We start from the raw sequence: 492,451 nt of genomic DNA, 5'->3' as shown, positions 1-492,451 counted from the left end.
ATATTCTGAATTTCAGAACGATATGAAAAAAAAAGCATTTTGGTCAAAAATTTTTCATGATGTATAGTCTTGCGTTTTTTTACGATAGAAATCGAAAATCCAAGTTTTAGATATTGAAGTGTTTTACATGTTTTCTGGATAAGTGGAGGTCCCTGATTCCAAATCTGACCTCAGTTTTGACGAAAAGAAATTATTTTGGCTGTTAGGTATTATAACTTACCCGATTTTCAGAAATGCGTAAGAAAAATGTATTGCTTGAAGAATGAATCTCTCCAGATCGTATACATATATTGATTAAATCTAGATTTTGATATTCCAGGTGAATTCCTACAGGAGTAAGAGTTTTAGTCCAGACCGTCACCGAACCGGTATGCTGTGATAATATTCAGCAGATCGGCACCGGTGGCGGTATGGTCATCACTCATTCGTCTGTTCCATGGTACTGAGGTCGAGTAAACAAGCAGGTCATTCTATCATGTTACACTATCAGGCTGTAATAAAACATAATCATGCATAAATTTGAAAGCTGCTATATATTATATATATTATTTCGGCTGCTATGGCCTACCAAATTTCCCGACATTCAAAGGGGCAAACAAGAAAAAATAATTCACTTGTAGAAGAACCGAATGCAGTTTCTGATAGAACAGGATCTAGTGAATCTATATTCTGAATTTCAAAACGATACGACGAAAAAAGTATTTTCGTCGAAAATTTTTCATGATGTATAGCCTTGCGTTTTTTTCGATTGAAATCGGAAATCCAAGTTTCAGATATTGGAGTGCCGTACATGTTTTCTGGATATTTCGAGGTCTCGGATTTCAAATCTGAACTCAGTTTCGCTATATAACGAATACTTTTGCCGTTTAAAAACTTTGAAATTTGTCCATTCTCGGATGAAATTTCTACAAATTCTTCTGTTCGCCATCTGGTGCCATTTTAATGAACATGCACTAATTAATTATAGAGTTCTTTGTCGTTCATAATAGAAATCTATCTCTCTTACAGAACAGTTTTCTACTGTGGTTGAAATAGAAAACTGTAATGAGTTTAACCATGTTCGTTAGATCGTGACTAGGTGGCGCTACCATAGAATTTTCGGGTGGTAGAATATGATGTGTTGCCTATGCCGATATTTTCAAGGCGCTTTTCATCATTGTCGATTTTTCGTCTAAAATGGAAAAACCTGCTTTCACATTGGATTTCCGTACATATTTTCTGCCAAATTAGAGGTCCCTGATTCCAAATCCGAACTCAGTTTTGACGAAAAAAATTTATTTCGGCTCTTATGGCCTACCAAAGTTCCCGACATTCGAAAGGGCATAAATGGAAAAATAATTCACTTGCAGAGGAACCGATTGCAGTTTCGGATAGAGCAGGATCTAATTAATCTATATTCTGAATTTCAAAACGATACGAAGAAAAAAGTATTTTCACCCAAAATTTTTCATGATGTATAGTCTTGTGTTTTTTTTCGATCGACATCGAAAATCCAAATTTCAGATATTGAAGTGCTGTACATGTTTTCTGGATAATTCGAGGTCTCTGATTTCAAATCTGAACTCAGTTTTGACGAAAAAAAATTATTTCGGCTGCTATGGCCAACCAAAGTTCCCGACTTTCAAAAGGGCATAAATGGAAAAATAATTCACTTGCAGAGGAACCGATTGGAGTTTTGGATAGAGCAGGATCTAATTAATCTATATTCTGAATTTCAAAACGATACGAAGAAAAAAGCATTTTGGCCGAAAATTTTTCATGATAGCCTTGCGTTTTTTTCGATCGACATCAAAAATCCAAGTTTCAGATATTGAAGTGCCGTACATGTTTTCTGGATTATTCGAGGTCTCTGATTCCAAATCTGAACTCAGTTTTGACGAAAAAAATTTATTTCGGCTCTTATGGCCTACCAAAGTTCCCGACATTCGAAAGGGCATAAATGGAAAAATAATTCAGTTGCAGAGGAACCGATTGCAGTTTTGGATAGAGCAGGATCTAATTAATCTATATTCTGAATTTCAAAACGATACGAAGAAAAAAGCATTTTGGCCGAAAATTTTTCATGATGTATAGCCTTGCGTTTTTTTCGATCGACATCGAAAATCCAAGTTTCAGATATTGAAGTGCCGTACATGTTTTTTGGATAATTCGAGGTCTCTGATTCTAAATCTGAACTCAGTTTTGACGAAAAAAATTTATTTCGGCTGTTATGGCCTACCAAAGTTCCCGACATTCGAAAGGGAATAAATGGAAAAATAATTCACTTGCAGAGGAACCGATTGCAGTTTTGGATAGAGCAGGATCTAATTAATCTATATTCTGAATTTCAAAACGATACGAAGAAAAAAGTATTTTCACCCAAAATTTTTCATGATGTATAGTCTTGTGTTTTTTTTCGATCGACATCGAAAATCCAAATTTCAGATATTGAAGTGCTGTACATGTTTTCTGGATAATTCGAGGTCTCTGATTTCAAATCTGAACTCAGTTTTGACGAAAAAAAATTATTTCGGCTGCTATGGCCAACCAAAGTTCCCGACTTTCAAAAGGGCATAAATGGAAAAATAATTCACTTGCAGAGGAACCGATTGGAGTTTTGGATAGAGCAGGATCTAATTAATCTATATTCTGAATTTCAAAACGATACGAAGAAAAAAGCATTTTGGCCGAAAATTTTTCATGATAGCCTTGCGTTTTTTTCGATCGACATCAAAAATCCAAGTTTCAGATATTGAAGTGCCGTACATGTTTTCTGGATTATTCGAGGTCTCTGATTCTAAATCTGAACTCAGTTTTGACGAAAAAAATTTATTTCGGCTCTTATGGCCTACCAAAGTTCCCGACATTCGAAAGGGCATAAATGGAAAAATAATTCACTTGCAGAGGAACCGATTGCAGTTTTGGATAGAGCAGGATCTAATTAATCTATATTCTGAATTTCAAAACGATACGAAGAAAAAAGCATTTTGGCCGAAAATTTTTCATGATGTATAGCCTTGCGTTTTTTTCGATCGACATCGAAAATCCAAGTTTCAGATATTGAAGTGCCGTACATGTTTTTTGGATAATTCGAGGTCTCTGATTCCAAATCTGAACTCAGTTTTGACGAAAAAAATTTATTTCGGCTGTTATGGCCTACCAAAGTTCCCGACATTCGAAAGGGAATAAATGGAAAAATAATTCACTTGCAGAGGAACCGATTGCAGTTTTGGATAGAGCAGGATCTAATTAATCTATATTCTGAATTTCAAAACGATACGACGAAAAAAGTATTTTGGCCGAAAATTTTTCATGATGTATAGCCTTGCGTTTTTTTCGATCGACATCAAAAATCCAAGTTTCAGATATTGAAGTGCCGTACATGTTTTCTGGATTATTCGAGGTCTCTGATTCTAAATCTGAACTCAGTTTTGACGAAAAAAATTTATTTCGGCTGTTATGGCCTACCAAAGTTCCCGACGTTCAAAAGGGCATAAATGGAGAAATAATCAACTTGAAGAAGAACCGAATGCATTTTCTGATAGAGGAGAGCCTAATTAAACTTCATTTCCAATTTCAAGATGATACGAAGAAAAAAAAAATTTCGATCGAACTTTTAGATATTGAAGTGTGGTACATATTTTCTGGATAAGTTGAGGTGCCTGATTCCAAATCTGACCTCAGTTTTGACGGAAAAAAAATTATTTCGACTGCTTTTGTACAATAATCTTCCTGCCCCTGACAACTGCCGCAACTGAACATACAAGGTTAGTATGGCCCATCAGTATGATGTGTTGCCTACAACCATATTTTCAGGGCGCTCTTAAGCTGTTTCGAGTTTTTCGATCAGAACGGAAAAACCTGTGTTCATATTGGAATGCCGTACATATTTTCTGGATATTTTGGGGTTTCTGATTCTAAATCTGAACTCAGTTTTGAAGAAAAAAAAATTATTTCAGCTGCTATGACATAATAATTTTCACGACATTCAAAAGGGCATAAAAGAAAAAATAATTCACTTGAAGAAGAACCGAATGCAGTTTCTGATAGAGCAGGATCTAGTGAATATATATTCCGAAATTCAAAACAATACGAAAAAAAAAGCAATTTGGTCGAAAATTTTTCATGATGTATAGTCTTGCACTTTTTTCGATCGGAATCAAAAATCCAACTTTTATGAGGTAGATTATTTTCGTTGTAGGGTGTTGACGTTAATTCATAAACGTAAAACACTGATGTCCATAATCTGATACGTTGGCGAATACTTGCGGGTTAAACGGAATTATCAGCGTCAGAGGCATTGAACGAGGTGCCTACGTGACAAACCTAAAGTCTACAGTCTACTACACGTCTTCGCAGACCCATTCACTACCAGGAATACGAATGGGGATCCAAGGCCCAAAGAATATTTCGAATATTCACGAGAAAGTTGTCACGTTGTGCGAAAAATCATCCAAATACTCAAAAATGCATAATGCAGAATTCATTCTTTTGAACCTTATCCTAAAACAAATCTGGAGAATGGACGGAGGAGGAGAACATCCTAATTTTACACGTTCATTTCATTGCTAAAGATCTGGTGTATATAAATATTTTTCTCCAAAAACAGGTGCAATTTGTGATGAATTTCGTTACTAAAATAAGGGTTACAAGCGCACAGGGTATTGTTTTAGTATAGGAAAATAATAATGCCTTGGGGATTTCCTCTCTCGGAAATTTTTCGCAGTGAATCTAAAGTCCAGATATAGTTCATTTCGTATGATTTATCAGTTAATTTAATATACATATGTAATTAGCGTTAGAGATTTTATCTTTCATTTAAGATGTTCAGATCGATCAAAATAGCGATCAATATGTCAATACTTCAATTGTGATAAAAATATCAAATCAAAAATATGGTCATTTTAATACCAATACAGCATGTTCATAAACATCGATCATACGCTTGATTTTGAACTCAAGGATTTACCGGAATTAATTTTCATTCAATTCGAACAACTCTTTGCTGAAAAATTTCTGATATATCACTTTATATTATACAGTTACAACGGGTCCTGATTACAATATGAATATACCCAGGAATTAAAGAAATTCTGTACGGGAATTTAATGAGGTAAGGCATTTTCGACATAGATCGAAAAATGGTCAATCACAAATATTTAGGGCTTTAGTAGCGTTGGGCATCAAAGTATTTTCGTTAATTTTTTTAAAATGAATATTTTCAATTATTTCCGTTCTGTAAATCTGGCAACGTTTGAAATTAAGTGCTTTAAAAGCATCATATACCTTGTCACGTTCCTCATTGCCTCATTCAAGAGAAACCTTCTGAGCGTGTTGGTAGTCTGAACAAGTTTCAAAATAATGTGTGTGGGGCGCAACGTTGATGTTCACTTCCAGGAAGTGCATTTGCAAGCAAGCTCACCCTGTAAGGACAGCATGGAAAATTTGTGGAAAGAAGATGCTCTCGCGATTTCCACCAAATACACACGGACTATACTTTTTGGATTTGCTGACCTACTTCAAACTATACAGAATTCGACATTCTTCAGGTGAAAAAAATTTTCATTCGCTCTATTATTTTTTGTAAAAATTTGTAAAAATTCAATTCGTCACATTTAATATGTATCGCTCAAATTAAAATAGGATGTTTAAATTATACGCTCGAGGTTCCGTAGTATAGAGCAGCGAAAAATTTTAAATAATTTGTAAACGATTTATTTCAGTGAATATGTAACCTTCCCAAACATTTCAATGACCCCATTTATATTTTCAAGAAAAAAAATCATCTCACCAGGTACCAACTGTCCGTCCCTGTTCTTACCCAACGTCAGGACCGGATTACCCACGAATGAGCCCATTTTTACCCTTATCTCACTTCCTAAATTATTGCATTTTATTTCACCACAATGCGATTGTTTTTACAAATGGAATTTTTTTTCAAATGGAATTAAATGATCGTTGATTCATTTTGAAGCATATATAACTTCCTGTACAGAAGGAAGTCCTAATTTTTTTACCAGAACACTAGCGCAATTTCGACTTATTCGACCTTCTATTATATGTAATCGCAAGTATAAGATTTTTTTTTTTTTTTTCAGAATTATTTTTCACACCACACAGCCAGCACATCTCATCACTGCCATAAGTGTACTGGCAATTGCCGGATTTCTGATACCGTCTGAGGCTCCTCACAATGTTTCGCGACTGTGGACCCTAATTTATTTAGGTTCCTTCAGTATGCACCTAGGAGCTCAAATATGGATGACTTTCATATCTGGGCTGTCTCTCTATTTTTCGATACCCAGACATACATTTGGATGTGTACAGAAAGTGCTTTTCCCAAAGTATTTTCTGCTGAATGCTGTCCTCAGTTTCATTACTCTGAGCGTGTTTCTCAAAACGCATAACATTCAGTTTGGAAACATCGAAATTAACTCACAGGTAGGATCAAAACTGGCGCAGGATATGAACGAAAAAATTTATTTTCGATTAATTTCAGGTTTTCTCGATGACACTCTGTTTTTTGATTGAGTTGCTCACACGTTTATACCTCACTGCTCCTCTACTCAGACTTATATCAAGTAAAAATGAGATAGAAAAAGATGCTGGTGTAGGCATGGAAGTGGGGAATTTCAAGCCTGGTAAACTTCTGGAAAACGAGGAATATATGAAACTTCACAAGTCTTTTAGGAAACTCCACATTACTATAGCAATTGGTAATATCATCAGCATGGCTTGCACTATGTGGCACCTTTATTATTTGTCACAGAAAATAAGTATAATATGATACTGATTGATTGGTTTAGAATGTTTAGATAATCAATTTCCCAATTCGTTTATTTATAAAATTTACATCATTCATTTAAAATTCTCATCCATGTATTTATTATGAATTTCATGCCTTCTCTAAACTATAATTTAAATGAGTGGGTATCTCAATTTCAACTCATAAAACTCCAGGGATAGATTAATGAGACTGCTCTAGTTTGATATTAAATTTTTCTTCCTCATGAATTATCTTGAATATTTAATAGAAATTTATAATCTACTAATTTATAAATGTTTCGTTTTCATATAGTACAAAGAAATATGTGAGTTGAGGATATTTATGCAATATTTCAACATATTGGCATCAGTCAACAAATTGACAAAACTGTTAAATCTCATATAGTTTAAATGACTGGGCCAGTTGTTGCCCATACAAAACTTTCCATACGCAATTGTATTATAAGTTCGTTTTTCAATACCCTGTCACAAATATTTTCCATAAGGTATACATTTCCCCATTTTTTGCTTGAAAGTGAGAGGCTAACATATTTGTGTTTATAAAAAATTATTCTGCCCAAAAAATGTGATATTTTCAATTAATTTATGAATATATTCAATTCCTGAATTGTTGATTATTATGTGAATTGCTTTACCTAGGTACATATTGCTAGGTGGGTTGATATTGAAATTAAATTATTCTTTGTAACTTTTTTTATTTTCTCCACTATTTCCCCATTTCTACTTTGTTATGTGGGTGTAATGCATTCCAATCTAATCAGTATTAATAAAGAGAACTAATATTTTTTCTTGATGGCTTATGAGTCTTAAGGTCATATGGATCAAGTGAAAAAAAATTATTTGAAATAATTAAAATATTTTCTTTATTCTATTCAATGAATCAAAAATTGGTCAATTTATTTATTGCTCACTATGTGAAATTCCTCATTTTCTTTTGAGACATCTTTGAATTAACCAACAGATAACGTTTTTGATTATATTATAACTATGGATCTCGAAATCAACATAAGCAGAGATAAATTTTACAAATGCAATTATTAAGAATTCCACTCTAAAATGTATTTAGAATTGAATTCAGCATATTTGAAGAGATAATTTCCTTTTTAAATCAAATTTGAAGTCGAAGATAGGATCGAGTCTTGATGGTATAAAATATTTGACAAAAATTTTACTTGTCCAGTAATTCTCTGCAAAAATTATACAGATGGAGAATGTGATATGTATCATCAAGTGATAATGTTGGAACAGAAAACTTCACAAATGTTACTAAAGAAGGTTAACACTGGTTTGAAATTTATTTGAGCTTGTTATGTGCATCCTAAACATGATTTTTTGTCATAAATTTACAAATTTACATATATAACATCTCTATAATATAATTTAGAAACAATACAATTCCTAACATGATTTCAGATATCCTATATTTTATAAATATCAAGGCGATATTCTGATATATAGTAAAATACAAACATTACTATTTATAACTAACCTTTCCCCTCTTCATTTATTTATACATATAAACAGTTAACAATATAACAAGACTAAAACACTTATTTCATGGCTTCACATTATATGAAATACCCAACCTTCATTGTTAGTATTTCATCTCTTGATGAAATATAGGGAGATGCAAAAATTGCTTTGTCTATTTCATAAATGGTATAAATGTTTCTCCTAAAACTATATCACTTTACAGGGTGAGTTATGGAAATCCCTGATATGCTTTTTTTTTAATTTTGTCAAAATCAGCACACAAGAGATACTTCTGAACAAAATAATTTCGAATTAGCAAAAACATTATTGAACCATACAAATTCTTAAATTTCAACTTGTATAGCAGCATCAAATATTTATAGACAATGAGCGACTTATTTGAGATATAAGAAATATGGAAAGTTTTGATCGTTATAAGCACATCAATGATACAATGAAGAGGAATAAGTTCAAAATAGTGAAATATACATCAAGGAAGGGATATAATGTTTCTATGATTTTCAGAGGAATGAGAAAATATGGCATTACAATATTCAATATCTTAGTGATTCCATTTAAATTTGAAAATATCCTTGGATTACAGAATACCTATTTCGTATCTATAGAAAAAAATTTGATATAAACTATTTCCTAATTCGATACCTCATTTTCAACTTTTTATATATATGAAAAATATAAAAAGGGAAATAACTAAGAGAGGTCGGAAGGAATAAAAATTTTCATTGAGTCCGCAACAACAACATTCTAGTTCATTATGGGGAGACGATTGCCCCTGGAATTTTTTTTTAATTTCAACAATTTCACAAAAAACCTCTCATAAAGTTGGGAGGAGGAATAAGTTTGGAGAAATAATAAAAACCAATACTCAAAATACCCACTGAAAAAATTGAAAATTTACATTGATATATTAAGAATAAGTATTATTTTCCTTCATACATTTTCCACAAAAGGAAATTGTAAGTATCATTAGACTAGATGTGATAGAGAGAACTCTTTTATTAACATACCGAGCAATTAGGTTTATCATGCATATTTCCATCAGCCTTTTCAATTTCCAATAATAATTTGTGGAAAACATCTGATACAGCCTGAAAGAAAAGAATAATGCAGTAATCTACTGAAAACCAGACTCCTCAAATATATACATTGAAATTTAGATTAACTCACTTCATTTTGTTTTGCTGATGTTTCCAAGAAAATTGCTTTCATGTCTTCAGCTAACCGCTTGCCTTCATCTGTAGGAATCATTCGTTCCATATGTAAATCTGTCTTGTTCCCTACCAAAATAATAGGAACACTGAAAATTAAATTTCTCATTTTGAATGCAATTAAGTGAAATGGAAAGTAGCATACATAAAAAAAGGAAAAGGAATCAAAACACTCACGTTACTTTTCCTGTAATGTCCAGCAATTTGTCATAAATAGATTTCACTACCTCAAAAGACTTCACATTAGTTATACTATATACAAGAACATAGCCATGCACATCTATACTATATTGCGAAGGAAAAATAGAATATTCATCTTGCCCTGCTGTATCTACTAGTTTTAGTTCATAATCTTGAGAATTCAATCGTGTAGATTTAGTAAAAGCTGGAATCAATAATCAATTCATTTTTTCATCTTAGAATTATTAAGAAACCTAAAAACCTACTGTTTTCGATGGTAGGATCGTAAGAATCTACGAATTGACCTTCTACAAATTGAATACTGAGGGAGGACTTCCCTAAAAAGAAATATAATTAATTCAGATTCATGAAAAATGAATCTCAAATCATACCAACTGATCTGTAGCCCATAACCGCTATTTTGCGTTGTTTAAAAGGCATTTTTTACGACTCAGATTACCACAAACTGAAACGACCTTCTTTTGATGAATGCTCAGTTTTCGTATAGATGGAAATATATTTAGATAAGATTTAGAACTTTAAAAAAAATTGACATTTCGCAATTCTGCCTAAATAAAAGAATTTTCAGATTTTGACTAAATATTATCAAAGGATGCCTGAATTATCAAATCAGTATAATTATTTGTTTTGTTGGGTTGGGGAGATCACACTCTGTCATCATATATCTATGTCTGTCACTCTGACATTTTGCCATTAACAAACACAGAATTGTTTCATTTTAGGCGATTTCGAATGATGAATTAATGCAAGGTTGGTTAACCGAAACTTGAACCATACTATCAAGCACGATCCTCTGTCTGATTATTTGTCATATCTTATCTCTTTCTATTCTCCCAGCATTACTGTTTTGTTTATATATGTCTTGAGGTTGAAGTTTTTCGAAAATGATTCTCAGTGCAAGTGCTTTTAAATTGATGAAAAGTTATTCATGTCATGGCTGATGAAGCAACTTTGAAATTACTTTTAGTGATGATGAATTTACCATTGATCACATTACACGAGCCATATTTTGTGGAAAATTATGTGCTTGTGGAATAACTGACATTGAATAAATGAAAATATCAAGACTCTTAGTTCAAGAACACGTAGACTTGTCTGCAGAACAAAACTAATTCGACAAAGAAAATCTCGAAAATGATGTAGGGATAACCCCTGACCAGTGTATCTCCTTTAACAAGATAGCAAAGAATGAATAAATAGGCATTTTCCATGTCTTATCGGAACTCATTAAAAATACTTTTTCAATATCCAATTAATCAGAATAACCCAATTCATCCTCTAATAAGATGTCTGCAACTATAAACGAGTGTTATTTATTATCTGGCAGCCGTCCAACTAATTGTTTCGTTTACGAAGAACTCGATCGGATCAAAACCAAACGAGGGTCTGACGTCATCGGTTATGGACCGAAAAATATGAGGCCAATAAAAAACCCCTGCGTTACCAGGCGCTGAATTTTCGGTCGCACCAGTTTTTTCCACAGAACACAAAAAAAGTCGCACCACGAAAAAACCTAAAAACTGCAATCCATGGATAGTCGATGGGTAATCACCATGTCACATCCACAGATAACAGAGTCGAATCCATGATTGCATCAGTCGCACCTCGAAAAAACCTACAATGAACAGCCAACTGTCAGGTTCTGTGTTCTACCATAGACTATGTTCTACACGAAAGGAGTCACGTAGGCGTAATAAAGCAGGTATATCTCGTTGATTTGATGTTGTCAAACACAAAGGTGTTTTGATTTTAATTATTTTTCGTCTCTTAAAAGTGTCAGCTGTTTTTTCGAGGAGACTGCATTTCACTATAGTTTTTTGAGATGTCTTCTTCCAAGTCCAGCCTGGATGATGTTTTAGGAGGTGAGATTTTCCATTATGGAATGTAAACGCAAAATCATTTTCCTATTTCCTTGTTATTGTCAACGTTCTTTTTAATTTGGACTAAAAATAGATTATACTTAACATGATTTTTTTCTTTGCCAAATTGCAGATATTCAATAATTTGTAATATTTTGTTCTAGTCTTAGAAGGTGTATTTTGAAAATATGATTCGTGATCTCGAACGTTATTGACGTTATTATTATTGAAGTTTATTGTAATCTAAAATGTCTACTTTGTCCTTTAGAATCATGGGTTGACATCTCAAGTGTACATTCAGGGGGTAGTGCAACACCTTTGTCAGTTACTCAACAATTGCATGTCGAAGATTATTTGAGATTGCTGAGGGAGGCACAAAGAGAGTCGAACCAGTCTTCAGCAAGAGTCTCCCTAGCTGGTTCCCGAAGAGATTCCCCCAGAGGCAGTCCAAAAAGTCCCCCAAATAGTCCTGTTCAAGGAACACCTTTGAACCTGGAATGGCAGTCTTATTATTTGAATTCTGAATCTAAAGAAGTAAGTTGAGAAGACATATTTTGGAATAGGAAGAAAATTGAAACTGAATGTCTTAATCTTTGGATTGAAAAGTGATAAGATCCACAAGAATGGATTATTTTCTGATCATAATGTCATTTTGATTGAAATTCTTCTAGGACTCTGAATTTTTCAATGATTGGAGCAGTCGTCCAGATCAGCTCCCACCGAAAAATTGGAGTTTCCGACCTAGGAAGCGTGAAATGCTGAGTATCCGTTATGCTCGTCTGGGCAACAATAGCATTTTTTCACGCAAAGGGCTATGTACTCTATTTCTGAGCAACATTCTATCTATTCTATTGGGCACAGGTGTAGGACTGTGGTTAAGTAGGCATGGATTCTTTGTTCCAGCAATTAAAGTACGTTAAAAAACTCTTTCCTTCAAAATTTTTGTATGTCGTTTTTATATGGCTATGCAATATAGTTTCTTTAGCTTCTAAGTGCTGCCTTCTTTGAGAGACAGGGATTTTATATCTTATTTTCTACAGTTTATGATACTTTCAAAATTTCTATGAAAGCATTGTGATATTGGGGATATTCCTAATACATTTATTTGGCATATGAATCAAATCTGGATTTCTTTGAAGGCAGATTATGAATCTTTAATGTTATCTACTTAATTATTAAACCTGTTTTTTTCTTGAAAAAGCTTTTATTTCATGGTGACATTCTGTTGTTTCCATAGCATAAACTATTCTAGAGTGTTCAGATTTGAAATTATTTCACCATTGTTGCTGAGAAATACATCTTTTGGTTCGTTTTAAATTCCACTTAAATTTCTGCTTTCAATAATATCCTTTTTTCGGGCGTTTCCAATATATAATCTATGTGTAAATGAATTAACCTTCAAGTAAAATCAAAAGTTTGGTGACTTATTTTGTTTTGGATCGTTTTGTACCAGGTTTCGCATCAGTTATTACAAGATTATAATGTTCTGTTGAATCAGAATGTATATTAATTTGTATTTCAATGTAGCACTGTTTATTTTTCAATTATCTCGAAATGATGAATGAAAATAAAATAACAATTTATTTGATGAACATGTTTTATTTCCTATTTAATCTTTTGTCATTGACGTCCTAAAATTCATCCTTCCCTTTCAAATCAGAATTGGTGAAAGAAAACCAAGGGTACTTGGCATGCATGATATGTTCAATATTGAGAAACATACATGCGCCAATACATTATAAAGCAATAGAAATCTATTATCTTGGATAGCAGTTAATTCTATAATGTATACTCAACAACAAATATATCAATAAATAGTTTATTCAGTTTAGAAAAATATATATATCTATGAAATATTTCATCAATACATTTATAAAACAGTTGAATAAATATTAAGAGCATATACTTTATAATAAATACTACAAAACGGTGATGGATGAGCAATACTTTTGTCATTTTAGAAAATAATTAAATATGGAATTTACAGTCTTAGTAACCGCAGTACAGGCCATAAAAGACAAACTGATCCTATTAAATAAGTTATACGTGAACCTATACTCCAGAATGCAATACTGGCTATGATTGGGCCCAGAGCTCGAGCTAGGGCACCAAGAGATCGAAAAATACCCATAACTGTTCCCTTCTGGTGAGCATCACCATATAGAGAGGCCATAGTCATAATGCATGGTACAACTAACGCAGTTGCTGAAAGTAAAATAAATTCTTTAAGAATGTGAACAACAGAAATATCGTAGTGCTGATTTGAATCATTTTACATTTTACTTACATGATGCATACAGAAATAAGCCTAGGTATAATAATATTGGTCCAGTTGCTAGACCTACACAAATAAATGAAGGAATGATCAGCCACAATCCTAAGATTGCAGTTTTCTTTATCTTATCCTTCGAAATTCTCCTAACGTAACCACCCTGTATGATAGCCATTGTTAGACCTGAAACTTGTCATTGTAATCATTCACAGGGAGCTGTGCTATTATAAATTCACCTATCGAAAAAAACATCCACCCCTGCTCCATTGATGAATATTCAAAAACGTGATGAGTCAAAAATGTCAGGGTGAATTCTAATCCGCTGTAAATGAATAGGTACACAAAATATATCAAACCCAACTTCCTTAGTTCTTTAGTATTTGTTTTCTGGCCATGATCCACAGCAGAAAAACTGAATAAATTCTTCACATTTATCATGGCTTCAGCATTTTTCAAACTACTCTTAAAAGATTTGGCCCTCTTCTCCTGCAATTAGATTAAATTAAAAAGTAACTTTCGAAGTCTTAAATTATGCATACCATTGGTAATGATTCCTGAAAAACTAAAGTTACAAATAACAAATCTGCGAGAGAAAGGAGTAATGCAAAAGTTGCAGGAATGATATACCACTGTCCTGTTCTTGTTTTAGCCCATACAGCAAAAGCTGCTCCAATAAGGGGCCCGATAATAAAACCCAAAGAAAACGCTATGCCAATGAGAGCCTGAAACATAGTGTTATACAAAAAGGGGAAAAAAATATATCATTCAACCAACCATTCCTTTTCCTCTATTCTCAACTGAGGAAACATCAGTTATTATTGCCATGCTTAAAGACACATTTCCCTTGCTTATTCCTCCAATAAATCGAGCAATTATGAATATAATTAAATTATTAGAGAACACCCAGAGTATGTATGAAAATGATATACCCAGCTGAAATAAAAATGTTTACTTCCAAGCTGTGGTTTTTCATATCTACTCACCAAACAAATTATCATCACAGATCGTCTTCCAATAACATCAGATATACTCCCCAGAAGGGGAGAAGTAAGATACTGTAGAAAACTGAACATGGAACCCAAAAATCCACCAAACAAGACATTATTGAATTTCTCGGGGGCTCCAACAATTTCTTGAAAATATTTCACTTTGTCAGATAACCATGCATATAATCCAGTGGAATCATTATTCTTGTAATGGTCTAATAATGATGGTAGCAATGGAAGAATCATTGTAAAAGCCAGCAAATCGAGGAGGAGGGAAATAAAGACTACATATACAGGGTCAATTTTTTTTTTTGATGATTTCATTTTCAGTGAATATGAAATATTTTGATTCTGAATACATGTACCAATGACCTAAAAAGAATGTGCTATGAGGTGGCATTTCATACTTCAAGTTTATATGCCTAGAGGCAATTTGTAGACTAGATCTCTTTCAAAGGATCAAATAAATAATAGCTGGTAACAGACAGAGTTGTCTCTGACTGGTTATGTGTGGTTATGTCCAATAATTATAATTCTAATCCAGTGAACTCTTAAAGACCTGTGATAATCGTAAGCACCTAATGGGAGAGGTAAGAGGGGAATATCAGCTGATCTAGACATTGAACTCAATGGACTTATAGGGTTGGGAAATCGCTATTTATGAGCGAACCGCAGCATATCGAGGACCTCGAAAAATGCCAATCGAAAGATGAATAACCAGACCCTTTCCAGCAAATAATCTTGATTCAGGAGCCAATCGGAAAATCCAAAAAAAGGCCGAGAAAATTGTAGTTTTTGACGTTCACCAAAAGCAAATGTAAACAAGTCCACGTCAGATTGACAGACAGAAGTGAGGTTAGCAGTCGGACACAGCTGATTGGGTGGGTAATCAGTAATCATCGATAGCGAAAAGTCATACACAGAACACCTACGTTAGGTTTATGGTTTGTTATCGAATTTTGGTGAAATTCTGTGAAAGGATTGAAGGAAAACGCACTGACAGATTAACCTGTGGGAAAAGGAAAGGAATGTTGTCTGTCGTGAAGTGTGCATTTTCAATCCTAGTAGAAATTCAATTTTCAATTAGCGAATTCTAAAAATGGGAAATAATGTTTGAAATGAATTACCAATCGATTATCATGTTCTATTTCAATGTCTCATAAAAACTGCTATCATCCCATTTCTGATATATCCTACATTACTTAACCTGAAAGTTATATGTTTGATTTTGAATTGTTTGGCGCCATGTTGTTTTTTATAAAACTTTACACCTTATTTTGGGTTCCTTTTCGTGATAACATAAAGCAGATGTCCAAGTTTAGGGAACAATTGTTAAAATGAAGGTGTTGTATCTACAAGCAGGGTAGGCATTAAGAATTTCGTATTCGAACAAAATTCTACAATTTATTCTGAAAAATGTGTACCAAATATTTTGAAGATGGTGCGGAAAAGAGGCAAGTCAAATTCGTTAATATTTTTACACTTTCCACATTTTAATTTTGTAGGTACAGCACGTTGAGAAAATTAGGGTAACTCAGTCATGGATGCAAATTGTGCTAAACAGCTCCATGACGTCTCTCATGAAGATAGTTGCAATGAAAACATTGTGTTGGAGGAAGGTGAACTTTCCGAAGATTCAACTATAAGTGATGCAGGTGAGATATGATTTTATTTTTGTAATTGTTTTCTGACTTGAAGTATATGTTATTGATTTCAACAGATTTCGAACTTAGTGGCATCAACTCGGAAAAACTTCAGCATATATTAGACAAATCTTTTTCACTAGATGATGAATTATTGGATACACCTTTATTAACATTCGACTATAAGTTACCTCCAAAAAATGAAAACTTGGAATCTGGAGTTGACTTTTCTTCACCAATTTCATGTAAAGAGAAAAACCTGTGCTCTATATTAAGGAGAGGTTCCTGCTTTGAGAATAAATCTAACACATCTTTGAATTCCTGTAATTCAAGTTCACGACGTGTATCGTTTCCTAGTGATGATTCTGAACTAGCTAGTTATTTATATCCAGAAGATGACCAACAAACTGGCATGGGTAAGTTGTGTATGATGTTGAATTTTTGGAATCCTGAATTACTGAAACTTTGGGAGTTTTATAAGCGCACATTATTGTATTCCTTTGAAATTTCACTGCGATGTGCACAAATTTTCAGATATGAAGAGTTCTGATGAAGTACTGGAAGTATATGAAAACTCCTGCAAGCATCACAAGACTATTGAACTGGATATTATCAAAAACCAGATTGCTGTAAGTTTTTCATTTTAAATCAGATGAAAAAACGGAATAGTATAAATACTCAATGCATTGCAGGAAATAAAGAATAATATAAATCACTCTGCAACATTCAATCTATGTTCAATTAATTTAACAAATGATGTAAATGAAACTTTAGAGGATTTGTTGAAAGTGACAAATTTTCAAAAGATAACTTTATCAGATTGTAAATTCACAAGCGATACTATTAGCGAATTCTTAGATATGTTGGAGTATTATGAATCAACCAGAGAACTTGAAGTATCAGTTCAGTTCGAAAGTAATGAAGCTTGGCAATCGTTTTGCAATGCTTGCATGAACCTTGATAAGCTTGAAGTAATATCCTTCAAAGGAGTAAACATCAATGAAGAATATATGAGAAAACTCCTACATGCTGTCAAGATTAATTCTAAAATAACAACACTCAAATTTGATGGTTGCGATTTGGATATGGTGCCTTCATTTTATTTAGGTAAGGTTTCGTAAAAAAAAATTAGGCTTTGAATTTTCTTTCTAATAATTTTTGATTATTTCCAAAAGTGGACAGCTTGAAGACTAATACAACTTTGAGAGAACTTTACTTGCCATCTTCGAAACTATATAGCAGGGAAGCTCAATGCTTGGGCAGTTTCCTCCAAGTTAACATGCATTTGAATGTGTTGGACATCAGTAATAATTTCATTGGTGATCGTGGCTTAGACAGCTTGGCCAGAGGATTAGTCAAACAAAATGTTCCAGGATCTGGACTATCTGTTCTTATAGTTTTCAATAATCAACTCACTGAAAAGAGTGGCCCTGTTATCAACAATATAATTGTATGTATAGATATTTGATAACTAAAATTTCATTATTAAAATACAAGTTACAAAATGTATAGAAAAAATTGAAAATACCAAATACATTATATTTATGCTTATGGCCAGTTCCAAATTATAAGAAATTTTTGTTATTATATGGTTCAGTCGTTAATAAGTTTCCTTTATTTTTGCATGAAAAACTCAGGTTTTTCATCTACTTACTTCTGCTTTACTTGTCATCAATAGGCAGTGAGAACAACTCTTGAAAAAACGCCTCATGACAAGAGAAAATTAATTTGAATGTTTCTGTTTGTAGAAGTGTTGTAAAAATCTTCATACATTGAATGTTGGATATAATAATTTAACAGATCAGGTTTTAATGGATGTGAAAGATGGATTGACGGAGACACATTCATTAGAAGGTTTGGGATTACAATGTACGCTTTTAACTTGTAAGGGAATATTTTCTCTTGCTGAAGCTATCGAAGAAAACAAATCACTCTTGGTAAGTATTGTTTGCAGCTTAGAGGGGTAAGGATTCAGTTAGTAACTTTTCAAACAGCAACCCGAAATATATGCTGTTCACCCGCAATGTATGCATTATTTTTTATGTTCTATGATACAAACTTTTTTTAACATGAGAATATTTTGAAGAAATTCTTTCCAATATACAATAGCAGCTCTAATCGTTTATTCTTTTCATTTCAAGATTTCGCAGTAATATTGAGTGATGAATTTGTTTTATTGATTTGAGTATCATGTAAACTACAATATACATAATACTTCAACATAACTCCCTTACAGAAAATTAATTTGAAAGGAAACAAAGCCATACAAGTATATGGTTTGGAGCGACTTTGCAATGCACTCACAAACTCTAGAGTGATTAAAATAGAGATTGATGACGTAAATCGATCATGCAGTGTGAGTACAGATTTTGAATTATCGACGTACAATGAATTTAATTCAATTATTGTTTTAGGACCCTTCAGGTTACGTACAATTGGTGAAGAGGTTGAATGCAATATGTACAGTTAACAAGTCGTTTGCTACAGATAACAACCGCGACGAAGAGTTGAATAACATTTCTCGAGTGGTTTCAAGAAAAGTATCACTGAGTTGCGAACCTAGATTTCTTATACCAGATGTTAAACAAATACTTCAGAGTCCCATTCAGTTGTCAACAATTTCACCGTCAACTCCAAAGAGTCGTTTCCAGATCATCTCGGTTCCAGAAAATAGTCCCAGATCATTTTCACGATTCAAAGTGAGAAAATTATAATTTTCTTGTAGATCATTATATCAAAAACATCTTTTAGGTTACTCCTGTCATAAGTCCCTCTCCGGAAGATGATGATATTCAAAATCGTTTTGCCAATGTCAGAAGCAGCGTTTCTTCAAATGAAAGTATGGATTCGCTGATGGCTCAACCAGATTTAGTCGGCACTGATTGTGAGTGAAGAGGCTTTAACGAGTTCACTGTACACTTAATGTTACCTTTGCTCCGTTCTCAATATAATATATTGAGTAAATTAATGGAATTTTTTCTGACATGATGAATTTGAGTTTAAATAATTGGTACAGGTTGAAAATATACTCAATGACATTAGAGGTGTTACACCCAGAAGAAATAATTTCTTTAACTTGATTTTTTGACAACAGAATGAATATATTAATATGTATGAAATAAATGTTGTTGGAATGTCGGCAAAAATTATTGCTGTGATAACCAAAAACATTTATTTTGTAATTCGCAGCATAGTTTTTTCCTTGATTTTCGTTGTTTTGCTCATTTGTTGAATAAAAAAAGGGAATATTATTGGGATAGCAGCAATGGATGTACTATTACACTATTTTTCTATTTTCTTTTTATATTGACCTGATACTGTACCTGATGACGTAAACTAGTGCGCGAATTTCCTTAACATACGCTATCTGTTTAAGGTTGAAATCTTTTAAGGATATGTCGGGTAAACATGGCCTTAACAACGTACTAGTCTTCAATCAATTTATCTAGAAAATTTACACCGAGTCAAATCCAAATAAGGAAACATCTCCAACGGTTCAAATATCAGATATACAGGGTGTTTGCCAACACATTTGTGTACTGAATGGCAATACAAAGTTATTTTTTCGAACTGGAACACACTATATTTTATTCGACGTTTGTTCAAGAGAACAAATTCAAATCTCCTAAGATCTGGGACTCATCTTATGGCCACTATACTAATACCACAGCTTTTGTACTTACTTACTCGATGCAGAATTCCTAGGTAGATAGATTGAAATTTTGAACTGGATGGGGCACCAGCGGTGGTTTGGAAGGTTACATGTACGCTAATTTGCATGCTGGAGGTGGTGACTTTAAATACTCACCTGTCTGGGTTACTTAAACACTCCAAAGCAACTTAATTCCTGGCGATACAGGATGAAGATAGAATAATTACTATCTCTACTATGGAAAACACAGCGATGCCAATTGTGCCTGCTAAACCACACACAACGTAAAATACAAATATTGGAACCTAAAACTGATTTGTTAATCAGCGTCGTAAAAAAAAGAAGCTACAACTTAAGCTTTAGAAAGGCACGCAATATTAGGGATAAGCTGTAACAAAATCTTTCTGGGATATCGCTAACCCTGATCTCTAAAACTCCCTGTTGATGGGCTTTTTTCCTGATGAAACCACATTAATATCCTAAGTATGCATAAAACTTCCTCTTTTGTCTTCTCGATTCTTGTTTTGAGTTCACTGGAAGAAGATGTGAATGATTTATGTAATAAAATGTCGGAACACAAATAATTTATTGAATTTCTTTCGAGGTAAATTCTTTCCAGTTCATTTCTGGAAATAAGCTGATGCTTTGATTATTGAAGATGTCTTGATAGCATTTTCAGTCTGTACAGGAATATTTGATTGTATTAAATAAATAATACATAGTATGAGTAGAAAAAATCAAAGTGCAAGATGATTGAAGCTAAGTTCTCTGTACACGAAATTTTGTCAGAAACTTCAGTATGGTAGACCTGGTGCTGCCAAGCTAGTACCTGCAATTACAAAAATTATTGTTTAACTGTTTTCGACATAATGTATATAATATTTATTAGGTGTATTGATTGTCATACAAGATAAGTATTTGTATAAATCGAATATATTTTTGTATGGACAGTAAAATAAATGTATCATTTTCAGATTGTATTTGAAATGTTGATACAGAATTCACATTGTTGAAGAGTTGTTGATGCACTAAATATGAGAAACTATCTGTGAAGATGTATTAAATTCTGATTTATAGAGAATAAAAGATGGATTTTCTTGTACAATATAAAACTTGGTAGTTTTAGGCCATCTCCATTACCTTTCGTCCCAATAAGAAAAGCATTGAAAAATTGTGGTAATTGTGGTTTGAACACTCACGATTAAGATTTTTGAAATTGTTGTTGTGTCTAGCTCAAATAGTTTGTTTCTTCATCAACTAAACTGTATAATAACTTGGCGATTGGCTTATATCCGAGCCTCTGTTGAGTTTGGAAGTTGTTGCAATGTATAGTAAAATCAAGATCGCCAATGTTCTTGATAGGTTATTGGGTGTGATAATTCGAATAGAATGTGTCCTATCCCGAACTCGCCTCATGTAAATTTTCATTAGAAGTAATTTTAGTATATATTCTATAATATTCGGCCAATGAGATAGCCTTCCTTCAGATTAATATTGGTAAAAATGCAAATACTTTCTGGATTTTTTTATTACGAACCACTTTACCAGTTTTGTCTGCTGGGCATCTTCAGGAGTTTCGTTGAAATGGAATTTTCCATACAATTAACATTTGTTGTTTGTATGGAATTTTTTAGTAACTTCTGAATAGGCGAAATGAGTACAGTGGTTCGTAATAGGAGGTTGAAAAGTATTTGTATTTTTAATATTAAATAACGTCTCATTCGAATTTTATCATCAAAATATTATATGCGTTGTGCATTTGTTTACTATATTTTAATTTATATATTGTGGATGTGATAAATGCATGTGATAAGTATTAATGAATTGATAGTATTTAAGATTTTGAAATAATGTAGAAAACATGTATTTCAACTAAAATTAAATGTATTTATAAAATAATTCTCATTTACATTTATCAATCCTCCAGAAGTTATTCTTATTTAAGTCCCAAATTGTCTGTAGCAGGCAACTCCCATTCCCATTTTGGCTGGTGGTTTTTCGACTACCAAATTTTTTCCTCAATAAAGCCCATTTGTAATAGCCGAGAATTCTTCACAGAATTTAGGCAAGGAAAGGGTAGGAATTGTGTTGTACGCAACTGAACCTTGAATTCTACCGAAAGTGCGTATATTATAGGTAACACAACCTATATATTCCGTTTCCAAATATTTCAAGTGCTAGCTTTAAGTGATTAGAATATTTGGGGAAAAATGTGTGAAAATTTCGACTAGTTATTAGTAAATGATAATAGGGTTGAGCGTGTAGACAGTCTGAAAAGGTATAGAGGTCTTTGATCTCCTAACAGTTTATAGGTGGGAAGGGGGACATTTCCCGAGGTAGTGTAATGAATAAGGGTTGTACGAAAAACCGGATTTGTTACTTGTCGAAACAGGAAATGTAATAGAATATTTATAACGAGTTATTCTGATTACGTTTTGGTATACTTTAATGAAAATCTGCAAATTTTCGAGAATGTGTGGGAAATTATTCCAGATATTGATTTCGATACAAGACGAGTATTTGGAATATCTAATTTGATTTTGATTATCGATTAAGTTAAATCAGAGGTGTAATTTGTGTAATTTTTCCCAGATCCGTTTGTTATGGACTGTATGCAGAATGATTATTGAACAACAATGATTGATAATACTGTTTGTTAGGAGGTATTGACAAAAAAAAGTTTCCCAGACTTATTTTTATCGAAAATCGATTGATTAAAATCGTTTCGTTATTATGTTGCAGGCACATATTCGATTGAAATGAAACGTGTACCCTTCCATCAGGAGAGATAGCAGGACGTTATCGATTTTTCAGGTTCTGAATAATGCGCGTATGCATAATTGACCCGTATATCGACGATTTTGAGAAATCCACAATTATCGAACCGTAGTATGGAAGAGATGAAAAGCAGCGGCGTTCTGCGGACATGGGAACGTATCATAGGTGAATTAAATTACGATTGCGTCGAAATAAGGAAGCCAGTACGGAGAAACAAAATGCAGTTGGTATGGTAAGTTGTAAGTTTTCACCCTTATCTAGTGTGACAAGGGTTGGCGAGGGGTGCGGAAAGCGCAGCACGAGGGTACGAAAGGCAACGCGCGCAGAACCACCTGGCCTCGTCGCGCGTTCCCCATTCAATTTCGTATCGACCGGCTGCGAGTAACAATTTCTGCACTCGAACAAATCGAAATTCGAGTCCGATATGAAAATCGGTAAAGACACGCGGTCAGAAATTTGCCATCAGCGCCACTCAATGATGTGATGTGACACTTCTTATCGATGTAGTGAGATAAGAACTAAGGGCACTTGCCCCAAATTAAAAAAAAAAAAAAACATTCAATCGGTATCGAGTGGAACGACGAAAAGTTATCGGATTTTCCGACTGGTCGGAGAAGGGTAAATGGTGAAGGCAATAAACGGTCGCGGGATAGAATGGGAAAAGCGGCATTGTGAGAATCCGAGAAGAAAATCGAAGTGTGTCAATCGGAAAATCGTCTAATATGAGCGCGTTATCGGTGTTTACATCAGGACGCGTCGTTGTCACATCGACTTGTCCAGGTATTCGCCGTCCAATATGATGGACAATATCGGGAAGATGATTGAGCAACAAACGCTTCAAGAACAGGTCGATTCTGGGGACGGCGTGGCGCATGCGACGGCATCAGGAGGCATGGAGACGCAGGCCGTCCGCATGAGGTTGATATCGCGTGCCGTCGTGGAGCGGCGTATTGTTAAACAGGAGGACAACGAGGGTAACCTTTCCGTGATCGTTCAGCCCCAGGAGGAGTCGAGAGACTCCGAGCTGTTAAGCCCTGGAAAGCTGTCCCCTACATCCGTTAGTGTGTCGGGAATTATGGACAGTAGTGACTTCAGAACATTACAACCGGAACCTACATACCAAACTCTAACTTCTGTCAACGGAAGGATGTCACCACCAGGGTATAGCCCCAGCTCTTCTTACGCTACCCTAACGCCGCTCCAACCTCTACCTCCAATATCCACCATGTCTGACAAATTCGCCTACGGCCACGGTAACGTATCCGGCTCCTTTACAGTGATGCAAAACAACGGCTTAGGCATTGGACTCGGACTTGGTGTTAATGTGAACACGCCATATGCGATGCCTTCGATGGGGATGACACCTCCTCATAACTATTCCTCGCCAGGCATGGCGTTGCAACAAACTAGCCCCATCAGTCCCCAAAGTGCTTATAGTCAAAATGGTTTACCGTCCCCACAAAAAAGTATATCACCCCCAAGTTACGAATCCTATCCCTCTCAACGGGAACTAGTTTCGCGTACCTTACAAAGCCCCCAGTTAAGTCCTCCGACTGCTTCGCTTAATTCACCAGACGGGACTCTTGTGACTAGTTTTAGTGCTGGAACAATCAACGGTTTAACTCTTCAGCATCATACTCCAACCTTAGTTCAAATAGCACCACCTCATAGGGATTGTTCCCCTTCGCCTCCAGTTTTAACGCTCCAACAAGCGTCTCAACAATCGCAACAGAACCAGCAACAACAAAATCAACAAGTTCAACAGACACAAACAATGCAAGTTACCGGGAAAAGTGGACAAATATCGAACAATCAATCGATCAATGTGCCGGCTATCAGTGCCGATGTCGAGGAAATTAATACCAAAGAATTGGCTCAACGGATCAGTGCCGAACTGAAAAGATACAGCATACCGCAGGCTATCTTTGCCCAAAGGGTTTTGTGTAGGTCGCAGGGTACCCTTTCAGATCTACTCAGAAACCCGAAACCTTGGTCCAAGCTGAAATCTGGCAGGGAAACCTTCAGGAGGATGTGGAAATGGCTCCAAGAACCTGAATTCCAAAGAATGTCTGCACTCAGACTCGCAGGTGAGTCTTTCACTCTTCAAATCTAACATTTATTGTACCTATATGACTGCCCCAAGCTCATCTATGTCGGACTTGAATCAAAAAGCACTCATCCTTTGACCCTAGGTATGTTTAAGCCTAATTAAAAGAAAACAGAACTGAATGTACCTAAAATATTGTTAAAAACCATTAATTTTGCGTTGAGTGGATAAGTCTAACTTTTCGTAATGCAGTAACCAAACCGTAAATCATTTTTATATTGTATATAAGTAAAAAGAAAATCACCCTTAATCAAAATCTAAGTCCAGCTCATTTGGCATTGGTAGGTATCTACTTAATTAATGGAGATGCGCATATCTACCAACAAATTCAAAATCATCCATCTATTCAAACATCAAATAGAACCTCCAACAACAACAAAAAATCACTTCTTTATTATTATATCGACTTTTCTGGTCCTTTCTTCCTTGGTCACAACAAAGCAGTTAATGGGGGAAAACTGGCATTGTCAGTGAGGTATGACTGTAAACTATACCTATCAAAACAAAAAGGCTTAATTCAATTCGTGTTGTTATTTTAAAGAGCATTGAGTCAAGGTTTCTGTGTTTGGTACTGGGAGATTTTTTCAGTTATATCATTTCAATACAAACTCAAGTGTTTTGAGAGGGAAATAGAGAATGATGCATTCTCTAGACTGAACGAGTCTAGTGTTTGGCGGAACTCTAATATTTTAAGAAACCATGTTGTGAAGTAAACTGTGAGATCTTTCTGAAGAAATTTCCCTCTTGAATAAAAATTGATTTTATGGGTCTTGAAGTTTTTCCAAAATGAAGCTTTTTCGTCTCACTACTGTATGTTATTAGTTTATTTCTCATCTGTATAATTTGCCCTGGATTCTACGTAGACTTTTGTGCATATTTCTGTATTGTAAGGATCTTTCTTAATCCACTATACTCTAGTCTCATCTTCGAAGAATGTTGATGATTGACTTTTGCCTACTTTGTATTTCAGACTACAGAATTCCCTAGTTCCTGAATGGTGGATGCGCCAATCCTTGCATCACTGTGACAATCTTCCCAATACACTTTCCAATTGAAGGAGCATCTTTTTAGTAATTTCGATTATATCTATGAGAATTAGCGTGGTTTTTTGGAGCCTAACCGAAATTTCTCCCCGAATTATAGTGTTCACAGAGTAGCAAAGGGTGAATTCAGTGTGGGTTTTCTCCTGCTAAATGGTGTTGGGGTACTTCAATACTTTTCAGTGCCTGAATTACCACCACAAAGTACTGAGGTGCTTCTGTTGCTCAAATGAGGATAAAAATCCTAAATGAACCATGGCTCAAATCTATTCTTCTTGGATAAGGGCTATCTTTTCACTGACTACCCTGAATGGTGTGGGTAGATCAGTTCCAACATAACGTTTGTTGATGTTTATATGAACGCAGTACGGGTACCAATTAGGAATATGAATAACGTTAATTGTGTGAAATAATATTCAATCCCTTGATATTTTGGTGCTCCTTGTTTTTGGCACGTTTCTCCCATTTGTGTCATCTCACCCCCGTTGAGCCACCGCACGTCTTTTTTCCACCTGTCTCAGTTGTTGTATTTGAAAGAGTGAAATCATAAGTTTAGTAACGTTAGTGAGCATTTCACTAGGCCATAAGGTGATCTAATATCAGTTTGATCGAGGTTTTTCCTTGTCTACGCCACTGATCAAGAAGTTTTTGGATTTTTGTCATTTTGTTGACTTCTCTCTTGTTTCATTGCAGACTGCCAGATGCGCAATGTAAACGCGAGAGCAGTCAACCCCAAACGAAGAGACACGACATCCTCTTCTTGCTAGTGAGTTTTTATGTCTCGATGTATATCGCGAACAGCATGCAAGTCGTTCTTGATGAATTCATATAGAAAATGCATGAACTATTTGTGAAATTCTCCATTGAATGCCAATAAAGGGTCAACACTCAAATTCGACCCCTTTCTTGACACGCACCAGAACAAAATTTATGCGTGAACGTGTTGTTAATTATTTTTTTAACGTTCGATCAAACTATGCATAGATAAACTACCCTCTTTGGTAATTTGTCTATGGTCTGAGGGTTGATAGATATTATGTGTTGCATGAAGAGGTCCCTTATCCCCCCAAATGCACATTTTTCATATTGTAATGAGAACATCAGTGGCGTAGGCGCGATAAGGAATTTGAATTATTATTACTTTCCGAAGAAATTATTTTCTACAAAACATCCTGTATCGTTTATCGATATCGTATGTTGAAATTCTTTATTCGTTCACACTTTAGACGAAAAACTAACTGAGTATTAATGGGATGTATTTTTATTTTTCAGCTGCACAGATACCACAACGAGGGAGTAAGTAGTTTTCATACAGAATATCTATTTTTCTCCTGAGCTTTCTGTAGATATTGCGAGACAGTTTCTTCTATACATAGATGTATTATCTCAATGCTCTAGTAGTAGAATAGATTTTGGTTAGCTTAGGAGTTGAGGGAGAGATATAATATATTGTCCGATCATTTAGGAATTGAAATAAATCATCTTGTAGAACATCCACCATAATTTTTCTAACTCTCGCCTAATTTCTAGGTTGCAAACGGAAAGAAGATCCAGCGAGCAACCAGGAACAGTTACCTACCCCCAAGAAACCGAGATTGGTTTTCACAGACCTCCAACGACGTACACTGCAGGCTATTTTTAAGGTGGATTTTCAGTTTTTTCACACGCATGCAAGCAATACGCTTTCACTCACATAACGATCATGTTTTGAGTCAATTAAATTGATATAAAAGATCAACGTGATCGATTTCATAACAATTCGATCCGAACTGATTCATGATCTTTTCAGGAAACGAAAAGGCCTTCCAAAGAGATGCAGGTTACAATAGCGAGGCAGTTAGGTCTAGAGCCCACGACGGTCGGCAATTTTTTTATGAACGCCCGCCGAAGATCAATGGATAAATGGAAGGACGAGGACCCGAAAAATGTAAATAATTTACTACATCCCGATCTGTCGCCAGGAATGGGACAGGACGATCCCGATCAAGACGATATGGACAATGATTTAGACGATCAAGATGATGAAGTGTTGTGACATGCATTTCGAAATCGTCAATTGTTGATGCTGTGACGCTGAAAATAGTGATATGGCACTGATAGCTGTAGAAATCTATAGTGTTGAAAACACCCACTTGTTTGGAATTCCCTTGATTTTTTTTAATCATTTGGGCCATTTGCGGAAATGAGAATGATCGTGAATGAAAGATATGATTGATTTTTTCATACTTCACCATATCTCCACATATTTGTTTCCTTGGAAATGAAACTTAAGAAGGAAAAATTAGTCGAAACTTTTTAAGTTTTTTCCTAAGGTGTCCCCTAACATTTCATTTAGATATTTGTTATTACGATACAGATAATCAGGTAATATTTTCAACTGAATTCCGAGTATTATCAAGTTTTCATTCCATGAGCCTTTGAAAGATCTTTCAGCATTGGTGATTTTTGTATTTTTGTGCCCATCACGATCTCGAATAGGTTTATTATTCAGCCATACAGGGTTTGCGTGAAAGATCCTTATAAAAACCTACCACATATTCATCAGACCTAGATGAGACGATCTTAGTAATCTTTATCTTGTCGCTAAATTGAACAAAATGAACGAACAAATTTTTAAAGAACTTCCTTTGTTACAATTCGAAGCATGAGAGTATTAGGTATTTATAGAACTTTTCTTTCAATCTAATGATAAACATCAAGGTGAGGAATGCGGCCATTCTGAATCAAGTTGAAAAATTATTCTTGTTATGGTCTGGGGAAGATGGGGTGTTTTTTTTGTGATAACCATAGTTTCATATGATTTTTTACATTCCATTGAAAGTATTAATAATATTAACTCATACATTAGTTATGTTCACAAATTCGTTATAGCTGAAATTTCATAAAAAAGTATTTTGACAACAGCTGCTTGAAATATACTGCTGCAGAAGTGATGATGATTTATAAAAATACTCAATGAGGATTTGCCAATGGATACTGATGTCAACATCAACATGATTAAATGAATATTTCAGCTATAGGTGAATTAATTAGAAGAGTACCTCACATAAATCTAGTCAGAATAATTTTTTAAGCTGTAAATTATTATTTTTTGTTTTGAAACTCTTTGGAGATATATTTATTATATATTTATTGAATCTTATGAATCATAAGAATAAAATTGTTTTGCTATTTTATCACTTTTGTGTTAATTTAATTAATTTTATGTTACTATTTTGAAAATTTAAAAATAATAATAAAGTAGTTGATACCCTGTTCAATATAGTCATTCGATCTTTCTGCGCAAAAAGTATGAAATGTACAAATATTCCTATATTTTATTAAAAAGTCTAAAGTCTATATTTTAGCACAATAAAATGTTTGTAATTAGAACTAGGTTTAACTTGTACAAATATAAATTTTAATAGTCATTTAACTGTACTTTTTGTGAGAGAAAGGTTGTCGATATCAAAGAAACAGACCATAAGTCTCATGTGTGCATGTGAAATTTATAATGAATCAACACTTTTTTACTACAACTTATAGGTACAGTATTCTTTGTTTGAAAACTGACAGATCAGAACGTTTTGAAAAACTTTCGACAAAACAATTCAGACGTTTTCGAAAAGCTATAGGGATGCACTCCCCATAGCAGGACGAGGTGGAATTTCAGAATCGCCCATCTAAAAGTCACATATAGTTTTGGTTCTTTATGTTTATTGTTTTTCTGAATTCCTTCTCCATCTGTACCCCTTTTCTCTTTAATAAAGTTTACCTTCTTGTATTTTGAAGATTTCTTTCTTCATTCTCTCGAAAAATGCGTCATCTCATTTTACTTTCGCCTGTATTTTTGAAATCGGTCACGAAGTTACATTTGCGAAGGATATTATACTATAATTATAGTATAGTATAGGATAACTTCATTGCGCCCAGATAAAATATAGCAAAAATACTTTGATAGTTTCATATTTTTTGAGATTAGGTGCTTGATAACAATTTTTTTTCGAACTGCTGGTTTGCTGGTTGATTTTCCCTGCATCTTGGCAGAACATTTTTAACACATATAAGTTCATACCTGTTATTCACCTATGAGCAGATTTCAGCTATAAATATAAAGAACAATTAAAATGTTTTTCGAAGGTTTCTTATTTAGTTATAGAGGAAATCATTGGCGTAGGATGATCAGGATTTTTTCTGGTTTGGATGGGATGTCCCGTGTAGTTTTTCCTTAAATTGCTCGAATATTATGGCGATTTCATTATCTCTGGTGGAGGGATTTCGGGAATTCTGGAGGGCCTATCCTATCTGTATACGCCCATGGACAAACGTCAATCTAATCTATTATTTTGGATGGCGATGAAAGAATATTAACAGAATCTGAGCTAAACAAACAAGTTTAGTCTTGGAGTCCTGAGCTCTAGACTCACATTGACATGGGCGTTTTTATCGTCCACAAAAGTCATACACGTAGATATTTTCCTTTCTTGCAGGGGTAATGTATACTTTGTTGGTTGGATAACGTTCGAGTATAAATGATAGTGAGAGAACTGAATGTTACTGTCGATTTTGGAGGACTCTTTACATAGCTTTACCCATAAACGCTCTTTTGCATTTAGATCGCAAGTATCTGTGAAGATGTGCCCTGCAAGATGTTTCGTTGCTCTTGAGTATTACACCATGTAAGATCACCTTCAAACTAGAAGTTTTGCCTGGTGACCAGAAAAATTTAACATGTTAAAATCTGAAAAACATATTTATCAAATCTGCGTCCACACATACTTAGGAACTTCTGGGTTTTCTGAAGAAAAAAAACACATAAATTGAATATCCTCAACTTTTGACGAGCAGTTTTTTGATTCCACCAAAACACCAGGCAAAAATATACTTGATTACATCCAAAATCGACAAATTTCATTGAAGATTTATTTATATCTTATTGAGCTGTATATCGTGTATGTCTGTCTAGTTACTTGAACGACGTATATAAGTGCTAATGCATATTTCCTTTGATGTTTAGTCGCTTTGAACCCTTTTATATGTCATTCAAAAGTGACTTTGGATAGAGTGCACTGAATTATTGGTTTCTACTAAGAGCAGAACGTTCTGGTTGAACTACTATAGACTATTTTTTCATTATAAAGTAAAATCGTGGAGAAAAAAGAATGATAAACTTTAATTAGCGTTGTGTTGTGCGAGAAGAAAGATGGCCTGATGATTGGAGAACGAGAAAAGCAGGTCCGATTGCCTGGAAATTTCATTAAAAATAATCGACACATATTTCGGTTCAGGCTTGCGCCCGGAGCGTCGGGACGCGTCGTCGATATTCGTAGTAAACGTCCTAGCTGGAATAGCTGGCGTCTAGTCGCGGTTTGCGGCGCGCTTACTCGACTGCAGTGACGACCCAATATTTAATCGAAATGATCAGATATGATTTGAGAATTTCCTCTCTTCGGGGCCGAAGAAAATACTCGCATGACGCGAAATAAGAGAGGTAACATTTGACGGAAAGGGAAACAGTGCACAGTGAGTTAGATTTTCAGGTGTCTTTCGTGGGTTTTTGGTTTTTTTTGTTTGTGTGAGTATCTTATTGCGACAGGACAACCGATCGGGCCCGAGATGTCCCAGTGATCCTCACAAACGAACATTCCACCTCACAGCATGGCCTCGGTCGCCGCTTGGCTACCTTTCGCTCGGGCGGCGGCCATAGGATGGGTGCCCATTGCTACACATCCCTTACCGCCGCCACCGATACCAAAGGATAGGCGCAAGGCCGACGACGAGAAGCTCCTCATCAATGTGTCGGGCAGACGTTTCGAAACATGGAGGAACACCCTCGAGAAATACCCCGACACCCTTTTAGGCTCCAACGAGAGGGAGTTCTTTTATGACGAAGAATGCAAGGAATACTTCTTCGACCGTGACCCAGATATATTCAGACATATCCTGAATTATTATCGAACTGGTAAACTGCACTACCCCAAACACGAATGTTTGACCAGCTACGACGAGGAGTTAGCCTTTTTTGGAATCCTCCCAGACGTGATTGGTGATTGTTGTTACGAGGATTATCGCGACAGGAAAAGGGAGAACGCTGAGCGATTGATGGATGATAAACTATCGGAAAATGGCGATCAGAACCTTCAGCAGCTCACGAATATCAGACAGAAGATGTGGAGAGCCTTCGAGAACCCCCACACCTCCACAGCAGCCCTTGTATTTTATTACGTTACCGGATTTTTTATAGCCGTGTCTGTTATGGCTAATGTCGTAGAAACTGTACCCTGCGGTAGCCGACCAGGACGTGCTGGTTCATTACCGTGCGGCGAAAGATACAAAATTGTTTTCTTCTGCTTAGACACGGCGTGCGTTATGATTTTCACCGCCGAATATCTCCTGAGAATGTTCGCAGCACCGAATCGCTACAAATTCGTCAGATCAGTGATGAGCATCATCGATGTGGTTGCCATTCTTCCCTATTACATAGGCTTAGGCATCACCGATAACGACGATGTTTCCGGTGCTTTCGTCACCCTCAGAGTGTTCCGCGTCTTCAGGATTTTCAAATTTTCGAGGCATTCCCAGGGCCTGAGGATTCTGGGCTACACGCTTAAATCTTGCGCTTCAGAACTTGGCTTCCTCGTTTTCTCACTTGCTATGGCTATTATCATATTTGCTACCGTTATGTTTTACGCGGAGAAGAACGTGGGGAAGACAAATTTCACCTCCATTCCTGCTGCTTTTTGGTACACGATAGTCACAATGACGACATTGGGGTTAGTACCTTCCATGCGTGGAAAAACACGTGTCTGAATTTTCCTGCTTCAAAACTGCCACTACACTATCATTTTCTTTCAGCTATGGGGATATGGTCCCAGACACCATAGCGGGGAAAATCGTTGGTGGTGTATGCTCCCTGAGTGGTGTACTTGTGATAGCTCTACCTGTGCCTGTTATCGTATCCAACTTCAGTCGAATATACCACCAGAACCAAAGAGCGGACAAACGAAAAGCACAAAGGGTAATCACTTATGATATCTTTATATGTTTCAATAACAAAATTGAGATCACATTCTACTTACCACTATCTCAATGTCTTGATAGAGTTTTTCTCCTTCTGGTCCCTCACACTGCCATTGTTTTCTCTGAAATACAATGTAGGAATGCTGGCTTTCCTCGTACTCAAAGTGTTTTGCAATTATTAATAAAAATTCAGCCCTATCATGCAGTCAAACTTTGGCATTATTGGCAGTTCAAACCAACAATATTTTCTGTGTATGTCCACTCAGCACTTTCCTTAAATTGTATTTCCACCCTGATTAATCAATGAAGAAACTTTTATGCTTGTAACATTCGTGTTGTAGAAAATATTCCATTTTATAGAATTAATTGGTGGAAGGTCTCTTAGAGCGCTTCCACCAATTCGAAAAAACAGTATATATCTATTTATCAGCCAAATTTCACAAAGACGTACGATTTATATAAAATAACAACTAACATCGTTTATATGTGATTTTTGTAGAAGGCCCGATTGGCGAGAATCCGCATTGCAAAGGCGTCATCAGGAGCAGCCTTCGTATCAAAGAAGAAAGCAGCTGAAGCCCGGCTGGCAGCTCAAGAGTCCGGTATCGAACTGGACGACAACTACAGGGAGGAGGATATATTCGAGTTACAACACCACCACCTTCTGCGGTGTCTGGAAAAGACAACAGATAGGGAGTTCGTTGAGCTGGAGGTTCCTTACAACGGTCACCCAAAGAGGCCGGGTTCCCCATCTCCCTTAGCTAGTCCTGCACATTCCGCAGTTTCCATCGGTTTCCTGCAGTCGTGCTGCGGAAGATGCTGCCCGAGAAGATATCAACAGGCCTGCGGGAAGTACATGCCGGCGGCTTCTGCAGCCCAGAGTAATCAGACTGGAGCCGGCATGGATGGAACCTACTTAGTAGAAGCCTCGTTTTAGGCTTTCCAAATTACAGATATAGATTTAAATAATTGAAGCGATTATCATGGAAAGTGATTTATAGCCTCCAAACTAAACGTTAGTCGACGAATCATTGAAAAGAATCCCATTACTTTTTTCGAAATAGTTGAATTAAAATAAAAATTATCAAACTTCATTTTTTACTTTTACATGAAAATATAGTTTGTGCGACTCGACTCTGTATCTGTATTGTTTTTAATATATGAATTTGTTAATATTTGAGCTCATGAAATCTCAAAACGTTAATTTTTAGGTTTCGTGAAATATTTTAGGAGCAGAAATTTTATATGGATTATGATCAACCCTACCGAAGTTCTGCAAATTCCCAACGCGTCGTGGAACCACCAGCCAAATTATTGTGATTTCTCATTATTCCTAAACTTTTGTGCATTTTCAATACCTTGAATATTCGAAAAAATGAAGTATTAATGAATGTTTTTGCTGCTAGACCAACTGAAATTTATAGTTTATCTAGTGGGTATTAAAATATTTTCTGTGAAATATTTGAGTATAATTACATTTCTCAAAATAAGAATACAATATTCAAAGACTTTATACATCGACTTTTTTTCAACTTCATAAGTGTGTAGTGTAAATTTTGTAATATAAACAAAAACGAAATTGCAAAAATCCATTGAGAATAAATGTGTAAACTTTTCATGCAGGTGGCCCTTAAGATCAACTTATTTCACATGATACCTTTCATTATCATATATGAACACGAAGAAGTACATATAGCCATTGATTGAGAAGTATTAGTAGGTAACTATTGATTCATCAACTAATACTTCAATCAACGCTATAGGAGAATATCGAAAAGAGCTTCAACAGTCATAACATGCATTTTATCCGAGCAAGAATACATGTTATGATTCCTCTGAAGCTCTCTTTAATATTTTTTATCTTCTTTTCAAGACGATCTGGATTCTAGCTACTATTTTATATTAAAGTAGGCGTAACCGTTACATCTACATCAATATCTTCGCTTCTTTCGAAGTTTCATAAAAACAATTCAAAAATTCTACTGAGTGAGGTATACAGGAGCTGTACTTCAGTATACATGTCGGTTTGCTAAGGCATATCTCTAAACTTCTTCAAGAAAACTCTGGTTGGTGGAACGAAATGAAAAGGGCTATATCAGTATCAGCGTTATCTCATATTATTTAATGCCCAGGTGTTTGTTTAAAGAAATGTTGATCTTAGCGAGGAACTTCAAGCTTTATAAGCGGGGCGCGGGCCTATTATTGCAGTTTTACATCCAAAAATATGAAGATTTCAAGTTTAATGCGAAATTTAGTAATTGGGGCTTTAGTTACCGTCCAGTATGAACCAGGCCTTACTCAATTGAGTCGTTATTCTGTGACAATTCCTATTTCTCTGTGGTTTGACCGATTAGTTATGACACTTATGACAGTTATTCAAGTCTTCAAGATGGTTACTACAACAACAATATAATCAAAGATATTACACACCAAGATGGAGCATCCCTATACTGAATTCATGGAATGTTTTGTCCGCAAAGTAAACACTGAATGTTTACAAACAATCGCGGCAATAGTAAACAGAAACCAGTGGCGTAGTTGAAAAGTTGTGAATAATAATATGTAATATCTTTTATTATAGCGGTGTGAAGAATAGTAATGATGGGTGTATATGAATTTGATAATTACATCAATTCGTTTGGAAAATAAAATTGTTTTGTAAAGTTCTTTTCTCTCAAACTGTTCAATAACCCTGAGAGATCTGAGATTTTTTGTTGGAGCCTTCTGTTTCTCTTCCTCATTGCTTCCAGTGCCCTCTTTTGTTCTTCAATTTTTCGTTTAGCAAGAGAGAAGGCATATTTTGCTCGTTTTGGTGACCTGAAATCTTCCCCAGTTACATCACCAACAAAACATTTTCTTTTCCTTCTTGCTCTGAATTCTTTAGTATGGAGTAGTTTTGAGGAAACCAGTGTGTCTGATACATCTGCAGCTGCCAATGTACAAGATGATTCTGAATTGGTAATTGTAGCAGACAAATCTGAAGCAGTTAATGTAGCAGACAGATCTGAAGCTGTTGAAGTTTTAGATAGTTCAGAACCACTCAGTTTTGGGAATTCCTCTACTCTACCAATATCTGAGAGTGTCTGGGTCACACTCCTTCCATCTGAAGCAGTCGATGTGCAACATGAACTGAAATAAAAACATATCAACATAAATTATGGTTGGAAATGATCGCAAGACAAACACTTTTTAAATGATTGTTTTCACCTGATGCATTCGAAATAATATTCAATACACTCACGTATTTGTATGTGGTGCTGCAAATTTTTCAGTATCAAATACTTCTAAGGAATCGACTTTGCCTGATAAATCTGAAGCGGCCAAAGCAACAGACATGTCTGTAGGAGATAAATCGGAAGCAGTCAATGTGGCAGATAAATCTGAAGCACTTGCGGTAGCAGACAAATCTGAAGTTTCTGATAATTCAGAACCAATCAATTTTGAGGACTCCCCAACTTTACCAACATCTGATGGGTCCTGGGTCATATACCTTTCGTCTGAAGCCGCTAATGTGCTACTTGAAGTGAAATAAAATATAAAAAATTAGGATTCTTCAATAAGAATTGTGTAATCCCTTGATTTATTATAGTAACATTATTTAAATGATTGATTTCACTCGATACATTCAAAATATTCAGAATACTCACCAAGGATCAGGCAATGAAATCCTGGATGGAATAGCTTCAGTTTTCAAACATTTTTTTCCAAATTTAAGGATGAAATCTTCGTCACAGAAATGGTCAGAGCAAACATATAGCCATTTGGAAGATTCTGAAATTTTCAGTTTTAACTGGTCCATCCATAATTTCTGTCGAGCACTATCAGTAGGCATTCTAATGAGAGGAAAAATTCTTTAGTGATGAATTAAACAATACGAAATTAGTAGTACGAGACTAATGAAAAAAGCTAGGTATCCCAAGCTACGCCTATGGAAAAATATCGTTTGTTATTGTTTACTTACCGGTGCATGGATTTCCCACTGCTTTTACTGCTGATTTTTTTGCACACCACACAGCGATTCACCATTTTTGCAGTTTCTAGTTAAAAATAATTATTGTCTAACACCGTTTTCACGTAAATCGTTCAACAATAACGTTTGTATCATTCAAGATTCGAGAATAAGTAAACATGTGGCCATTCGAAGTGGGTTGTTAAATAAACAACGTTGCCAAAATTCTTTCTTCGTCATCTCCTTATTTTTTTATATTAAATTTATGAACATAATTTCATTCTGTAACTTGGCTTAGAACATATCCTGAATTCATCAATCATTAATATTGTCAGTATTATCATTTATTCAATAGCCGATACACTTTACATTGAAATAATTATGTCATATTTCCTCTCGAACGGAAGCGAAAACCTGGGATTATATACTTTTCCAAAAATATTGCCAACGCTGCTTAACAATTCAGCATCATTCGGATAGCTTCGGAAAACACGATTCTTTCAACCAATCGTTGTATGTGGTTTATTGTTTTGGTTTTGATCATCACTTCGGTTAACTTCGGAAAACACGAGTCTTTCAACCAATCGCTGAATGTGGTTTATTGTTTTGGTTTTGATCCAAATGTAAACATATAGCTATCTTATTTCGAGGACGTTTTCTCTCTCACTATGCTCTATCTTGGTGTGTAATATCTTTGAATATAATGTCTTGTGTCGGCTATTTACGTATATTGTGAATTTGTGATAGTACGCTAAAAATGTTTTACACAAATTGTCGCTCATGTGACATATAATTATGAAATAAGTAGGTGTTGTTGAAGTCGCTGATTTCATTCTAATTTTACAAGATGATGTCCAGTGTACTGTGCCCAACCCATTATACAATTTTTATACTCATTTCGATTGTCTTGAAATTACTCGTAATTAATTGTCATACAATTGGTGAGTATTCGGTTATGATTAAATAATACAATTACAATAACGATAGGTTTTAGTTTGAGAAACGATTATTGTTTGAATTTTAGGTCCTGCAGATGAGGAGAAAGAAATCTCTGTATTCATAAATGTTCTCATTTATAAGCCGACAGAAATTCCAATCGGATCGAATGTTACAATAATGTGTAGAACTACTATGGCTGAGAGTACATTAGATTGGATATTTGGCTCAAAAAATATAACTGAACAGGAAGGGTTAGTATTAGGATAGGTTAATGTATTACAATAATTAATCAATTAAAATTTCAGATTTTTACTCGAAAAGGAAGGAGAAAATATTGAAGAGTCTGGAAAGAAATATGAAGTATCAATTTTACACATACTTAATATTGACTTTCATCATACTGGTGAATATACTTGTCTTTCATTCACCAAAGATCAGAAACTGGATATTGCCAGGCAAATCTTGAATATTACAATGACTCCAAGGATATTAAGTATGACGTCTCCAATGCATACCAAAATGACAAAAACAATCAAATTGCACTGCACTATACAAGGTTATCCTATTGATGAAATTGCATGGTTCAAAAATGGTCAAATGTTGGAAAGAGATTCATGGAAGGTAGAAAGCTTGAATCAAACAGTGAAAAATACAACCCTAGAAATATCAAGTGTCAGTAAAAATGATAATGGAACTTATATGTGTTTTGCCAGCACTAATGTAGAATCAACGAATAGAACAACCATGATTTTAGTATTAGATAAACCTCTAATTAATATAGATTTTATAAAATCTATTGGCATTGGGAAAATTTTTCTGAACTGGACAGTGAATGATGGTAATGATGCAAAGCACTTGACGTATAGAATCCAGTACAAATCTGCGGAAGATTCAACATGGTTCTATTATCCTGATAAAGTTGAAGGAATCAATCGTTCATACATTCTGAAATCAAATTTCAAAAATGACACAGAATACACTGTGCGCATTATGGCTTCAAACCAAGAAGGTGAAAGTCAGTATTCTGTTAGTAAACCAGTTGCCATGCTATCAGAAGAGCCTATATTCGTTCCAGATGTGAAAGTAACGGGAGTTACTGTCAGTTCAATTACCATCAAATGGAGTGATCCCCCTTCCAAATTTGTTGATCTCATACATTATTACCTACTTATATCGAAAAGTAGTAACTCTTCCACTAAAGAAACAATTCAGCCAGCTTCGAGGGACAGCTTGTACATGTTCTCGGACTTGAAACCTGCTACAACATATGTTTTCCAAGTAGCAGCTTGTAGTGATTACACCAATACTTGTGGCCCATCTTCTGAGATAGTTAATGGTACAACAATGGACGGCATCTCGGGTCCCCCATCCGACGCTGTTATTGAATGTAGATTTGATAATATTAGCCAGACTGGATTTGTGTCTGTTTCTTGGAAGCCACCAAAAGAACCTCATGGAACTATCATGTCTTACAATGTGAGTAAAAATTATCAAATTTTTTAGGATATAGTTTCCAATATTATATTCCCCTTAACTGAGATAGGAATTTAAGGTTTCATTGGCCAAGTTTCTTTATCTGATACACCTTATATGAGTTGATTCTGTAGGTTTTCATTATTATTTATTCTAATAGGTTAATGTAGATGGAAGTGCCATTTTTTATAACGAACAAGGAAATATGGAGCACATCACTTGGGGACCTAAAGTCACAAGTGTTAGTGAAAATACCCTAAATACACGTTTTTATAATGTATCAGCTAACACGAATTATACGGTGAGGATATCTGGGGTAACGCGAACTAAAAGAAATGGACAAGATGTAGAATTGAAATGCAGTATGCCACCTACGTTGCCAGATAAACAAAAGCTTTCTCGTTTTACATGGAGAAAAATAGAAGAACAGTTAGGGCAATATATAATTAAATTGAACATACCACGTATTTCTGAACGTAAAGGACCTATCTGTTGTTATCGAATTTATTTAGTAAGAATGGAATCTCAGCAGAAATTAGCTGAATTGCCTGAACCTGAAGATTTGCTCATTGTATCTTATCAAGAAGCACATCGAACGCCTAAAGGCGGTGCTTATGTTGCTGAAATGTTTGACAAGTGAGTTGATAAGCTGATGGGTTGTGAATTCGAGGATTTATTCGAAATTTTCTTTATTTTTAGTACTGTTTTTCATCCAGAAGTTTTCCTTGGTGATGATCAAGTTTATAATTTTTCTGGGAGTGAATGTGACAAATGCATAGGTTTAAGGCCTTACTCTACACCTCGTAAAGTTGCAACTTCAGCTTCTAACGTAACCAGTAACACTACTTCAAATGAAACTGTTGAACGTGTGAGAAGGAATGATCTAGTGGATCCTTTACCTCCTTATGACGGCATTCTAGATGTAGATAGCAATTACACCGGATTTATAGAAATTTTAGGTGGGTTTTCAGTTTCGTTTTATGTCGGACAAGGCAATTATTGTAATTCTTTTCAGTGCACGGACCTGGCTATGGTACTTTGGCAGCCTATAGCAGCTATTTTGCGATGATAAATCCAGGTCCGGATGTTGTCATAGTTCCGGTGACCAATTCTTTTCCTCTGGTTGTGAAAACTCTGTGTGCTCTACTTCTGATTATATTTTTGCTACTATTTGCCTTAATTCGCCGATATACCAAACAAGCTCATGCACAGGCTGTTGAGATGATCACTTTCCGTACTTCACTAAGGTAATTTTTAAGACTTATGCTGAATTAAAATGATACTTATATGCATTATTGAAATTTTATTTCGATGTATTGATTTTTCACCTATGCAGGAGTCTGCGCGGGCGCCAGCGGTTGGTCTCTCTAAACCCACCGGACATGTGCCCCATCGTCAAAAGGGACCTTCTGTCAGCATACATCGAAAGGCATAGAGATTCTGATTATGGCTTCCAACAAGAGTTTGAGCTTTTGCCTGATAGATTTAGCGATAGAACTACCAGAGCCTCCGATTCTAGAGATAACGTTTACAAAAATAGGTATCCAGACATAAAAGCGTATGATCAAACTAGAGTGAAACTTTCCCAAGTAGACAGTATCGCTGGTTCCGATTATATCAATGCCAACTATGTTTTGAGTTACCGGGAAAGAAAGAAATTCATTTGTGCTCAAGGTCCGATGGATACAACTGTCAATGATTTCTGGAGAATGATCTGGGAGCAGCATTTGGAACTTATCCTCATGTTGACGAACTTGGAAGAGTATAGCAAAACTAAGTGTGCAAAATACTGGCCCGACAAAGTTGACGATGAGAAGACTTTTGGAGATATAACTGTAACACATTTAGATGAAATAAGGTATTCTGATTATTTAGTTAGAAACCTCAAGATCTGTCGCAAGAATGGTGTGAAAGAAGAGGAAAGGAGAATAACTCAATACCATTACTTGGTTTGGAAAGATTTCATGGCTCCTGAACATCCTAATGGTATCATCAAATTCATCAAAAGGATGAATGAAGTTTATTCGATAGAAAAAGGGTGCATCCTCGTTCATTGTAGTGCGGGTGTAGGAAGGACAGGTACCTTAGTAGCTTTGGATTGTCTTCTGCAACAATTGAAAGAGGAAGGTCAGGTTTCAATATTCAATACTATTTGTGATCTAAGACATCAGAGAAACTTCTTGGTTCAGTCTTTGGTGAGCAATTTTTACTTTTTACATTTAAACTGAAATGTTTCATCATTCTGTTTCTTTTAGAAACAATATATTTTTATTTATCGTGCTCTAATGGAAGTTGCTCAACATGGAGATCAAGAAATAAACGCTGACGAGCTGAAGACAACTATTGAAAAGGCTAAGAAATGCGATTTGGGTGAATCCAAATGTAAATTAGAAGAGCAATTCGAGGTAACTCGAGTAAAATGAGGGTAACCCTGGCAAATAACTAATAAAATGAGATTATTTTCAGAATATCATCAATGCTTTTGAGGATAGGAAATCGACTTCTGTAGCTCTTACGGAAGAAAATAGGGATAAGAATAGATCTGAACAGGTTGTGCCGTATGATAGGAACAGGGTTATTTTGACTCCTTTGCCAGGAAGGGAACATTCCACATATATAAATGCCACTTTTATTGAGGGTTATGATAATAATGAATCTTTCATTATAACTCAAGATCCCATGGAAAACACTGTCAACGATTTCTGGCGTATGGTGTCGGAGCAAGGTATAAGTGTCATTGTGATGCTGTCAGAGTTGGGCGAGGGTAAATGTCCAAGGTATTGGCCTGAAGATGAAAGTTGTTACGATCACATCATGGTAAGGTACGTACAAGCGGAAAGTTGTCCTTATTATACCAGGAGGGAAATGTATGTCAAGAGTAGAGATGGCGAGGAAACCAAGGTGACTCATCTTCAGTATCATGGCTGGCCTACCGTGGATGGAGAAGTGAGTTTATTTCCATTTGGGAGAAAATTGTGTTAATTGTCTCCAATTTCATTTGTTAGGTCCCAGAAGTTACTAGGGGGCTAATCGAACTGGTAGATCATTCTCAAACATCTCTAGTTCCTAGCGGATGTTCACCATCTATGGTAGTCCATTGTAATTTAGGTACAATAAGAAGTTCCATGTTCGTGGGATTGTGTATTTTAGTTGAACAATTACGCACTGAAGGGAGAGTGGACATATTTACATTAACTCGCAAATTGCGATCACAAAGGCTAGAACTTCTCAACACTTACGTATGTAGAAATTTAATTAATTGTTTGCAATTAGATATTCACTATATTCGTTTTAGGCTCAATACGAATTTTTACATCGCGCAATTGTCAACTACGCTGAGCTGCATGGTCTCTGCAAGACATGAGAAGTAACGAACCCAAAATACGAATTCATTCCATTGGACCACACATCACTCGGACTCAAACGTTTCTCAAATTGTCCTTATATATTGATGCAGTATTGATCATAACAAGGATGATTTTCGTGAGAAAGCCATATTTTCTATGTCATAATTTCATATATTATTTTATATAACTTGTGTACAAATAATCTTAGGACAACCTTTTGCAATTGCGGAATGAGATGAGTCGATATTTTCGTCATTTTACTGATTATTTCAAGCCAAACTTTTTTTGTAATGCCAAAGGTCTCACTTAATGTATACATTTTTTATATTGGATACGAAGTATCGGTGATTATATTATACTTGTGATTTTTTCTATTTGCTATGACAATTCCATTTGAATAACCAAATTTATCGATGATTTATTTAGAAAACTATACTCTTAGAAATGTTCAGGGATAATAAGAGTAATGTTGAGACATGGCAAGATAATTTTAAATAGATCATACTCATTTTACATCCCATATTGAACTTCTAAACACATTCCTCCCAGTGGTTATTTTTCCTTTTATCACTTATAACATTAGGACCTTTCATGATTATTATTTAAGTTCAATCGTTGCTCGAATAATTATTCTTTAAAAAACATGAAAGAACATATCGGATATTATATGTAACTAGTTCCAATAAGGTCTAAAGTTCCTTTGTTTACTGGAAGAAATTCATGGTAGCTCAGCTAAACAAAATTCCAACCATAATCTAGGTTTTTACCATTTGTTTATTCATGGAATATGATCAATTTATTACCAATTTATATGAGTGATTCGAATATTCTGGAATAGCCACATAATCAAAACGAGTAAATGACTGTTTAAAGTTATGAATGTTTCTTTTTTTTTTGAGTGTATAACACATTAATGAAAATACTTTTTTTCATTTCTTAGATGTTAATATGTGGTTATGCTAATTCAGAAGGTAATTTTTGAACTCGCTAAGTGTCGTGTAAAAATATTTATTTCTTAGTGTACGTAACTCATGGCTTGTAATTTGTGTTGTATATAAGTAATGTAAGATTTCTTGTATTTTAGAATACAAAATTAAGACTGTAAATGCATTTGATGAAAAATTAATTTATTTATGTATGTTATATACTAATTGTGTTTTAATTTTTTTAATACTGGAACAATGCATAATAAAACTAAATATAAACTAGTAACTCAGCTTTTCTTATACCGCACGAAATAAAACAAACACAATGAGGATTTTTATTTATTTTTTCTCAATTAAAATTGTTCACTTATCTACTTTGGCATTTAAATCTTTTTTGTTTTCTTTTTCACGTTTTTTGGATTCGTTTTGACTACTGACTGTTTCTTCTTACAAGGAATAGCAGTACATTTCATTTCTTTTATGTATTTGTTGACACTTGCGAACCGTTTGCTCAAGGAAGTGGGAGCTATCCTCCAAATGAATCTGCAACAATATAAATATTTTCTTTACCAATAGTATTTTGTGATCATACTTAATTTTTTCGATATCGATTCTAATTTGATTTATTTTTCATTTCCAGCTGGGCTTTCAAATGATATTTGCATAAATAATGTCTAATCAGTTTCAGATAACACATAAAATCGAAGAACCAAACTGAGGGAAGCCGATTTTTTGGATTTGTAAGGCTGCTATCATCAAATATTCAACTTACTTTATAAATCTGTTTTCTTGTAGGTTCAAAGATCTTGCAGTCTTGCTCAACTCGCAGGCGAATCTTTCCCTACAGTCCTGACCTTCTATTGCCTGCAAGGCTATCCTAGCTATATCTCCCAATTCTTGTTTTCCCTTCGGTTTGTGTGGTTTGATACCAAACTTGGGGAGGACCAATACCGAGAGGACAAACATCACAGCCATACCCAGAAAGCCGGATATTGCCATGAACAATGGTTCCAACTTATTCTTTTGATCGCCCTCAGATGCTTTGGTCGTGGATATTTTAACATTGTGCTACGAAAAAGTCGTGAATTTTTAATTTATGAAAGAATAAACTTTTGAAAGATTTCTGTATTATTATTGAACATCTCACCTGGTGTGTGTGGGTGTGATAGTTGTAATTCGGTTTTTGTTTTGGCTTTATGTCGTAATGCGTCTTATGTTTATGACTGTAGTGATGATCTTTCTGAAAAAAACGGTGATCTGACCATCGGAATCAATTCAAATACATGAAAAGCGTAGATATAAAAATCTCCAAGCGTTTTCCAACGATCTTTCTGTTAATGGTGGTTGGTTAACATTGTTGATTTTTATATCGATGTATCTGAATTAATTTCGATTATTTTCCGCCTTCATATGAAAGAATTTCATCAGCTATACTACATTTCCTATTTTCTTATACAATACAATTATTATTTTTATCTTCTATTGACTTACTTTGAGAATTGAAAATTGGTATTTCCGAAAATGTTGCTCTGGTAGAAAGACTCTTCAATTTGAAGTTGTTTGGCACTTTTTTGTGAATTAATTACAAGACTAACTCTTGTCTAGACCCCGATGTTTTTTCATCACACAATGCCATCCAATTACATTTCATTGATGTTAAAGGTGCATTTAAAAATGAGCTAGGTGTGGTTCAAATAATTTCTAACGGTAATTTGAGATGGGAATGGTCATTAATGGGACCGCTTTAATTAATTTGATTAAGATGGCGGCAAAACATTACAATGGAAACGATACTCAAATTGTTTTCGCTATATCAAGCCATACGCTCAAGAAATGGTCAAATTATACCTTTTCTGAGTTTCTTAATTTTGGATTATGACATCGACTTACGGTATATTTAGGAAAATGTTTTTCCCCATGCGATTTTTTTAGTAAGAATTAAAATGAAGTAATTCCTATTTGATTGTGTATAATGAAAACGTAATAGAATATATTTTTATCGTGAATTTACGGACTGTAAATATAGCACAGGCGGTCCAAATTAATTGAGGTGAATATGCATAATAAGAAGATACGAAACGAACGTCATTGTTTATAACCGGATAAATTCATGTCGCTTATCATTATGCTTTCGAAACACCCGACTACGTCCGTTAGTTTGTTTTTATTCCAAATTTTAAACCTCACGACTGCTTAATATACTATGTATGTAGCATAGTTTTTACGCGCCTGTTCCCAGGAACGTAATAAGAAGGTATAATTTTCGAATTTTGACCGAGAATGGTCTCTAACCATTGGGTGGGACTTATTGGTAGAAAATTCATCAAAATCGATTCTGGTTTATCCTACAAGGTGAATCGGAATGTTGGAGCAATATTTCTAGATATTATAGAACGAACTGCTTATTACTAACGGTGCTACAACCCTTTAAAAGGGCCTTCAGCAACTTAAGCACTTATAAGGCAATTAGCCAAACACCACTTATTTTTTGGTGTCCTATCATCCCTAGATGAAATATTGCTCGACATTTCCCATTCACCTGGTATATAGTCGCCAATTTCTTTTCATTTCTCCAAAGAGAGTACTTGCGTATTTTAGTAGATACAATATTTTTAGTTATGAATATGAAATCTATATTTTGTTTCCACGTTATGATTATTTAGTTGAGGTTACTGAAAAATAGAACCTGTTTTTTAGTCGGCAAAAATATTTTAGCAGCGCGTCTTATAGAAATAGAACGTAAATAAACAACTATTCGATCGGACGGGTGAGCATTTGGTATTTGACACCCGGTGAATATTTGGTAGACCACCATCCTGATAAGTTATTAATCACGTCTGTCAATGTTTCACTCTGTTTATTTCTTGTTTTTACGTATTATCTCACATTTTCTAGTGGTTAGGGAAGAGCTTGACAGCGAGATGAAGTAATATTTAAAATTTCCAGTTGGTCTTTGTTGTACTCTTTTTTCTTGTTTTGTTCTTAACGTTGAGATGAATGCATAAACACGACCAGTTACTTTGAGGTCTATTTTTAGAACAAATTGTGTGGCAACTATTCATCAGTAACTTATGCGTGCCCACGAAGAGCTAAAAATATGAATATCCAACCAGAACTAAAAGTCCTTCCGCGTATAGGACAAATGAAGTTGTACGCGCGTATCGATCATGAATTTAATTCTTCCACACTTTATATAGATCAACCTATATGAAGAACTTTATAATATTCATTATCCCACAATCTGGAAAGCTCGAAAAACAACAATTTATGGCAATGACCGCTTTGATATGTAAGAAGTTCGTAATGAAATAATGATACTAGTGTGCATAACAGAGCGGTGGGTGAGGATTTGTCTCATCTTTTACCTACTTACATCTGAAGGCTGTGAAGTAATTTCGTCCAAAAAACTCTTGATGGGATAGTAATAATAATAATAACCAGTCTCATCTGCATGTTGACTCTCCTCGTCGTTAGTTGCTTTGACATCGGTGATTTCGTGTATAGCAGCATTTACGTAAGAACTGTCGGCACCTGTTTCTAGTTGAACTGTATGGCCCTTCGATACCTTAAATTAACACTCGAAATCAAGAAAACGTCATAAATTCGCGCATATATATGATATTAACGATAAAATCTTTTTAACGTGTGGAATGATGACCTTTTTGTTTGGTGCATTAGGAAAAAATCAGTGGATGTCTTCGTATTCTTCTGGTTTCGAAGTTCATTGGCATACGTTCCTCTTGGCAACCATCAAAAACCTGATTCTTTCAATTGCGAGACAAGCACATCCGCATTACCACCTTAGTATTCAATAGATTTAAAGAAGAATTAAGCTAGCAGTATGTGAAACTAGGCAAACCAGCTCTATCACTTAAACTTTGATTCAAGTCTAACAGTTGTTTTCCGTGTTAATCGAAACTGAATCAATTATAGGAGGAATGTATATATCTACTGCTGTTTTTCCTTGGATCATGGGAAAATCAATTTTTTTTCATGGTGTATTCGGTGGGTTATTTATCCGAAGGTTCAGATGAGAAGTGGAAAGTGTCATGAATCCAACACTCTCGAAACTTTTATGAACATTATTTGATTAATTCAAGTGTGCATTTTCGTGTTTTCACTTACCGCTTCTTCGTATAGCGAAGCCAATTCACCTCTCGTCAAAGATAACTCAGGAACGTCGTGTTTATCCACTCTTGCGTTTATATATGTTTCCGGAACGTTTGTTGGGATAAACTCATCTTGGGTCCTGTCTATTCTTCTCGCTGTTGATCTGTCTTTCATTGCTTTCAAGTCTCTTATAACACTACGAAGATACTGGGAACCATCTTGACAATTTGAGTATATCACACTAGTCAGCAATAGAATGACGAGAGCAAAATATGGCATACTGGAAAAAATTGTTCGGAATCAGCACACGTGAAATATTGGCCATTGCCAAAAGGTTCACTTTTAGGTGAATGGGAAATGTGGAGCAATATTTCTACAGATGATAGAACATCAAACAATAACTGGTCTTCGCCTAATGAAACTTCAACTACTTTACTCGAAATCGGTGGGCTTTGGGAGGAATGTGAAGGGTCCTTTTTTCTATAAAAAGCTACGTAGATTACTATTTTGATACGTATCATCTGGAATGACTGCTAACAAAAAAAATAGAACCAGGAATGGAGAATCCTCGCTGTATCCGACAATAATAGCTTATTTTTTGGTGTTCTATCACCCCTAGAAATTTATGTAGACATTTTCGATTAATTCCCAAGAGTCCAGGTTAAAAATATCATTATACAGTCCATTTCCACCCACTGCATTGTTCCAAATTAACCACAGTGGAGAATTTCCGGTATATTTCTAGGAATTCTCAGATGATATAATATATGTAATTTCTCCAGCCATATTTGGCGAATGCGTTTCAGGTTTTTCAAACTACAAATGATAAAAGAGACTATAAACGCGGTCATTCACGTAGAAATGGATCAATGAGAGACACACACTCGTTACGATGAACTTCACAAATATTATTGTGTGCCAGTTGTTACAGCACGAAGAAAGTTTCTTCTTCAGCCGTCATGAGATCAATTGAGGAAGAAATGGTGTGCAAAAGAAGCGAAAAATAGGATGGCCATATCATGTATATCATCCGTTCTAATGACGCTGAGACAGGATAATGATGGTGCATCTGGGTATATCGTTCGACTGTTTGCCTCTGCACAATCTTCAATTAAATGATAATATTTTACCGCTTTTTAACAATGAAATCGTTGTAATTAAGATGAAATTTGTTCAATTTTGCCACGCCGAAAAAGAGTAAATTAGGGTGGAAGTAGATCATACGCGATCTTGTTTTAATGATGCTATTTTATTACTGCAATGTTGAATCTCAACATGAAAATAGTTAAGATTGGGTTTTCAAAAATGGCATAACTTCCTCTTATAACCAATGGCAAGTTTTGAAATCCCATTCTGTACAAAATGCGATAATTGAAATTATACAAAATGTACTTTGAGACGCCCCCATTTTGGAAAATTAAGATTTTATCAGACGTGCTCAAATAGAATAACTGAATATCAAATGATTTGTGTGTGAGTACTCATTAATTAGACACGCACTCCCTAAGTCTCCCCTCAAGTCTATTGTAATTAGACAGCTTTTATCGATTTCAAGATTTTCAAGTCTTTGTTGAAGTTGGTCACTTGGTTAATGGTTAATGTACTGGAGCTATTTATAAGGAATATATCCTTTACAGTAAATATTCCGCTTATCGCCAAGCTTCACCTGGTCATCTGTATAATCACACACTATTCAAATTCGAATTCTTTTGGCGTCGAAGAATAGATGATTTCTTACTGCATTAACATTCACAATTCCGATATTCTGAAGTATATGCGAGATGGTGTATTGTGTATACTTTTTTCTCCTACTTTGAAAATTACCTAACCGGTTAAAAAAAACCTATTGCTCATGGTAGAAACGTGAAAACTGCGGTCATTTGTATGCGGAGATTTAAAATTCAGGAATGATTATCGAAATGTTCTTTACCCCTTACTTGCTGTGAAGAGCGACTGAAAAAACTCGTATCTATTAATTATATCCAATTCATTCTAAAGGATGTCAGTTGATTAATGAGTTCTTCATGTTGCCGAGGCTATCTGGAATTTATCGTAATACCTGAAGAGGTTTTTTGTGCTTTTAAATTGAAGACAAATAACGTACCAGAGTTTTTTCAGACCGTCTCTTAAGTAACATCATCTTCTGATGATGGGAGAGTTGAACCAAATGAGCGCACTATCTGATCGGGTCATCAGCGTACCAAAACTTATTTAATTGATTCGGTTATTTCAAATTCGAATAAATGGAAATCGACCCTTCAACTTGAACCATTTCAAAAACTCCAGGGGATTTCATTATTGATTTTTTGTGGAATTCCAGCATCTACTACTCCCCCTGAAAATTTTTTTCAGCACAGGATATAATAAAAATGAGAGAATTTAGCAAAGCTTAGAAGGGAGAATTAGATGCCAAATATCACACCAATATTATAATTTTCATGACTAAACATTAACGAAACCAAAATTATTACTATTTAGAATTCAAATTGTATGATAATAAATAAATAACATTCTCGCGCCCTTTATATTCTGAGTGGTATTCACCGAATGGGATAAATTTAAAAAAAAATGTTGAGATACAAAGTACACTAAATTCAGAAATAAATAATAATCGTCTAATTAACACATTTCAAATTTATTATTTGTAGTAAGGAGTGCACAAGTTCACCTGTTCAAAAATTATCCATACACCGAAACGTTGAATTTATCACTTATTGTTAAGTCACCAAATATCGAGATGCATGCAGAAAAATGAATAATTCACATTTGAACGCGGAAGAATAAGGAATCCGGCTTGTATATATGTGATCTCGTTGAATTTTGGAGGCACCGCACTCGGGCACAACGTCTGCAGCAAGCTTGCGAAAACAAACTAAAACTCAAGTACGACTTCTTTTTCGCTCCAACCGTCTTTAAACTCCCTTACCGTTACATTTAAGCAAATCATACACATTTGTACGTTTATTAAAGCGTGAATGTTCATTTTGTATGTGGCACAATCGGTTTTTTGAACATAGAGAGGAGGCTCTTAAATAAGCATATACCTATATCGATCAACAAGATCTAATTAATGTGTTTGTCTCGTTGACAAATTGTTAAATGACTTTATTATACTGTTTATCGATATGGGAGACGAAATTAAGTGTACCATTGAATTAATAAGTATATCATTTATATTCTGTAACGTTTTATATCGTTTTAAGTGTTAAGACCTTTCATTTTAAATGGTCTAGGTCCTATAAAATGCATTCAACAAAACTTCAATTCTGTCCTTATAGAAAATAGATTAATCTTTCCATATATAATTAATGAGCCACCCTGTATATATTTTTTTGCAATTTTGCCATTGGAAATAGCAAAATTCGTTCTCAATTTCGCATCGAAATGCTGAACGAACGAGAAAACTAATTTTTTGTGTACATCCACTTAATGCATCAATTTATTGAGCTCGAAACAAACCTGTTTTCTTCAGGAACAAGAATTTGTGACATCCTGGTCATCAAGAGCAATGATCAACTTAGTGTTTGGTAAGGGGCTAACTACTAAAATATTATCCTCTCTATATTTTCAGGATGAATTTCAATTCATTATTCATTCAATTATAACAGTTTTCAGTCTTCTTTTTGAAATTTTTAGGGTTGAAAATAAAGTTATCGAATAATCCTTCTCGCCACACGAAAGCTTATTATTACAATCGCTGAAAATTCCAGTCATCTGTATATCCAAGAATGGTGCATTATTCACGAAGTTGAAAAGCGAAGGAAAAAAAATATCCGGGAAATTAAGCAACGTATTTTCAATAATAAACTTTAATTTTCCCGGAATACTCCGCACATTACTCTGGTGCTAGGCAACCAACAATACCTACCTTCGTCCAGTTGAGGATAGATGGCGCCACTCTGTCTCAGTTCGAAAAAACACAACGAACGTGATTGGTTAATTTTTTAACAACTGGATATAACCGTCATTTGTGTCCCAAATCTTAGTGAACTACTGAAATTTTATATCTTATGTATTCTAATTTAAGAAGGAATTGACTCTAATGATATCCTTTTGAATTCTTGTATAAAGTGTGCGTTTTAAGTTTTAAGGCTATAATATTATGGCAACTCGCGATGTTCTTAAGGACATACTTCTGCCGATGCAAAATGTGAGTAAAAAACTTTCAGTTCCAAACTATTTATTGAAATTATTTTGTTTTGATGTTCCAAGTAGGAATACCACTATTGGGTCTGAATTATCTGAGCAAATATGAAGCATGTACATAGTTTCAAAAAGAAAATTCTAGTTTTATAACCTGCTACCTATAGGTATATTTATTTCAGTAAGGTATCCAGTTTTTGGACAATTCATGCGAATACTTCATCATTTCACACTTGTGGAGGTCTGGTTTTGGAAGGAATTGGTACCTATTTGTGTCTGTGATCTTCCCGGTAGATCATTTCAGAATGTAATAGAAATTGCCTTTTAGTTATCGGTTATCAAAGCAACTTCAACTCCAGCTTTAACTCAACACACATGAATTTTCTAATCATGTGGGTTCTTTTCCAAGTCCTTTCAATGAACCATCTACAGAATAATCTGGTTTCATATAAAAATGTCATACGAGTACTCTAAAGTAACCTCTTTTCATCCAAAGTTCAAAATTAGTATGTACTCAGCTAAGCACAATATTATCGAGCTGCTCTGATTTGTGGTGAACACCTTTTAATTAAGTTTTTCAACCTCAATGTTGCATACAAATACATAAGACGGCTCATGCTAAATTATTTTCCATCAATGTTGTTCAGGGAGTTTTCAAAACATTTGTGCACATTGGGAGGATATTATTTCAATGCAAGCCTCACTCTGTACCTTGATTGTATGACATCGATGATTCCCTGATCATTTTTATGTGTATTACGAAACATGATGAGGGATCTCATTCAAACAAATTTATTATAGTTATACGAAGGCAGGATATTATTATTATACATGAGAATTCTATACTGTACTCCTTTATTTTGATTCTGAGGGTGATGTCAGAATTCTCAGGTGATTCTGGGCTTTGTGCTTGTGTTTTATACTTATATTTATGATTGAGCTGCCCTATCAAGTGGAGCTCATTTTTACCATATAGGGTGGAAACAAAAATTATAGATATAAAGCCCACGAGTTAAAAGCCACAGCTTTCGTAAATAACTGTTACTTTCCAACTAATTCCAAGTTGAAAATTGAGATAATAATATTGATTAACAATAAATTATCTCTGAAAATATTTTCCTAATTATTATTTAGAAAATCATTCTGTTTCCAAAATTCTCGTATAATACTGCATCAGTCCAAGTCTTTTCCAATATCAAGAAAGTGTTCATTTTGAAATTTTCGGTTCGTATATGTTTTTCAGTATAAAGGTATCAAAATATTCCATAATATGAAGAAACTGGGGGTAACAGAAATGGGGGTATGGATATAAATTTTCATGATCAAACTTCTGAAATGCATTAGTCCCCAAAGTGGCCAAAAGTAATTGTTCAAGACGAATTTATTGTAATCTGAACGTTTTTGGTGATATGAATTATATTACTCCAGATTTCGTTTTCGCGTGAACTTCATCAGTTTTCTTCGAATTCTAAGCAAACGCAACAATTGAACTGAGAACAAAATAAAATTTTGTTAGAGGGTGTACGTCCTCTATATGAATTTATAAATAGATCACGAATTTTTACTGTATTATCGTTTTGGTTCCCAAACTCAAGGGTACAGACAGTCTACTTTTAAACTTGTGGCCAAACATTAGTGTTTTTAACAATAAATAAATGTGGTCTGATAAATATTTATTGCATTATTTGAAGAAGACGATGGTGAGTTTATCGGAAATACCGGGTGAATATAGAAGGTGTAATGGATCATTTCAAAATACTATAAACGACCATTTTACTGCCATATTTTTTATGCGTAAAAAACTTACATTGCCTTCTGTAAAACTTGAAAAGGATTATTTTGATATTATTCATGAAGATTGAGATTTGGGAATTAATGGACTTCTGTGGATTCATTTTCGTACCCAGAATCATATTTAAAAACTGACTACGCAGTTTGGAATTGTTAAAAAAAAATGCCTATAATGAGTGCCAAAAAACATTTTTGCTAGATTTTTTTCTGCAAAACTCACTTCAATTGATATGAAATATCAAAAAATTGCTTTGATGAGGAATGGAACAATAAATCTACAGAAGTTCTTGGTTTGGCAATTTTTTTCCTAAAAATTATTATAATTGAACTTCTCCAGTTTCAGGTGTTTGAGATTTTTTCAATATCAGTTGTTCATAAATATGAGAGAAGTTATTTTGAGCAATTGTCGGTTCATTTTATCAGATCAAAGTTCTGGATCGATTTTTTTTTTCAATTTCAGCTAAAACTATCGTCTCCTCTCCGCTCAGATCAAGGCAAGGATGACAATAAGGAAAACATACTTGCAGGTCAAGGTAATGATACTCTCTTACGAACAATAACAAAGCAATGTTTTTATTTTTTTAATAACGTTAGGGAAGTGCGTTTCAAAATGATTCACAAACTATTTATTGGGTATTAAAACTTTCAAAAGTCCTTTTAAAAAGTAATTGGTCTTAGATGAGAATGAGTCATTCGTTTTCCCATTTTATAACAGGTCGAAATTTAAAAGGGTCGTTCGGAACCTAATCCGATGATAAGTATAATTGATTAATTAATTGGCATGTAGGTTTACTACGTGAAATGAGCTGACCTTTATCCCCGATGTGCTCGATTCTATTGCTTGTTGACCATATGGTATGGCATTGCCTTGACGTTTCTTGATACTTCTGGATCGATTCGCTTTATAAGGTTATGTTATTTTATAGATATTCGGAAACCCAAAAGTGAAGGAAAAAGTTTGGATACACAGGCGGACAAGAAAACGGCAAACCAGTCGGAATGTCAAGAAATTAACGGCATTGACGTCAACCCGTACAGCAAGCCGGAAGGAATTTCATCAGCGACTACCCTGATACCATCATCAGATACAGATTTAAATTGTTCGTCGTCAGAAGATTCGGTCATTACCGAAAATTCAAACTCAGTTATTTTGGATAGTGAAAGTTTGGTCGAAAATAACGCAACTGTGAGCTGTGAAGTGAACAATTTTGGTTTTAATGAACCTGAACAGAATTATACACTATCTCATTGTGAACAGAAAACCTCAACACATAGTTTATATGATGATTGTATTGATGTAATCGGCAAAAATACGGAGCAAGAAAACGATGAAAACTCTTTGAAAAAAGTAAGTGACCCTTTAAATTCTACTTATGCCATCGAAGACCAATTTGAATCCCTTGAAGAAATAAAGGATCTTCCTTCTGTTCAAGAACCACCTCTGACTCATATTGATTCAAATTCATTTAAAACAACATATGATCTGAACAGTACACAGGTGATTGATGAAGGTATCGATGTCACGATCATTAAAGATGGAAGATCTTCAGATGTATTGAATTGTGAAGAAAAATTGCAGATTGAAAACACTCATAAACATTCTGGTATTGTTTCAGACCAGAGTGAAAGATGTGATCAGATATTCATTGAACATTCTCAGAATACAGAACCAGAAATTAACGAGAAGACCTTTTCAACGAAATCAGCTTCGCTTCATGCAAAATCACCAGAAAAATCGACTCCTTGTACAGAAAAAGAAATATTTACTGAATTAATAGAGCGTGAGGTACTAAACGAAAGTATAGAGGAGAAAATTTCAAGAAATTCACTGCTGAACATTACTAAAACTAATTGTTCAGTTGAGGATCTCGAAAAAAGTACTGCAAAATTGGTTTCTGATAGTTCCAATAGATCTTTGGACACATCAGTTATTTCTACTCGATTGTCTGAATCAATTTCGAATGAGTATAGTTTGAATAGCCAAACTGATACTGGTGAAGTGAATGTTTTGGTAGAGCAACAAACTGATTCTGAAACAAATATTTCCACTGAACAGATAGAAAGTTCGGAGAAATTAGTAATAGACGTACCAGACCTCACTAATCAAGTAGTGAACAAGTCATTTCCTGCTTTAACTGCATCAACTTCCGAACCTGAAGTCGTAGATAGCCTAGAGAAATCAAGTACAGAATTAAATTGTACCTCATCGAAGTTATCTGAAAGCAGTTCTTCCAGTGCAGTTGGTGAAAATACTAAATGCTGTTATTCAGAATTAGAAGATGTTCCCACTAGATTAGACGTTGAAACAGTTGAAAAACGAGAAATCACCAAAGAAATTGAAGAAACTCCAAACATTCCACAAAAAAAGGTAAGGTTCAATCAAATGATGCTACTTGATATCTAGGTTCGTTACTGCCGTTGCTTGTGCTCATGCCACAAATAATATGTTAGGTTAGCTTCACTTGATATTAGTCCAGTGAAGTTCTCACAAGACTTATCAAGAATAGTATTATAGTCACCGAAACAATCCTTTAGTTGGACTGGAATTTCTGTGTGGTCGTGTAAATGAAAATCTTTGTATTTTGTTTCAGATGGAGGAAATCAATGAAAAACTGCAACAGGATTTTTCTGACATGAAGTTAGAATTGAATGCTGCTCAGCAAGCCAAAGCCATTTTGGAGCTTGAAATAAGTAAGAAAGATGAAATAATATTGAAAACGGAAGCAGAAGCAATGAAGAAGGAACAACATTATATGCAAGAGATAAAGGCCTTGAAAGAACAACTGAAAGAAAAAGTAAATAGTATTAACGAAAAAGATACCAAGGATTCATTGAAGGATTTGGAGGAGGCTTTCAAGGAAGCTAAAGCTAAAGAAGTTGACGTTATGAAAGTTTTGGAGGAATACGAGAAGACAATTGCTACTCGATTCGCAGATTATAAGAAGTTGAAAGAGGAAAATGCCACTGTGAATAGGCATTTATCGAATTTAGAATTGTCGTTCTCAGATTTACATCAGTAAGATTACATTTTTATCTCATGTATTCACTTGATATTTCTTCCTATGCACAACCAAGTTGCGTTTTTTGATTCACCCTATTTTAAGAACTCATTTTAGATCGTTTCTTGAGTATTGATTGGATATAAAAATTCAAAATCTGATCTGATATCGATCTAAAATGAGGTGAAGCAAAGGACAAATAACCTCTCTTGAATATTGTGTGTAATTCTATTAACATTATCTCTTCATTCCAGCTGTATATACAGTGTGTCACATTGAAATGGTAACAAAGAAGCAATCTCAAATTTTCACTTAGTTTTTTGTTCCTTCCCAATGTGACACTAAATATAACTTTAATATTAATTAAATTGATATTTTGTGTAGGAAATACGAGAAGGCAAAATCAGTGATCTGCGGCTATAAAAAGAATGAAGACAAACTAAGGAAATCATTGTCGATGTACGAAGAAACATTCCTAAAACAGGAAGGTAGATATGAATCTCTCAAGGCTCATGCCCAAACGCAAATTGACAAGTAAGTCCTCGCAAATTTCTGCGTGATTTTGAGAAGATCCCGATCATTTGACTAACGTCTTTCTTTTTTAGGTGTAATATAGAAATTTCTCAGCAGAAAGATAAATATGATGGCGAAATAACCAAACTGAAGGCGATTGTCAAAAGATTAGAAATTAAAAACGCAGCTTTAGAAACATCTCTAGAGCAAAAAACGAAGGAATGTATAGCATTAGCGGCACTGTGTGATGAAGTTACTGGTGAAAAGTTTTGAGTAGAATTTTTTATACATGTAACCTGCTATTATTAATCAGCCATATGACGTCCAGTGTCTTGTACCTTCAAATGTAATGTGCATCTTCTGAAAATTTTAATGTATTTTTTTGTCCTATCATAATCTATATTAATTATATTCTTTAGGATGTTTAATTTATCGTTTTTATTAACAATTTTCATATATACAACTGACCTTTTAATTCATGATTTTTCCGCTGATATTTCATAAACTATTATATTCAAGGATTGTCAAGATGGCAATTGTCATCTTGATATTGAACGAACAAGATGTAAATTTTACATCTTGTTTGTAAATTGTTATCCTTTATATTGATTGAGACACATTCTTGTGAGACACACCGTGGTCGTTGATATTTGACAGAGTATTTCCTAGAGTGTAAACATTTCTTGGTAAAATCAATTTTGACTATGTTAAACTATGCATGTGGTAAATCAATTCAGGACTAAATTATTAACTGAATACTCCTATTATCAGGATTTATTTTAATAGGATTCTCTGTGATACTCTCAAAAGTATGTCAGTATTAACAATGAAAGCGACTTGAAGTATTTATTGCATACCCAGGGAAAGAACCATTGTAATACTGGAAACTGAAATAATTGCTTTGCAGCAGTAATAAAGTTAAAGAGATAATTTTGGTTTTTTTTTCAAAAACAGAATTCCTACTTTTTTATGACAAACATAAATTTTGAAGTAATTGCGAGATTCATCAATATGATGTGGGTATTAACGAATTCAGGAAATATAAGAAATCATTTTCCTCGGCGTTTTATTGATTAATTGAAATTCTTCATAACTGATTAAATTGCACAATTCACATCTGTTTGTTTTGTGACTTTATTGTCAAATATTAAAAACTTCCTACAGTTCCTAATGGAGATATGCTTGAAATATGATTCGCTATCAATGAGAGATATTTGGAGACACGAGTCGCCTATTATTTGACTAGGAAGTTTACAGCTCAAAGTTCCAAAATAAATTCAAGAAGTCTCCAGTCCAGTCTACTTGACCGCTGTTACGCAAAATTCAACTGGTAGATCTGAAGTAGACAAAAAACATATTTTGGATCTTTGCAGCGTGAAAAGCATATTGTTATCCTTTAAAGTGAAATCATTCAAAATAAAAAGGGCGTTAAAACTGCGTGGGCTCGAAAATTAAATAGCCAACACGGATGAATCTTTTCTTATGAAAGACCGAATTCCGTTACAAAATATACGGTCATTGTATTTTAGTCATCAGCCAGTTCTGATTCGCGTAATTTCCGAGAAAAATACCATGAAAATACACAATTAATGAGTCATGAATGTAATCTTTAGGAGCGCAAGCGTATCCAATCATCCACTCCCAATTCCACAAACGTTCTTCTGAAGAATTTATCAGTTTACCCATGTTTTTCTGGGTTCATCTTTCAGATTTCAGTATTATTGTGAGGTGGGACGCCAGCCACCAATTATCAAATTGGTTTAAAATCCAGTCTGATAGTGTATAAAATTTCAGTTAAAATTCATTGATAAATTAGTTCGCGTATCGTTCGGTTAGTTCCGTAGGTTAAGTCGAAGAGTTATTTAATTCTCAAGAGTTGGCATCACTGTTCAGCGAATGCAGCGGTCATCGAGTAGCTGTAATGTTAATGTTTTATGCTGACTGAAATTTCTTTGTGTATTAAATTAAGTGTATTTTGAAGTGCCTCATTTTAATTGAAAAATACTGTGATAAATCCGAAATGAGAGTGAAATAATCAATTACATCTGCCTTGAAACTGTTCAAGATCTGTGATATGTATTAGGCGAGCTAAGCTGACTAAAAAGTTATAAAATATGGAAATTTTTAGGATAGCGTGCCTTTGTATATTTCTTTATTCTGCCAGAGCCCAGTTGACCTCAGGTTAGTGTAAATTGTAATGAAATATTCCAATATATATTTAAAAACTATCGTTTGCCTTGTTATCAGCTAGGTCAACGATTCTTCAGGTAAAATTGTGCAGAATGTCAAAAATCCTCTCATAACACTTGTTGCATGTATCAGTCATCTCGTCGAAGTGTTTTTATTTATCTAAGCAATGAGATTTATTCATTCAGACTTTCTGAGGCTTTTAACGATTGAATAATGATGATGAATGATCATTTAAATCAGATCGTAAGTTATTCAGAACGTGATACTTCTTCTAAGAACCAGTATAGGAAAATTAATGTATTTTAACTCATAAGAAGTGTACTAGTAGTACGATTTTTTTCACCGACCTAGCACAGTTCTATCTACTCTTCATAATTACCGTTTATTTTTTCATGGAATTCTTAATTAACCTAATTTGTTAATATCCTGAAAACATTTCCAAAAATGCATGTAACTTGCCTCAAATTCTGTAATGTGTTAATTCATATTTAAATGTATAGAGCCAATATTTGGATTTAGTACATCATTAGTGCCTGTGATAAGTGATAAACTCATCAATAAGTGGCATATTGTACTATCGTCAAAATATTTTTATACTTCCCAGTTCTGTCTCTGCCTCAGTGATACATTTCAGGAAATTTTTTTTCATAAGATTCAATATCATGTGAAACATCTGATTTTAATTATACCAATTCTATAATAGAAACAATTTTTTCGTTATTGTTGTGTGAAATGTACAGTTCCAAAGTTATTTCATGGGAAAATGTATGAATTTTTCTAGGGCACTTTGAAAGTTAGTATATTTATTAAGAGTATCCCACTCTTTGTTCATTTTGGGTAGTTGAATCCTAAATTTTAATAGAAGCTTTGACATATCAATTTTTGGTAGAAGGAGGACCATTTTCTGTCCTATTTCGCCCAACTTAATGATCTGCAAAATTTTATTCATTAAGTATTCCATGAAAAAAAGAAAACGAGACCACCAGTTGAAATATCGATTGGAAAACTTGGCGGATTTCGAAGATTAGTCATTCTGTGACTCCTTCGATGACTCAAATCCGTATACCAGGTAATATTCAATAACTTCCAGTAAATCGCGTTATTTATTCAGACTATATAGGGCTGAAGTGAAGTAATCTCCTTTCAAATATTGAATGTTCTGAGCCACCTCGTCCTTGTGATTCAATTAATCAAGTGGCTGAAATCGATTAGAGCGTCAACGATGATTTTTCGAATTTTCATCTTCCGTGTTGTTTTTTTTTGAGCAATATACAAAAGCAGTTGAGCCCTAAAGATTCCACTTAATGGAACTCTCCTCCTTTTTGGAAATAAGGAAAAATGTACGTTTATTACTATACGTTTGAACTCTAAAAGACCTCTCGTATTTAATTGTATCTTCATATCGCTGTTTTGGTTTATACAAAGTGTCCAGCTTATGAAGGAGCTGCAACCTTCGTTAGTCCCATTTTAAGGGTTGTAGTAACCTTTATAAGGATTTAGGATACAACTTCATCAGACAAAGATTACCTATTTTTTGGTGTCGTACTATCCCTAGAAATATTGCTTAAGATTTCTGATTCACCTTGTGAAAAATGATGCACAAAATGAAAAAGCCTGTCAACAGTGTATAAATAATAGGATCTTCTGATTGGACATATCCGTTTCGAACATACCATTCCTCTGAATCGCACTAAAACCGCAGAGCAGTTGATTTCCTTTCATCAAAGGAGACAATTCTAGTTGCTCATAAAATATTTCGCAATTTTTCATAACCCTCTCTCATTCAGTTCCCCAAAATATAAAATTCGTGTTATACATTCCAGTCAGATAATATTTGTTTTCCCTTTCACCATTGCCGTGATAAGTATTTGAAATTGAGCACTAAAAGTTCAACACGTGGATCCTAAAAAACAAAAAAAATCTCCATTTCTGAACACGTTTCTGAATTATTATTGTTTATATATCTCCTCGTATCGAAGAACTTGATAACAGAATAGCTACTAACATCAAGCCTTTTTTTCATAAGAACACGGGTGAAGCAGTAAAGTACAGCTGTCTGCGGTGATAAGCCTTAAAACTAACCATTCGATAATACATAATTATTACTACTGCTTCTTTGAGGTTTCTAAAACTGGTTACTTGGTACAATTCACTCTACTCGGCATGGAGTTAAGTGATATTCAGGTGAAACCCGTTTGGTTTTGTTTAATATTTGCGTTATTTGTGTCTACCTATATCAAAAACTAGAGCTACTAGTATTTGTTTCCCATCATTGTACTATTTCAGACAATGATACATAGAATCAGTTATGGGAATTGTTAGATTCTATCTTTTTAGAGTGTGCTCCTGAATGCCTAGATGACACAATTTTTTCACATTTGTTTTCACCGAAACGCTGAACGCAATATTCATTGAAAACTTTCCCATGTTCATTATCCAAAAAAGTTTCTCTCGATGATGTTTAAGCATGTTCACTTTACCTATACCTTAGGACGGACGAAGTAGTCGGATTGTTCGATTACTCCATGATATTTCTGATAAGGAAAGCTCAATGCTAGATTGATGCTGATAATGCCCCCCTATACGCATTTCGTAATGGCTTGTGATAACAAACTCGTATGAGTCCACGATTGAAAACTTCCAAAAGGCATCGTATGCGGCATTTTGAATGACTCAGATCCTTGGAATTTTACATCTCTGATGCAAAGAAGGCATTCCTCCTTCGAGACGGTGTTATTCTTCATTGCCTCGAATATTTTTTCCCCGACTTGACCACGGTTACTCGACGCTTGCGATAAATATACAGCGTTTCGGGCATTTGCGAACTCATCCTGAAATGTAGCCAGGTACATGCTGCCTTTGAGAAAGGTTGAGTTTTTTTCAGAAAATCCAATAATACTTTTGAAAAATATTGATTTTGCTGCTGTGGTATACTTTTCCCGATATTCAGAATAATTCACTTGCAGTTTCTGATAGAGAAGGGTCCCATTAAACTATATTCTGAATTTCAAAACAATACGACAACAAAAGTATTTTTCGTTAATTTTTTTTCCCGATGAAGTAGCGTTTTTCCATCTTCTTTCCTTTAGATTTTCATATTGGAAATGGCATTTTTCGAAAATTGCAAATATCAATTTGCCATATCTCCTGTTATATTCGTCTGATCCAATTGGGATTTCCGGTTATATAATCAGCATTGCCTAGGCTTCCACCCTAGCACAAAAACTCGATTTCGAAAATAGTCACCGTTAGAGTAATTTTTCTCTCAATAAAACTAACCGTAGATGGAAATGTGATACATATTCTGAAAGAGCAACTCCTCTAGTTAAAAATCTGAAGATTTTTTGGAGCTCGATGCAGCCATTCGGTCTTGACGATTATTTAAGTGATTCCATCTTTTTGGAAATTTTTCGGAAGTAACCGTTAGAGGAATTTTTCTCTCAATAAAACTAACCGTAGATGGACTCCATGAAATCTTCAGATTTTTAACTAGAGGAGTTGCTCTTTCAGAATATGTATCACATTTCCATTCCAGATCTCGATTTTTTGGTAAAAAATGAGCAAGGGGTTAGGGCCCCTAAAATGACATATTTGTTCTGTCCAGAAATCAGGGTGTTCTATTACTGTCTTATGATATGTAGTGCATAGAGGTTGTTTTGAAGCGATTCTAGAAAACCAAACACATTGAAATAAATAAATAAATAAATAATAAATTTGAACATACAGTTGCTAATTAGGTTTTTTTGTTTTTTAGATAAGTTTTCTACCAATAGAAGTTATGATAACCATAAACCTACATTCACGAAATGTGCCGAATACAATCCCTCAGTGCCAGAAGAACAGAAGGACGCTTTCGTACTTCAGGTATTATGAAATTTTTTTCCGTTTTCAATAAAAATAGTTTTTGATCGTAATTCTCGAATTCAGGTTGAAGCAACAGACGTCGATCCACCGGAAAATGGTGGCACCGTAACATATAAAATCATGCAGAAGGAGGGAGAGCGTGTGTACTTCACCATTGATAATGTTACTGGCGTGATCAAAAACGTGAACGCTTTTGATCGTGACGAACCGTATCGACAAAAAGAAGTATACCTGAGTATACAGGCCACTGACAATGGCAGACCGCCTCTGGCAGACATATGTACCTTCAAAGTGACAATAAGTGATATCAATGACAATGCACCAAGTTTCGACCAAGCAGTAAGTTGATTTGTGGCTCAGTCAGAAGCAGTTATGAACCTTAACGTTCTTTTTTCAGAGCTACCGTACTCAAGTATCTGAAGATCTCAAACCCAACAGCGAAGTAGTCAGAGTGTTCGCTTTTGATTCAGACGATGGTGAAAACTCCAGACTGACCTATAGCTTCGCCAAGAACAATCCTAAGTTTGCCGAATATTTCCGTATAGACAGCAGCACTGGTGTGATTTATTTGAAGCAATCTCTTAAATCTAATCAGGGAATGAAATTCGTTGAAACAATTGCTGTGAGCGACAACGGTGATGAACCTAAAAACAACTATGCCGATCTGTCCATTGTTGTTGTCGGATCAGACAAGCAGTCGCCAAAAATCACTGCCGATAAACCTTCCATTTCTCTCAATGAAGATTTCAATTCCTACGAGAGCACTTTGATCACGTTAGAAGCTGAGTAAGTGAATTTCTTTATAACAGATGTCGAAAGTTATGGCAATTGTTGCCACAGCATTATGAAAATGACATTTGCATGAGCTAAGTGAAGTATTATTTTTTTTTCAGCTCAAATATAAGGGATAAGAGTGTTGTCTTCGAGTTGATGAAAGGTAAAACGCGACAAACAAACATGGATTCCACGTTCGTTCTTACACAGCAGGATACGAAAGCTGAGATAACACTAGGTAGACCGTTAGATTACGAAACAGTACCTGACTACAGTTTAACAGTAATTGTTAGAAATAAAGAAGGACTAAGCACATCCACAACGCTCAAAATCAATATAAAAGATGTAAATGATGAAATGCCCACCTTCATTGATCTGTTGAAAGGTAGTGTGGTGGAAAATGATATTGAGGGTGCGGTGGCTATGCAGGTAGGTCATACCTCTCATATCTTACAAAATATTTAAACTACATCATATGTTGATTGATCAAATTTCATTTTAGGTTAAAGCAGATGATAGAGACGGCACTAGTCCTAATAACTTGGTCAAATATGAACTATTAACTTATACAGATCTATTTGAAATCGATGAAGAAACAGGTCACATAAGAGCAAAGACTAAATTTGATAGGGAAATCGAGAGTGTTTACCACGTCCAAGTGAGGGCATATGATGGTGCTCCGAGTGCTCTGAAAAAAAATTCAAGCGAGCCAAATTCTGCTGTTCAAACATTCCAAATCAGTATTGAAGATAAGAACGATAACGCTCCAGTATTTCAACAGTCGCCATACTTCGTTCACAATATATCTGAGAGCTCTGATACAGGCAGCATCGTAGTTGAAGTACAAGCAGTAGATAAAGATACCGCTTCTTTGATTACCTACAAAATTGTTGATGGGAATGTTGATGACGCATTCGTGATTGAAAATACCACTGGCAGAATCAAAGTGAATAAAGAACTAGATTTCGAAAAGGTTGAGAGTTACAATTTGACCGTAATGGCTCATGATGGCATCTATAATGATACAACAAAAGTTCTAATCAATATTTTGAATGAAAACGATGAACCTCCCGTCTTCGAAAAGTTCGACTCGGAAATTTATATCGTTGAAGAAAAGACTTACTCCGACTGCGTTCTCAGTTTGACTGCGTACGATCCAGATATTAAAAATCGTTCAGAAAATCAAAGGATCAGCTATGAAGTACAGAAAGATTTTCTTAAAATTGACTCTAATGGTTGCTTGACCATTATCAAGGTAATAAATTTTGATTGAGGTTTTTTCTATGTTATGCTGAAAATGATTGTTTTTTCAGCCTTTGGATAGGGATTTACCAAATGGAACTCCTAAGGTTCAGGCTTATGTTATTGCTTATGACAGTTTTGGTCCAACACCACTGAAAACTTTCGCTGAAGTTAATTTTCATTTGACGGACATTAATGACAATGCGCCTTTCTTGAATGTGGTAAGTGAATTTGCACAATTTGTTCAGAATTTGTTGAGTATTCTTATATAATTTCATTGAGCTCAGCTCACACTTTGTCAGTGTAGCCTTGTTTTGAAATTTGATAAGATGCCAACTGCTGAACCTATTTTTCATGCTTTTCCCCATATTATTAAGGAAATCCTGCTCAGTTTGAACCAAAAGGTGTAGGTTCATATTCAATTTGATTCTAATTTTCAGACAGAGGTGGTTTGGTACGAAAATAGTTCACCGAACCTTATTACAGTTCTCACTGCAGATGATTATGACAGTGAGAAGAATGGACCTCCGTTTTCTTTCTTATTAGATGATTCTGCAGAGCAAATTATAAAAGATAGGTTCGAAGTTGACAGCAGCGGTACTCTGTACGCCAAAGTTCAGTTTGACAGAGAAGAAAGAAAGTATTACAATTTACCAATTGCAATTACCGACCATGGTTCACCACCAAGAACAGGCGTCAGCAATCTGAGAGTTGTAATTGGTGATGAAAATGACAATCCCGCTCAGTCTGGCTCGAGTTCTATCACAGTTTACAAATATGAAGTAGGTATTAAAATTCACGAGCCCAATACTGTTGATATTATGTTCCATGGATTGATTTACATAAATGTATATTTTCAAGGAATTGTCTGAGGATATAACAATAGGAAGAGTGTATGTCGAGGATCCAGATGACTGGGATTTGCTGGACAAAGTGTTCCAGTTCAAAGTGGACAACCAAAATTTCCATTTGAAGTCTGATGATAAAGGAATGCTGGTTATGCATAGCGACACTGAGGCTGGTCGTTATTCGTTAGAATTTTACGTTACCGAAGATCATCCACCTAACATCATCAACAACAGGGTAGAAGCTACAGTCGACGTCCTGGTTAAGGTGGTCCCGAAGGAAGCTGTTGTGAAATCTGGCTCTATCAGGATCAATGGGACCACTATTGATAAATTGATTGAAAGAGATGCACAGGTGAATGAATTTCCCCATTACATAAGCTATAGGTCAACGAGAGGGAAAATTTTATTTATTTAGTGATATTCTTCCGCAGAACCTCAACAAATTGGACATCCTGCAAATGGAAATTTCCAGATTTGTTAATGAGTCCTTGGAAAATGTTGATATATTTACTGTATTGCAATCCGGTCCTTACATAGACATCCGATTTTCCGCCCATGGCTCACCGTATATGGTTCCCGATTATTTGAACAACAAAATATCCGAAAACCAAAAAAAGGTGAGTAATTGTACAATTTTCATGGGAATTGACTAATTTCCCTTGTCCTTTACCGTTTCAGTTGGAGAAGGAGCTGGGTTTCCACATGCACTTAATCGGTATAAGCGAATGCTTGGATGAAGCCGCCTGCAACGGACTTTCTTGCTCGAATGAGCTCAGCATCAAGAGGGAACCGGCTGTCGTGTTCACCAACAAGACCTCCTTTGTCGGTGTGAAAGCAGTCGTGGAGAAAATCTGCGAATGTCGGACTCGAGTACCTGATGGCTGCTACAACGGAACTCTTCTAGATGGTGGAGCTTGCGATTGTCCTGCTGGTAGCGACGGTCCCAACTGCGAAATTCTAGCCATAGGTTTCAGCGGGAACAGCTGGGCCATGTATCCTACATTTGATGCGTGTGCTACCCTGACGACCATTTCGTTAACAATTTTCCCACAGACCCCCAACGGTTTGATATTTTACACAGGACCTTCGACTTTGTCTCAAGCTGAAGCTTCCAGAGGTAATAACTATGATTTTTGAGTGTTATATAGGGTGTGTGTGTTACCCTTAAGGTTTTGTTTGTTTCGATAAAAAAAATTGTGTGATCACCATATGAATTTTTTTTCAGATTTCCTATCTCTTGAGTTGCGCGATGGTTCGGTTGTATTAAAACTAGACTTCGGACATGGTCCCCTAGAGATTGTTTCTAAGGGTGACAAGGATCTCAACGATGGTGCATCTCACGATATAGAAATCACGTTTGATACTAAGGTAAAGTCGTTATTATCAATTTTAATGCGAGTCTATTGATTTCTCCCCATTCTAGGAAGTGCAGCTGACGGTGGATAAATGTGGCAGTAATTGTCTCAAGTGGCAGAGTCTGCCATCTCACAAAGGGTTGTTAAATGTTAACGGTCCACTTCAAATTGGCGGAATGAAGAGATATTATGGTGACGAAGAGTTCAGGAGGATTTCCGATCAATTAGCTCCTACCAGTAAAGGGTTTATCGGTTGTATAAGAGACTTCAGATATAACGGTTTCTTGTACAACTTGGGGGAACCGTCAGATCATGGTCCTGCCATTCATATTAATTGTAATTACAGTTTTGCAGAGGCTGTCGTCTTCGGGATAGACTCGAATTTTCTGGTAGCAGTTTTAGTTTGTGTAGCCCTCTTTATAGGTACGTTTGTTTTCAAAATTGAAATGTGAGTATTCGAAGCCATCCCGAGCCTATTTTTATTTTTTTTCCAGTTCTTCTGTTGGCGGTGGTAGTATATAGAAGGAAACAAGACGACTGCAATGAAAAGGATATCGATGACACCAGGGCCACCATCATCAACTACGAAGATGAAGGTGGTGGCGAAAGTGATGCCAGTTTCGATCTATCAGTCCTGAGGCCGACCAATCTGTACGAAAAACAACCAATAAAGGAGAACTTCCAAAGTCAGGAAGTATTGGCAGCTTTACCGGCGTTCTTGGATAATAAGATAGATAATTGTGATAAAGACCCTAACAACTTGACGTACGACGATGTTCGTCACTATGCATATGAGGGGGATGGTAATAGTGCAGGATCCCTATCTTCCCTGGCCTCTTGTACAGACGACGGTGACTTGAAATTTAATTATTTGTCCAATTTTGGCCCTCGTTTCCGTAAGCTGGCTGATATGTATGGCAATGACAACAGTGACGATGACAGCCAAGATGGCGGGGAAGAATCTTGGTGTTAGAACGTTGCCTGAATTTCAAGCTAGTACTTACTTATTCCTTAGTTTTTGACCAAAGATTAAAAACGATTTTTGGAAGCACTGAGCTCGAATTAATTTATTGTTTTATTTTTGTTATTTCGATTTCTTTGAAAAGTCCTTAGTTGATTTGGGGTACAATATACTGAAGTTTACTTTCAGGCAAGAGCTTAATTCGTGCTTATTTCAGTACAATGTCATGCATTTATTATTAGCTGTAATATACCTAGTTTGTTTATTATACAAAAAATTTAAAACTCTATAGAAAACGTTTGTGCAGCTAACATGGAGGTATTTTTCTGAATTCATGTTACCATTCAACGATAGTTTCAGGTTTTCTATAAAGTTCTAAGAAATTAAACATTCCTTTTGAACAATGTGATTTTTAAGGCAGCCATAACTGAATTTGTTTGAAATTTATTTATTACTTCGAAGGTATGTGATCTCTATGAAGAGCATTTTATTTAAAAACTCGTAGAGGTTCTTGAAAACGGAAGATGTTGAATCTTGTTGATGGATTTTACAGATTTTTTTATTTCGTATTTATCTTGGGTTGAAAAAGAACAAGTGATGGAATATTATCACTTGAATCAGATCAATTTTGTATCCAAATCAAAAAGCAAGTGCCTTGATATCCATATATATATATAACTCTGTAGAGCCTAGAATAGAGCTTATTTGCCTTAGTACGTATTGTGCTTCAATTTTATATATATATTTATATATCACATTCTAGATAAAAAAATTTTAATTTGTTCCAATATTTTGCACTCTATATTCCTTTGAATATGTGGTGCTCATTGCAATGAATATGATCATTCCTCTTCTTTTAAAAATTTATAACGATATGACTGAGATCCTTAATGACTTATTCGTATTTTTCATGAATTTGTAAGATAAAATGAATCAAAATAATGGTGCCTTTCCATTCCAATATTTAGGAATGACATGAGAATTTTTTATAATGAAAAATACTTAATTATGAAATATATTTATTATTCTTAATTTTTGATGAGCTTCTGACATCGATATATCTATGTTTGCCTATTTATATGAAGTGTTCCGCTTAAGTTATTTCATGAGAGAAACCTTTTCGATTTCTGACTCCTTGCTCATCGTGTAATGCAATAATTTGTGCTCATACCGTAAATTTCAGTTTATCGGGGGCAGGAATTGAAAAGGGGTAAAATTTAGTATTTTTCCCTTCATTTAGTAGTAAAAGATCAGTTGATTACATTTATTTTTTTTTAGGGTTGTTAATTTTGAACTGATTTTCGAGATAGATTTTAAGATAATTCAACGTCAGTATTAAATTCAAAGCAGCTTGTAACATACATTCTGACTTATAATATTACAGTGCCATAACCGTTCAAATAATTTAAATCTTTTAAAATTCGGTGGCACATAGTTTTTTAACGGATGGAGAGTTGAGGAAAAGTACTGGATGTTTGAAACATTAACTGCCATGTGGAAAATTTTTTTTCATCAATTTGCAGTGGTCCTACGAATTGAGAGCATTGAAATTGGGCTCCTTTTTATATGATAATTTTGTATATTGCTTTTTTCTATGTTATATAGTTGTTAATTATTTTCTGAAATATTACTGTAAATAAATCACCAACTTGCGCGAAATAAATCATTTTCACCAACTCTATTTCATTTATTGAGTGAGACATGTCCTCATAACCAAGATTATACTGATTCCAGAAGAATACAAGACGATAATGAACTACTGTTGCCCTGAGTCCAATTCCATAGATGATGCACTGACTTTCTGATAGTTCCTCAGTAAAAACAAGTGGTATTGTATTCATATTGTTAATATCAGTTATTCATTCTATTCATATTACAGGGAATGATGAGAAACAACCTAACAGCACTAGAAACTAAGCAAATCCTTATTGGCTAAGTCTGCTTCTGGGTGATATCAACAGTTCTACTTTGCTTCCTGATTGAAGTGGATAATTTTTAACTGGGGGACTGTTGCAAGACAATTTCAATCCATTCTACTTTGGTTGATGCAGACCAATGAAGTCTTGCTTCATTGGATGTGAAAGTTGAAAAATTTATAGAAAATATAGATTTACAATATTAATCGAGAAAATTTCATTCAATTATTTTACCCAAATGACACATCTAATTTATGAAAATGAACGTTTCAGGTATTTATTTTCATGGACACACAATATTTCAAAATGCCAATAGTTTCCTATTGGTTCCCGAATTTAAAACGGAATTATATGATTTTCACTAACATGAATTGTTAACCACTACCTGTGTTTCGTATTGTAACATCTTCAGATGGGTGATGCAAGTGTCATGTTAGGGAAAATCATATAATCCTTTTTCAAATTCATGAGTTCGGTTTTGTTTCCCGAGTTCGAGCGTTTACCGATTTATTTTCCGATTTTGAAAGTTTGAAAACTCATGTCGTTATATCTTTTATTAAATATTTTCACAGAAATGGTTTACTAACAGCTATGGTATGATCTATTCCACAAGATACATTCTTCACAATACCACCCAAACAAACCTGGAATTTAAATAATATCAATTTTAATCCTCATCGAATATAGAAATAATTTACCTTCAATGGAAAATACTGATCATGTTCATCGCCTAATCCTAAACACCCATTTCTATTTCTCCCCCAAGAATATAAGTCTCCCTTTGATGTTAATGCTAAGGAATGACCAACTCCACAGTAAATTTTCTCTACAATGTTATCAGGTTGAAAATCATTTTTCCCAAATAACACTTCTGGTATTTCAGTTGGTTCATTGCATTGAAGTATATTTGGTCCAAATCCAAGGAGACCAAACCCCCAAGAAAATACCCGATGATCATCTGAAAATAATATGAAATCAATAATCCTCATTTCTACATGTTATAACAGTCTTGAACCCCCATTTGAGGTGAAAAATCTTCAATAGAAATTCAGCTTTCTAATGTTTCATCCGCTTATCCATAAAATGGTAATACTCACCATTCAACACCATGCAAAAAGAACCACCTGCAGCTATATCTATTATTTTCCCAAGTGGCTTCAACATTTTCAGATATGTTGGTGTATTCAGTTGTTGACTATTGTTTTCCAATATCACTTGTCCATATTCTGTGTTTCCCCAACCAAAAACTTCTCCCTTGTCTGAAATATTATTATTAACTCTTGACCACCCAAAACTTGTTAATTTCCTACCATTTAATGCCATTACAAAGTCGCATCTTGAGTTCAACTTCACTATCCTTTCTGTGCTTATGTCTCCCTTTATTTTAGTAAATGTGGAGATGATTTCATAATGGCCCAATCCTGTTTGTCCATCCGCACCCCAACCACATGAATAAACACATCCATCCTCGGTTAACGCTAAACTACAAGTAAATTTTTAGATAAGTGCTCATGTAAATCGAAATCAGTGTACATTAATTATTTTCTATTTGAGAGGACCTGATATAATGGTTTACATTCTTGAATTCTTATTCCTTTACACGATTCATTTATACCTAAGGCATTACCTGTGGTCCTGACCACATTCGATATCAATAATTTCTTTTCCATCCAAATTTTCAATATAATGAATATAATTGCTTCTAGAATAGTCCTCATCTTGAATAATAGGTCTTCCACACTGGCCATATGCGTTATTTCCAAGAAGATATAATCCTTCATGTGTTAAAATCAAAGAGTGGGCTCTACCAGCAGCTATTTTCTTAATTTCACACTTAGTTGTGTTCTTGAATGGAAGTTCAATAGGTTTGGGATAAAATAATATTTCCAGAGGTTTGCCTTGTCTGACATCATGATAACCTATCTGGGAATCTGTGTTCAATCCTGTTCCGTAAAGTAATTTGTCTGGATACTTGTTCTTTGTGCTGAACAATGAAAATCCAAACCCACAAGCAACTTGGGTCACCTACGGATAAAAATTCATTGAAGTTTTTAAACTATTATAACGGAAAACGCTTTGACCCAGCTTTTTTGGTGATATTTTTTCTCTACCTCATTTTTCTCTCCAAATCCCATACGTTTAGGTCTGTGAAAATCTTTCATCAAATCATAGCTCTCTGTTGTACGAATATAAGGTATACCTAAGGCACCACTTTTTGTATGGCCCCATACAAATATTCGGTTGTACGTTTTCTTACTGACAGCATATTCATGAACTGAAATTTTTTATTTTATAGAAGAATGTTATATTTAGACTCCACATAAGCATGTTTATTACTAGGAAGTTCAGAAGCATCTTTGTAGATGGTTGAGAACAATCTCACTTGTTTCTTGTTCAAACTTCTGAGTATTCCTTTCAAGTTCACCATTTGTTATTTTAGTATCGAAGGATAATTTTTTAATGTTTGATACTATACAAGAGCAAATATTATAGTTAGGTTAACTACTAACTAACTCTCTTATCTAGAATATGTTCTAGTAAACTTAAAGTCGCTTTTTCAGAATCTCAACATTCTGAACTCATTTACTTTATCATGAAAATATTGTATTTGCTACGATTTAAATTTGAAAATTGATCCAATCTGCAGGTGCAGATACAACATCTGTCCCTCGTTTTAGTGGTGGGGAAAGTTTTGGTTTTGCGAGGTATGCCTGTTTGCCATAACCTTTCTTTTGGGTCTTTTATGGTAGCAGCTTCCAGCATTCTTATTTGTTGTGTTGAATTTAGAACGATAAATATTCGATAAATAATACACTAATGATGGCTTTCCGGGTAATATACAAACAAAATAAATTAATAAAGACTATAATATGCAGAGTAAGTTGACAGTCATTATATAACTAAAGCTAAATTAATGATAAATTAATAATTCCTCTTAGAATCAGTCTTCAGCGCCTATGTCTGCTTTTGAAATTCAGCACAAAACTCCAGTAATCAGAAAAACAGTGAGTAACGACCTAATTAATCTAATTCGACAGAATTTTTGATTTGAAGTTATTTGAAATGACTTGTAGACCCCTATACCAGTTGCATTATATGGAGGAAGAAATGCTGTTACCATGCTTCCTGGGGGTGGCATTGGTCCAGAGCTCATGAATTACGTTAGGGAAGTATTCAAACATGCAGGAGCTCCTGTAGATTTTGAAGTAATAGACATTGATCCTAGTGAGGAAACAAAGCAGTTTGAATATGCACTTACATCCATTAAAAGAAATGGGGTAGCCATTAAAGGTAATGAGCGTAACTTAGTGTTTGCGAGTTGAATATTCCTTCAATGTAATTTGCATTTTGTTTCTGATATCGGAGAAATGAGCTATAATTACTAAATGAATTTCTGTATCCCTATGTTTTTTCATATGGGAATCTTGCAAAAAAATAGTTTTTTTTTGCTTGTGTATGAATTTGCTTGAATATAGAAATAACCAAACATTGCTGTAGAACTGAATATGAGTAGGATCTTGGTTTGCTATATATATGACTAACTGTGCATGCTTGATATGCAGAACGTATTTTCTTATTTCATTTTACTTCATTCAACTTTACTTGACTTCATTTCACTTCACTTGACTTGTCTATTTTTCTCCATTCTACTCTACTACTTCTCTGCCCTGCCATACTCTGCTACCTTACTCTTTACTTTACTTGACTTTATTTCACTTCACTTGACTTGCCTACTTCTCTCCATTCCACTGTACTACTTCTCTGCCCTGCTATACTCTACTTACCTTACTCTTTACTTTACTTGACTTTATTTCACTTCACTGGACTTACTACTTTTCTCCATTCTGCTCTACTACTGCTCTGCCCTATTATACTCTACTTACCTTACAACTCTCTATTCCACTCCATGAATGGAGATTACCCCAGACAAACAGACAGACAAAAATTTCAAAAGGAGTTGATAATGTTTAGATAACATGCAAATTACCTGAAAAACAGACACTATAATTTTATTTATATCTAGACGACTTCAATAAAGTTAAGGATAATGGCTAATAAATTATGTTGGACTACATTATAATGATATGTTGACTAACACTGAATTGAGTTTTCGAATTTGAGTAGTGACTTGCTGATAGAACATATTTCGAATAGGTTTTTTTTTCATTATTGGGATTTTATGAATTCTTAGGAAATATTGAAACTAAAAGTGAGAATACGGGAGTCCTATCAAGAAATGTGGGAATCAGAAATGAACTAGATCTCTACATAAATGTAGTCCATTGCAAATCTTTTCCTGGTGTACCAGCACGCCAAAGTAATGTTGATGTGATGATTATAAGACAAAATACTGAAGGAGAATATGCCATGTTGGAGCATGAGAGTGTCCATGGTGTCGTAGAGAGTATGAAGGTGGTAACAGAAACTAACTCTGAAAGAGTAGCCAGATACGCTTTTGAATTTGCTAAAAAAAATGGCAGAAAGAAGATCACCACCATTCACAAAGCTAATATTATGAAACTATCTGATGGACTCTTCCTTGATACTGCCAGAAGAGTGGCTCTTGAATATCCTGAAATTGAGCACAATGATATGATCATTGACAATTGCTGTATGCAGTTGGTATCTAACCCCCATCAGTTTGATGTTATGATGATGACAAATCTTTATGGAAGTATCGTATCCAATGTTGCTTGTGGTTTGATTGGTGGCGCAGGATTGCTATCAGGAAGAAATTATGGTGATTATGTAAGTTAACGAAAAATGATAAATTCATACTTCATGAAAATAATAGTATTAACATCAGATGAGTGAAAAAATTGGAAGTTACGATACTTTAGCCACCTGATTGTTCTGGATTAAAGTATTTCTATAAACTGTTGGTTTTAGTATGCAATCTTTGAGCCTGGTACTAGGAATACAGGTACAGCAATTGCTGGAAAGAATATTGCTAATCCCATTGCCATGTTGAGTGCTTCCGTTGATATGCTAGAACATTTAGGACATCAGCAACATGCTGATCTTATTCGAGATGCCATGACAAAAACAATATCTGAAGACAGAATACATACTCCAGGTAATTTTCGGTTTTTTATAAAATAAATTCAAGCACAGTGTATTCATATTAATGTCTAAAATTGTTTCAGATTTAGGTGGAACTGCTAAGAGCACAGATGTTGTTCAAAGAATTATTGACCACATCCATAAGTCTGACATCAGACCTTGGTATAAAAAATAATTTTTCTTTGTTTTTGGCTACTAATTTTCTTGTGGGATGATTGTGCTGAAAATTTTGTCCTACTAATTTCCAACAAGAAATGTTGAAGTTGATCTATAAAACTATTTATTTATTTTTTTTCAATTAACTCGATGAGACTGATTATGTAATAGTTTTGGTAAGGTTAATGTTGAATTTCTTCGTAACACTTCATTATTGAATTTTAGTTTATATTTATATGAAAAACATTCCATTTTCAAGCTATTATATAAATTTTTCCTTTATTATTTTGAAATTTTGATTATTATATGTAGTTTGTGGAGTTATTGTTCTTCAGCTTCAACGATTTCTGAATTTCATTTATGCTAATTGTCTTGAGTTATGCATCATGCTTGTGTTGAAAATTACTTCCATTTGGGAGGCGTTTATATGTGCATTATCAGTATTGAAATTTGTAAAAATAGATTAAGCATTCCAAGCAGTATTATCAACTTTCATAATGGTTACCATTATTTTTTATTGTACTGAAAGATGCAGATATGAACGCTATTAACCTGCAAAAAGTTCCTATTTTTTTTTATTTATTATAATCTTTTTCTTTAACATTTCATGAAGAATTAAATGCTTCCAAAATCTCTAATTGCTTCTGGCCTTTCATTTTAATTTAACCATCTCTGTGGCAGTTTTCTATGTGCTTTGCTGGTATTATTGAGAGTGTATGTAACGCTTACAGTTTTCCATCTATTTATTTATTTCTCTTTTTTTCTTTCAGAATTCGGTTTGAGTTTTGATGGAAAATAAAGTGTATATAATAACATAATAATCGTTTGCTAAGTATTATTTCTTTGTATTTCAAATAAGTTTTTCAAGAGATTTCCAACATGATCTCTTAATCATTCTAGGCACAAAATCGTTTGTACCATACTGTTGAATAAAATTTTGCGCCGATCATCAATTTCATTACAGAACCTTTCAGTACTATATTCAATATGATCATAAGTCGACCACAGCTAAGAAAATACTTGTAAAACGAAAAATAAATACTCGAAGGCATAAATGGCAAACACCAATTTTATCCAGAAAAGAGTACGTTTATTTTATATACATATACAAAAATAGACAGTAACATGAAGAGAAGATGATAAGGTTGAAATAATTATACATCATAAAAGTAATTTATCCTATTTTAAGTAATTTTGTAACCATCTATATATGTCTGCGTCATTATTTCTTACCCAATTAACATTGAGTTTAATGGTTTCTATACTCTGTTCCAATGCTCTTGTGGCTGAACCAACATCCATTCCATTGAAATATGTTGTCACCTGAAATAATGGTTTTAATACTTGAAAAGCAGACTGATTATTGTGTACTATTGCAGTAGAGGGTGGAATCAATTATTGGAAATTTTCGTGAGCTTTTTAACTTTCTTAACTTTTCCTTAATACTTGAAGGTAAGTGTAAGCTTGCCTAACACTTCTTCTGTTTTAACTCTTCTCTTGAAATATTTCTTTTTAATAAACTTATTTTCGTTTTTTTCTCAGTTAGCTGAAGCTCCAGATTCCATGAACTAAGGCTGTTTCAAGAGACAATTTAAAAAAAAAAGGACTACCCCAAAACACGGGAATAAAATATTTATTCCCACCATAAAGTACAAATACCTCAAAGATATAACAACAATAAAGTATGTTATGAAGTTTATTTTAATTTTTTTTTTGTTTTCCCATAATTTTGAGTTCCCAAGTGGTGACAACGCGAGCGCGAGGTTCTGAACTTAATATAACGTGATGTTTATATGTAAGCGGATTCGTAGTTGATAAAAATCTGAGATGAAGATGTTACTATCACTAATTAAGCTAGTTTGAGCCCGAAGCTAGAAGAGAAATTTTCTAGTCCAAGCTCTATAAGCCCCTATTCACTGTTGAAAGCCTACACAGAACTCAATTGGTTTTCAAAACTCTCTAGAGAGTACCTAGGACCATCAGTATTAATATTTCACTATAACTCACCTCATACAAATCATACGGAGTTGATAAATGGGTAGTTACAGCTGAAATGAGGGTTCCCATCATAAAAGTAGCGTTACCGAATGTGGCATGCATTGTTGGCCAATATGCTTTCAAGTGCCTCCAAGCCAAAAGCCTTCCTTCAGGATTTGAGGCAACAATAGCTAGAACAATCTTCATGTCTTGAGCCTTAACCATATTCCTGTCCAAAGAGTACAGTAGATATCTGTAAATTGAAAGACTATAAAATTCTGCTTGTTTCCATAGCCTGTGAAAGGAACCTCTGTAAAATCCAAGGATCTGAGGAAACTCCCAAAGCTTTCAGCATCAGTCTTCTCTCGCTAGGTATTTTAGTGGAGTTGTAAACGTTCCAACAATGCTGCCATTCTTGAGATCCACCATATTTAACACCAGCAGAGTATACGACTTCCTTGAAATCTGGATTTATGGATTTGTTGTCCTCCATCCACTTTCGAAATTCGTTTCTAGCTCTTGTTACCGTATCATTCAAGCCATACATCACTGCTGTTGCGAGAATGTTGGATCGCATCAATCTATAACGTGAGGGAAACGTTCAAAAAAAAATTGTCTATGACAGAACCTTGATCCTCACTTGTCCAAATGAGATCCTTTGTTTTCCCATCCAACATGCTCCACTATTGGGGTGAAAAGTTTCCTCATATACTGAAGAAAGAGCTTGTATGATAATCCTTCTGAAAGCCGTCTACTCCATGCGTGGAAGTGTTCAATCGCTGTTGACCAAGGGACATAATCTCTCTCGTGAATCAAATAAGATGACAGATCCAAGGGGACACTCGCGTTCAACAGACCAGCCCTGAAGAATAAATTTCCATTATTGTAGATTGTTGATAGCTGCTTAAAATCAGGTTTCAATTTTACCTGCACAAGGTGAAAGCATCATCTATCAGATTAGCCCTATCTGCAGGGTTTAAGAGGGTATGATTCGTTTTCAAAACGTTTATCAACTCTTTCCACATCGAATCCTCGTACATAACTCTGTAAAAGCCTGACTGGTTCACGTTTGCTTTGATCCACCTCACATCTGGACCAAGTTCGAATCGAGCTAAAATATATACGTGTATCAGATTGAAACTGATATTGGAATAGCGTAAAATAGCAGGTTTCGATGTCAGCTTAATGATGTCAAATAAAGGGCACATATTTATACTTACCATCCGACATATTCATCCAAACAATATTGGTCGAGGATGTATCCAAATCTGTGTAATAAGTTAGCGGAACATACCATTTATATTCGTATTTCGATTTTGGAAGCAAACGAATCGTGTGGTTGGTGCTTTCAGTAGTTAAAAGAAATCTTTCCTGTATGGCCAGTGTATCATTACCTTCTCTAAATAGCGTTATCAAGGGAAAACCCATTTGATTGGTCCAAGTGTCCATGATGTTCTATGAAAAATAATTTTATTTTTGCCAAATTTGAAACTTTAGGTATAACTTTACCTTCACTTCAAGGGATTGATTAGTATTTTTGCTGAATATGTTCCAGAAATCTTTGGTCTCCGCTGTACTAAATTTATAGGCATTCAAATAATCGTTAAGACTACTTTGTAGGATATTCATTTGTAGAAAATTTCCCAGCATATGTAAAATTGATGCACCCTAAAATAATCTCGTTGGTTCACCTATCCTTATTTTTTGGGGCGTACATTTTGATTAGTTACCTTACTATAAGAAATTGTATCAAAAATAGCTTTGATTTCAGAAGGATCATCGACTGGAACAGATATTGGATGGCTACTCGAAAGAGCATCTTGCGCTAGAGCCGGCTGGGTTTTATCCAAAATAAACTGATCCAACATCTTCCATTCGGGAAATAAACTGTCAACACCCAAATATTCCAAGAAACTAGCGAATCCCTCGTTTAGCCATAAATCGTTCCACCATTTCATCGTAACCAAATTTCCAAACCACTAAAATGCAATGATTCTACTTCATCAGATTCAATAATTAGTTATAGAGGTGCATACCTGATGTGCCAGTTCATGGGCAATGACCACTGCAATCCATTGATGTGCAAATGTTGATGTTTCTACAGAGTCATATAAAATGGCAGTTTCTCTGAAGGTGATTAAGCCCCAGTTCTCCATTGCACCAGTTGCAAAGTCTGGTATCGCAGCAAAATCTGTGGAAAGGAGAACTTTCTTTCGGAATTTGTCATCTCTGGTGATCCGTGTACTCACCTTGTTTCGGTAAAGGATATGGTATGCCAAAGAAGTCTTCGAAAAAGTCCATTATGTGAATAGCAGTGTCGAGTGCAAAGGAGGCTTGGGAAATATAAGGCGGGGGAGTGTAAACAGATACGGATACCCCCTTTCTTGTAGTGTTACTGATATGGTCGTAGTCACATATTATGAAAGCCACTAAATAGGTACTCATTTCTACGGATTCTTGAAAATCGTCTTGTAGCTAAAATCGCAACATGTTACGTTAAATTTCCGGGACAAGTTTTGAAACATACCAGTCCTTTTCCCACATAAAAACCAGCTTCTTCAGTATCTCGTATTGGCATATTGAACAGGGCAATGTGATGCCTATCTCTCAGTATTGTCATCCTGAATCTTGCTTTGAAATGTGGCTCGTCAAAACAGGGAAATGCTGCCCTTGCATAGGTTGGCTCGAAGTGAGTAGTGGCCAGATATCTGAAATGGTGGAATTCGCGAAAGTTTTATTTGGTCATATCGAAATTTTCTTCTATTTCACCTTTTTTCTCCTTCACTGGAGACGTAGCTTGATATATAAAAACCTTCGTATTCCGTACTCAGCTTAGAGTTATATCTAAAAAACAATGTATAATTGTGTTTCTTTTTGAATCTTTCTCTAGTTTCAAGGTACAGTTGTTGAGCTCCAGTATATTCTAATAATCTCGTAACAGTCAAGTTATGCCCTTTTCGGTCTTGGACCATGTATTTTGTTATAGTTAAATTTTGGCTATTCAATACTATAAAATTAGTATCTTTCTCCACATAAATCTCTATGGTTATATGTCCTGAAAGAATGGTAGTGAAATATAAGGGGAAATAGATGTGTCTATTGGTGTACGCACCATGTACTTCCAAAGTAGTCAAATTTGGATGGATCGTTATGTTATACCGGAAGGGTTTTACATTGCTGGGAAGACGGATATTGTTCCATGGAAAGATTTGACCGTTTGTAGCCCTCGGGACGAAGATTTTCGTCACGTTCGACTGTTCGCCGACGAAGTTCTCTGGTTTCTCTCCGGCACAGGTGCAATCTGAAGTTGGAAATTAATGTTAGACCAAATGCCGTGTAGCCACAGCTGAATATACCACTTTGCGGTCCTGTGAATGCGATGATGACTGCAACGGTGAAGAGTAGGGCAAACACCACAGTGGCAATGCATAGCGCTCTATTGTGGGAACACGCAGCCACCCCATTCTTCTCATACAAGCTCTTCTTGACCACTCCATCTGGGCTATCACTTCTTGCAACGGCTCCTGAATCACAGGGGTTATTTATGAGCAGAGGTGATGACTGTGAGTGAGATATGGAATGGGTGATTTTGGAGCTAACTATGGTACCTGTAAGAAATGCGACATCGTCAACATCTGGATCGCTCATCACTCCCCTCCTCCAGACAACCGCCTCGACGCTGTTTCCACCAGTTACTACGGAAAATTTCACCAACTGGTCCCTAGCTATGACACCCTCCACAGTTAGTACACTTCGCGCGTTAAATGATATTTAAGGGCCATTCTCTGGAACTTTCAATTATGCCGCATTTTCTTCTCTTATTTTTTTCTGTTGACAGTAAGAATGTCAGTGGCGTAGTTATTTGTGGTCTAAATTAGAAATGGCCAATTATGGAATTTCATCTCATCATGATAGAGTCATATCGCAACATTTTGAATAAAATACCTCGAAGTTATTCTAACCCATAACAACATAGGTGAAAAATTCTGCATTAGTACTTTTTGTTAGTTTCATTTCTGTCTCAAACTTTGCATTCCATATTTGGTCACATTTCCTCGAAAAATCATTAAGTTCGATCATTTCTAGATAGGCTTATACCGCCCTAAATGAACTGACTAGTTTAGAAAAGCTAGTAAAGGACCTACATTCAAATATTATTCTAGGTATCTGCAGATGAATGTGTTAAATTTTAAAAAACCATCATTAACGTCCAACAAAAATCGTTTTTCCCTCCTTTTAAATTTAAAGAAATAATGATGAAATTCATTCTTCAATAATCTTTTCTTGATTTGTAGTCTTCAAACATTTTAGGTTTCGTTCAAAAATTGACAATGATTTGATGAATCCTTACAACAACGTGTTTGATGTGTAGGTCTGCAGATACCTGCACCTTATGCGACATTTACGCTGATCTAGAATAACTCACCAAAAATGAAATGTACAGAAATATGCTTTTCACTGTGAATTTATGTACAAGCCTGAAAACCGTGGGATTTTGAAGGTTGCAGAGAATCACCCATCAACAAAACAATACACTGCGCTCAAAAATTTGGACCACAACACGTAACGCCGGATTATGTTTTCAATCGCATCGATGTATGATTTCGGACTGTTTTGAATTTGTTATCGTACACGAGAATTGCGAACTTTCAATTTGTACTCTGTTATCACTGTTATGCCGTCGAGATTTCAAAAAAAGGACAACCAAAACGAAACTATATCAAGGAGGCTTTAGTTTTAGCCGCAAAACCCTCGGTAATGATCATCTCTGTCAATTGAAATGCGCTTGTGCGAACGTCGGAAAAACTATGGTCGCTATAGTACGAATTTTCCACGTGCATTCTTCAAAAGAAGGTAATTCGGCATGCAAATAATGATCGTGTCAAGCTGCAATCAATAATGGAATCGTAAAAATTTCGTGTCCAAATCTAAGAAGCGAAACTACAATTGCTGGAAAACATCGTACGTACCTTGGTCGGTTGCTCTAACATTCCCGTTTTGATTTTGCCTCAACCTTCCTAGCGGTTCTAAGCGGATGCAATCGCTGGCTGATGAATCTTGAGGCATCCTCTATCCTCTACGCTTCCGTAGGATCTACATAGCAACTGATCTAGCTTCAAATTACGATATTGTAAATAACTAGCTAATCTTCTAAACTACTCGGTCTAAACGTTTGTTGTCAACAAGCTCAAATCTTAAAGCATGCGAGCCATGTGACTTATACCTGTTGACAATTTATCCGTGTTTTAATCGAGAACAATTTTGTTTCTCACACACTCATTCGACCAAACAACGAACAAAGTTTGTTTTGAATTTGAGGCGCACTAGACCTCCCTATTCAAAAAACTACACGGACATCTCTTTGGGGCAGTTGTATTGATTTTCCATTAAACATAACTAACTGCATCTCACCCCCTATTCTGCACCCCATAGGACCCATCATAGGGATTTGCCAATATAAATTTTAACTGGAGGGATGATGAAACACCCTCCACCGCACGTGAAACACTATCGATTCAAACTGGCACGCATGCGTTTTTGTTTAATAACACGTAGAGAGCGGCAGCTTTATATCACACAAATGCCTTGATTTGATAGGAAAGGGGTTTAGTGCTGGGACATTATGGAATTGAGTGATTTAACAGAAATCGATGCTTTCCAGCAAGGACAAAAAATGTTGCTGCCTCTGTGCTTTCCCCTCTCATCTGCCCTTCGAGTTTTTTCAGCTTTTATTCGAAAGTAGGGAATGTTTACTCATTCATGTAAAAAATAGATTCTTTCGGATGAAAGTATCTGATTTTGTTCAATGATGCTGTTGAACCTTATCCCCTACACCATTTCACCTCAATATGATACTGTGGTTGCCTACAAGAATAAACAACCGAGAAAATTAATCTATTTAATTATTACGATAACATGTTTTGTCAGTTACTGAGAATTCACAATCTCCGTAGAAAATGAACTATTTATATATCACTATCAATACTTTTATGTTCTCGTGTTTGTTCCACATTTCTGTCAATACTAATTGCACAACCTTAAAACAAGTTCACCTGGTGAGTTTCCCATCCAAACGTTTTTTGCCATTCTTGTGGCGATATGTCATATATATCGCTATAAATAGGCAATACAGGTTATTTCTACCGATTCATTGAGTTAATGTGTTGGAATAGTAGTATACAAATACATAATGCAACAAATATACTATGTATCGGTTGATACTGTATGTAACTGTTTGTTAATGAGTACAGTAGGAATAAACTGAACATCCGTGAAGCTTTCTCCAATAGGTAGCTACGCATTTGTATGGATAATTATCCATACAGATGCATATCTATCAGGAGGCATACATACAGTGATTGTAAATCAGAAATTTCCTATTGGAAATGGAATTTTTCGATTTTTTGGAAGCCAAAATGTTCATATTTTTCCGCTAGATATTCAGGCATGGCGAAAGAAGCCCTTCGATGGTTTTTCCAAGTGATCCATATAAATCATTTTGGTCAGATGGTTTGGGATACCTCACCAATGTGAGTAAAGAATCGGAACTTGAGCTGCGTGGTTTATTTATTTCGTTTATATTCTCCAGAGAGGAAAGTTGCAAATGCACAATTTGGGTCAACGAATGAAACATAAGTATTCCTGCTACTTGTCGGATCATTTCGCACCTGATGAAGTGAAGGTTTTGAGTAGCTATTCCGACAGATGCCTGATGAGTGCCCAACTATTCAATAGTGGATTTTTCATTCCCAAGAATGAGCAGATTTGGAATCCTGAACTACTTTGGCAGCCAATTCCGATCAGTTACAAGCCCAGAAATGAAGACAATGTCAGTTGCCACTAACAACCAAATCGAAAATTCGAAATAAAAATTTCAGACCATAGGTTTCAAAATGAGTTAGAACGAGAGGTATGCTCGAACTCCTGGTAGTACGAAGTATGGTGATACAGCATCAATCATGGGCATTTGGCTTTCGTAGATGAATCATAGTTGCAAAATGTAACTATGACTCTATTATAAGGTAGCCAAATGCCAAAAAACTATGACTATGTTATTAAGGTAGTCATGGGCATCAGAAGAGGTCCACTCTTCTGCGTCAGCCAAATGCACTAGCTTACCACACGTTCTAGCGTATTATAAAACCTACGGTTCTTGATTCCTCATTCAAATATGTATAAGATGCGTGTTTCAGTTGATAGCCGCGAAACAAAAATGTGAAAAATATGACGATTCGTATGCGAAGTTATTTACTTCGGCCAAATATAAAAAAATATTAGAAGAAAACGCCGAACTGTTTGAATATCTAACAGAACACACAGGCATCAACGTTGACACGATAAGAAAGGTAGAAGAGCTCTATAATACATTAGAAATTGAAGAATTACACAATTTCACTTTGCCGGGATGGACTGAGAAAGTTTTCCCTGCCAAAATGAAACACCTTGCTGTCCTTTCGCTTGCCTCTTTCACAGAAACAGACTTTATGAAGAAAATGAAAGGAGGTATGAGAAATCCGTTTCATTATTTTTGTTGTTATTTCTGTTTTGAATCTTTCAGGTCCTTTTTTGAAGAAAATTCTAGAGGATATGGAGATAGCATCAACTAATGCAAATTTTACGAAATTGTTTCTATATTCTGGTCATGATATAACTTTAGTCAACATTTTACGCACACTTGGCTTTACTGACATACTCAAACCTAACTTTGCAGCATATTTTATAGTGGAACTTCATCATACTCCCTCCCCTGAAGTGAAGGTATCCTATTAGTATCATTTTCATATTGTAGAAAAAATTTCAATTTCTAATCTTATTCTTTTTAGATATACTATAATGACTGTGGTTGGTGCAAAGAAAGAGAACTGAAATTGAAAAATTTCGAACACTCTTGTACATTAAAAGACTTCAAGGAACAATTCGAATCATTAATCCCTGAAAATTGGCAGAAAGATTGTAAATGGTGAAGAATAAAGGCATTTTTTTGAAAATATTTTATTGAATAATTATCACTTACAAGGTTTATAGTACAGCTGCTCTCACATAATGAAAAATGTTAGTTCAAATAAACACTGTACAAATAATTTCATATACATTTATATGTATCTTATTTACATTATTACAAAAAGGCCTCTAAACATGCTGAAGAACAATAATTGTTCAATTATGATATGTAGATATTGTCTTAATTAAAAAATATAATTGTGTAAAATTATTACATTGGAGATTCATAAAAAAAAACGTAAAAACTCACTAATAATTCGAAAATAATGTATACTTGGACAAATAAATCGACAATAAGAAAAATTGGGAAGGCAAAGTTCATATTATTGCTACATTTTGTGATGTAACTGCGGTATGAATCGTTTAATATTTTATAACTCAGATATACTCATAGATGTGGATGAGAAAAATATTCTGTTTGTATGAATGAATTCGAAGAATGAAGTTGTATAGATTTCCGGAAGAATTTCGTGATGTTTTTAATGTTATCAAATAATTCTGTATAAGAGACACTTCGGATTTGTTTTAGAAATCTGGAAAGATTTCAAGAAAGCATGTAAAAATCACAGGTGGGAAGTAACTGAAGTTAGTCGCCATGGTTCACTGACTAGAGTTTCTGACATAGTAATAGAGATAAGAGACCAAAATAAAAATACATTTAGACACGACCTTCAGCATAGATCCTCAAAAGATACCTATAAAATTTGTGTGGCAAAGTGATATCATATTTACGAACTTGGATTTCTGGTAGATGCACGGTTGTCATGTGATGTTGATATGATTCTAAGTAAACTTTGCCGACCCATTTCAAGTCATAGTGGATTCCAATGCACAATCTTAATATTTAAGAAAGGTGCAAATATAATAGCGGACATTTAGTATAGCTGAAGATAGAAAGCATTAATCAATTCAACAAGATAAATTTTAAAGAACTATATGCAACATATCACATAGCATCTTACATATAACGAATTTTGAAACAACACATAACACCTACAGAGCCAATGGCACAAACGCATAAAACCTCACAGCCAAATTTAATAAATAAATTTCTCAAAAAACCGACTTTACAAATTTAATTTCAAGATTCCATGAATTTAATAAATGTTCGTGGACAATGTAGGTGCTATATATAGACCAGCCTAAACTCCACCAAATTTTTGGCCACATTCCAACAGTCATCAAAATAAAGACACTATTGAAAATATATTCCATTGAACGGCCAATGGAATGTGGTCATATAATTTGTATCTCATACTGGTTTCAAGGAAGAAATTACAAAAATGTCTAGAAATATGTACAACGTTAATTACACTCTTATGATACATGAAATAACGTACAACGTACGAGAAGCACTGAATATCAGTTGAGAAATTTGCGACATCTGCGTGTTCCGCATGTACAAGGGATTTTGTCTTCTTCAAATGGAAACTTATAGTCATAAGTTAGTTCTTCACTGTAAATAATTCGCCTTAGTGCAAATATTATGATGTGTTTATGGCCAAGGATTTCAACCACCTTCGAGTAGCAGTTTGGCTAGAAATTTCATTTTAAATTAGAGCTTTGCTCAAAACAACATATCTTAAATTTAGCAGCACAATATTTATTCATAAAGTCAACTTTTTTCTTTATATATTGAATAGAATAACTTACATCACAAGAATGATTGATGAATCGAGCTGCATTGCCTTTCATTGTAGCGTCAACTACCAAATTATCATCAATTCTGAACATGTAACAACCTATTCCTTTCTGGTTGTATTCCTTCTCACGTTTGTCACATAAAATAGACCTGATAACCTGAAATAAATTAACAATGATGTAGGTTTGAATGGGAATAAATTCATAAATGTTACCTCTCCTGCATATTCTATCACCATTTCTCCAGCCTCAATATCTCTAAGGCAGAATAAGCCCCTTCCATGAATGTTGGAACGGTATACTCCAACGGAATACTTTGATGTTAATTTTAACTGCCTGAACCTCATCGCCATTGGTAAATTGTTAATCGATCCTCTCCTAAAAAATATATTTTTTCGATTAATCAAAACCTCCAAATTGTACCGGTTTGTAACTCACCTTGGAAGTTCCATATCGTAGATAACTGTGTTCTCAGGTCTACGGTGCTTGGAAGATAACCATCCAAACATATCATATTGATTGTATCTTTTCGTATGAGGTGCACACCTGACGGACCCAAAAGAATTTCCAACTGCATATTCATCATCAAGATCGATATTCACAGTTGAAAAATGGTAGCTAGGTTTATACTTTGAACATTTGGAAACTGCTGGTAACTGTTCCAATAAATATTTCAGCCCATTGTGTTTCAACCCTAACACATTCAGATCACTGATAGCATTCTGAGATTGTTGTGGTAAAGGAGGCATGTTGTGAGCAGCTCTTGCATTCTGTACAGTTTCAAATACCTTTGACCACAAATCAGTAACGGATGTAGATGTATATCTGAAACCATCTTGAGTTTCAATTGTGTACAGAATGGATTGGGAATCATTTGCTTTCTTATCTTGAATAGTAGGTTTTACGTCGAAATTCACAACAGCTTTCTTCTCCTTCTTCATGTATTTAGGAATAGTATTGTTCATTCGGTTGTTTATTTGGGTGAGAGGTGATGTTGAATTATTTGATTTGATGGGCTTCAGAGGAGCAACCTGGACATTTGAGTTCTTAGAAAGGAAGTTATTACTTATTTTATAAGTACCATCTCTGCTTTGTTTCTGGAAAACAATCCTCAAGGATTCATTCTTCATGTCGATATTTTCTTTTTGTACAGGTTTCACCACAGGCTTTTCAGGGTGATGCAGCTTTTGATCTTGAATTAAACTGTTGAACAATTCATCAGCAGAGAGTTTGACTTTGTTTTCTATAGAAGTTTCTTCCGTTTGCATGGGGATGGGTAATGTAATTTCTTTCATGCTTTCAATAGGTGGACAATTCTGGACACTATTTTGCTTTGATGTTGTTAAGTTATCAACCTCCATAGCTAAGTTCTCAAAAATGGGAGATTTATTCAGTTCACATTGAAAATCTTGGATATTCAAACTAGGCATGTGAATATTTACTGGGGAAGTCAATTCTTTGGAGTTTAATTCCTCAGTAGACATACTTGTTTCTAGAGAACATACTGTTTTTTGAATTTCCAGCAAGGGAGGATTTGCAAGCTCAGTTCTTTGAATTTCTTGATTCTGTTTACTCGGCGAAACCTTCTGAACTTCCCCAAACGAAGCCTGTACATCAGAAAATGAACGTTGAACATCAGAAAACGACTTTTGAATATCCGAAAGAGATTTTTGATATTCTGGCAAGGATTTTGTTGTATCTGTGTTGAACTTCTGCATTTCAGAACAAGACTTGTGCACTTCTGGAAATGATTTCTGTCTATTGGAGAAAGGCTTTTGTACATCAATAAACACCTCATGAACATCAACAGAAGAACTACGATTTTCACCGATCAATTTCTTCTTGGTTTCCAAATTATTGTGATTTTCGATGAAAGAGTGCAACTCCATTTTGGTTTTTCGAATTTCCTGGAGTTTCTGAACATCGGATGCCTTTATAACTTGTTTATCCTTGAACTGAGTAGTTTGCATTGGCAGAACTCGATTCATTGGTCGATTTTGCACCTGTACAGGTTTGGGTGTTGGAGTAACAATATTAGTCGGTATACCTTGTTCTTGAACGAATGGCGTTGTTGGAAGGTGAATACTGTTAGAATTGGCAGGTTGCTGAATAATTTGTTGGGGATGCTTATGGGTGGGGCCAGTTGTAACAATGGAAAATTTGACGGGTTGAGCTCTATTTAACGGTTCCACTGGAGTGGTTGTTGGAATAGACTTAATAGGCTGCGAATATCTTGGAATTTCTACTGAGGCTTGAGATGTGATAAGCTGCCCTGGATTCACTAATACAAAACTATTAGAAGCCACATCCAGCATAGGTTCTAGTTTACTAGTTTGAAAAACTTGAGTAGTAGTTGAATAGGAACTATTTGTGGCCAAAACTCCAGGAACTGTTGTGGGCAAAAACTGCTGAGACTGCATGACTGTATTTTGAACAATTGTTTCAAACCCGTAGTAAACTGGCTGTACTGTTTGGGGCGCTTGGGCCCATGAAATAGTCCCATTACTGTCCATCACCAATTGGTTTTCAAGCATCCGAGGCTGTTGAATAATTACTGGTTGCATTCCAGAGACAAGACTTATAAGGTTATTATCTGGCTGTATCTGAACGAAAGGTTGACTTTGAATAGCCTGGTTGATTTGAGGAGTTATAGTTGTTATGTATTGTACATTTTGGCCAGCTTGTTGCTGGAAAGCGTCTACGAAAGTTGGTACTAAATTTGTTGAAGGCAAATGCTGCAAAATCACAGGAGTTGAAGTCTGTGTATTCATAACTACTGCTTCGTTATCACCAAGGGTTTTCTTGGACATAATTGTTTTGTTACGAGGTCTAGCTTTCATAATTTTTTCTTGCATCATTGGTTTCCCTATTGGCTTCATCCATTGATTTGAAGGCATATTTACTGCTTGGGTAACCATTGAATTCAAAACATTATTATTGGACAGAATTTTTCCATTCAGACTGATAGGGTTTTGAGAACCAATATTAATGATTGGTTGGCTTATATTTCCCGCAAATGGTACAGACTGTAAAGTGACCGGCTGCTGAAATTCCACTGACTGCTGTATATTAGGTTGGGTTATCTGGTTTAATGTGATCGGATTCAACATTCCACTTGAAGTTCCAATTAATGAGGGCGTTTGATTAACAGCTAATGTATTAGATTGCAAATGTAGAGGCTGATTAACGCATAAAGGCACTGCTTGGTTCATACAAAAATTATTCGGAATTGTCAGAGATTGATTACTTGGAACAGACATAGATTCATTCATTGGAATATTCTGCTGAGTTATTGTGTATGTTTGATCATTGTGATTCTCGTTGATGCTTGGTTGATTCATTAATGGTGTTACCGAGTGTTGAATATTGCACTGTGTCGGTATTAGAGTGGGAAGTATAGACTTTTGGTCCAATTGCGAATTTTGCATTATGATTTCACTTGGATTCTGGGGTGTAGAAATAACTTGTGATGCCTTTGACTTCACAAAGGTGTTGAGAACAGATGTGTGAAGCTGATTTTGATAAGATTCATATGAATTTATCATAACTGGTTGTGAGTTGTCCATAATAATAGAACTGTCGATCTGAGCATTGATGCATGTGGTGAGTCTGGTTTCTTGGAATGAATTACTTTCATGTTCATGGACTAACTCAGAATCACTTTCACTGGTGCATAATAATTCGCAATTATCTAAATGTCTTTTGTAGCTTGCTTGTGTTCTATATGTACATTGGCATTTCTCACAAGTGACTGGTTCTTCTGCTGAAATCATTTGCCAACTACTACTCGACTTAGTTGGCGAACCACACTCACTTGCACTGTCATCAAAATTGCCATCAACTTGCAACAACTTGAAATAGAGATTATTTTCATGAGAAGGCACTACTTTTCGTTTTTTCAGCACAGGAGAAAGTGACCTGTCCAATTTGCAACTGAGAGTAACACTACAAGATCTTTGATTGTTTTTATCTTTAACTTTTTCGAAATTTTCATTCATTTGCAGAAATAAATCAGATTTATTTCTTTTCAACTCTCTGCCATATCTATGATCAGATTCCTCTGTATTGCTTGATTCACTATTACTGGTATCAATATTTTGAAGATCTTCGAAAGGCATCAACTTAGGAATAATGTCTTGAACAGAAATTCCATCCAGAAGATCATGAGGAAGCTCCTTAAGAATAGCATCTGTTAGCTCAGGAGAAAGAATATCTGCCGTATTTTGAGGCTCTTCATCCTCATCAATTTCCATCAAATCGCTCTTCCTCTTTTCTACATCTTTCTGCCATACACCAAGTTCTCTAAATTTCTTGTCGATGACTGTTTTGGGCAAGGTGTGGTCTATAGTGAAATTTTTATCCGTAATGAATGTATTGGAATTATTAGTATTTGGAGACGTTGTTATGTTGTAGCACACCAACTTCCATGGTTCTACTGTTGACCAAAACAATCTTGAACAAACAAATCCTACTGGAATTATAGCTTCATAATTGTCGGATAATACTGGATTTATTTTCCCCAAATTGGTCACACACAAGGACCCTACCATGAAATTCACTTTGTCTATTTCATAGAATTTACCCTTCTTTTTATCCAACTCAACATAAACAGATCTTCTTATATCAAAGTCATGTGATGTTGTTATCACATTACTATTTTTAGGCAAGTGATGTGATGCACAATAAACTGTTTTGTCATGTAGGAAAATGCAGTTTGCCTTTCTCGCACAGGTAAAATGGAATGTTTCATAACAACCTTTCAAGCAACACCCTACACTTGCCCCTTTTTGTTTGCAGTGAGCACATTTTATGGAACGTCCTCTAGACAGAGCACCGTGAACATTTTGAAGTGAACCATCAATCTCCTCATACACTTCCGAAGACCAGAGAGCACAATTTGCATGGACCCACTCATTTTGGCCGCAATATAACAATCGAGATTCCTGCTCACCCAAGCCATCTCCAACGCCCTTGCACAAACCACACACTCTAGTATCGTTACATGATGATTCAATTTGTGGTAAATAATTTATTTCAATATTATCATTGAATATTTCTTCCCTTTTCTCTTTGATTTTGCTCACTGAAATATGTTCAGTTTCTTCCTTCTCTGAATTTTCATACCATGGAAAAACATTATGTAATATGGAGCGATAGATGCTAACTATCTCTTCAGACTGTGTGTGAGTTAAGGCTTCTTCCATCTCCTGATCGTACTCGCGAACAGAATGGTATTCGTTTGAGTTTAATTTATTTTTTATATCCAACATGGTCCGAATATTCGTAGCTTTCTGAGTTGCTTGTTTGGAAGGAAATGCAATTTCTATATTATTGTTGTTTTGGATATCAACACCTGTACTAATATCATGATCGTCGAACTGAATTTTTTTGATTGATGTTATTGCTTTATGGGATGAAGTACTGTTGTTTAAAGGGCTCCATTTGAGGAGATCTCTGGCTACTTTATTCTTACTAAGCATTCGAAGAACGTTATTGAAACTGGTTTTCAATTCGGAGTCCACTGCTTTACGCCACAAAGGAATTTCATTCTTTGAGCACAACTTACAAATATATTCGATGGATTCTGGAAGAAGACTCAATATCTGATATTGCTCCTCCAACAATCCTTCGCACTTTGAGTGAACCCATTTATTGCAATTAGCACATTCCATCATCTGTAATTATCGAGCATTATTATCAGAAAGTTCTACTTCGAATTATTCTCTTACTCACCTTTGAACAGAAATCATTTTCATAATAACATTTTTGACAAAGTGGACAGAAATTTCCTTTTTTCCTGAGCTTTAGACAGGTTAAACATAATGGCAAGTTTCCCACAAATTTTGTTATATTTTCAGTTCCACAACTTTTGCATCTTAAACATTTCGAGCATACCTGGAAAACCAATTTTTATGATATCGATTGAAATTTATTTTGGGAGGCAGTTGTTTTGTTTCAATCTTGTAGCAACAAGATGACATAGTAAGATAAGTAAAATTGTTAAATAATTTTTTATTATACTAACCGTTAGTCTCTCTTCTGTAGACCACTTGGTGTTAAATCCATAATTCAAACATTCCAAATGATAAGCCTTGTAGCATTTCTGACAGTTGACCTTGGTCCGGTCACTCTGGTTACATGAAGAACAGACAGTACACCTTGGACAAAGCCACATGGACTGTTTTATATTGTAACTATCTAACGGGGGTGCCTGTTCTAGACAAAAAGGGTGATAGGGTTCGCAGCAAGCTGAACAATGGAGGAGAGCCTCCAAACCGGCACTCCCACACAAAAAACAAATGGATGGCATAGGAAATTTTTCACAAGAAATCAATGAAAATCCATTCTGGCTAACATCGTCAGGATCATAATTCTCCCAAAAATCTATGGATATGGAGTGGTGAGTTTGATTGGAAACTCTGTTTTTATCGTTGCATTTATTCTGAAAATAAAATATTTGCACAATGAATCTTCTGAGCATTATTGAAGGATGCAAGTTAATTTGAATGTAATAATATCTGCAATGAATCCACAATACTTTTGTTGATTCAATACAGATAGTATTAAATTCTAATTAACTTACATCAACACTACAATTTTTAATATTTCGACAAATTGAGTCGCCATATGCGGAGAAGACCAATTTTGATCTTAGTTTTTGAGAAGGCTGCACAAACCCACCATTAGTATCATCAATTACTGACAGATACCGATGGTCACAATGCAGCCTTCTCCAATTATATTTTTTTCCATAACGCATAGCTGTTATAAAATTTTTTTTGTATAAATGCTGAATAACACTAACCTCTGCTAAGAATTGTGATGTTATCCTATGGCTTCTATCCTTTCTTGATGCTGAAATTGAAACGTCATTCACAGAAGAGAATCTAAACTTATCGCTATCTATCGACTCAGATTCACTGGAAATCAAATCTGTTTTAGGTTCTTTCCAACTGATACTTTTCTCAGATACTATGTTGGGTTCAATAATAACTTTTTCTTCCATCCCTGCGTTCTCCTTAACAACTTCAGTTTTCTCAGGTTTGCTCCTATCCGTTTCAGAAAAGGTAGCGACAGGTTGTCCAAGAACAATAGATGCACTCCTACAAACATGTTTCACTCTGGGTCCTTTCAAATCAACTTTTTGTCTCTTGATTTCTGTACTTGCAGGAGGATTGTTAGGAGATACGGTAATACTGTTATTGCTTCTTAGAGGCCTTGACACAGAAGATTTTTCTTCCGATACAGGTGTGGCTGCTTTGCTTAAATTTACATCGACAGACCTAATACTAGATGACCAAAATAATGAGTTGTTGCCAAACATTGAGTCAGGTGTTTGCATGAAAGGTGGCAAGAGTTGTGATAGATTATTTCTCAAATTCACAGGCATTTGGAATGAACGAAGGCACATTTTTAACCAGCACGCTGGGCATCGAGCCCTATAGGCACATTTAATCAGTTTCCAATGCTGACTTCTAACAATAGGGGGCACATGACACGTTCCTTGACCTTTATGGCATACTAAGGTTGAACCTTTGCTGTATGATTGGCGTTTGATCATTTTTGAAATAAACTTTCTACAAGATTCACAGCTGTAAATATTGAATTTCCTTGCTTGCTTTATGAAACGATAAAATCTCACTGCACCACATACACCACACGTAACAGTTCCAGGCCCTGACCCATTGTTGGATGTACTTGAAAAGGGTCCTTGAGAGTTTGATGGATACGAATGAGACTGAAATTGTAATCTTGCTTGTCTCAAAACAATCCTCCTATTGGAACAATTATTAGATGGAGATGCCTCTTTGCTATTACTCTTTGTACAGCTGTCATTGCTTGTTCCTTCTTCACTATCATCTTGTTTTTTATCACTACAATGTCTTTTATGAATTTTTTGTTTGCGAGTGAGAGACTCATTCAAATCTAGGAAACGTTTATTTGGTTTAATAACTCTGGATGAGTGTACACTTCTACTTGGTAAAATGAATTTTCCTAAGTTTCCTGTTTCCCTTTGATTGCAACGAGTAACACTTTTGAGAGTACTGTAACACTTTCGAGCTAAACCTTTTCCATTTTTTGTTCTACTCCTTTTATTAGAAATGTTTCCTTTTATTACGTTTTTACTGCACATTCTTGAAATCAGGTTCCTCTTAACAGTTTTATTTCTCAAGTTCGAATTCTGTAGGTTTCTTGTCAAACGCCTCTTCAGTGAAATATTTTGAACAATGGTATCTACCGTTGGGGTGGCTGGTTCGCTGGTCGTAGAAACCTAAAAAACATTGAAATCTAGAATCTAGAACAAAAATTCGTACCAGGCAGAATAAACAAACGATTGTTTACCTGTTTATCCTCTGCAACTGTCACCGAATCGTCGATGCTAGTTGCTTCCCCATTTGGAGGAAGAACATTAACCCTTTTTCTGTTCACGTGCTTTGAGGGTTTTCCAGGAAATTTTGATCTGCCCATTTTCAAATCGAGTTTTAGTTTACATTTTCATAAATTGTTTCGAAGACGCATCACGCATACAATGCGAATAGCACCATCAACCATAGAGTAATTGAACACATTGAAACTTCATTTTTGGTACCAAAGAGTACATACTCTTTACTGTCTGTCATTGTGCGTCGTCCTAAATAATAAAATTTGGACTTTGTCAAAGAGTTACTTGAAGAGATTCTATTCCATATATAATTTAAACTACTTGCTTAGATTTAGCTATGGATTTCTATCGGCCACCTCTAATCTAATGGTAATTTTTCTTTCCTCTTAAAAAACGATTTCTCTTTATTGACCTGCGAGTACAAATTCAAGGTTTTGTAAATGATAGTACTCCTTACACTAATTTATTAATTAGTAGCGTTTTGATCTCTCTAGTCATCAAAATTTGAATTACTTTTTGAGTAAAAATAAAACACTGCAATTAACTAAATATTGATATGTATAATAATGGAAAATACAACTTTCAGCACAAAATTTGTAATTGATCATACATAATAAAATAAGCCCATAGTTATTACATTAAATAGAATCAGTTAACTATTATTAGTTAGTAATAAATATACATAGAGCACCTATACACTTTCAGCGAACCAAAAGTTAAATTTATTAACTTTCATTATCGCTATCTAAAAATTCAACATGAGTAAACGGGAAAAATCCAGTTTTGCCGTTAAGTTCTCCTTGCCATTGGCCATTTATATTTGTATGGGTAACAGTTATTATGTCCCCAACTTCTAGCTTCAATTGAGTTTGATCATAGGCATTGGGTACTCTTCCTTGTTTCACTCTCGCCTTAGCTGGCAATTGCCTCTGTAGAAGAAATTTTATATTAGTTATTTTCAATGAAAAATCACTAATGGAAAGTTCAATATTCCTACCTGAATCTGATTTTTCTTCATTGCAGCCTCAGCCTGCAGTTGTGTAGAAGTCTCCCCAGAATTAGGCCTTGCCATATCATTAGACGGCTGCGTCTCCACATACTAGAAAAAAAAAACACTTCAGCCCCCTATTACAACTAGTTATCAGATGAGTATACTTTTTCAACATAAGGTACAGGAATGGATCCTTTAAGACCTCTGCTGTTTATTGCAGTCCACCATTGGTCCTCATCCTTAGACACAATAGTTAATATATCTCCCTTCTTAAAATTAAGATCATCAGGATCCTATAAATATAAATTCGTTACAAAAAAAATGATAACCATCAAATGATAAAATAAAGCAGATCCATACCTGACCAATAAAATCATATTTAGCTATAACTTTCTCAACTCTTCTCGAAGCAGTTCTAATCAATGGTGTGGTATCTAAGTAATGCAATTTGTAAAAAGCAAGTAACTCAGGCAAATTAGGAAAGTCTTGATCTCCAATTCTATAAGTAATTCTATCATCATGTTGCAGTTTATTTATGATGTAATGGCTAACACGACTATCTTCCCTGTGAAAGAAATACATAATGCATTATTTTATCACTTAAGCTTCGAATTATATCTTACTTGACACACAGTACAAAGTCTCCAATGCATGTAGAACTATCACGAACCAAAAAGACTCCACCTTCTCTTTCAGCCTCAAGCAAATCATTAGCTTCTTGGCGAGACATGTGGCCAAAATACCAACTAAAATGAAAACAAACTATGACATCTCTTAATTAATGTTATCTTTGTTAGTCATTCCAACTGGAAGGAAAAACTCACCTTGATTTATCTTCTGGATCAAATGAACCAGCCATTTTTTCTCTTGATTACGCTTTCAACTTTTTCACATATTTCGAATACGCAACCTGAAGTAATGTTCAATGCAGAACTTAATCACACATACTTCTTAATGTGTTTATGTTCAGTCTGGTGAGTTTTAAATTAACTCTTAATTAGCACTTAACCTTAATTTCTAAGAGGTGAATATGAAAGAATATTTACAACAAATTCGTTACGAGTCTACTTTCAAATCATGGAGATTTCAGTTTTTGGTGCAGTTACTTTCGATGTTTTCAAATATTTTGCGAAAATAAAACTCCGACAACGAAAACATGGCGCTCCAGTTTTGACGGTTACCAGACTTTGACATAGACAACATATACTTTGACAATTTCTATCAGCACTACCAACTACGTGGGAGTAGAGGTCGAGAAAAGTCGGTTTCAATCGACACAAGCTTTTTGTTTCAAGTACGAGTATGAATAATTAATGAATTCTTTTCAAATAAAGCTAATTGATAGATATGCGCACGCTAAACGACGCCGCAAATTCAAGTTCCGGAGACATGTTTCATTCCCCAATTTCAATCCTTCAAAACGAGTCGATTGATGCATTACAAAGTATTGTGAGTTGTCTAATCTTTGGCTGAATTCAAGGATATCACACCTTGGTTCAACTGCTGGGAGGATCATGATGATATATCGATCATTGTATAAGGATTGCTGTCCATAAGGACATCCATAAGTATGATCGAGGCATTGTATAAACAATGCCTCGATCATACTTCCAAACTTAGTTTCGTTTATACCAGTATGTTCACATTCATTCATTTGAGCATTTCAAACGGAATAATTGATAGGGTACATGGGATTCAATCGTAGAACTCGTTTTATTTTCAGAATGAAAAATACTGTTTCGAACAAATAATAGTATATATATTTGAATTATATAACTTGATAAATTGAACCGATTTACAATAAGGAAGTAGTGATTTTTTGACGTCGATGAATTTTTATGAGCACACTTCCTTTCTTTATATTTTTGAAGAATTGCACGGCCTCAAGATGCGTCATATTTTGAAAGGAATGACCATTTACTGATAAAATTTTATCACCTGTAAGAGAAGAAAAAAATTTAAAAAATGTACGGCAAACAATAATTTTTTTACCTGGAAATAATTTTCCGCTCTCAGCAGCCTGGCCATTTTCAAAAATAGTCTTCACAAAAATTCCCATTGGTCCTCTAACACAGTCTTTACCGCCAACTATCGAAAAACCTAATGATTTCATATTTGGACCCTTGGTGAAAATAATTTGTAAGCCAGGATGTTGATCGTCAGCTCTGTCGTTATAATCATGTGAATATTGGTCATTAGTTCCTGTGGTGTTTTCTTGTTGTGTAGTCTTATCCCTCTCTTCACAAAAAGTTACTCTTGTCTCATTTTCTTCAATATCTGTTTTATATTTTGAAGTTTTATAACTTCTGTCAGTGGGTTTTTTGAATATGAATTGCTTTTCAGACGTCGTTCTTTCTATGCTATCACCGAATGTTACTCTTGTTTCATTATCATCTAAATGCGTTCTGTTGTCGGTAGTTTTATGTAATCTAAAATCACTAAACTTTCTGGACTCTATCTCTGCTTGTTTGTGTTCATTAATATTCGTTTTATTTTCGATATCATTTTGTGTGGGGCACTTAAGAATTACATCTAAAGAAATATTTCTTCGAGTATCTATATGATCTACTATTTTTGTTAATCCCATTCGTCCCAATCTGGTCCTTTCCTCCCTTTTGACGTTGGGGCTTTCTAATTGTATGGAGCTACTTCGTTTCAAACTTTTCATTCTTTTTTCTCTTTCAGAGGAATACCTGATAATCAATAATTCCAACTCCCCATCTTTCGGTTCCAATACATGCTCAAGGGACTTTGAAATGAGTATTTCAGTTTGTACGCTATTTATTTTAACTATTTCGTCACCTACTTCTAATTTTCCACTTCTGAAAATGAACATAATGCTGTTTAGTTTTATGAAATAGATGATTGGCCAACTATACTTACTTGTAAGCGATGGAATCTTGTATTATTTCCGTGATCACCATGGTGGGGACTTCGGAATTTTTATTTTTAAGTTCAATCTTGAGTCCTATAGATTCCTTATCAGAAACTTTCAATCTTACATACTTAAATTCTCTGCCTTTGGCAATTTTCGGTCCCTTGTTGATGGATAAGTTGCTCAATTGTTCACAGGCATCAGTCATTTCTCCGGAATCCCTATTGCAAGACGGTTCGTTTTTTTTCCCAACCGTCCGCACATTTCCCTCGGTTTGATCTTCCATTTTCTCGTTACTCGAAAAATTAGATTTGAAAGGCTTGAAACTGAAAAAGCCAGAAGGAATGGAATTCCCCGTTACCTTCTTCTTCTCTTCCTGGCTGTTTGTTATAGAAAAGGAATCTTCATTTCCCGTCGTCAACTCAGGATATTCTTCTTTAATTCTATTTTTTGTCTCGTTTGTGTGAAACGAATCAGAATATTTAATATTGCCTTTTTTGCACCTATCCAAAGAGGAAACACTCAACATCGAAACATCGCTATCGTATTCGGTATCACTGGATGTCAATACTGAAGAATTTGATGAATTTTTGCGCTTATGTTTGTACTTGAAAAAATTTGAGATATTCGTTAAAGTTCCAGTCGACGAACTTTTCGACCTCAATGTATCGCTTTCGTCTTCGGATTCAGATTTACTGTATCTTCTTGTAAACATGTTCATCATTCTGTTGAAGTGCGAAATTTTTTTGGGGGGCGAACTTTGTTGCTTTTCCTGTTCTTCTCCCGGCAATGAATCTAGGAAATTTTTGAATTCTTCTGGATCGGGCTGCATGATCATCAGGTAGTCCATCAGTTGCTTTTCGCTCAGTCGATAGTTTCCAGACAATAAACTCTGGTTTCTTTTTAGATTTTCTTCACGTAAAGTCATGTTTGTATGGATCTCGTCGTTTTCACTCAAACGTTTGTATTTATCATATATATTCCTTAAATCGTCCTTCGTACAACGTTCACCAAATTTATCAAAAAAATTGTGCAATTCACTACTACCGGTGGAATTTCTCTTGTAAGGTTGTTTTCTGTTTGGATTTGGCGCAATGAACATAATTTCTGAAGATTCAGTGTTTCTGAGCTTATCTATTGTTTTCCCTACTTTCCTGCTCCATGTTGATAAACCTGGAAAAACATATTGATTAGTCCTTATTCGATTTAAACGTTTGATTTCTGTTCAACGAAACTGGAATTATAATCCGTTGAAAAAATAATGGATATATGATCATATATCAGCTGATTAATCTTTCGGAAGAATGATAATACTTACTTGAATTCAGAGCCATGATTGAGTATTCGTTAGATCAGTCTCTTCTACTCCCTCTTGATAATAATGAAATCACAACTGTAAAACGGAATGGATATTATCTCAATAGATATAGGTGTGTAGATTCAATGAGAACTGAACAATTTTCGACTTTTTTGCTCTACCTTAGCAGGAACAATCAAATAATTTCGCTTATACACATATTTGTTTCATAGTGTCTTTATGAAATGTCGCTATCTTGCCCCCTACCTATCTACGCCAGTGGTCTATTCGTGAATAAAAGTGCTATTTTTCTCGCACTCTTGCGTACCGAGCTTTTCATGCAATTGATAAGTCTAATCCCGAAAATTTCAGAAGGATGATTAATAATGAAGTGAATCATACCGAATATACTAAGAAGATGCGGAATTTGATACATATAAGTTTAATAACTTATATGTATCAAATTCCGCATCTTAATATTAATATAGAAGAATTGCGAATTTGATTTACTTCCGGCTACCGGAAGCGGTCTATAAATATCAATCGTACCTTGAATTCTTTTGAAGGAGAGGATTTCACTTTTTATTCTTCTCAACATATATAATTATTCAAATTTCTTCAATATATAAATTCATCTTCTAAGAATAACACTAATATAAGACCTAATTAGTTATTTCTTCGCCTAGATTGACTATATATCTTTGTTTGCACTTTATTTTCATACCAATTTATGAATTCGACAAATTTGATGATTTTAATATGGAAAGAATATGGTTAAAATTATCAATGCAATAATCGTTAAAGTAAAATTATCAATGATCGAAGCAGCAAAAAGTTTTTCACTCAAGTTATCGATCGAATTTCATCATAACTAGGATCTTCGTGTAGGTAGTGGAATTATTATTTACCTGTTCATAAATATTCACGTTTATTGAACACTCACATATTTCCCAACTGACACATGTTTTCTTTTAAATAAATTGACTCGTCCCATGTCGATTTCACTGATAGTTTCTACGAAGATATTCATTATCAGTAGTGTCTATATCTTCAGGACCAAATGCGGTCTCTGAGGGGATTTGTTGCCCATAATATGCAAAGATAAACGAAATTATATTATTTCTCAAATTAAGATTCTGTAAAATTGGAAAAATTATGAATTGTTTTTCTTAAAAAAAAAACGAACGGTTACACAATTTATTACGCTTTACAAGAACAACTTTTCGGAAATGATTCAACAAGCATATCAGCAAATTCAGGCTACCATTAATTCATTACTCCCTCCAAGAATTACAGGACTACTACCTACGGAGCTATAAAATTGCAAAACAATCTATTCTGAATGTATTGAATTTTTTAATATTTTTTAACCTTGTTGTAATTTCCTCAACATAAAGATGTGGGTAATGTGAACTACAATCATTACCTACACCAACACCTCAAGCAAGGTGTTGACTGCGGGAATATTTTATGCGTGTCTCCTCGCTATCGTTATGTTGGAAAACAAGGCAATTGAATCTTATCGTGTTATAATACTTCAATAATTGATTAGAATTGCAAATGTGATAAGAGCTAATCAATATTTGAAAATGATTTTGTCAACAAGAAGTAGAATTCTGAGTAAACCTATTTTACCCTGAAGATTCGGACGAATTTTATGTAATTGCTTTCGAAAATCTCGGGTTTCAATTATTGTTTTATTTCCTTCATCTATAATTCTCACGATGCGTCTATGTTATTCTGTAAGGAAGGAATGACGAAGGAACGTAAAAAATAGAGGGGCATGAAAATGGAGCACAATTCTACTCCCAAGGGTGTAATTCTGATAGGAAAAATACGGTAGAAAAGTACATGTTTGAAGATGATTTTATTAAGCAACTTTTGTTTATTGAGGTATATTCCCACCAGAAAAATATTTTTCACCAGTATAATTAAAGAATCACAAAAAATTCAATTATTCAACATGATTCAAACTTCGTAACACATAATAAGAGAGCATTTAATCTTAAAACCAGATGAAGTGGTTGAAGAATCATCTTTTCGGAATATTATTATCAAAATATATTATATCTTTATTTCACTCACTACTATATACATAAACATGAAAATCTCAACATACTGTAACATAAGCTATTATAATAACTCAATTATTTCAGCTCACACATTACATAATATCTGATGAATGTATGATAATACCTTCATTCAACTTTTTAACTCAGGATGAAACAATTTAATTGTTTTGAGAAAAATATAACAAGTAACATAAAACAAAATTGAACATATTTCATCAACTAAACCGATTCTATCGATTCCTTCCATTTTGGAATGAGTTTGAATCTTCCCTCAACATCTCCCAGAAAAGCGAATTTGGGTTTACTTTCTCCATTTGGGGCATCCATGTATGTAGCAATTGTTTCTGGACCAGCAGAAAAATGACTAGATTCCATTAGGTACCTCATTTTTCCTATTTTCATATACATTTTGCCTGAACGTGTGATTTGTAATGAGCCTATTTTTCCTTCTGTCATCATATTCAAATGATAGTCTAATGCTTTTGTAACATTTGGATCATCACTCAAACCTTTTCCTGCTAAGGATTCTGGCATCTACAACAAGATGAATAATTCATTTCACTAATGAAGAGAATTAAATTCCAAATTTTAATTTGGTTTATTATAATTAGGTAAAATGTTATACTATTCTTCAAAAATGACTGATTTTATAAAATTGAACAGGGTCTTACCTTTATCAGGGCCAATCTTGTGTTAACTTCAGCTTCCTCTACTTTACAGAAATACGGATCAACTGGTTCCATTTCAACTAGAAAGAATATTTTAGACGATTTCAATCTAACTACTTTGAAATATATGCATATTACCTTTGTCACAACTGTTATAGAGAGGAGTGAAGTTCCATACTTCTGCATTGTCTAATCTTTCATCACGGTCTACTTTCATATTTATCAAACTGGTGAGAATGTTATCCTCTTTATCATCATCAACCTTAAAAAATTTCAAGAAAAATAGATGAAAGACCATTAAAATATAAGTTTACTCACAACAGAATCAGTTTTTGTAAATGTGGGTATTGCAATATGGGACGGGGAATTATATTCATATTTAGTTCTTTCACTGAACCCAGTGGACCTCTTTTCTAGTGCAGAACCTTCTGAGAAAACACCTTGGGATTGCACAAATCTCTTGCTATCTAAGACCTTTTTCTTAGGTTGTGGTTTAGGTTTCTCTTTTTTAGTCGGTTGCAATTTCTTTATGCTTCTGTAATAAAATCATATAAGATTATGAACAATGAATCTCGGCATCCTTACTCTTTAGCTTTGTGTTTTGTTCGCTGAGCGTTAAGATTTGGTTGATAAATTTTCTTTGGCTTAGTTCCACCAAGACTTAAATCTCGAGGAAGTCTCAAAGATTCAAGTCTATTATTGGCTGTCTCGTTAGATTTCTTTTCCATTAAAGATTTCAGTAGTTTGGCATCCATTTTGCTCAATATTGATCGAAAAAATATCCACAATTCAATTCAGTAATAAAATAACTTCAAATAAATGCTGTTCACACTTCACAAAACCATCTGTTATCTCTGACATAACCTAACAGCATGTAAACAAATAGCAAATAGTCAGTTCAGATCATAGAAACTAGAAAAATTGATCTTTGATCAAAGTGTGTTCTGTGGAGTGTGGAGCAAAGATTGTACAGAATGCTCTGTGCCTAAACTGAAAAACTGAAACATTAAACAAACAAAACTATGTAAATTACATTACATCACACATTGGAAGGTTTCAGGGTTAAATTAAATAGAATTAGCTTCTATATCTTGGTATAGTAGGTATAAATGAATGAATCTTAGAAAATTATCTAAAAGTATGACCTTCAGTATTTCGAGTATCCTCTTGAATATTATCTTCTAATTTCAAATTAGTTTCATGTATTTGAGGGGTTTGTTGAAATTCATTGTCCATTCTAAGATCACCTGTTTTACAGATACATAAAAAATGAAGGGTAAAGCGGTTTATGCTGTTTGTATGGTTTTGTTAGGCTGTGGCTTGAACAATGTGTTTTTAGAATATATCATAAAGTGAGTTTTTTTGAAATACTGGTCCTTCTACGAATGAAAAGTTTCTTTTTAGATTAGATCCAGGAGCAGGGCATTTGATAACATTCTTACAATTCTTATTCATAGCAATTCAAGGTTTCATTTTTACCTCAAAATGTGGAACTGTACCACCGCATATACCAATAAAGATATATTTATTATTGGTCGTAATGTTATTCAGTACTAGTGTTGTTAATAACTGGGCATTTGCTTTCAATATACCAGTTCCGCTACATATGATTTTCAGAGCGGTAAGTAACTTTTTTGTGTGGTGTCTAATGATTCATAATTTAATTTCTAGGGATCACTCATTGCAAATTTAATAATGGGTGTTATTGTTTTGAATAAGAAGTATACAATGGATAAATATATATCTGTGATTATGATAACTCTAGGAATAGTTATATGTACGCTAGCTACGGGTAATAAAAAACCAAAACCTGTAAGGAAAGCATAGTGTGAAGTCATTACTCTTTTAAAATTGAAAAATTTCAGACTTGCTCAGATTGTGATATGACTGATTCAATAGACTCGAGTACTGATGAAGATTCAATGTATTTCTTCTGGTGGATGATAGGAATTCTGCTTTTAACTTCTGCTTTATTATTATCAGCTCGAATGGGTATTTATCAAGAAACACTATACAAACAACATGGGAAATTCCCAAGTGAAGCTTTATATTATACGGTAAGTTGAGCTGAGCATTACCCTTTCATTCATCTGTAGTCTGTATTTCAGTTGAGGTACATATTACTTTATTATTGATGATGAATTTTATTGAATAATGATTTTTAATTTCAGCATCTGTTTTCTTTGCCTGGTTTCATTTTATATGGAAGCAGTATATTGGAACATGCTTCTATTGCCAATAATTCTGAATTGATTGAAATTCCACTGATTCAGATAGGAATGCCAATTCTTTGGGTGTTTCTCCTCTTTAATGTTATAACGCAATATTTCTGTATTAGTTCAGTTTATATTTTAACAACTGAATGCACTTCATTGACAGTAACCCTCGTGCTGACTCTTAGAAAATTTATGTCTTTGGTGATATCTATAGTATATTTTAAGAATCCATTCACAGCGTACCACTGGTTTGGAACTTTTCTTGTTTTTATGGGAACATTGATTTTCACAGAACTCATTTCTTCTAAAAGATTAGTTGGTACAAAAACAAAAAAGAATTAATAGGATAGTAATTCGCCAAGTCAACTAATTGCTATAACACCCCATCCCTCCCTCCAAGTATTTTATAAATGTTTTATGAATCGTTATTCTTTGATTTTCAACCGTCTACAAATAAAGAGGTTATTTTTTGTTGACTTTTATCTACAAATAATTTACAATAACTTATGTTGTGATTTACCATTGACCAAGTGTTATATATCTATATCTGACTACGGTCAGACAATGTATTACCTTGTAATTGTTGAAATATAAATTTTATTGATATCATCTTTTATTTCGAAAAGCTACAGTAAAATATCATACAGTTATTATTGCTCCTTATGAGTCATCTTCATAGACAAAAAACTAATTCGATTATTCGAATATCATACAAAAGTGCAATATTTAAGATCACAGAATGTTTTGCATCAGACCTAGATTCACTTATATAATATAATTGTATATTACAGTTGTCTTTATCTATCCATTCATAAAATAATCACAAGTAATGCTTACTACATTGAGAGCATTACTCAGCATTTTTACCAGATATTATTTTCAACCTATTTGTTATCTTCAAGTATTATCTTTCAGTTAAGATTACTTTGAAATATTAAATTAAACCCGAAATTTTGGGAATTTGTTACGACAAAACAATTTTTCAAATGCCTTAATACTGTTTGAATCACATGAATAATAATTTACTGCAAAAGATACTCTTTGTAGTTCCTTATCGATTTTAATTCTTTTTTGAATTGTTTTACCAGATCTAGAGGTTGCACTAGTATAGATATATCTCTACCTACTGCATTAAGACGATCGCGGACTTGATTTTTTTTGAAATACAGATTTAGAGGACGGCCATTGATTTCTGTTAGTACCCAATTGGTGAAGGCAGTGCCATCGCAGGTCATGGCTCCACAAGGCAATCCATGTTTAGCTGCCAAACTTCCAGCTTGTACAGTCTTGATAACAGCTGTGTTATTTTCCTGAATTATACCAAGTGATTGTCCCTCTGTTTCTCGATGAATAACAAAAACTCTACCGAATGGAATCCTTTTGATTACAATATTGATCTGGAAATTTAACATTAATATCAACAATTAATATATTCTTCAAAGAACTCACATAAATAGCAGAGTGGCTCTTCAAAATCCTTCGAACTTGATATGCTGTTTTTACTACTACTCCTTCAACATTTAAAACTTGATCACCAATGTGTAATGCATTGTAAAGCATAGGATGTTCCTTCTGTTTCCATCCACAAATCCTTCAAATCGGAACAAGGTTATCAAATTGAAAGAATAAAATTTTGAGACATACCACACAGATTCATAAGCATCTACAAATGCTATTGCGTTCAAACAGTCTCTTCTTCTCAGCTGAAGTCTCACACCACCTGGATGCTTCATTTCATTTTGTAGCTGTTGAACTTGTTGTTCTCTTAGTGTTCTATATGGTCTTGGGGGTGGCATCAAAAATCTCGTATAACTATTGGCCACAGGTCTATTCTGAAAATCGATTTCAGGTCTAGTTGAAGGGCCTGGAGAGGAAGACGCTTGGAAAACAGGTTCATAGTGGTTGAAACTTGCAGGGGCAGATAACGGAGGAGTCTCTAACAATCTGTTCAAATTTTCAAAATTGAATACTTCGTTCTCTTGAGTATTTTGTGGACTGCTGAAACTATCACATGAGGAAGTGGACTCTGATCTGTGGAAAAATTATATTCACTATCAAGTTCACTTGAAGAAGCCTAAGAACTGTGTGTAGATATAAATTGTATATTGGATGTGCCAAGAATGTTTTACACCACAATTACAATTTCTCATTTTAATTGCTTGTGAGGATGAGGAATATTTTGATATGTGGTACATTTTTGCTCAGTAAATGAAACATTTTTTCACTTTACCTCCATCTAGGTGTTGTATTCAGATTCCTAGAACGACCAGATGTGCCAGGTGCATCATTTATCATTCTTGTAAGGTCACTTCTAGTACCCACAGGGGGTGGAGGCAATGGTGAGTTTGGATCTCTTGTTGATAGTAATGGAAGACCATTTTTTGGCTCAGGTAACTTAGTATATAAATTTTCTATTGGACATAATATTTTCATCTCTTTCAGCTTAGTACGTAGGACTTCTACCCATTCGATCATGAGATCTTGAGATGGAGCTGCCAGCTTAATAATTTGATCAAGGAGAGTAATACAAAATTCATATTCTTCATTAATTGGACAAATCGAAGAGGTAACATGTTGTGTTTCATTCAGAGAAAAGAACTGACATGGTTTGTGTAGTATAGCGCTTTTATTATCGGAATAAGCTTCGAGAAAAGCATTCACATCATCATGAATACAGAAGACAATCCACAATCTTTCTTTTTTCTAAAAATAAGAGTTTGTTGATTTCAGTTTAACTGTATATGAAATTGTAAACACCGCATAATCTATCCAAACAGGAGTAGTACCTTTTTTGAATTTGATGATACTTTTTTGAGCCAACTGTTTTTGTATATCTCCCTGAAAATTGAAGTGTGAAAATCAGTGCTATTTGTGTGTGACTCTGCCATCATAAGCCATAGCTCAGTTTTGTTTTAGTAGAGGTAAATGAAAAGCTGCAATTAAGTTAGGCATGTTGCAAGTGGCAAACATTGCATTTATGAAATTTCAAAGAGAACATAGGTGGGAAATATGTAAATAAAAATCAAGAAATACGACAAAAGTCGCAGTCAAAACTGTCTATTTGTATATCAATAGTAGTTCACTGCAATTTTCCTCGTTTGGTCTACTGATTTCTCTACCTCAAGCAAAGAGCAAAGCTCACTTTGTCCTCTGCAGCGGATTTTCAGTTTTAATATTATTGTTCTTATTTCATCAGAGGAATTAGAATTATAGCTTGAATTTATGATTGAAAAATTCAAAAATTAATTGAAATTTGATTATTGATTAGCCTGTAATCATGCTGTATATTTTTCTGACAGACCTATCACAAGAAAGAACCACAGGCTCTCTGAAAGTCTGAATGTACATATTTATTCTCCAAATTGCATTGAAATTCATATTTCGGCTGTTTTAATCAAATATTATTGTAGAAATTTGTGTATTATACTTGAAGAAGTTGCAATGCTGTCCTCACTCATATTCTATACTTTTTTCAAAAACATTTTTAAATTTCAATACTGAATAAATCTTTTCTTGGAGCTTTGACATGGATGATCAAGAAAATATGTATTCTTCTGAACCTTCTTTGGAGGAACAACCCACTGGTAAAAGATGGGATCCTCTCGGAGCACCAAATGATCAAGATAATGAATCAAATGCAATGGAGAAATTTGAATACCACTGCTGTGATCAGTAAGTGATCTCTAATATCTCTTGTGAATGGTTGTAGTGATAGTTTGTTTTATTACTTATCTATATGATGAAACTTTATACGAAAGTTGAGAATTACAGTACATACCTACTTGTTCCGATAACTGTGAGTTAAACTTGTTTCAGTTCTTCAGCTGAAAAGATACAAAGCTTGGAAGAAGAACAAGAACTTCTCAATTCGTCCCTGTTTGCCTTGACCACCCATTTTGCACAGGCAAGTCTATAGCTTTTAACATTTCCTCTCTAACCAAACCATAATATACAGGTACAGTTTCGTCTGAAGCAAGTTGTGAATTCTCCACCTGAAGATAGGGAAGAACTACTCAAATCCCTAGAAGAATTTGCCTTTCGTGGTATTCCAGATGTTGGAATGGTTCAGGAAAGGATGGATGAAGCAAGTCTTGCTGAGGCTGTCCGGCTGAGACGCACCCAACAAAGAGAATTGATCGATAGACTCAAATCTCAGCTTAGGGAATTGGAACAATATGCATTTGAAAATGGGGATTCGGCTGTTCCACAGGATGTTATATTAGAAAGACAAAGAGTCATTTTGAATGAACTCAAAACAAGAATGAATCTTGAAATCGACGAGCAGAAATACCTTCAAGTGAGTCTCTTATGATTGTGATGACTCAAAATGTATTACCGTTTGATTTATTATTGATTCACTTCAGATGACACCTGCTGATGTTAAAGAACAAATTAATCTTGCATTAGATCAACTGGTTAGTCCATTAAGAGTTAAAGAACATCTTGTTGCACAACTGAAGACACAAGTAGCTGACTTGGAACGTTTCATAAGCTACTTACAAACTGACACAAAGCAAGCGAAATGTTCATGTGGTTGCTCATATCATTCTGTTAAGAAACCCTTCAGTACTGACACTATAGGTCTCATACAGAGAACTGCAACTTTGCTTCAAATGTTTGCAATACTTCAACTGGGATGTGGACCCCAGAAATTCAGAAAGAATGATTTGAAGAATACTAAAGTGAATCATTATGGGTTGGTATTCATTATTTCATATCCTTCATCAATTAATTTTTAATTTTTTTTTGGCAGTGATCTTCGAGCCAAACTCGAGATGGCAATATCCCATGTTCGCGAATTAGTTGTGGAAAATGAGAAACAAAAACATGCCCAAGAGGAGTACAGCAGTGATTCAGAAACAGGAGGAGTCAAGTGTAATGTCCAACTGACAAGAGCTGTGCGAAAATATTTAGCAACCAGTATTCGCGATTTGATGCAGCATGGTTCCACAGTTTCTAATAATACATCTAGTATCGTTCCATTCATTGGTTGTTTTCCCAGGAGGACTTCAACAGACCAGACACCGATTCATGCGTGGGAATTAATACTCCAGTATTATCATCTGAAAAATGGCGAAAATTTCAACTCAACCCCTGCAAGAAAACTATCTCAAAGTTTTAATTTAGATATTGCTGGATCATCTCCAATAAATAGCAAGCAGACAATGCTGAGTGCTATTGGAGCTATAATTTCTACACATTCTAGGTACAAGAGGAGCAACGATTCTCATTTTAAAGCTTTCATCTGTGCTGGACTGAAGTGAGTTGATTTTATGATGCAAATTTCCCATTAAAACTATGATTTTTCAGTGCCAACAAGTTAGTGTCATGGTTAAATCACTTTTTTCAATGTAAACCATTGATAAAGGCACACTACCAGCCTTGGAGTTACGTAGCAAAAACAGGTGAATAACAGAGTGTGTTCTGATACTAACATCTTATGTTTTTTTTTTGTGGAGAGCCGTGAAGCATAAAGGGAGGTCCAAGCAGTCCTTGAATTCAGCACAATTCGAATCTTTTGTTTTTGCCGTTGCATTAGCGGCCTTCTTGTCGGAAAGATCGCATAAAATGAGAAAAGCGGTTTTGTAGGGGTTGTGGTTGGGCGCGCTTGTACATTTTTTATATACCCAATCATACCTGCACGATTTTTCTGCCGTCTACGGTGATAGAATGTTTCCGCCTTTACTCGCGCGCTTTCTGCACGATCCGAACACGCGGAAAAGAAGTTTAGTCAGAAGGCCGCTATTGCACAGGAGGTGGTCACTTTATGATGAAGGAGGTCTGTAACTACAAGGATAATGATATACTGTCTTCCATCAATTGGTGTAGATAGCTCAACTGTCTTTATTTTAGTTTGCAGACATGCATAAAACCTTGTCAGCTTCTGTGACTAAAATTATATGAAGAGAATCTGCAAAATCCAACAAACTGTGGATTGAATTTCATTAAGGCGAGTTTAAAACTTGGGTTTTCTTCTAATCTGGTTTTGGGCTACTAACTAGGGATGAATCAATTTTTTTAGTGACTTTTCATCATTCTTTTAGGCTTAGGTTAGCCAGCTCGGTAGCGTTAAGGTCAGAGTTATGATCAACGGTACCAGAGTTCTAGGTTTTACTCTCAGACTGGCTTGGGTGGTGGTTCAGTCTTAATTTTCATGGCATACAGGTGTTTCTTAACTGAATGCTAAAAAATGAGGATTTAGTGTGTAAAATTGAAAACAACGCTGTTCAAATGCAATTTTTGTTTTGAAAAACTGAGCGCTTTCGGCCTATAAGGCTATCATAGGTGCTACCCTGAAATATAATAGCTGTTGAGTGTTGGCAATAGTTGTGCTGATCCTATAAACTTACTTTTCAGGGTGTACATGGTTCTGGCAATAAAAACCATGTAACATCAACAGAAATTAAGATAAAAACAGAAAACCTGCCTTATTTATCGAAATAATTGTTGCCACAGCTATAAATTTCAGGGTAGCACCGATAATGGCCTTATAGGACGAAAGCGCTCGGTTTTTCAAAATCAAAATTGCACTTGAATGCAACTGTTTTCAATTTTACAAGCTTTTGTGAAAATGTTGATTGGCTGATTGAATAAAAAAAATGTTGGTGTTGACTGGTTTTGCTTAGATCATTTTGCGCTTTCATTGAATCTTTACTGACTTATATTTGGTGTCGAAATAATTTATTAATGGATGCTATATTTCGAGTGCTAATATGATTTTTTTTCAGGATTTAAAGACAGCTTGAATAGCTTGGATTCTTTAACTTGCTACAAGTTTGACCTTCCTGTGGATTTGGCTGTACAACAGTTTCAGAATATCAAAGATGTTTTTACTTGAATTGGTAGTCATTCCCGAGTATATTTCTATTTTGTTACTGTGATACAGAATGAGTTATGCTGTGTAGATAATTTTTGTTGAATAGAGTTGGTTTGTGAGTCATATCATCCATGTTGATTTCTTTAATAAAATATTCTGTTCGTCTGATTGTATCTTATTTATGAAACACAGCCATTACACTTGTGTGACTGTGAAACTACAAACTTTATTCGATGTTGCGTCATGGTAGAGGTAATATTGAATTTCGCAGAATAATTTGTTATCGTGGACAGATCTAACGAATTCGAATCGTTCAAATTGAAATAAAACGAGCATAGCTGAAATAATGCTTGTATATAATAGATTATTCATAATTTGGAAATATCTCGCGGGACAACGATCTCATTTGAAATGTTGTGACAGATATTTCGAAAGGGAATTATTGATATTTTTTGCTTTAGTCACGAATGCTAGTATTTTTTCAATGTTTGCGCACGCAGTGAGGAAAATAGGAACGCTTTGGGGTTATTGGACTGTGATAAAATTCCCGAGGCATTAATGATTGAAAGTGTTATGTATTGACATCGGGCGGAAAATGATGCGCATGCGTTGCGTGGAGGTTATAGGACATCTCGGTGAAAATGGTACTGCGTATAAGAGCCTCTACGGATCTTGTAGGCCGTGATCCTTGATCCAAAGTTATCCAAAGGATCTTTGGAATTGGGATATATTTCGAAAAACTTGAAATCTTTATTGGGACCTTCAAAAACTGAGGGTTTTTCTTTCTTGAACTATTATTTTATATCCATTGATATGATTGAGAATAAATTTCATGCTTGGCTTTGTCTTTTCGTCATGAATGAAGAACGAAAAGGAAAATTCACTCTGAATTTATTCGCTTTTCGGATCCTAGTCTATGAAAAACATATTTTCAACTGACTATTGTGTTCTAGAATGCGCGTTATTTGTGTGATCTTGATATTAGTTTCTATATAGAATTAAAATGTGAAAATCTGCTGATTGGACCAAGGATGACGGGTTTCTTGGGCGCTTTGCGTTTCGAGCGTCGCTGCAGAAGAGCGGACGCCTGTTCTTTCAGTCGTTTTGTCAGTGTGTCACAACAATGATAGTCGAACTTGAAAAATTCGGGTGTAGGTGGTGATGTCTTAATGACAATGCGGAGCAGCAGCTCGGAACTGCTCCTAGATCAACAAGAGGAGTTACGCCGAAGAAAACTAGCTGAATTAACAGCCCAGAAAAAGGTTGTGAAACCTATAGGCGGCCGATCATGTCGTGAGCAGGCTTTATTCTACTCGACTGCAGTTTTGGCCGTCATTTCATTGTCAGCCGGATCCTCCTTGCTATTCCTTGTGCCTCTTTATGTCGACCCTGCCATCTCAACATTGGTGTCGAATTTTGTATCCGAACCAGTCACCTGTGTCACCACACGTATGGAAAAACTGACTGGGTTAGCGAATTGTTCATGGAGCTCTTGCAGGGAGGGCTGCACCAGTGATGCCTATCATTGTACTCATATCTACGTAAGTTACAACGAGTCATCTCCAATAGACTCTTCGCTGAATCAGACAGACGATGCGGTCCTTCTCGTGAATATCAAAGGGTGCGGGTATCCGCCTAGTGTACTTTGTGCTAATTTTACCGAAACATATGGCATAGAAGGAACTGAATTTCCGTGCTATCACTCGAAAATTAATCGTACTGTTGTACTTTCCCATTATGAAAAAGACGAACAAGTTGCTGTAATCATCCATTATTTTGCGGTTCCTTTTGTAATCACCTTAGCTACTTCAGTTGCATTATGTGTAATGCACTGTGACTGCCGATGTCATCCGACCACTCATCACAAGAGAGGTAGGAGACCTAGAATTCAAGATCTTAGCGATGGTTCTCTCGGAATAGATGTGGACCTTCGACAAACAACTAGTTACAATTCTGATATTGCAGCAATAAGGCCTATGTAAGAATTCGGTTTTGTCTCCGGATGGGACATTAATTGTGCCTGAAGCTTGTCTTTTGAAAAACAATCCGTCAAATTTTTTTCGTTTAATTTTATAAATCATTTATTTCCAAACAGAATTTCAGCCATCTTCCATTTTATAGATTCTTAATTTAACTGCTTCTCTCAGAATCCACATTGTTTGTTGTACATAAACGAATATTATACCTATTGTAAATAGTCATCAATAAATATATCATAAAATCGAATGGATTAGGTTGGAACAATGAAAACATAAATCAAAATCGTCGAAAAATATGATCAAATAATTAGATGAACCAAAACATTGAAATTGATTTTTGAAATGAGACTTGCCGACAAAAAAAACATATCAAAAAAATTCAAAAAAGCTGAATCTATTTTCACTACTGAAATTATTTTTTCAGGATTGAAAGATAATCGCCTAGGGTTTGATTTTCATAAGACTGCTTCAGAAGGTGCAATGATGTATTGAATATCACAATATAACGAACTGCTTCTTTAACTTTATAGTTTTTAAAAAACCATTATTTGATATACTAGCATAGAATTTTATTGGGTATCACGAGGGTGGGAATGATTGGAAAACCGAAATTTTCAATTTTAAAATATGTTGGTAATTTTCATATTATCATTAAGGTATATTATTGTCTATGGTTGTTATTTAAATTAAGGTGAATGCGGTACACCATGAATCAATCAGAAAAAAGCTTTCTTTCAATATATACTTTAATTTTATGCGGATGCAGCTGCCTTATATTTCCAAGAGATAGCTCCGTCTATGTTAAACGACAATATTATATAAACAGGGATACTATATTATATTAAGGTACAATGAGGAGTTCATTCGTGAGTTGATACGATCGTTCAGTACAGTCATTCCTATTTCTTAAAGATAAAACAAACCAAAATTGTCTTTTTCTGATGATATACAATATAAATTATCACTTTAATCGATAATAGAGGGACTGTATGAAATCAATTCGAATTGTTCAGGTCATTGGTTATCGAAAGGGACACCGTGTGTAGGGTTTTTTCTAATATAGCCTTAAAAAAGTAATTTTTCATTCACTTATATTGAAAGCTTTCACATACAGACAATACACTTGCCTTCATATAGTAAGGATCTTCATTGACAATATGAAGATGAAATTTCGTTCCTTTGGAATATACCTACAAATGAATCTTTGTCGTTAGTAGACTACCCAGCTATCATATAATGGTGTGCTGTTTAGTACTATTAGCTTGCATTTCTATCACTCAGTTTCCTCATTTAAAACTGGGGTTCTCGAAGCATCTACTAATAAAACATAGAGTTATTTGGGTATATTCAATTCTTCACATCCCAATATGAAATAAGTGAAGGAATTAAACCAACTTGCCTTCAATCGGAAAAAGTTTCACGAATTTTCAAAATCCTAGAATTGAGACATCTAAAGATAAGTGCTTGTTAAGAACGTTCATATCTAGAGATTCTTTTATCTGCTTCAATATTGATTATCTGGCGAGATTATCTCTTGGAGATGAAGACCTCGTCTTGTAGCGCTTGAAGATTGCTTGATCCTGATCTAACAGGATATTTAACCTGCGATGTGGATTTGTTGTGGTATTGGAATGGATCTTTGAAAAAAATTGAGGATTAACCTTCAGTTTCTTCTGTATCTGTAATGTATTGGTGTTAGAGGAGTGTATTATTTCCTTAATCGTAGTATAAATCAAATATTGTATATTATATCGAAAGAGATTTGTGGTTTAAACTGAATTATTTTCGCTGTTAGTCGGAACGAGAAGAAGTATAAGGCAGTATAATTAATTACTTCGATTTCCGAGACATAAACATAGTTGATGTATGAGAAATACTTGCCTACTTTGAATTGTGCACCGAAATTGCAAAAATATCAGAGATTGTACGCTGAGAAAACATTTTCCTCGCTATGGTTAAGAAAAGACACAGTTTAAGTATGATGTGAATTGTTTTTTTGTCAATAAGGAAAAATGTATTCAAGACCAAATTCTAGAAATTACTGAACACTCCTTAGGCGTGTGCCCTCGTTATCTAAATACATAATCAATACTTTCGTATAATACAAGTTTTGCGTGTACATCCTCGAATTTCTGTTGTTTGTTTAAACTACATTCTTGCATTACGGAAGTTCAGAATTTACTCGTTAATTGATACACGTCATCGTTTAAAGATATTAAGTAATTACATTCAATTAGTTATGTACACGATAACACAACCTTGATTAATTGGGGCAAAAACGACAAATTCCTAATAACTCTCAACTTCAGTTTTTTTTTCTTGTCAGTTTAATACTTTTGTGTTCATTATCTCTCTGACCGAATCCACATATAAGGGTTATCAGAGTTTATTCAATGCAAGAAATCAATACGGGACTACAATTACTATTATATAATAAAAAAATTCCATCTCGACTAAATAGGAAACTGCATGAACTCGACTTTTTTCATCGAGAGAAATATGTATTAGGAGCATTAGAAAAAATGTTTTTCTAACTATCCTAATATATATTTGCATTTCGTTTTTATGTAGATAATAGTGATGTATCAATTGATAATATATTAAGTTTAAGTGAGAATTTTGATTCCTTCCAAATATTTTCAATTATGTTTCACTTTTTAATGGATCGTTCTAATTATGACAGTTGATGAGGTTGAGGGCAGAAATTAAGACAAGCAGAAAAATTGAAAAATCTTGAATTTGGTCATCACAAGAGAAGTTAATTATTAAATGAAATATGAATTTTGTTAAGATCGTAACTTTTAAAATAACTAAGAGGAAATTGTACATTTTACTTGAAAAAAGTATTTTTATAAAAATGTTATGTAGAGATCTTGTTAGTGGTGTGTAATATAGATAAGTGTAATATTTTGAGTTCATTGACGAAGTGCGTGTATAATATTAGAATTTTTATATAGTTTCAATTAATTTTATATTGTTTTATATTAAAAAATTATGATGAAACTTATAAGATTTCATTATTTGGTACTGGAGTTTAAATTGTAGTCCAACGTTATTCCCCAAAATGTTTTATTTCGGAATCATCACCAAAAGACTCTAGGATCTTGCTCTAGAGTTGTTTATCACTTTTCACAGATTTCTGTCGAAGAGCAACTCATCCCCCTTCAAGATCCCCAATCCACTCCTCATGATGACCCTGACGGCCACGTTTAATTTTATATTATATAATTCAGATTCAGAAGAATTGTACAACGGGTTCGAAATGGGGTTAGAGAAACACGTGTGATTCAAAAATTTATTTTTATTCCATTTTGAGAATTTCATGTATATTGTTGGGAAACAAATGAAGTATATGTAAACAATGTTAAGCCTAAATGAAAACACAAATTTACAAAAAACTGTACATAGAGTACGTAAATCATTACTCCTGGCGCACAATAATGTATAAACAAAGTACTCTTTTTAGTCGAGTTGGTTAATCGAGATTATTGGAAACTACAAGTTATCTATAATTAATTTTAAATTGACTAGATTTCATTATAAAATGATTACCTCAACAACCATAAATGCGGTCATTTCATACGAAAAACGTTATTTTAAATTTACAGTTCAAGGAAGAATGTTAGAAATATTCAACTTTGGATTGTCACAGGTTTCCTTCAAAATTAATACTCGAGAATTCGGATTGTTTTGCTGGATAAATTATGTGCATCAAATTTACCTTTCTTGCGGTACTTGAAGAGAGCTGTTAAATAAAAATGCCAATGAAGGAGGAATTGAAATGAAAAGCGAATAAGAAAGATATTTTATGGATTGACTGGAAGGTGGGGTGAATCCATTATTAATGGACGTGATGCTAGTATTTTTGGTAAGGTTATTGAGTAATTATGATTTAATCAACAATGTATTCTGATAATCTAAAGTTTTTACATTTCTAGGAAGAACAGGACAACATGAAACAGTTAACATTCCTATATATCATATAAAAATAAAATATTTCTTATAACTGTTGTATCTCTGCATTCTATAAATATGTGTATAAATATAAGTAGATATGTTTAAATTTTTTTTTATATTATATTGTCAAAATTAATGCTGAGAGATTTTCCACATACAACTGACCCATAAGATGTGACATTTTCATTCGTAAGTACAACCTGAAATTGGTGATTTGAGTTCATATCATGAACTTATCATGACTAGCATGAACAGATAAATTTCTATCCATTCTTTTCAGAGAAAACGGTATTATTTACAACAAAATAAGATTGAATCTGTACATGGTTTCAACATAATAACAATAATCTCATGGCATTAAGAGTACCCGAGATATTATTCAAGATATTGATTAAGGAAGGATGGGAGAAACCTCGAGAATTATTTGAAATGATTAGGTACAAATACTTTTTGAATTATTCTAATCTTTGGCTTCTCAAACTTTGCTTTCAGGCCCAATTGTCCGATGACAGAAGGAGGACTGTATATTAGAAATGAAAAACCCAATTATATGACCGTAGTTTTTGTAGTAATATTCTGGTTTCCTTCCCCTGCAATGATTTTTCATTATTCATATTGCGAAAATATCATTTGACAATAAAATATGCATGAAAATGGTTTTTTTTCTACTCACATCGTATCCGTTCTGCACATATGGTGAAGACGGGACCTTCCAGATCCACATGGTTCTATATAAAACCTCGACGCATGCACAATCCCTCTTATACAATCGGGAATGTGAATGATATCCTCGTGTTCTACCGAAGTTTCAACAATCAAACACGAGCCCTTTGGCAGATCGGTTTTCCAATGGCGAACCACGCAATATTCTTCTACCGGTAAAGGTGTCATCCTTTTTCTGCCATACTGAAAAATTTCCGTATTTCTATCTAGTTGAACCACGATCTTGGTCGACACCAATTCCAAGTCCCATATGTGCCTCTCCCTCAAAATCCTGTGCATCACTTCTGAAGGTGGTGCATCAATGTCTGCTACCACTTTCCAAACTCTCACAGAGAGACCGTCGTCGATTTTTTTGAAAAAAATTTCGACTTTGGTGTTGTTGAGGTTCGGAAGCAACGTCCAACCTCGAGATTTTTCTTTCAGTTCTCTCAAATACGCCTGCTCGCATTCTTTAAGGTATTCTTTCCAACCACCCATAGCTTTACCCAGTTCTTTCAGATTCAACACTTTCCACTCTTTCATCTCTGCAGGATTGCACTGGTTGATTAATCCTTTAGGGATCTGTAATTCAATAATAATTCCTATGGAATCATTCGTAGACGTGTTGACAAAGATCTTTCTTCTTAAATTAAATTAACTTACCGTGAAGAGCTTTTCGTGATTCTCTAGAAAAAATAGCAAGCAGTCGTGAGCTGCTTTGTTCTCGGCCAAATCTTTAGCCTGTGGGGTTCCAAGATTTGATTTTGATATCGAGGAATAATGGAAGAGGGACGGTGCGAAACAAGTAGCTAAATTACTTTCATTCATTTGATTCTCCTTCGAGTGCTTTGCAATTACTATGAGAAAAGATACCAGTGTTTGAAGTACTTCTATATGTTCATCAGGCATCAAGAAGATCCCACAGAGTACAGCGTCTAAACGATGTTCTACAGGGACATCTAGAATTAACATTTTAATTGGAAACTAGATCGAAAAGATAAGGACTTGACTACGTACACTGAAAAATCAGTTTGAAGGTTTCGGAAAGTTTATTCGTGAGCAATGCTTCGGGTAGTTCCCTAAAATACTGCTTAACCATGTCTGCAACGTCATATGATTGTTGATCTTCGAAAGAAAGTATTTCATTCGATGATTCAACAGTATTTCTTAGTGCTTGAATTCTTGATTTAACCCCGGACTTTCTGAATAGACCGACTTGGTCTGCTGCATTTTGCTGCAGCCATTCAAGTGCGTTTTCAATATTTCTTGGTAAGGGATGGCCAGTTCTTTGTAAGGTTAGTTGGATTGGTACACCAAAAACAACTTTATCTGAAACAATTCGTGGATGACACAAATTTGGAGACTGTAGTGGAAAATGCTGAGGGAACTGTGAAAATATCAGTTCAAGCTCACCTTTGTAGGCAGGGTTCTTCATTCTCCTCAACAGATTTTTGGGTACCTCCCAGTTCCATCCGGTTCTATGTGTTGGACAATATTTTTCTATATATGCTGTGAGTTTTAACATTGCTATCTTTTCTAGTTGGCCCAGTTGGTGAGAGGAGAATTTACAATATATTATATTGCTTTCTTCTTCTTTTGCAGATGGAATTTGGCACTCGGTTCTTGAAATAAGAGGGGAGACGATTGATTTTCGAATGATCATTTGATTCTGAGCTTTGTTGTTGGAAATCTTTCAATACTCACCTACTATCCGAACTAACATTATGTTGGAATTCGTCCTCTGATGGTTTCCTCCAAATCCTGTTATAGAATTTCGGAGTGAGTTCAGAATCAGACGCGTGATTCAAACTCGAAGCTACAGAAATCCCGCTGAGTTGTTCTGAAAGAGAGTCTAACAGTTTTGCCCCGTTTTCACTGATGATCACACCTTCTCTTCGTCTACGACATTTCACCGAACCACCCCTCCTTAGCCTTTCCCTTGGCGATCCATTCTGATCATCGCATGCACCATCGGAATCCGAGGTTTTCTTGGTCTTCGTGCTGTCACTTTGTACGGTTGCTGGAAACCAATGTTGCTGATGAATAACGATGTTGATTAGCTATGAGTGCATTTGATTTGTCATAGATTCTTCGATAAACTAAGTGGCATTAAAATAGGGATACTCAGTAATATGTACTTGGATGAGATGTCATGATGCTTTATACACTCTTTCATCAGTTGACCCATTCACTCACTAATTCTGAGCTGTAGTATCTCATACCTATACCTGGGCCTTGAAAAATTTTCTTCAGAATCAACCACGGCTGTGGCCATGCTTTTGTGCCAACTGGGTATTCTTATTTTAATGGTACTAAGTATGGATGACCGTTTAATGTTACTAAATGATGGATGAGGTAGATTTTTCTATTTTTATAGGCCTAGAGGGGTTGTCTACTTAATGTTTTTTTTGTTATCAATTTCAGAGATTGGAAAATATGGGGTGTCTTGATAATAGGTTCAAGTTGAATCGATGAGACTCACGTTCATTTATACAAGCCCTGGACCATCTCCTGATATCAGATTGAAAGGTCCAATTTTTGCTCAGAGCATAGTTTTCGTCTTCAGATTCATCCGTATTGTGCGCTACCCTCTGCTGGTGAAGATGCACACAATTGTTAAGAATTTGGAGCCTCCTGAATAAGGAGTTGAGTATGTCAGGTTCCAACCGTGGATGATCTTGCGCCGCAGTGGATATGTCCACAGGAAATTGCATATCTGTGAAAATTCCATTAAAATATTCAACGTTTTCGTTTCTGTCGAGGATTCCTTACCTTCGTACATTTGTGCATATTGGGGAAACCCTGTAGCTCTCAGCCACTTGCATGCTTCTGCCGCTTCGATTTCTGAAACAGGAAATTGGGTGAGGAAATTTGCAACCCTCGACCGGAAGCAAAGCTTACACAGCGAGTTCAAGTGACCGGATTCATATATCGGATGTTTTTTCATTTTGTGATTCATTTCTGCTGGAAATGATATGGGGGGAACATACTAGTCCAGAAAATATCAGAAATACATATATGACAACTGTGTTTTAAAATAGAGGAAGCTACAACCCACACATTCTGGACCTTCCAGAATGAACACTAGTACTACAACAATGAATAAGAGAAAAATTGGAAGGATTTTGTGCAGTTGATGGTACGTTCAACGAGTGCATGCATGGGGAGGTTCATTCAGTGGGAATTTAGGTCTTTAGGTTGGAACTGTGTTGAGCATCCTGAAGGAGTGGTTCATGATTGAATGTAACATCAGTGAAAATACTCATCATTTCCCAAAATGTCATTTTACCGAATTGGTCACTGAACAGCGAACAAACCTGCGATTTTGTGTGTTCGCAGCTGTCTCCATAGCTGTTCGGCTTTGCGTACCGGCCAATTGTCATTAACTTTAACACTGAGGCTGCGAAAGAACTTATATTCTTTTATGCGGATGGACATATTGATGTACTCACCAGCCAGGTGCCGATCCGACTGCGATCGAGTCTGCTTGTTCACCTGAAAACACCAGATTACTTATGCATGGCCAACCATGTGAATATCAATTAAACCTAAAGGGCTCATCGCTGTCATTTTACGTAAAACTACGAGGAAGGTAAATAAGGGCTGGTGTACAGGTCGGATTTCTATCCTTCATCATACACAGTTCAATCTTCCCAAAAAATGTGGAAGCAAAATGGTTTTGTTCAAAACACGAGTACCTACTGAATTTTCAATTCGATTTTCGGCAATGAGAAAACTCTTAGCGAGTTTTCTTCGAATTCTGAGGCTGGAGTATATCTATTTTTTTGTATGTGTGTATACCTTTAGTGAGTGGAACTCGAGTTTATTGATGTTGCACGGGATTGGCACAATTTGGAGAATGGTGAGGTAAAAATACATTCAGAAATACATTTTATTTGAGGGGATAGATTCAGTTTTTTTTCGGCTAGTATACACGTTGATTATGCGGAACTGGATGGTAATAATGCTTTAATTAATTATTCCCACACCAGCCAAATCCGGAAGAATTTGTTACATTTTTATTACAATTCATTGCATCAGGTCAAAATTTTATTACACTTGGCATTTCCTACACCCTACACCTGCTTGGTGTAGGAAATTACTTTTTGAGGTAACTGTGATGACAGAATAGGATTTGGAATAGAATTTATTACAAATTAATTAAAACCCAAACTCAAAAATTCTAATTTTGAATAGATGAGTCAGTTGTAATCAATTTGTAATAAATTCTAGTCCAAATCCTACTCGGCTATCATAGTTAGGTACCTAAAAAGTTTAAAGTGGATGGTGTCTAGGATTCAAGAATAATTCGGAAATGGCAAGTGTAATAAAATTTGGAAATCAAATTTTTTCAGTGCAGCTGTTTTTATACCTAAAAAAATACAACGCAAGTGAATTGTTACCTTCGGTTGATTGTTTTTCAAGACTGGTGCTGATGACGATTTGCTCCTCAAAACGGCCTGAGGTGTTGAGTGAACCATCCAATCGATGGATGGTTTTTGATATTTTATTTCGTTCGAGGAAATACTTTCGTCATCTGCTAGTTCAGTATCCGATACTGAGGTTAAGCAAGGTGAAGACGAGCAGTCTGAGCCTTTGGATAGATTAGTTGAGCTTATTGAAAGAGGAGGGGAGGTTTGGGTAACAGCATTATGAGCAACATTTGCTAAGCTTTCCTGTAAAAAATCAGTGTAAAAAATAATTGAACTGAAACTGAAAATAATCGTTAGTTTGAAAAATCTGATGGGGGTATTTATTAACATTCGAGAGTTGTAACATATATTCACAAAACTCTGTCTAAGGATACACAGTAGAGACAAGAAAAACATTCACACATCTAGATGACATGATTGAGTGAATACAAAAAAGTATGTAAGGGTTCTCAATATATCGTACAAGATGGACAATACATTTGAAGACAAAAAGTGATTCAGAAGTGTCGACGAGATCTTCTATGCTCCTTAGAACGGCGAAATTGATGTTGTCTGTGTCTTGGTATCTCTGGTATGTACATATCATCGTCGTCATCACAAAGTTCTGATAAAAATTTTCCAATAGATGAGAAACATCTCAGGAATATACTCACTGATTGATAGCTGCTAGTACTTCCAATTTCGGATATCATATCGTTTTCTCTTTCCATAGACATATTCATTTTATACATTTGGAGTATCTCGTCCAACTCCTTGGTTAAGAACCGATTCCTTTCGATTTCATCGTCGTTTTCGTACCTCTGTTTCAGTTCCTGAATATCTGCTTTGATAGATGCAATTAGGGCGAGTAGATTCTCATCTGCCTCATTAGCGTTGTGCGCATCTGTCGAGTGGTATATTTCGTTTGGTAGGTTGTCACACTGAATGCCCGTTTCTTGGTATAGGATTGGTTTGGATTCCTTTGGTTCCTTATAGAATACACTGTTGAGATCTTCGTAGCACAACGGTCTATTTTCTTTGCTGCAGATGGAGGTGGCCTCTTGAAAGGATGCGCTGTTATCTGTATAAAAAAGAGCGGTGTCTTGGTATGATCTAGGCTTTTCCTCTTGAAAAAATGCTGGGCTTGGACTCCATCTTCGCATTGAAGGTATGACATTTTGAGGAGATAAATAGTTGCCACTCAAAGGTAAATCAGGCGCGTATAGTATGTTCGTTTCAGGTGATGCCAAGCAGGGGTAGCTCCCAGAAAGTGTTATCTTCGGGATAGCACGGTTATTGTTCTGTTGTGGTATCATATTTCTAGGGAATGAGCTATTATTCCTCATGCTTATATTTGAGTTGTCAAAGAACCCACTTGTGATCTTATTCTGTTGAGATTCTTTGAACGGTTTTTTCAGGCAACTCTTAAGGCACTGTTCGTTGTTTTTTAATCTATCCTTCTGTGTAGGATATGGAGTACTCCCTCCATCTCTAACGATCACATTCGGCTCTATATAGATCTCCTCGTAAGCATCAGCGAAGTGAACCTTGTGACCATTATTATCTGGCTTTGGATTGACACCGTTTTTCAATGGTCGAAAAATTCTCTCGTTCGTTGGTATTTTTTTCACTTCGTCCAGTTTATGGGTTGCTAACTGGGTCGCATATTGGTTTTCCAGTGCTTGTGAAATATCATTCTGCAAAAAAAAAATTTAAATTGAAAACTGTGAATTCCATTCGAATTCTGCGAAGAATTATGGAAGTATTTCATCTTCATTGAATTGGAATTCGTATAGTATTTTCATCGATAAAAGTGAATTCCGAAAATCTATACTTTTTGTTTGAAATATATCTCGAATGTCTCGTGGTATAGTAAGTTCAAACTTATGGGATTCTGAACTTGATGAGAACAACAAGAGTAATATTTTATGAAGGAAATACGTCCCCCAATATGATTTTGAGTGACAGGCAAGTCAGCAAACTCCCCAATTCCCATTTCTAATAGAGAAACTGATGTAAACACAGTTTTGGTCAGAGCGAAAAATCTCCTGAAAGGTATATAAGGCGTCTTTTGCTTCCTGCTACTGATTTAGTGTCTAGCTTCCATCGAAAAATGAGTCTCCTAGTGAAACTGATTTTTATTTTCGGTATGGTTAGCTGTTTTCGTGTGAGTACCTAAAAATTTGCTAACGATCATTCGAATAAACAAATTCTTGATGTATCGTTAGGTTGATAGTTCCAGAAAACCATTCGAGTTCTTGTTGAACAACATTGATCAAGTCTGAACACTATCGAAAAAGTTTTCCAGAAAACTTGTCTAGAGTTTAAAGCGATATTCTAAAATTTGAAATCCCAGGCACCTATGTAACTGTTTTTGTTTCCCATATTTCACAGTTCAAACCTAATTTCACTATACCAATATTTTAGTGCGAAATTTTGCCAATTTTTTCTTGGGAAATTTATAGTAAGATTCATTAGGATATTTCCTTTTCGGTTACGCTTTCTTCGGAAGTAATAGTTATGAAATCATCGATGAACTTGCTCCATTTCTACTATATTTACAAGATTATTGAGAATAGTTGGAGTTTTTCTAGTTCTAGTTTAGAATATGCCACTATTGATCAATAGTGGAATAAAGCTTCTTAATCAAGTTAATATTGTTCCAGGCAGAGGACCCTCGAAAACGGATGGTGGTATCTCCATACATAGCAGATTGGCCAGATGAAAATGAAATCTTGGAGAACGATTCAGTAGCTTGTACTAGTCACGGTTGTGTGAAAAGATCAGATGCTGATGGTCCATTCTGGGCGAATAGGGGCAAAAAAGAACCCAAATACCTTCAGAGTAGGTTGTACGCCCAGGAACCTAAATGGGTTTACTTGTCTGATGAACACTTCGGCTACAATGAACCTTTTTTTGTAACGAGAGGTTTGTGAATCAAAACTTGAGGAAGGGATAGTAACTGATTCATTTCAGGTAAAAAGAGGCTTGAATTTTCGAGGATGAATCCGTGGTTCCTCAAGGAGTTGGGTCAAGAAAAAAGGACAGAAGCCTCAGTAGATCCGTTTTTCGCTGCAAGGGGAAAAAAGAACAGCAACGACTTTTAGTTCTTCCAGCCTTTTAAGAAACATCTATTTGAGAAAAAATGGTCAGTACAACGTACCTGTTAAGTTTAATAACAATAGCATTGTCAATGCTCATTCGAATTTTAATTAGGATTCTGGGATAAGGACAAATCTTATATTTTTAAACCGATGGTGGTGGAGAAACAGTAATATTAGTTCTTTTTCTCCCAAAATTGGAAAATTATTTCGTCATATGTACCGTTGAGGAGAAAAATTGATTGTTGTAATCCATAATGGTACCTCTTGTAAATTTGAAAGAGTAATGGTATTAAATAACATTAAGTGTGGGTTTATTCCTGAATTCCTATTTCCTAGTCATGCCATTCGTCAAAAGTTAATAGTACAGAGTGAGTTTAAATCGGCATTTAGCGTAAGCTGTCCCATTTGCGAATATATCTCGTTAAAGGAGATTTGTGTGATGACTCCTATAAGAAACATTGTTCATCCTTCTATTAAGTATTGCTCAGAATCAAATGTCTATCTGGAAACTCATTAATCTGGGTTAAAGGCCCATTAATGCCGATAAACTTGAATACTCCAGATGAATTATGTTGTTAAGCACCTGCCCAGAGCCAAAAATTGAGTTATAACGTAGACATTCAATAATTAGGTAACTGAATTTATATCTCGGTTGGGAAATCGTACAATTCATTACCTTGAAATAGAAGAGATAATAATATTACGTTCCATATGTGTCAATATTTCTCGTACTGAAAGTTTTTTGGACAGGGAATTAATGTATGTATGTAATTAATGTATGCATTGTGAATTTAGCAGAAAATTCAGTCAGCCATATCGAACACCATGTATAATAATTAGCGAAAATCTAAGGTCAGATTCGAAGACACGGAAAAATCCTACAGGACAAAGCATTGTGTCAGTATCGAAGCATTTTTATATGGCATTTTGTGATCATATTGGCAGTCCCTAAGACCTCATGAATTTTATCGATTTCATTTAAGGACATCCTGTACATTAACATCAGGACTTCGTAAATATAGATTGGAAATAAGTAGTTAAAAAGATCAGCTCAAATGTGAAATTTCAATTTTTAAATGAGGGGGATAATTCGAGTGGGAAAATATAAAAATCGGTAGAATTTTCGAAAATGCTCACCTGTGCCTTCGCCAAGTAGAGCGCAAGCTCCTCATATTGATCGTTCAAACTCATGTAGTCCTGAAAATGAAACAAAAATAGAAAAATGCCTTAAACAGCTATAATGAACGTACATTCTTATTATTTAGTGCTTTAATATACTGAATAGGTTTATTCAGTAAAACACTCCAGTAAAATATAAATACATCCATCGATGGGTTAGTTGGCAATCAAAGGGTTGCATTTCCATTGAAACTCACTAGCGGTCGAGATTTTCCCGATAGAAAATGCCCGATGGTATTTCGAGTACCCTGTATATAGTTCTGGTTGCGATAACAGTCGGAGCCAGAAAAAAGTTCAACAGAAAACAATTTAAGCAGAATATATCGGGTACAATGAAGTTGATGGCGGTCGGCATACGTGACTATAATGGTAATGTGCATACGAAGATGCACAGGCTTAGGCTTTTTCTCTTTGGCATATCAATGGACCCTGAATAACGAGCCATTGTCACCATGGCACGCGTTTATGCAGGTGCACCATCAGAATGCACCTCCAAATGAATTCGAAATACACAGAATGGATGGACTCGAAGAAATGGTCCTGAATTTTTTTTTCAATACCAGTCAAGTATAGGGTATTCGTTTTTTAACATTTCCGAATGGTTACTTTAGTAAATTCCGAAGTATCTGGATATTAATTCCGAAAAAAACAGTTATGTGAAACGAGAAAAAATTCAGTTAAGCTGATCCACGTTTTGTTCATTTATCATGAAGTGTCATTTCTAATTTTAAAGAAATTTCAAGGGAAAATGTAAGGAGGGTTGGATTCCCTTTTGTTTAAAATATTTAAGCAACAATCGTTAGTAATGACAACATCGAATAACACCTATTCATTACCGTTTTGTTTAGGAACTTGCACTTGAACACGCAACAAGTCAAATGATTTTTGAAGAGCAACATATCGAAAAGTGCTTGCGCATTCATAAAATCACACACAGGAGTAAGTAGAGAGGGTGCCCATTTTTGGAGTCTGGGACGCTGCTGCGTTTCGATGAGACATGATTTTCGTGCATTGTTAAAGTTTTTTCAACGATTTCTGACTCTTTTTCATACAAAGTAAAACTTTTGAAGGATATCACTTATTCTTGTGTAATAAGTCCCCATAATTCTCAGAATTAATTAATAATTCGTCAGGTGTTCGAAATGAAACGAGTATTTTCCTTAAAATCATCTGAAATGTGAGACTAGTTACAGAAAAATCAAAGTCCATCCTACGCCAAATATCCAATTTGAGTGTGTCAATTCCGTTCGTATTAGGTTTCGCTCTTGACCACTCGTTGAAATTCTGAGTTGCCAAAAATAATTACTTGAAAGCGTACAGGAGCACGTAGTGGATCGCTCGATCTTCACAGCAATTTAGCACAGGTCATAAAGTTAAATTGAATATTGCGTTTTTTTTTTCTCACTCAAATTCATCCCGAGTGTTTTATTGTCACTCTGACGATTGGCATTTCTAGGAATTGGAGTCGTGGATGATGTTCTGTCGTTATGCTCATTTGCCCCTAACAGCAGGGATATTTGAGGAATTTTGATTTTGTCCGATGGGGAATTTTAACAATCGAATCAGTGGCGGTTCCAGGAGTGATATTGAGGGGGCTGGGATCAATAATTGTCCATTTGAAGTTCTCTGAGGTTGATATGAAATAACTAGGTATATCTTTATAATTGTAATACAAGCTATATGTTAAACTGACCCCATCTTTTTAGGAAATTTTCGAAGGTCAACTTTCGAGTGGATTTTCTTAAAGGAAAATCATCGTAGATCTGAATGTGAGACATATTCTGAAAGAGCAACTCTTCTAGTAAAAAACCTGAGAATTTCATCAATTTCGACACAACGGTTCGGTCTTAAGAGTTTAAACTGACCCCATCTTTTTGGGAATTTTCGAAGGTCAAATTTCGAGTGAATTTTCTTCCAGGAAAATCATCGTAGATCTGAATGTGATACATATTCTGAAAGAGCAACTCTTCTTGTAATAAATCTGAGAATTTCTTCCATTTCGACACAACCGATCGGTCTTGAGGATGTTTCAACTGACCCCATCTTTTTGGGAATTTTCGGAGGTCAACTTTCGAGTGGATTTTTTCCTAGGAAAATCATCGTGCATCTGAATGTGATACATATTCTGAAAGAGCCACTCGTCTAGTAAAAAAAATCAAAATTTCATCGACCTAAACGCTCCCTCCCCCACTGAAACCGCCCTTGAATCGAATTTTATGAATTCCAATGACCTTACTACTGAATTCGTTGTTCTCACAGCCTGTAGATGAACGGATATAATTCTTTGAAGGTGCGGCTATGCATTTCTCGAATTGATGCGTATACATCAGTACATTTGAATAGAACGATTATATATTTGTGTTTATTAAATTTTCCGTTTATGTGTTCGAATGTCATCGGATAAATAAAGGACTTACAAGCGTACAATGGCCGCTGTTCGAGTGCTATCAGCCACATATTTTCACGAGCTTTCATGTTGTGCCGCCAACCTGAACCCATAAAGGCAGAACCACCGTAGAATTTTGAGTTTTGTTTCTGGCCAACATAAAAGCCCAATTTTAGGCTTATCTGCAATCGTGGGTTCTGCTGGCACAACCTAGCAGCTAGCAGAAGCCTGAAATGAGCTTAAAATTGTATAATCAGATTCTTGATGACCTCCTGGGTTATGCTAGCTCGACGTTAAGCTAGATCGAAGGAATCACAACAGGTCAACAGTAAGAGAGTAAAAAACCTTCGATTTTGGGGTGATAATCGATAAAATACATTCGATAATTCCATTTATAACGGACCGTTCGTGGTAGGAGCTCTCGTTGTTATCTAATCGTATTTTGGAATCAGGTTCACTTAAGAGGCCTTTTAATGAACCCATTATCGTGGTTATATCATCTATGAGAACGCCAAAATGAATGGGCAGCTGTTTCAATGAATCTGTAGTTGAAAATTTATGGTAGCATGTCTTTAAAAAGACGTTATCTATTTCAACAATGAGAGATCTTGGTTTGATACTTTTATTCTTGCTCGCGTCTTTACCAATATACAATAATGACGAACAGTACACTCTGTCGTACCTTGTTTTCTACCAGCAAGATTAATTACTCATAAGAAAGCTCTGTTTTCGCAACGGTCAATCTATCTTTGTTTGAATTGGTAATTCCTTTGGAAAAAATACGTTATCGAAATGTTAATGGCTCCATACAATAATTATCGCGTATTTGATTGAATTGGCCGTTGAGGATCGTTAAATTTGTTGTTGGAGAGGTTTGACTCACATGTAGTTTACAATCGAACAAATGCATCGGATTTGTCACAAATGTTGACCATTTCCTTCTTTGGAATGCTCTAACTTTTTCGAAGCAAAATGAAAAGAAAAAATGTTTATCTCCAATAGATTATAGGAAAAAGGCAGAATAGCCGAAGGAAAGCTTTCTGCATATATCAAAACGCAAAGTTGAATTTCAGGGGGGTGAGAAATTTTTCAGCTCAGTTTATTTTTGGCTAGTAGATAATTATCTGACCATCAAATAAAGTCGATTTCAAAATTATCTTCCTGTGGTTGCAGGTAATAGAAAAAATACTTACATTCTACCATGTATTCCCCTATAGGCCCAACCCATCAATTTACCTTGATACTTATGAAGAGATTAATGATCGTAGTTAAGAGAATAGCTAGTACGTCCAGGATGAAAACCATAACGAATATGAAAGAAAGGTAGAAAGTTCTAGCTTTATCCCAAAACACCATTTCTGAAAGAAATTCGATTCCAAGGATCATTCAGCAGAATATTTCAGATTGAAGAAAATTTGGAATATGAAATTTTGAACCGTTCAAACGGTTGACCAAATTACCAGCCAAAATCGAACTAACTAGAGAAAATCAAAATTTTTTTCTTAGGATGGTCTATATTGCCTATTAGAACTCACCAGTTGGTTTTCTTCGAGTGTCACATTCAAGATTAGCGAAATTTCCATACTAAGACCAATACAGCTTAGCGATCGGCTCATTTCGTGGTCAAAACAATACGATTCGGTTATAGACGACTTATATAGGTACGTCACATAAGTAAGTCGAGGTTTTTTGATATTTCTCGATTTTCTACTGTGCATAATCCTCCGAAATCTGCGAGAAATGGAAATTGGACGCAGCCTGCTCACGAATATTGCTTCAATAATCAATCGCACTTTTGGAACGCACCCAATCTACTTACCATGTCAATCAAGCGCCCAATTCTTTTCCTTCTGTGCCACTTTATTCGTTTTGTGAACAATGATAGCTGATTTAGGCGGTTTTCTAATTTTTTTTCTTTTCAGGGCTAGACGAGTTTCGACGATGAATGGGGAGCTTGCAGTATATACTTGGCGAAGCTACAGGTGAGTGTTTTTGACAGTTTTTACACCAAATTAATTGTTTTTGAAATCTACTTAGTTCACAACAAAAACAGTTTGGGTTTTGCTTTTAAGGTTGGGATGGAGATAAATTGAAATAACCCCCAAAAATAAGCTTGTGGCTTCTTTGCCCGAATGATTTCTCTTCGGGGTTTCCTGGTTCAGAAATGCTTCTGACACCCTTATCGCTGTGTCCTGTTATCATTCTTGGTAAAACAATTAGAGAGATATTTCGTCGGCTTTGTGAATTCTTATCAGAGGAGGGAATTTGTTTACTGTTGCAAGCGCATCTAGGTAAAGCACCCTGAACGATACACTACAGGAAAGCTAGTTTCTAGAATAGGTAAAGGCACGCAAATGCCTTCAAGCAAGACGCTAGTTTCTTTTGAATACAGGGTTTATTCGAGAAGTAAAGTGACATTAATTAAAAACGACTGGGTTTCCTCTCAGTCATTATAGTCCTATGAATCTTCTGTGATGATTATTTACAGAGTGGACCATTGAAAACGTAACAGCTGCTCTGTATGTGAATTATATAAAACATGTTGTTTTTTGATTGCAGAAGGACAACTTCTAAGATCGAATTCAAAACTGTTTTTCTTGAACTCTTGGTGTTACAACCTCAACACCTATATTTAGGGGTAAGTGATACCTCATTTGAAAGGCCTTTCTCTTCTGAGTTTAGCATATTCAATCGTTTCGTTTCTGTCATAAATTTACAGCAGATTCATCATCGAAATTGCAGAATGAATGAGTGAATATTCGCCTTCCAAGGGAGGTGCAACTTACCCCATCTCCCCATTTCGAAATATAGGGGTTGGGGTCGTAACACTAAGGGTTGAAGCGATACGGTTTCGAACTCGATCTCAGAAGAAGTAGTTTACATTAATGATGATAATAATATTTAGGAATGAATATTTTCATGACGGTCCTGCGTTGTTGGTCCGTTCGTTATGGAAATATTTGGTTTATTTACATGAAGGTCGTGGGTTGACCGGCGCTCTTTTCTATGTTCAAAGGCTCGACCTCTTCGGACGGGCCAACTGATAAAATCTTAAATATCGCAGGCTCAGCATATACAAGCATTTACTTTTTTTGACCCTTTTCGGGGGACTTGTAATTCCGAATGCACCGAAAAAAAAGTATATTACAAAAAACGACCGAAACGGGCAATGCCGGGGACGGAAGATCCTAAGCCTGAAATATTCCATTCTATTTTTCTCATCTCGCATGTGGAACATATGAATATTCTAACAGCCAGCCTCTTTCTGGAAGGTTACTTTTGACATTGAAACCGATCTACGATTTTTCATATATTTCAGATTATGTTAATTGTCCAATCCCAGGTACTTTGTAAGATATTCTTTGCTGAATTGAACAGGTTTTGATACCATGAAGGTTGCATTCCTTTCTATTCGTAGAGGATTGAAGATCTGAACAACTGCAAGAGTAAATAGGAACACGCAAATAAAAATTATTCAAATCAAAATTCGGATCTATTAATTTAAGTCTTTTTTGCACCACTAGTTTCAATAATTGGGGTATTCAATCAGGTCCATTATTCCATGGATCCACTGGCATTTTAGCCATGGAAGAGTTGTTATCATGAGATTTTTCAAAATGTATAAAACATCAGCTTAATTTCGAATTAAATCAAAATTCAAATCGAACTCTGCATCCCCTAAAAGTAAAATTCCTATCTTCCAAACTCTCCTTCTCGAAAAGAAATTGGAAATGGATTGAAAATCAAGTGACTGAATGTGAATGTGAACAATAACTTGATAGGGTCAATGAAATACGAACATCTGCGTATGTGTACAACGTTTTTTGAATTATATATTCTACGAGAGTACACCATAAGTATTCATTTCCTTCTCACATGCATTGTCTCTAAATGAATCACTAGAGAAAATTTAGAAACCATGTGCAGTAGACAAAATAATTAATTCCTATCAAACTTCTTTCGAAAAATTGAAATGAATGATCTCACATGAGGTATTCATGGAAGATGGACTTTTATTATACATGAAATAGAAAAACTATTCCACAACTCGGATTTAAAAATCGAATTTTAATTTCGAACTGCCCGATACTCTAATCTCAAAGATTCCTAATTCAAACAAAAAGTATATTCAAAAACCTTAGCTTAACATCCTAAATTACCCTACTTTATGGTCCATTCTCTTACTATTTTATGAAATAATGTCTGTAGTCTCTGTGCCCTCGATGAACATACTTCTGTATTCTTTATTCTCTGTGTGGCCGAAACGAATGAAGTCTGACAATTTCGTAATTCCTGAATTTTTACTAATTTACTGTTTCTAATTACGCTGAATCTTCTAATTGGATGATCATCCGGTAATGTGCCTTTTTTACTTAAGATTCATTCCATCAATTCGATTTCATCAAGCTTTTATTTTTTATTATTCCTAACTATTTCAATAGCATTCAATAACATCAAATATATGCTCGTTTTTACAATATCCTTTCCTTAAACAATTCTAATTCAACGATACATGCACTTATTGATTTTTCTATTTACAATTCATCGATATTCTCTCTCACGAAATATTTAAACAATCATTTTTCCAGCTGAGACAACTTTTTGATGACTGGAATGAATTTCATTGGAATTGAAGAAAACTGGACCATATCAGTACCTATCCAAGCTTCACATCATAATCAACTTCAAGACGAAATGGTGAGTCATCAATATTTAATTTTTTTTTTCTTGCGGAATCTGTTCTCCAATGATAGAAAAGTCACTGAAGAGCCTTGGGACATGCACAAATGCTTAATTCAATAATTCATGATCAACTCATTTCTTGAACAATTTTTTTGGACAACTCGGTTCTTAAGCTTAATGTTTTATTGAAGACTTGAAATTATTTCAACATATTTAAAGACCCTGCATTTCTTCATTGAATCTTTGCCATGTTCATACGCATACTTTCTTATGATCTCCTTCATAAATTGTAATATGAATGGAATAGAAAAACTATTCCACAACTTGGATTAAAAAATTCTTCGAGTTTTGATTTTTTTTATTCAACCAAAAATTTTATACAAAACCTTAACTAAACATCCTAATTATCCAACTTTATGGTCCATTCTCTCACTCTTTTATGAAATAATGTCTGTAGTCTCTGTGCCCTCGATGAACTTACTTCTGTATTCTTTATTCTCTGTGTGGCCAAAACGAATGACGTCTGACAATTTCGTAATTCCTGAAGTTTTACTAATTTACTGTTTCTAATTACGCTGAATCTTCTAATTGGATGATCATCCGGTAATGTTCCTTTTTTACTTAAGATTTATTCCATCAATTCGATTTCATCAAGCTTTTATTTTTTATTATTCCTAACTATTTCAATAGCATTCGATAACATCAAATATATGCTCGTTTTTACAACAATGTCCCTTCCTCAAGCAATTCTGATTCGATACATGCACTTATTGATTTTTCTATTTACAATTCATCGATATTCTCTCTCACGAAATATTTAATCAATAATTTTTCTATCTGAGAACAATTTTTGATGGCTGGCAATCATCGGATTTGAAGAAAACTGGACCATATCAGTACCTATCCAAGTTTCACATCATAATCAACTTTAAGAAGAAAAGGTGAGTCATCAAGATTGAATTTTTTCCTTTGGAAATTTGTTCTCCAATGACAGAGAATTCAATGAAGAGGGATATGCACAAATGATTGATTCAATAATTCATGATCCACGCATTTCTTGAACGATTTTTTTGGACAACTCGTTTCTTAAGCTTAATGTTTTATTGAAGACTTGAAATTATTTCAATATTTAAAGACCCTGTATTTCTCCATTGAATCTTTGCCTTGTTCATCTGTATACTTTCTTACGATTTCCTTTATAAATTGTAATATGAATGGAATAGAAAAACTATTCCGCAACTTGGAATAACAAATTCTTCGAATTTAAATTTTTTTAATTCAACCCAAAAGTTTATACAAAAACCCTAACTAAACGTCCTAAATTACCCTACTTTATGCTCCATTCTCTACTCTTTCATGAAATAATGTCTGTAGTCTCTGTACCATCGATGAACTTACTTCTGTATTCTTTATTCACTCTGTGGCCGAAACGAATGACGTCTGACAATTTCTGAATTCCTGAATTTTTACTAATTTTCTGTTTCTAATTATGCTGAATCTTCTAATTGGATGATCATCCGGTAAAGTTCTTTTTTTACTTAAGATTTAATCCATCAATTCGATTTCATCATGCATTTATTTTACATTATTCCTTACTATTTCAATAGCATTCAATAACATCAAATATATGCTCGTTTTTACAATATCCTTTCCTTGCAATTCTAATTCAACGATACATGCACTTATTGATTTTTCAATTTACAATTCATCGATATTCGCTCTCACGAAATATTTAAACAATAATTTTTCTAGCTGAGAAAATTTTTCGATGACTGGAAAGAATTTGAAATTAATACTGGAATCTGTTGGTTACAATGGGGTGATATCAAGAAATGAATTTCATCGAATTTGAAGAAAACTGGACCATATCAGTACCTATCCAAGTTTCACATCATAATCAACTTTAAGAAGAAATGGTGAGTCATCAAGATTAAATTTTTTCCTTGCGAAATCTGTTCTCCAATGACAGAGAACTCAATGAAGAGCCTTGGGACATGCACAAATGCTTAATTCAATAATTCATGATCCACGCATTTCTTGAACGATTTTTTTGGACAACTCGGTTCTTAAGCTTAATGTTTTATTGAAGACTTGAAATTATTTCAATATCCACTCATTTCTGATGCAGACGACATCCATTCAAGATATCGACTTCTTTTTCAATTCAACGAACGACGACATAATCTGTGAAGTAGTTCAATAACATTTGGTTCACCACTTCATTATTCTGTTACTGAAATCGGGCAAAAAAAGTATGGAACTTGATACGAATAATTCAGTCGGCTCCACCTATCTGAGAGGCTGACAGCGCATTCAGTTAAGAGCCATAATATTGAAAATTGAAATTCACTCATACCAAAATTCCATTGAAAATAATTCAGATTTTAATGATTTAGGGGCTTGGAAAATCGTTTGGAGCAAACCGCTGCATCTCGAGGGCAGCGAAAGATGCCAAACGAAAGAATAACCGGCGAGGGCAGAGCACAAAAGTGAGGTTAGTAAGAGCAGTATTTTTGGAATTCATATCATTTATGAAACTTTTCGAATGTGAGAAATGCAATTATCGATTTCAATTCGTCCGAAAATATTCATAAATGACCTCTATTGAGATAGTTTATTGCGTTAATGTTGCAAAGATATTACGGAATGCTAATTTATTATTACTCTCAATTACTTATAATTATTTACTTCATTAAAATACTATATTTATGAATGCTCCGCACACGGTTTACCGTGCTAATCTTCGTACATTGATAAGAGGATATATTTAGATTTCAGCATGAACTAATCCATGATGGAATTTTTGAATATCTCATCAATGAAATGTGGACCCTTACAACATTTCTCATAGAACAGGTACTGGTGTCTTTCAGTATCCATCGAAATTCATTTATTGCTCTCTGTCAACTCTTTTATCAATTTTCGAAATCGTAATATCTCTGAAATTTTCCCATTTTGAGTTATTTCTTGATACCAAAACAAAAACTTCTTGATACCATTTTCTCATTTTTTGTTTAGGCTCAAAAGGGGAGTGTACATGATGAATCATTTTTTTAGTGGAACTTCATTTTTGAAGATTTATTCAATTAATAATTTACTCAGGAAAATTGACCTATTCAAGAGTCAAGCCATTCAATGAAATGAATTATTTACTACATTTGGTAGCTTAATTTTCATATTGTCGTTCAGCAGTTCTAACTTCTAAGAAGAGTAGCTTGTTTACAATAAGTTTATCATTGTTTACGCTACAGAGAGCAATGGATGTATGACCCGATAATATCGTTACAGATTTAGTTGTCGTTTAGAGCAGCTTATTAGACTCCAACCTAGGGAAACGCACTATTAACATATTGTAGTTAAAATAATGAAATTACGACGCCTTAGGATTGCTCGGAATATAAATTTTTCATTGAGTATTAAACCTCAATGGTTTTTTCGAGGAATAGTTAGATGTAAGTGAAAAGCTCCACTCCCAGAAAATTGTGGTTGTTTAATCGCATACGACATCGATTCCTTTCAAATCAATCAACCTTTAACACAAGAATTTTCCCTTCACCTCCTTTTTTCCTCTTTAAAAATGCTAGATAGCTCACAAGCCACAATCACAAAAGTTTAATTGTCATCTTATTCCTAACGCTGCGAAGTAGAAAGAGTAATGACCGACAGAATTTTTTCATGAAAAACATGAGATAAATTGGTCCATCGGACGGTTGTTCATCAAGGATACGGGTGGTCAGAAAGTATGACGACATTCCTGCTTCTTTCAGATCAATCATCCTAGCTAGCAAACCGTGTTTATTAGTTCTAATAGATATGGAACACAATGCTTGCTTAAATTAACGCATAACTTTGAGGTCAAAGGATGCTATCTTCACCCTTGATAATGTGATACTTTATTCTTGAATATATGATAGCACACCATGATGCGGATATCGAATAAATATCTTCTCAGATTGTAAGGAAAAATTCTTTGAACTTAATTTTGGATAGTGTATCAATTCGTGGAATTATTCGTTCGAATTTTTGAGAGTTTAAAATAAATATGGTCTGGACTGAGACGAATCAATTATTGGAATAATTACAATTCGATACACCATTTGGCAAGAACACAAATCGCTCAAATCGATTCCCCCCTGATTCATGGCTGGAAACCGATATTTTCTCGATCGAATTTTCACCAGAAATAGATCTCATCTTTTCACGACTCTATTGTTAATTTTGCTAGTTGTTTCGGGAGTCACGTAGGCCAACTTCTTCCTCAACTCCTACCTCTCTGTATATTTCTACATGATTCATTATTTTTCTAAATCCGACAGGGAAAAAAATGTCCACTCATTCGGAGAGGTCGAATAAATCTCGGACTACACATATATATGACTTTATACGAGTCCTGTACCTGCATGAAACACAATATCGGCCATTATTCAATTGGATTCTACTTTCTGTGAACAGTTAGACACCTGTATAGGATGCTATTCTGCGTACGTCGATGCGTACTAGTAGCTTCTCGGTGAAATTCTATAGGTTGGTTATGTGGATAATTGAGAAAAGTAGCTGTTGAACTTTCCGATAGAAATGGCAGAAATTCCTATTGAGCGAGGAATTTCGAACGCAAATTGAGAATTGGCGCGTGAAAATGCAGGAACAATGTGACAACTTTCATGACCACCGATTGAATTCTTGGAGATACTCTCGGTACCTACCTAAAAACCGTAGACGATCAGAAATCGTAAATTGGAATTTATCACGCTTTTCACATTCTACCGTTCAATTCACATGCGTTTTTTCCTAAATAGCATATGTGCCTATTTATTGAGTGAAATGAATCGGCAATGGGATGTATTTCTGAAGCACCAGCTGGCTCCGACATCCTTTACCATCGTTCAGTACAGCTCAGAAGAGGTGTGTTGAAATATGATAATGGACACTTCAGCTGCCGTAAACTCAGGGGCGTAGAAATTGGAAATAGCCAGATTTGTTTCATGTTTTCTTCGTTTGATATATCTTAAGGGTTGTTTCTTTGTGTGTGTACGTGTACGAGGTTTCCGAATTGAGTTTCAACACCCCAAATGAACCCTTAGATTGGAAAAGAAGTCGATAAAAAATGTAACTTACCTATATAAAGAATTAGAGCCCAGTTTCTGCACAGAGGATTTGTCATTTCAGAAAGTAGTTGAAACTGAAAAAAAACACAACTTGTATAAGTTTAGTAGAAAATTTCGTGTTCAAGTCTTAAGTATAGTCTATTAGCTTGATAAGGGGTAATTATCACTGAAATATCGTGAAATGGATACGGGGTTTAGAGACCTCCCGCTGTAATATTCTTTTAAATAACTAATTCATTCCTAGGAGGAAGATCAGACAGCTGGCGTTAATGACAACGTCAAACATCTGGACCTCTAGGGAATTATAACTGCTAGAAAATAATCTTGTTGAACTTTCGGAATTTCACTGGAATTTTTACAGTTTTTCAAGGGTTGGATTTTTCCCCTGGATCCAAAATATAAGGATCTGTAGATTTTTTTTAATCCCTTTTCTGTTATATAATTTTCGTGAGTATATTCCATGGATTAGCTAGAATGAGAGTGCATAAAAAATTGGTTAATGGAAAAGCATTGCCGCTATATATTTCACAGTGTAACTGTTGTCCAATTGATCCTATGGGGAATGTCACGTCACACTCTGCATTCTACTGGCACAAATTACCAAAGTACCATGTGAATAGCCTCTAGTAATGTTAATTGTGTGTGTAACCCAGTTTATGACAATGATCATCGTCGGAATTACATTTAAATGATGTTTTGTTTCAAAAAACATCGAAATCCGGTCGAATGGAAAGAATTGTAAATTTAACACTTGTTTATAGCGTGTGCGGTCAATACACCCGATTGAATAAGAACAAGAAGCATCGTGCTGGAGCCATTAGAAATAAAGAAAATAATTGATTCGAGTTATTTCGGTTAATGCTGGCAGCGATCAAGAGGGCTTTTCTTCTTTTCACTCCAGTTTCAAAGTCGATGCTTTATTCCTATTGGTGTATATTTCAGTTTAAACGCTCTCAGACAATTGATAACTGTTTGGTTTTTCAGGACCATTGGACAGAAGAACACGAGGAAGATGAGATGTGTGCTTCAGACAACTAGCTCTACTTTCGTCAACTTAATTCTCAGGTATGATGAACTATCGTTGAGCCCAGAATTAGATTCCTCATATTTTTTGTTCGACGTGAAAGTATGTGAAGCATTTTCACCCACAGGCGTAAAATTTTCATTAATTGTTTGATGTGTGCTTGTACTCCATCTAAAAATTGAACTCAAAGAATAGGAAGAACTGTTTTTGTTCTACGGTGTAATGGTTTAATTCTGAGGAGAGTGCGTCGAATAGAATTGCCTTAAACAGTTGTTGAAATGTTTTGTAATTTCCTCGAGGATAGTAAACACCATCGTATAATATCCGTGGGACATAATTGGACGGTTTTGTTTATATTATTAGGCAGAATGAGCTGAGCGTTGTGGGCTCTCAATGAACGCTACGAGAAACAGAAAATATTGATAGATCTCAGGCTTATGAGATAGGCCAGTGAACTTGTGGCCAGATCGGATCAGTAATTTGCCTTAGCCGTTTCGTTTTTAGACAATGATATCAACGGAGCAAAGCTGCTTTCTTCGTCAAATGTTAGTCATGACTTGGATTATTTGTTGTGCTTAAATTCGTTCTCTGTTTCGAATAGCATCCAATAGAGCCCGATGGGAAACTCAATCCTGATACGTTCTACTACGTTTATTCAAATTTATCAGATGGTCACACCTTCGTTAGAGTTAATGAATTTCGTCTGAAGCAACACTATATTGCATGAATGAAAATCCCACAGGCATAAATATATGCTCTTTTCTCATGAGTAGGTCGATGTACCTTTCTTTTACTCCTATAACTCGATTATTCTTCATCCGGTGATTCGTTTCATCCGAGAAATGAATCTGAAATTATGCAGATCGCAGTCCTATTGAGTAATCGCTACTCAATATTGATAAATATGAAGTTTCTCAACTTACGCGGGCGGCTGACACACAGAAATTTCTATCTGTTCGCGGAAAGCTCGAGTTTGGGCCATATGGTTTTACGTTAAAATCGATTTTGGACGAATTTTTTTTTTTTTTAACTTCAATTCAGGTATCATCGTTGTATTGGGTGGATTTTGGGATTCGTTAATTTTAAAGTTTCGAACAGGTGTGAATATTGATGATTTTTTCGAGAAAATGAGTTTAGAATTTCCGCGAACCGTTATCGATGTAAATGAGACGATCAAAAAGCGCATTTCTTGAATTCGATCGAACTGAAATGTAGGTTACGTTTCATCGCCAATGAATTTTGCAATATTTGTTCATATGTTGTGTAAATATTATGTCATAGCCCATACTTCTGCGTTTTAGCATTCACGTCGTAATGGACCACGTGCCTGTGTACGAATTCAATTTTCTGCCGGACTTTTTTTTTTCAGCAACAACCTTGTATGGTTTTATAATTATTGTTGTTGCATCATTTACATTAGCTGAATATCAAGTACCCATGTACAGACCGACTGGGACTGGCGTGGAATTTCGGATATTCCTCATTTTGGTCTTATACGCCCACTAGAAATTCCTGCTAAACATTTTTTTCGAGTTTCTTTCTGCAATCTGTTCAACACACACATATGGAAGTCTATGTCAGGGTTCTGGAATACGACTTAACGTGAAGATGCAGGGTGATCTTGTTCATGTTTTATTAGAAACTTATCGAGCAAACAAATTATAATCTTCCTTTGTACATAATTCGAGCAATAACATTTTCATGTTTATTTATAAACAAAAAACATAAACAGGACAGAGCCCCAGAAACAGTCTTCGCTCAATTTAAAAAAAAAACAACACTAAGGCAAAATTTTACATAAAAACGAATGATAAATTTTATGTGCCCTCTATTATGAAAAGCTTTTGAGGGCAATTTTGATCTAGATACGACGAAACAAAGATAATGAATCAGGTTTAAGGTACTCAGGTCAGGGTTGGGTCAAAGATTTAGTCAGTTCTCTCTTGATTCCAAGAATGGTTTTGTAATTTCAATTAGCACCGATTTTTTTTTAATTGTAACGCATCATGTCGATTGAAACCGTAAGGATAATGATGCTGCTGAATTGTCACAAAGCCAGAATTATTCTCCGGGATTGTTATGTTGGGATCCTTATAAAATAAACATACGCCGTTGAAGGGATCATCAAAATTGATTGAAGAACACGCTGCACTTGAATGTCACCAGGCGTATACGATTTATCTTCAAAAGTATCCATATAGTTTAGACGATTGTCTTCGTGGACTGACGTTGATGGCATATATCCAGTAATCTGCAAGTCAATGCGGAGACCAGACATTTGAGCTAATCAACAATTCTATTTTACAGTCACAGTGTTCAGTAAACACAATCATATAGCGTTTATGACGGCTCAATCGTGATTGGGAGTGGTCTTTTCTCTATGGAAGGACAAAGGGACCCTGAATTAAATTTCTTCCAACAATTATTTCAATTTACACTTTAATGAGGTTTCCTATGTGTGTGCTATGACACATGGATTCGTTTTAAAGGATATCCCCAATGTTTCAATCTCGGTTCGTAGAATACAAGCAAGCCCGTTACCAATTCGAAATTTATCTTGTACTAACTCCTACACCACTTCCATATATCCACGTCATTCACGTGTTTTCTTCAGGATAATCTGGGATATACTCAAGGTCAACTCGAAGACCACACTTTGAGTCATTCTAGCTTCGACAGCGTGAAAATTGAACAGATAGAAATTTCTCATTGAGGAATCCTTTTTATCTCTTATTTGCACGTTATCTCTGAACCTAATCAAGTCTATAACATTTTGTTCGGATTTTCCAAACTATTTTGAAAATGTTACGACTGTTGGACAGGAGAATCTCCAAGAAAGGTTTTATAGCAGAAAAAAGTAATGTACAGTAGCGTAGGGTAAGGGAGACTATAGTGGAGTGGAGTGGAGTGAAATAAAGTCTGAAGTAGAGAAAAGTCGTTCGTTCAAAAAAAAAACAACGATTGATATTTCTTTCGGATCATAGAGTAACCAAGCATTTTCTCGGACGAATGAGATACAATTCTTGATGCGATTTCCTAAAATGCTAATGTCGTGTTATGTCTACTAATCATCGAGGAAAATTGCCGTCCTCATCAGGAACTTGGCATATATGGGAAAAGAAAGTCGTTTCTAGATATCTTGCCATATATTTACCTGGATAAGTAATTTATTGACGTAGATATTGCAGTATAACAAGGAAATGGGAACTGATTATTTCACGGTTTAGTTGTTGTCACTGTTATCGAAAAAACTCTGGAAAAGCAATAATTTTCACTTTGCTCAGCACGGCGCATTAATTGATCGGCGAATCTTCAGCCTCATATCGAAGACGTTCATTTTTGCAACTTTCCCAAACGTTAGCTATTTTCAGAACCTGTCTACGAGGTCAATAATTGGATCGTGTCAAGGCAGCAAAAAGGGTTTTTATCAGTTTTCCTCGCGATTAACAAACTAACCGAAGACTCAAAATCAACAAGTCATGATAATAAAATAAATAAAGTAATTAGACATGATAATTAATGACTTCAGGTAGATAAGGACGGTTGTATAATACTTCATAAATTAAAACGCGATGTGGGATAAATGGGACGGGAAGCTCTTAACCAAACTACAGGGGACCTTTCGCTCTTACTGCTTTTTACCGAAGAATTAACAACATAATCGGACCTGTACATCTCCACAAGGGGAATTCTCGGAAGCATTGAGAATGAGTTAGGACAAGCCATTAATGAGAGACTTTGTAGTCGACATGGAAAAAGCTTTCTTAGTCGGACTCGTGGATTTTTCGTCTCTGATTGAACGCAAAATGATATCATGAACCAATCACTCAATAATGCAAACTCAACAACTCATTCAATATACATTTCCTCAAATAACAGGCATCGAATTCCAACGTCGATGTTGTGCCTCTTCACGTTGTAGCTCACACTCATTTCTTAGTATGATGTCATAGTGATTCGGTTAATTCCAACGTGTTTTCAGATTGTGTAGTCTTCATGCATTCGGAACCTTGAAATCGTGGCTATAAAACAGACGCCAATTATGCGTATGGATAGGTAGATATTCTCGAGTATAGGAGACGTTGTCGAAGGATGAAATTCCTCCGCTGCAAAATTCAAAAGTTTCATTTTCCCTGGCCACTCTGTATACCGTCGGCGATACGAAACAATACGAAACAGACCGCGTTATCTCATCGCGTTCGTATTCGAGCAGAAACTGTCTCACATCAATTATATACATACCAGTAATTTTTTAATGTCACCACCATGACAAACTGTGCAGTCTGTTATATCCGTTAAATTTGGCTTTACCTACTTCTATACGTCATTCAAATTCTTGGCCGTTCGCCTCATTTGGTAATGATATATTTCATGAATATTTGATTTGATCGGAATCAACGACTTATGGTAAGAATCGAGGTCATGCAGGGAATTTCAATCACGACATTTTCGGTCTTCCAGAGATCGTTTATTTTTTTGGATCGGACACTTTTTCATGTCCATTGTGCAGATGGTTCGGCCTGAACGGTTCTGAGTTGAATATAAATCGAACAGGAACGATTCGATTGTTCAATCATATAAAAATTTCTGAAATGTCTCTAAAAGACATTGAATTTCCGAGGAAACCTCATTGACAACTTTTGTAAATCGAATTATATCATACAAGTGAGGAAAATAAGACTGAATGCCCAACCTACTTTACTTCTTAACGAAAGAAGCGACTAGGCATCGCGAAGTCCGCTATATAAGCTGATATCAATTTCTCTTCCTCAAAGGCCATTGTCTTTTTTTGCTGGAATCTCAATTTTCCAGAGTGTGTTGATTCAAGCTTCCTTATATGGCGAAAGATTGTGCCATCTAATTGGACATTATTTCGAAATCTTGTTGAATCTGATTCCATAAAATTCCTATCCGTACTCATTCGGAGTTTTTGAATGTCTTATCTGGCAGCATCTTCTTCTACACAATGGTGCGGATATAAATGTTTTCGCGAGGAAGGATATATCGATTCAAAATTTTTTTCATCATCGTTGCAAATACATTGAAAAAGTAGGTTATGTGAGACGAAAAAAATCATTGAGTAGCAGTGAGTCGACTGTTTTTTTTCTTTTTTAATGAGGTTTCATTCGGAAGGAGCCAAGTATTTTATGCCAGAGATAACGTAATAAATTGGCCTGCCAGATGATGAAGGATATGCAAACGCCAGTCAACATCCGAAGCAATAAATAATACATTATTACAATAGAACTGCCAGAAGTCACATAGCCGAGGTGCGCAAAGTCGTAATTTATTCGGGTATACTGGACGAATTTGAACATACCTCGAAATGACTTAAGGCTCAAACAATACCCGGTGTCGCAACCAGATGAACGCTTCGAGAAAAACGAACGGTTCGACCTTATACAAACTTACTGATTGTCGTAATTTGTGACGTGGGAAAAACATGGAGATTTTGTTGTTAATCTCACGATTATAGTAGGTTACAGAACACCGGTGAGATAGATATCTGGCAATCAAATAATCGTCTTTATTTAAAAGAAATCGGTTATACAAGGTGACTCGTGAATGTCGAGCAATATTTAGGCTGGCAACAAAAAATAGATGAATGCATGCACTTTTCATAAATTCGACAAATCATTCACACATACTTCGACAGATTAGATTCCTCCGAAACTGGTGTAGAATAAATATGGAATCTGTTCCGAACAAAATTGCTACGATAGTTCTACAGAATAAATATTGATTTTCCTTCTTCTCTGGCGATTGGACAGACACATGGTTTTCATTCATGCCTCTTATCTTCGAAGGTGATCCATAACACGTAAAAAGTTGTTTCTCAATGGAATTCATACGGTTTGAAGTTGCAGCGGGAATGTAAATACGCCTTCAGGGATATGTTTTTGCATTATACCGCATTCAGCACTTACCATCAGTCGTACTGGGTAGAAACGGTCATCTACTTTTTATTTTCTTCGAGCTTTGCATGATTGATTCCCCCTTTATGGGTGCCGAATTCAAGAGGTAAATTTAAATGGAGTTGTCCAACGTGGTAGGTATACGTTTCAGCTGTTATTCGCGCAAAAAATCAAGTCGCTCAATTTGGGTTATTCCAAGAAGGGTAATTCCAGTTCTGGAGTTCATAAACTTTAATGATTCTTACACAGTCGAATTTTACTCCGTACTTTGTTCTTTATTTAGCGAGGGCGGAGTCAAGTGTGCGATATGGTGCTGATTTAATTTCAATTTTGCAGGGGCGTACCTTCAGATTGTTCCCGATTCGCTGTTTCAATCTATTTTGAGAAAATGCATCTAATCGACAATCCACGTGGATCATTGTTGGAGTTGGTGGTCCAGTTGAAATCCTGCCGTTCCTGAGGGAACATACAGACTTCAACGAACCGAATGTAAGTTATTTTTTGAATTTATTTATTTCCTGAAATAATTTGTGCAATCCTCAATATTTATACAGGGAGGTTCACCGCTATGGCACTTATGGAAAACTGGTCATAATTTTGTGGTGAAAATCTGCATTTTGGGGTTTTGGACAATGAACATTTTCCCTAAAATATCTTCATACTTGCAATTTCTGGTTATAGGACTGGAAACAGCCTTCTACTTTCTTATTTCGAATAGCAAGCCCATATCTTATCATCGTAAAATACCTGATTCGATGGCAATTTCAACACACCTTGGCTAAAAACTCAACGATTCATGAGTTATTGGGATTCTTATGAGAAAAATTGTGACACTTCTTTGAATATTTTTTCTGAAGAGGTTTTCTCAAACTGTTCGATTTTCAATTTTTCCATTATGTAGTATCATGCTACAGAATACCAAAATTAAAAATGGTGATTTTTTTTTCAAAAACTTCCTCAACAGAAATATTCCAAAAAGTGTGACCTACTGTTCTCACATTTTTTTCTTATAAGAAACCCACTAACTTATAAACCGTCGAGTTTCCATCCATACTGTTGAAATCGTTATCAAATCAGCTATCTAAAGATGCAAATATATACAGGGTGTGGCGTTTGAAATAAAAAAGGTGGTAGGCTGTCTCCCGTATGACCCATAAGTTGCAGAGGTCTTAAAATATTTTTGGGAGAAAGTTCATTGTCGAAAATCTCAACTTGTAAATTTTCAGTAGAAAATTGTGAATTGGATTTCCATAAATGTCTGATAATTTTTTCGGGAATATGTCTACAACTCACGAGGTATCTATTCAATAATAGATAAGGCTTTTCATGCAACATACATTTTATTTCCTATCAACTGAATACATGCTACCACTGGGGTCGTATTAAATTGTTATCTTTAATTAATCCCCACTTGTTAGTATGGTTTTTTTATCGGATGATAATATCGATCGATGTAATACTTTGAATTGGAATCGATGTGAAAAAGTTCAATGAATTGCTAATCCAAAATAAAAACAGAATAATTCTTACCACTTCAGTAGAATAACTTCAACTTTCCAGATATAGCATGCATCATCCATTTGCCTGAAATTTCGTCTCTTATTAATCAATTTCGGAAATGCATAGGGATCAAGAGATAAGCGCTAGGTACAAACTATAAAAGCTTACATAATATGATGGAATATTTTTATCCATTTATCTCTCTGGTGTAATAAAATATTTCACTATGATGATAGAAGCTCTTGGAATACACGACCTCATAATATTTGATAGAACCTACACTAAACAGACTTAACAACTGGGGAATGGCAAGTGTAATAAAATTCGGTGTAATAAATTGTAATAAAAATGTTACAAATTATAGTAGTGTAATTGGCTGGTGTAAGTTTAAGTCGCTAGTTAGCTTTTGCATAAAAAACCCTTTCAAATATAAAACAACAATAACTCATGGAAAAGATTTTAATTGAACACAATTTAGCACTTCGATTAGTTTCTTCTTTATGACACTTAGTAGGTTTCGAATGAAAGTCTGAAAATATTCAATTCGCCAAAAAAACTCATCCAGCTCCTCACAAAAAATAAGTATTCTAAAATGGATTTTAAGGGTTAAATAGGAATTTTTTCGCATACTAATTGATATCAGTGGAAAAATGTCAATTAGCCGTTGATATCAAGAGTCTGTGTGGGATTACTGATAATATGGGCCGTTTTTCCGAGAATCTAGAGATTCTTGCTGATCCAGAAGTTAATTACCCCACAACATCAGGTAATATTAAACCGATAACCTTGATAAGACAGGTCAGACTTAAAAATAACCATTATTTAACGTTGTCATTTTTATAGTAGGTACCTTTTAAACATATATCTATATTGTGAATGTCCGGAAATATGCTGACGGAGCTTATTAATATACGTTTCGAGGCAACAGAATCAATTACCAGAGATATACTCTTCTCCAAACTCAAACGAAAACCCTGATTAACATGTTCATATCCGAAACGGGTATGTGGGTACCATCACGCTCGAAAACTGACCTGGAAATGTTGAAAAATTGAGCCAGAATGTAGTTTCCCCTAGAACTATTTTCGCAGAAAACCACACGGTAATTTTATGACTCAGTCGGTGAAACTGGTCAGTCTTATAAGTACTAGGAAATCATTAGATGTTTCATATTTATAATCTTCGTTCGATTGAGATCTACAAAAGCTGAAGGATATTTTCCTTGAATAGAATGACCGGGAAAAAGAAAATTTAATGGTAGAATGAAAAAAGAATTATAAGAATGGAAGATTCACGTAATAATGAGGAATTTTTAGATCGATAGTTGAGATATTTCGTGAAGCCTGCATAATTGGATGGGTGATCATCAGAAATATGACGTAATATAACTATTTATATAGATTTTACCATGGTAATGGTCGCTTTTCGAATACAAGATCTTAGGATATTTTATAGCGAGACAGTGGCGGTTTCAGGAGGTTTTTTTTGGGGGGGAAGGCATAATTTTATATTGGAAATTCTGTCAGGTGTTTGTTGTTTTAAAAATGAATAGGTATATCTTTATAATTGTGATTGAAGCTATATGTTTGAAGGGAAACTACTTTGAAACTCATTTTTCTCTCTCATCTCATCGAGCTCGATGGAATCTTCAAGTTGTAATAAAATTCGGACCTGTTCTAATAGATTGAAATGAAAATGTAACAAAATTGTAGTATGCTGTCGTTTTTGGCAGACTGATTTGGCTGATGTAACTCCAATTTTCGTTAATTTCTGAATAGTTTCCTCATGAGCTTGGAGAGAATTGTTCTCTTTTGGACCAACCGATAGGTTTGCGCAATAACACCATATGTTTTCCACCTTTTATGGGTCACCGATTCTTTAGCGTTGTCGAAATGAATCATCTCGAACCATCAATAAGAAATGATGATGGTAATACGTATTGACCAGTCGTAGGAGGCCTTCCTCGGCTGGGAACTCGATGTAATAAGGAAGATTGATTGATTTTTACCGATATCGATTCAGAACTTGGTGCCATTCGAATTCGGGAAGGACGTAATTATTGAGCCGAATGTGTGGTCGGATTGGCACTTGTCTTACAGTGCAGGTTCGTCCTAAGTGAGTTTTTGAACTTTCCAACCCAATTGAGATCTCAGTGACCTACACCAGCCAAATGACTCTGCCAAAACCGAAAGCATACTACAATTTTTTACATTCATTACAACAGATCCGATTTTTATTACACTTCCCCAGTTATGCCTGAATAATACAGGGAAATAATACAAATGTAGTTAGTTCGTCTATCTTCTTTTACCACACCGATAGGAATAATCAGAAATCCCGAGAATTAACTTGAAAGGGACTGTCATTTTTTACCCCGTTCATAATATACGATGTTCGTATAAAAAATTGAATCATTCATTCAGAAATTTGATCTGGCTTGATAGGGCATCACAATATGATTATATCTCCATTTGAATGGAATGAATTCGGGGTTCTTATCCCACTGGATATCCTAATCCTTTTTATTGAAAAAAAAAGATTCCGATACAATTCGAGCCGGTCAGATACCTGCGATGGGTTTATACATATTTCACTCCCGATTCCTCACCTGCCTGCATGTCTGTTGTTAATTCCCAACATGATGCATAATTTCATAAGCTGGTGCCAGGCAGTCTTACGTTCTTCAGTATCACGTCGGCATTTTTTGAAAATGCTGACTTGAACGGAGTGAACTGTTTATGGATATTACGAACCTTTCATTTCCTTTGATACAATTGCATTATCTCAAGAATTTTTTGTTCACATCTATCGTCATAACGAAGGTTCAGTGAAGAAGTGGGAGGAAATATGATTTTTTCAGTATCGAAACTCGGGAAAAACGAATTTTCCAATTCAACCTGATTGAATACGCGTTATTCGAAGATTTTGGAAATTAAATTCAGAAAAATTACGATTATTTGGAATCGAATCAATTTTTCATTGATTCAATGGGAATTTTCAGAGTATGGATTGAGTAAATGAAACGAGGGTTCTTCAAAATAGTTTTCACGTTGATCCGAATCGATAAATTGATGTAGATTTCTTCATCCACCACATCAGATCCCATTTGCGATTTTGTGGTGCTTCAACTTTGTGTTCTAAAATTCTTTGTTCTTCAACTCCGTGTTCGTCAATTCTGTATTCGTCAATTCTGTGTTGTTTAACTTTGTGTTCTTCAACTCTGTGTAACCAACTCGGAAGTAACCATAGAATGATTATCTTTGAGTTTGACATTTGTTGTTTTCTGCAACTCAATGAAATTTTGTTCTCCAACGTATTGTTTCGTTATTTTCGATAAAGACGCCATTCCTTTTGTCCCACATGTGAGGAAATTCAGTCTAAGATTAAATTTCGTGCTAGTTTTTCGGCAAAATAATTCGAATTTGGTGATAAATGGTGAGGATTCAAGTGCGATTATAATATTGGTAAGCAGTCCACTTTTTGTTGTACACCAACTTGAGTAGAGTGTTTGGGAGTTGTTTATTACTTTCTTTGGCCATCTTTGCTATTGCTTCGCCCACAACGAGGAACAGATACCCCAAATGGGGCCTAATATATTATTTGGAGAGGTACGGAAGTAACTAACAAGGCAATAAACATATTCAGCTGGCAACATGACAACCCAGCTCTTCTTGTAATACAGATCTAACAAAAGTAAATAAACCAGCTGTGTTTGTAGCCATTAGCGGTAGTTAAATATACCTAAGGGCGTAAAGAATCTAGAGAGAGGGAACCTTTTTTTTAATATCCTAAGTAATTGAAATGTGAGCTTTTTTAGTCGAGTATTTATTAATTTTTAGAAACTTGGATCACAACTATTTAGAGATAACGTGAGACATTACGATTTTCAACATCTTCTTTTCAGTCGAATGATGTTTTCCCTTTTTTTTCTCGTGGAATTTCAAATTTGATCGTGTAGCAAACAGCGTTTTCCAACGTCACCCTCCTTTTCTCAGAGGGGAGAAGGTCGAATTGTGAATCTATGAGCGTAGAGAAGGAAACATTTCATATTTCATGGGAGTATTAAGTTACACGATGATCTTTGAATGTGATCTCCAGATGTGGATAGTGCGTGAACGTACTTGGAATTCCTTCTTTGGTATAGAAATTAAACGCCGACAAGTAAGGAATACCGTATTCTTTTTCATTTCTGTCCCGTACAGAATTTCCATTCCGTATATTTTCCTAATTGACATTAAATCGGGTATCGAGAAGATATGATTGAAGAAGAAACTCAATTTATTACTGATTTGCCCCGTATACCCAGTTACAACGGCACTCAAAAGAACGAAAACAAGTCGAAAAATTATACACTGTGAAGCAACATTTCGATTAATTCCGTATTCGATTGGCTGTGCGAGCGTAATAAGGTTATAACAAATATTACGAGACGCTTTTGAGGACAAGTTACTTCGATTGTTTCGAATGTGAAATATCTTCGAGCAGGTGTTCGTTATTCAGTGGGTGCGAATTGACTTCGATTCGAATCTCGAGCCGCAATCGGACCGTGCTTTTTTGTATAGGTCTGGACGATATCTAGGTACGGTAATCACGAATTTAAGTGATTGATGTCAAATCAAAAGTATTGACTTTTTGGGCCTCTGGGTCCAACAGTGAAGTTCTAGGGTGATTTAAACCTACGCCAGCCATTTAACCCTGCCAAAAACCTTAGCATACTACAATTTTGTCACATTTTTATCACAATTTATTACAATATATCCGAATTTTATTATATTAGCCATTTCAGAGTTATTCCTGTTTAGATAGAACCTAAATTAAATAGGATTTTTTTCATGAGAAATGGTAAACCAAAATGTATCGAAACGGTGGGGAGTAGCAATGGTTGTGGAATTTACACGCTGCTTTACAATTCCGAGCACGTGAGCTTATTCACTGAACCGACAATAGAGGATATGTACTTTTTCTGAATGTCTATAATTTTCTCGCATCATTCCCTATTTCTGTAATTGCATCTCGGAACTAAATTGTCCATTGTTTCACACGGGAAGCTACCACTGTACATTCATTCTGCTTCGGGAGTGTTCGAGAATGTTTATTCTTCAGACAATCGAAACGCTCTTTCCTATATGTATTTGATTCGTCAGTCACAAAAGAACTATTTGTCTTCTTATATATGAAACAGAAAATCGTCATGTAGGGATTACGACCGATGGATGGACCGTGGATCTACGATTTCAGTTGAGGTCAATAAACGGATTGTCGTGTTGAACCACAAACAAATGAATCATCTGTTAGTGCCAAAAGTTACAGATCGAATTAGTCATCCTTCCTGTTTTTTCGTCTACGTCCAATTGGTTGTTCTATACGCCGATCGAAGGGGAAATTGCATATCGATATCGTAAATATCATCTCATTTCTGTCACAATTTTGTATTTCAATTCATCGTTGAAACTTTTTCACATCGAAGTTCCTCAGTAATGAAAACTATTTTCCGAATACATTTCAAGGTAGTTGCTCGGGTATATGGTGAATGAATAATCAAAATGTAAATGGTGTATAATTATTAGTCCATTCATTATATTCCGAAAGTAAGAATAGATAGATATAGTGATTACATTGAACCTTCATACATGAAAGATAAGAATACTAACTAATAACTAGAGACTAGATAACTCATTCTGGTGCATATTTTATTATGATATCTACACATCATACACTTTCACCCAATAAAATTACGTATTTGTAGCTGTACCCGCCTGCTTCGTAGGGCTTTATTTCACTTCACTTCATTTCTCTATTCTAGTGTACTTTACTCAAATTTTTTATTGTCTGAAACTCTGAAGAGTCCCATTTCATCAGTTAAAGTCAAAGTTTTGATCAAGTTTAGATGAGTTATAAATAACCCAAAAAAATCATATTATCGAAAATAACAGACCAACACTCACATTTTATTAATAAGTACAGATTTTATAGCGATTCGATGAACTTCAATCTAAACATACCCGTCGGAGAGAAAAAATAATTCAAAGTTCGGCTTTTCTTTACAGTAAAACTTTGCATAGGGCGAGAAAGGTGTTTATAATTGTTCTCTAGGACGCCTCTTCAGAGTAGAATATCTTTCGGCTTTTCTTACCTGTGCCAACATATTAGGAGTTTCTCAATGCTCAAAAAATTCAGCTCATTTATATGCGAGAAATGACACGCCCAGTGTCCCATAAATAAGCAATAATTCTCACCCCCAATAGAAAGTTATTGGAGACTAGGAATTGATGGGATCCACGCCAAAAATTGACTAATAACATCATTAATATCAGATATCTCTGAACTTTCAATTTGACCAAGAATGATGCCTTTTTTCATTTAAAAAATAAGAAACCCTGCACCGCTTATTTCTAGTATTATCCTAACGTTTTGCTGGATTCAAGTCACTAATTATTCAACCTCTAAAGTTATTATAGTTCACTACCGAGAGTTAAAAATGATGATTCCATCTTTCAGAACCGCCATTATTGTCTTTCTCGAAAAACGATTCGACAAAATATGTTATATCCTTTTCGCTACAGGATGATATCTCGGCGACCGGTCGTTTATATCATGGGACCACTTTAATGGGGTTTTTATCTGAACTTCGTCAAGATATCTTAGAAATTTGTATCATTAATAATACCAATATTGACGTTGCCTAAGTTAACACGAAATTGTTTGGAAAAAAGCGGTTCTCCTTGCTATCACTTGTTTGTTATATATTATGGAGGAATCTGCTTCTCAACACGTAGACTGCTCATGATTTGTCCATTTTTATTCTATTCAGATTTGAATTAATATCTCCTCATTTAAAAATCTTTTCGCTACCAGAATCGAATAGATTTCAGATCCTGTGAAGTGAGTTCATCAAACCTTCCTGTATTGTAGAAATATCCTTATTTTAATTTTCAGTTATAAATCACAAGGGGACGAAGGGAAAATCATTTCACAGGATAGTGAAAAGTTCAGCATATGTGTTTGGTTAATTTTAACAAAAAAGGGCGTGAGGGGATTCTCATATTAAATCAAAGACCCTCATTTTACCATAAAGACCTGGGAAAATTGATGATAGGCAATTTCATGGCAAATTTCTCAGTATCGGGACGCCTACTGAAATATGGTCAACACATTTTCGCAGGTAAAAAGGCTGCCTAACACGACAAACTCAGCGGGTGACAGCTATATCCGACAAAACAATATTCCATAAACTTTCAGAAAATATACCCTGTCACGGACTCTGTAAATTCTTCTCCTTCTCCAACAATAGAAATTAGAATTTTTCACAGTTTGGTATAAATAAAATTCCGAGAACTGGATAAACTGCGAAATGAATACTATTTCATCCTCCAGACTCCAGATAATGATAACACATTGAAAGAGAGTTTTTTCCACTGAAGAATAGCTATTTTTTGACAAAGTTAACATCAACGATACACTCTGCCAAATAACATGATTTGCCCAAAGTAAAATTTCACAAGCTATAGGTACTCCAAGTGAAGCATGTGCATAACAATAAAACTGTATCTTGAGTTTCCGTATCTGCAAACTATTCCTTTCAGCGAAGAATTCATTCAAACTGTTATCGCACCTGCATTAGCCGTTCATTTCAGAAAAGTATTTGGTAAATATTTAAGTCTTATCTACTTCCGGTGGTCCCAAAAAAACAATTTCCACCATACTCGGCTCCTAATTTATCGTCTGCGTGTGAAAGTGACTTGAATCCAATTTCCGACAGGAAACTTTCAGGGATGCCATTCATTGAATGTTGAAATTTGCGGAATTCTTTCTCGATCAATGAGAGATACAACCACTGAATGGCAGAAAAATATGCCGGTCAGATTTTGAAATCTCTCTTTATCTGGCACAAGAAGTTTTTCTGTTATTGCAATAAATCCATGTGAAAATTTGATTGATGCTTTTTGAATGGTGGTTAACCAAGCAGTTCTGCATACCTCAAAACGTAATACAATGAAGAATAGTTGAGAGCGTTATTTACTAAAGCTGAAAAATCTATTGGCATTCTAAATAACAGATGAAAAGTGGGCTCTTGTGAGAAATCAAAGTACATACCTATATGATTTTTAAGTAATAGAAAAATTTATATTTGAAGAAAATATTTTTCAAGGTATTGTTCGAATTTCGATTTTATATGATTTGAATTCAATTCGTTTTCATAGAAGCATAGCTCTTTTATGAAAAAATTATTTCAATCATTCGCATGCGCCAATATTTGAAACCCTCACAAGTTTTCGCTCATTTAAATCAGACTGGGCTTCTCGAAAGAAAACATTTGTGGTCAAATCATTCGATTATTTTTTTGGGGAATTGTTAACGTGAAAGTTTCCTCTATTAATCGTATCCTTGCAATTACAATCTCTATTTTTGTAATTTTGCTGGTCTCCCTGAGAATAAGTGGGTGAGATCCCCAATGATATGCCACCGACGCGCATCTGACATACCTACTACTGATACACAAAACGATACTTAATGTATTTAACTGCGGAAAAACAATCTGAAAGATTTTATTTGAAGAACAAAGACTCACCAAGTATGAAAACTTGTCATTCAGATGCATTTGAAGAGTTGTCATCAAATATTTTCGAAGATGAACGCACAAAACAAGCCGCTCGTCTTTACGATTTGTACGCACCACACAACACTTGAATAACGTACGATCACCACTCCGTTCGAAGGCTCATGCCGCACTGCAGGAGAGCATAGCACACAACTGGGAGACAGCATATGTTTGCACTACTACTATGAACCGGAACCCCCTATTTTATTCATCTATTAACTTCAAATTCCTGATATCGATGACAATTGATAAAAAGCTAAACAAAACGAGGAAAATTACACTCAGTTTTGTCAACTGAGTAAACTCGAAAAAGAAATCGACCTATCGGCGGGCCAGACTCGTTAAATGCATTAAGAAATGTTGGGTACATTTCGAAAATCAAAGTCTTCGAATATATTGCGTAATATTTCACTCATTAAATATTTTTCACAAAAAGACATAGTTCTTCGAAGATATCCAAAAAAAAATTTCATGACAAAAATATTTCCTCCTCTATCTTCCTCTCATGAATTATTCTCAAAATCGATGAATATCCTCTCGATAAACAAATACTGCAAATCAAAAAAGTAACATTCGTTATTTTGCCTGATATTTTATTCGTAACATATTTTTTACACGAAAATAATAAAACAATGAGAAACAAAAATGTTCCATAGGTTTCGAGGATTGAATTATTCTCAGAAATCGAAGTCGAATTGTGGCCAGAAAATATATGGGGTCGCCGGGTTGGGAGATAAATTCTGGCTTCATTGATTTGGTTTTCGTGTTTTTCAAAATTAAGTATTTTTTTATGATTCAGAAAGAACATTGAACTCAACTGGGATGTTGTGCTCATAACACAGCATTTCCAGTTCAAATTGCACTTCTTTACATTGAGTTTTCTTAAAGTTATGTGGTTCCAAAGTCAACTTAATGAAATTTTAGTCCCCACTTACCCCACTTCAAGTTATGACATTTTTTCGCTACTAGTACAGGGAAAGTTTCTGCTCTACGTAGGGAAAAATTATCCAAATATAATAATATCGATATTTTTATTGAACAACTTTCAATCATGACTCAAAAAACAAGTTTTGGATTTAAATAAAGTCTTTTCGATTTAACTTTCTTTCATTTCTTTTTAATAGGTTGATTTGGATACACGTCCTACCTACCTTAGCCTGTGAAGAGATTTTTCCATATTTGTCCAGGCGAGCCTATGCATGGGAAGCAGTAGGAGCTATTCTAGCAGATACAAGGCACTGTCAAACTGTTCGAAAGAAACTTATTTTGAGGCCAGCAAGTTGGATGTTCAATGAATCGGAATCAAGTCAGGAGAATAACAGATATATAGCTAGCAGATAGCTTAGATACAGGGTAACAATTTAATAACTTTCCAGGCCAATTATGTCGCGACGAGGATGTTTTCAGAGAAAATGCTGGAACAGGTCAGTTTTCATTCGTAGGGGGACATATTTTGTGCAGAATTGTAAGCCGAAATCTCCTGAACCCTAGATGTAAGGGTTAGTGAATTCTTAATAGGGAATAGGGGGTGAGATTTACCTCAATTGAAAGATAACTTGTCCCTCTACATGAATACTATGGTTTGCAAATTTTTATTGATTCCTTGAAGTAGTTACAGGAGGTGACAAATTGAAAACTTCCCAGACTAATTATGTCTCGACAAGGATGTTTTCAAAGAAAAAGCCGGAGCAGATCAATTTTTAAAGGGAGGGGGACATATTTTGAGCAAAATTGTAATCCGAAATCTCCTCAAATCTAGGTGTAGGGGCTATCACCCCTAAATTCTTCATAGGGAATAGAGGATGAGCTAAACCTCAATTGGAAGACAATATCTCCCTCTACATTCTTATGTAGAGGGAGATATTGCGTCACCCTCTATTCTCTATTAAGAATTTTGGGGTGACAACCCCTACACCTAAGATTGAGGAGATTTTGGCTTCTTCTTCTGCTAGAAACATGTCCCCCTCCGAATAAAATAGACCAGTTCCGACATTTTGTCTGAAAACATCCTTGCGAGACATAATTGGCCTGGCAAGTTCTCAAATTGTCAGCCCCTGTAACCACTTCAAGTCCTTAATAAAAACTTGCAAACCATAGTATTCATGTAGAGGGTCAAGTGATCTTTCAATTGAGGTATAGCCCATCCCCTATTGCCTAATCTCCATTGAGAATTTAGGGGTGATAGCTCCTACACCTAGGATTGAGGAGATTTCGGCTCACAATTATGCTCAAAATATGCCCCCCTATGAATAGAAATTGACCTGTTCCGGCATTTTCTCTGAAATCATCCTTGTCGTGACATAATTGGACCATGGGCGCCCGCAGGGGGGGCCACGGCCCCCCTTGAGATTCTAATAGACACCGTTAGAGAAATTTTTCTTTCAGTAAAACTAATCGTAGATGATATTTTGCCCCCCCTGAGAAAAATTTCTGCGGGCACCCATGAATTGGACTGGCAAGTTCTCAAATTGTCACCCTGTATAAATATCTGAAAAAATTTCGAGTGTAAATTTTATTGTCAATTTCTTTTGTAAATGTAATTTCACTCTTTCTTGCAAGTGTAAACTTCATTTGAGAATTTTTTTTTGTGTAAACTATGCTTTCCATAGAAAAACAATAAAAATTCAAAACTTAATTGAAATTTTATTTTCCAATGTGTGAATTCAGATTTCGAGCCTGTTAGGAAACTATTTTATAACGACAAAATAGTTCAGCACTGCACAGCAGGGGAGCTCTAATCGCAGTTTCTGACTGCGTTTAAAGCGCCCTCTGGCGGCAAACCACTAATCTGGAAAAAAAAAAAATCCGAAAAAAGCGCCCCCTTGCGGCGAACCGCTGAACTAAGAAAATTTCCGACCGCCGTCAGCGCCCCCTATGGTGCAAGGCTGAACTAAAAAAAAATTTCGAGCCCGAGAAAAGCGCCCCCTTGCGGTGAACCGCTGAACTAAAAAAATTTCCGACCGCCGTCAGCGCCCCCTATGGTGAAAGGCTGAACTAAAAAAAAATTTCGAGCCCGAGAAAAGCGCCCCCTTGCGGCGAACCGCTGAACTAAAAAAATTTCCGACCGCCGTCAGCGCCCCCTATGGTGAAAGGCTGAACTAAAAAAAAATTTCGAGCCCGAGAAAAGCGCCCCCTTGCGGCGAACCGCTGAACTAAAAAAATTTCCGACCGCCATCAGCGCCCCCTGGTGGTGCAAGGCTGAACTAAATAAAAATTTCGAGCCCGGGTAGTTAGTTCAGCGGTTCGCCGCAAGGGGGCGCTTTTCTCGGGCTCGAAATTTTTTTTTAGTTCAGCCTTTCACCATAGGGGGCGCTGACGGCGGTCGGAAATTTTTTTAGTTCAGCGGTTCGCCGCAAGGGGGCGCTTTTCTCGGGCTCGAATTTTTTTTTTAGTTCAGCCTTTCACCATAGGGGGCGCTGACGGCGGTCGGAAATTTTTTTAGTTCAGCGGTTCGCCGCAAGGGGGCGCTTTTCTCGGGCTCGAATTTTTTTTTTAGTTCAGCCTTGCACCATAGGGGGCGCTGACGGCGGTCGGATTTTTTTTTAGTTCAGCGGTTCGCCGCAAGGGGGCGCTTTTCTCGGGCTCGAAATTTTTTTTTTTGTTCAGCCTTGCACCATAGGAGGCGCTTTTCTCGGGCTCGAATTTTTTGGTCTTGACCCATTTCAGCACTGCGAGACTACAGCGCCCCCTGGCGATGCACTGCTGAACTATTCAGTGTTTCGGAACCGGAGTGCAATTGGCTCCGAATTTAAGTGCTTTAATGCAATTTTAAAGTGTCCTGAATATTATCATTGCAGAGCATCATTTGGGCAATAAAGAAAGCAATTTGAAATTTTCAAAAGTTTATTCAAATCAATTCAAGAAAATTACACAAAAAATAACATATCGTATTCAAAAAATTTGGTCCATTTTCCTTCTCCGCGTGTTCATTGTCCTCTTCAGCTATACACCTGTAAAAAATGGATATTTATCAAATTCAAATATTAAGAAAAATTATAACTTTGTGACCTGTCGTCTCTTGTCTTGTTTTTTGTCTCATTGTGTGTCTTGTCTTGTTGTCTCTTTCTCTGTCGTGTCGTCTTTTGTCCTATCGTCTTTGTCTTTTCGTCTTTTATGATGTCTTTTCATGTCGTGTCACGTCTCTTATCTTGTCGTATCTCGACCTGTCCTTTCTTGTCTTTTTTTGTATCCTTTCGCCCCTTGTCTTCTCGTCTCGTCCTTGTCCTGTCGTCTCCTGTCTTTTCGTCTCTAGTCTTGACAATAGGCGACAAGACTAGACAAGACAGTAGTCGACAAGACTGTCGTCTACTGTCCTTTCATCTCTTAACTTGCCTTCATCGTCCCTTGTCTTCTCGTCTTGTCTCTTGTCCTGTAGTCTCCTGTCTTTTCGTCTCTAGTCTTGCCGCCTCTTGTCTTGCCGTCTACTGTCTTTTCGTCTCTTGTCTCGTCATGTCGTTCTTGACCTGTCGTCTCTTGTCTTTTTTTTGTGTCTTCGTGTCCTTTCGTCTCTTCTCGTGCCTCCATCGTCCCTTGTCTTCTCGTCCCGTTTCTTATATGGTCGTCGCCTCTCTTTTCATCTCTAGTCTTTTCGCCTCTTGTCCGGTCGTCACTTGTCTTTTCGTCGCAAGACAAGACACCCCAAGACTAGAGACGAGAAGACAAGACAAGTCAAGGACGAGAAGACTCGGCCAAGAGACGAGAATACAGGACAAGAGGCGACAAGACAAGAGACGATCAGACATGAGTCGATTGGACAAGACAATTTACGACAAGAGCAGAAACGACAAGATACGATGGACAAAACAAGTCGAGAGACGAGAAGACAAGACAAGGGTCAAGGCAACACAAGACTAGACACGACAAGATTAGGGACGGAAAGACAAAACAAGAGACGATAGGACAAAAGACGACAAGATAATAATAGGAGACGACACGGCAAGACAAGACTAGAGACAAGGCCAGAAGACAAGTCAAGAGACGAGACGACGAAGAAGACACCACAAGACAAGACAAGAGACGAGAAGACAAGACAATGGATGACAGATCAAAATACGACAAGACAAGACACGAAACGACAAGAGATGAAAAGACCAGACAAGTAACGACAAGGCATGAAACGACAAGACAAAAGACTACAAGACAGGATACTGGAAGACAAGTCAACAGACGAGAAGAAAAAACAAGGTACGAGAAGACAAGTCAAAAGACGACAAGACCAGAGACAAAAGACATAATGTAAAAAGAGACAGGTGACGATAACACAAGAGAGGATGCGACAAGAGACGACAGGAGAAGACAGGATGAGGCAAGAGTAGAAAAATATCTTACATGTGAAATGATATGGAACGTTATTGATTTTCAACATATAAATTGGAAGGGCTATCGATTTTGAGAATAATTCAACGCGAGTGGCAAATATGTTCGACAATATCCTCGAAAAACTGAGGGAAATTCTTATTCTAATATTAAAAGTTTTCTTCTATTAAAAAAAAAACTAGAATACTCACCAAACAGTGGGGGCCATTGCTGCATTGCTTCTCCTCCAATTCAATGAGTGCCATTCTGCAAATTTTATAAAAAAATATATGAATTCTAAGCTCCAAAAATTAACAATGTATATGAAAATGAAAAACCATGATATAGGTTAGTAAAAGTAATCTACTATTTAATAATTTACTGAAATTAGAGACTGGGAAAACTACTAATGAAACCATTTCAGCATTTGTATGAAATATTCAATATCCATCATATGAATAAGAAGTCTTTCGGTGTACAATGAATACATTCTTTAAAATACTGCCAAAATTTCGATTGTTCATTCACACAGGAAATGATTAAGATGAAAATAAGTGGATAGAGGCATTCTGGCAATGAATAAATGTCGGTATACGATACCAACAACAAAATTAAGATAACTTTATGAGTAATGAATGCAACTACTACTAGTATGACTACAAATAGTTAATAAATGCATATTTCAACTCACAGATCAAATTTTATCACATCCTCATCTTCCTAATTATATTTTCTTCTCAATTAATCAGCATTTTCCTGGTTTCCCTCTGAACTATCCATTGATCGGGCACATCATTTAGTCTCTGAACATCATCCATGCTCCATTACTTATAGGTGTTGTTTTCCAAAAAAATTTATTGATGCAGTTGTCCTTCATGTTCGGGGAGGAATGTCACGTGCGTATTGTGTGATCTGGAAATAGAAAAAGATTGTTCATTATTAGAAGAAATATACCGTGATTTAAAAGAATACGTTATGGACATACATATACGTATAATAATCAAAGATATGTGTAATATCTTTGATAATAATCAACAGAACGCTAATATGAATATGAAATAAGATCAAAAATCTTTTAAATTATACGTATACTTAATGTGCCAATAGTACCGCGTCGACTTTATTATGAAAAATATGCTTGCACCCTATAAAAGGTGCTTGATTTAGATCATAACTACCTACTCCAATTTTCATCTATTATTTAAGCTTTATTCGCGTTTAAACTTGGGACGGTTTCGGATCCATGGGGGTAAAGGAAGAGTAGAGAGCATTTCCCTTGTAACAAAAGTGTATAGAGGGTCTAACCTCCCATTGAACTCTTTATTGAGTTCAATGTAGGTACCCCCCATACAACAGTGCTTTCGCTCAGTATGGGTAAATTGTGGCGGGAATTAGGTATATTTGAATTTTTTTGATTCGAAGTTTCTTGGGTTCACTTTCAATGACAAATTTCCATAGTAGTGGAAACTATGTAAAAGGAGCCAATTTTCGCTTATTACAAAAAAATACATTTTTCCTAAGAAAAAGATGAGTACTTCAATTTATGTTGATTTTAAGATTTATATTACGCTTATGATATAATACCCTACCTTTACAGAGATTTTTCCGGAATAGGTATGTTAGGTTATTTTTCTTCTTTGTGAAAATACCCCTCAACAGCGAATCCAACTGAACTCCAAAGGGCCTCTAGTATCCTAGAATAAGGAAGGTTTTAAACTGACTGAGGAAGAGAGAAAGAGCGAGAGTGAGGAGGAAGTAGATTTCTTATTCAAGTATTTAGAAGGTTTAAGAAATATACATATTATGTTTCAATAAAATTCACAACTCATTTTATGCCTTCTCCCTTCACACGTTCACTCTGTACACAACGCCTTTAGCAAATGGCAGTTTGATCCGTTCGGTTACTGAAAAATTAATTGAAGTTTTTATCTCTAGGAAATCTCGGCTAACGAAACGGTGCAAACTACCATTAAAAAGAATAATGTAGGTAATGGGTATATGATATATCAAGTTTTTTTGAGAGCGATTGATGATCTAGACGTGTGAATTTTTACGAAAATCGAGATCGGGAATTTATCTGGCCTAGAGAGGCAATAACAATATTTTCCTGGTATTAGGTAATCGAACCTGCTCCAGATGTGGGAACCCTTCAGACATTGTTAACAGGTGTTGAAGGTGGGAATATAAGAATAATGTGTATATAATATCAGCGGCGTCGCGTAGTTATCGATTAAATAACAGCTGTGGGTGGTGCGCGAATCGGTGCAGACCGAGGCAGCATTGATACGCAGGTACGCCGTTCCCGGTATAAAGCTTCGAAGGCGGCGTGCTGGTGCTTCTGTGAGCTGCCGCCTTCCTATTAGCGTCAGCAATGATACGCGTGGCCTCGTCGCCGCATCCGATTTTGGGAGCAGCCCTGGGGGCCGTTGTGGTCTTCGTTATGTGTGCAGCACTACCTAACGCAGTCATGGCCATCGACCTTAGTAGGCTGTATGGACACATGAGCTCCAAGAGGAATGGTGAGTTCAATTTGGGAGTCAGACTCAACAGTTGTTCTACTCGATCGATATCACCGCCATCACATACACTACAATTGCTTCAACGTCATATATGATCTACTAGAATCAAACTGATACTTTTCCATGACCAGCACATGCACCTGAACTGTTTCTGTATCGTTTTGCCATTTCCGAACAATTCCATTCGGACATGATTTCGAGTGGATAGATAAAAATTATTCATCTTCTTCGGTTACACCTTGTAGGTTCCTCTATTATGAATGGCGGAGTTCAATAACTTGTTGCATTGACCGATTCAAGAGTTGCTCCAAAGATTTACTTCCTCTTTGGACATTCTCATTTTAATTTTTTAAGTCAAACCATGATAGAAGTATATATAAATTAACGTTTGCATCACGCAGAAAATACTGGCCCGATTTTGATAAGGCTTTCACCCCTGAAGTTTACTAAGTAATAACATGCATTCATGTAACAATTATGTATCGAATCGATGTGAAGAAGAGTGTTCACTTATATTTGTTAACTTTCGGTAACCCACTGAAAAGATCGATGTTGAAATCACCATCAGGCTGGACTATTCAAATTCAATATAGGGATATTCCTACCAGTGTTTCCAGAGAGTTATTCTGCTGCAGAGTGATTCATGTGTAGCTTGATATAAGAATAGTCAAACAAAAAAATATCGATGACGTCATATCTCACATTTGGGAAACGCTGTATAACTTTAAAATTCAAAACGACCTGTCCGATCATATTCACAGCATCGAAAGAAGAATACGTAATTTAAAATGAACCGTCTTACACCTCGTAGTACTAATCTAGAGGTGGATAGATCTCAACATATATTATTATGAACGTATTTTTTGATATTCACCAACATTAAAAAGAAATATTTTCTTAAATAAATAAACAACAGTAAACCGCTAATTTCAGGTGATGCATGTCATCCATACGAACCTTTCAAGTGTCCTGGAGATGGCAACTGTATCTCGATACAATACTTATGTGATGGAGCTCCCGATTGTCCCGATGGTTATGATGAAGATTCTCGCTTGTGTACCGCAGCCAAAAGACCGCCTGTTGAAGAAACTGGAAGTTTTCTGAAATCCCTTTTAGCGAGTCACGGTCCAAATTATCTGGAAAAATTGTTCGGAAATAAAGCTAGAGATGCGCTGAAACCTCTTGGCGGTGTAGACAAAGTAGCGATAGCCCTGTCAGGTAAACACCATAGAAATACGTGGAAGCTTCGAGAAGTGAATGAAAAATCATTTTTTTTTTCAGAATCCCAAACAATAGAAGATTTCGGAGCCGCTCTTCACCTCATGAGGTCAGATTTGGAACATCTTCGTTCTGTTTTTATGGCAGTTGAGAACGGGGATTTGGGGATGTTGAAGTCGTTAGGTATTAAAGACTCGGAATTAGGTGATGTAAAATTCTTTTTGGAAAAACTGGTAAACACCGGTTTCTTAGACTGAACTTTACCCGACCCTGCTGCTGTTTTTTTCGCCCACCCCCAACCTCACGTTCCATTGAGCAAATCCTTCTATTCGTACCTTCCTTTTTAATGAATATTTAAAATTAGCCTAAACATTCGCCTGAATGCTGCATATTAATACTTATTTATATAGTCTTCATCATAATGGTGCTGTAGGGCGTTAATAATTATGGCCTATCTAAAATTTTTCTTCTACTCCCATTTACATCGAAAACAATTCGTCAAAGAATACGGATTTTGAAGTGATAGTAGTTCCTTTCCAAAAAATTAATATGTAGTATTCAGGCTAGGTAAATCTATAGCAACAGACACGTTACAGAAAGTAACGAGTTTTTCTAAACTCTCAAACTTCTTTTTGCTTGTTGTTCTCCATGGGGGTTAAGTCTGTTTTCATCTAAGTCGCCCATGAAAACCTCTGCCAAAGATCTATTATTATGTATGATTTCTTTAAGAAGCAGCAGAGTCTCATTACCATCCGTCCCTTTCCCCCCCAGAACAGAGAAATTTCCATAACTCACCTGCCTCTGTCTCGGCAGGAAATGAAAAGAAAGGCCAACAAAAACTTATGAATACATATCATGAAGCACCAAATTTTACTCAATAGAGTTAACACTACATATCAATTAGATGTACTTATAGACATATCTTGAGGACATCGTGTGATCACAGTTTCAGACTATATTATATAGTTTCTTATAAAGTTTAAATCTCTCTAGATGTTTTTAACCAGACGTAGTGTAAAATGATATATTATGTATACAAAGAGTTTGATACAGTCCAAATATATTGATAAGGCGCCATGAAATTAACGATTTTACGTTCAGTTGATGACTCCCGAAAACAATTATTTTGGTCCATTCAATTTTGGGCTAAGTTGTGAGGGCAGAAAATGGAAACTTTTACTGGATAATTATCGTTTGAAGAATAACCGTAGGTTGCATCTGGTACAGCGCCGCAGAAATGTTTTCTCAGAATCATTTCCCAAGAGTATTGACTCTTCTCAAATTTGGGTAGATATCACAGCCTAACTTGTTTATTTTTCAAAGAAAAAGATTTATTGAGGCGAATGATAATGTGGCATCTTTTTGAGCCCGCAAGATGTTCAATATCATTGAACGTTGTGCGGAAATTTGGCTGAGATAACGTCTAATAAAATTGGAGCCTTTTCTGCTCATTATAACGAAGTGTGATCATCAGCAGGGGTTGTTACCCTTATCAACCCGACTGCTTAATTTACCGTGTGATTTTTCTGTACATATCATATAAGGGTTACCACCCTATATTGCAAAGATTCCAAAAGCGCCTCAAAAACATTGATAACGACCTGACACCTAAAGAAATGAATATCTGGGGCGCTTTTGTGCATCTTCTGTTTTGCACAATCATATCATGCACGCAACAAACTTAGTTAGTAAGAAACATGAACAAATAAGTATATATTTTCGAATAATTCAAGTTTGGTGTGCGATAAATTCATGAATGATTACCTCGATAGTTATATTTACACTATTTTACATAAAAGGCTGGTTTATTATGTATACATATCGAATGTTTTTATGATGATATCGTTGTAATTTGCATTATTCAATTGTAAAGTGAAATTTCTAATTAAATGAATATATTATCTTAAGTTGTCGTGTTTTCAATATTCCTAATCCACATAACAATACGCTCATTTGTCCGATTCCGTTTCAATTTTTATCCGAAATGACGGTTTATCTGCAATGAAAGTTATTTCTCGGCAATGGTTTTTGGGATTGATCGGTTTCAAAAAGAAACGTTGTGTAGGTTAAAGTCTAACACACGATTGTCAAAAAAGGCACTTTATTTGTTATTTCCTCATAAAAGAGAGTTGAAATCATTTCCTACCCAACATACTGAAAAGAGGATTGATAAAATATCATTAATGTCTCAAAATCTGAATCCATCCAATCAGAAAAATATTCAGTTTGAGTGCATAGAATGGAGCAAAAAATTCCATTAAAATTCTTCATCATCTTATTAATGCTTTACTAATAAGTCTAGTTATGGAAAATATTTTGAAATGAAGCTACAGATTCAAAGACTATTGTAATAAAACTCACTGAAGATATTACATCTGTTCTTTGTCTAAAAGGCCTAAAACATTACTCTGCAAATTATTGTATCTATTGCTTCTTCTCAATTTCCATAATAGCCATAGCACGGAAATGAAGAGTAATGACATGAGAATAAGAAAAATCAAGAAAAAAATTATGTACATCGATTCAGCGTGGATAATCCAGGATATGGAAATGGGATAGCAATAATTTTCATTAGGGAATTGATTGGTGAGAACGGCATCTGGAAAACATGAAAGACAATCATAATCCAAAGATCCTTTACATGTCTTGCAGGTGTAATGGCATGTTCCACAAGTGAAGTTGAGAAATCGGTCGTTCACTTCTTCTCTGATAATTTCAATATCTTTTTTATAGTACCCATCTGGACAGCCGGGATTAGAATTGCTCTCGGTTCGATTTTGTAGACAGCCTAAAAAGGATAAGTTATGAGGAAATTATAAGAAAGAATTGTTACTACATACACTACTTAAGAAATGCTGACAACAATTTTCAAAACAACTACATGCTCACAAAAAATTCCATATCCCATGAACTTACCTACAAAGAAACTGCAAACTGCTTGATTTTAATTGGTATCATCCCAATATTTATCCCAGGAGATACTGGAGAAATAACTGAAGCTCTACCATTGGGAGAAATGATAGCAAAGATAGAAACTCAAGCAGAAAATTCTCGATTTATGTTTCTTCATACATACTACTAATCAGTTCCATTCAAGAAAACTATAGGGAGAAAGTTTCCACAGCAGGGAATCACTGTTAATGATGAAAAAGCAACTCAAGAATAATGGTGGGGATTATTGAGAAATTGTTATGTAGCCACATTTTATTTAGTTGATTCAGTTAGTTTACAAACAAGTTATATGTATTGTAACAACATGTCTTTAGTCTTTAGCAGTTCTGAGGAATCCAATTTCGATTCAAATTATCGATGTTTTGTGGTTGATTGGCAAAAAAATTCGTTGTGACATCAGATCCAATTCATAAAAAAAATTGCTTTCAATTCGGTGCAATATGGAATTTCTTGTCAACCAACACGAGTATTTTTAGGCCCTCAACAAAATCATTCATTAGAGAAATAATGAAATTACTCCGTGGGTTTGATGATATCATATGAATGGGTAGGTACTTTTTCTTCGATTTGAAAGTATGTTGTTAAGGGCATTTTCAATATAACAGAAATGCTAATACTAGGCCGCCGGAAGGATAGTAGTCTTGTCAAAATTTCTAACCTAAATTAAAACTATGGTTTAGTTACAGACATCTATACCTACAATACGAAAGAACACATTTTTCATTCATACATTGAGCTTTTTCTTTCATCGAGTTTTCACTAAATATAATCAAAAAGGCATTAAGTAATTTACCCGCAAAACAGTCCCTCAGTCAGTCATTTTACATGCATCCTATGATTTTAAATGGTAAACATCTTGTTCAGGAACTACGTTTAAAAATTAACAATAACAAAAAATATAGGAGTCTTTGTTGTAATTATATACACGAATTAAATAATCACAGAAAACATTACATTGAAATTACAAGACGAAAAACAAATGACCAGATGACACCGTTTTTTCAGAAGCTCCGTCTAACAGAATTGGTACGTTGTAGATATAATTGCACTTGATAATCTTTGATCAGATCAGTGGTATTTTGCTCGGTCCTTTTGGCACACATTATTTTCAACGTTTAAAATACATATTTCAGTAAGATGACACGGCACAAGTACATAATTATTAAGTGATTTGGCAAAAGATTTTCGCACGAAACTTTACTGAAGTTTATAGGAATTCCAATTATGAATAAAATGAATTTTCTAGCACGACAATTTCACGATATGTGTGAAAAGTTTGCACCATTCACGATATATTTGACACAATAATATCCACCCATAATCAACAACAACAACAACAACAAATTGATTCAGTTGGCACTTGATTTTACAGAAAATGGAAGAGGGAAATAAGGTACGTTATTATCATCATTACAAATAATGAGTATTTTACGGCAAAACGACAAAGAGAATGATATTGGACAGTACAAATAAACAATTGAAGGTGGCGCAATCCACAAGAAATTCCGCGAAATAAGAATTTCATCCCACATAGAAGATATCAATCTTTTCAGGATTCATCGCAAATCAATCTTTTCAAAGAAATACATCAAATGAAAAAAAAATATATACATTATATATCTATAATCCAGCTGCAAAATGAATTGACTCATTCCAACAATGAGAAAATGAACAACAATCTTTTGCCAGGGCACTATCAAACTTAAGATTATAAAACAGACTGTACACTTCAATAAATAGGTTCGAATCTAACATAACAAATGTGAGTTCGTTTATTCACATCTTCAAATTAACACTTACTCATTATATTTCATAAGTATTACTGGAGAAAAAAAATTTGTTCGAATAAGTTTCTTCAGGTACAAAACCTACAAATGTTCTTCTGAACTCATCTCCTGGTGTAACTGAAGAGATGAGTTTTTCTTTTAAAAACTGACTGCTTCTTACTGCAATCTTCAATTTGGATTTAGGTTTGTGGAAGTTATGAAAATTGTTGTCAGACAATTGATCTCTGTCCAATATGATTTTTAGGTTCTGCCTTTGTGAATCATTATAACCTGTCATAAAATGGGATTTGATGTTTCTAAAGTCCTTCCACCAAAAGCTGATGGCTAAGATGAATGATGACAAGCTTGGTATAATCAGTACAATAAAAGCATCTTTAATGTTCCATAAGGAAATATAGCACATAAAGATAACAATACACAAACCTAAACTTAATTGAGCCTCAGGATTGGAGCAGCCAGAAGTGCTTTTTACCTCTTCTTCTACTTCCAAAGTATCTTTCTTTATCTGAAATATTGAAATATTTTTTTCGAACTGCAACTTCATTGAAAAAGCCTCGAGCAAAAAATAAATATTTTAACGAAAATTCTAGTCATACCTCATCGCCTCTCCAAGAATTTGATGAAATACTTCCAATATTGTTAACAGGATGCTCCGTACTCTCTTGATTAGGATCTGTAGCTGTGCCATGGAGAACTAAAGTCCAACCAGTAATGTTAGCTGAAATAACGATACTTCTTATATAAGTACTCATTACAAATATCTTCAAATACTAAAAACATTTTCAATCTACAAAGTTGCAAGTGAACATTACGAAGCGCATTCCAACGAAATGAAATAAAAAAACACACTAAGAACAGTAATTTTCTAAAGTACCGAAATCAAGAACATTAAACAGTGATGTCTCATTTGAAGCGAACATGAATGGGCTTTTTTCTGAAAATCAGAAATCACTGTCCAAAAAGAAAGTGAAAATTAATGTAGAATAATTAGCATGCCCATCAATTTACTAAAAAATTACCAGAGGTGTTCAACTTTGGAGAAGTTGCAGAAGCGCGCGTGGTAGTGATAACTTGAGGTTTCGGGATAAATGTTTTCAAATCTCTATTCGAGTTTATGTCGCGACTTTTTTCTTTTTGCTTTTGAGTTTTTTTGATGACTTCGGGAGGCTTCAATACTATATCTCTAGCAGGAATCAAAATGGGGTAAGTAATTGTTATATTTTTAACGAACTTCAAATATTGTTTGACACTATCTTCAGAATTTTTGTATTTGCTAGGATTAATAGCGTAAAAATAGGGCGACATTTCAGTTGTCAGTCTAGCGAGTTTTTTCAGTTTGGTACTCGAAGCTATAGGTGGAACTTTTGTAACAGCAACTTTAGTTTTATTTTTATATTGAAATTTAGAAGATTTGGTTGTTGGTATGGTTTTCCCGTTGTTCTTATTTTTCGATTTTTTGCTATTTTTCTTTTTAGTTATCGATTTGTTTTTGTTTGGCTTTGGTGTGGTTTCGCTACTAGGACTAAACTCCTTCGTTCCGTAGAGCACTAAAGACCAATTCTGTAGAGTTGCTCTTCCTGCAATGGAGGTTAGTAGAATAATATTAGTCAATGAAAATGTTAATAGATATATGAATAAATAATAAAATGTACTAATGGATCACATCAGTCGATATATCATTTTTCTGCAAAAATATTGGATTTTGCTTAGAGTTACACAGAAAAGCATGCCCTCAATAACAATTGAAATCTTGGAGATCTCATAGTTGAGGAAAGCTCTACCGAAATTTCATCGAGTTAATCCATTTCAATCGTATAGATAGAAATACTGCATAACTCAAAAGATATTCAAGAGATGATCTTTTAATTTTTCAAAAAATTGTTTACCTACCTAGAAGTCTACCAGCATTGTGGATCTCCAGTTCCCAAACTCCTAATGGGGACTCTCCCCAAGAATGGACGGACATAAATGGCCAGTTATTAAAACCCGTACGCGAATTATCATGTGTTCTGTGAGCTAACAAAACTGCTCTGGTTCCCATAGGGGAGGTGAGCTGTATATTCAAGTCACCCCTCCTTTGAGAAAATATTGTTAACTTGGCTTGAACGTGTTCAAGAACAGCCACGCCCTCGCATTTGGTCACTTGAAGCTTCAGGATGACCACACTCTTGGCAGGGATGGCCTTTTGATCATGGGGAGCTGTGATTTCACATTTGTTCTGTTCTGGAACAGTTTTCCAACTTCTTGCCAGGCGGACCATGGCATGTGCATCCATCAAGCCATACCCAAAACTATGAGAAACGTTTCTTCCCACACCATTAGTTTGCCAATCGAGAGCTTTCAAATTTTCGGGCCTTGCTGTTCTCACCACTATATGTTGCATGTCACGCCAAGTCAAATTCGGATTGGCCTCTAATGCGAGAGCACATATACCTGCAAGGATAAGTCATAGTATCGAAACCCTTCAGAATAGAAAACAGTTATTTCACTCACCCGCTGCTAGAGGTGCAGAAGCACTTGTACCGGTATGACTGCTAGTACAGGCAAATCGTAGGTCAGTTGTGACAACTTGTTTCTCGCCAACAGCACCACTACTATACGTTGAGGCCAAAGTAGAACTGCATGCTTCACTGTACCATGGTACATGGCCATGTTCTGTAGCACTTGATATCGATAAGCTGTATATGGAGTTTGTGTAACCATCACAATTACAATTGTCTTGATCTCTGCCACCATTTCCAGACGCCCAAACAAAAATCGAACCTTTACCATTTCGACCCTGAAAAAAAAAAGAAATCATAACCAACATTCAATTCCTTCGAAATGACTAAACCAACCTTGGTCACTCCTTCGATGAAGGCTCTTGTAGCCATTTCCCCTGGCCCATCAACAGTTTTCCCATCATCATCTGGGCCCCAAGAGGCACTGTATATATCTATGTGATGTGGATTTAAACTCAGCGATCTGGCTTCTACTGCGTCAGTCACATCTCCGTCCAGCATTCTCACACCTCCAACTTTAGCACCATGTGCGATTCCAAGAGCACAAACCGAGTTATTACTCGTTGCTGCAACTTCACCAGCACATCTGGTTCCATGTCTGTTGGAATCTATCATGTCATAACGTGGACTTGGATCTGAGTCATGACCGTTTACATCATATGATGCCATTGGATCCTGAAAAAATCGATGTTTTATTGTGATATTAACTTCTTGGGGAAAACTTACATAATTTTGGAGTAAATCTGGGTGATTCTTTTCCAATCCATCATCCAAAATGGTCACTACAGCACCCTTCCCTGTAACACCTTCTTGCCACACTGGAATGACGTTCATATCCAAGCCATTTCCTCGATTCTAGAGAAGAAAATTGATAAGGATTGTTATTTAAGAGTCTATTTCAGTGAAACATTTCAAGTTTTGTCGAGAATAACAATGGACTATTGATGCTTACCAAATACCACATGCTTGGCCATTTCGGATCAGAATCTTGAAGGGTCAGATCTCTTTTCACCCTCCTCTTGACTGTCTGCTGTTGAGCCCACTGAACTCTGGTATCAACGGCTAGTCGTACTTTCCTTTCGTGATTAGGAGAGAGAGACCTTTTCGCTACTCGATTGTGAGTGAAATGCCAATGATCCTCGATTATCTGGAAATAACATTCGGTTAGCCTTCACTTGTATATGCAGTATTAGTATTATTAGTTGAGTGAAGGGAAAGATTTTAAGACGAAGAGAAATGATCGAATGAAAAATACATAGAATATGAAATCCATTAAATTGATTGGTAATTTATGATATTTCTTGATGCACTGATCTGATTAAAGTCGAAGGATAAACATCAAAAGTCCCTTCCTCTCTAATGAAGTGAAACCTGAAACACTCGAAAGAAAGACTGTAGAAACTTATTCGGCAAACGAGTAAAGGAGCTCATGATCTATAGAACGTTGAAAATTCCTAATGAGGTCGCGATATTGCCAGAATTCGCGAATGTCTGGCACGAGGAAATTTCAACAAAAATTTTCACCAGAGGCAAAATTTCCGTTTTGAAGGTTTCATATTCTTGCCTCGACCTCGCGGGAAACAAAGGACCGAGAAGTTTCCGAATTATGCGCGACTACTCGGTTTCGTTAAAATTTTTAGTTTGCTCACTGGAACTGTGGAAAGCACGATATTTCCCTAGAACGAGTGCAACTTTTAATCATACTATTTATTGAGAAATCACAAAAAGATATCAACGTGGATCTGGTTTTCTGGTCGGTATATAAAATATCAAACACTCAGACTCCACTCAAAGGAAATGATTGATCCTAATAATGAAATTATTCCCCATGGAATTAACTGAAATTGTGAAAGCAAAGACGATCCTAGATGAGCAGATTTATGGACTGACAGAGTTATGAGTCGAAAGATGAAATCTGTACAATAATTATAGAAAATCTGAGCTCAGAGTTGGAATCTACGAAAAAGAACTCACAAGAAAATTTTCTAGCACCATTACAGTTACTCCGTATTTATAGGTGACAATATTGTAAGAAAAATAAGCATAAAAAAGGACGTCTGCATTTTTCATTCTTATATTATTCTCTCGAATAGTAACGTCCTTCCACGCTTTTCCTGAAAGGACCGAGTCTCTGCAAAATTAATCAGTTTTACGTTGACGTGTGGCAGGGTTTCTTCGTGAGACAAATGTAGATTTCGTCTACCCTTGGGAATCACCCCGACTATACTTAACAGAACATTCTGTATTCCGATAACAGTTTCAATAAAAATTGATATTTATATCACTTTGAAAGTATGAAATACGGGGTGAATTCGCGGATTCCAGAACTTCTCTACATTTCCATTTCCCTAGGGAGCACACACAAGGGGCGGTTCGTCGGGAAGATATCGGCACCAGTGTCGGATCAATCAAATTTTCAATAGTACTTAGTCGATAATAATTCAATAAAAACTTTGCATTATTACAGCTAAGCTAGTAATAATAGTTATATTTTCGGGTAGAGAATTAGTTTCCAGCCTAGGAAAATATATGGTTCCACCAGAAGTTGAAATAGTCAAGGTACAACATCTGGACGCAGTTGATTGGGAATTCCTTGTTCCAAAGGATGAAGACTTCCCGATGAGGTATGAGAATACTGCCATACGGAATTCTTCAAGAGGTATTCTTTGATATTCCAGCGAACAGATACGCCTATGAAGAATGAAAGCTTAAACGAAACCCAAAACTCTCGCGGTTTTCGCGTGTCAGATATCGCATTACATACGGAAAGTTCACAAAGTTTCATGTAAAACTATTCGCGTCCTGTCGTCTTTATTTATAAACTAATTACTCTGAGGGTTGGGAAAATGTGTGTTGATATATCTTTGAAGGTGATAACTCAGAGAGGAATTTTCTACACCAATTTTCCTTTCGAAAGGTTTAATTTTACGCCGAATTAAACACGAAAGCTGACTGCGACTCGTCGAGATCTTTTTTCGGGTATGTCGATCATTTATCACGGTGTATCTAATACCGGTATACGAACATCTCGGTGTTGGGTTGATCAAAAGCTCCTCTGATGATTTTTGTGTTGAAAATATGAAGTCTGCTGAGTTGTGGATGGTTTGAATACGGTCTGCGTGCCTACCAATAAATAAGGGAAATAATTCAAGAAACGATTCGTGGATCCAGGGAGATCCGGTTTATGATGACCACAAACTGGCATAAACCCTTTTCTCGCGGACATTTACGTCCGCACTAGAAGTTACGATGATGCGGTGGCGTAGAAGAGAATATTTCAATTAAACATTCCATTTTGGAATTGCCCCAACTTGTAAGTCTGGGGCTAAATTTAAAAAGTTCCCAACTTTAATGGAAGTCTGCGTGTAGCCAAATGAATTAAACGTAATTATGCATGCACCGTATAAATAAATGGATTAAAAGCAAAGTCTGGAAGCGGATTTGATCGAATTAGCCTAATTCCTATACAGCATTCGTAGCGTCCATCAGATGGGATTATTACGCAGAATAGTGTCACCACAGACACCACCTTTCGTCTTTTGCTCATGAATGATTTCTCGACATTCTAGTCCCTTTTCCAAGATCGGGTAAGCACCCAAAATCTGTGTTTTTATTTATCGAGATAGGAAATTCTTAGTTGGCGATGGTAAAGACTTTCCGTTCATTGTTGATATAGATTATCTTCAGTGAATTTGGAATTCACTTTTCTAAGAGCGAGACTAGAAGTTTTGAATTGATCAGATAAGTGAAAGTAATGAATTGCTTTCTTATCTATGTTTTTGTTTGTATAATCAAGTGACGTAGTTTACCTTCACCCACCCAAAAGTGCTATCGTTGAAGGTTATAGCGAAACACGTGCAGTGGTCAAGTAACCCATCCTGGTGAAAAAAAGCTCGTGTGATAAAATTGAGACTGCACAAAATGTCTTTTATCGTAATACTTAGTGGCTAGAAATTTTATTGATGTCTCAAGTAGACTTTCCAATTTTATGAATAATCGGAAACAATGCAGTCGAATGCGTTCAAGAGCGAGCCCTGAATATAAAATGAATCTGCATTTTCTTATATCCTGGGACACCGACTATTGGGACTGGCTATTCACCAATTCGAACAAGACGTGAAATTGCTTACCGTCTATTCAGATATCCCTTTAAATGACAGCTTTACCGAGATTTCAACAACGAAATGCGACGAGGAAACGTAAATTAAATTTCACTTTGGAAAATTCGGATACAGAAATGAATTGCACCATCAGAATCCTGGAGCATCCCCACTCCTTTATTATAGTTTCGAGCATAACTCGGAAATATCTGCATCACTCATTTCTTTAAGTAATCAATGTTGATTATTCCCAACAGCTTGCTTTGTTGTATGAATCACCAGATGGAGGATAAATGACGAGTGGCATACCAACAACAATTAAACTTCTGAACGATTCAAATCAATTCCACTATTTGGGTTCAGCTAGGATTGATATTACTTAGTCACTCCATTCATTTATGAAATATTACTCAAATCTAATTCTGTTGTTTGATCATCGCGATGATACTTTCTCGTCCTAACATTATGAATTGTTGGTTCAGAACTTTGTCTTTGTCTAATGAACTTATTTCCGAAACCGCTTATTAAGGTACATATAATAAAATCCGATTATCGTTAGGACCATTTTAAGGGTTGTATCACCCTCAATAAGCGGTTTCGGACTTAGGTTCATTAGACTGAAAGCACTTATTTTTTAGTGCTCTATCATCCTTAGAAATATTGCTCGAAATTACCGATTCACCTTGTATATCTCGATTTAAACACAACTCGACGTTCCTCTCAACTCAACCCCTCTCAGTAGCAACTCAGGATATTCCAAGAGTACTTGCTTAATGGGATTTTCAATGGAAATACTTCCCTTCCCTGCCGTAGTGAGATAGAACATGAGAAGGAGTGTGAAAACGTTTGGAAATATATTTTTCGCGGGCGTCTTATAACCCACGAAAATATCGCATATCACACCTCCATGTTTTTATGGTTCGAGTCCCACTATGGAGATAAAATATTATAGCTAGGCAATCGATAAAATATGCCAAGTTTCAGAGTATGGGATACAATGTTTGTTGAATGTTGAATGTACGGTCGATTCATATGGGAAGTTTGTGCGACCGCATAAGAAAGAGTAGATTATTGATCTTTTCCTATGTTCTCCCAATCTGAATCTGGACATATGAGCCCAACGGTCATTTATTAGTTCTATAATATGAATCTAAAATATCTCAGAAAAAATTTCGTACTATTTATTCACCATAACTTTCGACCTCTACAGAGACTCTGAATGTTTTTTATTTGGTACCATAATAAATAAATATTACGTGACTTCGTGAATATCAGAAACCTTCTAGGATTATTAAATTCAGTTAATTCAAAAACGAGCGATGCCAAGAAATTCTTACAAACAAATAATGGGACTGTGCCAGCCCAAGGGCTTAAAAAGACAACATTGCGTTATGATCTCAACAACGAAGCCTATTAATTTTATAATGAGAGCATTCACCTCTGCCTTCAACCACTCTTTATTTTTATACTAGATACTCCACGGTGCAATGTTCCATTATGCTTATTCAGATTGAAGATTTGCTGGAAACTTCATTATTATTATTGTGAACTTCACAAATGACGAATAATTGGGAAGATGTCAATGATATAAAAGATAATTAAAATTGTGGAAAGCTTGAGACTGAGACTTTCTGGAAGAATCTTCCGGTAAAATAGAGGGAAAAAGATTGAGCGTGAGATGTTATTTTCAGTCTACGGATTCGATTCAAAGTTTCGCTAAGCTTAACCTCACTCAATTTCGGGTCTTTCTCCTTTACCCTCAGCAGAATTTTCCAAGTTCAACCTGAGCGTGGTTTATTGTTCTTGTTTTCAATATGCCTCTAGAATTCCTCAACCGTTGCGACGCTTTGTGTGTGAAAATTGAACTACATGCAAGAAATTAACTTCTAGATGTTTCTCCTCTCTGGAATACTTCGGTTTGCATACCAACCGAAGATATTCCCGCTTCATCGTAGAACTGATGTAACTTGGACGACCACTTGGTAGAAATTCTGAGGGGTAATATGGCATACTTTCGATATGAGATGTATTGGGAGAGAAGCTGAAGCTAGATTATGTCAGAGGAATTCTCTATAGGATTCGTTTTGTTGAGGTTATTCCTTCAGAAATCGTCTTTTGTTTGGGTGAACACCTTCTCGAAGCGGAGGTTGTACACAACATTCTGAAGCGATTCGATAGTGGTACACTCTCTAGAAGAATTGGATCATTTTTTTCACCCCTTTTTGCGATCCCCATATTGATCATTCTACAGATAATGTATTTCCGAAAGGGTATAAGTGATAAGTTATTGCATAAACTTCTGAAGGGACAGGCGAAATATCTGAGTATCCCGCTTGTCAACAGGTTGTACTTTCCACCAACACTCTGAGACCCTTGAAATGAAGCCGCTACACCGTGCCTAATTCTGTAGGGAATCAATCAAATACTGAAAATTGGCTATTTCATGCAAAGTAATGGCACGCATGAACGCGACATTTATCATTCGATTCAAGCAGAAAATCGAACGCATATTTTCAAATTTGCTGGGTGCCAGGCGATGTCGAATTACCCCGTCTATTTCGCGTTGTAATTTAAGGTCTAGAGTGCGAGGGATGAACTCTTCCAGATTTATTACTTTCACTTCAATCGACCTGCTTTCATCGGAGATCGAGATTACCTCGCATTAATAATCTGAAAGGGGGAAATCGACAAAAGACGTGTCTTTTCATGGGGAAAAACAATATTATTTCTAAAAAGAAACATCATTGGAAAAAGAGCAATATAAAATATTACAAATTTTGAAAGACCATTACTTGAGAACGTTCAAGAGTTGAGCATCAAAACTTTCGGAAGAATGTAAACGATTTCTTAAATTTCTAACCTCAAAATGAGACGGTGCAGCATTGCTTAGACCAAAGAATCTTCAGGTCCATCGGTCATGAACATGTATTAATAAATAATGTACAGGGAGCCGATGAATAGGAATTTTCTGGACCATGAAATAAATTTTATGATTTTTGTTACAGCATCGCTATTTTTAACCAGGGAGCTCGCATTCCAAACAATTAGATTTTCTAGTTATGAATATGCAATGGTTGTATAACTTGGTGAAGGAAGAAATGTGTGAAATGTGGAAGGATATGTATACTGCTTTAGAATTAGCTAGGGGATTAACAAACTCTACTTTTTCTTTAACATAACGCTTTTAAAATGGTTCATCTGCTATTGAAGTTGTGTCAACTAGGGAGTTAGGAAATGATTAATCGCACATTGTCACAAATACATTGCGGAAATTATTCAAACCTTCGATGGAGAATATTCATCGTTGAATATACTATTGAATTTTCCAACTTTTTGCTAAATTCTGGTGATTTTTTCGAGCATTATCGAATAATTCAAAGAATCCACGTTATTATTCAAATTAAATTTATATGATTAGTTGGAAAGTGAATCATCGAGGAAATTAGCCGTTACCCAAATTGAAAAATTGATTAATTCAACCGATCGAGGGCAATGCAGCGTTGTTAGATGAAAGAGATCTCCAAAATCTCAAATTAAGATGCCACCTGATCTCCCGCGCTCGCCGAAAACGGTTAAGGATTTTAATTATGCCGTATTTGGCCGAATACGTCTTTCCAGCGTTGATGAAATTATGGCGTGAAATATAATTTGTCTAGTGAAAGCACCTATTAAGGTAGGAAACTTATTATGTAGGGATTTCGTTGTCGGAAACTTGAATCCGGGATCTTCAGTTCCCTCGAGTTATTCCTTCGGCTTCTACTTCTTCCGACGGGAACTATGCCTGCATCCCTTGAAAAGGCAGGCACTGGTGGCCATCAGATGACATGAGTCCCCACCATCAGAAGTAACCCAGAAGTCCAAATACATCTCTAATCGTCCATAAACATGAACATTTCACCGATCTTAAGGTGAGTGCAGACATGCAACAAAACAGTTTCATTTAAAAGAGCCGTTAAGTTACGAAATTCTGTTGCATGTCTGTACCCAGCTTTAGGCCATCCCACGGTACAATCATTCTTTCATGACCAATAAAACCGAATCAAAATATCAAGCAGGAATTAAACGAGTTAAAACCAATACGTTCTGGATGAAATCGACGAATGATAATTTGTGATTGATGAAATCCGACAACAAGTGAATTTATAGCGAGATTTTCTGTTTGTCTAAAACAATATGTGTCCAACGTAGAGGTTTATCATAGGATTTTTGATAGCCGAATATGACACACAAGAGCAATATCAAATGTCGATTTACAACGTTTATATTCGCTCTTATTTATGGGATTTCGAATGACATTTCACTTCCTGTAGATCCAATTCAAAATGTCCAGTGTATGGCACCGTTTTATATATTTTCACCAAAATAGAGTTGATTGGGAAACCCACAGTTAAATAAACAAGTTTTATCAATTTAATAATTGCATTTCCGAACACAAAACGATTTCTGGGAATCGAAATATCGATTATTTCAGATATAATGGCCGTTTTTGTAGAATTATTTGTTTTTGTGACTTCAATATATAGATATATGAATAATTTAAGATTTAATTATGTATATGTAAGACTGGAGAAGAGGTAATATGCTGCGCATTAGATATAATTTTTTTTTATTCCGGAGTGTCGAATGAATGGACAGGACGAAACATACGTTATGAAAAGGTTAATTCTTCAGTTGAAATCGGCAGATCGTCCGTTCTCACTGTTACAAAGACCGTATAAATCGAGAAGATGGTTTTGTACACGCTAAGAAATATGATTCGAGAAAACCCCGAAAGCATGTGATTCGCAAAAATAATGTGTTCTGTTATTGACGTTCCAGTTATCCCTGTCCCTCTACATCTCGTCCTTTTCGGGGTTTTTGGGCAAAGTATCTAAAATATGTAGGTATCAAATACAGGTAGGAAAAGCAACCACTCATAGAATATGAATAAGTTCTCCCAGAGATGCGTCAAGAAGGAAATTATTGATTCTAAGCGACAAATACACTTTCATTTAGAACAACAAACTTATTCTTTGAGATCCATTAACACATAGACTCGAGCCTGCTTACAATTAAGGAGCTGCATACACTCCCAAGCATGACTACAAAGATGAGAAACAGAAGGACAAATTCTGAACGTTCTCCTATCCAATAAACCCGTTTTATTGGTGGAAGTAAATAATCGCAATATATGGGTAGGTCCATCGGCAAATAGGAAGACATTTTTTGCAGCACTTATAGCAGTTGAATGAGATTTCATGGGACATTGAAAAATAATAATCTGTATTGAGAAAATAGCTAAGTTTCCGTATTTCCGATTCCGTTTAAAGCTGTATTCTCGTAGCCAATTCCTGCAGTAGGTATCCCTACCTGCTGAAAACGAAGTGGCCGGGACGAGACTTAAAATATGGATGTTGGATATTTTCCCTAACTTTTATGTCGGATTCAGTGCTAAAACTTTTATAACAAATGAGTAAACCGTATTAAAATTTATGCCTCTCATAATTCCATATTCATGCATGTAGTTTATCTCATTCATGCCTGCTGGAAATGATACGTTCATTAACGCCGTTCCTGCAGGATCTGCCATTTTGCAGCTCGAGGGTCATTGATTTTGGAACTGGCGAATTGTGCTATTACACTTTTATTTAGATGTCGCCATAAGCTCAAACCAAATTAATGCATTCGTTTTTACAGGTCGAATTAAAAAGTCTATTTTAGCAAATTTTCGAGGAAATTTTTCTATATCTTGGAAGTGTAATTCGTACAAATTGAAATAGGGTAATATTTCAATACCCAATTATAGTTGGAATTGATGAAAATACTGAAAAAAAATTGTTTTCAACGTCAATGAATACACATGAATTTATGGAAGCAAGCTCGCACTTTAGTATGAAGTATGATGTTATATTTCTGTGAATTTCCACTTCAAAATGCTTTTTATCAATGTTGAATGGAATAAGTAATTACTGTTGTTGCGAATATTTTCACCTTGACTCGTTGGACTCAATGTATTATTCGAAATGGAATTGTTTTCTTTGTGCAGAATTCGTACCAGGAATATTTGAAAGGCCCAATCTTTGACAAAGATATATTCCTTCATGGAAAACTCCGAAAGATAATACAACATGGTGAATGCGGAAGTCGGAAAGATATAAGCATTCACAAAACTCATGCCGATAACAAAGAGCGAATCGACGGATGTTCTACTAGAACTTGCATATTAGATGAAGTTTTATCATTCACCTAGCTGCTCCGGTAAATGGATGCCAGGCCTTGTGCCGACAAGAATGATTGATTTGTTCAGGGGGCCTCATTTATAGGGTGGATGGAGGAATTGGCTCTGGCCAAAAACCAGAGCCTCGCTCTCAACTTCATGAGTTTTTATCTGGTTGGGCATATATTCACCTCGTGAAATGATTCAACTTCGGCGGAGAAGATTCCTTCGATGCCATGCTCCACTAACTCGAAAACGATCCAATAAATCTGAATTTTAACACTTGCATGCATCGATTCAGGAACACAATCGACCTCATTCGCGATTTCAGAACTTCAAATGCACCTTTCATTCAGAGACACAAAGTTTCGACGGGGAAAAAGCCTGAAGGTTTGTTGAAGTCTTCACGAATTATGGTTCCTTTTTCATACGCATTTTGGAACTTCACTCACTGTCGAAATTTTTACATTTTTTTGATCTGAAAACTCTTGTTATCATATATCAGAAGGAAATTGGGTTTTTCTGAAGAGAAACACAAACCTATTCAAAACCCTCGAGTTTTGATGAGCAGTTTATATGTTCAATATTTTCATGACCGTACAGACGACTGAAGTGTCTCTTTTGTGACTTGGCAGCTTTTATACGAGGAGAATCGGAGGGCAAACACAGAATGAGGGTGGATATTTTATCTCACTATTAGAGAAACCCAATAAATCGATGAAAAATATATTGGGAATGATGATCTCGCCCTCATCATTTTCGAGTTCAGTAGGCATCAACCACTCGGCCAAAGTAAAACTCAGCGCCAGCTGTCTCGATTTCTGTTCCAATTTGCTTCCTATTCAACACAGCGGTGACGTCAAAAGAAAAGAGGTTCCGATAAGGCTCAGTAATAACATAAAGGGTCTCACACATTAAATTAAAACGTCCCGAACTTTCCGGACGACTCAGTTTCGCCCTAAAGAAAATGATAATCTATTCAGAACGATCGAAGCGAAAGGGGTACATTCCCAACGATAAATTCTCTCGCTTCAGTTGGATCTAAAGAGAGGACCGAGAGTTCATCAAATGCCGAATTTCATTCGCATTCAAAGAGGTGTGTCAACAGATTCTAAAACGGCTCCGTGTTCCCCAAATATTTTTTTATCCTCTTCAGAAATCCGTAAAGTTAGCAAAATTCACTCTAAAGGGTGGAATGGAATCGTTTTCGATCTTCTCTCGATTCCGCTCTGTTACATTGTTTCGCGAATTACTTATACCAGGGCGAGGAAACATTACGGTCACAGTTATATTTGGAAATACTACTTTGAATCAAATTTTGGAATTGAATCGTGAAGAAAACTGGTGAGTTTTCAATGAAATCTGGTAATCCCGAAGGTCTACGCCGCATACATTCTCTGAATATCAATCAGAGCCATTGATGGTCGGGGCTTAGATCAATCATGATATCCATACAAAGTTAAAGGGTCGTGAATAAAATAATACGTGGTCTGCGTAATCTGTAAGATTTATAATTACTGCCAGTGAATGGATGACGTGGATGAGTAATGAGATGGAATAAGCGAAAACCACGGCAACTCTCGACTGCTTTGTCCTATAGGCAGGCGTGCCGATCTATTGAATCGGCCAATATAATGAGCCGCATATTTGAAGGCCATTATCCGCAAATAGCCAAATTAACTCCGAGGGCTGGCGATGCAGCGGAACTCTACCCCCAGTTCCTAATTTCCAAGTGGAGCAAGTCGGGAAAGTAAATTGCATCTTGGCCACCCCTCCGAACTTATTCGAATTTCAAATATCTAATCACTCGTAAGTTCAATGTTGTAGTTCCAAACAAAAGGGAATATTGAATTTAATGGGCTATTCGGAACACTTGAAATTCATCATTATCTAAAACACAATAGGATAGAATCCTGTTCAGGTTTCCTTGTGCATGTTGAAACACGTAAAGGGGGCTGCACGATATTCGAGCTGTGCATGCGTTTCTTCGCCAATATCACATATATTATCCTCAATTCCAAACTTATACTGTTCTTTTTCTGTGTATCACATGTAGTTCTCCACCAAGACCTCAGTATATCGACTTAAATGAGCTGCTACACGTCAAAATTTAAAAATATTGAACTGATTTGTGTTTTCTGTCCTGTTCACTACGCCTGCAATGCAAAACATTGTTTCGTTTTTCCGAACACACATTTAACTCGATTCACTCCGCCTCTATAATAATTAGAATGATTATTTCTATTCGGATTTCTTGGAAGGTAATAATTAAAAGTTCCTGGATCCGGATTATCCGTAAGTTCTGTGCGTTTTTGTTTCGAGCATCTTCTTAATTCTATTTGAACATCAGCCTCAGTCTTCGATGGTGAGCTTTGCGATAGAAGGGGTCGTTTAGGGGGGGATTAAAGTGAATATCTTAGAAATTGTTGCTGGAATCGTTTGGGTCATTACACAAATACGCAAATTCGATGGGGAATGCTCCCCCATCCATATTCATTAAGTTTTTGATGGCACATTTATCAAATGCAGAGACAACCGAGGCTTGTGGATTTGACGAACCACTAACTGGCAAGTTTAAACGATGAATGTAGAGATGGCGTTCAGTAGTTAGTCAGACGGAAATCATCCGGATCGAGGAATGGTTAAATGAAAACCGGAATCTTGCCTGTACACTCAGTAATTCTAGAGTTATAGCCACCACCACCAGTATCTCTTATTCCGGAAACCAGAGGCTCCATTCATTATAAATGCTTTCAACCTAACCTAACTTCGATATCGAGTTACGATGATCGGGAGTTAATATCTCTTTACATAAAGATACCAATCAAATGTAGAATGTAGAAATGTTTACAGGGATATTCCATATTAAAGGGTCTTTATGAATTCATCTCCAATATCGAATGCATACTGCTGAAATTGAAACCGCACAATAATTTTCCTAATAATGATAAAACTATTTTTATGAGGGTAAATTCTAAGAACGTTTGCTATCTGCAATTCTAACCACTACAGTGGGTCTTCTCTGAATAGATTCGTTTATTTTAGGTTACGTGGGAATCAAATCTTCGCAGCACGAATATTGGAGAAGAATCCATTGGACATATCATTACGGAGTAACGCAATCAGGTTCTATTCAATATTTCCGCAAAACTTATCGAAGAAACTCTGTTGGTTGTGACGTCAAATGAGAATAAATCGAATTTGAATTTCGTGCGAGGCATATCATTTCGATATTCTGACACGGCTGAGCCTATAACAAGGTGAAACTTTTGGGAAATTCCGATTTCTTTTCAACTAAAATCTTCCCCCTCAATTTGGTGAATTGTCTATTGGTTCTTTATCCAACTTCATGTACTCTATCATTCGCGTTCTCTACCCAGAATGGATATATGTTTTCAGAATATTGAAAAGAAAGTTTGAAATTTCACCCATTTACGCTATTTTATTTATAAATTTCAAATTCGTCCGTCACGAATTCAATGCAAATGGATCAAAATCGAGGAAACCTCCGAGCGACGCAGGCGTATTTTGGGGATATTATTAAATTTACGCTCCCACACTCCACTCGACATCTCAACTTGAATGTACAAAAGCAATCGAAATTGTTTCCCTGCAAATTCTCAAATCGGAATGATTCGATAATAGCCTAGTTCGGAATATCGTGAATGAAAATGGGAGACACACACATATAGAATGGTTGCCGTAAGTTTGTTGAAATACGTGAGCGAAATTCCATCCTTCAGATCGATATTTCGTCAATGGCAATCCTGGGAAGATGCAGGAAAACGTGAAAAATATAAATTTATTTCTGTTGGCTTCGCTACTTTCTCTGCTTTTCTTCCAGGATTCTGTATAAATGTTTGTTTGCACAAATAAAATGGGATTCGCATAACACGAGGTCCCTCCGAAAAAAAAAGCAGGTCGGAAAAATATTCCTAATCCCAGACAAACTTGACCATCAAAAAGAGTAAAATTCATTCTCTTCTATTTGTTCTCATCACACGAAAGTACTAGACTGGACTGCATACAAAAATCGTTCGAGTGAAATCCCATGATTGCTGTCTGTGTATGTGTTCATGAGTGGCTCAAAAGGAATTTTCAAAGGAGCGCATATATGCATTAGAACGAACGACCAGGTTACGCTGGGAGTCCGATAATCCCACAGCAAGGCAATCCTACTGACCTGGGAATGCCGTAATGCCATAAAACAGCTGGATAGAGTCAACAGAGTGACTCTCCTATGTGTGTCAGGGCATTGCGGTTTTGAAGGAAATGAAAAGGCTGATGAACTTGAGAAAGGAGCATCAAGGGTAACAGATGCTTGAAAATGACACTAAATGGCACCCATCCAGCTACGGGTGTGCGAATACAACAATTCTCTTATGGAGGATGAAGGAACATAACCGACTTGGACAAGTGAAGAGATTCGTGAAAAGTTCGCACCAGTTTAAACCAAGGAACTCTAGCAGGTACCCTGAGCTGAGCTTACAATCATTATCGTGGGACTACAGACGGGACATTGTCAACATTTGACAGACATTGGCCTGTCATCAAATAAGATTTACAACCGAACATAAACTATGCAAGTACTTGCAGAACTGGAGTGCCTTTATGGACATCATAGACCATCTCCTGAGGGTCGATAAAGAACAAAAGATAAAAAGTGTTCTAAGATCTGAAAAGCCGGGCCCCGGTATATCGACCACAATCTAATCTAATCTAAAATCCCAAAGATAAGAGGCTGAAAACTCCAAACGGGAAATCTTGACCGGAAAAACATTTCGTGATCATATAAATCTGGAGGATGGTCTCGTCGATAATAAAAATTAACGACCAGTCCTTGGAATAACAACGAATTCCGGAGTAGTGGACCTACAGCTCCAGTTTATTGCTGTAAGAATTAATTCGGTCCAGTTCTTTCCAACTCAATTCGATACTGGAACGTATAATCAATTAGCGTTAGAAATGTCGTCTAGCAAAACGAATAAATCGATATAAATCGAGCATTACATTTCTGGAATCAGAAACGGAAACAACGGGTGCAATGAAGATGAAAAATATATCCCTTATGAATGAAGAAGACGACGTTAAAATATGCGTATGAAATGAATGACACCCCCGCATCTTACAGGAGCTGAAAATATTTTTCCCGGCTTGTATGCGGGCAAACTCCATTCGAGTATATTATAAAAAGGAAATTCTGTTTACAAGAGTGAGACGTGGAATATTCATAAGTCGGGGGTAGTCAGAACTCTCGATGTCAACATCTGGATTGACATTAACCCGTACAAGAGTCCTGACAGACTCGATATTCAAGCGTTTTTCGCAGAATGCCACTCGGGTAGGTGTTGGCTAATAAAGTGGAAGGAACCGACAAAGGACGTAGAGTATGCCCTAAATTTCTAACTTTATGTGTTACTTCTTCTTTTCATATGAAGCGCGATGATGTAACTCGCACTTTCTTGCACATTTCTGTGTCAGAATCTTCAATCTGAAGGATACAGTAACTTTATTTGAAAAGGCTTGAGTTTTATCCGAATGTTTGTTTATTGTATTCAAACTAGAAAGTGGGATAAATGGTACATCTAAAAATTATTCGGTGGAATTCAATTTAATTTTCGTAACAATGTGTACGACCGTGGTGGTCTTAAATTAATTTGCTGTCCACAAAGGAGATTCAACAAGAGAATTTTTCCATATTAGATTCTTGTATAATTAACGGTCGTAAATTCCGTGGTTATGAAAGATTTTCATTCTGATGAAATACGACTACTTCCGAAATTTCAAATCACCTGTTGGAACTGATTTATCTGATGTGAACTATGAAAATTTTAGTTTTTTGATTTTTTCGTGCTTAACTCTGGAGTATTATCATCCGAAATGAGCGGAATCTTTCATGTATCTCAGGTAAAAGGTTGGTAAATCATCGAAAATGTCTCCTTCCGCAGATTAGAGAAAAGGAATATAAAATCATAGCCTGGATCATTTTAAATAATCCAATAATCCACGGAAAAGCCGCGAGACTCAGATTCCTACTTTTATTTAGTTAAGTTAACTTCGTTTAGTGTTCTCCGCTACTTCTTTTCCCTCTTTTATTTTCCGAGCAACCTGTGAACGAAGTTTGGTGTCTTAACATCGAACGTCAGGGAAGTTACCGTCCCCGAACTCAATTTGATTTTCGAATAAGAATTGACCAGTGCGGCAGGCTTCCCAACAAGAACCGTGTTTACGTTTTCTTCCTAACATTGAATTAGGTGAAACCGTATAGAAGGTTGGATGATAACTTTTCGAGAAATGAAAGTTCTGGATATTCGAAGGATGAAACAGAACACACTTGGTTCGAAATGATTTATAATTGAAACATTCAGAAAACAAGGATATCATTACTCTTTTCTAATGCCATTCTGAATTTTATTATGGGCAAGTTTTCTATACATTTCTTTTATTTTTATTCTTTCGTTTGTTACAAGAAAAACCAATAAGAAGGTTCAAGAAGGATGACACTTCGTGTTTATCGAGATAGTAGAAGTGTGATTGTGCTAAAGTGGTCCTGAAGTCAATGGTTTACCCGAACAAACAAATCCGGACAATGCAATTTGACCCTTATTTCGGAGTCGTTTTCTACTGGGGGGAAATACCCGGTTAAAGATATCGTTAAGAAGCGGAATGCGCGATCGTGGTTTCCGTTTTCAAAAAATAAGAGAACCAACCCCTATTCTCCAGCGGCCGATATACTGCCCAAAGTGGAAAGTCAATGCTGTCAGACTTGCCGCCTTCAATCCACATCGTACGGAAATTGGCTAACGTTATCAAGCTCTCCGAACTCCATTTTATTAGACGTTACTTTAAATATATTACTATGACCCCTATCAACTCTTCCGGGTTTCTCTTGCATTTTGATGGAATAACGCAGAAATTACGAAATCTCTGAACCGGACAGGTTCCACAGGAGCGCATGAAATCGATTCAATATAACAATTAATAACGAAATAAACGAAAGAAAGTCAGTCAGATTCGAATAAGAGTCAACAAATATAGAAACTGTCCAGTGACTTAAATCTACACCGGCCAAATCACCCTAACAAAACTGCAATTTGTTACATTCTTATCACAATTTATTACACCAAGTCTAAATTTTATTACACTTGCCATTTTCGAGTAACGTTAGGTTCTATCTAAAAATACACACTCACTTCTACCTTTTGAATAATAATGATAGCGGAATGGGATTTGGACTAGAATTTACAAATTAATAGTTCATTGGGCCAAGTATGATAAATTGTAATAAAAATGTTACAAATTGTACTATGCTGATTTGGCTGGAGTAGTTTCTAGTCACTTTCTAGGTCTCACTGGGTATATTTCCTGCATCACTGAACCCATCATTTGAACGATATGGCCCGGTGAAAACAAGTTACATTTTCCTACATTATTTCGTTGTTCACGAATCATATTCGTGAACAACGAATATGATTCGATATTGCTCGCGCATTCGCCATTTAGCAGTTTACGGTATTTTAAGAGTTGGAAGCTGATCAGTGCCCAATCTGTTTTGCCAAAATGATTCACACTCGATTAAATAACCTTACTCGAAAAAATGTCCCAGCGTAAACGTGGTATTTGGTCTCATACTCTCACATAATTGAAATACAAATTCGACACGACTAATAAAGACCAATGATGGATTTCCGACATAACTGGTAAATAAGACGATGCATCGAAACCGCGTGCTTTAAATAACACAATCGAAATCAAGGAGTAAAATCGGACCGAAGGAAGGAGAAGAAGCGTGCTAGAAAAGAATTTAAATCATATATGACAAGCAGATGTGAGGTTGGGAAGGCGTGAAACGTTTTTGTAACCCGATATTATAATGAACACCACAAGGAGTCGAAACCAGTGCGAACGGTGTTTGCGGGGACGTTGTTGTTCATTAAATCTCCACCGACGTTTTGAATAACTGCAGCTTCCTTATCCGGGAAACTATAAACTAGGCAACATTTTGCAATTAATGAACGCATATTGGAATACGACGAGACCACCAGCGATCGTTAATACAATCCACTTGGCGGTTTAGTAAAGACATTAATATCGAACCGTTTTGCGTGTTTCATCCTATCGGCTGAACGGTTTATTTCACGTCGGACTTGGCTCGATTCAATACTGCCAACCAGACTCTGTATTAATCACAACAATCGCAATTTCAATTAACAATTTACATTGCATATATGATGTTGCACAATATACAGACGTTTCGTTATCTGATAACTAGACCACAAATCAAGGTGACAGGGTGTGTGATACCGCTACCAAGCTCGAATTTCCTGCAGATTAATGCTGTGATACAAGAATTTGTATATTGTGATAGTGTTCGATCTCCATCACTTCCATAAGGGGAAATCGATCTCTAAAGGATTCGCTTAAAAATCTCAATAAAATATTCTGATTTTTTCGACCCATAACTTTTTCGTTTAGCAAGTACGGGTGGAAAATAACGAGAAAAAGATGTGATATTGTGGTTTTAAGATGAAAGGTACAAATTGATAGACACTTAGACGAATCTGTGATTTTACTGATGATACTCCCAAGGGAAATATAGTCAAATTCACCAAAAACAGAAAAACAGTAATATTTCAATGAAATAGTTCCACGAATAAAAAGCAACAAATAGTTTATCACATCCTCGAATAAAAATCCAGCACAAACAAATGAATTGATTGTCTCAGAAACAAATGATCAGTTGTCCTCTCAAAGGCAGAGTTTAATTAATACCCACTACAAATAATCCGAGACAAAGGACCCAAATATATCTATCGATGCCGTTAAGTGATATTCGGTAAGGGCATGGCAATATTGTTCTTTCCTGAGAACAAAGCATGGCGTTTTGTTCAAGAAGGCAAAAACTTGGAGAAATCTTCCTCATATAGACAATACGACTGAGGGAGAGAGAAAATTTCGAGAGATACCGCTATCGACTCTTCCAACAGCAGCCATTAAATGATTTATTCAAGTATGGAAACTGAAATGAAGCGAGGTAAGCCTTTATTCATAGAATAAAAGTTGTCATTTGAATTATGTGACCTTATGAAGTCGCTGAAATAGTTCAGATACATTTTTTACATGGAAACTTGTGTTACCAGCAAGTCAAGACATATATACAGAAGATGAACCCTGCCGAATCCTTTCTGTGCATTCAGATGAACCTGTGAGTTCATCTCTGGGTCTAAAAATCACGTGGCCCATTAACCGATGCAAGGTATGCAGTTTGCATAGATGAATCCCCATGGAAGTGTGACAGAAAGGAATGGATCTTTCGTAGAATGTGAATGAGTTTGTCGAATGACCTACGTCTGATGTGAGGTAGTCATGACAACCGCCAAGATACGAAGCTCTGCCATGTTAGGAAACATACCAAGACAAGCGTCGACTCGAGAACTTCTGACTCACCCCTTGTGTCAATTAGATCTTGGACGCAGGACCCACACTGTCCCAGAAGCGGCCTTAGGGCTGTTTCCTATAAACAACATGAAACAGCCACATTTTCTCGATAATCCCCATCTTGATCCAATTATGGATTTTGGTTCAGCTGCCTCACTTCTTCTTCCTGAACCAAACTAGAGTATTTATCTAGCAATATCTTACACAAGAATAATAGAAAATATTCATAAGTTGGGCATTCGTGCAAGAAACTGTTGAAAAATTTTCATTGTTATTGTGCTTCAAACATTTCAGAAGGATGACACTTCCCAAATCATTCTTCAATCGACATTTCAATTGAGAATACGTTAATCCTTAAATTTCTTCAATCTGTTCGATAAAACCGTCCGATATCACAACCAGGATCAATCGATGAAAAGATGAAAGCGTCTTCCCCATAAATGTTCGAACATGATGGGAAAACTTAAAGACGATGGATATAATTATGTACTCTTTGAAATATTTTCCTCAAGTCCTATCCTGCAAAAGGGGGTCGGCGGGAATGTTGGAAGCGTTTTATTGCCCAAGTTCAGGAGGCCACTCGTTCCGTGTAGCAATCTCTGTTATGATTTTTATAAGATTTATAAACGTCGTTTACCCTGATAGCTTTATTGAGTAAAAATTGAACTATTCCACCTTAAATAAATCATTATCGAGCTCGCGTCATTTTTCCCAAACTTCTGAAACTGAGTGCCACTTCAATTGAAATTTTTCGAAGGAAGAGAATTCTTGGACAGACTATTTCTACGAGACCGCTGAAGTGCCACACAGATGTATAGAAATATGTTGGAATTCTGACATGTATCTCAGAATTCTCACTCGTAAGTCAGAATTCAGGCTTTTAGAATTTCGGATTCTCACTTTTACCTCAGTCTTCCGACTTGCAACTCAGAAGTCTGACTTATGTCTCAGAATTCTGACTTATATCTCAGAATTCCTACTTCCGCGTCAGAATGCACAACGAACGCATTCCTTTGAAAAATTGCATAGGGATGCCAATATTTTGTCCCATTTTGCCTGGAAATCGGTCACGACGGAAAGTCAGCGTGACAATACTCCTCCAAAAAACCTTTTTGAGCAACTCCGAGGATGAAAAGGGGCAGTAGAGCTAGGTTACGGGATAATAATTACAACAGGGCGGCGTTTGTTTCGTAAATGGAGAGCGTTGCCTACAATGAATTCTGTGGATGGTGCGGTTTAGATGGCTTTATAAAGACTCTACAGAAGGTATCCGAGCATACTAATACATTTCGACCACAACTAGGATCATGTTGTTAATTTGAAAGAAGTAATGGGATCGGATTACACAGTTTAATTATGTGTTTTCGAATTAAACGACCGGAAACGTAAACAAAAATTCCTCGAGACTGCAATAAATCAGCGTTTCAATGTGACTCTATTTGAAAACTCCTGAAGGTAGTCGAATTTAATATGTATCTAATCGTCAGGTTGTTTATTTCAGTTATCACTGCAACTGTTCTGTGAAACTTATTTCGAACTCTATCGACGCATATCCTGGTAATATACGTGTTGTCATTCAAACGCAGAAACCTACAGGTAAACCATAGGATGCCAGTTTATTGAAAAGAACTTCATGCCACCGCGATCAAAACCCCTCGATAGCGCTCTCAGATCCAGAGATTCTATCCGAATACCTTATTCGTTCGAAATTTGTCAGTGTTATCGTTGAGCAAATTATTCTCTCGATATAGGAAGCGACGAAAATAAAAAAGAAACTTCCACAGATACGTTTCGATTCCTCTGAAATGTTTTATTTCGATGTGAGAACCTTTTTGAATTGGAAACGCGGCAAAACGTTTCATTTTTAAAATCCAATTCGGGATAGGGCCATTTTCTTCGCTGGAAATAAACCCACTCTATAAGGCTCCCGTTATCTTTTATGACACCTACATTATTATTCAAAAGTGGATATAATGATGCTGTCTTCTGGCTGAACTTTCACTACATGCTTTTTGCCGACACTCCAATCCAACTTCCTGGGGAAAGGTGTTCTATTTTCTCTTCAGATTTTCATGGTAAACATTCCAAAAGTTATTTATTATGCGTGCAGAGCGTTCGCATTCTTATTCTGTGTAATTTTCGACGCGGGAAAAATTAGTTTTCGATCCTGAGAAGAAGTGATTTTCATTGAATAAACAAATTATCTCTTTCGAGAGATTTTCACAAATAAACCTAGCATTTAGTTCCAATATTAACCCTATTTGACTCGATCGGAAAAATAAACAGATCAGCATTGAATTATAAACGGATCTAAATTGCTGTTAATGATAGTTGTGCCGTACGAATAATGTTGTGTGCTTAGACGGTGTTGACAGCCACGAAAAAAAGTGAAATAAGTAAGTGGCAGTGCTGTTTTGATAAATTTTGGGCTGTCATTCCGCAAGGGCCATTAATTAAAGCGAGTTTCGTAAGCAGCACCAAAAAAATTAACTCCTGGCCAAGTGAGTGCTTGTAGTCTGTTTGGAGTATATTAATAATTCATCGTGTTCCGAAGGAAGCCTTAAATATCCGTTTAAGAATTTGATCAATTCCGAGTGCTTGATTCTTCAATAACAATATGTTTATACAGTCAATAAGAAGACATATGACATATGTAAATTCCATAACAAAATCTTGCAATATCGTCATACAGAACCTCTTAGCAGGAATAGAAAAACCGTAACACAAATTACAAAGTTCCATTAGTTGAGAGCTACTTGAGTGGTTAACGTATCATTTTAGCAATAACTCCTTCGCAATCCAACAGTCTGGCGTAATTTTTTTTTTACTATTTCACTCTTCAGTTTTGTACCCTCAAAATTAATCTATCGCAGTGGTTGCTTTTTTCACGAAATTTCACTGAGTAAACGAAATCTAAACACTCCAGGGAAGGGGGTTATAATTTTTTTTTCATGTTTCATTCTGAAGGTTAATGATTGGATCTAATTGATAACAATATTTTCGAACCCTAGCCAATGAAAATTTGATATCGTCCATGAGGAAAGGACAGTTATTAATCGGAATTTTTCACCCTCGTGAAGTTCTAAAAGGGATATAATTCCGTGCTGGTAGCGGGTGCAAATTGTCAAGTGGACTTTCATATAAGATTCTCGGACATCAGACGATGAAGCGGAGCTTTTGAAACATCTGGTTCTCGGTATTTTTCAAGGATAAAAACGGGTATGGGAATGGACGCTTGGAGTTAGTTTGCTCTTAATCAACACTGCGTTACTTTTCTCTCTGTTTTACAGTAAAGCTAAGAGGACCATTTTAATTACTGAACTTGAAAGGGCTGATAGACTAAAAAAACACAACCACGGTCAGTCGACTTGTTTCAATTATGAAGTTAGAAAATTGTTTATCTTACTCGTTGATTACTTAAATGTGAGCTGTGTTATTCCACCTCACATTCTGATCAACATTCATCTACAAATGGAAGGATAGCGACCGTTAGTTGAAGTAAAATTTCACGCGATGAAAAAGATTTTTTCTCACAACATATCAACGTCCGATTGAACGGTGAACTAACGCCACCTTTCACGTGCTGAGAGTTTATAATTTATCTGCGAAATTAACAGGTTTCGGCTCAACCGAATCTGGTCTAGTAAGTTCGTTATAAATATTTCATGAGGATTATCTTCAACCTCACATGTAGTATGGAATATCTTAGGAGACATTGCAATTTAGAACTTTAGCAGTCTTCAGCGAATCCTACAATAATATGTTAGGAATCTTATTGAAAAAATTGCAAATTTTTTTGTCACTTCTCTCGAGTTTTTTGACATTTCAAAAAAAACCCTGGGCGAAAACCAAATACGATAGTAATATCGATCAAACTGAATAGGAATAGAGCATATTCTAGAGCAGAATGGTGACGCTGACGCTGGACATTCAGAGAACGTTCAGATAAGATTTTCATGGTTTAGATTGCGAAGTTCACTACGTGATATGGTTACTAATTACCAAAATCTCATCCCACCTTAAGGGTATTTTAAGGAATTGCCTCTAATAGTGACGATTATAGAACTAGAACGATATGATACAGAACTAAATCCAGAATCCCTATCCAGGAAAATTGGATAATTTCTCTTGCCGAAATGAATTAAGGGAATGAATTCGCTCTGCCGCTTTACGATATTCAATTTTGTAGGCCCAAATCCGTGCCACGATGCCATATCATATACATATCTAAGCGTCTTGCTATGTGGAATCTCACTACCCAAATAACGAATTAATTTAAAAAAAACTACGGATATCTCTTCTTGAAAATACGAGACGTACTTTTTGATAAAATCACATTAATATATAAAATACCTTAGAATTGATATTAAACCAACTCTAACAAACTCGAATCATAGGCTCTGTGGATATTTTCGATGCGATCAATGAAAGTTGATACGATCTGGCACTCGCAAACAGTTTTTATAGCGATACATGTTGAATGGGGCAGAGTTTTTCGGTAGTCATCCAGATTTCGACTGCCATATTGACCGCTACTAAATCCCATTCAATTTTGCTCCGCGTGGTCCCGTGTCCTTTTTTTGCTCCTTTGGATGAAAACCCAATTAAAAATATTCGAGGGTTTTCGACATTTCCACCTAATTGGAAAAGTGATTTATGAATTGGTCCAATGTATGAGAACGTTCGCCAATAAAGTATCCCAAAAAAAAAAACGCTAACAGACCGGCACACGCAAAACTTGCTCCCGAGTTTATTTCGTACGCCAACATGGGACTTAATATCCTCTAATTTTCAATGAACAACAGCTTTGATCCACGTAATCGAAAAACTCGGGCAATATGTATCATTTCATCCCTTCCCGGCACAAAAAGCAATGCGGCGTTTCCGAATGGGTTAATTAATGCCAATTTATGATCTCAGGAAAAAAAAACATGGGGGGGCGTTAATTGAAGCGGGGATATTCAAGTGAAAATTCTTTCTTGCTAACACACAATCACAACAGTGTAGTGTTTACCGTAGACAAGCGACTTCCTCTTCAAACAGACAAAAACGAATAGTTGAATATTTGAAATACCTTCAATAGTTGGATCGAATGGCCTCTTTTCCCCTGCCATACCTTTCATCATTATATGTGGGTAGCTATGTAAACCTATTTCGAGAAAGGTTTTCGTTCTCGAAATTTATAGGGAAAATGATTCGCAGGAAATATGAGCAGAGCTGGGTAAGAAGGATCTGATCTATATGGAAGCAAAGGCCATTGATGAATGTACATAATAATACAGAGGATTTGAAATCGTTTCGCTATCAATATTTTCTAACATTATAGAAGGAGGATTTATAACTTTGGTAGACGATGGATGACGAATCCACATTAATGATATGTTTGTATGGAGCTCAATACGGGGAATAGAAAGAGATTTGACATCGAGAGTTTCTATACTCTTACCTACATGTTCAATTTCTACTAAAAGCCAATTTAAAATTTTGCTGTTGACATATCCCGATCCGCATGAATAAAATATCTTTTGTCAAGCATGTTGCAAACACATTGTAAATAAGAGCGATATTTGTAAATTGAAACAAAGAAGCAGCTAAATTGGATTCGGTGCCAGAACAACAGGGATGAGGCTGCAAACAAAATGAATTTTTTCGCTCTTCAACGTATCATTCGTCTGTAACGGACTAAATTACATTTTGTGCATGTTCGGAAGGGAAGTGAACATGCGACTGACAGTTTTTGTCAGGTAAAAGTGCGTTCCGAGACGAGAAATTTCGAATTGAATTCGAAAATAGAAATCAACTGTGATCGCACACCAATGGATTTTGCCCTTCGAGGGTCAAACATTCAATTTTATTCCGATCACACTCGTTTGATCTACGCTTTCGTTTAATTTGCTCGCATTGCACGATTTCCAACGCAGAGCTTCATTTCCCCACCTCCTACAGTTCCCTCCAAGAGTTCATTTTTTCAGATAATAGTAATATATCTTCAGAAACGTGTTCTACCTTGAATAAACCCCACCAATCGGGGACACTTTGGGAACCTGATTTTCGAGAGTTGTTGAATTCAATCAAAATTGTCGGATATTATCTTACTCCTGTATTTTTGGTACGGCCTCTATATAACCTATATAATCTCAGACGAAGTAGTCCGAAATTTGAGTTGCGTGTCAAATATATTTCGTCTTGACTAGCTGCCTCGTTTGGGGGTTCGCAAGTCGTAAGCCTATTTATTCAAGTAGACTTCGCCAACACTGAATTTCCGCTTTGTTCCATACATGCTCATATTTATTCTAAGGCATGGGTGGGAATTTAGATTACCCCATTATATTCTTAACGTTCGATTATGTTGTGGAATCCAACGCACCCCCACTGATCACGTACTTAAAAAGTTTAATGAAATTATTCCTCCAAACCTCCAAATGATATATATTCGATTTCATGCTACAAAAGTAATCCGGAAAATTGCTGAAAATAGAGTTCACAAGGATTATTCACTATGAATTATATTGATTGGACTTATTTAATTTGATAAACAGCAATTTATACTACTCAAGAGTCTTACACTGTACCTTCAAATCCTCAAACGATGATGAAAAAATTTCTATTCATCACATAAAAATATCCCGGAAATTCAATTCTGACGGAATCCTCTTGACCAAAAGAAACTTATGAATATTCAACCCACTTTGTTTTTGTGAAATAATTATTCCCTTCGCGAAGTACGTTAATTTTCGTGCTTCATTTCCTGCTATTCAATCTGTGGTGAACTTCCGGTCTCACTTTGCGAAGAGCCCAGATTATTCGTCTTTTCTAATCGCATTCATGGCATTTTTTCATCTCAGAATTAAAAATTTCGTGCCGAATAACGAAACGTAAAATAGCTGAGAAAAAATCGTAAATATTATACGCACTGCACTCGATCTATGATAAATAAGAATCTGAATATAACGTTACACAGAGGCTGTTTGGTCAGCTGTTCTGACGCTGTTCATGGACCCGACACCATCCATATTGGTCCCCAGCATCCATTCCCCCAATTTTCGCGAAAACGAAACGAATGACATTTCTTAAGGGTAGATGCTGGGGAAAAGAGATGACTCATCTGGGAAACATTCAATATAGGAAATCTCTAAATTCAATTGTATTCCCCGAGCGTATCAACTAATCATTCGCAATATCTTGACAACAGGGGTATAGAGTTAATCCATTACTTGTAATCAATAACAATACCGCACATAAGCAGGATATCGATTGAGTAGTCAGCATAGCACTTTTAACGAAAAGGTAGCATTATAACTCGGCAATTGTGTCAAACATGGATGGAAATCTTTCATACAGGACGTTCTGAGCGAAAATTAATTTGTACTCTTAATATTTCCAAATGAAATACGTATTATACATCTTGAATTAAAAAAAGGCAATAATTTTCCAACAGTAATCTCGCTTTCCCGAACGAATAAATGATTCATAGTGGAAACGCGTTAGGTACTTCATTTCCCTGACGGAAAGTAATTTCAAGGAACACTGATATTACAGATGCAAGAAGCAGGGCGTTTTAATAATGATTACAAATGAAAGGCAAAATAGGAGGGATTGATTCCGGCAGTAATTTGCAGACTTTAGTCCGCCTCTCCCTCATATTTACATACTTGGATTGAGAACACTTTGGAATGAACGTAATAAAGAGTGCAACTTCTGGATACGACATTAGTCGAGATTTAATATTTGCCTTCACCTAGCTACACTTATTGTTTCCTCAAGAGCACTTCTCTACACAATGCAACACAATAAGGGGTTCGGTTTCTTTTCTGGATATTATTCAGCCGCTATTAGATACTCTTTAGGCAACATTGTTTTTTTTTCTGCATTTATGACTACATATTAAACATTTCATCCTTCCTAACCCAACCGATTTGGAGAACAAAAATAAACTGCTCGTCAAAAGTTAGGAATCCAATTTGTCCTGTTAAACATTGTATCGCGAAAAGAAAAAATCGGAAGGGCCCATTGGGATGTTCAACCGAGCACGGCGGAAGAACGGCTGGATCTCGCAGAAATTGGAATAATAAACCGATGAGATTCATCGCCAAGGCACGCAGACGTGTTCATCATGTTCAATTAGAAATACGGCCTGCGGCAAATAAGAAAACATAGCCTATCGCCAAGTTCAATCTATTGGCATTTAACTCCGTTTAATTGAATTTAACTTGTTATTGGGTTGGGGAAACGTATATAAGGCCTTCTTGTCATGGAATGGCATGTATTCGCAAGCAGATTATAACGGTTAATCAAAATTTACACGCTTTCACTTCAATTCACAATTCGTTACGGGACAAAACTTCAAAATAATAACTTATATATGAAATTTTCGTACAACCCATCAATAATTCCCACTCATCCTAAAAAAAATCATGTACGATGAAAAGTTCGAAATGAAAAATAAACGATTTATCAAGAAATCCAGAGTTCCCAACCTCTTATTATCAATTATTGTGCTTGCTGACGAATCGTAAGACAAATTTTGGGAGGTGAGGAATACGAAGGTGTTACCTTCAGCACAAATTCCCCCCAATGAGGGTTCATTGAGGGGTGTATTAGAAAAACGGTTCTCGGAGAGGGAGATGGGGCCAAGAAAAATCATTACAGGATGTTAGGTGTAATAGGATTTATGGGGAACATTTAATTGAATGTATCTCCTTCTGAAATTGCTTGCATCTACACGCGCAGTCGGAATTGGCCGCAGAATTTTTACGTGATAATGCCCCGATGCGGTATACTACCACTACAGAAACTGCCAAAAGATTTGGGACGAAAGGAGCAGAGCAAGATAACAATAAAAAAAAGTTTATCGGAAATGTCGACCAATATTTTCCAAACCCAAGTTCGAAATCATTTATCGAGGGTGTTTCAACTCCCAAAAAGGGGTTAATTCCAGAATTTAATATCGGAAAATATATTCGAGAGTGGCCTCGAAATTATGACAACATTCCAAGCAAATGAGAGTCCCGAATAAAACGGAATACAATCTGACTGATGAAATACGAAATTGGCATTATATTGCGAGGCAAAAAGCTGGTGAAATCAAATCGCATCATCTGGAAGTATTGGGAGGGAACGCCTAACGCAAAAACAAATTCAACGTATTTATCTTGAGGCGGAATTTAAATTGATTTTTCAAACCGAATATACTGTCCGAGGCTAACTGGAAACTTCGCCCCTAATTAATTTCGAATGGGGAAGGGGAAATCATTAAAAACAAATATTTATTCATTTGAAAAAAGAATAAAGTAGAACCTTGATATCAAAGACGTTGACAACGGAGGATGAAAGTCAATTTGGATCAGTGAGGGAAAAGCAGGCATTTGAAGGAAAAATAGGGAAACTGTCTTCAATATTCCACGGCAATAATGAGCAATCTTCACGACACTACGAAAATGATGAAGGTCTTTCATTAGAATTATGATGGTTTGATGAAGGAACATGAAATAGCAATTTTGGGCGTCACTATTTTCCAATTTTATGAATTCAAGGTAGTTGAGCAGGCATCTTCAATCTTTCCCATCTTATTTTATAATGGAAGTTCTTTGTAACTCGAGATTACCCAAGTACGTCAATATAATTTACGGAAATGAGTAAAATGCCACATGAGAATTTCGATGACAATTGGTGAGAAAATTTCGAAAAGAGATGAACGTGACAATAATTAATTGTTTTCCATTTACAATCAGATTGGAAATTGAAATTAATTATTCATATATTCATTCCTACCGAAAACACGCATTGTTTACCAGTCAGACTAAGGCTGTTCATTATTCAGCATATCGTTTCGATAATTCTGTCTGAATGCAAATTCATTATAAATAATTTCGAATTGTTCTTTCGACTAATCCTCTACCATCCTAATTTTATATGTTTAAAGTGCATAACAAAGCGGATTTTCGAGGCAAAAATAACGATAGAATTCGTATTCGAAGTTATTCGGGCATAAACAAGTCGACGTAATATGGTTTCACTACTTTATGATACAATTCCATATTAATCGACGTGAATGAACTGCGAAAGGAGTTATCTAAGCCCCTGCGATCATTGTCTATCCATTCAAGTTCACTTTTACTCACAATGGAATTTGGAATAAACACAGATATTTGTACGGTTATATGGATTAAATCCAGGACAAAGCACATGGCGCAGTCAGATGACACGAAGTGCACTTTAAGTTTCACCCGATCAATAAATTATATAGGGCAATATTCACCAACTGAATTTGTGTAAACAAGAAGAATAACTATATCGCAGGCGAAAATTCGACTCTCGACCCCGTTCAAAACGCGAACTTTTCAGCGCCGCCGGAAAAATTCTCATAGGAGCACTCATAAAGAAGCGAAAATTGAATTGGCTGGCATCAGTTCGGAATTTTCATGAGGCCATCGTTATTCTGAAACAGAACGGAATACACGCAGAAATCTATGGTTCAGTCCGCTAATGAATCATATACCAAGGCCGTTAAAAGCGAAAAAACATCGATGTTTCAACGAAGACGACGCGATAACTCAAATTGATCAATTGTATTCAATTGACCATTTTATTTTAACGGGGATTTAAGTAGACGAATATCTCTTGAGAATCTGTGTTTTATGGCAGCAACAACATATTACAAAAAAAATCAGCTTCTCCAAAATATTCAATTAGGAGAGCTAAAAAAATCGATAATGTCTACCTTGAGTTTCTGAAGGAGAAGTTCTGTATTTGAGAGCTCACCCGGGGAGAAAGTATTGCTGAATATCCAACCACATGGTTTGGCTAGCAATTTAACACGATCAGAAATAGGAATATGGACCTGAGTAAGCATTAGCAAAACCATTACTAATTTCAATTTTGCGCCAGCGTATTTATTAAATTCAAGGATTTACAGAAGTGGTCTGATGATAGGTATACCAGCAACTGGTTTGTAGGTATAAAATCAATATTTGGTTGGCTAGACTGCGAATTGATAACATGAAAATTATGTGAGCCGCAGGAGTTGAGGAGAAAATAGCATTATGTAATTCATTATTCGATTTCGAAGCAACATAAGCGCAACTAATGACATTGAAAAAAAATGGAATGTATACTGAGGAATTATCTGGTGAAGAAGGATGAGTTCCTTCTCATTGAAAACATTAAAAGCTGTAGAACCTACCCTTAATGGTGGATTTGAAGTTATCTCAAGCTTCATTGAATCATCCCCATAATCAAAATAGAACACGTTCAAGTCGGATCTAATTCATGAATAAAGTAGAAATCGAAATAACTTGTTTGGAATATTCGATACCGCGCCGAGAATATCTGATACATAAATTCAGGTCGAAATGCAAAGAAGAATTTCCGATACGATGGGACAAGATTAGATGAATCCCCCCGAGCCACGTTTCAAGCTCATGTGCTTTCGATTTTATTTTTTTCGCATGTAAATATGTCTATACGGATTCGAAATTCGGCATTCGAAGAAAAAAGAACCGTTACAATACAGTTAGATGCCTGAACAAAGCAGCGATTCAATTATACACAGGACAATATCGCGTTTATAATAAGATAAGAAGAAAGTAATGAAGATTACCGACAGTAGAGGGTACGATTCAATATAGCTCAATATGATGAAGAAGGACAATCCTCTACCTACCCAATTTTAATTTTCTTTTTTGCATTGATCATTCTTCTATAAACCACACGAATTGTATTGTAACATTGCAGGTGTTACCGCGTTTATATTTTCAAAACGCTGGGACGAGTACACAGGCATAAATTCTAACCAGGATCGATGTCACATCGTGTTAAATATGCGGAACATACCAGCTGGGACCCCTCAGGTGCCGTTATGTATGACTCTATATCAACACCTAATGAATTCACCGTTTTATACCAATTCCCATGAATGGCATTACCAATATCACCAATACTTCTCCCAGAGGAAATCATCTTTGCCCAGATGCAATAGAGGTTTTTTTTCGAAAACTTTCCACCTGAAGTTTCAAGGCATTTCGTTCTCTGCAGGCTCATATAACATACCCACAGGTAAATTGAGCGTGGAACACCGAAACATCGAATTGAAACAATGATTTGAATTTTTTATGGAGTTTATTAGAAAGATCGCACTTCCATGAAAGAGTATTACTGGAGGGACTTCCCAAACATTGAATTATTGCGAAAACTCTATAGGGCCGAGTTATGGTGAAATGGTGGCTTGAACTCCAGCATAAAGAACAATTCTATTTATTCGGTAGAACTGAATTAGCGCCGCTTTCGTTGCCGAGAATCAGGATGCTCGAAACAAACTTATTGTGAACAAACTTGGTCGAAATTATGAGATGCGCCTACTCGAAACAGAGCAAACTGATTTAAGATAGCCTAATTTGCCTGCCTCTGGAATAATTCTGACGCACCTCATCAATTATTTTGCTAGTGACAGTTGGGAAAGGCAAGCCACATCCGATAATTGTTGCCTCTATAAAGGAGGCAAAAGTTCCTCTTTTGTTTCAGATCTCGGAGATGAGATGCACATTTTGCGTTGTTTTCATTTTCAGACCCTCGCCGAATTTATGGCTGGTTGAAATATCGAGTAAGCGTGGTGCCGTGAAATTAAAATGATGTATTCGCTAATGAATCTGTCCCTAAGTAAGCCAAAATCCACCTGGGGTGATATAATCTGTAAAGGCTTCGATTTATCGCGATAAAACCTTCTTTGATTGTTGTTGACTGGTTTCACTTAGAACAAATGGAGTAGGCCTTGTAGATTTCCGAATTTTCTGAGTGAATGAAAAATGAAAAAGAAATATATACTCATTTCCAGCACGAGAAATTCCAATTTTTTTTTAGAGGCTAATTTTCTACTTCCTCAAACATCATGGGGTTATGGGGCGAAGAGTGAATATTGAATCTGAATAAACTCATCTCGGTGATACTTTGTGTTTATGTACTTCTTTGAATGAAAATGAATATTTCTGATTAAGTTGAAACAGAGTTCATTACTAATTTAGTCATCAATTAATTCCAAGGACCCGTTCGAGTTTCCAACTCCGCTCGTAATATTTTCCCTCAAATGAGTTTTGATAAGAAAGCGACCATTTGCTGATTTATTACCAAATCCAACAAAATTGAAGGGAAGAAGATAGGTAGGCTGGATCTCAATTCTGGGACGAAATTTAATGCCACAACAAGTTTTCACAAATTTATACTGATTTTTCTGATCGAAATTACCCACAACTTACTCTTGATGGGGATAAGTGTTTCGTATGTGGTAATAAATAATGTGTGCTAGATACGCGAACCTGAAACTTTCAATTGATCTGAAAAGACCAAATGTATGTGAGGCTCATAATTCAGTATTCCAGCGAAAATTTAGAGAAAGAAAATGATGCATTATTATTTCTTTTCCGATCGCACCGTTATTACCCTCGATGGAAGGGAGCTGCGCCAATAGTCAAGATTTTTCATGATTTGTCCTTCATTCCGTTCTGGAAGCCAAGTTTCAAATAGGTAATGGCCCCTTTATATAAGGGCAATTGGCGCTTTTTATCGCCACATTTTATTCTCATTTTCGGTACAGAACGACAGCTCTAACGATTTTCAGCAATTACCACGGCCTGGTAAAAAAATCAGCTATTCCGAATTGATGGCGACAATAAAAATTGCAAAGAGAAATGAAAGAAAACGATCAGATACCCTTCAAAAGAGGAAAAATTAAACATAGGATTTGGATATTTTCTTCCTTTTTTTACTAATATGAAAATATTTTCTGTATCGTGTTACTAATTATTCGAAGTTCCTGGTGAATTAACAACAAAATCCTACTATAACAAAATTTCGATTGAAATGATAGCTGGATTCCAAACTGATGGTTCGGACCCATTTCTGTATAAAACACCAAGCACACTTGACCTTTGACTGAAATTGCGGAGGTCCCCTGTAAACGTCCAGAACGTAAATAAAGCATCAGTTACATGTACGCCAGTCCTTCTATCGGAACAATTTCAATTTGGTTCACGTTCAAATTAATCGAAGGTAACAGGCAAATTCAATTGTATCCCTCGTATAGTATTCAATTTAACTGATAAAAGGCTAAGTGGAAACCACAGAAAAACCACTTTATCCGACACCCTCGAACAATTAGAATGCATCATCGATATTCTATAACCCGCAAATTTACACATTAAAATATGCACCCTATCCAAGCTCGCTCGTTGGGTGACAGAAAAACGATCCCATTTGAATATTGCTCATTGTCGAGTAATAGATATAAGTTCTGAGCGTACATTCCTGAACTCTAAGTCAGTATTCGAAGAAATAATTACAATCTTTAATTTGCTTCTACGTCTGCGGCAAAATGAACCAAAGATAACGTCGAAAACATCGAATCATTTCCAATTTTTTTTTCAAGCTTCGAAGTATATTCAAATTATTGCATTTAATCCGAAAATTCCATGATTGGATCTACAAAACGAATGGATCAGACTCAATCGCCCGCTTTTGAAAAAGGACAACTGGAGGAATTTGAAAGAAAAGGACATAATATCAACATAACTTTATGAGTAAAATGTTGCGATCTCTGTGTAACATGACAGTTCAGTGAACCCTAAAACCGCATGTCAGTGCGCAAGCAGTGCCTGTAATAACTGTCCTGAATTCAGTAGAAATAATAATTGATTTTATGCGCATGACGGTAGCGAAGAGAATCTATCAGTATACCCATTATGCAGATAACGATCTCCGGTATTGGCTCCACAAAAGAATTCCTCGAAATAACTCAACTGGAATTAAATTTCCTAAATCAACCAAAATTGTATTATCAGTCATTAGATTAATGCATCTGTTTGAGTTCTTGAGCACAGCATCATTTGTGAATTCCATAATCATTCTATTACAACTTCCGGACGTGACAATATGGATTCAATTATCAATGAAGATAATATTTGCGGAAATAATACAAGAACAGATGAATCATTCAAGAGATGTATCAAATGGAAATATTGATTTTGGTAAAAAAATAATTTCAACATTCAACATGCCCTCAAAGTTTGTTCATGGGGTGTTGAATCTAGCTTCGTGAAATGAATCCAGAATACTTCATTGAATGACACAACCCTATAAAAGATTATTTGCGCTAATGGCCTACAACCTAGAGATATTGCAAAATGATATATGGACACAAAATCCTAAACATACATTCCTTGGTAGGGGTTCATGATGAGTCTAAACAAAACAAAACAAAACAGCGGCAAAGTTTGAATACGTAATATGTTAATTTTCTCTAATAAACTCGTATGTTGGATTCCTATTTATTAAATGGAACCTCGACCAGAAAGTTCGTTGGTGAGCTTGATTAGTAATGGTCCCATCCATGTATGCATGTATGCTTTAATCCAACCCTAATTCACTTTCTACCAGATCTGACCTATTTCACTTAATCAAACATTATAGTGTGGAATTTCACCCCCTGCAGAAACCACTACATTTGGCCGACGTTAAGTTGTATAACTACGCTTCTTCGATCGCATTCGCATTCTGATCAAAGCGGAAAATGATTTCAACATTCAAATGTCCATATTAATACTACTAAATTATAGGGTGTTCTCAAAATGACATCTAATAAAAACTCTCAATTCATATTTTTTTCTGAAGATCCCCGCACTAATCGGACAATCCCAATGTAATTGAAAAATGATATAATGATGACCGATAACGACTTTGATTTAATTAAAAACCTGATTCAAAAGCGGCATTTTTACCCAACAGTCGACTACTGTGGTAGAAATTTTTTTCCGGTTTAATCAGTTGATGCGATAAAATTCGTAATTACGATGTTTTCCACCGAAAAAATCACTTAATAGCGTAGGCACGCCCACCAAGTTATCAATAGATAATAGAGTCGAACGTTAGTAAACTTAGTCACTTAATGTAGGTTTTCCTAATTTGGAGATTATACTTCTAACCCTAACATATTTATCCCGACACATTTTCAACAGGTTCCAAAGTTTAATTCATTTGTATTCAAGCCGCACTAATTAATTAATTTTGGCAGCTGCTTCATTCGACTCGCCGAAAGTATTGTAAATGTAGACCAACAAAGTTTAAATTCATCCGCTTTTTTGGCGATGAGCAAACTTGGAGAGAACTCTCATCGAATTATCAATTCGAATGCATTTTTATAGCTGTTAATGAGGGGAGACAAAGCCAATTAGTAAAAGCAATCAAAACTACCGAAAAAAAAACACAAGGATTGTTTATGACTGAAGTTAAAGGAAAATACTTATGGGAAATTCATTAAATCACTGAATATACAAGTGTATCTCCAAGAAAGTTCTCATTTTGAATGCGAAAGGTCGAATTAATTATCCATCTAATAAATACCTGGATCGTATGAAGCTGCCTTATTGTTATGCAAGAAAATGAGATATACGTATAGATACAATACCGAATCCCTCTGTTTTTGACAGTGTCAAAAACTGATATTCATACTGTGACACGTCAGGTTTGAAAAAAAACCTGATATATGGCGCGAATGCGATATCACCGAATGCAGATTGGAAAAACTGAATGACGAAATACAAACAAAGTGTGCTGGTGAAGAATTAATACCATAAATTATTGCGAATGAGCCCGATGTGGAGAGTTGACAATGTTTGAATATTGCAAATGAATTGTTTCCCTCATAAACCATACGGAATTGGTTCATTTTTGCAACCCTCATGGAAGGGGCCTCACTCAGAGGAATATATTTGTTTCAGAATGAAAAATACTATATTCGGGAAGGATTTTTTTCAGGTTCGACTCCAAAGATTTGTAATTATAAATAATTAACTTATTTGATTCCACTCCAGTACTGAATAGCTCGATCCAAAGCAAGAAGTAAAGAGATAGTTTGATAATAATGAATATTTTTCCAATAAATCCAATAAATAATCGGTTAAAACACACATGGTCGATACTCAACTTCAAAACAATTATAACGTAAAACGAAAAGTGAATAGTCGATAACACAATTGCGTCCTAATTACCCAATTGCAAGCAGCTGTGGTTCAACTCATAACTGAATAAATACCACGATAAGGCATAAATACTATCATGAATGATAATTCCGTATATGGCGATTTCAGTAAATGAAAATATTGTCAGTATCCTAAGTTACTGACATGACTCAAAATTAGGGGTGGAATTTCTTGAACGAAAAAAAAAACAACTGAATAAACACTGAACTCGAAATATCCAGGTATTCCGCGATGACAGACAAGTGAATTTTATTCATTAGCAAGGATGTGAATTTGAAATTTCTTCAATTCAAGAAACTATCCTTCACTACACATGATGTAATTCCATTCATTCCATTTGTAACAAAACGAGGGGAGTGCGAAATAAATGGTGTGTACTAATTATTTATTCCGCTCAATGGAATTGAGGAAGTTGGCCCTCGAGAAATATAAATAGGTTGCTCCGTGAACTGTGCTATTTATAGATAATATTCAGTCGGTGTTTCATTGAATTTGTTAATACTTATAGGGATAATGAAGAAGCAAATGTAACTTTTTTTCAGAAAACTCAAATCATTTGTAATAATTGTGAAATTTATTTGTCCTTGTAGTAAGGCATATGGAATATTATTTAAACAAAAATATACTTTGCAAAATACGTCGGTAGTACTCAATCTTCATTAAATTTCATCAGGTTTATGAGTAGAAGCTAAGATTTTAATTTTATTCGTTCAATGAAGAACAATAATTTGGAAGATAACGATTCAACTGAAGCCGGTACTTCTTACACCTCGACCATTGTGCGGAAGCCATTTTCCTTCTCGAGTTTTCATCACTGTAGGGAAAATCTGACAAATCTGCTCGGAAATGACGGACGTTTCCCTTCCTAAGGAGGAAAGTGGCAAATCTAGATCAGTTGGCAGCGCCATCGGCGAGTGAACTTTCTTGGTGGAATTCCGGCTTCGGATTCAGACAACAACATTCGGAAGCAGCTTTTATAATAGGGAAGCGCGAAAGTTCAAAAAGGAATCTGAAAAGTTTGAATAATTGGAAGACAACGCCGAGTCGCGATAACGTCCAGGAAGAGACGAAAACGCGATTTGGGAGGGTTCACCGAACAAAAAGGTTAAAAGAAATAGATTACACTCAGAATCTGTTGACAGGCCGATAACGTGTGGAGACATTCGCGAGTTGCGGAATAACTTTGTGAAAATTATGTTCCAGATAAACTTACGAAAGCCAACACCGCAGTTACGATCTGTGTAATATGAGTGAAAAAACGTGTTATTCTGTTTATTGAAATAATTTTCAAACAGTATTTTGTAATTAATCGGAAAATACACAAGTTTGGAAGATCTGTAACATCTTCGAAAAGTAGTACGTTGACATACATTTTTCGACATCTGAATCCCTATATTCCATATTGGATCCCATTCTAAACGTTGTCACGTGCCCCCCCTCATCTGTTCGGAATAAAAGATAAGGCTTTCAAGAATAAATGAATAAATGCATCCATTTCCCTTCACTTGGGAATACCACGCTATAGACAATTATTAGATAAGCCCCTTGGTCCCGTAAACGATAAAGATTTCATGACTCTGCGGAGTACATAAATCTTAGTAATCTACATTCTTCAATCTTTCCTGAAATGTCTGAAGGACAAGTAAAATAAATTGCTCTACGGTTTTCATGCGGCATGGTTATCCATATAAAACCACTGTTTAATTAAAATGACCCCGGATGAACTTTTAAATTATTCTAGTGTGAAAACACTCCTTACACTCAGTCATGATTATCGACAATTTGGAGCAGTTCATCAATTTTCTACTTTCAATAATTTTTTTTTCGATTAATATCATCACAATGATTAAATGCTAGTGGCAACTTAGCACCTACTCAAACACAACGCTCAATTATTAGATTATATTTCAGTTATTCAAGTGCCAATGAGTGCCATTTAATAACTATGAAACAACAACGGTGCTTCAAAATTTTTATGTGGCACTCAATATTGATTGAACTTAATTTCAGAATAAGTGCTTTCAATTTTTCCCTTACTACACGACCGAGTTCAAGTATATCGCACAAAATTATACGCGAATGCCTCGGAATATCGAAATTTATTTCCAAGATACTTTGAATATATCGCGAACCCTCTTTCAATCCATACTGCCATCCAAGAGATAATATTAAGAACTCGAATTATCATAAAAGCCGAAGTCTGTTATAGAAAAGAACAAGAATCTCGAAGCTCTACATCCGACAAAAATTATGCAAGGAACCTGCAGACGAATGGCGACCCTAAAAAGGAGGAGATGCTGAAGAATAACTAGGCCCTCTTTTCCACATGATTTCTGGCGCATCGAAGTGTGCAATCTCTCGAAAGTATAACCAAACTGGAGGAATTTCATTTCCCGGTATTAAAAACATAACTGAATTTGTGAATTACAATTATGAAGATACATCGATATCACAGTGTCTAGTTTCGATACTGAAATGTGCAAACTGAGAACGAATTAACTGATTTTCACTAAGATGGGTTATTTATTTCAGGAGGATGAAGGTAAATACTTCACCTTCACAAGCTATAAATAATCCTAGTGCAAATCAGGTCATTCAGTTTAACATTTATTAAGTATTAAGAGCGGAAAACAAGAATTTTAAAATAACGCGTTGTGTCCAGTTCGTATCAGACAGCTGGCAAATTGTACTCAAAGGGATCAGTATAATTCGTGAAACATAATATATATGCGGGAAGGCGCAAGCATCCCTGAAAAAATATTGGTGTTATTTCAAGGCAAGGATATTTATCTGAGACGAAGGTGAGCAGAATAACGACGGTTCACTCCTAAGTTTCATCCAGGGAGAATCTATAGCTTTGTATTATTCTTCCTACGATTTTTGTTCTCTCACAAAAAGGATGATGGAGCTTAAGTGTTGGTACATTACGAAATATACGCTCTGCTCACGAGGTAACATTGGATTATAATCGAGAAATATGAATTCAACGTGTCCGTCTCATGTTCCGTAGGGACTGGAAAGGTTTTTCAGATTTTCATCACATTCCAAACTATTCATCTCCGAAATTTATTGTATCTTATGTAGTAAATGGGACAAGGTGATACTAACGTGAATTGTGAGAATTCATCACATTCTACTTTGTCTCCGTACAGAAAGCCTGAAAATATATCCTGGTCGCTTGAACGTAAACGAACTATGAAGCAGAATAATGAAGGCTTCTCTGTATTTAATCAAACTTCGAATGAATTCCGGTGGTAATGTAATTAATTTTTTTCTCATGACGGGTTATATGAGTATGACGCGTATTCAATTTGGAAGGGAATCAGGCGTCTCGTGAATAATGATCCTGCTGGGTCTGGGTACTTTTTCTGAATATCTAAAACATGGCCAGAGTGTTGATACTCAAGGTGTTCACGACACTCGTGATGAAATTATGCTTTCTGTTTTTCAAACAGGTGAATATTCATTCACCCACCGCTATTCTCATTCATTCATTCAATGGTACTAAAATATCAATTATATACATATAGTTCAGGAGATTTTGTTCATTAAAAATTGCATGGAACTGTTTTTGCAGTATTCCTATCAAAGCAGCTAATAATTCAATGTACATTTACTTCAACCAATTGATAAAACCAACCCCTACAATATAACCAGATGTTTCCCAACGCAACGCGCTTGTTCTTTCTATATTTTCATAAGAATTCTCTGTATTCTCAGGAGGCAACAACTGTGTTCCCCGAATTCATCGACATAATGTTGTTATGCGTATTCCAGTTTACTTCATTTGGCACATCCTTTTCGGGAGAAACTTTTATATCCCTGCCATTGAGTGCCCCAAAGCTAAGAATGCAGAGAACCCGTCTAGCTCCCTGAAGGGATGAATAACTTCATTTATTTCTGTCCTACTTGAAATATAATTTCTGATTGTCTTTCTTATCTGCCGGATGTTGCTCTGCTGGATATATCAAACATATTCAGAGGTCACCTGATGATTTCATCGTTGTTTTCCCGCAAGAATTCATTTCGCAAAACGACATGTTAGCATGATTGGATTCATGAATGAACAAGGTGAACCGGAAATGTCGAGGAATATTTCTAGGGATGATAGAATGTCAAAAATAAGTAGTCTTTATCCTATGCTATCCTCATGCTACAACCCCCCGAAAAGGCCAAAAGTTTATCGGTTTTTCCTACATTACTTCCGAAAAATTATTAATCGTTTCAGGTAATTCATGTTTGAACACTATAGCCTTAGCAAGGTGAACCAAGATCCTCTACCAGTACCTCTAAATAGTGCTAGTCGTGATGGAATAGCAAAATATTTCAACTGAACTCACTTACTGAGGGTGCTTCTCGCCCTTTGAAAGCTACCCTTAGTAAATCCAATGAATCGAAGTAGCATAACATTTTTTGGGACCCTGAAATCATGGTCAGAATTTGAATTCATTAGGATATTCCTTTCGGAAATTATGCATAATAAAAACTGATTATGTTATGTATTCCAGGCAATACAACATACATTTATTACCTTTTTCTCTTCGAGGACAATCTGTTCTTCCAAAAAAAATTGAATCGCAATTTAAGTGGCATAGTTCAAGAGTCCGACTGGCCGATTTCAAGGTCTAAAAATTTAACACATCGATGTGGAAACTCGGAGACTTTTGTAACTAGTACCAATTTCAATCGATATTTGTATTACGGTAATGAATTCAAAAGTAGTTTTCTTTCAAACATATAGCTTATATAACCTCACAGTATTTCAAATATGAAATTATGCCCACCCCCAAATCACTCCTGGGACCGCTACGGTTCAAGGCAGGACAAATCCACAATAAAGCCATTTAGCTGGGGAATAAGAAAAAACAGTGATCACGTTAATCAAATTGGATGAATTTCTTTCGGAAAGAGCTGAAAAAGCAACGCTGTAAGACCTCCATGAATATATCAATCGAAGTATACGTGAAAATGAGCTCGAGTAATGATCCGAATAAGGGTTGATACAAAAAAAAAAGCATAATCCACGTTATCTTCATCGTCATACACGAGAAGGGCTAGAGCAGAGATTGGAATCAAATGACACAGCAGCAAAAGAGCAAAAATTAAAACACCTTCCACTTCATCTTCCACTCTATCGGGTCGTGTTTGAATGAAGGAAGTTGCCTCGTCAGTATTTTTTGTGAAGACAAAGAGGTATCCACTAGGAAGCTTGGCAAGATCAAAAGATTCAAAAGTCCCTTTATCATAAACAATGAATAGGAGAAATGGAGAACTTTCTCAATTTTAAAATCGCTTTTTTATCTCTGCCTTACTTCCTCATTTACGTGAAGCCCATACAACAGCGAGAATTGTATTCGTTAAGTTTCGTGCAGACTGCACCATCTGAAATGTTATAACGAGAGACGTCCCCTTCGTATCATTCTAATCAGATTCTAAAGTTTTTCCTCTTTCTCCTCAACCTAACAACATTCCGGAAATATACATTTTGTGTAGTACATTGTCATCTCGGAATGACTAATGAAAGAAATATTGATTGAAGGATATTTTGGGGGGTGCTTGCATTTTTCTTGAAACTATTAACTTATTTATTATGAGTTTTTTTCCCATCATTTCGAGGGTGAAAAGCGCGGGTAAAAAGCCCGGTGGGAAAGCGCGGGTAAAAAGCATGGGTATATCGTGGGTGGAAAGCCTGGGTGATATCGTGGGTGGAAAGCGCGGGTAGAAAACATGGGTATATCGTGGGTGGAAAGCCTGGGTGATATCGTGGGTGGAAAGCCTGGGTGATATCGTGGGTGGAAAACCTGGGTGTTATCGTGGGTGGCTAGCGTAGGTGATATCGTGGGTGGAAAGCGCGGGTAGAAAGCGTGGGTGGGAAGCGAGGGTAGAAAGCATGGGTATATCGTGGGTGGAAAGCCTGGATGATATATCGTGGGTGGAAAGCGCGGGTAGAAAGCATGGGTATATCGTGGGTGGAAAGCCTGGGTGATATCGTGGGTGAAAAGCGCGGGTAAAAAGCGAAGGTGATGATTTCACGAACAAGATATGATCTGATTGAAAAGGATTTTCAAACGCTCAAGAAACTTAGGAAGCCTATTTCTTTCTCGTTTAGATTTAGTATGATTGAAATAGAATGTTTGGAAAAATTGCAAATTTCGAAATGTTTTTCTATCCGATTTGATAAAACACTCAAGTAAAATTTACTGTCGTACGGTAAATTTAATTAACACTTGCACGTGAAGGCATCAGTTTCGTTTATTTATCTCCAAATAAATTCCAACGAAACAGTAATTGTCTACACAACATGTTCGTATGTTAAATTTAATAACTAGAATTTCTGCGCCGAAGATAACGGAGTTTCGATAATTGAACGGCAAGATTTTTTTTCCGTGTTAACTGTTGAGGTGTAGAAGCTGTCGGTATACGTTCACTCCAAAAAAGCCTTTCAAAGCTGAAAATTCAAGTGGCACTCGAAGGGGGTGACTTCAAATAACTAGTATCAGGTTGTGTATATCATAAAAGAATGTTTTTATGGACGTGAACAGACTTGGAGAGACTTTCGATTAATTGGACCTTTTCACCTACTTTCGCAATTTCGAAAGTCTTAAAACAAAATATACGATACTACAAATTCTTGTTAGTGATAGGAACCAATTAATGAGTTATTATCGAAATATAACGCATTTATTTATTTCAAATAATGCTCTTCAACGACTCATCATAACAGATTAAATCAAATAGTAAACATCTATCTGCATTAACTGCTGATTAGAAGTTTATTATTTGCACGCTTCAAATAAGAGTAAATATTCGGATAGGCGAAACTGTTGATGCAGATACAAAGAAAAAAACCACCGAAAACAAGACCATGCGAAGCAAAACGCACTGTATATCCGTTTCCTATATGAAATGGAAAAAAATCATTATAAAACACAATCTACCTGTCCCCTATTGATGAAGCCATGGTCCCTAGCAACTCTGTCAGCTACTTCTTTTCCACCTTGTATGTGAACCGCCCATTGGTGTGTGAAATGAGCGCTCACCAATATGTGTCGTGCGAGGAAGACCACAATAAATGGCACAACACTGGCTTTCACTTGGCTAGTCCACATCCACATGTTTAAAAATAAATCCACGAATTGACTACCTATGAATCGTCGTTTCCACCTGTCGACGCAAAGTTCTGTAACAAAAAATAGGTAGCATCTGTTAGCATCTGCCAAAATACCCTCAGAACATATAATAGCAAAGATATTCCTTGAAAGATTGTGAGCTGAATGAAAGTGGGGGGTAAGGAATTCCATCGTGCAGGTATCCATCATGCCAGTTACTTTAGGGTTAACTTTACAAGAGTAGGTATACCGTTCTTGAAAATGTACCTGACTGCAATTTGCTATGGCGCGTGCAATGCACCACCAATTCTCATACATATAACAGATGGGAAATATTACAATGATTAATTATTTAATTGAGAACAGATTTCATGACATGTCCACTCACCCCTCAATGAAAAATATTCACAGAATCAATAATTGATTCAGAATATTATCCGATTGAGCATACGACGCAAACAAATTGGATCCATAATTTCAAAACAGTTTCAATATTCGCCATCAATTCTGCAGTTCGCCACTCTCAAGCACTTGTTTGTGGATGTATTTATAACTAAACAAATTATCTCACTTACAAGAAAATGTTTCGCATACACAACGCTATCGCGGCTGAACTACTCATACGCCTATTACTGATTAGTTGAAGTGAGTCCCCAGACTGCTGATGTAATAATCAGAATCTCTCATAACACAGTAATTTAGTGTAAAAAGCCGATAAGATAAAGCAGAACATTTCATGCCACTGTCCTTCAATTACATACATCAACCAAGACACTAGAGGAACCAAGAAATTGCAAGATGGCTCTACCAGAACAGTTTATAGGAATATTGATGAAAACCGATGATAAGCGTAAGGCTAGTAGAACCATATTGGAATTTTTGGTTTTTTTTCCTGGCCATAATTTTAGGCTAGTGAGAATTCATCATAGATTCTGGTTATGCAGATCCTTCCACATTTTGCACATATTCCACAGATGGTTAGGGAATGTAGAGCACATATCTTGGTCTATTATTCCAATTCCAATGGAATGAAGGATGTTATTCTATGTATACTTACTATTGTATACATAGCGCTACACTCAAGGAACTTTTCGAAAGATTAACAATATTTCGATTGAATCAAATTTTCAAGAATTCTTCAAGATGATGCTAGATAATCATAATTCCTTGAATGAGATAGCTATGCAAATAATTCGGGTTTAGCGGTTATTTACATAACATCATTGTTTATAATTATGTATCTGATATTTGATTGTGGATTTTGGGAATCTTATAATTCTTTTCAAGCATTTAAAAAGGGTTTTACCAGTCCATTCAAGACTTCAATCCTCAATTTTCGGAATAATTTTTGTCGCGTTTACCGAACGCCATGTATGCCAATACAAATCGAACAATCTTCGCGCTCTGCTGATTCCAATTTCCATTTGAATACAGAATTAACTATAACAGAGAAGACCGATGTTTATGAAAAGCAAATTCCAGGAATTATTCAATTTGCCAGTACTTCCCAGTCCTTTGAGAAAAAATCGTATCGTATACATTTTGTTGGAATTATTTATTTAGTAAATAAACGAGAATTTCGCAAAACAGTAAGAATACACATCATAATTGATCGGCAAATATATTTACAGAATGCTTCTGTAATGCTTCTTGATTGAGAATGAATCAAAGGTTGCACATACATATTGATACTCGATAGACCCTATGATCATATTCATTTAAACTGAAAGCTTGCATGAAAATTGAGTGTCACAAGTTAGCCTATTGTTCGGACGAAAAAACGCGGCCATTCATTTTCTATTTTTCATGTATCTATTATGAGGGATTCAGACGTGGGCACCGCACCATAGAAAGACTGTGTTGGTGATTGTCGGTCCTTTGAAAACACGGCTGATAGGCTGAAAACCGCCATAAAAACAACTGGAAAATCCAAATAAAAGCCCGTTTACACGCTCAAGCCGCTTGCGCAAACTGGTTTGTGCAAGCCGACTTGAACAATTTTTGATGTCACATATTCGATTCGGCTTGCACAAACTGCCAGTTTGCGCAAATAGTTTGAGGGTGTACTACTCAAGAGAGTAAAACGACATATCGAAAAAGTGAAGTTTATTCACTCAAGTTTCATAGTTCTAGGCACATCAACATGGGGTACTGCCCATAATAAATAAGAAGTTACATATGAAAATGTGTTAAAGGTGTTTCGACTGTGTTATACCGGATCCAGATTTACACATCAACGTTCCGCGCACTGCTGCGCCACGTGGGTGGTAATTTGACGGATCTTTGAAAATATCATTGCACATAGCTTGAAAGCATGTACTACCGTCTAATACCCAGCATAAAAACAATATATGTGTTGCCCCAGCAGAAAAAAAAATCTGATGTGGAGCTCAGAGATCTAGCAACCCACGGAGATCCTCTGTTTGAAAGTTAAATCCTAGCATCCCTGAATACGCCTTCGAAAATAAGTTTAACATAAAATTATTAGTGAAATCATTCATGAGGGTAATGTCGTTCGCAAAGTTATCATGCTTTCAAGCTGTTCATCCTTCATAAGGTCATGCCTTGATATACATACTACATTTACTCCATGTATTCGTTTCTAATTAAGAGGTCACCTAGATTGGATTATTTATTCAAACTGTGATAAGCTGAAAAAGCCCTTCGAAATGCAATTACTAGCTGCAGATAATTATTCTTTTTGATCTTCGATATTGACGATTCCATACACATTTATGAGCATGGCATCATTATTGACACATTTCAAAGTTTAGGGCTCTGGGAATCAAACTAGGAGCTTCTCTCAAAATCGAAATGACCGTTTTAAAATTAAAACTGGAGCTCAAGGATGAAAACACCTGTTTAATCGTGTTTGGTTTTGTGATTTCAAGCGTACATATTTCCATATCATAGTAGTTTTCATCGATTGAGATTTTTCTAATTGTAGTCAATTTTTGGTTTTGAGAGTCTGGCATGACTACGGCGATGTATAAACAATTAAACTAGACTTCGTTCAAGTATAATTCCGCTCAGCAAACGATCCATGATGGGTAACCCAACAACCTTGTTTGCGAATAGATATAAACACCTTGTTATTTTAGAATATCTGTTTAATTTTTGTCGGCGATTACAATCACAGATGCGAAGGTGAGTAGTTGTGAAACAATGTTTAGAGCTTCAAACAAAGTACAACAACTGTTATCCACAAAGATTCGAGTTCATTGTAACTCTCAGAGGAAGTAGCGTGTTAGGAGACTAAGATGAAATTAGTTGTAATTCATTTCGAGCAGGTACCCTAGAGGGTCAATTGTTACAGGTAAAAGTTCTTAGTTTACACAGTCATTCTTCGGACGAACCTCATCCACAAAAGGAAGGTAATCTTAACCACAAACTGAACGAATTATCTTACAAAATGAAAGGTATCCATATTCGTTTTTCTGCTAAGTACTTTACTACGTACCGGTCGAATTGACTGACCACAGTCATGTTAACATGACACTGTTTTCGATGACATGTGCGTAAGTCACGAACCGCGAGCCGAACAAACACAACCGTCCACACCTCTCGCTGAACTGGCACTGACTGTACGTAGACGTAGCGGGTTTCGTACGAATCCGAGAGCCTCAGCAACTCGATCTTCATCTATGCGTTGTTTACAACGAGCGAGGAAGGATGCGCCACAAAATCAGTGCGAAAATAGGTTGCCCATTTCACATAAGCAGCAACGTTTTTGGAATTCCAAAACTGATCGGAATACTTTTACTAATTCATCATTCACTCGCTATTGTATAATATTAAATTTCTTGTAGGATTTATTATTATTGCAGACTCTTCCCATCTTTTTTGATCAATCCATGCAACGTTTCTGGAAGGATTCGCCAGCCGTCTTCAGGGAGTATATCGTTTCCAACCATGAACGTAGAAAGGTAGAGGCCAACGTGGGTACGCCCCCTCCCATTTTTGATAAAAATTATAAAATTAAATCTAATACCGTGCATATGCCGTTCGAACCGAGGAAAGTTTTTTGAGCTACAAAGATTAACCTTCTCTTTCCACATATATGAGAAGGATACTGATGCAAGGCAAGTTGCTGTGGCTGACTGGAGCTGGGCTGTGGGCTTCACTACGCAATCTGTTGCTGAGACCAGAGACAGCCCTCCGCTCAGCTCAGTTCAACTCTGGTGGCTACAGACAGAGTGCCATCACGTCACCTCAAAAAGTGACAAAAGTGTGGTTCGAAATATTCCAATAGGTTATCAACTATCTAGAGCTACACTGATGGTACCAGAACACTTTAAGGAGTGATTTCTCTTTAAAGGATTCCGCACATGAAATCACTTGAGCTCACGTGACGTGATAGCAGTCTGGAATCCTATTAAACCACCATATGTTGAAACGTCAGCGACCCAATGATTAAAACCGATTTAAATAGAATTCTAACATATCAGAACTACAAAATAAAACAAATTTGAAAGATACTGCTGGGATACTGCTCGAAGAAGGGTGGCGAATGTTTACAGATACGTAATAAGGTGATTTAAGTCTTTCATTGACTTGAGAACTGCACAGTATCTATTCTGTGTGGCTTGAGTCAGCTTCGCTAGACTTATCGATGGCTTTAATATGGACTGATCCTATGAAATATTACGAAATCTGCCTTGCTGATAAGGTGAACAATATACGGTAGAAAAAACTTTTTCCTTCGATGTCCGACATATATAACTAACGACAATTATTACTCGCAATATGAGGTACAATAATCAAATGGGAAATTGAATCAATTGAGCGGCACCAATAACTATTAGATGAGATCTGAATTGTATTAGCTAAATATTATAATTTGGTATCACGAATCACCATGAGCTTCGAAAATTCAGAAAATATTCCTAAAAACGTGATGGTTCATTTCAAATGCTCATTTTCACATCAACTGAATTTTTCGTCCTGTCCTTTTACTCCACACAATCAAAAATTTAGGACTGAAATCATGCTCCTCCGCCAAAAAAAGAGGCGTTAACTATATGCTTCCCAAGTTACACTTCCTCGTATTGAGTGTTGCATAAGCTCTTTCATCAAATTATTTTCTGAACAATACACTATTAATTATTGGTATTAGCATTGAGTATTTATTGAGGTTTAATACTCAATGTTATTAGTATGATTTTCTCGACAATTTGCCTTGGGGCTATAGCAATTTAATGATGAAATAATAATAATAAATGATTTAATAATTAGAATAATATAGTGGTTGAAGAGAAACTCAATCATCGTAGGAAGTCGAAAGGAAAAATTTGGAAGAACACGAAAAAAGGAAAATATTTTTGAAGCCTACATTACTATACATTTGTATCAGTGTCTTAGAGAATCGTCAAGAATATTTCTTTTAATGATATTGATACTCAGATGCCTCTCAGCCACCGTTTTTCACTAGTGTTATACAAAAGGAAACATTCTCGTTGAAGAAAAAATGGTGGTATCTTCAATTGCTGAACTCCTTAATGAAGAGTGATTATTTCAATTGCGTCATTATGCGTACTTTGATTTAATCCGTAAACCACCTTTATTTCCAAGAAATTCTACGTACATTCATTTATCAATCTAACAATTACTCATTCGAAAGAATTTTGTTGATTTACTAAGCCTAGTACAGGCTCGAAACCGCGGGAGGGTAGGTGTCTACAAAGCCTAGTGCATACTAAAACTTGTAAGGACTCGATAACATGTATCTAATATAAATGCAGATAAAAATTAACGTTAATTTCAATCATTTCCTGCCTTGATTGGGGAAAATAACCAAATTTTGATCTATTCAATTTATGCCCAGATATAATACCATATTTATTCACTAAAAGTTAATAAGAAAGCTATTAATCAGACCAGATAGTTTCCGGATCAAAAATTGGTGAATGGTCAGCTCATTGAACTTTCTCCATCAAAACGGAGTTACGCTAACGGTACAACCAGAAGTACCAGAACCAACGGTTTCTGCTCATGTCTCTTTCCATCTCTAACCAATACTGATTCCGAAAAATATTGACTCAAGAGCAAGTGGGACCTGGAGTCCAATTTAATTCGAAAAAATTCAAAATTTTGAAAGTGAACAGTAACTAAAAAAAACAGCTTCTATATTTGTGGAATGAATTCAGGAAAAATGTCCTTCATCCCCGAAACCAGTCATTTTGTCATTATTCTACAGCAACAGTTCTAATCTGAACTGTACTGAGTCCAGAGACTCCTGAGACCTGAAGTACTATTCATATTATTATATCGAATTAATCAAAACATGTATTATATACACACTTTCATTATTTTTTCAATACATAAGATTTTATGAGTATATGCAGAAAGCTAGAAATCATATTTCAGAATTATTTACAAATGATCCGAGTCAACCTTTTGGAAAATTAAAAATGTGCTTTATAGAGCCTGCTTTTTCACCAGACTAAGGCTCTGGTAACAGAGTATCTCACGAGTGAATACCATTCCGTAAATTCCACGAAAATTAATTTTCTCAAACGAACGAAGACAAATGAAAAACTTGTTGGTCGACTCGACCAAAACAAAATTGTCCCTAAACAGCGCCTTGCGATTTTCGTAATTTTTGTCTGATTTTTTAAATGTTGGAGCGTTTAAAGGTACCGAAAAACCTATTTACTTTGCATACCACTCCAAGTTTCTCAAGTAACATGACTTATGGCTTAGAATTATCAGATTTTCAAGGGTCATTGAAAAACTGGGGGCACTGAAATTGTAGTGTAGGTGGTATCTGACGACACGGTCAAAAAATAAGCAAAGATAACAAGTCGTTTTTCTTTGGAATAATAATAATAATAATGATATGATCTGGGAAGTAAGATACAGCGTTGTCGAGCCGAATAAATGCATTGAAGCGGGTGAAGGTGAACGAAAAGTCCACGCCCATCCCTAAAACTCGTTCAATTCTTTTTGAACTTTCTTAATTCTTTCTTGGAAGAATCAGATGCTTATTCCCATTCCATCCGCAACTACGAATGGAGAAACTCAAGTGAATGCCTTTCATATGGAAGTCATGACTCACGGCCACAGGTTCCTATCCTATTAATGAGTGAAACAACAGCAAAGTGGCAACTGGGTTCCTGACGTCAGTTATTCCACGCTGGCTATCGAAATCCGAAATCGGGAGCATATTGCGACTATTATGAGCAGAAAGTTCCTGTTAGGAAATCTGGAGTGAAAATGTTCGATGTTATGGCTAACTAGTAAATACGTATGTTAAGGTTGTGTCACAAAAGTGTTTTCGTTAGTGCATTGGAATATGAGTTTCTACGACATTTTGGGTAGCGATGGGGAGCTGGATTCAAAGTTAGACATGGATAACATCGATATGTCCATCGATTATAGTACGCCAGAGGAGTTATTGGTTCGTAAACATTAATAACCTTTATTTAAATAACTGAAAAAATGGTATAGCACTATACTGCTATACTCTTGTTGAGCCTTTAAAAATGTTTTACGCCCTTAAAATCGCTTGACTTGACAGAAATAAGGTTAGGTGCTTAAGTTATAATGGAGTGTTTCAAAGTCCTAAAAATTAAATTCAGTTCAGATATTGAAATATTTTCTCTTCGCTTATCTTTTTTTGATTATTGTCATTTATTTACTTTTAATTACGCGTTATCGACCATGGCTTCTAGGAGCTTAATGATGCATTTATCCAGCCTTTCTAAGAACTAAGTCAGCTTCAGTTCTTAAAAACGGTAGAAACTGCATAAACGTACTCATTAGTTTTTTTTTAATTATTGAATTTTTAGATATTCTTGGTTATCAGTTCTAGAGATGCTGTTTAAGCGCACTAAAACAGATATGTTTCTGTTATGTTCATCAACTTTCCCATATGCTAGTCCATGTGCTTTTTGATTGATTGATTCAAGCTTGATCCACGTCTACTCAATATGAAAAATTATCATTTTGTATACCAGCCCTGAACAGTTATTAAAAAGAAAATCGCTATTGATCCGATTTTACCCCGATTTTTGTTGATGTTAAGTTTTTTTCTATCAAAAACAACTACAGACGAATTCGAATATCTCTGAATAATAATACCAAAAGTATTATATTTTTACAAATGTATGATATTTGTAAAGATTACTCGGTGCTTTTGACCGTATGCACCCTTTCATTAAACAAAGATTAAATTCTTAAACCGCGTTTATTTCATAGCGGTGGTCCACCACTAAATTTATTAATTCGTCGAAGTTTCGGTTCAAAGTTTGAACCTGCAATAGGCAATAAAATACTGAGATTTTTAGAAACATCAACTTTTACGGAATCTTGAGAACAATGACGAAATCGATAGACAACGATAGAATTCTGACAAGGCTAGATTGATTCACTTTGATGCTGAGTTGAAATCTTAATTTTTGAATCGTTTGTCTTCGACTGTGTACATAAATGTGTATGTACATAACGCGAAATTGTAATTAGACTATTTCAGAGACGATATAAATAAATTAGTAAAAGGTTGACAAAAATTTTTTTGATGGAATTGGAAGGACCCACTTCAGATTATTATTTTTGCAGTCATCCGAATTTTTTACCTCCTGCCAATCGTTTGGAGATCCTGTCTCTGCAGAACAAGGGAAATGTCAAGATGTAATAAATTTCGAGGACGATATAAAGTTCCTTAGTGAAAATAGCTCCAGTCCAGAGGTAATTTATTCTCCAAGAAGTATAGCTTCAGAAAGTGAAAAAAGCAGCATTATTGAGTCAGCAGATGAAAGGTGATTGGTAGTGTTTTAATTAGTAGTATTCATTATTTGTATATATGAACTTATATTTACAGTGTTTCTTCTATCGCAAATCACCCTATTGAAGAAACGGACGAATCGCTAATAATGTCTTTCTTGGACCAAAATGGAAGCATCAAAATTATAAATACTCCTAATAAACCTACAAACCCAGTCATAAAGCGAAATAAATTGACGAAAATTGTGGTACAAACTCCTAATAACAACAGAAAGATTCTAGTTACAAAGCCTATGCATCCTAGTAAGTTTCCCATTAATTTTCTCCATGAAAAATGCCACCACAAAGTGTTTTTTCAGATCAGATGAAAACTACAAATGTGAAATCTAACAAAAAGATACTCAAAGTACATAATATCACCTCTAATGGCCGTTCTGTACTCCTTCCCCTCCATATGAACTCTTTCAAAATTCTGAATGCCAGTGACTTGAAAACCGAAAACTTTAAAGTCACTTCTTCAACTGGCGATAACACATTTACACAATGCAGAATTAAACCACTCTCTCCTGAGTCTGAAGGTATCTTTGCGAAATTAATTGAATCAATACTAAGTTTTACCAAAAATTCATAATTAAATCTATCTTTATTTGTTTTTACCAGATGAAGTTGATATAGTTTCATCTACTGAAAGCCAACATCCAGCACTGAATCTTACAAATGAAGAAAAAAGGCTTCTTTCTAAAGAAGGAATCAAACTTCCATCTCATTATCCACTAACTAAGAATGAAGAGAGAGAATTGAAGAGAATAAGAAGAAAGATTAGGAACAAAATTTCTGCACAAGATTCACGAAAACGTAAAAAGGAATATGTGGATGGATTAGAAGAAAGGTAGATAACTGAACTGAATAGTCAATTATTCAATTCAATAAACAATTCAAAAGTATTCAATTCAAATAAATTTAGCATTGGCATGATGTCAGGGGATCATTTGTTTATTAACGAAAAATACAACAAGCCCGAGATATGAAGAAACAGTTGCAATTTGGTCATTGAATCAATGTATATGGTTATTTTCAGAGTCAAAAGGAGTTCTGAAGAGAAAAAATTCCTGTTACACCGAATAAAACAGCTTCAAAGACAAAACAACAAATTAATGTCTCACTTCTCCAAGCTGCAGGAGCTCCTTTTTAAATCATCAACATCAAAGGCTACTCCAAGTACATGTGTTATGGTTGTTCTTCTGTCTGCCCTTTTGGTTTCTTTACCAAACATTCGTTTGCCTCAAAAGGAAATGAGTGAAGCTGAACAAGGTGCTCGGAGGGCCTTATTGTCTAGTCAGATAGACGAAGATCTACACTTGGATGAATTTTTGATTTTCAAGGATGATATAGAATTACCATCTGAAATGATGGAATCGGAAAATATTACTGAGAAGGTAACAAAAATTATTACTTTTAGGTCCCCAGATTATTTTTGGGTAAATGGAATTCATTTACCTGATCACACAAATTAAAATAATGTTTTTTCCAATGTGAATTTGGCTTCAGCACGAAGAAAATAGTATTTTTTTATTCTAATTTTTTTTTTTAGGAGTTGTCTACTTTGCTGAATAGTGCAGAGAAAGGTTGGAATGAGAAGAAGAGTATTTTCAGTCAAGTTATTGAGAATGTAAGCAGGTGGCTTGGCAAGGAAAAAAATTTGCCATCAAAACCCATTTTCGCTGAGCCAGACATCGATGAAGGGCCTCCACCGAAAAGAATGCGTTTAGATCTCAATTTAGATAGGTTTTCTTCTGTTGATTTTGAAAATACTCCTTTGGATCCAAAGTTAGACATGGTTGCAACGATGTTCACGATACAAGATACCAAGAAAAAATGAATTTTTCTGAAAAAGTGCAAGTTTCATGGATTCTCCAAAAGAACTCTGAAACAGGAATTTTTTCCAAACAAACCCTTTTAAGAACATTATATTTCACAGAGTTTCATTGATAGTACAATGTAAATAAATGAGAACTGTTTGTAGTGAGTTTATTTGCATGATGTGAAGAAAATTATTTCCAAATTAGAATGTGTTACATTCAATTAGAGAATTTTTACTATTATTATATTTTCATAGTTTATCGTTGATTGCTTAGTATGTTTAACTATACTGTTCATAATAATTTCTATATTTTATTATTGTTTTTGAGTGATTTTATGTTTGCATTCCAATTTTTATCATACGATGAATCATTCAAAGTTGTCCTCTATTTATTAAGACTATATATGTCGGGAAAAAATTTACATATAATTGCAATGTTTTCAGTAGTTCTGTAAAGAATTGATGTACGATGTAATGATTTGAGTTCTTCCCATTCCCCAATAAGCTCGAAATTGTAGGCTCTTTTAAGGTTTGTGGAGAATAACCAATAAAGAAATAATATAAAGTTTTTGTCGTTATTTGCAATTGAAACCTTCAACTTTAAATTTAGGTAGTGCAAGTTGAAAGAAATGGAGAAACAACGAAACATCTGAAGCTGGTTTAGTAAGAAATGACATACTCGAAATATCAAGATCAATAATAGAGAGAAAAACTTGATTGATTATATTAGTTTGTTATTTCATAATGAAAAATATTGGATTTCAAAACATATTCAAATGATTTTGAAAATTGTAGTGCTGGCTGTTCTCTGAAGAGTAATTCCATATTCCTCCACACCCAGTGTTTGAACCATGTCTGGAAAATGGGATCAATCTCCACAACATTATGCATGAACCGGACAGGGATCTTGACAATACTATCCCTTCAAATACTCAGAATATGAGCTTATAAATTGAAGGAAAAGAAATTGAATAAATAGCAGTTTTTATTATATTAATTTGGGTTCAACAATTTATACAATGTTACAATAAATTTAAGTTGCAAAATTGTAGGAAGATAAAAATTCACTATTAAGGAAGTACTTATATACATCTAAAAGTGTATGACGCATGTAATAATATTGCTGCTAGAATTCCTATATTTACAAAAAAAGCCGAGTCTGCCAGATATACAATTGAAAGGGTTGAAAAATAAGAAACACTGTCATACAACATACTATATTTGTGATAGCCATTAAAATAGATTTAGAATAAATTTACCCACTTCACAGGCATATAAGTAGTTTGTTTGAGTTGGTACTCAATTCTGGTCAGAGGACAAAAATAGTAGAAAGAAACGACTAACCAAAAGAGAGCTGGAATTCAATCTATGCAGACTCTCAATTTTCAAGAATAGTTCAATGAAAATAGTTTTGTTTCCGCAAATAAATTTTCTGAAGAAGCAACAAGTTGACTTAGATCCAGCTACTGGCAGACTAATTCAACAATAGTTAATTTCACTCTGAGTCTGAGAGTTGCTGTTTCTTAGCCTAGAAAAGATACTGAATAAATAACAAAATAGTTTGACATTACAAGTACCGGAAGAACACTCCAAATTCCCATTGGCATTTCTTTGTTCAAATATGGACATAAAGCAATCGTTCAACCTTCACTTGAGATCAACAAAGCAAAATTTATACAACAAATAAATCACAAAATTACGTCAAATCAAAAGATAAGTGAAGGCAAGTAAGACAATGGATATCCCTTGAAGAGGAAATCTAACCGTATGCCTTTCCTGCCTCCACTCAAACTTCAATAGAAGAAAGAAGAAGGACTGCCCAAACAAATACATGCAGACCAGACAGTTTAAAGGCATCTCATATATTTTCTTTTTGAGCTCGACTAAATTTTCCGGCATTAGATTCCAAGTAGTTCTCAAAACATTCTATAGATAGAAAAAACTGCTTCAAGCACATGCGTCATGCAGACAACTAAATAAAGTCATGTTTTAAAATATAATCCAGAATGTTCATAATTCGTTTTTTTTATCAAATAGGTATTTTGCAAAACTGTACATTTTATAAGTTAATATTTTATTCAACAAGATCAACACAATATCATTTTGGAAAAGTACAATCAAATATGTAAATTCAAGAAGCAGCATTTTGAAGAATTCATACAAGAGAACAGAAAGCAACAGAAAAAAGTAGGGAGGAATAAGCAGACCCTGGTGAACAGAAAGTTCAGCTTGAGGAGGAAACAACAGAGGCCAATTTCTTAGCTATTGAGAAATCAATTTTGTCATGCGACAACAGAAAGTAACAGATAATTTCGAGCAACTTCTTTGCAGGAATCAAAAAACCTCATGCCATGAACTTTTCTCTGCCTTACTCAGAACAAAAAATTCAAATTAAAAGCAACATTGCTAGAACACTCTACTCTAAGTCATATTAATATTTGGTAAAGTAAAATAAATAATGACGACAAGCATCTGGACGATAAATAAACTTAGCAAGAAAATTCAGAACTGATCAATGAGTAAGGCTTCTATGCAGACATTCTGTACAGATATGGTACGACTTAACATACTTAAAAAAGGTAAGGCTAATCTATATTAGCTAGATAGTACAATATGTGCTGCCGAGCGATTAGTTTAGGGTGCCCCCACTGTGGCCACATGGCAGCAGAGTAAGATGTTGGTCCGTTTCACTATACTGCAGTCATTTGGTGCGGACTCCTTTCTTCTTCTTCCTTTTAAAGAAACAGCAACACCTGAAAAACATAAATGCCCCATCAATAATTTTTTTTATGAGAAAATGAGGAAGTAGGTCAACTGAATCTACTCACTTTGTTTCATCCATAAGTTCGACCTCTTGGGGTTGAGTGATAGGAGTATTGCTATGTCCGGCTGTTGGATCATCATTATTTAACTCCCCATTAGTAGAACTAACAACTTGAACAGATCCATGCCGGTCTGCTGGGGTCAAATTTCCAAGGGTGCTTTGTTTTGAAGCCTCTGGCCAGGCACTAGTTTTACCAGTTGTCTGATAGAAAAAAATTAATCAAATATGAAAATCAAATTTTATCATTAACACTTCAATGCATTTCTACATACCTCATAATAAGTCTACTGAAAAAACTACTACCACTAAATAACATTAATTTTTGCAACAGAGAAATTTATGAAACACTGAAATATTTCACCATCAGATTGGAATACCCATGTAGTGAAAATATTTTAGTGGAAAGGGTTATTGGGGTATCAGCCGTTGTTAAGAAAATTCTTTTTCCTTATACTTTACTTTTGTAGTGAAAATAAAGTAATTTTGTCTTCATTAGTTTACCTATGGATTTCATCAAGCAGCCCCACATGTTCAATATAAAAAAAATGAAGGAAATACTCTAGTAACTGGCATAATGGAATGAGTCCTCATATTTCATTATTTTCTACATAAAATAAAATCCATAATATTTGTTGTCTCACCTTGGGGACTCCATGTCTTTCTCTATTAGGAGATACAACTACATCATGAGTTTGCAATGATCCAACTGGTGTACTCTGAAAAATTCAATTAACCAAATGATTATAAGATTCTTAAAAATTGAGATGTATATCTAGCATTTACAGTATTTTATCATACTCTTAAATAAAGGAAGGTAGGTAACTATTCTCTTCAGTAATTGAGGATTGGATAATAAAAGAATATCTAAGCTAAACATTAGTACAACAGCACAAAAATATACTGATATATTCCCAGGCAATCCTATGTCAATGAATATTCAATTATCTAATTAAAGAAAATTCAACGTTAGCAAGCACTCTTTCCTTCAACTTTTGTACCTTTTCTGATTTAGTTTTAATTTTATTTGATGGTGGAGCATGCCTCAGCTGCTGAAGAACATACAGATTGGGTGGCTGTATTGAAAAATTAAACTTTCAAATTAAATAGGTACATCAAAACCTATAAATGAAATCTGTTTCAGTTTTGTATTGTTGCATGGATAGATATCACAATTATGTAATTCTTTATTAGAATAAAGGACAATTGAAATTATTTATTATACGATAGTTTATTGAGATATCAAGGTGCATGTCAATTTGTTGCTGTGTCCTCACCAAGTCATATTTTCATTATCAATTCAAATTTTAAATTGAAATTTTAGAAAATTTCATCTCATTAATAGGTTTGTTTTACCACAAAACAGTGAATTTGAGTGACGAATCATTAGCATATAAGATAAGGATTACTTACTGTAGTCTTGTCAGACCAGTCAAATTCCCCATCGTCAACGTAGCCCTTACGGCTCATTAAGTTCAGAAAAAGGCCACGCAAATATTCATAATCAGGCGTTTCAAAAAAGTCCAAACGACGGACGTATCTCAAGTATGTTGCCATTTCCTCAGGGTGGCCTTCACACAATTGTTCAACTGTAGTAGAACGTTTTGTATCGCCTATCTTTTGGTAGCGTTCCTTAAGGGTATTTGCCTTCAGACCCTGCCAAGGTAAGGAGCCTCGTAAGAAATACATGAACATATGTCCAAGAGCCTCCAAATCATCCCTAAAAAAACGAATAGTGAAGGATACGCAAAAGATAAAATACATAGCAAAAAAGAGTAGTTAGTAGATATCCTTAAAAACATTAGTTTCATAAAGATATTGTGGAAAAAAATGTTACTCTGATGCCAACTCACCTTCTGGATTGTTCTTTCCCTAGATGTGTGTTGATAGACATGTAACGGGCAGTTCCAGTCAAAGATTTATGTTCCCGATATGGAATGTGTTTATTTGTTTCCAGTTCAATATATTCCTTCGCTAAACCAAAATCTATTATGTGAATAACTTTTTCTCTCTTGGTACTGCTTCTGCCAATTAAAAAATTTTCGGGTTTAACATCTCGATAGATCAAATGTCGACTATGAACATATTCTATACGATGGAGCTGAAAGAAGAAAAAGCATTAGCATTATATTTGCCAGGATGTGAGTAAGGATAATATCAAACATTGAACTGAGTTTTTCTCACCAATTGAACCGCTATCATTAAAACAGTCTTCAAGGAGAATTTACGGTCACAGAGATCAAATAGATCCTCCAAACTAGGACCTAATAGTTCCATAACAAGGGCGTTATTTTTACCACAAGGCCCGAAGTAATAAACCTCAGGAATGCCCTCTGAAATTAAAAAGTTTTCGATGAAGATTGTCAAGTATCTGAATTTTGAAGACTTTGCATCAGGAGTGTTTTGACTTTACGAATTCAATCAAATGATTTGAATCACGAACATGTCTGAAGGTAGGGCTGATTCTAATTAAATGAGAATCGTGTTTTGGGCTGATATCCGATCATATGAAAAAAAAATAACAATTTTATAAATCTAAAGGATAAAAAAGATAGAAAAGGTGTACTACTTAGGCAACACTTTCAAATTTGATGCGAATAAGAATTATCCACTCAATTACTGGGGACTGTATCATGTTAACCTACCGTGACTGCCTAACAGTTTGTAGAACCTATACTCTAAATGCAGCTGAGGCGCTTTGGATTTCATCTGTTCCAATTTAATAGCTACATGTTCATTATTATACAAATTTTTTCCTAGTCTCAGTTCTCCGAAATTGCCACAACCTATCTTCTTTCCGACCCTAAAGTTTGGGCCGACCATAACGACGCCTGAACTGGTAGAGTTCACATTGTACCTGGCTTGATGACCCTCGTTTACACCTATAAAGAAAATTTTACAGTTTACATTTCTTTTCTTTTGTTTTATGCTCACTTTTGTCTTGAAGTGTACAACTATGGTTCCTATTATTATCCCATTTGCAATTTTATCATCAAATGCATCAATTTTGAAATGGCGAATTTTTTCAGAAAGAAATTTTTGATATACTGAACAATAAAAAGTTGAATCATCTACAAAATTATTTTAACCAGGCAGAGCCTGATCTACGAGGGTTGATGTTATATTGGGACTACTACTGGTCCATTGAACTAGATACAAATTTACTATTGAAACTTGTAAGTTTAAGAAATAATAGCTCCCTGAAACCGGTGGGAGTATACATAGTTAGAGCTATTGCTTTACATAGTGAAGATGGATATGTAACATCTTGAATGTTTCATATGATAGATTTGAAAAATAAAGAGCACCTGCAAATGGGAAAAAATAGTATTCTTGCAGAATTCTTGGAGCAGGTATTGATTGATCAAGATATTCCAAAGGTTAAATACAAATAGAAAAATTAAGTTTATATCATAATCAAAAATTAATAATGAATATAAGACTCACCATGGCGTTTTGAATTCTTCTTATTTTGTTCGCTCTTTTCCATGGCACCACCTGGAATTAAATGATATGAATATGTATGTATAGGAATATTTTGGAGCACTCCGAATTAATTCACCTACTTCTGACGTTCTACGAAAAACTTACAAATCTTATAATTCCACGATACGTAGCTTAGTAACTTTTTTCATGTCTATGAGTTCGTGACAAAACAGAAGAATGTATTGGCTATTCTTTTTTGAATAGTATTGCAAAAAGGGTTTGAAATTAGAACTGATAAATTATGTTCTGTAGAAAAGGAACCCATTGATTTGTCGGGATAAAGGAAATAATATTATTGAATTTATGTGGTCGATATCTGTTGAAAATCCATAATTTAACTAAATCATTTATAACTCATCCTAGTAAAATCAGGTTTTGCAGTTTCTAGGGAAATAATAGTGTTACCTAACAAAGTTGTCCTTAAATTTTAGACAGAAAAGATCAGAAAATCGTGAAAAAGGAAAGTGATAAATATGAAAAATCTGAAATTGGTCATTATTTTATACTCAAGTAGGATGAAATGCCCTGAAATACATTATTTGCTCAGCATTCCTTGAATGGATGGAATCCCAAGATTTATCCAACAATGTTAACAATTAATACGCAACTTCATCCTAATAATATGGAGCATCACCTGCGAATCTTAAATTTCATCAAACTCTCTAACTTGTTTGTATAATATCATTCAAGCCAGTTCAACCACTTCTATTAATTGCAAAAACATTTTGTCACTCAAAGTAACAGGTACAAAAAACAAACCCACAAGCTAGTAACCAAAAATACTAGCCAATAGAAAATGGCAGGAAGATTTAGGTCGTTAGCCCTTTGAAAATGAATTTTCAATGATTCTCTGATGACACAATTGTTGATACATATCAAGGTGGAAAATTACTTCGTCATATTTGCGTGAATCCAAATGCAAACAGAGGCTCTTTTGAATAATCAGAGGATTCGATCGAAAATATGTACTTTTTTCATTTCAATGGAAAGTTTATCGATTTTTCACGTTCTATGTGACAAAACTATTTGTGCAATGGTTTGGGAGGCTGTTGCCTTTATTATTCAAGGCAGAATTACAGCTGCCAGTACTGTTAGTGATGTCCTAGAAACCACCTAATTGTTCTGTCGAGTTGGCCATCTAACCATTTTTTTTCAGCAAGACAATGCATCTCCTCATATTGCTCGTCGAACTATGGCCTTTTTGAAGAAGCGTGCGTTGATGTTTTGACATCTAGTTCATCCACTTTTCACCAGCCTCCACAGACTTTGACAGTCAAACCACACGAACTTTAATAGGTTTGTTCATAGAGTAGTTTGCAACGGTTGTGAACTGCACAGAGCAAGCGCAATTCTATTTTAGGGTAGCGAAAATCCATTTGCGCTTGCTCTGTACAGTTCACAACTGTTGTAAACCACTCTACGAACAAGCCTAATTTGCTCAGAAGGGCGAGGTGTCACAAGTTTACATCGACCAAGTCATTTTGTCAGCTACAGGGTAACCCGGCACAGCATAAAGTTTTCTTTTGACTACATGAAATTTCTTGGAAATGATCAAATTTCATTCTTTACGTATGCTACCACACTACACATACACAATATCCCAAACATATCAGGAAAATTTGCATTCAAACTTACATCTCTGAAAACTTTAAGTCTATCTATAGTTTTTAATTTAAGATCTGTCCAAATGATTTATCAGGGAAGGGACAGACTTATAGATACACATATAGTTTTTATATCAATTGCTCCAAATAATTTGAATTTTCTTTAGAAATTTTTCAATGAAAGATGCACTGAAATTTACGATAGTTTTGAAAAAAGATGATAATCCTCAATTAAACCATTTCTGCAAGTCTAAAAATCAGTTAATGATGCAAGAGAATTTGGGTTATTTGATGTTATCACCTAATCAATATTATAGAACTGACTGAAAAATAACATTGCAAATCAGATGTCAATGACATTTGCAAAAAATTAACAAAAGGAAATTTCTTGTTGAAGAAACAACTCTAAAAATAATAGGACTATGTATGTCTCAAGCAATATTCGTTGAAATATCAGTAACCACTTCACAACAAATGGTGATGATCACTAGACATTAATTTTTTCCATGTATTAAATATCATATGAATTCAATTCAGTAAGGGGGTACTGTTGATAAACATTCAAATAAATTGATTTTGTTCACAGTCATCATATTGTGAATCGAGATACGGGAAGTTGCTTCTGGAAGACATAACCAAACTTCGAGTTTCATTCCAAAACACAATCGTTCATAATAAGGTATACACCTATCTTGAGAGGTAATTGTTATAAGTCTGATAAGAATTGATAACAGGAGATTGGCAAGGCTCACCTGAAAATGGATTTTTGAGAACTATTCTAGAAAATTGTATAGACTTAATTGCAAATTGGTAATGCTGTTTTGACATTTTGAAAGGAATTGATAATTTCTTCCCCTAAAACTTACCGTTATAAAAATGGTATGTCTATTTCAAATAAGATAAGTCTAGTCCAGAAACACATGAACAGAAGTTTACTTTAGGAAATATCCACTCTTGTTTAGAGTTTGATATCACATCATTAATTGTATCACAGAACTCAAACTCGACGTTAGTCTACTTGGAGATTTCCTACAGAAGCTTGATTATCCAAAAAACGTTACACTGCTCAAGGTGAATTACAGATATCCAGAAGAGAAAAATCATTTGAAATTCGCACTTGTGGTTTTAAGTTTGTGAACCAGAACTGAACGCCATTATACCCACATAGACACCCGGTCATCCCAGTTCGGAATCTTATTCATCTTCTTTTTGAACGTATACAGAAGCCTGAACGCACTTATAAGCTAACAAAGGCCACAAACTTCACTTAACGGTTGAAAAAGGCTTTTTTAGCCTAAAAATCAAACATTTTCACTCGCTCCTTTCTAGGAAGAGTGTACTAATATACAAGGAACCATTTCACTTCGGATCATTCTCGTCAAATACATCTGCACATGCGCGGAAAATAGTTTCCGATATGTCATTACGGATATGTAGCGAAAATATACTGCGGCAACATTAAAAAAAATGTTTAAACATGAGGCACCACCTAAAGGACTCTTATTTCTGGTATATGGTTTAACACTGTCTTATTATTATGAAATTAAATTTTGAACGATGTTTCATCTATTATTCTGCATACGAAGGCGTGGTGAATCATATGTTACCGTTGCTATGACAACTGCTTCAAGAAGCCGTTCAAACATAACCGCGAAAAACGAATTCCAACTTCGATGCTGTAGTTGGCATTCTTGAAATGAAAAAACATCACAAAAACAATTCACTTGATAATGACACTCAAATGTTGCACGAATCTTAAATCATAATTTTAGAGCTAAGTAATAATTTTCAACTCGATCGGATGTACCTGTTTCTGTAAATAGGTATTGAAAAAACAAATTTTTGTTTGGTAGAGAGACAAGCGGTGTGGTAGACTGGTCTTGTAATAAATTTGAACTCGCGAAAACTCCGAACTGAATTGTTATTACTATGTTTTATACAAAATTTATTTGTTTAGAAAATCGAGGTGGCTTTTATAGGTAATATAATAACACCCCCCTTATCTGAGTGGATGAAAAGAAGATTCATCATAAGTTTGGTTGGAAGACTTTCAGTCATAGCGAAATTCCGCCCAGTATTAATTTCTCAGAACACGTACAAGGTGTAGACACTTCAGAAATTGCTCCAGGAAATTTTGACTGCCACTGTGAAATGAGGACCTAATTTGATTGAGCTTGGTACAAAATCGACCAATTTGGATGTTTTGAAATGATCGAATGTGTTGATCATAAAATTGAAAACTTTATAATGATTTTCACTTCATGAGAATCATCTCAAATGGTTATTTATTAATTGAAATTCGAATTCTAATCAAAGTTTCAAACATATTAGTCCTTTGTTGCCGCAGATATTTAACGCTACATTGAACATACAATGATGATCGTAGAGACTTATATCTAATTAGTTCATAGTATAGACAGACTAAACTAGATTCAGTCCGCAGGGTGAATAATAATCAAAATTAGTGCCAGGAACAACTTTCAATAATACCTCTCAAGAAAGTCGAAGCACCCTTGAAACATTTGAATATATTATGTAAGAAGATATGGGCATCTGAAACAATTTACCCCAGCGCCCTCTGCTTTCAATATTTGAACTTTCCTAGATACAACCCTACAGTTTTCTTCATAATGATGAAAAGTGTTCTTTGATATTCCCTCATGTTTGGGAAAGAAAACTATAAGTGCTTTTCAATAAACATTCGTTATTTTCCAGATCATCTCGAAGATTTCAGCAGCATATAATACAGACGTCTAAAGACGTGTATATAATTAGTAAATAGATATTCAATTTTCCTCCAAATCTGAGCGTTCTGTCCTCATCCCAAGATATAATCCAAAATATTCACTCCATGTTTTCCTCTTTTATTCAAATAATTATTCACAGCTACGTGAGCTCCACAGCAGTGCCATGCTTCTCTGATTTTAAGTGATTTTTATTCAGTATTACGATTTCCGAGAAATTTTGCATATTTCAGAGTTGCCAAGCACCCAAATAATTCCATTAGAGTTGTTATCAGCATATCGATCATGTTGTAGACTAATTTTAATTTCCCAATACGATCAGAAGTTTCATCAAATATCGGGAGCGAGGACTCCAGAGTCTCCGCAGAGGAAACTGCTCCACTTTATCTACTGACGCTTTATGTTCAAACTGACAGGAGATAAAAATATTTCGATGACAAATGGCCAAGGGAATGGGGAAATAATTTTTAGCTCACCTATATCTTTTCATTGAAAAGTTATTATTGGTTATTTTTCTTCGATAAACATTGAATGCTTCACGAAATTCGAAACACTAGTTCGGTTGAATTTATCTTGCAATAGGAAATTGCACATTAACCCCATAATGATTTTATGAGCCGATGCCTTATCATTTATACGTTGAGACGTGTCTCTCAAAACATTTTTTCACATATGCCATCCCTTTCAAATCCTTCGAATAGCATGAAATTCGTAAAGACCATTATAGTCGAAAATACATGGATCGCAAGTTTTGGTTTTTTATTTTCAATAAAAAACAAAGAATCATTTAATGACTGAAAAATCGGGAGCTCCCATTGATTTCCATGAACTTCAAAAATAATCAAGGTACCAACCATATTGATTCTGCTTCGCCTTGAAGAGGACCTTTAATATAAGAATTTTTTCATTGGCCTACGTGAAAAAATGGGGGCTGTACGATTAACATTCCAATAGGATGAGACTGAATTGTAGCAGACAATATCTCAAAGAGGCTTCATCTGAAATGTTTAGCGTTGAAAGCTTTCAGATGAAGCAGGCGTCAAGTCAGGGATCATGAGTCCAGTCTGTCTTTCTTGTATTTTCACTTGCTAGTCCATTTTCCAAATTAAATCGGACAAACTAAAAAAGCTACTCGTGTCATGCCACAACCATCGACGGCTTTTCCTCCCCTTTCGGGTATCGTTTCACTGCTCATGAAAACTGATACCCCATTTTATTAACGCAATCCAATAAATGGCGTTTCGACTTATTAAATTGTCTAGTTCAGTGAGCAAGCCAAAAATTGACTGAAGTCTACTCTGTACATATCACCAGTAAAATTCAATGTGTATTCAAAATTTCTTTCTTTTAAATCGAAGGAAGAATGTGTAGCCCTACAATTTCTTTATTTTGATACACCTACTCTGAATAATGAAGATTAGACCATTATATTATGGAATAAATTCCCCCCGTTTTATTAATTGAGCGTTATGAATATACCTGAAGCAACAAGTTTCAAATAGATGAATATCCATAATTAAACAAAAAATGAATGACAATATTTCCACCAGAAGGAGATATTCAACCAGTACACGTGTTGCCTTGAGCATCACTATGGAGGAAGACTCGAACAGACAATTTTTAATTGTATGTTCTTATTCCAGAGGGGACATCGAATGAGCAATTCTGATTGAAGAAATCAATATTGGTATTGATGGGTATTGATCGGCACCAAGAGATATTATGAAAATAACAACAAAATTCAATTTATATTGACACAATGTAGATGCTTTCAGTGATTTGGACTGGACAGATGCAGACACAGTAGTTTTCAGACAAAAGAACCAATACTGCAGGACTTGAGGGAATAGCGGCTCTAACGGTCTGAAGAGAACAAAACAATCCGCGGATAATGACGGGTTTTTACTGGACATTTTAAAATAAATCGCGCAGATTGCAGTGCTCCGATTTCCGTCTAGGGCGGAAGTAGGACAATGATGATCATTCTTCCATAACACTAAGGGGTGAACTGACGTCGTTAATCGAAAGACTTCGGAATCAACAATCCGTAACCCATTAGACATGAATCGAAAGCGCAAGAACACCTGTGTTTGGGTTTTTTCATATATGTATACATATATACATCTACCCACAATGTCGATTATTATACCCTCTTGTACAGAATTCAGCACTGAAAAATGGAATATTCACAAATCACATGCGCGCCTGGATATAATTATATTTCAGTACTGAATTCTGTCGTGGCAGGTCTGAATATACTGAAGGCAAATATTATAGAAGGACTCTGTACAGGGTATAAACTCGAAAAAGCATAATAGAAGAAAGAAGTTGAAGTTCAAGAAAAAAAAAATCGACAGTGAAATTGATAAAAATTTACCTGTTGTAGGTGCTGACAGGTGCATCATCTCATTATATTGCCAGTTCTTAGAGTGCAATGGTTTGATTCGAATTATCTGATTCATTAACTTTCATATGAAAAATAAATGATTATCTTCTGTTCTCTAGATGATTTGTTACTCCACTGAAAAAAAAGAAAGGTAAAGATTAGGAGGATAATCATTCGCAAGGAGTCCGCATAAATCATAATCTCGAAGAAGTGGTATCACACCAATACTCACCGAGTATAAGAAAACCATTCTCGATACTGATAAATACGGAAATACAGGTGGATCCTTCTCCTTATAACGTATGTTGTCTAGACTTTTGTCACCAACCTCTGTCATGCTGTAAGAAGTTAAAGTTCAAGAAAAAAAATTCGACAGTGAAAGTGATGAAAAATTATTACCTGACGTAGGTGCTGACAGGTGCAGTATCTAATTATATATTCAGTTCTGAGGACAAAATCTTTCGAGACAAACTATCTGATCCATTAACTTTCTACTGAAAAATAAATGATTATCTTCTGTTCTTCAGATAATACGTTACTGCGTTAAATATTTACGTATTGAATCTTCAATACTACCCATTTTGTCAGTAACGCATATCAAAATTCAATTTCGAATGATATAAAATATATGACATTATCGAATATACTTATTATCTTGTCTTGTACCTACTTTCTTCACCTTTTTTGTACACTCAACACTTATATCGCGACGGAATAATAATTTAGTCGAAACGGAATTACGCTAAGAAATGAATCAATAAGATGAGAAAAAACTTTAGTCGCAAATTTGTTGAATCTGATCTTGAAGAGTCATTGATTCTAAGGAGAGCATCAAGAGAAAATTCCTCGAAGATGAGTTGATCATTTCGTAGGAATTTTCCTAGGAATCATCCCCAAAATAATGACCCACTTCGCAATCAAACCCTCCAGAATTCTATCGACATAAAGTTGTTCCACAAAATATTGCATTTCCATTGAAATAATTATACCGCTACTAAAGGACTATCAGAAGTATATCGATAAGATGAGAAGATACTTAGTGTCGTGAATATAGAAAATGTGTTCTTGAAGGTTCATTCATTCTGAGGAAAGCACTACAAGAAAATTCTTCAAAGGTGACATGGTCATTTCGAAGGAATTTCCCCAGGAATTTTCCCGAAAATAATGACCCACTTCGCAAACAAATCCTCCAGAATTCTATCGACATAAAGTTACTCCACAAAATATTGTACTTCGATTTAAATAATTGGACCGCTACTGAAGGACTATCAGAAGTATATCGAAAAGATGAGAAGATACCTAGTGTCGTGAATGAAGAAAATTTGTACTTGAAGGAATTTAGAAAAAATTTCCCCAGGAATCACCCCGAAAATAATGACCCACGTCGCAAACTAACCCTCCAAAATTCTATCGACATAAGTTACTTCACAAACTTTTGCGTTTCCCACGGTATTCATTACGATTATCATCAGTGCCAGCTGATAAATCGAAACGACTCACTTTGAACCTTTACATTTTGCTTTTACGCTCCTGGTCCATCGATGGCTAAAGTTGGGAATGACTTCCAGGAGATCCCTTAGCAGCCCTGTCCACAAAGGACAAGACTGTGCTCTAAGACCTTTCCGTCATTCCATAAATGCTGACAGCGAAGTCCCAGGAAACACTACACTCACTACACTTCAATCAAGAATCTGAAAAAAAAAGAGAAGGGTAAAGATTGGGAGGATAATCATTCGCAAGGATTCCGCATGAATCATAATCTCGAAGAAGTAGTATCACACCAATACTCACCGAGTCTCGATTCTGATCAATACGGGAATTCAAGTCTACTGCTACTCCTTATAACTTATGTTGTTTAGACTTTTGCCACCAACTTCTGTCATGCTGTAAGAAGTTAAAGTTCAAGAAAAAATATTCAACAGTGAAATTGATAAGAATTTACCTGTTGTAAGTGCTGACAGGTGCATCATCTCATTATATTACCAGTTCTGAGAGTGAAATGGTTTGATTCGAATTATCTGATTCATCAACTTTCATATGAAAAATAAATGATTATCTTCTGTTCTCTAGATGGTTTGTTACTCCACTGAAAAAAAGAAGGGTAAAGATTAGGAGGATAATCATTCGCAAGGAGTCCGAAAAATCATAATCTCGAAGAAGTGGTATCACACCAATACTCACCGAGTATAAGAAAACCATCTCGATACTGATAATCACGGAAATCCAAGTCAACTGCTGCTACTTATAACTTATGTTGTTTAGACTTTTGCCACCAACTTCTGTCATGCTGTAAGAAGTTAAAGTTCAAGAAAAAATATTCAACAGTGAAATTGATAAGAATTTACCTGTTGTAGGTGCTGACAGGTGCAGTATCTAATTATATATTCAGTTCTGAGGACAAAATCTTTCGAGACAAACTATCTGATCCATTAACTTTCTACTGAAAAATAAATGATTATCTTCTGTTCTTCAGATAATACGTTACTGCGTTAAATATTTACGTATTGAATCTTCAATACTACCCATTTTGTCAGTAACGTATATCAAAATTCAATTTCGAATGATATAAAATATATGACATTATCGAATATACTTATTATCTTGTCTTGTACCTACTTTCTTTACCTTTTTTGTACACTCAACACTTATATCGCGACGAAATAATAATTTAGTCGAAACGGAATTACGCTAAGAAATGAATCAATAAGATGAGAAAAAACTTTAGTCGCAAATTTGTTGAATCTGATCTTGAAGAGTCATTGATTCTAAGGAGAGCATCAAGAGAAAATTCCTCGAAGATGAGTTGATCATTTCGTAGGAATTTTCCTAGGAATCATCCCAAAAATAATGACCCACTTCGCAATCAAACCCTCCAGAATTCTATCGACATAAAGTTGTTCCACAAAATATTGCATTTCCATTGAAATAATTATACCGCTACTAAAGGACTATCAGAAGTATATCGATAAGATGAGAAGATACTTAGTGTCGTGAATATAGAAAATGTGTTCTTGAAGGTTCGTTCATTCTGAGGAAAGCACTACAAGAAAATTCTTCAAAGATGACATGGTCATTTCGAAGGAATTTCCCCAGGAATTTTCCCGAAAATAATGACCCACTTCGCAAACAAATCCTCCAGAATTCTATCGACATAAAGTTACTCCACAAAATATTGTACTTCGATTTAAATAATTGGACCGCTACTGAAGGACTATCAGAAGTATATCGAAAAGATGAGAAGATACCTAGTGTCGTGAATGAAGAAAATTTGTACTTGAAGGAATTTAGAAAAAATTTCCCCAGGAATCACCCCGAAAATAATGACCCACGTCGCAAACTAACCCTCCAAAATTCTATCGACATAAGTTACTTCACAAACTTTTGCGTTTCCCACGGAATTCATCACGATTATCATCAGTGCCAGCTGATAAATCGAAACGACTCACTTTGACCTTTACATTTTGCTTTTACGCTCCTGGTCCATCGATGGCTAAAGTTGGGAATGACTTCCAGGAGATCCCTTAGCAGCCCTGTCCACAAAGGACAAGACTGTGCTCTAAGACCTTTCCGTCATTCCATAAATGCTGACAGCGAAGTCCCAGGAAACACTACACTCACTACACTTCAATCAAGAATCTGAAAAAAAAAAGAGAAGGGTAAAGATTGGGAGGATAATCATTCGGAGGATTCCGCATGAATCATAATCTCGAAGAAGTGGTATCACACCAATACTCACCGAGTCTCGATTCTGATCAATACGGGAATTCAAGTCTACTGCTACTCCTTATAACGAATGTTGTTTAGACTTTTGCCACCAACTTCTGTCATGCTGTAAGAAGTTAAAGTTCAAGAAAAAATATTCAACAGTGAAATTGATAAGAATTTACCTGTTGTAGGTGCTGACAGGTGCATCATCTCATTATATTACCAGTTCTGAGAGTGAAATGGTTTGATTCGAATTATCTGATTCATTAACTTTCATATGAAAAATAAATGATTATCTTCTGTTCTCTAGATGGTTTGTTACTCCACTGAAAAAAAAGAAGGGTAAAGATTAGGAGGATAATCATTCGCAAGGAGTCCGAAAAATCATAATCTCGAAGAAGTGGTATCACACCAATACTCACCGAGTATAAGAAAACCATCTCGATACTGATAATCACGGAAATCCAAGTCAACTGCTGCTACTTATAACTTATGTTGTTTAGACTTTTGCCACCAACTTCTGTCATGCTGTAAGAAGTTAAAGTTCAAGAAAAAATATTCAACAGTGAAATTGATAAGAATTTACCTGTTGTAGGTGCTGACAGGTGCATCATCTCATTATATTGCCAGTTCTAAGAGTGAAATGGTTTGATTCGAATTATCTGATTCATTAACTTTCTTATGAAAACTAAATGATTATTTTCTGTTCTCTGGATGGTTTGTTACTCCACTGAAAAAAAAAGAAGGGTAAAGATTAGGTGGATAATCATTCGCAAGGAGTCCGCATAAATCATAATCTCGAAGAAGTGGTATCACACCAATACTCACCGAGTATAAGAAAATCATTCTCGATGCTGATAATCACGGAAATCCAAGTCAACTGCTGCTACTTATAACTTATGTTGTTTAGACTTTTGCCACCAACTTCTGTCATGCTGTAAGAAGTTAAAGTTCAAGAAAAGATATTCAACAGTGAAATTGATAAGAATTTACCTGTTGTAGGTGCTGACAGGAGTGACAGGTGCAGTATCTAATTATATATTCAGTTCTGAGGACAAAATCTTCCGAGACAAACTATCTGATCCATTAACTTTCTACTGAAAAATAAATGATTATCTTCTGTTCTTCAGATAATACGTTACTGCGTTAAATATTTACGTATTGAATCTTCAATACTACCCATTTTGTCAGTAACGTATATCAAAATTCAATTTCGAATGATATAAAATATATGACATTATCGAATATACTTATTATCTTGTCTTGTACCTACTTTCTTTACCTTTTTTGTACACTCAACACTTATATCGCGACGAAATAATAATTTAGTCGAAACGGAATTACGCTAAGAAATGAATCAATAAGATGAGAAAAAACTTTAGTCGCAAATTTGTTGAATCTGATCTTGAAGAGTCATTGATTCTAAGGAGAGCATCAAGAGAAAATTCCTCGAAGATGAGTTGATCATTTCGTAGGAATTTTCCTAGGAATCATCCCAAAAATAATGACCCACTTCGCAATCAAACCCTCCAGAATTCTATCGACATAAAGTTGTTCCACAAAATATTGCATTTCCATTGAAATAATTATACCGCTACTAAAGGACTATCAGAAGTATATCGATAAGATGAGAAGATACTTAGTGTCGTGAATATAGAAAATGTGTTCTTGAAGGTTCATTCATTCTGAGGAAAGCACTACAAGAAAATTCTTCAAAGATGACATGGTCATTTCGAAGGAATTTCCCCAGGAATTTTCCCGAAAATAATGACCCACTTCGCAAACAAATCCTCCAGAATTCTATCGACATAAAGTTACTCCACAAAATATTGTACTTCGATTTAAATAATTGGACCGCTACTGAAGGACTATCAGAAGTATATCGAAAAGATGAGAAGATACCTAGTGTCGTGAATGAAGAAAATTTGTACTTGAAGGAATTTAGAAAAAATTTCCCCAGGAATCGCCCCGAAAATAATGACCCACGTCGCAAACTAACCCTCCAAAATTCTATCGACATAAGTTACTTCACAAACTTTTGCGTTTCCCACGGAATTCATCACGATTATCATCAGTGCCAGCTGATAAATCGAAACGACTCACTTTGACCTTTACATTTTGCTTTTACGCTCCTGGTCCATCGATGGCTAAAGTTGGGAATGACTTCCAGGAGATCCCTTAGCAGCCCTGTCCACAAAGGACAAGACTGTGCTCTAAGACCTTTCCGTCATTCCATAAATGCTGACAGCGAAGTCCCAGGAAACACTACACTCACTACACTTCAATCAAGAATCTGAAAAAAAAAGAGAAGGGTTAAGATTGGGAGGATAATCATTCGCAAGGATTCCGCATGAATCATAATCTCGAAGAAGTGGTATCACACCAATACTCACCGAGTCTCGATTCTGATCAATACGGGAATTCAAGTCTACTGCTACTCCTTATAACGAATGTTGTTTAGACTTTTGCCACCAACTTCTGTCATGCTGTAAGAAGTTAAAGTTCAAGAAAAAATATTCAACAGTGAAATTGATAAGAATTTACCTGTTGTAGGTGCTAACAGGTGCATCATCTCATTATATTACCAGTTCTGAGAGTGAAATGGTTTGATTCGAATTATCTGATTCATTAACTTTCATATGAAAAATAAATGATTATCTTCTGTTCTCTAGATGGTTTGTTACTCCACTGAAAAAAAAGAAGGGTAAAGATTAGGAGGATAATCATTCGCAAGGAGTCCGAAAAATCATAATCTCGAAGAAGTGGTATCACACCAATACTCACCGAGTATAAGAAAACCATCTCGATACTGATAATCACGGAAATCCAAGTCAACTGCTGCTACTTATAACTTATGTTGTTTAGACTTTTGCCACCAACTTCTGTCATGCTGTAAGAAGTTAAAGTTCAAGAAAAAATATTCAACAGTGAAATTGATAAGAATTTACCTGTTGTAGGTGCTGACAGGTGCATCATCTCATTATATTGCCAGTTCTAAGAGTGAAATGGTTTGATTCGAATTATCTGATTCATTAACTTTCTTATGAAAACTAAATGATTATTTTCTGTTCTCTGGATGGTTTGTTACTCCACTGAAAAAAAAAGAAGGGTAAAGATTAGGTGGATAATCATTCGCAAGGAGTCCGCATAAATCATAATCTCGAAGAAGTGGTATCACACCAATACTCACCGAGTATAAGAAAATCATTCTCGATGCTGATAATCACGGAAATCCAAGTCAACTGCTGCTACTTATAACTTATGTTGTTTAGACTTTTGCCACCAACTTCTGTCATGCTGTAAGAAGTTAAAGTTCAAGAAAAGATATTCAACAGTGAAATTGATAAGAATTTACCTGTTGTAGGTGCTGACAGGAGTGACAGGTGCAGTATCTAATTATATATTCAGTTCTGAGGACAAAATCTTTCGAGACAAACTATCTGATCCATTAACTTTCTACTGAAAAATAAATGATTATCTTCTGTTCTTCAGATAATACGTTACTGCGTTAAATATTTACGTATTGAATCTTCAATACTACCCATTTTGTCAGTAACGTATATCAAAATTCAATTTCGAATGATATAAAATATATGACATTATCGAATATACTTATTATCTTGTCTTGTACCTACTTTCTTTACCTTTTTTGTACACTCAACACTTATATCGCGACGAAATAATAATTTAGTCGAAACGGAATTACGCTAAGAAATGAATCAATAAGATGAGAAAAAACTTTAGTCGCAAATTTGTTGAATCTGATCTTGAAGAGTCATTGATTCTAAGGAGAGCATCAAGAGAAAATTCCTCGAAGATGAGTTGATCATTTCGTAGGAATTTTCCTAGGAATCATCCCAAAAATAATGACCCACTTCGCAATCAAACCCTCCAGAATTCTATCGACATAAAGTTGTTCCACAAAATATTGCATTTCCATTGAAATAATTATACCGCTACTAAAGGACTATCAGAAGTATATCGATAAGATGAGAAGATACTTAGTGTCGTGAATATAGAAAATGTGTTCTTGAAGGTTCATTCATTCTGAGGAAAGCACTACAAGAAAATTCTTCAAAGATGACATGCTCATTTCGAAGGAATTTCCCCAGGAATTTTCCCGAAAATAATGACCCACTTCGCAAACAAATCCTCCAGAATTCTTTCGACATAAAGTTACTCCACAAAATATTGTACTTCGATTTAAATAATTGGACCGCTACTGAAGGACTATCAGAAGTATATCGAAAAGATGAGAAGATACCTAGTGTCGTGAATGAAGAAAATTTGTACTTGAAGGAATTTAGAAAAAATTTCCCCAGGAATCCCCCCGAAAATAATGACCCACGTCGCAAACTAACCCTCCAAAATTCTATCGACATAAGTTACTTCACAAACTTTTGCGTTTCCCACGGAATTCATCACGATTATCATCAGTGCCAGCTGATAAATCGAAACGACTCACTTTGACCTTTACATTTTGCTTTTACGCTCCTGGTCCATCGATGGCTAAAGTTGGGAATGACTTCCAGGAGATCCCTTAGCAGCCCTGTCCACAAAGGACAAGACTGTGCTCTAAGACCTTTCCGTCATTCCATAAATGCTGACAGCGAAGTCCCAGGAAACACTACACTCACTACACTTCAATCAAGAATCTGAAAAAAAAAAGAGAAGGGTAAAGATTGGGAGGATAATCATTCGGAGGATTCCGCATGAATCATAATCTCGAAGAAGTGGTATCACACCAATACTCACCGAGTCTCGATTCTGATCAATACGGGAATTCAAGTCTACTGCTACTCCTTATAACGAATGTTGTTTAGACTTTTGCCACCAACTTCTGTCATGCTGTAAGAAGTTAAAGTTCAAGAAAAAATATTCAACAGTGAAATTGATAAGAATTTACCTGTTGTAGGTGCTGACAGGTGCATCATCTCATTATATTACCAGTTCTGAGAGTGAAATGGTTTGATTCGAATTATCTGATTCATTAACTTTCATATGAAAAATAAATGATTATCTTCTGTTCTCTAGATGGTTTGTTACTCCACTGAAAAAAAAGAAGGGTAAAGATTAGGAGGATAATCATTCGCAAGGAGTCCGAAAAATCATAATCTCGAAGAAGTGGTATCACACCAATACTCACCGAGTATAAGAAAACCATCTCGATACTGATAATCACGGAAATCCAAGTCAACTGCTGCTACTTATAACTTATGTTGTTTAGACTTTTGCCACCAACTTCTGTCATGCTGTAAGAAGTTAAAGTTCAAGAAAAAATATTCAACAGTGAAATTGATAAGAATTTACCTGTTGTAGGTGCTGACAGGTGCATCATCTCATTATATTGCCAGTTCTAAGAGTGAAATGGTTTGATTCGAATTATCTGATTCATTAACTTTCTTATGAAAACTAAATGATTATTTTCTGTTCTCTGGATGGTTTGTTACTCCACTGAAAAAAAAAGAAGGGTAAAGATTAGGTGGATAATCATTCGCAAGGAGTCCGCATAAATCATAATCTCGAAGAAGTGGTATCACACCAATACTCACCGAGTATAAGAAAATCATTCTCGATGCTGATAATCACGGAAATCCAAGTCAACTGCTGCTACTTATAACTTATGTTGTTCAGACTTTTGCCACCAACTTCTGTCATGCTGTAAGAAGTTAAAGTTCAAGAAAAGATATTCAACAGTGAAATTGATAAGAATTTACCTGTTGTAGGTGCTGACAGGAGTGACAGGTGCAGTATCTAATTATATATTCAGTTCTGAGGACAAAATCTTTCGAGACAAACTATCTGATCCATTAACTTTCTACTGAAAAATAAATGATTATCTTCTGTTCTTCAGATAATACGTTACTGCGTTAAATATTTACGTATTGAATCTTCAATACTACCCATTTTGTCAGTAACGTATATCAAAATTCAATTTCGAATGATATAAAATATATGACATTATCGAATATACTTATTATCTTGTCTTGTACCTACTTTCTTTACCTTTTTTGTACACTCAACACTTATATCGCGACGAAATAATAATTTAGTCGAAACGGAATTACGCTAAGAAATGAATCAATAAGATGAGAAAAAACTTTAGTCGCAAATTTGTTGAATCTGATCTTGAAGAGTCATTGATTCTAAGGAGAGCATCAAGAGAAAATTCCTCGAAGATGAGTTGATCATTTCGTAGGAATTTTCCTAGGAATCATCCCAAAAATAATGACCCACTTCGCAATCAAACCCTCCAGAATTCTATCGACATAAAGTTGTTCCACAAAATATTGCATTTCCATTGAAATAATTATACCGCTACTAAAGGACTATCAGAAGTATATCGATAAGATGAGAAGATACTTAGTGTCGTGAATATAGAAAATGTGTTCTTGAAGGTTCATTCATTCTGAGGAAAGCACTACAAGAAAATTCTTCAAAGATGACATGGTCATTTCGAAGGAATTTCCCCAGGAATTTTCCCGAAAATAATGACCCACTTCGCAAACAAATCCTCCAGAATTCTATCGACATAAAGTTACTCCACAAAATATTGTACTTCGATTTAAATAATTGGACCGCTACTGAAGGACTATCAGAAGTATATCGAAAAGATGAGAAGATACCTAGTGTCGTGAATGAAGAAAATTTGTACTTGAAGGAATTTAGAAAAAATTTCCCCAGGAATCGCCCCGAAAATAATGACCCACGTCGCAAACTAACCCTCCAAAATTCTATCGACATAAGTTACTTCACAAACTTTTGCGTTTCCCACGGAATTCATCACGATTATCATCAGTGCCAGCTGATAAATCGAAACGACTCACTTTGACCTTTACATTTTGCTTTTACGCTCCTGGTCCATCGATGGCTAAAGTTGGGAATGACTTCCAGGAGATCCCTTAGCAGCCCTGTCCACAAAGGACAAGACTGTGCTCTAAGACCTTTCCGTCATTCCATAAATGCTGACAGCGAAGTCCCAGGAAACACTACACTCACTACACTTCAATCAAGAATCTGAAAAAAAAAGAGAAGGGTTAAGATTGGGAGGATAATCATTCGCAAGGATTCCGCATGAATCATAATCTCGAAGAAGTGGTATCACACCAATACTCACCGAGTCTCGATTCTGATCAATACGGGAATTCAAGTCTACTGCTACTCCTTATAACGAATGTTGTTTAGACTTTTGCCACCAACTTCTGTCATGCTGTAAGAAGTTAAAGTTCAAGAAAAAATATTCAACAGTGAAATTGATAAGAATTTACCTGTTGTAGGTGCTGACAGGTGCATCATCTCATTATATTACCAGTTCTGAGAGTGAAATGGTTTGATTCGAATTATCTGATTCATTAACTTTCATATGAAAAATAAATGATTATCTTCTGTTCTCTAGATGGTTTATTACTCCACTGAAAAAAAAGAAGGGTAAAGATTAGGAGGATAATCATTCGCAAGGAGTCCGAAAAATCATAATCTCGAAGAAGTGGTATCACACCAATACTCACCGAGTATAAGAAAACCATCTCGATACTGATAATCACGGAAATCCAAGTCAACTGCTGCTACTTATAACTTATGTTGTTTAGACTTTTGCCACCAACTTCTGTCATGCTGTAAGAAGTTAAAGTTCAAGAAAAAATATTCAACAGTGAAATTGATAAGAATTTACCTGTTGTAGGTGCTGACAGGTGCATCATCTCATTATATTGCCAGTTCTAAGAGTGAAATGGTTTGATTCGAATTATCTGATTCATTAACTTTCTTATGAAAACTAAATGATTATTTTCTGTTCTCTGGATGGTTTGTTACTCCACTGAAAAAAAAGAAGGGTAAAGATTAGGTGGATAATCATTCGCAAGGAGTCCGCATAAATCATAATCTCGAAGAAGTGGTATCACACCAATACTCACCGAGTATAAGAAAATCATTCTCGATGCTGATAATCACGGAAATCCAAGTCAACTGCTGCTACTTATAACTTATGTTGTTTAGACTTTTGCCACCAACTTCTGTCATGCTGTAAGAAGTTAAAGTTCAAGAAAAGATATTCAACAGTGAAATTGATAAGAATTTACCTGTTGTAGGTGCTGACAGGAGTGACAGGTGCAGTATCTAATTATATATTCAGTTCTGAGGACAAAATCTTTCGAGACAAACTATCTGATCCATTAACTTTCTACTGAAAAATAAATGATTATCTTCTGTTCTTCAGATAATACGTTACTGCGTTAAATATTTACGTATTGAATCTTCAATACTACCCATTTTGTCAGTAACGTATATCAAAATTCAATTTCGAATGATATAAAATATATGACATTATCGAATATACTTATTATCTTGTCTTGTACCTACTTTCTTTACCTTTTTTGTACACTCAACACTTATATCGCGACGAAATAATAATTTAGTCGAAACGGAATTACGCTAAGAAATGAATCAATAAGATGAGAAAAAACTTTAGTCGCAAATTTGTTGAATCTGATCTTGAAGAGTCATTGATTCTAAGGAGAGCATCAAGAGAAAATTCCTCGAAGATGAGTTGATCATTTCGTAGGAATTTTCCTAGGAATCATCCCAAAAATAATGACCCACTTCGCAATCAAACCCTCCAGAATTCTATCGACATAAAGTTGTTCCACAAAATATTGCATTTCCATTGAAATAATTATACCGCTACTAAAGGACTATCAGAAGTATATCGATAAGATGAGAAGATACTTAGTGTCGTGAATATAGAAAATGTGTTCTTGAAGGTTCATTCATTCTGAGGAAAGCACTACAAGAAAATTCTTCAAAGATGACATGCTCATTTCGAAGGAATTTCCCCAGGAATTTTCCCGAAAATAATGACCCACTTCGCAAACAAATCCTCCAGAATTCTTTCGACATAAAGTTACTCCACAAAATATTGTACTTCGATTTAAATAATTGGACCGCTACTGAAGGACTATCAGAAGTATATCGAAAAGATGAGAAGATACCTAGTGTCGTGAATGAAGAAAATTTGTACTTGAAGGAATTTAGAAAAAATTTCCCCAGGAATCCCCCCGAAAATAATGACCCACGTCGCAAACTAACCCTCCAAAATTCTATCGACATAAGTTACTTCACAAACTTTTGCGTTTCCCACGGAATTCATCACGATTATCATCAGTGCCAGCTGATAAATCGAAACGACTCACTTTGACCTTTACATTTTGCTTTTACGCTCCTGGTCCATCGATGGCTAAAGTTGGGAATGACTTCCAGGAGATCCCTTAGCAGCCCTGTCCACAAAGGACAAGACTGTGCTCTAAGACCTTTCCGTCATTCCATAAATGCTGACAGCGAAGTCCCAGGAAACACTACACTCACTACACTTCAATCAAGAATCTGAAAAAAAAAAGAGAAGGGTAAAGATTGGGAGGATAATCATTCGGAGGATTCCGCATGAATCATAATCTCGAAGAAGTGGTATCACACCAATACTCACCGAGTCTCAATTCTGATCAATACGGGAATTCAAGTCTACTGCTACTCCTTATAACTTATGTTTTTTAGACTTTTGCCACCAACTTCTGTCATGCTGTAAGAAGTTAAAGTTCAAGAAAAAATATTCAACAGTGAAATTGATAAGAATTTACCTGTTGTAGGTGCTGACAGGTGCATCATCTCATTATATTGCCAGTTCTGAGAGTGAAATGGTTTGATTCGAATTATCTGATTCATTAACTTTCATATGAAAAATAAATGATTATCTTCTGTTCTCTAGATGGTTTGTTACTCCACTGAAAAAAAAGAAGGGTAAAGATTAGGAGGAAAATCATTCGCAAGGAGTCCGAAAAATCATAATCTCGAAGAAGTGGTATCACACCAATACTCACCGAGTATAAGAAAACCATCTCGATACTGATAATCACGGAAATCCAAGTCAACTGCTGCTACTTATAACTTATGTTGTTTAGACTTTTGCCACCAACTTCTGTCATGCTGTAAGAAGTTAAAGTTCAAGAAAAGATATTCAACAGTGAAATTGATAAGAATTTACCTGTTGAAGGTGCTGACAGGTGCATCATTTCATTATATTGCCAGTTCTAAGAGTGAAATGGTTTGATTCGAATTATCTGATTCATTAACTTTCTTATGAAAACTAAATGATTATTTTCTGTTCTCTGGATGGTTTGTTACTCCACTGAAAAAAAAAGAAGGGTAAAGATTAGGAGGATAATCATTCGCAAGGAGTCCGAAAAATCATAATCTCGAAGAAGTGGTATCACACCAATACTCACCGAGTATAAGAAAACCATTCTCGATGCTGATAATCACGGAAATCCAATTCAACTGCTGCTACTTATAACTTATGTTGTTTAGACTTTTGCCACCAACTTCTGTCATGCTGTAAGAAGTTAAAGTTCAAGAAGAAATATTCAACAGTGAAATTGATAAGTATTTACCTGTTGTAGGTGCTGACAGGTGCATCATCTCATTATATTGCCAGTTCTAAGAGTGAAATGGTTTGATTCGAATTATCTGATTCATTAACTTTCTTATGAAAACTAAATGATTATTTTCTGTTCTCTGGATGGTTTGTTACTCCACTGAAAAAAAAGAAGGGTAAAGATTAGGTGGATAATCATTCGCAAGGAGTCCGCATAAATCATAATCTCGAAGAAGTGGTATCACACCAATACTCACCGAGTATAAGAAAACCATTCTCGATGCTGATAATCACGGAAATCCAAGTCAACTGCTGCTACTTATAACTTATGTTGTTTAGACTTTTGCCACCAACTTCTGTCATGCTGTAAGAAGTTAAAGTTCAAGAAAAGATATTCAACAGTGAAATTGATAAGAATTTACCTGTTGTAGGTGCTGACAGGAGTGACAGGTGCAGTATCTAATTATATATTCAGTTCTGAGGACAAAATCTTTCGAGACAAACTATCTGATCCATTAACTTTCTACTGAAAAATAAATGATTATCTTCTGTTCTTCAGATAATACGTTACTGCGTTAAATATTTACGTATTGAATCTTCAATACTACCCATTTTGTCAGTAACGTATATCAAAATTCAATTTCGAATGATATAAAATATATGACATTATCGAATATACTTATTATCTTGTCTTGTACCTACTTTCTTTACCTTTTTTGTACACTCAACACTTATATCGCGACGAAATAATAATTTAGTCGAAACGGAATTACGCTAAGAAATGAATCAATAAGATGAGAAAAAACTTTAGTCGCAAATTTGTTGAATCTGATCTTGAAGAGTCATTGATTCTAAGGAGAGCATCAAGAGAAAATTCCTCGAAGATGAGTTGATCATTTCGTAGGAATTTTCCTAGGAATCATCCCAAAAATAATGACCCACTTCGCAATCAAACCCTCCAGAATTCTATCGACATAAAGTTGTTCCACAAAATATTGCATTTCCATTGAAATAATTATACCGCTACTAAAGGACTATCAGAAGTATATCGATAAGATGAGAAGATACTTAGTGTCGTGAATATAGAAAATGTGTTCTTGAAGGTTCATTCATTCTGAGGAAAGCACTACAAGAAAATTCTTCAAAGATGACATGGTCATTTCGAAGGAATTTCCCCAGGAATTTTCCCGAAAATAATGACCCACTTCGCAAACAAATCCTCCAGAATTCTATCGACATAAAGTTACTCCACAAAATATTGTACTTCGATTTAAATAATTGGACCGCTACTGAAGGACTATCAGAAGTATATCGAAAAGATGAGAAGATACCTAGTGTCGTGAATGAAGAAAATTTGTACTTGAAGGAATTTAGAAAAAATTTCCCCAGGAATCACCCCGAAAATAATGACCCACGTCGCAAACTAACCCTCCAAAATTCTATCGACATAAGTTACTTCACAAACTTTTGCGTTTCCCACGGAATTCATCACGATTATCATCAGTGCCAGCTGATAAATCGAAACGACTCACTTTGACCTTTACATTTTGCTTTTACGCTCCTGGTCCATCGATGGCTAAAGTTGGGAATGACTTCCAGGAGATCCCTTAGCAGCCCTGTCCACAAAGGACAAGACTGTGCTCTAAGACCTTTCCGTCATTCCATAAATGCTGACAGCGAAGTCCCAGGAAACACTACACTCACTACACTTCAATCAAGAATCTGAAAAAAAAAGAGAAGGGTAAAGATTGGGAGGATAATCATTCGGAGGATTCCGCATGAATCATAATCTCGAAGAAGTGGTATCACACCAATACTCACCGAGTCTCGATTCTGATCAATACGGGAATTCAATTCTACTGCTACTCCTTATAACTTATGTTTTTTAGACTTTTGCCACCAACTTCTGTCATGCTGTAAGAAGTTAAAGTTCAAGAAAAAATATTCAACAGTGAAATTGATAAGAATTTACCTGTTGTAGGTGCTGACAGGTGCATCATCTCATTATATTGCCAGTTCTGAGAGTGAAATGGTTTGATTCGAATTATCTGATTCATTAACTTTCATATGAAAAATAAATGATTATCTTCTGTTCTCTAGATGGTTTGTTACTCCACTGAAAAAAAAGAAGGGTAAAGATTAGGAGGAAAATCATTCGCAAGGAGTCCGAAAAATCATAATCTCGAAGAAGTGGTATCACACCAATACTCACCGAGTATAAGAAAACCATCTCGATACTGATAATCACGGAAATCCAAGTCAACTGCTGCTACTTATAACTTATGTTGTTTAGACTTTTGCCACCAACTTCTGTCATGCTGTAAGAAGTTAAAGTTCAAGAAAAGATATTCAACAGTGAAATTGATAAGAATTTACCTGTTGAAGGTGCTGACAGGTGCATCATCTCATTATATTGCCAGTTCTAAGAGTGAAATGGTTTGATTCGAATTATCTGATTCATTAACTTTCTTATGAAAACTAAATGATTATTTTCTGTTCTCTGGATGGTTTGTTACTCCACTGAAAAAAAAAGAAGGGTAAAGATTAGGAGGATAATCATTCGCAAGGAGTCCGAAAAATCATAATCTCGAAGAAGTGGTATCACACCAATACTCACCGAGTATAAGAAAACCATCTCGATACTGATAATCACGGAAATCCAAGTCAACTGCTGCTACTTATAACTTATGTTGTTTAGACTTTTGCCACCAACTTCTGTCATGCTGTAAGAAGTTAAAGTTCAAGAAAAAATATTCAACAGTGAAATTGATAAGAATTTACCTGTTGTAGGTGCTGACAGGTGCATCATCTCATTATATTGCCAGTTCTAAGAGTGAAATGGTTTGATTCGAATTATCTGATTCATTAACTTTCTTATGAAAACTAAATGATTATTTTCTGTTCTCTGGATGGTTTGTTACTCCACTGAAAAAAAAAGAAGGGTAAAGATTAGGTGGATAATCATTCGCAAGGAGTCCGCATAAATCATAATCTCGAAGAAGTGGTATCACACCAATACTCACCGAGTATAAGAAAATCATTCTCGATGCTGATAATCACGGAAATCCAAGTCAACTGCTGCTACTTATAACTTATGTTGTTTAGACTTTTGCCACCAACTTCTGTCATGCTGTAAGAAGTTAAAGTTCAAGAAAAGATATTCAACAGTGAAATTGATAAGAATTTACCTGTTGTAGGTGCTGACAGGAGTGACAGGTGCAGTATCTAATTATATATTCAGTTCTGAGGACAAAATCTTTCGAGACAAACTATCTGATCCATTAACTTTCTACTGAAAAATAAATGATTATCTTCTGTTCTTCAGATAATACGTTACTGCGTTAAATATTTACGTATTGAATCTTCAATACTACCCATTTTGTCAGTAACGTATATCAAAATTCAATTTCGAATGATATAAAATACATGACATTATCGAATATACTTATTATCTTGTCTTGTACCTACTTTCTTTACCTTTTTTGTACACTCAACACTTATATCGCGACGAAATAATAATTTAGTCGAAACGGAATTACGCTAAGAAATGAATCAATAAGATGAGAAAAAACTTTAGTCGCAAATTTGTTGAATCTGATCTTGAAGAGTCATTGATTCTAAGGAGAGCATCAAGAGAAAATTCCTCGAAGATGAGTTGATCATTTCGTAGGAATTTTCCTAGGAATCATCCCAAAAATAATGACCCACTTCGCAATCAAACCCTCCAGAATTCTATCGACATAAAGTTGTTCCACAAAATATTGCATTTCCATTGAAATAATTATACCGCTACTAAAGGACTATCAGAAGTATATCGATAAGATGAGAAGATACTTAGTGTCGTGAATATAGAAAATGTGTTCTTGAAGGTTCATTCATTCTGAGGAAAGCACTACAAGAAAATTCTTCAAAGATGACATGGTCATTTCGAAGGAATTTCCCCAGAAATTTTCCCGAAAATAATGACCCACTTCGCAAACAAATCCTCCAGAATTCTATCGACATAAAGTTACTCCACAAAATATTGTACTTCGATTTAAATAATTGGACCGCTACTGAAGGACTATCAGAAGTATATCGAAAAGATGAGAAGATACCTAGTGTCGTGAATGAAGAAAATTTGTACTTGAAGGAATTTAGAAAAAATTTCCCCAGGAATCCCCCCGAAAATAATGACCCACGTCGCAAACTAACCCTCCAAAATTCTATCGACATAAGTTACTTCACAAACTTTTGCGTTTCCCACGGAATTCATCACGATTATCATCAGTGCCAGCTGATAAATCGAAACGACTCACTTTGACCTTTACATTTTGCTTTTACGCTCCTGGTCCATCGATGGCTAAAGTTGGGAATGACTTCCAGGAGATCCCTTAGCAGCCCTGTCCACAAAGGACAAGACTGTGCTCTAAGACCTTTCCGTCATTCCATAAATGCTGACAGCGAAGTCCCAGGAAACACTACACTCACTACACTTCAATCAAGAATCTGAAAAAAAAAAGAGAAGGGTAAAGATTGGGAGGATAATCATTCGGAGGATTCCGCATGAATCATAATCTCGAAGAAGTGGTATCACACCAATACTCACCGAGTCTCGATTCTGATCAATACGGGAATTCAAGTCTACTGCTACTCCTTATAACTTATGTTTTTTAGACTTTTGCCACCAACTTCTGTCATGCTGTAAGAAGTTAAAGTTCAAGAAAAAATATTCAACAGTGAAATTGATAAGAATTTACCTGTTGTAGGTGCTGACAGGTGCATCATCTCATTATATTGCCAGTTCTGAGAGTGAAATGGTTTGATTCGAATTATCTGATTCATTAACTTTCATATGAAAAATAAATGATTATCTTCTGTTCTCTAGATGGTTTGTTACTCCACTGAAAAAAAAGAAGGGTAAAGATTAGGAGGAAAATCATTCGCAAGGAGTCCGAAAAATCATAATCTCGAAGAAGTGGTATCACACCAATACTCACCGAGTATAAGAAAACCATCTCGATACTGATAATCACGGAAATCCAAGTCAACTGCTGCTACTTATAACTTATGTTGTTTAGACTTTTGCCACCAACTTCTGTCATGCTGTAAGAAGTTAAAGTTCAAGAAAAGATATTCAACAGTGAAATTGATAAGAATTTACCTGTTGAAGGTGCTGACAGGTGCATCATTTCATTATATTGCCAGTTCTAAGAGTGAAATGGTTTGATTCGAATTATCTGATTCATTAACTTTCTTATGAAAACTAAATGATTATTTTCTGTTCTCTGGATGGTTTGTTACTCCACTGAAAAAAAAAGAAGGGTAAAGATTAGGAGGATAATCATTCGCAAGGAGTCCGAAAAATCATAATCTCGAAGAAGTGGTATCACACCAATACTCACCGAGTATAAGAAAACCATTCTCGATACTCATAATCACGGAAATCCAAGTCAACTGCTGCTACTTATAACTTATGTTGTTTAGACTTTTGCCACCAACTTCTGTCATGCTGTAAGAAGTTAAAGTTCAAGAAAAAATATTCAACAGTTAAATTGATAAGAATTTACCTGTTGTAGGTGCTGACAGGTGCATCATCTCATTATATTGCCAGTTCTAAGAGTGAAATGGTTTGATTCGAATTATCTGATTCATTAACTTTCTTATGAAAACTAAATGATTATTTTCTGTTCTCTGGATGGTTTGTTACTCCACTGAAAAAAAAAGAAGGGTAAAGATTAGGTGGATAATCATTCGCAAGGAGTCCGCATAAATCATAATCTCGAAGAAGTGGTATCACACCAATACTCACCGAGTATAAGAAAACCATTCTCGATGCTGATAATCACGGAAATCCAATTCAACTGCTGCTACTTATAACTTATGTTGTTTAGACTTTTGCCACCAACTTCTGTCATGCTGTAAGAAGTTAAAGTTCAAGAAGAAATATTCAACAGTGAAATTGATAAGTATTTACCTGTTGTAGGTGCTGACAGGTGCATCATCTCATTATATTGCCAGTTCTAAGAGTGAAATGGTTTGATTCGAATTATCTGATTCATTAACTTTCTTATGAAAACTAAATGATTATTTTCTGTTCTCTGGATGGTTTGTTACTCCACTGAAAAAAAAAAAGGGTAAAGATTAGGTGGATAATCATTCGCAAGGAGTCCGCATAAATCATAATCTCGAAGAAGTGGTATCACACCAATACTCACCGAGTATAAGAAAACCATTCTCGATGCTGATAATCACGGAAATCCAAGTCAACTGCTGCTACTTATAACTTATGTTGTTTAGACTTTTGCCACCAACTTCTGTCATGCTGTAAGAAGTTAAAGTTCAAGAAAAGATATTCAACAGTGAAATTGATAAGAATTTACCTGTTGTAGGTGCTGACAGGTGCATCATCTCATTATATTGCCAGTTCTAAGAGTGAAATGGTTTGATTCGAATTATCTGATTCATTAACTTTCTTATGAAAACTAAATGATTATTTTCTGTTCTCTGGATGGTTTGTTACTCCACTGAAAAAAAAAGAAGGGTAAAGATTAGGTGGATAATCATTCGCAAGGAGTCCGCATAAATCATAATCTCGAAGAAGTGGTATCACACCAATACTAACCGAGTATAAGAAAATCATTCTCGATGATGATAATCACGGAAATCCAAGTCAACTGCTGCTACTTATAACTTATGTTGTTTAGACTTTTGCCACCAACTTCTGTCATGCTGTAAGAAGTTAAAGTTCAAGAAAAGATATTCAACAGTGAAATTGATAAGAATTTACCTGTTGTAGGTGCTGACAGGAGTGACAGGTGCAGTATCTAATTATATATTCAGTTCTGAGGACAAAATCTTTCGAGACAAACTATCTGATCCATTAACTTTCTACTGAAAAATAAATGATTATCTTCTGTTCTTCAGATAATACGTTACTGCGTTAAATATTTACGTATTGAATCTTCAATACTACCCATTTTGTCAGTAACGTATATCAAAATTCAATTTCGAATGATATAAAATATATGACATTATCGAATATACTTATTATCTTGTCTTGTACCTACTTTCTTTACCTTTTTTGTACACTCAACACTTATATCGCGACGAAATAATAATTTAGTCGAAACGGAATTACGCTAAGAAATGAATCAATAAGATGAGAAAAAACTTTAGTCGCAAATTTGTTGAATCTGATCTTGAAGAGTCATTGATTCTAAGGAGAGCATCAAGAGAAAATTCCTCGAAGATGAGTTGATCATTTCGTAGGAATTTTCCTAGGAATCATCCCAAAAATAATGACCCACTTCGCAATCAAACCCTCCAGAATTCTATCGACATAAAGTTGTTCCACAAAATATTGCATTTCCATTGAAATAATTATACCGCTACTAAAGGACTATCAGAAGTATATCGATAAGATGAGAAGATACTTAGTGTCGTGAATATAGAAAATGTGTTCTTGAAGGTTCATTCATTCTGAGGAAAGCACTACAAGAAAATTCTTCAAAGATGACATGGTCATTTCGAAGGAATTTCCCCAGGAATTTTCCCGAAAATAATGACCCACTTCGCAAACAAATCCTCCAGAATTCTATCGACATAAAGTTACTCCACAAAATATTGTACTTCGATTTAAATAATTGGACCGCTACTGAAGGACTATCAGAAGTATATCGAAAAAATGAGAAGATACCTAGTGTCGTGAATGAAGAAAATTTGTACTTGAAGGAATTTAGAAAAAATTTCCCCAGGAATCCCCCCGAAAATAATGACCCACGTCGCAAACTAACCCTCCAAAATTCTATCGACATAAGTTACTTCACAAACTTTTGCGTTTCCCACGGAATTCATCACGATTATCATCAGTGCCAGCTGATAAATCGAAACGACTCACTTTGACCTTTACATTTTGCTTTTACGCTCCTGGTCCATCGATGGCTAAAGTTGGGAATGACTTCCAGGAGATCCCTTAGCAGCCCTGTCCACAAAGGACAAGACTGTGCTCTAAGACCTTTCCGTCATTCCATAAATGCTGACAGCGAAGTCCCAGGAAACACTACACTCACTACACTTCAATCAAGAATCTGAAAAAAAAAGAGAAGGGTTAAGATTGGCAGGATAATCATTCGCAAGGATTCCGCATGAATCATAATCTCGAAGAAGTGGTATCACACCAATACTCACCGAGTCTCGATTCTGATCAATACGGGAATTCAAGTCTACTGCTACTCCTTATAACGAATGTTGTTTAGACTTTTGCCACCAACTTCTGTCATGCTGTAAGAAGTTAAAGTTCAAGAAAAAATATTCAACAGTGAAATTGATAAGAATTTACCTGTTGTAGGTGCTGACAGGTGCATCATCTCATTATATTACCAGTTCTGAGAGTGAAATGGTTTGATTCGAATTATCTGATTCATTAACTTTCATATGAAAAATAAATGATTATCTTCTGTTCTCTAGATGGTTTGTTACTCCACTGAAAAAAAAGAAGGGTAAAGATTAGGAGGATAATCATTCGCAAGGAGTCCGAAAAATCATAATCTCGAAGAAGTGGTATCACACCAATACTCACCGAGTATAAGAAAACCATCTCGATACTGATAATCACGGAAATCCAAGTCAACTGCTGCTACTTATAACTTATGTTGTTTAGACTTTTGCCACCAACTTCTGTCATGCTGTAAGAAGTTAAAGTTCAAGAAAAAATATTCAACAGTGAAATTGATAAGAATTTACCTGTTGTAGGTGCTGACAGGTGCATCATCTCATTATATTGCCAGTTCTAAGAGTGAAATGGTTTGATTCGAATTATCTGATTCATTAACTTTCATATGAAAAATAAATGATTATCTTCTGTTCTCTAGATGGTTTGTTACTCCACTGAAAAAAAAGAAGGGTAAAGATTAGGAGGATAATCATTCGCAAGGAGTCCGCATAAATCATAATCTCGAAGAAGTGGTATCACACCAATACTCACCGAGTATAAGAAAACCATCTCGATACTGATAATCACGGCAATCCAAGTCAACTGCTGCTACTTATAACTTATGTTGTTTAGACTTTTGCCACCAACTTCTGTCATGCTGTAAGAAGTTAAAGTTCAAGAAAAAATATTCAACAGTGAAATTGATAAGAATTTACCTGTTGTAGGTGCTGACAGGTGCATCATCTCATTATATTGCCAGTTCTAAGAGTGAAATGGTTTGATTCGAATTATCTGATTCATTAACTTTCTTATGAAAACTAAATGATTATTTTCTGTTCTCTGGATGGTTTGTTACTCCACTGAAAAAAAAAGAAGGGTAAAGATTAGGTGGATAATCATTCGCAAGGAGTCCGCATAAATCATAATCTCGAAGAAGTGGTATCACACCAATACTCACCGAGTATAAGAAAATCATTCTCGATGCTGATAATCACGGAAATCCAAGTCAACTGCTGCTACTTATAACTTATGTTGTTTAGACTTTTGCCACCAACTTCTGTCATGCTGTAAGAAGTTAAAGTTCAAGAAAAGATATTCAACAGTGAAATTGATAAGAATTTACCTGTTGTAGGTGCTGACAGGAGTGACAGGTGCAGTATCTAATTATATATTCAGTTCTGAGGACAAAATCTTTCGAGACAAACTATCTGATCCATTAACTTTCTACTGAAAAATAAATGATTATCTTCTGTTCTTCAGATAATACGTTACTGCGTTAAATATTTACGTATTGAATCTTCAATACTACCCATTTTGTCAGTAACGTATATCAAAATTCAATTTCGAATGATATAAAATATATGACATTATCGAATATACTTATTATCTTGTCTTGTACCTACTTTCTTTACCTTTTTTGTACACTCAACACTTATATCGCGACGAAATAATAATTTAGTCGAAACGGAATTACGCTAAGAAATGAATCAATAAGATGAGAAAAAACTTTAGTCGCAAATTTGTTGAATCTGATCTTGAAGAGTCATTGATTCTAAGGAGAGCATCAAGAGAAAATTCCTCGAAGATGAGTTGATCATTTCGTAGGAATTTTCCTAGGAATCATCCCAAAAATAATGACCCACTTCGCAATCAAACCCTCCAGAATTCTATCGACATAAAGTTGTTCCACAAAATATTGCATTTCCATTGAAATAATTATACCGCTACTAAAGGACTATCAGAAGTATATCGATAAGATGAGAAGATACTTAGTGTCGTGAATATAGAAAATGTGTTCTTGAAGGTTCATTCATTCTGAGGAAAGCACTACAAGAAAATTCTTCAAAGATGACATGGTCATTTCGAAGGAATTTCCCCAGGAATTTTCCCGAAAATAATGACCCACTTCGCAAACAAATCCTCCAGAATTCTTTCGACATAAAGTTACTCCACAAAATATTGTACTTCGATTTAAATAATTGGACCGCTACTGAAGGACTATCAGAAGTATATCGAAAAGATGAGAAGATACCTAGTGTCGTGAATGAAGAAAATTTGTACTTGAAGGAATTTAGAAAAAATTTCCCCAGGAATCCCCCCGAAAATAATGACCCACGTCGCAAACTAACCCTCCAAAATTCTATCGACATAAGTTACTTCACAAACTTTTGCGTTTCCCACGGAATTCATCACGATTATCATCAGTGCCAGCTGATAAATCGAAACGACTCACTTTGACCTTTACATTTTGCTTTTACGCTCCTGGTCCATCGATGGCTAAAGTTGGGAATGACTTCCAGGAGATCCCTTAGCAGCCCTGTCCACAAAGGACAAGACTGTGCTCTAAGACCTTTCCGTCATTCCATAAATGCTGACAGCGAAGTCCCAGGAAACACTACACTCACTACACTTCAATCAAGAATCTGAAAAAAAAAAGAGAAGGGTAAAGATTGGGAGGATAATCATTCGGAGGATTCCGCATGAATCATAATCTCGAAGAAGTGGTATCACACCAATACTCACCGAGTCTCGATTCTGATCAATACGGGAATTCAAGTCTACTGCTACTCCTTATAACTTATGTTTTTTAGACTTTTGCCACCAACTTCTGTCATGCTGTAAGAAGTTAAAGTTCAAGAAAAAATATTCAACAGTGAAATTGATAAGAATTTACCTGTTGTAGGTGCTGACAGGTGCATCATCTCATTATATTGCCAGTTCTGAGAGTGAAATGGTTTGATTCGAATTATCTGATTCATTAACTTTCATATGAAAAATAAATGATTATCTTCTGTTCTCTAGATGGTTTGTTACTCCACTGAAAAAAAAGAAGGGTAAAGATTAGGAGGAAAATCATTCGCAAGGAGTCCGAAAAATCATAATCTCGAAGAAGTGGTATCACACCAATACTCACCGAGTATAAGAAAACCATCTCGATACTGATAATCACGGAAATCCAAGTCAACTGCTGCTACTTATAACTTATGTTGTTTAGACTTTTGCCACCAACTTCTGTCATGCTGTAAGAAGTTAAAGTTCAAGAAAAGATATTCAACAGTGAAATTGATAAGAATTTACCTGTTGAAGGTGCTGACAGGTGCATCATTTCATTATATTGCCAGTTCTAAGAGTGAAATGGTTTGATTCGAATTATCTGATTCATTAACTTTCTTATGAAAACTAAATGATTATTTTCTGTTCTCTGGATGGTTTGTTACTCCACTGAAAAAAAAAGAAGGGTAAAGATTAGGAGGATAATCATTCGCAAGGAGTCCGAAAAATCATAATCTCGAAGAAGTGGTATCACACCAATACTCACCGAGTATAAGAAAACCATTCTCGATGCTGATAATCACGGAAATCCAATTCAACTGCTGCTACTTATAACTTATGTTGTTTAGACTTTTGCCACCAACTTCTGTCATGCTGTAAGAAGTTAAAGTTCAAGAAGAAATATTCAACAGTGAAATTGATAAGTATTTACCTGTTGTAGGTGCTGACAGGTGCATCATCTCATTATATTGCCAGTTCTAAGAGTGAAATGGTTTGATTCGAATTATCTGATTCATTAACTTTCTTATGAAAACTAAATGATTATTTTCTGTTCTCTGGATGGTTTGTTACTCCACTGAAAAAAAAGAAGGGTAAAGATTAGGTGGATAATCATTCGCAAGGAGTCCGCATAAATCATAATCTCGAAGAAGTGGTATCACACCAATACTCACCGAGTATAAGAAAACCATTCTCGATGCTGATAATCACGGAAATCCAAGTCAACTGCTGCTACTTATAACTTATGTTGTTTAGACTTTTGCCACCAACTTCTGTCATGCTGTAAGAAGTTAAAGTTCAAGAAAAGATATTCAACAGTGAAATTGATAAGAATTTACCTGTTGTAGGTGCTGACAGGAGTGACAGGTGCAGTATCTAATTATATATTCAGTTCTGAGGACAAAATCTTTCGAGACAAACTATCTGATCCATTAACTTTCTACTGAAAAATAAATGATTATCTTCTGTTCTTCAGATAATACGTTACTGCGTTAAATATTTACGTATTGAATCTTCAATACTACCCATTTTGTCAGTAACGTATATCAAAATTCAATTTCGAATGATATAAAATATATGACATTATCGAATATACTTATTATCTTGTCTTGTACCTACTTTCTTTACCTTTTTTGTACACTCAACACTTATATCGCGACGAAATAATAATTTAGTCGAAACGGAATTACGCTAAGAAATGAATCAATAAGATGAGAAAAAACTTTAGTCGCAAATTTGTTGAATCTGATCTTGAAGAGTCATTGATTCTAAGGAGAGCATCAAGAGAAAATTCCTCGAAGATGAGTTGATCATTTCGTAGGAATTTTCCTAGGAATCATCCCAAAAATAATGACCCACTTCGCAATCAAACCCTCCAGAATTCTATCGACATAAAGTTGTTCCACAAAATATTGCATTTCCATTGAAATAATTATACCGCTACTAAAGGACTATCAGAAGTATATCGATAAGATGAGAAGATACTTAGTGTCGTGAATATAGAAAATGTGTTCTTGAAGGTTCATTCATTCTGAGGAAAGCACTACAAGAAAATTCTTCAAAGATGACATGGTCATTTCGAAGGAATTTCCCCAGGAATTTTCCCGAAAATAATGACCCACTTCGCAAACAAATCCTCCAGAATTCTATCGACATAAAGTTACTCCACAAAATATTGTACTTCGATTTAAATAATTGGACCGCTACTGAAGGACTATCAGAAGTATATCGAAAAGATGAGAAGATACCTAGTGTCGTGAATGAAGAAAATTTGTACTTGAAGGAATTTAGAAAAAATTTCCCCAGGAATCACCCCGAAAATAATGACCCACGTCGCAAACTAACCCTCCAAAATTCTATCGACATAAGTTACATCACAAACTTTTGCGTTTCCCACGGAATTCATCACGATTATCATCAGTGCCAGCTGATAAATCGAAACGACTCACTTTGACCTTTACATTTTGCTTTTACGCTCCTGGTCCATCGATGGCTAAAGTTGGGAATGACTTCCAGGAGATCCCTTAGCAGCCCTGTCCACAAAGGACAAGACTGTGCTCTAAGACCTTTCCGTCATTCCATAAATGCTGACAGCGAAGTCCCAGGAAACACTACACTCACTACACATCAATCAAGAATCTGAAAAAAAAAGAGAAGGGTAAAGATTGGGAGGATAATCATTCGGAGGATTCCGCATGAATCATAATCTCGAAGAAGTGGTATCACACCAATACTCACCGAGTCTCGATTCTGATCAATACGGGAATTCAATTCTACTGCTACTCCTTATAACTTATGTTTTTTAGACTTTTGCCACCAACTTCTGTCATGCTGTAAGAAGTTAAAGTTCAAGAAAAAATATTCAACAGTGAAATTGATAAGAATTTACCTGTTGTAGGTGCTGACAGGTGCATCATCTCATTATATTGCCAGTTCTGAGAGTGAAATGGTTTGATTCGAATTATCTGATTCATTAACTTTCATATGAAAAATAAATGATTATCTTCTGTTCTCTAGATGGTTTGTTACTCCACTGAAAAAAAAGAAGGGTAAAGATTAGGAGGAAAATCATTCGCAAGGAGTCCGAAAAATCATAATCTCGAAGAAGTGGTATCACACCAATACTCACCGAGTATAAGAAAACCATCTCGATACTGATAATCACGGAAATCCAAGTCAACTGCTGCTACTTATAACTTATGTTGTTTAGACTTTTGCCACCAACTTCTGTCATGCTGTAAGAAGTTAAAGTTCAAGAAAAGATATTCAACAGTGAAATTGATAAGAATTTACCTGTTGAAGGTGCTGACAGGTGCATCATCTCATTATATTGCCAGTTCTAAGAGTGAAATGGTTTGATTCGAATTATCTGATTCATTAACTTTCTTATGAAAACTAAATGATTATTTTCTGTTCTCTGGATGGTTTGTTACTCCACTGAAAAAAAAAGAAACTTAAAGATTAGGAGGATAATCATTCGCAAGGAGTCCGCATAAATCATAATCTCGAAGAAGTGGTATCACACCAATACTCACCGAGTATAAGAAAACCATCTCGATACTGATAATCACGGCAATCCAAGTCAACTGCTGCTACTTATAACTTATGTTGTTTAGACTTTTGCCACCAACTTCTGTCATGCTGTAAGAAGTTAAAGTTCAAGAAAAAATATTCAACAGTGAAATTGATAAGAATTTACCTGTTGTAGGTGCTGACAGGTGCATCATCTCATTATATTGCCAGTTCTAAGAGTGAAATGGTTTCATTCGAATTATCTGATTCATTAACTTTCTTATGAAAACTAAATGATTATTTTCTGTTCTCTGGATGGTTTGTTACTCCACTGAAAAAAAAAGAAGGGTAAAGATTAGGTGGATAATCATTCGCAAGGAGTCCGCATAAATCATAATCTCGAAGAAGTGGTATCACACCAATACTCACCGAGTATAAGAAAATCATTCTCGATGCTGATAATCACGGAAATCCAAGTCAACTGCTGCTACTTATAACTTATGTTGTTTAGACTTTTGCCACCAACTTCTGTCATGCTGTAAGAAGTTAAAGTTCAAGAAAAGATATTCAACAGTGAAATTGATAAGAATTTACCTGTTGTAGGTGCTGACAGGAGTGACAGGTGCAGTATCTAATTATATATTCAGTTCTGAGGACAAAATCTTTCGAGACAAACTATCTGATCCATTAACTTTCTACTGAAAAATAAATGATTATCTTCTGTTCTTCAGATAATACGTTACTGCGTTAAATATTTACGTATTGAATCTTCAATACTACCCATTTTGTCAGTAACGTATATCAAAATTCAATTTCGAATGATATAAAATATATGACATTATCGAATATACTTATTATCTTGTCTTGTACCTACTTTCTTTACCTTTTTTGTACACTCAACACTTATATCGCGACGAAATAATAATTTAGTCGAAACGGAATTACGCTAAGAAATGAATCAATAAGATGAGAAAAAACTTTAGTCGCAAATTTGTTGAATCTGATCTTGAAGAGTCATTGATTCTAAGGAGAGCATCAAGAGAAAATTCCTCGAAGATGAGTTGATCATTTCGTAGGAATTTTCCTAGGAATCATCCCAAAAATAATGACCCACTTCGCAATCAAACCCTCCAGAATTCTATCGACATAAAGTTGTTCCACAAAATATTGCATTTCCATTGAAATAATTATACCGCTACTAAAGGACTATCAGAAGTATATCGATAAGATGAGAAGATACTTAGTGTCGTGAATATAGAAAATGTGTTCTTGAAGGTTCATTCATTCTGAGGAAAGCACTACAAGAAAATTCTTCAAAGATGACATGGTCATTTCGAAGGAATTTCCCCAGGAATTTTCCCGAAAATAATGACCCACTTCGCAAACAAATCCTCCAGAATTCTATCGACATAAAGTTACTCCACAAAATATTGTACTTCGATTTAAATAATTGGACCGCTACTGAAGGACTATCAGAAGTACATCGAAAAGATGAGAAGATACCTAGTGTCGTGAATGAAGAAAATTTGTACTTGAAGGAATTTAGAAAAAATTTCCCCAGGAATCCCCCCGAAAATAATGACCCACGTCGCAAACTAACCCTCCAAAATTCTATCGACATAAGTTACTTCACAAACTTTTGCGTTTCCCACGGAATTCATCACGATTATCATCAGTGCCAGCTGATAAATCGAAACGACTCACTTTGACCTTTACATTTTGCTTTTACGCTCCTGGTCCATCGATGGCTAAAGTTGGGAATGACTTCCAGGAGATCCCTTAGCAGCCCTGTCCACAAAGGACAAGACTGTGCTCTAAGACCTTTCCGTCATTCCATAAATGCTGACAGCGAAGTCCCAGGAAACACTACACTCACTACACTTCAATCAAGAATCTGAAAAAAAAAGAGAAGGGTTAAGATTGGCAGGATAATCATTCGCAAGGATTCCGCATGAATCATAATCTCGAAGAAGTGGTATCACACCAATACTCACCGAGTCTCGATTCTGATCAATACGGGAATTCAAGTCTACTGCTACTCCTTATAACGAATGTTGTTTAGACTTTTGCCACCAACTTCTGTCATGCTGTAAGAAGTTAAAGTTCAAGAAAAAATATTCAACAGTGAAATTGATAAGAATTTACCTGTTGTAGGTGCTGACAGGTGCATCATCTCATTATATTACCAGTTCTGAGAGTGAAATGGTTTGATTCGAATTATCTGATTCATTAACTTTCATATGAAAAATAAATGATTATCTTCTGTTCTCTAGATGGTTTGTTACTCCACTGAAAAAAAAGAAGGGTAAAGATTAGGAGGATAATCATTCGCAAGGAGTCCGAAAAATCATAATCTCGAAGAAGTGGTATCACACCAATACTCACCGAGTATAAGAAAACCATCTCGATACTGATAATCACGGAAATCCAAGTCAACTGCTGCTACTTATAACTTATGTTGTTTAGACTTTTGCCACCAACTTCTGTCATGCTGTAAGAAGTTAAAGTTCAAGAAAAAATATTCAACAGTGAAATTGATAAGAATTTACCTGTTGTAGGTGCTGACAGGTGCATCATCTCATTATATTGCCAGTTCTAAGAGTGAAATGGTTTGATTCGAATTATCTGATTCATTAACTTTCATATGAAAAATAAATGATTATCTTCTGTTCTCTAGATGGTTTGTTACTCCACTGAAAAAAAAGAAGGGTAAAGATTAGGAGGATAATCATTCGCAAGGAGTCCGCATAAATCATAATCTCGAAGAAGTGGTATCACACCAATACTCACCGAGTATAAGAAAACCATCTCGATACTGATAATCACGGCAATCCAAGTCAACTGCTGCTACTTATAACTTATGTTGTTTAGACTTTTGCCACCAACTTCTGTCATGCTGTAAGAAGTTAAAGTTCAAGAAAAAATATTCAACAGTGAAATTGATAAGAATTTACCTGTTGTAGGTGCTGACAGGTGCATCATCTCATTATATTGCCAGTTCTAAGAGTGAAATGGTTTGATTCGAATTATCTGATTCATTAACTTTCTTATGAAAACTAAATGATTATTTTCTGTTCTCTGGATGGTTTGTTACTCCACTGAAAAAAAAAGAAGGGTAAAGATTAGGTGGATAATCATTCGCAAGGAGTCCGCATAAATCATAATCTCGAAGAAGTGGTATCACACCAATACTCACCGAGTATAAGAAAATCATTCTCGATGCTGATAATCACGGAAATCCAAGTCAACTGCTGCTACTTATAACTTATGTTGTTTAGACTTTTGCCACCAACTTCTGTCATGCTGTAAGAAGTTAAAGTTCAAGAAAAGATATTCAACAGTGAAATTGATAAGAATTTACCTGTTGTAGGTGCTGACAGGAGTGACAGGTGCAGTATCTAATTATATATTCAGTTCTGAGGACAAAATCTTTCGAGACAAACTATCTGATCCATTAACTTTCTACTGAAAAATAAATGATTATCTTCTGTTCTTCAGATAATACGTTACTGCGTTAAATATTTACGTATTGAATCTTCAATACTACCCATTTTGTCAGTAACGTATATCAAAATTCAATTTCGAATGATATAAAATATATGACATTATCGAATATACTTATTATCTTGTCTTGTACCTACTTTCTTTACCTTTTTTGTACACTCAACACTTATATCGCGACGAAATAATAATTTAGTCGAAACGGAATTACGCTAAGAAATGAATCAATAAGATGAGAAAAAACTTTAGTCGCAAATTTGTTGAATCTGATCTTGAAGAGTCATTGATTCTAAGGAGAGCATCAAGAGAAAATTCCTCGAAGATGAGTTGATCATTTCGTAGGAATTTTCCTAGGAATCATCCCAAAAATAATGACCCACTTCGCAATCAAACCCTCCAGAATTCTATCGACATAAAGTTGTTCCACAAAATATTGCATTTCCATTGAAATAATTATACCGCTACTAAAGGACTATCAGAAGTATATCGATAAGATGAGAAGATACTTAGTGTCGTGAATATAGAAAATGTGTTCTTGAAGGTTCATTCATTCTGAGGAAAGCACTACAAGAAAATTCTTCAAAGATGACATGGTCATTTCGAAGGAATTTCCCCAGGAATTTTCCCGAAAATAATGACCCACTTCGCAAACAAATCCTCCAGAATTCTATCGACATAAAGTTACTCCACAAAATATTGTACTTCGATTTAAATAATTGGACCGCTACTGAAGGACTATCAGAAGTATATCGAAAAGATGAGAAGATACCTAGTGTCGTGAATGAAGAAAATTTGTACTTGAAGGAATTTAGAAAAAATTTCCCCAGGAATCCCCCCGAAAATAATGACCCACGTCGCAAACTAACCCTCCAAAATTCTATCGACATAAGTTACTTCACAAACTTTTGCGTTTCCCACGGAATTCATCACGATTATCATCAGTGCCAGCTGATAAATCGAAACGACTCACTTTGACCTTTACATTTTGCTTTTACGCTCCTGGTCCATCGATGGCTAAAGTTGGGAATGACTTCCAGGAGATCCCTTAGCAGCCCTGTCCACAAAGGACAAGACTGTGCTCTAAGACCTTTCCGTCATTCCATAAATGCTGACAGCGAAGTCCCAGGAAACACTACACTCACTACACTTCAATCAAGAATCTGAAAAAAAAAAGAGAAGGGTAAAGATTGGGAGGATAATCATTCGGAGGATTCCGCATGAATCATAATCTCGAAGAAGTGGTATCACACCAATACTCACCGAGTCTCGATTCTGATCAATACGGGAATTCAAGTCTACTGCTACTCCTTATAACTTATGTTTTTTAGACTTTTGCCACCAACTTCTGTCATGCTGTAAGAAGTTAAAGTTCAAGAAAAAATATTCAACAGTGAAATTGATAAGAATTTACCTGTTGTAGGTGCTGACAGGTGCATCATCTCATTATATTGCCAGTTCTGAGAGTGAAATGGTTTGATTCGAATTATCTGATTCATTAACTTTCATATGAAAAATAAATGATTATCTTCTGTTCTCTAGATGGTTTGTTACTCCACTGAAAAAAAAGAAGGGTAAAGATTAGGAGGAAAATCATTCGCAAGGAGTCCGAAAAATCATAATCTCGAAGAAGTGGTATCACACCAATACTCACCGAGTATAAGAAAACCATCTCGATACTGATAATCACGGAAATCCAAGTCAACTGCTGCTACTTATAACTTATGTTGTTTAGACTTTTGCCACCAACTTCTGTCATGCTGTAAGAAGTTAAAGTTCAAGAAAAGATATTCAACAGTGAAATTGATAAGAATTTACCTGTTGAAGGTGCTGACAGGTGCATCATTTCATTATATTGCCAGTTCTAAGAGTGAAATGGTTTGATTCGAATTATCTGATTCATTAACTTTCTTATGAAAACTAAATGATTATTTTCTGTTCTCTGGATGGTTTGTTACTCCACTGAAAAAAAAAGAAGGGTAAAGATTAGGAGGATAATCATTCGCAAGGAGTCCGAAAAATCATAATCTCGAAGAAGTGGTATCACACCAATACTCACCGAGTATAAGAAAACCATTCTCGATACTCATAATCACGGAAATCCAAGTCAACTGCTGCTACTTATAACTTATGTTGTTTAGACTTTTGCCACCAACTTCTGTCATGCTGTAAGAAGTTAAAGTTCAAGAAAAAATATTCAACAGTTAAATTGATAAGAATTTACCTGTTGTAGGTGCTGACAGGTGCATCATCTCATTATATTGCCAGTTCTAAGAGTGAAATGGTTTGATTCGAATTATCTGATTCATTAACTTTCTTATGAAAACTAAATGATTATTTTCTGTTCTCTGGATGGTTTGTTACTCCACTGAAAAAAAAAGAAGGGTAAAGATTAGGTGGATAATCATTCGCAAGGAGTCCGCATAAATCATAATCTCGAAGAAGTGGTATCACACCAATACTCACCGAGTATAAGAAAACCATTCTCGATGCTGATAATCACGGAAATCCAATTCAACTGCTGCTACTTATAACTTATGTTGTTTAGACTTTTGCCACCAACTTCTGTCATGCTGTAAGAAGTTAAAGTTCAAGAAGAAATATTCAACAGTGAAATTGATAAGTATTTACCTGTTGTAGGTGCTGACAGGTGCATCATCTCATTATATTGCCAGTTCTAAGAGTGAAATGGTTTGATTCGAATTATCTGATTCATTAACTTTCTTATGAAAACTAAATGATTATTTTCTGTTCTCTGGATGGTTTGTTACTCCACTGAAAAAAAAGAAGGGTAAAGATTAGGTGGATAATCATTCGCAAGGAGTCCGCATAAATCATAATCTCGAAGAAGTGGTATCACACCAATACTCACCGAGTATAAGAAAACCATTCTCGATGCTGATAATCACGGAAATCCAAGTCAACTGCTGCTACTTATAACTTATGTTGTTTAGACTTTTGCCACCAACTTCTGTCATGCTGTAAGAAGTTAAAGTTCAAGAAAAGATATTCAACAGTGAAATTGATAAGAATTTACCTGTTGTAGGTGCTGACAGGTGCATCATCTCATTATATTGCCAGTTCTAAGAGTGAAATGGTTTGATTCGAATTATCTGATTCATTAACTTTCTTATGAAAACTAAATGATTATTTTCTGTTCTCTAGATGGTTTGTTACTCCACTGAAAAAAAAGAAGGGTAAAGATTAGGTGGATAATCATTCGCAAGGAGTCCGCATAAATCATAATCTCGAAGAAGTGGTATCACACCAATACTCACCGAGTATAAGAAAACCATTCTCGATGCTGATAATCACGGAAATCCAAGTCAACTGCTGCTACTTATAACTTATGTTGTTTAGACTTTTGCCACCAACTTCTGTCATGCTGTAAGAAGTTAAAGTTCAAGAAAAGATATTCAACAGTGAAATTGATAAGAATTTACCTGTTGTAGGTGCTGACAGGTGCATCATCTCATTATATTGCCAGTTCTAAGAGTGAAATGGTTTGATTCGAATTATCTGATTCATTAACTTTCTTATGAAAACTAAATGATTATTTTCTGTTCTCTGGATGGTTTGTTACTCCACTGAAAAAAAAGAAGGGTAAAGATTAGGTGGATAATCATTCGCAAGGAGTCCGCATAAATCATAATCTCGAAGAAGTGGTATCACACCAATACTCACCGAGTATAAGAAAACCATTCTCGATGCTGATAATCACGGAAATCCAAGTCAACTGCTGCTACTTATAACTTATGTTGTTTAGACTTTTGCCACCAACTTCTGTCATGCTGTAAGAAGTTAAAGTTCAAGAAAAGATATTCAACAGTGAAATTGATAAGAATTTACCTGTTGTAGGTGCTGACAGGAGCATCATCTCATTATATTGCCAGTTCCAAGAGTGAAATGGTTTGATTCGAATTATCTGATTCATTAACTTTCTTATGAAAACTAAATGATTATTTTCTGTTCTCTGGATGGTTTGTTACTCCACTGAAAAAAAAAGAAGGGTAAAGATTAGGTGGATAATCATTCGCAAGGAGTCCGCATAAATCATAATCTCGAAGAAGTGGTATCACACCAATACTAACCGAGTATAAGAAAATCATTCTCGATGATGATAATCACGGAAATCCAAGTCAACTGCTGCTACTTATAACTTATGTTGTTTAGACTTTTGCCACCAACTTCTGTCATGCTGTAAGAAGTTAAAGTTCAAGAAAAGATATTCAACAGTGAAATTGATAAGAATTTACCTGTTGTAGGTGCTGACAGGAGTGACAGGTGCAGTATCTAATTATATATTCAGTTCTGAGGACAAAATCTTTCGAGACAAACTATCTGATCCATTAACTTTCTACTGAAAAATAAATGATTATCTTCTGTTCTTCAGATAATACGTTACTGCGTTAAATATTTACGTATTGAATCTTCAATACTACCCATTTTGTCAGTAACGTATATCAAAATTCAATTTCGAATGATATAAAATATATGACATTATCGAATATACTTATTATCTTGTCTTGTACCTACTTTCTTTACCTTTTTTGTACACTCAACACTTATATCGCGACGAAATAATAATTTAGTCGAAACGGAATTACGCTAAGAAATGAATCAATAAGATGAGAAAAAACTTTAGTCGCAAATTTGTTGAATCTGATCTTGAAGAGTCATTGATTCTAAGGAGAGCATCAAGAGAAAATTCCTCGAAGATGAGTTGATCATTTCGTAGGAATTTTCCTAGGAATCATCCCAAAAATAATGACCCACTTCGCAATCAAACCCTCCAGAATTCTATCGACATAAAGTTGTTCCACAAAATATTGCATTTCCATTGAAATAATTATACCGCTACTAAAGGACTATCAGAAGTATATCGATAAGATGAGAAGATACTTAGTGTCGTGAATATAGAAAATGTGTTCTTGAAGGTTCATTCATTCTGAGGAAAGCACTACAAGAAAATTCTTCAAAGATGACATGGTCATTTCGAAGGAATTTCCCCAGGAATTTTCCCGAAAATAATGACCCACTTCGCAAACAAATCCTCCAGAATTCTATCGACATAAAGTTACTCCACAAAATATTGTACTTCGATTTAAATAATTGGACCGCTACTGAAGGACTATCAGAAGTATATCGAAAAGATGAGAAGATACCTAGTGTCGTGAATGAAGAAAATTTGTACTTGAAGGAATTTAGAAAAAATTTCCCCAGGAATCCCCCCGAAAATAATGACCCACGTCGCAAACTAACCCTCCAAAATTCTATCGACATAAGTTACTTCACAAACTTTTGCGTTTCCCACGGAATTCATCACGATTATCATCAGTGCCAGCTGATAAATCGAAACGACTCACTTTGACCTTTACATTTTGCTTTTACGCTCCTGGTCCATCGATGGCTAAAGTTGGGAATGACTTCCAGGAGATCCCTTAGCAGCCCTGTCCACAAAGGACAAGACTGTGCTCTAAGACCTTTCCGTCATTCCATAAATGCTGACAGCGAAGTCCCAGGAAACACTACACTCACTACACTTCAATCAAGAATCTGAAAAAAAAAAGAGAAGGGTAAAGATTGGGAGGATAATCATTCGGAGGATTCCGCATGAATCATAATCTCGAAGAAGTGGTATCACACCAATACTCACCGAGTCTCGATTCTGATCAATACGGGAATTCAAGTCTACTGCTACTCCTTATAACTTATGTTTTTTAGACTTTTGCCACCAACTTCTGTCATGCTGTAAGAAGTTAAAGTTCAAGAAAAAATATTCAACAGTGAAATTGATAAGAATTTACCTGTTGTAGGTGCTGACAGGTGCATCATCTCATTATATTGCCAGTTCTGAGAGTGAAATGGTTTGATTCGAATTATCTGATTCATTAACTTTCATATGAAAAATAAATGATTATCTTCTGTTCTCTAGATGGTTTGTTACTCCACTGAAAAAAAAGAAGGGTAAAGATTAGGAGGAAAATCATTCGCAAGGAGTCCGAAAAATCATAATCTCGAAGAAGTGGTATCACACCAATACTCACCGAGTATAAGAAAACCATCTCGATACTGATAATCACGGAAATCCAAGTCAACTGCTGCTACTTATAACTTATGTTGTTTAGACTTTTGCCACCAACTTCTGTCATGCTGTAAGAAGTTAAAGTTCAAGAAAAGATATTCAACAGTGAAATTGATAAGAATTTACCTGTTGAAGGTGCTGACAGGTGCATCATTTCATTATATTGCCAGTTCTAAGAGTGAAATGGTTTGATTCGAATTATCTGATTCATTAACTTTCTTATGAAAACTAAATGATTATTTTCTGTTCTCTGGATGGTTTGTTACTCCACTGAAAAAAAAAGAAGGGTAAAGATTAGGAGGATAATCATTCGCAAGGAGTCCGAAAAATCATAATCTCGAAGAAGTGGTATCACACCAATACTCACCGAGTATAAGAAAACCATTCTCGATACTCATAATCACGGAAATCCAAGTCAACTGCTGCTACTTATAACTTATGTTGTTTAGACTTTTGCCACCAACTTCTGTCATGCTGTAAGAAGTTAAAGTTCAAGAAAAAATATTCAACAGTTAAATTGATAAGAATTTACCTGTTGTAGGTGCTGACAGGTGCATCATCTCATTATATTGCCAGTTCTAAGAGTGAAATGGTTTGATTCGAATTATCTGATTCATTAACTTTCTTATGAAAACTAAATGATTATTTTCTGTTCTCTGGATGGTTTGTTACTCCACTGAAAAAAAAAGAAGGGTAAAGATTAGGTGGATAATCATTCGCAAGGAGTCCGCATAAATCATAATCTCGAAGAAGTGGTATCACACCAATACTCACCGAGTATAAGAAAACCATTCTCGATGCTGATAATCACGGAAATCCAATTCAACTGCTGCTACTTATAACTTATGTTGTTTAGACTTTTGCCACCAACTTCTGTCATGCTGTAAGAAGTTAAAGTTCAAGAAGAAATATTCAACAGTGAAATTGATAAGTATTTACCTGTTGTAGGTGCTGACAGGTGCATCATCTCATTATATTGCCAGTTCTAAGAGTGAAATGGTTTGATTCGAATTATCTGATTCATTAACTTTCTTATGAAAACTAAATGATTATTTTCTGTTCTCTGGATGGTTTGTTACTCCACTGAAAAAAAAGAAGGGTAAAGATTAGGTGGATAATCATTCGCAAGGAGTCCGCATAAATCATAATCTCGAAGAAGTGGTATCACACCAATACTCACCGAGTATAAGAAAACCATTCTCGATGCTGATAATCACGGAAATCCAAGTCAACTGCTGCTACTTATAACTTATGTTGTTTAGACTTTTGCCACCAACTTCTGTCATGCTGTAAGAAGTTAAAGTTCAAGAAAAGATATTCAACAGTGAAATTGATAAGAATTTACCTGTTGTAGGTGCTGACAGGTGCATCATCTCATTATATTGCCAGTTCTAAGAGTGAAATGGTTTGATTCGAATTATCTGATTCATTAACTTTCTTATGAAAACTAAATGATTATTTTCTGTTCTCTGGATGGTTTGTTACTCCACTGAAAAAAAAAGAAGGGTAAAGATTAGGTGGATAATCATTCGCAAGGAGTCCGCATAAATCATAATCTCGAAGAAGTGGTATCACACCAATACTAACCGAGTATAAGAAAATCATTCTCGATGATGATAATCACGGAAATCCAAGTCAACTGCTGCTACTTATAACTTATGTTGTTTAGACTTTTGCCACCAACTTCTGTCATGCTGTAAGAAGTTAAAGTTCAAGAAAAGATATTCAACAGTGAAATTGATAAGAATTTACCTGTTGTAGGTGCTGACAGGAGTGACAGGTGCAGTATCTAATTATATATTCAGTTCTGAGGACAAAATCTTTCGAGACAAACTATCTGATCCATTAACTTTCTACTGAAAAATAAATGATTATCTTCTGTTCTTCAGATAATACGTTACTGCGTTAAATATTTACGTATTGAATCTTCAATACTACCCATTTTGTCAGTAACGTATATCAAAATTCAATTTCGAATGATATAAAATATATGACATTATCGAATATACTTATTATCTTGTCTTGTACCTACTTTCTTTACCTTTTTTGTACACTCAACACTTATATCGCGACGAAATAATAATTTAGTCGAAACGGAATTACGCTAAGAAATGAATCAATAAGATGAGAAAAAACTTTAGTCGCAAATTTGTTGAATCTGATCTTGAAGAGTCATTGATTCTAAGGAGAGCATCAAGAGAAAATTCCTCGAAGATGAGTTGATCATTTCGTAGGAATTTTCCTAGGAATCATCCCAAAAATAATGACCCACTTCGCAATCAAACCCTCCAGAATTCTATCGACATAAAGTTGTTCCACATAATATTGCATTTCCATTGAAATAATTATACCGCTACTAAAGGACTATCAGAAGTATATCGATAAGATGAGAAGATACTTAGTGTCGTGAATATAGAAAATGTGTTCTTGAAGGTTCATTCATTCTGAGGAAAGCACTACAAGAAAATTCTTCAAAGATGACATGGTCATTTCGAAGGAATTTCCCCAGGAATTTTCCCGAAAATAATGACCCACTTCGCAAACAAATCCTCCAGAATTCTATCGACATAAAGTTACTCCACAAAATATTGTACTTCGATTTAAATAATTGGACCGCTACTGAAGGACTATCAGAAGTATATCGAAAAGATGAGAAGATACCTAGTGTCGTGAATGAAGAAAATTTGTACTTGAAGGAATTTAGAAAAAATTTCCCCAGGAATCGCCCCGAAAATAATGACCCACGTCGCAAACTAACCCTCCAAAATTCTATCGACATAAGTTACTTCACAAACTTTTGCGTTTCCCACGGAATTCATCACGATTATCATCAGTGCCAGCTGATAAATCGAAACGACTCACTTTGACCTTTACATTTTGCTTTTACGCTCCTGGTCCATCGATGGCTAAAGTTGGGAATGACTTCCAGGAGATCCCTTAGCAGCCCTGTCCACAAAGGACAAGACTGTGCTCTAAGACCTTTCCGTCATTCCATAAATGCTGACAGCGAAGTCCCAGGAAACACTACACTCACTACACTTCAATCAAGAATCTGAAAAAAAAAGAGAAGGGTTAAGATTGGCAGGATAATCATTCGCAAGGATTCCGCATGAATCATAATCTCGAAGAAGTGGTATCACACCAATACTCACCGAGTCTCGATTCTGATCAATACGGGAATTCAAGTCTACTGCTACTCCTTATAACGAATGTTGTTTAGACTTTTGCCATCAACTTCTGTCATGCTGTAAGAAGTTAAAGTTCAAGAAAAAATATTCAACAGTGAAATTGATAAGAATTTACCTGTTGTAGGTGCTGACAGGTGCATCATCTCATTATATTACCAGTTCTGAGAGTGAAATGGTTTGATTCGAATTATCTGATTCATTAACTTTCATATGAAAAATAAATGATTATCTTCTGTTCTCTAGATGGTTTGTTACTCCACTGAAAAAAAAGAAGGGTAAAGATTAGGAGGATAATCATTCGCAAGGAGTCCGAAAAATCATAATCTCGAAGAAGTGGTATCACACCAATACTCACCGAGTATAAGAAAACCATCTCGATACTGATAATCACGGAAATCCAAGTCAACTGCTGCTACTTATAACTTATGTTGTTTAGACTTTTGCCACCAACTTCTGTCATGCTGTAAGAAGTTAAAGTTCAAGAAAAAATATTCAACAGTGAAATTGATAAGAATTTACCTGTTGTAGGTGCTGACAGGTGCATCATCTCATTATATTGCCAGTTCTAAGAGTTAAATGGTTTGATTCGAATTATCTGATTCATTAACTTTCTTATGAAAACTAAATGATTATTTTCTGTTCTCTGGATGGTTTGTTACTCCACTGAAAAAAAAAGAAGGGTAAAGATTAGGTGGATAATCATTCGCAAGGAGTCCGCATAAATCATAATCTCGAAGAAGTGGTATCACACCAATACTCACCGAGTATAAGAAAACCATTCTCGATGCTGATAATCACGGAAATCCAATTCAACTGCTGCTACTTATAACTTATGTTGTTTAGACTTTTGCCACCAACTTCTGTCATGCTGTAAGAAGTTAAAGTTCAAGAAGAAATATTCAACAGTGAAATTGATAAGTATTTACCTGTTGTAGGTGCTGACAGGTGCATCATCTCATTATATTGCCAGTTCTAAGAGTGAAATGGTTTGATTCGAATTATCTGATTCATTAACTTTCTTATGAAAACTAAATGATTATTTTCTGTTCTCTGGATGGTTTGTTACTCCACTGAAAAAAAAAGAAGGGTAAAGATTAGGTGGATAATCATTCGCAAGGAGTCCGCATAAATCATAATCTCGAAGAAGTGGTATCACACCAATACTCACCGAGTATAAGAAAACCATTCTCGATGCTGATAATCACGGAAATCCAATTCAACTGCTGCTACTTATAACTTATGTTGTTTAGACTTTTGCCACCAACTTCTGTCATGCTGTAAGAAGTTAAAGTTCAAGAAGAAATATTCAACAGTGAAATTGATAAGTATTTACCTGTTGTAGGTGCTGACAGGTGCATCATCTCATTATATTGCCAGTTCTAAGAGTGAAATGGTTTGATTCGAATTATCTGATTCATTAACTTTCTTATGAAAACTAAATGATTATTTTCTGTTCTCTGGATGGTTTGTTACTCCACTGAAAAAAAAGAAGGGTAAAGATTAGGTGGATAATCATTCGCAAGGAGTCCGCATAAATCATAATCTCGAAGAAGTGGTATCACACCAATACTCACCGAGTATAAGAAAACCATTCTCGATGCTGATAATCACGGAAATCCAAGTCAACTGCTGCTACTTATAACTTATGTTGTTTAGACTTTTGCCACCAACTTCTGTCATGCTGTAAGAAGTTAAAGTTCAAGAAAAGATATTCAACAGTGAAATTGATAAGAATTTACCTGTTGTAGGTGCTGACAGGTGCATCATCCCATTATATTGCCAGTTCTAAGAGTGAAATGGTTTGATTCGAATTATCTGATTCATTAACTTTCTTATGAAAACTAAATGATTATTTTCTGTTCTCTGGATGGTTTGTTACTCCACTGAAAAAAAAAGAAGGGTAAAGATTAGGTGGATAATCATTCGCAAGGAGTCCGCATAAATCATAATCTCGAAGAAGTGGTATCACACCAATACTAACCGAGTATAAGAAAATCATTCTCGATGATGATAATCACGGAAATCCAAGTCAACTGCTGCTACTTATAACTTATGTTGTTTAGACTTTTGCCACCAACTTCTGTCATGCTGTAAGAAGTTAAAGTTCAAGAAAAGATATTCAACAGTGAAATTGATAAGAATTTACCTGTTGTAGGTGCTGACAGGAGTGACAGGTGCAGTATCTAATTATATATTCAGTTCTGAGGACAAAATCTTTCGAGACAAACTATCTGATCCATTAACTTTCTACTGAAAAATAAATGATTATCTTCTGTTCTTCAGATAATACGTTACTGCGTTAAATATTTACGTATTGAATCTTCAATACTACCCATTTTGTCAGTAACGTATATCAAAATTCAATTTCGAATGATATAAAATATATGACATTATCGAATATACTTATTATCTTGTCTTGTACCTACTTTCTTTACCTTTTTTGTACACTCAACACTTATATCGCGACGAAATAATAATTTAGTCGAAACGGAATTACGCTAAGAAATGAATCAATAAGATGAGAAAAAACTTTAGTCGCAAATTTGTTGAATCTGATCTTGAAGAGTCATTGATTCTAAGGAGAGCATCAAGAGAAAATTCCTCGAAGATGAGTTGATCATTTCGTAGGAATTTTCCTAGGAATCATCCCAAAAATAATGACCCACTTCGCAATCAAACCCTCCAGAATTCTATCGACATAAAGTTGTTCCACATAATATTGCATTTCCATTGAAATAATTATACCGCTACTAAAGGACTATCAGAAGTATATCGATAAGATGAGAAGATACTTAGTGTCGTGAATATAGAAAATGTGTTCTTGAAGGTTCATTCATTCTGAGGAAAGCACTACAAGAAAATTCTTCAAAGATGACATGGTCATTTCGAAGGAATTTCCCCAGGAATTTTCCCGAAAATAATGACCCACTTCGCAAACAAATCCTCCAGAATTCTATCGACATAAAGTTACTCCACAAAATATTGTACTTCGATTTAAATAATTGGACCGCTACTGAAGGACTATCAGAAGTATATCGAAAAGATGAGAAGATACCTAGTGTCGTGAATGAAGAAAATTTGTACTTGAAGGAATTTAGAAAAAATTTCCCCAGGAATCGCCCCGAAAATAATGACCCACGTCGCAAACTAACCCTCCAAAATTCTATCGACATAAGTTACTTCACAAACTTTTGCGTTTCCCACGGAATTCATCACGATTATCATCAGTGCCAGCTGATAAATCGAAACGACTCACTTTGACCTTTACATTTTGCTTTTACGCTCCTGGTCCATCGATGGCTAAAGTTGGGAATGACTTCCAGGAGATCCCTTAGCAGCCCTGTCCACAAAGGACAAGACTGTGCTCTAAGACCTTTCCGTCATTCCATAAATGCTGACAGCGAAGTCCCAGGAAACACTACACTCACTACACTTCAATCAAGAATCTGAAAAAAAAAGAGAAGGGTTAAGATTGGCAGGATAATCATTCGCAAGGATTCCGCATGAATCATAATCTCGAAGAAGTGGTATCACACCAATACTCACCGAGTCTCGATTCTGATCAATACGGGAATTCAAGTCTACTGCTACTCCTTATAACGAATGTTGTTTAGACTTTTGCCATCAACTTCTGTCATGCTGTAAGAAGTTAAAGTTCAAGAAAAAATATTCAGCAGTGAAATTGATAAGAATTTACCTGTTGTAGGTGCTGACAGGTGCATCATCTCATTATATTACCAGTTCTGAGAGTGAAATGGTTTGATTCGAATTATCTGATTCATTAACTTTCATATGAAAAATAAATGATTATCTTCTGTTCTCTAGATGGTTTGTTACTCCACTGAAAAAAAAGAAGGGTAAAGATTAGGAGGATAATCATTCGCAAGGAGTCCGAAAAATCATAATCTCGAAGAAGTGGTATCACACCAATACTCACCGAGTATAAGAAAACCATCTCGATACTGATAATCACGGAAATCCAAGTCAACTGCTGCTACTTATAACTTATGTTGTTTAGACTTTTGCCACCAACTTCTGTCATGCTGTAAGAAGTTAAAGTTCAAGAAAAAATATTCAACAGTGAAATTGATAAGAATTTACCTGTTGTAGGTGCTGACAGGTGCATCATCTCATTATATTGCCAGTTCTAAGAGTGAAATGGTTTGATTCGAATTATCTGATTCATTAACTTTCTTATGAAAACTAAATGATTATTTTCTGTTCTCTGGATGGTTTGTTACTCCACTGAAAAAAAAAGAAGGGTAAAGATTAGGTGGATAATCATTCGCAAGGAGTCCGCATAAATCATAATCTCGAAGAAGTGGTATCACACCAATACTCACCGAGTATAAGAAAACCATTCTCGATGCTGATAATCACGGAAATCCAATTCAACTGCTGCTACTTATAACTTATGTTGTTTAGACTTTTGCCACCAACTTCTGTCATGCTGTAAGAAGTTAAAGTTCAAGAAGAAATATTCAACAGTGAAATTGATAAGTATTTACCTGTTGTAGGTGCTGACAGGTGCATCATCTCATTATATTGCCAGTTCTAAGAGTGAAATGGTTTGATTCGAATTATCTGATTCATTAACTTTCTTATGAAAACTAAATGATTATTTTCTGTTCTCTGGATGGTTTGTTACTCCACTGAAAAAAAAGAAGGGTAAAGATTAGGTGGATAATCATTCGCAAGGAGTCCGCATAAATCATAATCTCGAAGAAGTGGTATCACACCAATACTCACCGAGTATAAGAAAACCATTCTCGATGCTGATAATCACGGAAATCCAAGTCAACTGCTGCTACTTATAACTTATGTTGTTTAGACTTTTGCCACCAACTTCTGTCATGCTGTAAGAAGTTAAAGATCAAGAAAAGATATTCAACAGTGAAATTGATAAGAATTTACCTGTTGTAGGTGCTGACAGGTGCATCATCTCATTATATTGCCAGTTCTAAGAGTGAAATGGTTTGATTCGAATTATCTGATTCATTAACTTTCTTATGAAAACTAAATGATTATTTTCTGTTCTCTGGATGGTTTGTTACTCCACTGAAAAAAAAAGAAGGGTAAAGATTAGGTGGATAATCATTCGCAAGGAGTCCGCATAAATCATAATCTCGAAGAAGTGGTATCACACCAATACTAACCGAGTATAAGAAAATCATTCTCGATGATGATAATCACGGAAATCCAAGTCAACTGCTGCTACTTATAACTTATGTTGTTTAGACTTTTGCCACCAACTTCTGTCATGCTGTAAGAAGTTAAAGTTCAAGAAAAGATATTCAACAGTGAAATTGATAAGAATTTACCTGTTGTAGGTGCTGACAGGAGTGACAGGTGCAGTATCTAATTATATATTCAGTTCTGAGGACAAAATCTTTCGAGACAAACTATCTGATCCATTAACTTTCTACTGAAAAATAAATGATTATCTTCTGTTCTTCAGATAATACGTTACTGCGTTAAATATTTACGTATTGAATCTTCAATACTACCCATTTTGTCAGTAACGTATATCAAAATTCAATTTCGAATGATATAAAATATATGACATTATCGAATATACTTATTATCTTGTCTTGTACCTACTTTCTTTACCTTTTTTGTACACTCAACACTTATATCGCGACGAAATAATAATTTAGTCGAAACGGAATTACGCTAAGAAATGAATCAATAAGATGAGAAAAAACTTTAGTCGCAAATTTGTTGAATCTGATCTTGAAGAGTCATTGATTCTAAGGAGAGCATCAAGAGAAAATTCCTCGAAGATGAGTTGATCATTTCGTAGGAATTTTCCTAGGAATCATCCCAAAAATAATGACCCACTTCGCAATCAAACCCTCCAGAATTCTATCGACATAAAGTTGTTCCACAAAATATTGCATTTCCATTGAAATAATTATACCGCTACTAAAGGACTATCAGAAGTATATCGATAAGATGAGAAGATACTTAGTGTCGTGAATATAGAAAATGTGTTCTTGAAGGTTCATTCATTCTGAGGAAAGCACTACAAGAAAATTCTTCAAAGATGACATGGTCATTTCGAAGGAATTTCCCCAGGAATTTTCCCGAAAATAATGACCCACTTCGCAAACAAATCCTCCAGAATTCTATCGACATAAAGTTACTCCACAAAATATTGTACTTCGATTTAAATAATTGGACCGCTACTGAAGGACTATCAGAAGTATATCGAAAAGATGAGAAGATACCTAGTGTCGTGAATGAAGAAAATTTGTACTTGAAGGAATTTAGAAAAAATTTCCCCAGGAATCGCCCCGAAAATAATGACCCACGTCGCAAACTAACCCTCCAAAATTCTATCGACATAAGTTACTTCACAAACTTTTGCGTTTCCCACGGAATTCATCACGATTATCATCAGTGCCAGCTGATAAATCGAAACGACTCACTTTGACCTTTACATTTTGCTTTTACGCTCCTGGTCCATCGATGGCTAAAGTTGGGAATGACTTCCAGGAGATCCCTTAGCAGCCCTGTCCACAAAGGACAAGACTGTGCTCTAAGACCTTTCCGTCATTCCATAAATGCTGACAGCGAAGTCCCAGGAAACACTACACTCACTACACTTCAATCAAGAATCTGAAAAAAAAAGAGAAGGGTTAAGATTGGCAGGATAATCATTCGCAAGGATTCCGCATGAATCATAATCTCGAAGAAGTGGTATCACACCAATACTCACCGAGTCTCGATTCTGATCAATACGGGAATTCAAGTCTACTGCTACTCCTTATAACGAATGTTGTTTAGACTTTTGCCACCAACTTCTGTCATGCTGTAAGAAGTTAAAGTTCAAGAAAAAATATTCAACAGTGAAATTGATAAGAATTTACCTGTTGTAGGTGCTGACAGGTGCATCATCTCATTATATTACCAGTTCTGAGAGTGAAATGGTTTGATTCGAATTATCTGATTCATTAACTTTCATATGAAAAATAAATGATTATCTTCTGTTCTCTAGATGGTTTGTTACTCCACTGAAAAAAAAGAAGGGTAAAGATTAGGAGGATAATCATTCGCAAGGAGTCCGAAAAATCATAATCTCGAAGAAGTGGTATCACACCAATACTCACCGAGTATAAGAAAACCATCTCGATACTGATAATCACGGAAATCCAAGTCAACTGCTGCTACTTATAACTTATGTTGTTTAGACTTTTGCCACCAACTTCTGTCATGCTGTAAGAAGTTAAAGTTCAAGAAAAGATATTCAACAGTGAAATTGATAAGAATTTACCTGTTGAAGGTGCTGACAGGTGCATCATCTCATTATATTGCCAGTTCTAAGAGTGAAATGGTTTGATTCGAATTATCTGATTCATTAACTTTCTTATGAAAACTAAATGATTATTTTCTGTTCTCTGGATGGTTTGTTACTCCGCTGAAAAAAAAAGAAGGGTAAAGATTAGGAGGATAATCATTCGCAAGGAGTCCGAAAAATCATAATCTCGAAGAAGTGGTATCACACCAATACTCACCGAGTATAAGAAAACCATTCTCGATACTCATAATCACGGAAATCCAAGTCAACTGCTGCTACTTATAACTTATGTTGTTTAGACTTTTGCCACCAACTTCTGTCATGCTGTAAGAAGTTAAAGTTCAAGAAAAAATATTCAACAGTTAAATTGATAAGAATTTACCTGTTGTAGGTGCTGACAGGTGCATCATCTCATTATATTGCCAGTTCCAAGAGTGAAATGGTTTGATTCGAATTATCTGATTCATTAACTTTCTTATGAAAACTAAATGATTATTTTCTGTTCTCTGGATGGTTTGTTACTCCACTGAAAAAAAAAGAAGGGTAAAGATTAGGTGGATAATCATTCGCAAGGAGTCCGCATAAATCATAATCTCGAAGAAGTGGTATCACACCAATACTCACCGAGTATAAGAAAACCATTCTCGATGCTGATAATCACGGAAATCCAATTCAACTGCTGCTACTTATAACTTATGTTGTTTAGACTTTTGCCACCAACTTCTGTCATGCTGTAAGAAGTTAAAGTTCAAGAAGAAATATTCAACAGTGAAATTGATAAGTATTTACCTGTTGTAGGTGCTGACAGGTGCATCATCTCATTATATTGCCAGTTCTAAGAGTGAAATGGTTTGATTCGAATTATCTGATTCATTAACTTTCTTATGAAAACTAAATGATTATTTTCTGTTCTCTGGATGGTTTGTTACTCCACTGAAAAAAAAGAAGGGTAAAGATTAGGTGGATAATCATTCGCAAGGAGTCCGCATAAATCATAATCTCGAAGAAGTGGTATCACACCAATACTCACCGAGTATAAGAAAACCATTCTCGATGCTGATAATCACGGAAATCCAAGTCAACTGCTGCTACTTATAACTTATGTTGTTTAGACTTTTGCCACCAACTTCTGTCATGCTGTAAGAAGTTAAAGTTCAAGAAAAGATATTCAACAGTGAAATTGATAAGAATTTACCTGTTGTAGGTGCTGACAGGAGTGACAGGTGCAGTATCTAATTATATATTCAGTTCTGAGGACAAAATCTTTCGAGACAAACTATCTGATCCATTAACTTTCTACTGAAAAATAAATGATTATCTTCTGTTCTTCAGATAATACGTTACTGCGTTAAATATTTACGTATTGAATCTTCAATACTACCCATTTTGTCAGTAACGTATATCAAAATTCAATTTCGAATGATATAAAATATATGACATTATCGAATATACTTATTATCTTGTCTTGTACCTACTTTCTTTACCTTTTTTGTACACTCAACACTTATATCGCGACGAAATAATAATTTAGTCGAAACGGAATTACGCTAAGAAATGAATCAATAAGATGAGAAAAAACTTTAGTCGCAAATTTGTTGAATCTGATCTTGAAGAGTCATTGATTCTGAGGAGAGCATCAAGAGAAAATTCCTCGAAGATGAGTTGATCATTTCGTAGGAATTTTCCTAGGAATCATCCCAAAAATAATGACCCACTTCGCAATCAAACCCTCCAGAATTCTATCGACATAAAGTTGTTCCACAAAATATTGCATTTCCATTGAAATAATTATACCGCTACTAAAGGACTATCAGAAGTATATCGATAAGATGAGAAGATACTTAGTGTCGTGAATATAGAAAATGTGTTCTTGAAGGTTCATTCATTCTGAGGAAAGCACTACAAGAAAATTCTTCAAAGATGACATGGTCATTTCGAAGGAATTTCCCCAGGAATTTTCCCGAAAATAATGACCCACTTCGCAAACAAATCCTCCAGAATTCTATCGACATAAAGTTACTCCACAAAATATTGTACTTCGATTTAAATAATTGGACCGCTACTGAAGGACTATCAGAAGTATATCGAAAAGATGAGAAGATACCTAGTGTCGTGAATGAAGAAAATTTGTACTTGAAAGAATTTAGAAAAAATTTCCCCAGGAATCACCCCGAAAATAATGACCCACGTCGCAAGCTAACCCTCCAAAATTCTATCGACATAAGTTACTTCACAAACTTTTGCGTTTCCCACGGAATTCATCACGATTATCATCAGTGCCAGCTGATAAATCGAAACGACTCACTTTGACCTTTACATTTTGCTTTTACGCTCCTGGTCCATCGATGGCTAAAGTTGGGAATGACTTCCAGGAGATCCCTTAGCAGCCCTGTCCACAAAGGACAAGACTGTGCTCTAAGACCTTTCCGTCATTCCATAAATGCTGACAGCGAAGTCCCAGGAAACACTACACTCACTACACTTCAATCAAGAATCTGAAAAAAAAAGAGAAGGGTAAAGATTGGGAGGATAATCATTCGGAGGATTCCGCATGAATCATAATCTCGAAGAAGTGGTATCACACCAATACTCACCGAGTCTCGATTCTGATCAATACGGGAATTCAATTCTACTGCTACTCCTTATAACTTATGTTTTTTAGACTTTTGCCACCAACTTCTGTCATGCTGTAAGAAGTTAAAGTTCAAGAAAAAATATTCAACAGTGAAATTGATAAGAATTTACCTGTTGTAGGGGCTGACAGGTGCATCATCTCATTATATTGCCAGTTCTGAGAGTGAAATGGTTTGATTCGAATTATCTGATTCATTAACTTTCATATGAAAAATAAATGATTATCTTCTGTTCTCTAGATGGTTTGTTACTCCACTGAAAAAAAAGAAGGGTAAAGATTAGGAGGAAAATCATTCGCAAGGAGTCCGAAAAATCATAATCTCGAAGAAGTGGTATCACACCAATACTCACCGAGTATAAGAAAACCATCTCGATACTGATAATCACGGAAATCCAAGTCAACTGCTGCTACTTATAACTTATGTTGTTTAGACTTTTGCCACCAACTTCTGTCATGGTGTAAGAAGTTAAAGTTCAAGAAAAGATATTCAACAGTGAAATTGATAAGAATTTACCTGTTGAAGGTGCTGACAGGTGCATCATCTCATTATATTGCCAGTTCTAAGAGTGAAATGGTTTGATTCGAATTATCTGATTCATTAACTTTCTTATGAAAACTAAATGATTATTTTCTGTTCTCTGGATGGTTTGTTACTCCACTGAAAAAAAAAGAAGGGTAAAGATTAGGAGGATAATCATTCGCAAGGAGTCCGAAAAATCATAATCTCGAAGAAGTGGTATCACACCAATACTCACCGAGTATAAGAAAACCATTCTCGATACTCATAATCACGGAAATCCAAGTCAACTGCTGCTACTTATAACTTATGTTGTTTAGACTTTTGCCACCAACTTCTGTCATGCTGTAAGAAGTTAAAGTTCAAGAAAAAATATTCAACAGTTAAATTGATAAGAATTTACCTGTTGTAGGTGCTGACAGGTGCATCATCTCATTATATTGCCAGTTCTAAGAGTGAAATGGTTTGATTCGATTCATCTGATTCATTAACTTTCTTATGAAAACTAAATGATTATTTTCTGTTCTCTGTATGGTTTGTTACTCCACTGAAAAAAAAAGAAGGGTAAAGATTAGGAGGATAATCATTCGCAAGGAGTCCGAAAAATCATAATCTCGAAGAAGTGGTATCACACCAATACTCACCGAGTATAAGAAAACCATTCTCGATACTCATAATCACGGAAATCCAAGTCAACTGCTGCTACTTATAACTTATGTTGTTTAGACTTTTGCCACCAACTTCTGTCATGCTGTAAGAAGTTAAAGTTCAAGAAAAAATATTCAACAGTTAAATTGATAAGAATTTACCTGTTGTAGGTGCTGACAGGTGCATCATCTCATTATATTGCCAGTTCCAAGAGTGAAATGGTTTGATTCGAATTATCTGATTCATTAACTTTCTTATGAAAACTAAATGATTATTTTCTGTTCTCTGGATGGTTTGTTACTCCACTGAAAAAAAAAGAAGGGTAAAGATTAGGTGGATAATCATTCGCAAGGAGTCCGCATAAATCATAATCTCGAAGAAGTGGTATCACACCAATACTCACCGAGTATAAGAAAACCATTCTCGATGCTGATAATCACGGAAATCCAAGTCAACTGCTGCTACTTATAACTTATGTTGTTTAGACTTTTGCCACCAACTTCTGTCATGCTGTAAGAAGTTAAAGTTCAAGAAAAGATATTCAACAGTGAAATTGATAAGAATTTACCTGTTGTAGGTGCTGACAGGTGCATCATCTCATTATATTGCCAGTTCTAAGAGTGAAATGGTTTGATTCGAATTATCTGATTCATTAACTTTCTTATGAAAACTAAATGATTATTTTCTGTTCTCTGGATGGTTTGTTACTCCACTGAAAAAAAAAGAAGGGTAAAGATTAGGTGGATAATCATTCGCAAGGAGTCCGCATAAATCATAATCTCGAAGAAGTGGTATCACACCAATACTCACCGAGTATAAGAAAATCATTCTCGATGCTGATAATCACGGAAATCCAAGTCAACTGCTGCTACTTATAACTTATGTTGTTTAGACTTTTGCCACCAACTTCTGTCATGCTGTAAGAAGTTAAAGTTCAAGAAAAGATATTCAACAGTGAAATTGATAAGAATTTACCTGTTGTAGGTGCTGACAGGAGTGACAGGTGCAGTATCTAATTATATATTCAGTTCTGAGGACAAAATCTTTCGAGACAAACTATCTGATCCATTAACTTTCTACTGAAAAATAAATGATTATCTTCTGTTCTTCAGATAATACGTTACTGCGTTAAATATTTACGTATTGAATCTTCAATACTACCCATTTTGTCAGTAACGTATATCAAAATTCAATTTCGAATGATATAAAATATATGACATTATCGAATATACTTATTATCTTGTCTTGTACCTACTTTCTTTACCTTTTTTGTACACTCAACACTTATATCGCGACGAAATAATAATTTAGTCGAAACGGAATTACGCTAAGAAATGAATCAATAAGATGAGAAAAAACTTTAGTCGCAAATTTGTTGAATCTGATCTTGAAGAGTCATTGATTCTAAGGAGAGCATCAAGAGAAAATTCCTCGAAGATGAGTTGATCATTTCGTAGGAATTTTCCTAGGAATCATCCCAAAAATAATGACCCACTTCGCAATCAAACCCTCCAGAATTCTATCGACATAAAGTTGTTCCACAAAATATTGCATTTCCATTGAAATAATTATACCGCTACTAAAGGACTATCAGAAGTATATCGATAAGATGAGAAGATACTTAGTGTCGTGAATATAGAAAATGTGTTCTTGAAGGTTCATTCATTCTGAGGAAAGCACTACAAGAAAATTCTTCAAAGATGACATGGTCATTTCGAAGGAATTTCCCCAGGAATTTTCCCGAAAATAATGACCCACTTCGCAAACAAATCCTCCAGAATTCTATCGACATAAAGTTACTCCACAAAATATTGTACTTCGATTTAAATAATTGGACCGCTACTGAAGGACTATCAGAAGTATATCGAAAAGATGAGAAGATACCTAGTGTCGTGAATGAAGAAAATTTGTACTTGAAGGAATTTAGAAAAAATTTCCCCAGGAATCGCCCCGAAAATAATGACCCACGTCGCAAACTAACCCTCCAAAATTCTGTCGACATAAGTTACTTCACAAACTTTTGCGTTTCCCACGGAATTCATCACGATTATCATCAGTGCCAGCTGATAAATCGAAACGACTCACTTTGACCTTTACATTTTGCTTTTACGCTCCTGGTCCATCGATGGCTAAAGTTGGGAATGACTTCCAGGAGATCCCTTAGCAGCCCTGTCCACAAAGGACAAGACTGTGCTCTAAGACCTTTCCGTCATTCCATAAATGCTGACAGCGAAGTCCCAGGAAACACTACACTCACTACACTTCAATCAAGAATCTGAAAAAAAAAGAGAAGGGTTAATATTGGGAGGATAATCATTCGCAAGGATTCCGCATGAATCATAATCTCGAAGAAGTGGTATCACACCAATACTCACCGAGTCTCGATTCTGATCAATACGGGAATTCAAGTCTACTGCTACTCCTTATAACGAATGTTGTTTAGACTTTTGCCACCAACTTCTGTCATGCTGTAAGAAGTTAAAGTTCAAGAAAAAATATTCAACAGTGAAATTGATAAGAATTTACCTGTTGTAGGTGCTGACAGGTGCATCATCTCATTATATTGCCAGTTCTAAGAGTGAAATGGTTTGATTCGAATTATCTGATTCATTAACTTTCTTATGAAAACTAAATGATTATTTTCTGTTCTCTGGATGGTTTGTTACTCCACTGAAAAAAAAGAAGGGTAAAGATTAGGTGGATAATCATTCGCAAGGAGTCCGCATAAATCATAATCTCGAAGAAGTGGTATCACACCAATACTCACCGAGTATAAGAAAATCATTCTCGATGCTGATAATCACGGAAATCCAAGTCAACTGCTGCTACTTATAACTTATGTTGTTTAGACTTTTGCCACCAACTTCTGTCATGCTGTAAGAAGTTAAAGTTCAAGAAAAGATATTCAACAGTGAAATTGATAAGAATTTACCTGTTGTAGGTGCTGACAGGAGTGACAGGTGCAGTATCTAATTATATATTCAGTTCTGAGGACAAAATCTTTCGAGACAAACTATCTGATCCATTAACTTTCTACTGAAAAATAAATGATTATCTTCTGTTCTTCAGATAATACGTTACTGCGTTAAATATTTACGTATTGAATCTTCAATACTACCCATTTTGTCAGTAACGTATATCAAAATTCAATTTCGAATGATATAAAATATATGACATTATCGAATATACTTATTATCTTGTCTTGTACCTACTTTCTTCACCTTTTTTGTACACTCAACACTTATATCGCGACGAAATAATAATTTAGTCGAAACGGAATTACGCTAAGAAATGAATCAATAAGATGAGAAAAAACTTTAGTCGCAAATTTGTTGAATCTGATCTTGAAGAGTCATTGATTCTAAGGAGAGCATCAAGAGAAAATTCCTCGAAGATGAGTTGATCATTTCGTAGGAATTTTCCTAGGAATCATCCCAAAAATAATGACCCACTTCGCAATCAAACCCTCCAGAATTCTATCGACATAAAGTTGTTCCACAAAATATTGCATTTCCATTGAAATAATTATACCGCTACTAAAGGACTATCAGAAGTATATCGATAAGATGAGAAGATACTTAGTGTCGTGAATATAGAAAATGTGTTCTTGAAGGTTCATTCATTCTGAGGAAAGCACTACAAGAAAATTCTTCAAAGATGACATGGCCATTTCGAAGGAATTTCCCCAGGAATTTTCCCGAAAATAATGACCCACTTCGCAAACAAATCCTCCAGAATTCTATCGACATAAAGTTACTCCACAAAATATTGTACTTCGATTTAAATAATTGGACCGCTACTGAAGGACTATCAGAAGTATATCGAAAAGATGAGAAGATACCTAGTGTCGTGAATGAAGAAAATTTGTACTTGAAGGAATTTAGAAAAAATTTCCCCAGGAATCACCCCGAAAATAATGACCCACGTCGCAAACTAACCCTCCAAAATTCTATCGACATAAGTTACTTCACAAACTTTTGCGTTTCCCACGGAATTCATCACGATTATCATCAGTGCCAGCTGATAAATCGAAACGACTCACTTTGACCTTTACATTTTGCTTTTACGCTCCTGGTCCATCGATGGCTAAAGTTGGGAATGACTTCCAGGAGATCCCTTAGCAGCCCTGTCCACAAAGGACAAGACTGTGGTCTAAGACCTTTCCGTCATTCCATAAATGCTGACAGCGAAGTCCCAGGAAACACTACACTCACTACACTTCAATCAAGAATCTGAAAAAAAAAGAGAAGGGTAAAGATTGGGAGGATAATCATTCGGAGGATTCCGCATGAATCATAATCTCGAAGAAGTGGTATCACACCAATACTCACCGAGTCTCGATTCTGATCAATACGGGAATTCAATTCTACTGCTACTCCTTATAACTTATGTTTTTTAGACTTTTGCCACCAACTTCTGTCATGCTGTAAGAAGTTAAAGTTCAAGAAAAAATATTCAACAGTGAAATTGATAAGAATTTACCTGTTGTAGGTGCTGACAGGTGCATCATCTCATTATATTGCCAGTTCTGAGAGTGAAATGGTTTGATTCGAATTATCTGATTCAATAACTTTCATATGAAAAATAAATGATTATCTTCTGTTCTCTAGATGGTTTGTTACTCCACTGAAAAAAAAGAAGGGTAAAGATTAGGAGGAAAATCATTCGCAAGGAGTCCGAAAAATCATAATCTCGAAGAAGTGGTATCACACCAATACTCACCGAATATAAGAAAACCATATCGATACTGATAATCACGGAAATCCAAGTCAACTGCTGCTACTTATAACTTATGTTGTTTAGACTTTTGCCACCAACTTCTGTCATGCTGTAAGAAGTTAAAGTTCAAGAAAAGATATTCAACAGTGAAATTGATAAGAATTTACCTGTTGAAGGTGCTGACAGGTGCATCATCTCATTATATTGCCAGTTCTGAGAGTGAAATGGTTTGATTCGAATTATCTGATTCATTAACTTTCATATGAAAAATAAATGATTATCTTCTGTTCTCTAGATGGTTTGTTACTCCACTGAAAAAAAAAGAAGGGTAAAGATTAGGAGGATAATCATTCGCAAGAGTCCGAAAAATCATAATCTCGAAGAAGTGGTATCACACCAATACTCACCGAGTATAAGAAAACCATATCGATACTGATAATCACGGAAATCCAAGTCAACTGCTGCTACTTATAACTTATGTCGTTTAGACTTTTGCCACCAACTTCTGTCATGCTGTAAGAAGTTAAAGTTCAAGAAAAGATATTCAACAGTGAAATTGATAAGAATTTACCTGTTGAAGGTGCTGACAGGTGCATCATCTCATTATATTGCCAGTTCTAAGAGTGAAATGGTTTGATTCGAATTATCTGATTCATTAACTTTCTTATGAAAACTAAATGCTTATTATCTGTTCTCTGGATGGTTTGTTACTCCACTGAAAAAAAAAGAAGGGTAAAGATTAGGAGGATAATCATTCGCAAGGAGTCCGAAAAATCATAATCTCGAAGAAGTGGTATCACACCAATACTCACCGAGTATAAGAAAACCATCTCGATACTGATAATCACGGAAATCCAAGTAAACTGCTGCTACTTATAACTTATGTTGTTTAGACTTTTGCCACCAACTTCTGTCATGCTGTAAGAAGTTAAAGTTCAGGAAAAAATATTCAACAGTGAAATTGATAAGAATTTACCTGTTGTAGGTGCTGACAGGTGCATCATCTCATTATATTGCCAGTTCTAAGAGTGAAATGGTTTGATTCGAATTATCTGATTCATTAACTTTCTTATGAAAACTAAATGATTATTTTCTGTTCTCTGGATGGTTTGTTAATCCACTGAAAAAAAAAGAAGGGTAAAGATTAGGTGGATAATCATTCGCAAGGAGTCCGCATAAATCATAATCTCGAAGAAGTGGTATCACACCAATACTCACCGAGTATAAGAAAATCATTCTCGATGCTGATAATCACGGAAATCCAAGTCAACTGCTGCTACTTATAACTTATGTTGTTTAGACTTTTGCCACCAACTTCTGTCATGCTGTAAGAAGTTAAAGTTCAAGAAAAGATATTCAACAGTGAAATTGATAAGAATTTACCTGTTGTAGGTGCTGACAGGAGTGACAGGTGCAGTATCTAATTATATATTCAGTTCTGAGGACAAAATCTTTCGAGACAAACTATCTGATCCATTAACTTTCTACTGAAAAATAAATGATTATCTTCTGTTCTTCAGATAATACGTTACTGCGTTAAATATTTACGTATTGAATCTTCAATACTACCCATTTTGTCAGTAACGTATATCAAAATTCAATTTCGAATGATATAAAATATATGACATTATCGAATATACTTATTATCTTGTCTTGTACCTACTTTCTTCACCTTTTTTGTACACTCAACACTTATATCGCGACGAAATAATAATTTAGTCGAAACGGAATTACGCTAAGAAATGAATCAATAAGATGAGAAAAAACTTTAGTCGCAAATTTGTTGAATCTGATCTTGAAGAGTCATTGATTCTAAGGAGAGCATCAAGAGAAAATTCCTCGAAGATGAGTTGATCATTTCGTAGGAATTTTCCTAGGAATCATCCCAAAAATAATGACCCACTTCGCAATCAAACCCTCCAGAATTCTATCGACATAAAGTTGTTCCACAAAATATTGCATTTCCATTGAAATAATTATACCGCTACTAAAGGACTATCAGAAGTATATCGATAAGATGAGAAGATACTTAGTGTCGTGAATATAGAAAATGTGTTCTTGAAGGTTCATTCATTCTGAGGAAAGCACTACAAGAAAATTCTTCAAAGATGACATGGTCATTTCGAAGGAATTTCCCCAGGAATTTTCCCGAAAATAATGACCCACTTCGCAAACAAATCCTCCAGAATTCTATCGACATAAAGTTACTCCACAAAATATTGTACTTCGATTTAAATAATTGGACCGCTACTGAAGGACTATCAGAAGTATATCGAAAAGATGAGAAGATACCTAGTGTCGTGAATGAAGAAAATTTGTACTTGAAGGAATTTAGAAAAAATTTCCCCAGGAATCACCCCGAAAATAATGACCCACGTCGCAAACTAACCCTCCAAAATTCTATCGACATAAGTTACTTCACAAACTTTTGCGTTTCCCACGGAATTCATCACGATTATCATCAGTGCCAGCTGATAAATCGAAACGACTCACTTTGAACCTTTACATTTTGCTTTTACGCTCCTGGTCCATCGATGGCTAAAGTTGGGAATGACTTCCAGGAGATCCCTTAGCAGCCCTGTCCACAAAGGACAAGACTGTGCTCTAAGACCTTTCCGTCATTCCATAAATGCTGACAGCGAAGTCCCAGGAAACACTACACTCACTACACTTCAATCAAGAATCTGAAAAAAAAAAGAGAAGGGTAAAGATTGGGAGGATAATCATTCGGAGGATTCCGCATGAATCATAATCTCGAAGAAGTGGCATCACACCAATACTCACCGAGTCTCGATTCTGATCAATACGGGAATTCAAGTCTACTGCTACTCCTTATAACTTATGTTTTTTAGACTTTTGCCACCAACGTCTGTCATGCTGTAAGAAGTTAAAGTTCAAGAAAAAATATTCAACAGTGAAATTGATAAGAATTTACCTGTTGTAGGTGCTGACAGGTGCATCATCTCATTATATTGCCAGTTCTGAGAGTGAAATGGTTTGATTCGAATTATCTGATTCATTAACTTTCATATGAAAAATAAATGATTATCTTCTGTTCTCTAGATGGTTTGTTACTCCACTGAAAAAAAAGAAGGGTAAAGATTAGGTGGATAATCATTCGCAAGGAGTCCGCATAAATCATAATCTCGAAGAAGTGGTATCACACCAATACTCACCGAGTATAAGAAAACCATCTCGATACTGATAATCACGGAAATCCAAGTCAACTGCTGCTACTTATAACTTATGTTGTTTAGACTTTTGCCACCAACTTCTGTCATGCTGTAAGAAGTTAAAGTTCAAGGAAAAATATTCCACAGTTAAATTGATAAGAATTTACCTGTTGTAGGTGCTGACAGGAGTGACAGGTGCAGTATCTAATTATATATTCAGTTCTGAGGACAAAATCTTTCGAGACAAACTATCTGATCCATTAACTTTCTACTGAAAAATAAATGATTATCTTCTGTTCTTCAGATAATACGTTACTGCGTTAAATATTTACGTATTGAATCTTCAATACTACCCATTTTGTCAGTAACGTATATCAAAATTCAATTTCGAATGATATAAAATATATGACATTATCGAATATACTTATTATCTTGTCTTGTACCTACTTTCTTTACCTTTTTTGTACACTCAACACTTATATCGCGACGAAATAATAATTTAGTCGAAACGGAATTACGCTAAGAAATGAATCAATAAGATGAGAAAAAACTTTAGTCGCAAATTTGTTGAATCTGATCTTGAAGAGTCATTGATTCTGAGGAGAGCATCAAGAGAAAATTCCTCGAAGATGAGTTGATCATTTCGTAGGAATTTTCCTAGGAATCATCCCAAAAATAATGACCCACTTCGCAATCAAACCCTCCAGAATTCTATCGACATAAAGTTGTTCCACAAAATATTGCATTTCCATTGAAATAATTATACCGCTACTAAAGGACTATCAGAAGTATATCGATAAGATGAGAAGATACTTAGTGTCGTGAATATAGAAAATGTGTTCTTGAAGGTTCATTCATTCTGAGGAAAGCACTACAAGAAAATTCTTCAAAGATGACATGGTCATTTCGAAGGAATTTCCCCAGGAATTTTCCCGAAAATAATGACCCACTTCGCAAACAAATCCTCCAGAATTCTATCGACATAAAGTTACTCCACAAAATATTGTACTTCGATTTAAATAATTGGACCGCTACTGAAGGACTATCAGAAGTATATCGAAAAGATGAGAAGATACCTAGTGTCGTGAATGAAGAAAATTTGTACTTGAAGGAATTTAGAAAAAATTTCCCCAGGAATCACCCCGAAAATAATGACCCACGTCGCAAGCTAACCCTCCAAAATTCTATCGACATAAGTTACTTCACAAACTTTTGCGTTTCCCACGGAATTCATCACGATTATCATCAGTGCCAGCTGATAAATCGAAACGACTCACTTTGACCTTTACATTTTGCTTTTACGCTCCTGGTCCATCGATGGCTAAAGTTGGGAATGACTTCCAGGAGATCCCTTAGCAGCCCTGTCCACAAAGGACAAGACTGTGCTCTAAGACCTTTCCGTCATTCCATAAATGCTGACAGCGAAGTCCCAGGAAACACTACACTCACTACACTTCAATCAAGAATCTGAAAAAAAAAGAGAAGGGTAAAGATTGGGAGGATAATCATTCGGAGGATTCCGCATGAATCATAATCTCGAAGAAGTGGTATCACACCAATACTCACCGAGTCTCGATTCTGATCAATACGGGAATTCAATTCTACTGCTACTCCTTATAACTTATGTTTTTTAGACTTTTGCCACCAACTTCTGTCATGCTGTAAGAAGTTAAAGTTCAAGAAAAAATATTCAACAGTGAAATTGATAAGAATTTACCTGTTGTAGGTGCTGACAGGTGCATCATCTCATTATATTGCCAGTTCTAAGAGTGAAATGGTTTGATTCGAATTATCTGATTCATTAACTTTCATATGAAAAATAAATGATTATCTTCTGTTCTCTAGATGGTTTGTTACTCCACTGAAAAAAAAGAAGGGTAAAGATTAGGAGGAAAATCATTCGCAAGGAGTCCGAAAAATCATAATCTCGAAGAAGTGGTATCACACCAATACTCACCGAGTATAAGAAAACCATCTCGATACTGATAATCACGGAAATCCAAGTCAACTGCTGCTACTTATAACTTATGTTGTTTAGACTTTTGCCACCAACTTCTGTCATGCTGTAAGAAGTTAAAGTTCAAGAAAAGATATTCAACAGTGAAATTGATAAGAATTTACCTGTTGAAGGTGCTGACAGGTGCATCATCTCATTATATTGCCAGTTCTAAGAGTGAAATGGTTTGATTCGAATTATCTGATTCATTAACTTTCTTATGAAAACTAAATGATTATTTTCTGTTCTCTGGATGGTTTGTTACTCCACTGAAAAAAAAGAAGGGTAAAGATTAGGAGGATAATCATTCGCAAGGAGTCCGAAAAATCATAATCTCGAAGAAGTGGTATCACACCAATACTCACCGAGTATAAGAAAACCATTCTCGATACTCATAATCACGGAAATCCAAGTCAACTGCTGCTACTTATAACTTATGTTGTTTAGACTTTTGCCACCAACTTCTGTCATGCTGTAAGAAGTTAAAGTTCAAGAAAAAATATTCAACAGTTAAATTGATAAGAATTTACCTGTTGTAGGTGCTGACAGGTGCATCATCTCATTATATTGCCAGTTCTAAGAGTGAAATGGTTTGATTCGATTCATCTGATTCATTAACTTTCTTATGAAAACTAAATGATTATTTTCTGTTCTCTGGATGGTTTGTTACTCCACTGAAAAAAAAAGAAGGGTAAAGATTAGGAGGATAATCATTCGCAAGGAGTCCGAAAAATCATAATCTCGAAGAAGTGGTATCACACCAATACTCACCGAGTATAAGAAAACCATTCTCGATACTCATAATCACGGAAATCCAAGTCAACTGCTGCTACTTATAACTTATGTTGTTTAGACTTTTGCCACCAACTTCTGTCATGCTGTAAGAAGTTAAAGTTCAAGAAAAAATATTCAACAGTTAAATTGATAAGAATTTACCTGTTGTAGGTGCTGACAGGTGCATCATCTCATTATATTGCCAGTTCCAAGAGTGAAATGGTTTGATTCGAATTATCTGATTCATTAACTTTCTTATGAAAACTAAATGATTATTTTCTGTTCTCTGGATGGTTTGTTACTCCACTGAAAAAAAAAGAAGGGTAAAGATTAGGTGGATAATCATTCGCAAGGAGTTCGCATAAATCATAATCTCGAAGAAGTGGTATCACACCAATACTCACCGAGTATAAGAAAACCATTCTCGATGCTGATAATCACGGAAATCCAAGTCAACTGCTGCTACTTATAACTTATGTTGTTTAGACTTTTGCCACCAACTTCTGTCATGCTGTAAGAAGTTAAAGTTCAAGAAAAGATATTCAACAGTGAAATTGATAAGAATTTACCTGTTGTAGGTGCTGACAGGAGTGACAGGTGCAGTATCTAATTATATATTCAGTTCTGAGGACAAAATCTTTCGAGACAAACTATCTGATCCATTAACTTTCTACTGAAAAATAAATGATTATCTTCTGTTCTTCAGATAATACGTTACTGCGTTAAATATTTACGTATTGAATCTTCAATACTACCCATTTTGTCAGTAACGTATATCAAAATTCAATTTCGAATGATATAAAATATATGACATTATCGAATATACTTATTATCTTGTCTTGTACCTACTTTCTTTACCTTTTTTGTACACTCAACACTTATATCGCGACGAAATAATAATTTAGTCGAAACGGAATTACGCTAAGAAATGAATCAATAAGATGAGAAAAAACTTTAGTCGCAAATTTGTTGAATCTGATCTTGAAGAGTCATTGATTCTAAGGAGAGCATCAAGAGAAAATTCCTCGAAGATGAGTTGATCATTTCGTAGGAATTTTCCTAGGAATCATCCCAAAAATAATGACCCACTTCGCAATCAAACCCTCCAGAATTCTATCGACATAAAGTTGTTCCACAAAATATTGCATTTCCATTGAAATAATTATACCGCTACTAAAGGACTATCAGAAGTATATCGATAAGATGAGAAGATACTTAGTGTCGTGAATATAGAAAATGTGTTCTTGAAGGTTCATTCATTCTGAGGAAAGCACTACAAGAAAATTCTTCAAAGATGACATGGTCATTTCGAAGGAATTTCCCCAGGAATTTTCCCGAAAATAATGACCCACTTCGCAAACAAATCCTCCAGAATTCTATCGACATAAAGTTACTCCACAAAATATTGTACTTCGATTTAAATAATTGGACCGCTACTGAAGGACTATCAGAAGTATATCGAAAAGATGAGAAGATACCTAGTGTCGTGAATGAAGAAAATTTGTACTTGAAGGAATTTCGAAAAAATTTCCCCAGGAATCACCCCGAAAATAATGACCCACGTCGCAAACTAACCCTCCAGAATTATATCGACATAAGTTACTTCACAAACTTTTGCGTTTTCCACGGTATTCATTACGATTATCATCAGTGCCAGCTGATAAATCGAAACGACTCACTTTGAACCTTTACATTTTGCTTTAACGCTCCTGGTCCATCGATGGCTAAAGTTGGGAATGACTTCCAGGAGATCCCTTAGCAGCCCTGTCCACAAAGGACAAGACTGTGCTCTAAGACCTTTCCGTCATTCCATAAATGCTGACAGCGAAGTCCCAGGAAACACTACACTCACTACACTTCAATCAAGAATCTGAAAAAAAAGAGAAGGGTAAAGATTGGGAGGATAATCATTCGCAAGGATTCCGCATGAATCATAATCTCGAAGAAGTGGTATCACACCAATACTCACCGAGTCTCGATTCTGATCAATATGGGAATTCAAATTTACTGCTGCTACTTATAACTTATGTTGTTTAGACTTTTGCCACCAACTTCTGTCATGCTGTAAGAAGTTAAAGTTCAAGAAAAAATATTCAACAGTGAAATTGATAAGAATTTACCTGAGGCTAAAGTTGGGAATGACTTCCAGGAGATCCCTTAGCAGCCCTGTCCTTAAAGGACAAGACTGTGCTCTAAGACCTTTCTGTCATTCCTTAAGTGCTGGCAGCGAAGGCCCATGTATGTATGGCCCAAAATGAATCTCTTCTTCTAGCATTTCACCATCATAGCACTACACTCACAACACCAAGGGGGCAAACTGAAAAAAAAAAGAGAAGAGCTATGATTAGGATAATAAATGTTGGTTCAGCTCGAAGAAGCATCATTAGAAGGAAGCTTAATCCGGAAATCAACATCTATATCTATATTTCCTCGAACGGTTACCAAAAAATTTAAGCATCTTTATCACAATTTTAATGACTGAAATAAGCTGGTAAAATTACCAAAGTATTTTTTCGACACATATTTTTTACTTTAATTGGACTGCCTCAGTATCAGCACATGACCTGTGTAGATCAGTTTATTGTATAAGTTAATTAATTTGTAAAATGAATAACGATTTATCGAATATTAAAAACTCGAGAACCGACCATAAACATTTTTTTTGTTAACAAAATAGAAATTCATATTAGAAGCGAATAAATTTTCTATTGTCACATTTTTTTTACATATTATTTTAAATTCGCCATTTTTCTTCACAAAAAACACACTAAGAATGGGCACGCCATTACGGTAATGCATCATTTAGTATCGTCCACTATGAAGCCAATTCATTCAAGAAAAATTAAAGAAAATTCTAATCAATAAAACCCCTCGAAATTCATACCTCATCACCCTTTCCTTCTTACATATTTCGATTATTCTCAATTTTCCATTTTCTTCCCTAACACTTCGAACTTGAGTAACGCCATTACAATAACTGTGTAATGCGTCGTTTGCATTCGTCCACTTACTAAGCCAATCACAGAATTTTTCAATTACCATAGATATTTCAACACAATAAGGAAAATTTCACAGAGTAGGATACGTCATCCCAAGGATGATGCTCCTATTGGTGGATTCTTTGAAACTAGAAATAACCGACCAATAGGAGCATCAACGGATATCGCATCTATGAACAGGCCTAAATCAAAAGCTACAAAATCTCATCAAAACTCGAAAAAATATGTCTTCCATCTCAGATGGAATAAAATAATAAATCCTATCGGAATAACGAGCAAAGGCTATTGTTCGAAAGAATGGCCAAATATATAAATAAATTTCGAAAGAACCCCTAATGGAAGGTACAAATGTTCAGCAAAAATCAAATTCCTAGACGAATTTTCCGAGGAATTCGGACGTTCGCACATTTTGAATAACTATAGCAACTCGATGGATAGTAATAATTGGAAATTAGTTAGAAATTCCCAACACACAAGAATTCAAATTAGAATCGTTCAATTAGAAGTGTGTAATTGATTAATTCAATTAAATTAAGGAATATTCTGATCATACCTAATAATATATCACCATTTCCGTTTCACATATTACGATTATTTTCGATTTTGCATTTTTTTTTCAGTAAGAATTCACTTCGACTTGCACACGCCATTTTAGTTACTGCAATGCGTCGTTTGGTTTCGTCGAATCATGAAGCCGATCACAGAAATTTTCAATGATAACTATAGAATAATACTCACGATGAGGAAAAATTCAGAGTTAGGCCTCCTGTCCATAGATTCGATATCATACGAAAGGATGATTCAAACGATTCCTATTGGTCGATTCTTTGATATTGAAAATTACCAACCAATAGAAGCATCAGCGGTAATCATATGAACAGGACGCCTAAATCAGAAGTTACAAAATCTCATCAAAACTAGAAATATTTAACCCATCACGAATACATTACATCCTATTTGAATAACAAGCAAATGATATTGTTCGAAAGCATGACCAAATATGTGTATTTTGAACGAACTCCTAATGGAAGGTACAGACGTTCAGCAAAAATTAATTAGAAAAAAATTTATTCAATTAAATTTAGCAATATTCCCATCAAGAAAACCCCTCCGAATTCATACCTTATAATATATCACCATTTCCTTGTCACATATTCAAATTATTTTCTATTCACCATTTTTTTCTTCACCAAAAACTCACTCAAGCTTGGGCACGCCACCAGGATAACTGCAATGCGTCGTTTGGTTTTGTCCAATCATAAGCCGATCACAGAATTTTTCAATTACCATAGATATTATAATACTCATGATGAGAAAAAATTCACAGAGTAAGGCCTCCTGTTCATAGATTCGATATCCCACAAAACGTTGATTCAAACATATCCCTATTGGTCGATTTCTTGATATTCAAAGTAACCGACCAATGAAAACATCGTTCCGATATGGACAGGGGGCCTCAATAAGATGTTACAAAATTCCATCAAAACTAGGAATATTGAACCCATCGCGAATGAAATACATTAAATCCTATCTGAATTAGGAGCAAATGCAATTGTTTGAAAGACTATATTACGTATGAACCCCTAATGGAGGGTACAAATTAATTTCCTAGAGGAGTTTTCTTGGGAACTCGAACCTTCGAACATTTTGACCAAGTCGATCAAGAACTAGCCTTTACATGAATGCGAAATAAAAACTCAATAAGTAAAAATTCATTCAATTGAGTTTAAAAATATTCCAATCAAAAAAATATATCACCATTTCCTTGTTACATACTCCGATAATTTTTAATTTTTTTGTTAGCGAAAAATACAACACAGCTTGGGCCGGCCATTATGATAACTGCAAAGCGTCATTAGGTTTCGCGAATGAAAATCGTTTAATGTCGAAGTTACCAGTTAATTCAATTGAATTTATAAATATTCCAAAAAAAAACCTTTCCGAATTCATACCTTATGAAATATCCCTGCTTCCTTATCACAAAATCTGATTATTTTCTATTCACCATCTTTTCTTCACCAAAAATTCACTCAGGCTTGGGCACGCTATGAGGATAACTGCAATGCGTCGTTTGGTTTTGTCCAATCATGAAGCTGATCACAGAATTTTTCAATTACCATAGATATTATAATACTCATGATGAGAAAAAATTCACAGAGTAAGGCCTCCTGTTCATAGATTCGATATCCCACGAAACGTTGATTCAAACATATCCCTATTGGTCGATTTCTTGATATTCGAAATAACCGACCAATGAAAGCATCTATCCGTTATGGACAGGGGGCCTCAATAAGATGTTACAAAATTTCATCAAAACTAGGAATATTGAACACATCGCGAATGAAATACATTAAATCCTATTCATTCAATTGAGTTTAAAAATATTCCCATCAAAAAAATATATCACCATTTCCTTGTTACATATTCCGATCATTTTCAATTTTTTTGTTAGCGAAAAATACCACACAGCTTGGGCCGGCCATTACGATAACTGCAAAGCGTCATTTGGTTTCGCGAATGAGAATCGTTTAATGTCGAAGTTACCAGTTAATTCAATTGAATCAATAAATATTCCAAAAAAATAACTCTTCCGAATTCATACCTTATGAAATATCCCTGCTTCCTTATCACTTAATCCGATTATTTCCAATTTTCCATTTTTTTTTCACCAAAAATGCACTCAAGCTTGGGAGACGCCATTACTATAAGCGAATTGCGTCGTTAATTTCGCCACGTATGAAGCCAATCATAGATTTCCTCGAATAATCACAGATTTAAAGTATAGGCATAAAACACTTCAGAACGATTTTGTCAGGTAAATCTGAAGAAGTGCCTAGATCCCATCAAATTCAGAATTTTCCACAACCACAATCTCATTTGAATAAAGGACACATTAATCCTTAGTTAGGAAAAACAGCTAGAATAATCTAGAAGCCTCTCACGAATAAGGCTGTACAATTTCGTTTCTTAGTAAAAAGGAAAACTTGTCCATTCATTAGAAATTAATTAATCAAAATTCGAGTAAATCATGAAATTATTTTAATAATTTGTGGTAGAAAATCACATGCCTACCCCTCTAATGAATCTGGTAAGAGGAACCATAATGTTTTCCACCAGGACGAAACCACTCGGTGCGTTAAAATAAATATGAATAAAATCATATTTTCCTACCTTATGAACTGGCACTTATATCACATAATTTTCAGAACATTTGGATATTCTGATCTTTCCACTTAATTCACTACGCCTGAAAACCTGCAGAAATCACTGGCGTGCCTCTATTAACCGGCTTGATCAAGATCTGCATACGATTTGAGGACAATCCATAGATGTTTTCCACTCAACACAGACACCTGTCATTTTTCTTTAAATGATCTTGAGCTTTGACGATTTTTATTTGTGATACGGATGGCACTCAACGGTGTGAAAATAAAATGATCCAGTCCAGTAATTATCCTATTTCACCTTTCATATATCTTATTCATGATATCACACCACAATACCACCGAGTCTTTTCCGGTGGCCGTCCAAGAAACAGCTGATTGTTTGTAAACAAACCTAGCTTTAAGAAATAGGTTAGGCTAACTACCCTAGACGGTCTCAGCGAAAGCGTATCAGTGCTCAACTGAATAAATTGGCCAACATTCGCCAAATTCATAGTATAATTCGCACGCAACATGTGTGAAATCAAAATAATATGAGACTCTGCTATTCTGCAAGACATAGGTCGAAGAAATCGAAAATGAGGTGGGTTTTTGAGGAAAAAGCTGTTTACATTGTCGTAAAAATTTAAAATATCGTTCCTCACCAAGAGATTCATGTAGATTTGTAGATAGGTATATGATTTTCGCTACAAGTTTCATGAATCACACAAAACTCCGTTAGCTCTTTCCAGATACTTCAGTGACATTAATGTGTGAAAATTTCAAAAAATATGAACTTTTAACACGTTGAAGGCTTCATCAAGGATAATACATGCGGTGACATCTGTATACTCTTCTAGCAATTTGTTCCTCCTATTGGAATAGCTCGTATGAATATATGTATATGTTGCACTGATCATAGGCAACTGCGGGGCAGTGGAAGGGAGCCGCCGTCCCCGCGGGAATTTTGAAATTTATCACAACTACATGCATATCAACATGAAAATATTACTGATTTTCATCTAGTAAAATTTGCTATTCTCCCTCTTAGGGAGTGATATTTTTGGCCTGTAAGACAATGAACTGATTATTTTCACAGTTTTAGCGGAAATTTGGAAAGCTATAACTCCCGAACCGTTCAACGAATCCTTTTCAAACTTGGCAGTTCACGTCATCCAAGGGCATCAAATTGGTCATATGAACCGAATCGAAAAATTCCAGACCAGGACTCAGATATTTTGACGCACCATAAATGAAATATCAATTGGTAGTAAATATCATCTGATACTTCATAGATTTGTAAGTAGGTACTTCGAATAGTATTTTTCACTAGTAGGCAGTGATGGCACATAAACCGTTCACTTTTTTTCCCTCTAGGTAACTACATCACCCTGTATATTTTTAATGATTTTTCTTTTTTGTGCTCGCACAATATTCATGTTGATTTATGAGCTTAAGTCCCCTTTACCGCCTTACCTGCTTGGTTGGACACGATGGGATGAAATTAGCCGTCCATAGGCGTAGATGGGGGAGGGTGCATGAAAGAGTGTACAAGGCCAACTTGGTCAGTTATTATATAATTCATATACTTTCTTGTTTCGAACTTGATACGTAGTAAAGTCTTGTCATCTTCTTGATCATATTGAGGTTTGGTCATGGTGAGAGGGTACACTATGCTCTCTGATTTTAACAGTTACTCTCCCTGGCTATTCTGAGAATGGTTTCATGGGGTAGTCTGTCTTTCACTAGATGAAGAGGTGTGATATCTATAATGATTTCAGGTGCCCTAGTCAACCTGGACCTCACAGCTCCAGTGATGTATTCAGGTTATTCTCTGTAGGTAGGTACTTTGTCGAAGGTTTTCCTCCAGCTCTTCCTACTCACCTTGGCTTGTGACTCTTGGTCTCACAGAATGAGATAACTGTGGTATTAGTTGAGCTAAAATAAAGCCTGTACGACAATCACCATTACTCAATAGTTTTCAGGCTTACTGTACTAAATCCCACAAGGTGCTCTTAGGGGTTCTCCTCTAACTATTAAGTCTCATATCACTATAAAATAAATAAATATACAATCTCAACAAAATCTTGCTAACTATTCTATAGAGAGCACCAAAATTTTGCAGTAAATTTCAAAACGTTTTCTTTTTCTTGGTTCAACCTCTGAGATCTGTATTTTTATAGATATTGGAAAAATAAGAAAGCAGCGTTGGACAAGTTCAATACCTGGGGTGGTGACCGCTCTAATTATGAAGCTCCTGACTTCCATGCTTCACCCCATTTCATAATTCATGTGCAAATATTGGTCCATGTTCATTCATGTAGTGGAAATTCATGAAAATCGCTTCAGATTGGAAAAATAAATAGTGAATACATACTCAAGATGATGAACGTTTAAAAAGAGAACGACGAATTCGAAATTAACTCGTCTCGATATTTTTCCCCGAATGGAGACGAGATGAAAAGAGTCAGTGAGTCTGTGCCATGATGGATGAAGCTCCCTTAAACGGCAAATAGGAGAGAAGAAGCTTTCATCTGTGCGGTTGTGTCACATATTGAGATCAAACGGGCTTTGCCTGAAAGCGAGCTTTTGAGACGGTTTCCATTGAAAATATGTCGATTCGTTCCTACCTCCAATGTCTCATTAACTTCTGGGCTTTACCGTTGGTTTGCGTTTCGCAGTTCAGCCTGATGGGGTCGGGGAAAATATTATCATATTCAACAACCCTCAAGTTTCTGAAACTTCGAATCATAGGCGCTCTCATCAAGAAATCTTGCAATTTCTGTAATGATTCCTTCTGGTGGTCTTTCTTTCCAATTATTTCTTGATTTACCATTGCCCCTCTCCATATTCTATTATTACCCCTTCATTTAGTATACCGTGAATCACTCAATTTTTATCAGATTTTCCTTTGAATAATCATAACAAAAACTGAATGCTGTGTATGACCTGATGACCAATGAGGAAGGAATTAAAAAGTCGAGCGAGAATACAGTAGTTATGATGAGGCTTTATATTTATAAAGGGTGAATGATTCCCCCTACACGTGACCACAGACAGACCAACGACTCCACACATGGGACCGCACAACCCCTGTCTTGTTCTGCTGAGCAGTAACCGCAACCCCAATGTGCAGGTCCGTAAGGAAATAAAAGTTCATCAACAGAATCCCAGTCAGCAATTTCTGAATGACAATTCTGAGCTTCACGGATATTATTATGCAAGGGAAACAAGATCCTTCACTGGGAAGAAACTATCGAAGAATATTCTTGAAGGACTGATTGGTTTCAAAGTATGATTCCAAATTTCCCTTCTTCTAATTGGTGTGTCTGTTGTCTTCCCATTTTCCCCTGCATTGTATGATATGTACCACAGCAGCAACCCTTAGGTAGCTGTGCCTAAACCACTCAAGAATGTCCAGAAGAAGGTATAAATAGCCTATAAATCGAACATAACATGTAGCTATACAGACTAGACAGGGAAGTATAAATATTTATCCCCAATATTGTTTTTTTTTTCGATTATTTTTGCCCTAAAGAGCGCTGGTAGGCACTCACATGCAACTCAGCCCATTCCATTCAATCGACCCCTCTGCCGGACCTGTTTGACTCTCACCCCATTCAAAATTCATTTCAATTTCTTAATCAACGCACGGCCCCGCTATTCAATTAATATCTAGTGCTGCGGAGTCTAAAAGGTCGAGTACCACATGGCTCGAAATTACACCCATAATCCTTCAAATGTCATCATTCAATTGTGTGTAGCTACGTCCACGATTTTCTCTTCTTGTCGAAGGGGTGGCTTCAAACCACAAGACAAATAATCCCCATACCCCTGAATATTTTTTGTGTGAAAGCTTTCCATCTCATCTGAAATAAATCCACCTGGTTTGAATAAATTAAAATACTCATCTCCTTCTATTGTTGCGTCAGTAAAATAACGTAATATCATATCGAAACTCCACAATTTCCCTGGATGTTATGTTTTATGATGCCATTGTGATATGTTGCTTATCGATTGAAAACCATTCACTCTACACCCCACGAATGTGCTGAATTGTGAACTATATCGTAAAACCAAATCGTTTGGAAATTATAAATAGCTTAATTTTCAGCGAAATTCCAAAAAAAATATTATTTATGGTGTGGTGTTGCAGTAAAACTTGCCCATTGAGAAAACGTTCAGTTCTCTAATAATAAAAGCATACACAATTCATGTGACCAAAGAATTCATTCTTTCAATTACATTTTAGTCAATCCTTCAATGTATTAGGACCGCCAAAATTCAAATGAAAATACGAATAATCTACAGGGCCCTACCGGAGAGCGGGGATAGTCTATTGAGTGTTTTCGCTCCTATAGATGTCGCGATTAATCGACATGGCGGATTTGATCGATTCAGTCGGTAAAAACAGAATCGATAAAACTGACTGTCACTAGGCAGAAAGAGACAAAAAGTATGAATCTGTCTCTTATCCGCGGACATAGACACGAGTGTCGACAGATCGAAATCCTAGAAAAAGACAACCACTGGCCGGTTCGGTTGTCTCTTTCATATGTGATCATCACAGAGAGGAACCGGTTCTGTCAGATCAGGGGCGTTCGTTTTTGCCATACCAGTGGCGTCGGATCGTATGGGAATGAGGAGTTTTTTCGGCGGATTTTTATTGAATCGGTGAAAGTGATCTAATTGAATTGTGCTGATGAAAAGAAGATGCAGTATGCCATATTCATATGTGGTCCTACTGGTAATCATATTCTTACGAAACTATTTTGTCACATTAGGGAAGGTTTCAGGAGTGATTTTGAGGGGCATACTTTTTTTATATCTGAAATTCTGTAAGGTGTGTGTTGATAACTTTCGATACTCGCATCTCCCAGAAAAATCATGGAAGATCTAAATGTTATACTACATATTCTAACAGAGCAACCTCTTCTCGAAGTGAATATTCGAAAAAATATTTCTCCTATGTTCTCATCGTCAAAAACGAACGTCTCTAGAGAATGGGTTTTTTTTAGAAATTAGTTGATATCTATAATCTGTTCTAAACTAGTTTGCACATAAAGAGAGGCATAGTCTTTAACTGAATTGTTTTCAATAGTAAATCATTTTTATGTTTGTTCTGAACCTTCAACCAACTACGGCGGAAAGATTTAAAAAGGCATTAGGGGTTGCCGATTCGAAGGTCCTGTGTATATTTTTACGATAGCGAATATAAAATAATAGCTTCTTCACGGTATTCTCTGAAACACAAAAATACATTTACTGTAACTGTATTCGTTTCGCGTCATTTATTTTATGAAATAGCTTTAAAAAATGAGATTTCGGTCTTTTTATAACCTTTCGTAAGTAGCTTAAAACATGTGTCTGCAAAAGGGAAGCCAGCTATCGGCATAAATAACCACTTGGGATTCTCAACTTATTCGACGGGATTTTCTTGTTTCGACCCCAGAATATTCACTCCCCTCTGCCTTCCTTCAAAAACTATATTTCCTGAAACCACTTGATATGAGGGCTCGGATATATTCGGCTCCAGCTCACTGCTAACAGCATATTCAATTGCCTTATCGCTAGGAATTTATCATTTTTTCGTGAACTCAAAAAAATTTGACATTTGTGAGTCTGAATGGGATACGTGCACTATTTTCAACGAAGAATTAACTTCTGATCCTTCGAATAGAGTCCCTGGTTCCAGGAAAATTTGGTATATTAGGGTTAAATATGAATTTTCCGAATACTTTTTGATTTGGGTTGATAATTTTAGGTCAATGTTACATATTGAATTCAATTCTATTATGTCACATTTTCTGCTTATGTTTTCTCTTTTTTTTTCAGATGGGATACTCTGGCAACTTGGAGAGGACTCTCTGGATTTTTCTTCGACTGAAGAATCCATTGTTGCAGAACTAGATGCCCTTCAATATCGAATATTTAAGCTTATTTCATAAACAGTTTCATTGGTTCACTACACTCACATGCCTCATTGTTTTATGTTAAAAATTGTTATGCTCTTTATCGAAAAAATATGTATATACCTATATAAGTATAATCTGTACTCATTGTATAAAAATTTTTGGTGAAAATAAAGAGTAAACAACTAATTCTTTGAATATATGTTCGACATCCCTTATCCTACATTCTACACATAGAGGGTGATCAAAGGGGTGGTTAAACTGAAAGAAATCTGTACAAAAACACGTCACAGATTCAACCCATTTCCAAATATGACACCTTTCTGAGTCGTTCAAGTTTGTCGTTGGGAAAACCAGGAGGAAAGTCCCCTTCCAGTGGGTATCGTCGTCAAACACTGCCTCTATACACTTGACAAGTCGAGAATAATCTTTACGAATCAGACGGTTCGAGTTAATCGTATGGAAATTAAATATCTGAGCCATATCCGACCGGTTGGAATGGAAAGGAGATAAAAATATCATCATTCCATTTCCATTCTATTTCTATTCGCTTGTGCTGTATATCGCGTTCGATTTTCCTTTTCAATAAACATGACTGACTGTACGTGCTACATGACGAGATCGTTTTATATTTCATATGGGATTACAGAAACGTATCGAGGACGATTCACGTGACATGCAGATCACAAGTTGTGAAACTACTGAAAAATCAATCAATTTCACGCTGACCAACCAAAAGAGAAATGAAATCGCTTTAAACCCATATCAGTAGGATACCTATAACAAGGTGAAGCTCTCAAATGTATCGAGAGAGTGACAGGTTTCAGGGTTTACTCAAAAAACTTCATCCCCATACCCTGAAACGCCTAAAACAAGAAGGGTTGGTTTCTAGTCTGCCCTACCAAAGAACATTGCTTCAGTATACACAAATCTGCTTAAGTGTCTAAATTCTTCACCACCACATTCATTACCCTTTCTTGTTTGGGGTATTTAGGATGAGCTTCTTTGTGTAAACCCCAAAACCAGGTACTCTGACAAATTGTTGTTTATTTGTAGTAATAAATACAAGTACTGATCATCCAAAGCTTGTCAAATAGACACTACCATAATTATCTTGAATGCTTTGTACTGATCGGCAGGTAGCTGGCAGGTAAGTAGTTAACACCTTGTCAAATGCCATGGGCGTAGGTAAACAATTTCCCTAGGGGGTAGCAGACCGAAGCAGAACTTATGAAAATAGATTTATGCTTTTAATATGAAATTCAGATGCAGGTAGGTACCAAATAGTATTTGTTTATATTTATGTCGACGTATGGTATGCATTTGTACATCAATTGAACCACAGACCTACATAGTTTTTCCTATACGTTATTCCTTCTTTTGAAAGTTGAAAATTCAGACTAATCATAAGTGAAAAAACGTTCAAACACCCATTCTCAAAGGAGAATCGATTCAAATATCCCTCACAGAGGTTTTCTGCTCTTTCTGGTTGGAAATCACCCTCTAGAACCCTAATAACCTCTTTGATTTAACAGATAGGCGTAGGATCCATGTTTGTACTTAGCTCGTTTCAACGCTAATTGAAGGATCACTTGAAGGGACGTAAACAAACATAACCCTTGTAGTGGTAAAGTTGAGGGACTACGAAGTGAACTGTAAACTGTCGTAATATGCACATGGTGTCGTTATATTAGTGGCAATTAGTAATCAGTGACAATAAGCGCGTGCCTAACTTGGCGTGACTCCTTCACGCTATTGAGCATTCGTAAACGGAATTTTGTATCGGTTCATTCTGAATTCTGCCTCTTGGATATTCACCACGTGTTCATTGCTGTTCCGAATATACCCCATACACCGTTTGTTCTGGGGAAAAACCGATCAAAATATGCAATAACTTATTTTTTCAACTGGATTTCAATTCAATTCAATTGGGAGACGTGGATTTTAAATAGGAAATACAGGAAATTCTTGACATCGTGAAAATTTTCCACATGATATAGGAAAGTTATTTTCATCCCCATTAGTCAGATAGGTATCTCGAAGATTTCAAACTCATCAGATTCAGCTGAAACTGAAATATGTACGCATTACATCGAAACATCCTTTAATCTCCTGCTGGATTTTGTGCAGCAGGACTCTAATAGCAACTTGCAAAAAAGGAGTATCGCAATTCGTAGCCACTTCTGATCACATGTGCGGGCATAGAGCCTGGGCGTCATGAAGATTTATGGGGCGATATTTCATAGGTGAGCGAATAAATCAGTTACATGAATTATTGTGGAGCTTTGGGAAGCTTACGAGCATAAGCCTCGTCATACAGTTCAACAAAACCCAGATCTGGTTTTGCTGAGATTGTTTTCGGCTACATCAGGGTGGTGGGTGGAAATTTAAACTTTCTCACCGGATCATTTAAGGGAGATCTCTCGTGAACGATTAGAATATGGAATGTTGGAGGCATCGAACATTTATTGTCCTCTTTCTAAGCTGCAGGTATGTCGAAAGCTCAGGGGAAACATTTTGACTGATGTGGAATTACCATATTATTGAGTTTGAGTATGAAATGAACACAAAACGAAGTTTAAATCAACTTTATATGGTATTTAGTAGGTGGTTTATTCCTCTTCTCATCCAAAGATTGGTGAATTTTCGCATTGGAGTTCAACGAACGTAGTGCAATTGTCAGCTTTTTGTCCTACATTGAATCTAACGAATGTTACGTACCTCCACCATTTCACTGAAACATAATGGTTGGTGAATTCATGGCGCAATCTTCATATGGAAGATACGTTCGCAATTTATCTTTAAGGGCTCTTTTAACACTTCAGATGAGTATTTTAGTGTTGATGTCTCACTAATGGATTGATGAGGGCCTCGAAAGTGAGACGGTGGAAGCCAGAGGCGCATCGAATTGATCTTTTGGTCAAAAACGAGTTCGTAGAATTCTTGTGAAGGAAACGAACAATGAGCTGTGTTGATTTAAAAGGAATGGATGGAGTGAAACATGGAAATTCGAGTATCTCCATTTCATTCATGCGTTTTCAGAAACTGACTACTTGATCTGAACGCAAAAAATTATCAAAATGAGGTCTTAGGTGATCAGTCATTCGATCCCTCTAATTCTTGAATCAGTATTCCATGAATATCGATCATGCTTATCTCAGTTTTTAGATCCAAATCATCGATCCTCTATAGGACTCCTGATTACAAAACTACGAAGCTTTTATAGATCTGTGATTTTGAATTACTAAGTGTTTTCCCTTGAGAAAAACCCAATCTCGTTCTGAAATATGTAGAGTTTGTTTTGGTTGGGTTAGGTCAGGTTATGCTATGGTAGGTTAGATTAGAATAATAGAATTTCAAAGAAATGATGTATTTATTCACAATAACAAAAATGCAATATTTGAAAAACTATAAAATTCCACTACAAATATTCCTAGTTCCATTCACCCTAATCTATGCAAGGTATGACCTCCACAAGCATCTCTAACTGGCTTTTGGCATCTTTCCAGCATGCTTCCACCAAGTTATTGAGAAAATCCTGTTCAATTTGTGGCCAAAGTTGTTGCAAAAGATCTCGGAGCTCCCTTATAATCTAGTCTTAGCAGTTTCCTAGTACTGATGTAAGAGAATTTCGAAATTTGTGTCATACTTGTACTTTTTACTTCAGTTTGTGTGGGGGTAACAAGGGGTTCTGACAAATGGGAGATGAATTTCTTATTTTACTTCGAAAAGACACCCCCTGCACAAATTTGGAAAAAAAGTAAGTTTGACCCAATATCCAGCACGCATTTCACTCCACACATAAATTGCAATAATCGAAATTTAAGGGTGAAAGAAATGGCCAACATATCTCAGTTGATTCGGTGTTGATAATGGCCAGTTGTGGGGATGAAAGTTGAAATAGTGAAGCTTTCGTATACCAATAATTCCTCTATCACTGTTGACTTCATAAGTGGCAGAGCTCACCTTGGAGGTGACACCACTGATATATTATAGGGTAAGGAACGGAGTTGACGTGGTGTGAACTTGGGGGCGGCAGGCCTCTGCACGGTGGATCGTGTGTAAGGGGTGTGGTCCGCAGGCGGAGCTTACCCCAGCTAGCTTTCTTATAATTTGGATAATCGGGGCATATAAAGCTCAACCGGAAAAATCCTTCCTGGATGAACCGTTTTTGTCGAACTTTTCTCACTTGATAGTAACTTAGAGCTGGGGCAATACCAGTCAGTTCTTGATCGCAATAAATGATACTGTGGAACTAAGATCAAATAACGATTCGTGTAAATCGATCAATCACAGGTTTCTGGCACCCACCCTAAGTCGGTGGTTTCTTCGTAAGTTATACGACACAGGTGGAAGTTGATCCCCTTTGTAACCTTGCCTTATGGAGTCCATGCTTCCTTCCGGTAAGCAAGACAAGGTTACACGTGTACCAAGAAGGTATACATTGGATTTCTTAGCCACCACGTGTGGAATCCCGGAAGCATCGAACTGCCAGACCGGTCTGGGACGTTTCCTAGGCCCTTTCCCACGCGAGGGGTGCTTTCGCAAAAACCCAAAACATCATGGCATGCATCATCCGACTGCTTCCTTCTTCCCACGCCCAGATTCATAACATGTTGGTACTTCGATGTCATAACACCGGCGAAATTCATTTCTACCCCCCTAATTCCGTTTCCTTATTGCCGATGCTTGACGTATTTTACATATAGGGTTGGTTGCCGTCAATTAATCTTGTTCAGGATGACCGCATGATCCTGTCTCAGGGACAATTTTACACATTTCTCCATTTTTCGATCATTTTATCCTAGTAGTTTGAGATTTTCTTTCTAGGGATGATATGTAAGTGGTTTTTGTGTAATAAACTTACCCAAGTCCAAAACTGCTTTTTATGGGAGCTAAATCCCTCGAAAAGGACCTGAGAGTAATCAGTTTTTACTACATTCTCGATTCATCTGGTTTATAAAAACAACCCATCGAAATTCGATTTAAGTCTGAGTTGTCGATAAATTTTTATGAAAGACCCTAGGTTTCCTAGGTGTTTGAGAAAGTGGCCAACATTGATTGGATTCTGACTGCCTGTTTTTGATTGTTCATCTAATCTAAGTCACTTAAACCTAGCCAAATCACATCAAGTACGTCCTACTTGTCATTCCCTAGTTACCTATGCTTTTTTGGTGGAGGTGCTACCTAAAGTTAGACACCACTCACTTGTAGGTTTAAGTCACTAATTCTAACCTAACCTTGGAAACACTGTTGCATGTAATTTTACATTCTTATAGAGTATTTATATAGATTCGTAGATACATTAGCAGAAGGAATAATGGGTGTGAACAAGTTATGATGCCAATAGAACGAGAGTCTTCTGTTGGTTCCTGGATGTTCTAATCTTATCATTTCACTGCGCAAATAAATTACAGATAACGAATCCGACAATGGACGAATCAAACCTCAACCCCATAGAATTTCCGATTTGTATCGCCAGTGGTTTAAGCTGTACACTTAAAGTGAGATATAAGGGTTGAAATCGAATGCAAATTCACGAAGAAAGTCCCTTCGAACGCGGTGATTCTTCTCGGGAACCCTTATCTAAATCCGTTCCAACGGTTTACCACGTAGGGATCCGCAGATACGACACTCATTTTACACCCTCGAATCGATAATTGGTGTCCTATTGCGACTTGTTCTCCGCCAAAAAAAATTATCATGCTAATACACGGAGCCAGATTGTAATTCAGTAATTAAAATGGAAATTGCTGCCCGATAAAAAACCATACCGACTTCCGTCAAACAATTATTCTCCTTTATTACTTTATAACTGCTTTAATATCCTCAGTTGACGGCAGAAGAATTCATTATTCTGCGTAATAATAATTAGAAAAAGAGACACCCAACATTTCGGTCCACAAGAAATTCTCCTCCGATTTTCCAATTGTCTCAGACCTTTTTTCAAGGTGCTCAGACTCAGAATAAAATGCCTACCCACAAATTTCACCCTTAGATATCTCACAAAAAAATTTCATCAATGTTTCCTCTAGCCAAAAGTTCGTTTAGCATATAGTCAAAGACCTACCTATAATCGCATAACCCTTGGCTTCCTCACTGATGCCAGGTTTTCCGTAAGAATGAATATATAGATCATTGTTTACCCAAATACCTTCCGAGTCCCCTAAATGAAAAAAACTCATCCGCATCCAACATCTGTCCATCGAAAAAAAATCCTCTCGATCTCGTGACTATCTGCTAACGCGCCAGATGTAAAATGTTACAATTCCTTCATTTTGTCGGAAATTCAATTGTCGGAGAAACGATTATTTTTAAACCCCGATTTCCTGCATGCTCTTCACGAGGGTGTTAATGATTTTCGGGAATCCTTCAAGAACATCCAGACTTAAATATCAGGATGAAATGAAACGAGAGAGATGGGGAAGTAAAATTAAGAATTTCCTATAAAATTTGTCCACTGTGTATATTATTTCGGGCTCATAATGAAGATTTTCAACTGGTTTGTCGATGTTGGAGAGTGTGTTGCCCATAACGTCACTAATGGCTCATCCCATTGTATCGGATCATTACTAGCGGCATTCGCAATAAATCTGTCAGAGGGATAAGATACCCTTGTCTTTTTGCTGTTTGTGTTTTCGTCGGCGAAACGTTGGCTAACCTGTGTGTTTCGGTATTAAGCCGAAGAACCTAGTGCTTCTGTTCTTTCTCAGTCGAGTAATAAAACTGACAAGGGAAAGTGTATTTTGCCACGTGGCTTATCAGATTATGGGGTCCATATGTACAGCTATCTTCATTAGAGCGATATGTGAAAATCGAAAAAGCACTCGACTCATTAGCTTTTACCCCCAATCACAAAATTTCAGCACCAGCCAGATCTGCTCATGAAGTTTATGACAATCTCAATCAACTTACTGAAATTTTCATGCTACGAATAAGACATCGCGTTTTTTGACATAAAAATCGAAAACCATTCAACTCCACTATATAACTCCTCCAATTCCCGTTCACGACTTTCACTTCTGTTAAAATTATCGAAAAAATGATTGAATTCTGACTAACCCATAAGTTAGAAAGTTTCAATCCAAAGTGGGTTTGGTACAGCATGGATTGAATCGTATATAAGAGGGGAGGGTGTCCACACATTCCCGAGTTCGAGTAGTTGATACTCAATGAATCGAATTGAAATATTTTTGCCATTTCCTGAATAATCATCAAGCTGCTTCATCAACCCCTGTTCTTCCTTTTGAATATCCAAAATGGGTATCCTGAATTTAAAATCCTAAAGTGAATAATAAGCTCTTCTAACAATAATGTTTTATCTTCATCATGATTTTTACAAGGCACACAAAGTCCGCAAGTGTGGAAGAATCGAGAAAGTCAGAGACAACCAATGGATTGAGCCAAATATTCCTCAGGCAACACACCATTGGTTCAAACGTTGTGACAGTAAACCTCAGTCACGCATGCGAAGTACTCGTAAACCAGACATAAATCATTCGGGCCCGTAAAGTGTACACTGCAGGGAGCAGGCGCAGGCGCTGAAATTCCCAAGGCGCATGCAGGGAGCAGGCGCAGGCGCTTAAACTCCCAAGGCGCAGGCGCTGAGCTCCCAAGGCGCATGCTGGTGCCGGTTTCAGTACCCATAAATCATGCGCAAACGGTTTCACCGTAAACTGGACACTTGCAGCTGGTTTTGCATCGTAAATCAATTTTATGTCTTGTGGACATGACATGGATCATTGGATATTATGCACAGATTGAAAAAGGGGTAATCCACTTTTATGGAGACGATGAAGGGGTGGATAATCTTTCGCCTCAAAACTGATTTATGGACTTTGAGGAGGCAAATAGGGAAAAATAATATTGTTAGGATCTGTCTTTTACTTGGAACAGTAATTAAGGCTATCTATAATGGGATTAGAATGAGAAAAAGTACAGTTTTTTTTTTTTCAGAAGATATTTTTTCCAGATCTGGTGTTATATTCCTTTTTAACAGCACTGCTTCGCAGAGTAGCATTGAAATACAATAAGTACATGCTATAACTGGGTCAAATTTCAGGTGATACTAATATGATCAGTCTAAAATTAGGGTTTCTTAGATGTAAAAGACAGAAAAAATCTTCAAGGCAAAGGGAGTTATCTTACACCCGACCAAATCTAACTCCATTTCTTCCTGGAAGGGCTGGTAGTGTCTGGAGACCTTAGGACTTCACCCGACCGCGGAATATATGAAATTGCATTCAAAAATTTTCACATATGCAGGTCGTGCGATGAATACGCAACGACATCGAATATCGGAACCCTAGCTATGTTAGAGCACTCTATTCAATGAACCGAAAAGAACGTAATACAGTTTGTCAACGATATGTCGCTGGATCGTGCCCACTCCATCATGGTTGCTGACAAGCCACGAACTTAGTTGTGGCTCGAGAGACAGTGAATTCCTTTCGTTTTATGGAATTTCGAAGTTTTCACCTGAATCTTCACAAGGATCCTAGTTGAAGAGGTAAAAAGGATGTTCCTGTTGCAACTGCAGAAATTTTCCATGAGAAAAAGTGTGTTATATGATCTATAGCTGGAGCCAAGCCAAGATTTTCTCTTGAATAGAATTTTTTTAATTCCATTCGAATGATACCTACATAACCAGAGGCTCAACGTACCTTTGGCTCTTTCGCTTCTCTTTGAGTCCTCATTGTATAATCGAATGATTCAGACAGTACCTAATCAAGTTTTTTTCGGGTGGAACACAATTTTCACCCCAAAAATCATTAAAAGTCGTAAACTGTTGAATTGATTCCTTGAATTGAATGGATATAACCGAATGTAGCTCTGCTATGTTTGCTACGATTTTTCAGGTCACCCTGTAGTATTAAAATTGAAAATTGCACGGTTGAGGTGAAATCACGAGACTCAATCGCGTGATAACGTGTGGCTGTCGCATTTATACGGTCCTCTCTCGGTCTATGGATGAGGGTTGCCGTTCATCTCTCATCTCGACGGCAAAGAAGTGGGGTAGCATTCAATCAGTCCGTTACCCAAGAGACCTTTGAAATTAAGTAACCTTGGTTGGCCACATATAATTACGACGAGCCTCCCTCTACAGGCAATACGATCGCTCTGTCGATCTGTCTTTCGATTGTTTTCACTGAATTACCTCTGCGACTATCGCTTCTCCTTCATCGATTTCCAACCCTTGAGGGCCGTCCCTTCTGACAACGCAATTAGTAATACGGTAGACGATCCACCAACAATACCAGCACCACAGGAACAGTGTATGCGAACATATTTCCTTAAAATATAACCCAAATTTTGATTTGAGCAGTGAAAGAAGGCAAAATAAAATGAGAAGGGTTGTTACAATTCAAAGAATTCTCCTCTTGTCTGGGCTTCTTTGGAAAATAGAGAAACAAACATAAGTGTAGGCACGTTGAGCTTCTCTCGTTCTCCACGAAACCTTAAACGTTAAATAATTTACCTAAACGTATGACAATATACCCCCCTCTCATGAATAAATGTATAAGGATGACGTCCGTTACAGTGAAATAAAAATTTTATGATAATACGATTGAGAAATATGTTTTATAAATGAAACATTTTTGAGGGATTCCGGATAAAATTGCTATTTGCATAATTTTATTGTGACGGGAAATCATTCTGTTCCAGCTCCTGGCTTTTTTTCCGATTCAAAATTCAAATTGTTCCTTTTCTCGTGCTGAAAGGAAAATGGATTCATATCTACCAATCTCATTTCAAATCTCCTTTTTTCGTGGCTTTAAATCATCGATTTTTTTCCGATGCAGCTGATTAACATGTCAGTTTCTGCATTGATGAAGTTTTGAGCAAGTTAGTTTCTGTTGGAACCAGGAACAGGGTGCGGGACGCAGCTCTGGAGGGGGTGAGCGATGCCTTATGTAATTAATCACCAAACTCACCAGTGTTTGCCGTGGTAAGCGAGCCGTCTTAATTTCTAAGATAAATACCTACATTAATTAGATTGCGTCAACAGGAGAAGTCGTATAATTACTTAGTGAAGAGACACTGTTCGTTCCTAATACTTTATCGGTGAATTGCAGGGAGTACGATTTGCATAAGCAACATCGCAGGCCCAACCTGGACCACCCCATTATCAGTGGTTACACGGTATTAAAAATGAAACCATTCCACTTCCCAAATACACCAGGAGCGAATGCAGAATCCATTCAGGATATCTCGAGATTAAAATTAGACACATACACTTCGATAGAAATCGACTATCTGGAATAATTTTCACTAATGAGTATTTTTGTTGATAGAATTTATATCATCATCAAGATATACTCACCTTTTTATTTGTTCTGTTTCTCAAGCTTCTCTCATATTGGTTGATTTCTATACTCACCCCAAAAAACTCCTCATTTTCAGATACCCATTTGATTTCTTTGTCTATATTCGTGTCAGCCAGGAAATGCTATGACTTATCTGAAGCTCAATGAGTAGAATCCACGCAATAAGCAATAAATTTCATTAAAACTAAAATTGAGTTTAGAGACAGATGAAACCACCTCCCACATATCCTTCAATCAATATTCAGAGATACGAAAAACAGGAGTATATAGTAGACTTATGTGAGGAAAACCTTATATGGTCAAATAGATTTTCGATCGCTAAATCCACGATAACGTTTCGTTGAAAACCAACATCCAGATTTACATCATTTCATGCAACCGTTGTATCGATTTCCCTCTGTTGCAGTGCTTTCCTTTCAGAATATATCAACATATTTTGGCATAGCTGCCCTAAGGTCATTCGGACTCTAGCCATTTCAGGATCTTTCCCAAATCCTGGATTGTACGTCATGCAGTCAGACTGTAATCCAGCAGCCTTATAAAAAATGATTCTTTTATGCGGAATATAAACCTTTGCACGGTTATAACCTAGTGAAGTTCTTATTTTCCCTTTCCTCTAAAGGGATATGAAAATGCTTCATTTAAATAAGATGGCATCATTGACTACATTAGAAAACCCTTTATTTGAAATTTAACAAAAAGTTTATGAATTTTTATGTGGTGGGGAATAAATACTGGAACGAATTATAACTCTATCATCATCAATCAATATTTCCAGCAGTTTGAATTTATCCTCATAGGACATCTCGAACAAGTTTTCCAAAATCATCGGCTCTGGATCAACGTCTGTGAGGCTCGTCAAGCATTGTATGGCTTCGACCAAACTGAAACCCTCCAGATCTATTGCTTCCGCTCGATCCTCAAGGTGTTCTTCCATATTAGGAAAATTCGAGTTGATTTTGTTGATTTCGTGAGCCACTGATGCTGTTTTTTCCTCAGTTAATAAGTCCTTGCTCACGACTATGAATAGTATTCCATCTACATTGATCAGCCTTCTAATTTTCTGGCAATTCTCGAAAACATTCCTTGAGTTATCCAAATTTATTATTTTCAATTTCTCACCGGTTGGGGTGTAATGCTGCCTGTAGAAGAAAATACGCATTAAGTATATACTGAATTTCAAAATTCCTCAACTGTCCTAGGATATGGAGTGTAGAGAAAATGTTTTGTAGATACTAGAGATATAACTATAACTCTCTCAAGGTAGTCCTATGCATTTGGCTACCTCAAGAGAGTCATAGTTATATAACTATGAATTTCCAGAAATATGGAATCAATTAACTAATCGTAAACTATTACTAAAAAGAGTTGCTCTCTCAGAATATGTATGTGTTAACATGAAAAGGTGCAATTGAACTTTATGCTGCATTTACTAGAATCATACACCTGCTTGTTTTACTATTTTTCCAAAAAATATAATTCAATTTGAACTCACTGTTCATATGTTTTGTCACTATCCATATTATATGGTCAACGAAGTTCACGAACAAAAAAAAATGAGGAGACTTATCTCAGATTCACCTTCACATCAGGGAGCATGGAAGTACAGCATATTGTTCTTAATGATCACAAATCGTGGATTCTACAAAATGTTCAGTTAATCCAGCACAATGTTTAGTCGAATAAGAGTATCAGATTGGCCAGAAATTCAGAAATCGAAGCACCTTCACTAACGTTGAGGTACTTCAAACTGAAATTGAACTAATAGTTATGGGTGACTCATACAATTCCAATTCCAACTACTGAATAACAATCCACGTATCCAGTTGCATTATTCGAGTGATAACAATACCATTGTGGGTGTTTAAAAACATGTCGTTGAATTGATACATAAATGATACGCTACCCCAATAAAATTCACTACCATTGATGGTACCTACTCCTGGAGACTTGAAAAATCATTTGCATCAAAATAACCTTTGCTCACTATTTCATTAGTTCTTGTACAAAAAATATTCATCTAAAGATCGACTCGGTTCAGAACTCAAGAATTATCAAATGATTCCTCGATGATTTTCATGGAAAATAGGTACTACATTGAGATGAACCATTTTTCAAATTCCTTCAAATAGTTGATGCTTTTTGATAAATGTGTTCCTGTTATTGATAGGGAGTCTTTGTATGTAAATCAAAAAGGGGGTTGTGTCCAACTTGTTCTGTGGCCGTTTTCATTAGGTGAACGAAAGAATCCGCTGCTCATTCGTATTTGTAAATAATCAATTTAATTCCGTGATTCTGTTTGCACGTTTGGGATTCATGATTTCTGGTTTCATTCCCTCAACTGGGGCTGTATTGTAGAAGGGTCGCATCGTCGGGACTTCAGTTAACATTTATACCCCAAATTTAATTAAGCAAATAGTTGAAATTCCACGGACAACGGTCATTTATATTCGCTACTAAATACATAATACATCACAATTCAGCTATTTACACTTGTTCCACAATCATGAACGGTTGCTGCAACCATGTTTCCTGCGGATAGCATTCTGCCACCCTGTTTTGTCCAACAGCCTCTGTTCCAATTCAAAGTGGATATGGTCAGTTCGAATACTACCTCGATATTCGAGTTTTTCATCAAAAAATCTTTTTATCATCTTCAGATTTAATTTAATCATCACCTATTCTTCTTTCAAACATTCTACCACACCATTTTCGTAGACAGATTTATAACTAGAAGAGTTGCTCTTTCAGAATATGTATCACATTTCCATCTACGGTTAGTTTTATCGAGAGAAAAATCACTCTAACGGTGATTATCGAAAAATTTCCAAAAAGATGGATTAAATAACCCCCTTTCTGCCCCTGTACCAACTAATCCATACAAATAAGGGATGATTCCCTTCACTACTCATATTACATAATCCAGAAGAATCGAATATCAAATGAAGGCTAGAATTCGGTATCCCAATTTTGTCATTTCACGCCAGTTTACATTTGCGTGTTTACGAATGAAAATCAGAGCTTCTACTTTGACCAAGGAGCACCTGTTTTGGTGTACAGGAAGTGCGCATGAAGGGTTGTGTATAGATTTAGTAGGCACACCTGTAGAATGCGACTTTTGTATTTAAGACCCTCGTATACTTCATAACAATTGTTTGCTGTCCAAATTATCGAAAGTTTTTCAGTATCCATTGTGTCGTATTCAAAAGCAGAGCTGAAATTTATTGTATATAGCTAAAGTTTCAGATTGTGCATGGTTTTGGGTGACACATTTGTCTGTGGAGCACACGAATGGGGATTCGATTTTTCAAAACGATGCGACGGTTCTGATGAAATCCAAACAGATAAAAATCGACAGAGATCGCCAATTGAAAACTGCAATTTAAAAGAGACAATGATATTCGATTCGCTTCGACAAACATTGATTTTGCGAGGAAATCGAAACATTGTGAAAATAAAATAGCATGTGACGAGAGGGCGACATATGTAAATTGAGGGGGTAAGAAGCTCCCCGTTTGAAATGTAATACCGGGCCTCTGTTATCTGCGGTAGACCACCCCAAATTCAAAAGTGAGAACAAAGCAATAAGGGTATTCACCCTAGCAAATCACTAACTTCGATAACATCGTAACATATCAGTTTTACTATTCGGATTTTCCCTATTCTGCTCTCTCTTTTTGTCTCAGCTCGATAAATTTCTTGTTCTCCCCACCAGCGGCGGGGTGACGCGTTTTTTCAGGGGCGTCATTCAATTAATTAATCATGGGTTTTATATAATACAACCGTACAGCTTGATGCAAGACTATATTCTTTTTCGTCCTTTATTTTCTAAGTAAGATCAGATCTTTATATTTTCACCCAGAATAAAAAATATGAAAAAACTTATAGGAAAATCATGAAGCAAACTTTTTCTTGCAAACAAGGATAGTATTTTTTATTTTGTCAAATGTCAAAAGTGAAGTGTAAGGGAAGCTATTAGAAAGTTGTAATTTTGCACAAACAATTACAAAAGGTTTCAGTTGTAGTTTGCCACTTATAAGTGTAAACCGCATTAAAAACTGATTCACTAACTCACTTATGGGATGGTGGTGCAGGCCAAATTAAAGACTATTTTACGATGCCGTTTGGGCCATAAAATTGAATAGGGGGCAGATGTCAAAAGCTTGCTGTATGGGCTTATAGAGTGAGTAGTAAATTAAACGCTGCAAAAATTCTGACAACCAGAAAATTGGCGTATTATATATTGCGAGATTACTTATTCTATCAAGTCGTTATGTTTATTTTCAACATTATTCTCACCTTCCATTCTTGAGATGGTTCCCTTGACAAAAAAAATTCCACTGTTGACGGGTTTCAGACTTGCTGTTGGATATTACCTCAATTTTTGAATTGCATAAATTCATCGATATCGATAAGGTTCCAATCATTCCATTGCTCAATGACAGATAAAGGATTGGAGTTGATTATTGGGGTCGAAGTTTATCAGAGAAAACAGCTCAACAAATAATATTTTCAATGAAAATATATCGTAGGCTCATTAAACATGAACGTAATGAAAATTGTAGTTTTTCATACAGAATATATATTGTTACTCATAACTGAGGCCTTATTGTTGCACCACATTGTAACACCGAATGATTATACCTTCCGAATCTGAAATATACGATTTTGTTGTTGACGTACAATGTTACAAGTTCACTGTTTGCTTATCTGCTGATCGGAAACATCTGTAATAAAGATATCACCTTCCGTTTATCAGACGTCGATCTTGTATACCAGAAATACCAGATTGATATCGGAATAATATGTGTTCTGCTTCTGAATCACTGCGAAACATATAGAATCTTATGCATGAGTATTCGTGGGTACATTTATATTTCAAGAATGATATCACCGCCGTATAAATCTCACCATATCGATACAGAAAATAAGTTTTCAGGCACCCATTATAATCTGATAATAAGTCTCAATTTTATAGACACCAAGCTGGTCCCACATCATAGTGAATCAAATTTTTCTGTACCAATCACTTCAAACTTTTTAAGTTACTGTGATAGCAAAATGGGATTTGGACTAGAATTTTCTCACAATGACCTCGATAAAATTTCGAGATTTATCACTTCAAGGGTTGACTTTATGCTTTAATCAGGGGAAGTATCAAATATGTGATTTATTTTAGGACCTATTGGACAAATTTCGAGATTTTTCTCCTGGTTATAACCAGAAATTCGCATTGGTTATGTATATTGCAGTTCAGCCATGGCTATTGGTTCTGGAGATCGTTTCCGTTCCATTGTGTGTATACAAATCGACCGCGGTATATGAAAGGGCTGTGGGAGTAAACTTAATCAAATTTCAAGCTCTATTGACGTATTAGAGGAGATTTCCAGATAATCCGGCAGGCTTTTAGTGTATTATGTGGAGCCCTTTTTCATGGGGGTCCGTCTTTTTCAATGGAATTGCGCTATATTACTCCTAATTAATTTCTTTTTGTCTTTCTGTACACGCAGGGAGGTGTACCAGCCTCTCTCAACTTTGATCTCTGCGGGTGATTAGTGACCCAAAGGACCGCGTTATCTGATAGTCCTGAAATTAGGTTTCTGCCAGATGGAAATAGGGATATATTCATGTTTCTACACACTTCTTACTGTGAAACGTCTGAAACTGCAAAGTTCCATAATTAAAAATAATTAATGGCTGCGTCAGTGATAGTTGTTTTACTTTAAATTCGTAACCGGTACAATCCAGATCAATTTGCTCGTTGTCATACTTATTCTTGAAGAATGAATAATTATAAGCCTGCATTATCAACGCCCAACCGCTGTACTAATTGAGGGTTCATTTCATTAATTATAAATATCAAATTCTCTCCTGTTTTCAGACAGAAGAGAGTTGATTAGTGTTAAAACTAATGAGCTACGTGACACCATCTCGCTACTGGAGAAAGAGCTTTGTCTTTGTCTTGCTGTTTACACATTTTTAAACTCAAGACCTGCAAATATATGAACTCATCATGCAGGCACAGAAAAACACATATTTATATCATTTTTTCTATTAAAACGTATTCAATTTATTCAGGATTTGTTCCACTATCACTACTTGGTTATAAATCTTCACAATCAAGCGCAAAATAGAGTGCAACATCAAGGATTCACCCTTCATGCTTGAATATTCTCTCTATACTGAGTTTAGAATCTGTTCGATGATTTTTCCACTCTGCGCTCGGTTGAAATTTCATTTGGCGTTAAATATGGTAATCCGAGGCGCGTACAGTCTAATTTTGATTATTTTCCATCCATGCCCTATGTGGAATTCAATAATTGACATGTATATGTATGAGCTGGACTCGGGTGGCCAAATTACCATCTTTAATTAAATAAGAGTGTTCAGTGAAACTTTCTAACCCTAATGTATTCTTGTCATTCAGAATGATTAATCCGAATTATTACATTCCCACTCAGGCTGACTGAAAATCGAAGGACGATATACGTATAAGATGAGTATGAATTCGAATTTTGTATCAGAAGATACTGCTTCCACATTTTCACACATAACTTTTCAAATCAGTCAATTTCCATGAAGCTGAAACCCCAAATCGAATAGTTTTACAGTTACTGAACTAAATAGGAAGTGTTTGAAGGTTTAGGAATGATTTCTCTGTGTATTGTCGTTCTTTGCCATGTTCACTTTGTGAATTTTGATTTTTGTGATAAAATTTTAGATAATATTTTTTTGATGATATGTAAAATTCAATATTTTAGAAAACTAAGATGAAGTTTTTGGACTTTAGTCGTTGTATTGACTGTTAAACATATCCAATTAACTTGCATTACTCAAAAACTACTCGATTTTGGTGTAGACTAGGTATGTTCCAAGCACTTATCATGTTTTTCGAGTAGAATCGATATCACTTATGAGAAACATGGTTTCTTATTTGAGTTTATTGAATAACCACTAGAAAAATAATAACTAATATAAATTCAAAGTGTTGGGATGTTTAAATGACAAATTTCTGTTTGTTGAATTCAATATCGTGAATAATGGAGAAGCGTTTCTTGATGTAGGTATTCGACCATCATCAGTTGAATGTAGGTAGGTATATTTCCTTATAGACCCTTCAGATCTTCAAAACTGTTAGCCGGTGATTTCTAAACACAAAGGAACCCCATCGGTAGGCAAAATCCCAGCGAAATTTACATTTATCGAACGTGTCAAGTGACAACGATACGCGTTTATGCATAAGGCAATTATTGGGTGACGTTAAAAACGAAACGGTAATCAAATTAGGGTCTCAGGGGCTAATTACTGGGATTGCCGAGCTGATGTCATTTGTTCGGATGACCAATGCGAATCTCTTAGCCGTGACAACTGAACATCTGTGCCTCCAATTCGGAATTGAGCCAATTTGCAAGGTTAGAAAATCGCTCGAGCCAGAATTATTGAACGAAAAAATTGAGAAAAGATGAATAAGTAAGTGAATGGTGGATGTGGATGAAAAATTCTTTTCTTATAAAAATTATGCAGGAAACTTTGTACCTCCTCAGAAATATTGATTTCTTAAGTCTATGAATGATAGATATATTTTGCGCATATAAGACTACGATAAATTCTTATCGGGCTTGACCTTTTCACATTAAAATTGTTTATCGTTGAATTTATCAGAAGGACTTGTGATGTGATACAATTTCGAAACATCATCAGGCTGGATATATTGAGCACTGAGAAATACGTACTATTGAGAATTTGATCTTCTCTTCAAAGTTTCTGGCACTGCTATGATTAGTAGGTAGTTACTTTAATCTGCAGCTATACTGATCAATACTGATTAATAATCAGTACTCATCATAGCAATTAAAGGGGCTCTCTGTGAAATATTTTCATGGGATCATCGAGATGAATTGAAAAAATTTATTGTTCGAAAAAATCTCTTCGTCCTCGACAAAATTGAACTTCCCTCTTCGGTAATGGAAGTGTTCGATGTTCGGGTCAGTCTGCCAGCCCATGGCGGAACCTGAGGGGACTCGCAATCGCAGCTTCATCTCAATAATTCGCATACAGTGATGGAAAGAGAGGCGAGTCTTTGTCGACCGATGAGGTATTGTGCTCACCGCCAATGATGGCCTGGTGAAGTCGACAAAAGACTCGGAGATAAGCCGGAGCAAGAGATGAAGAAGAAGACGCGGATCATATTCGCGCTGAATGCGAAATTAACTTCGGCTGGGGATCCATTTTAATTCATTTTGTCCCGAGATGAGATTTAATGCCTCGCCGAACTCAGATAACATTACTTGCAACATAAATAACTTGCCCGAAATCAGCTTTTCCACCCTAATCGCATCACGCATTCTCGATTTGAGGGAACGTGCAAACTTTCACGAAATCATCCTAATTCAGACCGCATTTTCGAATAACACTCTTCGCGACAGCATTGTCCCTCTGATATGTGCCTCTTTCATCGTCTCTTATTCGATTTATACTAATTTCAGACCATTTTTAGAGGTACCTATACCCATACTGATTGATACGAATATTTATAAAAAAAAACCTCTTTTTCCCTCCAGACTTTTCTCATGAACTATCGAAGGCAGCTAGATGAAATTTGATACGAAAAGCGTAATCCATTTATGCAGAAATGAAGATAAATTGATGTTTTAGGAGGCACAAAACAAGGATTCTTTTCCTTTCGATCTGGGATCTTCAGAAGTGAATTACTTCAAAGTCGAATTTACGAATGTAGCAACAATGTCTTCAGCATTGTTTTTGAGGAGGAAAGTGAAATTCCGTAGGGATATTCTAGGCTGTATCTACACTGGATATCCTGTACTCATATCTAACATGAATGGACGCAACTTCTGGCGTTTTATGGATGAAAAAACGGCCCCTCTGGAGTAGTTGATGAAGGCCAGGAGAAGTCGGCATTTGTCTTTAGCCGCGGCACTCAATCTTCTGAGCCATTAATTTTTTTCGGCGGTTTTCATCTCAGAAAAATATCGGTTTTTCCTCTCCGTATCTTTATACTTTCAACTCCCACCTGGGACTGATTTTTCTGAAGAAAGCGGTCAGGGCGGTCGGAATTAAAAAGCAATTGAGGGTTGTGTCCCGTGGGAGGGTGGGAAGGAGCTCTGGTGATTTGTCATGAAACCCAGATGTAATTATGTGTGCCGAGCCAATTCACTTCCCGAGTCATTACGTCTGTCAAATCGCATGTGCATCCATTCTGCTTCCCGCTTCTCTTTCCTGTAGGAGATGACCCCGAGGAGTCAAGGACATTGCGTGGCCCCCCCACATGTTTAATCAGAGCCCGCATCGTTCTTTTCTCCTCATAATAGAAGAAGTGGCGTAGACGAATGTTTTGCTTTCCCCCTTTCAATTATACCACACCGACATGTATATTTGTAGACATACATTATGGTGCCTTAATACGTTGAAATCCTCAAAACGCTTCTCATTTAATTCCATCCACCGGGATGCGATTCATTGATGCATGCCAACTTACGATACCACTAGAACGTCTAAGTAACATATGAACATTGGCGATCAACCCTTTCTTTTGAAGTATGAAGATCATGACTCATTGACCATCTTAAGTCGTGTATTCGAAAAGATACTATTATCAGAGATGAATATTTTTTTTACCCCAGACTCCCTGGATGTAACTCTTGGTATATTAGATCATATTTCGACTGAAATATCATTCTTGGACTGCAAGCTTCAAAAGAGGTCAATTTTCCATTGAAGATGATGACCGATCAAAAAAATCGTGATTTACGGTTTGAATTACTAGAGCACCTCCCTTATTCACCAGATTTGGCTCCATCCGACTATCATCTCTTTCCTCAACTGAAAAAAAGTTTAAAAGGACGTAAATTTTCTTCCAACGAGGAGGTAATAAAAGCTGTGGAGGTCTGGTTTGCAGAGCAAGAAGAAATATTGTTTTTTGAAAGGTCTAGAGACGTTGCAGGTTCGCCTTAATAAATGTATCCAATTAAAATGAGAATATGTTGAGTAATAAAATATTTTCACATTGAAATTTTGTTTGGCTCTATAGTAGGCTAAGAATTTTTCAATATATCCTCGTAAAAGCGTCTAAAAACGTATTGAGATCGATTTAAAGTAAGTTCATCCTGTTTTTCACCAAATATTTGAATTAATTCCGAATTTAAGACTCTACTTCTTTCATTTCCTGAATTCGTAGTAAGTTAGTGGGGTGACAATCCACATTATTGCGGTAGCAATTTATTGGACTAATATTTCTCAGCGTAGAAGTTTAGGAAAGGAGCAGGTCAATATATCAAAGGGAAAGTTGACAATGAAAACGCCAAAGGAAATGAAAAGTAAGTAAAGAAACCCATGATATTTAATGAGGCAGACGAGGAAGTTCTAATCTAGTCTGAGAGGCGCCGCACAAACCCTATACTCCGGACAGTGACCATTGTGCTCGTACAATACATATTTTATGATTATTAAAATAAAGCCACTGGTTTGATTACAACCGAAAAGCCACCTGCTCTACTTCAGCCACCCTCTCGGTAACCACAATGGATTGCTTCCCCTCCCGCTAACCATTACACTAATCATGGTCTGCATTCTGCGAGAGTGATCTTTACACTTTGTCCTCCCAATTGATAAGGACGATTTCAGCCATTCATTTCAAGCCGCGTTCATTTTTCTTATTCACCTGTCGTAACTTTTTTCGTGCAATAAATTCTTCGATTTTCCACCTATAATAACCACATGTAATAGAAAATTTCTTGTCAGGGGCCCAGAAACCAACAGTTCCCTAAGAACTGATTGTAGTCCCCGCTGAATCTAATTAACGGGGTGAAAGATATGCATGTATAACGTTGAAAGATAGTAAAGTGGAACTGTCTTTTGTTAAAACGGATCCCTTGGAACCTGCCTGTTTGTACGAAATCGTTATATTATTCGGTTACTTTGAGATAATATTATATGTTCTTACGACAATAATCTGAGTCTAGAAAGGAGAAACAAAGAGGTGAGACGCGAGGTTGTGTTTCAGTTCTCAAGATACTATCAGCGCCGAAAGACATATTGCCTTCAGATAGGACTACAATGGCATGTTATCTTTCCCCGTGTATATGCCTTCCTATAAACCTTTTTCTTTACGAGTGACATAGAACGAGATTTGTGACACCATAAGAGTTGAGGGAACCACGATATAACAGAATCATAAAGGCAAGCGAAAAACTGCAAACCGCAGTATCAATCCTGCAGTATCAGTAGTCAGATCTGATAAGGAACACATCAGAAGCAACCGCTTTCAATGATATACATAATATACAAGACGAATCGATAATGTGCAACAATATATTAAAAATATAAGTGGGGTTTGTCTCATGATGAACATTTAATATAAAGAGTCGTAGTTTTTTGGGCATCTATACCTACGCCAAGTGTGGCTGTAATTTTCGACGACAATAACATATTGTCGATGATTTGTCCTGAATCAAGCGTAGCTTCTACACGAGGGATAATTTCCTAGGCGGAAAATTAGCTGAATGCAAGAAAGAGTGCATTCTCCTCATTCAGTTCTTTTGAAAGAGGATTAGGGATAGTTGAACAAAACATTCGACAGTAACTTTAGGGAAAATTCTAGTCATTTTCCGAGTCATATTGTCCCCGGCTGGGAGCCACAATAGATTGTGGCAATAATGCATCCGGAGCGAAGCTTTCGCCATGGATGAGGATCGTATTTTTCAATTTTCAATTAATAAACTCTCTCGTACGTCGAAACAGGGCTGCACAAAAGGAGGAGCAATAACGAACGAGATGAAAAGATCGCAAGGGTTGACAGCGAAGTTGTTTGAAACCTCTGAATGCACTTAGCCGAGCGTACGGGTAATTGTCACGCAATGACGCGCCTGCACACTATACGATGCGAACTTACGCATCAGCTACGTTCACGCAAGCTCTCTGACGCTCATCCCGCCATACGAGACCATTCAGACTCTGCAGAGCATGAATGTTAATGCGCTAATCCGACATTTACAAGCAAACTTCTTGTTGATTGCTCCCACCCTACATGTTTCACCGACAATACCTCCAACTATTAAATAAGCGGATATTGCCGAATACACGATTTGAGCTAATATGGGGATTAGTGACAATCCGATGAGCACGCCATCTGAAAGGCCTCTCTCAACAAATCTACCAGATATTTTGATAGGAACAAGGAAATGGAGAGTTACGTTAAAAATGCTTTTTTCCACAGAAGAAACTTTATCTATGCAAACATTTGGAGAATTTCCTCAGGGTTTTTCCCAGGAAATGGATCAATAGATACATAAAGAGATGAGATGAAAGGAAGTCCTCTCTTCATATCAACTCTTTCGTACGCTACCTGAAAATTTTTTCACACCAGCTTTGTAAAATCTGGAAAAACTTGAGAATTTCGAGGGGTAGTACCTCACTCAATAATCTGTTCGACTATCTTGTCAAAAGCTGCCCATAAGTGACTTCCATTCCTGCTTTTGATCAAATATTTCAAATCTGCCAAAATCAAGATGCTCCAACAGGAAAAATTGGACTGCAAGCTTCAAAATAGGTAAATTTTCCATTGAAGATGATGACCTATCGTGAAGGCCAGTTTCTGTGTCAGTCCCCGAAAATATCGATGCAGTTCATGACATGATTTTATCAGACCGTCGAATTGGGCTAAAACGGATATATGAAGCACTGAATTTTTCATACGAACGCGTTCATCATATAGTTTGAATGTTGACCAAAAGCGTGCAAGGGTAGAAGCATCACGTTCGATCTGTGCTCGATTTGAAAACGATGTAGACTTCTTAAACCGAATTGTTACTAGGGATGAGATTTGGGTACATTTCTACGATCCAGAAACGAAGCAACAATCGATGGAATGGCGACACTCTGGTTCTCCAAGACCTTAGAAGTTTCGTTTCCAAAAATCTGCTGGAAAAGTTCTTGCTTCAGTTTTTTGGGGTTGCCATGGAGTAATCATGATTGATTTTTTGGATAAGGGTAGAACAACAACCGGAGATTACTATTCGACATTACTGACCATTTTACGAGAAGAAATTAAAAAGAAAAGACGCGGAAAGCTATCCAAAGGTGTTTTGTTTTTGCAGGACAACGCCCCTGCACACAAATCTCATGTTGCCATGCAAAAAATTCGTGATTTAGGGTTTGAATTACTAGAACACCCCCCTTATTCACCAGATTTGGCTCCATCCGACTATCATCTCTTTCCCCAACTGGAAAAAAAGTTTTAAAGGACGTAAATTTTCTTCCAACGAGGAGGTAATAAAAGCTGTGGAGGTCTGGTTTGCAGAGCAAGAAGAAACATTGTTTTTTGAAGTCTAGAGACGTTGCAGGTTCGTTGTAATAAATGTATCCAATTGAGAGGAGAATATGTTGAGTAATAAAGTATTTTGACATTGAAATCTTGTTTGGTTCTATAGTAGGCTAAGAATTTTTCAATATATCCTCGTATCAATATACCTACCCCTATTTTAGACTAATTTCAACGAGCAGATTCGAAAATTTCAATCACTATTTAAGAACGTCTTTCGCGTTCGTGAAACTAAATGTATAGGTAGATCAGAATATCGATAATTAGTCATTCTGAAAATGATATTTGTTGAGGAGAATCATAGGGTGGAAAGTATTCGCAGGCAATGACAAATATAGTCGTCCTTTTGTGGCTTCATCCTTCCCTTCCCAGATATATGCAAGAGTGGAAATTCAGACCCTGAAAGCATATCACGATCCGATTTGTTCATATCAAATACTTCAGTGGTTATGCTTTATTGAGTTTCTATGGCGATACTTGAAGAATGCTACACTACAGAGCACTCAGTGGGGGATTTCCAAGTGATGGTGAGCGCACTTGTTTGGAACACATGTAGCGTATGAAATGGATTCACGCCTCTTAGCCGTTACTACCCTTTGTTCATTAAAGTTATATTAGAAGTGGGGAGGATAACGCAATATCCGATTAATCATCACCTATTCGATAGCCCCCTATTTTCCGTGAAACGTCCGGAAAAATTGGGGAATTTTTTTAAATTTTAGTCTTTACTATTCGTTTTTAACAAGAATGATTCAAGAATTTAGTGTATTTCAATATTCAGATGTGAATTATAGGGAATAAATGGGAGCATTTTACCGGAGGAGTGAGAGTGGCTGTGGTTGCAAATTGGTGAATGCGCAACGAGCTTTCGACGACCAAGCAATAGGGTTGTTTTCGGTGCTATTCTTTGAAATGTCTTAAAAACAATTCTGTTGTTTTCTACGTATTATTTGCGTCAGATTGAAGGTTAGAAATCACCTACATAATTCATTTTTCAGTCTTCTAAGAAGGAATGAGTACGTTGAACTAACTCATCGTAGCAAGGATACCGCGACACTCAAGTTATTTCCCGTTCGTTTTTCATCTGCAGCATCATTTGTCACTCAAGAAACAGTTCAGCAATGGTGTATCAGCGAATCATGATCCTCATTCGACTGCAAGATTGAATCGAAAGCTCTATGGAATATAATAGATGCTCCCAGTGTGGTATCCGTCTATTTATGTCCACCGATAGTGGATAGACTGGTGGGGATTCGGTGGTCGGCGCGCGGTCGGTCCTAAGGCGTCCGCACACGAACCGTATTTTCGCACTGATGAAGTGATAATGACGAAACTCTGTATTCACTGTCGAGGCGCGCGTAGCATGGCGGGCCAGAAAATGTTAGACCCGGAAGGCCGATAGAGTTTAGTGCGTGAGAACAGGCTCATCTATTCCTAGAATCGAATACGGTGAGCTTCGAGTTGGGGGAGCTTTCAAGTTTTACAATCCACGTGACTCCGGGTAGGCACGTGGTGAAAGCATCCCCTCTTTCGGCGTCGTTCCCCACCACGGCACGCCCCGTGGCCTATCGTGACCCGGCTGTGAACCAGGACCCTCCCAGGACCGCCCAGGCCAAGTCGTGTCGAGATCCTGCTCAAAAGGTCACTAGTAGAGACCAGAGTGTGCCCAACTATTGACCTGTAACCTCCGTGTCTGTGGCTACGTGCTAACCGCTCAAGACGGTGACTGCTGAGCCCCAGGTGACCTAGCCGGTGATGTGCAGTGCGTGAGTGCCGAATCATGGCTCTGGTAGCCAGCTCGTGGCGCGAATCCTCCTTGGTCAATCCCATCCAGACGGGTCTTAACTCTATACCAAATGGATTGAATGCTCTTCCTTCGGCGACCAACCTGAACACTTTGCCGCCGCCGCCGACAGCCCAGGGTCTCAACCCTATCGGACTGGAGACCTCCGATCTCGGCCTCGTCAAATGCCAGACACCCTCCCAAAATTCGCAGACCAGTGTGGCCAGCGCGGATATCAAAAACCAAAATATCGAGTGCGTTGTATGTGGCGACAAAAGTTCAGGAAAACACTACGGCCAGTTCACTTGTGAAGGTAAATATCACCAGCCATGCCACCAAAAACCCTTCAGCAAATCTTGCCAAAACTGGAATCAACCCAGCATATCCTGAGAAAACTCCAGAAAGTGCCTTCCTCATACCTAGTCATCCCTTGGAACTACTGAAAAAGCCATTGCCTACCCTTCACATACCTCAACTCTACATCTTTCACCTATGTATTTCATATTTTAATGATTAAATGCTTACTCAAGCTTGTGAGATTCTTCAAGAGAACCTACATCTCAAAATCTCCTTAAGTGCATCAGCAAATCATTTCAAACCCTAACAAATTATCAATCTTGCTAACCCTTGTTATTTTTTAGGCAACGCTAAATATCTATCTATCCAATTCACCTATAATATGCATATCTTGCGATCTTTTCCTTCGAAGGAAATGAAAGCCAGCTAAATCATTCTTCAGAAAGGCTTTTTCTACCTTAGTTCGGACACAGGATGTACTGCTCTTTCCTTTCCGACCTACCAGCATTTTGAAATCCGATCCATGAAGACTTTCCCATTCGAGAAACCCTTCTTGTTCGAAGATTTGCAATTGAAATACTCCAATGTCACCCTATCTCAAACCGCGACGTCCAATTCTACGGTTTTCAGTGGAGAAAGAGATTTGTGTCATCTTTGTCCCCTCACTTCATCCAAGGATGAATCGTGAAAAAATTGAGGGAAGTTCGCGAGCATCGTTCCCGTGACGATTTCACAGCCCTCAAGGGATAGGATAAGAAAAATTGTGCCCTATAAAGGGGAATTTCTAACATCGTAAAACGCTAAAATGCTGGTGACGACCCATTTGCATGCATTCTCACTCAATGACTGTCTCTCAAAATCACCTTCAAGGAGTGAAAATATCAGACTTTTTATCTGAGAAATTAGGAATCCTTCAGTCAATTTTAACACCTTCATTTCTGGTTCTTGATATGGGATATATAACAAGTTTATCACACTTCGAATTTTTCCAATTAAATCTTTGAAGGAACAAGGAACATTCCTGATGATTATTCATTCCCTTGTGTCTATCTGGAAGGCAGCAATCCCCTTCTTTCCCTGCCTTCCTTCCTCATCCTTAAAATTCAACATAACTAAAATAGCGATATACTACAGTAATAGGTTTTTTACCGCCCAAACTCCAACGAAATAAATTATACGAGAAGGAAGAAGTGACTTATTGTGGGTTCCCCCTTGTATTTTCCGGTGATGTATGAGATTGAGAATTTGTCGTTTTGAAGTTAGGGGCTGGCGAAATACTAATGCTGGATCAGCGTAATTTAAGTAGAACCATATAATTTCTCTTTCACGTTGATAGTCACTAGATTAACGTCGATTCCGGTTTTATTTTTAACCTTCTAATCTATAGGGTTCTATAAATTGAATGGAATTAAGTCGAACTGATTTTCTTCCTTTTTTACGCGCTCGCATATCGAGCATTCGGAAAAATTCATATCCTTGAATTTCATTTTATAATTTTCTCACCACCATTTTTTTATTCCTATCAGAAAAATATAAATATAAATTTGGACTGGGGATGACCAATAACTAACTTGATTTGTATTTTCTTTTTTTTCGCTATTTTTCGTTGTGTTTCCCAAAAAATTGTATAGAAAATTTACTGATTACTGATTGCAATCTTTCATAGTCAACCCTGACCCACTATCCAAGTGCATCACAAATAGTTTGCTCACAGTTTCCTCGTTTTCCTGTGATCAAGTGATTTTTAACCTTTCACTGATTATCTATAGCTAGTATTAAAACATATTCTGGTATTCTTATAGCCAACGAATGTCTTGATGCACAATTGAAACACGTCAGTTCATTTTACCTCGTGAAATACATCGAATAATTCATATCAATGTAATCATTCATTGACAGTTAAAGCAGAGTCCACTTTTGTCAGAACCATATTAAAATGGATGGAATAATGTGATCGAAAATAATGACACGAGAAACCCTTGTGCAAGCCTGAAGAAGCTTTGAGCGAAAATGGTTTATAGATGTTGGCTGTGCAATATTGCCTCTGATAACTAATAAATGCTGTGCTGTAATCTCGAGTTCTATCATTTTAATGTTCAATGTTCAAACGCGGAAGTACATCAGATACCCATATTGGTATTTTATTGGTAACTATGGCTATTCAGCCGTGTACGTGGAAAGTTGAACATATCTCGCGCATGATTAATTATTTTCCTCAAAGTAATTACTGGAACTCGGTACAGAGCAAGCCAGTTCATTATGTACCATAAATCATAGTCCAACGATTTGTATCAGTTGAGTTTTAATCTTGAAAGCCTCCAACACTTATTTTTCGTCAACCATGGTTTATGCTACAAAACTTGTTCGCTCAGGAAGTCCTGAAACTATCCATAATGCTTTTCAACGAATGCATATATTGTATGTATCTTTTTGATTTCATGCCTCAATCCTTTGTTCCAGGTTGCAAATCGTTCTTCAAAAGGAGCGTACGTAGAAATTTAACCTATTCCTGTAGAGGTAGCAGAAATTGTCCAATAGATCAACACCACCGCAATCAGTGTCAATATTGCCGTCTCAAGAAATGCATGAAAATGGGGATGAGAAGAGAAGGTAAATATTTTATTCTATGAAACTCTTCGGATATACTTGCTGGCCCGAATTGTTTTGCTCATTGTAGATGATTAAAACAGTATTGATATTCATTATGGAAATCAGTTTATCTCCCTTTGGTATCTTTACTATGTTGTCAACACCTAAGCGCTCCCATTCATCGGGTTAGGAGTCAAAACAAGGACCATCGTGAGAGCAGGTCAAAAAATGAAAATATATTGTTTTCGCTGCTTTCGCAACAGGTGAGAAGGGGCCTTAAACCCGTGCCTTCATCTCGTTTATTCTCTATTAGACACAGCTGCAGGTAACCTCCGATCTGTTTTATTGTCTATACAATGGGCACACGCAGATCTTTTCTGCTGTGGTTAAAAAACATTCTCACTTTCATCTTATAATAGCCCGAACAGGTCCGGAGTCAGCCTCCGCCGAATTGGGGGGCATAATTTATGCAGCTTCTATAATACTCTCTATAGGAATGACGGTCAACTAATTAATTCATGAAGATCAAGAATAAGATGAATATATCTCGGATATATGAATTTTCTCTGGACGTTCTGTATCAGGAGTTGTAATCAGTTTTCCTCTATTTTTCAAGAGGCAGGAACTCGTATTGATACTAGCCAATAATTCGAGAAATTTCGAAGTAATTCTAATAATGAATGAAATGTTCGTTTTTTGTGGACAGACTGATGTAGATTTTCTGTTCGAGACGTCACAAATCCTTTTCTCGTGAGCAAACTGCTATGGCCGTTAGAGTTTCCCCACTTACGGTCATTTCCATGAAAATAAGGTGTCCATACTCGTGAGGTTTGGCGTGGAGGGTTCTTTCTTTTCCCTGTATGGAAATATTCCGAAGTCATGTATGTATAAGCCAGCGTAAAACGGACGGGGCCCTATTCTTGTGGATGATTGATCGGTTTAATATACAAATACTTGACCGTAAGGTCCAACAAAGCCGAGCCCGTACCTAAAAGATCGTTTACCGCTTGCATACATTAACGGCGACTTGAGATTAATGGTGCAGTCGATATGGGAAAATATCCAGGCTCTACCAACCGTGCAATTCGCCCTTTGTGCCACCAGATATTTAACAAAACATAACTATCTGCCTCTGGTACACTTGCCAGACATTATTTCCCTATACCTTACCTGCCTCACCCTACCGCAATATAAGAATAGATCCGAACCATTGTCATTGTCGATCTGCATACCTAAACACAAGGGGAAATTGATCTTTTGATCGTCAGCGACCACTCCAAAATTGAGCTAAAATAACCTATTGATTATCAATAGGATATATCAATTGATTCAATTGTCAGCTTCGGCATAACGTGGATTATCCCTTTTTTCCATTCATTGAAACAAATCATCCCCATTACAGCATCTAGGAAGATGGAAACGAAAAACCTCCGAGTATAAGCAAATTTTTCTAAAGTCAACTTTCAACCAGCGTAGCTCTCAGAAAAATCATCATAGAGCTGAAGATGACACATATTCCGAAAGAGTAACTTTTCTAGTATTATATCTCTGAATTTCATCAACCTCGGTGCATCCATTTGGTCTTGAGAAATTTTTAACTGATTCCATATTTTCACACTAACGCTTCTAGTATTGAATCTCGAAAATTCATCGACCTCAGCTGACACATGTTCATGCATATGGATTCCAATTGAAGAAATAAGCCAATGATTCACCTCCTCACATACGTCAATAATCAGGGAGGTATTAAAAATTAATGGAAATTCTTGAGTAAGGATTCCGAATACTTAAAGATGTGCCAGAAAGACGCTATTTTCGTAAATCTCTTGAGGCTTATCAAAAATATTCCCAACGTATTGTCCTTCTTCCATGGTTCCATTGTTGAGATATATTGAATTCAAATTTCCTTTGTTGCTATCTATACGAACGTGTTTACTGTGAAACATCGGAATGAATTATTATAGAATGACGTAGAGTTTAAAGGTGAGCAAAGGCTGAATAATGGTCTCTGTACCTTCGTAAGCCAGTACGAAGGGCCTGCAATTGGACACACACGGGCACGTCCTGATACTTTTTCTCGTTCATGATAGGAAATAATGAGATTTGAAGAATATATCTAGGTCATTTCTTCAGTTTCTTTTCCCCTATGTGAATCCATTCACAAAGCAGGTGTGGGTGAACCCTTAATCTCGTATCATTTCCAATAAAACCGAACCATTCTAAGTTTCTTTTTCGGTTATGAATGACGTCAGCTCCTTCGTTCCACAAGAAGTCAAACAAATAATTCCTGAATATTGACAGCTACATTAGTCGACATATTAGTTAGAATCGCCGCAAAGTAATACGATACTTTCAGTGTTACGTTATGAGAGCTAGCTCGTAGCGTTAAATTGGCTCTGTTACTTTTAATTTTTCACTTACAAGCTTTTATGAGCTTCTAAAGAAAGAACTGGCATCGGAAACCTGAGATCCTTGGAGATTTAGTTCTTATGGGTTTTCTATTTTTTAACGAGCCTTTGATTTATTGTGATTCGATGCTCTGAAACGAGCAGTTGATGAATCCCATAATTTTTGGCAATGACGAAATATATTATGTTGTAAAAAAATGATGAAAAAAAAGATTCAAGCACAAACCAATTCTTGTGATACAAAGAACAAATATTCTTCAATTTCTGAGACCCAATTATATAGCAATTCATCTTCTTCAATTAAGATCAACCCCTTAGCTGTAAATTCTTCAGAATGATATAATTCTCTTTGTTTTTCCTCGATAAAAGTAAATGTATCTGAGAATATTCAAAATCAATCATAGTGTGAATGTACCTAAGCTCAATCCCTATCAGTTGTTCATGAAGCCTTCATTATCCTGGAATATAAATTCCAACAACGATACCTAGAATAAATTTCGAATAATCGCAGCCACACATAGGTCAGAATGACGGACGCGACCAGTGGAAACTCAGATTTTCGAAACGTGGGCCAAGTCTGTTTCCGGTAGTGGCTCACTCTTATCTCCCAGGTTGTTTCCAAACAGGAAAATGGAGTTGGTTGGGGGCGGCGTGGTATAGGGGTCTCAATTCAGAACGAAAATGAAATACAATGGCAAGTTGTGTGTATAGTCTGGCCATTTTGCAACGATACCACGAATAATGGACATATTTAGTCCAAGGCGAACAAAGACAGTTTTCCAAAAGGGATTACAATGCGGTGCATGCGCTGAATAATTACTTCACTGACTCCACATAGATATGTTTCGAATGTGAAATTGCTGCTTGTTGAATGGCTTCTAACACATGCTCAAGTTGGCTCCAAGAATCTTCCAAAAACACTTCCAATTCTTTAGGATAACACTGACATTTCCACCTGAAAAAATCTGATGCAAATACGTATCCTTCGATGTATATGTGGACTATATGTGTATGGGTAATGAACATGTGTGATTTTGAGTGTTTAGAGAAACGAAGAGGGATAAATTATGAATGCTTATCTTCGTGGGGCATAAATTGAATGCGTCTTTCGTTCCTGGTTAAACTCCAGCACAAATTAAATTTCCTGATAAGCGAATGAGAAAGAGGATCAACAAATTGCTTCTGTTCCGTTTGGGTCAAAAGTCGTTAATTCCGGATTATATATGGTTTTTCTACGCGATTAGAGATCGGCTTAGGTATCAGATGGTGGGTATAGGAACTTTTGGTATTGCATAAGGTAAACACGCATAAACGTAACGGCTGTGCAATACAGGTTGCAATATTTTCGTTCCCACGGAAGAAGAAAGGCCCATTTAAATATTCGTCCCCCTGGACGTGATCGCATTAGCATAAAATCCTACTGGACATTGGTCACCTATCCGTTGGCATCGCGAACCCCTAAAACTTGTTCCTTTACTACCTGACCGTGCCTTATGTGAAAGTATGTATATGTAATCTTCGCTCTTGTTAAATGGACACACCATAATTCCCCCCTTCCTTGAGGGTTCTTTGTTTATCCTCACCAACCCAAGGATTTATTTCTCCATACGATCCTTAATCTTTTGAATTTTCTGTAATTGAATATTTTCGTTCTGTTATTGAGAAGCCCAGGAAAGATTCTCGAATTTCGTATCATTTTTTTCGGGTTCTGCATTATCTATTACCATAAACAAGTCAATAGTAGTAACTCGATCTTCCAGAAGGGTGAAACATTCCACCTATTGTAAAAAAGGAGTCCAGAAATTAGTGCCACCAAATATTGAATCCCCATCACGTGGCTTATTGTGAAAGTGCCTCTCTTGAATATATATTTGAAACTAAGACTCTGCTCATGGCTTAATCAATCGTTGAAGTCTCTGTAACTGAATTCCTCCGGATTTCAATAACTGAAATTTCCCTCGATTTAAATCGACGACAATTTCTTCAGTCAGTTAATCTCGCCGATCGAACAGGAAACAGGTCCTTGGTTATTCATTTGTTCATCTTGACATTCTGTATACTTTCTCCGTACCAAATTCTAAACGAGTTTGTTTCGCTACTAAAAATTTATAGACGTCATTTTACATTCAGAAACGCCCACGCAACTGCAGGAGAGTATCGAAGATCAGGTCAAGGATGTCTTCTATCGTTATTTTTCCCAAATTGAGTAATTCCACAGGCGCCTCGCGTTTAAAACTCGCTAATAAGTGGATTTTATGCTTATTTGAGGTAACTGGGTGAGGAGTTTTCGAATCAGGGCTGAACATGTTGAGTTTTTCGAAAAATAGCAACGAGTTTTCAAGATAAATAGTCGAAGTACCTTTATGAAACATTGAAGGTAAAGATTTTTTCTACATATACATTTTTACCCCATGCATCGGACTTTTTTCTGGCTTAGCCTGTTAAAGAGGTCAATGGTCTAAAGAAGCTGATCATTAATCAAATTGTACGCCTGTCTGGCATCATTTATATCATATTTGACGTTTGAATTAACATTGATTGCTATTCGATTCTCCAAAGACCTTTTTATTCATAATACTTTGTAGTTCATCGAAAAACTATTAATATTAAACTAACTATACATATTTCTGTCCCCGAAGACACTCGAAATATATTATATTTGCTCTTTCCGTCATTATAACTATTTTTAAGTTCGTAGAACCTCAAAAATCAGAATATTTCACGAAATAAATTAACTTTTTTGTTCAAAAAGCGATTCTCCGCCCACAAATATGTACCGATAGGGTATGTGCGACCAGTATTGCTCTTAGAGAATTATATGAATCCAAGTTAGCCTTTACTTGCTGCGAAGAGAACGTTTATCGTGGGAAATGACCTTTTCTGACCCTGACCCCTCTAACCATACAGTAAGCTGACGCGACCAACACCGTAGTATACCATCAAAGAACCAGCCAAGTCCTGAACTGAACACAAGATAAGATATTATCAACATAAAAAGAACAAATTTTATTACGCCAGTTTTGAGCTTGTTTCAATTACTTGAGTATCATTGGATACTTCTAAACAGATTTTATAGCGAAATTCTGATTAATATCTCCAAATTTGGAGATTGTTGACCCACCAATGATGAGACCAACAAAATGAAGCAACCACACGAAAAAAAATTGAGATCATAACACGAATGAAGGCAAAAGGATGAAATAAAACAAATTGAAGATGAATTTCGAGTTTATGAACAAATTCTGCTCAAAACTATCACATTTCTTCACAGGATGAATATATGTCCATGAAGAAAATTAATTATCACCGATGTTTCACCCCTCATTACCTAGAAATCGTATTTCTCACGAAATATAACTGTGAAAAATGGTTTCTGAACTGAGAAATCCGAGACTTGTCTCTCGCATGACGTTATAACTCAAAAACTCCCCAAACCACCGAAGGATCAGGTTTGTAGGGAGTACAATTCGAGTTTTAGTACGGATTAAATACCTGCCACAATGCCCTTCAACACCTCCCCTCAATTATAAGGGTATGATGTTATTTTAGATAACGGCATTAGGGTTGTACCGAAAACCTTAGACCGTCGAATGGTGGAGAACTGATTCGACCCGATAAATCAAGATCCTTAGAACAGATTCCACACCCTATTTCCCTATGCAAAAAAATTCAGCCACTGCCTGATATTTCGCTTTTGACGCAATGGTTATCGTGAATCTAACTGCGAAAAGTATATTTGCATTTAGTGTGAACTTATAGCTCATAACCTACAAACCTTGCGAGATGAAGTGTGACACACAAAAAAACTACATTCCGAAGTTTGTATCACCTGAGAACCTGTTCTTCAATCTATTTCCGAGTTATGGGTATAGCGCATACAAGTGTCCATAACGCTCTTACAGTACAGGCTGACTCCTCCGATGATAACTGATGGAATTCTCACGAAAATTGACCGAAGCAGAGTGGGCTTAGAAACTTACAAAACTCTTGCTTTCCACGTTGAAATATTTGAGAAGATGATTGGACATCCAGTATCGAAAATGTGATAATTACTAAAAAAAATCGGTGAAAGGCAAAGTAATTACCACGAAAAAGGCTAGAAGATGAGCAGAGCATGACAAACAAGTCATAGATGACTGGCTTTGTGGTATTATCTTAGATCCAGCTTATTGGCTTTGAAGAAGAAACAATTCTGTAAATCAGTAGCTACCCAAGAAGAGGATGAGTCATGTGGCTCAAAAGCCTCCCTTAAAATGATACATTGTTTCAAGAAATGAAGGGAAATCTGGATATTTTCACTATACAATTGTTTTTTGTCAGTATTCTCGTCAATTCTTTTACAGCACGTTTATTTTCTTGATTGAACTCTAAAACTTTGTGTCGATAGGGTCAATTGTAGAAGAAATACTTTTATTCAATACTTATCATGAGCAGAAAGTGTGAAACTGTTAGCTGAGACACACTGGTGCTCGAGCAAACGATGAAATATACAAGGTGAATCAGAAATATGAAGGAATAACCCTTAAAATGTTAAAATGATTATAGCTAGGCAGATTTTGAGGGTTATAGCACCCTTAATATGTGTTTTTGGACAGGAGATCATTAGACAAAGACCACATATTCTGGTGCTGGAAATTTCCGAATCACCTTGTGCTGCAAAATTGCACCTGTTAAATCTAAATCCAAAAACTTTGTTCCAGCCGTCCAACGAGGAAGAGTACCTCCTTCTCAGCCAGCGCTTCCTGGACTTTCTAATCAGTTCTTGAACTCGACAGACTCAGTAACAACGTCTTTAAGCAATCACACATACCTCAGTAGTTACATATCCTTGTTGCTACGTGCAGAACCATACCCCACGAGTAGGTATGGGCAGTGTATACAAGCGAACAATATTATGGGTATCGACAATATTTGTGAATTAGCGGCGAGGTTGCTGTTTTCCGCGGTTGAGTGGGCTCGGAATATACCATTCTTTCCAGATCTACAAGTAACCGATCAGGTGGCCCTGCTGAGGTTAGTCTGGTCTGAACTGTTTGTGTTAAATGCCAGTCAGTGTTCGATGCCCCTTCATGTTGCGCCACTGATCGCTGCCGCTGGACTACACGCATCCCCGATGTGTGCCGATAGGGTTGTACAGTTCATGGATCACATTAGGATATTTCAGGTAATGATACATGTCTCAATTCTTCCATATATCTACATCTTGATTTTTTTTTATATTCCCTCACTGATATATATCGTTTTTTTGTTTCAGGAGCAAGTGGAGAAGCTGAAAGCTCTGCATGTGGATTCTGCTGAGTACTCTTGTCTAAAAGCCATAGTTCTCTTCACTACAGGTGAGTCCAATCCTCACTTCCATAATCTTCTGACGCCTGTGGGGGGGTAATGAAAATCTTAATCTCTATGACACTTTACTCTTTTCAGTCTTTTATGAATCAGTAGCCAACTCGATGGGCTTGAAAGATCATTATTCTCAGCTAGATAACGTGCCTAAGAGGCTTTTATCCCTCAATGAGAGATTACGAGAGGGATATTGATTTTTACGTTTCGTTGAGCTAGGGCACAGGGAGGTAGTTGACAACCCTTGAAAAGTATACCTATTTGACGGAAATCCAAACAATTCCACACATATAATGAACTGTGGATTGTTACGTACTATCTTCTTCATTCATGAAAATTCCATTTGTGCGAATAAATGAGGGTAAATTGGAGGAATATTGAAGCGCTAAGTTCTTCGGTTGGGGAACAGGCCTGGCTGTTGATTACCACGTAATTTTATTAGCAAAACCCCGTGACACGCAGATCTGACCATGAGATAATTTTGGGGTTTGATGTGCTGCTATATCAGCCCCATTGTTTGGATCGGAGGTATGCCGCTGAGAGCGAAATGAGACAACTATATGGTTTGGGGGTCCCACTGTTTCTAACTCGAATTACCTCATAACGCCCTCCTTGAAATAATGCCTTGCCACCTTTTCTCCCAGATTCATAATGATCGCACTGAATCAGTCTCTGGAAAAAATGGGGTAATATTCATCATTCACATGGGGAGAATTGAAATAACTGTGGACTTACAAGGGAATAATATCGAAAATCAGAAGTCCTGATGATATGCAGATAAGGACATGTGCTTTGTCCATGAATGTATCAAGAGAGCTCGGTCGAATTAATAAACAAACAAATGAGCCGGAATGATCCTGGATGAAAGATAAGCGGGGGCTATCGATGAATTTCTAACGAGTTGAGCCTTGTTGAGCTAGGTGTCCCAGTTTGCGGGCAACATTGAAAAGGCGTATCGCCAGATTCAGGAGACTCGAACTGCCATTGTACTCGGAGCTATTAGCAAGGATTTATAGCAATCGTAACATACTGGTTCGTAGCCACATAACATCTAGGACTAGACCATCGGCTCGAGATGCCTGTGAAGCTTCAGACAAATTGCATTTCTCAGTTTCGGCTGCAGAAATCCAATCCCAACTGTATGTGTATTTGCTTCAATGAATCCAACTTATAAAACTTCAGGATCTGCTTAAAAATTGTCCTATTGTCTAATGTTCGTTTTATAGGTTCTATAAACATCGATAGCTGGCTGCATGCCTCTCCGTCTACGTGAAGAATCAATCCGTTCTCCCTTGTAAAATTCCTATGAGAATGACGTTCCTAACTAGCGCTGAAGATTCTGTAATTAGTCAATTATAGGGCGCGGCAACGAATAAAGAAATAAAATGTTCATCGTCGGGAACAATTAAGGACAAGTGTTACTTACAAACTCTCTTCGGGGTAATTACAAATGTAGCGAAGTTTAATTGTTGAAAAACACCAGCTGTATGACAAATAACGATAAATATATCCACAAAATTACTTGAGTATACATAAAGCAGCAGTTGTGCCCGGAAATTTTATTCTATTTAACTCCTGACTCAGGTTCGAACATTGTTCTGTACATTGTACGAGGATATATTGAAAAATTCTTAGCCGACTATAGAACCAAACAAAATTTCAATGTCAAAATACTCGTTGGAAGAAAATTTACGACCTTTTAAACTTTTTTTCAGTTGAGGAGATGATAGATGATAGAGATGATAGTCGGATGGTGCCAAATCTGGTGAATAAGGGGGGTGTTCTAGTAATTCAAACCCTAAATCACGAATTTTTTGCATGGCAACATGAGATTTGAGTGCAAGGGCGTTGTCCTGCAAAAGAAAAACACCTTTGAGTAGCTTTCCTCGTCTTTTCTCTTTAGTTTTTTCCCGTAGAGTAGTCAGTAATGTCGAATAGTAATCTCCGGTTATTGTTCTACCCTTATCCAAAAAATCAATCATGATTACTCCATGGCAACCCCAAAAAACTGAGGCAAGAACTTTTCCAGCCGATTTTTGGACACGAAACATCTTAGGTCTTGGAGAACCAGAGTGACGCCATTCCATCGATTGTTGCTTTGTTTCTGGATTGTAGAAACGTAACCAAGTCCCATCCATAGTGACAATTCGGTTTAAAAAGTCTACATCGTTTTCAAATCGAGCACAGATCGAACGCGATGCTTCTACCCTTGCACGCTTTTGGTCAACATTCAAACATTTGGGGATCCATTTTGCAGCAATTTTTCTCATGTCCAAATTGACGTGAACTATATGATGAACGCGTTCGTTCGAAATATTCAGTGTTTCAGATATCCGTTTTATCCCAATTAGACGGTCTGATAAAATCATGTCATGAACTGCATCGATATTTTCGGGAACTGACACAGAAACTGGCCTTCCCGATCGGTTATCATCTTCAATGGAAAATTTACCTCTTTTGAAGCTTGCAGTCCAATTTTTCACGGTCGCATACGAAGGACATTGATCACAGGTCAGAAAAATGGAAATTATACAAGCAGATTCTGGGCTTGTTGAATCATTTCCCTCAATTGCGGAAAACCCACCCCTCTTGTGAAAGAAATCGCAGATTGACGATTATCAGATCATCTCGTTTCTTGAGCCTCTTCTGGTAATTTCAAATCGGAGGTTTTTCGTGTCAGCACTTTCGTCGGTTCTTTTTGTTCATTTCGTATCTCGTCCCCAATATTTCGTAATTTGTACATCATTCGGAACTTGCGCTCGATCCGAATATAAGAAGAAGTTAGTAATAAATTGATTCCGTATAAATTGAGGCCGATGCGAATGGAATGGAGAGTCGAGAAGCCCATTGAATATGATATCTCCTCCGCATTGTAACCCCAGATTTATACCCAGATCATAATACGTGCTGAAATTGATTAGTAGGGGGTAATCAGCGCACTGAATTAGTTTCGGGGGCACTATCTCAACCCATTCGGTCGAGAAGGTATAAATATATTGTGTAAGTAAAGGCAACAGAGTGCGGCGTTATCTGCAAGATCTGACCTCTAGGGCTGAGCGTAGCGGCGAAGTGGCTCAGCTGCCGGCGAAGACGGGGAAAAGGGGCCCCCTTGCGTTCCCCCCTACGTCTCTAGTGGCCCCAGGCATACCGCAAAGTCACGACCTTTCGTAACCTAACCTGCCTACCGACAAAAGGCACTCTACTCTGGACTTAGGTGCATACCGATCTTCAATTTTAACTCTGCTTGCTAGATGGTACCGAAAATGATCTCTCCTTGAACGTACCATTATCATTCCACGTCTTTCGCCTTTTTATCGACACACTGGAATAGCGAAATCTCTGACATTCAAATGAGGACATACACCCAAGTGATACTCGAATTTGAACAAGTATAGTTGCAATTGGAACATTCCAATAATTGTTGGATCAAAAATAGGGCCATAAGAACCCAATTTTTATCCAAGATGTATGTACATATGTAGTATGCATGAGCTGATCGATTGCTTCCCAATCATTATTTCCTTGGAAAAATGGATTGCTTCCGAAGGTATAGGGGTGCTACCAATAATGCTGGGCAGTCATATTGCCTCCTATAAAAAGCAAAGGGGAAATAATTTAATAATCGCCCCCCACACCCTAACTCAACAGTGCAGTGCACATGCCTTTCCAGAGAAAATTGTCACCACATCGTCCCCTTGCCCTGCTATAACTCATCCCCAAACAAAATTTTAATTCGTCACTGAAGCAAAACCCTTTTTCATTCCTGATTCCATCATTTCCTGTATCACTGAAGGTAAACCCTTTTTTCATTGCTGATTTTAGTGTATCATTTTCTGTATCACTAAAGGTAAACCCTTTTTTCATTCCTGATTTTAGTGTATTATTTTCTGTATCACTGAAGGTAAACCCTTTTTTCATTCTTGATTTCAGTGTATCATTGTCTGTATCATCACTAAAGGTCAACCATTTTTTCATTCCTGATTCTACTGCATCATTTTCTGTTTCACTGAAGGTAAACCCTTTTTTCATTCCTGATTCCAGTGTATTATTGACTGTATCATCACTAAAGGTGAACCTTTTTTTCATTCCTGATTCTAGTGCATCATTTTATGTTTCACTGAAGGTAAACCCTTTTTTAATTCCTGATTCCAGTGTATCATTGTCTGTATCATCACTAAAGGTGAACCTTTTTTTCATTCCTGATTCTAGTGCATCATTTTCTGTTCCACTGAAGGTAAACCCTTTTTTAATTCCTGATTCCAGTGTATCATTGTCTGTATCATCACTAAAGGTGAACCTTTTTTTCATTCCTGATTCTAGTGCATCATTTTCTGTTTCACCGAAGGTAAACCCTTTTTTCATTCCTGATTCCAGTGTATCATTGTCTGTATCATCACTAAAGGTGAACCTTTTTTTCATTCTTGATTCTAGTGCATCATTTTCTGTTTCACTGAAGGTAAACCCTCTTTTAATTCCTGATTCCAGTGTATCATTGTCTGTATCATCACTAAAGGTGAACCTTTTTTTCATTCCTGATTCTAGTGCATCATTTTCTGTTTCACTGAAGGTAAACCCTTTTTTAATTCCTAATTCCAGTGTATCATTGTCTGTATCATCACTAAAGGTGAACCTTTTTTTCATTCCTGATTCTAGTGCATCATTTTCTGTTTCACCGAAGGTAAACCCTTTTTTCATTCCTGATTCCAGTGTATCATTGTCTGTATCATCACTAAAGGTGAACCTTTTTTTCATTCTTGATTCTAGTGCATCATTTTCTGTTTCACTGAAGGTAAACCCTCTTTTAATTCCTGATTCCAGTGTATCATTGTCTGTATCATCACTAAAGGTGAACCTTTTTTTCATTCCTGATTCTAGTGCATCATTTTCTGTTTCACTGAAGGTAAACCCTTTTTTAATTCCTAATTCCAGTGTATCATTGTCTGTATCATCACTAAAGGTGAACCTTTTTTTCATTCCTGATTCTAGTGCATAATTTTCTGTATCACTTAAGGTAAACCATTTTTTCATTTTTGATTTGAGTGTATCATTTTCTGTATCACTGATGATAAACCCTTTTTCATGTACTCATGTTCTGATACTTTGTGACAATTCCCTCTGATTTTCTTCAATACGAACATTCATTACTGAAAATAATGAGGCAAGCGTGTATAACCAAATTCGATTATGATTCCGTCGTAGATGCGATGTCATCTCGACTTTCAATCAATGCCAGTTTGTGCACAGCACGTGCTGAGCACGTACGCGTCCCAACCAGGAAAAACATTGCTCAGAGGGACCCCGGTATCGATTCTTTAGTTTTTCCCGTGATAACAAAACTAGGACGACGAGAGGGTGGCAGCCTCCCTATAATAGCATAGTGCAAATCTGCGGCTTTTAATTTTTGGGGATGTCGCCTCGAGAGAAAGCGAGGGTGAATAATCTGGTGAGTTCTGCGGACAGGGCAGCCCGCAGACTCCTCCGGTCACCTTCCACCCCCCTGAAATATGACACTGGGCTGAATATGTCCGATATGCTAGGGTAATGAGTTATGGTTAGCGTTTCTTAATGATGGCACTCCTCAGGTCCGTTTGTGATCGATCTGGGATTGGGACTATTAAATTCTGTCCATTGGTTTGATTCCGATCGATCGATAGGGTTTGATAATTGAGTTAGATGCTACCAAAACTTAATTTTTCGACTTTGAATGGCTCATCCTAATGAAAATCATGTTGGTGGAAAGTCTATAACAGAAGGTGATGACGCAGGATCCTATCGATTTCAAGCATAGGCCCCAGTGAGCCAGAGGCACCGTAATATTCAAAGTTATGGCGTTGATTTAAAATTCCGCCGATCTTCATCGTTATCATTGACCTCCATAAATGAGTGTGTGCCTTGTGATTTTCACCCACGATTTTGTAGGTCCGCAATTTCAATCTGCGGCTCTCGCTTCGAATTCCTCTACGCCGGTACACCTGATCTGAAAGTTGGTACCTCTGACCCCGTGTCGAGTGTTCTCGAGATGGTCAACGGCCGCAGTCGGGCATATCTTCGAACCGCTCTGCAAGTCCATGTTCGTACAACATAACCTTCAATTATGTTCAGCTCTCATTGTACCCACAACTGACTTGACACAAATTACATGTGCTGCTACGTTCCGGTGTTCTACACCTCGCTGGTTACCACCGACCATCTAAACCGTAAGCGGCTTTCCACGGAAAACACACTCTGAATATATAATAGGGGTCAGATATCGTCTCCCAGACACTCGTAACAGAAGATGGCCCTCGCGATAACCACCGTCTTCCCCTGCATCCTCCTCTCCGACGAGGTCTCAAATATTCCTTCCTCGTTGGAGCCGGAACGTTTCTACTGGTTTCAGTTCTAACAACAACGAATTTTCGCCATATGGGTAAACCAACCCCGCCAATGGACCAGAGTCGACATTTTATTTCTCAATTCTCAACCCTGAAGAGTCGGGCATTGGACCCTAGAGCTGAGAGGACCATTTCAGCAAGGTCATGAGTATATGGCAAAGGCGAAGTCTTATAACTTTGAAAGGGTTGGAATGCTCAATATCAGCTTCACCCTGAGCATTCCCTATTATAGAGGGTGAGCCTTTGAAGATATTTTAACAGTAGATTCTTGAGGTCAGAAGAAACACTTTTTTCCTATATCATTTTTTCTGATTCGGCCCTGATAAAAAGATACGGCCATTTTGAGTTTTCATAATGAGCTGTGCCAACCCTGGAAAAACAAAATTACCTTCAGAATAACTAGCTAAATCTGTGACACTACACATCTGTGGATCTTTTAAACAGAGTTGTATTCAGCCAAAATACCCAATTTTTCAAATTTCACTGGTATTTTTTAATTTTTGAATTACTCGAAAACGGCGCATTATACGAGAAAATATGAAGAATACTTTTATTTTGCAAAACGTTCAATTATAAATTAGATAGCGTCCAATTTGGTTTCAAGCGTTGGGATCTTTGAATTTTTGGTATTTTTATGGTACGTAATGGTCATAATGAGAAAACTGGAAGACGTAGGTTATATCTTGTGTTCGAAAAAGATTCATCAAATAAATGAAAAACTACATTCCGAATTTCATTTCATTCGATAAAACCGTTTGTGAGATACAGCTAAAAATAACATGTTTTATGGTTTTTCAACAGCCTGTATCTTTTGAACCGAGACGATTAGGAAAAAATGGTAAAGGAAAAATGTGTTTCTTTTGACCTCAAGAATCTACTGTTGAAATATTTGCACGAGTCAAAGACTCGCCCTGTATAGTGGCTCATTTGAAGTTGTGTAATTATTCCCACTTTTCGTTTCTCTCAAGAATTCTTTCACCATCTCGCGATTGGGGAAAATGACAGGCATTTGGGTATGAAGATTTATTATGCTATTTGGCATGAGCCCGTTGTTAGCAATGACATATTAAGTTCTAAAGGAATCTCGCTAACGTACTGAACCGTGAGCTTGAAGTGGTATTTGACCTTAAGCAAAGGTCATATTTTAGTATATTTGAAAATAAGTTGTCCCTCTTGGACGATAAATATCGACAATTAACCCCCGGTGACCTTTCGCCTCAGAGGTAGAAAAAGAATAATCCGGAGTAGCAGCTCTGCACGAGTATCTGGAACGACAATATATAGTCGCATTACGCGGCTCACCCCTCGTGATTTTTGCTCTATGTAGATTGCGGGGGAATCCCCCTTAAAAAGTCAGATTAGTCATAACTCTAGACAACATATTGCACCCCTCGAATGGCACTATTATTGCCAAAAAGTTACTATCGATCTCACCGCAAAAGCAATGCTGAGAGATATTTGCGGTGGCTGTGCACGCGTTTAACCGTGATAATCTGGGAGCTACAACAATGGCCAAAGTTGAACGAAGAAATATTTCTCTGATAGCCCTTTTTGTTTGTCGATTTTTTTCTTCTGTGACGATCATAAACTGAAATCACCTTCGAGAGCTCAGATTCATAGCGACATCGTTCAAAGGAAATCATGAAGCGTTGAAAGTGGAGCCGGTTATCAGAATGAGAAGGGTCCATAATTAAGACGTCAGACATCAGGTGCGGGGAAATTTAAATAAATTGCTCCCCCCAAATTTTACGAAACTTCGAATATAGGCATAGTTCCAGAGATTCGTAACGATTTAATTTTTAAACAATGACAGAGCAGATGGCAAGTTTTTATGGAATTGGAAGGAATGCCAGTTGAGAAAGAAATAGAGCAGATAAATCTGCACCTATTTAGCGGTCTGTCACGCCGATTAGGACGATGAATAGGCCGAAGAATGTGATTATATAGGAATAACCGAAAAACTAGGGCTCCGCCCTCTCAGACCACACAAAGGAAGGACGATAATCACCAGATGTTTAACTATTCAGGCAATTTGTGCAGATTTTGACTTTCGTCACGACACGTCAAGGTTATTGTGCTGATATCACTTTATTATACCTTGTTGGTTTTCTCACTGCCTCTTTTGTAACGAACACTGAAGAAATAGAAATATTCAAGAAAAAAGTCGAAATCGATTCCCGTATCTCCAGTAAAACAGGTGATGGCAGAATAATTAGGAATCAGAGAGCCTGTATGGACCTCTCTGACTAAGTCCATCTCATGATCTCATAGCCTAATTTTTCCAGTGAACAAGCAACTGATGAAGATGCTCATTATCCCTAGTCTTTCAGGCACAAATATTTGCAATCGAAATGTATAGAAATAAACCTAGAAAGACATAAAAACAGTCAGGCCTACGATTAAAACACTGAGTCGAGTGAGGAAACTCAAAGAATTAGGCAAGGATAATAAGGTCTTTCAAGCATGGGTTCTAGGTCACCCAAATCATCGAAATCAAAGGAAATAAAGCCAATACGCTTGCCAGGAAAGGACCACAAACTCCTTTTATTGGCTCACAACCCTTCTGTGGTGTAGGTAAATGTATCTACATGAAAAATTTACAGGAAAAGGAAAAAATCGGTATTGAACCACTCTAGAGGAATTCTCCAAGACTAGAACACTCTGAAAAGATCCTTGGGAACACAGGGAAATCTAAGAAGTATCGAATTACAAGCAGAATGTCGAATAATCATCCATTATCTTCATTTTATTGTCTCTTCGTTAATGTTTACCAACTAGCCCACCGAAGACATTTATAAGGCCTCGTCAACGATCTTGTGGTTTCAAATTTCGATTTATGCGAGAATTTGAGACAGTTCTGAATTAAAGTTGCCTCTAAACGTTGACGGATAGAATACAAACGACCATTACGGTTCTATTTCGATCGCAGAAAGTAATTAACGGTGGAATAGCCATTATAATAGGTTATTTTTTGCAATACGTCCAATTCCTTCCATGGTAATCATGTCTATTATAAGAAGCGTCGCGTCTTAGGGTGCATCTTTTCGTGCACTCCAGAAAAAGGCCACTCCAGAAATAACACCGATGGGTATCTTAAATTAAATATTCATTTTTACAGCAGTACTAGATATGTACGAAAAAAATCTGCCTATATTTGAATGCTGGATCCTTTCTGGTATCAGTTGCTTGCACACAGTGTCGTCGTAAAATTTGGGGTAAAGTTCCAAGTGGCGCAGCATGAATTGCCAATTGCAAAATGGAATTAGTGTTTGATGTCGCAATCTTTGAAATTGAGACGCGCCGAAGTTGGCAGAGCACAATCGAAAGGATAAGTCTGAAACTCGAAATCCTTTCATTAAGTCTCTGTCTGCTACGTAAAATGCTTTACATTAAGAAGTTTTAATTGTCCCGATTGTTATCAAGAATTGACGACCGGAATTTGCATAGCTTGTTTGAATGACGAGACGACTATGACAAGCTATTGAATTAATAATAATTGGCAGCAGTTGTTTCCACTTTGCCTCCACGCCAAGATTCGGATTGTCATTAATTCCAGAATAATGCTCTCTCACTGAATGCACGCACATTTCACAGGTGTGTACATCTGGAGAAATAATTGAAGTTTTTTCCCAATAGCACTCAGCTGAGAATGTCATGGATTGATTTTATTCGTTTTTTGGGGGTATCCTCCACAATCATCTGGTTGAATTAATTTATGATTTCATCAGGAAAGGGGAAAGCACCCTCGAAGCAATTGATCGTGAAAGTTGGGCTGTAAATGTAGAATGCAATTAATTAACTTATTGGCAGGATAAGAGGAGATGTTCAGGAGCAGAAGAGATGATAAATGGGGGTGCAACTGGATTGAAGAAGGAAAATCAGCGGGCAATTGTCGGCCACAAAATCGAAGAAACAGAAACGAAGAGAAAGTTTTTGTCGGTCACGTATAAATCCAACGCCAGTCGGAAATGCTAATTCGCAAGTTTGTTATGTGGCATTCAAGTTCCGACGGATTTATTAATATTTAAATAATACTTTACAATTCAAAATAAGCGAGTTTTAATGGAGTGAGAATTCGAAAGCGATATCAAATATAATTTGAGTCCGGACAAAAAGTGGGTGGCTGCCTCGCCAAAAATCAGATCTGGAAAAGTCGGGAGCTACTTTGTTATGCACCCCAGGCCACCCCGAGCAGTATTTCATTGTGATTTATCTGCACTTCGGTAAAAGAATCGAAAAAACTAGTCCGAATCAATCAAGCATTACTTGAGACTCAGACCTGCAGAAGATATAGGACCTGGGTCGCGGGTTCACCACGCTGAAAGATCCAGGACAGTGGTCACCCCAGTGGCGTCGCCACCCCCTCTAATAATATCGATCTCTAACACTCAACACCCCACCCCAACACCTATTTACTATTTCCAAGAATAAATCTCCCGAATCCAGATTTCATCCAGGAGTTTTCCAACAGAAATCATGGAAGAGTTTCCATCGTTTTTTAAATCTACGTGCCTCAAACGAGAACTGTGAATAGTTGTGATCGCTTCCAAATGAATAATAGGTTTATTATTTATTTCGAGTATAATAACTCATTAATCATTCCAAATAGCTGCTGATTTCATATTTGACGTATTGGAGTATCTAATAGATCCTTCCCTTCACGTTTAATTCCAATAAAAACCCGCTCGTACGTATATATAAATAAAAATTATCACAGGGGGGATCAAGTTGATATATTATGTCCACGCCACTGTATTCTCCACTGATATCTTGTGGAGTTGGCTGGTTGATATGGACGCAGTTATTGCTTTATGCCAAGATAAGATTATCTTCTTATAATTTATGCCTTTTTTAGGAAACCCTACGGGCTGACACTGTATATATCGGATTTCATCAATTTCGTCACTCTCCCCCAACTATTTTTTTAGGTTGCTGATGGGAATAAGTTATTCTATGGACTTTAATTTCACGGATATAGATTGTTGATTGTTTCGAAATGATACCCTGTGGACCCCGAAAGAGATAAAGAAATAATATTTCATCATATCGGTTCAGTACTTGAAGCTCAAATGAATTGATTAATGAATGAGATATAACAGCCTTGAAAAATATCTGTTTTGATTAGAAGCAGTGGACCAAGATGCTCTCCCTTGAAACTATTATTTTCAGAACTCAGAAATGTCAATTTTATATCCATATTCTGTTCAAAATCGGACTTCGAGATGAAATTTTCGGATTTACAATAGTCGTTCATGTTTTTGCAGATGCCTGCGGCCTCAGCGATGTCGCCCATATAGAATCCATCCAAGAGAAGTCCCAGTGTGCCCTAGAAGAATACTGCAGATCTCAGTATCCTAATCAGCCGACAAGATTCGGAAAGTTGCTGTTGAGGCTTCCGAGTCTTAGGACAGTTAGTTCCGCAGTCATAGAACAATTGTTTTTCGTTAGGCTTGTAGGAAAAACGCCGATTGAAACACTCATAAGAGACATGCTTCTGTCAGGCAGCAGTTTTTCCTGGCCGTACATGTGATACTTGAAGCTATACTAGGTATACTAGTCAACTTTTTTTTTCATACGTGGGTGGTATTCGCGATTGTGCGATAAAGTGCCAAATATTTTGCTCTACGAACGGACATCTTGAGCAGAGTTAACTTCAGAGTGACATATCAGAACAACGGGTCAGAAAAAACCCTGAAAATCACATATTTTCAAACATAATCTCCTAAATGATCGAAACAAAGACATATATCAAAATCGAAAATTATTCCACTCAAACTCATTAATCCTTCTTCCCTTTTTCTTCAGTATTGCAGTACTTAAAGGAACAATGAATTATTTTGGCCCAAACATCGAACAAAATTCCCCACTAGAGAAAAAAAACCCTTCAATGTTATCCTCTGACAAAACGTTCATTTTATATCGAACTTTTCCTGAGTATTGCAGTACTGTAAGGAGCAATGAAATAAGCATAAATTATTCTTCCCCACTAAAGAAAGAAAGATGGATGTGTGATTTCTAGAAACTTTCAATGGTATATCCTTGATATTTTCAGAGTGGAATCAGATCATCATCACAAATGGCCGAATTGACTCTGTCAAAACAGAAAATGTTCCTTTTTATATCGAATCAAATGAAAACTTTTATTTTAAATTTATCATTATTGTGTATTATTAGTCCACTTATACATATTTTATTGGCAAATTGTACCATATGTATATATTATTATAGTTACGAAACCTCATGAAGTTTTTGATTTTCGAAACTTGCCATCGCGTGAGATAAATTATTTATACATCAATGAAATGCTTTATGAATTTCTACTTGTTGATAGATTTCTCGATTACGAAATATCGAACTGTTTATAGCATACCCTAATTATTTGACGAAATTGTATTTCGATATTTTGTTTCGGATAACTCGGCATTTCTTCGCTGGTGTCATAATATGTTTAGTCAATTTTTGTTTTTTTTATGATTTTTGGTTATTTGTTATAGGTTGTTATGATGTTGTTATGATTGTAATATTGTCCTGATTCACTGATGTCTGTATATGAATATACATATTTAAATTTAGGTGGCCAGTTGATCTTATACTCAGATTCACCATAACTTCGTACAATATTCAGAATATTGGAAGTAAGTGAATGATTTTTTTCACGTTTTAAGTTTAAACAAGAATTTTATCACACACTGGAGAAGATGGTTCAAAGGTGATATGGTAAGGAATACATACGTTGGTAATTCGAACATGAAATCATTTCAGAAATGAAAACATCTGTATGTACTCGTTATCTTTACTTGTACCGGTAATTCGATAACGAATTTGAAAACTTATCGAATTGTTCCTATACTTGACTTTTTTAGAAGTACCTGTCGAATGCTTCAGTTCAAAGATTGTGTCATAAAATGATTGATGCTTTCGAATTTTGACTGATGTTTAAATCGTAAGAGACCAGTAAAATTTCGAATACATATTTGTTAGTTCTAGTGCAATTTATATATACTCGATTCCTAGTTTTTTTTTTATAACCAGGTTTTCCAAATATGTAAGTTATTCTAGGAGAAATCGAAGGTCAACGAATAACAGAATTAATGATTTCTTCCAATTGTAAAGATTTGTACATATCTAGAGAGTTAATAAACATGACTGTATTTATAATTCCATTGTTTGAATCGGAAACCAAAACTAAACATTTCCTCGTACCTACGCAATAAAAATGGAAAAATTTCCATTCCGTAGACTCCAAAGCACATACATAATAATTTCTCAGAACAAATAACATAACCTACTAAAGACATAATTGAAATAATGAAAGAGAGAGAAATTGTTTTGTGGCAAAACATGAATTGAGTGTGTTTTTCCTAAAAATGAGTTAACATTTCCTGCATAGCTGATGGTGAGCCATTGCAGATGAGTAGAGTTGGTCTCCCAATTTAAAAAATACGATTGCAATGTTTGACTCGGCGCCAGAACATTTGTCGCTCTGTTTTAAGAATTTTATTGGTGTCAATTAAAGGTCAATTCGAGCTATTAAAGATTGGGAATACAACAAGGCATGGATTGCGTCATTCCTGACCAGATAAAGTCTGATTTGTCCTATAAATTCTGGCATTACAGGCCGCATGAATTCATTTAACGAAATGGGTAACTCCAAGATTCGAGATACCTATGAAAGAATCATTTCTACATCCTATATATGAGAATTCCGGAACTTTACTGGGAAAAACCTGGCTCAGACAGACTGTGAATGATGAATGAATCTTTTCAGGTCGAATTTTGGACCCTTTTCAAGTCAACAAATAGGTGTGTTACATATTTTCCAACCAACTGCTAATCGTTCTTGCTAATAGTTTTTCTTTATGCTGGATATCTGGGCTGAAATTTGTCCACAGTTCGAGGGTGATTAATGAATTTCGAATTACCGAAACCATTGCAGTTATCATGTTTGTAAAGGTGTCATTTTTGCCGGACTCAGGACATTAGGGCCAGCTGTATTCATTCGGGAATGAAAAGAAATAAACGGTTCCTCTATCAGACTATCCCATAAGAGGCTGAGTTCTCGATTATTACGCTAAATCGAGTGCTTGTGAAGTATTCATATACACTGTTATTCTGAATCCTTATCAGAAGTTCTTGGGAAACATCTGGAAAAGATTGAGAAAAGACATCCCAGTGAAATAACTCCTATTTTTGCTACGACAAAGTAACCTTCACTCGAATATTCGACAGACAGTTGGAAATCAATGCCTGATTCATCCCCCTTGAAAATTCAATTCGAAACGCCCGAGAATAGTTCTTGAAAATAGCGACTTTTGAATGGAGTCATCTCCGTTATCAGTCAATCTTTGAAAAGAACATATTTTTTAGTTGAAAACGCCAGTGTTGCGTCGAGCATTTTTACGGCTGATAACTTTTGGAATTCGGATCCGGACTAAATGAAAAGTGTCACTCCAACTCCTCCATCCTTTGTGTGCGGTGTCAGAGGTTACGCGATAAAAAAGTTCATTTCCTTTCATAAATATACATCGTTATTATTCAATGGAAATATCCTATACTTTAAAAGTGCGTTATTCTTCGAATAATGTATGTTAACTTGAACGACTTCAGGTTGTTACTACTGTTTCGAATTCATAAGTTTTTCAGAAATCCTGTGCGCATTGTTGAGTCCTCATTATCTCATAAGGAATCTCCATAAATATTCATGAGGATATTGCTTCCTTTTCAGAAGGGGGTTTTGGTTGAACCTTATCGATGTAAAATTGACAGATATTATTACCACGTTCCATAATTTACCCCACGAAATTGCAGTTGAAGTTTTTCAAGACAGTAATAGATTCCACTTTGTATAATTCAAAGGGCACCTGCATTCTACAAAAAATTCCTGTGAAAATTACCGAATATAAAAGGGATTGAAAATAATTGTTGTAGCCACGACTAATTTTTTTTGGAGAGTCTAGGAAACTCAGTGAACTAGCTTGAAAATTATGTCGATTTTAGTATCCGGTGGGGAGGGGCACTGAGAATACCGGTCAACACCCTTGAGACCCATGAGCAGGGGTGGTTTAAGTGGGGGGCCGCGGCCCCCTCCTTTGAGAACTTGAGAGAAAAATTCTTTCGAATATTGAATATTGATTTTATAAAATCACTCCTGGATTCGCCACTGCACTGAACTCGATAAAATTTCGAGGTTTATTACTAGAAGATGACTATCGAAAAATTCCCAAAAATATGAGGTCAGTTAAAAGTTCCTCAAGACCGAACGGTTGTGCCGAGATGAATGAAATTCTCAGAATTTTTACTAGAAGAGTTGCTCTTTCAGAATATGTATCACATTTCCATCTACGCTGAGTTTTATTGAGAGATAATCCACTCGAAAGGTGACTATCGAAAAATTCACAAAAAGGGGTCAGTCAAAACTTCCTCAAGACCGAACAGTTGTGCCAAGATGAATGAAATTCTCAGATTTATAACTAGAAGAGTTGCTCTTTCAGAATATGTATCACATTTCCATCTACGCTGATTTTTATTGAGAGATAATCCACTCGAAAGGTGACTATCGAAAAATTCCCAAAAAGGGGTCAGTTAAAACTCCCTCAAGACCGAACGGTTGTGCCGAGATGAATGAAATTCTCAGATTTATTACTAGAAGAGTTGCTCTTTCAGAATATGTATCATATTTCCATTTACGGTTATTTTTATTGAGAGATAATCCACTCGAAAGGTGACTATCGACAAATTTCCAAAAAAGGGTCAGTTAAAACTCCCTCAAGACCGAACGGTTGTGCCAAGATGAATAAAATTCTCAGATTTATTACTAGAAGAGTTGCTCTTTCAGAATATGTATCACATTTCCATCTACGGTGATTTTTATTGAGAGATAATCCACTCGAAAGGTGACTATCGACAAATTTCCAAAAAAGGGTCAGTTAAAACTCCCTCAAGACCGAACGGTTGTGCCAAGATGAATGAAATTCTCAGATTTATTACTAGAAGAGTTGCTCTTTCAGAATATGTATCACATTTCCATCTACGGTGATTTTTATCGAGAGATAATCCACTCGAAAGGTGACTATCGAAAAATTCCCAAAAAGGGGTCAGTTAAAACTCCCTCAAGACCGAACGGTTGTGCCGAGATGAATGAAATTCTCAGATTTATTACTAGAAGAGTTGCTCTTTCAGAATATGTATCATATTTCCATTTACGGTTATTTTTATTGAGAGATAATCCACTCGAAAGGTGACTATCAAAAAATTCCCAAAAAGGGGTCAGTTAAAACTTCCTCAAGACCGAACGGTTGTGCCGAGATGAATGAAATTCTCAGATTTATTACTAGAAGAGTTGCTCTTTCAGAATATGTATCACATTTCCATCTACGGTCATTTTTATTGAGAGATAATCCACTCGAAAGGTGACTATCGAAAAATTCTAAAAAAGGGGTCAGTTAAAACTGCCTCAAGGCCGAACGGTTATGCTAAGGTGAATGAAATTCTCAGATTCTTTACTAGAAGAGTTGCTCTTTCAGAATATGTATCACATTTTCATCTACGGTGATTTTTATTGAGAGATAATCCACTCGTAAGGTGACTATCAAAAAATTCCCAAAAAGGGGTCAGTTAAAACTTCCTCAAGACCGAACGGTTGTGCCGAGATGAATGAAATTCTCAGATTTATTACTAGAAGAGTTGCTCTTTCAGAATATGTATCGCATTTCCATCTACGGTGATTTTTATTGAGAGAAAAACGACTCGAACGCCGACTATCACTGTGAAATTTTTTCATCACTGAAAATCATCCCCTCTCTTGAATATACAGCCCTCAGCTCCCCTATCATTCGAGTATTCTGAACTAATTTTCCACGTAACGTGGAAAGGCTGGACAATAAATCGTACTGATTCCCCGAATGAAGACACGGTAATAGCTCTGAATTCTGCTCTCGTATAACAAGGGTTTGTCGTTACTTTGTCAGGCCACCTGAGCAGCAATTACAAAATTAACCACGACGAAGTTTTCACTTTCACCCTGAGTGAGCAACCATTTCTGTGAATAATATAGCCAGGTCTCGGTATTTATGAATGCATTTCGTTGGAAGTTTCCTTTCGGAACAGAAATTTGGTCTAATGATGCTCATCTTTGCATCTGCAGCCCCATAGAACTTCGCAGCTCCACAAAAAGGATTATTATTAGGTAACCAACAATGATTTACTCATTTTTCCCTTGAATTTATTAGGATCGGAAATGTGTTATGATCTTTCAAAAAAAATTAATTGAACAAAATTTTTTTCTTTGCAAAATGAATCAACAAATTGGTAGTGTACAAAAAAAAAATGGAGGTGATTCATAAAATTTACATCCTTTTTTCCCAATATTTTCTATAATGATATGAACATTTTGTAGGCACCTATTCTCGTGGGAATTTCAGCGACCACCAATGTGGACCTTGAAGGTGAAGACCTTGCAGAATGTTCCATTTTGCTCTGTTTCGATCAGTCAGAACGAAAGGCGTCCTTTCCGAAACATAGATGAAGTTAACCTGTTGCAGGTACTCAGGCACTAAATAGATGCGGGGGAGGATATTATGGGCGTATCTATTGACACTTTTCAAGTAGCCAATCGCAGCGGGTCAACGGTTGCCAAGGTTACTGACTTTGTCCTTAGTTCTTCAGCATCTGAAGTCTGAAATCGAGATAATTTGAAAACGGAGAATGAAAGCTCCTTAATCCGGGCTCAACCCCTCTGATCAAAAGCGACATTTTAGCCAAAAGGCGAGAGAAAATCACCAACTTCGATCCAGGGGGATGATCATTCTTCCTTTTTCATCCCTATCCTCGACATCCATTCTTACCCGGTTTTTTTTTTAAGGAGAGGCAGTATCAATTACATAATAATCAATAAAGTCGTTACAAAATTGTTCAAATAAATAAGGAAGAATAATCCTTTGGTGCAACTGTTGGCAATTTCCCACCCCCTGATTTTCGCTTCTTTCCTTTTTCCCAGATACTTTCCCTGGAATCCCGTCCGGAGAAAATCAGGAATGACAGGCACTTACGGGGACAGGCAGGAGCACAAATTGTCATATGTCAACAGAAGCAGACACGAAATATTTCCGTTATCGTCAATTTATAGAATTGAAGAAGTGTGTAGCTTCAAAGTACCTCAGGGAAATCCCCAACGAATAAAGATAAAATACCGTATATCGATAGATTTTGGCTCGACATTTTTTTATAGTGGGCCCACTGATTCAATGCAAATGATTGAACTGAACGATTCATGGGACAAACTGGCTATTGGTTTTAATTGCGATAGAAAATCAATAATCGACTTAATTCACAAGATTCTCAAAGCATTCGATATCAATTTGGAATATATCTACTAGTACAGAATGCAATGGAAATAAAGTGCAACATCCAGAATGTTATTTTCTTCATTCATTCATTATTATGAATCCTTTGAGCCTGAAAATTGGAGGTCTCTCCATCTGTAGAGCTTTTTGGGGAGCAGAACGATCTAAATGTAATAATATATTCACCCATTAAGGTCATTCTTATATGCCATGCTTTTCATTGCAAAGGAGCCCTAACTTCGACAATTTGTTATATCACTGAACACAGCTGAGCTTTAGTGAGAGCTGGTAATGATTCCCTCAACAGCTTATCATGTAATTCTACTTAAAACTTCATTATTTATTCAAGCTTTAAAAGCAGCTTCTATCCACGGTGCGGTGATCAGTCGAAGTGGCGCTTGCCCATCTCATAATTAATGAATTGCTCCCATACAAAACCCTCTAATGGACCCTCAACTTGTCTCGTTTCAATATCGATATCTTCAGTCAACGAAAACCTATGTGAGTTTCACTGAACTATCCTAACTGATTAAGTCAACCCTATTGCTACTTCTATACTTTTTAATTTTCAATCAGAAGTTAAAGATAAGCTGCTAAAGTATTTTCTAATTTCAATAGTTCAACTGAATGTAATGATTAAGCCTTCATCGTTTGATTTATGCTTAATCGTCTCATTCTCGTGTTTATTGGCGTTTCTTTACCAACTTCAAATTATACTGAAACATTAATTTCAATAGACATCGCATGTATAAAATATCAGATAAAAGATGAGATAATATGCGGGCAATTTCATGTCAACGAACTTAAAAACGCGCTCAAAGAATCTTTGAGGGTCACAACAAAAACAACTTGTTGAGCATCATCATCTCATCATGCAGAGTTTTCCGTAAGTAATTGAATAGCTTTAGGAGTTTTTTAGCTTTGGGAGGTATCCAACATTCTCCACTTTCAGTTCAAACGATATTTATCAACTTTCTTCTGAGATCTTTAGGTATACCTGGGTTTTACATAAAAACCTGACGACCAAATCAAAGATTATAAATCATATAACTTTATAATCTTTAGACCAAATCAAAACTCTATAATCTTTGAGGCCAAATGAAGCAGAGGATCTTTTTGAGAGCCAGCACCCTCAGCCACCCCGAAGAGCTGAATAAATCGATGCGACACCTGGCGGTCAACCACCCAATATTTCTACCCTATGGGCATTCGAAAAGTAGATCCCAATGTTTCGAAAGGACATATTTTCAAAAGAAATCGGACTAGATTGATGGAGATACACTAATTCTAACAAGTTAGATTCACTGTAAATAGAGAGACTGCACAGCTCTCACAAATTCACATCTTCAAAAGTGGTTTCTGGCAGATGAGAGACATCTAGTGGATCAGTTTAGTAGTATAAGGCAAGAAAATTCCTATATCTCCTTCACCTGACAGATTTGTAATTTTTGGCAATATGTTAGGTTATGGTTAAGCAAGAATCTGCGAAGAATAAATAAAAATAACATTGATAAATAAATAGAGTAAATGCTGACTTAAAAGTTGTGAATTGCTTCTCCACTCACATACTCCAAGTATGTATTCTCCCAAATTGTGTGCCTTAATAGGTGGAAATTTAAGATTGTCAAATGCCAGCAACTTGATAAAAGAAACGAAATGCACTTGCTCCACTTTTCCTAGACAGGCTAGGGTAGTTATTGCAGGTGCAGGAGTGGTGGCCAATTCAGTAGCTTACCACTTAACTCTGAACGGTTGGAATGATGTTGTTGTTTTAGAACAGAATAAAATAGGAAGTGGTACTTCGAGATTTGGTTCAGGCACTTTGGGACTTTTCAAACCAATAGCTCATAGAAATTTGATATGGTATAGTATTAAGTTATACAAGGAGTTACAAGAAATGGGATTCGACATTGGTTTGAAACAATGCGGCAGTGTATATTTGGCCCAAACGAGAGATAGAATGTTAACACTGAGAAGACGTATGGCCTATAACATACCTACAGGTTTGGAATGTGAACTATTGGATGGAAAAGGATTGAAAAAACTCCATCCATACTTAGAAGTGAGTGATCTAGAAGGCGGTGTGTGGATTCCACAAGATGGTGTAGCTGATCCTAAGTCAGTGTGTAATGTTCTTGCTCTTCTAGCACAACAGTCTGGAGTGAGATATTTTGAAAATACCAAAATACACAATGTACTAACTAATAACAGAACTGTGGATGAAATTCAAACAAGTAAAGGCAATATACAATGTGAATTCTTTGTGAACTGTGCAGGTATGTGGGCCAGAGATTTAGGACTAAAATCAAATCCGCAAGTACATATACCCGCCTACCCAGCAGCTCATTATTACGGTACTTCGGGTCTACTTCATGAGTTTATCGAAGATACATTACCCATAGTTCGAGATTTCGATTCAAACACCTACATAAGGGAATATGACGGGGCATTTTTAGTGGGTTGGTTTGAAAACGAAGCACAACCCGCTTTTGAAAATCAAAAGGAAATTCCTAGTGATTGGATGGCACACTTGAAGATTGACAGTGACAAATTAAGTAAGTTGCAAAGAAAATTGAAAAAGTTTAGGTTCATATGGGAGAATTTTAGAATATCTGCCTAATTTTGCAATCTTTCTCAGGGCCCTTGTGGAATTCTGCCAAACATAGAATGCCAATCCTTTCAAATTGTTATTATGAGCCTGAGTACGTAAACTCCCCTGATAATTTCACACCAGATGGAAGATGGATTCTTGGTGAAGCCGCAGAAGTTGCAAAATACTTCATTGCATGTGGTATGAATGGTAATTCTCTGCAAGGAGCAGGAGGAATAGGAAAAGCTGTGGCAGAATGGATAATTGAAGGACAGCCAACTCAAGATCTCCTCCCATTCAATGTTCAAAGATTCTTAAATATTCACAACAGCAGGCCGTACCTGAAGCAAAGAATAAGAGAGGTTGTAGGAAGGTAAAATTGGTGTAATGAATCCATCATCTTGTTCTGAATGATTTTCTTCAAGACATTATGCTGTACTCTACCCCCATCAGTGTGAATATAAATACGGGAGAAATTTAAGATGCTCACCTCTGTACAGTGTACTAGAAGATCGTGGAGCAGTTTTTGGTATTAAAATGGCTTATGAAAGAGCTCTCTATTTTGATACAACTTATGAAAGTAAGTATCATATAGTGGGTCGTTAATATAAGGTCTTCCACTGATTCTTATTTTCTTCAAGAGAACCAACCAAAACCAAAGATGCCACCTGGTACATTTTACAAACCCAAATTTTTCGATTTCATGAAAGATGAATACAACGCATGTAGAGAAGGTGTTGGAATAATCGACATGTCCTCTTTCTCAAAAATTGAGATTAAGGTAGCAAATTTTTTCTGCATATGGTAATTTCTTCTTTCACTAATAGAGTTTATTGAAGGGAAATGGTGCAGATACCCTGAAATATCTCCAGATGTTATGTTCGAATGATATGGACATATCGGTTGGAACAATCGTAAGAACTGGGATGCAAAATGACAAAGGGGGATATGAAAATGATTGCATGATTGTTAGACAATCAGAAACAGAGTGAGCCATTTCTTTATATTCAGTTCATAAAATTAATGAATTAATGAGTTTATTTGAAATATTTCAAAGGAACCTAACTGAGATGTTTCAAGGCAATCATTCATCCCTTTTCAGTTTTTTCATGGTGTCACCAACAAGCCAACAAACACGAATTTTTGAGTGGATGAATAGGCATTTACCCCCGAAATCCTCTATAGTGTTGAATGATGTGACTTCTATGTATACAGTAATCAATGTGGTGGGTCCTAAAGCCCCAAATTTGCTCATGGAGTTGTCGAATACAAATTTGAACTTGCAACCATTTTTATATAAAAAAGTTAATGTAGGTTACGCCTCTGATGTAATGGTGATGTCTTTCACTCATACTGGTGAGCCTGGATATTGTTTATATGTGCCTTCAGAATATGCACTCCATGTATACTTCCAATTAATAAAGGTAATGAAAAGTGAAGCAAGCAAAGTTGTATAAAAAATTGAGGCTAAGATATATATTTCTCATTTGTCTAGGTGGGCTTAGATTATGGCGTTAGAGATGTGGGGACCTTAACTCAGCGATTCATGAGAATAGAAAGATTCATACCATTTTGGGCTGAAGAGCTATCGAGTTTCACAACACCCTTTGAAGCAGGCAATGCCTATACAGTTAGACTTGATAAGGTAATAACTCACTCTGTTTGCAGTATCCTCTCAAACTTAAAAATTTCAGAAGGAAAATTTCATCGGCAAACAAGCTCTACAGAAACAAAAGCAACAAGGTGTGTTCAAGCAACTTGTTATGTTTCACCTTGAACATTTGGACCCTGAAGTGGATATATGGCCATGGGGAGGAGAACCCATCTATAGAAATGGCAAGTTTGTGGGAACAGTAACCTCGGCAGGGTGAGTAATTTTTTGAACATGGTCTTGAAATAATCTTTACTGGTATTTCAGATATGCTTTTTCTTCGGACAAGCTGATTTGTTTAGGATTCATGAGGCGTTCAGACGCCTGTCAGACAACACCTTTAACAACAGATTATATTCTCAGCAAAGATGCAATTTACAAAATCGATATTGCTGGACGCAAATTCACAGCAATTCCACGTTTACATGCCCCGGTGCTGCCCCAAAAAAATCAGGATTCCAATTATAAACCGACACTCACGCATTACACAAGTGATATATCTACATGATGCCAAAACAGAGTCTCTTTTGGCTGTGATTTCGTTTTGTTAGATACGATTATTTATTAAAATATCTGTTTGAATAAGTTTATTATTCGATGCTTTCCTGATATTAGAAATTTCTAAGATCGGGATACCTTTCCTAAATTTTTTAACAAGTATACTACCGTCATTGGCAACTCGCTAATTAAATTTATTGTCAATTTTTCATCTAGCTGATTGTGTTGGCATATTAATGGAAACGACAATTCCGAAGGAATTGTCGTTCCAATAACGTGAGTTAGTCATGAACTATCATAGGATATATATATATAATTTGTTTTGGATTGTGTTGGCGCCTAGTTGATGAAAATTCATAATAATGTGAATGAAAACCCATTACCTGAAAATTTTGTAATGTTGGGGGGGTGAATAAGAGAATATAATTCATTGAAAATATAATGTACATAATTTTACACTGATGATAGAGGCTTTAATAAATTGCCTCGTCAAAATTATACATAGAAAGAGGTGTCAATCACTGTATTTCATCAGGTAGTGAACTGAAGGGCAGTTCTCACAAAATATTCATAAAATTGATATAATCCTACAGCCAATTCTCATATTTCAACGAAAAATCAAATGTAACTGGCTCGAATTACATAAATTTTATTCACAAATTGTGCCACTTCCTTAACCTAAATGATTAGTAAGCCCAGAACCTACTTAAATATTTAAGAAAACGAAATGGAAATATCGGATGGTATTGAAAGAACAAAATTCAAATTAGTTAAAAATCCCGTCAAATTTGTCCTTATACAGTATCGATGTACTGATGAGTAATTTTGGTACCTAATGGAAATAGAGTAAATCGGGTTCAAATTAAAAGTGATCCAACAGTTCAATTTATGATCCCAAAATCGAATCGAATACGAATTTGATGAGTTAAACAACAATATCGGTGGAATCCCAGAATTAAAAAAATCGATGCAACTTCAAAATAGAAGGGACATTTGGAATGAGAAGATCACAATTCAAGAATGTTAACATGCACTCAAATATTTTCAAAAATTTGTTATTGATAAAAATTCAATTGCTGATTACTAAAAAGATAAATGTGGAGTATTTTTAACAAGTTCTTCAAGATGCTATTATCAAAAATATCCTTCTCCTTATATACATTTCCACTCCAAAAATGACAAATCCTACCTTATAAAAAAACTGTATTTAAATCAAAAAATAACTGAATCAAATTGATGGTTTAATATATATACAAGATTATCATGTCTACCCTTCCTATTCACCCACATAGTAGAAGCATATACATATAATATAACATGACAAATGTCTACGAAGTAAGGCTAAATTTAGACTTCCATAGGTAATCTGACACCCATCATGAAAAAATATGAGGTATGCTAAATTCTTTTTTTTTTATTACATTGAACGAATGCTATCGCAGAAATCGTACGTTAGAGAGTTTCCAACATCAAATTACAAGATAAAATTAGTTTCCCAACATTAACATCTGTTTTACTTCTATATAAAAATCAGCAAACTATTTGGTTCAATTGATGGAATACTTTCATTTTTGAAGGAAAAAGCATGGGAAAACATTCTTGAAGTATTTTTTACAGAACAGCAGTTATCTGGGGATCCAGTTGCTTAACTTCAATGGCGGCAACAAAAATTGCCTTAACAAAGATATCGTTTGGCTACCAAACATCCAACAAATTACTTCTCCTTTTTCTCCGAAATAAGAACACTAAAGCTAAAATAAAAAATTTTGTATGTAAAATATAAATAAGACTGTACAAAACTATTTCGAGTGGAATTCGTCCAGATGCGGTGGGCATTGACAATAACGAAACATTAAATTTTGTGAGTCTATGACTAAAAAAACAAAATGACTGGGGGGAAACAGTTAATCCTATATCTGTAAAGAATACTTTTCAGAGGTTATTTGATAATTACTCATATAAAATATGATAATCATGCAATCCAAAATTGCATATTATTAATCAGTGAAGACCATTCTAAACAAATTGATAAATGGTATAATTTCTACAATTGTATTCCATCAATTACAATTTGACTAAGTGAGTTTCAACTGAAACAAAATACACGTAGGTAAATGTATAATCGGTGATGTTTAGCATAACCCGAGTGGATCAAGTTGTATGGATGACGATAAGATTATGATTATTCGAAATCAGTAAACTATACCTTAAAATTATATAACAAAAACAAGTGACTTGTTACTGCCGCTTATGGATACTTAATGAAAATTATCCTAAATAGTTTGATTCTTCCAGTTTGCATGATTAAACGTTTCAAAGAACTAAGATTTATCAGTTGGGAACGTTGGTTTCATATCAGATACTTGAGGAGTGTTAAGCTCTGATAAGTCATCGTCTATGATTTCGTCAACTAAATCTGTGTTGTTCAGAGAATCATCCAACAGTTGTTCTAAGGGTAACATTGGGTACGTTGTAATTTCTTGTCCTGAAACCATGGGATCACCTGATTAAAGAAAAAAAAATGAAAGTCAACTTTTTGCTCCTATCCAGAACACATTAAAACATTTGGACAAAATTTCAGTGCTAAACATATATACAAACAATATCAAATATTCGAAGAGTGGTTCAAAGCGGTTGTGAACTGTACAGAAGAGCAATGCTCAGATAGATTTTCCCTACCCTAAAATGTAATTGCTCCTGCTGAACCACTCTACAAACAAACCTATTATATCAAGTGTTTTGGTCTCACCAGAATTCTGGTTCAGCTCGTCCTGCGTGAATGATAACCCGTATTCTGATGTTCCTTCACTGAAAAGCTGCAAAATCAATAAGGACTTGAAATAACAACAGTTCCACACACCTTGAAAATGGTTTTATAGAATTTTGTCCATCTGGTACAAATAAGAAAATTTACACTCGAAGTTAACTGAATTCTTCAATAACTATCAATGTGGTTAAGCCAATTAGTATAAGCTAGAAGTAATTAAAAATCATTTGAGATTTAATTGATTCACAATCTTCCTCAATTTTCCAATCATTTTCTAGTGGTGTTGTCAAAAGTTAAGGTATATTTTATTTAATCAAAATTAGCTTACACTATAATCAGGTTGATAAAAAGGCATCCTGTTGATATCCTTGAAAATAAAGTTAAAATGCATCAGAAATTAATGATCCCTAAACTAATTTACAGAATTTTAATGAATTCAACAAAACTTGAATTTGTGATATCCTATATAGAAAAATAGACATCAAGATTTTTCAAGTTAAAAAAAAATTCATCATATTATGATTACACTCGTGTGGTGAATCAGTTTTGGCATTAAAAATTTGTGAGGAGAGAAATTCATAATACCAGTTACTCATTTCTGAAAAGTACATACCCCTAGTAACGTATTAGTATCGAAGGTCCCACATCCATGCAGTAAATCCTTGTAGAGATCTATTTCCGACTGATTATTTTCTAAAATCGAGCCAAGATCACCGCTGAAACAATCATCAGTACTAAATGTACCAATGTCCACAATACATATTAATTCAAGACCATGAAATATTCAGTCAAGAAGATTACATGTTACCACTAAATTTTCATAGATGTTATTATGAATGCAGATAAAGGAAATTTGAATAAAAAATAATACTGAAAACCAAGCACACACAGGATTATTGACGAAATTGTATATATTCAGTGGTGACTTGCAACTACGATATGCATACATAAGAAGACTAAAATCTACTTTTACACTTTAATTACAGTACTATCCAGACTGACTCAGACTGAAGCAAATATTTGAATTATTTCAACTACATTCAGGTTTTTTCAGTATTGACAAATATTCAATTCATTATCTGATGGATTTTTACAGATGAAAATAAATTTGATGTGGTTCAAGGTACCCAGCAAATAATTTTTTACTGAATTTATTCTAGATCTATACAAACCTTCAACATAATACTTCTTTCGAGATAAAAATTTGTATAAAAGTATTCAGCCATTTTTATCCTAATTGAGTTAATCGAACAAGAGATCTTCCAAATGGTTATTAATATTATTCGAAAATGTATTAGATCGGAATCGACTTTAGGAAGCAGATAGTTTTAAACAATCCTGAGTAGGTATTTTTGTTTCACTGGAACCCATGATTAGACCTGGAAATAATATGGTACCCCAATTATACTATTCACTGGAACAATAAACAAGAAGATATCCTTCCCTATATGAATGAGCAAAACTTTTGAGGGAGATATTTTCATGTTTTATCCAATAAAAATGGCCAAACAAAAAATTAAATGACATCATTTTTTCATCATCAGAGGTGATACAAAAAAATTTCAAAATTGGCATAATTTTCTCAGACGTTAAAGATCAAACACATAGATTAGGGAAATATACAACAACGGAACTAGGGTTATAAATTGAATATTGCTCAGTAGTACAACTCCGACAGCAATTTTCAGCTCCCATTCACATAATATAATGGGATTGATGAAAATGTTTCCTGGGTACCCTGAGGTAAAATTTTACTCAGTGAAGAAAAAAATATATTAAAACATTATATCTTTCTGACATAAAATCAATAACCTAAGCCAGAATAATGAAATTTCCCTGATGCAGATGAACCACTCACTCCCTTGAGTCTTACCTGTTGTTTATTTTTTCTGGTCCTTCTGTCTTTCGTGTAGCAACTGTCATATTGTCGTTAACAGAGCTATTATCGGGTGTTTCTTCAACCTCATTGGAACTCTTTGCACTACTGCTTTGAGATCGATCTTTTTTTCCATTTACAACCTTTATATTGAAATCCCTGTTTGTGAAATTACCAAGCAATGTATCTTGGGATGATGGATTTATAAATACTTTTGTCTCATTATCTCCAGATTTTGGTTTAATGATATTGTCTTCCAAAATGTTCAAAATAGGATCCTCTGATAGCAGTTCATTTGAAGGCATGCCTTCTTCACTATTATCAGCAAACTGTTCCACCAAAAAAGTAAAAGGTATTGTGAAAAAACAACTATTTGAAAGACTAAACAAACCAGCAATTTGAAAAATTATGAAGATATACCACAACCTTCAATCTACGAAGCTTTAAATAGACACTTACTACATAAGGTGATTTTTCCCAATAAGATTCTTTACTTTTATTTTGTGATGTGGTTTCTTTCGCATTTGATGATGTATCAGCCGACACTGTCTCAGTTTCATTCACCAATTCATTGGTCAAATCAATATTAGAAAGTGGAGATACAACATCCAGAGATGATGTTGAAGTAGGTGTCAGGGGTTTGTAAATCTGTGAAAGGAGAACAATAAGAATTATTGTTACTTGAAAGCTCATCCTTGACAAACGTTACAAAGTATTTTCTTTTCATTTTTCAATCCCCCATTAACAAAATATCGAATCTTGTTTAATCAGGACTTCCAACTAATCAAACCAGATAAAAATAATCAATGAAATGCACTCATACAACCCTCAGCTGAACAATGAATCAAATACTCTGAAATTAGTTGAAAAAAATTGAGAGTGCTCACTAGAGTCAAATCTTTTTCATCGTTATCAGATGCTGTTAGGAATTCCTCAGGTTCAACTTCATTCTCAATTTCTATTTCATTATCAAGTTCATGAATAGTGGGACCATCATTTTTAGAAGACGGAGATTTCTTCATTCTTTTATTTGGAGTGCCCCTCAACATTAGTGGATAGTGCCTTTTAACACCAACCCCCATTCTATTACCTCCTGGATGAACCATGGATACCAAAAATTGTATTAGCTAAAGAACAAAGTAAATTAACAATATACCTAAAAGGATTTTCTTCAATTTTTGTACTAAGCATACTTTATTTACGATTTGTTGTTGCTTTGTATGTTTCTGCCTCAGCACAGCTAATTCTCTCCATAACACAGCATTTTCTTGCTTCATTGTAGCCAATTGACTATCAACATGAGCCTGACGTCCTCTTAGCTGTTTAACATCTGATAAAACTTTTGACAGATCTTCACTTTTCATGACTTGATTTCCATTTTCTGAGTGTTTAGATACTGTAACCTATGACAAAAATAAATATATACAGGACAGCCCAAAAAAAATTAAAAAATTTATAACATACTTTTCGTTTGATCAATTTTAGTAATTCTGGGCTCTCTTTTTTGAAATAAGGATGGAAAAATTGGACCTCGTCTTTTTCTCCATCAGCTATAGGTCCATTCTCGACAGCTGATACTTTGTGAAAGCCATCTTATAAAAAAAAAATAACTCAGTATAAATGGATATTATGTTTGCGAAATACTTACACATGTTCAATTGTCTCACAAAACTACTCATGTTATTGTGTTTGTAATATAGAGGTAATAACTCATACCAAAACTGTACTTGATTCAAAATAATAAAACTATTTCCATTCTGAAAAATAAAAACAAATCAAAATCACTTTGTGTAATCATCAGATACTAGAAACTATGCAGATTTATTTAGCCAAATAACTATTAGCACAATAAAATAATTAATGATCAAGATGATGAGTAATTATATATTTTTTTCATGTAAATTAACATTGGGCAAGGAAAGGTGCAATTGACTTTTCGTTACGACGTCATTTCGGAATATTTCACTATAGGTAATTGGGGCAACATAAATGTACATAGGAAATACATAAAATCCTTATGATTAACAATAATACATACAGGACTCCAACAAATAAGGTGATCAGTCTTGGAATCTGAAACCATTTTCCACAACTTCGTGAGAAAAGCTGGGACATTGGTGAAATGATCAGATAAAGGCTGCATTATATATTTTTAAAACTTTTCTCCAAATCGACTAGATAGTTCAACTCGCGTAGAAATTAGACTAAAATGGTCATTTAACATGACATTAATTATAGCAAACAAAAATTATTTTTTTGTAACATATACCATACTTCTCCTATTTTTAATAATAATGACAATGACAAGACAGTGTGAATTTTGAGGTGTGCTCCACTCTTATTTTTCTTGAGTTAACAATTATGGCCTTCAATATCGAAATTTGAAAATCATTCCTGAACAAATAATAAATCGAATTATAAACTTATGTCGCCAGACTATATCCACACCTAACACAAATTATCATATGATATGAGATTATTCTCGATTAAAATTGGGACTTTTAAATGCGCTTATCAGCGCATTCGCATAAGCTTTCATACGAATTCAGATGCTTCCCAAGTATGGTGATAGTCGACAATTTTATACCTAAATTATATCCACTTGTTACAGACCAAGAGAATTTTGACCCAACAGAAGGTAAGAAAAAAAGTGCATCCGAAATTATCCTTTGGGAACAAAAAGTATAGTCGAATATAGGATATAGGTATAAAGCGCAAATCAGGAGTATTGATTTTCAATTATACACGACCAATTTTTCAATGGGCAATATTTAGCACATTAAGAATAGTATCAAGGAAGAATCATTAATATTTCACGTGAATTTCCAACATATTTATACTACTACAACGCATCCTACGGAGAAAACGCAGTTGAACGCACAATAGCCGTTTTTTTTATAATATGAATGGAAATTGCATGAAAGCATTGTAAATTTTCTTATACAAAGACAAAATAATTATATATCTGATAATTTAAGCAATATTAATCCTGTAGATCATTATTAGATGAAGTGTAGAGTATTAGAAAATTAAATAAATAGAATATTTGTAGTTGCGCTTCTCTATTTCATTTTACCACGGATTTTTTTTGGTTCCTTTAAATTTAGAAACTGTAAATTTGGCCAATCATCAAATGACTTTAGGACTGTCTGGTTTCAATTCATGCCACAATATCATTTATAACATTCAAATATAAATGTTAGTTTCAATTTACAGATCTTGTGACAGACTGGAGATTGATTGGACAAGAACAAAATGGAGATCTATTGTTCAGTTGGACTCATAAATCCGATAAAAATAGCGACCATACTCGGATTGGATGCTATAACTTGACGAAAAATCATTTAGACGTAGTTCATACATTTTCGCAAATAACAAACTGTATTCAAGCTTCAATTGACGACACCAAAACCTACCTAACGTTCGTTGTGAAGAATATCGAAGATGATATATTCACATATAAACCCTATATCATCCATCTGCATAGGAATATTATTGTGGATTTGAATATGGAGAGATCAAAGCAGATTATGATACAATTTCTCTATCAGAAAACTTCTTTGCTTTCTGAAAAAACAACAACAAAATTTTTGATTTTGGTTCATCAAGAATGTAAGAATGATATTTTATTAGGTATCTTTTTGCCATATGGCAGAAGGAAGGATAGGATTCTTGAATAAAAACACTTATGATTAAAAAAAGATGATAACTTATTTAGCTTTGTGTAAGGCCTGATCATTTGTCCACTAGAGGAACAAATTTTGTGGTAAATATAAATCTATTGTTCAAGGTATACTTCAGTACCAAATAAAATCCCAATCTACAGAGTTTAACATGAACAGCTTCAGCTATGAATCCATTGTAAGAATATTCACATGGGCTCAGTGGGATCCAATGAACCAAATTTTGTATTACATCCATAACAAAAAACCTTCCAGATCCATAGTGGAAGGTGATGAAGCTCCACCTTCTATCATAAGTTCAAAATCGTCCCCCACACTGTCTGGTTTGCAATTCCACGATGATTTGCCTCATGAAAGCGTGGTAAATTTGATCAGGTTTAAAATTATGAACATTTCACCGCAGAATTCAATTTTTAGTTGAATATACCTTTGAATTTACCACATGCCAATACTTTAAACAATTCTGGAAACTTGTATGAAGATGATGCTGTACCTTTGAGGATACATGACTGCACTCTAGATTTGATTGTGGTAACAAATGAAGATGGATTTGTGTGTATATGCCATCATTATCTGTATCAAGTGAGTAAGAGATATTTATCGTCGCAGAAAAAAATAAATGTTGGTTTTTAGCCAATCCAACCAACTGATGATAGTGTTCAAGATGATGAATCCTTGGTTCACTTTGCATATTCCGTGACGGTTTTGCATCAAAGTTGCGTATTGCAGTGTGTTGTTCCAGGCTTACCTTTCAAAAAAGCAAAAACCATAAGACCTGTGTTCAAAAGACATGGTACCTACAATTATTAAATATCACTCATAATATGCCTGTTAACTGTTCTTCTAATTCTAGGAAACCATATGCTGGTGTTTATACCAGAAGTTTGTACTCAGTTGCTGGATATAGGCATCAAACATGAACCATGCTGCCATGTCAGCCTCAAGCCTTTCTTGACTGAAACACCTTCTTTCATGCTATGTTTGGCTCCACTAGCTGCTTATGATAACTTAGTTAATATAGCAACACTAGATGTGATCGATTTTGAAATAACCAAAGAATTGCTGGTAGATGCTTTCAAGAATGAACAAGGGTTGGATAACAAAATTGCAATAATTCATTTCCTAATGCAGCACCTTGAAGAAGCTGACACAGCCCTGGAGGTAGGGCATTCACTAATTTGCCATTTACAAATTCAAATTTTGCCTTGTTACAGCTAATCATGTGGCATACCCAAATGGTGTTGAAACTAGATTGGTCTCAACTTCTGAAAGAATATCTTATAGGCTGCTCATATGCTAGTCTCCAAAAAAACCTTCCTCCTGATGCTAATCATCTCTTGAATTTACTCCCAATCACAACTCAGCATATTGGCAAGGATTTAGAAGTGAAAATTGAAGATAAAACAATTTGCTTATCCCAAGATATGTTATGGAATACATCAATGATGCTTTTGTCTCCACAGCAACGTATCATTCCTTATAGGAGTGACATGTGGATCAAACTTTGGGAACAGTTAGCTCTAGTATTAAAAGGAAAACAGCGCTTCAGACCTGCTCAGGTTGTTGAAAAATTGAGAGTTTCTCTTGTTTGTTACCAGGTAAAAAGGACAAAAATATCCAGGTTGAAATTAGTGTAGACTCTTCATTATTTTAGCCTGAAGCTCTCTCGAGATCAAGTACCCCTATGTCTCCAGCTGGGCCAATTACATCATCAATATTGAATGAGCTTTGTGGAATGCAGGGAACCAGAAAAGGACTTGAGGAATTGCCATTTTATGAAATTGAAAATTGCACAGCAAGTCGCCAGGAACATATTATTTCTGTGGTAAAATCTGATATATATATATGATAAAATGAATTGGGGAAATTCTTTTCCATCTGATTTTTTAGAATTTGAGAGAACTGAGTATGCATCTACTCAAGCAAAGTTCTGATAACAAAATAACCCGCTTCCAATGGCAAAACCAAAGCCCCATGCATGTACATGCTGTTGCAACAAGATATGTTTCTGCACAACTTGAACAATCAAGACGACTTTGTCAAGCATTATGCCAAAAAGCTGTTTCAACTGACCCAAGACACCCGCTTGAGAAGGGTTTTCTTTACATGTAAAACCAAACAATTAAAAAAAAAGCTATAAATTAATGTTTATAATTCTAGAGATCAAATGAACGAGGAAGATAGATTAGTACTATTCTCCATACTTGAACGGTACTACTTGGCAATAGAATCAATTGCATACCCCCAACCACAAGGTTTCACTTCCTTTTTCAGTTTCTTAGGATACAAAACGTTGTCCTTCGAAATGTTTTTACAATATGTGAATCGAAATGTTTTTGAACTTCAGGTTGATGTCATGAAGGCAATAATGACAGGTTAGACAAATTGAATATTATATGGGATTGTTATAAACATAACATTTCATTTTTAGATATTCCCAACGACAGTAGAGGGGTTAATCAAAAACTGAAACTTTTATCTATTCTTCCACGTTCAAGAGCCAAAAGGTTATTGAATCAGTGGCAACATCCCATCAGTCTCATGTTGAGAGCAAGGGAACATGCCCTGAACATATTATCAGGGGTAGAATCAGGTACTGGAAAGGGTAACTTCAGCTCTAATAAACATTATAAGAACTTGAGTCCCACCCCTTCAGAACAAAGACTTCCAGCTTTGGATACATTCCTAGATTTACTAACAGCCAAAGCTAGTTTAACTGACTTGGATTTCGGTCTACTAATTGAAGCTACAGAGTCATCAGTTGAGGAGTTTCAATGAAAATGTGGATAGTTTCAAACTGAAATTTTATTTACATTGTCAATATAATAAAAAATTTCAGCAGTCAACTATTTGATATGTTTCACAACAAAAAACTTTAAATAATTTTCAATGAAAGAACATTTCATGTGATTCACAAACAATTCAAGATTAACAACAAATTGAAAGTACTTTCAATTATAGAACGGATTGTAAGTTACCCAATGGGCTCTATTTTGTTCTTTCTCTGACTTATGAGAAGTGAAGAGAGACTTATAAACATCAGAAGCTTGAGGATCTTTCGCAACACTATAGTCAGACTTCATTTTCTTTGTGTCCACAGTAGATTCTTGTAGTTTCCCAGGTCGTTTCTTCAGATTCAAAGACATATTTGGAGCCTGAAATTTATTTGGTTAAGTACAAATGGTTCAGGCATAATTTGGTGAATGCTCACGGTTTTGTCAAGTTTGGGGCCAGATTTTTTATCTTTCTCATTTTTCACAGAGGTGCTTGATGAAGTACTTGGTCCAGGGACATCTTCAGGCTCTGTTTTAACTTTCTTCTCTTTTTTCTTCTTCTGCTGAGCTTGTCTTTTAGCCAATCTCTCTTTCATCACAACAAGATCTTCCTCGTTACCATTCAAAATAACCACATCATCAGGTTCAAATGGTTGCTGGCACTTGAAATATTATTGCCTTAATAATATATAAATTTCTCCTGAGCTAATATTTAAATATTACCTTATGGCATATCTTGATGTCAATTTGTTTCAATGCTCTTTCAGAAAACACACAGCCACAAGACCATATTGATACAAATCTGAATTTTCCAGTCATTTCTAGACCGATGACAGGGCATATAAATGGAGAAGGGCCAATGGTTGAGCTTTTTTCTTTAACCTCTTCCTCTTTGTAAGAAGGATTAGGAGTTAAATTCAATTCCTTGATATCCTGAAAACAACTGCGATTAACGAAAAAAGAAAAGACTGAGACACAGAGTACCTACTTTAAGATTTTTAATATGACTAATTTCTACCGGCATTGAAGATTTATTCAGCAATGCTTCAATCAAGGAAACTTTATTATATAACTTTCCGAGACCACACATTACTATAGGAGACTGTAATGGTTCTTGAGTTAATGCACAGCATCTCCATTGGAATATGAGCTCAGAATCCTTGTCTTTCTGTAACATTATAATCATCACCATTTGGTTCAATATAAGCAAAATCAGCTCACCTGTTCTGGTTTTTGCTTTGTCTTCACAAGTTCATCCCTTCTAGGAATAGTTCCACCATCACAACCCATGTCGTTTACCTATTATTTTGATTGAATTAACACCAAATGCTCGTTTATTTATTTTTTGCAAGATTCGTGACAGTTCTAATGAGTTTCGAGGTTATGTTATGTTGTTGGCTAGTTTGTCTATGGCTTCCACTCATTGAACTCTATGAGAGTTCAATGCTTCCACTTGATACCATAGAGAAAATGATTTGACATTACTGAATTGTTTCATTACCTCTTGTTGAAAAAATCAATATTTATTATAATATGAGTTTATTATCAATCTTCAATGAAGGTTTTAAGTCAAACTGTTCCGAATTATGATTTGAGGCGCCAAAATGAAAATTCAATAAGAGCAATAAGCCCCCTGGTGTCGACTTTCGTAACAAGTTAGTTAACACCTACTGCCGATGAGGGCGCTTCAATCAATCTATGGTAGTACTGGATTAAATTAGGGTTCTGTGGTACTGAATGTAAAATGGAGTAGCAACGTATGGTAAACGAAAACTGAAAAGAGATTTGTTACTCTGGTAAAATCTTCTCGATAACTGAATAGGGAGCGCATTTTGTGCCCTAATGGCCTATTTCTCTTTTCTTCCTATCAATTTTCAGTATTTTGATTATTAAACTGAGAAGAATCTGCTCACGGACTCGATCGAAGTAATATCAAGAAAGCGTTATTCTTCCTAAACAAAGGTAACAAAATGGTTTCTTCCCCCATCTTTATAAAGCCATTCATTCTTTGAAAAATATATTATATAAATCGTCGTTGTTTTACCCATTCTGTATTTTACTGTGGAGTGAACACTTCATTCTGGTGTCTTTAGGCATCTTTGAAGGTGAATTCATTTTCCCCCATTCCTTGTGTATATTGATATTAATAAACGTTTATTTCCAACAGGAGTGATACCCAATTATAGAATACAAATATCAAAATAAATAGTATACATTATAGTCTAAGTTCAATAAAGAGGAAACAACAATGTGATTTTAACCAAAACAAAACATAATATTCCCCAATATCGGTTCAACATCATGCTAACGCCATTCCCATTTGGATATAAATTACAAGGGAATCGGAGTGGAGTTAGATGTTTGAACATAAAAAACTGTCTAGTTCTATAAAGAACTAGGAAATTTTTGCTCAAATATCAAACCCAGGTCGGTGTAATAGAGGATATACAATATTAAATAATTGAAACAACAAATTTTATAAAACTAATAGTTTATTCGTTGATAACATGGGTGGGTTGACATGAAAATGCATTTCAAAAATATAGCAGATTAACTACGCATAGATACATTTCATTTATCATAGAGTATATAGTAAATGATTTATTATAATATGCTTATAAAACTTGCGACATGCAAAAAAATCTTATATCTCAACAGTTTGGACCTCTGAATATATTTATAATGTTGAAGGTGCACCATGTTTATCACACCTGTTTTTGTCGACTCAAAACGTTGATCATCATGTTTCGATCTCGAGGGAAAATTATGTTGCTAAACTTCCTGAATTTCTTGAATGTTCCGAGTCAAAAATTGAGAATATTTTAGATTCAGTTAACCTCAAGAACTTTCCAACAGGTTTGACACATTTAATAACGGCAGGACCATCCTTAGACGATCAATCTAATTTGAGCGTGTTTTTGCTTTTAAATTCCCAGTTTTTCATGGACAAAATTTAGACAATAATTGTCAATATGTACTGCATTGTTTCCTGCTCCTTTTATTATATGAAAATTTTGGTATTAAAGCAATGAGAAAATTCTATTCTATTCTTGGAAGTCAGAGTGAGAATTATGATCAAATAATGAAACAGACTGAATTCAGAATTGTTCAGGTGTGATTGATTAGTTTGTATGTATATATTTTTTGGAATCATTTGAAATCAATTAATGCAAGATGAAAACAATACAAGCGGATGAGAGATCTGTTTGACATATTTACTATTTCTTTCGGTATGACAAAAATGGATCAACCCTTCTTTAAATAAAATTAAAAAATTTCTTTTCTATCCTTCGCATTTCAACAATCAGAAAGTATAGAGCAAGAAACAATCCTTATCAATCTTAACCATACCACTGCTGCTTACAACCATAATGGAACAAAAATTAATCAAAATTGAATCTATGGAAAATTTTCATGATCGATTTAAAAATAATTGCTCAATGAAACTGTCCCTTTAAAATTTTTGGAAATTTCTTAGTGTCTGACTATATTGAGAATGACGAAATGGCGTCTATACCAGCAAGTATAGGTTTTCAGTATGTAGTTTTAAGATTGGATAGGATGATTCTAGAAGTGGAAAGTTATTTTAAATATTTTGTATTCTAGAACGTTTTAGCACCATTCGCTTTTGTAAAAATGTTAGCTAGAGCTTTCTATTCATTTTTTGTTGAACCAAGGTGCTCAATAGTCAAATGAATGAGAACCTTTTTGTCATTCTCAATCGATAATATACTTTGATTAATATGTTCTCAACTTAAATGTACGCTAGCTTTATATATCTAATACTCACTGTATGTGTATAATAAGGCTCTAAAATTTCAATAAATCTCATATTTATATTAAGTATATGCACCATGAATGACTAAATTAACTACGTTATTCAAAAAACTCTCTATGAACTATTCCTATGAATTTCAAGGATTCAGCTCATTTAAAGAATTGACGAAATCTTTCGAATATTCTCTATAACTAGCGATTTGTCCAAACATTGGACACTATGAAATGAAATACGAATGCATCTCATATTGCTTTGCTTCAATTTTTAAACGATTGAAATTAAGATCATTTAATTTTCGAGATGGAAAGTGTAGAAAATTTTGAATTTATGCTCTCTTCATTATACAAACATGAAACATTATGATCATATCTAAGAGATTGCTGGTCACTCGTTCTGTTGCAATCCAAATCCAGGTTTACAGAATATTTTTATAATGCATTTAAAATTTTCCACATTTCACTTTAACATCTCTATTTAGGATGTATCCTGAGAATGCAAACAAATTAATTAATAATTTTCTAATTTCATTAGCCGACTCAGAGAATGCAGTCAATTCTATTTCATGCTGTTATTCGGTTTAACTAGGTTTTTCCAGTCTTAAATTAGTATGTTATTGGTGAAAGTATAATGTTTGATCATTTTTTGGGAGCCACAAATACAACTGCATCATTATTTGAGCTACATATTAATATGGATGAAAATATATTTGTCTATGATGAAATATACCTTTCCACTATTCTTTGAACCATTCATGTGGAATGAAAACAATTTTCGTATATAAAATGGTCTTAGACTAGCGTATGAAGTATTTTTGAAATTCGCAGATGAATTTTTGTACCCATAATACCGGATAAAAACATATTTTCATGATATTTATATCTGAATAGTTCTTAAGATATCTACTGAAAAATCAGCTTTGTCCTCCTGTTGTTGTTGTGGTAGAAACTTTGGCAAAAGAAGACATCGTGGTACCAGGCCATGGATAGGTCGGTGGAACGCTGCGTGCTGTCTGAAGACCAGCCGCAGATTCGGGGTGCAGAAAATTACGCCTTTGTTCGTTCTTTTCCGCCTGAAAATGTTCAATTTTCAATATTTACAGCGGTTGAACCTTGAGAGAGGAAAAACGTAACATCTGTTCGAAATTACTCATTCAGAGGCTGGTACCACATTCTTCTCACCTGTGCTTGTATGCGATTTGCTAACAGATCTGGTAACAGTTCTAGCTGTTCTTGTAGAGCCACTAATTTGTCTTCCATAGTTGTTAATCTTTCCTCTACTGTGTCTTGGCGGGTACTTATATCCGAAACTATTTCGTAAACTGTGTTCTGAGTCTGGAATTGATTTATTAGTACAAGAATTGAATGCTCGGGTGGCATGGATCGAACCATAAACTATACAGAGTGTCCCGAAATTCATGAAACAAAATTAGGTCATACATTTTCAATACAAAATGAGGAGAACCATATTTTTGATTCCTGCCAGGAGGCAGAAAGTTACAGCCCCCTAAAAAGTCTTTTTTTTTCAGAATCCGGTCATACAAAAATAGGGGTCTCCTAATTTTGTCTCGAGAATGTGTGACTAAATTTTGTTGTATGAATTTCGAGATACCCTGTATAACCCCCATACTTACTTTAGCCATGTCAGTTATTGTGTTGGCATTATCCATCAGTTTTCTTTGATCCATTTTGACTTTCCTAAGACTGATGGAAAATGAGTATAAGTAAATCATTCATGATGAGAGGGTGGTAGATGTAGAAATACTCACGCATATATTGCCAAGAGGAATTTTCTCTGATGGGTTCTAACCCTCCCAGGGTTCACCCTCTTAACAAGTCGTGTATGTTTGTATATCAACCATGTTTCTCTGAGTACGTTTGCCGCTGCATTTTTCAACCTCTTTGTTAATTGAGTATCCATCATGAAATTATGAACGTGTTTTTCCGCCCTAGTTAATTCTAATTTCCTAGATACAACTGCTACCAGTAAGGCAGTACAACCTGCGCCCTGAAAAATATTCAGTCAGGGTACCTTTGTTGCATCTTTTTTCCTTGAAGGTTTTTCCACATAGGCGACAATATTCCTAGTATAGAATTTCGAGGTCCAAGCATCATTTGTATGCTCAAAGACAGTTTTAGCATCTCAAATGAATAGTAATAATTACCATTATCCCAGTGCTAACTGCAATGCCTCTACCACAATATGTATTTGGCACAATATCACCAAATCCAACACTTAGAAAAGTAATTGCTATCAACCACATGGCATTAAGAAGATTGGCGTGCTCTTCATCATGATATCTGCAAAATATACATTCATAATGTTTTCTTTTGAATTTTCCAGGGTGTTTCCATCCCCCATGGCTTAATTCAATGTGAATTTTCCCGAAGAAACGATAGATGTGAATTAATGGTCCCTTGAGATACCAAATTTAAATGATTCCAGAGCAGGGACAGAATTAAAATGAACGACTGGTGAGCGAAACTTCAAATTTCATTATTTCAGACTTTAGAGCATTCACGCAGCGAACAGTTATCGATTTTTCCAAGTGGGTATCGTTATTCTTCTCCAGGGAGAAAGATTCAGTTGACGGATAGGAATGGATTCATGTTATAATGTTTGCTGTCGATTCATCATCTTATTCTTTGACGTTCGCTGCTCGACAGGTTCATTTTATTTCAGATTGATGTTGCGCTAAGATCATAACTGATATTTCAAGATTCCTTTAACTTCATGCCTTTGTTACTGGCATCGTTTCAGCATATCGAGAGAAAATTGAAATAGTATCACCACCGAAATATTTCAGTTGATTTTTTTATGTTGAAACAGGCAGATGTGTCTTGTCAACTCACCTCTCGCATTGTCTAAGTGTCCAACTAGCTATTATCCATAATGAAACCATAAAAACGAGGAGAACAGTCCCTGGACAAATTGTCATTAGTGTCTTCAGTACGAATCTCGTGTTGAAATTAATTCGATTCAAAGCTCCTATGCTACGGGAGGAGGCATCTGTGAATAACTTGCTGTGTAATAACATCACTCTGCAGATGAGATACAGACGAAGAAACATAGGCAGGGATAGAGGAACATCGTAGGGTACACTTTTTGAACCAATCATCCCGTTTTTACTATTCGATAATTTTGTTGTCCATACAAAACGGTATTGGCCAGGTATCGGATGTACGGCGCATATCACTAACTCCATTGTTATTTGACTAATTCTCTGCCATGTCATTGCTATTCGCCAATCATCAGCACAATTGTCTATCATGAAGAGCTGCAAATCAAAACAACGAAGAATGACCCTAGGCACTTTCAAACTGAAAATTATTCATAGTAATTATCACGAGAGCAATCTTCCCAATGTCCCAAAAGTAATTTCTGTAAAATCAATTCCATATAACATCTTTGTCCCTATAAAGACGAATTGGCTCGAAAGAACAGAACAGTACTGTTGCATTTTTGATGGCTACAAGTTCACTTCTGATCTAAATATCGATTGTCCAGTATCAACACGCAATTACAGTTTGAAAGTTTCATTCGGTTGTATTGAAAGCATTCAAACATACCCAAGAGAGTTATTAAAGATTCGATATGACGTCCACGAAGGACACGTGAACACGAGGGACAACATAGAACTCAAAAAAATCTACCTCACTGAATTGTTTCGATTATTATAGGAACTTTATGGAAATTTTGCAAAAAGATTCATGAATTTCAACTAAAAACGGGATAAATTACGTTTTATTCAAAGTATTGTTCATCTCAAGTCATTAATTCTTCATATTTCCTCGTCTTTGAAATCAAAAAGTTATAAATTTTCGCCATTTGGTATCTTATTGTTCATAAAAAGGTTAAAGTTCATTAATTAATTAAAGCCACTAAGAAAACAGAATAAATTCGATTGAATCATCCCCATTTGTAAGGACTTACCTGAACTTCTAAAGCGTGATAAGCTACGATGAGGCCTAAGAGGATCACAGTCGAAACAGATATTAAGGTTTTTAGTGCGATGGAATAAAATTCATCCTGAAAAAACCTCTGGATTTCACGAAGTTCTGACGATTTTCTGGAAATACTCACTTTTCCATAAACCCCTGCACTAGACAGCTCATTTTCTATAACCATTATTATAATACCAAACATACCCATAACCAGAGCATAATCACTAATTCTCTTCCGTTTTTCAAAGAGTGCTTTTCTTCTCCCTAATCTAAGTGGATAAACGAAAATTTTTATTCACTAATAGGTAAACCATTTTATTAATAAAAGCAATGCCGCGAACTGGAGAAATTCCAGGCATTATTGTTGTGAATGTGAGAGAAAACAAGAAGAGAGATATAGCTTTCGACAATTTGGCTGGGGCACAACAATACAGGGTGTTTTCAAATGTGTGTCTTGGACAGAAGGTAGAACTCATCAGTATGATCAATTTCTTGTTGTTTCTGATCACAAACGATCTAGGATCGTATTAGGATTTATTTTATCGATGATTTTCGTTATTTGAAAGTGTATTGGTGATTTTTGGTGAAACTCTTCATTTTAGCAGTGCTACCTTCTGTTGAAAAAAGACTCACCTTCAAAAATACCTGTGTGGTTTCTAGATAATGCTCAGATTTCTACTGGATAATAGGTCTGTTATACAGATCCCATTTCTTTTCGAAGGAAATAACGATTTTTCAGTTATGTTCTGTCTTACTTCCAAAATTACTCACCTATAACCAACGTTGGGTTTGTGTTTGAGGCTTCCAGACGATGGACCTTTATATACGCTACCCCCAAGTGTTCGTTCTTCTATGAACCTTGGATATTCCGCATGACCAACAAGTGCAACACCAGGTTCGTCTTGTTGCATTCTTGGCCCAAAATCCTTACTGGAGTTTTTTATCGCCCCAGGTATAGAAATTGTTGAAACTGGCTTTCGTAACTGAAATAATTAATTGGGTTTTTTATGTGAAAACCACTTTCGACGCTGAATTTCAATTTCATTTCGAATGGGTTTCTCTTATTGAAGGGTTTCGTACCGCTTATAAGAGAAAATCGATGAAAATATATTAATTTTTTTAACATTGAACCTGCAGCCCTCACTGAAAATTCGATAATTTTTAATCATCATCATATTGATAGTGTAAACATTCGGAAGCTCTTCGGAGGTTCCCAAATGAATTGTTTACTTTGAAAAATCGATATTTCTCAATATAAAATAGTTTTCGTAATATTGGTAGGCAACGGAGGAGTCTTTCCGTCCCAGTGTTATATGACCCATTTGAAGTTACATGCTATCATCATTTCTGTTGAGTCGTATTTATTTTATGAGAATAATTCCACCCTTGATTTGAGTCCGTATTTTCCTGGGTTTGATAGCAGTCATTAATTCCATTCGGCTACATCATAATGGATTTTGCTCTCAAAACCATACGATTTCAACTAACGGATTAATAAATGTAGGTATATGGCATTTTCATGCTAGATTACAATGAGTTTATCGATGGAAAACATTCCTCATCGAACCCCGAAAATAATCAATGCATAAATGCAGTAGGAACTTGTGAAAAATATACAACTTGGCAGTCCTCGTTGTTTATGCATCTGAAGTCAGAAGTACCTACATAAAGGCTCCCACTGTAGAGCCACCATTAAACTTTTGACCTTTCACAACTCACAGGGGATCGAATCTAATGGTTTTCTGTCTTTTGTATGGTGACGTGCCCTGTCTCATGCTTTACTGAACTGGTAATTCTGAAAGTACCGCAAAAACTCAGTTATCATCAAAAGACAGGAACCCTATTTCGCCTAAATACAGCTGAGAAAACTGGAGAGATTAAACAGCAATGAGAAACTTTTCCATTTATATTCGATTCAGCTGAATGATTCACTTTCTGATCATATCAAAATTGGAATAATAAAAATATAAAATAACTGGTACCTATATTCGTATGTCACTTATATTTGTATATAATTGTATAGTTTTTATGGAATAATTTCATTTTGAGTTAAAATGAAGGAATCAAGCTATGGTTTATAAAAAATCGTTTTTTCCAGGTGTCAAAATGATAATTTGTCAAGAAAAATTTGTCAAAATGGAGTGTCGTGTGAGCTGGCTGAAATTTTAATGAATGGAACGGATCGGATTGAAATGGATATGCAATTAGACTAACAGAACGATCTGTTATGAAAAAGAATCCTCAATATATTGATCCACTAGGATGTATGGCATGGTAATGGCCTCACCAATCAAGTTCCTAATGAGGTAATATTTGCTCCCACAACACTAAAAACTATTCCTTGAATAAATATCAGTATCACACAGTTATAAAATATTCATTATTTTGTAATAACGATTTTCTACTGTACAAACACTTCTACTATGGAACGAAGATCAATTTTCAGGTTCCGCTATGAACTGTGTGAGAATATTGAATAATTTTCTGTTTAAATTTTCTTCAAAGTATTATTTTGCGGTATATTCCAATTTACGATAAAATCTGACGCATGACGAAGCCAAAATATCAGTGTAGAATGTTCAGGTATCAAATGCTTCATGACCATTCGTTTTTTATTTGGAACAACAAAATTTACGACTTCGCTAATGTTATTGTTTGCAATCAAAGTGTGAAAGCAGGTGAACGACCATATTCAGATGAAAAGATCTTCGAAATGACAGGTCACTCGATCCACATTCCCATTCAAAAACTCGAGGGGTAGCTTAGGGCGTTAGGGTAGTGTAATCCTCATTAAAACATGTCCCCATCTTAACAAAAGCTATGTATTTGGTATGTAGACTAGTTTTGAAGGGTGATTTGTTCCGGTGTAGGTATAAACTATAGTTAAAATTTTATAAAAACTATTTAACTTTCTGTTTTTTCCTTGAGATCATTTTTTGTCGCAAAATTTGAACGGGATTTTCTATTCTCGAGAAATATTTATATTTCTTGGTCTTTGAATATTGTCATGCCGAATATCAGAGGCATAATTTTCATGATTTAATGAAAAAATGTACGGAACCCTTCATTTTTGATTCGTGGTAGTGGTTGAACAAGATATATTTATTGAATGTGATGATAATTTGGATTTTTCCGAATCCCATGTTACGTTTTGAGTCGAATATCAGAGAGCAAGATTTAGCATCTTTTCTTATCCAATAATTATTCACCATCATGAAATATCTCAACTCTCAAGATACTGCGTGTTTATTGAATATTGAATAGGCTTGAGGAGAACATCAGCAATACTTAACATCGAAACCACAGAAGCTCACAATATCAGATGAAGATTTTTGCAGAAAAATAGGAGACACTTGACAGAGGAAGAATTTTCGAAAGGAATAATCCCTATTTAATAAAAAACAAAATGAATTCCTAAAGAACCAACATTAAACAGATCTATTTCAAAAAATCTAAATACTTCCATAATCCACATCGAGATTTTCCATTCAATATCATGCATTTTCAAAAATTCAAAAAAATAAGCTGGACACCGCATTTTATTAACTGAAAACAGAATCTTAATGAATGTGTTGAAAATTTTGATAACTCTGTTAATAATCAGTATGAGCTTATTAGGAATTGGCATCTCTTCCTAATCCATGCATTCACGAGAAAAATCTGTTGAGCAAAATGTTTCAGTCTTCTTCATCTAATTATTTGGAAGAGAAAAATCTTATGGAATACAAGATTTTTCATAACAATTAAATAACATGATTTCACATCTTGTATAATGAACATCAAGAAGAAAGGTGTTTAATAAGAGGAAATAAAAAACATTCAATTTCATTATATTCTGAAATGTATAATGAACTACCAATGAATACAGCAAGGAAACAGCATAGAACAAGAGAATATGTAGCAAACTCCTTTTTTCTACGTCTACCTTATTGTATGAAGGGTGTAGCAGCATCTAGAAATGCAATGAAACCTTCCAAATCCAGCTGAATGATCGGACAGGAGCTTTTCAAAATTCTACTAAGAAGAATTTTCACTGAACGAAGGATTATGATGTCGGATTAAAAGTGGATGGCCCCCGTTTTTCCATGAATGGAATTCCCGTAGAAATCTGAAGACACGGTGATCTAATTGCTCTAGCGAATGTATGAATGAAACTAAAAGAAAGCGAAAGAATGAATAATGAGAATTGTGGCTTCATCCCATACATAACAATATGAATGAACAGAGATATCATCCGGAAAAGAGTTTACCTTCACATATGAAAATTTGCACAAGGAATTTCCACGTCGAATTCGTTTTGTTGCTTGTCATTTCGTTAAACGAACAGAAGATACAGGATATACTTGGGGCCAAGGCTTTCTTGTGTCGATTTGAGGTTAGAGTGTTTAACGAGAGGTAAACATTCGAAGTTGGAATGAAAAGAAGGCGACCGACCCACCATACTCCAAGGGGGATGACACTCAGCACTGGATAAATACTGTAAAGGCGCGCTTGGATCGGACATTGCACGCTTGCGCTATTATTTTGGAAAGGGATAGGATCCCTTGCGACACCCCTTTCCTCCGAAAGTTTTCATTCCACTCTCCAACATATGCAGGATTATCTTCCGAAATATCCATTTATTCGTATTGAACTCGAGATACCGATATCTACCCCCGCAGCAATTTTTCAACGAGTCCTTTCCATCCCTTCTTGTTTGCGAAATTTCTACAAGGGGTGAAAAAACCCATGTTCTTCGGGTCCTACTCGAAACTACTTTTAAACAAAAGTCCTCAGGCTGCGAACATCTCCATAGGGCAAATAGAAAACGCACGCGACCCTATCATGAAAGTATACGTTCATCTCTGTCGTTTTTCTTGTCATTCCACTACCCTTAAGCAGATCTTAAAGTTCACCAAGTACATAAGTAACCTTAAAATCAAAACCTCTTTCAACAAGTGTAAAAAAAGGCTGAACACTTCTATATCCCATTCTCATACACGTTTCATTGACCACATAGTGGTTTTCAGTTATCGAAGGTTATTTATTTTCGAAAAACATGAATTTCAGTTCAAATATCTTTGGGAAAAGATGAATATTTCGTTCCTTTTTTATATTTCGATCTCGGATAAGTCTCTACACATGTCAAGGTCATAAACGAATTGAAATTCCATATACAAGCATGCTTATCCAATCTGCTTTCCGAACAATACTACACTTCAACAGCTATTTTTCAGCAGCAATAACTATACTTCAGCACTTAGACCGAACAAGCCAGTTTAACGACCATGCAAAGCAAAGGCGATTTACTTTTGATTTTTAGAGAAACCATTGTCAAATATGAAATGAATAAGAGCAAGTCCATTACCTACTTATTTTCGTAAATACGATTCGATCTTTTCTTCTTCTGCACGTCAATTGGCATCTGCTGCTCGGCGTCATGAAAAACTATCGTTGTTCTGAAAGGAGGCAACTAAAACTATAGTATTTTTATTTTAGCGAATCACTTCCTTTCAGATATATCAATAGAATTCCATACAAGCTCTAGAAAATCCCTTTTTTGTCAATTCCCAAGGTTTGCTGTACCGCACTACTACCTATATTGAAACGATCAACCGTAAAGATTGCTCTAGTCTAGTTTAAAACAACAAGAGTTGGAGAACTCATTTTCGCCTCAACGAATTGGATTGTAAAGTTAACTATTCATAAAATGCGCGAAGCTCATTGTTCTCTTCGCCTACAAGAATTTCCCTTGTGGTTCCTAAAATTAAAGACATCAGCATCCGTCATGAAATGAATTTCCATTTTTTTTAATAGAACCATATTTTTCCTCGCGAGATTTAATGCTAATATTGCGTTATACTCGCTTGTGTGTTTGTGACCATAAAAACCGTTATGGCAACAACAAAAAATCATATTACATCGACAAGTTTCACTTTGCTACGCGACGGAAAAATCGAAGAAAATGTTTTTCTTTAAAGTATGTTTCAGTTTTTTTTGTTTCCTAACTCTGCTATACTTTCTAGTCTGTCCTACTACTTGAAGATTCAGTCGAAACGAAATTGGTGTAATAATTAGGAGTACAAATAGATTTCTGCCACTTCTTCTATTGTGAGTTGATGAGGTTGAGCAGAGCACTCTACCAGTCCAGACAAGATGATATTCTATGATGATATTAATCGGAAATATTCAATTGGGAAGTCCTTTCCTACTTCCATTTTCACTTATGACTATGGCATGTATGAGCAGCGCTCTACTTTATATGGAAATAATATAAATTGGCCCGATTCTTGAAAAACCTCAAGAGATGAGGAGTTCATATAATATACTGCCAGGAAAGTGGAAAAATGTGATGGCCATACTCAAGGAGGATGAAGCTCCAGATTACCTGGTGATAAAATGCTTGACCATTGCTAGTCAACGCAAAGAATGTTCTAGAAGACAAATTTGCAAGAGCGAGGAGTTTTGAGACACCCCAGATACTGGAGTTTATTAGAATTAGGGTTGCAGTGCAGCACAACTCCCCAGATTCATCTAGAATCTGGAATCTGGATGGCAATACTTTGGCTAAAACGTGAAGTATTGCTTTTTCACAAAAAAATCCTAGTTGTTGTTAGAAAACGACAGAAATTTATTTGTACTCCTCATAAGTCTCACCATGTGTATAAATTCGTGATCAACCGCTTTTAGCACCTTTCATTCCGCGTAAAATTCGTAATGGCTCGTACAAAATCGAACTAATCTTCCATACAGTGGCGTTTTTTCGTAGAGAATCAGATCTTATATCCACACAATGCGTTTTTATAGGCAGGGTTGCATATATCATACCTGACGAAAGTTTCGCATAGCACCATTGATACGTAGGGAATCGGCGGCTATCATAGCAATTCCTCCTTCCCTGTCACTGTGGTCCCTTAGTTGTCTTAGGGATGTTGAGGCGGCCGATCCATGTACGCAATTCTTTCCGCAGCACGGCTTTGACGCTTCCGGTTGAGAACTTTGCCTGATAATTCTCGATCCTGGTAGAGAAGGTAATACTGATTGGTCCTCCGGGCACAAACTGCACGACATCTGAAATTTACATCGTCCAAGTTCTAACTTGACCGAACACCACTACCCGGTTTAAGTAGGGATTGCAAGGCGGAGGGATAGCTCTTCAGGAAGAAGTCTAACGCATCCATCCATATGATGAAGACGAGAATTTTGTCGAGGATGAAGCCTCAGAAAAAAAAACCTTGAATGGAATTCATCTGCTTGTCTACATGAAGCCCTTCATAAATCTGGGAAACTCTTGGACAAGTACTGTGGAATCATCGATTTAACACAACTATAAACTTCCCAGGAAAAGTAGAAGAAGAAGTAAACGTATTGAAATGTACCAAACATTGGAAGATGACAAAAATCCCCACAGACAAATTTGTGACGCCAGTAGTACTGAAAAATCTAATAGAAACAACCGGGAATTCGAAATTTAAACAATTTATGTGTTTGATATTGAATGTGTGCTTTGTTGGGGAATGGTGTTTTTATACTCCAATAAGTGTGATTTGGCAGTCGCATTTTCAAAGCAATTTCTCCAAGATGAGTGAATCCATGTGAGGTGTCATTCTGACAATTTACTCCTAGTCTGAAATTTTCGAGTTGGGTTGTGTTGTAAAGAATAAATGCTCCCTAGCCTATAACAAAAAAAAAAATATATTGAATAAAGTTACGATTAGAAAACTCCTGGCCAAAAAATATTTCAGGAGGTGTTTGTTTGCAGTGTAGTATTTATAAATATCTGGAGTTTAAAGTTCACAATATTCATTGAATCATTATGCTCATTTCTAAATGAAATAAATACGTATATTTAGAAACCAATATCTTTACTGTTCGACAAATATAACGTGTTGATGAAGAATGGATTTTACTACATAATAATATATGGATATTTCCTTCAACATTTCCATTGAAAATCGGGTTCATATAAGAATCAATAACATTCATTCTCTCATTGTTTGTTCAACTCTCCTACCTAAACAAATAATCGGGAGTTGAAAAATCGAGACAACTTGCTGCTCAAAAGTGCAATTTTCATGATTATTCGATGTTCGATAACAACAAGAAAATTGTTGGTATAATTACCAACAACAATTTTCTATGAAAATAAAAGGATGAAATTTTATCTTCATCACTTCCTAAACAGTGTTTTCGTTTTTTTTTCTTAATATTCTCGATTGTTTTATAGTTGGTAAGTTTTGTTGCACCAACTACCAAGCGTATAGGATGATTCACTTTGAATTCTTTCGGGATCTCGCATATGTTCTAAATATAAATAGTTATAGCGAACACAAAACGATAATTTAATATTAATTTATTGTATTAAGTTCCAGAAATGGTTCTAACATTTCTGCTGTCAGAATTCGGAAATGAGTAAAGATATGAAGGTAGGAATGAAGTCGATTCAATGTTGAGAATATGAATCCAGTAACTCATGCAGAAAACCACATGCGATGGATTCTGCTATTGCAAAGCTATAGCACTTCTATCAACAAATTCTACAATGCTTTACTTGATTAGATCACAACTGCTTCCTCCATAGAACAAAATATGTAGCAAGTTGCATCACTCTCTACAAAAACGTATTTTGTTTATTTTACTCACCGGTGTGTTGAGGCATGGACAGTTGCATTGGTGTATCGAATTCATGCTTTCCCTTGAAACAGATTTGCAAATCCTCAAGATGGAGGTCGGTGTATGAGAGGTTCGTCGTTCTAAATAGTTTCTTGGAGATGTGTGTGGAGCCAGTTGAAATGCGTTTGAAGAACTCCTGTTCCGTATCGGTATGTTTGACGGAAGATTAGGCTTACACCCTTTGATATCAAGCCTGTAATATGAGGGACCGGGATGACGATAGATGTGACAATTCCCAATGCAAATAATGACAGCAATCTCATTTGAGTTCATTGATTGTGCCCATGTTCATTCCAAAACATCGAAAGAGCTGAATGCCCTCAGAAATCAAAAATTTCGAATTAGGAGCCTCTTTGGAATTTTCTTTTCAAATTGCAAAATCAGGGGTTCGTTTTTCCGAAAACAAGAACAAGAAAAATGCTTCTACTCATTCAGTTAGGACCATACAGGATGTAACTGTCCCTGCAGCGATAATATCATATTTTTTCACACTTACCAGAATTCTTAAGCTTCGAAAAAGCTTGTATAATTGTTTCCCCTGAACAGAAACGGAAACTTCACTTGATGAAGCTCATATCCATCAAGATATTTCGGATTCTCGAAAGAAATTCAGGTACATCGAACACATCGCACATCGACATTTCAGAAGTTTATGATCCGACATTAATTTTTCATATGCAGGCATCTAAATATAGTTTGTTTGTACAGATACACTTCTGAAGCCTATTTTCTGATCACGCCGGGACAATGTCTGCATTTTGTTTCTGTTCTCAGGGGTTTCCTTCCTTTTTACACTGATATACTCGCAGAATAATATGTATGATTGATAGATATGTTATGGCTCATTTTTAGAAGTATTAATGAGTCTGATAGAGCCTTATTTCTCCATTATATGGAGTAGAAAAGTCCTGAATGCCTTTGCCCCAAACTGCCTTGTTTCCGAAATACAAGGCTTTATATACCCTGACGACAGGGTATTCCATGTTAAATAATCACCTTTCTGAGGTGTTCCTTTTTACAAAGTCTTCAAATATCTCAAGCCGTTGAGTATGTTCGCAATGTTCATGAAACATCCTGTATAATAGCTCAACGCTGCCAGAAAGGTTTTGAGAACAGGATGTGGAATTTTTCGGTTATAGTGTGCTTTGGCTATCTCTACCTTCCTGCGAGAATTATCCAAATTTGTAATTTGCTCGAATTGAACTTACCTGCAATGGAGTTCTATATCAGGTACGGATCTAGTGTTATTTTCTTCAACGCAAATAGAACCATCCTCTTCGCTGTCCGAAAAGACGGACAGCTGAGGATGGTGAGATGATACCAGAAATGTCGTACATTCCTGTCTCATCAGAACCGGTTTAGAATAATTCGATGTGGAAGAGGCACTGGTGAGGGTTGGATGTCCTATTAATAGGCTAGCAGTCTCGTCTTGGTTGCTCATGATAGACGGAATCTATCTCGATCTTGGTCCTGGAACAAGAATGCACCCTTAAAATTCAAAATTGAGGGTATGTGATTCGTATTATGACAAGGCTATAAACTAAATGAACCAAATACTGGAGTCCGAATACTGGATTTTATAATGAAATCGTTGAAGAGAGAGAATTCAGATAACTTCTCTCGATATGAAGCCATAAATCATCAGAGTAAATATTTCTGGATAGAACAACGGAATGGGATATGTAAATCGAACAGATCAGATGTCCACAAGCGGAAAATTGGCAGTTAAGTTTTTATTTTTAAACATTCTAAAATCCGAATTTAACAGCATGACTGAAAATTAATCGCGAATTTTCTATTTCGTCGAAAAAGATATTGGTCGTAACTAGCTGCTGCTTCATGAGAATATTTCTGAACCTCACTTTATATCCAGTTATAAACACCAGCTTTTATGGACATATACAGAGCAATAATTCATGGAGATATTTCGTAATTTCACAGTAATGACGATTTCATAACCGTCAAAACGGATCTACATTTTACATATATGATTCGTCTTTCTCATTTTCAAACCAGAATCGGATAATCATCCGTTTCTACGAAAATTTGCTGCCACACAAGATGGTTGAAACCTTGGAGATCCCTGCTTGTAAAGGCATAAAGGGTGTGGTGGCGTGCAGAAATCTGGCTGGTAGAAGTTGTGGTAATCAATTATGGGGCAATAGTCTGGCATGCCAAGGCAAGTCAGAACAGTACGAGGAAGAGCCATGACAAGACACAAACACTAGCCTCACTGAAGCTATAAGAACAAGCCCAACTAAGGCATTGGAGATGTCATCTTGTGTTAGATATATTAGCCCATGATGCCATCCTAAGAATATCCAGGCAAGAATCTAGAATCTAGAGTTCTTCTGATTCGGATGCAGAACTCCCACTTATTTAGCTTACGAGCCGCCACTGTTCCAGAGAAATGAGCTCTCAAAGCGAGTGCTGGATACTCGAAATAATTGATGGAGATTTCCCATAACAATAACGTTTTCGGACTACAACTTCCAATTTCCTCTCTCCGAATTGCTGGAAGGATAGATGCAGAAATATTTAGTACCATATTCTATTTATATTCGTTGGCTATGCCATTATCTTCGATCCAATACACCTCGAAACCAGGAATAATAGGGGAACTTTGGTAATTCCACCACATCATTTTCAAAAATACCTCTCTCTGAATTAATTCAGGCAATGAATTTATTGTTATCTCTTACAAGATCTCTATTTCAATTACATGTTTTTCCTTTATAGTGCTCGTCCTTGTTTATTACCCCACAGCAGATGGGCAATATTGTTAACTTTATTAAGGCTAGTCATTTTATATAAGACAATCATTTCTTGTATCCACTATTTCGTAATTCATGACAATTTTGTTACATATATTTTCCTGGACACAAAATTTAACTTCTACTAAAAAACCCTTCGATACGAAACGACTATTTCGTATAGTAAATTAGTTTCACTCTATAAGACTGAATTAAAAACGGATGCAGTTCTAAATTGAAAAGGCTAACTACAGATAAAATATAATGTACAAAATTAACACCGGTACCTGACTCAGTTTATGATGAACATCAGGCGATTAGACAAACGGGACACGCAAAAACAAAATTACCTACGAACTGAAGAGACGGAAATAGGTATCGTAAAGCTAAGAATGCCCATGTTAGCATGTAACCTACCTATAGAGCTCCAGTGTTATGGAAATCGATTGATTAAACGATCTTCATAATAAGAAGATATAGAGCTCAATATTGATATAAAATATCATTTACTGTATCGCTGTATCATTTTTTACAAGTTTTTTATCTTCAGAGTTAGGTATTCTTGCTATCTCTGAATGTAATTATTTCTTGTGCTTGAAGAACAGTCCATCACATTGAATTAATGAACAGTGCACCATAAAGCTCGCGTTCTATTGATTTTCATGTTCGATAGCGTATTATCGAAAAGCGAATAAATGAATCACGGAAATCGTAAAAACTGAGATATTTTGTTCAATTATATTTCTGAACGTGAGTTCGAAATACGGGAATGGAAATCATATTAAGTGCGATTCGATACGGTTCTATTTCGGAATTTACAATCAGACCAGATAGATATCCCTTCCTTTCATATGAATATCAAACATGGAATAAACAGTATCTAGTTTCGGTAGTGGGCGTCAGATGGCAATGAAAATTTATGGAATAGATGAGGAAATATAGGAAAACCTCAGTAGTGACATAAGGACTTTCAATTCATACACGATGAGAACTCTCAGTTCAAAGATCAGGCTCTTACTCTTGAGCTGAAGTGCGTATCTCTTCTCTTATACGAGTTACTATTATGATATCCCATAATACGGTGTTCGATTGACATTTTCGTTAATAAAAATTCATATAAGGTCTTCCAATTAATATGAAAACGGTACGCGTGCGTCACCTGTTCAGACAACGAGTACATTTCGTCACACGAGGCGCAAGCGCCCTATGCTATCAGTTAAATCCGACTGTCACTTATCGTGATAGTTGAGGAGTTTGTCAGATTTTGTACTTTTCTCAATTTGGCCAACTGTTGGGAACAAAATATCTCAGAATTGTCATCTTTTGCCTGCCTGCTCTGAATCAGGCGACTTTTTTAGTTCCTTGGAAATTACTCCCAAACATGGATCAATTTCTTACGATCGAATTAAACTTTCATGTACTTTTTGCGCCCATCAACACTGGTCTAAACGCGTAATCACAGAAAGTGCATTTTATTGTTCAGTCATATTCTAGTTATGGCAGATAACTCAGACTGTGGGGATATTTAATCGTTTTTCCGTTCATTGAAGGTTCCGCTAGTGTTAACACAAATAATCGATACCCTAATAAAATCTAAGTTTGAGGCAAACTACCTATCTTAATATCGTATATGTTGATGATGGCTGAGTAAATCACTTATATACGATGTGATGTACATTTTACGCACCGATTCGGATTTATATGTGAATGTATCTATACCTAATCGATCTGAACATAAAATTTTTCCAAATATTGAATTGATGTGGCCCATAATTGAAGTGCTTGATTTTCAGTAGGATGAGTATTTTCCGCAACAACTGTTATAATTGGATCTGCTACCTAACAATAAAATATTTGACAAGGGAAAGATTCATTCCTAGAATACATTACTCTCAAATTCAATTAAAGTCATCCCGAGTACTTCCCTATATTTATGGAGCTACAAAGGAAGCTCGAAACAGACAGAAAATCTGAATAATGCTCCATCATTATGTGTTTTTATTTCTATTATCGTTCATTCCACTTCGTAGCGAGAATTTGGGTTTTCTTCCTGGAATTTCCCCAACTTTCTGTGAAGATTATTCGAATATTATTTCGAACAATCAGCGAAGTTTGAGTTTCGGAACCGTCTAGATTCTTCACGGGATTGCAGTAAAGCAAACAATTCTATTCGAATATAAAATAATTAGCATTTTCGAGGAGATATAAATAGTTCCTTTTCAGCTGTATACCCAATTATTTCTTTTTACGTCGTTGAGTTGTTTCTATAACATCGATCCCAATTACCCCTTGCATTTCCTGAGTGAACACTACGGTGAATTTAAAAGTATATCCACCTAGGGTGCCATCGTGTTGTAGTAAACAAATCAGTGAGCAACTAGAATCATGGAAAGAGTAGATTAAAGGTTCTCATCTGTATTGAATTTTCGCATTGTGGTTGCAAAATGGTGAAAGCTCTACTTGAAGTGTAGTTCTTCCAATATAAAGCTACCACAATAGCTTCTTTTTCCACCTGAATGAGCTCTTGTGATAGGGGAACACGTGTTATGATGAAATCTCATCGCTAGTCAAAATCAAGTCCTTCTTTATAATTTTTATGATAGATTTTCAGCAAGTATCGGCCACATCAATTAAATATTCCTTTAATGTTGCAATTTTTACTAGTAGTCGTAATAACTCCATTTTGGCTGTTCTTTTTGTGTTGATATATGCATTAAAAGTCATTTAACGATATATTATAAATTACGACTGATTACAATAATTATGTTCAGAATGGAGATGTATATACATTTTGACGGTCATATTTTGAAATGAACCTTGTATGATAAATCATTTGAACTGACAAAGAGGTATATCATATCACTATTAGTATATTCGGTCCTTCTGCCACAGGTTCGATAAGCTTCCTCTGAAATCGCAATCAGGCAATTGCAATCATTGAAATCTAATTAAGAATATAGTGCAAATTAGATTTCCGATAGTTAATGGCATTGATTGTTTTATAATAGAATCAATGCAGACCTCACTAGAGTGGGTGCTCCATTATTTTTAATATTCTCTATCGATCGAATTGTTTAATCTGTTCGATGTATGTTATTTTCCAGATTAATTCGTATTGATGTACGTATGGAAATGTTGTGCATTCGCCTGAAGATAATGTTTCTATTTGTGTAACTTACATATGATCATTATGGAAGTTATTGAGTATGGATTTTACTTTATAAATATCAGAATAATTTAGGCATCTGAATTATAAAGTGTATTGCTGGGTATTTCTTTAGGTTTCACCGGTAATAATGATTGTATTGGCTCGGAACCTTCTTTCATACTTTGATTCAAAATTGGAAATAACATTATTTCCCTTGATCCTATGACGAAAGACATGAAGTTTTTGGCATTTAAAATTTATTGCGTGGTAAATATGCAATGGGAAAGAGTGTAACGAATCAGCATGGATACAAAATATTGGACGCACGCAATAGCTGAAACCATAAGGGTGGGGGTTGAAGACTAGATGAGACAAGTAGAGAACATCTTTGTGGTAGAAAAAGGACAGTGAACGTGTCACACGAAAAGTGGGACTTTTTCGCTAGTAACACAATAATTCTACCTTTAGCCATATCTTCTGACTTCCATCTTGCATGCGAGGCACATTTTCTTGCGATTGCCACTGGGAGAATTCAATGTTCGAATGATCTGAAAAACAAATTTGTCCGCGACTTTTTTTGATATGTTAGTTCAGACCGAAACGCCTTCAACTCCGTTTGAATCTCTGGTCATACTACATGCTTTTCTACTTCAATTGGACGCCGGCGTCGAAATAGCGGCGCGCGTTTCAGGTGAGGGTCAACCCCACCCCATACTCTATGTTATCAATCGGTTTCTCCTACAAATAGGGTGTTCAGCTGATTACACGTATACATTTTTGTTAATTTTGCTCTCTTCCATTCTGATCTTACATTCGAGCTTATTTTCTTAAGGGGGTCTTAATGCAACCCCTTTAGATTGATCCCAAAATAAGAAGCTATCCAAAGTCAGTATATCGAAGGCTATCTTCCTAAAATTGTCATTGCTAAAATGATAGGTAGTTTATTCAACACGGTTGCTGCCTTTGACTAGCTCAAATAGTTCTCATTTTCGAATTTTTTGTCTCGCTGTGTTACACCTTTCCCAAGCACTATGACCTATGACTACAGCGGGACGATTGAGGGTTAATTGGTGGTGGAAGATCGTTATGATATGAGCTTCTGCCAGCTCGTCTCTCGTATTCAATGTGGCTTCTACTCTTTCAAAGAGGGAATCGTGTGGATTTTATAAGGAGGTTCCGCTCTTTCATTTGAAAACTTTTCACCCTAGCGAGGAAATAAAGTACTGGGGTAGAGATTTCTGGAAATATAATTTCATCATTTCCGAGGGAAGCTTTCTAGTATTTTTGAATGGGGGGATTGTAGATTCCCTCGAAAATTGCAATGTGAAATTATACATATTATCAAGTAGTTTCTACTCCCCCTTGAAAAATAGCTCTCCGCGAATTTTTGATATCGACTCAAACCTGTTTTGATTAATGATATTTATTAACTGTTATTTGCCAGAATTGAATGCTTGAAAGTTTCGTTTCTGGTTTAATTCATTACATATTTGAATCTGAAAATTAATGATACATCACTTCGAATGACGAAATTGAAAGTGTTTTGTTGTGTTTATGGTTGCAATAGTTCGAATAACCAACGGGAAAGATAATGATGGCGAAGTAACCGAAGTAAGATGCGGAAAAATTAAGAATATTTCCACTAAATTGTTTGTTGGATGGAAATACTCATAAATTTCCATCAACCTGCTCTGTAATGCATCTCCAATTGGATTTGAATATCTTGTAATTTCTGTGGGTGTGGAAAACAGTATTCAATCGTTAATATCATATGTAAATTCAAAGTAGCAACACGACTTCAAATCATTAATTTCTCACAAATAACTGTATGCAAAATCGCAAAGCAAAATTACCTACCTATAGCGTTTGAATATTTCGCCACTAGGTGGCTTGAAGATCTTCAATCGAGTTCAGTGTTGCGGCAGAGTTACTCTCTGGTTGCGGACACAGATTACAGAGTCTGTGATTTTTTGACCATAGAGTTATTGAACTCTATGGTTTCTATTGAGCTCTATGGAATCCATAGAGGTTTTGACCAGAGAACAGGTTATCTGTGGTCTCTGGTTTTGACAATCAAATCAATATCGTGTTCTGTAGTTTGCAAAATTTGTGATTATATTTTGTTTGAAAAACATATATCTCTAGCTACTCCATTATTGTTATATTATTCTAGTGAGAGTTCATTACAAATATTGTAATTATTCAAATTTGAGTTGCCGAAATTATCATGATTGTGCGATTGTTGCTATGTCAGCATTTGAACATACATTCCCCTTGGAATAATCTTGACAATATTTGAATAAATATTTATTGAACAATTTTACCATTCCAGGCATCGAAGGCGCAATGGAGTTCTAAAAGAGTTTAGTCTTCCTCATATTATGTTACCTGCCTGCACTACTGTTCATGTAAAGATTCAAAGCATTGAAATTTAATATGAATAAGCTGCTGAGAACTGTTCGCATAAACAATAATAGAGATGAAGTCATTAAAAAATCTATAGTAGAACAGCTTTCGAACAGTGTGAAAGAGCTACAATATAGTGGAATTGAAGAGAATCGTTCTCAACATTGTATCAATCCTACCGAAGCAGCAAATCAGCTTTGTACAATAATAGAAGCTCTTTTTCTACATGGACTCAAAGACTCGCTGAAATATCGGTTCCAAAAAGTAATAGCAGATGTTGATACCAGGCCTGAGCCTAATTTCTGGGCTCCCCTTCTTGTTATTTCGCACAAGGAAATCATCGATCAGGTGAGGTTACCAATTTACATATGTTTAATGAGACTACGAAACTGCATTTCGTTGATATAACTTCTATTGTTCATTATTTTCAACTTTTAGATAATGAAATTATCACAAATTACCACTGAAACAGGCCAGTGTCGAGCTTGGATAAGGCAAGCTCTTAATGACTGCCTGTTGTCATCATATCTTCTAACGATGAGACGGGAAAGCTCAGCATTGAAGAATTTCTATAGAATTGGGGCATTTATTCGTGATAGTGATCTATTAGATGTTGCTCAAAAGTTGATTGAAGGTTTTGAAGGTTTCAAAACTGTAACATTACCTTGCAATTCAAGTCTGTTGAATACCTGGCCACCTTCTAGTCTTTATTTGGCTGGAATTTGGGCTCCAACTCTGAAAACATGCCCTTTGGCTCCTTGTGATGATGTTGCTCAGTCAATTGAGGTAGCAGCAATGCACAAGGACAATATATCAGATTCCAACTCCCTGAGTTCTGCCATGTCTGTCACATCCCAGAGTTCAGGGTTTAGGCAAATGATGGCTTTCAATGAGGATGAAGTACTAAAAATGATCTTGACAAAAGATCAAAGTAAGCCTTCCTCTAATAATATAAGCCCAAAAGAAACGAGGACACCCCCAGTTATTAACCAAGTCAGGCAAGAAAGTATTACTGAAGAGAAAGTCCAATGCAACTTTGGAAATTCTCTGAATAGAGGTACTGGGTGGTCATTTGATGAAAATTTTGATACAGAAGGAATTGCTTCTGCTTCCAACGAATCACCAGTGAAGGGTATCGAAGAGCAATCCTCATTAGAGGAAAGTTTTAACGCTCTTGTTGATAGTTATAATGTTATTGGGGGAGATTATATAAGAACTCCAAATTTGAAAGACGTTTGGCAGAAAATAGATGATATGCATATCAATGTGGTGCTAGATGAGAAACCTGTAAATAACAATGTGAGTTCATTCCATTCCAGATTTTTATAACCATTGTTCATTTTTGTTTTCAATTTAACATTAAATCTCTTACGTTAGGAAAATGGCCCTAAGGAAACTGTTCCAAATGTGGCTACATTGAAAAATGAATCCAAAGCATTGGCTGTACAGTTGGGAGAAATATGCAAGGAAAAAGGATTGGACAAACAGAATTTTGAATGTTTTGGGTGTAGAGCCCCATTTATATCAGACCAGAAAATAAAGTAAGTGTTGAGTTATGATATGACAGACTGCTGATTTTTCTTATGTTAGCCTTTGTGCCTTTACTGGAGACTACTATTGTGATAGCTGTATGAGTGATAAAAGTATTCCAATCCCTGCTCGAATTATACACAACTGGGATTTCAGTCCTTACCCAGTTTCCCAGAGATCCTACAACTATATTAATGAAATCAAAGAAAATCCTGTTATTGATTTCAAGGTAAAAAAATTGCAAAGGTGAAGTTCCTTTGAAATATGATTGGATTATAGGTTTTAAATCCCTTCATCTATGGTGTAGTCAAAGAAATGGCAGAACTACAAAACTTACGCAATCAACTTAACTACCTACGAGCGTATCTTTATACTTGTCGAGAACCTATCATAGGAGAACTACAAAAACTGCTTTATCCAAGAGAATACATGTATGAGCATGTCCATAGTTATTCAGTGAATGTGAGTATCTTAATCCCAGATAAACTGTAGCCTAATACCAAATAATAAACTTGGTCAATACATGATACTTATTTGACTTCCTGTTATTCCCCCATGTCTTTAAATTGAAGTGTTGTATATTTCATTTGAAATTGTAGGACCTTTCAGAAATATCTAATGGGTTATTAGTTCAATGTATTCAGCAGGGCATTGATTTTGGAAAAGAGCATGTTAACACGTGCTGGTTGTGTAGCCAAAAAGGTTTCATTTGTGAGGTATGCAATAAACCCAAAACCATATTCCCATTCGATGTAGAAAATGTTTATATTGTAAGTATTGCCAAATATTCTATCGAGTTCTCCTGAACTGAATTAACTGGTTCTTTTTATTTTAGTGTAACTACTGTAATGCTGTATACCACAAACATTGTCTCACAAAACATAAACCCTGTCCAAAATGTAGAAGAAAGAAGGAAAGAGAAGATTTATCATCGTTGCTATCTGCAACTCTCGATTAATTTCGAGATAATTTAATTTTCAACCTTTCTTGTGTTGGTATGAATGTTATTTATTTGCAGTTTCACTAATAAATTCTTAATAAAAGAAATGTTTTTTGATCGGTGATGTTTATTCTCAGCTTACTTCATCTTCTGAAATTATTTGGGGTTTTCACTACCAGTCTCTGAAACAAATCATTTAAAAAATTGAAATAATCGACTTGCTCCTGCGTACATACTAATTATTTCAATTTTTAAATTGATTATGTTTCAGAGACTGAGTGAAAACCCTAAAGAATTTTAGAAGATGCAGAGTCCTCCTAGATCGAATATTTATCGATAGTTTTACCTCAACAATTATTATATTTGCGCATAATTCCTCGGAATTGGTGGGGATCATGGGTTAATTGATACTATGTAAATAATTTAAAAAAGTGTTTAATCAACAAATATTAATTTCAGCTGACAAAATGATATGCCATAAAGATATCGAAATAAAATGCTAGTAAATTTTATTTTTCAGGTATAATTGACAAGAATTATTGCCGGTAATTGATTTGAATCCACTAAACGAGTTTAGTTCGTTACATGGAAATTCAAAATACAAGTGTTCTAATCTTTGACAAGAAATCATTTATCATCAGCTTCTTTCTTCAGATTTCGAAAATATACGTCGAACAACAGAAACGCATTTTGAAGTATATATATTCACAAATAAATTTAATAAATTACATATAAAAATTCTCGAATACAGTAATTAGGACTTCAAAAAAAAAGAGGACTAGTTATGCCGTCCTCATATTCAGTCTAAGGAATAAAAATTTTTGATTACCAATACATATGAGTAAAATACGAGGAAGTTAGAAAGAAGACAAAAACATACTCACATGAACAGTTGGCAATCAATCATTTTGAGCACATCTACAAAATAGTATTTGTATAATTTTATGAGAAATTTACATCCAGTCTTCTTGCAAAGATATAAAGAATTAAAAATGAATTACTGATAAATCTCCTGTCAAGAGAACATCCCAAAGTAAATATGAAAACATATGGAATTTTCATATAAACTTTATAGAAATTTAGGGTGTCACAGTTTGAGTCAAAAATACAACAAATCCCTTTTGGTAGATAAACAGAATATGATGTAGTAATCAGTAAACCGTCTATTACATTTGAACAACTACGCTTTATAATCTTTATTAACAAGTACAGTTTAGACCAAAATATATTTTCAGTTTGAACACTATCACATCTATTATATAACATTTCGTTAACCTTTTTTCTGCATTTTGAGCTTAAGAAAGGTATTATTACAAGACGAGGAATGATATGGAGATTTCTGTAAAAAATGTATTCAGATTTCCAATGGAAATACGTGTCAGTCGATCGAAAGTAAAATATTTCTTTTTGAAATTCACATGCATAATTACAAATAATGATTGTTGTCCCATTAACTTTTTTTTCGGAGATAATTTGATGAAGTTTAATATTAGAATGTCGACATAGTTCAATAAATTCAAATTAATATAATTTCGATATGAAGTAAACTACATTACAATTTTTTCTACATGTTATACTAATATTGTGCTTCATCTTTGTGGAGTTGATGCAATATAATCTCTAAACGTTGGACGAATCTTAGGAAACATTTAACAAGTTTGTAAAATATATGGATATATGTATATATATAATCTATTTACTACTTTTGATGTTGTTCAAGGCACTATGGCTATGTCGAATAGAAAGTGGCGAAGACGGAGGTTTAGGGCTCGTAGATTTTTTCTTGTGTTTGTGTCCATGAGCTACCATTAAATTTCGTTCGTGAGCATACAGAAGGACTCCTATTGGTCGGTGTTCAGCCTCCATGGCTATTTTCAAAGCTGTGCTTCCATCCTGAGAAAAATTTCAATGATGTCAATTTAAAAATGAGAATTTTTTAATATTTTTTGAAATGAACAAGAAACTCACTACGTCAGTAATTGTAGAATCACAATCTGGTTGACTCAGGAAGTGTTTAACTATCTCAATATGACCATGTTCTGCTGCACACATCAAGGCTGTGCTGCCATCATCGTCTTGTATGTTTATATCAGCCCCTGCTTCTAGTAACATCTTTACCATGTCAAGTTTACCGTGGCTTACTGCTAACATTAGGGCAGTTTGACCATGCTGCAACATTGTAATGATTGATATTAGTATTACATTCATATCAGGTTGGAAGGGAATAGTCGAACAGTTCTCTAATCAAAAGGCTTGAATGAAATGAAAAAGCAGTATTGCTTTGGTGGTCTTTTTTAGTTTCTGAAAAAGTTCTTACTCTGGTTGTGTATCTTTTTCTAAGAAAAAAAAAACCTCTCACTTGTTTTGCCCTCTGATTCACATCAGCCATTTGGAACAGCCTTCTGACCACATTTGCATGGGTTTGTGAGCAGATTTCAGCCAATGACACTAACATCACACTCGTATATCCAGCTTTATTGGGTTTATTAATATCACAAACTTTCGAGTCTAGTAGGATCGAAACAACGTCAAAATTCCCATGTGATACAGCGTAATGCATTGCAGTATTTCCACTGGCATCCGTCATATTGACTATACAGTCCAGGAGCATTGAAGACATGTCTTCGAATGCATCCAAATAGTCCTCAACATCTAGGGGATTGGCAGTGTCAACGCCGGAGATTTTAAACCATTCTTGTTGAATAATATCAATTGCTCTGTGGTTGTTGGGTAGTTTGCTCTGTTTTTGCAATGAATCATTGAGAACCTTCATGGCACCTTGCATTTCTTTACTAGGCATAGCTCTGAAAAAGGAATTGAATGGTAGTACAACCTTGATATTGTTTGTATGAAAATCTCATATGAAGTGTTTACTCACTTTTTTCGATGTATGGAGTGGATTGATGCCAGGGATGGTGTGGATGGAATAGGTTCTCGATCAATTGGAGGGTGACACAAATTACTGACTGATTGATGGTTGATATCATTGTGCGAGATGCTTTCACTTGGAATCTCTGGAAATTTGAGCTTTTCCTTCACTCTTTCCAAGGCGTTTATTGATGTTGAAGATTTTGATAAGTCCAATCCTGATAATCTGAAAGAGCTTTTCCATTAGTCGTTCAATTCGAACAAGTGGAAATCAATTGGTTAAGGGGGTAAAGGAATAGTTGGTTTTAAAACTTCACAATACCTGGTCAGAATGATATGTTGGTGCATATAAGAACAATGTCCATTTTTATCAGCTAATTTATTCTTTGAAACTAACATTCGTTGTCGTGTGTATTAGAAGAGAATATAAAACCATGCTATAAAAATACGGTCACATGGATGAAAATCCAATAAGTTTCTGAGTCTGTTGAGCGATAGCAAAGAGTAACAGTTGTTACCCTCTGGTGATAGCTGGTGTACCTAACAAATGTAGGCCGCAAGCGCGTTTCGGAGTTTCGGAAACATGATGTAATTTATTGATTTTCCTTCGGAATCAAAGGTACAATTAGCTTTCCCACAATTCCCTTATCGCGAGTAGAATATTTCAGAACATGGAAACGTGTTGAATGATTATTATTCAGTGGACAAAAGATTAGTAGTCGATCATGATTCGAAAACATATATCACGTATTTTCTACCAATTTTTTATGGTAGTATCTTTTGTAACAGCAGATTTGAGGAATGGAGTCAAATAAATAAAAAAAAAATTCTAGAGTAATCAAATTCTCTCTATTCCAACTGTAGATTTTGTTTGTTATTTGGTGTATTTACTGTATTGGAGCAAACAAAAAAACTTCAGTTACAAACGATACTTACAATACGTAGTAATAACGTGATATTTGTTTTTCAGTTAGATATATTTTAGATTTTGAATAGACTTCCATCTGAAAATTTTATTTTATGTTAGGATGGACTTAAATCAAGTACCTACTCTGCATCATATTCCTCTGGTGGGGGGGAAGCATTGATTTTTGTGTAAGTATCTTGCCTTCTGAATTTCCTCCTCTCAGAAGTAGGCGTTAATTGTGGTTTGGGTATTCTTGAAACTACAACTCCGTCTTTCTTCTTCGATTCCTCTTTCTTCCTGTCTTCTACTTTGAGGTTCTCTTTTTGAGACGTTTCTGTTTTCGAGAATTCCTTATGGTCTTTTCGTCTTTCGCGGCATTCTGAGCAAATATTAATCGCAGGCGATTCCCATGAAGTATTACATCCAACGGTTTGAGTTTCTACTTTATGGCTATCTTTTTTAGGAGTCGATTCAACAACGAAAGTTTCATCGAATTGAGTGCTACTGTCCATATTATTCGATTCATACTGTGTACCTTTCGAATGTGTCTTGATGCTTGATTGGCAGGATCTGGACACATTAGAAGGTTCATACTGTGAACCTTTTGTGGAAATGTCAGGCTTATATTGATATTGGACAGAAATAGACCTCTTTCTCCTACTGAAATCCATTTTGTCTTCCCCTAAATTGAAAGACTTACTTCTTGGAAAGGATAAGGAAGCTAATGAAATAGGCGCTACATATTGATCCTCTTTGATTTCTGGACCTACACCAACGCTTATCTTAACAGCTTCGCATTTGTCGCAGTTAATATCAGTTATGGTGTCATCCGAAACTCCAATATTGTAGGATTCGATGGACTTTTGGATACCGAAATCTATCGTTTTTGGCTTGACTACTGTTGCTTGGTCTCTTTTAGCAACTATTCGTTGTACAGTCTGAATATATTTGTCATTTTTTGTTTTTATTTGAGATTTAGGCGTTTGTGTTTCCTGGTTATGAGAGTTTATCGTGAAAGTTTGATTAGCTTTATTGATCATCGGAATTTTAGTCATGCTCTTTCGTTTCACCTTTTCATTTTGATCGTTCATAAATTTCAATTTTTCTCCGAACCATTTGTCGGCGTAATTAACAGCATCAATATCGGTTGAAGTGGATGCATGCCTTCTACTGAGTGTTTGATTTCCTACGCCTACATTTCTCGTCAGTACAGAACATGAAACACCCATTTCTTTTGTTGAAGGTGTTTGGCATTTTCTTTTGAAGCCACGATCATATTGATTATCCGTGCACGAGAAACTACTCGATCTATTCCTTCTGGTAGAAGTTGGATCTAAAGTAGCAAATTTTTTAGTTATGCCAATTTGATCGCTATTTTGCTGGAGATTATCGATAGTTTGCAAAAGTCGTTCTTTTTCGTCTTCCAAAGTTGATATTTGAATCTATAAATAAAAATACTCGTCAGATTCGCCAAGAAAAGTTCAGAAAGTTCGAATGTAGAATGTTTCCTATTGATTCGAGATATCTAATCAGATCTGACTGTATCACCAAGTTTAATATTTCATGAAAATATGCAAGATTTGTTTCGAATCCGGTACGGAATTATTAATGGAAATATTTCACGGTAAAGATGGCTGTATCGAAATTATTCTCCGGTGTTAGTATTTAAATCGAATGCTTAGGTATAAGTACTCACTTTGAGAGCTGGCAACTGTTTTATTTGTTCCTCTAATTGCCTAGTACGTTCTAAGCTAAGGGCCATTTGTTCTCTTATGGCCTTGAAAGCTCTTGGAGTTAAAGCACATAATTCGCTGGATGATTCCAATTCCCTCTGCGGAGTTTTTTTCAATACCAAACGTCCAGTAAGAGCGGATCGGACCTCCGAAGGCACTGGACTCCTGATATCTGCACGAAAGTTTCCACAAGAACAACTGAGTAACTTTGCATTATATATTGTGTCTGGATTATTCCAGACGTCAACCAATACGATGTTGTGAATGTTCAGAACTAGTTTGTTAAATATAGAACACAAAAATACCAGCATTGATTTATAGACATTGTGAATCGATATTTCATATTGGCAATTTTCACTCATTTTCACATCGGGAGTACCGCTGAATAAAAGTACCGACCCAAAACTGTGAGAATGAAAGTGAAACATGGAAAATGACAGACGCGATGGTTCTCATGGTTGAGCGACTTGAGCTCTATTTCTACCGGAACTCGGCTGTTCAATTCATTTTCAGTCTCCATTCGAATCGAAGTTGATACAGTACCTACATCAGTTTCCTAGAGAGACATCGGAAATAACTTTCGAAAGTATTGTTTCAACTTTTTCATATGTAGGTATTGCGTTAATTTTAAAATTTTCACGAGATTTTATGCACTAGATAACGACAACTGTTCAGATGTAAGTCTGTGCCCTCTCACAATAATGATAATTCTTTTAATTCAATTTCACCCACTATTGACATCATAACATCATTTTTGTACACTTTCATATCAAAATTATTAAGCATTCGAAATCAAGGGTCGATGAACTTCTAGCTGTTAATAACCCCCTTTCGACACAATTTAAATTCTGCCAATCGATATTGAAAAATACATAGAAGGTTAGAAAATTCATGTAATTTCCTCGACATATGGAATATTGAGATACTCAATACCGAAATTATCATTAATGCTCAGCAGACATCAATATTTGTTTGAGTTAGAAAAAAACTAGAATAGAATTAGAATCTCATTGACAAAAATTTCCGATAGAATATTTATTTATAACGAATAAAGGGGTACTTACAAGTTCTCATGTTATCAAAATGCCACTATTCTTTAACTTAAATTGAACACTTGTCATGAAATCTCACCTGAAACTGCGGTAACATCTGGAAGATTGTGCGACAGTTTGACGTTCGATCTTTGAAATGTTTTTTCGAAATCATCGATGACGTTATCGAAGCTGTCTTGCTTCTGGAGCAGGCGATTCTCCGTTTCAAGAATTGGTGATATTGGTTCGGGTTGTTTCTGGGAACAAAAACGAGATAAGACCTCTTTCATTTGAAAGATTGCTATCTCTTGTGAGTTTGTTCGAAACTGATATACAGAGTGGGCCATTGAAAACGAAACTAGGCAGAACCTAATTATATGAAAACGTTTTCAAAACATAGAATAAATTAGTGAAAATTTTATTGATTCACACAGCATGTTAAACGAAATGACCGATTTTGCATGAAATTTAAATTTGAATATCTCAAAACGATTGGATCAAAAGGAAAAAAATTGAAGAGTTGCTGTTTCGTTTTCGATATCCCACTCTGTATATAACAATTCGTTAGAAAATGGATATGATGCTCGGGGCGCTCTTATAATTCTCATTGGGAGGATTGAAAAATGTTTCATGAGAACAGAGCCAATGATACCTCTTTCGAATTTTTTTCTTCTTTCTATTTCTCAAATAGGTCTGATTTTCGTACCAAATTTAATCGATTTATTTCCAGTAATTGCGTTTATTCTTCCAAAATAACCTCGATTTGTTTTGTGCTATATAGCCATTTATTTTCGAGTGAAAATTTCAATTTGCGATTGTAACCAAAGTCCGGATTTTATTTTTTTTTCAAAGAAAACTGTGATTCTCACCTGAATTTCGATGAACAAGATCATTAATTTCTTCGTGAATAATTTCTTTACGTTGTGAGAGTGCACACCGTCACACTAAAACCTTTAATTGATTCCCTTGTTCACGTTGAAGAGCTTATCGAACGAGCTGTGCAGTATAATTCATCAATTTGTAGAATACATACGGGTTGAACGAACACCATTCGTAATTAAACAAACTATTGTTTCTAAAAAAACGAATAATACCTACATTTGAATGAACTTCGTTCAAAACACGCAATTCTCCGTAATTGTCAACAAGCGGCAGCTTTCTAGCGGAGGTTAAAACTGTTTGTTTTAGTTGAGGCCTGCTATTTTTCGATGATGCTTCATTAAAATGATCCCGAAGAGTCTTACGGTATTTTTACTAATTTTTTCAATCCACTTTGAGTGCGTATACCTGGATATGATGATTTTTAAGAAAACTTACCTCATAATGATCTGCTATGGATTCGAGACCCAAGAGTACTTCCATAGACTTTCGTTGTCGCCTTCTGTCTCTTCTTCGTTTGATAGAACCCGTACAATCTGCATCTTTGCTGATGGATTCGCAATATCTAACGAAATCCAAATCAATGTGATATCCGTAGGGACAGCAGTCACACAAATACAATGGATATCCTAGAAGCGAATGAAAGCGAGTTCATATCCGAAATACACGCGTAAATAAAGTAACTTACCCCAGTTATTCGTTGATGACGAATAGTTGTATCTCGACTGCGACATTTCGATGCTAGATCTTTCAGATTTAGGTATCCTACAACAGAATAACGACATGTTTAGTCCGCGAATAGTAAATATCAAACGGAGCTCGATTATTCAGATACATTTATTAGAAAACATCATTTGAGATCAATAATTTTATCACTGATAAAAGATTAACCATTTTTTCGTGTACCTATAAATTAAATCACGACATATTTACTTGACGCACATTGATATATCCTTCAGTTCAGGATGTAGAGAATATTTCACACTAAGAAACTGTGCTATTCCTACAGACACATTTTTTCTAACTGTATTATGCAGCTTATTTAAGACTTTTATCAGTGTTTGATATCTACTACAAATATACATATGTATTTTGCGCCTATAAAATGAATACTTCATTTCATAGGAATCATTCCAGTACATTTCATCGAAGGTAGAAATATTAGGAATGGATGTTTTATAAATACAAATCGTCCAAATACAATAGTCCCTGTATTTTTGAGTGACTTAGATCTACACCAGCCAAATCACCCTGCCAAAACCGAAAGCACTTGTTATTCTCGAGTTATGCCAGTTTGGTGTAGGTTCTATCTGAAGCTATACACCACCCACTTGTAACTTTTGAAGTAACTATGATAGCGAAATGAGATTTGGACTGGAATTTATTACAAACTCATTAAAACTCATCATCAATTCAAATCTCAATTTTGATCTTTCTAAGGATATCGAATATTCTGAGGTCGTGTACTCCAAGGAGCTACTATTGTCATGCTGCAGGGTCATAACAACCTGCTTCATGTTATATTACCAAAGAGGTTTCTCTTTGTTATTACACTATGATAATAAAGATTGTTCAACAAGGAAGGATAACAAACTAAATCGGAGTGGCAGAAATCTACAGTTTTAGTATGCACCATGGAGAACGCTACAGTACGTTCTCCTTGGTAGACTGAAATTGTAGATTTCTGCCAGTCCGATTTATTTTGTTATTTTTTACTGTGATAGTAGTCGCTCTTGGAAGAATATTTGATATCGAAGAGGTTTGACGTCTTTAGAAAGATCAAAATGGGATTTAAATTGCTGAGTCGTTTGTGATAAATTTGTAATGAATTCTAGACCAAATCCCATTTCGCTATCACTACAAAAGTTTCAAGTAATGTCTTTTGACAGCAACTATACCAAACAGGCATAACTTATGGCAAGAGCAATAAAATTTGTACCTGGCGTAATGATATGCTAATGAAATTGTAGTATGCTTCCGGTTTTGGTGGGGTGATTCGGCTAGTGTTGGTACTGGCAATGGTTTTTTGAATCAAATTCCATCGAGTTACCTCCAGTCGTTTTCGTGATTTATAATTGAAGATGAAAATGATAAATTCAAAGGTCAATATGGAGGTTACATCGAAGGAATTCATCTGTACCTCTGTAAATTATAAATATGGATTGAATAGAAGCATCGTTTGCCTACGCAAAATTGTGTAGGATGCATTGAAGCCATTACCTGCTCTCTTTCTTCTTGAACCTACTTAATAATACGTGGGAGGTACCTGGATGTATGTAATTCGTCCGCAACTAATTTGGATATGAGAAGCCACAAAAAAACTCGTTTTGATTTCGATTGATGTATGGAATTTAAATTTTAATATTTTCGTTGAAAGGCGTGTATTCTCCCCAATTCAGCTCACTTATATACCTTTCTACGATAGGTTTTAATTAAATTAGATTAGAAATTGTGTTGACCCATAAAAGAATTAGTTTGAAAAGGATCACGGAGCATGTTGCTGAAGATAATCAACAGGTGGCGGCTTTAAAGCACGTGTATTTCAATCCTCATTAATTTCAGTCATGAATGAATTGGTTGTATAGTTAGGAGGGATTGATAAGTTACCAATTAGAAATTCGTTTTTGATACAACTTTGGAAATAAACGACGAATAAATATTCGATAATTTTTGGGTCGAGGCTGTTTCGTTCGTTCACCTTCTCGTGGAGATGAAGTGCCCCAGTTAATTTACCTACCTATACTATGTAATATGAAAACTGATGATAATGCATTAATACACAACTTTTTGATTTCTTGAGAATAAGGAAACATGAAAGCCTGGTTAAACTGTACATATAATTATAATTTCGTATTCATCGCTAAAAATAGATATTATATTGCGATGTTTTGATGTTAAGATATGAACTAGGATTCTCCTGATTGAAAGTCATACTCCTACCTAATTCTGAAGAAGCAGTTCTTGCACTACCTCGAATGCTTTGGCACGTTCAACTTTAGCCATCGTCATTTTCGCGTTTATTTGGACGGATTCACATGATATTCTCACTGAAAATGTTACCTAGCACATCGTCAACGACCCCATCACAAAGTACTAACGAGCATGGACTACCTGCAACAACTGAGATCCAACATTCTAGCTATTCTATAATCAACGTAATATCGCAATGTGGGATGAATTTAAGTTACGCCGACCAACAAAAGCCAACTGTTGTGAGCATTCGGGGCTCCATCTCCAGCACGGCGAGATCCAGTACCATTTGCGAGGTAGAGTCAGTCGTACATTCCCTCCAGCGCTGCGTGAGTTATTTCTGCGCCAGTTCTCTGCCTTCAGACCTGGAGGTTTTGAATACACCGACGTGAAATAATTATTTGTGTCGTAGATAAAATTAAAATGTACGCCTGATGGCATAATGATACTTTATGACGCGTCGTCGTTTGCATAGCGTAAAACGTACACTTCTAGATACAGGTTGATTATCGGGAGAACAGAAAATGGTACTGTGTCGCCCATCTACCAGCGGTTCAGAGCCGGATTCAGGAATGTCGAAATCGCATACTATGCTGATAATGCTAATCCTTAATTAAACTTGAAACTTTTACTGGGATGACTTATTAAACCAGTACACGTGTTTTGCTAAAAGTTATTAATTTTTTTTCAGAAAATAAATGCTACCTTTGAAAACTGTTGATGAATAACCCCTATCGAAAGTGTTGATTCATTTGACGAAAATCCATGAATACGTGCCTCATCTTCTTCGGAATTTTCTCGAAGATCAAGCACATTTTCCAGGAAAATCATCGTAGATGTGAGTGCGATACATATTCTGAAAGAGTAACCCTTCAAGTAATAAATCTCGAAATTTCATCCTACTCGGTGCAACTGTTCGGTCTTGATGACATTTCAAGTGACTCCAACTCGTAAAAGAAAAGTGGAAAAACAAAAAGAATTATTTTCACCTAAACAGTGTCAGATATTCGGAATTTTGGTATGTAAATATAGGTTTTTGAACACGCTGAATCTATTGCGAGCAATTTCGAAAGCCTATTTCCGTTCGTTTAGATTTTCATCTTGGAAATGTCATTTCTCCAAAAATTACAATTTTCAATCTGCGATATCTCCTGTTATATTCGTCTGATTCAATTGGGATTTCCGGTTATATAATCAGCGTTGCCTAGGCTTCCACCCTAGCACAAAAACTCGATTTCGAAAATCTCGATTTTTTGGGTCAAAAATGAGCAAGGGGTTAGACCCCCCTAAAATGACCTATTTGCTACTCTGTCTAAAAATCAGGATGTTCTATTACTGTCCTCGGATATGGAGTGCATAGAATTCGTTTTAAGGATTCTAGAAAACCAAAGAGTTGATGATGCAATAGTGAATTGCACTCCAGAGAGCTCTTCGAAGTCAACTCGGAAATGAAAAGTGGAAAAACAAAAAAAATTATTTTCTACTAAACAGTGCCAGATATTTGAAATTTTGGTATGGAAATATAGGTTTTCGAACACGCTGAATCTATTTCAAGCAATTTCGAAAGCCTATCTCCGTTCGTTTAGATTTTCATCTTGGAAATGGCATTTTTCAAAAATTTGCAATTTTCAATCTGCGATATCTCCTGCTATATTCGTCTGATCCAATTGGGATTTTCGGTTATATAATCAGCATTGCCTAGGCTTCCACCCTAGCACAAAAACTCGATTTCGAAAATCTCGATTTTTTGGGTCAAAAATGAGCAAGGGGTTAGACCCCCCTAAAATGACCTATTTGCTACTCTGTCTAAAAATCAGGATGTTCTATTACTGTCCTCGGATATGGAGTGCATAGAATTCGTTTTAAGGATTCTAGAAAACCAAAGAGTTGATGATTCAATAGAGAATTGCACTCCAGAGAGCTCTTCGAAGTCAACTCGAAAATGAAAAGTGGAAAAACAAAAAGAATTATTTTCTCCTGAACAGTGTCAGATATTCGGGATTTTGGTATGGAAATATAGGTTTTCGAACACGCTGAATCTATTTCCAGCAATTTTGAAAGCCTATCTCCGTCCGTTTAGATTTTCATCTTGGAAATGGCATTTTTTTAAAAATTACAATTTTCAATCTGCGATATCTCCTGTTGTATTCGTCTGATCCAATTGGGATTTCCGGTTATATAATCAGCGTTGCCTAGGCTTCCACCCTAGCACAAAAACTCGATTTCGAAAATCTCGATTTTTTGGGTCAAAAATGAGCAAGGGGTTAGACCCCCCTAAAATGACCTATTTGCTACTCTGTCTAAAAATCAGGATGTTCTATTACTGTCCTCGGATATGGAGTGCATAGAATTCGTTTTAAGGATTCTAGAAAACCAAAGAGTTGATGATTCAATAGAGAATTGCACTCCAGAGAGCTTTTCGAAGTCAACTCGAAAATGAAAAGTGGAAAAACAAAAAGAATTATTTTCTACTAAACAGTGCCAGATATTTGAAATTTTGGTACGGAAGTATAGGTTTTCGAACACGCTGAATCTATTTCCAGCAATTTTGAAAGCCTATCTCCGTCCGTTTAGATTTTCATCTTGGAAATGGCATTTTTTTAAAAATTACAATTTTCAATCTGCGATATCTCCTGTTATATTCGTCTGATCCAATTGGGATTTCCGGTTATATAATCAGCGTTGCCTAGGCTTCCACCCTAGCACAAAAACTCGATTTCGAAAATCTCGATTTTTTGGGTCAAAAATGAGCAAGGGGTTAGACCCCCCTAAAATGACCTATTTGCTACTCTGTCTAAAAATCAGGATGTTCTATTACTGTCCTCGGATATGGAGTGCATAGAATTTGTTTCAAGGATTCTAGAAAACCGAAGAGTTGATGATTCAATAGAGAATTGCACTCCAGGAAGCTCTTCGAAGTCAACTCGAAAATGAAAAGTGGAAAAACAAAAAAAATTATTTTCTACTAAACAGTGCCAGATATTCGGAATTTTGGTATGGAAATATAGGTTTTCGGACACGCTGAATCTATTGCGAGCAATTTCGAAAGCCCATCTCCGTTCGTTTAGATTTTCATCTTGAAAATGGCATTTTTTAAAAAATTACAATTTTCAATCTGCGATATCTCCTGTTATATTCGTCTGATCCAATTGGGATTTCCGGTTATATAATCAGCGTTGCCTAGGCTTCCACCCTAGCACAAAAACTCGATTTCGAAAATCTCGATTTTTTGGGTCAAAAATGAGCAAGGGGTTAGACCCCCCTAAAATGACCTATTTGCTACTCTGTCTGAAAATTGGGATGTTCTATTACTGTCTTAGGGTATGGAGTGCATAGAATTTGTTTTGAAGATTCTAGAAAACCAAACAGTCGATAATTCAATAGAGAATTGCACTCGAGAGAGCTCTCCAAAGTCAACTCGAAAATGAAAAGTGGAAAAACAAAAAGAATTATTTTCTCCTAAACAGTGTCAGATATTTGGAATTTTGGTATGGAAATTTAGGTTTTCGAACACGCTGAATCTATTGCGAGCAATTTCGAAAGCTTATCTCCGTTCGTTTAGATTTTCATCTCTGAAATGGCATTTTTCAAAAATTTGCAATTTTCAATCTGCGATATCTCCTGTTATATTCGTCTGATCCAATTGGGATTTCCGGTTGTATAATCAGCGTTGCCTAGGCTTCCACCCTAGCACAAAAACTCGATTTTGAAAATCTCGATTTTTTGGGTCAAAAATGAGCAAGGGGTTAGACCCCCCTAAAATGACCTATTTGCTACTCTGTCTAAAAATCAGGGTGTTCTATTACTGTCCTCGGATATGGAGTGCATAGAATTTGTTTTGAAGAGTCTAGAAAACCAAACAGTTGATGATTCAATAGAGAATTGCACTTCAGGGAGCTCTTCGAAGTCAACTCGAAAATGAAAAGTGGAAAAACAAAGAAAATCATTTTCTACTAAACAGTGCCAGATATTCGAAATTTTGGTATGGAAATATAGGTTTTCGAACACGCTGAATCTATTTCAAGCAATTTCGAAAGCCTATCTCCGTTCGTTTAGATTTTCATCTTGGAAATGGCATTTTTCAAAAATTTGCAATTTTCAATCTGCGATATCTCCTGCTATATTCGTCTGATCCAATTGGGATTTTCGGTTATATAATCAGCATTGCCTAGGCTTCCACCCTAGCACAAAAACTCGATTTCGAAAAATTCGAATTTTTGGGTCAAAAATGAGCAAGGGGTTAGACCCCCCTAAAATGACCTATTTGCTACTCTGTCTAAAAATCAGGATGTTCTATTACTGTCCTCGGATATGGAGTGCATAGAATTCGTTTTAAGGATTCTAGAAAACCAAAGAGTTGATGATTCAATAGAGAATTGCACTCCAGAGAGCTCTTCGAAGTCAACTCGAAAATGAAAAGTGGAAAAACAAAAAGAATTATTTTCTCCTGAACAGTGTCAGATATTCGGGATTTTGGTATGGAAATATAGGTTTTCGGACACGCTGAATCTATTGCGAGCAATTTCGAAGGCCTATCTCCGGTCGTTTAGATTTTCATTTTGGAAATGGCATTTTTCAAAAATTGCAAATTTCACTTGAGAATTCGTCAAGATCGAACGGCTGCATGGAGCTCAATAAAATTTTCAGATTTTCAACTAGAAGAGTTGCTCTTTCAGAATATGTATCACCTTTCCATCTACGGTTATTTTTATCGAGAGATAATTGACTCTAATATCGAAAAAATTTCCAGAAAGATGGAATCAATTGAATATTCGTCGAACGTTGGATCTTGACGGTTATGCATTAACTGAGTCGAATTATCGAAGCAGTCCAAACAGTTCTAGGAGCATCACGAAAATAAACCCTGTAACATCCTGACTTAATGTTAAAAATAGAATGCTATGGTAGTTCAAAACACATCCAAAAATCTCTTGAAGTATGTTCGTATTCTCCCTATAATTTGGCTTTAACAGGTCCTTGTGTCTTTCCATTCATGTAAGAATACGCGTTATATAGTTGAGGGTTCGATTGGGTGAAGGAAACGGTATCAAATCATTAGCAAGTTTGAATATGAAGACGTAAAATGCCTGCAGGAGATAAAAATTGGTTGATACTCTTCATATTATTTTCACTGGTTCCTATTGGTATATCGCGTTCATATCAAGGAAAAGTGTGAGTGATTTTGAGGAAGACCTACCGTCTTCACTATCAATTGTCAATTGTGATTTTTCAGTGTAGGGAAATGGGCAAACACACTAGGTAGAGATTTGTGGGATTTAGGTGGAAGAATAACGAAATATTCCGAGATAGAACAGGTAGGCTCTTTTTTAAATTCGTAATATTAATTTCCTCACAACCACTTGTTGGTATGCTATACATATTTTGTTTCCATATCTACTTATTTTTTTCATTTAGCATAGGTAGCAATATAAGCTGCTAAATATTTCCTGTTCACTCTACTTTTTTTTTCAATTGTAGAGGTATCACCATCTTAATGCTCAGGTAGAAGAAAAAGATCCCATGGATCTTTTAGATAACATAGTTGAAGTAATTACACGAATGATGGACAGAAAAATGGATGCAGTTCAGGTAAAAACAATTAGGATATGTAGGAAGGATTAAGTAGTTGTTAATGGACTAATGAAAAACTCATATTTTAGTGTATTGTACATATGGCAGAAAATAAATCGGAAACTTTCGACTATGACAATACTACCATTCATTATTATTATAATTCCAAATATTCCCCAATACAAGGTCAAAATAGAACAACCTATGACCTAAAAATCCTTAATGATAATGTGGTCAGATACAAAGAACTGATGCTGAATCAAGACACTCATTTCTACAACATACCAGTAAATACAACCCACAGTTCCGTTCATGTTCCAACCCAAATCTTCGATCTGCGTGAGTAAAAAAGAAGCCATCATTACAATTTTTATTGTTTATGAATATTTTTTATAGACAAGGATCCCGCTGTTGCTATTCAGTGGTCAGAGGCTTTGGACAAGGTATTCATCCAAAATTATCAATCAGATCCTTCTCTAACGTGGCAGTACTTCGGGAGTTATTCTGGAATCATGAGACATTACCCGGGTATAGTTTCATTTAATTATTGATTTTGTCGTTTTCGAAAATACCTGATATTTCAGCAAAGGCTTGGCCATCTGATAACACAGATCTCTTCGATTGTCGTATAAGAACGTGGTTCATTGAAGCTGCAACTTGCACAAAAGATATCATCATACTACTCGATAATTCAGGTTCAATGGATGGTGAGAATGAAATTTGAAGAGGCGATAAGCGAAATTTGCTCATCTGGTAGTATGTTTAAGCGATGGGAAAACATCTGGGTGTTCTGACGGCATCAAGTATTCTAGATACATTGTCCAATAACGACTATGTCAATATTTTAAACTACACAGAGGGACGAAGTAATTACACGATAGAATGCTTCAAGGACCTCTTGGTCCAAGCAACAGAAGAGAACATAAAAGTATTCAAGGATGAACTGCAGAAGCTGAAACCCACAAATAAATCTGACATTACTGTTGGGTTAGAGACCGCATTTAAGTTATTAGCGCATGTAACTAACGTATTTCCCGTATTTCTGTAGAAAATATCACTAATTTTTTTTCAATTTCAGTATCGTGAAAATATAAGACATTGCGATGGTATCCGAACCTTTTGTAACCAGGCGATCATGATCATCACAGATGGTTTGAATAAAAATTTCAGTGACATTGTTGTGAAATATGATTTTCTCCGTAACGGCACGTACAAGCCGGTGCGCATATTTTCTTATTTGGTAGGACAGGAGACCACGAACGAGGACGAGATAAAGTGGATGTCATGTGCCACGAAAGGTGATTATTCTTTGTGCTTTTCGTACGATTCTGCTGAACCGTCTTTGTATGTTGTTCAGGGTATTATGTCCATATACAAGCCATCGAACAGGTAACATTCGCTGTCCTGGAATACATCAATGTTATAGCTAGACCTCTGATCCTTCAAGAGGATGATCATCCAGTTTCATGGACTCACGTTTATATGGACGAAACGGTAAGATTTTTAAATTGGGTCGATGTTTACTGAGACTTTATCATTTTTAGTACAACGATGACTTGGATAGCATCATAAACGAACCGTATCGCATGCTCACTTCAGCAGCGGCCCCTGCTTTCGATAAGAAAAAAAACAGGGGTGGTGATAATTCGACCAGAGTTGCGAATTTACTGGGTGTTGCCGCCACAGATGTACCAATTGAAAATATTGCACGCTTAACCCTGCCGTATAGAGTAAGGAAGACGTTGTGCAGAAGGAATTTTCCTCGAATTCATTGTAACTTTTTCAACAGATCGGCGTGAGTGGATACGCGTTTATCGTCAGTAACAATGGATATGTCCTTATGCATCCAGACTTGAGGCCTATGGTACGTCGGGAATATTAGGGGTACAGATGGGTTTCCGCCCTTTGGGCTCCACCAGAAGGTTATGTTGGGATCTTGTGTGGGCATAATTTTTTTGTGGTTGCTGGTTCCCCAATTCGAACAAATCAGTAGCTGAAGCCAGGGAAATCCATTTGTATCCCTAAGGATAATTTTAAAAATGATAGCGGATCGATGTTATTTCAGGTGGGCAACCACAAAATGTATAACTACAATAGCATAGATTTAACGGAAGTAGAACAGTTTTATACCATTCCTGCCCTACCCCCCAGAGAATTACCTGAGAGACTTCTAGAACTTAGGTCTATGTTGATAAATGGTTCCAAAGGTATCGTGGAGGATGTTCCTTTGAAGTATCACTATGACAGGTTGAGAAGAGTTTCAATTGAAGTGTACGATTATTATTTTTCCCCACTCATCAACACCCCTTTTACCCTGGCTCTAGCCATACCCAAATCGCATGGCTATCATTTTTTGAGAGTCGACGATGAAATAGACCGAAACAGGCATACTGGCAATAAATTGACCGATTTCTTCAAAGGGACCAACTGGAAAATACATCCGAAATGGTAGGAATAATTCGTATCTATCGAACAGATAATGAATTGAAAAATTTCAGGGTGTACTGCAAATACCATTATTTGGAGGGTCACGAGTTCGCTAACGCGGAAAACGAAATTCTACATTTCCTCAGCAAAATGTACGACCAGAATTTCCAGTGGCGGAATCAGTACGAGGCGAACATCAAGATGGGAAGCGTCGAGAAGGAGGATTTGGGCAAGGGTGGGTGGGAGATGTTGCTCGGTTTCTCGAATCGAAATCAATATTGAAATTTTTAGTTGAGTGCGGAAGGAAGAGTCTGAAAGAGGAGGATTATTACTGCGATAAAAAGTTGATCGAAAGATTAATTTTCGATGCGAGGAACACCCAGGCCTCTTTCGATGAACCGTGGGGCTTTTTGGATAGCGAGAAAAACCTCTTCGATCGGTATGCCGTCAAGATGAGATTCGTTGCCACCATGAGTGGCCTCACTAGGTGGGAATATAAAAATGATTCGGCCATTGATGATGCAAAGTAAGTTCAATAATTTGGCCTGGATACGTGAACTTTTGACTTATAACAAGCACATCACCGTGTATATATTGAATATTTCCTAGGGAGTTTGGTGAACTGCACTCAAGAGCTATAGACGAAAGATGGTATAAATCTGCGGTATTGCAGCATCAGTACGATAAAGAAGCATTCGTCTATGCAATAGCAGATAATGAAGACAACGAGGAAAATATCCTGATAACTGGTAGCTACGCAATCTTTCCAAAGGACAATGGGAAAGAAGCACCTGGCAGTGTTGTTGGTTTTCAGTTCGGTCAAAGTGAGCTCAGGCAGAGGTTTAGAGAAATTACAACGAAGCCTTCAGTAAGAATATTTATTTGTAGTGCCAATGAAGGAAATATCATTTGTTCACCATAGAATATTTTCTTCTTTGATTTAAATCCTCGGTATTTTTCAGAACGATTGTCCTCAGTGTAGCACTTGCGATGTCCTTAATTGTTATATTGTTGACAATTCGGGATATATTTTGGTTGCCAATGAGGAGAGCTACGCCGGACAGTTCTTCGGAGAGATCGAAGGGGACATCATGAAATCAATGCTTGAGGAGCGTATTTTTGAGGAAGTTATCGTTTACGACTACCAGGCGCTGTGTGACTGGCAAAAAAAGACGTACAAGGCTAGTTCTTCTGCTGGAAATTCAGAGGTTAGTACAGCTTCTTACTTTACAACTAATGGAAGCTTACTTCATTTATCTTCATTTTAGCGTCTAGACCCTAATAATGCATCGTCAAATAATCGAAGTGAAGGTAAGCACTCGATCAATATTCAGTCAGAATTGGTGGAGAACTGTTTTATTTTATAGAAGAAGAAGAGGAAGTTGAAGATCATTACTTCCCGTGCGATAATGAGGTCCACCTATATGTACTTAAACAGCATCTTCTTCAGAGCAACAATTTCACTGGAGAATTTCGAGCTATTTTCGAAAATGGGAAAGATTTGAAGAGGAGGTAGATACCCCAGTTTCAGTATTAAAAGTTGACTTATAATTTGTTATATTTTTTCAGGGAATATTATGTGAAGACAATACCACACAGTAACTTGATTCTTGTTGCTATAAATAATACATATGGCAGAGCTAGTAACGACATATTCACAACGAGACCACAATTTGTTCGCTACGGCGTTGAGTTTCCCTGCTACAAAATAGAATTGAATAATTTACCCAGAGGTGCCCCAAGGGGATGTTATTTCAAGAATGATCTGGTGAGTATATTGGTATCTCCTGAAAGAATTCCAATAAAAAGTGTGATAATACATCTCGGTGTGTACTGTATTCACTGAATCGTTTCATTGCTCTAACCCCAATGAACAAATTTGATTTAATCCTAATTTATAAGACGATTTTCCACCAATATGCATCCCCTTCTGCAAATTTTCAATCATCTTTCTATAATTTCAGGAAAATGAGATCACGGCTTGTGGAAAAGCAGCTCACATAAAAATAGATTCCCTAATTTTTTCGCTGAATATTGTTATCCTGATTATTTCCATGTTATTGGGATTTGTACTGTAAAATCAGAGAAGAATTGATTTTATTTATGTTTACATTTGAACCCCTATATCTTCACTCCTTTCCTCAATTGAACTAACTCAAAGGTTCAACTGAAAGCTTAAGATTTTCAACTTTTTAGAAAAAAAGATACAAATATTTTTGGACAACGAAAATAATTCAGTGGTTTTCGATCTAATAAGGGGGGTGTAGACACCCTCCGTTCCAGTTCGGCACCTCAGTCGGGGCGTATAATCCTCATCCGAAATAAACCCGAACATTTCGATCTCTTACGCGGATGAAATATTCAAAGGAGTGTCCGATGAAATCATCGTCAGGACACCTCCTTCACTTAGTCTTTGCTACGCACACTCGACCCACACCCTGTCGCGCTAACCCTGACCTATATGATCTAACGATTTTTCGCGTTTTCTTTTGGGAGAAGATAATTTTTCCGACAAAACGTTGGGAATGGTATCTTAAATGAGTGGACGGCTTTATATCCGGCCTGCTCTGACCCCTGATCTCCACTGGGGATGATCTGACAAATTCAAAATAGTTGGATGAAAAAGTTTTAGGCTGAGTACGAATTTTCGATATTTGAAATTTGGAGCAGTCAATAATTGAATGAGTTAAGGATGTTAAGATGACAGATCAATCTTCATATGGTTGCTAAATGGCGAATGCGCACTTTTACAAGTCTCTTGTCCAAAGCAGAGAGGAGGTGTAGCATATTCTTGCTAACATCCGGATACTTCTTAGATCTCGCAATATTAAAGTTTCCAAGAAACTTCTTGAGATGATCCAGCCCAGGGAGATTCAGCCAGAGTGTTTCGGTTTTTTCCTTCTCCTGAAACTCTTTTCTGTAGGTACAGGTACCTATACTACAGAAAAGTTCTGGGCCAATGAAAGGAGTTTAGGCTTTATGCTTTAATCGAAGGATAATTTGGGAGGTGTCATCCCGGAACCTTTTTATGGGATTTTTCACAAATAACATGAATGTTTTATTATTACTCATTGTAAAAATGTTCAAGAAGCACTTTTCTTCCTTATTCTGCCAACCTAGTAACAACTTCCAGCCTATAGGAGGCAGACTAGTGAAATTCATGTTAAAAGGGGTCAGATTTTTAAAAATCTTCGGTCATGTTACAAACTGATTGATAAGAAAGTCTGAAGATATACTTTTATCCTATGAAAATGTGGATGTCATCACTGTTCGAGAGTCCAATTCTCATTTCATAACTGACTCAGATCTCAGTGGAATATTTTATCGATTACCTCAATAAACTATCGTTATCAATTGATCTCGATGCAAAACTGGTGATGCGAGTTAACCTCACTTCTTTGATGGTCCTGAGAGACAATATCTAGACCTGGAAGTCAGCATGCATGCATGAGGCAATGAAGAGGTTTCATTACTCTGGAGAGGGTCCCATCCACATTATAATTTCCATGTGGAAAGGGTGCATAATGCGAAACTGGGACGGCCAGAGCTCAGTTAGCTTTGGAGACGCGACGGCGATGATGCCGTCCTGGCGTCAGGGCGCAGGCGACGCCGTCGTCATCCTTTGGACGCAGACCTTCTGGGCCTGAGCAGTCGAGGTTCTTTTTATAGCTGGCGGTGACCCGCGATCTCTATGGAGCAGGTGCCGATGCAAGAGAAGCGGCAGCGCCTCTAACGGCGTCGTTCCACATAGGACTCAGTTACCAACACTCACTATTTGCGAGTCGGAATCGGACTGTTGATGTCCACCAGCCAGAACGGCTGGGAGTGGTGCGAGATTGAGTGTGTGGAAGTTTCTCAACCTGGGTGCCCTTTGCGTCCGCATTCCAGGGATTCTGGTGATAGATCGACCAATGTTGACCTGACCGGGGCCAAAAATTCAGAAGAGGCGGATTGAATTTGAGGTAGGGGCGACCGGCTTACCATTGCCGGAGCATATTGAACCAGGGCATCAAGTGAGTATTACCATACTCTGTTCGGCTCTATATCCAAGTCCACGTCCTTGACGCCATATAATATGATCAATTCTCGGTGCGTATTGGATTCGGGTTGCTGCTCCGTGCACAGCCAGCGCACGTTTCAATGCTACCAGTCCCTAGAACGACCAGTATTCGCTCTGAATCCTGCGATACTCCTTCATATTCTGGCCTGAGCTTATGAAATATTGATCATGTGATTTTGTCCGAACGCCGGCAAAAGCTACACTACTATTTTAATCCGAATAAGAATAGGTAATGGAAGTATTTTCGGTCCGATTGGACCCATCGCTGAAATATCTGCTGCATGTGTTGCTTTTACAAGCATAAAGTGATCCTGACGATAATCGATCGCCTCCATATCGCGTCCAATAGAGACGTAGCGTGGATGGTGGAAAAATAACGAAAAACATTCTGTTTGTTGGAATGCCCGAATATTGATAAAAAAACCAGATCAGTTTCGAACCGAGAGGAATCCATTCAATTCCATCTTGAAGGAAGCATTAATATGTCAGAAAAGCATTTTTCGCATTCTTGAAAATTGCTCATTGCCAAAAGTCAGCCTAACCCGATGGAGTCTTGGACAAAAATAAACAAGCCCAGACAATTTTGATTGAATAATCTTGTCTAGACGGAGGTGCTGTTGACCTTGGTTTTACGATAAATAACTGTGTCCTTCCATTTTTTCTGAACAGTTATACATCAATACACTCCCAGCTGCTCTTGATCGTCTTAATTTCAGTTGGAATAAAATCTTACGCAATCGAAAAACAACAGGGAATATTCGCAATTTTATTATAATCAAATCCTGATTTCTTGATCCGTAACAAATGTGATGAAATTATTAATTAAATAATTTCTTATTTACATAAATCCTACCGAGTTCGTGTTCAATGCAAATATGTAACCTTAGAATCATTTCTCTGTTTCGAATTGGCGAATGCTTCAGTAATATGGTACTATCGCTCTTCTCCGCATTAAAAGTTGAAAAAACTGTGGCGAATGAAGAGTTTAAGAAATCTAGCAACGTCTTCAATTCAAACCACAATGGGAATAATTCAGTAGTACTCAGTACTCGCTAGTACATGAAAGTTAGAAAGACCTCGAACATAATCATTCCTGAAGTCGGTCAACTACTCGATTTGAGGTCAGTTACCTTAGATTCTTTGGTCTATGTTATATTCGAATCAAGAATAGTGTCAGGAACACAAGTAATTACCCCTAAATTGCATCAATTGTGTGGTACAGATAGGACAATGAGTTTTCACTCACATTTCATAATGAAAATGTTCAAATGGTATATTTTGAATATTTTTACTCGAAATTCTTCACATTGAGCCAGTTTTTGACAAGTCTATCTCATTCTGGGCGCAGTTCCTCATGCCAGTTTTCCAATTTACTCGTCAGGATAAAATCCGAAATAATTGGCGATTCCGATCGATTAAAATTCGTTGGCAATTCGTGACGGTTCCAGAATGCGAAACTCCTGCTTGTTCCGATCATGAGGGGAGTGTGACATAAAGGTGATTTGGTACGAAAATCGAGAGACCGGTCTTATTTTTAGCCCAGCAAGGAACAACAGGCCGAAGCACGTGTGGTGCGATTTGAAATTCACCTTCATTTGCTTCTGTCTGTATGTTCTAGATCCGAAATCAAATGATTCATCTTCTATTTACAATAGGAACGTTGTTATGACGTAAATTATAATAGCTCAGGGTCTGGAAATAAAGCCATAGCAGAATCGGAACGAGAACAGAAAGCTTTTATATAAAATCGATAACATATTGGCTTTTAATGAGCTACATGGACTTTTTTCAACTTGGTTGAATGGATACTTTGTTGTGCCTCAGTTATCTGAGCTATAGACAGGTTGAAAGGCCAATTTTGGTTCTCAAATCGATCTACAGCGTCTTACCCAACACTTTATAGTATGGATTTGTAGCGAAAAGTTATGGCTACGTTGGATTCAAATATCTTGGAATATCCAGATCAATTGATCGTTTGATGAAATGGAGACAGTTCACAATTGGTTTTGGCATCATATTTCAAAGAAGTTATGGTGAGCAGTGAATAAACGTAAAGAAATAGTACCAGAAAAGTAGTCTTACAATGCAGAGCGCTGAACTGACAGTCATCGACAAGAGACATGTGAAACCAATGGGAAGTGGAGGAGTGGCTGCTACCTCACAGCAAAGATAACCTTTGCCTCAGTGATTCATTTGAGGGTGAGGGTCATGGACAAGAGAAATGTGGAACCAATGCGTAGTGGAGGAGGAGATGCTACCTGAGAGCAAATATAATCTTTGCCTCATGGATTCCTTCGAGGAAGCCTACCATAGTTGTGCCCCAAACTTCAGCTTGATTGTACATATACAAAGTGGCTGTTAGTTTTTACCAATACGTTATTTTTATTATCTTCAGACTGATTACATGGGCGTAACAGAGGGAGGAGATGTTGGTCACTTTTTCAACCCTACAAAAGGTATTGCCCACTCAGAACCGTGGCAGGTGTCTTGTTGCCTCAAACCCAGTATGCAAAATGGTGTTTAAAGCTTTGTCTGATGTTTCCGAGGTTCAGGTAGATGTAGAGAAAAGGTCTCGGGTCTTGACCCATTGAGGCAGACAGGCAGACCCAAGAAAAAATGAGGAGAATTCAGCGAACAACGGCAGTGTGGTGAATAAACTTGTGTGGCAGCTATCTTCGTCGTTGATTACGTATTTAAGATGTCATTCCCAATGCGAATCGACGTAACACATCATTATCTGGCAATACTCCCTAGCAAATTGATAGAACTCGATCCATTTGCATTCCGGTTTCGAAAACATAAATTCATTGATCGAATTTCCTAAGCAAATTTAATTTATCCTTACCTCCAGCTTCTTCGTTTATCGCTAAATGACAAGAGTTCGATTTGGACGACATCCACGACTACTGTGCCTACTGTGGGTATGATGGGGTGCGATTCGAGGGGTTGTCCTTTTTCAGCCCGCCCTTTGGGTTTTAGGGGCGAGGAAAGCTTGTTGGCCGACGTAGCGTACGAGAAAATCGTAAAGCGTTGGCAACGCCGCGGGAAGTTTAATTCCGACATTCCTAACTTTCAACGTTTCAAGTCCGACCGAAGGAAGGAGTTCCAACGCATGATCTGACAGCTGCTCAGGCGTTCGCGGGAATCGGGTTTCAGCTCGGTACTAGCTGTTTCGTTTATTTATTCGATTTCTACATTTTAAATAAGTTGATTGTGATATTCCGGGGGATTAGGGAACGTGTGTTGGTCAGTTAAAGGTTAACAGTTAAGCCGAAAACTCTAGTTCTGTTGCGATAGGTTTAAAAAAAAAAATAGGTATGTAGTTTTTCTGGTTATTCGCGAAAATAGTGTTCGTATCATCAGTGATATTTTAGGTTAACTTTGTGGATTATTCAGCAATGATACCTAGATGAGCGGAGTATGGTAGCTCAGTAAGATGTGAGATCTCTATATTTTTTATGACGTCATGTGCGTCTCGATTCCCTAGCAATATCTCGAAAATAGTGGGTGTGAGACCGTTTTATTCAGAGATAAGTGCCTAATCTCTGAAACTGTTTCCCTTCTTTCAAATCTTGAATTTTTGCCTGCCTTGGGCGAATTACACAACCTTTCCTACTTATATCCTGAATATGTTTTATTTTTAGAATAGATATTAGAAAGTCTGGGATTTGACATGTAAATAAGTTATGTTTAACATGCTGACGACTACACACAACAATTTTGTATGGATGAAGGTTCGTCATAAAGATAGGTTATAACACTACCTCCGTCATGACCATTCGGATGACTGTACCCAACATATAACTGACCCTGAAAAGACATAATATATATGCTAAAACACGAAAAACCGGAAATTTCATTATACATAATATATTAATGAAATCGTTTATCAATGAGAGGAAGTTGAAAGAGGATTCTATTACTTATTACATGTACTTATAAATCTAAGAGACAATATTTTATTTCTTTCTCTATCTATCATTTTTATATGCGGTTATTCGTTGGTGTTGTTTTGATAATGAAACACTTTCACCTTTTCCTGAAATAATAAAATTAGCTATCAGAACATGAGACTCGATTCATTCCTCAGAATTTGAACCGTTTGTCGTATGTGAGAAAACGTTGAAATTTGTTTTTCCCATTTCCATTTTTGATTTCCACAATGTCGAAAAATACATCATGAAATTAACAAGGAATTGAATTGGAGAACACTCGAGATTACACGTAGATTTTTCATACCTCTACGATGCTACAAATTTTTGAAATATTCTAAATCTGCCCAATGCTTTCGGTCATTTTTTCCAATAATGGAATAATAGAATCGAGCACGAGAAGACAATTGTAATCCCTACTGAAATTTCCAGTCTGAGGCACGTAGATTTCAAAAATCGAAAAAGAAAATCATCCCCTATCTCTGTCGTCTCGGATTTTTCTGCAAAACTTGTAGAAATTCCGAATAAATCCATTCGAAAAAAGGTCCTCCCATATATGTCATAGTTTTGACGGTCATAACGCTCAACTGCAGCTAGCAAAACCATCTTCGAATTATGGATTTTCTTTCTTACCTAAATTCTAGGCCAGTTTATTACCCTATTGAAACATTTATGCCCTCCAATTGTTGGACAAATCTGCTAACTGGTAGAACCCAGAAGCTAATCGAATGCTTATCAAGAATCTGGGCTTAACGTCAACCTACCACGTTTCTTGTTTTTTTACTAGGGGTAATAAATCGACCTGAAATTGTGGCAGAAAAAAAATCTGAAATTCCAAGCTTTATGGGGATGCCAGATGTTTGTCCCTCTGACTACAAACGATTGTGGGTTGTACATATTACAAGGAATGCAATCTGTGATGTAGTATTATTGGCAGGTTGGCGATTTTTGAAATGCGAAAAATATAAGTTGTCTTGACTTCTTCAGCGCTGAGTAATCTAAAGTTAGAATTACTACCTAATATACGAATATAGGTCAAGAGCACTCACGCTTCGTTATTTTTAAATTTTTATTAAGTATCGCTATTGAAGCGTGTTTTTAAAAGTGTAATTTTATGAATGCTCGGATTCTTGTACTTTTTGAAACTCTTCCATTCTTCGACGCTGTGACGTGGATTAAACTGACGTAATTGTAATCGAGGAACGTGCCTGTCAAATGGTGAATGAAACATTCGGGAAGATAATCCTACTACTGGGACCACCGCTGATCTTCGACCGTAAAACTGCGTCAGTTCGGTTATTTTTAACAAACGTCATGATTGAGACGAAAATAATTATCTTGAATACCTTTCGATCGAATGGGGATTTTGTATTTTTATCGAGAACTTGTCTGCGGGGAGACAATCCATAACTCGTATGAAATATCGATCTGGATAATTTTGCAAAAACATTTTTCAATTAAAATCAACACCCTGCAAGTATCACGAAGATTCTTTGTTTGCGAAATCACTGAAATAATTTATCTTTTCAAAGTTTAGCGAAAGATTTTTTCTTATTCGTGTTTTGAAATTTATGTGCCAATTGTATTATGATTTAAATTCTTTCACATTGTTGCTCCAAAGAGGTCTGATGGGATTATTGTTCAAGCTTCGTCTTATAGTAGTGCTCATTCGTATGACTTCATTGGATTTTAATTTGGGGGTCACGATTGATGTAACAACTGGCGGCATACACGTACGATGGAATCAAGGTAAAAAAGAATGAATTCATGAAAGGGATTTCAGAATCAGTCATTGTCGAAACGAATTTTTCAATTTTCCTATCTTTAATAGCACCCACTTTCTCATTCCATAATATTCTGCGGTTAATTTATTATTGATACCGATTGATACCATACAGAGGAAGCGATAATGATTTTACATTATTCCAAAAGGTATTTGAATTCTTTCCTACATATTCCTTTCCTTCGAAGGTTTGATATTGGTAGATACTCATTTATTATTATATTACAAAAATTTCCAGGAAGTACGCGATTCCTTTTGATTTATGTGTCTATATTTAGATGTAAGTGGAACGATATATGTTGAATGATTCATGTAATTATAACTAAAGTAATTAACATCCAGACTCAGGCGAAATAGAATGTTTTTTGATGTACGAAATAGATTATAATATTTGAATGTTCTCAAATTGATCTACACACCATCTCTTGCTATTAGGCGCATATTTGGAGACTATTTTAAGTGTTTCACCAAGGTTTTTAATTTCTGCCGAATTTTTTTTCGGTGAAATGGGGATGAGTTCATAACAAATTTACTTATTTTGAGTAAGGGGTTCCCTAACAGAATTTGGTGGGTCCACTTCTACATGTAACTCAATTAACCTTAATGAGCGTTAATTTTTTCACTTTATTAAAACAATTAACTTTGTCCTCGAAATTAAATGTACTGATATCCGTAAAAATTTAAATGGATCCAAGTGTGAACGAGGAATTTCTCACGCTTACATTTTCCTATTGTCGACCGAAGGTTTTTTGAAATGGAAGATATAATAGACTATGTGTTCAGACCTTTTCCAACGACAAAATAATCTGTGCTGTGGTCGGACCTGAATCCTAAACGGTCAATCGTAAATTTTGTCTCGGCTTTCAGGGTGTAGTGGTGTAGTCTTCTTGTCTGGCTGAGTTTCCATTACAGCGATCGATCTGGGAGCGGCTGTAAAACCAACCCAGTTTTCCGACATTATCTCGTTTTGTAGATCTCGGCGATAAAAACAATTTGAGAAAATTCTTCCAAATGAACTCACGAACTTGCTTTTGAATTTGGTTCACTTGAACTACTCTACACACGTCATTTTTATTCGTGAAAATTATTCAGTTGAGATCGTGTCAATTCTGCCTCGGACGTTGTTAAGTAAGTAGGAAAAAATGATTTCTCTGGGCCAATTCATGTTCGATTTGTGTTATTGTAACTATCGATCAAGGTCGCAGTTCGATAGCGTGGTGAGTCTAGGGTATAACATAATGCATTGTACAGGTCAAGAAATAATTTTGTTTGGTTTCAAGTGTCGAATCCGTTGGTGATCAATTGGTTTTTAATCGATAGAGTTCACCACTGCCCTCTAGTGACTCATTGGCGGATAATATATCGCATTCTCTCATTTCGATCAATAAAAAAGTTACATTGATGGAGGATTTCACAACTGGTGAACTTTTCCGGGGATATTTTGCCTCGATCTTTCGGGTAGCAGTAAAATATTCCCCCTTTATTTGCTATACGAGTTGCCCTGGGCATCTTCAGAGAAATTTATCGAAGATTGTATCTTGTGTAAGGGAGTCGTAAAATGAATCAAATCATGGATGTTTATTATTATATAGTTAACTGCCTCATGAATAGAGATATGCCGTTTAATATTTCCAAATATTTTGATCACTGCTTGAGAATTTTCAGATCAAACATAGGGTGATTGAAAGTTGGGCTTGGGAAAATGTATTGAAGGTCTCAAATTTCGGAGGTTTTTGGATATTTTGTGATGTTTTTTCTCCGAATGCTATATTCCACTGTGATGATTTACCAAGTCGATATTGAATAACCTTGTGGAGCATGTTTCCGCTTCTTGCCGTTTTGTGTTCATTTATGAGAATTACGTAGGAATCGGTCTCATCTCACCAATTTTATTCCCGTTGCTTCAGCAAAATGCCAGATAATTCGAATTGTAAAAATTACAGAAAATCGTCGGTTTTACTGAATTTAATCGATCCTACTGGATTATTATTAATTAAAATTTGACATCCAGGTTATTCCTAGTATTCACATTTTCCAAACCATCCTGTTTTTAATGCTTTTTTCCTTGGGTTCTTACATTGATGATCATGAATACTAATGTATTGAGGTTGGTGTGTCGATCTTGGGAGCTTCTTCGTAGAGCTACTCAAGAATCGAGTTCTTTCTGATGATATGGTTATCTGGAGTAGAGTATGAGAATTGTGCTAGAGTAAAGGAAAGGAGACTCTTATTTTTGGAACATACATATTGTTTTTTCGTGTCCTTCTAGAAAGGTTTCCCATTTTTCAATAACAATATCAATCGTTCGAGGATTTCGGGATAAGATTCCTTTTACCATATAAATGGGAATACCAGGAAACTGGAGTAAGGGAGCACATGACGATAGCGTTCAGCCCTTGTAGGGCAGGCGTTGCCCGTTTGCGCAGGTCGGTTAACCCACTTTCAAAGGTTACGTGCACGAAAACTGGGGTGAATAAAATGAGGATCTTGAAGCTTAGTGATGCCAACTTGCCGGGAAAAGTTCCCATATAACTCTTAAAACCTGCGGCAGCACTAAGCCAGTCGAAGGGACACTAACTTCGTTTTTCATTATCGAAGTAAATCTTATGAAAGAACCGGGCACGAGAAATAATCTTCATCGAATCGGAGGATATAAATCCCTGCTCTCGATGTTTATCTGTAGTTTAACAAGAGATAGGAAATATAGGTACCTGAATTGATATCGAGGATGTACAGGTTTTATTTACCCTCGTGTTGAAATTTCGACAGAATAGTCTCTATCTAGAGTTCATATTTACCCAATAGATTCGTTATTTTTGTCAATAATCGAATGTTTGTTACCTAGAACGTGCCACCCCCTTGAGAACGATGGATTATTATATTTTGAACGGCGAATAAACGACAAAAGGGGATTTTTTGGATTAATACTGATACTTCTCCACGTGAGAAATATTTTTCAATTCTGTTTATTGTTCAGCAAACTTTCAGATCCCAAATGAGTCATCGTCTGTACCCGATAAAGTAGGTTAATATTTATAACACTCGCCTCGCAGTTCTTCACACTGTGGAATCGACAATAAACAACGTGTCGATTATGTTCTAATTTTTGTCAGGTAATATTCCCAGTAACGTTGTTATTTTTTTTGCAGTGTTGGCAACATCGCTTCCCGTGAAAACCACCAGGATGATATTTCTCTGACCATCAGTGAATAGAACCTTAGTGACAGTTGGTGAGAAATATTTCCATTATTTTTGGACAGTTCAAAGAACTTACCTCATCGAGAATTGTGTTTGCTCATACTTCCTGCATATTTTGACGATCAGTGTTTCCTGAAATTAATTATTTTTATGTTGATAAGCCTCGGTCATACATTACAGTTATGAAGTCATGAATTAAATACCATTCACGTGACGTGCATACGAATATCATATGTATTTTGACTCATATCCTCTCGTCATGCTTGCTCATTCCTCATATTGCTGACGTAATTCAATATCTCGTTACGATTTTTCTATTACGGTTTAGTGTCGATGTTTCGAGCTGAATTGAATTTTTCGAAAATTGGCTCATCTTCCCTAGCGATCTCTCCGCATAGGATTTCGTTTATCCTTCGCACGGTTGGCGGTCAAGTCAAGGTAGACGCCTTACAGGTTTCCTATAGCATTCAAAAAAACCTGCTCTGTTATGAATTACAAACTGAGCTTGGGGTAAATTCGTACTCGTCTTCTCATAGCCTGAGAATTGGGTACTTTCCAATGGGAGAATTGGGACATATACATTTGAATGGCTCTTTCATTTGTCTGTGAGCGCAGCCTATAGAAACAAAAACCGGAAACATGTACCGTACTATGGATACGTCATCGTTTACTATACCCTCGATAGGCTTATTCATTGTTGCCGATTTGTTCGGTGTGTCCGGTCGCTTCAGAAATGAAAGTTTTGTATGTCGACCAGCCCTATTCTCTATAGGTGCTTCCAGGTTCATGTCCACACATCTTCCGATTGAAAATATTTCTGGCAACCCCTTAAATGGGTAGATAAAATTATAGGAGCCATGTATATCTGACAAACACCTTGATCTAAGACAGATAGATCTATTGTAGAACCTGGAGCTTTCTACTAGTCAGGCATCACTCCTTGACTTAAGTGACGGGTACCATTGGGGACCCTCTCCCTGTTCCACATGTGATAATTCGCAGAGGAATAACTTGGCCTGTCTTCGTCTTTCGACCATCAGCCAGAAAAGCTTCTCTTTTGGTGCCATTTCAACTGAAATCTCTACATGGTTGGCTGGGAAACCACAAAATGGCCCTGCTGCAATTAAAGGAATTGTCCCCATTTCTTTTGCGAGATGGTCTGTCATTACCACAACCAGATACCCATAAAAGATTGACCTGCGCTGAGTGACATCTCACATTCACTTCCTGACCAACTTTTGTTGCTTGAATCTGAAATATGTACTCCAAAAAAACCTTCCCCAGCCAAAATATTGTTCTCCAAAGAAGTAACTGAGAAATACTCTCACGTACTATTTCGTTGAGTCCATTTAATAACGCTTTGAATATCACACATTGTTCTGTTCATTATCAACTTCAATTAGTCGAGAACTAAGGTTTCTAAAGTATGTATATCATTTTCTATCTCTGGCTGATCAGATCAAAATGATATGATGGAAATGTATTCTCGTTTATTTCTGTCCAATAAGTGCTCGCATTCATAGAACGTTATGGATTTGCCAATATCGATTCGATTATTCCAGGTAATTGTGATGTTCCTCCTATTTTAATGGCTTGATGGCAATAAAAACTTTACATGTTTCTAAATTAAGAAATGACTCGGATCTGACCGAGGGTTCGATCGTTTCAGTACGAATAAATGATGATATTGGCGGTATTCTAATCTCGTATCTTGAATTATTATAATATGTAGATACCCTATAAGCAGCTCAATGGAAGGTCACCAATACTGTCATCGCTGTTGTTATAATTGTTATCATAATTTGAAGAAAATGTACTCAACCCAAAAAAGTACATTTCTTCAATAAATACACGTAGGTACTCCAAAGATAATTCAACCAAAACCCATTCATGCATCATAATTTCTAATTTGTTGATACATCAGTATAACCGTGTTTACTAATTGTTAAATTTAATGCTCGGTTATCTTATTACCTCATTTGTATCGTAATACACGTGAGGATGGTTTTCATGCTGAACGTGCGTTTTGCTGCAGTCACTTGACCCTATTTCTTCAACACTTGACATATTAACAATCATTGAGATGCAATATGCGATAATTGGGTCGCACCATACAAATTCATGATATCCAAGGAAATACAAGTTGATGTTTTGTAATGTAAAGGAAACAACCATTTTGTATCGGATTATGCCGTATGCGAAAAATATTATATCGGTCACTTATTAGCTGTGAGTTTTTTCTCTTGAGATATAAAAGTCTGAAAACCTAAACTAAAAAGATAAGGGCTTCGAATTGATAAGAACAGTTGATAACGCTCAAATCAAACAAGCTGCCCGTGTTGTTCTATTGAATGTTCTAGATATCACACTGTTTATTTTCGATGCGATAATTCCTTATGCTAAGATTGAATTAGTATTTCTGCTTTCACTTTGAATATTTATTTGTTTGGATGAATCAGAACCATCACACCTATCTCGATGCGATGCTAATGCTTATTTTATCAGACCCGCAAATCATTTCCCTAGAATTTAAAGATCTAGTTTAGGTTCGATTCAAAATTCTCAAACTTCAAATTGTTCATCGATTATCAGTGAATACTTTTCAAGGATGGCTTGTTTATTCGGCTACTGTGAGAGACGTTCAACAAAGGAGTGATGACGGTTTGTTGCAAAAACACGTTTTTCTGCTCGAATTTCATGATCTGGTGGTAGACACAGTCATGTGTAAATAATGGGTCCTGATTCTCGTTACTAGCTCTGAACTTGAAGATAGGATGTTTGAATTAATTCAATTATTGGGATTCTATAGAGTTGGTTGGTATTTTATTGTATATATGTACATAGTGTAACCTCTATGATCCATAATAATCGATAAGCAAACTATTCAGAGATCAATACTTTGTCGGGATAGTTTTTGTACCGAAAAGCCAAACAAATATGTGCAACTAGAATTATCTGAAGAACTATTTGCTAATTCTTTTAAACTTTGTCAGTAGAACTAGTGCAAAAATAGGAATTCCGTAAAAATCCTGTTTAGACAATTAGAGTGAGCAATTACCTGTAATTTCATAACGACCCAACTACCACATATTTTTCGTGTTTCTCAAGAAAGCTGCTCTAGCTTGTGCACCTTCTGCTATGGGTACATTTTTTGATCTCGCGTTCACCTTTGTCAACCTGGTAAATGGTAGAACGAATAGGTCGTGGGGACAACCTAAAATGATTGTATGTCTTCTCTTTTCAGATTTAGCTGTTAGAAATGGCTACGATAGACGGCCGTCCCGCCCAATATGGCATTACTTTGAAACAACTCCGCGACCTCATGGAACATCGAGGTCGCGAAGGAATAAACAAAGTTAATGATTTAGGAGGAGTACAAGAAATTTGTAAAAAATTATACACATCGCCTAGTGAAGGTAATCAACTTTGAAATAATCGAAACCGAACAAAGAATGAAAACAAGTTGAAAAGACTCGAAGAAAGTAACATATTGACCAACCTCTGAGTCTAAGTTTATCAGAAATCGTTGATTCGAAGGCATTTGAGGGATCGTATTTGATTGGATTAAAAGTTTGTGTGTGCATGCTAATTCCAAGATTTGCTTATCTTTAAACTAGGACTCTAAGTAGAATGGGGATTAATATCAATTACGCTTCTAAATAATTTGAGATAGACCCCCATTCTACATAAATTTAATACATTTCATATTATTAAAAAATATCGAATCAACAATATGAAAAAGTCGATTAAATACGATCCACTGCTAACTTTTCAATTTGTTTCATTCGTTTCAAGTACGTGTAGCATCATTAGTAATGTCTGTAAATATGTTTTTTCCTATGATAGAGCAAGTAAGATCCTTAGATGGTAATCCCAGATAGGAGATATGGTCTGGTGGATCTTACTTTCGGAAATAACCTTCAATGATTTTTCGAAATGACGTGGCTCGTAATCCATTCAAAGCACTGGGCCATTAACAGTCAGAATTTCCTTCTATTATTTTGTGTCTAGACGAATTTCTCCTTCTTTACAGGTCTTAGCGGGTCACAAGTAGATTTAGAACATAGGAGAGAAACATTCGGGTCAAATTCGATTCCTCCCAAAGCCCCGAAGACGTTTCTTCAATTAGTATGGGAAGCATTACAAGATATTACACTTATAATTCTAGAAGTAGCAGCCATAGTGTCTTTAGGTCTTTCCTTCTATACGCCACCACAAGGGGATCGTAAGTATTAATCCTCCAATTCCAACATCTGGTTAAAAAATTGGCATAATTTCCTTTTTTTTCGGTGGTAGTTGAACATTAATGTATTTTCGTCTATTTCAGATAGTGAAGATGAAACGTCACATGGTTGGATCGAAGGATTAGCTATTTTAATATCTGTTATTGTTGTAGTGTTAGTGACTGCTTTCAATGATTATACGAAAGAACGGCAATTTAGGGGTTTACAAAGTCGAATCGAGGGTGAACATAAATTCGCTGTCATTCGGCAGGGTGAAGTTAAACAAGTTTCTGTTAGTGATATTGTGGTTGGTGATATTTGCCAAATTAAATATGGAGACCTTTTACCTGCAGACGGTATTCTCATACAGTCCAATGACCTGAAGGTAAAGATCTATTCTAAACCCCCTGTACCCCTTAAAAAAATAACTTATTGGTTGATTCTTGTCATGTTTAACGTGTTGGATGCAGAACATCCAAACATTTTTTGTCTGAAAAAAATTATGGGCGATATTCAAGTATCGATTCCTTTCAAAGGTTGATGAATCATCGTTGACGGGTGAATCGGACCATGTCAAGAAAGGAGAAAGCTTCGATCCAATGGTGCTATCCGGTACCCACGTAATGGAAGGTTCAGGAAAAATGCTGGTGGCGGCGGTCGGTGTCAACTCCCAGGCCGGCATCATTTTCACGCTTCTGGGAGCCGCAGTGGACGAACACGAGGCCGAAGTGAAGAAAATGAAGAAAGGTATATTGAATCCGTCCACCGTAGGCATGTGTGTTTTGTCAATGTTTGATTTACGTATTTTCCCCTTGTCATCTTTAATTGTTCATTTCCTCCAAGACCCACTTTCAAAAATGAAGAATCTGAGTGCTCCATACAAGTACTCACACTCCTTCTCTACACCTCGTTAAATTTCGAGAACATCTATTTCCTCAGTATTTATTATTTCGATCGACTGGGTCACGTTCATGAAATATGGCCTTCTTCATTAATGTATCATCGCCTTTATTCAAATTTCCATCTGTGATGGTGGATTCATTATTTCTGATCAAGATTGGCCAACAAAATTTAATGTTTGCCGATTTCTCCTTATAAATCCATGAATTTCAGAAAAATTTCGTTCGAAATTCAAACACTGGAATGTCCAATTTGAATGCATACTCAACTACTAGAAGTACCGAATTATATCGTATTGATACTCGCAATAATTGATGTATATTGGAATTTGAACGTAATTACTGTTATTTTCTTTCCAACGATTATGATATTCAATCCACACAAAATTCAGTTGAACCGGACTTCTATCCGTCTAACATCAATTATGTATATAATGATGAGGGCCAATAGTCAATGTTTTTATTATTTGTCTTCTATATGAGACTATTAGTTTCGAAACCCATTCAATCATAATTTTTCGCAAATTTCCAATGGTTCAGAATAACTAGTACCATTGAGAGTTTAATACTCCAATTTCATGAAAGTATACTATGAAATTTTTATTGTGGCTTCTCTAATAAGAATTTTGGGGATGTATTGAACTGGTTTTGGAACTAATCGCCACATATGTATTGAATAATCGATGGAGCCCAAAATTAATTTGAAATTTATGTTTTCCCAGTTCAATCACCACATACATTATTCTTGAACTGAACAATTTCTAGAAGGTGATTTTGTTAGTTGAATCTTAGTCCCTGATGTGGAGCAACAGTGATAATCCGCATGAACACACGAACACGACTGATTCCAATATTTCCTGCGAGAATTTTTGTGTTACTTAATAACGGTAGATTTCTTACCCCCCCTGTTTTTCTGCCCCACAATTGTGTGAATGGAAATTTCTCTAATACCTCATTGGTCTTGAGTAGTTTGAAGAAAAATCCAAATGATTGAATATGAAGTTGTCACACAACTGTGAGGGCACTTTTTTGAAATATTGCTGGTACCAAGTTCACCATGTCATTAGATTAACTGTAAGAATTATGTTGTGATGTTTTCATTTTACCCCATATCTGGACTCTGGGAATTGTTTTTGAGATTGCTAATGTTTTCCTTTTGCATGTGTTTTTGTACAGAAGCTAAAAAGCAGCGGAAGAAGAAAAGTCTCACAGGTGAATAAACCCTATTTTAATTACCATTTCTCTTAATTTTGCATCTTGAAATTTCACAATCTGAATTTATTTTTTTAGCCGGTCCACAGTTGCGAGAAGTTATTTTTTATATTTTTCCATGTTCACTTGATTTTTTCTCTTTTTTATAATCTTCATTCAAGCAAAGGATTATGCAAATAAAAACGGGATAGTTATGAAATTGGTTCGTTTTGAGTTCTTTTTCGAACAATTGTTATATGTCGTTAGACCAATTCAAGCTATGTATTGCTGGAAACAGTTTTTCTCTGCGATTTCCGAAATCGGTGCTACTTCAGTACTGAGACCGAGTTACATTTCATTCAGATCGTTGTGAACTGTGGACCCTTTGGAAATATTAACTGCATGCTTTCATGTTAACGGCATACTTAGCCATTCCGAGACAAAACCACACGGTTTATCGACTGTTGTATTCGTTAGGTGAAGAAGAAAACGTAACAGGAAACAGCCACATGAATTCACCAGCACCCGTGATCAATAAACTGGATGGCGCAGCACCTCAAGAAGACGGGAAAGAGAATCACGTGGCACCCGAAAAACAAGCGTCCGAAAGTCACAAGAAGGAAAAATCAGTCTTACAGGCCAAACTAACCAAGCTGGCCATTCAGATTGGGTACGCAGGATCGACGATTGCGGTGCTTACTGTTGTCATTCTGATTGTCCACTTCTGTGTAACAACATTCGTGATCCAGAAAAAACCATGGGATAGTGCGTATGCCAGTAATTTGGTGAGGCATCTCATCATTGGTGTTACTGTTCTTGTTGTTGCCGTACCAGAGGGTTTACCTCTAGCCGTAACACTGTCACTAGCTTACAGTGTTAAGGTAATAACTATTTTGCAATGATATCTAATCCAAGTCATCCCAAATGCCATCCAATAATGTATTATTTGAGACATTCGAATAGCTTTGAATTTCACCATCTAGTTTGTTATTTGATCATTCAGCATCACTATCTATCTATCTATCTATCTATCTACCTCCTAAAGCGCCCCATACACTATAAAATGGCCGTGTATAGTGTATAGGGCCGATGGGACTTCATCTCCGAAAATTGGCCCCAATAATCTTAATTTTTTTTCACAGAAAATGATGAAAGATAATAACTTAGTGAGGCATTTAGACGCTTGTGAAACAATGGGAAATGCCACAGCCATCTGCTCCGACAAGACGGGCACACTTACCACGAACAGAATGACAGTTGTGCAATCGTACATCTGCGAACAACTCTGCAAAACAATGCCAAAATTCTCCGATATCCCAGCTCATGTCGGTAACCTGCTTGTTCAAGGTGTGGCCGTGAACTGTGCTTATACATCACGAGTTATGGTAAATATTATGACATTAAAATACTAGTAAACCGGACTTCCTTTGGACGTCCATTCAATTCTATTGTCGTGATGTATTAGAACTAGCAAAATTTTTTTCTGATAGCCGCCAGACGAAGCGAACGATCTACCCAAACAAGTCGGTAACAAGACAGAGTGTGCTCTGTTAGGTTTCGTTATGGGCCTTGGTAAAAGTTATCAAACTGTAAGAGATGATATTCCCGAAGAGGTTCTCACAAAGGTGTACACTTTCAATTCGGTGCGGAAGTCGATGAGCACCGTTATACCCAAGAAAGGGGGTGGATACAGGCTGTACACAAAGGGTGCGTCTGAAATAATTTTAAACAAGTGAGTAATTCTTAAATTTGTTCGTAGAAAACCTCCAGCTTGATGCTCAGAAGAAAAAAATTATGCTGTGCGCTTGTTTCTTCCCTGTTGAAGCTCAAGACAAAAGTACATTGTGCCATTTTCCGCAGGTGTGCCTTCATATACGGCCATGATGGTCGACTGGAAAAATTCACAAGGGATATGCAAGAACGTCTGCTGAGACAAGTTATCGAACCTATGGCCAGTGATGGTTTAAGAACTATTTGTGTAGCTTTTCGCGATTTTGTGCCTGGTAAAGCTGAGATAAATCAAGTACACATAGAAAGTGAACCAAACTGGGACGACGAGGAAAATATCGTAAATAATCTAACATGCATTTGTGTGGTCGGTATCGAGGATCCTGTTCGACCGGAAGTACCAGAGGCAATTCGAAAGTGTCAGAAAGCGGGTATCACTGTACGGATGGTCACTGGTGATAACATAAACACAGCTCGATCGATTGCCACGAAATGTGGAATCGTTAAGCCAAATGAAGACTTCCTTATTCTGGAAGGCAAGGAATTCAATAAGAGGATCCGAGACAGTTCTGGAGAGGTAAATATCTGAATGGCGTATACCCTTTGGCATAAGGTTCATCTGAACACGAAATGTCTTTCAATTTAGGTTCAGCAACATCTACTGGACAAGGTGTGGCCCAAGTTGAGGGTGCTAGCACGATCTTCGCCAACTGACAAGTACACATTGGTTAAAGGCATAATAGACAGTAAAATAAGTGACAATCGCGAAGTAGTTGCTGTAACTGGTGATGGTACAAACGATGGTCCAGCTCTGAAGAAGGCCGATGTCGGATTCGCTATGGGTATTGCTGGTACTGATGTGGCCAAAGAGGCATCAGATATTATTTTGACTGACGATAACTTTAGTAGTATTGTTAAAGCTGTTATGTGGGGAAGAAATGTTTACGATAGTATAGCTAAGTTCTTGCAATTCCAACTTACCGTTAATGTTGTTGCTGTTGTTGTAGCATTTATAGGTGCCTGTGCAGTGCAAGACAGTCCTTTGAAGGTAAGTGTCATTGGTCGTTCAACATTGCTGTTTAGTTGAAGGTTTTCCTGATTTTTCCCCCTTACAGGCTGTACAAATGTTGTGGGTCAATTTGATTATGGACACACTAGCATCATTGGCTTTAGCCACAGAATTACCAACTTCAGATCTTTTATTGAGGAAACCGTACGGTAGAACAAAACCTCTTATCTCAAGGACCATGATGAAAAATATATTAGGTCAAGCCATTTACCAACTTACCATCATATTTGCCTTACTTTTCGTTGGTAAGAGAAAAAACGCATAATATCTGAAATAATGAACTTGTCATTATCCATAAATTTACATCATTCTCAGGTGACAGGTTATTGGATATTGAGAGTGGAAGAGGCCTCATTGACTCAGGACGTACACAACATTTTACCGTCATTTTTAATTCCTTTGTAATGATGACACTTTTCAATGAATTTAACGCAAGAAAAATCCATGGACAACGTAATGTGTTTGAGGGAATTTTCACGAATCCAATATTTTACACGATATGGATAGGCACATGTGTGGCTCAGGTAAAAAGGGGCAAATATGAACAGTTAACATCTGTCGTCCTTGCTTTTCATTGAAAACTGAACCCCAAAAACATTCTCGGCCTTTTTAGGTTTTCATAATCCAATGGGGAGGATTGGCGTTCTCCACAAAAAGTCTCACTCTGGAACAGTGGCTTTGGTGTCTATTTTTCGGTGTTGGAACCCTTTTATGGGGCCAACTTGTAACAACAGTTCCTACTCGAAAGCTACCAAAAATTCTTTCGTAAGTGACAACGATTCGAAAGGAATTCTCATATTGTAATGTGCCATGTTTTATCAATAAAATTTTCAGATGGGGAAGGGGACACCCTGAGGAATATACAGAAGCTATCAACATAGGTGAGGAGAAATTTGATGTAGATTCAGATAAGAAACCAAGAGCTGGCCAAATATTGTGGATTAGAGGGTTAACTAGGTTGCAGACACAGGTAAGATTTTGCACAGTAATGAATAAATCCACTGAATATATGGAGATAATTTGGTTCACCAGATGTTCACCAATACAGCCCAATCATGTTTTTCATTCGAATATTGGGATGAAACATCTATCAAGAAAAAATTACCATGTTTGGTATCATCAGCTATTTCTTTCATTTATTGAACACTTATTGGCCTGTTAGTGCTTTCATCATAGCTTGCTATTATTGTGGATAACACAGATGCAAGCATCGCTGTATTGTTGGGCAATTAAGTGCAATTAGTAGGTAGGTTACTGAATGGAGGAATGAAAAAGCTACTCATCAGAACAAATACATTCATGGAGAAAACTGAACTCATTTATCGATTAGTACCTTTCAGTTTCCTTCAATCAGTGAAGAAATAGATGGCTTGTTAAGAAATCTTCAAATGAAGAAAAAAGGTGGTGATAGTTCAAAATGTTGATGTTTCAGCTCAATTTTATATCCATTTCATTTTTTGCGTGAGTGTATGAGCAGAGTAAAGTTATGAAGGTAGTTGGTCGAACAAATTTAAAGCATCCTCAATCCCATCCCAAACCTAGCCTCATTATGTGTAACTGGGTTAAAGCATGTTGCATTAACTTGTTGGAAAATTGTTCGTCATTTTGTGGACTCATTCTTATTATTCCGTCTGGAATATTAAGAAAAACTAAAAAGTAATATGAAATTCGTTACTAATGGAAATGATTCATCAAAACCATAAGTTATTTCAACTTGAAATTAGTAACTCCTCAAAATTGCTTTTTCATTCGAAGTATTCCTCAAGAACAGTTTTTTCAGAACAATGTTGCCTAATAAGTAAATGTAGGATAACGTAAATGAACGTAACATGTCAGGCTTTATTATTCTTTTGAAAACTTTTTATTCAGAAATATTCATTGTGTTGGAATAGAAAATCCATTACAATTTGCAAGAAGAATCAAAATTATAAATTGTTAGGAAGCACCCAACTACAATCCTCAAAGCTATAAGTAATATATATGTAGATTTTAACCCATTAGTCGACACAAAATTTTAGATAAGTTCCATTCGTTGTAGATAGTGTATGCAAATAATTTGTGATCATTTCTTTTTTGAATCAATGAAATCTAGGTCTTCAGCCATCATTTCCATAAGTGACATTCTCTAGCTTGTCTCCACTTACTGTTTGGTTTTTGTTCCTTATTACTAACTAAAAGTGTTATCAAGGATGAATTTTTTTGGGGAAGTTTTCCAAAATGAAAGTTTCTCATTCTATGTTTGAATTTTAAAGAACGTCATTCTGGAACGAAAGTTCTGTTTCAAATGTATCTTTTTGATAGAAGTGTTATCACAAAATAATTCTTTTTTTAAGGATACATAACTGTTTTTATCCCTATTTGGAATTCATCCTTGTGGTCTTTTTGAGTTTGAACATTTCAATTGGAGCAAGATAAAATAAGAGATTTTCTCAGGGCATGTTATTGTAAAACTAAAGTTGAAATAGGACAGCCTCTATAAATTATTGGATCTGGTTGTCAAGTATCGTATATCTTGTTCAGATTCAACCACATAGCTTGTTCGAAAAGAAAAATAGTGCATGCATTTATCGGATTGTGCCTTACTAATCGCGTCTTCTTATGGTGTAAGTTCTCATCCCAGATGGCTGTGTTGTCTTAGAAAAACATATTTCCTTCGAGGTTGAGAACGCAATGGTTGCTTATCTATTTCTCCCCCCAGATGAAAAAACGGATACGTGTATCCTTCTTCTGCGAGAAAAAGCACTGAACAACTCAGTCTCCTCGTTTCTACTCTCTTCAAAAAGTTTTATTGCATGTTGGTACTTCTTATTCTATTCTTGGTCGGTTCACAGTTGGTTCAGGCTTCATTTGTCCGATTTTCTCTCGTTTTTTCATGTGTTTCTGTAGAGAATTAATGTAGATAGTATGCTTGTCCTGTAGCTGATGAAACTTCTTGATAAATAGGAAATAGAAGGAGCACCCCAGATTCTCTAATTCACAATGCACGAATCGGATGAAGTTTTCCTCCTCCATCAGTAAAACTTTCAGATCAAACAATTCCAAACTGAAAACATTTTCTCAATTTTCAGCGAACTTCAGATATGTGAAAAAATTTGGTTCTATTAAGTTAATTTTGCTATCATTTAAAGTATGATGGAAGAACATTATTTTGACACCCAATAATTTCAAGGAACGTTGCACAATTCACAGATACCTATGTATTTTTGTCATGGGATGTTCGAACAAAATAGTGTTCAGAGTCATAACAATGATATTGTTAGTATCATTTATATCTTACCTCTGAATTTTCTCGTAATTTCTGGAATGGTTTGATATTGCGTCATGTAGAAATCACTCTCTTATGAGAACAAATACTTCTTGTAATCCGAATCATATCAATACACTGCTCTGCTTGATGGGGCTGAATGTTAACTGAACTTTCTTTGCCAGCCATCAGAACCAATGAGAGAAACTGAAGTATAGGATCATTGGCTTGCATCATGTCGCAGTAATCAAGTACGTAGCTTGTAGTACGCTTTTTAGCTGTTGTATTGATTGAATGAAACTGCGATGTCGGTTATGTTACACTTTCTGTGATGTGAGTAGATCCCTAACCCCCTCTCTTCGATTTTGCCTGACATCCTTATGCAGTAGCAGCTCTGTGAGGCTCATTATTATTCTCCGTTAAGAAGGTGTTTCACTGGAAAATTCAGCAAGCATATCAGACAACACAGCCACTGGAAAATAAACTCGATCAATCTTCACTCGCTAACCCTTACCCAGGTGTCCATGATCTTATTCAATGTGACTAATGTATTTGGGACTGCATATAATGCTCTGAGAGGTATACAAGTCACCCATATTTGGGTGAACTCATTGTTCGTGATTTCTTGGAAGATCTACTGAAATTACATCGAACCAAATGTTAATGTCGCACCGAATTTTTATCAAGTTGATGAATTATCTTGTTAAACCTTATCACACTCATCTTCATAGAATTATTATAATGTTCCAAAAGTGCCTGAAGTATTGTGCTCTCATGAGAAATGTTAACAAAAGCTTTCAATGGGAGGGAAGACTTTTATAGAGTTAATAATAACGTTGGAAAAAATCTTTTAGATACTATACAAGATGGACAGACGAAAACAAAACATTTATTAGATATATAGAGTATAATAGAAATCATTAAATTCCAGTAAGATACAAGTGAACCGAAATTCATTTCTCATTATTGATCTTCGCTTCTTCAAAAACATGGTTGATAAGGTAATTCATGAATTTCCCATCAGATTATATGGAATATTCGGTTTTTAATTGATATTTTTGCCGTCGCTTGTATACGTTATTCATGAGGGAATAAATTCAATTGATGCATTTCGAATTTTATTCTGTACTTTCTGAAGAGTAAATAAATATGCCCTCTGTTGAGATTTCCCCACAAAAAAACTAACTGCTTTGTAGAATTATATTCGATTAACGTATTGGTGGACTAACAATAAAGAAAACATTCTCTGAAGGTTGTGTTGAAAAAAGATACTTCTTTTGTGAATACATAATGGTCATAACATGAATGTTTTGACGGTTTTGGCAAAGGGTTCTACTAACACAAATGTGTGAACGCATTCATAGCAAGAAAAATAAAAAGAGAGAGTGGCATGAGCGAATGCATGCGATTCCCAGCCTCATGAATAGCCTGCTTCCCTGTGTTTGCAGCTTCGAGTTATCAGAGCTTTCAAGTCAACGTTGGAGGACCTGGAGGAGAGACGCTCAGTACACAGTTTACACAGCTTACACAGTTTGCGCAGCTCGCGCAGTCACACGGGGCCCTGGCCGCCCAGACCTCTCTCAGACATCACTTACATTGACGAGGACCCGAAACAATCAGCCCAGAAGAACGATGATCAGCATCGTCTGCTGTCCCCGAACACTTTGAGGCTCCCGCCCTACCATCTCCCTGCTAATTCGGACTTGCCTAAACCCGTGCATGAGACTCGCATTTAGTGACGTTGTGTCGCCTTATTATGTTGTAGACTTTCTTGTCCGACGAGCACGCATGCGTATGACATTCGATTTGTGTTCATTAAAACGCTACTCAGATTTCCTCTTATCCCAACAATTATTGAAAGACCACTCCTTCCAGGAAACGCATTTCTTTTTTCAACTTCGTCTAATCCTCAATTTGAATTTTTTATAACTATCGTATGAGCGATCGGATTGCTTTTCATCATTAATTTTCATTTCATTCATTTTGTAGAGTTTAATTATAATTTTTCACAGGGGATTGGGTTGTGTTATTTCAGTAATGTAACCTTGGCCCTATTTCAAAATGAGGATTTGAGAAGATTATTTTCGAGACTTCATTTCACCTGGAGTTGGTCCAATTATTATATTTCTCTTTGTCTTCTCTGTCTCTTCTATCACAACACCCCCTTCGGTCTCTTTCGAATCCCTCTTTCCATAGCATAGCACTAAGTAGACTACTTGACAAAAGTATCGATGATTTTTGAATACTTATTTTTCATTGTAGCATTTAATGTATATATTAGATCAAATTAGATAGACTTTAGACATCTCAAATTAATGGTATTGAGTAAACACACGATTGGCATGACGCAAAGAACTGCGAGTCAATTGCATTGTGTGGATATCGTCAAGGACATGTGCGAAAAACACTACTTGAAAAAATACTCGTAATGGAAAATATAAAACTTTTTATATACCCCCTGATATCTGTAAATTACGAATGAGTGTTATCATTATCAATCGAAATCTAACGTCTATGATTGGTTTGAAGGTAAATAAGCATTTTAATTGTCTTTTTCTATCGTACTAAAGTTATATTCGAACTAATTCAATAAACAAAGTTATATTTATGAAACTACTGTTCTTTATTTTTCACTCAGAAACTTCCAAATGAGCATCTATGAGTCGTCATTGCGTATTCTGTATTTCGCCAAAAATTGTTAACATATTTGATTCATTTTTATTGCTTTGTATTTTGATGATAAATCTTGGAAAGAATGATTGTATGTATATATACATAGGTGTAGCATATACACATATGTATAATATGTACATACAATTATTTCTTTTTATGTATTCGATTACGCAGAATCCTACTGAATATATTTTTGTTGAATATATGCTTTGCTCGAAGAAACACAGATAGGTAGGATAATTCCGCACGGGTAATAGTATTTGTTTATCTTCGTCAGTTCGCTTTATAAGATTTTTTATTCTCATTTCCGAATTAACAATGTCTTCACTAGTAATTTATTTATTTCTTTGATATCTGAATAAATTTTATAATCCGGCACTGGGCCACATTTGATACACGTTTGGAGCAATCGTGTGTCTGTTGATCGCAAAACACTTTTAAAGCACTACAATATCGTGTTCATTTATGATACCTGACCTTGCAACTACTGTAGGGGTTGTAACGGAATCAACTGTGAACGAGTCTTTGACTGCCTCGCAAAATAGTTGAAAAACGAAACAGCCCTTCACAGCTTCTTTCAGTTATCTACTTGACCTAGTAGTATCTGATCTATCTTATTTTGTGCACTATCTATTTGTATGTATCTTCCAATCTATCATACCACTCTTTTTAACTTAAATTACCCTTTACTCTTGAAGGTGATAGGTGGTGAATTGCAAGAACGTTTGATTCCAGTTCCATACAGCAAGAGCTCCACTGACCAAGCTGTAAGCTGCTTTCCTACATCTTTCTGTCCGCTATATAACCGTGTGCTGCTGTTTGTTCTTGTTTGTGTTTGGCCGAATTTCACTGCTTTCACATGGCGATATGCTAGTACAATCCAAACCACCTTTAGGCAACTTGTTCGAGAGTACTCAAAATCTTAGTTCAAACCTTCATTTAGAATCTTATTGACACGTATTATTAGATAACTTCATAATCAACTGAAATGCTTTTTTCTATAATATTTTCTCGACTATGAGAGATAGAAAGATATTCGGAAATAATATCTCAATTTTATTCCTTTTCAAATAAACATTTTTTTACCGATGTCTATAGCATTTCATTTGGATATGATAGGGTCCTTTATATGTGCAAATATTTTGAACTTCGATTAGATCTCAAGAGTTGTTGGATATCGTACGTACTATTTTATTCACTCCTTTCTATCGGTAAAACACAAAATTTGAAATATGTAGATTATAACTGCATTTTTAACCTCGGGACTTGAACGTGAAGGTGAAATTTCACACTTTTGAGTTCATTTGTATATTTTGGGGAGCTAAAACTGTACAGATCCGCACATTATACATCCTAATTGAAAATTCCATCCCTAGAGAGTTAATTGCTAAGTGATAAGACGCATGTGGAGGAAGTGAAAAATTCTAGTCATTCTTATTAATCATCATCATTTAATTCGTCTTTTATTAGGTTTCGCCTTTTTTGTTGGCACGAAGCATGCTTCTCATATTCTACACGTAGTCACAGATGCATAAGATAGCTCAAAACGAGTAAGCGGCCATTCAGATTCAGTGTCGGAATAGATACAATCGCCCACTTCCAGAATTTTTCCTTGGTTATCCAATTTAATTTTTAATACTATAGCGCTTTATTTACAGTCTGACGACTGATAACTAAGGAACTGTAAGTGTGGCTTAATAGAAGGATAATCACATCGACCATCGCTGGTATAAAATAATATTCCTTTTTTTTTATGAATTCACAATGCCTGTCGCTTTTTATCTGAGTTTCCTGGCCTCTATACGTAGAGCTCTAGTGTGTTCAGTCTCTGTAGAAGGCTTGTTAGGTTGTTTTATTCTTTGAGAATTACTTAAAATGATTAATGTTCGAAACCATTTCTTATGCCGACTTATCCAGTTATTTTTTTTTTATACTAAATACATGTGTTAGATGAAAGCTATTTGAACATGAAATTAACACAACCCTCTTTAATTTATATATTTTTTATATTTGCTAGATCATGTTTTACTAGAACTTTTTTATGTGTTTATGATATACATTTAAAAATTCTCTGTGTACTAATTCCACCATATACATACATACAGGTGGGGCAAAATCACGTAAGCAAAGTAACCAATATCTGGTAAAGGACTGTATGTATTTGACTATTGTTATTCGTGTGTGTTTTTAAGTGGTGCTCAGATAATTTAAATTGTGTTGATTTGTGAACATTTGCAAGTTCCATGTTTCAAGTCACCCAGTATGAATAAATCCGACTGCTTGCTCCGAAGACGAAAGAGAGTCACTCAGGCTTCGCACGCTCACTGAAATCACTATAAATTTCCATTAATGTTTACTCTGAACTAACCGAAAATTCCTGTCTGTTGGTTGTAACTTGTGTCACAGTCAATTTGGAATTCGCTAGAAGATTAGTGTACACGATTTCATGAGAGCTCCCTTCTTTTCTACTCTGAACAGGAAAATTTCGAATTCCACCACTTTGTGACGTGTCGGTTCAAACATAACTATTGCTGAATAAAATCTTTCAACGCCTGTATAATGCATACGAAGTACATAATCGTTCAAGCACTGAGCTTTTCAAACCCTAAGGACCAATTAATTTGCCTACGTGCTCGTATATATGAACTATTGGTTTGCTGTAATTTAGCTATTTTTGCTTTCTGAAATTACATTTATGTTTCATCTTGGAATTGGTTCCGAACTTCATTTTCATTACGGATACTTCTTTCAAATCAGCTTTTTCTTATGAAGTTCAGTGGCGAAACCTTTTGTTACAAGGGTATTACACAAAGAAGAAAAAATGACTTGATTCAACCTCAAAATTTGGGGTTGGAAATGGTTTTCATTAATAACTTGTTTTAAAATTATTATTCCAATCATAAATTCTTTCGTTTACCATCATCAATCAGCATTTTTAATTTTTACTTCATCCCCTTTTTGTATGACTTTTCCTTTACTCAATTTGAAACATCCTCATTAATTGAAAACTCAAAGAAGCTACATTTGGTAGGTTAATGTTTTTTCCTCTGTCTTTTAAAATTGAAATCGCTATCTATTGCTGGTTGCATCACACTGCGTTAGAAGAATATAATCGAGTAGTACCTCCTTTTTTCAATCCCAAAACCTTTAAAGGAAATAGCTCTGTAGAACCGTGTTCTCTTCTTACCCTCTTGTAGTTTGAAATCTCACTCATTGAAATTTTCGTGCACTATTCTTTCTAGCGATCTGTCATAAAATTTTTCAATGCAATGTTTTTGAGTACTCAAAATTCAATGTTGTTTTGAGATCGAAGGAAGATACAACGATGTTTTCAGTGGTTGGTAGCTTGAGTAACCGTAAGTAATCAATTGTCGATTTCATTCTAAAATTGCAATTCCGTGTTTCTCACGAATGCAAAATGAATTTCCGTTGAATGGTTTATATCAGTTTTCATTGCATATATGGGAACTACGGAATCAATATTTGGCATAACATTATACCTATCATCTCAATGTGCAAAGTGTTCCCAACAGCTTCTATCACTAAAGATAATACGTGTTTTACTCATCGTACTTGAAATCATGCAAATTATTAGGTCCCAATCTTCCATTATTTTTTTTATAAAGAAACGGCTTCCTATTCAAGTGGGGTTAATGGTCGTATTAAATCTTGCTAATATTTGCACATATTTTTCAAGGTCTGTTTCACAGAATGAGATCGCTGCGTGAGATCTTTAAACAATATCGAATTTTGAGTATTTTGAAGCTTGTCAGTAGTATTAGAATATAAATATTATGGGGAATTTCTGCTTCAAGTCTTTTTTGATCAAATTTCAAAAACCTTCAATTTCTTATGGACACCTGCTTGGCGTATACCCAGATTATTAGAGCCGTTTTCTTTTGGTTATAATTCAAGTCTGAACGCGTACATCTTGATCTGCTACCATATACGATTCACCACCACCCTTCTATGACAAACGCAAGGATCCAAATTCATTTTGAAACTCTATCGAAAGAAAACGTCTCAAGCTTTGGTTGTCCGTTTCTGAAGATACTGGCATGAAATATAACTTGATAGCTTTTGCTTCGAGCACCTCAATTCATGCGTCAGTGTCTTCCATACAATGAAAAACCAAAGTAATTTCACGAGTTTTATTATCACTTTATTCTTTACATCAACAATTTCATATAAATCGAAAACTAAAGATGTAACTGATGGTTTCAACTTCTTCATTGCTATTTTTTTTGCATTTGAAGAAATTGATAACATCAAAATATGTTATTCAGAATTATTAGTATAGTTCTGGATTCAACGGAATGCATTCCATATTATTTTTTCTAAAATAGATAGATTTATGGGTATATAAGTGATAGTTTGAGACTAGTGACTATTCTAGTCTTTTTTTTCATTGTTGATGGGTCTTACTTGAGGCATCCGACTCCAGCTTATTAGTCTGTATTAATCTTAAATGTTCAGCTTCAACCTGCTCAAAATACTTGGCATGTTCAAGCGTTCACACCGACACACTTCTTATGGCAGTGCTGTATTTAAACATTAAAGACACGTACTCTCATGCTATTATAGATTATGTGGTCAGCATAATCTGTTTTTTTAAATTTTTGCATGTACTTTTCATTATCAAGTGAGTTTCTGTTCGATTCTGGTTCCCAAGTAAAGCTCCCATAACTTTTGAATGTGACGAATGATATTTTAGAGATAAACGTGAACGGTAAATGCTTCGTTAAAATCATACAATTGTTCTGCAATGTAATTTTGGAAGTTGTTTCTAGATAAAACTTGTTCTGTGTTTTCGAAAATTGTTCCTGTTTTTATGGGAGCTTTTAGAAGATATGATTTGAATTTGGCTACCTTAAATGATAAGGATTAGAGCATTTTGTGATTTTGTAATGCATGAATTGTAATTGGGAACCGAGATGGGTCGAACATTAGGCTGGTTGCATACTTCAGTTTTGCTATTTACTCCGAAACGGGAATGTTCTGATTTTAATTCCTCCTGTTTTTTTGTTTCTTGTTCATTTCAGATACGAGTAGTTAATGCTTTCCGTCAAGGCCTAGATGCTCGATACGGCGAGCACAGCAATACTTCCCTCGCCGAGGTACTGCGTAAACAAACATCTCTTTCAAAGAGGCTGTCCCAAACTTCTTCCATAGAATATGCGGATAACATCCCGGACGAACTGACGATTCCTGAGATAGACGTGGAGCGATTGTCCTCCCACAGTCACACCGAGACAGCGGTCTAGCTTTCGTTTCTCTCACTCCCGTCCTTTTTCAACTCAGTTTTATCGAAATCGATTTCAAAGATAGCCAAGGTGGCGCGAGCAGGAACTGATTTTACTTCCGTACCCCTATCCGTGTTCGTGCTGTCATTGAATCAATGACACTTTTAGTGGGATTTTACCATAGAGTGTATCGACCACGGCTGCTACAATTTCTGTCATTGTGGACATGAATTAAGTGAACAATAATGCCAACATTAGTTCGGCTTGGAGACGAGGGTGTGCCTATGCTGTGCACTCCAACATAGTCCGCCGTACCGATTCCGTGCACTGTCCGTGCGGCCAGATTTTGAACGGGTAGGCTTTGCGCATCTTCGTCTCAAAACTGATTTCGGCTCGCATTAAATAGTATCATCAGATGTCGTTTACCAAATTGCAGGGAGGTGGCAGACACTTCCAAGCACCCCTAACATCTTACTAGAGTCTCCTGGATTCAGTCGTGGACTTCTTTAGGGCCCCGTCGGCCTCATTATTATTTTGATAGACAGAAAAGAAGTCGAAGGAATTCCCGAGACTCTACGTCACATATTGTAAATAACTCGACTATACAAATTTATATTTTGTACGTTTAAGTTGGATCGAGTAACTGCCACCTCTTATACAATTTTGTTGTATTTAGATCTACTGCTTTTATTAAGGAAAAATAAAAAAAAATGTATATACACGATTTTGTGTATTAGAATGTATTTTGATTAAAGGCACAGTTCTTTAGTTTTAGGTTCATGAACTATTTGATATGGTTATCCAGACTTACATAGCAATGCCATGAAATATTCCTGGTGTTCTTCAACTCTGTACTGTTTGCACCTATTCACTTTGTTTTTTCTTTCAACTCGTAGAACTTCTATACCTACTATGAACCATCATTTGGATCTACTTCAAATTCGTATGGTTCCGTAAAATGGGACTAGTATATATACTAATACAGCCTCATTAAAAAAGATAAGATTTATTTAGACTTCTTTCTTACCATTATAGTTATAGTCAAAATTGTGCTTAAAATCGGCTGAGTTTTCATCAGGCGGCCTATTCTAGTCATTATTAGGTGTAAGCTTATTTTCAATCACTTATGAGTCTTGTTGATGCTAATCAAATTGATCATTTTCATCACAGAGATATTAATTCATTGACTAGTGTCAATTTTCATCCCCTACGTAATAATTATCTCGGCAGTTAGCTTTAATCGACCCTTTTCATAATTACCAATTCGGTAGGAAATATGTGAAACTTCTCTAGGAAGCTATTCAAGAATCTGTTTTTTTTTTCAAAGTGAGATCGTGCTTAACTATTTATACCAGAAGTTTCTTTGGTAAGTCTATTCTGTCTGGAGTACTGACCATCCAAAATCAAAGTTTCATCACTTAGAAGAGATAATCTTTATTTAGTTGTAATAAAGTGGGTCAATTGTATTGACTCGGTAGAGCCTACAGCTGAATGTTGCTGTTTGTAATTATGAAGATATAAAATTGTTATTATATGTTACCGTTGTTGCCCTATGTAAAAAAAAAACCGGCCCTACCGCCTGTCCACTGATAGATGCAAACGTGGATTGACGTAAGACCAAGACAATTTATTTCATCCGTTCATTTGAAACTGTGCTTTGATTCACGATTTATACTTTGAAACGGAAAATTCTGGCTTCGAATAAGAGAGGTGAATAATATTGTTAAATCATTTTTTTAGTTTTTATTTAACAGTCATTTGTGAACCATTTTATTTATTGTACTTTTCTGTTGTGAACCTTCGATATGCTCTATTTTCAAATATAATTATTTTTTCAGCGAATATGACTGTTTGTTCTTCAACTCTGTAATATAATTTGAACATTTCACAAAATGCTCTTAATATTTTCATATTAAATATAGATTTTAAAATATAATGACGCATATAAAATTGTATGGACTTTGATTTAGAATCCTGAATGTGTCCTTTCACCATTGAATATTCTCCTAATTCTCCCTTCTAAACAATTCCTAAATTGATTTATTTTTCAGGAGCAGTTTTTTTTCGACATTAAAGAAAAGAACGGAAACGTCCAGAAAATGCACTTTGAAGTTCTCTTGTGGTACATAGTAAGATCGCAGTAGTCGAAGAAGATTTGAATTTTACGAATATCGACCATCTTGCTGAATGGTATTTAAAGAAGGTATCGTTTTTTTTTCCTCAATTCTCGAAATTTAATATGAATTTACGATACCTTACCGATTTTCACTTTGACATATTGCTACCTATTTTATTCTAATATTGAATTGATAAATTAAACACATTTCATCTCGATTTATTAAATATAAAAAAAATCTACACCAAAAACATCATCGAGTATTATCGACGAGATATAATTTGTGATTAGTATAATTTGAAATATCTGTAACAAAATCTGGATTTAAAATATTTTAATCTAGTTTATGGAAATTCTGGCAATGAACAAGCGAATCCCAGCTTCTGCAGAGATGCTTTGATATCTTTGTAAACTGATGGATCTTCGACTGTCGCAGGTATCTGAAAAATAATTTTATATTGAATAAATATTCCTCTATTTACAACAATTTTCCTCTGTCAAAATAGTTAAATGGTTCATCCTGTTGACGGAATTATTCCTTCAGTGCGATACTTCTAATGTCACCGAGTATATTAGCATTACAATGGGTATTATCACTTAAAAAAAAATTAAAATTATGCGATTTTTCCCTTGACGTTTAGAAGGACAATCTAAAATATAATCCTATTCAATTATTCCCTCTAAATTATGTATTATTCTACATTGAATACGATATTTTGATACATGTATATTCAAAGACTATGGCGATCGCGCCTAATGTGATGTGGCTTTTTTCATATTGTTATACATTCTGGCAAAACAAATCATTAGAAGACGGGGAAACGGAACCGATGAATTATCCTACCAATGTGAACCGTCTAATTTTTTTTCTGAAGGAAAAGCTCTGTTATTTTCTGTAATTCTGTTTTCGGCATATATTTGTATACGTGGAGCCTCACCCTTATTTCCTTATTTCTTGCTAAATCGGCTATGCTTTTCCTGCAGAGCTTTCCTGATCGCGTACGGGGTAGTCCTTTGACAGCAACAGCTAGTCTAAAGGCCGCTATAGGTCCCACTAATTCTCGCACCATTCTGATGACATCTCGACACACAGCACCTTCCGTTTTGAGCGAATCTGAATCAATGATTGAAAAAAAGAAAAAATTATGAGCATCAACATAAAGTTTGGATATTACAAATTCCTTGAGTTTGCTTGTCCACTCACCTTTTTTGAGAACGAATAGGCACAAAGGTACTTCGCCCTTCGTAGATTCTGGAACGCCCACGACTGTCGCATCGGCAACATCCGGATGTGCTAAAACCACATCTTCCAGAGCTGAAGTGGATATCCTGTGACCTGCTACATTTATAACATCGTCATCTCTAGCCGTCACGTAAATATATCCATATTCGTCCTTATATCCCGCATCCATCGTATCGTAGAAACCCTGAAAGTCGATCGATTCGAATTTTCGAATAAAATTTGGTGTGCAATAACTTACCGGGTATCTTTGGAAGTATAGTTGGCAGAACTTTTCCGGTGCCTGGTAGAGTGTTGACATAGTTCCAGGTGGCAATGGCAACCTTACTACGATCCTCCCTAGTTCATTATCGGCGGCTTCTGAACCGTTTTCACGTAATATCCTTATGTCGTATCCAGGAAACGCCATACCAGCGCTATGTTTTGGCGGTTCCGTGCTATGACCGAACCCAACACAGTGTGCCGCCATAACGTGACCAGTTTCTGTCTGCCACCATTGGTTCAGAATTGGGACGTTGAATATCCTCTCGCCCCATTGTTTGGTTTCGTAATCACAATGCTCTCCTGCTACTATTATAACCCTCAAACTTTTAATGTCGTATTTTCTGCCAAATTCCACATTTGGATCTTCTCTTCTGATTACCCGAAATGCGGTAGGTACCGTGAACAGTCCATTGACTTTATGCTCGCTTATTATTCTGAAAATATTCAGGGATTAGGGAAGAATTTCAGCAGACGGTTTGTTTTCTGAGTTTTGATGCATCAAACTCACCTGAAATATTGTCCTGGGTCAGGAGTTCGATCAGGCTTTCCCTCATACATTACACTTGTCAACCCTGCTAAAAGTGGGCCGTAGCAAATATACGAATGACCAACTACCCATCCAAGGTCACTGGCAGCCCACCAAATATCGTTTGGGCCCATTCCATAAACTACGCTCATAGTCCAACACAGCGTAGCTATATGACCTCCTACTGGTCTTTGGATTCCTTTTGGTTGATCTGAAAAGGATTTCACCCTGTTCAATTTCCTAATTAATATTTGGAATTCAAACTGTACCTGTAGTGCCTGAGGTATACAAAATATATAGAGGATCGTTTGCTTCTACCGGTACGCAGTCATGTGGTCCACCAAACTTGAGGGCATCCTCCCATACCAAATCCATCTCTACATCTAATGGACAACTTTCGACGTTTCTTCTTTGGTAAATAATACATTTATTCGGTTTATGCGAAGACATCTCTAGTGCCTCATTCAGTATGTCTTTATATCTGAAGCATCATTGATTAATGACAAACCAATTCGTCGATTTTTCTTTACTCACCTAATTATTCTTTGAGGTTCGATTCCACAACTTGCTGCGATTATTACTTTGGGTTCGGAATGAACAATTCGGGTGCTCAACTCCCTAGATGCGAACCCTGAAAGTTGTGTTATTCTATCACATCAAATCTTTTACTAGGTTTTTTTTTTGAGTTCATGTCGAAATAAAGATGAGGGGTTGGTTATATATAAACTAGATCGGAAATATGATGGGAATAACTTCAATCAATAGATGTTCAAAATTTCTGTTACCCTTGAACAGGAATTATATTCAAATGCATTGAAATTCTATTCTAATAGACTTTGGATTTCTTGATCCACATTGATGTAAAGTGCATATTGAAATAGGTAATTGAATCGCGCACATCTCGACGTGGCTTTCCTTTGTTCTGTTTGTTTCGGTATATTGATTTCAATAATTTATTGTTGGAATACTATTTTGATCGGCATCATCCTCTGGAATACCCCTTGTCTAATAGTTGGTTCAACTCGGATGTACTTTGGAATCAGAAAATGCGTGTATCACTGAGACAATCATATACGCGATTTGAAAGTTGAATATTATAAGAAATAAAACAATAATTCGACGAAAGGTGAAGAAAGTAAAATATAGCTTGCTCGTAAATTTTACCTCCAAACACCACTGAATGAACGGCCCCTAATCTTGCAGTGGCCAGCATCGAGAATACAGCCTCAGGGATGAGAGGCATGTAAATCAGTACTCTGTCCCCTTTTCCAACTCCCAGCTTCGATAAGCACCCAGCCAAATGGGAAACTTCATCCAGCAATTCTGCATAGGTCACCTTCCTCACGGTTTTTGTCAGTGGGCTGTCATGAATGAGGGCAACTTTCGAACCTTTTCCTGCTAAGACATGTCTGTCGACTGCGTTGTAGCAAGCGTTTGTTTCTCCACCAACAAACCTTCCAAAAAAAAATTATTTTCACTTACAAAGGGTAAGGCTAATTTAATTGAACATATATATATTCGAGAACATTCATTGACGTATCGCAAAAGTTTTCACTCACCATTTTGTAAATGGTTGATCGCTATCATCTAACACTTTTTTCCAAGGTTTGCTCCATTCGATGCAATTCCCGATTTCTCCCCAAAATTCTTCTGGATTGTAAATTGATTTCTCATATGATTTCCTATATTTTTCGCTATAATAAGGGTTATTTAGCACAACAGCATCTGAAAAATATAGGGTATCCTGAATATAGTTGCGCCACTCTTTAGCTTCATAGTATTAATCAATACTATGATTATTGTACCGCGGAAGATAATATAAAACTGAATATTTATCTCATTTGAACTCTTTACATCCACTATATGTATTTATGTGAAAATATGTCTCATAAATCATGCTACAAATATTTCTTCTGCACTGGAATTTGTTCGATTGAAATGGAAAAATATTCGAAGAAGATGTTTCTAAAGGGAATAAGCTTCACAAAAAATCGCTCTGAAGCACGTGATGTGATAGGAAATGACTTCTGCAGAAACTGCGAAACAATTGCTGCATGCGAGTAGTGAGCCAACTGTTAATTTCTACAGGAATATATATATTTTTTTTTATTATAACTTGTTGATTTTATATCAATAGATGTTATGTATACGAATTTCGTTTATTATTTACCTGCCTTAATCTTTGAAAGCGCTATCCGTTTTATTATAAATTCGAATGTTTTATTTCGCATTTATTACCTTACAATTATAATATATATTATTTTTCACATAATATTACTCATTATCATTTTTCTGTTCTATATTAAAATTTTGCTATGAAATCCTATTCTGATTCTCAAATACGGAATTTCAAAATATACCATATGAAGGATTGTTACGGAGTGTCTTCTAATGTTGGTGTTTTCTCTTGAATCGGAATAATGAATTATATTATAATATATATATTATAATTATATAATGTTTTCGAACATTCTCCAAAACTTTAATATCTTCGCGTTACACTAATACTACTCATTTTGATATTTTCTATCGCATGCTGGGATGAAAAAGGTGTGCATTGAAAATGTATACACCATATCCTTATTGAAGAAAGGGCCCTTATTACCTTGCACTTCTCTTTCAAATTTGTTCTTCTGGTCCAACTTTTTGTGTTTTATCCTTTTGGAGATGATATCTTGAATTTTTGGGTCAATTTCCTCACATTCCTCAACACCCACTAAAGGACCCAACATTTTCACAACCGGTACACTTTTTACAGACAATACTGAATTGTAACGAGGTAGAAATGATCCCTCTATTCAAGAAGCATACATTAAAAATAATTAATTCCCCCTCCTTTTTCGAAATGAGGTAAATTTCAATGAACCTTGATACTATGGAAAATTGATTGAACTAAAAGGACATTCCTTCGGTTTACTATTAAAGGAATTGTTTTTCTTCAATGAGAAGAGGAAAATTATTTTTTTGTATTATAGACTGCGCAACTTCACGGTTTTCTGAATTTCATCTGTAGAATTCGATAGGACCGACAGGGTTTACTCCCTATTAAGTTGTGATTACTTATTTTCTTTTTGTTTACTCAGAAAAATTCTAAATACATGTTCATTTTATTTATCGATCTATGAAATATATTTGGATTCCACCTTTAAAACATCGTTTCCGCCTTTTGTCATCATGTTAATTCAGTTTGGCCATTGTGTTTGACTCTTGACCTGCATTGGTGAATCGAACTTCTCTTATATCTAAATCATTCCCATGCTATCTATGGTTGAGCAGCTCTCTTTATTGGATCTAGGAACAAATTTTGGACCCTATCTATTCGAGGATCAGGCATTTTCTTCCCAGTCGAAAAAAGCAACAAAAAACAATAATTTCGCACTGTACATGCTTTGAAACTTGAAATTTTCATCAACCGACAACGATATAAGCTGAACTAGCTGTGTAATGAAATAAACTGCTCTCAAAAAATTGGGGATATTTATGTTTTCCGAAGACGTTTATTTCCCGTATCATCAGGATGAATAGATGTATGAATTTTTGAAATTTTCAGAATTTTGGATGTTTGTAAAATTTTATACAATTTCAAAAATTTATTTTGGCTACTGTGATTACATATTTTTTTTGTAATTTCTTTTCAAAACCTGAAAATTTCCATATCCTTAACTTTTGACGAGTAGTTTAGGTAACATTTTTTGGCTATATACATTTCATCAGTCCATGTACGTGAATATCATCTTTCTTATGATTCACCCTTCAACCCTCAAAACAAGGTCGCTCTGAGTTCAGTGCCAGTAAGACCTCTGTCGGATGCTACTGGATTTCTGTGCCAAATCTCATGAAGCAAAGATTATAGAAGCTTCTATAATCTTTGCTCATGCTCGGGTACTTTCAGATCTTTCACAGCTGGCTTTCTGCAGCTACTCTGGAACGGCAATGATGTATTACGTGCTCAAATGATAGTAAAGAGCGTTGCTCAGGTACTACCAATGCACTGCTGAGCTGTTCAAAAAACGAATTCCATACAATTCAACAAAATTTGGCACAGAAATTGGGTACCATCCGACAATGCTCCTACCTGGTCTTCGTACTGGCAGAACATTGTGAAGTACCTAAAGTCGATTCCAGACATTTTTGATTGATACTTAGTGTAACAGTTTTTGCCGCATTAGTCAACTTCCATTTAGTTCTGTTCTGAAGTACCTTTTATGTAATTTCGACATATCTTTACGGTCAAATAGAGTTTTCTCACTCCCCACATGTACCAGTGACCCACCAAGATTGATTTTATAGGGGGCATAGCTGCATACTTGATGAAAGTACCACGAAAGGCGTATTCTCAAGATTTTTTTTATTCAGGAAATGATGGATCTTTGATTTCTAAAAGGTTTTCTTATTTGTTTTTTCATCTTTGTCTCAGAACCAAAATTTCAGAAATTCAAGAAGGGTTTTTATTTTTTCTTTCTCGCTCGATTTCAAAGAGTCTGAATTCATAGTAATTAAAGAGTGGAACATTTGGACAGTTTTGTATTTTGAGTAGAATCTGTTTCATTTCGAGTCCCTCGCAGAGATATCCTTGTAAATAGTTTCATTATTATTCCAAGTTTTCTTCCCCATTTTTCAATTCTTGATGTTGGTCGATTTCTTCACACTCTTATCGTAGGATCAATTGTTTCAACTTACTGGGAGGAGAAGTACAGCAGTTTCAAGGTTGAAAATGTAATATTCATTATTCTGAATTCGCGAATACGGACGTTGATCATTGCTTCTGAGAAATCCTCAATTTTGCTCAGGGCAGTGTTTTATCGAGTGATTTCAAAGATAAGGAAGCTGTGATGAACAAAAATAGGAATGTTCCAGGTCTAGGAAATCCACGAGCAATTTTGTGAAACAATTTATTTTGCGTTTCAATAAGCTTATACTTACCTTATAGGTCATTAAAAATTCTGGCGAATTTAAACATTGGTTTTTTATTCCCAAACTCTTTCCTTCAATGAACTTACAATTCCCTTCCATTTCCACTCAACTTCGTATCAAATCAAAAGTTTTATGAGCGGAACGAGTTTCGAACCCGCGAATTATTGATATACTTTGGGATTGGGCAAGCCTAAGGCTATCATAATTTTCAATCAAAATGGAAATTCTCTATACAGAAATTCGTCATTATTATATTGAAAACTGAAGTTCTATATCTATTGAATTTTGCATTTTGTTGAAGGTTTTGTCGAATAATCTCATGAATCTGCCTTCATTGAAGCCTAGTTTATGCTGACCGGTAACTTATTCCCTAATTCTTAACTTGAAATTTTCAGGTTTTTTTTTCTCAACTAGCCTCAAAATTTGAACGTGTCTGCTTGTCAGAAACCGTTCAAGGCTAACCCAAACAAATCGATCTAGGACTTGAAATTATAATCACTTTAGAGATATCTTGTATAATTTAAGCACAGAAATTTCCATAAACGTCGTGACTTTACAAATTCAGTAGCAGTTCAAAATTCTTTGATATAGGCATAAACAAAGGCAACAGGATAATTTTTATAAAGTGCATATAATCCAAAATCCCAGTAAGAAAAACTGTTTCTTTCCAATATGCAGAACAGGAAGCCACAAATAATACTCAAATAAGGTCGATATTTCTTAATTGTTTTCAAGTATTCACTGTTGCTATTATACTAAAGGTATATAAACTATAATTGCACATTAAAAAAATTTATTAAATAGGGCAAGACCAAAAGAGCTCCATCTATTCTGATTTTACATTCACATAATTTGATGTTATTGCTTGAATCTCTATCACCTTTGCAGCCATCAATAAAATCACTGATAAACCGAACAAAAATGGTTTTGAATTTCGGCAATATTCAAAAAAAGGATTAGGTATAACAATTCGACAATATTTGCTGTTTAGGCACTTCAGGGTGGAATATTACATTTCTCATATATTTAATTTGAACAAGATTTTCATCAACTTCACAATACTGTGAAATTACTTGCAAACTGCCTACTAAGTGAAATTCGATTATTTCAAGTAATACATCTAACAATATTATATAAAAGCAAATACAAGAGTTCTTTCATCTCAATTTTGTGATAATGTTATAATATTCATAATACGTTTCTTAATGAAATAAAATTAATATAGCACTGCAATTCAAGTTTAAGTAGGCTTTCTTGGGTATTAAAACTTGGTACTTTCAAAAATTCATTCAGCTTGAATAAGAGCCCATCAAGTCTCGATTTTTCAATGAGTGTGTGAAATGAGTGTATGGATGTTATTAATGAGAAACTGCAAACCCTTTATATCACTACAACTACTTTCCGAATCTGCAATCATTTGAATTTTCTCTTGAAGTTTGCTACAAAAATGAAATGAAAGGAATTCCTTTCTTAAAATTCTGTTACTGTTGTTATCTATACCTAATGTCATTTAAATATCCAAATACTGGAATGAAGATCCATTGAAGCTTCAATCACACAACCACCTGAGATTCGACTATGAAGAAACAGTGGTTGTAATGTGAATCACTCTCAGTCTTCTAGAATAGCATCTTTGGGTAAAATTTTCCTTCTCCACAAATATTGTTTATGGTTTGAATTTAACCAAAGGAATTGTTTTAGATGAAAGGCATTTGTCACACACCCATTCTGCGTAAACTTCTGCAGTTAGAAGAGAATAAGCTGTTTCTGTCAAGCCAGTGCAACCTCTGTAAATAAATACAAAATAGACATCATGAATGAATGAGTATGTGAAGTAGATAGTGAAATACTTTGAGTTGTGAGAAATAATTTACCTGTGAAACCAAAAATTACAACCACTCTCACATAATATTGCTTGATCATTGTCATGGACTTCTTTATGGCAAACTCCACAGGGATAAATTGGGGGAGCATTTGGATTTTGAGCATTGAAAACCTGAAAATACAATATGAGTTCATGCTGTCTTTTGATGTCCACTTTCATATTAAATTTTTACCATTGGCTGATCTGCTGGGTATACTTTGCCTGCACTTACTGGCATGGGTTTGGAATACATATTATTCATCATGAAATTGTTGTTCAAGGAAGGACCTGCAAACACAAGAATGATGCATAGATATCAATAACTCAATGCATCTAGAACTCACCCATGGGTGCATTTGAGGCATTCATTTGCATACCTCCTCCCATACCGGTATTCATACCATTCATTGGCCCATTCATAGGTCCATTATTAATAGGCCCTGGACCACTCATGGAACTCCCATTTCCAGGCATATGAGGACCTTGTATTCCAGAATTCATATTTCCAATTGGGCTATGAACAGGTCCAGATATACCATGCATGGGTCCGTTGGGACTGTGCATCATGTGAGGACCCATGTGGTTACCCATAGGTCCATTCATTCTTGGATTATTCATCATCACTTGATTGTTCATCATACCATGATGAGCGTTGGGGCTATGCATCATTGGAGAATTCATTCCCATACCTGGACCTACAATGTCAATGATATTTAATATTACACCACCTAGGCAACAATTTTATTCAACTGAATGAAAAAAATGAAGAAATTACTTACCCATTGGCCTACACATACCCATCGCATTAACTCCCATTGGCATATTTCCTTGCATACCCATATTTGAATTATTCCTGACAGAACCCATTGAATTAACATTACTAGGACAATCGTCAAATGGGTTGGAAGCAACAATTGTGTCGCCATAACCTGTCAGAGGTGGTGGTAGAAGATCTTGAACATTTGGGGGAGTCTGTATGGGTACTTGGGAGTTTTTTCTCCGTTTCTTAGGGTTTGGTGCTGTACCTCCTAAGTCAGGTCCAAGATTCGGGTTCAACCGGAAGGGGGAGAGATGGCTCATTTTCAAATTCTTTTTTTCTCGTCAAGACATACATACACGTGATATTCTAGGTATTAGTGGAAATTTCACTTTTTCATGTTAATTTCAATTGAGAATCCATTTCAATGATGAATTTTCTTATGCAACTGGACAACTTGGTATCAAAGGGGGTGACCTTTGATATATGCACCGCCTTAGAAATGTAAAATTCATTGACAAACCTGAAGATGCTAAATATTATTATTATTTCAACAAAATTTACTATTTACTTTCTTTGAATATACTCCATTTTCAAGACCATAGTAAAATTTATTTTTGTTCTATGTTCATTCTTTTTTTTTTCTATTTGTTTGGAACAAAATTTGTCCTCGATATTAATTTTATCAATTGCAGTTGATTCAGTGATTCCAAAATCGTTGAAAAATGTGGATAAGGTTCAAGTTATATCAGCTTGATTTGGTAATGAACACTGGGGCTAATGGTGGGTGAGATATTGGAGGCATAGTTCCTCCATCTCACTGGTAGATGGCGCTCACGTGATCACCATACTCTGATGTCTGTTATCAACATTGAGTTATCAAAGATCAGAAGGTAGAGTCTCTGCAAGAGTTATTTTCTGGCCTATAACTAACAAATGAGTTAGGTAGATCTTGACTCAAGTCTGATTCAGAATAATACAATATGGAACTGTCTCATCGTTTCCAACTTAGTGTCGTATCTTTTCGTTTTTTATTTTCGGGTAATTTCAATAACTTTTTTACTTTATAGCTTTCAAGAATTCCAAAAACTAATTAACAGTATCGGTTCTTTTATAATTACCTTAGTCCTCCATTATCGAGTCCATTATTGATCTCCTAAATATGCATTTCGTATAAAACTGACGCAGTAGATACTGAAATTAATTTTTCTAACATCTCCACTACTTCCTACTTGGGAAGAGTTTGTTTATTGATGAGGTTGAAAAAATAAACGCCAGAATATGATATAGATTCGTTACTAGAAATATATTTGTGCAAACTTCATTTCTAGATGAAAAAAGTGCGCGTTCGGTGAAAAAAATACTACTGGGATTAGAAAGATCCAAGTCCAACTTATAGAGTTTAGACTCCATATCCCTTTACAAATTTCAACATCAAATTTCCTAAGAAAATCATCGATCTTGATCTCTCTAACAGGAATACTAAATCTAGAATTGCCAAGGTAAAAAATTGCTAGGTTCTGAGATTGAAAAAAAAATCAGTTCAAATGTATTCTTTTATCATTTATATCAACTTACAAGAAATGATTAGTTTATAATGCAGCTTTTTGTCAAGTTTAACTCGGCAAGTCATTCACTTTGAAATATCGAACAAAGGATAATTTAAATTTTCGAAATACAATTTTTCATGCCTGAAGATTAAAACTTCTACAGTTATAAAAGTTAATTTTAGGAATGTATGAATGAAAATGAAGTTGAAGCGTCATCGTGGTTCTTTTTTAACGAACCTAATAAATAATTTGTAATAAGTCTGAAATATTAATAAATAAAAAATCATTTATACAAAAAAATTAAGAATAAAAGGAGTTTGTGTCAATTCATAAGCTTTTATATCTATTGGTGATGAACATACATTTCAAATATAATTATGTCTATGAAAAATATCTTTCTACTTTCTCAGTCAATACTCGATTTTAGACTATATAAATGTGGCGGAACTCGCAATGTATGCCCCAAAAGGTCATACAATTTCACAAAAAATGTTTTCTAGGTGTTAATACATCATATAATATGATAAATGAACAATTGTATCATTCCTCTTGTGCAAAAATATTCATTACCGATATTCTACAGTTCAGATATTCTGAATGGTATCATTTTCTCCTTGCAAAAACAATATTAGGGACTAAAAAAACCAACTTTTTCTCCTATGCATCTCTAGAATGTTCAGGTTAGTTTGTCCCCTATCTTCTTTCACTGTCCCAAATCTATTTCAGATCTGATGTTAATTTTTTTTCTTATTTAGAGATCTAGATGAAATTTCTATCTGTGCTTTTCACAATTCATATTCTATCTTGAACCCTTGGTCCATTTATTCCTTTCTTATTTCGAGGCTAACTCTCCTCATTATGAGCAATCTTTTTGTTTTCTTCAACAAATAGGCCAAGGATTGTTAAAAGCTGAATATTTTCAGTATCAATGTAGTCTATTTACCTGCTTTTAACTTGAATTCTGTGTCGTTTATAAAATTCTTGTCTTATAAATGAAACAAATTTAATTTTAGCAGCCATTATGATGCCCCAAATTTTCAATCAAACTCAATACTGATATCTTTCATTTTAGGATATAACTTGATTTCTGTTAACCAGCCACAGCCTTTATGAGTTTATGTCAAGTCTCCTATACTATATTTGAAATAGGTTATGGAATAATTTTGAGGATTACTTGATAATGTACAAAAATTAGATAACATACGATTATAACATCGCATTCCCACCACTTAGTTAGACTAACGTTTTTGAAGTACTTCCATAAGTAGGATGAATTCATAAAAGAAATTTTCCTGAAATTTCCAATTTCCCTAAAAACACCTGAATTAGCAATAACAAAAGCAGAACTCAAGTGAGATAAAAAGTTTTTATACAATTAAAAATTTTCAATAAAATCGATGGGTTGCTGCAAGAAGAACACCATTCATCAGTTTGCATATGAAAAATTTTTATTGATGAAAATCCAATTGTTCTCCAAATTTGAGAGAATCACTTGATTTTTCTGATGTATTATATTGGTTAATGAAAATATTTAAAATTATTATTGATGTCAGCAGAATATTATTGGAATTATTTTCGTTTTGTTGTTCTTCTACTTAACTGTTCTTCTGCAACAAGTTTTGACTCGTAATCAGCAGCGATTTCCATTGCTCTAACTACATTTGAAACCAAGTTATTGCCGATTTCGTGCCAACTTCTACAATAAGCTGAAAATAAAATACTATATTACATAGCCACAAAATTAAATGAATGCATACCTTCTTGATCATAAGCCACTTCTTCAGTCATCTTCAATAGTTGAGATAGTTTATCTACATCTGTTCTAATACTATCAAATAACTGCTTTTGGTTATCTAACATATTATCCTCGGCAATTTGCAAGTCTGAGATAACTTGGTGAAAATCCAACAATTCTGGAGTCATATCTGCTTCGCTCAAGGATCTTAAATGCTGCAAACCTTCCTGTTCTTCATTAATTCCATCACTTGTTTGCAGGTCACCACCACCTAATTCTTTAACTCTATCTGCATATCTGCGTGTGATTAATTTTCTTTTTAATAACTTCTACAGAATTATATCTAGAGATACAGAATTTGCATCTCTAGATACCCGGCAATTTCACAACATTTTTGAGTTCGGCAAAAAACCTCACCTGAGAGTGTTCAGAGTGTGTTCGCAAGAGTTAACGCCTGGCGAGACCATAGCGATCATACACGTTCGAGAATTGTTGCCTACGAAGCTATCTCTAAGAACTTGTGTTAATTTGCTCACTCTAAAGGGCAAGTGCGCTCCTTTGCGCCCCAATGCTCTTATGCATTCCTTCAGGGCAAGTAGGGATTTGTTAATTTCTGCTCCTTCCATTCCTTGAATGATTGAAAAAAAAATTGTCATGAAAAATATTGGTTATATTCCGGAAGACATGTTCATACTCACTTGTTTGTCGATTAGCAGAAGATGTATCCGCCCCTCGTTCGTTACCGGCCAAATCAATAAGCGAAAATTTACCATGTATTTTGTGCATATTATTGTTTGACCTCAGATAAATCTGGAAAACTGCATGCGATCTTGATGAATTTGCATTGGCAAACGTTTGACCAGATGTCCTTGCTTGGTTGCCCTTTTGAATCAGCTTCAAAACATCTTCTACGGAACTGACAACCAACTCTGTAAGACCCACAACCTGTACTTGCTGTTTGCCATCTTCTAATATCCTAAGTTTGGCCTTATTGTTGAGTAAGTCAAACACTTTCCCTGAGTATATTTCAAAGAAACTCGACGATACCACAAGGTTCAATTGTCGGTATTTAGATGAATTGGCCAATCGAAACACATCAGCAGCAGCCATGGCATAAATTCCCTTTTGACAATCTTGATTTTTTCCATTGAAATCACCACCCATTGTGTGTGTTTTTCCAGAACCAGTCTGGCCATAGGCGAAGCAGGTCGCGAATCCTCCTTCGAAAATTGTTTTGATCAGGGGTTGTGCAGTATATTTATATACCATGGCATTTGAGCATGTTTCATCAAAGGCATAATCAAAACGAAAAAGCTGATTTTCCAAGTATTTTGTGAGATCAACTTTATTTTTGGGTTCATGTACAATGAGCTGATTTTTACTAGGAATCGTTATCACATCTACTTCCTTCTTCTGCATCTCACGTTTGTTCAAAGGCCTCTTTCTGACGCAAACCGTTATTGTATGATCCTCCACAGCATCATTTTCACAAAGAGGTTTTATATCTAAACCCCGACGATATTCCCTTAAAATAAAAGTGAATAGCAATAGAATAAAAATTCAAATTCAAAAAAGTTATGAAGAAAAATGCACAAAAGTTACTACTAATCATCCCTCAGTTGTGTTGAGAATTTCGATTTTTTTATATATACATTAGTTTTTCTCTTACAATATCATATTCAGGAATTCCCAATGTGGGTTTCCTGGAGCCATTTGTAAAAAGGCTTCTTTCTCGGCTTTCTCCTCAGCTTGTCTCTGCCTCCTTTCTTCTCGATTTTTCTTTAATTTCTCTACTTCTTTCAGTACATTGGTACGTCGATTATTCTGGAATTAATTAAATTAACACAAGCGTCTAATTATATAGAATATCAGGACCAGTACAGAACAAAATTAAGCTCAAGTATGTTTTGATACGTTGCCAAATCTTCTTCAGGATATCTGAAAATTACACATTCGATAATTTCATAACAAAAGAATTGTGTGACAGTCTGAAAATCATTGAGACCCATTTTGTACAATACTGATTGCTGATCCTGATATTGTATCATGTGTCATCAATCTTCTGCAGAGTTGATGAATATGATCTACTACATACAATAGTACTGAACTCACCGATGGTGGTGGTATATAACTCGGAGTATTAGTCGAATTTGTGGTAGAAGAATCATTATTTAGAGCTCCATATCCATTTCCTACAGTGACTCTTGAAGAGGATTTCATTATCCCTGAGACAAGAAGAAGTACGAAACTAACATTCCATATTTAGAGCTATTGATAAAATTAAATGCGAAGCAAATATTGAATTTCGATCACGTGAACAAAGCGATATGAATTCTCAAACTGTTATTAAAAAAAATTCAAATCTGTCCAACTTTTCTCATTATCTACTGAAGGATATATAATATTAACTGATTATCTTTTCATTATAAGGCATAAATTCGGGATTTTTCTGTCGAATATTTTGTTATACTCGCTATGAATCCCCCTTCCTCTAATGTTAATGATTATTTACTCACCATTATTAGACTTGATGCTTCCCATAGACTGTCTGGTTGCCACCTGTAAATTAAAATCGTGAAATCAAACCTGGACAAAGTTATTGCTGAACTTAGACGCTAAAAATTTTCTAAATAATGAAAACACAATCCTGAAACAATGAAGTTTGAGCCACAAATAATAATAAAAGCTGAACTGAATTTTTTTCTTCAAAATACCGATACAGTAGTGGTTTCAGCAGTAAAGTTGTTACTGTTGAAGTCATCGTCATTTTCCGCAGAATATAAATTTCTTGGCTGGGTCATTCCTGCACTTACATCTTCGTCAGAAGATCCAGATGATTCCTTAGTAGCAGCATGGCATAAAAATATTGATAAGTTAATATAAAATTGGGAAACGTCAATTCTTCTTTGTGAAATATATGTTGGAGTTTTGATACTGAATGTCATGAATATTTCCGATATACCTTTTTCTAAGAAAAATGTCATATTTATCCATATTCCATAATTTGGAAACAATTACTGTTGAACAGTTTTTCTATATTTGAAAATATCCTATGTGGTAATGGCATAACAATTTTTACTTATTGAATTAAGAGACAGAATGCATGTTAGGTTCTTTATTAACAAAAAATTTCAAGAATTACATCACGTTTTTTTAATTTCCACAATTATTTTCATGACATTTGAAAAAAAAAATAATCCCAACATTTTCTAATGAAACTGTTTCAATTATTATCATCTTGAATTCGAAATCTCGAAATTTAGCCACTAACAATATTCATATATCCTTGTCTCCGCGTAATTTTCCCGTTCAAAACTTCAATCGTTAGTGAAAATCGAATTTTTTCGTTTGAATGTAGGTAACCGCCACAAGTGACCAAAAAAACGATCAGCGAATATTTTTCTTTCGTTCCATTTCACTCACTCTTTGCAAAGGTTTCAAATTGCTCTGTGTTGAAGTGTCCTGTGAATTGTTTCGCTCACTAGGCCTCACAATAACCAATTCCGGGTTCAGTGTTGTTATCGCTACCATATCGATTTCTTTTCCTTTCGTTTCGCCTTGCTCAAACCACTCCACAGTGGCACTTCTCATGGCATAATTTATATCGGCCACAATGGCCGAATGAATCCGACCTGTAATTCAGATGAATTAGAAACGACAGTACCTGGAACCATTAGTAGGGGAGGTCATATTCCTGAACAATCCCAACAAGAAAACTATTCCACCTTCGCGAATGACGATTTGCTGACCTTACACATGTAGACACTGCCTATGTTCAAATTTCATCGATGGTGAATGAACTAAGCAATAATTATTTTGATCCCTTTCATTCGCGAAATTCATTTCATTCAAAATTTTTCGTTATTCTATTGAATGACAGCTACGGTTATCCTTTATAGAGAGCGAGTTTATGCATAGTTACTAAGAGCTAATACCTAAGAAAGGGTGCACGTGTTTGCCCTCTGCTCATGCGATTGGCCCATTAATTAGGTATTAGTTCTAAGTAACTCTGCGTAAACTCACCAGAACTTCCTAAAAACTAAAAAAGGGAATGTGGATCATATGAACGCCACCTGTCAATTGGATGGGTTCTTTTCTTGTGTTTTAGTTCTTAGTAACGCTGCAATAAACTCAACATGAAATTTGATATGGACAAATTGTATACGCGGGTTCAACGCTTGAATGAAAAATAAAAAGGCTAAAATGCGATAGATTTCTGCTTCCGTGAACTGTTTCATATAAAAATAGCAGCGTGAGATTCAGAATGCGCGAATATCTTTTTACGTTTGTGGCAGGGAATTTTCGGAAGTGTTACTTTTATTTAGAACATCGTATTCTGATCATACTTATATAGAAACAAAAATTTGCAGTCGGCAGAAAAATAATTTTAATATCGTTTAATATTCTTGGCGAACACCCCCAGTTCGACGCTCATGGTTTTGGATGCACTATCACAACCAATTTTATACGATGGCAATATCGATCCAGCGAATCCACCTCATCGTCCTCGTCATTCACAAAAAATTTAACTACAAGAGCTGCTAGTAACATATATGTTTTTTTTTATTCGATATTGAATTAAGTCTCAAAAATTTAAATGAATGAGAGCGGCGGCATATGATTTAAAAGTCAGTAGTAATTCAAGTATTTACAATAAGTGATTTTCGAATACTTCGATACAAACACAGCGTATAATATGATGAGGATCCAATGAAGAGTTTTAGTGATCTATACCTGCGACAATAGAATTATAATTAAACCCGTTGATATATCTCTCTCGAAAGGTCACACGCTGAATCGGTGTGAACCAATTGAAGCCACATTTATTTGGGGGCTGAATTGGTTGACCAATATATAATGACAGATCTGAGGATTTAATAGCACAAGTTTTTTAAATGACAAAACCATACAAATTATTGAGAAAAAACATTTCAGGAGATAGTAATTTTCCGGATATAGATTTTCCGGGAAAGCTTTTTCCAAAATGCACCCCACAATAATTGAAGATTTAAAATTAAATTTGAGATTGAAACGAACAAAAATATTTCAATAGTTCAATAATTTTTTCTTATTTTCCATCAATATTTTATGAATACTTCACATCAAGGTTTTCCATATCTTGAAATGACTCCTCATTCAAACTATCAATACAGAAAACTAGAATACCTTGATTATGATAATATAGAAATAATTAGGTATTCTCGACTATACCAATGATTCACCGAAGAAACTACCCACATAAAATAGGAACACATGTTGAGAATATGAATTGAAAATTGGAAAAAATTGGATTTGAATGGAAATAGCACTAAGAAGTTTTGTAAAGGGCGAAAAGTAATTTGCGAAAATTCTTTTGTTTATTTTTTGTCGTTGATGGATGGATCATCAATTTCGGAATGATCGTTTCGTATATACAAATACAATTGTGGAAAAACTTTTGACAATAGGATGAAGTCACCGATTCATCCATTACCTAAGACAATACCGAAAGAACAGGACATATATGGTATTGAAAACGGTTATTTCACAATCCACCTTTTTCATATTTTATAATTCTTAACGCAATTGGTACTTACCATCAGTCCTTTTAATGTTGATACTTGTTCCTATTTCCAATGTAGAAGAATTCTTCTCCATATTTTTGATAGTTAAATTAATTGAATTGAAAGTTGGGCACTACACAGTAAAATCAACAGATTCAATTGAAACTGCGGTTAAAATTAAAATACGAACCCAGTTTCAATCCTCAACATTATTTTGTGTTTGAAGAGAAAAATATAGCAATATTCTTTTCCAACTTCAACACCATTTGTTCCTATTTGGTTTTACAAGTATCGGTGTTTGACAGTTGAACACTGTTGCCAGATCCGAAGATGAAAGCACAGTGCTTGCGCACATTGAATACAAACATAGGCGTAGTTACAAGGAGGTTATGTGACAACTGACAGCGCATTCGACATCCTCAGGCTAATCTGTAAAGCATATCCCCATAAGAGGCTATCGGGTCACGTGACAATGGACCGATCAAAACTTACAACTAATAAGGTCTTATGGTGGATTTACGCAGAATTCCTTAGAGCTAAGGAAGCAACAATGTACTTGGCAGATGGGGTTCGCCGGCTGTCATTTAGATTGGTTCCTTTCTTAGTTCTCAGGAACTCTGCGTGAACCCACCATTAGGTCTCCCTGATTGCATTGTGTTTTTCGTGTTTTATGACTGAATTTGATTAGAATCTCCAGAGGTGGGGGGGATACTGCCCCCCTGTTCTTCCTGCGACGCCCATGGTTGGACAAACAACTTGATGTATTTTGGCAAAAGAGGTGTATGATTAGATTCGTCTTCATTGTGTCTAGGTTTTGTATTTTTTTCTTTTAGGATCTTAAAATTCTCTTTGTGTCAATCGATTCGACGGAAAATGAGCCTTTTAAACGCTTTCCAACCGGTTGTCTTTGTTCGTGTTGCGGTGTTGATGAAACTAGGTTTGAAATAGATTGATCAAAAAGCCAGAGCCCGAACGCAGAACAAAATTCTGCAATGTAAAAAGCAAAAATCCCCTAATTTTCTATTCAGCGCCCAATCAAATTCACTATAATATAAATGTTACTAGAATTTTATTGAATATGGCAGAACCCATAAACTATTCTTTTACATATTTACCCTATAACGTTCCTCAAAATTCAAACTACGCCTATGTTCCTGTAATAGGTAGATGCCAATCCAACAAAATACTAATCTGAAAATTATAGATTGTAAATTTTCTTTGGAACGTTGTAGAAGATTGTGTTATATCAAGACAAAAATTTTAATTATGCCAGGATAAGACTTTTCTCGACAGTAGTTAGATTGTACTGTTTATGTTGGTTCTTTTAGGTTATAAACATTTATCAAATGGAAATTTAGATGCAATGTTTAATAGCTCTATTGAATGGTAACAGTAAATCCAGATTTATTACCATCGGGTGGGTGACCGCACTGGTTTTGAATTTGAACAATCGCTCCTTGTTCAGTGCCTTTTTCTTCATATCAGGGCGAAGACAACAAATGTTAATCTGTGAAATATCTTTTTTATTCACATTATTTTCTGATTTTTCTAGCTTTCGAGTGAAGTAAAATGAGAAATTCAATTTTTTTTTCTGAGGTTGATAGAGATTTTGATGCGAACAATAGTTTCAAATAAAATGACCAAAAATACCATTATCATTTTACTGTTGTCGAAGTAAAAAAACTTAATTGGGTTATTTTTGAAGTAAATGAAAGAATGAAAAAAATTTAAGGCATAGAAAATCTTCAAAGAAAAAGCGCTTCTTTATAACTAGGTACCTACCGAGTCTCAATTCTATTGTTCGCGTATAGATATTTCTTAAAAAATGGAAAAAAAATCGAATCTCCGCATTCGAATCCTAAACCTACCCTGAAAATTTCTCTCTTTACTTTGTTAGTTTCTGCGGATATAATTTGATTACGAATTTTCAATCGATATATATATTGTTACTTTGTTATTAATCAATTTCGGTTATTTGGCAGTAGATATTTCGTTTCATATATGTTTTGCTTCATCTTTTTCAGTTCTGTGAACATATTTTCGTTGAGATTTCGAATGATGAATCATCGTTCGAATGATGAATCATTTTCTGAACGTTGTATTCGTTGTAAGTAATCATTGAACGATTAATATTTCGATATTGCAACAGAACAATTTTATTCTTCCAGCTGTTTGTTTCGAGAGTGGAAAAATGATATACATATTGATTGGTAACTCGAATAAAACTGAAATATATTTTTGGATTTGATGTTTTCGATACATTATGTTTCGTAGATTGAAGGATTTATTTCCATAACCATGCGAAATTGTAGTACTCTTTATCGTGAGTGGAGTTCAAAGGGCATTGTACTCGTTTTTAGTGAATTTTTTATCTGTACAGTTAAGAAAACTTGAATGAGTCATAAACACCAGTATTCGGAGATATAATTTATGTTTATCAAACCAATTTTCACTCATATCAACTAATAGGTATTCGAAAAATATAGTTCATTGATTCAAAACATTCAAATCTAAAATTTTTAGTTTGGTCACCATTCGCGAAAATATATAAATATATACCTATGGCATATTTGTAAGATGAAAACAATGATACTCAATAGAACATTTCTCATGATCGAATATTCAATTCACCAGTCCAAAGAATATTGGAAAACATTATAATCAATAACATAAATGTTTATTTGCTCGCCATATGTTCTCGCATGTACGAGGGCTAGAGGAGAAGTATTTAGTCTCAAGACAGTTTTAATGTATGGATCATTTTTTGGGGAGACATTCATTAAAAGCACTGAGTTGAATATCATTCTCTAAAAAGAAAATAATGAAACTGTTAAAGTTCTGTTTATAAAAATGATCACTATATATACTTTCCGACCTGATTTAATATTGAATATCAATTTGGGAAAACCATTTTTTGGCTCTTATTCTTAGAGACGTATTATGTACCTATATGGGTAAAAAGGGTGATTTGATTCCCCTGATGTCGCCAAAAACATTGCATAAGAAGCCCGTTTTTGTTTTCCAACCTGCATACCAACCGTTTCCTCAGTACAGTCAGACCAGACACCCTGGCTATGTCATCATTGTAAATCTTGTGCCACTACATCGACAAAAATGAGATATTTTTCACATGTGTCCCCATGAACAAACGCAGTAGGTACGTAATTTCAAACGATTTATAATTGAAATTACTTGATAGTTTTAATGAGTAATTTGTTGTGAAAGATTCCGGTATCTCATACAGTCTACCAGTAATTTTTGAATTCTTCGAAGTTGATTGGAAACCCATCTGGATCGAAGTAGTGTTTTCCGTGTTCGTTGATATGAAACATTGGACTCACTTTCGATTTCATATCGAAAAGCTCGTGGCAAGAGCATGAGAACATTAATTTGTTTGCTTATTGCATCTCCGAACAGAAATATATGATAATAATTAATCATAACTAGTACTCCAACGAGATTTGTTTTCATGTTCTTGAATTCCTTTGGTATCTACTCATTCACACGATAAGAGAAAGTGTATGAAGATAAGACCTGAGCATTGCGTTCAATTTATTCTGAGGTGTTCTAACAAGAATCGAGGTGAGAGGTTAAAGGCATCCATCCATTTGAGAATAAATGTGAATCATTTTTTATTCTGAATACAGTACTATTATATCTATAACATAAATAAAAGGCATGAGTTCCGATAGAAATATGAGATCAAGGTTCAGCTCTATCATCCGGCGAAGAAATGCTTCACGAGAGTGGGGCATTCTAGCCTTTCGTTCATTTTAAAAGTCTGTATGTGAGAAAATTTTCACTCATCGACAATGCTCAACAAGTTCAAATTTGGTCTAGGTTTGCAAGGCGCAATGATTTTTTTCGCAGTATTCGTGATTATTCTATTTTCGCTGCCTTCGGTCATTGCGGAAAAACGTGATATAAAGTCAATAATGATGGAGTTTCTCGGTTACAAAACTCCTTCTCGGGACTTTTCCAGTGAAAGTGATTACGATAATGACATATTTGACCAGCCTTCCTCTGATAAATACATAAAAATGGTCAATTTGGAGAAGGAAGTGACAGCTATGAGAATAGAGTATATTAAATACCAAATCCTGAAAAAGTTGCGCCTCAAAGAGAAGCCTCAGATATCACAAAAAGACCTTCAAAAGACCAAGGAGTACGCCAATTTACTTCCCAACCAAGAGGATCATTTTCAAAGCCCCTACGATGACGATTTTTATGGAAAAACTACACAGGCAGTTATCTTTCCTTATGAAGGTAAACATGAAATACTCATATTTTAATATCGTGAATGTGAAATAATTGCTCATTTTTGAACAGAATCAGTAACATCACGACAGATCAGTTCTGAAATTTTTGTTTTTTTCAACTGAATTGAGACAGTCGTGTGTCAATGATTAACGAATAATTCTCCGTATCATCTAACAATAAGTTTTACGAGCCTTATTTTACTTCAGTAAATATTCTAACATCATTGTTTTCCTTCAGATACTACCAGTTGTTCAAGAAATACGAGATTCCCATCAGCTTGCTTACCATTTCAGATGCCAAGTGATATTTTTCCATCAGATGTTAGCTCCGCTGAGCTAAGGTTTTATAAGGAGGCAGACGATTTTGACTCTCACAATCAGACCTTCGTCATATCTGAAATAACACATTGGGACGCAAAAAAAAGTTTTCAGAAAAACAGACCGATAGCTATTCAAGAAACCAGTTCAACAGGTACTTGAACGTATTATTAGAAGAATAAAAAAAGTTATCGCTCGATTATTATAAAAGGTCTCCTTCTAACTTTCCTTTATTTTTCTGTTTCAGAAAATTGGTTGACCATCGATGTCACTTACGTGGTCAAAAACTGGTTAGAATATAAATATTCGTTGACGCATGCTATACACATAACTTGTAAAACTTGTGGTATGGATAAAAATCGGTCGCCGATTTCTTTTCACACGAAACTGAAGCCTTTTCTTATTATTTATACCCATTCACAACACAGAAGGATTATGAAACATAGAAGAGCTAGAAGGTCTTCAGATTGCACTTTAAATTCAAAAGAATGCTGTAGGGAAAGACTACTAGTCTCTTTCGCTGATATTGGATGGGATAACTGGATAATTATGCCTAAAGAATACAATGCTTATTTCTGTAGAGGATCTTGTACTGCCCCCTCTGCCCTTACTCTAAGTTCATCGCAACATAATGGATTATTACAGGTAAATTCTTCATTTTGTTCCCTAAGGGTTCGTTTGAATTTTGTCGTAAAATTTCCAAAGTTGGAAGAATGAAATCACTAATATGTTTATAATTATTCTTTCAGAAATTAATCAATGGCAAAAGGTTCAAGAATAGACCAGGACCAGAGTTCACTATGTGCTGCTCTGCTACCCAATTCTCCCCTTTAAAGCTCGTTTATATGGACAACAACAAGACCCTTACAACGAAAGTACTATCTAATATGATAGTTGACAGTTGTGGCTGCATGTAATTTGAAAACATAAAACAGTATTTCAATAATTTGAAAGCTAGCTACTATGATGTAAGAGGTTCCAATTGCAGTTTGATTTTCGTCTGAAGACATAAATTGACAGAAACTGTAAATTATTCTATATAAGTCAGTAACATCTTTATGATGATAAAGTTTATTCGTTTCAGAATACTGCTCTTGTTCTGCAATATTTATTATATTTGTTATTTATTGTACTATTATTTATGTGTGGGATAACGATCAGCTAACCTACTCTATTCTTTTATTATTTATTATGATTTGTATTACACCGAAAGCATCATTTTTTCCATATAAATATATTTGATATTCAAAATTTCCAACGTTTCACTAATGGATGTGAGTGACAGAATTATATAACAACACGATTATTCATTGTTGCGAATAATTTCAACGTGAAAGTATTTTGTGTTTATATTTATTTTGAATTTTAATGTGTTACACGCTCTGGAATGGAACAGGAAAAAACAAGGCTAGAATCTCCTGTGAAATTTTACATTCCAGGTACGTTTGGAGACTTGTATAAATATAAAAAATATAATTTAATTTTGAGTTGGAATAGTGAAAATTGAAAGAATAAGGACCTTCGTGAAAAATTTGCTCATTTCTTTCAACAGTCTAATTTCGAAAATTTTATGTTTCAGGAATGAAATGCTGAATTTTATAACCATTTACAGTTTTTTTCATATAAGACAAATATATCAGTGAGGTAAGGCGGGAGAAAGTGATTCGCATTGGTAAATAGGTCCCTTTCACACTAAAGGTTTCACCTGAAAACAAAGGAATGAAAAATTATTCACCGGGTTTTACCATTGAACTCAAAAAAGTTCAATATGGGTTTTACTCGTCTCACCGCCTCAGATCAATAAAAAACAATGTTTTTATTGATCTCAGCTTCCGCTAACGACTCTTGATAGAGCCACTGTAGAATCTGGGTTGCTTTTTGGTGCGAAAATGGAACCGAACACCGGAACACGTGTGAAAGATCCCATTATACCAATGTAACTTCCCTCGT

General features: G+C 35.7%; 45 protein-coding genes and 21 long non-coding RNA genes across 115 annotated transcripts; 23 read left to right on the top strand and 43 right to left on the bottom strand.

The window, feature by feature from the left end:
- Nucleotides 1-5,268: 5,268 nt before the first annotated feature.
- On the top strand, nt 5,269-7,453 carry LOC123322093 (transmembrane protein 205). The gene is made up of 3 exons (XM_044909939.1): nt 5,269-5,528; nt 6,078-6,420; nt 6,479-7,453. Exons 1-3 carry the CDS (start codon nt 5,341-5,343, stop codon nt 6,764-6,766), a joined length of 819 nt encoding a protein of 272 aa, XP_044765874.1. The 5' UTR covers nt 5,269-5,340; the 3' UTR covers nt 6,767-7,453.
- Nucleotides 7,454-8,041: 588 nt separating this feature from the next.
- LOC123322100 (GTP-binding protein Rheb homolog) lies at nt 8,042-10,348 on the bottom strand. The gene is made up of 5 exons (XM_044909948.1): nt 10,040-10,348; nt 9,914-9,985; nt 9,645-9,852; nt 9,427-9,556; nt 8,042-9,347 (listed from the first exon to the last, which is right to left on the bottom strand). Exons 1-5 carry the CDS (start codon nt 10,086-10,088, stop codon nt 9,258-9,260), a joined length of 549 nt encoding a protein of 182 aa, XP_044765883.1. The 5' UTR covers nt 10,089-10,348; the 3' UTR covers nt 8,042-9,257.
- Nucleotides 10,349-11,313: 965 nt separating this feature from the next.
- Nucleotides 11,314-13,115, top strand: LOC123322099 (BCL2/adenovirus E1B 19 kDa protein-interacting protein 3). 2 transcript variants are annotated; one of them, XM_044909947.1, is made up of 4 exons: nt 11,314-11,370; nt 11,443-11,530; nt 11,796-12,061; nt 12,199-13,115. In XM_044909947.1, exons 2-4 carry the CDS (start codon nt 11,491-11,493, stop codon nt 12,445-12,447), a joined length of 555 nt encoding a protein of 184 aa, XP_044765882.1. In that variant the 5' UTR covers nt 11,314-11,370; nt 11,443-11,490; the 3' UTR covers nt 12,448-13,115. The 2 variants fall into 2 exon arrangements, with proteins under 2 accessions (XP_044765882.1, XP_044765881.1); XM_044909946.1 differs by having other exon boundaries at nt 11,337-11,530.
- A 217-nt stretch (nt 13,116-13,332) lies between these two features.
- On the bottom strand, nt 13,333-15,640 carry LOC123322084 (major facilitator superfamily domain-containing protein 10). 3 transcript variants are annotated; one of them, XM_044909923.1, is made up of 7 exons: nt 15,208-15,640; nt 14,783-15,157; nt 14,574-14,732; nt 14,339-14,521; nt 14,036-14,285; nt 13,815-13,982; nt 13,333-13,732 (listed from the first exon to the last, which is right to left on the bottom strand). In XM_044909923.1, the coding sequence occupies exons 2-7, from the start codon at nt 15,107-15,109 to the stop codon at nt 13,509-13,511; spliced, it is 1,311 nt and encodes a 436-aa protein (XP_044765858.1). In that variant the 5' UTR covers nt 15,110-15,157; nt 15,208-15,640; the 3' UTR covers nt 13,333-13,508. The 3 variants fall into 3 exon arrangements, with proteins under 3 accessions (XP_044765858.1, XP_044765859.1, XP_044765860.1); XM_044909924.1 differs by having other exon boundaries at nt 15,364-15,639; XM_044909925.1 differs by having other exon boundaries at nt 14,783-14,931; nt 15,193-15,638.
- A 134-nt stretch (nt 15,641-15,774) lies between these two features.
- Nucleotides 15,775-19,722, top strand: LOC123322073 (protein phosphatase 1 regulatory subunit 37-like). Of its 2 annotated transcripts, none has more exons than XM_044909910.1 (10): nt 15,775-16,148; nt 16,291-16,440; nt 16,506-16,844; nt 16,963-17,057; nt 17,121-17,535; nt 17,604-17,878; nt 18,177-18,365; nt 18,665-18,784; nt 18,843-19,127; nt 19,180-19,722. In XM_044909910.1, exons 2-10 carry the CDS (start codon nt 16,326-16,328, stop codon nt 19,318-19,320), a joined length of 1,974 nt encoding a protein of 657 aa, XP_044765845.1. In that variant the 5' UTR covers nt 15,775-16,148; nt 16,291-16,325; the 3' UTR covers nt 19,321-19,722. The 2 variants fall into 2 exon arrangements, with proteins under 2 accessions (XP_044765845.1, XP_044765844.1); XM_044909909.1 differs by having other exon boundaries at nt 15,775-16,239.
- Nucleotides 19,723-23,007: 3,285 nt separating this feature from the next.
- On the top strand, nt 23,008-29,768 carry LOC123322076 (homeobox protein onecut). 3 transcript variants are annotated; one of them, XM_044909915.1, is made up of 5 exons: nt 23,012-24,945; nt 26,699-26,771; nt 27,278-27,301; nt 27,536-27,648; nt 27,795-27,932. In XM_044909915.1, exons 1-4 carry the CDS (start codon nt 23,655-23,657, stop codon nt 27,645-27,647), a joined length of 1,500 nt encoding a protein of 499 aa, XP_044765850.1. In that variant the 5' UTR covers nt 23,012-23,654; the 3' UTR covers nt 27,648; nt 27,795-27,932. The 3 variants fall into 3 exon arrangements, with proteins under 3 accessions (XP_044765851.1, XP_044765850.1, XP_044765849.1); XM_044909916.1 differs by lacking the exon at nt 27,795-27,932 and having other exon boundaries at nt 23,008-24,945; nt 27,536-27,649; XM_044909914.1 differs by lacking the exon at nt 26,699-26,771 and having other exon boundaries at nt 23,019-24,945; nt 27,795-29,768.
- A 1,520-nt stretch (nt 29,769-31,288) lies between these two features.
- On the top strand, nt 31,289-34,620 carry LOC123322074 (potassium voltage-gated channel protein Shal). Its single transcript, XM_044909911.1, has 3 exons — nt 31,289-32,757; nt 32,840-33,002; nt 33,504-34,620. The coding sequence occupies exons 1-3, from the start codon at nt 31,643-31,645 to the stop codon at nt 33,939-33,941; spliced, it is 1,716 nt and encodes a 571-aa protein (XP_044765846.1). The 5' UTR covers nt 31,289-31,642; the 3' UTR covers nt 33,942-34,620.
- Nucleotides 34,621-35,628: 1,008 nt separating this feature from the next.
- LOC123321672 lies at nt 35,629-36,517 on the bottom strand. Its single transcript, XM_044909399.1, has 2 exons — nt 36,246-36,517; nt 35,629-36,133 (listed from the first exon to the last, which is right to left on the bottom strand). The coding sequence occupies exons 1-2, from the start codon at nt 36,488-36,490 to the stop codon at nt 35,629-35,631; spliced, it is 750 nt and encodes a 249-aa protein (XP_044765334.1). The 5' UTR covers nt 36,491-36,517.
- A 21-nt stretch (nt 36,518-36,538) lies between these two features.
- LOC123322103 (THAP domain-containing protein 5-like) lies at nt 36,539-37,647 on the bottom strand. Its single transcript, XM_044909950.1, has 2 exons — nt 36,966-37,647; nt 36,539-36,837 (listed from the first exon to the last, which is right to left on the bottom strand). Exons 1-2 carry the CDS (start codon nt 37,028-37,030, stop codon nt 36,648-36,650), a joined length of 255 nt encoding a protein of 84 aa, XP_044765885.1. The 5' UTR covers nt 37,031-37,647; the 3' UTR covers nt 36,539-36,647.
- A 9-nt stretch (nt 37,648-37,656) lies between these two features.
- LOC123322065 (tyrosine-protein phosphatase 69D) lies at nt 37,657-43,924 on the top strand. The gene is made up of 11 exons (XM_044909892.1): nt 37,657-37,894; nt 37,978-38,143; nt 38,198-39,368; nt 39,526-40,001; nt 40,065-40,324; nt 40,381-40,612; nt 40,702-41,560; nt 41,621-41,770; nt 41,832-42,311; nt 42,371-42,604; nt 42,661-43,924. The coding sequence occupies exons 1-11, from the start codon at nt 37,801-37,803 to the stop codon at nt 42,727-42,729; spliced, it is 4,191 nt and encodes a 1,396-aa protein (XP_044765827.1). The 5' UTR covers nt 37,657-37,800; the 3' UTR covers nt 42,730-43,924.
- A 39-nt stretch (nt 43,925-43,963) lies between these two features.
- LOC123322089 lies at nt 43,964-54,514 on the bottom strand. Of its 2 annotated transcripts, none has more exons than XM_044909935.1 (6): nt 54,494-54,514; nt 47,764-48,028; nt 47,012-47,203; nt 44,786-44,878; nt 44,411-44,706; nt 43,964-44,181 (listed from the first exon to the last, which is right to left on the bottom strand). In XM_044909935.1, the coding sequence occupies exons 2-6, from the start codon at nt 48,025-48,027 to the stop codon at nt 44,022-44,024; spliced, it is 1,005 nt and encodes a 334-aa protein (XP_044765870.1). In that variant the 5' UTR covers nt 48,028; nt 54,494-54,514; the 3' UTR covers nt 43,964-44,021. The 2 variants fall into 2 exon arrangements, with proteins under 2 accessions (XP_044765870.1, XP_044765868.1); XM_044909933.1 differs by lacking the exon at nt 54,494-54,514 and adding an exon at nt 50,417-50,726.
- Nucleotides 51,696-57,622, top strand: LOC123322069 (transforming acidic coiled-coil-containing protein 2-like). 2 transcript variants are annotated; one of them, XM_044909900.1, is made up of 6 exons: nt 51,696-51,898; nt 54,143-54,215; nt 54,609-56,050; nt 56,274-56,698; nt 57,066-57,215; nt 57,287-57,622. In XM_044909900.1, the coding sequence occupies exons 1-6, from the start codon at nt 51,851-51,853 to the stop codon at nt 57,465-57,467; spliced, it is 2,319 nt and encodes a 772-aa protein (XP_044765835.1). In that variant the 5' UTR covers nt 51,696-51,850; the 3' UTR covers nt 57,468-57,622. The 2 variants fall into 2 exon arrangements, with proteins under 2 accessions (XP_044765835.1, XP_044765836.1); XM_044909901.1 differs by lacking the exon at nt 51,696-51,898 and adding an exon at nt 53,464-53,591.
- Nucleotides 57,623-58,851: 1,229 nt separating this feature from the next.
- LOC123322105 (DE-cadherin) lies at nt 58,852-70,104 on the top strand. Its single transcript, XM_044909953.1, has 14 exons — nt 58,852-59,375; nt 63,139-63,248; nt 63,312-63,587; nt 63,646-64,034; nt 64,142-64,451; nt 64,525-65,277; nt 65,336-65,485; nt 65,705-66,046; nt 66,126-66,464; nt 66,544-66,729; nt 66,791-67,229; nt 67,338-67,480; nt 67,536-67,890; nt 67,962-70,104. Exons 1-14 carry the CDS (start codon nt 59,309-59,311, stop codon nt 68,438-68,440), a joined length of 4,338 nt encoding a protein of 1,445 aa, XP_044765888.1. The 5' UTR covers nt 58,852-59,308; the 3' UTR covers nt 68,441-70,104.
- Nucleotides 70,105-70,883: 779 nt separating this feature from the next.
- On the bottom strand, nt 70,884-72,823 carry LOC123322083 (RCC1-like G exchanging factor-like protein). Its single transcript, XM_044909922.1, has 7 exons — nt 72,682-72,823; nt 72,456-72,619; nt 71,972-72,369; nt 71,655-71,827; nt 71,442-71,603; nt 71,043-71,302; nt 70,884-70,988 (listed from the first exon to the last, which is right to left on the bottom strand). Exons 1-7 carry the CDS (start codon nt 72,770-72,772, stop codon nt 70,911-70,913), a joined length of 1,326 nt encoding a protein of 441 aa, XP_044765857.1. The 5' UTR covers nt 72,773-72,823; the 3' UTR covers nt 70,884-70,910.
- Nucleotides 72,824-73,078: 255 nt separating this feature from the next.
- On the top strand, nt 73,079-77,263 carry LOC123322086 (isocitrate dehydrogenase [NAD] subunit gamma, mitochondrial-like). Of its 2 annotated transcripts, none has more exons than XM_044909928.1 (7): nt 73,079-73,221; nt 73,284-73,349; nt 73,419-73,635; nt 74,537-75,093; nt 75,235-75,421; nt 75,492-75,570; nt 77,107-77,263. In XM_044909928.1, the coding sequence occupies exons 1-7, from the start codon at nt 73,162-73,164 to the stop codon at nt 77,108-77,110; spliced, it is 1,170 nt and encodes a 389-aa protein (XP_044765863.1). In that variant the 5' UTR covers nt 73,079-73,161; the 3' UTR covers nt 77,111-77,263. The 2 variants fall into 2 exon arrangements, with proteins under 2 accessions (XP_044765863.1, XP_044765864.1); XM_044909929.1 differs by lacking the exon at nt 77,107-77,263 and adding an exon at nt 76,335-76,510.
- LOC123322068 (endoplasmic reticulum aminopeptidase 1-like) lies at nt 76,633-82,744 on the bottom strand. Of its 2 annotated transcripts, XM_044909898.1 has the most exons (16): nt 82,512-82,744; nt 81,150-81,266; nt 80,898-81,065; nt 80,654-80,842; nt 80,311-80,596; nt 80,069-80,249; nt 79,791-80,016; nt 79,578-79,732; nt 79,272-79,520; nt 79,051-79,209; nt 78,762-78,996; nt 78,469-78,652; nt 78,182-78,403; nt 77,850-78,122; nt 77,572-77,794; nt 76,633-76,887 (listed from the first exon to the last, which is right to left on the bottom strand). In XM_044909898.1, exons 1-16 carry the CDS (start codon nt 82,606-82,608, stop codon nt 76,744-76,746), a joined length of 3,108 nt encoding a protein of 1,035 aa, XP_044765833.1. In that variant the 5' UTR covers nt 82,609-82,744; the 3' UTR covers nt 76,633-76,743. The 2 variants fall into 2 exon arrangements, with proteins under 2 accessions (XP_044765833.1, XP_044765834.1); XM_044909899.1 differs by lacking the exon at nt 81,150-81,266 and having other exon boundaries at nt 80,898-81,149.
- A 550-nt stretch (nt 82,745-83,294) lies between these two features.
- On the top strand, nt 83,295-85,756 carry LOC123322087 (prostatic acid phosphatase). Its single transcript, XM_044909930.1, has 6 exons — nt 83,295-83,597; nt 83,979-84,071; nt 84,131-84,370; nt 84,735-85,044; nt 85,100-85,299; nt 85,365-85,756. The coding sequence occupies exons 1-6, from the start codon at nt 83,499-83,501 to the stop codon at nt 85,503-85,505; spliced, it is 1,083 nt and encodes a 360-aa protein (XP_044765865.1). The 5' UTR covers nt 83,295-83,498; the 3' UTR covers nt 85,506-85,756.
- A 173-nt stretch (nt 85,757-85,929) lies between these two features.
- LOC123322104 (histone-lysine N-methyltransferase trithorax) lies at nt 85,930-95,756 on the bottom strand. The gene is made up of 8 exons (XM_044909951.1): nt 95,527-95,756; nt 93,989-95,455; nt 93,209-93,625; nt 92,917-93,078; nt 87,622-92,858; nt 87,399-87,561; nt 87,196-87,342; nt 85,930-87,078 (listed from the first exon to the last, which is right to left on the bottom strand). Exons 1-8 carry the CDS (start codon nt 95,650-95,652, stop codon nt 86,905-86,907), a joined length of 7,893 nt encoding a protein of 2,630 aa, XP_044765886.1. The 5' UTR covers nt 95,653-95,756; the 3' UTR covers nt 85,930-86,904.
- A 350-nt stretch (nt 95,757-96,106) lies between these two features.
- Nucleotides 96,107-97,960, bottom strand: LOC123322095 (adapter molecule Crk). Its single transcript, XM_044909941.1, has 6 exons — nt 97,382-97,960; nt 97,181-97,303; nt 96,918-97,122; nt 96,722-96,850; nt 96,564-96,665; nt 96,107-96,495 (listed from the first exon to the last, which is right to left on the bottom strand). The coding sequence occupies exons 1-6, from the start codon at nt 97,414-97,416 to the stop codon at nt 96,292-96,294; spliced, it is 798 nt and encodes a 265-aa protein (XP_044765876.1). The 5' UTR covers nt 97,417-97,960; the 3' UTR covers nt 96,107-96,291.
- A 334-nt stretch (nt 97,961-98,294) lies between these two features.
- LOC123322072 (PDZ domain-containing protein 2-like) lies at nt 98,295-102,446 on the bottom strand. 3 transcript variants are annotated; one of them, XM_044909906.1, is made up of 5 exons: nt 101,638-102,446; nt 100,751-100,825; nt 99,441-100,605; nt 98,550-99,379; nt 98,295-98,495 (listed from the first exon to the last, which is right to left on the bottom strand). In XM_044909906.1, the coding sequence occupies exons 2-5, from the start codon at nt 100,764-100,766 to the stop codon at nt 98,353-98,355; spliced, it is 2,154 nt and encodes a 717-aa protein (XP_044765841.1). In that variant the 5' UTR covers nt 100,767-100,825; nt 101,638-102,446; the 3' UTR covers nt 98,295-98,352. The 3 variants fall into 3 exon arrangements, with proteins under 3 accessions (XP_044765841.1, XP_044765843.1, XP_044765842.1); XM_044909908.1 differs by having other exon boundaries at nt 101,673-102,446; XM_044909907.1 differs by lacking the exon at nt 101,638-102,446 and adding an exon at nt 101,279-101,415.
- Nucleotides 102,447-102,579: 133 nt separating this feature from the next.
- LOC123322091 lies at nt 102,580-104,362 on the bottom strand. The gene is made up of 5 exons (XM_044909937.1): nt 104,055-104,362; nt 103,788-104,004; nt 103,608-103,731; nt 103,473-103,549; nt 102,580-103,335 (listed from the first exon to the last, which is right to left on the bottom strand). The coding sequence occupies exons 1-5, from the start codon at nt 104,222-104,224 to the stop codon at nt 103,021-103,023; spliced, it is 903 nt and encodes a 300-aa protein (XP_044765872.1). The 5' UTR covers nt 104,225-104,362; the 3' UTR covers nt 102,580-103,020.
- Nucleotides 104,363-104,427: 65 nt separating this feature from the next.
- LOC123322088 (UDP-xylose and UDP-N-acetylglucosamine transporter-like) lies at nt 104,428-106,289 on the top strand. 2 transcript variants are annotated; one of them, XM_044909931.1, is made up of 6 exons: nt 104,428-104,568; nt 104,728-104,821; nt 104,874-105,090; nt 105,141-105,281; nt 105,335-105,526; nt 105,641-106,289. In XM_044909931.1, exons 2-6 carry the CDS (start codon nt 104,739-104,741, stop codon nt 106,025-106,027), a joined length of 1,020 nt encoding a protein of 339 aa, XP_044765866.1. In that variant the 5' UTR covers nt 104,428-104,568; nt 104,728-104,738; the 3' UTR covers nt 106,028-106,289. The 2 variants fall into 2 exon arrangements, with proteins under 2 accessions (XP_044765866.1, XP_044765867.1); XM_044909932.1 differs by having other exon boundaries at nt 104,454-104,572.
- LOC123322078 lies at nt 106,281-108,610 on the bottom strand. The gene is made up of 5 exons (XM_044909918.1): nt 108,472-108,610; nt 107,916-108,388; nt 107,330-107,716; nt 107,135-107,276; nt 106,281-107,082 (listed from the first exon to the last, which is right to left on the bottom strand). The coding sequence occupies exons 1-5, from the start codon at nt 108,574-108,576 to the stop codon at nt 106,708-106,710; spliced, it is 1,482 nt and encodes a 493-aa protein (XP_044765853.1). The 5' UTR covers nt 108,577-108,610; the 3' UTR covers nt 106,281-106,707.
- Nucleotides 108,124-112,667, top strand: LOC123322075 (RUN domain-containing protein 1). 3 transcript variants are annotated; one of them, XR_006539040.1, is made up of 9 exons: nt 108,601-108,685; nt 109,205-109,357; nt 109,502-109,589; nt 109,641-109,982; nt 110,050-110,381; nt 110,439-110,945; nt 110,996-111,090; nt 111,539-111,635; nt 112,414-112,667. XR_006539040.1 is itself a non-coding variant. In XM_044909913.1 (8 exons), the coding sequence occupies exons 2-8, from the start codon at nt 109,212-109,214 to the stop codon at nt 112,521-112,523; spliced, it is 1,620 nt and encodes a 539-aa protein (XP_044765848.1). In that variant the 5' UTR covers nt 108,124-108,251; nt 109,205-109,211; the 3' UTR covers nt 112,524-112,667. The 3 variants fall into 3 exon arrangements, 2 of the variants coding, with proteins under 2 accessions (XP_044765848.1, XP_044765847.1); XM_044909913.1 differs by lacking the exons at nt 108,601-108,685; nt 111,539-111,635 and adding an exon at nt 108,124-108,251; XM_044909912.1 differs by lacking the exon at nt 111,539-111,635.
- A 926-nt stretch (nt 112,668-113,593) lies between these two features.
- On the top strand, nt 113,594-116,260 carry LOC123322094 (protein tipE). Its single transcript, XM_044909940.1, has one exon. The coding sequence runs from the start codon at nt 113,672-113,674 to the stop codon at nt 114,482-114,484; it is 813 nt and encodes a 270-aa protein (XP_044765875.1). The 5' UTR covers nt 113,594-113,671; the 3' UTR covers nt 114,485-116,260.
- A 2,112-nt stretch (nt 116,261-118,372) lies between these two features.
- LOC123322066 (rho GTPase-activating protein 7) lies at nt 118,373-157,422 on the bottom strand. Of its 2 annotated transcripts, XM_044909894.1 has the most exons (15): nt 157,018-157,422; nt 148,479-148,532; nt 140,020-140,083; nt 127,794-127,853; nt 124,227-125,249; nt 123,544-123,816; nt 122,593-122,635; nt 121,913-121,984; nt 121,623-121,856; nt 120,845-121,160; nt 120,554-120,762; nt 120,158-120,469; nt 119,804-120,099; nt 119,112-119,722; nt 118,373-119,028 (listed from the first exon to the last, which is right to left on the bottom strand). In XM_044909894.1, the coding sequence occupies exons 4-15, from the start codon at nt 127,845-127,847 to the stop codon at nt 118,914-118,916; spliced, it is 3,558 nt and encodes a 1,185-aa protein (XP_044765829.1). In that variant the 5' UTR covers nt 127,848-127,853; nt 140,020-140,083; nt 148,479-148,532; nt 157,018-157,422; the 3' UTR covers nt 118,373-118,913. The 2 variants fall into 2 exon arrangements, with proteins under 2 accessions (XP_044765829.1, XP_044765830.1); XM_044909895.1 differs by lacking the exon at nt 148,479-148,532.
- Nucleotides 146,743-158,433, top strand: LOC123322106. Its single transcript, XR_006539041.1, has 3 exons — nt 146,743-147,082; nt 147,285-147,437; nt 158,172-158,433. It is a non-coding gene; the product is annotated as an uncharacterized LOC123322106 (long non-coding RNA).
- Nucleotides 158,434-160,861: 2,428 nt separating this feature from the next.
- Nucleotides 160,862-165,956, bottom strand: LOC123322107. The gene is made up of 5 exons (XR_006539042.1): nt 165,819-165,956; nt 163,932-164,036; nt 163,034-163,254; nt 162,555-162,609; nt 160,862-160,997 (listed from the first exon to the last, which is right to left on the bottom strand). It is a non-coding gene; the product is annotated as an uncharacterized LOC123322107 (long non-coding RNA).
- On the top strand, nt 164,108-167,986 carry LOC123322097 (IDLSRF-like peptide). The gene is made up of 3 exons (XM_044909944.1): nt 164,108-164,861; nt 165,795-166,079; nt 166,143-167,986. The coding sequence occupies exons 1-3, from the start codon at nt 164,714-164,716 to the stop codon at nt 166,334-166,336; spliced, it is 627 nt and encodes a 208-aa protein (XP_044765879.1). The 5' UTR covers nt 164,108-164,713; the 3' UTR covers nt 166,337-167,986.
- A 177-nt stretch (nt 167,987-168,163) lies between these two features.
- Nucleotides 168,164-220,805, bottom strand: LOC123322070 (furin-like protease 1). 4 transcript variants are annotated; one of them, XM_044909902.1, is made up of 10 exons: nt 220,647-220,805; nt 217,016-217,257; nt 174,272-174,466; nt 174,046-174,174; nt 173,656-173,994; nt 173,312-173,597; nt 172,709-173,251; nt 171,415-171,536; nt 171,242-171,323; nt 168,164-168,867 (listed from the first exon to the last, which is right to left on the bottom strand). In XM_044909902.1, exons 2-10 carry the CDS (start codon nt 217,190-217,192, stop codon nt 168,449-168,451), a joined length of 2,292 nt encoding a protein of 763 aa, XP_044765837.1. In that variant the 5' UTR covers nt 217,193-217,257; nt 220,647-220,805; the 3' UTR covers nt 168,164-168,448. The 4 variants fall into 4 exon arrangements, with proteins under 4 accessions (XP_044765837.1, XP_044765839.1, XP_044765840.1 ...); XM_044909904.1 differs by having other exon boundaries at nt 220,596-220,771; XM_044909905.1 differs by lacking the exon at nt 220,647-220,805 and adding an exon at nt 217,762-217,785.
- A 3,427-nt stretch (nt 220,806-224,232) lies between these two features.
- Nucleotides 224,233-228,336, top strand: LOC123322077. The gene is made up of 7 exons (XM_044909917.1): nt 224,233-224,585; nt 225,746-225,945; nt 226,008-226,213; nt 226,270-226,488; nt 226,571-226,799; nt 226,989-227,346; nt 227,502-228,336. The coding sequence occupies exons 1-7, from the start codon at nt 224,481-224,483 to the stop codon at nt 227,787-227,789; spliced, it is 1,605 nt and encodes a 534-aa protein (XP_044765852.1). The 5' UTR covers nt 224,233-224,480; the 3' UTR covers nt 227,790-228,336.
- Nucleotides 228,337-228,743: 407 nt separating this feature from the next.
- Nucleotides 228,744-237,077, bottom strand: LOC123322085 (casein kinase I). The gene is made up of 9 exons (XM_044909927.1): nt 236,549-237,077; nt 234,040-234,090; nt 233,238-233,474; nt 232,777-232,925; nt 232,446-232,693; nt 232,006-232,312; nt 231,237-231,311; nt 230,600-230,796; nt 228,744-230,524 (listed from the first exon to the last, which is right to left on the bottom strand). Exons 2-9 carry the CDS (start codon nt 234,080-234,082, stop codon nt 230,473-230,475), a joined length of 1,308 nt encoding a protein of 435 aa, XP_044765862.1. The 5' UTR covers nt 234,083-234,090; nt 236,549-237,077; the 3' UTR covers nt 228,744-230,472.
- A 3,806-nt stretch (nt 237,078-240,883) lies between these two features.
- LOC123322109 lies at nt 240,884-241,396 on the bottom strand. Its single transcript, XR_006539046.1, has 3 exons — nt 241,212-241,396; nt 241,045-241,150; nt 240,884-240,947 (listed from the first exon to the last, which is right to left on the bottom strand). It is a non-coding gene; the product is annotated as an uncharacterized LOC123322109 (long non-coding RNA).
- An 871-nt stretch (nt 241,397-242,267) lies between these two features.
- LOC123322108 lies at nt 242,268-245,529 on the bottom strand. 3 transcript variants are annotated; one of them, XR_006539044.1, is made up of 5 exons: nt 245,511-245,529; nt 244,549-244,641; nt 243,158-244,448; nt 242,604-242,696; nt 242,268-242,503 (listed from the first exon to the last, which is right to left on the bottom strand). It is a non-coding gene; the product is annotated as an uncharacterized LOC123322108 (long non-coding RNA). The 3 variants fall into 3 exon arrangements; XR_006539043.1 differs by lacking the exon at nt 245,511-245,529 and adding an exon at nt 245,104-245,166; XR_006539045.1 differs by lacking the exon at nt 245,511-245,529 and adding an exon at nt 244,700-244,761.
- Nucleotides 245,530-246,507: 978 nt separating this feature from the next.
- LOC123321642 lies at nt 246,508-247,528 on the bottom strand. The gene is made up of 3 exons (XR_006538899.1): nt 247,466-247,528; nt 246,911-247,003; nt 246,508-246,810 (listed from the first exon to the last, which is right to left on the bottom strand). It is a non-coding gene; the product is annotated as an uncharacterized LOC123321642 (long non-coding RNA).
- A 1,359-nt stretch (nt 247,529-248,887) lies between these two features.
- On the bottom strand, nt 248,888-249,890 carry LOC123322182. Its single transcript, XR_006539068.1, has 3 exons — nt 249,828-249,890; nt 249,273-249,365; nt 248,888-249,172 (listed from the first exon to the last, which is right to left on the bottom strand). It is a non-coding gene; the product is annotated as an uncharacterized LOC123322182 (long non-coding RNA).
- Nucleotides 249,891-251,231: 1,341 nt separating this feature from the next.
- On the bottom strand, nt 251,232-252,247 carry LOC123322183. Its single transcript, XR_006539069.1, has 3 exons — nt 252,190-252,247; nt 251,635-251,727; nt 251,232-251,534 (listed from the first exon to the last, which is right to left on the bottom strand). It is a non-coding gene; the product is annotated as an uncharacterized LOC123322183 (long non-coding RNA).
- Nucleotides 252,248-255,251: 3,004 nt separating this feature from the next.
- On the bottom strand, nt 255,252-256,816 carry LOC123322184. Its single transcript, XR_006539070.1, has 3 exons — nt 256,762-256,816; nt 255,363-256,662; nt 255,252-255,304 (listed from the first exon to the last, which is right to left on the bottom strand). It is a non-coding gene; the product is annotated as an uncharacterized LOC123322184 (long non-coding RNA).
- Nucleotides 256,817-259,143: 2,327 nt separating this feature from the next.
- LOC123321981 lies at nt 259,144-261,362 on the bottom strand. The gene is made up of 3 exons (XR_006539011.1): nt 261,303-261,362; nt 259,529-259,621; nt 259,144-259,428 (listed from the first exon to the last, which is right to left on the bottom strand). It is a non-coding gene; the product is annotated as an uncharacterized LOC123321981 (long non-coding RNA).
- A 20-nt stretch (nt 261,363-261,382) lies between these two features.
- Nucleotides 261,383-265,273, bottom strand: LOC123321980. Of its 4 annotated transcripts, none has more exons than XR_006539009.1 (3): nt 264,477-265,273; nt 263,906-264,011; nt 261,383-261,446 (listed from the first exon to the last, which is right to left on the bottom strand). It is a non-coding gene; the product is annotated as an uncharacterized LOC123321980 (long non-coding RNA). The 4 variants fall into 4 exon arrangements; XR_006539010.1 differs by lacking the exon at nt 264,477-265,273 and adding an exon at nt 264,070-264,131; XR_006539007.1 differs by lacking the exons at nt 261,383-261,446; nt 263,906-264,011; nt 264,477-265,273 and adding exons at nt 262,725-263,009; nt 263,110-263,202; nt 264,070-264,132.
- A 218-nt stretch (nt 265,274-265,491) lies between these two features.
- On the bottom strand, nt 265,492-266,897 carry LOC123321979. The gene is made up of 3 exons (XR_006539006.1): nt 266,838-266,897; nt 265,877-265,969; nt 265,492-265,776 (listed from the first exon to the last, which is right to left on the bottom strand). It is a non-coding gene; the product is annotated as an uncharacterized LOC123321979 (long non-coding RNA).
- A 2,380-nt stretch (nt 266,898-269,277) lies between these two features.
- On the bottom strand, nt 269,278-272,028 carry LOC123321977. The gene is made up of 3 exons (XR_006539003.1): nt 271,966-272,028; nt 269,440-269,545; nt 269,278-269,341 (listed from the first exon to the last, which is right to left on the bottom strand). It is a non-coding gene; the product is annotated as an uncharacterized LOC123321977 (long non-coding RNA).
- LOC123321982 lies at nt 271,026-271,602 on the bottom strand. Its single transcript, XR_006539012.1, has 3 exons — nt 271,562-271,602; nt 271,411-271,503; nt 271,026-271,310 (listed from the first exon to the last, which is right to left on the bottom strand). It is a non-coding gene; the product is annotated as an uncharacterized LOC123321982 (long non-coding RNA).
- Nucleotides 272,029-272,046: 18 nt separating the features above from the next.
- On the bottom strand, nt 272,047-273,715 carry LOC123321984. 2 transcript variants are annotated; one of them, XR_006539013.1, is made up of 3 exons: nt 272,778-273,715; nt 272,207-272,312; nt 272,047-272,109 (listed from the first exon to the last, which is right to left on the bottom strand). It is a non-coding gene; the product is annotated as an uncharacterized LOC123321984 (long non-coding RNA). The 2 variants fall into 2 exon arrangements; XR_006539014.1 differs by lacking the exon at nt 272,778-273,715 and adding an exon at nt 272,371-272,383.
- A 77-nt stretch (nt 273,716-273,792) lies between these two features.
- LOC123321978 lies at nt 273,793-276,417 on the bottom strand. Its single transcript, XR_006539004.1, has 3 exons — nt 276,358-276,417; nt 274,178-274,270; nt 273,793-274,077 (listed from the first exon to the last, which is right to left on the bottom strand). It is a non-coding gene; the product is annotated as an uncharacterized LOC123321978 (long non-coding RNA).
- Nucleotides 276,418-278,185: 1,768 nt separating this feature from the next.
- Nucleotides 278,186-280,404, bottom strand: LOC123321685. The gene is made up of 3 exons (XR_006538907.1): nt 280,345-280,404; nt 278,571-278,663; nt 278,186-278,470 (listed from the first exon to the last, which is right to left on the bottom strand). It is a non-coding gene; the product is annotated as an uncharacterized LOC123321685 (long non-coding RNA).
- An 8,101-nt stretch (nt 280,405-288,505) lies between these two features.
- LOC123321573 lies at nt 288,506-289,121 on the bottom strand. Its single transcript, XR_006538889.1, has 3 exons — nt 289,060-289,121; nt 288,909-289,001; nt 288,506-288,808 (listed from the first exon to the last, which is right to left on the bottom strand). It is a non-coding gene; the product is annotated as an uncharacterized LOC123321573 (long non-coding RNA).
- A 6,204-nt stretch (nt 289,122-295,325) lies between these two features.
- On the bottom strand, nt 295,326-299,045 carry LOC123321613. The gene is made up of 3 exons (XR_006538894.1): nt 298,983-299,045; nt 295,663-295,755; nt 295,326-295,562 (listed from the first exon to the last, which is right to left on the bottom strand). It is a non-coding gene; the product is annotated as an uncharacterized LOC123321613 (long non-coding RNA).
- On the bottom strand, nt 297,900-298,237 carry LOC123321615. The gene is made up of 3 exons (XR_006538896.1): nt 298,174-298,237; nt 298,010-298,115; nt 297,900-297,913 (listed from the first exon to the last, which is right to left on the bottom strand). It is a non-coding gene; the product is annotated as an uncharacterized LOC123321615 (long non-coding RNA).
- A 957-nt stretch (nt 299,046-300,002) lies between the features above and the next one.
- On the bottom strand, nt 300,003-300,873 carry LOC123321614. The gene is made up of 2 exons (XR_006538895.1): nt 300,791-300,873; nt 300,003-300,690 (listed from the first exon to the last, which is right to left on the bottom strand). It is a non-coding gene; the product is annotated as an uncharacterized LOC123321614 (long non-coding RNA).
- A 4,728-nt stretch (nt 300,874-305,601) lies between these two features.
- On the bottom strand, nt 305,602-309,565 carry LOC123322201. Of its 2 annotated transcripts, none has more exons than XR_006539072.1 (4): nt 309,551-309,565; nt 306,070-306,266; nt 305,919-306,011; nt 305,602-305,819 (listed from the first exon to the last, which is right to left on the bottom strand). It is a non-coding gene; the product is annotated as an uncharacterized LOC123322201 (long non-coding RNA). The 2 variants fall into 2 exon arrangements; XR_006539073.1 differs by lacking the exon at nt 309,551-309,565 and adding an exon at nt 308,901-309,039.
- Nucleotides 309,566-326,990: 17,425 nt separating this feature from the next.
- On the bottom strand, nt 326,991-331,005 carry LOC123321505. 2 transcript variants are annotated; one of them, XM_044909149.1, is made up of 2 exons: nt 330,631-331,005; nt 326,991-327,473 (listed from the first exon to the last, which is right to left on the bottom strand). In XM_044909149.1, exons 1-2 carry the CDS (start codon nt 330,756-330,758, stop codon nt 327,035-327,037), a joined length of 567 nt encoding a protein of 188 aa, XP_044765084.1. In that variant the 5' UTR covers nt 330,759-331,005; the 3' UTR covers nt 326,991-327,034. The 2 variants fall into 2 exon arrangements, with proteins under 2 accessions (XP_044765084.1, XP_044765086.1); XM_044909151.1 differs by lacking the exon at nt 330,631-331,005 and adding an exon at nt 327,827-328,121.
- A 10,119-nt stretch (nt 331,006-341,124) lies between these two features.
- LOC123321464 (steroid receptor seven-up, isoforms B/C) lies at nt 341,125-365,616 on the top strand. The gene is made up of 5 exons (XM_044909081.1): nt 341,125-341,763; nt 344,208-344,357; nt 351,445-351,908; nt 351,999-352,080; nt 363,723-365,616. The coding sequence occupies exons 1-5, from the start codon at nt 341,448-341,450 to the stop codon at nt 363,986-363,988; spliced, it is 1,278 nt and encodes a 425-aa protein (XP_044765016.1). The 5' UTR covers nt 341,125-341,447; the 3' UTR covers nt 363,989-365,616.
- A 6,634-nt stretch (nt 365,617-372,250) lies between these two features.
- Nucleotides 372,251-375,622, top strand: LOC123321855 (pyruvate dehydrogenase phosphatase regulatory subunit, mitochondrial-like). The gene is made up of 9 exons (XM_044909634.1): nt 372,251-373,354; nt 373,438-373,762; nt 373,815-373,969; nt 374,031-374,170; nt 374,229-374,377; nt 374,492-374,813; nt 374,885-375,034; nt 375,084-375,256; nt 375,308-375,622. The coding sequence occupies exons 1-9, from the start codon at nt 372,376-372,378 to the stop codon at nt 375,546-375,548; spliced, it is 2,634 nt and encodes an 877-aa protein (XP_044765569.1). The 5' UTR covers nt 372,251-372,375; the 3' UTR covers nt 375,549-375,622.
- A 341-nt stretch (nt 375,623-375,963) lies between these two features.
- LOC123321356 (heat shock factor protein) lies at nt 375,964-382,471 on the bottom strand. Of its 4 annotated transcripts, none has more exons than XM_044908883.1 (11): nt 382,220-382,471; nt 381,830-381,938; nt 381,646-381,773; nt 381,375-381,584; nt 381,069-381,308; nt 380,641-380,829; nt 380,179-380,519; nt 378,919-379,039; nt 378,634-378,672; nt 378,288-378,354; nt 375,964-378,041 (listed from the first exon to the last, which is right to left on the bottom strand). In XM_044908883.1, the coding sequence occupies exons 1-11, from the start codon at nt 382,322-382,324 to the stop codon at nt 377,860-377,862; spliced, it is 1,731 nt and encodes a 576-aa protein (XP_044764818.1). In that variant the 5' UTR covers nt 382,325-382,471; the 3' UTR covers nt 375,964-377,859. The 4 variants fall into 4 exon arrangements, with proteins under 4 accessions (XP_044764818.1, XP_044764820.1, XP_044764819.1 ...); XM_044908885.1 differs by having other exon boundaries at nt 380,179-380,510; XM_044908884.1 differs by having other exon boundaries at nt 381,384-381,584.
- An 82-nt stretch (nt 382,472-382,553) lies between these two features.
- On the top strand, nt 382,554-386,710 carry LOC123321358 (protein pigeon). The gene is made up of 11 exons (XM_044908888.1): nt 382,554-382,819; nt 383,398-383,793; nt 383,972-384,225; nt 384,282-384,446; nt 384,498-384,657; nt 384,718-385,025; nt 385,079-385,462; nt 385,519-385,689; nt 385,755-385,972; nt 386,025-386,239; nt 386,296-386,710. Exons 1-11 carry the CDS (start codon nt 382,687-382,689, stop codon nt 386,640-386,642), a joined length of 2,751 nt encoding a protein of 916 aa, XP_044764823.1. The 5' UTR covers nt 382,554-382,686; the 3' UTR covers nt 386,643-386,710.
- LOC123321357 (replication termination factor 2) lies at nt 386,652-388,038 on the bottom strand. The gene is made up of 5 exons (XM_044908887.1): nt 387,860-388,038; nt 387,627-387,806; nt 387,362-387,571; nt 387,076-387,300; nt 386,652-387,019 (listed from the first exon to the last, which is right to left on the bottom strand). The coding sequence occupies exons 1-5, from the start codon at nt 387,926-387,928 to the stop codon at nt 386,816-386,818; spliced, it is 888 nt and encodes a 295-aa protein (XP_044764822.1). The 5' UTR covers nt 387,929-388,038; the 3' UTR covers nt 386,652-386,815.
- A 320-nt stretch (nt 388,039-388,358) lies between these two features.
- On the top strand, nt 388,359-413,903 carry LOC123321413 (sorting nexin-29). Of its 4 annotated transcripts, XM_044908988.1 has the most exons (10): nt 388,359-388,600; nt 392,757-392,887; nt 396,456-396,663; nt 411,243-411,664; nt 411,755-412,615; nt 412,694-412,857; nt 412,907-413,075; nt 413,126-413,308; nt 413,446-413,616; nt 413,682-413,903. In XM_044908988.1, the coding sequence occupies exons 4-10, from the start codon at nt 411,347-411,349 to the stop codon at nt 413,802-413,804; spliced, it is 1,989 nt and encodes a 662-aa protein (XP_044764923.1). In that variant the 5' UTR covers nt 388,359-388,600; nt 392,757-392,887; nt 396,456-396,663; nt 411,243-411,346; the 3' UTR covers nt 413,805-413,903. The 4 variants fall into 4 exon arrangements, with proteins under 4 accessions (XP_044764923.1, XP_044764924.1, XP_044764926.1 ...); XM_044908989.1 differs by lacking the exon at nt 392,757-392,887; XM_044908990.1 differs by lacking the exons at nt 388,359-388,600; nt 392,757-392,887; nt 396,456-396,663 and adding an exon at nt 410,996-411,104.
- LOC123321412 (small conductance calcium-activated potassium channel protein) lies at nt 389,113-409,560 on the bottom strand. Of its 4 annotated transcripts, XM_044908984.1 has the most exons (13): nt 409,373-409,560; nt 404,218-404,479; nt 402,980-403,202; nt 401,165-401,407; nt 395,129-395,340; nt 394,497-394,626; nt 394,347-394,442; nt 393,266-393,690; nt 392,578-392,713; nt 392,182-392,420; nt 392,047-392,116; nt 391,595-391,747; nt 389,113-391,485 (listed from the first exon to the last, which is right to left on the bottom strand). In XM_044908984.1, the coding sequence occupies exons 2-13, from the start codon at nt 404,448-404,450 to the stop codon at nt 391,327-391,329; spliced, it is 2,319 nt and encodes a 772-aa protein (XP_044764919.1). In that variant the 5' UTR covers nt 404,451-404,479; nt 409,373-409,560; the 3' UTR covers nt 389,113-391,326. The 4 variants fall into 4 exon arrangements, with proteins under 4 accessions (XP_044764919.1, XP_044764920.1, XP_044764921.1 ...); XM_044908985.1 differs by lacking the exon at nt 401,165-401,407; XM_044908986.1 differs by lacking the exons at nt 404,218-404,479; nt 409,373-409,560 and adding an exon at nt 403,506-403,649.
- Nucleotides 413,904-414,472: 569 nt separating the features above from the next.
- On the bottom strand, nt 414,473-424,283 carry LOC123321423 (KN motif and ankyrin repeat domain-containing protein 2-like). Of its 3 annotated transcripts, XM_044909009.1 has the most exons (10): nt 424,145-424,283; nt 421,893-421,969; nt 421,643-421,833; nt 420,426-420,582; nt 419,258-419,466; nt 417,706-419,003; nt 416,665-416,880; nt 416,146-416,590; nt 415,755-415,955; nt 414,473-415,679 (listed from the first exon to the last, which is right to left on the bottom strand). In XM_044909009.1, exons 2-10 carry the CDS (start codon nt 421,936-421,938, stop codon nt 415,479-415,481), a joined length of 2,964 nt encoding a protein of 987 aa, XP_044764944.1. In that variant the 5' UTR covers nt 421,939-421,969; nt 424,145-424,283; the 3' UTR covers nt 414,473-415,478. The 3 variants fall into 3 exon arrangements, with proteins under 3 accessions (XP_044764944.1, XP_044764945.1, XP_044764946.1); XM_044909010.1 differs by lacking the exons at nt 421,643-421,833; nt 421,893-421,969; nt 424,145-424,283 and adding an exon at nt 421,195-421,233; XM_044909011.1 differs by lacking the exons at nt 421,643-421,833; nt 421,893-421,969; nt 424,145-424,283 and having other exon boundaries at nt 420,359-420,492.
- A 4,797-nt stretch (nt 424,284-429,080) lies between these two features.
- On the top strand, nt 429,081-434,272 carry LOC123321671 (voltage-dependent calcium channel subunit alpha-2/delta-3). The gene is made up of 19 exons (XM_044909398.1): nt 429,081-429,346; nt 429,408-429,489; nt 429,653-429,763; nt 429,835-430,084; nt 430,142-430,273; nt 430,330-430,452; nt 430,513-430,763; nt 430,824-431,043; nt 431,103-431,239; nt 431,290-431,475; nt 431,535-431,609; nt 431,811-432,193; nt 432,244-432,407; nt 432,464-432,698; nt 432,782-433,040; nt 433,135-433,414; nt 433,540-433,684; nt 433,742-433,940; nt 434,137-434,272. Exons 1-19 carry the CDS (start codon nt 429,258-429,260, stop codon nt 434,248-434,250), a joined length of 3,435 nt encoding a protein of 1,144 aa, XP_044765333.1. The 5' UTR covers nt 429,081-429,257; the 3' UTR covers nt 434,251-434,272.
- Nucleotides 434,273-435,936: 1,664 nt separating this feature from the next.
- Nucleotides 435,937-467,368, top strand: LOC123321475 (plasma membrane calcium-transporting ATPase 2). 11 transcript variants are annotated; one of them, XM_044909100.1, is made up of 19 exons: nt 435,937-436,134; nt 445,097-445,177; nt 448,390-448,561; nt 449,179-449,370; nt 449,473-449,753; nt 449,905-450,115; nt 451,444-451,479; nt 451,936-452,339; nt 452,601-452,843; nt 452,949-453,190; nt 453,319-453,763; nt 453,833-454,234; nt 454,302-454,500; nt 454,571-454,779; nt 454,869-455,020; nt 455,090-455,225; nt 460,871-460,939; nt 462,278-462,301; nt 465,215-467,368. In XM_044909100.1, the coding sequence occupies exons 3-19, from the start codon at nt 448,405-448,407 to the stop codon at nt 465,434-465,436; spliced, it is 3,624 nt and encodes a 1,207-aa protein (XP_044765035.1). In that variant the 5' UTR covers nt 435,937-436,134; nt 445,097-445,177; nt 448,390-448,404; the 3' UTR covers nt 465,437-467,368. The 11 variants fall into 11 exon arrangements, with proteins under 11 accessions (XP_044765035.1, XP_044765038.1, XP_044765032.1 ...); XM_044909103.1 differs by having other exon boundaries at nt 435,937-436,185; nt 462,278-462,292; XM_044909097.1 differs by having other exon boundaries at nt 435,937-436,185.
- Nucleotides 467,369-467,734: 366 nt separating this feature from the next.
- LOC123321476 (acyl-CoA synthetase short-chain family member 3, mitochondrial) lies at nt 467,735-472,628 on the bottom strand. Its single transcript, XM_044909109.1, has 10 exons — nt 472,167-472,628; nt 471,121-471,286; nt 470,726-471,015; nt 470,096-470,192; nt 469,831-470,042; nt 469,544-469,772; nt 469,013-469,469; nt 468,736-468,958; nt 468,470-468,645; nt 467,735-467,971 (listed from the first exon to the last, which is right to left on the bottom strand). The coding sequence occupies exons 1-10, from the start codon at nt 472,291-472,293 to the stop codon at nt 467,876-467,878; spliced, it is 2,073 nt and encodes a 690-aa protein (XP_044765044.1). The 5' UTR covers nt 472,294-472,628; the 3' UTR covers nt 467,735-467,875.
- Nucleotides 472,629-474,974: 2,346 nt separating this feature from the next.
- On the bottom strand, nt 474,975-477,707 carry LOC123321850 (protein pygopus-like). Its single transcript, XM_044909627.1, has 5 exons — nt 477,119-477,707; nt 476,684-477,034; nt 476,533-476,627; nt 476,350-476,471; nt 474,975-476,262 (listed from the first exon to the last, which is right to left on the bottom strand). The coding sequence occupies exons 1-5, from the start codon at nt 477,417-477,419 to the stop codon at nt 476,142-476,144; spliced, it is 990 nt and encodes a 329-aa protein (XP_044765562.1). The 5' UTR covers nt 477,420-477,707; the 3' UTR covers nt 474,975-476,141.
- A 931-nt stretch (nt 477,708-478,638) lies between these two features.
- On the bottom strand, nt 478,639-486,245 carry LOC123321506 (kinesin-like protein Klp10A). 2 transcript variants are annotated; one of them, XM_044909153.1, is made up of 10 exons: nt 486,115-486,228; nt 485,958-486,057; nt 483,805-484,013; nt 482,898-482,940; nt 482,494-482,606; nt 482,051-482,205; nt 481,080-481,906; nt 480,799-481,009; nt 480,404-480,678; nt 478,639-480,352 (listed from the first exon to the last, which is right to left on the bottom strand). In XM_044909153.1, exons 2-10 carry the CDS (start codon nt 486,016-486,018, stop codon nt 480,216-480,218), a joined length of 2,031 nt encoding a protein of 676 aa, XP_044765088.1. In that variant the 5' UTR covers nt 486,019-486,057; nt 486,115-486,228; the 3' UTR covers nt 478,639-480,215. The 2 variants fall into 2 exon arrangements, with proteins under 2 accessions (XP_044765088.1, XP_044765087.1); XM_044909152.1 differs by having other exon boundaries at nt 485,958-486,245.
- Nucleotides 486,246-489,011: 2,766 nt separating this feature from the next.
- Nucleotides 489,012-491,752, top strand: LOC123322248 (growth/differentiation factor 8-like). Its single transcript, XM_044910163.1, has 4 exons — nt 489,012-490,190; nt 490,422-490,655; nt 490,749-491,146; nt 491,251-491,752. The coding sequence occupies exons 1-4, from the start codon at nt 489,737-489,739 to the stop codon at nt 491,416-491,418; spliced, it is 1,254 nt and encodes a 417-aa protein (XP_044766098.1). The 5' UTR covers nt 489,012-489,736; the 3' UTR covers nt 491,419-491,752.
- The last annotated feature ends 699 nt before the right edge of the window (nt 491,753-492,451 follow it).

The sequence above is a fragment of the Coccinella septempunctata genome, chromosome X (assembly GCF_907165205.1).
Source record: "Coccinella septempunctata chromosome X, icCocSept1.1, whole genome shotgun sequence".
Taxonomy (NCBI): domain Eukaryota; kingdom Metazoa; phylum Arthropoda; class Insecta; order Coleoptera; family Coccinellidae; genus Coccinella; species Coccinella septempunctata.
The sequence above is the reverse complement of the archived record's forward strand: the minus strand, read 5'-3'. Positions and strand labels throughout refer to the sequence as shown.

What these genes read in the sequence shown, in the direction of transcription:
- LOC123322093 (XM_044909939.1), top strand. Translation starts at nt 5,341, where the DNA reads ATGTGTGTGGGGCGCAACGTTGATGTTCACTTCCAGGAAGTGCATTTG. An exon ending in CAGAATTCGACATTCTTCAG is followed by an intron (nt 5,529 to 6,077) that starts GTGAAAAAAATT and finishes TTTTTTTTTCAG; the next exon opens with AATTATTTTTCACACCACAC. An exon ending in ACATCGAAATTAACTCACAG is followed by an intron (nt 6,421 to 6,478) that starts GTAGGATCAAAA and finishes GATTAATTTCAG; the next exon opens with GTTTTCTCGATGACACTCTG.
- LOC123322100 (XM_044909948.1), bottom strand. Translation starts at nt 10,088, where the DNA reads ATGCCTTTTAAACAACGCAAAATAGCGGTTATGGGCTACAGATCAGTT. An exon ending in TATGGGCTACAGATCAGTTG is followed by an intron (nt 9,986 to 10,039) that starts GTATGATTTGAG and finishes ATTTCTTTTTAG; the next exon opens with GGAAGTCCTCCCTCAGTATT. An exon ending in CATCAGCAAAACAAAATGAA is followed by an intron (nt 9,348 to 9,426) that starts GTGAGTTAATCT and finishes CTTTTCTTTCAG; the next exon opens with GCTGTATCAGATGTTTTCCA.
- LOC123322099 (XM_044909947.1), top strand. Translation starts at nt 11,491, where the DNA reads ATGTCTTCTTCCAAGTCCAGCCTGGATGATGTTTTAGGAG. An exon ending in CCTGGATGATGTTTTAGGAG is followed by an intron (nt 11,531 to 11,795) that starts GTGAGATTTTCC and finishes TTTGTCCTTTAG; the next exon opens with AATCATGGGTTGACATCTCA. An exon ending in TGAATTCTGAATCTAAAGAA is followed by an intron (nt 12,062 to 12,198) that starts GTAAGTTGAGAA and finishes AAATTCTTCTAG; the next exon opens with GACTCTGAATTTTTCAATGA.
- LOC123322084 (XM_044909923.1), bottom strand. Translation starts at nt 15,109, where the DNA reads ATGAAATCATCAAAAAAAAAAATTGACCCTGTATATGTAGTCTTTATT. An exon ending in CTGTGATGATAATTTGTTTG is followed by an intron (nt 14,733 to 14,782) that starts GTGAGTAGATAT and finishes TTTTTATTTCAG; the next exon opens with CTGGGTATATCATTTTCATA. An exon ending in TTCAGGAATCATTACCAATG is followed by an intron (nt 14,286 to 14,338) that starts GTATGCATAATT and finishes ATCTAATTGCAG; the next exon opens with GAGAAGAGGGCCAAATCTTT.
- LOC123322073 (XM_044909910.1), top strand. Translation starts at nt 16,326, where the DNA reads ATGGATGCAAATTGTGCTAAACAGCTCCATGACGTCTCTCATGAAGAT. An exon ending in ACGTAAATCGATCATGCAGT is followed by an intron (nt 18,785 to 18,842) that starts GTGAGTACAGAT and finishes TTATTGTTTTAG; the next exon opens with GACCCTTCAGGTTACGTACA. An exon ending in GATCATTTTCACGATTCAAA is followed by an intron (nt 19,128 to 19,179) that starts GTGAGAAAATTA and finishes AACATCTTTTAG; the next exon opens with GTTACTCCTGTCATAAGTCC.
- LOC123322076 (XM_044909914.1), top strand. Translation starts at nt 23,655, where the DNA reads ATGATGGACAATATCGGGAAGATGATTGAGCAACAAACGCTTCAAGAA. An exon ending in GTCTGCACTCAGACTCGCAG is followed by an intron (nt 24,946 to 27,277) that starts GTGAGTCTTTCA and finishes TTTATTTTTCAG; the next exon opens with CTGCACAGATACCACAACGA. An exon ending in ACAGATACCACAACGAGGGA is followed by an intron (nt 27,302 to 27,535) that starts GTAAGTAGTTTT and finishes CCTAATTTCTAG; the next exon opens with GTTGCAAACGGAAAGAAGAT.
- LOC123322074 (XM_044909911.1), top strand. Translation starts at nt 31,643, where the DNA reads ATGGCCTCGGTCGCCGCTTGGCTACCTTTCGCTCGGGCGGCGGCCATA. An exon ending in GTCACAATGACGACATTGGG is followed by an intron (nt 32,758 to 32,839) that starts GTTAGTACCTTC and finishes ATTTTCTTTCAG; the next exon opens with CTATGGGGATATGGTCCCAG. An exon ending in ACAAACGAAAAGCACAAAGG is followed by an intron (nt 33,003 to 33,503) that starts GTAATCACTTAT and finishes TGATTTTTGTAG; the next exon opens with AAGGCCCGATTGGCGAGAAT.
- LOC123321672 (XM_044909399.1), bottom strand. Translation starts at nt 36,490, where the DNA reads ATGACCCAGGACCCATCAGATGTTGGTAAAGTTGGGGAGTCCTCAAAA. An exon ending in GCAGCACCACATACAAATAC is followed by an intron (nt 36,134 to 36,245) that starts GTGAGTGTATTG and finishes TTTTTATTTCAG; the next exon opens with TTCATGTTGCACATCGACTG.
- LOC123322103 (XM_044909950.1), bottom strand. Translation starts at nt 37,030, where the DNA reads ATGGTGAATCGCTGTGTGGTGTGCAAAAAAATCAGCAGTAAAAGCAGT. An exon ending in AGTGGGAAATCCATGCACCG is followed by an intron (nt 36,838 to 36,965) that starts GTAAGTAAACAA and finishes TCCTCTCATTAG; the next exon opens with AATGCCTACTGATAGTGCTC.
- LOC123322065 (XM_044909892.1), top strand. Translation starts at nt 37,801, where the DNA reads ATGATGTCCAGTGTACTGTGCCCAACCCATTATACAATTTTTATACTC. An exon ending in AATATAACTGAACAGGAAGG is followed by an intron (nt 38,144 to 38,197) that starts GTTAGTATTAGG and finishes TTAAAATTTCAG; the next exon opens with ATTTTTACTCGAAAAGGAAG. An exon ending in GTTGCTGAAATGTTTGACAA is followed by an intron (nt 40,002 to 40,064) that starts GTGAGTTGATAA and finishes CTTTATTTTTAG; the next exon opens with TACTGTTTTTCATCCAGAAG.
- LOC123322089 (XM_044909935.1), bottom strand. Translation starts at nt 48,027, where the DNA reads ATGCCATATTTTGCTCTCGTCATTCTATTGCTGACTAGTGTGATATAC. An exon ending in CTTCGCTATACGAAGAAGCG is followed by an intron (nt 47,204 to 47,763) that starts GTAAGTGAAAAC and finishes TGTTAATTTAAG; the next exon opens with GTATCGAAGGGCCATACAGT. An exon ending in CAAGAAAACAGATTTATAAA is followed by an intron (nt 44,182 to 44,410) that starts GTAAGTTGAATA and finishes ATATTGTTGCAG; the next exon opens with ATTCATTTGGAGGATAGCTC.
- LOC123322069 (XM_044909900.1), top strand. Translation starts at nt 51,851, where the DNA reads ATGGCAACTCGCGATGTTCTTAAGGACATACTTCTGCCGATGCAAAAT. An exon ending in CAAACATTCCACAAAAAAAG is followed by an intron (nt 56,051 to 56,273) that starts GTAAGGTTCAAT and finishes ATTTTGTTTCAG; the next exon opens with ATGGAGGAAATCAATGAAAA. An exon ending in TCGTTCTCAGATTTACATCA is followed by an intron (nt 56,699 to 57,065) that starts GTAAGATTACAT and finishes TATTTTGTGTAG; the next exon opens with GAAATACGAGAAGGCAAAAT.
- LOC123322105 (XM_044909953.1), top strand. Translation starts at nt 59,309, where the DNA reads ATGGAAATTTTTAGGATAGCGTGCCTTTGTATATTTCTTTATTCTGCC. An exon ending in AGGACGCTTTCGTACTTCAG is followed by an intron (nt 63,249 to 63,311) that starts GTATTATGAAAT and finishes TCTCGAATTCAG; the next exon opens with GTTGAAGCAACAGACGTCGA. An exon ending in TGATTGAAAGAGATGCACAG is followed by an intron (nt 66,465 to 66,543) that starts GTGAATGAATTT and finishes ATTCTTCCGCAG; the next exon opens with AACCTCAACAAATTGGACAT.
- LOC123322083 (XM_044909922.1), bottom strand. Translation starts at nt 72,772, where the DNA reads ATGGTGAACTTGAAAGGAATACTCAGAAGTTTGAACAAGAAACAAGTG. An exon ending in AGATGCTTCTGAACTTCCTA is followed by an intron (nt 72,620 to 72,681) that starts GTAATAAACATG and finishes AAAAAATTTCAG; the next exon opens with TTCATGAATATGCTGTCAGT. An exon ending in TTTTTGCATGGTGTTGAATG is followed by an intron (nt 71,303 to 71,441) that starts GTGAGTATTACC and finishes TATTATTTTCAG; the next exon opens with ATGATCATCGGGTATTTTCT.
- LOC123322086 (XM_044909928.1), top strand. Translation starts at nt 73,162, where the DNA reads ATGATGGCTTTCCGGGTAATATACAAACAAAATAAATTAATAAAGACT. An exon ending in AAATGGGGTAGCCATTAAAG is followed by an intron (nt 73,636 to 74,536) that starts GTAATGAGCGTA and finishes ATGAATTCTTAG; the next exon opens with GAAATATTGAAACTAAAAGT. An exon ending in GAAGAAATTATGGTGATTAT is followed by an intron (nt 75,094 to 75,234) that starts GTAAGTTAACGA and finishes TGTTGGTTTTAG; the next exon opens with TATGCAATCTTTGAGCCTGG.
- LOC123322068 (XM_044909898.1), bottom strand. Translation starts at nt 82,608, where the DNA reads ATGCCTCAAGATTCATCAGCCAGCGATTGCATCCGCTTAGAACCGCTA. An exon ending in ATTCACAGGACCGCAAAGTG is followed by an intron (nt 80,843 to 80,897) that starts GTATATTCAGCT and finishes TTCCAACTTCAG; the next exon opens with ATTGCACCTGTGCCGGAGAG. An exon ending in GACTACTTTGGAAGTACATG is followed by an intron (nt 80,597 to 80,653) that starts GTGCGTACACCA and finishes CCATTCTTTCAG; the next exon opens with GACATATAACCATAGAGATT.
- LOC123322087 (XM_044909930.1), top strand. Translation starts at nt 83,499, where the DNA reads ATGAACTATTTATATATCACTATCAATACTTTTATGTTCTCGTGTTTG. An exon ending in GTTTGGGATACCTCACCAAT is followed by an intron (nt 84,072 to 84,130) that starts GTGAGTAAAGAA and finishes TATATTCTCCAG; the next exon opens with AGAGGAAAGTTGCAAATGCA. An exon ending in TATGAAGAAAATGAAAGGAG is followed by an intron (nt 85,045 to 85,099) that starts GTATGAGAAATC and finishes TGAATCTTTCAG; the next exon opens with GTCCTTTTTTGAAGAAAATT.
- LOC123322104 (XM_044909951.1), bottom strand. Translation starts at nt 95,652, where the DNA reads ATGGGCAGATCAAAATTTCCTGGAAAACCCTCAAAGCACGTGAACAGA. An exon ending in CAGTTGCAGAGGATAAACAG is followed by an intron (nt 95,456 to 95,526) that starts GTAAACAATCGT and finishes AATGTTTTTTAG; the next exon opens with GTTTCTACGACCAGCGAACC. An exon ending in CATCACAATTCTTAGCAGAG is followed by an intron (nt 93,626 to 93,988) that starts GTTAGTGTTATT and finishes TTTTATTTTCAG; the next exon opens with AATAAATGCAACGATAAAAA.
- LOC123322095 (XM_044909941.1), bottom strand. Translation starts at nt 97,416, where the DNA reads ATGGCTGGTTCATTTGATCCAGAAGATAAATCAAG. An exon ending in GACTTTGTACTGTGTGTCAA is followed by an intron (nt 97,123 to 97,180) that starts GTAAGATATAAT and finishes TTTCTTTCACAG; the next exon opens with GGAAGATAGTCGTGTTAGCC. An exon ending in AATATGATTTTATTGGTCAG is followed by an intron (nt 96,851 to 96,917) that starts GTATGGATCTGC and finishes TTATATTTATAG; the next exon opens with GATCCTGATGATCTTAATTT.
- LOC123322072 (XM_044909906.1), bottom strand. An exon ending in CAAGATTCCATCGCTTACAA is followed by an intron (nt 99,380 to 99,440) that starts GTAAGTATAGTT and finishes GTTCATTTTCAG; the next exon opens with AAGTGGAAAATTAGAAGTAG. An exon ending in GAGCGGAAAATTATTTCCAG is followed by an intron (nt 98,496 to 98,549) that starts GTAAAAAAATTA and finishes CTTCTCTTACAG; the next exon opens with GTGATAAAATTTTATCAGTA.
- LOC123322091 (XM_044909937.1), bottom strand. Translation starts at nt 104,224, where the DNA reads ATGGATGCCAAACTACTGAAATCTTTAATGGAAAAGAAATCTAACGAG. An exon ending in CTATAACAGTTGTGACAAAG is followed by an intron (nt 103,550 to 103,607) that starts GTAATATGCATA and finishes TATTCTTTCTAG; the next exon opens with TTGAAATGGAACCAGTTGAT. An exon ending in CAAGATTGGCCCTGATAAAG is followed by an intron (nt 103,336 to 103,472) that starts GTAAGACCCTGT and finishes ATCTTGTTGTAG; the next exon opens with ATGCCAGAATCCTTAGCAGG.
- LOC123322088 (XM_044909931.1), top strand. Translation starts at nt 104,739, where the DNA reads ATGAAGGGTAAAGCGGTTTATGCTGTTTGTATGGTTTTGTTAGGCTGT. An exon ending in TTTTTAGAATATATCATAAA is followed by an intron (nt 104,822 to 104,873) that starts GTGAGTTTTTTT and finishes GTTTCTTTTTAG; the next exon opens with ATTAGATCCAGGAGCAGGGC. An exon ending in GTGAAGCTTTATATTATACG is followed by an intron (nt 105,527 to 105,640) that starts GTAAGTTGAGCT and finishes TTTTAATTTCAG; the next exon opens with CATCTGTTTTCTTTGCCTGG.
- LOC123322078 (XM_044909918.1), bottom strand. Translation starts at nt 108,576, where the DNA reads ATGATGGCAGAGTCACACACAAATAGCACTGATTTTCACACTTCAATT. An exon ending in TATCATCAAATTCAAAAAAG is followed by an intron (nt 108,389 to 108,471) that starts GTACTACTCCTG and finishes TCTTATTTTTAG; the next exon opens with AAAAAAGAAAGATTGTGGAT. An exon ending in AATACAACACCTAGATGGAG is followed by an intron (nt 107,717 to 107,915) that starts GTAAAGTGAAAA and finishes ATTTTTCCACAG; the next exon opens with ATCAGAGTCCACTTCCTCAT.
- LOC123322075 (XM_044909912.1), top strand. Translation starts at nt 108,636, where the DNA reads ATGTTGCAAGTGGCAAACATTGCATTTATGAAATTTCAAAGAGAACAT. An exon ending in TTCATCTGTGCTGGACTGAA is followed by an intron (nt 110,946 to 110,995) that starts GTGAGTTGATTT and finishes ATGATTTTTCAG; the next exon opens with TGCCAACAAGTTAGTGTCAT. An exon ending in GAGTTACGTAGCAAAAACAG is followed by an intron (nt 111,091 to 112,413) that starts GTGAATAACAGA and finishes ATTTTTTTTCAG; the next exon opens with GATTTAAAGACAGCTTGAAT.
- LOC123322094 (XM_044909940.1), top strand. Translation starts at nt 113,672, where the DNA reads ATGACAATGCGGAGCAGCAGCTCGGAACTGCTCCTAGATCAACAAGAG.
- LOC123322066 (XM_044909894.1), bottom strand. Translation starts at nt 127,847, where the DNA reads ATGAGTTTGAACGATCAATATGAGGAGCTTGCGCTCTACTTGGCGAAG. An exon ending in GTACTAGCAGCTATCAATCA is followed by an intron (nt 123,817 to 124,226) that starts GTGAGTATATTC and finishes GATTTTTTACAG; the next exon opens with GAAAGCTTAGCAAATGTTGC. An exon ending in ATCACGAAAAGCTCTTCACG is followed by an intron (nt 119,723 to 119,803) that starts GTAAGTTAATTT and finishes ATTGAATTACAG; the next exon opens with ATCCCTAAAGGATTAATCAA.
- LOC123322097 (XM_044909944.1), top strand. Translation starts at nt 164,714, where the DNA reads ATGATACGCGTGGCCTCGTCGCCGCATCCGATTTTGGGAGCAGCCCTG. An exon ending in CATGAGCTCCAAGAGGAATG is followed by an intron (nt 164,862 to 165,794) that starts GTGAGTTCAATT and finishes CGCTAATTTCAG; the next exon opens with GTGATGCATGTCATCCATAC. An exon ending in AGTAGCGATAGCCCTGTCAG is followed by an intron (nt 166,080 to 166,142) that starts GTAAACACCATA and finishes TTTTTTTTTCAG; the next exon opens with AATCCCAAACAATAGAAGAT.
- LOC123322070 (XM_044909902.1), bottom strand. Translation starts at nt 217,192, where the DNA reads ATGTGGATGTGGACTAGCCAAGTGAAAGCCAGTGTTGTGCCATTTATT. An exon ending in TCATCGAAGGAGTGACCAAG is followed by an intron (nt 173,598 to 173,655) that starts GTTGGTTTAGTC and finishes TTTTTTTTTCAG; the next exon opens with GGTCGAAATGGTAAAGGTTC. An exon ending in TTCTGCACCTCTAGCAGCGG is followed by an intron (nt 173,252 to 173,311) that starts GTGAGTGAAATA and finishes TTATCCTTGCAG; the next exon opens with GTATATGTGCTCTCGCATTA.
- LOC123322077 (XM_044909917.1), top strand. Translation starts at nt 224,481, where the DNA reads ATGAGTTTCTACGACATTTTGGGTAGCGATGGGGAGCTGGATTCAAAG. An exon ending in ATTGAGTCAGCAGATGAAAG is followed by an intron (nt 225,946 to 226,007) that starts GTGATTGGTAGT and finishes TTATATTTACAG; the next exon opens with TGTTTCTTCTATCGCAAATC. An exon ending in CGGAAAATATTACTGAGAAG is followed by an intron (nt 227,347 to 227,501) that starts GTAACAAAAATT and finishes TTTTTTTTTTAG; the next exon opens with GAGTTGTCTACTTTGCTGAA.
- LOC123322085 (XM_044909927.1), bottom strand. Translation starts at nt 234,082, where the DNA reads ATGGAAAAGAGCGAACAAAATAAGAAGAATTCAAAACGCCATG. An exon ending in GGGAAAGAACAATCCAGAAG is followed by an intron (nt 232,313 to 232,445) that starts GTGAGTTGGCAT and finishes TCGTTTTTTTAG; the next exon opens with GGATGATTTGGAGGCTCTTG. An exon ending in ACTGGTCTGACAAGACTACA is followed by an intron (nt 231,312 to 232,005) that starts GTAAGTAATCCT and finishes TGAATTTTTCAG; the next exon opens with AGTACACCAGTTGGATCATT.
- LOC123321505 (XM_044909149.1), bottom strand. Translation starts at nt 330,758, where the DNA reads ATGATTGGAACCTTATCGATATCGATGAATTTATGCAATTCAAAAATT. An exon ending in AACCATCTCAAGAATGGAAG is followed by an intron (nt 327,474 to 330,630) that starts GTGAGAATAATG and finishes TTTCTTCTACAG; the next exon opens with GCAGCATTACACCCCAACCG.
- LOC123321464 (XM_044909081.1), top strand. Translation starts at nt 341,448, where the DNA reads ATGGCTCTGGTAGCCAGCTCGTGGCGCGAATCCTCCTTGGTCAATCCC. An exon ending in CGGCCAGTTCACTTGTGAAG is followed by an intron (nt 341,764 to 344,207) that starts GTAAATATCACC and finishes CCTTTGTTCCAG; the next exon opens with GTTGCAAATCGTTCTTCAAA. An exon ending in ATCACATTAGGATATTTCAG is followed by an intron (nt 351,909 to 351,998) that starts GTAATGATACAT and finishes TTTTTGTTTCAG; the next exon opens with GAGCAAGTGGAGAAGCTGAA.
- LOC123321855 (XM_044909634.1), top strand. Translation starts at nt 372,376, where the DNA reads ATGTATTCTCCCAAATTGTGTGCCTTAATAGGTGGAAATTTAAGATTG. An exon ending in ATAAGAGAGGTTGTAGGAAG is followed by an intron (nt 373,763 to 373,814) that starts GTAAAATTGGTG and finishes ATTTTCTTCAAG; the next exon opens with ACATTATGCTGTACTCTACC. An exon ending in GTTAGACAATCAGAAACAGA is followed by an intron (nt 374,378 to 374,491) that starts GTGAGCCATTTC and finishes ATCCCTTTTCAG; the next exon opens with TTTTTTCATGGTGTCACCAA.
- LOC123321356 (XM_044908883.1), bottom strand. Translation starts at nt 382,324, where the DNA reads ATGCAGCCTTTATCTGATCATTTCACCAATGTCCCAGCTTTTCTCACG. An exon ending in TGTGAGACAATTGAACATGT is followed by an intron (nt 381,774 to 381,829) that starts GTAAGTATTTCG and finishes TTTTTTTATAAG; the next exon opens with ATGGCTTTCACAAAGTATCA. An exon ending in TTTATCAACCTGATTATAGT is followed by an intron (nt 378,355 to 378,633) that starts GTAAGCTAATTT and finishes TTGATTTTGCAG; the next exon opens with CTTTTCAGTGAAGGAACATC.
- LOC123321358 (XM_044908888.1), top strand. Translation starts at nt 382,687, where the DNA reads ATGCGCTTATCAGCGCATTCGCATAAGCTTTCATACGAATTCAGATGC. An exon ending in GCCATCATTATCTGTATCAA is followed by an intron (nt 384,447 to 384,497) that starts GTGAGTAAGAGA and finishes GTTGGTTTTTAG; the next exon opens with CCAATCCAACCAACTGATGA. An exon ending in TTTCTCTTGTTTGTTACCAG is followed by an intron (nt 385,463 to 385,518) that starts GTAAAAAGGACA and finishes TCATTATTTTAG; the next exon opens with CCTGAAGCTCTCTCGAGATC.
- LOC123321357 (XM_044908887.1), bottom strand. Translation starts at nt 387,928, where the DNA reads ATGGGTTGTGATGGTGGAACTATTCCTAGAAGGGATGAACTTGTGAAG. An exon ending in GTCATATTAAAAATCTTAAA is followed by an intron (nt 387,572 to 387,626) that starts GTAGGTACTCTG and finishes AGTTGTTTTCAG; the next exon opens with GATATCAAGGAATTGAATTT. An exon ending in ACATCAAGATATGCCATAAG is followed by an intron (nt 387,301 to 387,361) that starts GTAATATTTAAA and finishes TAATATTTCAAG; the next exon opens with TGCCAGCAACCATTTGAACC.
- LOC123321412 (XM_044908984.1), bottom strand. Translation starts at nt 404,450, where the DNA reads ATGAGCAACCAAGACGAGACTGCTAGCCTATTAATAGGACATCCAACC. An exon ending in ATCACGCTTTAGAAGTTCAG is followed by an intron (nt 393,691 to 394,346) that starts GTAAGTCCTTAC and finishes TTTGATTTGCAG; the next exon opens with CTCTTCATGATAGACAATTG. An exon ending in CAGTTAGCACTGGGATAATG is followed by an intron (nt 392,421 to 392,577) that starts GTAATTATTACT and finishes AATATTTTTCAG; the next exon opens with GGCGCAGGTTGTACTGCCTT.
- LOC123321413 (XM_044908989.1), top strand. Translation starts at nt 411,347, where the DNA reads ATGAATAAGCTGCTGAGAACTGTTCGCATAAACAATAATAGAGATGAA. An exon ending in AGAAACCTGTAAATAACAAT is followed by an intron (nt 412,616 to 412,693) that starts GTGAGTTCATTC and finishes CTCTTACGTTAG; the next exon opens with GAAAATGGCCCTAAGGAAAC. An exon ending in ATCCTGTTATTGATTTCAAG is followed by an intron (nt 413,076 to 413,125) that starts GTAAAAAAATTG and finishes ATTGGATTATAG; the next exon opens with GTTTTAAATCCCTTCATCTA.
- LOC123321423 (XM_044909009.1), bottom strand. Translation starts at nt 421,938, where the DNA reads ATGTCGCAGTCGAGATACAACTATTCGTCATCAACGAATAACTGGG. An exon ending in AACAGTTGCCAGCTCTCAAA is followed by an intron (nt 419,004 to 419,257) that starts GTGAGTACTTAT and finishes TTTTATTTATAG; the next exon opens with ATTCAAATATCAACTTTGGA. An exon ending in TGAATCAGAGGGCAAAACAA is followed by an intron (nt 415,956 to 416,145) that starts GTGAGAGGTTTT and finishes ACAATGTTGCAG; the next exon opens with CATGGTCAAACTGCCCTAAT.
- LOC123321671 (XM_044909398.1), top strand. Translation starts at nt 429,258, where the DNA reads ATGCCTGCAGGAGATAAAAATTGGTTGATACTCTTCATATTATTTTCA. An exon ending in TCGGCCATTGATGATGCAAA is followed by an intron (nt 432,699 to 432,781) that starts GTAAGTTCAATA and finishes AATATTTCCTAG; the next exon opens with GGAGTTTGGTGAACTGCACT. An exon ending in GTTATTTCAAGAATGATCTG is followed by an intron (nt 433,941 to 434,136) that starts GTGAGTATATTG and finishes CTATAATTTCAG; the next exon opens with GAAAATGAGATCACGGCTTG.
- LOC123321475 (XM_044909100.1), top strand. Translation starts at nt 448,405, where the DNA reads ATGGCTACGATAGACGGCCGTCCCGCCCAATATGGCATTACTTTGAAA. An exon ending in ATACACATCGCCTAGTGAAG is followed by an intron (nt 448,562 to 449,178) that starts GTAATCAACTTT and finishes CCTTCTTTACAG; the next exon opens with GTCTTAGCGGGTCACAAGTA. An exon ending in TCTGAAATAATTTTAAACAA is followed by an intron (nt 453,191 to 453,318) that starts GTGAGTAATTCT and finishes CATTTTCCGCAG; the next exon opens with GTGTGCCTTCATATACGGCC.
- LOC123321476 (XM_044909109.1), bottom strand. Translation starts at nt 472,293, where the DNA reads ATGTTGGGTCCTTTAGTGGGTGTTGAGGAATGTGAGGAAATTGACCCA. An exon ending in TCATTCAGTGGTGTTTGGAG is followed by an intron (nt 470,193 to 470,725) that starts GTAAAATTTACG and finishes CACAACTTTCAG; the next exon opens with GGTTCGCATCTAGGGAGTTG. An exon ending in CCTATTCGTTCTCAAAAAAG is followed by an intron (nt 468,646 to 468,735) that starts GTGAGTGGACAA and finishes TCATTGATTCAG; the next exon opens with ATTCGCTCAAAACGGAAGGT.
- LOC123321850 (XM_044909627.1), bottom strand. Translation starts at nt 477,419, where the DNA reads ATGAGCCATCTCTCCCCCTTCCGGTTGAACCCGAATCTTGGACCTGAC. An exon ending in TGCCTCAAATGCACCCATGG is followed by an intron (nt 476,628 to 476,683) that starts GTGAGTTCTAGA and finishes TTGTGTTTGCAG; the next exon opens with GTCCTTCCTTGAACAACAAT. An exon ending in ACCCAGCAGATCAGCCAATG is followed by an intron (nt 476,472 to 476,532) that starts GTAAAAATTTAA and finishes TTGTATTTTCAG; the next exon opens with GTTTTCAATGCTCAAAATCC.
- LOC123321506 (XM_044909152.1), bottom strand. Translation starts at nt 486,018, where the DNA reads ATGGAGAAGAATTCTTCTACATTGGAAATAGGAACAAGTATCAACATT. An exon ending in AAGCATCAAGTCTAATAATG is followed by an intron (nt 482,607 to 482,897) that starts GTGAGTAAATAA and finishes TTCTTGTCTCAG; the next exon opens with GGATAATGAAATCCTCTTCA. An exon ending in CACACTCTGAACACTCTCAG is followed by an intron (nt 480,679 to 480,798) that starts GTGAGGTTTTTT and finishes AATCACACGCAG; the next exon opens with ATATGCAGATAGAGTTAAAG.
- LOC123322248 (XM_044910163.1), top strand. Translation starts at nt 489,737, where the DNA reads ATGCTCAACAAGTTCAAATTTGGTCTAGGTTTGCAAGGCGCAATGATT. An exon ending in AGTTATCTTTCCTTATGAAG is followed by an intron (nt 490,191 to 490,421) that starts GTAAACATGAAA and finishes GTTTTCCTTCAG; the next exon opens with ATACTACCAGTTGTTCAAGA. An exon ending in AACATAATGGATTATTACAG is followed by an intron (nt 491,147 to 491,250) that starts GTAAATTCTTCA and finishes TTATTCTTTCAG; the next exon opens with AAATTAATCAATGGCAAAAG.